At 37.9% G+C, this 489,098-nt stretch overlaps 19 protein-coding genes and 1 pseudogene across 43 annotated transcripts in view; 9 read left to right on the top strand and 11 right to left on the bottom strand.

Moving 5' to 3' along the window:
- Window positions 1–18,315, top strand: part of muc13a (mucin 13a, cell surface associated) — a 26,563-nt gene extending 8,248 nt beyond the window's left edge. Inside the window, exons 7-12 of the mRNA XM_079420814.1 lie at window positions 2,776–3,267; window positions 4,835–12,954; window positions 16,783–16,847; window positions 16,969–17,114; window positions 17,201–17,284; window positions 17,466–18,315. Coding sequence (XP_079276940.1) covers window positions 2,776–3,267; window positions 4,835–12,954; window positions 16,783–16,847; window positions 16,969–17,114; window positions 17,201–17,284; window positions 17,466–17,575 — 9,017 coding nt within the window. The 3' untranslated portion in view covers window positions 17,576–18,315. The remainder of the gene's footprint in view (window positions 1–2,775; window positions 3,268–4,834; window positions 12,955–16,782; window positions 16,848–16,968; window positions 17,115–17,200; window positions 17,285–17,465) is intronic.
- Window positions 18,316–34,349: 16,034 nt separating this feature from the next.
- Window positions 34,350–44,037, bottom strand: LOC306872784 (uncharacterized protein). The gene is made up of 22 exons (XM_079421617.1): window positions 43,942–44,037; window positions 43,506–43,575; window positions 42,818–42,895; window positions 42,515–42,693; window positions 42,197–42,258; window positions 41,814–41,980; window positions 41,341–41,382; window positions 41,031–41,209; window positions 40,713–40,774; window positions 40,330–40,496; window positions 39,852–39,893; window positions 39,524–39,732; window positions 39,206–39,267; window positions 38,823–38,989; window positions 38,017–38,225; window positions 37,694–37,755; window positions 37,313–37,479; window positions 36,835–36,876; window positions 36,458–36,597; window positions 36,279–36,337; window positions 35,968–36,131; window positions 34,350–35,700 (listed from the first exon to the last, which is right to left on the bottom strand). The coding sequence occupies exons 2-22, from the start codon at window positions 43,543–43,545 to the stop codon at window positions 35,615–35,617; spliced, it is 2,385 nt and encodes a 794-aa protein (XP_079277743.1). The 5' UTR covers window positions 43,546–43,575; window positions 43,942–44,037; the 3' UTR covers window positions 34,350–35,614.
- Window positions 44,038–60,259: 16,222 nt separating this feature from the next.
- LOC306872084 (ATP-dependent RNA helicase DDX39A-like) lies at window positions 60,260–73,172 on the bottom strand. The gene is made up of 10 exons (XM_079420459.1): window positions 73,098–73,172; window positions 71,748–71,960; window positions 71,302–71,429; window positions 69,001–69,277; window positions 68,791–68,909; window positions 68,538–68,669; window positions 68,346–68,455; window positions 68,121–68,265; window positions 66,760–66,907; window positions 60,260–61,449 (listed from the first exon to the last, which is right to left on the bottom strand). The coding sequence occupies exons 2-10, from the start codon at window positions 71,953–71,955 to the stop codon at window positions 61,433–61,435; spliced, it is 1,284 nt and encodes a 427-aa protein (XP_079276585.1). The 5' UTR covers window positions 71,956–71,960; window positions 73,098–73,172; the 3' UTR covers window positions 60,260–61,432.
- A 1,535-nt stretch (window positions 73,173–74,707) lies between these two features.
- Window positions 74,708–118,513, top strand: LOC306872083 (EVI5-like protein). The gene is made up of 24 exons (XM_079420458.1): window positions 74,708–75,141; window positions 87,250–87,618; window positions 90,701–90,890; window positions 91,026–91,250; window positions 91,977–92,051; window positions 92,144–92,269; window positions 92,791–92,934; window positions 93,400–93,489; window positions 93,580–93,677; window positions 93,796–93,856; window positions 94,637–94,690; window positions 95,143–95,175; window positions 95,763–95,903; window positions 99,629–99,745; window positions 101,547–101,687; window positions 101,866–102,045; window positions 102,421–102,567; window positions 103,106–103,201; window positions 103,299–103,394; window positions 108,391–108,595; window positions 116,770–116,942; window positions 117,265–117,381; window positions 118,028–118,193; window positions 118,379–118,513. The coding sequence occupies exons 2-24, from the start codon at window positions 87,377–87,379 to the stop codon at window positions 118,474–118,476; spliced, it is 3,015 nt and encodes a 1,004-aa protein (XP_079276584.1). The 5' UTR covers window positions 74,708–75,141; window positions 87,250–87,376; the 3' UTR covers window positions 118,477–118,513.
- LOC306872082 (uncharacterized protein) lies at window positions 116,937–127,460 on the bottom strand. Of its 3 annotated transcripts, none has more exons than XR_013784393.1 (19): window positions 126,842–127,460; window positions 126,579–126,743; window positions 126,367–126,485; window positions 125,916–126,084; window positions 125,647–125,759; window positions 123,329–124,127; window positions 123,016–123,140; window positions 122,133–122,400; window positions 121,909–122,045; window positions 121,746–121,833; window positions 121,546–121,668; window positions 120,453–120,625; window positions 120,282–120,379; window positions 120,075–120,202; window positions 119,734–119,914; window positions 119,383–119,524; window positions 119,220–119,249; window positions 118,840–119,071; window positions 116,937–118,797 (listed from the first exon to the last, which is right to left on the bottom strand). XR_013784393.1 is itself a non-coding variant. In XM_079420457.1 (18 exons), the coding sequence occupies exons 2-18, from the start codon at window positions 126,712–126,714 to the stop codon at window positions 119,057–119,059; spliced, it is 2,844 nt and encodes a 947-aa protein (XP_079276583.1). In that variant the 5' UTR covers window positions 126,715–126,743; window positions 127,299–127,442; the 3' UTR covers window positions 118,945–119,056. The 3 variants fall into 3 exon arrangements, 1 of the variants encoding a protein (XP_079276583.1); XR_013784394.1 differs by having other exon boundaries at window positions 119,220–119,289; window positions 126,842–127,442; XM_079420457.1 differs by lacking the exon at window positions 116,937–118,797 and having other exon boundaries at window positions 118,945–119,071; window positions 127,299–127,442.
- A 10,342-nt stretch (window positions 127,461–137,802) lies between these two features.
- On the top strand, window positions 137,803–141,582 carry LOC306872813 (epithelial membrane protein 2-like). The gene is made up of 5 exons (XM_079421667.1): window positions 137,803–137,910; window positions 138,880–138,997; window positions 139,179–139,287; window positions 139,624–139,764; window positions 139,887–141,582. Exons 2-5 carry the CDS (start codon window positions 138,920–138,922, stop codon window positions 140,072–140,074), a joined length of 516 nt encoding a protein of 171 aa, XP_079277793.1. The 5' UTR covers window positions 137,803–137,910; window positions 138,880–138,919; the 3' UTR covers window positions 140,075–141,582.
- LOC306872811 (40-kDa huntingtin-associated protein-like) lies at window positions 140,150–145,567 on the bottom strand. Its single transcript, XM_079421662.1, has 12 exons — window positions 145,483–145,567; window positions 145,047–145,093; window positions 144,897–144,969; window positions 144,661–144,820; window positions 143,921–143,989; window positions 143,676–143,796; window positions 143,469–143,561; window positions 143,153–143,217; window positions 142,940–143,021; window positions 142,803–142,849; window positions 142,078–142,133; window positions 140,150–141,976 (listed from the first exon to the last, which is right to left on the bottom strand). Exons 1-12 carry the CDS (start codon window positions 145,539–145,541, stop codon window positions 141,895–141,897), a joined length of 954 nt encoding a protein of 317 aa, XP_079277788.1. The 5' UTR covers window positions 145,542–145,567; the 3' UTR covers window positions 140,150–141,894.
- Window positions 145,568–145,750: 183 nt separating this feature from the next.
- On the bottom strand, window positions 145,751–150,055 carry LOC306872810 (uncharacterized protein). The gene is made up of 6 exons (XM_079421661.1): window positions 149,566–150,055; window positions 149,103–149,384; window positions 148,625–148,746; window positions 146,989–147,096; window positions 146,762–146,851; window positions 145,751–145,921 (listed from the first exon to the last, which is right to left on the bottom strand). Exons 1-6 carry the CDS (start codon window positions 149,627–149,629, stop codon window positions 145,862–145,864), a joined length of 726 nt encoding a protein of 241 aa, XP_079277787.1. The 5' UTR covers window positions 149,630–150,055; the 3' UTR covers window positions 145,751–145,861.
- A 5,378-nt stretch (window positions 150,056–155,433) lies between these two features.
- On the top strand, window positions 155,434–161,137 carry LOC306872609 (uncharacterized protein). Of its 2 annotated transcripts, none has more exons than XM_079421236.1 (5): window positions 155,434–155,597; window positions 155,664–155,772; window positions 157,365–157,492; window positions 158,427–158,556; window positions 160,422–160,863. In XM_079421236.1, the coding sequence occupies exons 3-5, from the start codon at window positions 157,378–157,380 to the stop codon at window positions 160,735–160,737; spliced, it is 561 nt and encodes a 186-aa protein (XP_079277362.1). In that variant the 5' UTR covers window positions 155,434–155,597; window positions 155,664–155,772; window positions 157,365–157,377; the 3' UTR covers window positions 160,738–160,863. The 2 variants fall into 2 exon arrangements, with proteins under 2 accessions (XP_079277362.1, XP_079277361.1); XM_079421235.1 differs by adding an exon at window positions 160,913–161,137 and having other exon boundaries at window positions 155,467–155,772; window positions 160,422–160,733.
- Window positions 161,138–167,080: 5,943 nt separating this feature from the next.
- Window positions 167,081–280,926, bottom strand: LOC306872608 (glutamate receptor ionotropic, NMDA 2B-like; the record flags this gene model as incomplete). The annotated part of the gene is made up of 15 exons (XM_079421234.1): window positions 167,081–169,567; window positions 180,038–180,276; window positions 183,097–183,284; window positions 184,889–185,049; window positions 186,098–186,327; window positions 188,512–188,637; window positions 188,739–188,892; window positions 191,075–191,246; window positions 192,279–192,487; window positions 192,754–192,868; window positions 213,263–213,455; window positions 213,975–214,245; window positions 221,542–221,685; window positions 267,707–268,324; window positions 280,900–280,926. The coding sequence occupies 15 exons, from the start codon at window positions 280,924–280,926 to the stop codon at window positions 167,081–167,083; spliced, it is 5,334 nt and encodes a 1,777-aa protein (XP_079277360.1).
- On the bottom strand, window positions 204,587–211,481 carry LOC306872607 (uncharacterized protein). Its single transcript, XM_079421233.1, has 2 exons — window positions 211,429–211,481; window positions 204,587–211,199 (listed from the first exon to the last, which is right to left on the bottom strand). The coding sequence occupies exon 2, from the start codon at window positions 211,001–211,003 to the stop codon at window positions 205,121–205,123; it is 5,883 nt and encodes a 1,960-aa protein (XP_079277359.1). The 5' UTR covers window positions 211,004–211,199; window positions 211,429–211,481; the 3' UTR covers window positions 204,587–205,120.
- A 21,519-nt stretch (window positions 280,927–302,445) lies between the features above and the next one.
- On the bottom strand, window positions 302,446–344,621 carry LOC306872692 (activating transcription factor 7-interacting protein 1-like). 8 transcript variants are annotated; one of them, XM_079421440.1, is made up of 15 exons: window positions 344,243–344,502; window positions 311,233–311,295; window positions 310,321–310,525; window positions 309,925–310,197; window positions 309,039–309,217; window positions 308,396–308,542; window positions 308,202–308,276; window positions 307,952–308,013; window positions 307,563–307,624; window positions 306,812–307,477; window positions 304,127–304,161; window positions 303,961–304,018; window positions 303,666–303,755; window positions 303,536–303,564; window positions 302,446–303,424 (listed from the first exon to the last, which is right to left on the bottom strand). In XM_079421440.1, the coding sequence occupies exons 3-15, from the start codon at window positions 310,517–310,519 to the stop codon at window positions 302,957–302,959; spliced, it is 2,343 nt and encodes a 780-aa protein (XP_079277566.1). In that variant the 5' UTR covers window positions 310,520–310,525; window positions 311,233–311,295; window positions 344,243–344,502; the 3' UTR covers window positions 302,446–302,956. The 8 variants fall into 8 exon arrangements, with proteins under 8 accessions (XP_079277566.1, XP_079277559.1, XP_079277561.1 ...); XM_079421433.1 differs by lacking the exon at window positions 344,243–344,502 and adding exons at window positions 318,028–318,108; window positions 318,441–318,514 and having other exon boundaries at window positions 309,925–310,525; XM_079421435.1 differs by having other exon boundaries at window positions 309,925–310,525; window positions 344,243–344,621.
- Window positions 344,622–346,484: 1,863 nt separating this feature from the next.
- LOC306872205 (neuronal-specific septin-3) lies at window positions 346,485–361,523 on the bottom strand. Of its 8 annotated transcripts, XM_079420687.1 has the most exons (12): window positions 358,651–358,750; window positions 357,042–357,078; window positions 356,287–356,526; window positions 356,081–356,209; window positions 355,760–355,798; window positions 354,098–354,179; window positions 353,043–353,180; window positions 351,206–351,323; window positions 351,027–351,122; window positions 350,801–350,897; window positions 348,511–348,562; window positions 346,512–347,854 (listed from the first exon to the last, which is right to left on the bottom strand). In XM_079420687.1, exons 3-12 carry the CDS (start codon window positions 356,522–356,524, stop codon window positions 347,719–347,721), a joined length of 1,125 nt encoding a protein of 374 aa, XP_079276813.1. In that variant the 5' UTR covers window positions 356,525–356,526; window positions 357,042–357,078; window positions 358,651–358,750; the 3' UTR covers window positions 346,512–347,718. The 8 variants fall into 8 exon arrangements, with proteins under 8 accessions (XP_079276817.1, XP_079276813.1, XP_079276815.1 ...); XM_079420689.1 differs by lacking the exon at window positions 355,760–355,798 and having other exon boundaries at window positions 358,651–358,749; XM_079420686.1 differs by lacking the exon at window positions 357,042–357,078 and having other exon boundaries at window positions 358,651–358,743.
- Window positions 361,524–374,598: 13,075 nt separating this feature from the next.
- On the bottom strand, window positions 374,599–381,743 carry LOC306873142 (serine hydrolase-like protein). The gene is made up of 13 exons (XM_079422214.1): window positions 381,679–381,743; window positions 381,377–381,443; window positions 381,112–381,255; window positions 380,856–380,969; window positions 380,459–380,500; window positions 379,861–379,880; window positions 379,461–379,535; window positions 379,247–379,356; window positions 378,451–378,530; window positions 378,333–378,367; window positions 376,030–376,106; window positions 375,380–375,461; window positions 374,599–375,290 (listed from the first exon to the last, which is right to left on the bottom strand). The coding sequence occupies exons 2-13, from the start codon at window positions 381,432–381,434 to the stop codon at window positions 375,156–375,158; spliced, it is 972 nt and encodes a 323-aa protein (XP_079278340.1). The 5' UTR covers window positions 381,435–381,443; window positions 381,679–381,743; the 3' UTR covers window positions 374,599–375,155.
- Window positions 381,744–381,961: 218 nt separating this feature from the next.
- Window positions 381,962–384,772, top strand: LOC306873141 (trafficking protein particle complex subunit 5-like). 2 transcript variants are annotated; one of them, XM_079422212.1, is made up of 3 exons: window positions 381,962–382,006; window positions 382,275–382,585; window positions 383,294–384,772. In XM_079422212.1, exons 2-3 carry the CDS (start codon window positions 382,316–382,318, stop codon window positions 383,588–383,590), a joined length of 567 nt encoding a protein of 188 aa, XP_079278338.1. In that variant the 5' UTR covers window positions 381,962–382,006; window positions 382,275–382,315; the 3' UTR covers window positions 383,591–384,772. The 2 variants fall into 2 exon arrangements, with proteins under 2 accessions (XP_079278338.1, XP_079278339.1); XM_079422213.1 differs by having other exon boundaries at window positions 381,969–382,585; window positions 383,294–384,345.
- Window positions 384,773–391,796: 7,024 nt separating this feature from the next.
- On the top strand, window positions 391,797–394,607 carry LOC306872586 (trafficking protein particle complex subunit 5-like). Its single transcript, XM_079421202.1, has 3 exons — window positions 391,797–391,841; window positions 392,110–392,420; window positions 393,129–394,607. The coding sequence occupies exons 2-3, from the start codon at window positions 392,151–392,153 to the stop codon at window positions 393,423–393,425; spliced, it is 567 nt and encodes a 188-aa protein (XP_079277328.1). The 5' UTR covers window positions 391,797–391,841; window positions 392,110–392,150; the 3' UTR covers window positions 393,426–394,607.
- A 796-nt stretch (window positions 394,608–395,403) lies between these two features.
- On the top strand, window positions 395,404–410,098 carry LOC306873106 (mucolipin-1-like). Of its 2 annotated transcripts, XM_079422147.1 has the most exons (15): window positions 395,404–395,619; window positions 401,927–402,168; window positions 402,426–402,590; window positions 402,871–403,027; window positions 403,393–403,474; window positions 403,564–403,660; window positions 404,732–404,831; window positions 404,919–405,025; window positions 405,118–405,267; window positions 405,379–405,480; window positions 405,891–406,013; window positions 406,874–406,990; window positions 407,066–407,155; window positions 407,496–407,626; window positions 408,267–410,098. In XM_079422147.1, the coding sequence occupies exons 1-15, from the start codon at window positions 395,586–395,588 to the stop codon at window positions 408,301–408,303; spliced, it is 1,734 nt and encodes a 577-aa protein (XP_079278273.1). In that variant the 5' UTR covers window positions 395,404–395,585; the 3' UTR covers window positions 408,304–410,098. The 2 variants fall into 2 exon arrangements, with proteins under 2 accessions (XP_079278273.1, XP_079278272.1); XM_079422146.1 differs by having other exon boundaries at window positions 395,406–395,619; window positions 404,732–405,025.
- Window positions 410,099–411,958: 1,860 nt separating this feature from the next.
- LOC306872128 (uncharacterized protein) lies at window positions 411,959–433,849 on the top strand. 2 transcript variants are annotated; one of them, XM_079420538.1, is made up of 5 exons: window positions 411,959–412,257; window positions 421,568–422,284; window positions 423,444–423,531; window positions 430,352–430,494; window positions 430,644–433,849. In XM_079420538.1, exons 2-5 carry the CDS (start codon window positions 421,678–421,680, stop codon window positions 433,247–433,249), a joined length of 3,444 nt encoding a protein of 1,147 aa, XP_079276664.1. In that variant the 5' UTR covers window positions 411,959–412,257; window positions 421,568–421,677; the 3' UTR covers window positions 433,250–433,849. The 2 variants fall into 2 exon arrangements, with proteins under 2 accessions (XP_079276664.1, XP_079276665.1); XM_079420539.1 differs by lacking the exon at window positions 411,959–412,257 and adding an exon at window positions 412,465–413,092.
- A 5,186-nt stretch (window positions 433,850–439,035) lies between these two features.
- On the bottom strand, window positions 439,036–441,444 carry LOC306872309 (UPF0575 protein C19orf67 homolog; annotated as a pseudogene). Its single transcript has 7 exons — window positions 441,342–441,444; window positions 441,095–441,212; window positions 440,867–441,011; window positions 440,684–440,784; window positions 440,330–440,506; window positions 439,504–439,563; window positions 439,036–439,066 (listed from the first exon to the last, which is right to left on the bottom strand). The product of its transcript is annotated as a UPF0575 protein C19orf67 homolog (transcript).
- Window positions 441,445–445,378: 3,934 nt separating this feature from the next.
- Window positions 445,379–488,002, top strand: LOC306873274 (serine/threonine-protein kinase N1-like). Of its 4 annotated transcripts, XM_079422451.1 has the most exons (23): window positions 464,214–464,456; window positions 465,586–465,711; window positions 469,568–469,868; window positions 470,277–470,425; window positions 471,435–471,555; window positions 473,783–473,928; window positions 476,344–476,557; window positions 476,684–476,878; window positions 477,200–477,309; window positions 477,753–477,896; window positions 478,066–478,141; window positions 478,336–478,465; window positions 480,115–480,202; window positions 480,291–480,373; window positions 480,459–480,534; window positions 480,639–480,730; window positions 480,816–480,992; window positions 483,732–483,794; window positions 483,886–483,962; window positions 484,061–484,203; window positions 484,290–484,397; window positions 484,570–484,650; window positions 485,499–488,002. In XM_079422451.1, the coding sequence occupies exons 4-23, from the start codon at window positions 470,393–470,395 to the stop codon at window positions 485,700–485,702; spliced, it is 2,361 nt and encodes a 786-aa protein (XP_079278577.1). In that variant the 5' UTR covers window positions 464,214–464,456; window positions 465,586–465,711; window positions 469,568–469,868; window positions 470,277–470,392; the 3' UTR covers window positions 485,703–488,002. The 4 variants fall into 4 exon arrangements, with proteins under 4 accessions (XP_079278576.1, XP_079278574.1, XP_079278577.1 ...); XM_079422450.1 differs by lacking the exons at window positions 464,214–464,456; window positions 465,586–465,711 and adding an exon at window positions 445,379–446,062; XM_079422448.1 differs by lacking the exon at window positions 465,586–465,711 and having other exon boundaries at window positions 464,165–464,456.
- The last annotated feature ends 1,096 nt before the right edge of the window (window positions 488,003–489,098 follow it).

Genomic DNA, 489,098 nt, shown 5'->3' with positions numbered 1-489,098 from the left:
GTTTGAATCCACTGTGAGACACCAATGTGTCCCTGAGCAAGACACTTAACCCCTAGATGCTCCAGAGGCGTGCGACCTCTGACATATATAGCAATTGTAAGTCGCTTTGGATAAAAGCTTCAGCTAAATGAATAAATGTAAGAGCCTGGAGTGGCCCGCATATCGAGGCCATAAAACCTGACGAAGGTCAGGGGCGTGGACCAACCCGCAGCATTGCAGATGTCCTGTATTGGGACACCTGCGAGAAAGGCCTTGGAGGTTGCCACACTTCGAGTTGAATGAGCTCTGACTCCCAAATGGCATCCACAATCCATCGGCTGAGGGTCTGCTTTGAAGCTGGCAGACCTCTCTTAGGGGCACCGTAGCAGACTAGCATTTGGTCCGCCTTTCTCCATAGGGCAGCTCTGTGGACGTATACGCATACAATTGTGCTCTTGCTGGTCAGGCTCCTGAAAGGAATACTACAGGATGAGGTGCTGAGGAGGGGACCTTTGGAACATACCCTGTTCTAGGGTATAGAAAGGCTTTGGCCATGCCGGGCGCAAAGTCCAAATGAGTAGGGTCCACTGAGAGAGCCTGAAGATCCTCCACTCCCTTTAGAGAAGATATCGGCAAAAGAAATGTAGTCTTTAGAGTGAGATGGCAATCAGAAATCTCCTTGATAGGCTCGAAGGGAGGCCTACAGAGAGCCTCAAGCACCACCGCCAGGTCCCAAGATGGCATATATATAACTCCGGATACTTACTTCCATTCCCCGGGGAGAAGTAACCGCAGAGCGGGCTTCCGCCAGAGAACGGCCCACGAATCTGATGGGTGGGGAAGATAGGGACTCGCCCATCTCCCTCCATCAGATCCACTTGACAGACAACACCAAATAAGACTCACAAAACAGTACGTTTGGAAAACACACACAGAGCGCTTTTGCTGAATGACAAAAAGCTGATGCCAGCTGCATCACACGTGCTTTTATACCAGATGGTCATTACGTTACCCTGCCCGTGACGTCTCTCCCATCATTTGGACTGATTACACACGATATTCAGAGCCGCTCACGCTGGAGACTTTCCCCAAAGCGTCTTACCAGACACAGCTCGAGTTCTTGAAGAGAAATATTTGGGTTTGACATCAAAAGATGAATATCAGACGAGATTTACATGCCAGCTTTTATTTCCAGGTATTTACATCTGGATCTGACACACAACTTAGAGGATATCACCTTTTGTTTGAACCCACCCATTTTTCATGTGAGCAGAAGTATTGGAACATGTGACTGACAGGTGTATTTTGTTGCCCAGGTGTGTCCTATCACAATGATTATTCAAACAATAATTAGCACTGAATGTCTACGCTCAGTTTCAGATTTGTGTTTTGCCTGTTCAAACTGCATTTATAGTTAAGAGGTGTAACCAACGTGAAAACCAGAGAGCTGTCTATGTGTGAAAAACAAGCAATTGTGAAGCTGAGAGAAGGAAAATCAATCAGAGCCATTGCACACACATTGGCCATAGCCATTTCAACTATTTGGAATGTCCTGAAGAAGAAAAAAGCCACTGGTGTACTAAGTAAGAGACATCGAACAGGTAGACCAAGGAAAACAACTGCAGTTGATGACAGAAACATTGTGAGAGCAGTCAGGAAAGACCCTAAAACAACTATAAGTGAGATCAGCAACAACATCCAGAGGGCAGGAGTGAAGGTATCACAATCTGCTGTTTGCAGAAAACTTCATGATCACAAGTACAGAGGCTACACCAGAAGATGCAAACCACTCATTAGCAAGAAGAATAGGAAGGCCAGACTGGAATTTGCCAAAAGATGAGATGAGCCTCAAAAATTCTGGGACAAAGTTTTATGGACTGATGAGACAAAGATTAACCTTTACCAAAGTGACGGAAAGGCTAAAGTTTGGAGAAAGAAAGGATCTGCTCATGATCCCAAACATACAAGCTCATCTGTGAAACACAGTGGAAGTAATGTCATGGCTTGGGCTTGCATGGCTTCTTCTGGGACGGCTCATTAATCTTCATTGATGATGTAACACATTATGGCAGCAGCAAAATGAACTCAGAAGTCGACAGAAACATTTTGTCTGCCAATTTAAAGAAAGCTGCAACCAAACTTATTGGGAGATCCTTCATCATGCAGCAAGATAATGACCCAAAACACACTGCCAAAACAATGGAGTTCATCAGGGGCAAGAAGTGGAAGGTTTTAGACTGGCCAAGTCAATCTCCAGGCTTAAACCCTATAGAGCATGCCTTTCACCTGCTAAAGAGGAAACTGAAGGGGGTAACCACCCCAAAACAAACAACAACTGAAAGAGTCTGCACTGAAAGCCTGGAAAAGCATCACAAAAGAAGAATGCAAAAGTTTTGTGATGTCAATGGGTCACAGGCTTGATGCAGTTATTGAAACCAAAGGATTTGCAACTAAATATGAAGTCTTTTTCACTTTAATCTATGTTAATTCTATCTGTTCCAATACTTTTGCTCACATGAAAAATGGTTGGATTCAAACAAAAGGTGATATCTTCTAAGTTGTGTGTCAGATCCAGATGTAAATACCTGGAAATAAAAGCCGGCATGTAAACCTCTTGTCTGAAATTCATATTTTGATGTCAAACCCAAATGTTTTCAGTCTACAGCAAAAATAAAAGAATTGGCCTCACTGTCCCAATACTTTTGGAGGAGAGTGTATATATGAAGGGGTGAAGGTCTGTTTATATGATTTTATCTGCATGTTTAGCAATACATTTCTTTCTTTCTTTTTTGGCAGCAATTAAAAAAGCTCCCATATCCCCTGCAATTACCTCAGCCACAACATCAGCAAAATCATTCAGCTCATCACCAGCAACAACAATTATGTTGCCCACTTCATATTTCCCTGCAACTGCACAAACAACTACTTCAGGGCCTTCAACAAACAAAACAAAGTCTACCAGTTCAACAGAGCCCCTAACAACCAGCATTCAAGAACATATCAGCAAACAGAAGACCACCACACCGGAGGAAACTGCAACATCAGAGGGTGCTACAACTAGTACGCAGACAACAACTGTAAAGGAAGGCTCAAACGCTCCAAAAGGAACAACAATTGCCATTTCATCTGCAAATCTGCCAGCTACATCAGGTGCGGGAGTTAGTTTTGAAAGTACAACAGCTGAAAGAACATCCACAACTGCATCACTCCTGTCAGATACAACTTTATGGTCTACAGTGGCACCTGGAACAACAAATGCAGCAACAACAATTAGAGTGTCCCAAACAGGTTTTACAAAATATTTTATGACTATACACTACCATTCAAAGGCTTAGGAATGTTATTGATTCGTTGAAGTCTCTTATGCTCTCCAAGGCTGCATTAATTTAATCAAAAAATATTGTGAAACAATATTACAATTTAAAATGACCACTTTTTTATTTTAGTTTATTTAAAAATGTAATTCATTCCTGTGATGACAAAACTGAACATTCAGCAGTCATTACTCCAGTCTTCAGTGTCACATGATCCTTAAGAAATCAATCTAAAATGCTGATTAGGTGCTCAAGAAACATTTCTTATTATCTTACTATAGTGCTGCTTAATATTTTTGTGTAAACTGTAAAACTTTTTTTTTTTTCACGATTCTTTGATGAACAAAGATTTTTTTAACTGTGTTTTTGAATCTTGCTTGGATGTAATTTCTTTACCACTAGTGGCAAGAAGCAAGGTCATTTAAATAAAGTTTTTTTTTTTTTTTTTTTTTTACATGACTTTTCATGTCATGTTTAGAAAGTAATTGCAATTGCAGAAATTCAGTCACCAGTTAAACCAGTGAGGCAATTCTATAATTAAAGGGATAGTTCACCTAAAAAATTAAATTGTGTCATCATTTAGTCATCCTCACGTCGTTATAAACCTGTAAAAACTTTCATATTCAGGACACAAATTAATATTTTTTGGTGAAATCAGATATTTCTGTCCCTAAACTGACAGTCTACGCAACTACCACTTCGATGCCAAGACAGTGTAAAACTAATCCATATGAACTGAGCTTTATATGATGAACAGGTTTAATTTAGGCTTTTTTCCATATTTACATTGGTCAGCAAACATAAACAGAAGCTTAACCATACTTGCTTGATGCGTGCGGACAAACCTCACTGGTCCTTTATGTGCTGCATAACACACAAGACATAACCTCCTTGGTTCTCACACATCAAGCAAGCATTCTTGAGCTTATGTTTGCCAAAACTGATGTGTGTTGATTCATGTTTATGAATAAAAGCCTAAATTAAATCTGTTCATCATATAAAGTGATCTAGTCTCTTCCGAAAACTATTCGATTTACATGGGTTCATTTTACGATTTTTTTTAATTTAATTTTTTGAAGCTACAAAGTGGTAGTTGCATAACCCGTCAATGGAGGGACAGAAACCTCTTATATTTTATTGAAATATCTTCGTTTGTTTTCCAAAGATGAACAAAAGATATAAGAGTTTGGAATGACATGAGGGTGAGTAAATGACAACAGAATTAAAAATTTTCGGTGAACTATCTCCTTTGAGATAAAAAGCAGAGAGATACTGTTTTTAATAAGGTGAAGTTTTTGGTTTGGCCATTTCAGCATTTTTTTGTAACAGGGCCATTGATAATAAATAAAAATGTTGATGAAAAAACAGCAGCAAAGTAAACAAGCAAAGTAATATTTAAAGAACATTTTAAGAAAGGGGGAAAAATGAAAAAAGAAAACAGTTGATTACTGATTACTACTGATATTGTTACTCTAAAAGATTTTTAATCTTTTTAATTGTTTATATTGTACACTAACTTGATGCACATTTGATACCTATAGGGGTAACAGCAACACTTCAGCCTACACAAACAGTAGATACAACCGAGGCAGTCACAATCAATGCAGTACAATCTGCAATAACAGAGTCCTCATCATCACCTCAAGTCACAACAGAACCTTTACTGTCCAAAACTGATTCAATAACTCCAAGTAAAACAACAGTGTCTGCATCACACACAGCACCACCAACAACAAAAATATTGTCATCTAATGCTATTTTTACAGCTGCAGAGGCAACAAGTGCAACTACTTTAACATCAAAAAAAGCAACATCAGCATTCCAAGCAACTGCAATGAGCACAACTACAACAGCAACTGTTAGCAATAAACCGGAAACAATCAGCATAACTACAACAGAAGATACAGTGACAAAAACAACAGGCCTAGTAGAGTCTGCTACTACATCCAAAGTTTCTGCCACGATACCAGTGACATCAGCATTGACAGCAACTGCATCGGGTACAACCAAAACAGCAACTGTTAGCAATGAACCAGAAACAATCAGCATAACTACGGCAGAAGATACAGTGACAACAACAACAGGCCTAGTAGAGTCTGCTACTACACCTAAAGTTTCTACCACGATACCAGTGACATCAGCATTGACAGCAACTGCATCGGGCACAACCAAAACAGCAATTGTTAGCAATGAACCAGAAACAATCAGCATAACTACAACAGAAGATACAGTGAAAACAACAACAGGCCTATTAGAGTCTGCTACTAAACCCAAAGTTTCTGCCACGATACCAGTGACATCAGAATTGCCAGCAACTGCATCAGGTACAACCAAAACAGCAACTGTTAGAAATGAACCAGAAACAATCAGCATAACTACGACAGAAGATACAGTGACAACAACAACAGGCCTAGTAGAGTCTGCTACTACACCCAAAGCTTCTACCTTTATACCAGTGACATCAGCATTGACAGCAACTGCATCGGGTACAACCAAAACAGCAACTGTTAGCAATGAACCAGAAACAATCAGCATAACTACGGCAGAAGATACAGTGACAACACCAACAGGCCTAGTAGAGTCTGCTACTACACCCAAACTTTCTACCATGGTACCAGTGACATCAGCATTGGCAGCAACTGCATCGGGCACAACCAAAACAGCAACTGTTAGCAATGAACCAGAAACAATCAGCATAACTACGGCAGAAGATACAGTGACAACAACAACAGGCCTAGTAGAGTCTGCTACTATACCCAAAGTTTCTGCCATGGTACCAGTGACATCAGCATTGCCAGCAACTGCATCGGGTACAACCAAAACAGCAACTGTTAGCAATGAACCAGAAACAATCAGCATAACTACAACAGAAGATACAGTGACAACAACAACAGGCCTATTAGAGTCTGCTACTACATCCAAAGTTTCTGCCACGATACCAGTGACATCAGCATTGACAGCAACTGCATCGGGCACAACCAAAACAGCAACTGTTAGCAATGAACCACAAACAATCAGCATAACAACGGCAGAAGATACAGTGACAACAACAACAGGCCTAGTAGAGTCTGCTACTACACCTAAAGTTTCTACCACGATACCAGTGACATCAGCATTGACAGCAACTGCATCGGGCACAACCAAAACAGCAATTGTTAGCAATGAACCAGAAACAATCAGCATAACTACAACAGAAGATACAGTGAAAACAACAACAGGCCGAGTAGAGTCTGCTACTAAACCCAAAGTTTCTGCCACGATACCAGTGACATCAGAATTGCCAGCAACTGCATCAGGTACAACCAAAACAGCAACTGTTAGCAATGAACCAGAAACAATCAGCATAACTACGACAGAAGATACAGTGACAACAACAACAGGCCTAGTAGAGTCTGCTACTACACCCAAAGTTTCTACCTTTATACCAGTGACATCAGCATTGACAGCAACTGCATCGGGTACAACCAAAACAGCAACTGTTAGCAATGAACCAGAAACAATCAGCATAACTACGGCAGAAGATACAGTGACAACAACAACAGGCCTAGTAGAGTCTGCTACTACACCCAAAGTTTCTGCCATGGTACCAGTGACATCAGCATTGCCAGCAACTGCATCGGGTACAACCAAAACAGCAACTGTTAGCAATGAACCAGAAACAATCAGCATAACTACGGCAGAAGATACAGTGACAACAACAACAGGCCTAGTAGAGTCTGCTACTACACCCAAAGTTTCTACCATGGTACCAGTGACATCAGCATTGCCAGCAACTCCATCGGGTACATCCAAAACAGCAACTGTTAGCAATGAACCAGAAACAATCAGAATAACTACAACAGAAGATACAGTGACAACAACAACAGGGCTATTAGAGTCTGCTACTACACCCAAAGTTTCTGCCATGGTACCAGTGACATCAGCATTGCCAGCAACTGCATCGGGTACAACCAAAACAGCAACTGTTAGCAATGAACCAGAAACAATCAGTATAACTACAACAGAAGATACAGTGACAACAACAACAGGCCTAGTAGAGTCTGCTACTACACCCAAAGTTTCTGCCACGGTACCAGTGACATCAGCATTGACAGCAGCTGCATCGGGTACAACCAAAACAGCAACTGTTAGCAATGAACCAGAAACAATCAGCATAACTACGGCAGAAGATACAGTGACAACAACAACAGGCCTAGTAGAGTCTGCTACTACACCCAAAGTTTCTACCATGGTACCAGTGACATCAGCATTGCCAGCAACTGCATCGGGTACAACCAAAACAGCAACTGTTAGCAATAAACCAGAAACAATCAGCATAACTACGGCAGAAGATACAGTGACAACAACAACAGGCCTAGTACAGTCTGCTACTACACCCAAAGTTTCTGCCATGGTACCAGTGACATCAGCATTGACAGCAACTGCATCGGGCACAACCAAAACAGCAACTGTTAGCAATGAACCAGAAACAATCAGCATAACTACAACAGAAGATACAGTGACAACAACAACAGGCCTAGCAGAGTCTGCTACTAACCCCAAAGTTTCTGCCACGATACCAGTGACATTAGCATTGCCAGCAACTGCATCAGGTACAACCAAAACAGCAACTGTTAGCAATGAACCAGAAACAATCAGCATAACTACAACAGAAGATACAGTGACAACAACAACAGGCCTAGCAGAGTCTGCTACTAACCCCAAAGTTTCTGCCACGATACCAGTGACATCAGCATTGACAGCAACTGCATCGGGTACAACCAAAACAGCAACTGTTAGCAATGAACCAGAAACAATCAGCATAACTACGGCAGAAGATACAGTGACAACAACAACAGGCCTAGTAGAGTCTGCTACTACACCCAAAGTTTCTGCCATGGTACCAGTGACATCAGCATTGCCAGCAACTGCATCGGGTACAACCAAAACAGCAACTGTTAGCAATGAACCAGAAACAATCAGCATAACTACGGCAGAAGATACAGTGACAACAACAACAGGCCTAGTAGAGTCTGCTACTACACCCAAAGTTTCTACCATGGTACCAGTGACATCAGCATTGCCAGCAACTCCATCGGGTACATCCAAAACAGCAACTGTTAGCAATGAACCAGAAACAATCAGAATAACTACAACAGAAGATACAGTGACAACAACAACAGGCCTATTAGAGTCTGCTACTACACCCAAAGTTTCTGCCATGGTACCAGTGACATCAGCATTGCCAGCAACTGCATCGGGTACAACCAAAACAGCAACTGTTAGCAATGAACCAGAAACAATCAGTATAACTACGGCAGAAGATACAGTGACAACAACAACAGGCCTAGTAGAGTCTGCTACTACACCCAAAGTTTCTACCATGGTACCAGTGACATCAGCATTGCCAGCAACTGCATCGGGTACAACCAAAACAGCAACTGTTAGCAATGAACCAGAAACAATCAGAATAACTACAACAGAAGATACAGTGACAACAACAACAGGCCTATTAGAGTCTGCTACTACACCCAAAGTTTCTGCCATGGTACCAGTGACATCAGCATTGCCAGCAACTGCATCGGGTACAACCAAAACAGCAACTGTTAGCAATAAACCAGAAACAATCAGCATAACTACGGCAGAAGATACAGTGACAACAACAACAGGCCTAGTACAGTCTGCTACTACACCCAAAGTTTCTGCCATGGTACCAGTGACATCAGCATTGACAGCAACTGCATCGGGCACAACCAAAACAGCAACTGTTAGCAATGAACCAGAAACAATCAGCATAACTACAACAGAAGATACAGTGACAACAACAACAGGCCTAGCAGAGTCTGCTACTAACCCCAAAGTTTCTGCCACGATACCAGTGACATTAGCATTGCCAGCAACTGCATCAGGTACAACCAAAACAGCAACTGTTAGCAATGAACCAGAAACAATCAGCATAACTACAACAGAAGATACAGTGACAACAACAACAGGCCTAGCAGAGTCTGCTACTAACCCCAAAGTTTCTGCCACGATACCAGTGACATCAGCATTGACAGCAACTGCATCGGGTACAACCAAAACAGCAACTGTTAGCAATGAACCAGAAACAATCAGCATAACTACGGCAGAAGATACAGTGACAACAACAACAGGCCTAGTAGAGTCTGCTACTACACCCAAAGTTTCTGCCATGGTACCAGTGACATCAGCATTGCCAGCAACTGCATCGGGTACAACCAAAACAGCAACTGTTAGCAATGAACCAGAAACAATCAGCATAACTACGGCAGAAGATACAGTGACAACAACAACAGGCCTAGTAGAGTCTGCTACTACACCCAAAGTTTCTACCATGGTACCAGTGACATCAGCATTGCCAGCAACTGCATCGGGTACAACCAAAACAGCAACTGTTAGCAATGAACCAGAAACAATCAGAATAACTACAACAGAAGATACAGTGACAACAACAACAGGCCTATTAGAGTCTACTACTACACCCAAAGTTTCTGCCATGGTACCAGTGACATCAGCATTGCCAGCAACTGCATCGGGTACAACCAAAACAGCAACTGTTAGCAATAAACCAGAAACAATCAGCATAACTACGGCAGAAGATACAGTGACAACAACAACAGGCCTAGTACAGTCTGCTACTACACCCAAAGTTTCTGCCATGGTACCAGTGACATCAGCATTGACAGCAACTGCATCGGGCACAACCAAAACAGCAACTGTTAGCAATGAACCAGAAACAATCAGCATAACTACAACAGAAGATACAGTGACAACAACAACAGGCCTAGCAGAGTCTGCTACTAACCCCAAAGTTTCTGCCACGATACCAGTGACATTAGCATTGCCAGCAACTGCATCAGGTACAACCAAAACAGCAACTGTTAGCAATGAACCAAAAACAATCAGCATAACTACAACAGAAGATACAGTGACAACAACAACAGGCCTAGCAGAGTCTGCTACTAACCCCAAAGTTTCTGCCACGATACCAGTGACATCGGCATTGACAGCAACTGCATCGGGTACTACCAAAACAGCAACTGTTAGCAATGAACCAGAAACAATCAGCATAACTACGGCAGAAGATACAGTGACAACAACAACAGGCCTAGTAGAGTCTGCTACTACACCCAAAGTTTCTACCATGGTACCAGTGACATCAGGATTGCCAGCAACTGCATCGGGTACATCCAAAACAGCAACTGTTAGCAATGAACCAGAAACAATCAGAATAACTACAACAGAAGATACAGTGACAACAACAACAGGCCTATTAGAGTCTGCTACTACACCCAAAGTTTCTGCCATGGTACCAGTGACATCAGCATTGCCAGCAACTGCATCGGGTACAACCAAAACAGCAACTGTTAGCAATGAACCAGAAACAATCAGTATAACTACAACAGAAGATACAGTGACAACAACAACAGGCCTAGTAGAGTCTGCTACTACACCCAAAGTTTCTGCCACGGTACCAGTGACATCAGCATTGACAGCAGCTGCATCAGGTACAACCAAAACAGCAACTGTTAGCAATGAACCAGAAACAATCAGCATAACTACAACAGAAGATACAGTGACAACAACAACAGGCCTAGCAGAGTCTGCTACTAACCCCAAAGTTTCTGCCACGATACCAGTGACATCAGCATTGACAGCAACTGCATCGGGTACAACCAAAACAGCAACTGTTAGCAATGAACCAGAAACAATCAGCATAACTACGGCAGAAGATACAGTGACAACAACAACAGGCCTAGTAGAGTCTGCTACTACACCCAAAGTTTCTACCATGGTACCAGTGACATCAGCATTGCCAGCAACTGCATCGGGTACATCCAAAACAGCAACTGTTAGCAATGAACCAGAAACAATCAGAATAACTACAACAGAAGATACAGTGACAACAACAACAGGCCTATTAGAGTCTGCTACTACACCCAAAGTTTCTGCCATGGTACCAGTGACATCAGCATTGCCAGCAACTGCATCGGGTACAACCAAAACAGCAACTGTTAGCAATGAACCAGAAACAATCAGCATAACTACAACAGAAGATACAGTGACAACAAGAACAGGCCTAGTAGAGTCTGCTACTACACCCAAAGTTTCTGCCACGGTACCAGTGACATCAGCATTGACAGCAACTGCATCGGGTACGACCAAAACAGCAACTGTTAGCAATGCACCAGAAACAATCAGCATAACTACAACAGAAGATACAGTGACAACAAGAACAGGCCCAGTAGAGTCTGCTACTACACCCAAAGTTTCTACCATGGTACCAGTGACATCAGCATTGACAGCAACTGCATCGGGTACAACCAAAACAGCAACAGTTAGCAATGAACCAGAAAGAATCAGCATAACTACAACAGAAGATACAGTGACAACAACAACAGGCCTAGTAGAGTCTGCTACTACACCCAAAGTTTCTGCCACAATACCAGTGACAACAGCATTGCCAGCAACTGCATTGGGTACAACCAAAACAGCAACTGTTAGCAATGAACCAGAAACAATCAGCATAACTACAACAGAAGATACAGTGACAACAACAACAGGCCTAGTAGAGTCTGCTACTACACCCAAAGTTTCTGCCACGGTACCAGTGACATCAGCATTGTCAGCAACTGCATCCGGTACAACCAAAACAGCAACAGTTAGCAATGAACCAGAAAGAATCAGCATAACTACAACAGAGGATACAGTGACAACAACAACAGGCCTAGTAGAGTCTGCTACTACACCCAAAGTTTCTACCATGGTACCAGTGACATCAGCATTGCCAGCAACTGCATCGGGTACAACCAAAACAGCAACTGTTAGCAATGAACCAGAAACAATCAGCATAACTACGACAGAAGATACAGTGACAACAACAACAGGCCTAGTAGAGTCTGCTACTACACCCAAAGTTTCTGCCACGGTACCAGTGACATCAGCATTGCCAGCAAATGCATCGGGTACAACCAAAACTGCAACTCTTAGCAATGAACCAGAAACAATCAGCATAACTACAACAGAAGATACAGTGACAACAACAACAGGCCCAGTAGAGTCTGCAACTACACCCAAAGCTTCTACCTTTATACCAGTGACATCAGCGTTGCCAGCAACTGCATCGGGCATGACAACAGCAGTAACAGTTAGCAATGAACCAGAATCAACCAATTCTACACTAGCTCAGGTTTCATCTACTTTGTTACATTCTGTGGCAGTAGATCCAGTTACAACAACAACATCGACAACACGCTTATTAAAGTCTGCTACTACATCCAAAGCTTCAACCTTTATACCAGTGACATCAGCATTGCCAGCAACTGCATCAAGGACAACAGCAGCAGCAACTGTTAAAATCAACCAAGAATCAACCAAGACTACACTAGCTGAGGGTTCATATACTGTATTACATTCTACAAAAGTATATACAACAACGTCGACAACAACACTAACGTTAATAAAGCCAATAACAGAGGCTCATACCTCATACGTGTCCACCACTGCAGCACCAACAACAGAGGGAACAAATACTGATCCTCCTACCCTTGACGAGGGAAGCATACACTTAAGATTCAGTCTAAATGAAACTTTCAGTGAAATATATAACAACCAGTCATCCCCTGAATTCATTGCATTGGCATCCCATGTGGTAACTGTGGTAAGTCTAACTTGTTTCAAATACCATTTATTTTTAATTATCTTGGTCATGGAAATCTTTATTACATTCATGGTTACAGTTTTTCTTGACTACTAACACACGATTACTAAAACAATTCACCATTTTCATACAACTAGAATCTCAAAACTACACACCAACTTGCACAAACCTCAAACTTCCAGATCCTAATATTTAAGATCAAATATTTTAGGCAAAACTCTCTTTTGTCAGAATCAAACTCTGGCCTCAGGTGACACACAAACCTGACAAACACACCAATTACTTCACTACATAGAGAACACTAGTGAGAGCAATTCAAAACTTTTTTTTACAAAAACCTCATTTTGGGAATCAGGAATCATTTTCCAAGTCAATGTCTATTACTATGTAAAAAGAGGGGTGCAGATACAGTGACATTTAGCAATAAACTTTAATCCCCCCCCAATATTTTTTATTGGCATTTTGTCAGGACAGTATGAATTTCACTTAGGGTAAACGTACCTACTAAGCTCACGTACCCATTAAGCACATTTCTTTTTGAGATCAGATTATAAAAAGAAAAAATAATTTATTATCCTACTTGATGTCTTAACTAAATTATGTGTTTATTACTATATACTTCCTATAATTTCAAGTCAATCGGATCATTGCACACTGAGAAATGGGTCTCTATGTGTTCACACTGTCTGGCGGCCATTTTGAAAGATGTCTGAAAACTTTCAACAAAAGAGGAGCCCCATAAATGTGCATTTTTTAGATATTTAAGCCTTTATTTGGGGTAAGTTTCACTAGTTATTGTAAAATTAAGAGATTAATGTTCAAACTTTTGCATATTATAACCTGGAACATGGATGTGGGAAATAATTGGGGGAATAATTTGGGGGAAGTCGTGGCCTAATGGTTAGGGAGTCGGACTCGTAATCGAAAGGTTGCGGGTTCGAGTCCCTGGCCGGCAGGGATTGTAGGTGGGGGGAGTGAATGTACAGCGCTCTCTCCACCCTCAATACCACGACTGAGGTCACCGAACCCCCAATTGCTCCCCGGGCGCCGCAGCATGGCTGCCCACTGCTCCGGGTGTGCGTGTGCGTGTGCATTTGTTCCTTGTATCCCTCTATTGTGAGTAGGAGAAGTGGCACACCTCCATTTAAGGAGAATGTTCCTTCTAGCTAATAGAATAGTAAAAGCAACCACTTGACCAATGGGACTAGAGTAAGTAGTGTATGGTAGAACACCAAAAACAGTTGTCAATGGATCGGGACTCAGTTCATTCATTAAGTGCTTTTTCTAGTGTGCCAAATACGTTGGACCAAAAGATTACTAATCAAGGGCATGACCAGAACATGTGCATGATCTGCTGGAGCTTGTCTACATTGGTTGCAAGCATCATTCTTGTCTGGAAAAATTGATAATTGTGCATTTGTCAGGTGAGCTCTGTAAAGCATTGTTTCATACCACGCCTGGCGCAGATTGATGACGAGTGCTTCCCGATATAAAGATGCATGACCACTAGTCATCTGAAATAGGAATAGTAATTTCTTTGAATGATCAGGTATCAATGTATTAGGTAACAGGGCGAACGAGATGTGAGACGTGCGGATCCATTTGCAAACTTTATTAAACAAAAGACGTGGTCAAAAAACACAAGCAGGGTCAAAACATCAGCACACAGCATTGGCACAGACAAGATACAATAATAATCCAGAGGGCAAGCGTGGGTCTATGATCGGTGAACAATATCCAGAGGGCTTGACAACAGGGGTAATCCAGAAACATGAGTGATAATGCAAATAAGGTTCAAACAGAGTTTGAACGGCGAGACAAGGGTAAATCCAGGAAACACAGACTAGAAAACAAGAAACATGTTCCGTATCGCAGCTAAAACTATAGTCCTATGGGGGAGTAATAAATGCAGAACAATACTGGAACTAAACAGAAGCACAGAATGGCTTGGTAAGGCAGCTAACACTACAACCCCCGGTTTCACAGACAAGGCTTAAGCCTAGTCCTAGACTAAAATGTAAATCTGAGCTATTTCAACTGAAAGAAACTTGCACTGACTGATCTTAAAACATGTCATTGCCTTTGTTTTGTCTTAAGATGCACACCAGTAAAGTTTTTTTCTAAGGAATGTTTATTAAAATTACTTAAATATCCTTATTGAACTATGGCCTAATCCTGGCTTAGGCTAAACCCTGTCTGTGAAACTGGGCCCAAGAGTGCTATACGCAGAACAATACTCGGCAGAGAGGAAGTCCATGGTTTAAGTAGGGTATGATTGTGTGATAATTCTCAGGTGTGAGCCTGTGATTGAGACAGCTGTGTGTACTTAGTGCAATGAATGATGGGAAATGTAGTCCAGGGTAATATATGACAGTCTGTGTGGTGTGAGAATCGATTTGATGGAAGAATGACCTCTGGTGGTGAGCGAATGAAAGTCCATGGACCTGTTTCATGACAGTATAAATGTTTTAACTAAGTTATAAATGACTGAGATTAGATATTTATCATTGGGTTGATAAATAATTTCTCATCTGAAAGAAACAAAATAGGTGACTATTGGGTAGGTTAAACCTGGCAGATAGGGAAGAAAATTCTGTAAACACAGTCTTCATACAGGTCCTTAGCTGAGTGTATACCATTACATGTCTATGTACAGTATGCAGAGTCCAAACAAGATGGTGAGAAAGCATGGTTTTTCAAAATCGGCATATGTATAGAAGCTGTCAAAATTTTTAAAGAAAGATCTAGTGATGAAAATAAAGAAAATAAAGTTGTTTAGTCAGTGTGACCATTTTAGCTTTAAGAAAAAAATTTGAATTCTGAATTGAATTCTGACAAAAGAAAAATACCCTGTAGGCCAACTTCCCTCATGGTCATTCCATTTTGAAGAACATGGTCTACTATAGTGCCTTGCATTTTATCAGAAACAAATCACCAGACAGACAGGCAGACAGACAGACAACCATGGATGAATGGATGGATGGATGGATGGATGGATAGAAAAATGTTCTTCCTCCATGTGTTACATCATTGTATTTTCACAATCATGACATAAAACAACAAACTGCAACAAATACGATAGAGAAATATATTAATGAAACTTCAACAGCTAGGTACAAGTATTATAAGGAACATACCATTTACTACAACTTGGCTCCAAAACAGAAATTCACTATCATAATGTTTACTCATATTTACTCTGATTCTGATAACAGGTGAGGGCAGAATTAACAACAAAGTGCAGAATTAACTGTAAAAGTCATAGCGCCACTAGGTGGCTCTAAAAGCTAAATAATGATAATTGTAGCATATTCATCCACCCATTCTCCAAACCGCTTGTCCTGTGTAGGGTGGTGGAAATTGCTCATACCATGCTGAAAAGTTATTCTAAATGTTATATACAATAAGCCAGTGGTTTTTCAAACCTGCCCTGCAAGTATCCCTGCCCTGCACATTTTGTATGTCTCCCTTGTCAGACACACCCAGTTCAGGTCTTGTCAGCTCGTGAGTAGAGACTGCAATACCTGTACTGGGTGTGTCTGACAAGGGAGACATACAAAATGTGCAGGGCAGGGGTGCTTGCAGGACAGGTTTGAAAACCACTGCAATAAGCAAATTAGATGACTTCAAGTAAAGATTTTTAATAAAAGAAAAAAAAGCATAAAAAGAGACATGATTCCTGTTATACTACGTTCAAAATGACTGCAAGTGCCAATAGAATTTGCATTCAGGTGAGGGGAGTGCATATTATTATTAATATTATTATGCTAGGATAAATCTCAGGCTGTGCTCTATTTACAGTAAAAATATATTTTTCATTATATGCAGATAAACAGAATTTACAGGGCAAGCTATCTCAGAGGATACAGGCGATGCAGAGTCAACTCTTTTGCGTAAGCATGACAGCTGTGGTCTTTAAAATTCATTGTAAAAATGTCCAAGGTATTTTTAATAATTGGATCACATATTTATAGGACACTGGGGATTAAATTGTATTATTATTATTATTTGCAGGAGGGGCTCCATTAAAGTTGATATGACTCTTATCTTTGAGAATTCTTCTACAGTCCCAACCTCATTTGAGGTAGAGGAAATTCTTAATGGGACCGCTGTGAATAGTACCATAGCTTTGGACATCATACTTGATACTATCAAAGCAGGTGAGTGTGTGAAGTATAATTCACAAATTAGCATAATCAAATTGTTCAAATTAAGTTTCATGTGTGCTGTGCATTTCCTATTACAGGGGAAGTATTTACTTCTAGTACAACACCGCCTGCCACAAATGCAACTGAATCTACCACCATGAAACACACATCGAGTGCCAATGGTATTTTCCGGCAAATCTTATGTTCCATTGTTAAATAGTATTTTATTTAATGCTTTTAAATACATAACATACAGTATTTAGAATATTTGATGTAGTGTGTAGTGCACTGATCACCCCTGTGAACTCAATGCCATAGCCTATATTCTTATTTGATATTTTTCTGTACTTCTTACTTTTTCAGAGTACACAAACACCGCGTCTAGTGCCTTTCCATGGATGGTACGCTGTTCACTAATGACTATATCTCTAGCCATTACTGTTTTATTAGGACAAACCTTGATGTTTTTGTAATTTAAAGTGCACTGAAAGTTCACATAAGAAATAAAAGGAAGAATACTTTGTTTAAAATAATAGTTAAGCTGATTTTGTTGGTGAAGGATGGACTAATGTTGTAGAAGTTTATTTTATGCAGAGACTATAGATTTTTATTAATATCTATATAGTAGCCTATACATCCTACAGTATATATATATAATATGTAATACTATGGGCCCTATCATATATCATGTGTTGTGTAATATTCGGTTCCCGTGAATAACTGTTCCAGTGGGTGGAGTTTAGGTCATTAGTTCCTCTGTTGTGGGCGTGTCCTTGAAACAACGCGCAAACGAATGGAACTGAAAATATTAGTGCATGCTCCTCAAATTGCTAAATGTTTCATGGCTTATTTCGAAAAGGTAATGAAGTATCAATGTTCAGCATTAAAGCATTAACTGCAACAGTGTCAAAACAATACATAGTTTGTATAATATGATAAATCTTTTGATTGATTACAGGAATACAGCAAAACAAACCATAAGTGAATAACTCATGCTAACCTAGGCTAATATAGTTTTGGTTTTTGATACGTTTAGTTTAGTTTTGTTATTTATATATTTAATTTGTGGGGCTTTAATTAATGTATTTATTTATTTGAATAGATTAGTTGTCATTGGTGACTCAGTAGTCATTGTGTGCTGTGTGTATACAACAATGCCTGAAACAAACCTCTACCAATGTATCTGTGGCCTAATAAAATGCATATAAACTAGTCTGGTTTGAGTATCCTGTGTCATTCATAAACCCTTGTTTATTTTGTATATAGCCAGTGTTTCTGTTACCCATAAGCAACATGCCTACTGAGAAAATTTTTCTTGTAGTTAAAATGTTAATATTGTAATCATTATCATTTGAAATTGATTATGTAATACAGTATATAATAAACCTTAAAGCATTATTCTGATGGCACAGTCTTCTTGGACATCAAGACACCTCTAGGTCAGCAGCTACTCCGAGAATATTATTTTTAAATTTGGATAAGAACTCATATATATGTCATCATCAATAGTGTCATAATATGGCCTTGATTTGCTTTTGTGATATTTCCACATATATTCATCATCATGTGAAGTCGTTGCCTTTTTTCAGACTGGATGTGGAGCTTAAGTCACAGGTAGCTGATCATTGTGTGAACTGAACATACTGCCAAGGCCCTGTTTTAATAATTATCTCAGACACCAGACACTGACTTAATTTTGCATTCCTTCATACCACATACACATACTTTCACACAATTTCCCTTGTCTTTTCAATTTGAGTTATATTCGTAAAGCAATTACTTCTGTATTACTTAATTACTTGTCATGGTAACATTTAATGAATTAACTAAAACTTATATACTCTACAACATAATGTTTTGAGTAGCATTTTTATATAAACAGTCAAAATAAAACACTTACTAAAAAACATAACATGTTATTTGTTAACCTGCTTGTCATGTTAAAATTAACCCATATCAGAGAACTGTCAACATGAAAGTGTTAAAATTATTGAAATATTAACTTTAAATTAATCTCAAAAGATATAAAGCTCAGGAGGAGACAGGAGAACAGAGTTTGGCTGACAAAAGCATTTGGGTTTCATTGTTGTAAAATATGATAAACACTTTTGAATAAGGTTTTCAAATGTTAAACACGATTCCTATGTATATCTGCACTATCATGTATGTTGCACTATACTTTCTTCTTGGAAGCTCCTGTCGTCAAGTTAAATTCCTTGTGTGTGTTACATACCTGGTCAAAAAGCTCTTTCTGACTTCTGAACACAACACTAGGATCATGCAATTGTGGATGTTTTCACACACCATTTTTAAACATATGACATGAAAGAGATTGTTTTTCAGTGCAACATATAGTCAAAGAACAGACACCATGTATGATTATATATTATATTTATACGTTTTTAAACAAAAAAAACACATTGCCGATGTTTGTTCAGGAGAGCGGGCTCTTTAAATTTTCGCGTGACGACGCATGTCACGTGATAATATCAACATGGCGGATGTAGTACGTCCGATTCCCCTTCAATTCGGTCACTCTACATTGCTTTGGGAAATACATTTTCCTCGAATATTACTGAAGCCTTATTGAATCACGCCAGTGAAACTGGCCAATGGCGTTCAAGCGCGCGAAATATGAGGGGGCTCGTCACTATTTAAAGCAGCGCTTGTACGTCATCCATTCAGAATTTTTTCCTTCAGCAAGAAGCGTATCAACGGATCTACTACTCACCGTGATCTACACGCTGCAGCGGACACGACTTCTTCCCCTGCTGTGTTCCGGTGAGCTTCGAACGAACAATGATGACCTCTCGCGATTGCCTCTCCTGTGTAGAGCCAATCGAACCCTCCGATGGCCACGACTCGTGCGTCTTCTGCCTGGGTCGCGCCCACGCAGAGGCGGCGCTTGGGGGGTCGGACTGCCCCCACTGCGGAGATATGAGTCTCCGGACTCTCAGGCTCCGTGTGGCCATCGTCCAAGGCGATGTACTCGCCCAACTAGCTCTGCCGCGCTCTTCCTCTGAGCCAAAGAGTAAAGTGCCGCGAGTTTCTAATGCGGATCTGTCCGGGTCGGGTGACGAGACCGTGCCGGCTCAGTGCCCACACGCTTCTCACCCCCCTGCTGCAGGTCCCCTCCCAGTGCGCTTCATGGCCGCTGATCTCCGCCCCTCCCCCAGCGCGCAAGATGTGGTGTCCTTCGGAGCCATGGAGGAGGATGAGGATGATGCCATCTCGGTGGCAGCGTCTGCGAGAGAGGAGTGGTCCAACAGCCCACTGGATTACACTGCGCCCGGCAGTGACGCTGGGGACCTCCATCACAGTGATGTTGAGCTCCTACGCGTCCTGACCTAGGCGGTTGATGAGCTCGGTCTGGAGTGGGCGCCTCCTACCGAGCCGGCCAGAAGCCGTCTGGACGAGTGGTTCCTCCAGTCGGACCGCGGCCGAAAGGACACCCCGCGGAGACCCGGCCCCTTTTTCCCGGAGGTGCACGACGAGATAGCGAAGTCGTGGAACGCACCGCTCACCAGTCGGGTGCACAATCCGGGATCCTCCCTTCTGTCGTCAGTGGACGGCGCCGACCGAGCGGGGTATGTCAAACGTCCCCCCGTGGAGGAAGCCGTCGCTGCCCACCTCTGTCCTGCAGCCGCGGCGAACTGGAGGATGAGAAACAACGCGTCTCTCCCCTCTAAACCTTGCCGCGCCACCGCAAACTTCGCTGGCAAGGCTTTCTCGGCGGCGGGCCAGGCAGCTTCAACACTGCATGTGATGGCAATACTTCAGGTGTATCAGGCCAAGCTTCTTCAGTCCCTGGATGAAGGTGGCCCGGACCCTGAAGTCTTCAAAGAGCTCCGACGCGCCACAGATCTGGCCCTCAGAGCGACGAAGGTGACAGCTCGAGCGATCGGCCGCAATATGGGGAACCTTGTGGTGCTGGATCGTCACCTGTGGCTGACTCTGACCGAGTTGAAAGAGTCAGAGAAGACGGCTCTTCTGGACGCTCCCGTGAATCCCTCAGGTCTCTTTGGAGCGGCGGTAGAGACGTTCACGGAGTGCTTCGTTGAAGCGCAGAAGCAATCAAAGGCCATTAGCCACTTCTTACCAAAGCGCGCTGGCGCGATCCCTCCTGCGCGTTCCCGCTCATCCTCAGCGCAGCGCGCGGGAAGACCGTTCGCCCCTCCTACTGCGGTTCGGCGCGAGCATGAGCCGGCGGTGAGGCCGAGACAACCTTGGCCGAAGCGCCGCCAGGGCTCGAGGGGCCAGAGACCCCGCCCTGACAGAGACAGCAGGCCACCGGCTACGGAATTAAAGCCGCGTTCCTGATGTTGTCTCTCGGAGGAGGAAAGCTACACTCAGCGCCGAAGACGAGCCACTGAGAAAGTCTGCTCGCTCCGCTGTGTGTGTTCACCACGCCCCCTTGCCTGTGGCGGGCGGCGAGAACGATTGTCATGTTTGTGTTTTGACTGTTCCACAGTGCAGTGCAATAAAGTAAAAAAAAATACAAAAATCACCTCAATATCAGGGCAATTTTCCTCCTCTCACTCCCCTCTCCCCCATCACTCACTCTCACACTCGTGTGGTATTAAACTCCCCGCCCCCCAACGGCGAGTTATCCCTCACGGTGTGCAGTCCGCCTCGCCCGCTGTCACAGTTCACAGAAGTGTGGCAGGCACTGCCAGGGGTATCAGAGTGGCTTATGAAATCAATAAAGAACGGCTACACGCTTCAGTTCTTCCGCAGACCGCCCCGTTTCAACGGTGTGTTAATGTCCACTGTACGGGAGCAGAATGTCTCAGTTCTGCGAGAGAAAATTCACAACCTTCTCGCAAAGCGCGCTGTAGAGGCAGTCCCCCTCACAGACTGCGAGAGCGGCTTCTACAGTCGTTATTTTCTGGTGCCAAAGAAAGACGGCGGGCTCCGCCCAATCTTGGACCTGAGACCGCTGAATCGCGTGCTTTCAAAGCGCACGTTCAAAATGATTACGCTGAGACAAATCCTCTCACATATCAGAACGGGAGATTGGTGTATCTCCGTGGATTTAAAGGATGCTTATTTTCACATTCAGGTAGCCCCCTGTCACAGGCGCTTCCTGAGATTTCCTGGGATAGCGTACCAATTCACGGTCCTGCCCTTTGGCTTATGTCTGGCCCCTCGTACGTTTACGAAATGCATGAATGCTGCTCTCTCTCCTCTGAAGCAGAGCGGAATGCGCATCCTAAACTATCTCGACGACTGGCTAGTGTTAGCCCAGTCAGAGAGCGCGCTGCTCAGCGACAAACTCAGACTCCTCGCTCACGTTCAGAGCTTAGGACTGACTGTAAATATGCAAAAGAGCATGCTGGTACCGAGCCAGAACATCTCCTTTTTAGGAGTAGAGCTGAACTCAATCAAAATGCGAGCGCGTCTGTCGGAGGAGCGCTCACGAAAACTGATCAGTTCTCTCGCAGTCTTCAAACTAGGGCGTTCTCCCCCGCTGAAATGCTTTCAGAGGACGCTCGGCCAGATGGCTGCCGCCTCGACAGTGTGCAATCTAGGGCTCCTACATATGCGTCCGCTTCAGCTCTGGCTAAAGAGCCGGGTGCCACAGAACGCATGGCGCACGGGCACCTTGCGCATCAAAGTGACACGCGACTGTTTGCATACGCTGAACCCTTGGCGCGATATGACTCTATATCGCCGGGGTGTTCGTATTGGCCAAGTGATCAGGAGAAAGAATGTCACGACAGATGCATCGAGTACGGGTTGGGGAGCCGTATGCGATGGCAGACCAGCCTTCGGGACGTGGTCAGAAACGGAGAAGTCATGGCACATAAACTGTCTGGAGCTCCGTGCTGTGCACCTAGCGCTCGAGTGCTTTCTCCCAGACATTCTTCACCGTCACATTCTCATCAGGACGGACAGCATGACAGTGGTAGCGTTTATAAATCACCAAGGCGGTGTGAACTCACGACCACTGCTGCAACTGGCGAGAGACCTCCTTCTGTGGGCAGATCGACACCTCCTCTCCATCCGGGCAGTACATGTCCCCGGACGCCTGAACTACGGTGCGGATTTACTGTCGAGGGGCGGGATAATCCACGGGGAGTGGAGATTACACCCTTTGACAGTCAAAATGATTTGGAGTGTATTCGGCAGGGCGGAGGTGGATCTCTTCGCATCAGCGGAGAACACTCACTGCCCGCTGTTTTATTCACTGACACACTCTCCCCTGGGAGTGGATGCACTAGCTCACAGCTGGCCGAAAGTACGCAAGTATGCCTTTCCTCCAGTGAAACTTCTGCCTCGCGTGCTTTGCAAAATCAGAGAGGAAAAGGAATCTGTTCTGCTAGTGGCACCGAAATGGCCCAATCAGCCGTGGTTCCCAGAACTGGTGGAGATGCTGGTAGCCCCCCCGTGGACTATCCCACTGAAGAGGGACCTTCTCTCTCAAGCACAAGGGACGATTTGGCACCCAAATCCGGAGTCATGGAGCCTTCATGTCTGGCCGCTCGATGGAGCTTGCCAGTAACAGATGCACTTCCTCAGCGCGTGCTGAACACTATATCTGAGGCTAGGGCTCCCTCCACAAGGCGTCTCTACGCACATAAATGGAGAGTTTTTTCAAGTTGGTGCGTATCGCGGGGCGAAGACCCAATCAGCTGCCCAATATCAATAATCCTTGTCTTCCTTCAAGAGCGATTTGATAGCGGTCGTATGCCATCCACATTGAAAGTGTATGTGGCCGCTATAACAGCCTTTCACGCGCACGTCGAAAATCGCCCGATCAGCAGAAATGACCTGATCATACGGTTTTTAAAAGGAGCAAGAAGGCTGAACCCTCCTCGCCCTTCTACTCTACCCACTTGGGACTTGGCGCTAGTGCTTGACGCTCTCACGGGACCCCCGTTCGAGCCCATACAATCAGCGAGCTTGCGAGCGCTCTCTCTCAAGACAGCGCTCCTGCTCGCGCTGGCCTCTGTTAAGCGAGTTGGAGACCTACAAGCGCTTTCAATTGACGACTCGTGTATTGAATTCGGGCCAGGTGATTGCAGACTCACCTTGAAGCCTAGAAAAGGTTATGTGCCTAAAGTGCTTTCGACTCCATTTAAAGCGCAGGTCATATCACTATCTGCTTTCCGCCCCGAAACACCAACCGGGACAGAGCCGCTTAATACACTGCTGTGCCCTGTACGAGCGGTGCGTACTTATATCGAGCGCTCTAGACAGTTCAGACTCTCGGAGCAGCTATTCGTATGTTTCGGTGGACGTACAAAAGGACTGCCTGTGTCCAAGCAAAGGCTGTCACACTGGATCGTCGACGCAATTGCTTTGGCTTACAGCTCTAAAGGTGTGGAATGTCCGATAGGGGTTCGTGCCCACTCAACCCGTGGCCTCGCATCATCCTGGGCCTGGGCAAATGGCATATCTATTCAGGACATTTGTACGGCGGCAGGCTGGTCGTCACCCAGCACTTTCGCGAGGTTTTATAACCTAGATGTGTCGTCGCTTGCCTCGCATGTGTTGTCAGTGCGAGCAGCGCACGCGCTTACTCAGCCATGATCTGAGATGTGTACCAATGGTTTCGACTAGGTCGTATACACCCTGTATAGACGCACCACCAATTCAATGCTGTCCCTATCAGTTTATCACAGTATTATGATATAGTTCACCACGTCTTTTAGGACTTGGTCACCATCATAACGGTACGGCTGTGCATTATAACATGATTTCATTGAAATTAAACAATTTCTATTATAAATTAATCTATTTGTGAAAGCGCCGAAGCCGCCGCCATTTCACATTCTTTGTTTCACCAGAGTTAACTCCGCCCCTGATGTGACGCGGCATCGTCTAGCTGCCGCGCCCCTGACTTTACATGGTTTCGACTAGGTCCTGTAGACCTGAGCTGTGTTTACTAAGAGCGCCAATATCATTGCGTTCTCATTACGGCTCCGAATGTGAAACTTGACATACTTAGTCGAGCTTGGCTCCATCGCTGTGACACGGCGGGAATTTATACGTTCCCAAAGCAATGTAGAGTGACCGAATTGAAGGGGAACGCTCTCAGTTACTCACGTAACCTCGGTTCCCCGAAATGAGGGAACGAGACATTGCTCTTATTGCCGTGTCACCGAGCTCAGGATCTTACAATGCTTAGTTGCTTCAGTCAAAGATTCTGAATGGATGACGTACAAGCGCTGCTTTATATAGTGACGAGCACCCTCATATTTCGCGCGCTTGAACGCCATTGGCCAGTTTCACTGGCGTGATTCAATAAGGCTTCAGTAATATTCGAGGAAAATGTATTTCCCAAAGCAATGTCTCGTTCCCTCATTTCGGGGAACCGAGGTTACGTGAGTAACCGAGAGCGATTTCATTCATACTACCCACATTCATACTATATAGAACGTACTTTTTTAATGGTCGGGAAGTACGTTCAAATTCAAATGTAGTACCTACTTATGCAGTATGCGATTTCGGACGCACCCTTTGATATTACACAACACCGGTCGGTATCCTCCATCCCAAGTAGGGCTTGCTGCATCCTGCGGTGGACATCCAACCCCGCCCACATCCAAGTGTGACATCATAAGCCACGCCCATGCAAACACAGCCACGCCCACATCAAAACGTTCCTCCAGAAACCACGCCCATATCATATACGTCACCTCTTGTGAGGCCATCCCAGTACTGGGGAAACCCGGAAGTAAAGTTATGTAGAAGCAATTTACAGTTTCCGTGATCTAAATAAAATAATGTTGCCTTTCCTTTTACTACTACACGTTTTCTTATTTCTTTAAAGGATGTCTAGGCTAAAATGGCACAACTTAAGTCTAATATATTTAATATGTGTGATTTCCTCATCACAACAGCCTGTAAAACACTTGCATTGGTTGATTAAATTAGGCTAATTGTAATAAAAAACCTCTACATCTTACCTTAATCATATATGTAATGAGATAAATTCTCATTTATTACTATCGATTTTAAACTACCTAAGACACCTATTAGATCAAATTTAAAGGGGACAATTCGATTTTGTTATTGTAAAAGTCACAACACATTCTAATTTATAATTGTCATTTAATTTTCTAAAGATGTGTTGTTCCACTTATTGTCAATTGTAAACATTTGAATGATAGGATTGACAGTTCTCCATATGCAGTAGGCTGCACATACAAATGCTAAATAGAGATTGCTTGCTTTGACAGATTATAACAAGTAACATGGCATTGACATTCAGGCCTTGTTCATCAACAAAACTTCATATGAAGTGTGTCCAGGTCCTCCACATATTTAAAGATGAATAAACAGACATCCCTTGCATCATTTGTTTGTTTGTTTTTTTTATTTACTATTTTACAAAATAATTCAATTTAAAAATTAAAAAAAAAAATGTATGTTCTATAAGAGATATGTTCCAACTATCATAAATGAACATCTGAATGATCAGATAAACAGTTCTTTAAATGCAGTACACATGCATAAATAAACTACACAGAGAGATTCCTTGCCTTGTTAGATTATTCACAGAAACATGGCATGGACTTTCAAGCCTTGTTCAGCAATACAATTTAATATAAATGTGTCCAGCTCCTCCGGATACACAAACAATCAGAATATTGTATTGTACAGATGTGCTATGTGGATAGATGTATGATATATTAAATCAAAAACATACGTATAATAAATATAAGTATGGATAGTTTGGTATTGCACGTTTTATTGCACAGTGGGGAAAACATTTAACTGTTTGTGAGGTAGATGGCCTGAGGAAAGAAACTGTTTCGGTGTCTGGTCGTTCTGGTTCTCAGAGCTCTGTAGCGTCGACCAGACGGTAACAGTTCAAAGAGGGAGTGTGCTGGATGTGAGGGGTCCAGAGTGATTTTACCAGCCCTTTTGCTCACTCTGGATAAGTACAGTTCTTGGAGAGTGGGGAGGGTTGTACCAATGATTCGCTCAGCAGTCCGGACTACTCTCCGTAGTCTTCTGAGGTCAGATTTGGTAGCTGAGCTGAACCAGACAGTTATAGAAGTGCAGAGGATGGATTCAATGATAGCAGAGTAGAATTGTTTCAGCAGCTCCTGTGGCAGGTTGAACTTCCTCAGCTGGCGAAGGAAGTACAACCTCTGCTGGGCCTTTTTCACAATAAATGTGAGAGTCCCACTTCAGGTCCTGAGAGATGAATAAAAAGACATCTCTTGCTTCATCCAATTCGACCCCAAGTAGTCTTTGATGGCATGCTGTTGATTTTTACTGTCCATCTGGAGTAAGGCAGGCCCTTTCACCTCCCCACAGAATAACTCACAGTGACTTTGTATCCAGCACTGGGCCAATATCTCTTACAAACTTCCACTTTATGTCCTCTTGGCACTCCTGTTAAAAATACAGAATACGTGTGTTGGTCCACTAAATATTTGTCATACTAAATAGTATTTTCCTCATCATTTTGCATACAAGAATATTTATGATTTTAAACCACAAAAAATCAATCACTACAGTATCTACAGAAATGCTCCCACCATACCTCCATACCTTTCTTTACTGTTGAAACTGCAGCAGGAACCCCTCATCCCAGCAGAGCTGCTCTACATCAGGCTAGGACCAAAAATGCATAGAATGCTGTAAAACATGACAAACAAACATTGACAATCATTATGTGATCTTTCCATTCATATAGAATAACACAAAGATAATTTGTCACAAACACAGAGTTATGTTGAAGGCATGAAGTGTGTGTGTATGAGTCGGTGAGATGAGTGTTATAAAAAAATTGCACATTAAGTCAACATTCATTTTATATTGTAAGAATCAGTGCACTAATAAATATATAGTGCACTGACTTTTATGACATAAAATGAACTTTAACTGAATGTACATTTTTTTAATAACCCTTTTTTTATAATATTCATATACACCCTCTATCCCTCTCACATATGTGTTTACCTCTTCCCACACACATGATATTTTTAATGACATTGATTACAAAACCCTTGCACAGTATCTTGGTTGAGGAACCACATCATTTGTCTTGCTGGATAACACACACACACAAACATGCTTATACATATTTATATGTTACTGATATTTAGGTAATAACATGCCTGTGTACAGTTCAAAACACATACGCATGGAACTGTTGTTTACACATGCACTCAAGCAACACAAACATTCAAGTTGTCAACGTTTTAAGTCTTCATAAAAACCAAAGATTTTTTATTTATTTTTTTTACTTACCAACACAGCAAGCTTCTTCTTTTTAGCGGCATTTTGGCACGGCACAAGTGTTTTTTGCTAGTTTCAGCCCGACGCAATTATCATTTTCACGTCCTACGCTACGTTGTTTGAATAGCAAATGCATTTGCGCCCATTTGTGCTGGTCTGAAAACCAGGTGTGTTCAGGTGCATTGTTGGCGCGTTGCTATTTTGAGGCAACTGAAATAGACTGCGCCACTGACCAACTAAAACCTGGGCCCGTATCCCTAAAGAATTTTTGTGCAAAAAGTGGCTCCTAGCGGCCAAATTCTAAGAAAATTCTCAGAGTCATGACGTTTTCTTAGAATTTCCCCTAAAAGTGACACGAAAATCCCAGTTAATATAAAAGCTATTCCTCAAGATTCCTAGCGCTTAAAAGGGCTCCTAAGGCGAGATCTGCTAAGAGCAGGGAAGAGGACTTTTAGTGGCTTAGGAGTTCCCCTAAGCAGCTGCACAAAATGGCCAACAGAGGAGGCAGGAGAGATGTCCTGCAAACACTGGATGACAGGGAATTATTGAGACGCTACAGATTGGATCGTGCAGGAATCATGTTTGTGGTGGATCTCCTTAGAGATGCAATTACTACTTCATTAAGGACAGCCCCTTGAGATAGGCCATCTTGTTTTCAATGGGGTCCATATGGGAGTGAAAGTACAAAATATGCCAGCTAGGATATTAATATGAGCAAATAAGACACAAATCATTATTTGAACAGGGTGTAATGAGCTTAAGTTTTCACATATTTTAGATTCTAATGTTAGGCTATAACCCCTACAGCTTACTATTCATTTTCCAGATATTTTCTTGAATGTGAAATATTATTTACAATTACAGTCTGCATAAGATTAGAGTGTATAATTATGTTTATTGATTTGAGGGTACATCCTTTGCTCATTATCACCAAAAGTTCATTTTCATCAAACTTGTAGGATCAACCAATCACGGCTTTTGAAATGATGACTCATACCTAGCAACGGGGTCAACCACACCTCCTCACTAAGATAGGATTTTCCATCCATTCCTTGCTCAGAGTTCACTGAAAATGTTCTGGAATCACTTCTAAGCTAAAACTCTGGTCTAAAGTCAGTGGCGCAGTAGTTTTTGTTATTTAAAGCATGCCTTATGCATTTATAGGCGGATCCACAATGTGTATACACTCTGTTTATTACACACACACATTAGAATTAGGCTACCTTACTCGCACACAAGCACAAGCAGATCCGTTTCCTCCCTGGAGACGCCTTCTGTCTTTGTGCTTGCAAATTCCGCCGTGTAAATAACGACTCAGCTATGGCGCGACTCGCGCGAGCGCAACTGGCTCCTAAAGGGAATGGGAGATGAGACTCTGATTGTTTTTTTGCACGTTCTACCCAAAACACACCCATTACTCATTAAGAGAATAGGGACAACCATTTTAGACTATGCGCCGGGTGCGCAGACCATTTTTCCCGTCGTTAAACTAGCAAAAGTGGATTCGGACATGCCCTAAGTGCACCTGCGCCATGCGCTTTAGATCATGTGCTTAGATCGTTAAAATAGGGCCTATGCCTACACTGTAAAAAAAAAAAAAAAAAAAAACAGTTTAGCGAACTTAAAATTTTAAGACAACAAGCTTCAACAGTTTTTTTTCTTTTTCTCAACTTGTTGTTTTAAGGTTATACAACAAAAAGTTGAGAATCTCTTACAAAAATAAGTTGAGAGAACTCAAAAATCTGCAAAAAGCTGGTTGCCTTAAAATTTTAAGTTGGCTCAACTTTTTTTCCTTTTTTTTACAGTGTATATAGTATATAGGCCTAGTATTCACCGACCACACATCAATGTTAATACTGTGTTAATATTAACTAAAACAACTACTAAATAAAATAAGTAATTACATCATTGATAGATTTTTAAAATGTCATCTGGTTTGTCCTTCATCTGAGAAGGACTAGTCATCACACTGTAAAAAAAAAAAAAAGTTGACCTAACTCACAAAAATAAGGCAACCTATCACAATCAACTTTTTAAGTTAACTCAACTAGCAACCGACAACTTAAAAACTTTAGTTCATCTACTGAATAAAAGTCACTTTACTGAGTCTTAAAAGATCTGTTAGAGCAACCAAAGATGTTTTAGCATTTAGCAATGCTGCTAATCTTTTTATCAATCCTCTTTCTTGTAGATATATGTTTACTTTCAAAGCCTTCCACATAATATGGGTAGCATTTGCCTCTTCAGAATTCAGAATTCAGAAAGAGCTTTATTGCCAAGTGTGTTTGCACACACAAGGAATTTGTCTTGGTGTTATGAGCTTCCAGTACAGAAAGTACAAACATAGTGCAGACAACATATAATTAAGGTGATAAAGAACACTAATGAAGGGAATATACAATAATTAAGAATAACAATAGTAATAAAAATAAAAATATACAGAGAAGAGACATGACCATAGACAGAACTGTGCATGTGCATGTGTCCTATGTACAGATGAAGGTTTGATGAGTTATTTACAGATGTACAGTACCGGGGTGTGTTATGTGTTGTTCAGGTGGGATACGGCCTGGGGGAAAAAACTGTTCTTGTGTCTGGCTGTTCTGGTGCTCAGTGATCTGTAGCGCCGGCCAGAGGGCAACAGTACAAAGAGAGAGTGAGCTGGGTGTGAGGGGTCCAGAGTGACTTTCTTAGCCCTTTTCCTCACTCTGGAGGTGTAAAGTTCTTGGAGGCTGGGCAGAGGGGCACCGATAATCCTCTCAGCAGTCCTAACTGTCCGTTGTAGTCTTCTGATGTCTGTTTTGGTAGCTGAACCAAACCAAACAGTTATAGAAGAACATAGGACAGACTCGATGATTGCAGAGTAGAACTGTTTCAGCAGCTCCTGAGGCAGGTTGAACTTCCTTAGCTGGCGGAGGAAATACAGCCTCTGCTGGGCCTTTTTCGCAATAGAGTCAATGTGATTGTCCCACTTCAGGTCCTGGGAGATGGTGGTTCCCAGGAATCTGAATGACTCCACTGCAGTCACAGTACTGTTCATGATGGTGAGTGGGGGGAGAGCAGGGGGGTTTCTCCTGAAGTCCACGATCATCTCCACAGTTTTGAGCGTGTTAAGCTCCAGGTTGTTAAGACTGCACCAGACAGCCAGCTGCTCAACCTCCTGTCTGTAAGCCGACTCGTCACCGTCCTTGATGAGGCCTATGACCGTAGTGTCGTCCGCAAACTTCAGGAGCTTGACAGAGGGGTCCTTTGAAGTGCAGTCATTCGTGTAGAGGGAGAAGAGCAGTGGGGAGAGAACGCAACCCTGAGGGGCGCCAGTGCTGATGATGAGAGTCCTGGATGTGAGTTTGCCCAGCCTCACTAGCTGCTGCCTGTCTGTCAGGAAGCTGGTGATCCACTGACAGATGGAGGAGGGCACAGAGAGCTGTCTCAGTTTGTCTGAGAGAAGGTCAGGTATGATGGTATTGAAGGCCGAGCTGAAGTCCACAAATAAGATCCTTGCATAATTCCCAGGTTTGTCGAGGTGTTGCAGGATGTAATGCAGTCCCATATTGACAGCATCATCCACAGACCTGTTTGCTCTATAGGCAAACTGAAGAGGATCCAGCAAGGGTCTAGTGATGTCCTTCAGGTAGGCCAGGACCAGTCTCTCAAGTGACTTCATGACCACAGACGTGAGTGCAACAGGTCTGTAGTCATTAAGTCCAGTGATTTTGGGCTTTTTGGGGACGGGAATGATGGTGGAGCGTTTGAAGCAGCAGGGAACTTCACACAGCTCCAGAGATCTGTTGAAGATTTGTGTAAAGATGGGGGCCAATTAGTCAGCACAGACTTTTAGACAGGCAGGTGAAATACCGTCTGGTCCTGGAGCTTTCCTAGATTTCTGTTTTCTGAAGACCCGGTTCACATCCTCTACACAGACTTTAAACGCAGGTAGAATGGTGGGGGAGGGAGTAAGGGGGGTTGCAGGGGGGGAAGGTGAATGTGTGAAGTGCAGATCAGAGCGGGTGCTGGGTGTCAGTCTGGCCTTTTCAAATCTGCAGTAAAACACATTGAGATCGTCAGCCAGTTGTTGATTCTCCACAGACTGTGGGGGAGGTGACTTGTACATGGTGATGTTCCTCAGACCAGTCCATACCGACGCCGGATCGTTGGCTGAAAGTTCTTTTTTCAACTTCTCAGAGTAGTTCTTTTTAGCCACTCTGATCTCCTTTGTTAGTCTGTTCCTGGCCTGGTTATACAAGATTTTATCCCCACTTCTGTAAGCGTCCTCTTTGGCCTGACGAAGCTGTTTGAGTTTCCCAGTAAACCACGGTTTATCATTATTGAATGATAAGAATGTCCTGGTGGGGATGCATATATCCTCACAGAAACTGATATATGATGTTACAGTCTCTGTGAGTTCATCCAGATCGGTGGCAGCGGCTTCAAAAACACTCAAATCAGTGAGGTCAAAACAAGCTTTTAAATCTTGCTCTGCTTCATTAGTCCATCTCTTAACAGTTCTTAATACAGGCTTAGAAGATTTGAGTTTTTGCCTATAGGTTGGTATGAGATGAACCAAACAGTGATCAGAGAGCCCCAGAGCTGCCCGTGGGACAGAGTGATATGCATCTTTAATTATTGTGTAACAATGATCCAATATATTACTGTCTCTGGTGGGACATGTGACGTGCTGTCTGTATTTTGGCAGTTCGCGGGAGAGATTTGCTTTATTAAAATCTCCAAGAATGATTAAAAAAGAGTCCGGGTACGTTTGCTCGGTTTCAGATATTTGTTCGGCCAGCTGTTGCATCGCGGCGCTCACGCACGCGTCCGGAGGCACGTACACATTCACGAGAATGAAGGAGGAAAACTCTCGGGGCGAATAGAACGGCTTACAGTTTATGAAGAAGGCCTCCAAATTAGGAGAACACATCTTCTTCAGAGTTGTTACATCTGAACACCAACCTTCATTTATGTAGAAACATAGTCCACCGCCTTTCGTTTTCCCGTTAGCTCCGTGATGCGGTCTGATCTGAACAGCTGATATCCCGGCAAATGAAGCATGTTATCCGGGATGTTTTCACTCAGCCAGGTTTCAGTGAAGCACAATGCAGCAGAGTTTGAAAAGTCCTTATTTGTGTGGGTGAGGAGAAGTAGTTCATCCATTTTGTTAGGAAGGGATCGGAGATTCGCTAGATGATTGCTTGGGAGCGCAGTTCAGAAGCCGCGTTCGCGGAGTTTAACCAGCGCGCCGGCGCGCTTCCCTCTTTTCCGTCTGAGCGCGCGTTTGACTAGGACCGCTGCCGTCTCTGGTAAAACTGACAGTAGGAGAATGACTAAACACAGAACGAACAAACAAACAAAAACAACAAAAGTACGGGAGCGTTCCACACCACAGCAACCATACTCAGCGCCATCTTGAGTCCATATTGAATATCTTAAAACTAAAGGCAAATATTTATGTTAATAGACAAATGTAATTAACATATTGCAATGAGATGCACATATACACTACCTCAGCACACGATTCTCAACCATGGTGAGGATCAACAAATTTTAAACCAGTAAAAATATGAACTCTAATCCACATGACAGCTAACTGACAGTGACAACAGCAGCAGGAGCATAAATTAAGCCAGTAAAATGTAAAACAATGATAATATTTTAGTAATAATTAACATAAAATGTTTTCAAACTGCAATGCATGCTGGGAACTTGTGCAATGTTGTTCAATGTCAAATTGTTTGTTCAGATGACTCAATTTGAAAAGTTGGGAGAACATTTGGACATGTTGTGAATACTTACAACAAATACTTGAGTATCTAAGTAAGGTAAACAAAACAACTTTTGCTAGCGACATGCTTAGAGTATTTTTGTTCAGTTCACACAAAAAATTTAACTGACTTCTACTAAAAATTCTTTGTTCAGGCTACTTTTTTACATTGGTTAGTAGAACTTTTCGAAAGTTGGATTTTTTACAGTGCAGGGATTTGTGCAATTTTAATTGTGTCAGATCAAAATAATATAGATGTTGGTTTGGAACTTAAGTGTACAAATAAAGATGCTTCACTTCATTTGTTTATTCTTATAGAATGCAAATATGTTTTGTTAACATCATTTATTTCCCTTTTGTTATATATTGTGAATTCTTTGTTATTAAACTTAATGTATTTTGACATGTACCTTTTTTCTTTTTTATCCTCTTGGCTTTCTAGAATTAACCCTAGTACCATAGTGCATTTTTGATCACACATATTGTGGTTTACACATTAGTAGGAAAAGGAGGAATAGGAGATATCGGAGAATAGGGATGTTCTGACATCACCGGTTTATAAATTGGGTACAGGGATGATACCCCCATAAATCCTCCTCAGGTGATAGTAGAAGTTTTATTTCACCATGTATTCATGTAACGGATTTACAGAATGGATAAAAAATTAAATAAAATACATTGGTTTATACTGTGTATATGTGCGCGTGTGCATGTGTTAAAGCCTCTTTTTGACAAAGTGACTATCACATATTTACAGTCCCTGCGTTTTTGGTGCTTCATGTTTCCACCCCACCTACTTTTACAACTCACCCCAGAAAATGGAAGAAAAAAAAACAATCTTTCAAAATTTGCTTGTAAATTACATAGAAACGGCAAGCAACACCAAACGTTGTTTTATTTAGGACTTATTTTTTGTACAGTGGAGAGTTGGTTGTAATAAACTCCTTATACTTAACATTACACAGTTTATATATTAGAAACACAATTTGTAGCAGATAAATTATGAAAATGGATATCAAAATTTGGGACAGTCAAAAAAAAAAAAAAATTGAACCTTCCCCAACATTATTCATGCTTTGTATTATATTGCACTTGACAACTTGCTCGCATCTCCCTGCAATTTTGTATGACCTGATGAAGTAATTCTAAAGATATGAGAAGAGGTTGAATGTAATTTCTTCATATTGTCACAAATCAAAAAGTGGATTAATTTAGATACAGTCTTTATTTGTAAAGTACTTGTGCCATTCCTGTGGCATAAAGAAATGTTCAGATTTGGTTTCAATAAAACAATCCTCATTATTTCTCCAGCTCAGTGTACACATAAAAAAAAAGTGCTTTTTGTAAATCAGAAACTAAAATACCATAAATCACACATACCATACGTATCACCAGGATCTATATGTGGCGAGAAAGACTAGTAAATGTTACAGCTAGATAATAACTTGGCTTGTTTTGCTTTGTGACTTGCTGATTCTTAAATGTGACCAAAATGATCAAAAATGTCAATATCATTTTGAAGTAGCATGATTTTTGTGTGTGAAGGTGATGCTTAGTGAATCACAGCTGACAACAGAAGTGATGCTAGGGTCATCCAGAAAGCTGTGAGCATACTAGCCAAGACTGGAGACTTGTTAGCTGTAAAAAACAAAAAGTAGTGTTCATTCCCGTTAGAGAGACCACAATGCTTCTTAAAACATCTTTGAAATGTATTCATTCATTCATATTGCCTTTGCTTATATTAGACACAACAGGGTCCCCACTACTTTCATTCTCATGTTGCTTATATTTCTTGAAGTGCTGAACTGGTCTATCTTGTAATATTATTATAGCTGCTAAACCCATCACAGAGAAATTATGTATGACTCATTACATGAAAACGTATGTCAATAAAGGTATACTGACCAGTGGCTCCTGTGGAATCTGTAAATTGGATAGTTTTTGTATCAATTGGCAAGCCGACTGCTCCATTCCTTACACTATCAGCAAGGGATTTAGCCAGGATTTCTACAGTAGGCCTAGAGGCTCTGTTGAATTCAACTCCAGCATCTACTACAATGGAGCCATTCCTGAGAGGAATTAATGATCAAATTAAGAATAAATTAAAAACTGCACAAGTAATCCAGTCAAACAAACAACCAGAATAATAAATGAGTAAAAATAAATTTGTGATGTTGCCATTTTGATGGTTTATAAATATTGAATTTTATATTTACCTGAACCGCCGGACCAATGTGCGCCTGTGGCCCGTAAGAGTTTTGAAAAATCTATTAAGCTACAAAAAATAAATAGACAGTTCATGAGAGATTTTAATTTTAAAATCATGAACTAGACAAAAGTTCAAATAATTTCTCAACTGAAGTATTACCATTACTCAAAAGAACTAAATAATTACCTGAACAATGGTATTGTTTGCCAGATTAGTGGCTGCAGGAGATGACATATTTGATAGGTCATTTGTGAAGTTTCCTGTCATTTTGAAGGTTAAATTAAAACCTTCAATGCTTTCCAAGGTTGTTGCAGCTTGAGTTGTAGCTGAAGAAAATGGGAAATAATAACATCAAATATGAATGTTTATGTCAGAATTGACAATGTAACAGACAAGTATCAAACAACATCTGTGAATACACATGATTTGCAGCTGTATCTTGGGTAAAATTAAAATGGGACACAGATCAACAAAAATGTCTCACAAGTAATGTGACCTTGAGGCCTTATTTAACAACTGTAAAATATTATTACATTAAGATAAATCTGTAAACACACACTGACCACTGGTTGTGATATTTGTAGCATTGATGGTTGTGGTAGAAGCTGCATCGGTGACATTTCCAGTTGCAGGAAAAACGAGACATGGTAGAAAATAAATAAAGTAAAACAAAATAAAAATAAAATAACATTTACAATAAATTATAATTATTATTGCTAAACTCTGAACTGCTAGATTCTGTGCATCACCAACCATTATTATTATTATTATTATTATTATTATTTGACTGAACTGCATTCCATTTTGAGAGTTAAAAAAAAATTGTTTTGTAATTATGATAATGCAGTTATCACTGTAGTCTAAAGATAGGTCTTTATACAGCTGCATTGTTATGAAAATCACTTATTGGAAATGTATGATTAGAACGTCTGTCTAAAAGAAAATGGCATATAAGTTCATCAAACATGAATGTTTATGTCAGGATTGACAATATAACAGACAAGTATCAAACAATAAAATCATCTGTGAATACACACTGACCACTGGGTGTGACGTCAGTAGCATTGATGGTTGAATTATCAACATTAAAGCTGAAATTTCCAGTTGTAACTGCTTCAGTAAAGGCTTTTATCACTTCCGTCACATTAGGACTAGTGTTGTTTGTGTTGTCAAACTCAAAGTCAGAATCTGCCACAACGGAGCCCCGACTGTGGGGAACAAACATGTGGAAACAGTCAGTCATAATTAACCAACAAACAACTGAATTACCAAATTGAACAATCAAATGGTCACATGATTAACAAACTGATTAACCAAACAACTATAAAGCAATCCACTAATCAAAATAAAATGCATGTATCCATCAGTTGATTAAATTTAAACCAGCTATTTGCAAATTACTAAGTAAATATACTGTTTTACCTGAATTTCTTAATCTTCATGCGGAAGAAGTTTGCAAAACGTTTCTTGTAAAATGGAGTAAACTATAAAAGATAGATAAATAATCATCAACATAAGTTATTTACATACAAGACTGTCATTTCTGTTTTTCAGATCAAATTTTGCTGCAATGTGGCAAATGTAGTTTTAAAACAGACATTTAGGTAGACTAAAAAGTATTTAGCAAATTGTACAGCATGTAAAAACAATGACCAATTTATTTTTAATATTGTCAATACACAGAATTACAGGTATCTACTGCTACTGCAATCAATAACCATGCCTTACTGGAGAAAAAATATTACCGCATTGGTGATGCTCTCTGTCAGCTTCTTGGTCTCAGGATCATTGAGATTGGAGTAGTTGTCCTTGAAATCTTGAAGGATTCTGAACACTACATTAATTGTTGCAAGTTTAGCAGGTGTAGAGACTGTTGTAGCTGCTGCAGTCGTAGTTTGACTGGTGTTTGCGGTTTGATTCGTAGTTGAAGTATTGGCTGTAGCCGTCACACTTGCTTTTTATGGCAGAAATAAAACAAAATGGCATACAAGTTCATCAAACATGAATGTTTATGTCAGGATTGACAATATAACAAGTATCAAACAATAAAATCATCTGTAAACACACACTGACCACTGGTTGTGATATTTGTAGCATTGATGGTTGTGGTAGAAGCTGCATCGGTGACATTTCCAGTTGCAGGAAAGCAGGGAAAACGAGACATGGTAGAAATAAAATAAAGTAAAACAAAATAAAAATAAAACAACATTTAAAATAAATTATAATTATTATTGCTAAACTCTGAACTGCTAGATTCTGTGCATCACCAACCATTATTATTATTATTATTATTATTTGACTGAACTGCATTCCATTTTGAGAGTTAAAAAAAATGTTTTGTAATTATGATAATGCAGTTATCACTGTAGTCTAAAGATAGGTCTTTATACAGCTGCATTGTTATGAAAATCACTTATTGGAAATGTATGATTAGAACGTCTGTCTAAAAGAAAATGGCATATAAGTTCATCAAACATGAATGTTTATGTCAGGATTGACAATATAACAGACAAGTATCAAACAATAAAATCATCTGTGAATACACACTGACCACTGGGTGTGACGTCAGTAGCATTGATGGTTGAATTATCAACATTAAAGCTGAAATTTCCAGTTGTAACTGCTTCAGTAAAGGCTTTTATCACTTCCGTCACATTAGGACTAGTGTTGTTTGTGTTGTCAAACTCAATGACAGAATCTGCCACAACGGAGCCCCGACTGTGGGGAACAAACATGTGGAAACAGTCAGTCATAATTAACCAACAAACAACTGAATTACCAAATTGAACAATCAAATGGTCACATGATTAACAAACTGATTAACCAAACAACTATAAAGCAATCCACTAATCAAAATAAAATGCATGTATCCATCAGTTTTGATTAAATTTAAACCAGCTATTTGCAAATTACTAAGTAAATATACCGTTTTACCTGAATTTCTTAATACTCATGCCGCGGAAGTTTGCAAAACGATTCTTGTAAATTGGAGTAAACTATAAAAGATAGATAAAATCAACATAAGTTATTTACATACAAGACTGTCATTTCTGTTTTTCAGATCAAATCTTGGAGCAATGTGGCAAATGTAGTTTTAAAACAGACATTTAGGTAGACTAAAAAGTATTTAGCAAATTGTACAGCATGTAAAAACAATAACCAATTTATTTTTAATATTGTCAATACAGAGAATTACAGGTATCTACTGCTACTGCAATCAATAACCATGCCTTACTGGAGAAAAAATATTACCGCATTGGTGATGCTCTCTGTCAGCTTTATGGTCTCAGGATCATTGAGATTGGAGTAGTTGTCCTTGAAATCTTGAAGGATTCTGAACACTACATTAATTGTTGCAAGTTTAGCAGGTGTAGAGACTGTTGTAGCTGCTGCAGTCGTAGTTTGACTGGTGTTTGCGGTTTGATTCGTAGTTGAAGTATTGGCTGTAGCCGTCACACTTGCTTTTTATGGCAGAAATAAAACAAAATGGCATACAAGTTCATCAAACATGAATGTTTATGTCAGGATTGACAATATAACAAGTATCAAACAATAAAATCATCTGTAAACACACACTGACCACTGGTTGTGATATTTGTAGCATTGATGGTTGTGGTAGAAGCTGCATCGGTGACATTTCCAGTTGCAGGAAAGCAGGGAAAACGAGACATGGTAGAAATAAAATAAAGTAAAACAAAATAAAAATAAAACAACATTTAAAATAAATTATAATTATTATTGCTAAACTCTGAACTGCTAGATTCTGTGCATCACCAACCATTATTATTATTATTATTATTATTTGACTGAACTGCATTCCATTTTGAGAGTTAAAAAAAATGTTTTGTAATTATGATAGTGCAGTTATCACTGTAGTCTAAAGATAGGTCTTTATACAGCTGCATTGTTATGAAAATCACTTATTGGAAATGTATGATTAGAACGTCTGTCTAAAAGAAAATGGCATATAAGTTCATCAAACATGAATGTTTATGTCAGGATTGACAATATAACAGACAAGTATCAAACAATAAAATCATCTGTGAATACACACTGACCACTGGGTGTGACGTCAGTAGCATTGATGGTTGAATTATCAACATTAAAGCTGAAATTTCCAGTTGTAACTGCTTCAGTAAAGGCTTTTATCACTTCCGTCACATTAGGACTAGTGTTGTTTGTGTTGTCAAACTCAATGACAGAATCTGCCACAACGGAGCCCCGACTGTGGGGAACAAACATGTGGAAACAGTCAGTCATAATTAACCAACAAACAACTGAATTACCAAATTGAACAATCAAATGGTCACATGATTAACAAACTGATTAATCAAACAACTATAAAGCAATCCACTAATCAAAATAAAATGCATGTATCCATCAGTTTTGATTAAATTTAAACCAGCTATTTGCAAATTACTAAGTAAATATACCGTTTTACCTGAATTTCTTAATACTCATGCCGCGGAAGTTTGCAAAACGATTCTTGTAAATTGGAGTAAACTATAAAAGATAGATAAAATCAACATAAGTTATTTACATACAAGACTGTCATTTCTGTTTTTCAGATCAAATCTTGGAGCAATGTGGCAAATGTAGTTTTAAAAGAGACATTTAGGTAGACTAAAAAGTATTTAGCAAATTGTACAGCATGTAAAAACAATGACCAATTTATTTTTAATATTGTCAATACACAGAATTACAGGTATCTACTGCTACTGCAATCAATAACCATGCCTTACTGGAGAAAAAATATTACCGCATTGGTGATGCTCTCTGTCAGCTTCATGGTCTCAGGATCATTGAGATTGGAGTAGTTGTCCTTGAAATCTTGAAGGATTCTGAACACTACATTAATTGTTGCAAGTTTTTCAGGTGTAGAGACTGTTGTAGCTGCTGCAGTCGTAGTTTGACTGGTGTTTCCAGTTTGATTTGCAGCTGTATTTTGGGTAAAATTAAAATGGGACACAGATCAACAAAAATGTCTCACAAGTAATGTGACCTTGAGGCCTTATTTAACAACTGTAAAATATTATTACATTAAGATAAATCTGTAAACACACACTGACCACTGGTTGTGATATTTGTAGCATTGATGGTTGTGGTAGAAGCTGCATCGGTGACATTTCCAGTTGCAGGAAAAACGAGACATGGTAGAAATAAAATAAAGTAAAACAAAATAAAAATAAAATAACATTTAAAATAAATTATAATTATTATTGCTAAACTCTGAACTGCTAGATTCTGTGCATCACCAACCATTATTATTATTATTATTATTATTATTTGACTGAACTGCATTCCATTTTGAGAGTTAAAAAAAATGTTTTGTAATTATGATAGTGCAGTTATCACTGTAGTCTAAAGATAGGTCTTTATACAGCTGCATTGTTATGAAAATCACTTATTGGAAATGTATGATTAGAACGTCTGTCTAAAAGAAAATGGCATATAAGTTCATCAAACATGAATGTTTATGTCAGGATTGACAATATAACAGACAAGTATCAAACAATAAAATCATCTGTGAATACACACTGACCACTGGGTGTGACGTCAGTAGCATTGATGGTTGAATTATCAACATTTAAGCTGAAATTTCCAGTTGTAACTGCTTCAGTAAAGGCTTTTATCACTTCCGTCACATTAGGACTAGTGTTGTTTGTGTTGTCAAACTCAATGACAGAATCTGCCACAACGGAGCCCCGACTGTGGGGAACAAACATGTGGAAACAGTCAGTCATAATTAACCAACAAACAACTGAATTACCAAATTGAACAATCAAATGGTCACATGATTAACAAACTGATTAACCAAACAACTATAAAGCAATCCACTAATCAAAATAAAATGCATGTATCCATCAGTTTTGATTAAATTTAAACCAGCTATTTGCAAATTACTAAGTAAATATACCGTTTTACCTGAATTTCTTAATACTCATGCCGCGGAAGTTTGCAAAACGATTCTTGTAAATTGGAGTAAACTATAAAAGATAGATAAAATCAACATAAGTTATTTACATACAAGACTGTCATTTCTGTTTTTCAGATCAAATCTTGGAGCAATGTGGCAAATGTAGTTTTAAAACAGACATTTAGGTAGACTAAAAAGTATTTAGCAAATTGTACAGCATGTAAAAACAATGACCAATTTATTTTTAATATTGTCAATACACAGAATTACAGGTATCTACTGCTACTGCAATCAATAACCATGCCTTACTGGAGAAAAAATATTACCGCATTGGTGATGCTCTCTGTCAGCTTTATGGTCTCAGGATCATTGAGATTGGAGTAGTTGTCCTTGAAATCTTGAAGGATTCTGAACACTACATTAATTGTTGCAAGTTTTTCAGGTGTAGAGACTGTTGTAGCTGCTGCAGTCGTAGTTTGACTGGTGTTTCCAGTTTGATTTGCAGCTGTATTTTGGGTAAAATTAAAATGGGACACAGATCAACAAAAATGTCTCACAAGTAATGTGACCTTGAGGCCTTATTTAACAACTGTAAAATATTATTACATTAAGATGTAACACACACTGACCACTGGTTGTGATATTTGTAGCATTGATGGTTGTGGTAGAAGCTGCATTGGTGACATTTCCAGTTGCTTTAGTAAAGGCTGGAAAGCAGGGAAAACGAGACATGGTAGAAATAAAATAAAGCAAATTAAAAATAAAATAACATTTCAAATAAATTATAATTATTATTGCTAAACTCTGAACTGCTAGATTCTGTGCATCACCAACCATTATTATTATTATTATTATTATTTGACTGAACTGCATTCCATTTTGAGAGTTAAAAAAAATGTTTTGTAATTATGATAGTGCAGTTATCACTGTAGTCTAAAGATAGGTCTTTATACAGCTGCATTGTTGTGAAAATCACTTATTGGAAATGTATGATTAGAACGTCTGTCACTTTCTTTTTCAGTAACCTTTGTTCTTGTAATTATGATTTAATTTTTATTTCAAATTATAGTTTCTCACCATAAAATCCTTTTGTAATTTAAGTGCAATTATGAACAATATCACTACTTATTTAGTTTTTTTTATCATATATATATATATATATATATATATATATATATATATATATATATATATATATATATTATGCAAGTAAAGAATGTGACAATGTTTACATGTACCAAATACAGAACCCTACTTACAGAACCCAAATACAGAATCACTACTTATTTAGAACACGCATCACTACTAGGTTCTTACCAATTAGACACAGAACAGGTACTACAAGCCTCCACTCCATTGCTATGTTCTTTTAGTAATATCCCTAAAACTGAAAATGAAGCACATAAGTATGATGTACCAAAGTACAAAAATCAAACACAATTCATCATATATCAGAAAAAAATACAGAAAACAAAATACATATGGATGGTGCGTTAGATGTGAACATTTTGAAAGGTATCAAGAGCTGCATAAGCAGCAAACAAATACAGTTAGAATTCAGTTTTACAGATTTAATAAAACATAATATATTCCACACAAACACCCTTCAAGGCTGCATTAAGATTTACCCAAAACAAAAAGCACTCACTTAATACATAATAATCTTTGTCTTCTTAAACTTAGGTTAATTTTTTTAGTGTATATTCATACAAATTGATTCGATACACAACAACTGAAAACAATTTCTACCTACTTTTGATTATTTCTCCACAAAAAAAGTCAATCCAGGTTAATCCGTTTAGCAAGTTCGTTCTTGTTATCAGTTAAATGATCACCTCTAAAAGAGTCCAGCAGACAGGTGGGTTTGATATTTAAAGTGAGACAGGTTTTTTTCATTTGAAGAACCAACCAATGAGAGTTGAGCATTGCTGAAGTGTGTTGACAAACTTGAGGAACAACAGTATCAAAATAAATATTTTGTTTCCTGGAACATACGTCACGGTACATCCATGATGACAGTATATGTTGCATTGGCAGTTTCTAACCAATTATGGCAAACTGAAAACTCATGGTTGAAAAAAACATAATCTTATAGCACTTTGTTCCATCAGTAGTAATACTGGACATTATTCATGTGGAAATATGTACTTAATTATTTGGAAGTAACTTTTTCTTTCCTAAAATAAAATGCAAATGTGATATCCAGTGTATTTGCAATAGATTATAGTCGAATATGCATCTAATAAGAGTTATTCTAGTCAATACGACTTGTTGCTTCTAGACATTATAACTATACATTCTGATATGATCATAATCTTTAGATAATCTCATCTTCACGGATACAATCAGATACTCACTAAATGATGTGACATTAGTCGAGCATGAGAATTGGCTAAATATTTTGTCTGATAAAGTAATTAAAATGTGGGATCTTTTCAAGGTTATAGGTTGGGGTATTGGGTTAGTGTTAGGTGAAATTCAAGTACATGATGAGGTGTGAGAAATGCCTGAGATGTTCCTCTTGGACGACTCATTCTCAAAAGCAACAAATACATATATACTGCATGCATACTGACATATATTTAAAAAAAGTTAAACTGTGCACTGAGAACAGGCTGAGAAGACAGTTGTCTACATTGTCTTTAGAAAGAAAAGGTGTGAAAAGAAAGGTGTGCTATGTTACAAATCATGTTGTATTTCCAGTTCATAAGCAAAAAACATGAGGAAACTGTAACTGGCTTTTCCAGCAAATGTAGTTTCTCATAACTCATAATGCTTGTTCCAAACCAAAGCATAGTTAAGATTTGGCAAACATCTTCTACTGCGAAAATCAACAGTTGAGCTTATCATTTAATGCATTATGATCTATTCATTGTTTCTATGTGGAAACATTGTTTCTATTCCTACACAGCTATTCTTCATATGGTTGCTTAGCTGTTGTTTGTATTGTAAAATCTTGTAAAAAAAAATCCATTGTGACTGCTAGTAAACAGGGAAGAATGTTTTCCCCGTGCCAAAACTTCAACGTCACAGAATGGTCACAAGCTTCTTTTTTTATTAATAGCAGTCAGTTCTTAAATTCCCCTGAGCAATCTGAACTTTTAATTTCACAAAGCACAACTTTTTCAGTTTCTTAAAGGCTCTCTTTTCTCTTTCCAAAATGTTGTCACATCTTTTTGAATTATATTTGAACCATGTGTTCACTGTGTTGAATCAGCTGTTAAAATCTAAAATGAATGGGAAAGTGATTTTCGAGACTTTGATAGTGATAAGATTGTTGGTGCCCTACTGTATGTAGCATCTCAGAAATGATAAATCTCTGTTTTGAAATGATATTTTAACATGTACATTTTATTATTTCAAAAACGAAATGTTTAATGGGCAAGATGAGTGATTTGCATGGTAATAAGTGATTTTCGTGAGTTTCATGGTAATAAGTTTGTTGGTGCCATATTGTATGTCGCATCTCAGTAAAGACAAATCTCTATTTTGGACTTATATTTAAACCTGGGAAAACCATGGTACCTACTGTATATAAGTGGGGTCCCTGTGTTTATAACTGCTATCCAATTCCATCTGGTTCTCCCCAGGGGGACTTTTATTCCTTCTGCTTTCTGTCATCTGTATAAACAGCTTGGAGATGCTGATATGCTGAACTCAAAAGGCATTGAATTCAGTGGCAGAATAAGGAGAGGAATTTTTGCTATATAGCAATGAATGGAGCTAAGACCATGGACATAGTAATTAGTGCCAGGAAAGATGATAACATCCCCTCACCCCCTTCTCCAGTCATTTCGGGAAAAGTAATCAGCAAACTCTCCACTTTTTAAACCGCTTGGAGTTCAATCACCTAATTTGTCACGGGATGCACACATCAAATATGTGACCCTGGACCACAAAGCAAGTCGCTGGGGTATGTTTGTAGCAATAGTCAAAAATACATTGTATGGGTCAAAATTATCAATTTTTGTTTTATACCAAAAATCATTAGGATATTAAGTAAAGATCAGGTTCCATGAAGATATTTTGTAAATTTCTTACCGTAAATATATCAAAACTTCATTTTTGATTAGTAATATACATTGCTAAGAACTTAATTTGGACAACTTTAAAGGCGATTTTCTCAATATTTAGATTTTATTTGTATCTCGGCCAAATATTGTCCTATCCTATCCTTATTAATTCAGCTTGCAGATGATCTAAAAATCTAAATTTCGGAAAATTTACACTTAAGACTGGTTTTGTGGTCCAGGGTCACATATATGATTACGAAGTCACGTCCAAAAATCTAATGCTGCAAAGACAGTGGGCCTCCCATACAGTAATAAGGCATGAACTTTCTTTTATTCCCCATGCTTTTTAAATGACCTATATGTGATGTTTGATTATGTGCTATTTTTGACGCATTTCAGGTTGTGCTGCTAAAATAATTTATTATTATTATTGCTTTATATGAAGGCAATAACCTGCCTTTTCATAAATATATATATATATATTATTTGTAAAAATCCATCAAAATCTTCAAAATCAGTGGTCTTGCAAATTAGATCACTCATTTTTATTTTTTTCAAGATTTTGATGATGATAGGATTGTTGGTGTGATATGTAGCATATCAGAATTGACAAATGTCCATTTTGGAATGATCTTTAAACCAGGGAAGACCATAGCATCAATTGTATTATTTCTAAAATCAAACATTAATTGGCAGATGAGTGATTTTTATGACTTTGAAAATGATTAAATTGTTTGTGCCATATGCCATCACAGAAATGGAAATCTTTTTGGATTGATATTTGAACCTGTCATGAAAAACATGACATCCATTGTATAATTTCTCAAATCAAACATTAATTTGCAAGATCACTGATTTTTAAGATTTATTTAGGGTTGTTGGTTGTTATATGCAGTATCTCAGAAATGACAAATATATATATATATATTCTGTAGATATTAGAGTGTGGAGGTCCCAACAGGACGAATCCTTCCAGATAAAGGATCAGACTTTAGGGCTGCCCTGCCCAGAAAAAGACTCTGATGGCCTTGAGACTGATTGACTGTTGGTTTGTCTTGACTGTGATGGCAAACATTGGCTCTGCAACACATGTGACATTTAGTATGAGCTCTGGGACAGACCTGGCTGGAATGCTTAGGCACAGGCAGTGCTACTGTATTAAAAAGCAGGGTGCCATTGAGAGGCACATTACCATATCATTTAACCTAGTTTCTTCAAGGCTGCTTGACTTGCTAGTATGCACCTCCCTTTTGAACAGAAACCCAGGATATGATCTAATTCAACTACAATGTACAGGCATAGTTGTGGTTTCTGTTCAATGTCTTTATAACAAAAGACATAAAGAAACATCATATTAATTAGAAAGTCACCTGGAATGTATTTGCTTAAAATACTTTTTGTAAAGCAATGTATGACACTGTTATTGTCAGAGCTTGGAAACACAATGGGGTTAAAGCCGTAAGTTTGTACATATACATATACCGTTTCAAGTCAGAGTTCAATTGCTCTAAAACTCAGAATGAGTTTCAAGAAACATTTTCTTACTTTTCCCAGTGTCCACATTTAGAAGACTTTTCACATTGTCCTGTATAAGTCGATATACCACTATCCCTTTCTGTTGCCTTTATCTTGCATCTATTTGTTCTTTCTTTATCCTCATCATTCATCTGCCCATCCACATTCCTCAGATTCCACATATTTACCCATCTTTGTCCTTGTTTCAAACGTCTTTCTGCTTGATCTCCAAATGTCGCATCATAGGAAAAGTATTTACACAAGCCTCTGATTAACATTTTGAAAAGAGCATATTCACACATTCTGATTGATAAATGTCTCTAAAATGTTTCCCGGTGACTCACAGAAAGAAAACTCTACAAAAAAATACTTCTTATAGATTAAAGCACACGCATCAAATATGTTATTTATGTGAGCTAACATAAATATGAGCTTACTTCAACCCAAGAAAAATCAAAAGTGAGATCTCTTTAATCTCAAATATTTCTCCTAGACAGAAATGAGGTTATTTTAAGATCAAATGGAGATTTTTGCTTGCGTCTCCTGCTTCTCAAACTTGTCTCCTGAGACAAAAACACTCTCACAATGGTCTCCTTTAAAGCTTTAAAAGAGAACCCAACAACTTCGGACACTATGCTCAGATATTTCTCCTAGTCTAAAGACTCCGGTGGTCTCAAATTTTTCTCTTTAAAAGCTTTAGAATAGATCTCAACAACATCATACACTGTGCTCAGATTTTTCTCTTTAGCTAGAGACTCTGGATCTCTCACATTTGTCTCTTTTAAAGCTTTAAAACAAAATGACACACTGTGCTCAGATATTAGATTAGAGATCTCAACAACTTTACAAAGTGTGCACCAAGTCAAGGCACTAAATAAAGGGGGGGGGGGGGGGGGGGGGTTGTCATAAATTCAGAGTTAAAGCCTATATTGAGAGAGAGAAATTATGCAGAAATAATGATAACGTTCATTTATATAGAGCAATGTTTATGTACTTAGGCACATTATTTGTTGTACCTAATGAAAATGTTTGAGCTCATATTGAGGCATTTGACTTGGTGCACACTTTGTAAAGTTATTGAGATCACTTTTGAAATTTAGAGGAGACAAATGTGAGAGCTCTCGAGTCTTTAGTATAGGAGAAAAATCTGAGCACAGTGTATGATGTTGTTGAGATATCTTCTAAACTTTTGAGGAGACAAATGTGAGCGCTCCAGCATCTCTAGCTAAAGAGAAAAATCTGAGCACAGTGTGTAAAGTTGTTGAGATCGCTTCTAAAGCTTTAAAGGAGACCATTGTGAGAGTGAGAGCAGGGGCGGATTTAGTGAATTGATGGCTCCAGGCAAATATAGGAATGGGGCACTATACATTTGCACACATTTACCTAGATCAACCTTGAGGTTCCTTTTTTGTCGTGATGCTTGCTGCTGCACAATGGTGCCCCATAGTTGAGTCCAATGCTTCTACATTTTTCATGTACATGTTATAATTGGATTCTTACATTTACATTTATTCATTTAGCAAAAACTTTTATTCTTTCATGTTGTAGACCACGAAATAGCAATTGATTTACCGTTGAGATAAAAATTTTAACAAAAAACAAAAAGTATAAAATGATAAACCTCACAATTGAACCTTTAAACCATTTTTTTAAGAAAAGGGATGAGTCAGAAGTATAAATTATTATATTACTTAAAATGGGTTTATGTGGGTGGATTTTCGCATTGGTCTGAACAAAAACTGCATTATATAACTGGATTATTGAGAATGTACATTCATTCTCTGCCAGCAGGAGGTGCTTTTGGAACATCAGAAATAAAAAATTTTCCCCAGTAACGGGTGTAAACAAAGCAGCGCTTGTCACAGATCAGCCAGACTCCCACGACAACCAATCACAACGCACACCCTCACCAGAATTGAACACACCTGCACTCCATCAAGTCCTCATCACTACCATTACAAATACACACACCTCACAGCATTCAGTGTCCGGTCTCGTTTACTCGAAAGTAGACTCTCTATGCTTACTAGCGATTTACCTGCTACTTACCTTCCTGAAGATTACTTACCTCCTTTGTCCTCTTCTGTGCCTGCTCCTCTGTTCTCCGTCATCCATCCCGACCCGTCAGCGATCTCCAGTCTGCTCCACTCAAGATCCAGCAAAAGTGAGGTGTGTGTATCATCCGTCATCCACGAGTTCCTGTCAAGAGATATATTCCTAATAAGATTCATTCTCCACTTTAACTTATCCACCGGACGTATTACTCACCTGCTTCTCCCTTTCACTGCAGACCAGTCAATAAACTCATTCTGTTATTCCTCTGATGCTTTGTGTGAGTCTGCTTTCTTAACAGCACTCAGCTCATAAATTATACTTTATCCGGTAAAAAGAAAATGCCATCGAAACTTCTCTGAAGACAATCGGTTCCCTTCAGAGGTTATATAATAAAACTTGAATTAGCGAGAATGCGAAAAATGTGAACAAATATTGCCTATATTGACGAGAAATGTCCACTGATGAGTTACCAGCATAACCCTACATTTAATTTTAGCCATTTTAACTTAGGGCTGTCATTTGATTAAAATATTGAACTTTTATTATTGCAACTGAATTGCACATTTTTATCTGTTCTAAATGTACCTTGAATTAATACTTTTCAAGTTTTTAATACTCTAATCAACATGGGCATGGACAAATATGGATGCTTCATGCAATATATGTTCATTATTAGTGAAACCATAGTTAACATAGAGCATGGAGTAGACATGTTTCAAAGGTCATAGATGTTTTCCAAAGAACTTGTTCATGTCTATTAGACACATGAAAAAAAGAACAGAAATACCAGGTTCCCATTACTTCTCTTTCTTTGCACTGAGCAATTTACTTACACAAACCTGTTTACATTTTAGCAGGACAGGTCAGCTCACTTCTTCTGAACATGCAAAATGTACATTTATTATTTATTATTACATTTGTTTGCCTCTCTGTGCCACATACTGTATTTTAATGCAGCTAAATTCTCAATAAAACTGTTTTCATTGGTATATTTTTCTGTTTTTGTTGTCAGACAACGGGATGAAATAGTGACTGAAACGCAACCCATTACGACTAGCTACATAACCAGCTCTCCCTTCCAAGATCTTAATCTGCACAAAAATCTGATTGATTTATCATTTTAAATAGGCTACACATAAGATAAAGACCACCCCTGAGTGAGAGTAAGACCCTTGTCTCAGGAGACAAGTTTGAGAAACAGGAAATATATATCGCATTAAAAACATAAGACCTTATTACTGATACACGGGGGCAATATAATTGGGGGCGAAGGTTGGGATGATACTAAGGGCCCTGAATAGATAGAGGGCCCAGGAGAACCCATAAATTTTCCCTGCAGATTTAAAAGTTGAGTTTTTGAGATGTGATGAAGTGTTCTTACACATGGAGGTTAAAATGATATTGTAGGTCAGACAAAAAAGACAGAAGATATTTTTTTCCTTCTATGGAAATCACAGTAACCGACACGCAATGATTTACCTTAATTGCACGTTTCCAACTTTTAAAAACAGTTTGCACCTTTTCAAACTTATAATTACAAGATGGAAACCCAGAATTTTAAGAAAGCTCTGACAATTGTGATGCAATAAAAAAAAGGCATCAACATAAAGTTAATTTAAACATATTTCTGTTTGAACTGATTGTGGAAGGTTGAAATGATTGTGCCTGCTGTGCCTTCTTTGTTTTTAAAATAGAAGTGAAAAGAAAAGAAACCCAACACCCAGGACCAGTTATTTATCATTACAAACCCTAACCTTAAATTGCTAAACAGTATGCTTGGAATTCATATAGAAAATTGTCAGAGTGTAATGTGAATGATGAAGTGAAAGAAAGAGTATAAATTATTTTATTTTAAAACATTTATAAATATATAAATAAATACAAATCTACACAGACAATGAAACCATTATGTTTAAATTTTCACCAATTCTAATTTACTGATGTTCTGTTGAACACAATATCTGTGTCTCTGATCAGTAAAGTATCTGTGATTATATCAATAGTGTGGACTCCAGTGGTGTAGTTTTCTGAGAATGGGCCATCTCTTTTGAATAAGGAAACACGTAACAAACTCACATGAACGTCATATAAACAGGACATTTTTCAAGTGTTCAGAGTTAAATATCTTTTAGGAGCACATGATATACTGTATCACATTGTGAAAGCGCAAGTCTCGCCCTAACTTTACAAACCACAAAAACATGTGTAAAACTACACAACAACCAGTCAGTCCACATTACTGAGAGCAGTCAGTGTGACTGGTTTACCATTCGCTAACTGCGTGCAAGTGAGTGATAAGTGAGTGAACGATACATGCAAACTTGTTCATGAGACTGAACTCCACCCCTTACACCGAAACTATGTCATATGACACAAGACTGGTATTTAGACATGATTGTATAACAATTTCATTTAATTTAGTCCATTTGGACCTGAACTGTGTTACAAGAACAAAAACAAAAAAAAACTTTATTTTATTGACTTAATTCCTTTAAAATTTGAATATTTGATTTCACTGTTCCAAGCAGAAAAAGTTAATTAGAATATAAGATTAAGATTGGAAATAATTAAAAAACTATAAAAAAGACAATAATAAGTAGTTGACAAAATAGCAAGAGATACACACCAATGTACTGTAATCTATTGTACGTTCATTAAATCAAAGATTAAACAAAAAGACAAAATGCAAACACTACCATTTTCTAGGCTTGATTTTTTTTTTTTTTTTTTTTTTACAGGCCGTTAAGTCACGTCCACCCATCACATTCAAGTGATCACCTCACAGACATGAAATATCACATGACATGGAAAACTTGAGCTGCAAAGTTTGTATTGCCACTCCTTCATGACTGTGGGGTGAATCATAGTTATGAATACAGAAAAATGAGGTTGGATATATTCATGAACATGAAGTTCTTCCCTCGCCCTATATTGTCTTTACAACGGTCCCCACACATGTGTATATTCGGTTGGGGCGGATTATACATGGGAAAGAGTGGAGTGAATGCGTCATCTGTGTCAGAATGTTATGATTGGCCTGGAGTAGAGTCTTACGTCAGCGTGTTCTGAACTCGTACATGCTCATACCGGCCATTTTCCTTCTGCGTTCACACACAGCAGCATTCCGGCAATTTACTGGTAATGTTACAACTTCTCATACCGGTAAATTGTCGGAATAAATTTACCGGTATTTTTGAAAAGGTCCTGTTCACACATGATCTCTTTACGGCAATTTACCGGTAATTTTCCGGAAAAGTCTCTATGTGTGAAAGGGCTTTATATGTGCACTCCATGATAAAGCAGCATCCACATAGACACCCAAATATTTATAGGAAGACACTTGTTCAAACTGTATGTTATGTAGTCACTTGTTTTTGATGCCTATACCCTGAGAAACCAAAAATAGTTTCCTTTGTCTTCTTTTCATTTATAATAAGTGCATTCTTCTCACACCATTCCACCAATTTATCTGTACAACACTGATGCATATTGGAATCATATTCACTCCCCAGTAAAGATAAAAGCACTGTATCATCTGAAAACTCCAATATATACTGTATGTATTTTCGATATCAGTTTTACAATAATCTGTATAAAGAGTGAAAAGGAATGGTGAACTCACGCAACCCTGAGGCACTCCGGAATAAGTTACAATTGGAGTTGAAAATATCTGATTAACTCTAACTGTATTCTGCCCGTTAAAAACAATACCAAAGAATCAAATACAGATTAACTTTCATTTGAATAATTTTTGTCAGTAACAGCTCTGATTGGATTGGATTGAATGCAAAGTCCAAGAAAAGGACTCAAGCTATAGTTTTAGGCTCATCCAGATGTTTCAAAATCAAATGTATCAACGTTACCACTGCATCTTCAGTATTACGATTTTGCCTATATGCAAACCGACAAGTATCTAGTTTACCCGCTACTGAATTTAAAAGCTGTTTTACTTTACTTACTTACTTTACTTTTGTCATTTAGCAGACGCTTTTGTCCAAAGCGACTTACAAATAAGAAAAAGTAACTAAAACTAAAAGTTACAACTCTATAAATACTATATACCCACATATTTAAGAAATAAAGAAATTAAATAAAATTTAACATTTCAATACTAAACATATAAATGAAAAAACTAAAATAAAAAGCGATACTTCTATCCCTTGCCGGTGTCCCTGCCCGATGGAGTCGCACGGTAGAGTAGAGTTGATGGTCTTTACACTCTTCGGTCTTTACACTCTACGGTCTTCACACTAAGAGGGCTTCACACGACGACTGCCGCGACCGCTGTATAATAACCTTTTTTATACCAATCCAACAAATCACCATTTCAATTCAGCTGGACTCACTTTCCTGTTTATGAACTAAAAATGGCCAAGCAAGTGCACACACTGACAAGATACGCGATACAGTACGAGACCAAACGCGATTTCAGCACCTCTCAACACAGTAAACAAAAATAAGCGTTTCCTATCAACGGCAAATGCGCTAAACTCTGAGACAAGTAAATACACTTACGAGCTGATTTTAAACTTCCGCTGATAGACTGCTTCTCTTAAAGACCACTTCATTACACTGCCTTCTGCTGGCGCTTGAACCCACTTTCCTGTTTATCAACTACAAATGGCCAAGCAAGTGGTTTTACCACTATTTTCTCTAAAGATTTCATAATAATAGGAGTTAAAGCTATCGGCCGATAGTCACCTAATTCCTCCGTCCCTACTTTCTTTGGAAGAGGTATATACGAGGTCTTCCACACCTCAGGAATAACAGGGGTATCTACATAGCTCTGAAAGATAGGTTGCCACACAGACACAAGCTCATCTGAATTTGAAGCTCATCTGATACTCCTCACTTGATCAACCGTTACACCAATTCTGACCACTCCGATATGACTGTATTTATAATTGTCACACCCTGATCAGAAATATTCCCTTCATCAAACAGAGAAAAATGTATTCAGTTGATTTGCAAACTCTACTTCGTTATCTATCGCTAAAGATTTTTTGTGTTATTGACAATCCAGTCATCCCCTTCATAGTATCCCATAACTAACGTTCATAGTCTCATTAGACTATTAGTAGACTGTTACGTTAGGATTATGGTTAGTATAATTAGTTAACACATACTTGCAAAGTTTCTAAAATAAAGTGTTACTGAAATTTTCGGACCTCGTGGCCTAATGGATAGAGAGTTGGACTTGTAACCTGAAGGTTGTGGGTTCGAGTCTCAGGTCCGACAGGAATTGTAGGTGGGGGAGTGAATAACCAACACTCTCTCCACCCTCAATACCACGACTGAGGTGAGACCATTGAGCAAGGCACCGAACCCCCAACTGCTCCCCGGGTGCTACAGCATTGGCTGCCCACTGCTCCGGTTGTATGTTCACTACTGTGTGTACACTTGGATGGGTTAAATACAGAGCACAGATTCCGATTATGGGGTCACCATGCTTGGCCACACAACACTTCCCTTCCCCCCTTTATATTGAGAACACTCTTTACAAAAGTCTGTTACAATTGTAAGGACAGAAACATCGGAAACACACACTTTCACCGCTACAGTCCCATAACATAATAACTGCATGGTCTGCACAGAAAGACTCATACATTACATCATGCATGACAAAAATGACCTAGATTTCAAACAATCAAGAGGCTGAAACAGAGAATAAATAACATGGAATTTGAAAGACACACAGAACCCTGAGAAATGTAATAAGATCACATATGCTCCTGCAGATTTTAAGAAATGCAAAGAAAACCATACAAATTTTGAAAACCAAACAAAAAACTAAATATGCCAAGCAGTCACTGAAATGAACAATCTAACAAAGTTTGTTTATGAGACAACTCATTCCAACCATTAGTTGGAATGGGGAAAATAAAGTGTTTCTTCCTTCTTACATTTCCGCAACTTTGTACAGGAGAAATACATTCTTTAACATATCTGAGTGAAAAAAAATCCTCCATAATTTTCCTTGAAATCAAAGGTTCCGCATTATAAGCAGTTTATGTTCTGAATTATATAAGAGTAGCATGGTGAACATGGTGAAGTTTTGGGCTTCATGCAAGTTATACACACAGGAACAGGCACTAAAACAGCTTTAGTAAATGACAATGTAAGCAGTTATGTACACAGAAGTTTGATAAATGTGACACTCATCCTCATGTGAATTGGAAACATGCCTTTAATCAAACTCCATACTGTCTATCTTCATTTTCTTTTGAAATAAAATCCATTAAAACAGCTATGGAAAATATCTACTTTGACATGCATAAAGAGTCGTATGCACAGTTGATATAAACTGTACTTTTACACTGTCCTTAAAGGCCATGGAGTGTAACGGTACATGTATTTGTTGTCCCAGTCTATTGACATTTGTTATGCCATCTGCTTTTAACATTACAGTGCAAATGAAAACTTTTGTTAAATCCACTTCAGCAGCTATTTAATCTTCAACAGAGATGCTATAGAGATAACACAAAAATGTTATCTCTGTCAAGTTCAAAGACAAAATTCTAAAGATGGCTGTGCACTTGTTTATCTAACACACATGGTCTATTGGTTTATACAGTAAATGTAAAGTTTGTAACACACTGTCAGAAAAAAGTACCCATGTAACAATTTGTCACTGGGGCAGTCATCTCAAAGATGTACCTGTTTATAAGAGTTGAAACCTTTCTCAAACATTTCAGTGAACATTATGAATCAACAGACCGAAACGGAGATTAAATAACATAATGGAATTCGAAAGACACACAGAACACAGAGAAATGAAATAAGATCACATGGGCCTGCAAATTTCCAGAAAAAAAAAAAAAAACATATATATAGTTCAACTGTATGACTGTCCTCATCATGATAGAACATGATGATATATCATAGAAAAGACGTATAGAATTTTATGTATATAATATACAAATATTATACGTAATATACAATATAAATATAAATTTTGAAAAATGTACCCTTATGACTGGTTTTGTGGTCCAGGGTCACATTGGCTTTATATAATTTTTGTCTATTTTGTAAAATATAATTGTTGGGGGAAAAGGTCAAAATAGCTTGAAATGTTCTGTGATGTGGCACACTAAATCCAAACTGTAAAACTACATACTACAAACTACTGTAATTTTAAAAATAGTTCTGTATTATGATTATTATGCATGCAGAACTGTTCAAGGAACTTTAGATTATAGTAAACTTTTGAATCCATGTAGAGGGAAGAATTGCAATGTTGGAGTGGCCTAGTTAACAATAAACAATGCAAAAAATACAGAAAACATACTGATACATCTAATAACATCACATAAAAAAAATATTTATTAACATAGTAAATAAAGAAGATTTCTATACTGTTAGCTCTGTAAGGGGGACACATTGTCTGAGATATTGTTCACTGTAAAAACATGTACAAATCCCATGAAGAGTGCAGTTTTTTCCGTGTTGAGCTGTTTGGTTCTGAAACATGCATTTAGGGAGGAACATGACGTTGTTTATTAGTCATTATTCTTTAGCTCTTTGTCAGCCATCAATCAAGTTACTATTACTAGTTTAGAGGGAGGTACATATTAAAAAGAGGATGTCATATGGCAAAAACTGGATACACTCGTGACTGAAAATTATTTTTGGTTGGTTTTTCTGAAAAAAAAAAAAAAAAAAAAAAAAAAACTCAGACATGCTAAAAGATATTTTATTTTGGCCTCAGAGCCAATAGAAAACAGCTGTAAAATAACCACTTCAAACGTATTTATTTATTATTGTTGTTATTTTAAATTATGCTGAAGCATTTTTATGGTGTGTACTTCACTTCTGTCTAATACAGAAAAAACTCAGAGGCATAAATGCCAGTAAAAGCAGATAGAGATCATTGTTTTAAATAATACAAATACTAATTTCACTCATTTCAAACACTCCTTATTTTAAAGGGTTCCATTATTTTCATATTATCCCACATTTTGGCTCCCTCTGCAGGTGACACTTTTGTGCTTTGCAACATAAAATATTTTTAGCTATACATAGGGTTTGTATATAACAAATATTTCTGAATATACACCACTTGGTATTTTCATGACCCTTGGATTGGACTATATGGTCTCCTGTCAGAATGACGTTGCAAGAGCTATTCGAAGTGTGCCCTTAATATACTAAAATATGAGTCTTCTGTCCATAATATTTAAGTAAAATCATTTTCTCTATTTGAAAAAGCTGTATAATCTGAATCAGGAGAGAAACATGCACCGATCAAGCCCCGTTTGTAAAAGAATACAGTGCAAAACAGTTTTAAACAAATATGTCAGTGGATTTTAATGTGAGAAGACAACATGGACTTTTTCACATGGTGGAAGCGTTATTGTGGATTTTGGTCTTTGGACTTGTATTTTAAAGTTAAAATACCTTAATAATGGGTTTGTTTATTACAAACATGCAGCTTTTCACTTCACAAGATGTTGTCTGATGGACTGGAGTAGTGTAGATTACTTGTGGATTATTGTGATGTTTTTATTAGCTGTTTGAACTCTTATGACGGCACCCATTCACTGTAGAGGATCCATTCATGAGCAAGTGATGCAATGCTTAATTTCTAAAAACCTGTTCCAGATTAAACTAATCTACATCTTAGCCAATGAGTACATTTTCAGCCATTTTTAATTTTTGGGTTAACTTTTCTTTTAAAATATGCACAAGACCTGTTTGATAGCATTGCAGGAAGTTTTGAATGAAAGTTTTTTGTTAAGTGTGAATCTCAACAGATTCCGTCCTCAGGGAGTATGGAGTGAACACTGCATTGGGACCCTGTCAGTTGGAACACAGCCTCTCCCTCCCTGTCTTTAACAAAAGCAGGGTAGAATAGGCAACTGGCGCCATCTTGTGATGAGCATAAAGCTTTTGATGGATAGAAGTTCCCACTTAAATATTTTAGTTATTTTAGTATATTAGTTACATGGTTTTCCATTTTCAAATGTATTATTATTTTATACAGATAGATTGACACATTTTTAGTGTGAGAATAGAAGGTTTAAAGAAACTTGTCTATTTGTGTGTGTGTGTGTGTGTGTGTGTGTGTGTGTGTGTGTAACTGAGTACTTGTTTATGCTACATTGTACCAAAATACCTGAAATTTTTGACACAAGGGGGAAAAAAATGATTAAAAATGGTAAATGATGTTTATCTGAAAATGTAACAATGCAAACAGGTTTTCTGTAAGGGGTAGGTTTAGGGTTATGGTTGGGTTAGGGGACAAAAAATATTGTTTGGTCAGAGTGTGTGTGTGTTTTTGTGACAAATGAGGACATAAATTTGTATGACAGGTATGACGGGTATTACAAGGTGAAGGTGACTTTTCAGGACATTGACCCATGTCCCCACTTTTCAAAACGCTTATAAATCATACCGAGTGAGTTTTTTGGGGGAAGTTGAAATGCACAGTCTCCTGTGAGGGCTAAGTTTAGGTGTAGGGCAATAGCACATACAGTTTGTACAGTATAAAAACCATTACGGCTATGGGATGTCCCCACTTTTCACAAAAACAAACGCGTGTGTGTGTGAACCTCATCTACAGTTCAAACAACTGTTGTGCCATCAACATACAGTGGGGATCGAAAGTTTGGGAACCCCTTGCAGAATCTGTGAAAATGTGGATAATTTTACCAAAATAAGAGAGATCATACAAAATGCATGTTATTTTTTATTTAGTACTGTCCTGAGTAAGATATTTTCCATAAAAGATGTTTACATATAGTCCACAAGACAAAATAATCGCTGAAATTATTAAAATAACCACATTCAAAAGTTTGGGAACCCTTGGTTCTTAACACTGTGTGTGGTTACCTGGATGATCTACGACTGTTTTTTTGTTTTGTGGTGGTTGTTCATGAGTCCCTTGTTTGTTCTGAACAGTTAAACTGAGCTCTGTTCTTCAGAAAAATCCTCCAGGTCCTGCAGAATCTTCAGTTTTCCAGCATCTTTTGCATATTTGAACCCTTTCCAGCAGTAACTGTATGATTTTGAGATCCACCTTTTCACACTGAGGATGATTGAGGGACTCAAACACAACAATTAAAAAAGTTAAAACATTCACTGATGTTCCTGAAGGAAACACGATGCATTAAGAGCCGGGGGTGAAAACTTGCAATGACATCACAGGAGGAGACCAATGTCAGGCCTGGATTTGCCATGCCAGAAGATTTTTCCAAGAGGTTTAGCTAATGAAAACATCCATTATGATGTGGATGAGAACCTGTGGCCAAATCCACAAGACAGGGTTGATAAAAACATAGAAGTGCAATGAGGAGCACTCCAGTTGATATTTTACTGTAGGCCTACTGTAGTTTTTTCTCATTTCAAGTTTTTTGAAAAACCTGTTGTCATTTCATCAATAATCTTCTATTTTTGTTTAATGATTCTAGTCTCTGTAGTTTTCTCTCTATTCTGTTACAGTGATGCATGAATGTGTAGAACCATAATGAAAGCTGCATCATGTGTTTTGAACAACTACATTTAATGATTGTCAGTGAAACTATGGGTATCTTGTGTGTGGGTGATCTAAAGTAAAGTTTTTTGAACCAATGCTTCTTCAAATGCAAGGCTGTAAAGAAAGATATGAAGGCAATATGCAAAGTTTTGAACATTGGACAGCCTGTGTTACAAATAATGACTGTTTTCAGTTTTGTGACTAGCTTTGAAAAATGACATGAAGGTTCAGTTATTAGTGCAAAAATGAATGTAAAAAAAAAAAAAAATAAAAACTAAGGAAGGTCATTTTAAAGTGTTACCCAATCATAATGAAAAATAAATGCATAAAAATTTATTTTTTATTTACTGAAAAATATTTACTAAAGCAATACTACAAACAAGCATAAGAATTTAAAATTTCTCAGTTACATCCTTTAAAGCATAATCGGTGTTTTCACATCCATTGGATCATCAGAAGGGCATGCTTATACATTGAGGAAAATAACTTATGAAGAATTACAAATGAAAAATTAAATCAGACTAGGTGCTACAATACAAATCCATGGTTTCTGTAATAGCCATTTTCTTCATTTGTCTACATGAAAAAGAACATTTTCATTTACTCAAGAGATTTTGATGAATGTGGGTAACCAAACAGTTGCTAGTCCCCATTGGACAGAATTTTCAGTTTTGGGTGAACCGTCACTACAGAAATATAGCTCTTCACCATTTCTGACTAAATACCATAGTACAAGTAGATCCACCACAATATAATTCAAATGGTTGAACAGGCAGTTGAAATGTTGGATCAGTTAAATGGAGAAATGTCTTAAAAAGCACAACAGAAGAATAGCTTACTTGTAGCAGTCTGTACATTAAACTGGAACAGAAGAATGCATTTTAGCATTAAAAAAAAAGAAACTTCACCTTCGAATACTGTGAATACTGCACAGACAACTTATGTAGTATAAAATGTTTTTAATTCTCAAACCAACAAACAACCACAATTAACAGAAGTAAAAAAGAATTCCCAACCAATCCCCTGGAACAATAAAATAAAGTACACAAAAGGAGAAGAGGATTTTTGGGCATGATCATATGAAAATAAAACTGGGTGGTTCTCTCTTCCCCTCGTCACAGAAAACTACACTGAGAAACATAGGGAGAGCTGGACCACGGCCACCACCACTTCAGCACATATCTCGCTCATCTGGACTGCTCAACTGGAGAAAAAGAAACAGGGAGAAACATTAGGAGGCAAACTGTAATTGTACATTTAAAAAAAAGCACTAGTAAAACTTGAGACTTCTTAAACGATTAGGTCACTCCATAATTAAAATTTCCTGAATTTACTCACCCTTATGTCATCATGATGATCATGTCTTTGTTCAGTTGTAAAGAAATTAAGGTTTTGGAGGAAAACATTCCAGGATTTTTCTCCAAATAGTGTACTTCAACCAACGGGTTGAACGTCCAAATTGCAGTTTCAATGCAGCTTCAAAGAGCTCTACATGATCCTAGCCAAGGAATAAGGGTCTTATATAGCAAAACGATTATAAAAAAAAAAAAAAAAAATATATATATATATATATATATATATATTTTGTAACCACAATCGCTCTCATCTTGCAGAAGCTTGATTTCACGCATCACGTAATCACGCATGTGTGATGTAAGCAGAAGTACCGACCCATTGTTTAACAAAGCAAACATACAAAGAAAGTCCTTTGCGAAAAAAGAAGAAGGATTTCATCGGATGCAAAATTCACTTTACAAGTTGTTTGAACAAATGTGTGTTGTACACATCCATCCTATAATGATAAAAATCCACCGCGGTTTTTTTTAAATCCCTATTTTAAAATCCCCTCTCAAATCAGGCTGTTCTGAGATTCCTGTCACAGTGATGAAGTTCTGTGCAGGCCCCTCCCACGATAGTGGATTAACAAGACCGCCTTACCTTAGACCCGCCCCGAAAGAGCTGTAAACAGTCCGACGACTCCGATGCAGGGGAAGACAAGATGTCTCAGATTAAGCAATTGAGGTGTTTTGTTGTTGGATGTAATCATGAATATAGCAGTGGTCATTTACTCCTGACATCTGAGCCACTGAGGCAGAGAATTAACGTTACTTTCGCTTTGAAGCGAATGCACCGATCCCCGATCTACATAAATGCGTGTATGTTCGCCCGTCAATCTATCTGCAGTGGTCGAATTGGGAATCTACACACATCTATGGTCTGCTCCTCACGCCAAGGAAGAGGGGGTGGAGTCAGCAGAGCTCACTAGCATTTAAAGCAACATGGACTAGATCAGTGTGCTGAAAACAGAGCTGATTTTGACAGGGTAAAGGAGTTGTTTTTTACACTATTATTGAGAAATTTTAACAAAACTTTTCATTAAGACTAAAGAATCATATCAACTTATGTAAAATAGGCATCCAATGACCCCTTTAAATTGGAAGAGAAAATGAGATTGAGTTTTCCGCCCTACCCCACCTTTTTACACAGTAGGGCTGTGTATTGGCAAGAATCTGGCGATACGATACGCATCACGATACAGGGGTTGCGATACGATATATTGCGATACTGTAAGCAAGGCGATAGATTGGGATATTTCTTATTTTAGGAATAGGATATATTTTTAGGAAAGCTGTCATTAAGAACACACCACCATATGCAAACCTTAGCAAAAAATAAATAAATAAAAATAATTTAACCAGAACACACTGGGGGAAAACGCAAGTGCTTGCAGAATTCTTTAGTTAAATGTATATGTATTAATTGTATTTTATAAAAAGACCACATATATTTTTAGACCCTGCTTTAAAGGTTCACAGTTTAAGTTTAGAATTGTGACAATGTCAACATTTTGATCTGAACAAAAAATTACAATAACCACAACTACAATAAAGTTTAAATAAAGTGCTTGCAGGATCCCTTAAGAAAAAAAAAATCTGTATTTATTTTATTGTTTTACAAATGTTCAGAAACTGTCAACTTGGATTTCACAGGTTTTTCAGTTTGTATAGATGACCGCAAAGCGAGCACCGCCCCAACTGCACAAAAGGCCCCCAACAGGAGAGAAAGCTGCAGCCACGCGGCAACCCAACCCAACCCAACCGCCGCCACGCCTCGCACGAAGGCTCTTCACAGGGGATTTTAATTTTTCAATTTTAGTTTTAGTCTAGTCTTTGTGTGAAGCGGTCATTTTAGATTTTATTAGTTTTAGTCACGTTCATACTCTTTTTAGTCTAGTCAAGTTTTAGTCGACGAAAATTGTACTTTTTAGTTTAATATTTTTTTAGTAATACAATTCTATTTAACCCAGTCAATATAGTATAAGTACCTAGTAGTATAGACGAAACCAAAGTTTTCTTTCAGCCAAACCCATTTCAAACAAGGTTATCTTATTATATTATTGTTACCTTATAGACTCAAGAATACATCCATTCCAGACACGGAAGACGCTCTGATTTGAATTTACAACATTTATTTTACCAACCAAACATGTTAGAAGTACACACACATCTCCCAAAGACGAACCCCGGCCATCGGTCCCTTTCTCTGTGTCAGACTTAACTTTGTTATCTTCTAAATAATGCCGCGAGTGGGGCTTGAGGAAGTGACATCGACTGCGTCTGCGCAGTGAGACCTGAAGTGAGACACCGGAAACAGAAATACTGCAAAATAATAATAATAACGCGACTAAACGAGACGGAATAACATAACATTTTGTTTAGTCTCGTTTTAGTCAACGAAAATGAAGAGACATTTTAGCATAGTTTTTATTTTGTAAACCACATTTAGTCTCATTCTTATTCGTCAACAATATTGCATTATACATTTAGTTATAGTCATCGTCACATGACCAGCATTTTCGTCTCGTCTAGTCTTAGTCACGTGATAAAGGTTCGTTGACGATGATATTTAGTCAATTATCATTGACAAAAGCAACACTAGCGGCAAGCGGCGGGACCGAGGTGGTTTTTGAGAATTGATACAGTATCGCCAAACAAAATATCGCGATACTCAAGTGTATCGATATTTTCACCCGTAGTACACAGTCGAAGAACTAACTACAAGTGACTTTTCCAACGTGATTACGTAATGCGTGAAGTCTAGGGCTGAAACGATTCCTCGGGTAACTCGAATACAAAAAAAATCATTGAGGCAAATTATGTGCTTCAAAGAATCGTTTAATAGGAATGCACTGAATTCCGCCGCCGAAAATATATGCCACGCCGCACCCCCCAGCATTGTTCAGGTTTCACTCATCACTGTGCTGCGTGACGCTCCGTTCAATATTCCGCTCCATGAATGTGCATTCTGCTCAGTTACCGCTCACGATCACCGGAAAAGCTAAGTCCGCTCAAATAACGCGCGGACAAGAAATTTCTATGTAGTATACTTGTTCCTTTTTGCAGTAGCGCTACTGTGCTGGAACATGCTGTAGTACAGCTGGTAAAACCTGCTTCACTGATCTGCTCCACGCTCTGCTCACATGCACTGATAATAATAGCTTTGCCAGGGTTTTTATATTTTTACACGTTTACTTGATATTTCTTTACACAGATTCATTTCATCATAGTCATTTCCCACTGATTTACGCTATCTGATGAGCATCAACTCATATTACGCGATCATATCTCTGTATGAATGAATGGCAGAGACACGCATTTTCCTTTACCACACACAGACTGACGCTCGCAGTGATTTCAGCTTCTGCCTCTAAATGAAGACATAAACACACGAACATCTCCAGAACTGCTCTGAGAGTGACTTCATGAGCGTTTCACCGTTTCATTTGAGTAAAACTAGCATCATATCATATACACACACAGAAATTTAAAAGGTATTCACGCCAACATGTCAAAATCAAAGTGTGGTTTAATTTGAAGACATTGGAGCAGAAATATATTACTATTGTTCAGCAGAATGTACATACTACTACTAAAATGATGAAAACTTTATTTTAAGGAATGATCACTTGAATAATTTCTTCCATGTTTTAATAGTAAATCCCCTTTCTTTGCCAAAAAGTTTAATTTTCAATAATTTAAAGATAAGTGAAATTAATGTTTTATGCCTTAATTTGATAACCAGATACACAGAATTTCTGAGGAAAAAGAAAACATTTCATAATATTTCATATTTTAAGAATAACAATAAAACATTAGGTGTGGATAAAATAAAACATAACTTTATAATTGTCATTTTCTTTACTCATAGCTATAATTATTTTAACACTTAAAATGTTGCGTGTAAAAAGTGTTTGTTTCAGCCACTTGAAGGGTGGGTACATTGTGTGCACATGATCAGGATGGTACCACCCCCACCGCATTTTGAGAAAGGAAAAACCCTGTTTGCAGGACTATACATTATTTGGATTAGTCAAAAACAACAGTCATGTCTGATTTTGACGCATAGAACTGAATAAAAATACATTGATATTTAATATATTTTGTCCAATTTTTCTTTCAATAAAAGTGTGGTTATTTTATTGGCTTGTGTTTTTTAAATTCCGAGCATTTTCGGTGTCGGTTTTCAACCAAGCACATCCAAAATTCTGTTTCGGACCAGAATTTTCATTTTAGTGCATCCCAACCATTTACTGTAACTACATACAGAGCACTCTGTTTGCAACCACATGCTCTTTAAAGGATTACACACACACACACACACACACACACACACACACACACACACCCCAGTATGCAGAGACATTTAAGAGGTTTATTCTCCAAATAACTATAAATAAAGTAAAAGCCTATGTCATGCCTGAGCTGTAGTTAGGCTGAAACTTGAAAGTTAAGTTGCACAATATTTAGGTTTTATTATTATACTTTTATTACTGTTTGATTTTTGTCTTAGTTTTAGATTATACTGTGTTTACCTTTTTTAAAGTAATTTGAAATAGATTTTTATATATTTGTATTTGCATTTTGAATGCAATATGGCAATTAAATGCACTAAATGGGTTTAGTTTTCACAGTTATTAATATATGCAATTTCAGCAATAAAAATGTTCATTTTTCTAAAAAGGAAACAAATTACTTGTTCATTTTAAGAGACCTGTCTTATATTCTCTTGTATATTTAGTATTGCTCTTTAATAAAGAAAAAGTTCTTCTTCTTAGATTACTCAATGGAATTTTCGGTAGAATACTCTATTACTAAAATATTCAATAGCTACAGCCCTAGTGAAGTTGTAGATGCACATCGCAGAGCTAGTGCAAGATGAGGATTTGTGGTTAAAAAGGACATATTTTGTTTATCTGTTTAGAAAATGACCGATCATTTAGCTAGATAAGACCCTTATTCCTTGGCCGGGATCATGTAGAGCCCTTTGAAGCTGCATTGAAACGCCACTATATGGTGAAAAATCCTGGAATGTTTTCCTCAAAAAGCATCTTGGATGATATGAGGGTGAGTAAATTATCAGGAAATTTTAATTCAAGAGTGAACTAATCCTTTAAACTAGGGATGAGCCAAATGGATACTCGGAATTGGTCATGCAAGGCTGATAAATTTCTTACTGTAGGTGGAGATGTCGATTTCCTCAGGCAACTCCGAAACGTTGACTTCAAAACGGTCCTGCACATCATTCAGGATCTTTGCATCCGTCTCATCTGATACAAAGGTGACGGCCAATCCTTTTGTACCAAACCTACCAGCACGAGCAACCTGAAACAAATGAGGATAACAGAGTTTAAGGGTGTATTCACACCAGGAAAGTCCGCTAGTTCACTTGCTTTGGTCCGGATCAAATACTATTTAGAATTTTTTTGTTTGGTGCAGTTCACTTTCACACTGCCCTTTTTGCAGGTGAACCAGAAACTGTAAACAAAACCACACGTGGGCTTATAGGGCTCATATGATGCGATTTCAAGTTTTCCTTTCTCTTTGGAGTGTTACAAGCTGTTCATGCATAGATAAGATCCCTGAAGTTGCAAAGACTAAAGTCTCAAAACCAAAGAGATATTCTTTATAAAAGTTAAGACTCGACCACGCCCTCCTAAAACGGCTCATTCAAACATGCCCCCACATGTCTAAGGCACAGTGTGGGAAGATTTGCAAAACACCACCCAAACATACACGCAACGAAAGAGGGTGTGATTTTTATTATTGCTGTAGTAGTGTTGCTGCCTCCGGCGCCATGTCCTGGAGACACTGCGTTTCCTTGTGAAAGAGAAAGTACTTTCTTTGGGCTTCCAAAAGAGGACACAACAAGAAATCAGTGGTTAAGTTGCATTTGCAACATTGTTCCAGAACAATTCAACCCAAATATTCAAGTGTGTGCAGCGCATTTTACAGAGGACTATTTCCTATGCACAAAGGCTGTTTCCATAAAGTGGGGCAATTCCAAATTTACAAAGACAGTCTGGCACTTCTGACTCACAGCCTGTAAGTAAGTTTTCTTATCTTCTTATGTTTGTTGTTTCACCGATCACAAATGCAGACATGGTAATGTTTATGCGGTGCGATGCAAGTCATTATAATCAGTAATTATGTCCCCACTGAATGCAACAAATGCCTCGTTTATAATGGGTTTTATTGTTTTAGTCTCGTCGCGCCGGGACACGGCATCACAATACAGTAAGGGGCGTAACAATTCAGTCTCACGTTTGAGGTATTCGGCCAATCACAACGCACTGGATAGCTGGCCAATCAGAGCACGCCTCTGATTGGCCGAGTGCGATTGCTGTATTCACACCTGCCCAAAAGTTCCGCACCTAGAGGGGAAACGAACTTGAGTTCGATCCAATCGAACCAAACAAAACAGGTGTGAATACACCCTAACAATCTTGAGTTGTCCACTTTTCCCAACCCCAGCCCTGGGCAGTTTTTATTACACTTCTAGGTTTGATAAACAGAACACCACAGCATGCATAGATACCCTGTGTAGGTACGTGTCTGAATCTTCAGGCATGTCATAGTTGAAAACGATATTAACACGCTCGATATCCATCCCACGACCAAACAGATTAGTAGCCACCAGGATCCGCCGTTGAAAATCTTTGAACTGTTGATACCGGGACAACCTGTGTGAAAAAAAAAAAAAAAATTCAGCATTTTCCCCTACCCAACGATTTCAAGATCATGGGATCAACAAATGTCTCACCTTTCTTCCTGAGCCATTCCCCTGTGGATCGCAATGGCAGGGAAATTCTGTTCAACCAATAGCTGAGACAGAGCCACACATCGCGGAACTGACTTGACAAATATCACCACCTGCAAACCAGCCAAACAAACCAATGAGTTGACAGGGGCCGCATTCAAGGATGATGTAAAAATCTGATGAAACGACAATTACCTGGTTGAACTCGAGAACGTCAAGCAAGTCAAACAGTTTGCGGTTCTTTTCACTGTCCTTCAGTTTGACGTAGTATTGCTGAAGACCATGCAGGGTAAGCTTAGTCTCGTCATCAACAAACACCTCCATTGGCTGCAAGAACAGAAGAAGCTTTACAGTTCAGAACATCATTCACAGCTTTTGAGGGAAGTAGGTACATCCATAGATAAAACTGCACAACCCTAAATAATTTAAAAAAAAAAGGATGACTCACATCTTGCATGAATTTGCGACAGACCGGTCTGATCTCTTTGCTTAATGTGGCACTGAACATCATGCACTGCTTCTCGTGAGGGGTCAATCTGAAGATATCCTGGACATCCCGTCTCATATCTAATATGCAATCACACACAATTACTCCTCTGGTGAACGGGAAAACATCCAGCTCCGTAAACTGGCCCATACATGACAAAATGAAACCCACCTAGCTGCTCCAACATCTTGTCACATTCATCCAACACAAAGTGTTTGACATTTTTGAGGTTCAAGGTCTTGTTGCGAATGAGGGCAAGGATTCTTCCTGGTGTTCCCACTACAATGTGAGGGCAGTTCTTCTTCAACACTTCCTCATCCTTCTTTATGGACAAACCACCGAAGAAGACAGCACACTTAACGTTGGACATGTACTTAGAGAAGCGCTCATACTCTTTACTGATCTGAAAGGCCAGTTCACGTGTATGACACATAACCAACACAGAAACCTGCAGAGAAGAAAATGACAAACTGGGTGAAAATGTTTGTTGACTTAACATGCATAACTACCACAAGATCTCATAATAGTCTAACCCTAACCCAGTCTGCAACAGCATAAGACACCACTGCTGGTTATTCAAGTTCTTCAAGCGTTCAAGTGTTTAAAGGGATAGTTTACCCAAAAATGAAAATTATGCCATTAATTACTCACCCTCATGTTGTTCCAAACCCGTAAGACCTCCGTTCATCTTCGGAACACAAATTAAGATGTATTTGATGAAATCTGAGAGCTCTCAGACCCTCCATAGACAGCAAGGGTCCTTACACGATCAAGGTGCAGAAACATAGCAAGGAGATCAGTAAAATAATCCATGTGACATCAGGGGTTCAACCGTAATTTTACGACGCCACGAGAATACTTTTTGTAAGCAAAAAAAAAAAAAAGGCTATTCAAATTCACCTCCTCCGCGTCACCTTAACTGACATAGAAGAGCGTACACCGTTTCCGTCCAGCGGATATTCTCCAAAATGGCGCTACGCTGACATAGGAGACAAACTGATTAATAAAGTCATTTTTGTTTTCTTTGCATACAAAAAGTATTTTCGTAGCTTCATAAAATTACGGTTGAACCCCTGATGTCACATGGATTATTTTACTGATCTCCTTGCTATGTTTCTGGACCTTGATCGTGTAAGGACCCTTGCTGTCTATGGAGGGTCTGAGAGCTCTCAGATTTCATCAAATACATCTTAATTTGTGTTCCAAAGATGAACGGAGGTCTCACGGGTTTGAAACAACATGAGGGTGAGTAATTAATGACAATTTTCATTTTTGGGTGAACTTACCCTTTAATGCTGTCTCATGAGATCAGCATCAAGAAACGCTTGAAACAAAGTTAGAAAATCCTAAAACATTCTAGGTTTCACTTGTCAAAAGTTTGGAATTAAGAGACTTCTTTCAAAAACAAAAATCTGCAAGGTCGTAGCTTTTTTTAAATGTAATATTTTAAAATGTAACTCGTTTCTGTGATGCAAAGCTGAATTTTCAGCATCATTACTCCAGTCTTCAGTGTCACATGATCCTTCAGAAATCATTCTAATATGCTGATTTGCTATTCAAGAAACATTTCTTAATGTTGAAACAATTGTTAATGCTTAATTTTATTAGAAACGATGACACAATATCATTCAAAAGTTTGGGTTATGATAAAAAAAAGAAAAGAAAAAGAAATTATCAATTTTATTCAGCAGAGCAAGTAGGTCTGCACGATTAATCGCATGCTATTGTCATGTGCATCTAGTCAGTAAAGCCGGTTCTTTGATTGGCGGTAAATCTCCATCACCTGCTTTCAGATGGAGCGGCATTATATACACGGAGCCGTAGATCGCTGACAAGCAACGCAAAATCGCATTCATAATCACTGATAAACCGCATTCGATTATGAATGCGATTTTGCGTGGCTTGTCAGCGATCTACGGCTCAGTGTATTAAATGCCGCTCCATCTGAAAGCAGGTGATGGAGATTTACCGGCAATCAAAGAACCGGCTTTACTGACTAGATGCACATGACAATAGCATGCGATTAATCGTGCAGACCTAAGAGCAAGGACATAAGAATCTTGAAAAAAAAAAATAATATTCAGCAGCAAAAACTGTTTGCATAACCATGTAACCATAATTACTAACGATAACCATTAATAATAACAAGTTCCAATAATAATTAAGCACCAAATCAGACTAAAAAATGTATTTCTAAAGGACCATGTGACACTGAAGACTTGAGAAATGGCTGTTGAAAATTCAGCTTTGCCATCAGTCTCTTGTCTCTTAGATAATATATTTTTTTAAATAATTTCACAATATTGCTTATACCGTTATTGTACTGTACTTGCGTTTAAATTAATGCAATGACTTCAAAACTTTTGACTGTTAGTGTACAAGCAAGCACAACTCAAGCTAATTTGTCTTATACAAATAGGAAGGAAAACCATTATGTTTTCTTAAAGTTTGCAAGATCTAGTGAACACACACCTGCCCATCCACTGGCTCGATCTGCTGAAGTGTGGCAAGCACAAACACGGCGGTTTTTCCCATACCGGACTTTGCCTGGCACAGGATGTCCATACCCAAGATGGCTTGTGGAATGCACTCATGCTGGACTGAGAAAAGATCATACCTTTTACTACTAAAAATAAAATCTTGCTAATACAATTACAATGAAACCAAGGCAGCATGAAAAGGATTCTGCATCTGGATCAATATATTAATGTTTGCACTTTAATACTGATTTAAATTTAAAAGAACGAGTAGGTACTTGGATGTTCTGACGTAACTGAATATGGTGACTATTCACGCTCAAAAAGCCATTTTAAATAAATCTATACACTGCTGCTCAAATAATAGATATATGAATACTAGAGCGATTTTTACACAGCAGTGTACTCTAAAAACCTTATAAACAGAACATAAATCCTCACCCTCAGAAGGATGTTCAAAGCCACAGTCAACGATCGCGCGGAGCAGCTCTGGTTTCAGGAGGAAATCACGGAAACCAGAGCTGTGAATGGAGACGTAGGAGCCTTTCACCTCCTTCTTGCCAGCTGGGACAGCACTGTCCACGGCAGTCTGTGGCTCCTCGTCTTCCTCGTAGTCCAACAGCTCATTATCAACATCGTTTTCAGCCATGGTAACTTTTGGTGACACAGGGAAATGTAAAGATGTAAAAGAGAGAGAATAATGCAAAAGATCAATATATAAACATTCTACTATAATCATGTGACCCAGGACCTTAAATGAGAGTCATATATCTGAAAGTTGGATAAATAAGCTTTCTATTGATGTGGGGTTTGTTAGGATAGGACAATATTTGGCCAAGATGCAACTATTTGAAAATCTGTAATCCGAGAGTGCAAAATAAAAATCTAAATATTGAGAAAATCACCTTTAAAGTTCTCCAAAACAAGTCCTCAGCAATGCACATTACCAATCAAAAATTAAGTTTTTATATATTTACGGAAGGAATTTACAAAATATTTTTATGGAACGTCAACTTCGCTTAATATAATTATTTTTGGCATTAAAAAGAAAAATCGATAATTTTGACCCATATTGTTGGATATTGCTACAAATCTACTTGTGCGACTTAAGACTGGTTTTGTGGTCCAGGGTCACATAGGCAAACATAGGATCATTTACACGAAGAAAAAAAACGTACAAAAAGCCAAAAATGCTGTTCAGTGTTTTGCAAGCTAAGCCTAAACTAATGAATGAGAAGCATGTATGTATCTTTATCCAGACCCCTCGAAATCGTCCTTAAATCATCACTTATATTGCTCCCTTTAAAATATTGATCTCTATTCGTAAATCGTACCTAGATAGTCCAAATAAAGGGCAAAAACATCCATAATACAGGTTGCTATACATGTAAAACCAGCTCTGATTGATGTAGCCAATTGACTAACGTTCAATTCAAGACAATAGAGCCGCCATTCGCTGTTCATAGAAACCCATCTTCCGATCTAAACGAGCGGTCCAAAGCGCATTTTCTCAAAAGTACCTTGAATATCTATGGGTATGAAGTCTTGTGATACATGTGAAGAATGAAATACGAGGCTGTTTGAACGCAAATCGCTGTCGTTTTCGGCTTTGAGCCTTTCAAGCTGCGCGGCTACAGAAACGCGCGGTGTCTACAACTGTTACTTTTAAATACTTTATACATTTATTACTAAAATGGCCTCTAAAATAAAGCTACATCTGGAAGTGGGTACTATTAACCATCATGTATTTAACGAATTAGAGTGCTTAAGTGTATAAGCAAAACAAATTACCTCGATGTTGCTACTGAACGTCGGCACTCGCGAATCGTGCGGTTAGGCCTGAAGTTTATAGCGTTCCCCGGAAGTAAAAACCGAGCTCTCCCATTGGCTGTATTCGACGTCAATAAAGGGTGAGAAGCAGCGCATGCTTGCGATTGGGTAACATAAATTCGCGTCGATTTTCAAGTCAAGTTGAGCTTGTGGACATATAGTGGAACGAAATGTCGTGTCTCGCAGGACCACGGTGCTATATACTAGTTAAACATAATAAGATAAACATACAACAATGCAAGTATAAGAAAAAAACAAAACAATAGAGCATCTGACTATACATATACTATACATACTATAACTACTATACGTAGTTGCCTAGACATACACAAACTGAGACTGTACAAGAACTTTACATATATACTGTACATGAAATTGTGCAAAAAAAATGGTATATATATTTCGTACATTAAATTGTGCAGATTAAAGAGAGATTTTGTGGGCGGTTCCAAAACCAGTCGCTAGCATTACTTTAAAGTGTCCACACGACGTCACTATATGCATTCTGATTATAGGCCTCCAATGATGATAAATGTGTGCAAGCGGTGCGACCTAAAATCGAAAACCTTATTAAAATCTAGAATTTTTTTGTTTCCTTAAAATTTTCCTTGACACAAAGGGTGGTCACACCAAATGTTGATTTAATTTAATTGATAAAGAAAATCTATTAATGTCCTTATTTTTGGCAGCATCCTCATTTTACAGTAAGTGCCTAAAACTTTTCACAGTACTGTATCTTTGCAGGTAGTTTTCTTGAAGCGTCTTGGAGACGTTGCCACAGTTCTTCTGGATTGAGTCTGTCTCAGTTTGTTGTGTTTCTTCATGTCACTCCAGACAGACTGGATGATGATCAGATCAGATCTCTGTGTGGAGCACTGGCTGTTGTTAGACAAAAACCTCACTGGATTATTACAATTAATGATAAAATGAATGTTTGGAAATGTAAACGGATATTTCCTACTGACACACTACAGCAAAATATAGAAATAACTACCTTAAAACCATTTTTATGCTGGTGAAAATACTAGTGTTCTAATAATTTTGGCCACCACAGTATAGTTTATTCAAAGTAATAAGAAATGACTAAAATTATAAATGTCTGGTGGTGCCTCATCTACATTGTACAAATCCATGTACATTTTTAAAAATTTTCCCCACCAAATCTGTTAAGCCAATAATATAATTTTAATGGTACATGCAAAATGATGATTTCAGTAAACACCACTGTAGTGTAAACTAGATCGATTCACTTAACAAGCAGGAGACAGATCAACAATAAACCCTAAAATAAACTGTACTAAATGTCAACAAGAATAGACTTGTAGCTTGTTTTTTATGTATATAGTTAATAAAATAGTAGGCTATAGTAGTTATCGTGAAGTAAAGAACAATATGGTCCATCTTCAGGAGATAAACTGGACAACATTTTCTTAAATTACTCAATCCACACCGCAACATCACCTGCCCGCTACCCACTGTGGCTGAGGTTAAGAACAATAACGGATTGGTGGAATGAGCTGTCAATCATGACTAGTTTGTCCTCCTATTGGTCGAACGCTTGTTAATCACATGAGATCGGCTGACGTTAGAACATGGGACTGTGGTTCATTTTGAACGAGACCGTCAAATAATCAGAAAACAGATGCCAATTATGAATTGATTTTCAACGCGTATTTATTATAATCAGACAGTTAATGATTATTTATACCAGCATTTCTATTAAATTACGGACAAGGTAGTAGGCGGGACTTGGGCGGGGTTTTGTCTTGTAAGCGTCGACCGCAGCTCTCCTTGAGGAAGCTCGCACTGACGACTCATATTTTCCTCTAAATGAGCATCCACATCCAATATGTCCAATATGGTTCTGTATTCATTTCCCGACTTACCGTAGTGGTCCAACGGCTTCGTACAGAAAAGGATTGCCGATAGCTGCCGGTTTTGTGACCGATCATCTTTAATATGGCAAGATCGCAGGAGCCACTTGAGTAATGAGAGCGAAATTCAGGTGGGCATTGCTCTATGCATTTTCCATCACTGACAGTGTGTGGTCGCTGGACCATTGTGTGTGCACCCATCCATTTGTGTACAACGTTTATATTACCATGTTAATGAGGATTAAATGACAGAGAGGAGGTCTAGGACAAAGCGGGGAAATTCCAGCGCATCATGCTCCCATCTCTCTCTGGACCAGCGGCGGTGATTTGCCTGCTTGCCCATCTGCTACTTGCCATGGGGGAGAATCATCATCCACACCCTTATTATTTCACACGGAAACAGATGTGATTATGACCTAATTTAAGGCATCAAAATACACCGTGCGTTTAAATACCACTGTGCTCTGAATTAAGCGCAGCCTTCCTCCATTGCAAAGGCTTTTGCATTTAATGTCATAACGCTGCACAATAAAACAACCATATCACTGAACTCCCCTCCGCAAAAAAGCAAATGTAATATGTTGCTAATAATGGATTCGTAACACCTATAGGAAGAACTGGCATCCCCTGGTGGTGCTTTTGCATGAGGGTTTGCTGAGACTACAGGCTTTATTGTACAGTAGTATCCTATAAGAGTCCGCATCATACACCTTGAAACAACGGTTATTGCTAATTTATGCCTTTTTGGTCTTCTAGCTTCTTGAACCCCTGAATGGCCTGTTATGGATTCGTGTTATTTTCAATGTCGTGATATTAAAGCTTAAGCATGCATCAGACTGTCATGGCTGTTATGCACATTTCCTTTTTGTCATTTGTCACACATTTTGTTCACATTTTGGGCCAGCCAAAGGAAAATATGTCTCGGTGAGCTGTTATGGTCTTTCATTTTGGTTTGTTGTGAATCACAGTTTAAGAGATTAATTATGTGGCTCTTGTCTGCGCTTACTAATGATTAAGGGCAGTCTGATTACATGTTTTGGTAGGAGGAGAGTTTGTTTGACTCTGTATTTAATGAATAGACTGTGGTTTTGCTACCAGCTAAGAAAAAAAAAAGTGTGTGGGATCGCATGTTGACGTTTTATTTATTCCTTTGTCTAATTATTTGCTTGTGTCTAAAATAAGTGGATATGGTGATCATTCTTTGAAAATGATGTCAATGCAGTTGACGATTTGGCTTGTGTTAAATTTGAGCTTTATTGCTTTATTGCTTTATTGGGGATAGTTCACCCAAAAATTAAAATTCTGTCTCTATTTATGAATTCTCATGTCATTCCAAACCTGTATGACTTTCTTTCTTCTGTGGAACATAAAATAATATAAATTGAACAATATTGGTAACCAAAGAGTTTCAGTTCCTATTGATTTCAATTATAGAGAGAAAAAAATAGAAGTCAAAGGGAACTGAAACCCTTTGGTTGCCATCATTCTTCAAAATATCATCTTTTATGTTCCACACAAAAGAAAGTGATATGGGTTTTGGAATTACTTGAGGGTGAGTAACTGATGGCAGCGTTTTTATTTCTGGATGGACTATCCCTTTAACACTTTCATGTATCCATTTGTATTGGAATGTGATGTCATGCTCCGTTCCAGACATTAACAAGGTCACAAAATCTGCGTGAGCAAAATTGCTTAACCACTGTAACAACAGCCAGGCCTGATGAGTTAATACTGACCTCATGATGGTTGGGCCTAATATGCCAAAAAGGTCTCAACAACAGTGTATATTTTCAGTTCAAAACTGCAAACTTTCACACACTTTTTGCATAACTGGATATTCCTATTGATCGTTTAACATTTCTATCCTAAAACAGTTGTCAAATTAAATATTTACATACATCGTACCTTACATTCACTTTTAGAACTGAAGCCTCACATCTCATGCATTTTGACTTGACATGCACAGTTAAGAGACATAATGAGAAATACATTATTAATTATTAATTACATTACTATGTCTATGGTAGGTGCAGCCCTGATCTTCGTACACAATCTGACAGGTGTGAACATCTGAGAAGACTGATTTGCTTGAGGTTCCAGCCCAACATTTGCTATACTGTTTAGGACTCAGGCTATAGTGTGGTAGACAGTACTGTCAAGAAAAAAACGAGATTACCAGGAAATGCATATGATCTCTCCAGGTTGAAGTGTTGGCTGATCAGCCCGTGTTGGAAGTTGTCTTTACTGCACCATTTTGAGGAAAAATGGTGGCTTTCTCTTTTGGCCGCCATTGAAAATCTGTATTTTGAGGCAATAGATAGTAATGTATACATTACAAGTATCTGTATATTTGTGTTTTTGCCTTTCTGCTAGTGTCTTGCTGCTGCAGAGTAATTAGTCCAATGGCATTTACAGCTTGGGTGACTGCTGCACAGTTTTCTAGAATTTGGCGCCCATGAGCAAAGACGACACATACTTCCACGGGGTTCTGCACCATTTAGGAAATGTGTAAATATTAACAGATTTCTCCTTGTAACTTAAAACTACTTGGATTTGTTACAATTGTATAAATAAATAGTGGACATTGTTTTTGTTCTAAGGGCTGCACATCTTTTTTTTTAAATGCCGTCAAAATAAACATATTTACGGGTGTCATGTGAAATGTGAATGTTTAACTGATAGGGTTGCTGTTGTGTTTTCATCTGGACAAACAAGCCGTTAGAGAGCCAGAGAGAAAGCCATTATCTGCCCTCTGCAACCTCTTTTACTCGCTGTATCTCTTTTCCTTTTTGTATCTGTGTTTAAGTGTTCTGGCATTGTCACACTTTCTCTTGGTTTATAGCTGTGGCTAACTCCACGTCATCATTTCAGCACAAGAATCTGAAGGTTGGGCTAACCCTGCATGTGTTTTGAACATTTTGTGTGTGTCCAATAGAGCGACGATGACTTTGCTTCAGAGCAGCTGTGGGTCCTCAGCCATGACAATCATAACGGACCTGTACTTACGTTTTCCTGTTTCCATCTGAGTCTCTGCTCTGCTGCTGTTTGTTGGGCTTTACTTAGTCATACTAATTTAAATTCACTGCAGCTGCTCTTAGTTCACAGCAGATGTCTTATTCTTTTTCTGCCCTCTAAATTGTTTATTAACCTCATTTTATTTTCTGTGTCGTAGCCTAATGTTTTTTTTCTGTTGCTATGAATGTGGCTGTCTTCATTGTTGTGGTAGATTTTATTTTGCATGCTTTATCTCCCCAAACCAGATCAGCACAAGCCCTGCCCACTGAGATTCAAAAGTCCTTTGGCCATTTCAATTACTGTGCTGATTGCTTATAACGCTGAAACAAATACAAACCCTTAACCCTAACCTTAAAGGTATAGTCCACCCAAAAAGGAAAATTCTGTCTTCATTTACTCAAACTTGACAGTAGCTTTCATGGTATGGAAAAAATACTATGGAAGTTAGTGGCTACCATCAAGTACTAACATTCTTTAACATATCTTCTTGTGCGCTCAACAGAAGAAAGAAATCCATACAGGTTTGGAATAGGGGTCGACCGATTATCGGCCTGGCCGATTATCGGCGCCAATATAAAGATTGTTTATGATTATCGGTATCAGTCATTTTCAAAACCGATTTGCCAATAAAATTATTTAATTTTGAAACGTGCTATTTGGCTCTGATGCAGCCTGTCAGAAATCACCACTCTGTGGCCTAGAGCAGTCTCCGCCCACCGCGCATCTGATTTGTTGGGAGTCACGGGTCCGACCAATGAATGTGGAAGGCTAAAGGCACTCTCACACCGAAAGCGCTTGCTAACTGGAGCTGCTTCAGTGATCACGCATCAGTTGTCTCTCAAAGGCAGCAGCAGACGTTGCTGAAGTTGCAATAAATCACAATCCACTACACTGAAGTTGCAAAACTCCTCAATATTTTCCATTTATGAAGTGTCCACTGTCCAACTTCTTGACACACTAAAAATTGATTGGTGTAGAAACAGTTTGCACTCAAAAGTTGCTTGTAAATTTGACAACTGAGTACAAAGAAATGGCAAGTAACACATTAAATTGAGTGGGAAGTTTTCAAAGACTGAAATAGGATTTTCTTGTAAAACATACTTCAATAATCTGCAATAATACAAGTTTGAAAAATCATTTTACAGTGCCCTTGGGTACATTTTGTCTTCTACCTTTATATTTAGCGTTTCAGTATAACAACCTGCTAAAAAGCTTGTGCTTTCTGTTTTCTGATTGATAATAAAATGCATTTGAAATAATTTAGCCAACTTGGAACGAGTAGACCTGCCCTTGAAAAGCTATGGTCATTGTTAAGTCATTGATTTCATGAGGTCAATTGAGAATAATACTACCTTATACTAACTAATGTAAACATGGTTGGCTTCTGGGAGTGACACTTTATCAGGTTCTCTGAATATGAATAATCTGTTTTCTCATTTTGTGGACCGATGTGCCAAGCTAGCCCTCATGATCTTTTTGGTGTTACCTGGTAAGCCATTAGTTATGTTTATACAATATTGTCCCTCCTTGTTTTCTCAAATCACGTAACGCAATGAAACATTTGTGCAACAGAGTAGAGGTCTGCATATTAGACCAGAGTAGAGGTCCCGACCAGATTTCTTGCGGCGCGGGATTAAATTCCCAAATACAACGCGGCAACGGTCGGTAACTCTGGTGCAATTTGAAGTATTAGTATTTTGTTAAGACCAATAAAATTATAGACCATTTTTGTACAACCCACATTTTTTTTTCTCTCTGCGACACTTGTTCCTATTGTGTTGTAAATGTTAAATCAATTGTATCCTGACAAGACGAATAAAAATAGGAATACAATTTATTTTACATATTTATTTGTTACTACTGTGTTGGCAGCAAAATGTTAAAAGACACAAAATTCGTTTAACATTTTGCTGTCAATAAAAGACTCTTGGCAAGACGAATAAAATAACAAATACAATTTTGTGCAGACTACACTTATATTTGTCAGCCTATCTCTCTTTCTTTCAGTAGAGAAAATTTAAATGTGTGATTCTGGAAACGAGATCTAAATTTAGCGGGAACGGTCGGGTCAGGAAGAAAATTATTCAAAGCGGACAGCGGGTGAACAAAGAGTGAATACAGGTGCTGATCATAAAATTAGAATATCATGAAAAAGTTGATTTATTTCAGTAATACCATTCAAAAAGTGAAACTTGTATATTAGATTCATTCATTACACACAGACTGATATATTTCAAATGTTTATTTACTTTAATTTTGATGATTATAACTGACAACAAATGAAAGTCCCAAATTCAGGATCTCAGAAAATTAGAATATCAATTAATCAATTAAGACCAATGCAAAAAAAAAATATTTTTAGAAATGTTGGCCAACTGAAAAGTATGAACACGAAAAGTATGAGCATGTACAGCACTCAATATTTAGTTGGGGCTCCTTTGGCCTGGATTACTGCAGCAATGCGGCGTGGCATGGAGTCGATCAGTCTGTGGCACTGCTCAGGTGTTATGAGAGCCCAGGTTGCTCTGATAGTGGCCTTCAGCTCTTCTGAATTGTTGGGTCTGGCGTATTGCATCTTCCTCTTCACAATACCCCATAGGTTTTCTATGGGGTTAAGGTCAGGCGAGTTTGCTGGCCAATCAAGAACAGGGATACCATGGTCCTTAAACCAGGTACTGGTAGCTTTGGCAGTGTGTGCAGGTGCCAAGTCCTGTTGGAAAATTAAATCTGCATCTCCATAAAGTTGGTCAGCAGCAGGAAGCATGAAGTGCTCTAAAACGTCCTGGTAGACGGCTGCGTTGACCTTGGACCTCAGAAAACACAATGGACCAACACCAGCAGATGACATGGCACCCCAAACCATCAATGACTGTGGAAACTTTACACTGGACCTCAAGCAACGTGGATTATGTGCCTCTCCTCTCTTCCTCCAGACTCTGGGACCTTGATTTCCAAAGGAAATGCAAAATTTACTTTCATCAGAGAACATAACTTTGGACCACTCAGCAGCAGTCCAGTCAAGACGCTTCTGACGCTGTCTCTTGTTCAAGAGTGGCTTGACACAAGGAATGCGACAGCTGAAACCCATGTCTTGCATACGTCTGTGCGTGGTGGTTCTTGAAGCACTGACTCCAGCTGCAGTCCACTCTTTGTGAATCTCCCCCACATTTTTGAATGGGTTTTGTTTCACAATCCTCTCCAGGGTGCGGTTATCCCTATTGCTTGTACACTTTTTTTCTACCACATCTTGTCCTTCCCTTCGCCTCTCTATTAATGTGCTTGGACACAGAGCTCTGTGAACAGCCAGCCTCTTTAGCAATGACATTTTGTGTCTTGCCCTCCTTGTGCAAGGTGTCAATGGTCGTCTTTTGGACAACTGTCAAGTCAGCAGTCTTCCCCATGATTGTGTAGCCTACAGAACTAGACTGAGAGACCATTTAAAGGCTTTTGCAGGTGTTTTGCGTTAATTAGCTGATTAGAGTGTGGCACCAGGGGTCTTCAAAATTGAACATTTTCACAATATTCTAATTTTCTGAGATACTGAATTTGGGACTTTCATTAGTTGTCAGTTATAATCATCAAAATGAAAGGAAATAAACATTTGAAATATATCAGTCTGTGGGTAATGAATGAATCTAATATACAAGTTTCACTTTTTGAATGATATTACTGAAATAAATCAACTTTTTCATGATATTCTTATTTTATGACCAGCACCTGTATATCGCGGGAGCGGGTGGGTGCGGGATATAACCTCGCGGGAGCGGGTGGGAGCAGGATTTAAAAAACAGTCCCATGCAGACCTCTACAACAGAGCAGACATGTAATGCAATTCTTCCTCCAATTATTCCAGTGATCGATCATTTTATGCCTAGATTAACTGATCATATTGATGATCATATTTAAGATACTTGATTGTTCACCCTAAATTACCATGTCAGCTCTTCAGTCAACTCTGTGAGTGAGTCATTAGCTGTCTTTGTGAAGGGCAGTTATGGTGAAGAGGGTGTGTTCTTGTGTGTCTCTACGAGCTCAATGATCATGGAATGTCACACAGGGCAGAGGAGCTCCATAATGAAGCTAAAGCTATTGTGTGATGTTTGAGTCATACAGAACAAGTGGTCCACGCCTATGATGCATGACTCGGTTTGTTCTAAGATGTCTTTGTTTAGAGCTGCATGCATGTCTTTGTGTATTTAGGTGTGTTTTTGTGTGTATGTCTGCCTGCCTGTGTTACTGGTCATCATAACTTTAAGTTGATAGAATATTTTGATTTCCACTTTTTACACATTATTCCGTTAGAAATGTAGCAAAATTATATTTTGACAAGTATGTTAAAGGGGTCATGAACTGAGAATCCAAAATTCCCTTTATCTTTTGACATACAAGAGGTCACTGTACCATAAAAACATCCTGTAAGTTTCAGAACTCAAAAGTTTATCGTTAGTCTAAAAACAGCTTCTGTTGAAGCCAGTCGGCCAAAATGACATTGTGTGTAATATACCACTCTATGATGTAATGGTGTGGATAAGCACCACCTCCACAGAAGAAGATCAACGCCTGCTTCTACAGCGCTGCCTGTTTAGCCCCGCCCACCTTTTCATGCATGTAGTGTTTATGAGAGAGGCGAACGCGTAGCTGTATGCAGAAACCAAATGATAAAACAAGACGCTGTGCAGTGCCAAGTTGTGAAAAAAAAGTCTTTGCATTGCCTTTATTCTGATCCCAACTTGGAATAGATTAACTTTATATTTAATAAGGTGACCAGACATGCTGTTTCCCGGGGACATGTTCTGCCCAGAATTTCTAAATTGCCTAAAATAATGATCAAAATACCACAAGAGTGATTCAAAACCATAAGGAGCCATCTGCTCTGCTCTCTTTAGCTCTCGCGGTACTTTGATGTCATACAATGATCAATCCGTGTAACGCAAATGGCTAAAACCTGGTTATTTTAGGCCTTATTTTTAATGAAGTTTCAAGCTATGTCAGTAAGAACTTGGTCACTTCATTTTACCATGGATTCGTTTACAAATGAGGCACAGTTCAACGCAGGATTTTCAGAAAGGTTGAAACTGAAAAACAATGCTGTGCTGGCTATATTGGATCCGAAACAAATGTTGCAACACACAAGTGTGAGTAACTGTTTTTATCAAGTGACCATTATTGCTTTGTTTGTTAGTCGTGGCCTAATGGAGAGAGCCGGACTTGTAACCCAAAGGTCACAGGTTCGAGTCTCAGGTCCTGCAAGGACTGTAGGTGGGGGGAGTGAATGTCCAGCGCTCTCTCCACCCTCAATACCACGACTGAGGTGAGACCTTTGAGCAAGTCACTGAACCCCCAACTGCTCCCCGGGTGTAGCAGCATTGGCTGCCCACTTCCTTTCCTTTCCTTTCTCCTAATATTATAACAGTTTAATTTAAGTCTTGCCTGTTTTAAAGTATTTTAAAATCAAATTTATTCCTGTGATGAAAGCTGAATTTTCAGAATCATTACTCCAGTCTTTAGTGTCACATGATCCTTCAGAAATCTTACTAATATGCAGATTTTCTGCTCAAGAAACATTTCTTATGTTGTGTTGCTTAATATTTTTGTGGATTCTTTAATGAATATAAAATTCAAAAGAATAGCACTTAGCCTACTTGAAACATGCTTTGTAACAGTCCTATTGATCAATGTAATGGATCCTTTAATAAAAGTATCATTCATTTTAAACGGTAGTGAACATTGTCTTTGAATGGTAGTGTATATATTAAATAATGCAAATGTTCCCCAGCCACTGGAATGGAGAAAAGCAAATTGTGCATGGTGTTAAAGGTTGTCAATGAAGAATGTAGGTGATTTCACAGACAGCGAGATTGAGGTTTGGAGGTTTGGGTTTGAATGCGTGTGGGGGAAGGGAGTGTGTGATTGACACTGTGCTAAGAGCTACAATAACCACACTTATGCTGCTCATCAGGAGAAGAAAGAGACAGATGCAGCAAACACAGTGCTGTTATTGTATTCAATGACTACACACACACTCACACAGACAGCCACACATAGTTTTTCTGTGCAATTACCAAAATGATAAGGCCTTTGCATCTCTCGTATTATCTCTTGTATTATTAACCTTTTCCGGTGTCCATTTATTTGAAACTTTCTGAGTGTGAATTTATATGCTTCAACTGCATTTGATCTAAGATTTTTTAGTGACAGCGAATTTGTCATATTTTAATGCTGGTTTGACCAACCATGAAATCTGAGGTTCTCATAGCAGTGACTTTGAATAAGGGGGATTGTTGTGGCTTGCTGTAGACCTGCATTGTGGTTGTGCTACACAGACACTGCATTTTTGTCTTTGGTTGAGAGTGCAATTTTTGCGACACTACTGGCACCAAAAGGAAATGCAACAGCAAAGACACAAATCTTTTTTTGTTGTTGTTGGTGTTGGTGTTGTTTATTTTATCATAAAAAAACACATACTTCAGATTTAAAATTAAAACAAATCATAACATATAAAATACAAAAAAATCATAATGGTGATGATGGCAATATTCTATTCTGATGTGGATAAAGATCTTGCATCATCAGTTTTATTAAAGGTCATTTTCAAACCACATTTTTTGACTGTCTCTCCATTCCCGCTGCCTATACAGAGATTAGTGCTAGGTTCAGGACGTTGCTGTTTGGTTGTGGCTGCACTGCTTCGACTAACTGGAGATGAGAGTGTGTTTGTGTGTGCTTTATAAGTACTAATAAACAGCCTATGTGCTAGTAATAGAGATGCTAGTAAGCACCTAGTTAATAGTGAGAATTGGTTCCTAAACTAAAGAATTACCAAGATAGGAATAGTAGTGTCACCCCATAGATTGCATTGGGGTTTTGTGGTCATGGTTTCGGTACGGTTCTTAGCGTATTTATAAATGCTTATAAATTTTAGTCTATTTGTTAACGCTGCTGCCGTGTCCTTCAAATACCAGTACCAGTGTACCAGTACATGTGGAGATTCAAACATCATCTGCTGTGCTATGTTACTGTATTCGACTGCGCCATCTAGCGGTTTGGCTGTGAGCAGATGCGTATTTGATGCTTGGTTTTCTTCGCCAAAACAGGTCTTCCACATGCATTGTTAGGACTGAGATTAATCGCAGTACAAATGCGAACCGAAGGTGGCGAGTATGGTTCTCTTCTTCCTTTTATTTGTTTTAAACAAGAACAATTACACCCCTAGCACTGATAGACATCTGATGATTTTCTGATGCATATTACGGTCGAAATGATAAGAACTTGGTTTGATATGAGTGCTGTTGAGAATTAAATAATCAATGTGATTTTCAAAAGTTTGGCAGCTTAGTGGCATCTTTTATCAAAAGATAAACTTTAAATTGAAATTGATGAAAGTGACAATAAAGACATTTATAATGTTACAAAAGATTTCTGTTTCAAGTAAATGCTGTTTACAGAAATCCTGAAAGAGTTTATCACATTTTTTCAACAAAAATCTATTAAACAGCATAACTGTTTCCTACAGTAATAATAAGAAATGTTTCTTGAGCAGCAAATCGGCATATTAGAATGATTTCTGAAGGATCATGTGGCACTGAAGACTAGAGGAATAACTGTAGTAAAGAAAAATCAGCTTTGCCATCACAGAAATAAATAACATTTTAAAAGACACTTATTTTAAATTCTAATAATATTTCATAATTTTCCTGACTATAAGAGACTTGAAACAAATCCTACCAACCCCATCCACAAGATCCACAATAAAAACTGTCTACCAAAAGATCAGTATTTGTCCAGTAAATAAAAATTTTCTGCTATTCCAGTGGTTTCTGTATAACCGTCACAGCATTATTCTATTTTGTTCCCTCTGTAAGTCTATTATTTTACCATTCTTATGGTTTCGGATAACCCTGCCCCTACATGTCACGTAAAAACAAAATGAGCTGTGTTTTTTTCTGTCTAATTGGCAGTTCTTGGCCAGAATATGGTTTCAGTGTAGACCAGACGTGTTACTGATTAGTCAGATGTCTGACTTTGTGAAACTACAGAAACAGGGTTTATTTCTGTTCCAAACCCAAACAGGGCTTACCAAATGTTCCTTTGAGAAAACACCACATTTATCTGTCTTTAGTAGTTTAGTAATGTGTGTATGAACGCATGTTTGTCTATTTCTCTGTCTACATTATTCTCTAAATATAATGCACATTCCCTCTCTCTCTTTAATGGCTTAGGTTGTGGCTTAGTTGCTCCGTTTGTGTCTGTGGTTTGTTGTAGGATGCACAAATAGCTTGTTGTTGTAATGCAGTACAAAACACTTAAACAGTTCACATATGCCGTACAGTCATTTTACTTCTTGGTTGTATTCAAACAGCTTCACAGGTTTGCAGTATGAGGTGGCATAGATGTAAAACTGGAATACACTACATAACTTTTGACCAGATTTTTAAACTGTCTGAACGAAACGAACTAATTTCCTAGTGTATGATGAACAAAGACTTATTTATTTTATTTTATTTTTAGCTGTAGACTGTGATTCCATCAGGAAATGTTTGATATTTTGAGCTGATTCTATTTTTGAGATTAATCAGAATAAAACAGAAATTGTGATATGGCTTATTGTGATTATTAGGTCGCAAAGGCTGCAATTTTAGGGCTGTTACTAATTATTATATTTTCTATTGATTTTTGTTTCTGGTTATCTAACCATTGGTAAATCTATAAGTTATTTCTGATTAACTTGCCAATAAATAATAACTGTAACTTCTGCCATTTATTTTACAAATAACAAATTTCCAACATAAAAACACAAAGTTCCTAGAGTTAAGAGGCATTTATTATTAATATGTTTGTCAAAATAAATTCAAACCAACAGCAGGTAGTGCCGATTATATTTGGAAATGGATTTGCATTATTTATTCTTATTTATTATTTAAGATACATATTATTTTTACTTACTCAAGTAACACTTGCTGTTCACAAGTGTTGTTTCGTAGTTCAAACATTTCAGTAAGTTGTACTGTATCATACTTTCTGTGTTTGTTTATTTCACGCTATAATATTAAAGAGGAAGAAATGATTGGTTTACGTTTTTAATACTAGACAATATTAGAGCCCTCTCATCATAAACACTGAATTAACTAGTTAATCACAGCAGCCGCAATCAAAATCTCAATTCTTTTTCCCAATTAATTACGCAGCACCTTCAATACATAATCTCACTTCCCTTATTTCCACAGATTAACCCAGCCCTGATATACACGTCTTCAAGGAGGCCTGTTTACATCCACGGCGTCAAGAACCCTGTAGTATCCTTCCAAGTCCCTGCGTCACCGCTTGACTTTTCCTGTCCTGGGTTCCTCCATCATGTCAAGTCCTAGCAGCAGCCCAGAGAGAGAGGGAGGGATGGCAGGTTCTGTTCAGCTGGAGGACCTCAACTTGCCTCCTGGTCTAGAGACTGACCCTCCTTTAGCTGGCAGCCCAGTGCTCAGTCCGGATTCCAGTTCCCATGATGCTGTGCTCTCTGCCCCGACGGCCTCCCCGGCTGATTCGGAGAACCTCAGTCCAGATGAGCTCGAGCTTTTGGCTAAACTGGAGGAACAGAACAGGTAAAACAAGAGCAACGTACATCCAAAACAGTTTGCAAATATTTTTTGGAAGTCAGTGACCAAAACTGTTTGGTTACCATGATTCTTCAAAATACATTCTTAATGTTCCACAGAAGAAGAAAAAACTCCTACAGGTTTAGAACAACATGAGAGTGAGCAAATAATTTTTTTGGTGAACTATCCCTTTAAAGATCCCTTTAAAGTTCACCTAAAAATGAAAAACATGCCATTGTTTACTCTTTTTTTCTGAATTTCCTGGCTGCTCTTTTCCATATGTGACCCTGGACCACAAAACCAGTCATAAGTAGCATGGGTATATTTGTAGCAATAGCCAACAATACATTGTATGGGTCAAAATTATAGATTTTTTTTTATGCCACAAATCATTAGGACATTAAGTAAAGATCATGTTCCATGGGGATATTTTGTAAATTTCCTACTGTAAATATATCAAAACTTAATTTTTGATTAGTAATATGCATTGCTAAGGACTTCATTTGGACGACCTTAAAGGCGATTTTCTCAATGTTTAGTTTTTTTGCACCCTCAGATTCCAGATTTTCAAATAGTTGTATCTCAGCCAAATTTGGTCCGATGCTAACAAAGCATACATCAACGGACAGCCTATTTATTCATATTATATTTATTGATGTAATGTATAAATCTCAGTTTCGAAAAACTGACCCTTATGACTGGTTTTGTGGTCCTGGGTCATATAATGAAAGTGAATGAAGACCAGAATGCCATGTACCAAAATTACACAATTTTTTATCAAAATGTCATAACTCAATCTTCCGGTCAAAGAACAGACTCATCTCTGGTGATGTGTGTTTAGTCCACTTAAACTCCCGTATTTTACAATCGATTGCAAGCTCACATTCATAGCTGCCTCCACCAATCAACAACCAATGGACAGAATCAAGTCCCCGCCATACATTTTCTATTCTTCAATTTCACTTGGACATATGTCATAAGTTGTTGCAACTTTGTTGTTATTCCCTGAAAATCAGTGTAGCTCTTGGCATGATCATGAGAGAAGTAACAATGTCTGGTTCGCTCTCCTAAATCTGATTATATTTCAATAATCGTATTGTTTTAGTTCACAGATCCAGTCTTAATGATTTGTTCATAAATCTGATTTATCTGGTCCTCGGGTTAAACTTCAATGATCTGGTCTCAGCGGTTAACAGCTTACTGAAAAGGAAGAATGACAACCTAATTTGTTTTCTTTTTCTTTTTTTATGTTACTCACACAGAGCTATGACTTCAAAAGAATATAATTTGTATAGACTTGTCTTCATGCACGTATGGTGCCTTTTTGTAATTTCAAAGATTGATAGACCCAGTTCTCAGTCACTTTTAATATATTAAAAAGGAGTGGCCAGGAAACATTTTATAAATCACATTTTGCATTCAAAAAATGGTTTCAAACCTCTGAGTTTAGCAAATGGGTAATTGCACAGAGCAAATGTCAAAGCGCAACGCATGTGTCATACAGACACACACATAGTGTGTTGCGCTTTGATACTTGACACCCCTCAGAAGGTAGCAACGCCTCAACAAAGGGAACACTATGCATGCTTGAGACAAAAAAGCTACATGTGTGGTTTCTCATTTGATCTGCGACTGGCAAACTCATAGCAGTTAAGCTTCTCTTCCTGTAACAGCTGATATGTAACAAGCTTTCGTTATTTATCAGTTGTGGTGGTTACCTGGCAACAGTTACCATGCTGAATGTAGAACTTTAGTGGGTCATTTAAGAGGACCGCAGCTGCACTCGTTGAAATTAGTTGAAACATTCTCTGTGCTTCTGTCAGAGAGATCGCCAAGATTCCTTGAGATTACACTAAGCATTAATAAGCTAATATTCAGCTGATATAGTCTGGCTGAAATACAGTATTTTGAATTCAAGTGGTGGTGGAGTCAACAGGCGTGTATAAAGAAGCATTTTATTGTGTTTAGTGGTCTGTGCCAAGGCAACCATCACTATTACTCATGCTTAACTTGGAATTTGAACAAACTTTGTGTCCCACACGGTGCTATATCTTACGCACTAAAGGTCACATTTATCGTTGATTTATGAAATTTTGCCAGCGGAATCCAGTCATTGGAAATTTTGCGTAAGGGCGCAATATTTCCCCATGCGGATTTTGCATTAAGTTCAAGTTTTTCATATGATTTCGTTCTGTTGAACAACGGAATGCTGCTTGGTTTCTGTGTGAGCTGTGCTTTATACATCCCTTCACTGTTGACAGTGGACAATAGACTGTTTTTGTTGCAGAATTGTGACCATGCTCTAACATTTGAAGGTGGGACCCTAGACATATTCTAGGGGCTAGAATATCACAGAGGGTGGGTGGGTTAAAAAAAAAATTAATTTCTCTGATTTTAATCGACTCTCATTCTGATGGACCAACATTGATTTTTAAATCCCAAGAATTGTTCTTTTAGTCTAGGCTGTTTTCACTTGATGTGTGAACAAAACGTCACTGAACATTATTTGTAGTGCACGTCCCATCCAATAAATGACAATAACGAAGTCTCAGCTGTCATATTATGATAATTTTATACATTTTGATGCTTTTTATGAATTTGGTTGCTGTAGCTACTCAGTTCAAGCAAAGCAACAGTGTGGAAGTTTTCTTTAGAAAATGAAAAAAATATTGATTTAAGTTATTTGTTGTTGTTATCCCATCCTGCAGATTGTACCCTAAACTCTATGTTCTTAATCCTAATCACCACCAACACACAGTTTAAATGCAGTAATTGCGAATTTTGCATTTAGACAAGTTCTCTTGACTAAAGTAAATTCAAGGACACAGTGGTGATAGTATATATTAAAGATGTATACTACCATTCAAAAGAGTGGGTCAGTATGATTTTCAAAGCTCTTTAGATTTTTAAGTCTTATTAAATACATTTATTTGATAAAAAATACAGTACAATCAGTAATATTGTGAATTATAACGAAGAATATGGAAATAAAACCCATTTCCTTTTGGGTAGCAGCCTAGATGTCTAACCACTAGGCTGTGCTACCATTTGTATGTACCCTGATCTCAGTGTGTTGTGTTGCATTCAGGTTGCTAGAGGCAGATTCCAAATCTATGCGCTCAATGAGTGGATCTCGGAGGAATAGTGGCTCCTCTCTGGTGTCAAGCTCATCTGCATCTTCTAACCTGTCCCATCTGGAAGAAGACACTTGGATCCTGTGGGGACGGATTGTCAATGAGTGGGACGAGTGGAGACGAAAGAAGGACAAACTTCTGAAGGTGATCGATTGGTCCTTTTTTCGTTCTCGAATCTGAATGACAGTGTGTTAACCCACATCATAGACACTAGACAAAAGGATCTGAAACTTGTACATTCATCAATTATTTTCTGCCTTACCCTCTCTCTATCTGCAGGAGCTAATAAGGAAAGGCATTCCTCATCATTTCCGAGCAATCGTTTGGCAGTTATTATGTAATGCCACTGAGATGCCAGTAAAGAATCAGTACTCTGAACTCTTAAAGATGTCCTCACCCTGTGAAAAACTCATACGCAGAGATATTGCCCGTACATATCCAGAGCACGACTTCTTCAAAGGCCAGGACAGCCTGGGACAGGAAGTTCTGTTTAATGTCATGAAGGTGAGAAAGACAGAAATGGGTGCTGGAAGAAAGATCAGATAAAGTGGAGACACAGTAGAGCAAATAAAAGAAAGAGTGAGTGGTAATTGATTGAACAAAAACAGAAAAATTGACAAAATGTAATTTTCACGCTAATAACAAAACAAAACAAAAAATTAAAGAGTTCTTCCAAAAAAAAAAAGCAAATAGTCATAATTTACTCAAATGTGATGTCATTCCAAACCTACATGATTTTCTTCCTTCTGTAGAAGAAGAAAATTAGCAAAATGTGGAAGCTGATGTTTTCAATACAATGAAAATGAGAGGTAAACGAGGAAATAATACAAAATACAAGAAAATATTGTGAAATATTATGGTTTAAAGTAACCGTTTTATTATTTGAATATATTTTAAAATGTAATTTATTTTTGTAATGGCATAACAAAATACTTATATTAATAATATGCATTGCTAATAACTTCATTTGGACAAATTTAAAGGCAATTTTCTCAGTATTTAGATTTTTTGCACCCTCAGATTGCAGATTTTCAACTAGTTGTATCCCAGCCAAATATTGTCCTATCCTAACAAACCATACATCAATGGAAAGCTTATTTATTCAGCTTTCAGATGATGTATAAATCTCAATTTTGAAAAATTGACCCTTATGACTGTTTTTATGGTCCAGGGTCACACACATATATATACTATAATTTTAATCTGAATTGATGTTTCTTGATCTCACAGGCATATTCTCTTGTTGATCGTGAGGTTGGTTATTGTCAGGGCAGTGCCTTCATCGTAGGATTGCTACTTATGCAGGTTTGCTTATTAATGAACTAAAGTAAGATAATGAAATGTCTGTGAGCCAAACTTTGCATACACCAAATTCATCATTCATTGCGTTTTTGTAGATGCCAGAGGAGGAAGCCTTCTGTGTGTTTGTCAGACTAATGCAGGAGTACAGGCTTAGAGAGTTGTTTAAGCCCAGCATGGCTGAGCTGGGTCTGTGCATCTACCAGTTTGAACACTTGCTGCAGGTAAGGAAGAGTACTTTATAGAATCCAGACTAATAAAAATGTGCATATAATAAAAGAAAAAAATGCATAATAGACTGCCTGTTTGATCATGGAGTGTGCTGTGTCTACTATGACAAATTTGCTGTTGTAAAGAGAAAGAAGTCTCTTGTGCTCACTAAGACTGCATATATTTGATTAAAAAAAAAAACATTAATATTGTGAAAAATTATTACAATTTAAATGAAGTGTTTACTAATTCAAGTGTTTTGTATTTAAAATGTAATGTATATATATGAAGGCAAAGCTGAATTTTTAGCATCATTGCATCAGCATCAGTTTCTTACATATTTCATACTGCATGCCAAGATAGCTGGAGTAATGCCACGTTTGTCCACAAGGAGGCAACATATTTGTAGTGCATAGATGTAGTCAATAGGCAATCCATTTGCTTCTTCACAGAAGCATTTTTATCAAATGTCTTTCACAGTATAGTTTTTTTTTTTTTTTTTTTACTAGTATCATGTTTTTATCTCTGTGATCAGGAGCAGCTGCCGGAGCTGAATGTTCATTTCCGCTCTCAGAGTTTCCATACGTCTATGTATGCCTCGTCCTGGTTTCTTACACTCTTCCTAACCTTCCTGCCCCTGCCAATAGCTACACGTATCTTTGACATCTTTATGTATGAGGTATGGACACAAGAGACTGTGTGTGTTTGCGTGTTGCTGATTTGAGCTGTATACTTGGGACCAAATGTTCCCGGAAGTTAGCAACATCTGAAAAACTCAAAATTACAAATGGTTGTTTTTATAGTTTTACTATGTCCTAATCAACCTGAATGTGCAAAGAACACATTTTAGTGTACTATAATGAAAATTTAAAATGTTAAAGTTTGTGTGAGGCTAAAGTAAAAGGGTAAAGTCAATATTATGGCAAGAGTAAAGTCAATGGAAAGTCCCCACCTTAATATATAAACACTATCAAGTGCAGAATTTGTGTGTACTGTATGTGTTGCATGCAGGTTTTCAGTTTTTTCAAAGGTGTGAATGCATCTTGGGGTTTGTAAGAACTTATTAGAGAAATGAATATACTAGGGTGTGAGCACTTGTTGTACTTGTCTATGATTGTATGAATACTGTGTGTTGTGTTCTCAGGGTTTGGAGATCATATTCCGAGTTGGAATAGCGATATTGCAGTACAACCAGACAGACCTCATACAGCTAGACATGGAGGGAATGTCACAGGTTAGAGGAAAATCATCTCTGCTATGTACATCAATAAATGCAACAACATAAACAGCAACACTTGATGTTTGTTTAACAATCTCACCACAGCACTTTCAGAAGGTGATTCCACATCAGTTTGATAGCTGCCCAGATAAGATGATCCTACGGGCTTATCAAGTCAAATACAATCCCAAGAGAATGAAAAAGTGAGTGATCTGAAAATTTAAATGAGTGATCTGTGCGTAAAAAGTAAAGGGAGATTCACAATAAATAAAAGAAAGTTTAGTGATTCTCTCGATTCAGTTGTTGTCTTTTCATCCACAGGTTAGAAAAGGAATATACCGCTATTAAGAACAAAGAGATGGAGGAACAGATTGAAATTAAGGTCTGTATATGCGTGTTTAGATATAATGGCACATATATTGCTTAAAACCTAGATTTGGTTCAGCTAGTTTGGGCCCTAACATGTAAATTTTGCTTCTACGCGCACAAATGGCTTTATCCAATGATATTTCTCTTGTGTTTCATAAAGGATAAAAGTTTACTAAAAAAAAAAATACGTATGTACCTTTGCTATGTATGTACCTTTGCCCATTTGGGTTTGATTTATAAATAAAACCCCCAAAAAAATTTTCCATCATTTACTTATGAAGTGAAGTGACATACTGCCAAGTATGGTGACCCATGCTCGGAATTCGTGCTCTGCATTTAACCCATCCAACGTGCACACACACAGCAGTAAACACACACACACACACCGTGAACATACACCCGGAGCAGTGGGCAGCCATTTATGCTGCAGCGCCCGGGGAGCAGTTGGGGGTTCGGTGCCTTGCTCAAGGGCACCTCAGTCGTGGTATTGAGGGTGGAGAGAGCGCTGGACATTCACTCCCCCCACCTACAATCCCTGCCGGCCCGAGACTCGAACCCGCAACCTTTGGATTACAAGTCCAACTCTCTAACCATTAGGCCACGCCCACAAGGAATATATTATAGATAGTAAAGTATTCAACATTTTTGGTAATTAAAATAGAGCTTAAAGAAAATAATATAAAGATTTGATGAAAAACATAATTTTCTTTATATTCAATTTTTTTCTGTTTTAAATCATTTGCTTTTTAAATAAAATATATTTAAAATATTTTTTGCTTTTTCATTTTAACAGAGACTACGTACAGAAAATAGACTACTGAAGCAGAGAATTGAGACACTGGAAAAAGTGAGATGGTTTCTTCAAAGCAATATGCATGAACCTAAAATAGAAAACTTGAATAGTTTGTGTTTGAGTAAACAATGTAAATATCTTTATTATGTGAGTCATGTAAAGTTTAGTAGAAAAACAATGTAGATTTTCAGATGCTCAGCTGTATTGCCTCCTTCCTAATGGTACATTTTTTTGAAGTCTCATCTCATCTCACAAACACACTCTCATTCTGCACTTTTATGTTTTATACTTTTACAATCCTTCACCACTTGATTTTTTTTCCTACCCAACTTTTAAAAATGTTCCCTTTTTCTTCTTTTCACGTGTGTCTGTGGTTTTCCACACCTTTTTGCTCATCCATTGTTTCCTTTCTTTTCCCCTGTTCTTTCTGTCCATATTTTCAACCTTTTCTTTCTTCTCTCTGTTCCTTTCTTTCCTTTTTTCGTCCTTTTCTTGCGGTGTTGTAGGAGAGTGCTGCATTAGCAGACAGGTTGATTCAGGTACAGTACTGTCAAGCCATCTCCTCACTAATCCCTCCTGCCTTTCCTCCTCCTCAATCACTCAATCATATGCTTCTTCTCTTCGACCTTCCACGATTCCTCCTATAATCCACTCTTTTTCCTGCCCCTGCGCAGCCTCCTCCACAAAATTCTGAGAATGGGCCTGTTGCATGAAAAGTGGTTATTTGTTTTTCTGTGTTTCTCATCACTGCCTTGACAGCTCATTTGTCTGTATGGCTGTAACAATGTCTAAGAGGTACTCCAAATGAAAGTTAACCCCTCACACTACCTGCCGGCAGTTTAGCCTTGCATGTGGGATGTGGAAGCATAGGTATGCATCAGGGTTCCGTATTAGGTCCGGTGGCATGAATTACATTTATCATGTAATTCATCAAATTCCAAACTTCAGTGGGATTCTTTTGATTCTTGAATTGATCAGATTTCTTCTTTGGTTTTATGAAGCAGATTTATCTTTGCATGTAGTCCGTCTCATCACTTTGATTGGAATGTCATACTTATCTCCCCCTAACCGCAAGTTAAAAGACAAATCTCCCAAGAAGAAACTTACGCTATTTCTCTTCACTCAGGGTCAGGTGACACGAGCCCAGGAGGCAGAGGAGAACTATGTTATTAAGCGTGAACTGGCTGTGGTTCGGCAGCAGTGTTACACAGCCAGTGAGAGTCTGGAGAAGGCGCAGGACACCATACGTGAACTTCAACAACACAAGGTAATAGCAGATGCATAGCTACAAGTTGGGTTTCAGTGCTGAGACTATTTTTGCTGCACTCAGCTGACCTCAGCAGAAATATTGTCAAAAAGTTACACAAACATTTTCATTAAGTCTTTATAAATATAGCCTTTTATGAAACTACATTAAATGACTGGAGTGAACTGCTCACCCTTCGTTTAAATAAGATGTCTGCCACTGCATGTGGAACATGTGGCACAAAGCCCAACAGACACACAAAGAAAGAGCACTTTCTGTTCAGCAAGTCTGATTGAATATAGATGATTTGGGCAATTTAACTAAGTTCACATTAACCATTTTAGAATTTATGGCTGTTATTTATTGAAATAATCAAGGTAGTAACCCAATATGATCTGAAACACTGTCATCATGAAAGCACTGCAAAGTTGGCCTGTTCTCCCGGTTATGCTTTATCACTGCTTATGTGTGCAGTGTGAAGCAGACACAACAATCACATCCCTTGACCAAAAACAAAAAAGTTTATTTCTAGCTGAAAATGAACTATAGATTGACTTCATCCTTTTGAGGGTACCTCCTATTAAATTATTATTAAACTGAAAAATAATACAGCAGTTGATTATGAGGAAAAATTCTCTCATAAAGTTGCAATGTGAGATTGTGCAGTTTACCAGAAATAAACATGCTTTTTTATTTTTTGAACCATCTTTATGTTTGCTGTACACATGACTGCAGGCTGTTCTTAGTCAAAAGATCTGCTTTCACACGTCAGAATTACCCTAAACTGGGTCACTGACAGGTCAGTGATTATTTTCTGGTAAGATTTATGAAGATGACTGTTAGTACCAAGTTGACTGTTTGAACCCATCATTATCATTTAAATTCTTTCATCATCCTTACTAGTTAAAAGAATGGATGCCAAAGCATCAATATTTAGCAAATGAGGTATTTTCGAATTTTAAATTTTTTTTAGGTGTCAATGGCATGTTTGAGAAGATGTCCAGGGTGTGGTGTGTGTCATGTTGAGTGTGAGCTGTGACCCTGCGAGTGTTTCACACTCAGAGCAACACGCTCTGCTCATATGCACTTTCCTGTGTTACACTCAGAATTGACCACTGTCCTGTAGCCGTGCTGATGTCAACAGAACTAGTGTACCATGTGCAGCTAACAGCTAACCTTTTCTCATAATCCATATTTGTGTTTTTTGTAGCTAGGGGTTTAACGGCTCGTAGTTGATCTGTGATCCGTACTGACCAGGCCCTGCGGTTCAGCATGAATGTGATTCATGAATTAGTTTAACCGTCGTGAACTGATTTCTAAGTCTTGCCAATTTAAACATTCAAGTGATTTTAAACCATTTGAGTGCAAGAAGAGGCAAAAGAGTTTGGTATTTGTTCATGTTTTCTGTGCACACGCACTCAAAGTACACACGTTTCAGACAACGCCAGAATGCAGCATTCAGTTCTCTTTCACAATAATCTGTCAAAAATCTGCATGTGCTCATCATTGAAATACTCACACATCACTTCTTTTATACCAGTTATTGAATTGTTTTACAGAGTTCTACATTTATTCATTATATTTCCTGTAAAATAAAAAAACATTCTCTAGTTTAGATCTGACAGGGATTTAGTATATATAAGAGTGAGTGTTTATGCTGCTTAGACCTAAATCTGATGAATCTGGTTTCCTTACCTGGAGCAAAGGGGCTCGCTGTGGTTGATATGAAATGTTATTTGTGGTCTACATTTCACATCCTCTTTTAACACACACACACACACACACACACACATATATATATATATATATACTGACCTATATGATTTAATTTTAATATAGTATTGTTAGGGTTTAGTGAATGTCGAGTCTGGATCTCTGGCAGTGCATGTTTTCTCTTGTGAAAGGTTCATTTATGCTGTGCTTTACTAACTAGAAAGGAAAGCGTTTGGATTTTAGCTAAAAGTCCAGGCCTTCTGTTAAGAGTTTTCAAGTAAACAGAGGTAGAATGAGTGAGAGCCTCTGTGATTGAAACATCTGAGTAATACGGGTATGATGAAGTGACTGGAAAGCATGGAGGGAGGTAAGAAAAACAGAAGTAAAAGTCCGTGGGAACTAGTGTTCACACAAGTCTCCAGGGCAGGCCACAGCCCCCTCTGGTAGGCCACAGTATATGCACACAGAGCACAGCAGAAGCACAGTCACATCAACACTGCTGCTTCAGTGATAGATAATGCTAAAATTAACTAAATAAATTTCCAGATGCACATCTGTTGCTATGAGTAGACACTTACAGAATGACTGTTATTTTTCATACATAATCTTAAAATTCTTTGGAAATGCAAAAGAGGCTGAAATTGTTATTTTATGACGTAAGGGTCTAGAGGCCTACTGTGTTATAGTAATATTTGAAGTGAAGTGAAGTGAAGTGACATACATACTGCCAAGTATGGTGACCCATACTCGGAATTCGTGCTCTGCATTTAACCCATCCAACGTGCACACACACAGCAGTGAACACACACACACCGTGAACATACACCCGGAGCAGTGGGCAGCCATTTATGCTGCGGCGCCCGGGGAGCAGTTGGGGGTTCGGTGCCTTGCTCAAGGGCACCTCAGTCGTGGTATTGAGGGTGGAGAGAGCGCTGTACATTCACTCCCCCCACCTACAATCCCTGCCGGCCCGAGACTCGAACCCGCAACCTTTGGATTACGAGTCCGACTCTCTAACCATTAGGCCACGACTTCCCCAAGGGCTGTTTTTAGACACTGACTCCTTGACTGGTTATACCTTTAACAGAATGGTGGCAAACAGTGATATTAGTAATGTAACACCAATGTTCAATAACAAGTGCATTTTTCACTCTTAACAATCATAAGAAATTCTTCCACCAAGTAATATAGTTCATCAGTCTAACTATAGACTCTTAATGGTTACCAACATTGGTTAGCAACACTGGCACAAAATATAGAATAGATCACAACAGGGACCGCATATTTCTCTAGCATCCTTGGATTCAGAAGAATTTTTCCCATTTTCTCCAAAAGGATTTAAATACGTCATTTAAGTGGTATATAATCCATAAATTAAACAAATCATCTGTGAAATGAACATTATAAAAGGTTATAAGACTTTTATAAGATAATGAAGTACACTTTATTAAACCCATTAAACCTCCCATGTTGCGACTGAAGCCTTTACATAATTAAACTATTGACTTATAGTCATTGATTTTAAGTATAACATGCATTTTACTTAAATGTATAGCAAAATATTAAAATATATAATAAATAAGGAGTTTGAGAGTGTAGGAAAACTTGATCCTAATTAAGTAATTTGGATCAAGGTTCCTACACAGGAACAGGAGAACACTGCTGAGCTCTTTTGGCACGGCTCTCTTGTTGGCAAAGGAAAACATCTGATTAATAGATTGGTTTTCAAAATTTCTTCAAAGGATGATCTCTTTTCTGGGTTGTTGGAGCTCATGTTAGAGCTCAAGAATTTCACTCACGAAGGCACACGTGCTGTGGTGATGTGACAATAAAAGTGATTTGTTATAAAAGGTTTATTGTTAAAAATCTGTTGAAAAACGTTTTTACTTCAAGAAACTGCTGCAAAGCAGTTTGTGTGGAATCCTTACATCTTTTACACTGTTTAGCCATAAGTGAATGTGATATAATGGCAGCCATTATAGCCTACTGTGCAGTCATCAGTGTTTCAGTCCATTTTGTTTCTCTGTCTGCAGTATACAGAGGAGTTTGTGAGTGGGCTGCAGACTCAGTTGGAACAGTCTCGTCTGCAGGAGGCAGAACTACTCGGTGCTCTGAAAGAAATGCAGGACAAAGTGCTCGATCTGGAAAAGGTGTGTGTATGTGTGTCTTTGACTCTTCAACTAAGATGTTCAAGTATGAAATGAAAGTTCTGCATCAATGGTGATGATTAGTTCAGTGGTGATGATACGGCTTGTGCACATACAAATGATAAGTGAAACTGTTTATTTTTAATTTTAGAAAACTATTTTCTATCAAAGCTTTTACTACAGTGGTGTGAAAAAGTGTTGGCCCCCTTCCTGATTTTTTTATTTTTTTGCATGTTTGTCGCACTTTAATGTTTCAGATCATCAAACAAATTTAAATATTAAGTAAACACAAGTAAACACAACATGCAGTTTTTAAATGAAGGGTTTTATGAAGGGAAAACTAAATCCAAACCCACATGGCCCTGTGTGAAAAAGTGTTTGCCCCCCTGAGGTGATTTGCATCTGAGTTCAGTTTCTCTAGCCACACCCAGGCCTGATTACTGCCACACCTGTTCGCAATCAAGAAATCACTTAAATAGGACCTGCCTGACAAAGTGAAGTAGACCAAAAGAGCCTCAAAAGCTACACATCATGTTGAGATCCAAAGAAATTCAGGAACAAATGAGAAAGAAAGTAATTGAGATCTGTCAGTCTGGAAAAGGTTATAAAGCCATTTTTAAAGTTTTGGGACTCCAGCGAACCACAGTGAGAGCCATTATCCACAAATGGCGAAAACATGGAACAGTGGTGAACATTCCCAGGAGTGGCCGACCAAAATTACCCCAAGAGCACAACTCATCCAAGAGGTCACAAAAGACCCCACAACAACATCTAAAGAACTGCAGGCCTCACTTGCCTCTGTTAAGATCAGTGTTCATGACTCCACCATAAGAAAGAGACTGGGCAAAAATGGCCTGCATGGCAGAGTTCCAAGACGAAAACCGCTGCTGAGTAAAAATAACACAAAGGCTCGTCTCAGTTTTGCCAGAAAACATCTTGATGATCCCCAAGACTTTTGGGAAAATACTCTGTGGACTGACGAAACAAAAGTTGAACTTTTTGGAAGGTGTGTGTCCCATTACATCTGGCATAAAATTAACACAGCATTTCAGAAAAAGAACATCATACCAACAGTAAAATATGGTGGTGGTAGTGTGATGGTCTGGGGCTGTTTTGCTGCTTCAGGACCTGGAAGACTTGCTGTGATAAATGGAACCATGAATTCAGCTGTCTACCAAAAAATCCTGAAGGACAAAATCCGGCCATCTGTTCGTGACCTCAAGCTGAAGCGAACTTGGGTTCTGCAGCAGGACAATGATCCAAAACACACCAGCAAATCCACCTCTGAATGGCTGAAGAAAAACAAAATGAAGACTTTGGAGTGGCCTAGTCAAAGTCCTGACCTGAATTCTATTGAGATGCTGTGGCATGACCTTAAAAAGGCAGTTCATGCTCGGAAACCCTCCAATGTGGCTGAATTACAGCAATTCTGCCAAGATGAGTGGGCCAAAATTCCTCCACAGCGCTGTAACAGACTCATTGCATGTTATCGCAAACGCTTGATTGCAGTTGTTGCTGCTAAGGGTGGCCCAACCAGTTATTAGGTTTAGGGGACAAGCACTTTTTCACACAGGGTCATGTGGGCTTGGATTTTGTTTTCCCTTCATAATAAAAAACTTCATTCAAAAACTGCCTGTTGTGTTTACTTGTGTTATCTTTGATTAATATTTAAATTTGTTTGATGATCTGAAACATTAAAGTGTGACAAACATGCAAAAATCAGGAAGGGGGCCAACACTTTTTCACACCACTGTATATGATCCTGAAGTATAGTGCTTAATGGAATACTGTATGTGTGTTACAGAGGAACAGCTCTCTGCCTGATGAAATCAATGTAGCTCAGCTGCAGGAGGAGCTGAAGCTGGTGAAACTGAGAGAGCAGGAGACTCTGCGCTCCTTCAGAGAGATGCAAGAGGCTGTCACTGATCTCAACCACTGCTGGCAGGTGCAGAATCTCTATAGAACCCTACCTAACTCAATTGTTTTGGCATTCATAAAAAAAAGTATGAATTTGTGGAAGGCAAAAATGAATCGATAAAATTCCTTTCTGCAGCAAAATGTTTTGTTGGACCCTCTACTAGTCCACAAATCTAATTGTTTGCAAATCGTATTTTCTATCACAGCATCATACGTCTCGTGGAGGAGGAGGAGGAGGAGGAGGAGGAGGCCACTGGAAAGAATCTCCTAAAAAGAATGCAATGAATGAGCTACAGGACAAACTGATGAGTCTGAGACTGCGAGAGGCTCAGGGTCAGGCTGAACTCAAAGAGGTCAAACTTAAAAACCTGCAGCTTGAAAGCCAGGTTAGAACTACAGTGTTTTTTGTTTGTTTGTTTGTTTTTTCAGTCTTATTTTATGTTGAGTAATTTTTTTTTTCTTCTAGTTTTAGCTTTACATAACAGGAATAACCCTGGCCTGTATATGGAATTCAGAATGTAACAATACACATAGCATATAGCAATATAGCAATGAAGCCACAGTTCCCTTGTAACAAATTTGTGTGTACTCTAACTAATCATGCATGCATGTTTATTTGTACATAAAACTTGTATGTGAATATTTTAATGCAAAAATCATGATGCATTAGTAGGTTTTCCCATTTTTCAGAATTTAGGATAAAGTTTTGCTACCATACATCCACACTTAAACTTCTCACACTTTTCTCTCTTTTTCCAAAGAACCAGATCAACTGTAAACTAGTTGTCAGACATGAGCAAGAGAGCGCCAGCCAGCAGGAGAGACTGCAGAATGCTCTTTCTCACAACAAAACACTACAAAGCCAGCTCAACGAAATGAAGAGAAAGATGTCCGAGTCTGACTGCAAGGTGCAGTGCATTCACCGTCATATAGTATAGGAAGAACCCATAACTGAATATTCAGAGAGATAAACAGTAAATGGGATGTCATATTTCAATACCATATAATTTATTGGCAAACATGAGACATTTTTTTCAGCATCATTGGTTGATATTGAATGTTTAATTGTACTCATTTCCTCTATTTTTACATTTAGTTTAGCCTTGCTTACCGCACACACACTAAAAAAACACTTATAATTTAATAAGAAAATCCCATCCATTAAAAAAATAAACATCCATTTTTTTTCATACTGTACTTTATATTACAGTGATAAGCAAATTCATTTGTAGCATTGGTTTTTATAGCTTTATTTTTTATTTATTTAGACAAAAGACATCAGACATTTCATCAGACATGAAGTAATTATCACCTTAATTTTAATATCAGTGCATCACTTGTAAATAGACATAGTAAGGCTATAGCTGAAGTAGCATTTATAGATTAATGCATGAATTAGAATTTCAATTTTTTTTAGAAATAGTAATTTTGCTGTCTTTCTTTCAGAGCAAAGAAGAGGTGATGGCGGTCCGTCTAAGAGAAGCTGACAGCATGGCCGCTATGGCTGAACTCCAGCAAAAGATAGCCGAGCTAGAAATACAGGTGAGAAATATCATCCGTATCATTCACCAAGTTCATAAAAGTTCTGTCTGTTATATCAGTATAATTAAGTGTAAGATTGTGAATGTATTGCCTGCAGAAAGAGGAAGGATTGATCCAAGGCCAGCTGAATCACTCAGACTCCAGACAGTATATAACTCAACTGAGAGAGCAGATCGCTGAACTCAAGAACGAGGTGAGGCTATCACATAGAAACACACACACGCACATGCATAGTGTGCTATCTGTCACAATCTTGGCACATTCATCGCAATCTGTGATCGGAAAAAAAAAACATAACGTTTTTGGTAAAAAAAGATTCCCATGATCCCATGTTACTACACAAACCTGGTTTCTCCTCTTCTTAAAACGCCATTTATCTCAGTTAGTTTGGCTTTTTTTTTATTTTATAATCTAAATCTTTCCGTCTGCTCTTTGTCACCGTTCTTATTGGTATGCTCTGAGCGGTTACCCATGTACACCGTTTTAAAGTGGTATTGTAGTGCTTTTCTTGGCATTTGGGACCTTCCCTTACCACAATAAAAACCACTCGAAAATCTTTTTCCCCACTCCCCCCATGTGCCCTCACACAGACAGATGGCTTTGATGGTTTGATACTGTGGTGCTTACCCACGCACACAGTCACAGCTCGATCTCACGCACTTCATGTGATGATCTTGCTCATTTGTAGAAAAACCTTTCGTGACAGGGGGTGTGAGAGTGTGTTGACATTCTCTTTCTCTTGTATTTATTTCCCTCCCTTTCACCTCTCTGTTCACGTATCACTCTGTCTCTCGTTTTCAAAATTCGTTTTGATTTTGTCATCGCCACTCACGTTTCCTCTCGCTCGATTTCTTTGCTTGTGTCAGTGTTTACATACAAATGTGAAGTGATAATGCTCTAGTTTCATGGTTACTGTAATCACTGAGTTGAGATGCATTGTGGGTGCTTTCAAATGACGGATTTTACATCAGCGTTTTACATGTGCTCATATTCACCCACGAAATCAGGTCGCCATATGTTCGGTAGTGCCAAAGATTGTGCATAGTTTTTGATCAAAACACAAGAGGCTCCTAATGTATTATAACACAATAAGATATAACATGATGGTTAATTTATCATTTTGTACTTCAACAGTATAAAACAATTGATGTTTTAAATAACTTTTTTATTTTATTAGTAAATATTTTATATGGGGTAAATGTCTGTTTCAATGTTGCCATACAATACATAAAATAAACAATTATTTTTTTATTTAATCTACAACCATCCATTTCCATCCAGAAGCTGATTTAAAGGCCGTCCACACAGAAAGTGTTCTGTATTCCATTTTTTTATATATATATTTTATTTATTAATCTTTGTACATGTGTAAATGGAAATTCTTTGGACACTTTTGCACATCTTGCAGTTTTTCAGTATTTGAGCACTGAACGTGCTTTTCATTAAGATTTGTGAATGTTTCATTAAAAGTACTTTTAAAAATCTCGGTGATGTCCTAATTCGGAAGTGCTGTGCACTGACTTTTGCTCTGTGGTTTTGGCTGAAACGAGATCAACCAGACAGAGGAAGTGAGAGGTGGGGCTTGTGTAGATGATTGTCTCAGGACGCTTTTCCATTGGTTAACCACAGCCCCTCCCACTCCCACATTCGCAAATTGCTAAAGCACTTATTGGGAAACCCATGACGTTTCAGATCTGAGATTTTAGCATAATACCTGTTTTAGGCTCTCACGAATGTTAGGACACATAAACACACTCGGTTATGCTCACTGACTCAGAAGGGAAGATCTGAAATGAGAGCAATAAATTGTGGTCCATTTCTGTCACGCAAGAAAATCCACTGTCTACATGATTCACACACATTCATAGTCGCAAAACATATTCACCAGTGCACATGCAGATTTTAACATACAAATGGTACCACGAATTTAAAATGTCAAAAAGAGCTTTGTAAATAGTCTCAAAGATGGGCATGGAGCCAAATCAAAATAAATAAATGTAGATAGTTGTAGGTGAATAAAATGGGTAAATAAATTAAACCACTAAATTACTTTTTTTATTATTATTAAAAATCTTGCATTCTTTAACATAACTTTTTCACTGCAAACTTTAATCAGATTATTTTTTAATTAATTAAAACTGTTTTTTAATTACACTTTTTCTATTATTCTACTAATAAATACACATATACACACACATATATACATATTTTTTCGTGTACGTATACATACACATACCCACACATCTATATATTTACATATAAAGTATCCATTTATAATCCATGATATAATTAGATATAGATGACTACATGTATGCATAATTATAAAATTATATAATTTGACGGAATTAAATATTATAAGAATATGCCAAGATATATATCGATGCAGTGTATTTATAGTAATCTAACACTTCTTATTCTTTTACAATATAGGGCATCACTATTAGATAATTAATATATAGTATACACTGCCCTCCAAAAGTTTAGAAACACCCCTGGCAAAGTGTGGTTTTGGACGATATCAGCATAAATCCTTATCATTTTTTGGTGCAAATACATTAAAGTAACTTGACATTATCATTGAAGACTTAATAGCTGCTAATGGTGAATATTTTGAATATATGAATCGAAAAAAAAAATCAATATATAAACTGTTTATGTAATAAAATATGTTTTTGTAGTTTGTGTTGTCCTTTATCAGTGCAAAATTATCACAAATTAAAAAGGATTCATGCCAATATTGTTCAAAAGCCCACTTTTCTAGGGCATTTCCAAACTTTTGGAGGGCAGTGTACAGTATATAATAACAATGTGAGATATAATATAAAAAAATAGATGGAAGATACCTAAATGTCTAGACAGAAGAGCAGAGGTGTGAATTGTAGTGTAAATGTGTCCAGTTGGTTTTTAGCTATAGCGGTTTGTCTTTCATTAGTTAGGTGTTCTTTTAATAATTGAGACCATTGTGTGACGGAAATTTGGTTTTATTTTTCCAGTTTATGAGAATTGTTTTCTTGGCGATAGCTAGAGACAAGAGTAGTAGAGCAGTGTATTCTATTGTAGTGGAAATTACTGCGGTATCACCTAACAGGCATAGTAATGAGGTAATTGGAATGCTACAGTTGAAACGTGTTGAAATTGTTTTAATGACTTCCTTCCAGAACAAGGTACTGGGTGGACATGACCACATTGCATGCAAATATGTATCCGGTGTGTTAAGCATACAGCGTATACATTTATCTGACTTTGCTATACCCATTTTAAACAGTTTTTGTTAAATGTGAGTTAAATGTGTTCTGTGAATGACTTTGTATTGAATTAATTCTATAGTTTTTAAGAACGCTGAAGTTGAATATATTTTTACAGATTTGATTCCAAAAATTGGTGTCTGTGGATACGTTGAAGTCCTGTTCCTATTTTGTGATTGGTACAGAGCATGTTTTGTCCGCAGTTAATATTACGTTGTATAATGTAATATCCAACTTGAAATTGTATAATAAATTAAACCACTAAATTAAATTGAAAATTGAATTAATTTTAAAAACTTGAATTACAAATCTTGCACTCTTTAACATGACTTTTTCACTGCAAACTTTAATCAGATCATTTTTTAATTAATTAAAACTGATTTTTTTATTACACTTTTTCTACTAATATTTTTTTTTTATTTGCAGCCCAAATATGCAAGTAATCTGTTTAATACCAAAGTCTCAGTAAAAACACCTCTTAATGAATTTAATCTCAACCACAGTGTATTTAACACAGAAATGAGTTCGACTAAGTGATCTCAATCACAGTGCATGTTTATACATTGCTCTAATCTCTTTGATATTCAGTGATTAAATTAAACATCAGCACATATTAATAATCACCACTTGTTGGCAACGTACCAACTTGTTGCTGCCAGTTTAGTGGAATTACTGTGACAATTCAAGTGAAAAAAGGACGGTTAAGCGGGATAAAGGTATGAAGTATGAAGTATGCCATCCAAGATGTAAGTGACTATTTCTTCAGTAGAACAGTAAAGAAGATTTTTAGCTGAAACAGCGGTCCTTGGTGATTCATAAAATGAGGGGAAAAAAGCATATCAAGGAACACAAAATTAATACCTGTGGCTATTATCGACACATTGAGGTCTTATGAAGCAAAACGATCAGTCTGTGCAAGAAAGTGAACATTATTTACAACATTATTACCTGTAATGCCTCGCCTTAGGGAAACGGTCTGGAGTGACGTCCGGTTCGTGAACGGATCATTCTTTTGAACCGTTTTTTTTTTTTTTTGTTGAATCAGTTCACCAAATCGGACTCAAGTGTCTGTAACAGTTCGTGGCTCGAGCAGCACAGATCTACAATCAAAACCACTCAATCAAAACTCACTTTCAGACATGCCTGTCAGTCACTCCATCTTGAAATGAACAAGTATGGTCCAATAATGCTGGTTTTGCCAGCTCATTCAGCGCTCCAGTTCCTCCAAAAGCACACTAAACTGAGGAAACAGTTCCGATTCAGACCAAAGACCAATGAGCCCTTAAATAAAGGGGTGAGATGAAAGTTTTTATGGTTTTTCTTTGTATATGTAAAATGTGAGCTGATAAAGACAAGTTTATTCACTTTATATGCTTTAGACATGTAAAACATCCACATTTCACTTCTTTATTGGGCAGTTCACAGAAAAGAATTGCATTACCTTTTTGCCTGAGGCTATGTTGTAAATAATGTTCAGTGCTTACACAGGCCGTTTGTTTTGCTTCATAAGACCTCAATGTATCATCAGGAGCCACGGGTAGTAATTTTGTGCTGTCTGATATGCTTTTTTTTAATTCTCAAAGACATTCAGCTCCTGACGTGCATTTTATGAATCACCAAGGAGCACTGTTTCAGCTAAAAATCTTTGTTCTACTAAAGAAAAAAGTTACCTACAGCTTGAATGAGCACATTTTCAATTTTGGGTCAACCATCTTTTTTAAAATCTTGTTGTAGGCCCCTACAGAACTTCTTTTTTTTTTTTTTTTACGAATGCTTGCCAGATATACTGACTTGGTCAGTCAGTTGCCCTAACTACGTTTTGCATACGCCGGTCCTTCTACTAGGCAGGCGCTGATCCAGCATTAGTAAAATGGTCTTTTCTGCAGAGCTGCGTATTTGTAAGAATGTTTGCCAGAATCAACTCCCTTCTCTTAAACATTTTAGATCAGGCAGCTGCGTGGACAGCCCTCCAAGTTCCAGAATACCGGTGGTGGTGTTTATCAGGACCTATGTTTGGAAAGCCCAGCATCTGCAGAAGGTGATTACCTCAGTTCGGACGAGGACCCTCTTCAGAGCCTGCCTGTGAGCTCCCTGTACCCACACCACTCTTCACCTTGTCTGGACAGTCAAGGCAGCACAGACAGCGACGGCGAGGAAAGGAACCCCATTCAAACCCCCTGCCAAGACCCTCTGCCTAACCAGCAGCAGCTGTACTCGGGCATGGTGTGCACCGAAGGACTCGAGAACTGAGATTGCTTGAAATGGTGAGACCGGACAGATGGAATCCTTTAGGAATAGACTGCACAAAATGCACACACATATAGCGAGAGCGAGAGATTATGTACATTCACCCAGAAGCTGTCAGAGGTAGGGCAGGAAACCGATGCATAGCGTGGCACGCTCATAGTATACTTCACTCTCACTCGAGCTGTGTCCGAAACTTGAAAAAGGCGCCTTTGCTAAGGCACGTCCAAATCCAGCATTTGCCTTCCATCTGATTGACTTTTAATATCTCCACAATCTTGTGCGTTCAGTTTGGCGGTTAGTAATAAAATGGCATCTGATGAAGAGATTAGTAATACAAGACATAAATGCATACATTTTTAAAACCTACACAGAAATGACATTGTAGTCACTAAATATTTGATTTCTGTCTAAACTTTGTTCTAGATCATTAGATGTGACGTTTGGTGTACTTGGCAGCTGCTTTCAAATTCAGACACAGCCTGTATCTCTCTCTCTCTCTCTCTCTCTCTCTCTCTCTTATACTTTCTCTTTGTCTTTTTGTCAGTGTGTCTGTTGCACAGTCCTTAAACATATTGTATTTCTTCCCAGGACTGAATTTGGATTCTGTGTTACAAAACACATACACAGAGAAGTCAAACTGTCCTCTTCTCAGAGTGCCAGAAAGTGTGGTCATTTTTGCCATTTTCTCCTGTCAGAAAACAGTGTGGCCTTGAAACTACCTCTAATTTAACCAGACACTCACTCAATCCCTGTGAGCATACCAACTTCACCAATACAACAGCCATCTGGCTAGAAATGAGGTGACAGAGGAGAGAAAAAGCAAGCAGGATACACACCTTCGGGTACACTAAAAGTTTGCAGCATCCTATCAGATCCTTGGCTTTGGAAATCAAGGGATTGTCTTTGTCACACTCACTTGGTGTCAAACGTAGGGACCATCTCTACCGTTTCTATAGAGGAAAGCAGCAGATTCGGTGCTTTTCTCAACATGGACGTTCTTCGTTTTTCTGTCTTGTTCCTGTGGAGAGGATGTGCACCTTTTGTGTTTATCTCAAATGCAACAGACACTACAATCACTTTAATGAGAGGCGAAGGCTGAAGGAAAGAAAATAAGAATTATTATATAACGTAATAGGGATGTTAATAGTTACATACATAGATGAATATTACCGTAGCTCATCCATGTATTTGTGTGTGTTTTATACAAAACAAACAAAGGTGATCAAAATTTTGGATGGAGAAAAATCCATTGCTAAAGAACTCGTGTCAACATTGCCAAATGTGTTTTATGTTATTTATATGGTTATTTCTTTTTTTTTTAAATAATGTTAATGTACTTCATGCATACAGAGGCCAAACTATTTAATTTATACTATTCTTCTGTGCCAATCCTGAAAAACAGCATGAAGCTGAAACTACAGGGTCTCCAGAAAAGAGATTCGTTTGAAAAAGGGTCAAGAACAGATAAAACAGCTGCTGCTATGACATATCTAGTTAGTTATTTAATTATTATTATTATTATTAATTTTTAAATCATTTTTACTCCCATGTAAGTTCGATCTATAAATCCAAGATAAACTGTGAAGTTATCGACTTGGCGCTTACCAGCAATGAGTTGCCTAGATTTGTACACTACATAAATGCCCTCAAGCAACTAAGCGATATTGATTTGCATTTCACATTTCAGCTGTTAACCATCTTAAGCATTGATCCTGATGTTTATGGGTTTGCGCTGATTCAAAAGCAACTTCCTGAAGCATTTATGAAGACTGTAGCTCTTAGTTGTTAAAGAAAGTTTGCTTGCGTTTGACTGAACTACAGAAGGTTTACAAACAAACGTAACCACTCAACTAAATTACAGTTAATTAACAAATGCAAGATTTTGTATATATACATTATATTATACAAATATTTCATACTTGTAACAGTTTTCTTCCTTTTAATCGAGTTTGGTCACTTAAATTTTTTTACCCACAATTTCGTAACCTGTTTTGAAGACTTCCATCTAACTCAGTACTGTCTACGATGCCGTGTTTGTCTGGCCACACATGGTACATCTGTGTCATTGCCTTTCCCCACCACTGCCTCATTTTGCTAAAGCTCGTCGGTCGTTGCATTTATCAGACATTTTACATGACTTTCTGAGAGCGATACATTGCCGACATTTGCACCCTTTACTGGTTATTGACAAAAACCAGCGAGACACTGCTCTCAGTCATATCTCTGACAGTATGATGCATTACAAGTCATTGGAGTTTTGGGGAGAAGTATTTACAGTATGTGCTGAATATGACATGAAAACCATTTAAGTGTGTTTATAAAGCATATCTCCTTTTGAGTGGTTGCAAGTTCTCAAGGTATCCTGGGGTTGCTGTTTTAACCTTCCACAGTGTTTATTGACTGATTTTTTTATGCAAAATTGTTTGGTGGAATTGCTTGTTGTAGAGTTGCTATTTTTCCCTCGATCAAAACTGTAATGCCCTTGTAACTGATTAAAATATATATTGTTTCATATTGCACTACAAATTAAAACTAAACCTCTAGCATCGTCTCTACTAGGGCTTTACTCTGATTTAGAACATCCTTCCTGTTCCACAGAGACCTCTGTAACATTTAAAACCATCCACAAAACCGGTTTCAGAAGTGTTTACCGTTTATAAACTGTATTCTTTACAAGAAAAGCAGCAAGTAAAGGAAGTTGCTTTATACCTTTCATTTCTTGCTGGTCTTTAAAGGGAAACCTCAGAGGGTCCCAGAAGCTGAAAGATTTTATCAAGCAGTTGTTGTACCAACATTTGTTCTGGTTTGGGACTGTTGGATTTCAAATAGTCGGAGGAAACTTTCTTCACAACTTGATTACAAAACACAACGGTTTTGTGGTGTGAGTTTTAGCTTCTGAAGAATATTTGCTAATAGGAAATCAGAAATGGCTGTTTTGAAATGAACTTGGAATGAGAGTTGTTGTTCAGGGACTTGATTTTGTTTAAAACAAGAAGTCAGTCTTATTGGGAAGCCTTTTCCAAGCTTGTTAATTAACAATACCGTGTTTAGATTTGCTAATATGATCAAACACATATGTCTCAAATTGAGCTCTAATTTCAATCACCTTCGGAATGGCTGAATTATGTTCTAATCAGTGGAAGAAGAAAAAAGATGAATGAAAAATGTTACACTGATTTATAATATCAGTACTTTGTGGTAATATGAGTCAGTTTTCCCTGCATAAAGTCTATCACATCTCAGAAGCAGTTTCAGTTGAAGCTCAATACTTTTATGTACTGTTATCAGAAGTTTTTTTGGTAACATCCTTTCATGGCATTTTTTTTATCTCACTCTTTCTTTCTTTTTTGTTCTTTTTTTGCTTGAAGGTTGCCATGTAAGCAAGGATCATAATGAAACTCTTGATTGGTTTTATGAAAGATTTGTTGTAGTTACAGTAGACAACCTAACTACAACAAAATGCATAAATGATACTTTTATGCATGAAATCACCGTTCAGAAGAACACTGTATTATTTAATGCCTCCTTTTTTTGGTCTTCCATTTTCTTAAGTAAATGTGGAGAGACATTGGGGAAATAATATTTGTATATAGCGCATGTAACGTCATTCAAGTGTTACAATCATACAGAAAATGTTCTTACTGTATGTACTGTATTCAGTGTTTTCATTCATATGTAGTTTGACTGCTATTTCAAACACCGTGTTTATCAAAACAGCAACCCCAAAAGCAGAGGTCAATATTTCATACACCCCACATTATGCTTTCAGGTGAAGCCATATTAAATAAATGGCCAGTGCCAGGGCATGAGGTCATAACGCAGAGGCTGAGGTGACATCACCTCCTCTATAGTGCTCCAACAGCTGCCTTACCTCCTTTCACCAGTACATAAATGTCCAGTCGTCTCCCCATGACACCCATCAGATCACATCCTCTCTCTCCTACAGTTTTACTGATGTGTTATTAAGAATGACAGTACTAAAGATTATATAAATGGCAATGTTATCAAATGATGATCCAGTGTTCTGTATTTGATGACAAAATGTATTTAAAAAAAAAAATTAAATAAACATTTATGCTATACATTTGCAAAGTTCAAATTTTGGTGTCATGCGATGTATTATTTTGGATTATAACATTAATTCTTTATAAAATTATGGTAGAAAATATTCACCTTAAAAGTATGCAGCATTAATGTCTATGTAAAATAATACAAATATATACAGTATTTTTGTTTATTAAAATGGAAAATCTTTTGGTCTAAAATGACTGAAGAACCACCAGAGTGCAACATCCAAACAACATTGGAGCCCATTGACTTTCATTGTATGGATAAAAAAGACCTCAAAATATCTTCTTTTGTGTTTTACATAACTACTAAAGTAGTCCTACATATGAGGGAATGATGACGGAATGTTCATTTCGACTAAACTGACCCTTTGAAGCTCTTCATGGATGTAGCATCATGCAAAAGCAATAGGGGTTAGAAATTTGTCTGATCTTGTCATCTAGTTATGCATTTTATCTTGTTTCATATTAAATGAAACAAATTTAAAGGGATAGTCCACCCAAAAAATGAAATCATCGTTTACTCACCCTCAAGTTCATCCAAACCTGTATGAATTTCTTTCTTCTCTGGAACACAAAAGAAGATATTCTGGAGGAAGTGGATAACCAAACACTTGCTGGAACACACTGACTTCTGCATTTTGCATACTATGGAAGTCAGTGGGGAGCAGCAACTGTTTGGTTACCCATATTCTTCAAAATGTTTATGCTCAACAGAAGAAATGAACTCATACAGGGGTATTTATTTATTTTGGGTGATAAAAATGATCACTTTAATTAGGCCACTTAAGCCCTGTGTGTACATAATTTAGAACATTTCAAATTTCTTGATGTGGAAAAATCTGCTTTTTAAAAACTCAGAATGGTGCTTTGTGCCATTTCCATTTCTTGCTAAACCAATAAACCTGCAAACTACAGACAAACCAAACTGAGAGTGATTATTTGTCATCCTACAGGGCAAATGTCACGCTGCATGTGGTTGGCCTAAATGTGAGGACTTAATGTCAGTTATTTAAATGGTTTTAAGGCATGGGCAAAAGAGCTAAGTCTTGTTGCACCTCACAACCACACTCCCCACGGTTCATCAGTCTTTCTGCAGCCTCATCACTTTTCCCTTTCTTCCTCTCTTCCTCATCTGTCTGCATGGGGTCTGTGACTGTTTGATATCTTCAGGGAAAACAAAATTTGAGTTCAAATGAATCACATCTTCAAAACCATATCACACTCCTAGGCCTACCTATGGTTTACATTTGCAATGAATGACAACTGCAGCCATTTTTGCAATGAGAACAAAATCACCACAGTGCTTTTTATTAATCACATTCACGTCCACGGTTAAACTAAGGTGTATGTCCAACAGAAAAGGCTGTGTTTTCGATGAGAGCACCCTCATTTATTTTGCTGATAGTTTTCCTTCGTTCTGCAGCAGTAGTTAGGGTTAGTGTAAGTCTGGTTTGTAACAGCGCGAGGCGGAAACTGACGCGTCTGTGGTCGGCCGGTTTTGTGAGCGCGCGTTACCGAGGTTTCAGTTTTGCTGCGCTTTAAGGAGCGCGCACCTGTCCTCAGTGATTTATTACTGCTGGTGAGGGAGCGAGACACGACACCGTAGCACGGCCTTATCTGCTTGCAATACTTACAGTCAGATAATAAAAGTGAGAAGAAGTATTGCATTTAATGCTCATTTTATTATAGAAACACCTCGGCTGGCTCTGGACGCATTTACTGGTAAGTCCTTACAGTTTATTTGGAAGATAATGGCGCTAATGGCAGTGAACTGACAAAAATCAGTTTATTGTCATTAGTTTTTAAAATAGGTTTAAGTTTTACCATGACATTTTCACTTAATACCCCTAAAACCATGTCCTCACAGCAATACCTAAACTTTTCAAATCTATGATATAGAAATATGTATCTTTGAAACTGTCCTGAAAGGAAGGGATTAAAATATAGCTACTTTTTGATGAGTTTCTGTGACCGTTAGATATTTATGAAGCATTTTAAAACATAATGTAATATCAAAGTCTTCATCCTTAGGATCTTCTCTCTACATTCACTTGCTTACTATCAATAAGATCACAAAGGGTCTGGAGAAGTTTAAAAATGATCATTTGAAGTAATCACACAAATTGTAAAGAAATTTAGTTTTTCCCTCCCATTTGTAGGCTACTTGCAATACCAGAATCACAAAATTGTACATTTAATACACCTGTGATATAAAAATATAGCTTTTTTCAATCCTGTAAGATTTATCTGTAAGATTTTCTTTCTGTGGTAAAACAAAAATAGACAAAAAAATCAATTTGAGAACGTTTATTCATTAAAGTACGGCTAGATTTGCTTTTTATTTAACTTTATATAAAAAAAAAAATCTATATTTGTTTTAAGATCTGCAGTCTGTTTCTGCCCCAGTACACACAAAGTTAATATTTTGAATTTCATATATTAATATTTCATGATTAAATGGATAATCAACATGACCAAGACCTAAAAGATTTACTACAACAATCATGACTGTTTCACTTAAATAGTACATTGAGCATTTAGTGAACTCTAAGCAATACGTTGTGTTATACAGACCTTTAAGTAATATATTGATTAATATATTTAATATACACCAGATACACCCATTAAAGAGTTATTTTCATTTTATAAATAAGCAATATCAAGTAATTTATTTTGAAAATTGCCACAGTATTTCAAAATCTAAACCTGTTTTTAAAGACATTGGGGAAGTCGTGGCCTAATGGTTAGAGAGTCGGACTTGTAATCCGAAGGTTGCGGGTTCGAGTCTCGGGCCGGCAGGAATTGTAGGTGGGGGGAGTGAATGTCCAGCGCTCTCTCCACCCTCAATACCACGACTGTGGTGCCCTTGAGCAAGGCACCGAGTGCTCCGGGTGTGTGTTCACGGTGTGTGTGTGTGTGTGTTCACTGCTGTGTGTGTGCACGTTGGATGGGTTAAATGCAGAGCACGAATTCCGAGTATGGGTCACCATACTTGGCTGAATGTCACTTCACTTAAACAGATCTGTTTATTACATGCCATCATAAAACAAGAGTAGACCATAGAGGGTGCTCTAGAAATGTCTATATTCATATTTCTATACAGCTCATCTCCACTGAAACTCAAAGTAATATCTAATTCATTTCATAAAGTGATTGTAAGTAATGGGGATTAAGTGTTTCAACAAGGAATACGGTCGTGAAGTTGCTCTGATTATCATCTGAGAATCTCTGACTTGCAAGATGAGAACACATTTCCGTTTAGTATCCTGAGTTTGTATTTCTTGAATTATCAAAAAAAAAAACTTTTTTTTTTTTATTCAGGAAATGCATTTTTGCCCTCACGAAGGCTGTTGCTTGCAAAATTTGGAGTCATTGATGCTTAGAGCAAAGCCAAGCAGAGAGATATAGGAAAAAATATTTTAGACTCATAAGAGAATCTGTGCTTCGCTTGACAAAAGTAAATAAATAAAAAACTTTTATTGTTTATTTTTCATTATAAGCAGAGATCAAAGTTAGTTGCTAGTGCACAACATTTAATCCTCATTTAAATCAATACATATATTATGTTGAGATTTAATATGCATCGTCCCTGTATATATGCTTGTCATATTTTCGTCTCTCCATTTTTAGGACAATCTTCTCTGTTGCTAGCTCCCTGTTCATTATGCCTCGTTCGTTTCTGGTGAAAAAGACCAGGAAGGGAGGCTTTCGTTCCTCTCTTCCCATCACTGACGTGCCCTATCTAGGCCTGGTGGGCTGGTCTGTCCCTATAAAAGTGGCTACACTGCCAGAGGAATCAGGCCAAGAGATACAACCATATTCTCCAATCATGCAGCAAAACAGCACACACAGCAGTCTCAATAATGACTGGAAAACAGGTACATTGATAAACAAAATTCATTTTTAATACACAAGGAAGTTTTGGGGATTCCTTTTTAATTTTTTGTATAGCCATTAGCACTTCCAATTTCCAGTTTAACACTCATTCGTCATTGGGTTTCTGCAGATCCAGCAGGTTTCCGGTATGGCCCTCCTCCGTCTCCAATGCACTGGTTACCAGTCAACTCTAGAGACATAGCAGACATGCAAGGGCTCAACAGCAGAGACGGTTCACAGGACTGTTCTCTGATGAATCCTCGGAGGGATTTGGGCCCAAAACATTGCAGCTTATGTGGCAAGGTATGCCTTTTTGTGTCCAAAAAAGACTCAGAAGACAATGTTATATTCTTATGTAATACTGACTGAAACAAATGAAACACTGAAGCAAACTGTCTTCAGGCCATTTTTGGAAGATTTGTTTAAAATACAAATTCACTCATTTGACCAGCTCATAGTCCATAAATCTTGCTCACCAAGAAATAGAAGACAAACCATTTTCCTTGAGTAGCACTTTAATTATATTTCACTTTATTTTGACCTCAAGCCTTTCTATGACAGGGGAAAAACTTTTCACTTCCTGAGTCGGTCTTTAAACAGTTCTGTTATTAATGTTTTCCATTAGGTTTTCTCCTCTCTCGCTCGTCTGGAGTCTCACATGTACAGATTGCACAGTAGTCATCATGGACGGTCTCTGGTATTCCATGATAGCAAAGACCCCATGATGCCATGCAGGGTAAAGGTACGACCATTCGTTTGCATTTTGCTGCTTTTTTTTTTTTTTTTTTTTTTTTTGTGGATTCACGATAAAATTGTTATATGTCTCCCTCTGATGCTGAACAGCGTAACTGCAGCCTTAGTAAGTGGTCACAGTGTACATTGTAGTTTTTTAATGGTTAGGGTTGGCCTAGAGAGTGTGCCTTTATCTTTTTCCTATTCCAACTTTGTTTCTCATATATAGTATGTCATTTAGTAGGCATTTTTACCGTTTTTGCAAGCAATTTTTTATGAAAAAAGTTATAAAAAATATATAGTATACAAAAATGAGTTTTCCAAGCGAAATATTGTGCAGTATATGTATGTATATGTGTTTGTGTATATATGTGTGTGTGTGTGTGTGTGTGTATATATATAAATACACAGAGTAGTCAACATTTGAAGTGGATCAAAACAGTTCATTAAAATTGTCGTAAGACGAGAACGCATTTTGGGTTTAGGACAACTTTGGTTTTGATCCACTTCAAATGATGACTACATAATATATATAAATTATATATAGCCTATATACACACACATACTATATTTTTCTTGTAGAACATTGTATGCTGATATTGGTAAACAAAAGTTATTTGTAAATTGTCATTGCATTTGTTCATTTTTAATTTCAGGAACGAACATTTGAGTGCAAGGAATGTGGCAAGGTATTCAAACGCTCATCCACTCTGTCCACCCACCTCCTGATCCACTCGGACACACGGCCATATCCCTGCCAATACTGTGGCAAGAGATTCCACCAGAAATCCGACATGAAGAAACACACATTCATACACACTGGTGAGGCTCAGAGATTTGAAACTTTGAATAGAATGGAATCATTTGGATAGATGAATAATTGCAGTCTATCAGAACCTTACTGTTAAGTTATTTTGTAAAGTATACTGCATTTAATTTACCATAAATTGAGTGCATGCGTTTTGATTGCTCCTCATTTGACAAGGTTTATTTTGTGATTTGTTCAGGAGAAAAGCCGCATGTGTGTAAAGTGTGTGGTAAAGCCTTCAGTCAAAGCTCCAACCTGATCACACACAGCAGAAAACACTACAGACCCTTCAGCTGAACACACTTTCCTCTAGGAGGATCCCAAACAACACCTCTGTGAATGTACATAACTTAGCTTTAAACACAAAAAGTATTATAAATTATCAAGTGCATATTTTCTTATGTTTTAAAACCAAGTCATTTATTCACGCATCAGTGCTTAAGAGCATTACGTGTGAGGTGAAAACGAAAGTGTCATAGCTGTACATCAGTAATAAATGAATGCTAAGAAAAATATAGTGCACAATTAAATGCAAAGTTGACTCATATAGCTGGATCCGGTGATACAGAAATGAATCAAGCAGCAGTGCAGCTGATGGCCGCAGGTTCATTTGAGTCACTGCAAAACAAGTTTGTTTATAGCCATTCACACAAGTTGAACTCGTGCATAAATCCACAGAAAGCAACAATCACCAAGTTTTCAGTTTTTTTTCCTTCTAAAGCCCATCAATATGAATGTTATTTTAAAACTTCACCATAAGTAAATGACTTTCAAAGCTTTATTGTTTTGCAGTTGTTAAGACTGTACATCTGTCAAACAAAAAGAACGATGATTATTAGTTGGGCTTTATCCAGCTCAGCCGCCTTCTCTCAGGACTTCACATTAATAGGATCTGGAAAAAGTGCTTTAGGTTAATGAAATGCAACCAGTAAAAATGTACAAATGTCTAAAACAGGAGATCTAAAGAGTTAGATTCATAAACCATAAATTTTGGCAGTAATTGCATACTGTGGGAATGAAGTGCAATGGCTGGCACTCACCTGCAAAGCAGCCCTCAACACATGGGCCATCTGAGGGCAGACAAACCTCAGTTGAACACATAAAATAAATCTGACAAAAAAAAAAAAAAAAAACAAGTTACATGTCAAATTAAATTTGACTAGATGACATCTATTTCTAAGCACTTCCAGAGCTGCTTTCTACCTCCTCGTCTGTCTGCAGATTGGCATCTTCAGACAGGAACTGGAATGTAGTGATTGTGAATCGTCTAACATGATTGATCAGGGCCTCTGCAGGTGCAACAGGAGGCTTGTTGGTTGGGGTCTGGTCAAGGAAGTTTGGGCACCTAAAGTCAAAAAGGTTGAAATTAAGATTTGTAAGTTTTTTTTAAATGTTGAAAACAGTTGTGCTGCTTAATATTTGTTGAAAGCATTAAACCATTTAAAAGTTTGGGGTAAGATAAAAAAAAAAAACACCCCACAATGCAGGGATCAGCAAGGATGCATTAAATGAATTAAGCGCACGTGCACGCGCACACACAAAACCTTCTCATACCCATCATAAATAAGGATCCAGGCAGATTTTGCAGAACGTGGGTATGCTACACAGTAATGCACCAGCAGCATAGCAGTGGGGTCTGGAGGATTTAGCAGACGTACTTCCAGGTAAAGGGGTTTCCCCAGCAGCATATGCAGGGGCTGGTGGTATTGTGGGTAATAATCATTGTAGTGTTCATCTGAATGAAAAGAGGCTGTAGTTAATGTACAAAATCTTAATTTTTTTCATCAAATGCCAGGTTTTGAACAGGTTAACATTTCACTTGAAAAATGGTTTAGCTTACAGTTTGTTAAAATATAAGACTCAGCTAGGTTGTACAAGAAGTAAATGTTTTAAACCTTTTGCAATCCTGAGCTGAACTCCAAACACCCCCTGAGCTTTGATAGAAGGTCCGAGGGAGGGGCTTTTCACTAGATAACCCACACTTACCACAGATCCGGGTAAATAGCGACACTCAACCAGTAGCCTGGGACAACAGGGAACATGGAGTCTCAGCATGGTGCTTGGCTCTTTGTGCATCAGTGTAACTGCATTTTCACAAGTACCTTACAGGTGACTCTCTAGTGATGGTGCCGTAATTTAGATTGAGAGGCTGCACTCTATTCACGATCTCCACCATATAGATGACCATTTTACCCACCTCCTATAGACAGTTCAGTTAGACTTGCACACAAACTTGCTCTCAGATACACACGTATTGCAATGAATCTACTCACAAATCTGTGCACCCCACATTCATCCAAAGGGATCTTGAAGAGGGCCATGTCAGCAGTTACTTTTTGGGGTGTACAAGAGTTGTCGCCAGCAGTGACGAGGCTGGTGGGGGACAGGGGCGGATCAGTAGCAGATGAGTGAACAGAGAAAACAAAATGCCGATCCATTGTGCATTCTGATTGGAAAACACAAAATACACAGTTTTCTTGAAAATGTTCTTGTTCGATTCTGATAAATAAATCTTCAAGGCAAACTTTTTACAAACAAAAACAATGTTGTAAAATTAAGTAAATACAGCTGTCAGTTTAACATGTTAACATGTATAACTAATAAATTGTAATACTTAAATCACTACACACACACAAGTAATCTGATAACATTTTGATTTAAAGTTTATTTGGCGTTTAAGCTATCTGTTCAAAAATGATCAGGTGCTTTTCACATTTACTGAAAAAAAAGTAACACTTTACTTGTAGTCTTTCTACATAATGCCTTATTTCGATTTTTTTAAAAAGATACGCCTTTCATTGTGCCTTATGATGCATTATATGCCTAATGAATAATTGTAACCATATCTATACTATAATACATTGCTTTATACAGTTGTAACAGGTATTACATTGAAGCACATGACAAATAACCAATTTCAGATGTAACAATAAATTTGCAAATATAATAATGCATTTTAACTTTAATGCATTATAACCTTTCAAAAATAATTGTAATTAAACTATGCATATGCTTTGGGAATGACCAGATGTGCAAGATTTTTGGGATTTAGTGCGTTATGTTCTGTACAAGGTCACCCAGACTTGTTTCCCCAAATATACAGTTCTGTTATTGTTGAATGACAACTCTTAATTTCCTCTAAATGAGAAAGACTGGAAATTTTGGTTAGCTGCATACAAAAAAAATAAATAATATTAAACTACATTATGAATACCTTTGTATTGCATTATACAAAATGTCGGCAAGTGTTCTTTATAATTGCAAGCATATTTAGGTAATTGTTTTGAGTTCTAACGTTAAATACTACACACCATTTTGAATTAAGGTTTATGATTCCATATGAATTTAATCATTTGTCCAGCTCACCGTCCATGGGGTAATAACACGATTGGGTGTCTGTAGAATAACAGCATCCTCTGTCATGGCACTCAGATGATGCTAACACCCCAGATCCACAGATCAACTGCTGATCAGGTGCAACATTGCACTCTGCACAACAAAAATGCAGTTTGTTTTTTTTTTGTCAAAATGTTTGAATCCACTCATTAGAAAGATTCATACCGTACCTTGACTGAAAGCCTGACACTCCAGCAATGACTCAACTGTGCGCCCTTTTGGCATCTGATATTTTAATATAATTCTGTACAGCCCATCCTGATTAACAGAAACAAATATTCATGAAATCAATCTAGCCATACAACTTGCATAACAATGAATGACCTCACAGACCTTCTGAGTCATGTGACAGGAAGAGTAAGGCAGGAGGATGTTGATGGTACCGTCTTTACCCCTTTTTACAGAGTAGCCACAATGACTTGGGGCCTCCAAAATAGGATCAGCTTCTGTTTTTATCCCATTGGAAGGGGCTATAAAAGAAAAGTCCAATTTTAATTTAAAAAACTTTTTTTTTTTTTTAAGATTTGATATATTAAAAGCCTGAACCTCAAACTCACCTTGTACAAAGAGGCCAGATGTTGGTCCAGGTGGCAGTTTTATGCTCATATGTTGGCTAGAACACAGCACCTGAAATTCAGGGGGTGGGCGAGCGGTTGTGGGTTTGGTAAGGTGAGGTATGATTTGATGCAAAGGTTTGATTGTAACAGGAGGAACTGTAGGTTGTGTGTCTATATCGCCAATGTAGTGACACTGAAGCTGTAAGGTTCGGTATCGTAGTTGAGAGAGATCCCAGAACTTGACATATAGAGAGATCACAGTGGAGGACTGAAGGGGTTAAAAAATAAAATAAAACAATTTTTAAAAAAGCAGAGGGAGTGAGAAAGAGTCATACATGATACCTGTTAAACACTAGACAATATGCGGAGAGTAACCAAAAGCCATTCCTAATCCAATGCTAAACTTAATTTTAAAAGAAAGAAAAATTTAAATAAGTAATAGTAATTTTAATAAGTATAGTAATTTTAATTTTATTAAACTGACAGCCATATTTATTCCACACATTTCATTTTGCAAGGTTGGGAAAAGGTCTCATTAATAATACCAGTTAATTATTAAAACTCTACTAGCCAATTCTACAAAACTGTAAAATGTATTAATTTAGTAAAAATCAATAATTAAAAAAAAAGACTATTAAATTATGCACTCTCAGCAATAGTTTTTGTAATTGAACAATTGCAATCTTAAACGATAAAGAAGTATCAGCTGCTTAATATATTTACTGAATTTATATGCACAATAAATATATACCGATACATTTACTAAATTTATTATTACTTTTATATGAGACTTATAAAAGCTACACACTTAATTTTAGATTAAGGATTATTATTCTATTTTATTTATTAATCAATTTATTCAACGTGTTGGAATACAGCTCACCGTTTTTTGTGTGTGGCAGGAAGGCAGTGGTGAAGAGAGCACAACACTGCCACCTCTGGAGTGGAGCGTGTAATTACAGGCTGCTGGGACAGATGGAATGGAGATCCAGGTATTGGTCTTCACATCTTCAAATATCACCACAGAGCAGCATAAAAAATTAAAATTAAAATTTGATCTGTGCTAAGAAACCACACTACTGGAAAACATTACTTTTTCTATTTTTCCCTTATGAACATCAAAACTGCATTTATTTGATTAAAATAAGAACAAAAATTCTCCACAAACGTGGTTCAGAACCACTGCTATAGCTCACCTTTGACTTTAATAGAGTCCGCTCTTGCTAAGGGCAAAGTTGCCATTATTTTATCCCTCATGCAATTAAGAGATGGAGACTTCTTGGGGGGTTGTGCAAGAGGAGTCGCTTGCATAAACGGAGGGATTAGAGGATTGTATGTAGGTTGAGGAAATGATGTCCATGGCATTGATTGCGAAGCAGTGGTCATGGCTAGTGGGGGATGATAGTACGGCATGGGGTACTGAGAACAGAAACTCTCGGGATAAGGGGGACAGGATATAGGATACAGTGAATATTGTGGAGGGAGCATCATTGGGTATTGGGGCACTGTCTCTTCATGTGTTTGTTGTATTTGTTCTACAGATTGAGACAGATGTTGTTGAACAGAAGGTTTAGGAGTATCAACAGGAGGTGCCAGATGATGAAAGGGATACATGGGATAAATGTGAGCAGGTGGTTTCTGGTGCTGATAAATACTGGGTATCTGATGGATGGGATCTGTGCCATGATGAGAGGTATAAGGGTATTTGTTAGGGTGAAACTGTGGTACTCCAGGTTGTTCAAAAGGAAGATGAGGGATCACAGCAGGTTTAGATGTCTCTGGCTTAGGTGCTGCAGGTTGCCGAGTGACTTCAGGGACTGCTGGGAAAGCAGGAGCATGTGGGATAAAAGGCACTTGCTCCTGACTGGGCTGCAGTAGTTGATGAAATGGATTAGAATGAAGGTAAGGAAGAAACTGAGACTGGCGGTGAGGAAATGGACAAGAGAGGGTGAACTGCTTTCCATCCAAGATGACTAGGAGGATGTTTTCTTCATCCTACAGAAACACAAGTGAAACTTCTCAAACAAGCAGTGTCGGTTTCAGAATAGACCTTTTGTGACATTAAGGACACTAAAGCCCGGTACACAACAAACTGACGCCGAAGAACTAGTGTTGACGAAAGCAGACTGTGGGGTCAGCTCACATCGGCAGCATCTGGGTCCAAAGTTGCCCTGACACACCAAGCCGACGCTCGACGGTCAAGTAGCACGTCCATTCCGCGCCTCTCTCATGCAGTTTTGCCAGCTGAACAGCCAATCAGAATGATCAGATGGCCCGACGAGCTCCAACGCCGATTCAATGTCAAATCGGCCGAAAAAAAGGCGACGAGGACCAACTTCAGCCGACGGCGCGGAACACACTGAGAAAACTTAGTCGGCCGACGAACAAAAACTGGTACACTTGGTATGTACCGGGCTTAAGGCCTTGTTTACACTGTCAGTTAAATGTGACCAATTTTTTGCTCAGATGTGTTCAATGACTATGTAAACAGGAAAAAAAAGCATGCATTTGGATATTTCAAGATTGGTTTCACTCCTCATTCATATGTGGAAATAAATCAGATATAAATCGTGTGTGCCAATGCGACTCATGTATTAAGATTTGAGGCATTGTATTCTGTACGTCATTAAAACTGCATCAATTTGGTACTTCTCCACAGTTTAAATGACGTGATATTCTCAGGAGAAGCACGTGTGGAAGCGGCAGTGTTGCCAAGTCTGTGGTTTTCCCTCATAATTGGGCTACTTTTGACACTGTTGCCGCAGGTTGCTTTTCATGGCCACGTGTTGAAGCAACACCAATAACGTGATATTTAGCCCCTGGAATGGGAATTGGACTGGGGAACCCTGCCAAAAAAAATGTGTTGCAAAGACCTGGCAACCCTCCGAGGCAGTAATTGACAACACAAGAAACATTGAGTGTGACCGCATGAATTGGATATGGGTCACAATTGAAAGAACGTGTAAATCGACCATGAAAAAAAAAATTAGCATATTATAGCATATTATAATTGCCCATAATATTGTTCTGTTATACAGAATCTTAGATTCAGTATAAGCATGGGTATCTATATTGGTGATATTTTTCCAAATGATACCAAGGACAAATAGTAGTAGTGCTCACCCTCATGTGAATTTTTAAAAATTAGATATTTCTGGGACTTTAAGGCGACATGAATTCAAGTGATAATGTTTACAGCTACAATAAATCTGGAATGTTTACAGCTAAGGTAAGTGCATATAAAACCATTAAAAGCCTGAAATCCTTGGGATGAGTGGTTTTTAATAACCATTAACTATTCTTTACTTTTTAAAAACTACTGAAGCAATTTTGTTTAATGCAAAAAAAAAAAAAAAAAAAACACTTGTCTGGAAACCAAAGTATGTGCAAGGACTATAAGCCCAATATATTAAAATCGATAAATGATCAACAAGTACAGTTGAAAAAAAACGTGGTCATTTGCCCCAAGTGTAGCAGACTCTAATTACCTTCATTTTAAGTGTCCGTTTCTTACCTTAACGGTCACACATTTTGAGCTGAAAACAGTATGAAGTAGAACAACCTCAGAAGGAGAATGTATGCGGTATGCACATGTCTCGGATAGGAGAGGCAGTATTTTCTGATTCACTGTGGATAACAACAAATAAATTGCATTTAGGACTAATTTTGAATCTCTGAAGACAACCGTGAATAAAGTATTAAAAATTTGTGTCAAGCTAAATTTAATTCTAACTTTAACATTGATGTTTTAAAAGGAGGTTAAAATGACTTAATTTAACTTACCTTTAACCCTGTGTTTCTCTGCAGCTTCCCAGGCACCTTCTATTGCAATGACCATGCCAAATTGAGAACACAAGACAGAAGGTGTTGGTTGTGAGATCACAGGTTTCACAGGACAGGACATCTTTATGGGACTGCCCCACCACAGTAGTGAAAGCACATAACTGCCATTCTGAAAAGGGGAAAGACGGATTAAAAATTTGAATCTGAACCATTCATTTTAATTATTATTACTGATTAAACAGCAAGCAAACCTTTAAATCAGAAATTTGTCAGAATAGTAAAAAGTCACCAATCAGAAAAACATTTTGTACATTCTGGACATTTAATGTCATCTAGAATTGATTGGAATTCGTCAAGCATAAACTAATCTAAAACTTTCTTGCTCTCCTTTCTCGTAGCATGCTTAGGAAATACAAACTAAGGAACTGGTCCAAGACAAAATATTTGGTACCTCTTGTGTGATGTAGCACCCATCATATGGGGCCATTAGGACCAGATCTTCCCATGTGACCCAGACAGAATAACCACAATATGCAGGAACCTGGAATAAAGGCAGTGGAGCTGCATCCACTGGGGTGGTGAAACACACCAGTTAATTGTCTGCAGGACCATCAAGGGGAAAACACACACACACACACACACATTAACCCTTGACTTTCTCACCTCTTTCCACAAAGATGTGTGTGTATTCTTTTCCAGCAGCTGTTAAGGTCATTACCTCTTCTGAACAGTGTACCATGGGTATTGCCAGCCACATAAATGTGGATTGGGAGCTAGACCCACGTTGAGGACCATACATTTTCCCAGAGACTGCTGGTCCCCCAAATGCTATCCATTAATACAAAAACAAACAAACTACTGACTTTTTTTTTTTTTAAACACACTAGAATATTCATATTTCCACATTTACAATAAGATGAACACACCCGAGGCATCGCCTTGAAATCCATCTTCGATTTCAAAAGCCGTTTTGTGAAAACTTGTGAGAGCAGTGTTTTCGGTGGCAGAACGTATAGATGCACTATCGTTGGATCGAAATTCATTCATGTATTTACTCGACAGCAGAGGTAGCGTTTCATACTTATTTCTATTGGAAGAATCCGCTGAGACCTGAAGTTTTGAACTCGCGCGTCGAAAGCGCTTGTCATTCGAACTCGATTCTTTGAACTCCAGTGCACCGCTTTGGAGCTGTCCTGATAATCCAGGTTTGTTGGCAAAATTGTACGCCACTCTACTAAAACTGCTTTCTCCGGAATAACCAATGCCTTCCCGCTCAAGCGTAGCGCTAAAAGAGCGACAGTTGAGATGAAGTGCTATTGCTAATAATATAAAAACTGAAATGAATGCGTTTAGTTGAAAAGACATCTCCAGTTTGCTGTTTACCTCACATGTGCACCCAAGTTCGCACGACCAAACAGCGAGTTTAATCAACAAATTAATTTAGACCACCTGTATGGGTCAATGACATGACGCTTATTTTGTTATCTGGATCTGTTACGTTTTGAAAATTACCAATACATTGACGTCACTTTCCCGCCGGAACACGCCGCTCAGCAGGTCTGAGTGGCGAAAGATCCTGCAAATCAGCGTTGCACATCCGGGACCTGCTGGAATAGCAGTACAGCGCCGATGCACGATCTCCAGCTGATGCCAGCCTAACGCGCCTCAGTGAACTAATAGTGATATTAGACCTCAGATCTCACAATACACTTATGTATGGCGCACTAAAAACCCTGGTATTCAAGTTTTCACGTGGTTTAAACCTGATGGTTCAGCTAAATCCAGTTAAATAGTTAAATCTAGTTAAATTAATTTATAAAGACACGAATAGCACAGTTATATTACCACATGGCATGTCTCCAAGATTCTCAATTGACAAAGGAATCAAACAAGATTGCCCCATCTCTCCCCTGCTCTGTATTGCTACAGCAGAAATACTTTCTATTCTTATAAAACATTCTGATTTTGAAAAATTGACTGTATTTGACAAACAGTTAGTCATCAGCCAATTGGCAGATGACAACCATGAAAAACATTGATCAAGTTCCAAAAATTCTCCAAACCATAGAGTTTTTCTCAAGGGCATCTGGATTCAAATTAAATCTTTAAAAAATGTGAATAACTACCGATTCATAACTTCCCTCTGTCAACTGATTGCAATATTCCTGTTAAAGACACTATTAAATACCTAGGTATATGCACATTACAAAGGATAATACTTTAGATAAGTCCTATTTAAACTCGTGGTCTCAAAGAGATATTTCTATTATTGGCAGAATTTGTCTTACAAAAATGGAATGCATTTTTAGACTAATTTACCCAGCCTACTCAATCTCTTTTCCTAAAAATGCAATAAAAGCTATAAACCAAGCTAACTTTAATTATATCTGGAAAAGAAAAACACACTACATTAGAAAAGGAATGATGGTCAAAGAATATGAAGAAGGAGGACTAAAAGGCCTTGATGTTGAATGTATTAATGGTACAATTAAAATAAATTGGCTAAAATCCTTTTTGAAAAATGAAAATAGTTTTTGGTTTCATATCCCCAGTCAAATATTTATGAAATTAGGAGGTATCCATTTTTTCCTTAGATGCAATTATGATCTTAAAAACTCCCTGTTAAGTTATCAGTGTTTCATCAGCAGGTTTTACCTTATTGGAAAATTATCTATAAGCATAATTTCAGTCCCCATAATGTCCCTTTATGGAACTGTATGTTGTATTTAGGAACAAATCTTTATTTTACAAAAACTGGTGGGAGAAAGGAATATGGTCTGTTTTGCAAATATTAGATAATGCCGGAGTAATGTCTTTTGAAACTTTTAGTTACAAATTTATTTTTATTTTTATTTTTTATTTGACAGAAAACAATATGATAACATCATCAAAGCTATCTATAATTCAGATGTCTTGTAATGTATCTCAAAATAATGTAACACTTTGTCTTCCTCAGCTTTTGGTGAATGGAGTTTCTATTACTAATATAAATTTATCCAATACTGTAATTCGGAATGTTTTGTTAATGAACTATATTCATTTACTTTAAATAAAAATGTAGTATTCCAATATTTCTCTAAGGATGGTTAAAATTTTAAGAACAAAAAATTGGAAATTTCCAGTTGCACCAAAGGCAAAGGAAGTCCATTTTAAAATTCTTAATGGAGTGTATCCTTCTAGAGAATTTTTGAGATGTCGATTTGGCCTTGATGTGAACAACTGTTCCTTTTGTGATGATCAAATTGAAACTACTGAACATCTTTTTTATGATTGTAAATTTGCCTGTGCTTTTTGGGAAGATTTGCATTACTGGTTATTTCCTAAATTTTAAGATTTACATGTTTTAACAAAGGAAAATGTATTATTTGGTTTATTTATTTTAATTTATTAAGCAGCAACACTTCCCATAATATCTAATGTACTTGTTAATTTGTAAGAAGAATGACATCAATGCTTACATTAGTCGCTATACTGTCTCGCCTTTATCCCTATAGGTTACAGTAATCAGCTGATCCAGCCGGTATCCAGACCAGACCTGCACCCAGGAGCGACCACAACACATCCCTCAATGTCAGCGGAGACCATGTCAGCTAGATGACAGATCCCCGTTAAGACCTCATTGATGGCCCCATCACAGATCCTCAGCAAAGACTACGAGAACCAGACAAGCCCTCTGCACAGACCCTTTTTACCAGCTTCATCTGCTGGCATGATGTTTCTTCAAGCAGAATTGGATGAAATATTCTGAATGATATCACTCCACAATCTGACTTGTGATGCAGCCTGGAATGATTACACAACATTCATTTGCTTGGCCTGAGGAGAACTGGTTTCCTGACTGAGCCTGGTCTTGTTTGGGTTCCTTGTCACTGTTGCCTTTTATCTTGCTTTGTTGAAGACACTTAATATTCAGCAATATTATTGACTTGACTGCACTGACGTCATTTGATAAGAACTGAACTGAATTATGACACAAAGTTTTTTATATATCTATATAATATGAAGTAAATTTAATTTACTCGTTACTTTGTGGTTTAAAAAGTGTTAATGTTTATACTGTAGTGCATTTGCTCATTATTAATATATATTTATATTAAAGTATTTGGTAATTTTATAATTAAAGCCTTTTTAATGTTTTTAAATGGTTGTTTGTGTTTCACTGCTGAATTACATTTAGAAGTTTCTGGGCCACATTTGGCCCAGGGACCAAGCCGAGTCTCAGCCAGATCTGGCTTAAAGTGTCTGGGCCAGACCTGGGCCACATAAAATAATAGAAGTCACTCTACAGTATGTGGGCCAGATCTGGGCCACGTCAACAAATAACAGTCATTTTAAAGGGCGTGGGCCGCATCTGGGCCAGAGGAAATTGTTCGAGTCGTTTTCAGTGTGTGGGCCAGTTTTGGGCCAGGGACCCAGTCAGAACTGGGCCAGAAGTGAAGCAAGGTTGTGGCGCAGAGGTGGGCCAGACAAACTGGGAGGGCACACAAATATAATACACTTAGGGTAGAGTGGGGGAAAACGCCCCCCTGTTTTTCCCAAAATAACCACGAGATAAAGTCAAGATATTTTTTATTGTAACTAAGGACTACGTTGACTCAAGTGATGTAGAAGTTTTCATCATGAAGCTTACACTGGTGATGTACCGAAGAGAAAACGGATTTCACAGTAAATGATTTCAGCAGTAAGAAAAAAAGTGTTTTAAAGCTTGTTGTTTTGTAGAACATCACAATTATGATATAAGAACAGTTGGGCCTATAGAGAGTACATGCTATTCAATAAAAATATAATTTTTTCAGAATGACAATTTTTTTCTCAAACATAGTGTGTGGGGTAAAAGGCAATATGATATATAATAATAACAATATAGGGTATAACAATATATTATAACAATCAATAACAATGTATAGGGTATGATTTTACCAAAATTGAACATGTTAACAAAATGATAGCTGCAAATCCGTGTTTTGCTGCTTGGAGTCCATGTGTTTCTTTGAATTGCAGGGATCCATTTGCTTCTCTTTTCTGTAGCTTTCGGCAGTCAGTAAAATATACCTCAGATTTCTTGTAAAATCAGTTTGTACAATCACAAAGCCCAAAAGGGAACGTTTGTGGTTTGATTTCCTCTTGTTTTATGAAAGCAGTCAGGTCCCAGTTAGCTTTGAAGGCCTGTGTACCAACATAACAGTAATGCTTGAGGTTGAACTAAGCAGATTATTATTCTTTTTTTTTTCATGTATATGTATAGATTATTTTTTTTATTTTCCAATGTAATTTCAGACATTTCAGTCTCTTGCTACATTTTTCAAAAATAAACCAACTGTTAACTCTAATAATAAAACAATTCTGTTGTCATTTATGTAATCAACAGCTAGCTGTGCATTAAATTATTTTAATGCATGACGTGAATGCAAAGAACCACCCAATGTGCAGCTGAGATCTAGCATTCTGTCCGCTTTAAATGAGACACAGAGATAAAGTACAGTAGTAAGATCACATTTATTTGAATGCATGAATTATATCATTTATTTGACTTGATTCATTGAGACAGAGATGAAAGTTGCCTATATGAGAAAATGTGTCTCTCTGCAAAAAGTGAAGCCTTGAGTTTTTACTTTAAAATAGCAATTTGCAAAGCTACTATATTAATAAGTCACATGGTGGCAGCGTTGACATGTTTCCGTGTGCACGGCGTGATCTCCAATCTGTGTGCATGCACTGTCAATGAACGCAGCAAATTAATATAGAACAGATTAAACTGACGTGCTTTAAACCATTTTTATACATCTTGAGGAAAAAAAAAAAAGTTGAATTAACTTTATACATAACGGTCCCTTTTAATTTTAAATTTGACTGAAATGCATTGTTAAAGCTCTGCAAATGTCTTGACCGGTGACATGATCAAGGTCTGCAAACGTCCTCAACCCCTTCCCTGTCCACAATATAAGTCAGACTCCACATTTTCAATGCAGTACAGAAAGCTGAGCTTGGAATTCTTATGAAGCTGTGGTGTGAACAAGAAAGGGTCTGAAATCACTTCAGTGATCAAGAGAACCAAAAAAAGAGCCAGGTTATCTTTCGAGTCTACTATATTGTAAACATCAAAAGGGCTATGGTCACTTTCAGCTGGTTCCCATTAAGTGAACTGGGTATGGTTCCTTTAAGACAAACTGTCAACACTCAAACAAAAATACAAATGGACATTTGAGTTATTCTAATATTAAGAGTGTGGGTGTAATTGACCATTCAGATATCGTTTAAAAAAAAAAAAAAAAAAAAAAAAAGCCTGTGGATTGGTTGTTGAATGCAAAACTTCATTTAAAAATCAAACCAAAGAGAGTAGCATACGCAGCAAGCAGTTTTGTCTGAAAAACCAAATTAAAAAAAAAAAAAAAAAAAAAAAAAGCCTGTGGATTGGTTGTTGAATGCAAAACTTCATTTAAAAATCAAACCAAAGAGAGTAGCATACGCAGCAAGCAGTTTTGTCTGAAAAACCAAATTAAAAAAAAAAAAAAAAAAAATACTTATTCTTTTTTTTTTTTTTTATTATCAACAGAACACATGGTTAAATCAAGCCACGGTCACACCACATGATTTCACTTTCCAAACAAACATCACGGTACACAGTACACCAACCACGTTAATAGTTAGCATCAGCAGCTGGAGGCATGCAGAAATAGGACCCATGTGATGCTTTTTTGCAGATTGCCCTCATTGTGAGGTAGACCTGAAGTGTGGAGGCACATAAACATCCTTCGGTATGCTTGCCTGTCTAACGAACTGGTGCTGTGGCATCATGTCATTCTTAGGCTTCTGATTTCTTGGTTCACTTGGCCTTTCAGAGTGGACATGGGGATTCTGATTGTACCTGACTGAAGGACCCTGACTGTGAGGTTTTGCAACTTGCTTCTCAGGTTTGGCCCATAAAGGACTGTGCACAGTTGGAGGAAGGGATACAGTAGGACGATTACCTTTATTTGGGGCCCATGAACTGGAAACTGGAGCTTTGGACAGTGGCTGGAAAAATCCCTTAGGGCTAGATCCAATATTTTCTGTGGAAACATCAGCTGAAGAGATATCTGGTCTCAATCGTGGATATGAAAACTGACTGGGCTGGTACCGTGAATAACTTGAGGTCCCTGTGCCAGAAGTATGGACAACAGACCTCTGATATGGATCTAGATATTGGTTTCCACCAGTCGGATACTGGAGATACTCCGGTATCTGGCTTGAAGCTGACATAAATGGTCTTGACTGTTCAGACAACCCTTTAACAGGAAAGTGACTGGTTGACCAAGGATGTTGGACTGACCCAAGAGGTTGACTAGGCTTTTGGTAATACTGTGGCTGGAGGGGTCTTGAATCTTGAAAAGCAGGATTTGGCCTTGTTTGAGGCTGCAGATTTATGGGAATAAGTGGAGAAGTAGGCGATAATGGTGTAGTTGAACTTTGATGCCCATAACGAGTTTGGTAAAGGTACTGCTGGTACGGAGAAGGCTGGAAATGTTGAGCTGGCTGGAAAAGTGGCATACCAGAATCATGAGGGTTAGAAGCTACAGCACTAGTCATTTGTTGTTCTGGGTACCCTTTCATGAGAGGCACACCAGGATTAGCAGGGGCAATGTGAGCAATGTCAGGCTTTTGAAAACTAGGATTTTGATATTGTGATTGCTGATTTGGATCAGAAGGCTGAAATATATGTGGGTGAATCGATGGTTGTTGATTGTCATAAGAGCATAGGAAATAGCCGGGTGGAATATACTGTGCTAAATTGGCAAAAGCGGGATTTACTTGCAGCGGATTAGGTTTAGGAACATTCTGAGCAGACCCATAAGGCCGATACAGTGCAGCACTAGAGACAGGCCCTCTTGAAAGTTGATATTCCGGAGCAGGAGAAGGCTCCGTTTGAGAGGAAGTTGAAGCAGGATTTTCAAATTTATAAGGATACTGCATGTAGTGAGATTCCGATGTAGGAGCCTCAGTGACTGGAGCAGCAATTTCCTCCTGCATCTGCTCATAAGAGACATGAGGCTGTCCATTTTGAACACTGGAGCTAAACTCAGAGCTAGAGTCCATTGGATCAGTGGTCGGAGCAGAAGTTGGTTCAGGAGTCAGAGGTTTACTTGTCAGACGGTCTCTCTGAGCATGCCGTGTTGGTATGGGAAGTGAAAATGGGAAGTTTACAGCTAGATTAAAGGAGCCAGGCAAAGAAGGTAATTTAGGCAGCAAAGGACTTCTGCCATGTAGAGAGGATGATCTAGCTGCATTTTTTGCCGGTTGCGCAACAGGAAATGCTTGCTCCTTGACAACCTGACTGGCTATTGCTTTTGTTGGAAATCCAGTCGGTGGCTTGTGGTATACATCAGGTTCCCTTTGTGGCAGTGGTTGATTTGTCACAGAATACCTTGAGTCCTTGACTGGAAGCACTGGTATTTGCTGATATGGACAGGACAGTGTGATTATCTCGTCTTTTAATCTCAAATCCAGATAGAAGTGACCTTCCTGAAATCACATTTCAACCACATCAGACCATTAAAAACCTTTTTTTTTTAATTCACCAACATTTTTTTATTTATATATATATATATATATATATAAAAAATACACACACTTACCCCTACTGTGATACCGCAGCTTGTATATGGAATGGAGAAGGTGAGATCTCCTTGGTTAGACCGCTCTCGGCGCCAGCATTGAGTTGCCACATAAAGCAGAGGTGCCCATTCGCCATTTACTGGTAAAACAAGTGGTAATAAATCCACACGTTTCATGCCCAACCGACACACCCATTACTCAATACTTACATGCAACTGACAGTTCATCTGCTGTCCCATCAAAAACAGTTAATTCCATGGCTTTGTTCTTACAGATCATGGAAGGAGGGGTCACACTTACTGGACAGGTCAGGTCGAGATCTGTCCCATACCAGCTCAGGGACAACACATGATTGGTTGACTAGAATGTTGAGCAAAAAGTATAAAAGTAAATCGTTTTAAATTGTCATCTTATTTGAGCCCACGTTACAGTTACAATAATGCTTTTACTGGACACTTAAATGTGCTGTATGTAGGATTGACATTGAACTATTGCGTTCCAAATTCAAAATATTGGAGACGGTTTTCACCCGGCCCCTCCTCCTCAGACTTTAGGCATACTCAGGTTGCCAGATTAACTACACCAACAGAAAGGAGCGCACCTGACGATTAACGAAATGCTCTGAGTTTTCCTTCAACTGGCAACCCAGGGTGACGAAATACAATTGGGTAAAACTGGCAGTAGGCACCAAACATACATTATGGCCCGGAATGCACATTTTCAAAGACTAATTATAACATTTATTCAGACTTAAAAAAACCTAACTTAGCATGGTTCTTAAATATCTGCAAACATACGGTATTTCTCTGCTTTAGTGGAGTCAAAATCTTACATACAGCAAAATAGCTCGTGAAAAAGGTGTTTGCTACAGCCACAACTATAGATGTCCAATGGACGTTCAAGTCTTGGTTGGGCGCACCTTTAATAAGTGGACGCAAGGAACAGAACAAAGCTAACAACAGAAACGGCAACAACTCGCACTGAGACTCAAGTAAACAACAAAATGGAAACTTGCCTCTTGTTTCACATAACAGGAATCATAGTCGAATAGTAGGCGAACTTCGGTCTTTGTAGTCTTGATGGAAACACCACAAAATGCAGCCAAACGGTCCAAGTTAAGCAGGTCTCCATGGGCTTTTAGAACATTGAGGGAACAAAAACTGCAGTTTTAAAAATAGGACCAATTATATTAATCTGATTAATATAGCTGCAGAAAGAAAAAAAAAACACATTCCTTAAAAGTCACAATACATATTTTTCTGCTGTCATGACAAAAAGCATGTTGGTTGATGGGAATTATGTCAGGGCGTTGAGGAAATGGTCTTCACACTTACGTCCATAAATTCGGATATTGAGGGCATCGGCATGCTTTAGAACAACTGTTAAGACTCGGTCGCCGCAGTCATGTTGCGGTTTATTTGTTTGTGTCTGTTCTGTAGTCTGCAGTTGTCTATTTCCCATATAGTTCACACTTCTTCGCTGCTTTGAATTTCGCAAAAACGACTTGAAGTTATCGCCATTTGAAATCTCGTCGTGAAATCTAAGCGTCGACAGAGCAGACTTCCTCCTGGCGAATTCGCTACACAAAACACCATGAAAAGCCAATAATAAAACACAAAGTATTGGAAGATGGCCGAACTTATTCATGTTGGATATAGGCCACTAATAACTTCTCATCGTCTTTTTCTGTTTCGTTCGCCTTATGTTCGCACGAGCCAATACCTAGAGCTGTTAAACATTCAATATGAAAACTCTAGAATCACACCCAAAGGTTGTAGCCTAGACTGCTAATTAAAGCAAATGCAACGAAATAAAGCCTGAGAACTTCCTTATTAAATAGCATGAGCCACAGCTGAAGTTGATGGTCAATCACTGTCAATTGGAACCACACCCAAATAATCACTAAATAGTCTGAGGTGGAACAAAAATACATCTGGCATAGGCATATTGGAAGTTTAAATAGGCCTACTGTTTAAATTTTGAAACAATTAAACAAAACGATTCAATCAACCAACATTTAAAAATTTAGGCCACACGAAAAATACTATAAGCTAGTAATTTATGGTAAATAGCTATATAATGTTTTTGAACCATACTATAGAAAAATGTATTGTACTGTAGCCTAGTATTTAGGCTACAACACTTTGTTAATGAATGCTACAGCATGGGCTACTGTAGTATTAATTATAATGAACTGATAAACTGTACTTACTTTAGTTTTTACTACAGTAAACTGTAGTGTATTGTAATATACCGTATAGTTGTGGAAAACTAAGGGTTAGGGTTAGTATTGGGTATAGAAATTTATTTGCTACACTGCACAACAACTATAGAATTACCACAACAAATAAATTCAAGTACTTTACTATAGTATGATTCAAAAACACTATAGTATTTACTATAAATTACTATAGTGTTTTTCATGTGGGATTTTGTGCAAACAAACAAAATTAATAGGAAATAATTAACTTAGGCTAAAAAGCCTACAACTTGCAGTGGCATCATGAAAAAAAAAACACATTTGTTGGATTTTGTCTCAACAAAAATTATAGAGCTATCTTTTGTGACAATTAGCTCAGTTGCGTAAACATATAGCTACGGACTGTGTGTTGAAAACTATTCTGACCTACTAGCAAGAGGCTGTGTGTGTGTGTGCGTGCGTGTGTGTGACCAGGCCGTTCCATTGAATCCGCAGATCGCTCCAAATCTACTTTACATGACTCATCATCAACCTCTGCGAAGTACCTGCGCATCATTTTCTGCCTCTGCGCTACTTATCGTGATTGGAGGGATGGGGTTTGACTGCCACTGTGATCGCCCTATTGTTGGGTAGCCATGTGCTGCGTTCGGCCCGTTCAGCCACCTTTATGAATGCGACACCGGGCGAGTGTGGAGTCTGCGGTGCGTCTCGAGAAGAGCTGTTAGGATGCTGCGGCATGCCTAGATCGATGTATAGCACTTCGCAGCTTTAGGTAATAGGAAGACGACGTCGCAAACTCTTGCACTGAATTATTGAGCACTCGGCAAAAAGCCGTTTACAGTGCGTTTAAGGAGGCATCTAAACATTGGGCAGTCCGGCATTTAAAAATAAAATGTTTTGGTGGCTGTTTTAATTTATTTATTTATTTTTACATTGAGAGAAATCAACGTTTGTGTGTCTCTTACTACACCTCGTTCATGAATTTCCAGCGAGTGGATATACAGTTCTAGGATTTCGCTGGATGGATACGTAAGGACTTAAATGTAAGTCCTTGGGATGGGTGGGGTCCTCTATGCAGAAAAGAGTGCGGGAGGGGGGCGAGACGAAGGACGAGGTGCGGGGAAGTGCGAATATCCTCGGATGGTGGGGCATCAGATAGCCTACGAAAATCAAGAAATAAATTGAGAACTTAAAATACCCAAGGTAACCTTTTAACATCTGTGCCATCGCTGTAGAATTGTCATGCCAGTGAGGTTGTAAAGTTGTTATTTATTGATACAATTAAGCGTCTTAGAATCGACATAAAAGAAAGGGAAATATATTTTAAACTGCAATAGAACGTTTAGAATTGAATGAAAACTGTTTGGAAGAAAATGCATGACGTGACACGAATTCCTTCATCTGGAGTTCGCGGGAGCTTTCGCATTAGCTTCCATTGCATATTTGTCTAATGTATGTAATGTAAGTTTGCTAGAATTTATCAATAAATAATATTTTTTATGCATTGTTGATCGTGCTAGGCGTTATTGTAAACGGGCATCCAATGGGTAAAAAATATGAATGCATTGCAGAAGGTGCTCTGAACTGTTGGTGTAGTTTTTATAATTAACACAATATTTTTCTCTTAAAACATTATTGTTGTTTGTATGAAGAGTCTGCATCAGCATTTTGAATGACATGTCAGTTCACCTACTGGATATGTGACTTAAAGAAACAGTATCAGAATACTCTTCTCCTCCCACGTGACGCTGTAGTTAAACAGCCGTTGGAGATTTGTGTATGTAATCTTAGTAGAAACAAAGCTAGTATTCAGAAAGTAAAGTGACCCTATAGAAGTGATAAAACAATTGCTGTTTATTGCATATTTTGCCGCGATAATGTGATAGGGCATGGCTGCTTTGTTATTAGCGTATTGGGAAGTGCAAGCACACATGGCTTATTACTAGCACACAATTAAAAGTACTGTGAGAATGAAAAGCTAATTGTGATTAATGTAAAAAGGACATTATGCTTTGCTTGGGACATCTTTAAATTCAAGGCAACGTTTTTTTATTTCCAAACATGGCTATTCTCAATAAGTCAGCATTGCATGGCTGCTGAATTGCACAGGACCTTTGATGCATTGTATTTCTTAAACACAAGATGTTATGTCTTAAAATATTTCCCTTACAGCAGGTTATTGTTCACCCTGTTTCCCCCTCATCCTCTGAATATGTTCAAGGCCCTGGCAGGAATCTGTTTGCTTCATCTGACAACAATTTTCTTCCTTTTTTGGGCAGCTATAGATGATGTAAGTTCATGGTGGTGTTCTTTTATGTGTATGTAAATAATCCATATGTCTTCATCATGCAGACACATGACTTTTTAACAAATGTGTATGAAAAAAAGTATGTGTGTTGTGATCTGAAGGTGTTTTTATTGTTACTGCTGTGTTTTGTTTGTAGTTAATGGTAGGTTTTTGATTTTCCCAGGCATGGTGGTTCACAGAGAACCTTTATACAGACTTGTGGGGCAGATGGGTGATGGAGAACAATTATAATGTCTGGGTGTACATGGATATACCGACCTCATACCGGAAGGGTAAGACAAATCATGTTAAAAGTATGCATTTTTGGACACCTGCCTATTTTCACTAGTCAATCCCAGTGTATATGTACACTGTTCAAAATAAAGATTCCAGAAATGGGTTTTCAGTGATGCCACAGAAGAACCATTTTGGGTTCCCAAAAAACCTTTCGGTGAACAAAAGCCATTTTTTACTTAGTCTGTAGAACGTTTTAATAATGTAAATTACCGTTTATACAATGAAAATGTTCCATGGATGTTAAAGTTTCTTCATGCCAGTAAAGAACCTTAATTTTTAAGAGTGTATAGACTGGGACATTCATGAGATGCCCCTTTAATTCATCTATCTAGACTATCTGCAAGCGGTCCAGGCGTTTGCAGTGCTGTCCTGCCTGTTTGCGGTGTTCTCTCTGTGCGTGTTCATATTCCAACTCTTTACTCTGGGTAAAGGAAAGCGGTTCACCATCTCTGGAGTTGTGCAGCTTATCTCCTGTAAGTCCCTGTTTCTGGAAATTTGGGCATTATTGAAACATACATGTGTGGATCATTGTCTTAAAGGTCCTACAGACATTAATCTTTGTTGTACATTTACGCATTTCCCTTGGGATCTCTAGGTTTCTGCATCATGGTGGCTCTGTCAGTCTATACCGATCACTTTCACAGAGACGAGAAGAATGGCTGGTATGGCTGGTCCTACATCATGGCCTGGTTTGGGTGGTTGCTGACCCTCTTCACTGGAATTATGTACATCATTGTTACGTTCCCAGTTAGTCTAGGGTTAGGGGAACAAGTAACAGAATAAAAAGGTGATGTGTGGAGGCAGCAAGGTTCAATTCCCAACCCCGGTGCTTTAACAAATACAAACAATCAACTCAATATCAAGAAACAAGTTCTTTTATTTTAAAGTTATGGGAGGATGTTGAAGCTTCAAGAGGGGGCAAGGCCAAAATAACAAACATAAAACCTCTTAACTATTAAGGAGAAACTAAGCTAAAACAAAGAAAAGAAAAGGAAACAAAAATACAATAGCAATACACTAACTCCCTAACTAGCATAAACAGGAGAAAATCAAGATACAAAGAAAATGGCACCCACCTCTCTACTAACATATTCCCCATAAATTAACAAACTTCATAAATAACAAAAGAAAATACGAACCAAACTTCCTGCGCAAACGAGTGGATTAAACTTTAGCCCTCGCTCTCAGTGCGTATGTACAGCCTTAATTATTTTTCTTCAAAGTCTAAGTACAGAACTTGAAAAATAATGAGTTGTCTCAAATATTACAGGTGTGGGTTGGAATTGTAGAAATTTGCACTACAAATCACAGCATCAGCAGTTCATTGAAACGGTTTAAAATCTGTCAGTGAGAAAGTGTTGATTCAGCATTTGAGGAAAATGCTGGCCAGAGAAGTTTCTTAAACAAGAAGAGAAATTGTTTACTATATATCGGTTTGATGGGTCATCTTCCCTAGTTTCTCAAAGCACTGAGGGCAGGAAAAGGGTCTAAACACACTTTATTGCAGGGGTTAGTGTGTAAAGATGGTGAAGATGCAGTATATACAAAAAGAAAATGTAAAAAATGTATTTATAACATGTATAAAGAGAAAGATATGTTGTACATACAGAAAAATATATGTTATCAAAGTGTAGTTTTAAACATTACTTGCACTTTAAGAAATAGACTTGTCTTAAACATGAGTTTATTTCATTTCAATTGATTTATGTTGTTGATGGCAATAACACAGGATGGTCTCTAGGTCAAAATAAGGGTCAAATCTTCATTACTGCGATGCACTATGGTGCTGTTCAAATTTGTGATCACTCACGTGATCATGTAGACATCTGAATACACAATCCTTTTGTAATTGCATTGTACAGACCCCAAGCCAACATATGTATTTGCAATTTCTGTGTTGATAATGAAATGGACCCTGTTGCTATGCCAGCCATTTTTGATTAGCACGACGATGACGAGTGATTGTTGATGTGGTCAGATGATCACCCTGTAAAATTCTAGAGCACAGATTGTTCCAAAAGAATTTATAAAATGCTTTTGTTTTTTAAATGTCAATATGTATTTATAGTTTTATGGGAGTAATTATTCAATATCCTCTCAAGGAAAAAGCTCCTTATGGACATCTGCGCTATTCAGTTTCTGCTTGCTTAGTTTTAGCTGGCTCTAGATGTATTTTTATGTTGCAGTATGACAGTAAATGGAAAGGATGTTATTTTTTCAATGCAAAGCCAAACAGTGTAAACCAGGGATGACTTTAATTTTAGTAATCACACAAATAAAAACCTCGCCATAAGAATCTCTTTTGTTATTTTATTATTTACAACATCGATATTTTACTTTAATTAAGCTTCAACATAATCGTTTACCTTTTCAACACAATATCTTACCACTATATAAAAATGGAGAATAAAATGTACATTCAAAACACTAAAACAAGTTTGTATAGGAGACATGAAAACTTCTGTTATTAGAGAAATTTTCATGCATGTATGTAAAGCTCTGCTAGGTTCAGTGACCTTCTACAGTCCTCATGCAAAATGCACCAGGCACTGGCATAGGAATGTTCCAATAAGAACTGTTTCGTGGGGGTGTATTGCACTGAATCATATGCCCTGACCGGAGGGTGTAATTCGCTCCTGAAGCACTAAGTGGAGGAGATTATTCTGTTCCGCCGAAAGGAGTGGCCTGTTGCCAAAGAAGAGAAAGGTTACGGTTATCTAATTGCAAAGGCTTCAATCCAATATAGATAAATGCATAGTATGAGTCAGGAAATGCAGAAAGCTCACCATAGTTCTGTCTGGAGAGCCTTGAGAGATTCTGTATCCTTTTCCTGACAGGCCATCTGTAAACAGGTCAGTCAGACCATTTAGCCATCTTAATCCAAGAGTTCTACTAGTAATCAGTTTATAGCATTTTAGACAATAGTGTAGCCTAAAAGTCAGAGACCACTACTGAAACTACTTCTATTTTGCATTTTTTTTTTAGTTCATACAATTTTCACTGCAAAGTATATTATCAGTGTAAGAATTTAATTAAAAAGTTGAATTATATTCATTTTGTTTTAATATCTCTTACGCTCGCCAAGGCTACATTTATTTGATCAAAAATACAGTTAAAAAAAATTAACTGTAAAATTTGATCTATACCTAAATAATCTAATATGCTGATTTGCTGCTCAAGTTAAAAATCGCTGTGCCACTTAATATTTTTTGTGGAAACCATGATATATTTAACATTAAAAATGTCTTTACTGTGACTTTGTATCAATTTATTGCATGCTTGCTGGATTTAAGTTTTTATTTTTTTCAAAAATAAATAGATAAACAGAAATATATAATAAATCAAATATATTTCTTCCTTATTTTATATCATAATGCTTCATTGTTTGAAATATTTCAGAATCCAAAAACTTGTTTCCAGATTTAAATTGGATTTTGAATGCAGATTTTAAATGTGTCTCAGACAGTATATTTTAACAACCTCATTTTATAAATAGAGTTTAAATACTCACCACAACCGACTGCAGGAGGAGGAACACATTTTCTGGAAGGAAGTTTACTAAAGGACAGACAGTAACAACAGTTTTTAAAGAACAGCAACCAAATAAAGCACTGCCTGCTTGGTTCTCCATCAGCTACAAAGTCTTACCCTGACTGTGCGAGTCGAAGGATTCCCAGGCGTATCGCTCTAGTGTTTGAGCGTGCTCAGGTAACAGCTTTTGAGGGGGAGGCTAAAACACAGACACAAATATATAGTGGCATTTTTGGGCATAGCACTAACGTTATAGGTCTGGTTTCTTAACATAATGTCCAAAATGTGAGCTTATTTGTAAACCTCAAAGATTTTAAATATATAATTCACCTCAAGCAGCATAAGAAGTAATACCCTGGAGATTTCACACTTTGCTATGATATCCATAAATGCACCTGGAATGAAAACAAACAGAACTGAAGCATGAATCCAAAGAATCTGGCAACATATGCTTCATTTCCTTATTAGCTGATGTCCAAACCAAAAGACTGCCGACTCTGCAAATGCAAAACAGATCCTTGACAAGTATGAAAAATCAAATCAAAATCCTGGTGAAAATCCCTGAATTTAGACCAACACACCTCACACGCCTAGATTTCAAAACTGATTGATCGTATTGTCTTGTGGAAGTTGATTATATTCATACCGACAGGGGTGTTTGTCCCGGGAAGCTGGAGTCCTCTTTCCTGACACATGTGCTGCATCTCAGAAAGAACAGCAAGAGCGCCATCATAATCGCCTACCAATCAAACATCACATCACTGCTCTGACCACCACAGAACTTCATCTTAAACTCAATACCAAAATGAATCATTGCATTTTGGCAGAAAAGCACTGCTATCTCTGAACTCACGGGTCAGTATTTTGCAGGAGGCCATTTCCCACAGTGACAGCAGGGCCTCAATTGGAGTCTGAATCTGCAGTTCTGCGGCCCTCTGGAAATGAACTATTGCCTCCCCGGGTCTGTTCATCTCCTACACGCAAATATACAAACAGGACCACAACACGATTAAGCACCGTGGCACAAGATGAATATGCAATTTTAATTCATTTATAAACAGAAAGCCGCTCCGTGTATTACAATGATTAATGTCTCACCTTCAGAGCATTGCCAAGCTCCATTGAGAGACTGGCCGCCATAACAGGCTGATTCATCTCAATATAGACCTAAACAATATATAAGTACATATTTGCAGTATATCATCTAAAAAAAAACACAAAATCTGCATGTAATTGCAAGATTTTAGGCTTTTTACTTCATTAGTTCAGTACAGAGAGGTATGCTTCCAATTTTTTAGGAGCATTTCAACATGAAACAGCAGATAGCTGCAAGTGAAAATCAGCTAAAACTGTTTCATTTTGGGGTGAACTATTACTTTAGAAAATATTTAGCATAGAACAGAATAAAATAAATAGTAAATAATGCTTCGCTTGATGATTCGGTCAGGCCAGAGTTATTATAATTAGCTATAAAAAAAACAACAACAAAAAGCAGTTTTCCTTACTTGAAATTAAATAAATGCTATATAAATCTTAGTTTTATTTCATTTATTTTAACTTTGATGTACTAAAATAACTAAAACTGAAATTAACATTTATTAAAATAGATGTTTAAAAAATAAATAAGAAAAACAACAAAAAGAATATATATATAAAAAAAAACAGTATAATAATATCTCAATTATACTAAAATAACACTGTGTCGGGCTACGCTGAGCAGGAGAATCACTTAGTTTTATATTAAAAATATAAAATTATAAAGAGACTTTTCATTCTATTTCACGAATGAACTGAGCCCAGTGTAAGTCTCTGGTAAAATATGTGTTTCCGACAAATACCTTAATAGCAAAACTATAGCAGTTCATTGCTGCCTGCATATTTTCATCGAAGCCAGGGGCCCTCAGCGCTCGGGTTTCCTGCTCCGAGGCCAGAAAGAGTCGGGCAGCATCAGTCAGTGCCAGGGCTTCTCCTGGAGCATTGAACAGGGTCTGCTCACAGCTACGAAGACAGACAAACCATTTCCACATGTTCCACTAGGACGGAGAATTAATCATTATGAGAGATGCTGTGTTACCGGGCCATGGCGAGATTACAGAAAGCAGCATATTGAGGACAATCCTGCTGTTTGAGCTCCTTGGCCAGCTGACCTGAGGAAAGATGTCATATAATGATAACCACAGATTAGCATTACCGCACAGCATCAATCTTCTGACACAATACTCACCAAACTGTTCACTTGCTTCAGCGACATTAGGCTTCCGCAGAAAACGTCTGTGATTAAGAGGGAAGAAGACAATAAGGCCACTGAATTAGATTATTTTGACAGGCTTGAACACGTCACATATAACGTTACTCTGGAATATCTCATTATTCGAAACCGCTGGATTGAAATTAAACACCTACATGTCATCCTCAGCTGTTCATGCATAACGTTAAATCTTCTGTAACTTTACAATAACAGATCGTATTATGTGAACCTCATTTAGTAGCGCTTGAAATTTAACTAGTTAGCAACATGCTAGTGAGGGTAAGGTTAGTGTTGTGCTGTCACGACATTCTTTGGTTATGCTCAGTACTGTAGACAACATTAATGGTCTACCAAAGTTGACACTGAAAACATTCGTCTGTCAGTAATATTGGTAATATATTTTAGCTCTTACTTTTTCAGTTTATTTGACACCGCCCGGTAGCGCGTCAGAAAATCTCCCTCGGCTGCCATTGTTGACACTTTAGGAGGAGGAGCAAACACACAGGAAGCTCGGATACGAGTGTTCCTATTGGTTGCACGCAACTGAAGATGCCTTTTGATTGGCTTACACAGCGTAAGGGCGGGGCTTTCAAGGCTGCAGAAAATGTACCGCTTTTTATGCAAGAAGGCGAAAGGTTTGATGAGTTTGGGGGGAAGAACGACACATATTCAGTTGTTTTGATCTTTCATTTATTTTCTGTCATACTGGCCCATAAAATATTAAATTATACAAAAAATCTTTATTTGGCACATTCCAGCAGGTATTCATAAATCGCATTCATTAACTTCAATCATTCCTTCATTGACAGGTTTTCATACACAGAATCAAAAACATCTTGTGCGTTGCAGTGCTGAAAGACAAAACAGCAATAGAAACGGTTGATATTCTGAAACAACTCTTTTTTTCACATTAAATATTTTTTTATCAGGTCATATGATAATCATGAATTAGATTATTTTTATTGAATGCTTTATTTGTTACTGTTGCTTTCTGTCTGAGCTTTTAGATATTAAGATATTTTAGATATAGTCTATAATTCATTGTATAAATTAACAGACCTGTTTTAAAAAATCTTTTTAAAAACATTTTCATCATGCAGTGATGAGCTATGTAATTTAATAATAAAAGTAATCTAATAATAATAATAGGCCTAATAATAAGAAGAATGCAACAGGACATTAATTGGAAATGCTAAATCCTCTTAATATTGCCATTTTTATGCGTATCTCTGGCTATCATCGACACATGATACCGTGCAAATCAGCACAGGGAGCTTATCACCCGCAATGTGTGCCCATGTGGAAATAGTTTTATGAATTGTAAAATAAGAAAAAATAAAAAAATTGTAGTTTTTTATTGAATTGAAAAAAATAAAAAATCCCAACTTTTCTCTTTTCTATATTCATTATAAATTATATTATTTATATTTGGCAGTTAATTACCTTCTCTCAATTTAAATTAGTTTTTTTTAGCACCCCCTCTGAACTGTTAAGGCCCCCCTTAGCACCCCCAACAAAAAAAATCCTGGAGCCGCCACTGATTATATGTTCAGTAAAAACATGCTATAATTATTATGCATGTTTATATATTTCATACTTGAAGCTATATATTAAAATTTTACAAGCATTTTGTTACGTCTACATTATAGGTTATACATGCAATGTAATATTACTTCATTCATTAAACAAACCTTTTCTGATTTTTTCTTCTTTGTGTTTTCTACATGCATCGTGTCTGAATGCAGTGTATCATAAATAGAGCCTGATCTGCATTGTAGAGTCTGTTGGAAAGGAGTATAAGATGACAAAAATGTACTTGAGACATAATTTAAAATCCTTGTTAGAACAGGTTGCCAGGTTACCAACAAATGGCAAATACTGAGACAAAGAAAGAGCAAATGACAAACTGTTATCTCACTGTGTAGAGTGATGCAGATGCAGCATCTTCATCCAAAATCTCTTCATCACTTTCCCCCGGTCTCTGCTCTGCAACTTCATTTTTGCTATCTCTACAAGGAGGGTGTTCCTAAAAATAATGAAGCAAAACTAGAGCTGAAACTAACAGCATCACATGTGTTTTTCCGGACAGTACACTTGTGCACTTTTTAGGTCATAACAGCACCATGCAATTCTGGAAAGTCCATCTGGGGCATCTTGCATAATAACAGAAAGATGATCTTTTCTGAACTGACAATTTACCACTTAGCCATGAGTCCATATCTACTGATCAGCCACAGCAATATTAAAACCATCTGCCTAATACCATGTCGGTCCCCCTTTACTCTTAAACATATGTTGTTTATATGTGCTTCAAAAGGTTCTTCAAGCGATCCCATAGAAGAACCATTTTTGTATCCGCAAAGAACCATTCAGTCAAAGGTTCTTTAAAGAACCATCTCTTCCTTACCTTTTTATAATCTGAAGAACCTTCTTTCACCACAAAGAATCTTTTGTAAAACAGAAAGGTTCTTCAGATGTTAAAGGTTCTTTATGGAAACATTTAGACAAAAAGGTTCTTCTATGGCATCGTGAAGCACCTTTATTTTTAAGAGTGTTGTGCAGCCAAAGCATGGACTCCACAAGACCTCTAAACATGTCCTGTGGCATCTGGCACCAAGACATTAGCAAGAGATCCTTTAGGTCCTATAAGTTGCAAGGTGAGGCCTCCATGTATCAGATTTCTTGGTCCAATAGATGCTCAACCGGGAATTTGGAGACCAAGGCAACATATTCAACACTTTTTCATGTTCCTCAAATCATTCCTTCACATTTTTTGCAGTTTAGCAGGGAACACCCAGCTATCCACCTGATCTAAAAGAAAAAGCGATTCTTCAGATCAGGCCATTGCTCCATGCTCTATTTCTGACACTCATGTGCCCATTGTAATTGCTTCCGGTGGTGGACAGGGGTCATCGTGGGCACTCTGACTAGTCTGAGGTTACACAGCCCAATACGCAGCACTGTGAGTTCTGACACCTTTCTGTCATTGCCAACATTGAGTTTTCCAGCAATTTGAGCTACAGTAGCTCTTCTGTGATTAGACCAGACAGGCTAGCCAGAGCAGAGGTACTTCCTTCAGCGTGAGACTTATTAATTTCACTTTTGGTGTGACAGGGCCTTTACAGTTGCCAAAAATATAACTATTTTTTTATTTAAAAAAATGGGCAAGCCTAGCTATGGTGACTAAAAGTAACACAAAAGTAACATAAAGCATTACTGTCCATAAAAAGTAATTTCAGTTTTAGTTACTTTTTATGGAGTAACAGAGTGCTGTAATGCATTACTTTAAAAATGAACTTTCCCTAAACACTGATAATCAAAGTTATTGACTTCACCTGTCAGTGGTTTTAATGTTGTGGCTGATCTGTGTATAATCCCTCACTGATAGATTGAGTCCTTTCAGACGTGCAGAATTCCTTTGCCTGAACTTCTACAGCATGATCATCTGATTTATGTATCAAAGACGGCATTAAATAAAGAATTAAAGAAACTTACATTAGAGAAATTAGAAAAATTGAATTACTACAGTATGTTCTAATGACACAATGTGCTACCTTGTAGCTCTTTAATAAGTAAAGTGACCCAGCAATGGAGAAGATGAGAAGAATTCCTGAGAATGCCAACATTGTGATGATGGTACTGTCTAACTCCTCAGGTGGCTCCTGAAAACCTTTATCTGGAAAGCACAGAATTGGGGTAAGAGTGAAGAAACAAGGGGAAATAGAGAGAACGGAAGAGAGGAACATTGTTTTCAGCCACAATTTTTGCATCGCTGCTTTTATTTTGCTGAAAGTGGCAGTTTCAGTCTAACATGTCACATGGTCAAACTCACATGATGTCTTTATTTTTTTAATGCATGTGTAATGAACCTTTCCATCTATTGGCTCACAAGCCACAAACCTATCAAGTAAAAGGTTCTGAAGAAGAAAATCTCATAATTTCAATATTTGTATGTATTTTTAATACTAAGAGATTATAAATTGCCAGTGAATTTCAATCATAGAGAGGAAATAAAATGATCTGCAGACTCACCTCTCACATGAACCACCCAATGCACTTCCTGATTTGCATAACTAAAGTAGTATTTGCCAGAACTGGAGCTATTATGCATGTTGATGCGTGCCCTCACTGACTGTTTAGTTTCAAATATTTCACTTTTAATTTCTGTATTCCAAATTCTCATCTTGTTCTGAGTGTAGCATACAAGTTTGCTAGTGGTGGAGTTAGCTGGGATGAAAACTGACAGGTTGAAGTCAAGCCTTTCCCCTGCTAGTGCCACTCTGGTTCTGTTCAGCATGGAGATTCTAGGTTTGGCTGGAGGAACGGAGAAGAGAACATGGTGTTATTGAAGCATCTGTGCTCTCCTGATATCTTCATAACTTCATAACTGGATTCTAATTCAGCTTAAGAGGGTGTGGGTGAGAAATCCAGCAATACAATAATAAAAATGAAATAAAACACACACTGTAATGACATAAATAAAGATCAACAATACCTAGAGTTTCCTGCCAACAGCACAGAATTACGATCCAACACAGGACAGGCTTGGCTGCATACATCCTTGAGAGAAATTTACATTTCCTTTCATTTGAAACAAAATGAGCCACCTTTTCTTTCTGTCTGTTGTTTCATCAAAGCTCAGAAACAAACAACAGATTTCTGTCCGGACAACACGGGAAGTTAAGCCATATTACACCACAGTGGATGTTCACAGGACCCTCACATGAAGTACAATCTCAGAATCTCATGCAATCCTCAGAAACCACTTCCTCTCTCACTCCACAAGCTCACTTCCTAAATTATTCCCTTTTACAACACTGTTGTTCTTTTTAAACAAGGTTTCAACACTGAAATGGAGTTTCTTTACAAAAATGTGTGCACAAATTAAGCTCGAGGTCTTTGAAATGGTTATAGCTTTTTCACTCAGTAAAACCAGACATTCACAAAACATTTTAGCAACCTCTCCAGTACCTCTCAGTTATTATGTTTTGCAGAGCTCAAACATTTCTATTTACAGCATTTACAATGCAACCAATCAAAGACATCTCTGTCAATCTCTTAAACATATCTGATTGGCCATTGGGATTCTCTCACTGTAAGATCTCTCACCAAGATACACGATTTAAGAAATACAATCATTATGCAGTGTAGAGACCCTTATTGATTATAGCGGAACTTTTTAAGATGAACTGAAGTGAGTGACAGCTTTTTAGCTATTTATAAAGGAATCGCTATTTGCGTGCTTCCTGGTATAATCCATTCCAAACTGAAATAAATTTTGTTTTTCCTGCTTCATGTCATCATATGTTTGTACAGGACCGTTGGTCCTCTTAAAACATATGATGACATCCCTTACCAAAAAGTAGTATATTTCAGGTTTATTTTTTTAAGTATACTCAAGTAAAGTTCAAGTATATTTTTAAGTATACTTTATGTATAAAGTATAATATATAATATCAGTGTACTAGTAGTATACTTGTAAGTGTACTATTTCAATTCTCCTTGGGACTAAATTGGCCCACTTTCTAGTATATAAAAGTATACTTTTAAGTATACTTTAAGTTTACATCAAAGTTTTTAGCTTGTACTGCATCTATACTAAAAGTGAATTTATAGGTATTCTGATTTGTAGGCCCGGTTTCACAGACAGGGCTTAGACTAAACCAGGATTAGGTCATAGTTCAATTAGGACATTTAAGTCATTATGAACGTACTTAGAAAAAAACATTACTGGTGTGCATCTTGAGACAAAACAAAGGCACTGATATATTTTAAGATCAGTCAGTGCAAGTTTCTTTCAGTTGAAACAGCTCAGATTTACATTTTAATCTAGGACTAGGCTTAAGCCTGGTCTGTGAAACCGGGGGTAGTAGCATTTTTAGTACACTCTGAAGCACAGTCTCAGTAAACTACTAGTTTAGTAGTTTTATACTGCAAGTTTTCTTTAAGTGAACTTTACATCATACTTTAAGTATACTACTATGTCCCTAGTTAGGTATTAATTTGTATATATTTTGTTATATGAATATCTGAACATACTGAACATCAAAAGAAAGAATGGTATCTGCTTTTTAAAAAAAAAAAAAAAACATTTTATTCTAGCTTCATGCATTCTTTTTTGAAACACTTGAATGTGGGTAAGTTTCATAAATAAAAAATAAAGAAATAAACATTTTGAACAAAAAGCTGAAAAAAGATCAAAATCAAAATCAAATAATCAAAACGTAGATGGTGTCTGTCAACACCCTAAATCTTGACAGTCATTATTACCTCTTCATTGGTCGACATTTTATTCCGTTACGAGTTTTGATGTTGTTTTATGTCAGATGATCGTGTTAGATTATATGTGGCACATAAGCATCTGTAGTTTCAGTTTTTTCTTCACTTGTGTTTTTTTTTTTTTTTTTTTTGTACAGAAGATGTGTACTAGCGTCCCCTACCATATAACAATGAAAACACGGATTCTAGGGGCACAGTATAGCTCAAATATGTTTAGACTTTTTCTAAGTATAAAGTATACTAAAATGTCATCTTGAGACATGGGACATAACATGTCCAGCAATTTTAACTGCTATCACGTTTAAAAAATAAAAATATGTTAAATTGTAAATGTTATGGGTATTAATTATCCCCTTCAATTTAATTTGATCATTATTATGTGAAATCTATGACACTTAATGTATTCTCACTACATCTAAAACAGTGTCCACAGAGAAGGGTTCAATCATTCATATGCTATAAAATGGATACAAATGTTTTTTAATGATGAAAAAGAGCTTGTTTTATCAAAAGCAACACTTAATAATATCTCATATTAGAGCAAGGTTGTTTTTCAGTGACACATGCATGTTTCATAAGGTTTCAAAGTTGTGTCCCCACTTTTTGTCAACACCGTCAGACATTCATTAAAATGTAATAAAATCAGGGAATATCAGGGGCAGCTGTCACTCTAAAGGACCCCTCGCTACAGTCCTCCTCTGCAGAGTACATCACTGTCAGACAGGCTCTGCTAAGTTTTATAATATTTTAAATCCTAATGTTAATATTTCCTGGTCACAACCATTATATGGCAACACCATCTTCCAATTTCTGAGGAAATTATTTGAACTATTTAGATCATTTTATTCTGCTGAAGCAGGTTTCATTAGCATCTAGCATCAACAGAAAAAAATAAAATGGCTACCACATGAACTCTATTTGTTTTGTGAAAGAAATGCCAAATTTGTCAACACCGTCAGATTTTGTGCTCCAATAATATATCAAAATACTTAAATGTGACTCTTGAATAAAAGCTTTATAAACAATAACATACTCACTGTCTGTTGTGTTTACAGTGATTGATTCAATGTATATTTGATAGTTAAAATGACTACAAATTGAGGTTTTCATCACCACCATCAGCTCTGTCACCTCCACCAGAGGAATATTTTTGATAATATTTCATTATGCTATTTTATATTTGTTGAGGAATTGTTGGTCACATGTGAAAGTTTAATCTGTCTGCTAACATGAGAATGTGTTTTCAAATGTTAAAAACATCTTGAATGCTGTTAAAGATAAAGTTGAAATTATATTATACAGTCCAAGGTAAAAAGCACATTTTGTTAAAAAAGAGAAAAGCTGGGAGGTTACATCAAAGCATAGCGCGGTAGCTTAGTTCTTATGAGATACATAAATGTAGTTTCATTTGTCTGAGTACAAAGTTTTATTTTAATTTTTTTTAATTTTGCACCGTTTTCTCCCACTTCTCAAGAATGACTGATATATTTCTGAGAAGTACATAAAAAGTAGACTAAAAGTATACTTTCCTATTTTTTATTTTAAAAGAAGTATAGCACACTTGAATACATTTCTTTTTTTGTAATGGCTATAAATCCCTGATCACTCATTATACAGGATTCACTTTTGAAATTGCAATGACTAACATAATGATTATAACATAGTAATGTAGCCTACGGGAAAGAATGTGATTTGTCAAAATATATATGCATTGAGCAATGTAAAAAGACTTATAATAGCCTAGAAAAACATTAATTTTCATATTAAAAAGCGCTTGAAATGCGATTGCAATTATGACTTGTAAATCAGTTCTCACACTGTGCGATTGTCGTTGTGGTAAAAAGTCATTTCTTTTGCAGCATTGCAACTGTTATTTTAAATAGTTAATTTTATGATAAAACACAGTAGGCCTACCATTCATCATGATGTTATCTGGTATGCCCAGATAAAACTCGGCTGACAGGGTGTGTGTGTGTGTGTGTGTGTGCATTTTTATGTGGTTTATGAGGACACAAATTTGTATAATGACATGGGTATGACAGAGGTATTACAATATGAAGGTGGTTTATGAGGACACGTGTCCCCGTAATTCAAAAGGCTTAAAAAACATACTAAATGGTGTTTTTTTGAAAATCTAAAATGCACAAAGTCTCCTGTGAGGGCTAAGTTTAGGTGTAGGGTTGGTGTAGGGCAATAGCACACACAGTTTGTTCAGTATAAAAACCATTACTCCTATGGAGAGTTCCCATAAACCACAAAAACCAACATGTGTGTGTGTGTGTGTGTGTTACAAAACAACCCCTGGTTTATATGCATAATTTGGTTTGTATATATGCTAGTCCAAGTTCAGTAGGCTAATAGGATTTAAAAATAGTCTACTTTAACCACCAGGTGGCAGCAGAAGAGCACACGATACTTTGTGAGCGAGCGCCTGACTTCAAATAAAGAGTTCCAAAATCATCAAAAATGAATTATGCAATGATTAGATCACTGTCACTGAAATAGGCTACACATAATTAGCGCCAGGGCAGATAAATCAAAAACACCAATACAGATTTTTTTTGTTTTTTTGTTTAGTATGACTTTAAATGAAATATTACTGTATATATAGAAAAATATAATCTCTGATTTACAATAGATAACAGATAAAAACACGTTTAAGCGTTATAAGTGAAAACATGTAAATTAAAAAAAAAAAGACACATAAGAACAAAATACAGCCATGGATTTCACACACCTTACATATTTGAAATAGTTGAATATTCAAGCTCCAATTGTATGATAAATATAAAAAGACTGAGATAGGGAGATATATAGAGAGTGAGGTGAAGAGAAGAGCAAGGGATTCAGTTAGAGGTGGCAAATTGCCTTGTTTAATGAGAAACAGGTGCATCAGTGCCTTGTGACTTCTGAGCTGAAGTAAAGGAATACTCACATACTTTTATAAGCCTAAGCCAGGCAAAACTGACCTCACATACCACAAAAACAGACCAGGGTGAGAGAGAGAGAGAGAGAGCGCGTAGAGGCACAACAAATAAAACATCTGGATACCAGGGAATAAAACATTTTTCCGTCCCATAATCTCTTTCATCTTCTTGTTTCTGCAGTCATAATGAGAGTCAAAATCAACACATACGTATAGCATGATAGTAAAGGACTACAATACAACTAAAGCATTTAAGGAAGGTTAATTCCAGGCTGCTTTTATGAGAAAGAAAAACTTTGGAAGAAGACTGAAAGAAGAAGAAGAAGTATAGTTTATTATGCTGGCTATATTTATGAATTTAAACCTTGCTCCTGGATGTAAATGACCATAAAATAGATTAAACATATAGTACGTTTATATAAGTTTTTGGTCATTTTCCTTAAAATATTTTTTTTTATTAGATTGAATCTTGTACAAACACTTCAGGAAAAAAAAAAACGGTACAGTGAGGTCTGGACAATTTGTATATGAATGAACTGTAAAGAATGGTCTTCTTGTATTAAATACAAATTAAGTCTTCATCAAGGTAAAACAGATGCAAGTCTGGACATTGTTTCATCCAGGTTTAACTAGATTTAATTCAGACATTTATTGTAGAGGCCCACAAAAAATCACCCACTGTAACCATGGAAATAATACTGTGAGACGTGGAGACTGAATTATTATGAATGCAGTGGTTTTAATAAAGAGCATTCCAACCGAAAGACACATCCAAGTTGATGCAGTTGTTGTTCAGCGATGTTAAAGAGCCTTTTGATTAACAGAAATCATGTGAGACCTGATTTATGAGACTGACTGCACTAACCTGCTAGATTCTTTGTGTGTGTGAGTAGATTTGGCTATACTTGTTCGGTCATCTCAGATCATTTAAGGGTTGGATCCAGACTGAAGCTTCTGTAATTCCTAGTTACCAACGATTAGTTTGCAACGATTTGTATCGTAAAAAGCACTATACAAATAAACTCGAACTTGAACTTATACTTGTCACTATAAGAGAAAAATGGCAAATGATTGGAGGGAGAAAAACATCAAATAAATCTAACGAATAGGTGCACATCTGGAAAAGAGTGATAGTTTGGGAGGGAGGGAGAAGACAGAGTCCAACAGATGGAGAGGGGGGGAGAAAGAGACAGAGAAGGAGAGAAAGAACGAACGAAAGAAAAGGAGATGCAAGAGAAAAGAAAGTGGGAGAGAGAGAGAGAAATTTTTTTAAAAAAGGACAGAAGGGAGGGGGAAGAATACGACAGAGAAGAGAGAGAGAGGTGAATGCACACAGCATCATAGTTCTTATGCAGAAGTTTAAGTGTTTGCATACTGACTGTCAACAGACTTCAACACGCTGTTCAGAGAGAAGAAGTGGACAGGACGGCGATATCACAGCAGAGGAGAGGAGCACAAAAAAAGAGAAAGGAAAGCCACATCTCATTCCCTGATAAAGTAAGTAATTTGCACTTTAGTAGAATTTAAACCATTAAAAGTAAAAATGTATTCTATAATACTTCACTAAGCTGTGTCCTGCAGTTTTACTACCCTGCTATTTCCCCTCTTTTTGCTGGATAAAGCCTTGTATCTAGCATTGGGGTCCATCTAGATTTCATAAAGCATCAAAAATCAATTTTACAGCAAGTGTAAGAAATCAATAAATCCAAATGTTAGTGGATGCACGTCTTTTGTAACTGTTTGATTGATATTCCTATTGCATGTCAGTTCCTTCTCTCTGCATTTTAAAGCCGAAAAAATGTGTGAAATGGGTAAAAACTGACAGAAGTGTCCTGATCAAACATTAATCCTGTGATTTTCGAGTTCCTGAGCACATCCAGATATCTGCTGCGCCACGACGTGGAGCCATTTTAAGAAATGCCTCTTTAGTGACTCACTCTACAAAGTCAATTACTATGATCTCCAAGTTCAATATTATGTAAAGCTCTCAGTCCCCTCTGGACTCCTTCTCAGTGTGGAGTCATTCCAGTTTCTCTTTGCTTTCCTGCAGCATTTCTCTGAAATGTAGCTGTTTTAATCTAATGATCATGTTTTTAGAAGTTCTGCCTATTGGTAGTAATCTTACCTCAGAGAGCTCTCTGTGGCATTGGCCCTTGTGGCTCCAGCACAAAGGAGATTCTCTTTCAAATAAGCTAATTGAGTTTGCTATCAGTTAGGCCAGTCACAAGACAATCAACCCGTCATCCATCTCCCCTCTGTGGTCCTGAATGAACTCGAGTCATATTGTGATCTGATCGTAGTCATTTAATAAAGTGGAAATACCCGATACTGCGTGATTGTTCTTGGGTAGTGAAGAGCATGAGGCACTTTCCATGGATACGACACAAAAGAAGGCATGAAACCCATAGAATAAAAAGTCATTTTTTCCTTTTTCAAATGGCCAGAGAAGAAGGTGCAGAAAATGTTGAGATGAAAATGTGGATTTTTTACTATGTTTATATACCGTGGTGTACAGTCGAAATAATCAATGCTCTTGTGTGTAACAATTTTATGTGTGGTAAATAAAACTAGCTAAAAATGAAAAATAGTTTTAGTGTAATTAATGAAATATTAATTCTATAGATTAAGTCAAAATTTGTACACTGTTATGTGATTTTAATAATTGGATACTGCAGGAAAGTTATTTTTGAAAAGGAAATCTTATATATTATAAAAGAAAGAAATATGGGGTTTGTGCATCTAACTTAAATACTAATTTCTAATAATAATAATAAAAAAGAAGAAGTTGAAGAAAACAACAACAAAAACAGCCCTGTAAAGTATCACGAGGATAAAAAACAAAAAAATATATAGAAATGATGAAACAGAAAGGATATGATCATATAAAAATGCAGGCCTCTGCACTGAAATTTTCCACAGTATAACCAGCCCCTAAAACACATCTGGCTGTTTGTCCTGGAAAAAACACTCTCCCATGTGCCAGATGTATTGGCTGGGTAAAGGTTTAAATCTCTTGCCTTACATTGGGAGTGTTCTTAGCATTTGTTTAACTTTTTTCTATTTTTTCCTACCTCTCCTTTAAAATGCAGCCACTTCTTCACCATGGCCATTTTGACGGCAAAGATGATGGTGCCTATGATGGTCGTGGCGTTTTTGTCTCCATGTCTTGGGATGAGCAATGAAGTGGATTATGGGAATTGGAACTACAGAGAGGGAGGTAATATTTTAAAATTATAATGTTTGTGAAATTGTGCAGAATGTATTTAAGAATGGTAAAATGTGTTAAACTGAGATGAGACTGCATTCTTATTGCTATCTTTAGCCTAATATTTCATAAATAAACATGCAAGAGGTGTTAGGTGAGCATAATTATTCTAATATCAGCCATTTAATTTTTGAGTAAATCTGCTGAAATCGGAATTTATTCTATGCAGGCCTAGTACTTTTCTTGTTGAAAATGTTGCATGTAAAGTCAAGTCACATTTATTTCTATAGCACTTTATACAATCCAGATCATCTCAAAGCAGATTTACAGTAATACAAATAAATAAATAAATAAACAGTACTGAAATTAGCTCAAATCAACTATTTAGCAGTTAGTTCAGTGTTGATTCATTCAGTTCTGTAACAGTATAAATAGTGCAGAGAATATGAAACAAATTCGATTCAGCTATAAAGCTACTCTACAGAAGACAACTGTCATCATACAGATAAATTTAGTTCAAGTTTTGTTCTCAGCTGATAATGTCAGTGCGGTCACTTCATATTACTGAATATTAGATGTTTATTAAACCTCATTCCAAACACAGCTTCAATCATTGGTGTGGTGGCCAGTGTAAAAAAAAAAAAAAGAAAGGCAGTCAGTCTGGATTGGCTCAACAGCAACACATTTGTTACGATGTACAGTTTCATGGAGCTAAAATTAAAATACAAATCACATTGACCTATGTACACCAACAAACTCATAACCTTAGATGTCAACCCAGCTAAAACACAAATAGACATCTCCCAATTCCACTCTTTAAAGTTAAAGCCCTGTAGTCCGGTGAAAGAAACCTGATTAAAACCATTCTGAAGCATCAGAAAGCCTCTTGTCATGTGGTTGCCTGTCTTATTAGAGACTAACCTCATTGTCTTTGCCCTCACGGCAGCAGAGAATGTGAACGTGGCTAACATACGCAGCGTGACTCGAGTGTTGGATGCCTGGGGCAAACGCATATTCAAAGATATCAAGACTCTCTTACACTCACAACCCAATGCCCTTCTGCCAGACTACTCCAGGTAACACTCTGTCTTTCCTAATACCTGTACAAATTAATTGAAAAGACTTTTTATTATGGTGCTAAAGTAGAAAGCAAGTAAAGCAATTAGTGTTGACCAACCACCAATATTTTTATAACATACATTTTCGTATAACACTTGACGGTGTTAAACCAGCTATATCTCACCAGCTATATCTATGATCACTAAAGCTTTCTTGTCTTGTGGAAAAAGTTTTTTTGCACATGAAAGCTGTTTGTTGGACTGTTTTATATAAACTAGAAAAATGCACCATCCTTTGGGGGTTTGTTATCCTGAAGTCGGCAGTTTAACAGACTTACATTCCAGTCCTAAGGAGATTGTTTTCATGAAGCTGATTCTAAGCTACAAGCATGGAAACAGCACTTAAAATCCCAGAAAAGGTTTCCTCAGTATCTATATCTGTATAAAATTTCTATTAGATCAAATTACATTTAATGCATAAATACAGAGGTTATGCCTTCCCATAAATATAAATATATCCCTTATACATAAATATATTTGAACATATATGTACTATATTGTCCAAAAACCTTAATATCTGTTTTCAGTAAACACCTTTTTCGTATATACCACTATGAATATTTTCCAAACAATAAAGATATGAAAGTTTATGAATATTTGTTTAGCCTGTAAATCCATGCATTTATTAAGTGAGGGTTTCAACAAAGCTAATACATGTTTAAAACAAAAGTAGTGCAGTAATCTTCATTGCTATACTGTATATATACTGTATAGCAATATTTAAACATAGTCCTACTTGGTCGATATAAAAAAAACTTTTTTCTCATGTATGGTATGCATTATTTAATAGTTTACATTATATTTCCAGTAGGCTATATTCCAATATATTTCTGTTTCATAAGGCATCCCCAAGCGAATTGAATCAAATGGCAAATAGCAATTACAAGATCAAATCAGATCAGCTAATGATCACAAAGCATGCTAAGCTTAGCCTAAAGCACTAAGAATGCAGTTTAAATGCTGAAGCTAAAGATCCTTTTATTTGAAATGTACAAACTCGAACTTCGAGAAGCAGAGGAATGAAAAATAACACGGGGTCTCGCAACGCATTTTAAAGCTTGTTTAGAACTTACTCTAACTTGACGTGGCTTTTAAAAAGAAAAGTTTGAAAAGTAGTGCAATGCTCAAATCCCGCAACGCACTAATGCGTGTTTAGAAAAATAAGTAAAAGGCATAGAGCAAGTAACAACACATTGCCAGGATGGCAGGATTTTGGATAGGCCTACGTTTGAAAACCTGTAATGGCAATTGCCAGAAGAAAGTCATTTGCAGTAGTCTAGCCTTGAAAATGTTAGAAACCAGATAAACTACAGAGAAGAGTAAATTGTGGAGAAAAGGCTTTGTTTTTCGTTTGTTGTTATTTGTGAAGCGGCCGGATCGGACAGTTGTCATAATGTGGTGTACAAAGGACTTGTCATCCTATGGCACAGAGCATTTTAACACACCTAGAGAGGCAATGGCGGCATGACACAGTTTTTGTGAGGCAGGTCTTGGCTAGGAGGACCAGAAACTCAGCCTTGTCATATTAAACTATGTCCTGTTAATGTATGTTTTTTGACTTTCTGACCCCACATTTTAGTACACTAAAACAAACATGAAATCTCCTTATTCACGTTAATAATTCATAATTAACTTTTGGAGGACTGACTTGGTACGTTGATTTTTTTGCGGTGTGCACTGTGCAAAGCATGTGCCAAACCCTCACAAAAGAAACAGAAAAACGATTATACACTCTTTTTTTTCTCGTAGGCCTACAGATGTTGCATACAAACATAGAAGCCTCATCTATCTCGCCCCATTTCACACTCTCTTCTTCCTCACAGGGTTCGTCCTCTCTCAGAGTCCCTAAATGATCTTTTCAGAGAAGTCTCCCACTTACAGAGTCGCATCACAGATCTTAACAATCGCCTAGCAACCCTGGAACCCTTCCTCCGTCATCATGGTTACCGTGAGGAGGGGGAGGAAGGAGGGGATGGCAAGGAACTGGCTCCTCAGAGTGTGGGACCAAGTCAAGCGAAGTATACACGGCGCTACGTGGTTCGAGTGGGCCGTCCTGTGAAGAGGGTGGTGAGAACCAGACGAGTCAAAGTGTTCAAAAATGATAATGAAAGGGTTAAAGCAAGCAAGAGCGAGAGGTAGAGGGATAGACGAAAGATTTGCAAATATTATAATCAAATGCATTAATGTTATTCAGGAAATATTCTTTTAAATTGGGGATAAAGTATACAATAATTCACATATTAGAAATGTTAGTATACTACAAGCGTGCATTCATTTTCTTTTGTGTGTACTCCTTAACGTTTGGGTCTCAAAGGTGCGATTAAAGTTCTCTGGCAGAAAAACGAAGGCTGGGAATCTTGATTTTGGAAAACTTTCCCAGCAGGATAATACCAAATGAAAAAACCTTGAGAGTAAAAACAGACACTCCAGCGCTTTCCAAACAAAGCTAAACAAGGATGAAGCCATTTACAATCAGTTTTTATTTTCTGTGGAGAATCTTGACAGGAATGATATAATGAAATAAATTTGAATACTTTACAATATAATTCTGTCAATATGTGTGTTTTTTCTGACTACTTATTTTTTAATTGTGCTCAAATATTGAACTAAATTCAGGGGTTGGTTGACAATCTTAATTCTTTGTTGAATATCCCTGGATGAAACATATTAAGATAACCTATGAGAACACCATTAAAACTACTTTATGATTAGTATGGCTAATTTTTAGTAATGATTAATTTTAACATTTTTTTTTTTTTTTTTTACTTCTCTGTTAGCCTTTTTTATTTATGTAGGCACTGTTTCGCTTGTGTCTGTATGTATGTAGAGGTAAGCATGAGGTTATGTTCTGCATTATTAAATTATTGTCATATTACACTCTATGCACGCCAACCATCTCCAGTCACATGCTTTTCATAAATGATGTCAGCCGGATGGCATAATTTCTTATAATAAAATATGGTTCCCATCTCTGTGTAGGCCTATATGTGAGCAGCGTCCTATTATATAACTTCCACACATTAACTCCTGCATATAAAATACATCATAACTAAATATCACTCACACATGCACTTTCTCACTCTCTAATAGATAACAGCAGTATACTGCTCACTTATAGGCGAGTCACTAATGACACTAATTCCCGCAGATAATAATGAACACTAATTAATTACGCATTGAGAAACACAAATGCTTATAATGCAATTCAACGCATGCTAGCTAGAACAGATTATGGACTTTTTTGTGCTCTTATATAACAGTCTGAATCACAGTGGTGTAATTTTAACAACTGAAAATACAAACTATTGCGCCTCTACCTCTTCAGATGTGAGCGCGAGGACTCTGGAGCGTTATGTAACTCCGGCCGCATGGTGGCAGTGTTGCGTCGGTTAAGTTAGTTCACCACGCGTTATTTTGACAGGAGCGAGTGCTTGAAGTCTGCGGGCCACTGTTTTTGGTCAACATAGGACTTAAAAACGACTACCAATATAACTTCTTGCTCAAAGTTTGCTGGTGAGGAAATGTGACTTAATATTGGTACGTATGAACAGGCAACTCTATCTCACGTAAAGGAGCGTTCGTTATCAGTCCTTCTTTAAACGAACGTAAAAGCTGCGACTTGATTTAATTTTTGTATTAGCTACTTACTTTATGAATCTTTCCGTTCACGACTCCCTCTATCTATGTACCTGTCACTCCTTCCTTCAGCTTCCCTGCTTGCGTTTAGCTTCCTTCATCTTTTTTTTTCTCCCTGACGCCATGGACAAGTGTGGGTGTTGTTTATCATCAGTACTTGCTGTTTCTGTGTAATGTGTTGTAGCACCCAAACCAAGACACGGTATACTACAGAAATCTTTCGCTATCTTTCTCCCTCCGTCTCTCTCTGTTTCTTTCTTTCTCTAAAGGTCCAGTTGCTAGGTAACAGTTAATTGTCAAGAAATAGTTACATGTGTTGCAATGTATTCTGTGATTGGCTGCTTTAAGGAAGCGTGTGAGAAAGAGAGAGAGAGAGAAAGGGGAATGAAAAAGAGAGTGGGGGAGTAAGACAGGAATAGAAAGAGTAGGTTTGTGAAATATTGAATTGCAAATGGTTTAAAATAAACAGCTATTACTTTAAAAATAAACAGCATGTACAGCATTGTCATGATTAGAAACAACACTTTCATACAGGAATCAATAATCAGAATAGGTTTGACATGAATTGATAGATACAGAAATGAGAGATGCATCAATATTTGCTTGCAGTTTGTTCATGATGCAGTGAACCAGACGTATCCAGGGCAACACCAGTGGCTAAGAAGCTCTCATTCACTTTCCATGTACATTGTCACGAAGCAACCCTAAACTTGTGTTGAATAGTCAGTGCGATTATCAAATAATATCACATACATTAGAAACACATTTCACAATTTTCATATTTAACATTGAGAAAACCATGTGAGATTCATATTTGGCACATGATGACAGAAAAAAAAGGAGTGTCACCATTTCCTCTCAGATTCTCACTGCTGGAGATGTATGGAAAAACACAGAAGGACTATAAGGCTTGAGATATCTCCCTTTTATTTTGTTTTTAGTTAACACTGTTTTGTACAAAGAGACAGAAGAATATATCTTAGCACTTATTTTCACACTGTGTCTGTATTCTCAATAGCTTAAGTATTGTGAAATGTCTCATTAAATTATTATTGTAGTCTTAACACACGTAATCTCTCTCTATACAAAAACAGAAAAAAAGAAACCATTTTTGTCATATTTACAGAATCTGTACAGTTCGGATCCATAAGTAACATTTAAAATAAGAGGTTAAAATACAAGAAGGACAGAATTGAAGACAACAGAGTTGTAAATTTTGTCTTAAATTCTGGTTCTCGGATGCTATTAGAATGACACTGTGCTCTTGGTCCAGTGGTCTAATAACTTTTTCCCATGTGGCTATAAAAAATCTTCCAGACAAAAATGTATCTCAAATTTCATTATTTTAAATATTTGTCTCCATATATTAAAAGGCTATGGAAAGGGGACATAATTATTTACAGCAGACATAATAGATAACCATTGCACTGTGCTTTGTTTCCTTTTCTCTCACACACACACACACACACACACACACACACACACACACACACACACACGTGCACAGACAAATGTGCACACAAAAACACCTGCGCACACACATGCCCACTCACATACAGAGGTAATCAAGCATATGATTTCAGATACACGTACAATCATATGTGACGTACCTTACTGGGGAGGGCATTAAAATGGCAAACCAGTAAAATAGAGTAGTCAAACTACTGTAGTCTTATCCTACCAGTCATAAAGAAAGAGATTAGTTCAAATGAGAATGAATGAAAAGGGAAATAAAACACTGAAGTAACACAACACTGGCTACTATCCCTCCTGTCCTTGTCCACCCATTTTATCGGCCAACCTCCCTTGTATCTTCTGCTGCAAATGTCGTCTCACACTTAACCTGTGTTTATCAAATGATATTTGCGTGCTTTTACAAGGCCACATCTTTAAAGTGAGAATTAAAACTGGAAAGCTTTTCAGGAAGAGCAAAGGCATCTGTCCCTGACACTCGCACACCCAATCACACAATACTACTTCTACATAGTACTACTACTAAAAACTATAGGCTCGATTCTGCGGTACAAACACAGAGATTGACAGGAAATGCAGTGGTCTAAGTCTGTTACCACATCTATAGCTCTTAAAGCAATGCCACACTGTTCTGAGATACCATATGAGATATCTTTAAAGGATTTACTAAAAACTAAAATGAGAAAAACAGACCAAGCATAAAAAATCTTAAGGGTACTTTTGGAAAATGGTACCATGCAAAGAAAGGTATCGTGAGAGCAAGTGAAAAAATCTTGTGACAAAAAAAGACAAAATTAGCCTTGCGTGGACACAAGAATGATCTTTAAAAATTATGTTTAACTAATGGCAGTATTCCTGACGAAATCTAGCAATATCACCCAAATTTGGGATTGCCGGTTAATATCCTTAACGAGTTATTATTCCATACATATCGATTTTCAAAGATCTTATCAATTCATTAGAATCACCACATCTATTGTAAAACCCGAACCTGTATGATGCGCAGTTTATCAACATATCGCACCCACAAAGAGCAGGCATGATATCTAAATAGACATAAATGTATGAAACGCTAAAGATATGGTAATAAATAAGTAAAAGACATGCATGCTCATCTTAAACACAAACTCTCACACACAAAGACAACTGAGTCAAAAAAGAATGTGGCAGAAAGTTAAGATAAAAATTCACAAATCGATAGCTATACATCAATTATAAACCAAATATTATAAATATTGTGCTTAAAGTGGAGATCTGTTAGGCTAACAGTTCATTCACAAATAAAATGTATAAAGAAAATCTGCAATAAACACAACAAACTTCAAGTAAAGGATTTTATCTAAGCTGTGGGCCAAAAGTTCAAAAAATGACAATGTCTTCAAGACTGCCCTGCCACGAGTTCATTTGTGGCTTCGAAACCGATGGTGGAAAAAAAGTCATAAATGCTTGCAACGAACCTCACATGGCTCTCATTTATCCAATTAAATGAGTTCACTGGTTTATTGATTTAGGTAATTAGGCAATTTAGTTAAATGATATGTTTGTTTTTGCCTGTGCCCATCCAAAATTCCTGAGAAATACCTCTACTTCATATAAGTGGGTATTAAAACTGCAAATTAACATCAAATGAATAGGAGAAATAACTGGAGTTATCCCCACCATTATCATGTCTTGTGTTATTAAAAAGAAAAGCACTCTGACTGGCATCAACTCAAATATCTACAAAATTTCACTTCTCCTGTAAAGGTGCAGTAAAGGATTGTATTAGCCTGAAAAACAGCAGGGAGGACATAGAATTTTTTTTAATGTGTGTCCATTTGTTGATTTTTAACTGATACATTTTGCAGCAAAGTTGGATTGTTAACCTTTAATGTAATTCCTAAAATATTATCTAACCAATATGGTAAAACATAAATCTGTAGAGTTACATCCTTTCTGTCTATTCACTGTACAGTGGAAAAAAAAAAATATTTACATAACAAAATGCAAGTATTTGCTGAGAATCTTGCAAAACCCTACATACTGTGTACTGGCGTCTCCCTAAGGAAAGTACAGATAAGCATATCCAATGCTAACTGCATTCTAAGAAGAAACAAATCCATGACACAGTTGTTATTTTGCTGCTTGATCAAAGACTTCCTCAGAATTGGGGGATGGTGGAGAAAAAATTATTAAATAATTGATTTTTGTTTCTATATTGTAGATAACACCATACAAATGTAACGCCCCATGTCTCGACTCTCAGGGAGGATACTGTGTACTGTACATTGTTGTGCAAACCTCAAATATCCTATGTTCCTGTTATTAAAAGCTGTTCGAATAATAATTTATCTGGTTTTCTTTAGGACCTAGTTCACGAGATTAATACTATAAACGCATTTAGCCTATGTCTCCTTAATGCTGGATATTCCATGTCAGTGCTTATACCATTAAAAGGAAGTTTCCATAATAATATGAATCATCCAATGACAAATCTGTGTGCAGTGACCAGAAAGTTACCATGGCAATATGACCTGTAAATCAGGTATTCTGTAAGTCTTGGTAAGGCACATAACGTGCTGTGTATTAAACCAATATTGTTCTAACAAACGGAACAGTATAAAATAAGGTGATAATACATTTCCTTCACAATGATATCTCAAGTACAGCTGAAGTACTTTGCAAATCATGCCTTATACACACATTTTACAGCACTCCATACTGGTAAAATAAACTTGAATAACCAATAATTAAGAACCTTTATGGAATCCAAGTTCGTTTACAACTCAATTAACTATCAAATAAGCTCAGTTGTCAAATCAAAAAAGCCTCCCGCAAAGTGGTTTGTTAACCAAGAACTGAAACTACAGTACAAATATATATAACAGCATAAAACATCCAGAAACCAAGCCCAAATGGAACATCATAAACATTGTAATAATATATAATAATATTATTATCAAGAACATTATCAATACAATTATTGTAAGTTTTACCCTGTTGCTTAAAAAGAGTAACTGATTTCCATCCACAATTGTACAAAGGATTGTACACGGTTGTCTCATCTGGATTGGCCGCTATTTTGATGTTAGGAGCAGGGAAATAGTGGGATATACAAAAAAAAAAAAGGAGAATAAAAGAGAGGAATTAACAGATTTTTCCCCCTAATCTCAATTTTTCGACAGTGGGCAGGTCCCATCTCTATTTACAAACGTATGCTTGGCAGCGTGTGATCCGCATAACTTAAAGCATGAGTTAGTTCCTCACACATGGTTTCCTCTTCTTTTCATGAGCATGAAGGAACTAATTACACACTGCCTTTTCAGTTTTCTCTCAATCATCATTCCGCATGTCCGTTCTTTTCTGTGTTTTTATCTGTTTCTGACTTCCCTCTTCAGACATCAGACTCTATACTGGAAAGCTTCTCGTAAACATGTCCGTTGCTCGAGCCATTAAACGGTCTCTGTCCTTGACCCATCCCTAACCCATCCCTTGCTGACAGCAGCTTGTTGTTGCTAGGTCCTCCACCGTGGTGGTTACCAAGAGGCCCGCCCAGACAAAGCTCCTTGGGGAACCGAGGGGCCACATTGGACAACACCCCAGAAGTTGCGGAGGCAGGCAAATAGGAAGTCACCCCCATGGAGCCCCGGAAGTCAGCCCGACTGTTGTTGAGGAGCTGTTGCTGCTGCTGCTGTTGTGGCATCTGTTGCTGCTGCGGCTGTGCCTGCTGCTTTTTGATGTAGTATGATTTGGCACCGTGTAATAGACACTGGTCGTCGCCGAAGGTTGGGATGAATGGGTTCTGGTTCACCTTATCTGGGTAGAGAGATTTAGACAAGGAGTAAGTCCCGACCCCTCGGGTACCGCCCACACCTCCTCCCATCATGCCTCTATCCCTGTCCCTCATGTCTCTCTCACCCACGGAGCGACGGTGCAACCCACCTTCACCCCCACGGAATAAGCTAAATGATGAACCCCCACCCTTCCCTCTGTCCCCAAAATATGATGTCTCCCGCTCCCCTCCCGCATACTGCTCAAACATCTGGGCGTAGGGGCTTGTGCCCTCCATGTAGCGGTCTTTGTCTTTTAGGCTCACGCTTCGGGGTGGAGGAAGCATTGACGCTCCGCCACTGCCTCCAAACCCACCCATCCTGCCCGCCTCTTCCTTCTGCAGCTCTACAAATGTGTCATAAGAGTGCTGCCTGCGCAAAACCTTACCACCTGGGCCAAATTTTCGCCTCTGTACCTGGGTTTGGGCCCCTGTGCCTCCACCTCCCTTTCCGCTCTCCAGAGGGTGCTTGCCCCCAGTTTGATCCAAGAGGAGGTGGTTGTCCTCACTGATGTCATATAAGTTGCCCGGCTTCTTGCACGAATCACACCGCTTGCAGGAGGCTGAACTAGGGCGACTTGAGATTTGTCCACTCCCTCCACTGGTTCCCCCAACTCCCCCAGCAGCTGGATAGCCCGCAGCCCCGCCTCCCCCATGCATGCAAATTGGCTTGCTTCCTCCACTTCCAACCCCTCCACTGTGGCTATTCCGACACTCCCAATCCCCTCCAGCCAACCCCCCCACCCCTCCGATGCCCTTTTCCCAGCATGCATGGCCCTGTTGCCCAGGCGATCCTCCTCCCATTCCACCCTTACATTCTGTCTTCTTGGATTTACCTTTTAGGAAATCTTCCATGGGAACCAAACTAGTGCACGCTCCCCCAGCACCTCCGCTACTAACTACTCCAGCGCAACCGCCTCCACCCAGTCCCACTCCTCCACCCATTCCTGGAGCATCACTTAAATCCAAATGCTCCCATGGGGATGCCCCTTCCTTGGCTCGAAACTGGTCCACATAGAAGTCCCTCAAATTCTCTTTGTCTCTGAATAGATAGGAGGTGCTGTTACCACCTCTCAGGCTCTTGCGCTCCACGGGTGGGGTGGCTGAGTGGTGTGCTTGTGTTGCTGGATGATGATGGTGATGGATTGTGTGGTGGGGACGTCTGCGGAAACCAAGCTCAATCTCATCCTGCTCACGGCGAGACTTGGCAGAAGCAGGTCTCTTTTTTAGGCTGTCCCTGTACTGCTTGCGTCGTTTGCCATGCCCCTCGAGGTTCCCGTAGGTCACGGTATGAGTGGAAATATCGGACACGTCAGATCGAATATTTCCGTCGTCCCCTCCTGATCCCACCCCACCTCCCCCGCAGTACCTGTCATGTCCTGCAATAAACCCTGAACTGGATGCCCCACCCTTGAAGGAGAACTTTCCATATAGATCTGGCAGGCCGGACTTGAAGCTTGACTGGGTTGGGTGACCCGCAATCAGGTCAAACTTTTCCCTGTTCCGAAGTGTCAGCGACTGCCGTGGCTGGGTGGTGAAGATGGGCGCTACCCCTCCCCCTAAACTGTCACAATCGTACCCCCCCTCCAATGAACTGGCACTCCCTAAACTACGAGGTCGGTTAGGCAGGGGACCCGACATACCGAGAGCCAGTTCAGATCCCGTGCCCCCATGGTGGTGTAGGTAATGATCTTGGTACAGGTTGCTGTCCTTCAGGTGCAAATTCCCAAAAGTCCTCTCCACTTCGCTTACATAGTCGCTGAACATGTTGTCCTCTGGCAGGTATGGTGGAGGCTTGCAATCTGTGTGGCCTACTAGGCTGCGCCGGTGTTCACTGATGTCATAAACGGCTGACTCACGATGGCTGTAGTCCAGTGCGCTCCGAGGTGAACCATTGACCCCAGGCACAGAGGTCATGTTTTTGGCAGTACGCAACAAACGGAGAATGTTGGAGTGTGTGTTGTTCATGTTCATGTTCATAGTGGCTGATGGTGAGTTAAGGGATGATTTGTTCTCTTCAATCTGAACACCATGGATGCAACTGTAGATTCCCTGTTGGACAGATAAAAGGAGGGAAAGCAAAAACAAAGGAAAGGAGAAGGAACAAAAATGTGGGATTAGATTATTATTTAGTAAAATGTTTCATTAGCAGCAAGCATTTTGACACTTTTCATGCTAAGTTCATGTCAAGTCTCAAGGCTTAGCGCTTTATTACAAGTCCCTTCAAGTCAAATCTCTTAGTTTCTATACATTTTATGTTTTTAAATGATCTTGTAATTACTGCTCTGACAGTCGTTTATATGCTGTATAGTCCAGGTGATATGTGCAAAATTTGAGGTGATATGTTCACTTTTTCATAAAAGCATTAAACTTGGTACACTTGTACAGGTTAGTTTCCTGAACATTTTCAGAAATGGTGCCATTGCAAAAACATCTCGTGGTTGCCATGGCGACCGTTTTACTTTCCGCCATAACCAAATTATGTTTTTGGTGTCATATCTCCTGAACCAAACATGATAACACAAAAGGTGATGTCTACCCCTATGTTTTGATGGCCGAGGATTACAATGATACCATATATAGCAACATAAACTGTTCAGGTGAAGAGTTAATGGTGAAATCAGTAATGTGAGAAGGACATAACAGTATCTGAGCATCACAGCATTTACAAAAGTCCATATTATGGCTATTAATTTTTTTCTTTCTTTGATAATTAACTAATATTTTATTCAATAATACAATAAATGGTTGTTTTAATTATTAATTCATAACATTTATATAGCACTTTTCTGGGTACTACTCAAAGCGCTTTACATGGAAGTGGAAATCTCCTCAACCACCACCAATGTGCAGCATCCACCTGGATGATGCAACAGCATCCATATTGTGCCAGAACGCCCACCACACACCGGTTTAACTAATATTTTATTCAATAGTACAATAAAAGATTTATTTCAGAGATAAAAAAAATATATAATCTTAAGTAAGTGTATTTTTCCTTACCTCTCAGGTAGAGTAAGGTAGGCGGTAGTATTCTCCCAATACATTCATGCACTCTCTCAAAGATGCTCTAACATAACACGCAGATGGCAACACAACCTTGCTAAACTGTGTCCTATCTGTACCTCTTCTGCTGCATCTCTGTCATTTTCTCTGGGTCTTGGGAATTGTCAGTCAGCTGTCAACAAACTTCATTCTGGCCATTGCTTCTCCGTGTACTCTTATTATCTTGGGCTTGACTGAGACCTGGATTCGTCCAGAAGACTCCACAACCCCTGCTGTTCTCTCTAACAACTTCCCTTTCTCTCACACGCCCCATTAGGTTGGAAGGGTACTGGCCTTCTCCTTTTTAATCATTTGAAATACTCAACCCACTCTTCCCTATACAATAAAAAATATTTTAAGTTTCAAGCTATTATGGTAACAGCTCCTATTAAACTCCATATTGTAATGATTTATCCCTTTCCTGGTCATATATAATCCTTTATAGAGGAGCTGTATGGGCTGCTGTCCTCATTCTCTGTGGATGGCAGTCCACTTGTAGTCTTTGCTGACTTCGAAATCCATCTGGAGAAGCCTTACACTGCAGACTTCCACTTCCACTCCTAGCTTCCTTCTCAAGTGGCTTACCACCACAAGCACTGACAAATCAGGCAACCGACTTGACTTAATTTACACATACAGTTGTATCAGAGACAGGTTTGGTAAAACCTCTAGACATCTCTGCAAATTTCTTCATTACATTTAACCTACATACCTGTGTGCCACCAATTCCTCTACCAGTTACGTTTAGGCAAAATCCTATGCTCCCTCTCACCCTTTCATCTTTCCCCTGTAGTGTCATCCTCTCTTCCCTCACCCACCCATTTCTCATCTCTGGATGTAAATACGGCAACTGACACTTTATGATCCACTTTAACTTCATGATCAAGACAATATCTGTCTAGACAGGCCAGTGCATACTACTCCTTCTAAGCTAAAATTTGCCCCATGTATCATCATCTTTAGCGTATTTTTGATGAGAAGTCTTTTGGGTGCCTCACCAATGTAATAGATTTCTCTAATACAAAAAATTATGTAGGCTTGACCAAAATTTTTGTGGGGAGAAGGATTTATTGAAGATGGTAGTGTAGCAGTTCTTCAATAGCGATGTTAGCATGTCTTCCTTCAAACAATCTTAAAACTTATATGAATCCTAGCTTCTCCCAAAGCTCTAACTGTGGGATATAATTTTATACCTGAAGACAAAAGGGCAAGAAACAACAGATACTGTTAGGACCTTCCCGCTGGAGATCCTGCAATCTACAAGACATTCCTGAGGAATGCTGTTCCTTTGTTTATTCTAATGGAATGGACCATTTGGTTCACACCTTTATAGACACAGTTACATTATTCCTTTCAAAGAATGACCAACTGAACTTTAACCAATCAGGTTTCAGCAGCGGCCATTCAACTGAGACTGGTTTGTTGTCATTCACTGTAGCCCTGCAGATTGCGAAAGCTGATTCCAAATAATCAGTTCTTATTCTGCTGGATCTATCTGCCACTTTTGACTCTGTTAATCATCAGATTCTCCTGTCTACCATCACCAGATCTGCCCTCCATTGGTTTGAATATTATCTCACAGGTAGGTCTTTCAGGGTTTCCTGGGGAGGAGAGGTATCCAAAGAACACCAACTGGCCACAAGGATTCCTTGGGTATCAGTTCTTCGACCCCCTCCTCTTCACCATATACACTACATCACTGGGACCCATTATACAAGCACATGGTTTCTCCTACCAAATTCATTGATGACACACAGCTCTATCAATCCTTTCAACCAGACAATCCAATAGTAGCTGCATGGATCTCAGGCTGCCAGGCAAACATCTTGGCATGGATGAAGGAACATCACCTGCAGCTCAACCTGGCAAAGACTGAGCTTCTCATTTTTCCTGCCACTCTGAATCTACAGCATGATTTCATCATCATGCAAGGTTAATCAAAAACGATTCTTTGGTGATCAGCTGGTCTTCAAGGACTATATTGTAAAGACAGCTCAATCTTGCAGGTTTGCATTACACAACGTCAGGAGGATCAGACCCTTCCAAACAGAGCATGCTGCACAACTTGCCCAGGCCCTTGTCATTTCTAGGCTGGACTATTGCAGTGCTCTTCTGGCTGGACTTCCATCATGCGCAATCAAACCTCGACAAATGTTTCAGAATGCAGTGGCACGACTAGTCTACAATGAACTCTAAAGGGCCCACGTCACACCTCTCTTTTATCACCCTGCACTGGCTACCGATTGCAGCTCACATCAAGTTCAAGACATTGATGTTTGCGTACAGAATAGCCACAGGCCCAGCACCCTCCTACTTCCTCCTCACTCTTACAAATCTACATCCCTTCCAGAAGCCTGAGATCTGTAAGTAGGTGATGCCTTGTGGTAATATCACAGAGAGGCATTTTCATTCACCTTTCCTTTTTGGTGAAATTATCTTCCCACAATCGCAGTAATTAACAGAACACGTTATCAACCAACACGTTATCAAACAGCAACACTAATTTAATCCCATACCTGACCCATTTGACATAAAAACTGGGACCCGAATCGCACCTGCATTAAATCTATATGAGGTAGGGAAAACTCCTTTATTAAAACTTTTATTCATATTGTGAATAAATTAAATACAGAAAGCAAGCAAAAAGCTATGAATTTATATTATATTGTGATTAATATTATTAATATAATCACTACAGCTGTCAAATCAGTGGCAGCGCGATTATAATTTTTTTATATTTATAATTTTGCCAGATTATGATTACAGTGAAACCTAAAAATGACATCTAAACTCTTAAAAACTGAATAGGTGCAATAGGCTTTGTTACCTATCACTTATTTGAAATATCTGCATCTGCAACAAAATGTGTGTGCATGTATGTCTGTGTATGAGTGTTTCTGTGTGTGTGTGTGTGTGTATACAAGTGTTTTTCTGTGTGTGTGTGTGTGTGTGTGTGTATACAAGTGTGTTTGTGTGTGTGTGTGTGTGTGTGTGTATGTGTGTAAGCAGGCTTTATGATTGTTATTGTGATGGTTTGACCATTTCATTTCTATGTGTGTGTGCATGTGTGTTTTTGTGTGTATGTAAATATGCTTATAGAGTATTAATAGGCTAGTTTAATAATTTTGAGATTGATATTATTTTGAAAAACATGCTTTTGTCAACTAGCTTTCAGTTTTTAACTCAAAATCAATCAAATCATTGCAGTGCTGTTCTTTAGACTCTCTAGGTCAATAATTATCAAAAAAATGTGATAATTTAACAGAGACTGGGCAAAAAATAACACTATTACAGTTAAAAAGCTCAAAAACACAGTGTTGTATGAGAAATAGGCATTTATAACCACTAGATGGCAGCGTAAGACCACTAATGGGCTTATTAAACTCTTAAACAGTACTGTTCATAAGTTGCTTATGGAGATGCTATAAAATCACTGTTATAACATTTTAAACCTCATTGAGTCAAAGTTTACCATTTTGTTCATACAGACATATCAGTTTTTATAATTTTGCCAGATTATGATTACAGTGGAACCTGAAAATGACATCTAAACTCTTAAAAAGCGAATAGGTGCAATAGGCTTTGTTACCTATCACTTATTTCAAATATCTGCAACAAAATGTGTGTGCATGTATGTCCGTGTATGAGTGTTTCTGTGTGTGTGTGTGTTTGTATGTGTGAGTGTGTGTGTAAGCAGGCTTAATAATTATTACTGTGACCGTTTGACCATTTCATTTAAATGTGTGTGTGTGTGTGTGTGAATATGTTCATAGAGTATTAATAGGCCAGTTTAATCATTTAATTTCAGTGTGTGTGCATGAGTGTTGTGTGTCTGTGAGCCTGCTCTCCATTCTGGATGTTTTTAACTGTCAGCCATACATCCAGGTTGGCCAACCTTAAAGGGTGTCAATTTCACGAACCCCGGTTAATCGCTGCTTGCAGCTATATTTTAATAAGTGTCTTTTAACAGGTGTGGTTCCTGCTTATTTGAAAGTGGCTACTGTCACACCTCACCTCAAGAAGCCTTCACTCGACCTGTCTGTTTTAAAAAATTATCGCCCTATCTCTGTTCTACCATTTGTTTCAAAGGTTTTGGAAAAGATTGTGTTTTTCCAGCTTCAATCTTTTCTTGCTCTAAACAGTTTGTTTGAACACTTTCAATCTGGTTTTAAGGTTGCTCACAGTACCGAATCAGCCCTCTTGAGAGTGTTAAATGACATCTTCTTAGCCACTGACACAGGGGACTCTGTGGTCCTTGTTCTCTTAGATTTATCAGCTGCTTTTGACACTATCAACCATTCCATATTAATTAATAGACTTGAATCTTGGGTGGGTCTCTCTGGCACAGTTTTAAAGTGGTTTCAGTCATTCCTGTCGGATAGGAAATATGTGGTTAGGCTAGGAGATTTCTTCTCTTCCACTTCCTTTTTTTCCTGTGGTCTTCCTCAAGGTTCTGTCTTAGCTCCCACCTTATTTTCACTATATATGCTGCCTCTAGGCTCCATTTTTAGGAAACACGGGATGTCATTTCACTTCTATGCTGATGACACCCAAATTTATCTACCTTTTAAGAAAAACAATCCTATGGCCATGAATGCTCTGTTGTCTTGTTTAGATGAAGTTAAATCTTGGTTATTTCAAAATTTCTTATCTCTAAATGAAGAAAAAACTGAGGTGATAGTTTTCGGTCCATCAGATAATACGAAGGACTCTGATTTTGACCTAGGACCTTTATCTGCTTTTAGGTCCTCACAGGTACAGAACCTGGGTGTTTTGTTGGATGACACGCTAAAATTTGATAAACAAATTTCCACCGTGATTGGATTGGATTTTCTCACCGACAAGACTCTGGAGATGGCCGTTCATGCTTTTATTACGTCGCGTCTAGATTATTGTAATTCTTTATATTGTGGCATCTCTAAATCACAAATTGCCCGTCTTCAATTGGTCCAGAACGATGCTGCTAAGTTTCTTTTAAAAAAGAAAAAAAGGGATCATGTCACTCCGCTCCTGAAGGCCCTTCACTGGTTGCCTATCCAATTTAGAATACACTTCAAAATTTTATTATTTGTTTTTAAATCGTTACATCATCAAGCACCCATTTACCTATCCGAATTGCTCCACCAGTATACCCCTTTGAGAAGTTTGAGATCCTGCGACCAGAACCTCTTCTTAATTCCACACTCTAGACTCAAGCGTAGAGGTGACCGTGCCTTTTCAGTAATTGGGCCTCGTCTTTGGAATGACTTGCCAGTTGAGATTAGAACGGCTCCTAGTCTGACGATTTTTAAATCACTCTTAAAAACCTATTTGTTTTCAATGGCCTATTAGGTTGTATTTTATCTATTCCATTTCTTATTTATGTGTCTTGTTTCCTTTTAATTTTTGTTGTGGATGCTTCCAAGTGTAAAGCACTTTGGTCAGTCTTCTGGCTGTTTTAAATGTGCTATATAAATAAAGTAAACTTGAAACTTAAACATTTGGCATCTTCTGAGATTTCATTGTAATCCTTCTCATAAAGTCACTAAATTAACCATTAAATGTTCATCTGATTGCATTGCCGTCTGCGTGTGATGTTAGAGCGTTGTTGAGAGAGAACAATAATGTATTGGAAATACACTTACCTGAGATTATTTTATTTTATTTTATATATATATATATAAGTATTCTTGAAAAAATCTTTTAATGTATTATTGAATAAAACATTAGTTAATTATCAAAGAAAGAAAAAATGAATAGCCATAATATGGACTTTTGTAAATACTTTGATACAGTGATGCTCAGATACTGTGATTTCCTTCTCACATTGCTGATTTCGCCATTATCTCTTCACCTGAACAGTTTATGTTGCTGTATATGGTATCATTGTAATCCTTGACCATCAAAACAGGGGTAAACATCACCTTTTCTGTGTTATCATGTTTGGTTCAGGAGATATGACATAAAATACATAATTTGGTTATGACGGAAAGTAAAATGGTGGCCATGGCAACCACGAGGTGTTTTTGCGATGACTCCATTTCTGAAAATGTTTAGGGCTGCGAACGATACAAGTGCTTTTATAGAATACATGCTTTTATGAAAAAGTGAACATTATTTTCACATATCACCTGGACTAGTAGTTTAGTTTAATAAAGCATGCTGGAGGACAATTAATAAAAAAAACTATCACGTAATAAAAAAAGTTTATTCTTCATTGTCTTTAATCTTTTGACATTATGTGTACAAGAGCAGAGAAAGGAAAATGAGTGAAACAGAGAGGAATGAAAGGAGAGAGGAAAAGAGAACAAAATATGTTCAAGAAAGAAACGGCAGGGGCGATAGAGGTTCTGATTAATGATGACATGGTGACAGGGTTGCAGTAACTCTGTGGTTTTGACTGCCTATCAATGTCTTCAATCAATGCGATTAAAATTCTACTGATACTACTGTGTCTACTCCTCCGTCTCTCCTTAATCACTGCCGTGACAAATTAATTACACAATATTTTAATAAACCTCTCCAGCTCATTCACCAGTGATGCAGATGTACTGCATTTTAATCCATTTATCTCTGTATTTTTGGCTGTATTTTATCAAACTAATTTCTTAATGGCAAATGTGTCATTGTAAAACTGGCTTGAAGTCAAAATACCTCATTATCATTTAAACTGTTGGGTGCTTCCATTTATACCCGGACCTATAAATGTTGTGATGCACTATAATGGAATTACTTTTTTCTTTTTTATATATATGAACCATGAAAACCATTTCATAACAATGCGTGAATCACATTTGGAACAAATAGAATTCTCTTCAAAACATTTTTAAAGGGTAAAGGTTACTGTTCTACTGGTGATCCATCCCTAAAGTGAGACAACATGTCAGAAATGTTTCCTGTCTCACTCTTAGTCACGCTTAGTGTCTGTCCACTCTTGTGTCTGTTTTTTTTTTCCCCTCTTGTCTTTATGTTCCTCTTATCTTCTCTACCTTCTGTCTTTTTTAACTCAGGTCATCCTTTCCACAGTGACTCTTATTCTCATTCATCTCCTGACCCTTCAGTCCGATTGGGTTGGAACATATTCTTCATTCAGTGTTATCTCATTTCTCTTTCTCTTTCCTTCTTTCTCTTGAGAGGTGCCTTTCTCTCTTCTATTGTATGGTCCCCCCCCCCCCCCTATTCATTTTAGACTCTTACCCTCACCACAGCAACACTGCTTTAGCTAGTGTTCAAACATGCATCTACATCTCAAAGGGAAATATATCTAGAAAGAAAATCGGTTTCCTATGTCTGGACTTGTAGCTGAGGAAACTGGTCATACAAATTGCCCTTGTGGCTAACAGAGTAATATAGCAATCTTTTATGCTTTTAGCCTCGGTCATTTGTGAATTCAGGTAAACCCAGGTTTATGTTTGAGTCACTTGCCAGTTTGGTCACATAAACTGATATTTACTCTCTCTGTTCATCCACGCCATTATGTGGGTCATGGCACCACTCCAAATCACTCGAGGCATGATTTGATGTCCGAATGTCTAGAATGAGAGACTGCTGCTTTGCCCTGTTAGCTCAAGATCAGGGTCAGGGGTCGGATTCACGAACATCTTCTTAAGAAATAAGTTCAGAAAATTCTTAAGATAAATTCCACGAAAGTTCGTAAGAATGTTCTTAAGTGCAATTCTTGAAAAATTCATAATGTTCTCAAATATGTTCTTAAGAACATCTTTTTTCTTAAGAAGAAAATTACCATCTTTATCTGAGTGAATAATCATAATAATCATAATAAGCACACACACTATTTTCGTCGCGACTTTGACTGGCTCTCAGCTTCATGTGTTTAATCCGGCGTGTGTTTTTGAACGGTTACTGTCTCAAACTTTCATTCATTTTTGTGCTGTGTTTTTGCGCTCTCATCCGAGTGAACGCTTCCGGTATGCGTGTTCGCGCTGCTACAGCAAACACGTCTGTGTGTATCGGCGCATTCATATGCACTGAATCTTTCCAAAGATGTTGTATTTATAGGCAACAATTAAAAGCGTCCAATAGTTCTCTGACTCGCTCGCTACTGAGTTTTGAAGTCAGAAAAAAGTAGCGTCACTACATAGGCTAATAATGACCGATAATTGTTTACAGTATCAGTCATCGTTGATTTGCTGTCACTTCCGAAAACTCGTGCACATGCATATTAATAGTCCTACTATGTATTATATGTTGCTAGTGTTGTTGTAATGCTTAAATATAACAATTAATTTGGAATAAATCAATAAAATCATTAAATAATTCTTACTGTTTGGGATTTAAGACAGGTATGGGGCTGTCCTAAACTTAAGTTATTTACGATGATTTTTAAGAAGATTCTTTTCAAGAATTTGAATTCTTAAGTTTTTCTTAAGAACAATATGAATATTATATATATTATATATAAGAATATTCTTAAGAAGAATTTTTGGGAAAACAAAATATTCTTAACTTTTTTCTTATGTTAAAAAATAATAAGAAAATGGCAGTTAAGAATTTTCTTCATAAGAATGTTTCGTGAATCCGGCCCCTGATTTCTAATGTTGCATAGGTACAAAATGGGCATTCAAAAGTATGTTCATCCTTTCCCCTACACATATCAGAACGAAAGAAACAGAACGATTTAAATGTACAAAAAAAGGTGCACCACAAAAATAAAATAAAATGCCCTCAAAAAAATGTAATCATCATACAGAAGGTTTTGGATTTTCTACATAAATATCATTGTTCACATACCTCTAACGTGAAGGAAACATTTATACACTGCACATTTTAAAGTTATTTTGCTTATCTGCTGATGACAGAAAATTGTTGTTTTTACACTGCAAAATCTTTTTCGTAATCAGTATTTTGTTACTTAAGCATCCTTAAATTTAACCAAGTGTGACCGTTCACGTTTGAAACTTCATTTCTCAGAATTATGAAAAATAGTCCAAATTACCTATTTTTATTTTTTATTCAGTGGCGGAAATGGGCTTCCATAATACTTGCTTAAATATGTTTTTTTTTTTTTTTTACTTTTGACTGTAATCTTTCTGGAAAATGTCATATGTAGGACTTCTCCAATCATTTAGACTGTTTAAACCCTGCTCCCTGCAAGCTCAAGTTCAACTGCTGCTACTTTTGTGTACAACGACCACATCTCCAAATCCAATCAAACAACAATGCATAGAATGTCCCCACCTACATTATTTTTGTTTGTTTGTTTGTTATTGTGTCTGTTACAGTTAGATGTATTTCACAATTTGAAAAAAAAAAGAAAAGATCTGTCGCTACTTTCATGTCATCACAAATGGAAAGTAAAGAAATTTTGACTGGACAACAAGACAGAGGTGCCAATGAAGAAAATGATTAGCGATCTGCGCTCCTAATCTCTAAAGCTTCAAAAACTTAACAGGCTGTTGGCTTCTGAATAATAGTAAAGTTAATCTTGGTGGTTGTTTGCTTTTGGATCAAAAGTTCAAAAGTGAATCTGCCACTCACCCTGCTAATGGAGAAGGTAAGGCCGGGCTTGCCCGAACACACACCCATGAAGCAGAATCGCAGTTGCCAATAGAAGAGGTGCTCTGCGATGAATGTGATAAGGGACAGGGCCATTGCAGCTCCCAGCATGTAGAACACACCTGCCATGTTATCTACATCCAGCTGACTGCTCATCACCTCATTTTTCTCATTATGGCAGATGCCAGTCAGCCACAGTGCCTCAAGTTCCTCCATTTCACCTACAAAGAAGGAGAAAAAGATTGCACTTTCTAGCAATTGAATGTGGGTTAGAAAGAGTGATTGTTTGTGCATCTTTTTACTTTCTGCCTCTCCATCTGTGTGTTTTGTGTGTCTGTGGGCTTCGAGTGCACTCGAGTTTTACTGTTAGCAGACGTGTCTATTCACGTTTGTCTATCCATGGCGATTTCAATGTGTTTCAGCACTGCATTTATTTAGAGCCCCCACAAAACTGTGCACAGTAAACAAATTACGGCCCCTGTGAAGTGCAACATTTGTCATGACGCATTAATCCAACTCATACACACTGGAGCTCTCTTCACATTAATGATTGCTTATGGGAGTCACTTGAGATTTGGTTCCCAGCTCTAATAAGGGGCCTGACAGCCCGTATAGGAGGGACAGGATCAAACTCCAAAACACCATTCAGTGATCTGCAGGTCTGTATTTAGGGATAAATGCAGATACACACAAATATGCTTTTTCTCATACTCAATAATTCAGACTTGCAAAAGGATCCATCCATTCAGTGGCTGCAGTTCTATGCCACACTGGGAACTATAGTCGGGAACTTCAGCCTTTAAATCTGTCAAAAACCCAACACCTATGTGAGGGTGAATGTGCGCGCTGGTGTTCACATGCTGTGCCGGTGCATTCATGTGTACCTACATGTATATGTCACACAGTTGATACCTTCCCAGTGTATTTTTGAGATAACACAAGCATTATGCGCCCCCTTGACACTTGCAAATAGAACTATTCCTGCTCCTGGATCATATACTGGCTTATATAACAACATGTGATACACTCAACCTTACCTTTCCGATTCCATACTGCTGTCAGTGTGCCAAACCAAGGTGCATGTCAATATGCATATGAACACTCACCTTGGCACTAATCTAACCTAACGCATCCCGCTTGCATAACATAACCATGCATGCATGAGGAATCAAAGTTTGGCATATATATTATATAAATGTATCTACTAGCCAATCTGATTTTTCTATGACCGTATACAGTCTCTGTAAGATCTCTTTACAAAATGTCATCTTAAGTGTCTAAAATTGTTAGCACTGTTTATGCGTGTGTGAGGTGCATAGGGCATGTTTTGCATGTGTCTTTGGATGTGATTCAAACAGCTTGTCATCTCAGATGCTGGTTGGGGAAGAGATGACGTTTTCTAGAAATGGCCCCTGGATCTGGATCACTAGGAAAGTGCTTGAATCAAACTGAATTAGAGATGTGGAGATAAACACTTTTCAATGCTTTACATCTATTGCTGGTACAGTACAGCTATTATAACTACTTTGTACACTACATTAGTATACTATACTGTATATACTGTACAAATTTACTAATACAGATTTTAAAATCTGATTGATTCCTGTGGAGGTAAAACTAAAGGTAAACAGCCATTACTCCAGTCTTCCGTGTCACATGATCCTTTAGAATATAATATGCAGATTTGCTGCTCAAAAAACATATCTTGGGGTCGACTTCCGGACGGCAGATGGAGTAGACGTGTTTACGTGTATCTCCCGCTCTAACTGTTTATTTTGAGCCACTCCATAAGTTAATTTCACTTTTAAACGGATCATAAGGACGAAATTTATACTCTTTCGTTAACATGGCCTCAAAGGCGAGTAAACAAAGTAGAAAAGAAACCAAAACGGACACCACTGACAGCGATTCCAGCGAGCTCAATATGGCAGGGATTTCTAAACTGTTGGATGAACATCGCCAGGCTTTATCAGCCGAATTTAAGTCGACTATATCCTCACTCGAGACCAAGATAGACTGTGTTCAAACGGCAGTATCGGATCATTCCTCCAAAAAACAGTTGTTGTGCTTAATATTTTTGTGGAAACCTTGATAAATTTTTTCCAGGATTCTTTGAATAGAAAGTTTAAAAGAACAACATTTATTTGAAATAGAAATCTTTTGTAACGTTACAATTGTCTTTACGGTTACGTCTGATCAATTTAATGCATCCTTGCAGAATAAAAGTTTTTTTTTATATATATAATTGCTACAGTAAATTTGCTTCATATTGGCAAATCTCATATTCCTATCAACTTTCATTTGTACATTGCATCTTTCCCCATTTTTCCTCAACGCACATTTGTGTAAATTGTGCAGATAGACTAATATGAAAGAAAACTTAAGACACCTTTAGCTTTGCATCACCTGTGCAACCTGCGTAAACTATAGTAATTTATATTACAGAGCATAATATGAGATGAATCCTTGATTTGATGAGTACATTAATTCAATATTAGCATTATTATGCTTTAACAGAATGTGAATTTCACACAAAGGAAGCTTTGAAAAACAGGGTGCCATATTTTCACACATCTAATACCATTTTGTGTGGCATAGTTGTTGGCGTTCTAACAGACAGTGTAGGCACTTGTCATCTCTTGCCAGGTATTCTTCAAAACTGTTTGCCTTGAGGGCACATTGAGAATCATTTAAAGAAGAAGTGAATGAAGTAAACATCTCAAGCTGTGAATTCTCTACACATTCGCGACACTTTTGTGAACAGCATTTCATCGCAAAAAACTGTCTTATTCACTAACCACCCACAAACCATTTTAACCAGGCGCTGTCTGCTATCTTTTATAGCTTTGCATCGTGCAATTCAATTTTTGGGTGCGTCTATGGTGTGACCAGACTCACAGAATTTTTGTAGTGAATCAGATACTAAAAGAGTGCAGCGATGCAGAATCATTCTTAGTGAATTTCCCCTAAATATCTTTAATTCATGCAGATTATGCAATCATCCAATGAAATAATATTTTGCAAAAAAAATCAGTCTTTACCATCTCCAAAGAGCTGCAGAATGGCAAGGTCCACTGCCCTCTTCCAGCCTGAGTCTTTTTGAATGGCAATGCCATACCCTGTAGTAGCAAAGATATAACCACTGCCGATGGTCACCAGTTTACATCCCTCATCACGTCCGGCCATGTAGTTCAAGACCGCTGCATCGTAGATGAATGCATCCAATTTACTACACGGGGGGAGGGAGAGGAGTAATATGTTAGAATGTTGGTGAGGCCTTGTCAAACATTAAACTTTGGCAAACCATAGTTATTTTAGTATCATTGATATACTAATATAGTATTTGTTAATATTCAGAATTTTACGGTTTTATTTTTATATATACTTTTTCATTTAAACTTTTAATGATTTAGTTTCACTTTATTCGTTTTTTTGTTTTGTCTATATAGTTTTTATTTAGTTTTAGTTATTTCAGTCTTTCAACTTTAAATTATTTTTTTTTATATATAATTTACTTTATTTTGCTGAATCTTTATTTTGTTTCAAGTGATAACATTTCTAATGGTTTTAGGTTTAGTTAACCAGTGCCAAACACATTTGTTTTACTTTTAAGGTTTTTCTCTTTCCTGGTCAGCAATAAATAAGCTGGGGGGAAAAAAAGAAAAAACAATTTGGGGAATTGTGTTGGATTTGAGGTGTAACTTACATAGGTAACTGACATAGTGTGTAATGCTAATTTAAATAACATTTTGCTATTTCTTGTACTGTATCTAATTTTATGAGCTCATCTTAAGTGAGAGAGTACATGAAATTTGTACTTTTAAAAATTAATTTGTCAAACTAAAAGTGCATTAAAAACCAACCAGAGAAGTTAAAAAGGTACTTAAAAAAGTTGAAAATGTTCATGAAAATGTGACACTGCAAGATATGCCTGTAGTTAAAAAACTCCATAACACTTTATTATAAGGGAGGGAAAGAGGAAGTGGTGTGTGGCCAAGTATGGTGACCCATACTCAGAATTTGTGCTCTGTATTTAACCCATCCAAGTGTACACACAGTAGTGAACATACACCCAGAGCAGTGGGCAGCCATTGCTGCAGCACCCGGGGAGCAGTTGGGGGTTTGGTGCCTTGCTCAAGGGTCTCACCTCAGTCGTGGTATTGAGGGAGGAGAGAGTGTTGGTTATTCACTCCCCCCACCTACAATCCCTGCCGGACCTGAGATTCGAACCTACGACCTTCGGGTTACAAGTCCAACTCTCTATCCTCTAGGCCATTATATAATATAAACAATTATAATTTATGTTAATTTATGTTAACTAATGTAAACAAATGGAACCTTATTGTAAAATGTGAACAATGAAGAACTCAAAGTGTACTCAGTGTACTTTTAAATCATGTTTAAAATGATGTGCGCTCACATGGTATGAAGAATCCTAATAAATTATTTTATGTAGCTTTTACATAAAGTGCGTTGCATCCAGTGACCTGCCATGTTAAAATCACATGACCAGGTAAAAACTATTAACTTTATCCTGGTGAAAATTTTAGTTAGTCCAACATGGCTGTCATATCTGCCTTTAAAATGGCCACTGTTAGTACTAATAAAATAAAGGACTGCAGAAGCCAGTTTCATGTTAAATCAGTCTTTTACCAATCAGCATCTCCAAATAAAGTCCCTCCAGGATGCCTCATTTTGATGCTATTATCAATCCAGAGTTCATCCACCCACTCACTCACACATGTACTTACTGCTGTCCTACAAGCTTTTCAACTCCTTGTCTTCCCACCCTTTATATTCTTTTCATGCAGATACCATCTTTTTCGCTCTCACCCCGTCTTGAGGCTGTGGAGGGCCTCGTTTACGTTCTTCTGGTGGAAGCTGGTCATATAGGCGTGCATCTCTTTGTAGTTGTTCCTTATGTTTCTCTCTGTGCTGCCATTGGGCACAGTACCGAAGCGGAATGGAGGGGAGAAGTCATTCGGATGTTGAAACTAGATAAGAGAGAGAAAGCGAGAGAGAAATATATATATATAACTCCGCAGTGTCCACATTGTCAATGAACACTCAAGGGACAAAGTGTGAGAAAAAACCTTTAAAGATACAACAGATCTTTTTTCCCCCCACCATTCATAATAGAACTATTTCCAGTGTAAACACACAGACTCTTTGTTCTCTAGACACTCAAAGCTTCACTAGACATAAAAAGTAAAGCATGACTTAGAGTAAAAAAACTAAATCTCACTACATCAATTATTAAAGAAGCTACAGCACCCTCTCAAATCTTGTTTTCTGTTTCATAACGGTTGACTAATTCACATTAGCCCAATTTTCTTACACGCAAAGATGACATGGGGAAAAAACAAAACAAATTACCACAAAACCAGTCAGCATGTGGTTGCCCAAATATGTCATCAGTCGTTTGAGGATAATAAACAGTAGTATTAGTATGTCACATGCAACACTGCGCCATGTAAGCATGCATGAATTCACTTATGAAGAAAAATGATTCACTGTTAAGACCATGAAGTGGGATGTTTTTTCTATAAATTCCTTTTAAAATCATAATTTCCACACAGGTTTCACTAACAAATCCCGCCCCAAACTCAAGTCATTGGCTAAACCAGAAGCTGACGTGTCAGATTGCTTAAACAAACAAACATTTTTAAAGCACCAGAGCCTCAGAAACCCACAAATGGCTTACTTATAGCTGTCTTTGCACATTAAACTGAGACAGAGGAACATTTTATTACATCAAAAAAATTACACAGGGCAACTTAAATATTGCATCATTTGTTGGTTAGTCTATGCGAATTAACCTTAGCTGTTTAACACCAAGGATAAAGCAGAGTTTGGTGTATCAAGTCACGTTCAGTTCAAGTCAGTCTTTGAGGAAAAAACTGCTTTTTATGTCCTAGAGGTAGAATAGATCAAATGTTTTGACAGTAGGATAAATGAGAACTATAATTTTAATTACAGCTTTCAGATGCACGTGCTTCATATTTTCACATGCTGCTGAATTTGACCAATAATCCCTTTTACCTTTTTATCACTCAGGCCCGTCACCTGGTCCACATATTCCTCTTGAATCATAAATGCGGCCAGGTTGGCAGTGTAGCTGGCCAGGAAAATCACAGCGAAGAAGGCCCAGACTGAGACCATGATCTTGCTAGTAGTGCCTTTGGGGTTCTGCACGGGCACAGAGTTATTGAAGACCAAACCCCAAAGTAGCCAAATAGCTTTTCCGATGGTGAAGGAGGGACCGCCAGGCTCTGATGGTGTGTAAAGAGGTAGAGAAATTGAAATAGAGAATTATTACCTTATAATTTAATAGGAATCAGACAGGAGTAAAAGGGCAGAGGAAGAAAATCCATAATAAATAGCCATGAATTAACTATTCAGTTTTGATTTCGAGCTAAAGAATCAATAACATTTAGAGAGTAGTACATTGCTAAGCATGATATCAGCCAATACAACATGGAGAGATGAAACTAAAAGATGAGGTTATTTTACATTTTTATATACATTGCATATATATAAAATATACTCTCTCTCTCTCTCTCTCTCACTATATATATATATATATATATATATACATGCATCTCATGACACAGGCCGATACGATACGCATCTCGATGCATAACCAACAATACATTAAAGATACATATGAAGCAGGTACCGATGCAGTGCGATAGGATTCACCCCTATTACGATGCAGTGCGATCCCATTTGATTCAACACAATGCGATTCGATGCAATACAATGCAATGGAGAAAATATGATCACTTTTAATGCCTTGAGGCCTGTTTCATAAAACAAGTTTACCAAATAAGCCAGGCTTATTTCAGTTAGTCTGACTCATTGTCAAATGATTTGGTTCCATAAAGCAAATTTAACATAGGCCTAGATCAAGCTTAGTCACTGTGGCAACTTATGCTGGGAAACTAACCTGGTCTAAAGCAGGCTAAATGTCAGGCTAAGCTGAGCTCCTCTAACACTGACCAATAGGAATGTAATGATATTACCACTCTCTCACATAGTATTTTTTTACCTTTGTTTTTTTTACAGTTTCTAGCCATGCAGCCTTTCTCTCTGGTTTTATGACAGCTGTGCTTTTTATAGTTTGTCAAACAAATAGCAGAACATTACAATCTAAAATTGCTCTTTAAATCATTAAAATGCCTAAATTAAAAGTTAAAATCACTGAATTAAAAATGAAAATAAATAATAAAGAAAATTACTATATTTTAACTGGTATAAGAAACACATTAACTCATTTGAGAATTATAGAATTATATATAGAAATATAGAATTATATTTGATTTACCTATTACAATAGTCCCTTTACAGATACTGCTATCATAAAAAATACACTTACATGTAGGCTTAAAATTCTACAAAAGACACATTTAATGTCCAACAACAAATATTGTATATTTTACTCTCGCGTGCCTCGCCCAAACCTGACAGCAGAATGGATATGTTTGCATGATTTTCTAACATTTACAGATGAAAAATATACCTGTGACATGTCAGTTATGCACTGAGGAAAACACAACGTCTCAAATGCATTAAACAGCACAGATGTATTCGCTGTTTGCCATGGTGGATCGATCTGATCCATGATTGACATTAAGGACTGCTTAAAAATATGCGTGCACAAATTAGTGAGATTGTGTGAATTTCTTTTATCGTTTATGGATAAATCGGTTTTTACAGATGCAAAAAAAGGTTAGAAGCGATGCCAACTTGTAGCCGAAGCACACTTTTTAAACCGATGCATCACATCATTAACTTTTTATGCCGATGCACCGAGAGAATCGGGACATCTTCCCATCCCTAATATGTGACCCTGGACCACAAAACCAGTCTTAAGTTGCACAGCTATATTTGTAGCAATAGCCAAAAATACATTGTATGGTCAAAATTATAGAATTTTCTTTTATGCCAAAAATCATTAGGATATTAAGCAAAGATCATGTTCCATGAAGATATTTTGTAAATTTCCTACCGTAAATATATGAAAACTTCATTTTTTATTAGTAATATGCATTGCTAAGGACTTCATTTGGACAACTTTAAAGGCGATTTTCTCAATATTTAGATTTTTTTGCACCCTCAGATTCCAGACTGGTTTTGTGGTCCAGGGTCACACATATATATATATATATATATATATATATATATATATATTTAAATGGAAAAACACAAAACACCATTATTTAAGTTAAAGCATAATTATGAACAAAAGTATATTATATTAAATAAAAAATATTACATTGTAATGATATGTAGTGAATGTAGTTACATACATTTTTAGATGGTTAAAAAGTGAAGACATTAAACTATATATACCAAATGTATATTGGTGTTACGTATAAAGGCTATATATATATATATATATATATGTGTGTGTGTGTGTGTGTGTGTGTGTTTATACAAGCATGTGTGCACACCTCGTCCATCTGCCAAGCAGCGATTATAGCCGACAGGACTGACGTACTCAAAAACGAAAACAGCCACGGCTGAAACTAGCAACAGCATAACGAACATCATTACCCAGACATCAGCGCTGAAGGGCTCTGAGAGCAAAAAAAGAAGGGAAAAGAAATTACTAATGAAGAGTGCACTTGAATTTGGAATTATATCTTGAATGCCATTACAGTGTGTATATAGCACTTACCTAAAAAGGCAGAAGGCGACACTGTGCCATTGCTACGAGAGACCATGACACTAATCCCAGTCTCTATGAAGGGCACAGAGAAGTCAATGACCTCTGACCTCTCTTCATTAATGGTAAGGGACCCCACTGCCATGTGGGCATTCTTCAACACCACCTAGACATGAGGAAAAGGGGCGGTTATACCAAACCTGGACTAGTCTAGGCCTGCCGCAACAGAGGTGGAAAAAAGCAACAGTGTGAGAAGAAAAAGGTGAAAGACAGATAAAATGGGAACTAGTGAATGAGAAAAACATCAAGAAAAAACAAGACTGTGAGACCAAAAAAGGCAGAAATCAGGTTACTTCCTACAATGAGTCGCAGTAGCTTTTAATAGCCTTTTTTCAACCTTTCCCTAATCACTACTTCCCCAAACCCATCACTTGTCCAGGTATATTTAGAGTTACATATAAGGGGCCTCCGGTGATATAGGAAAATGGGACAAAACAGAGTTAATAAGGTGAATGTATGCTACAGGAAGGCTTTGTCTACATCAGGGCTACTCAAGGGTCCACAAAACCGGATTTCTTTAGCTTCTAATTCTAATTCACACTTCTAATTTTTTTTATAGTGCCTATGTTATATTAATAAGGCTACTGAGTGTTACACACTTACACAACCACGTATCAAACTAAATCGCTCCCATTATAATCAATGAAGCTGTACTGTAAGCGCTCACCTGTGGCACAGTTTGCAGAGTGGACTATAGATTTCTGCTTGTGTCGGATTTTATAAATTGCACTGTGCATTTACCATGGTATATATCAGAATCTGAAAAAACATGTGGGTTGTGACAATGCCCTGTGGGCTGCATGTTGAGTAGTGCTATTCTATATCCTATTTTCTTTCTCTATCTTTTCAAAATATGAGAGCATATTTTACATATTTGCTTGAGTGTGTGTTGCATTATAGCATCTATCACTGATCATGAGTATGTCTTTGAGCATCATATCTTGTAAAGACATTAAGTAAACATAAAGCAAGCTACGAAGAGTCTGCGGCTTCAAATGTGGTGAGTATTCATATGACTAGGACCAAAAGGGAACTGCATAACATTCATTCCAACTGTGGATTTACATATGATCCGGTAACTCATATTATTTCTCATCTGAATTAATGCACCAGCTGTATTTTCCCTTGGGCTTGTGCAAACTCACTTGCTCACATTTTCTCTCTCTTTCATCTGTTCTTGTCATGAGAGACACTTTTCAGATTTTCATTTTTTGGAAATAATATATAATCAGAAACCCATAGACGCTCCAGAACTTTGTCCTAGTGGTTATTATGGTTAACTAAAACAATAAAAAAATCCTTACTTGAAATAAAATAAACATTAAATGAAATAAAAGAAAACCTAAAATAACTTGAAAAAATTTAATTATGTGTTTAATTCCATGTTTGTAGTTTTTTAACACTTTTTATGAGTGTTTGTAATTCTAATCGAATCCTCCTCCACAGCGGTAATATTAGCCGTTAGAGTGTGCATCGAACTGCACTTCGAATTCTAACTGGACGTAGTAGAGCATCCGGGAATCTTTGGCATACTTTTTAAAACATACTATGATTTGGGACATACTAATTATATTTTCGAATACTATTTAGGACAGACAGTAGGCAAATTGGGACGCAGCAAATGTTTTAAAATATGATGGTTTCATTCTAAACATAGTGATTATCTCTAAGATGGACACCCAACATAATATATGATATTTACCATCTGAATCTAACCATGTCATGTCAACAAATGGAAAAGTCAGCCATCTATTAATTATCATGTTAATTACTCTGTGCTTTTAGCCCCAACAGAAGGGGCGCTTTTTACCCCAAATACTTTTACATATTCTTTCCTTATTTAAAAACAGTTGCTTTAATTATCTTAAAACTGAAAATCATAAAGCGATTTTCATTTGCTACTTAAATTTACAACCTTTTTATAAAACATAAAATATTAGATCAACTTTGCACTGCTGCGCCAAAGATCAGACAAATATACATGTGCATCTTGAAAAGCGAATGTTTTGGAAAGTGCTACGCCAAGTTTTTGTGCCATCTAATGGTTTAGATGAAAATAATATCAAAGGAGCCTTTTACCCCGGGGCAGCTTTATCCCTGTTGTACCCTACAGCTGAATATGCTCCTCTTATCCATCATTTGCAGAGGAATGGTAGAACGGGAAGAACAAAAGTGTATGTTCCAGCAAGCTCTTGACTGAGAATACTCTTGACTGGGACGATTCAACCCAAACTCTATGTGTTTGATGAGAACCACAGGTTTTTTACTAAAAGTGTTTTGAAACTAACCTCCCCAACCATGCCATTCCATGTGCCGTTGATCTTTTTGCCATGCTTCCCATTGGTCACCAGGTAGAGATCATAGGTGAATTTTACAGACTTGGCGATCTTTTTGAGGATGTCTATACAGAAGCCCTTGCAACAGCGTTTAATGTAGATCCCTGAATCTCTTGTCTGATTTCTAGAGGTAGGAAAAACATGAAGAAAAAGTTGAGAAGATTAATGTTAGCACAGGAAGTTATTTTTCTAAATAGTGAAGATGGCGTTTAACAAATTTCTCCTAAGCCGTTCATCAATCCTTAATCAAAATACCATTTCATAATAAATCTGTGTCTGAAGAAATCAATCAGTGAGTCAACATAACATCAAAATGACTAATGACCACTGCACTGACTACTGAATTGACTACACTGGAACAAGGAGACTTAAATTTGTCAAAATTCACATTAATCTCGGATCATTTCTCATAATAAATGTGTTTTAGCAATAATTCATTACAAGAATGTGAAATGAATTTAACACTAATTTAACACAGATATTTTTTATCAATAGTAAAGAGACATGATACCAATTTAATCCATAAATAAATCAGTCTTTTTACATTAATTAACAGTACAATACTGTATACACCACACTTTCTTACTACATGATATAATCTGGTCCTGACAATGACAGAGCACCTTGAATTTGAAAACTGAATGGAGGATCTGTATTTAGTGCTCTACTTAGACAACACTGCAGTTTGGCAGTCAAGATTAATGACTGATCTAATATTGATCTCATACAATGACTGATTTTAGATAGCAGATATAAGATATGTTACCTGTACTATGTCTCATCTTGGATATGGATAAGAAACTCTTCATAGACATGGAATGTGGTACAGTACGCCTGAGACCACTGAAAAAAACTATTTTTCACTTTTCTAATTCATTAGACATTAATCAGATATATTAGCAGGATAATAATTAAAGTGAAATGAAATTGAATCTCTAGGTCTCAGTATTTGGTCTCATAGTTTTTTCTGTTTAAATATTTTTATTGTCCAGTTTTCTAGACCTCACTGTATTCATCTGTGATTTAGACAAGTTTTATAACATTATCCAGTCTACCACTTATAACATCTGCTGTGAAATCTGTGACAAATCTGAATTTGGAACCAAACTGCAGCACATTTTCCTGAATATCTGTACTGTTCATATTGGATTCTCACTGGAGTTTGAGCTGTTTTCTGCACGGTACTGTATTCCTCATGCAGGTGCCACTGAGGGGGTCAACATCCTCCACAATAACAAATGGAGCCTCCTCCAGCGTAACAATGGACAGGTGGTCGTCCTCCCGCTCCTCAGCATCTGAGTAGAGCTCGAACCGAGGCCACACGTGGAACTTCATTGCCAGAGACCCGTTCTCCCATTTACCGACCTGTGAAAGTGCAAAGAGTGGCAAGATGAGAGCAGAAGATGAGAGAAGGATAACGAGTGAGATAATGAGAGGGTGTTGAGGTTGAAGTGGCTGCGATTTGATTAGTGCGGGCTAAATTTGAGGATGCCTGAAATCTTGAATTAAGATAAAGACAGATAAAGAGTAAATGAAGGTTGATAATTACATCAGGGAACTGCACAGTCATTGACTGCACAGAGTTAAGAGAAATCAAGAGGCAAAAGTGAGAAATGTGTAGAGATGCCCACCCTTTCATACTGCCTCTCCTTATTTAACAGTATAATGACCAACTTTGGGTGCATCTGAAAACCGTCTTCACTGAAGGAGAGGTTGCGCCCTTCAAATGTCACATTCATGAGGTACCTGGAGAGAAAACAGAGTGAATAATCAGACCAAACACATTTGGTGGTTATTAACACAAAGGCACCTTCCTTGTTTAGATCTGTATAGCACAAATATTTTCAGAACAAGTCGAAGCAATGTACAGTATCCCACAATGTCAGCAGTTTACATGGCTTTCCAGTATACCTAGTGTATGGGCTTCTGCACACTATCCGCATATGTCCACACACATTTATAATGCAGGAAAACAGGTTTGTTGCTAGAGGCTATAGCAAATTATATTCACAATGGAAAATGTGAATCTGGGAGCCTCCTGGTCACAAAACCACTATTATGACTTTAAAATCCACCCAGTTGGAGAGTTTTGAGGAGCTGGTATGAATTTCACCTTAACACAATACAATAATCATAAATCATAAATAAAAAAGAATAATCCAGGGAAAAATATTTATTACAGAGGTGAGTGATATTATATATCAGATCTAACAACCAATATCTTAGCCTTTAGTTAGTCAAAGAAAAATGTAACCGCAACTTTTTATTTGAAAGTAGCACATTTTTACATTATAATTATAAAGCAGTTTGCTGCATCTTGAAACAATTTGGCTTTGTATTTGCTTGTAATGGATGCTGTGGATGAGAGAGAAAACACTGCATGGTGAATAGTTTCATCCAAATGTCAAGTTTTTTCCAAAAACAGCATGCTTGACCTCCATCACTTAGGAATTAATCCTTGTCACGCAACCTTAAGAACCAGAGCATCTTGACTACACTGCCTTGGATAGCTTTTGACATGGTCAGCCACAAGCTGTTCATTTCAGTGCAGACTGTACAACGTTAACTAATTTACTGGTTTATTTCCTACTTGAACAGATCATATAAAGTTAGCAAAAAAGCCTAATTTACTGGCTCTCAATCCAGGAGTCCCTCATGGCTCAGTATTTGGTCCTTTAATTTTTTCCATCTACATCAGATCACCCTGCATTACCATCTAATCAGTGTAAATTTGATTCCTCCTCACTGGCCCACCAGATTTTGTCAATTAACCCCTTCAAGTTCATACAAAATGCTTTCAGTCGAGTTGTAATTAACCTCTGTTGTAATTAACCTCTTTCATGTCACTAACCTGCTCCGCAGACAAATTTGTGCAGTACTTAATGGACTGTCTGAGTCTAGTGACTCGTCTTTACTGACCTCATATAGCACTTAGACATCTGAACTGCATCAACAAAGTTTAAGCATTCTTATATTGTGTTGTTCTTCTTGTTGCCCTTGAGATCTAACTTACAACTTAACACTTGACTCCTTAGTATTCTTGGCCACAGTTCCAGCATTTGGCACTTACGTGATATGTATATATGAGTTCATAATAAGACGAAAAATAAATGAACCCTTCAGTAACATTATACAATACATGTTATTGGAGACCATGGCATCATAGTAAGGTCAATATATTACACAAATGTCTTTTTCTAGCAGTTTTTTTTTTTTTTGTATTTCTTCCAGTGCTTTCTGTGTGTTTCTTCTAGTGTTTCCCACTAAAATTTAAATATCATATTTTGGTTTAGGGATCAATTCTCACTATTAACAAGTTTTTTTATTAGGACACAAATTACTAGCATATTGAGTGTTTATAAGTACTTAGAAAGCACATAATGCCTTATTCTGCATGACCATATTCTAGATCCCTTAATCCTACACATTACCTAAATTTAACAACTACCTTATTAATAAGCAGCAAATTAGGAGTTTATTGAAGAAAAAATAGTTAACGGTGATAATTGGTCCTCAAACTATATTGTGACCAAAATATGATACTGAAATTTTAGTTTTTAGCATAGTTGTTTGGTCAACAAGTAAAAACAATTAAAAAAAAAATACACTAACATACATTCAGACGAGTCAAATTTATTTAGATTTTTATATAAATGCATACTTATTAATATTTTATAGTGAATTATAGTTTCATTGATTAACTATAAACCAAACGTGTTTTCAGGACAATTGTTTTCTTCATAATTATGTACATGTTGTATGTTAATACATTTGATTGTTTTTGCCAAAATAATATTTTTGTACATTACCTTTTACACTTTTGCAATTTCATGAATTGTTATTTTTTGTTTCTAAGATGTTCAAAAAGTGATTTTCATAAAAATAAACATACCCTGAGCAATATTGGAAAGGTGCTTAGATGGATACACTTTTCCATTAATTCACCCTACTTTGTCAAACACAGAACATAAATTTCCCCATAGTAATAAAAGATATCAGCAGTAAAACATCATGAAACAGAATCACATAGACAAGTCGTTTCCCTTTTCTTCCATCTGGGTGTACAATTTATGACGTAGAAGAACTGACCCAATTTAGGCAGTGAATGTAAATCAGTCTGTAGTCAGGTGTGTGTGTGTGTGTTTGTGCCCTTAAGTACTGATACGTGCTCAGATTTTCATCATAGCGTGATTATCATGTATGTGTGTCAACAAGTTTTGTGTCAGAGCCAGTGAAAACTCTCTGCTGCACTCCTCGCTCTCTTGCCTCCATCTGTGGGCTGTTGTCGCCATGACAACAATCGGCCTCATGAAAACTCACCACACAAGAAATAAATATCTGCTCTAAACAAGAGAGAATGAAAGAGAAGTATGCAAACAGAGAGAAAGCTAGAGAGCAGAATGACCAAAGAAATAGTATGTTTCGTGCATGTACAATACAATGGAATAAGACTGTGAAACAGTGTTGTACATCTATACATACAGAAGCTAACATCAAAAAATTGACTTCTGGGAGGAGGTCTATAACATCTGGAGAAAGCTAACTGTTAGCATATCAATGGCAGTCGCTCGTCTGGCACAGGAGCTTCTGTATGCTTAAAATAAATGGGGGGAAGTGGTGTGTGGCCAAGTATGGTGACCCATACTCGGAATTTGTGCTCTGCATTTAACCCATCCAAGTGTACACACAGTAGTGAACATACACCCAGAGCCATTGCTGCGGTGCCCGGGGAGCAGTTGGGGGTCAAGGGTCTCACCTCAGTCATAGTATTGAGGGTGGAGAGAGTGTTGATTATTCACTCCCCCCACCTACAATCCCTGCCAGACCTGAGACTCGAACCCACAACCTTCGGGTTACAAGTCCAACTCTCTATCCATTAGGCCACGACTGCCCATGTGGTATGTGACTTGAAATCTGAAATGTTGATCATGGGTGCTTGGGAGGTGCATAAAAATGGCAACACTAAGCCCTTCAATTGAAATACTTGCAATTGAGACTATGTTTGCAAAAATAGACAACAGAAAACATAGCTACTTTTGAATAGCTTATAAATGTACTGGTTTATTTGAAACTTGAACAGATCATAGAAAGTTAGCAAAAAAAATAAAATAAAAAATCCTGCCCCTCAATTCTGGAGTCCCTCATGGCTCAGTTTTTGGTCCTTTATTTTTTGCCTTTGATCAGATCACCCTGCAATGCCATGTAATCATAGCTCATTTTTGAATAGGTGTAAATAGAAAAAATACATGTTATGCCCACTGAATTGTGTGGCTAAAGCACCAGCAGGGGCTAACTGAATCATGGTAACCCATCAAATATTCACAGTGATTTGTTAAAACAGCACTTACAACAGATTTCGGATATGTACTTAAATATCATGATATATTTGGTAGCATGGTAAATATTAAAGTATCATGGGACTGCAATAGTACTTTGTTGTTACATTAACACTACTAGAGAATGACATATACAAACTGCAGTAGTTTCTGCAATAGTTACGTGCACATCTAATCCATTTAACCTACAGTCTCATACAGACTCGCACACCATCAATTCCCAAATCGGTGTGTTAGGGCAGTCTGTGCTGATTCTTGACACTCGAAGGTACGTACAACCCCAAACTGCCAACAGATAGAATGAAAGTGAGAGGGTGTGTGTGAAAGAGAGAGGAAGAGAGAGACCCACCAGCATATAAAATGCGTTACCATGGTGCCCACAACCATAGCAATCTCCAAGCAATCTGCTGTGTTGCCATGGGAACAGTAATCTCACCCGAGAGAGTGAGGGAGAAAGAGAGGAAGAGACATGGAGAGAGAGGTAGCATCTTTTGTACTTACAGCGAGATGCATGATGCAGCAGAGACCCATTTATCTGTCACTATAAATACAAACAGATCGATATTGGACATGACAGCCAACCAGATTTATCGTATCCAACGTTTTTCAGCTCTAGCATTGATCTGACATTAGAAAACTCATCTTCAGATTTACCATACACCCTTTTAAAAGCACAACCCTTCAAGGAGCTATGAATTACTTGATCATACATTCAAGGGTTTCCTCTCATGTTTAATTTTGGACCTGACATAACATCTCCTGACTTGACACCATACCATTTCATGATACTTGTCACGGCTGTGAAATAGCCTCTCAGGTCAACAGGGAACAGCTTTAACAACCATCGAAAACTTGAGGGAGTGTGAGGACTGTATATGATTATTTCATTAATGTCTAGAGCAGGGGCATTTTCTCCGAGGAGCAATGTTGTTATTGTTAACTAAAACTATCAAAAATAATTTTCTCTCACTAAAAAGTTGAATATACAATAATTAATTAAAATAAAAAATAAAAATTAACTGAAATTACAAATATATAAAACATTTAATATGTACAGTATATATATATATATAACACTGTCCAACAGTGAGACCATTGAATAAAGTTTCAGAAGGATGCAATGTGCCTTTTGCCTCCCCTGAGCACATGGGTGTCTTACATATATTGTTTTTGATGGGATCACTTGGTGCCCTGGGCGAGATAAGGCATGACCAAAGAAAAAAAAACTGTTCTTTACATAAGACGTCCATGGCTAGTGGTACAGTTTCTCTGTAATGTGTAGGTGGACCCAGGTTCAAACTTGATTTTGAATTCAACAGCAAAACTGCAGCTGAATTTGAATTTATTTTTTTTTATGAAAAAGGTCATGCAAGTTACATAAGGGTGAGTATATGATCTTCAGTTTAAAGTAAATGATATATAGAAGGTGCAATGTGATTGGACAAAAGAAATTTGAATGTGTGATATGATTGACCAAATATTCTGTCAATGGGAAAACGCCAGCTCATCATGTTCGCAAACAGTGCACAAATTGGCCTGTCAGGGTCAAACCGTTGGAATTGGATGGACTAATTATGAGGTAAACAATTCACCCACTCCGACATCGCTACTCATGGCCACATCCAAACTTCAAATTACTTTAAATGATCTGTGACTGAGGCGTTTTTTCGTGAGTACTCAGCTCAGTTAATTTAATACTGCGCCTCCGTGTCGGCAACCTTCATGACACCAACTGTGTTTATAGAGGATTAGATGACTAATGATCTGAAAATAATGTGACTATTAATAATAACAAATAAATGACGCATCAAATATGATTTTTACTTTAAAATTCTAAAATAGCTTTTGAAGTAATACAAAAAGCATCAACACATTTTAATGAGACTTCATATGACTTGGTTTTAATAAAAAGCATGTTTATTAAGAACAGTTCGCTCAGAAATTAAAATTCTTTTACCATTTACTGAAGTACAAATTAATGCATATGGAGAGTGTTTGAAAAAGTAAACTGAAGAGAGTAAGTTATGACCGTGTTAATTTTGAGTAAACTGTGAAACGTCTGTCATCATTTACTCACCCTCCAAACCTGTATGTTTTCTTCTTCTGTTGAACACACAAAAAAGATATTCTGAAGTATGTGTGTAACCCATACAGTTGACGGTAGCCATTGACTTGCATAGTATTTCTTTTCCATACTATGGAAGTCAATGGCTACCTTCAACTGTTTGGTTACACAAATTCTTCAAAATATTTTGTGTTCAACATCTGAAAGAAATTCATACAGGTTTGAATCAACTTCAGGGTGAGTAAATCATGACAGAAGTTTCATTTTTATGTGGACTATACCTTTAATATAAAAAACATACAAAAATATTATGGAACTAGTTTGTTGATAATGTCAGGTAAATGGTGTTTCATTTGCCTTCAACTTCGTAAACATCAAATGTAGCATGAATTTACAGTACATTTGACTAAAAGTCCCGCCAAGAGGGGGCTTTGTCTTCTCATTTCAGAAGACCACCAAACGTTACTGGTCTAGAGGGAGGCAGGCATGGCTGTTATGAGTCTAGAAGTAATTACAGTGTTTGCCCACCAGCACTGGATTATTTTAATGCATCATCAACACAGAGGCAACAATAATCTGCAGAGGATTTATAACGCATGAGGTGTTATGACATCATGATATTAGTTAACCTAAACAGGATTTCAGATTAACCGAACACAGTTTGAATCACACTTTGGTCTCGTATCTCGTATTAAGAGCCACCCTCAGTGCGATCTATATACATGAAAGTGGATGTGGGCTGGGGAAGTGTATATAGGTTTTTCTAAAAGTGCGTTTGTGTGTTTATGTATGCACTTTTAATTAAAGCAAGTTAGAGGCTCCTGGGTGAACCACAGATTAATTACCTTTACTTACACAGGACACCATGTAATGATCAAACCCCTTCCCCAGGGAAGCCTGTGGGCCTTGTAACACACCGATACACCACCAACACTCACACACTAAAACACACACTGATACACACACACACACACACACACACTTCCGCTCTGTGTAAAGGCACACAAACACACCTTTGGGAATTGAGCTGCATGCGTTAAAGCTTTAAAGCCAAATATTTTGAAAAGGCTGAAACTGTTCATTTTGTATTTTGTATTCTATAAGTGTGAGAAAGCAAACAATAAATGGAGACAGAAAGGAAGTGTGTGACAGTGAGCAGAGAATGGAGAGATAGACAGAGAGAGAAAGACAGCTTGCAAGACTGAAGGGGTTCACCAGCGTATAACTGATATCTTGACCTACTTCTGAAGAGTTATTGTCAGCGTCTTTCAGCAATGCCCAAAAGCATAATAAAAACGTCCACAACCACCTTATTAAACTTTCTGGGCATCAGGTCTACTGGCCACCCAGTGAACCTGAGAGCGGCAGCCTGAGGGGCTACAATTAACTGAAGTGGAGAATAAAAGCCTGGCAGCTTCACAAGCCTTAAGCACCTCGGAGGAGTCAAAGCATCAGAGAGACAAGCCACACAATCACACATGCGAGGGAAAACACAATATAACACACACACACACACACACCCCAACAAACAAGCAAGAATGTAATATTTTCAATATTGGGGAGACAATATACTGTATATGTTTAAGTCAATACCAAAAGAATCAAACTAAATACATACACATTTTAGACAATAGACATTTATAATATAACAATTCTAAATAAAAATATTTTATATATGAAATTAGTTTATAAGTGTACACATGTAAAATGTATGCATGTATGGCTGTAAAAAAATGCTACTGTAAAAACCTGTTAATTGGATAAAGCTAAGTTTCCTCAGACAGTGAAAAATTGTAATACATCTAATGGGAGATTTAATGTACAATACACTTAAATTTACAGCTTTTGTAAGTTAAAAAAGAACAAGTAACCCTATAATTTACAGTGAAAAACGCAAATTAATGCTCCCCTGAATTCTCTGTGGCACTTCACTTTTGTTTCTTGTTCATTACCATGATGTTTTTTTTTATTTGTGTGTATGACCCTGCGAGCCTTCTATTATTAAGACATTAGTATTTATTTAAAAGTTACTTGTGATAAACTTTGATTCATAATGTGGCTTGTCAGTTCATAAGGTGGTTGTCAGTACATTTTAAAGATTTTTTTCAATATATTTTTGTAATTTTCTATATTAACATTATTTTATTTTATGAAGTGTTTTACTGTAAATTAAATTTTAGTCTGTAAAACTACAGTTGCTTTTTACTGTAAATTTCACTGAATTGTTTACTATGTAATATATTAATTATAATTATTTAAAAGGCATATAATTCAGTAACTTTCAACCTCATTCAAATTCAATACATTTGACAATAATAAGAGGCTGCATCTATTTCAAATACATGTTAAAAACAAAATAAGAACTTGGAAATCAGTAGGATGAAAAATGCTAAAGGAATTTAGAACATCAATGAGCTAATGATATTTTATATGGATTCAAAATATCTATAAAATTCTTCACAACAATAAAAAAAAAATCAAGATTCAGAACAATAGAACCATTAAACATTAAATTAATGATTAAAATTCAAGCACAATTCAAATAAATTATTTTTTTTCCGCAAGAATAACCCACACATGTCCTTGCAATCAATTTATCTGAGATAAGTACATGTAACCTCATTTAATCTCGCTCTCAACCTTTATAGGGTACATGTATATCATCTAACCTTCCACAAAGATGCCAAAACCTTCAGCTGACCTTCAGAGGAAGCCCTTGAGGCTGTCTCAGGCCCTTAACCATCACAGATCATGACCCATCCAGCTGAAAAGCCCTCCATCACCGCTGACAGATCCACCGCAGAGCATGGTGGGTGTTCCAGAATGATAATATAGAATCTTGGAATGCCATTTAAATCGTCTCCATTATAGTGGAAACGGATCATTAGAGTCCTCGAGGGGTTACAGGGTCCAGTGCTTCTCATTCAGCCCACCTCATAACGCTGTCATTCAAAATCTTCAAGTGTGTGTGTGTGTGTGCACGCATATGTGAGGTCCCAAGTGTGCACTGCAGGTGAACCTGCACTCCCAGAGGACTCTAAACAAAACAGTTTTCTCCATTTTGTATTTACGGCTACTTTTTCTCCATCTTTTTTGTGTTCTCCAGTGTTCATAAGATATTAGTGTCCTTATCTTCTCATCATCCAATTCAAAAATCCACTTCAGCGACTGTAAAGGCTAGTCTAACACATCTGCCTAATTACACAAATACAACCATCTTGTTCTACCAGATACTATGCCCGCTGGGTAATTGTTGTAAATCCACCATTCACAAATAACATAAAAGTGTTTTTTTCCACTTAATTACTTGTTTCCTTCATCTAAACAAACAAAGCTTTTTGCAACAACACAGCTATATGTCTTCATAACATGCTCTCCTGGCTACATGCACTTCCAGAAACATTATAAATGTTTAATTTAATGTTTAAGTCAAACTGTAACTATTGTGTTTCATTAATGATCGATGCCGCATTTGTATGCAATGTGTTCTTGACTGGTTCAAGTCCAAGCTAAGCGCTGGAATTAAGTGCTCTTTTACATTCATGCCTTAGAAAACAGCTTCCAAATTTAGCATTGAATATTTTAAAGTGTTTTCAAAGACTGCAAAATTAAGCAATTGGAGGAATGTTGAATGGTTCCCTGCTAACCACCCCTCAAACACTTCACACAGACATCTGTATAAAGTAAGGGTTCAAAAGGAAGAGAAGAAAGAATCGGTAACACTTTAGTTTAGGGACCTATTCCCCAGTTAATGGTGTGTTAATATCGAGAATTGGACCTTAAAATAAAGCATGAATCTTTGGCCTAAAACTAATCAGATGGAAGTAAATAGAAAGAAGCCATAGAAGAAAAGAGATGAATGAAGAAAGTGTAGGTAGAGCAGGAATAACTGTAAACAAAAATTAGTGTAAAAAAAACAATAAAAAAACTACCCTTCAAGGGTTTGGGGTCATTAAGATTTTGTAATGTTTTAGAAAGTCTCTTATGCCCAACAAGGCTACATTTATTTGATCAAAAACAGTAATATTGTGAAATATTATTACCATATGTTTTATAATTTATATATTTTACAACATAATTTATTTCTGTGATGCAAAGCTGAATTTTCAGCACCATACAGTCTTCAGTGTCACATGATCCTTCAGAAATTATTCTAATTTGCTGATTTGCTGCTCAAGTAGCTGTTATTATGTTGAAAACAGTTGTGCTGCTTAATATTTGGTAAAAATATAAATTGTGGAAAGATCGATATGCAGGTTTAGTCATACCGTTTTGGAACAATATGATCAATGGTGAGTAAATTATGACAAAAAATTTCATTTTGACATCTATTGGTTAAAATTCTAGTGCAGTTTTTATTTTTACTGTCGTAATTATGTTTAAAATAAATTAAATAATTTATCATTTTAAATGTAGTTTTTTTTTTCATTAGTGTTATATTTAATTTTATTTTATGTATGATATATGTATGTCTGCACTGGAAGCTCGTGTCACCAAGACAAATTCCTTGTGTGTGTAAACACACTATAAGGCAATAAAGTCCTTTATGATTCTGATTTTTGGGCCTCATATAATATTATAAAAAACTTGCAATGACCTATACTGTACAGGATACAGTACACAACTATAACAGCCTCCTCTAAACAAGAGGAAAGGTGAGTCCAGCGTCTGTTCTGCTGAAATTGGCACGTGATGAATACACCGAGGGAACCCAGCATACGTGTGCCACAACTGTTCATATTAAAGTCTGGATGAGAGGTAGATTTTAATTTGTTACAGTTGCATTTCAAGATTGTCTCTGGGGTTTAAAGTTTATTACATTAAAAGACGAATTAGAGAGTCTGCAATTACTGAGTCTAGGCGAGTGAATCTAACACCGCACTGGTGTGCAATGCAATCCAGTTTGATTAGGTAATAGATTTAATTGACACAGGTAATGATTGCTGATAGGTCAATAATGTTTGTGGCAAAATTGTAAACTTTAGTCTAAACGATCAATGAGCAAAAACCGCAAAATGTTACAATTATCCTCCTTTGCCGTGTTTGCATATGCCTAGAGTTAATCAAGGGAGGGGACATGCAGACAGAAAGAAAGAGGGAAAACTAGACGCAGAAAGAGAGAGAGCGTGAGAGAGAGAGACCGGGCTCCCACTGTTGTTCCATTCGGCTTCCTAATCCTGCTCTGCCTCGAGCATTCAATTAACTCCTCACCAGCAGATCAAATGACTGGCTAAAAGAGAGTGTGACCAAGCCTAAACGCTAATTAATACTTAGGAATCAATGCCCCTCAATACTAAATGTCAAATAACAGTACAAGAGAGAACAGAGCAGTTCAGATGAAAAGCTCAATTTTGTATTACGATGGATATTTATGTTTCTAAAATGAAAATAACAGCCGGGCTGGTACAGACACGTGGGCGTGGGCTGAATGTCAGAGGAGACATAATGGGGAAAGAAAAGTGAAAGGTGCTCTGTGCCAGACGCTTCAGCGAGGAGCTACAGCAGACCCACACTACCAATAATGTACTCTCTTTTTCTCTTTTGTTATCCATTTGTCACTCTCGCTCGTTCTTTCTGCAGGAGGTGTTACAAGTACTGTATGGCTATAATAGAATGCTGCTAGGACTCGCTTTACACCAGGTATTAGGTCCAGATCGGCTGATCCAATCACAAATGGTCAGGTGAGATGCATCATCAGATGTCCCTTGGTAGTAACACACCTTTAGTATAGGGACCAATTCTCTCTATTTACATGCTGCTTATTAGCATGCCTATTATTAACATATTGGCTGTTTATTAGAACTTATAAAGCACATATTCTGCATGACCATATTCTACATCGCTAGTCCTACCCTTACCTAAACTTAACAACTACCTTACTAACTTTAATAAGCAGCAAATTAAGAGTTTATGGAGGCAAAAATCATATCAGTTTGTTAATAGAGAGAATTGTACCTTCAAGAAACCTACCTACAAAGCTACAGTACTTGTAATGGAGATCTACTGGTTAAGGAAATTTGTCAACAATATGGAGTGTCTAGTCAGGACACGGAAGTCAGGGATAGTCGTTGAATGGTTTTAATAAATATACTTCAAAAATACAGATGCACAGGCACTATTTCTCATACACTTTACAGTGAAGGTGTGTTCTAAATGAAAGGAAATAAACATCAATATTACTTACATAAACACAATTTAGTTAACTGAATAACTATCTCTAGTCACTTAAATAAATAGTGCTAAACATGTCCTGAAACGTAACTACAATGAGAATAACCTCTAAGTTACACATACAACAGATATAAAGGCTGTCACTGACTATAAACATTAACATAAATTACTAATATAACTTATCTATATGATAAAGTTTCAACTTACTGGTGGTCACTGACGCACACGAACACTATGCGAAGATTAGCTTAACTGAAACTGAAACTGACAGCCGTTCTCTACAAGCCAGGGCATGTCGCAACATGTCAGAAAAGGGGCGTGGTCTTAACGAACACTCGCTGTACATGCTCTGTCCATGTTCACATCACTTGAGCCTTTTGCACAGCCGCCCCATAATTCACGGTGTGAATTATCTCCTGGAAAGGCTCAACTATCCACAGGAGCTGTTGTCGAGGCATTCTCCGGGATGGCCGGCAGCTCAATGAGCTTGGCCACTGGTCTGGTGTAGGTCCTCTCGTCTACCTGCACCTCAGCAGTCCTCACTTTACTATCGACACTCCTAATGATCTTCGTGACTCGTCCCACGGGCCACAATGCACGAGGTAACCTTTGGTCAATTACCATCACCACTGTACCCACAGTGAGGTTCTCTGTGTCCTTTACCCATTTCTGCCTTGATTGCAAGAAAGGCAAGTAGTTCCGTATGAAATGGGTCCAAAACTGGTCAGCTAACACCTGACTGTGCCGCCATCTTCTCCGACTGAGAATCTCAGACTCAGGGTACACCACTTGAGGAAGCGAAGAGTCGGGCCGCCCCATGAGGAGGTAGTTGGGGGTTACGGGATCCACATCAGCTACATCTGTCGACACATATCCCAATGGCTTGGAGTTAAGGATTCCCTCTACCTCAATCAGAACTGTCTGCAAGACTTCTTCGGTCACTGTCTGTGCTCCCAGAGTAACATAGAGTGCAGCCTTAATAGATCTGACTTCCCGCTCCCAGGCTCCACCAAAGTGAGGTGCATTTGGTGGGTTGAACTGGAAACGGATCTGGTGCTTAGCCAACTTGGTCTGCAGCTCTTCACACATGGCCTCAAAACTTGCCTTGAGCTCGTGCTCCCCTCCGCGGAAGTTGGTCCCACAGTCAGAGAGAAGCTCGAAGGGTGTTCCCCGTCTAGCCACGAACCTTCTGAGTGACATAAGGAACGAGTCGGTATCCATTTTGGGCAGCACATCTAAGTGAACGCACCTGGTGGTCATACACTTAAAAACTATTCCCCATCTCTTTTCCGTACTCCGACCACGCTTGACCTGGAACGGGCCAAAGCAATCTACTCCTGTTGAATAAAATGGAGGCTTCAGGAGGCGGAGACGACAAAGGGGCAGATCTGCCATCTTAGGAATAGCAGGCTTTGCTCTCCATTTCTGGCACTCCGGGCAGGATCTCTGATGACGACGTACAGCTTCTCGGCCTTGGAGGATCCAAAACTTGCGCCGGAGCTCTGCAAAGACCCTCTCCGATCCAGAATGGAGTAACTTGTTGTCATACTGTCGTATGATAAGTTTGGTAATATGGTGCTTAGGTTCTAGCACAATTGGGTGTACGACATATTCTTCCAGACCAGTAGAACGGCGCAACCTACCACCTACTCGGATAAGGCCCTTAGAGACATCGTACTCTGGAGCAAGTGACAAGAGCCGACTGCTGGATGGAAGTGCTTTCCCTGTTTGTAGGCACTTGACTTCGTCTGGAAAGCTATCATATTGTGCTCTCTGAAGGATTCTGAGTTCTGCTTCTGCGTAGTCATCTGCACTGAGGGCGCTTGACTGGGAGGCCGCCCCATGTAGTGACCTACTCGTTGCCTCAAGGAGATCTTCAAAGGTAGAGTGGTCTTCAGCGGCGGGGATCTCTGGTGCAGTAATGGCTGACATAATGCCACAGAACGTAGACCTCTTCATCTCTGACTCATCTGGGACCTCCACGAAAGAAGTTGTGGCTGACCAACTCTCACGTGGTAGCCGAAGGAAAGCAGGACCTTGACTGAATTGGTTTGGCTTGGCTAGGTTGGATAGTGTCATCCCTCTGGTGATAGCATCCGCGGGGTTATTCTGTGTGTCCACATACCTCCATGACTGGTGATTCGTCAGCTCCTGAATCTCAGATACACGAGTCCCTACAAACACCTTGTATCTGCAGGACTCCGACTGTATCCAGGCAAGCACTGTGGTGGAGTCAGACCACAGCACTGTGTCCCTCAACTTAAGGGTGAGCTCTCGCTGGATCATCTGGGCAAGCTGAGCTCCTGTAAGGGCGGCACAGAGCTCAAGGCGTGGCATTGACTGTTGTTTCTTCGGTGCCACTCTTGAACGTGCCAGCACAAAGGCTACATGGACTTGGCCATGTGGATCTTCACCGCGTAGGTAAGCAACTGACCCGTAGGCGGACTCTGATGCATCACAGAATACATGAAGCTCGAGGGTGATGGCACTTACATCCACGTCTAGTGGGAAGTAGCTCCGGGAGAGACTAACTGTTGGGAGCTGAGGGAGCTCTTCTTCCCATAAAGTCCAGGCTTGCAGGAGGTCGACCGGTAAGTTTGGGTCATCCCAGTCGCGGTCTTTGGCCCACAGTCTCTGGACCAAAACTTTGGCCCTTGTGGTGAAAGGCAGGATATGACCTAGGGGATCATATTGGCTTGCTAGTATCTTATAGATATTTCGCATGGTAGTCTGGCTTGGGGAAACCGGGCGATGCCTGTAATGGAGTGTGTCCTCCATGAAGTGCCAACTGAGGCCTAGCGTCATTTCTTGAGCTTCACCATGTGTCTGAGAAACCCATCTTTCGCTGCTGTCAGACTTGGCCTCATTAGGCAAGTTGCGAATCACCTCTGGCTGGTTACTGGCCCACTGACGAATATCGAAACCACCTGCAGCTAGAAGGGTTCTAAGCTTCGTCACAAGGTTACTGGCTTCTACTATGGTGGGTAGACTCTGCAGGCAGTTGTCTACGTAGAAGCACTGTTCTACACTGTGGCGGACATCTTCTCCTGGTTGACTTGACTCACTGATGTGTTTCTGAAGAGCAAAGATCGCGCAGCAGGGACTGCACGTCGTCCCGAACGGCAGAACCTCCCACTGGTACACTGATGGTTGTTTGTCCGTTTTTAGATCCCTCCAAAGGAACCTCAGCAAGGGCTTGTCTCTGTCCAGCAGGCGGACCTGGTGAAACATCCCTTTAATGTCTCCACTTACTGCAACTCGATGCTCCCTGAAGCGCAGGAGGACTCCAAGGAGTGAGGCTCCTAAGGCTGGACCAGGAAGGAGGTAGTTATTCAAACTTTGTCTGCCAAGCTGGAAGCTGCAGTTGAAAACAATCCGTTCCTTGCCATTGTGTCTGACCATGTGGTGGGGCAGGAACCACGACTCCTCGGATGAGTCCACCTCGCCGGAGTCAATCTTGGTGGCGTACCCAGCAATCTCCAGTTTCTTGATCTCCTCCTGGTAGGTAGATGTCCGCAGTGGGTTTTGTGCTAACCTCTTCTCTGTGTTTCGCAGGTTCTTCATCACAACTTCCTTTGAAACTTTCAGCTTGGGCATGTTTGGGACTCGTAGAAGGGGTGTAGCGTACCGATGCACTCCGTTTACTTCTACACGGATGGTCTCAGCCTCTAATAGGTCCACTGAGTACTTGTCCTGTCTGGATCTGGTCACCAACTTCTCACTTTTGAAAGGCAGTGTATCTAATTGCCACAACCGTTCAACTTGACTGAACAGCTCAGCAGAAGGGGAGGAAACTGTGAACAAGCACTGTGTGGTGGGAAGCTGTTGCTGCAGGTATTTCGCTGGACCTTGGAGTGTCCAACCGAGCTTAGTCTTGACTGCTGCAGGACCACCAGGGGGACCAAGATGCACTGGCTCAATCGGAACGATCAGATCAGCATTATCCGATCCAATCAGGAGGGTTGGCTGAGCTCCATCGATGGGTGGGATTACCAGACCTCGTAGATGACGATATCTTCTCTGGAGCTGGGTAATTGGGTAGCTGTACTGAGAGAGGCCTAGGTGTTCACCTGTGAATGCGCCTTGAATGGAGAACCTCTTTGTTGGTTGGGAAGCTGGAGTGATCGTAAAGGACACACGTGAGCCTGACAGTATCTTGATGTCTTGGCGGATAGTACGGAGTGTGAGGTCTTCTACTTGACCCTGTACTCCTAGGTGGCGTGCTGCAGACGAAAGCAGGATGGTTCTCTCAGAGCCATCATCCAGCACTGCATACGTGTCAAGCACTTTATCCTGGTATTGCAAATTGACTCTGACAATCTTTAACAGCACCTGGCTATATCTATTTGGCTGATCCAGGTAGTGAGTTTCTGCTGTCGATGTGATGGTGGGCTCGTTCCCACTCCTCTGGTTGACCTCGTGAAGGACAGAGAGGTGTTTCGACTTACAAAGGCGACACGGCTTCTTGAGGTCACAAGCAGAGGCCAGGTGAGACCGTCCGCATCTCCAGCACCTCCTCTTAACTTTAATCCAATCCACCATCTCTGCTTTGGTAAGTTTAGCGAAGCTCTCACATTGGCTGAGGTAGTGTTCTGCCTCACAGTAAGGGCAGTATATCTTACCCTTCCCTTGGGTTCGCATAGAATGAGCTGCTTGAGAGGGCGTGTCTGATGGATGGTTACTGGAACTGTCTGTCCCATGCATAACCGTAGTAATCTTAACCTTGGACTTCTGCTGCTTAAATTCTCTTTTATCCCTTTCACTGTGAGCTTGAAGTGAGGGCTCAATGTCCAGGCATCTGACTTCTGCCTTCAGCCACTCTGAAAAGTCCGTGAGCGTTAGCTTCAGTTTATCCGGGTGCTTCCTAAACTGTTGACGACGAAATCTCTCTTGCTGGTGCTTGGGGAGCCTGCTTAGAAGGCGCTTCACATTGGAGCCGCAGTGGAGTTCCTCATGGCCTTCACCTCGGAGAGCTTTCAGCATCCCGACAAGCGACTGCACTCTGATGGAGAACTCATCAAGAGCCCTATCATCTCGGATGGGGGGTAGGCGTTCCATGTCCTCTATCTCCTTCAGCACAAACTGATATGGACGTCCGTAGCGTTCATCCAGTGCTTTCAGAGCTTCAGAGTAGGGCATACTAGACTCTGCATGAGCTAGCACTAGGCGATGTGCATGTGGCACCTTGACATGCTTCAGCAAGATGGCATACTTGTAATGCTCGGACTGAGAAGGATGAAGGAGTGTGCTAAGGGAAAGACGTAGCTCCACATATTGAGCTCTATCCTCCTTGGTAAAATCAGGAAATGTTGGGCCTTCTATATTGGGGGGTGTATGCTGATACCCGGCGGATGGATAATGGGCCAGCATGGCTGGGTTCCCTTGGTAGAAAGGTTGGGGTACATAAGGAGGCTGATGTATTGACTGGTGCATGGGTAGAGGCATCATCTGATCGAAATCTGGATTTACATGTAGCGATCTGGGAGGAGCCACATGTGAGAGATGTGCAGTATGAAGCTCAGGTGGCACCAGATGTGTATTTCCCAACTGAGGTTCCCTACCTTTCTCGTGTTGGCTGCCGAGTGCAGCTGCATTGGGCTTACAATTACCCGATATAGGGTAGGACGAGAGTGAGCTATATGATGTGGCATTTCTTAACAAGCCTACTGATGGCTGTAGACCCTGGGTTGACTCTCTGGGATGGCTGGGCTGAAGGTGAGCTGATGGATCATGATCAGATTCCTGCTTGATAGCTTGAACGTCATAGCATGGATCGAGCGTATTCTGAGGGGGTTGAGTGACTCGGCTGAGAGACGGAGGAAGTGTCATTTGTTCTAGCTGAGGGGTTAGATCTGTAGCTACGCTTGGGTTATCCTCAGTTCTGTGGTGGTGAGGAACAAGGGCTGGCGAAGGCTGTGGTTCACCTCCTCTGTCTGGGTAGAGTTGGCGTACTGGGGTCTGATGCCGTGATGACCTCCTTGACGACTGAGCTGAGGTCCGAGGGGAATGATGCTGCAGGAGAAACTCCAAAAGCTCTGTTTGTTTCTTAGCCGTTTCACTCTGTTGCCGCGCTGTCTCCAAAGCTTGATGAACAATGGCTTCATTTGCATGATGCATTGGTGACATTGTGGATATGCTTCTAGCAGGACTGCGTAGCGCCCTCTCCTCTTCGTGCCTGTGCATCTGCGCTAAGCTATGCTGATCTGGATATTCGACTAAAAAATCATCCAGATATCTTGGGCGTTGCACTGAGCGTTTGGGGCGCACCGGTGAAACAGGGAGGCTGAGTCCTTCTTTACTGGTTGCCATATCATTGACACTATCCGGCTCGAAGGACCATAAATTGTAATGGAGATCTACTGGTTAAGGAAATTTGTCAACAATATGGAGTGTCTAGTCAGGACACGGAAGTCAGGGATAGTCGTTGAATGGTTTTAATAAATATACTTCAAAAATACAGATGCACAGGCACTATTTCTCATACACTTTACAGTGAAGGTGTGTTCTAAATGAAAGGAAATAAACATCAATATTACTTACATAAACACAATTTAGTTAACTGAATAACTATCTCTAGTCACTTAAATAAATAGTGCTAAACATGTCCTGAAACGTAACTACAATGAGAATAACCTCTAAGTTACACATACAACAGATATAAAGGCTGTCACTGACTATAAACATTAACATAAATTACTAATATAACTTATCTATATGATAAAGTTTCAACTTACTGGTGGTCACTGACGCACACGAACACTATGCGAAGATTAGCTTAACTGAAACTGAAACTGACAGCCGTTCTCTACAAGCCAGGGCATGTCGCAACATGTCAGAAAAGGGGCGTGGTCTTAACGAACACTCGCTGTACATGCTCTGTCCATGTTCACATCACTTGAGCCTTTTGCACAGTACTGTTAAAAGTTTTAACTATCAACAATCAACATTTGGTGTGACCACCCATTGTGTTTAAAGCAGCTTTTGCCCTTGGTGCACTTGTGCATAGCTTTTCAGGGAGCTTTGCAGGTAGGTTTCTTGAAGCGTCTTGCAGACATTGCCACAGTTCTTCTGGATTGAGTCTGTCTCAGTTTGTTGTGTTTCTTCATGTCACTCCAGACAGACTGGATGATGATCAGATCAGATCTCTGTGTGGAGCACTGGCTGTTGTTAGACAAAAATCTCACTGGATTATTACAATTAATAGCAAAATGAATGTTTGGAAATGTAAACTGATATTTCCTACTGACACACTACAGCAAAAGATAGAAATAGCTGACTAATAGCTGATTAATTTTACAGTGACGCAGCAGTACAACTCCAACCTTTCATTGTGTTCCCATCATTTACTTTCTCAAATCTTGCTGAATTTAAAATACCCAGATGTACCCACGTTCATTTGGACCACCTTGTACCTTTGGATCACAATCTGTGATTAATTATTTAAGCATATATTTTCTACCAAGTGTTCAAAATGCATAGCTTTGTGTTTTATATGGTGTACACAAAATTAGAACCTTTAAAGTAGCATAATAAGGGATTTTATTTTTATTTTTTTACCAATAATGGCCAGTATCATCAATATTGATAAAAAATGATTCTGATAATTTTATTAAATTGATTTTTAAATGAAACTATATATTAATATATTTTTAACACAAGATGATGTTTTAGCATAATAGTTCATTGAAAGCTGACTAAACCAAAACTTAAATGGGTAAAAACAGAAATATCCAAAACAAGTTTACATTTCAGTAATATATACCAACATTCAAAACTTTGGAGATGGTAAGATTTTTTTTTAAATGTTTATGAAAGAAGTCTCTTACGCTCACCAAAGCTGCACTTTTTTGATCAAAAATGCAGTAAAAAACAATAATATTGTGAAAAATTACAATAAATTATAATGAATGTTTTCTATTTAAATATACTTTTAAATGTCATTTGTTCCTGTGGTGGGTGGTACAGTTGAATTTTCTGCATCTTCGATGTCACATGATCCTTCAGAAATCAATCTAATATGCTGATTTGCTGCTCAAAAAACATTTCTTATTATTAATGCTGAAAATGCTTGGAAACCATGTTCTTTTTGAGTTTTTTTTTTATGAATAGAGGCTGCAAAATAATAGCATATACAATATAAACAATATAAATGTTACTTTACTGATACTTTACTGAATAAAAAATGAATAAAACTTACTGACCCCAAACTTTTGTCAAATAACCAATAAAATCATGGATAAAAATATTATCATGAAAATAAATCCATTATCCCAAAGTACTGTATTGATGGATTTTCCATTAATGCAAGTGGTAATGTAAAGTTCTGTCTCCTACAGTACCTTCAGCATCTAAAAGCAACCATGGTGTGTATGTATGTATGCGTGTACAGTATGTTTGTGCACCTGTCTAGGGCTCTTTACCCTTTTCAAAACACTCCATTAGTTCGGAAAACCTCCTGAGCAGGTGTTGCGAGTGTGTGTATGCTGGCAAGGCTGCCTGTGTACGTGTATGATTGCAGACCCCAGATGTCAGTGTTTGAACCTGGGCACCCCGCTAAGCCTGACTCACCTCAGCACTTCGTTGGGGTTTCCTGACTTGCTGCCTTTCTTCTCAGGTGTGCCGTGGCATCCAGACTTAAGCAGCATGTGAGGACCCCGATCCAGCATCATTGTGGAAGATGCCATGGCGATTATGGCTACAGCATCACGCACTCGAGCCTCCAGTCCATAGTCCCACTCATCGTAGGAAACAGAGATCAAGCCTGAGACAAAGGAAGTGTAAATTCAGTAAATCATCTAGTTTTTATAAATATTTTATTTTATTTCAGACTTTTATATATCGAAAACTATTTTTAATAGTTACAGCTGTGGTTTTAGTTAACAATAACAACACTTCTACATATTATAGATATAATAATAATAATAATAATAACATTATGATATAAAATACTTATATTAAATTTTATGTCATTTCAAATTCCGGCCAATACTGACAAGCTGCTAAATATTGATGGCCAGTAATCAAAAATGAAAATTCGAAACAATTTAGTCACAAGATAATCAACTAAAACTAAATCATCTGAAATATTTCGATACACTGACAAAAATGGCGTAGAATCTATTTTCAGTCAAAAATTGCTAGTAAATTAAGAAATAGCATGCAACACTAAATTAAGCGAGAATTTTATTTTGAAGAAAATTGTATTGTAATATTTATACAATATAAATTATACATACATAACTTTATAAACTATATATATATAATTTATATTTCTTCTTACCTGTTGGAAAGACGCTGGGTACATTATCTGCATCCCCTGTCACAAGAGATGGTACGATCCAGGTGTAACCATAACCAGTGAGGCCGACAGAATGTGCCACCTCGAAAATGGTCATGGCTTCTTCTTTAGTGCAGTACAGTAGTATAACAGGACTTTGGAGCTTCTTCATCTGGTTCTGGATCTTTGAGTCACCATCATCTACTGACATGTCCAACAGCAGCACCTCTTCCAGCTCCCAGCCAACAAAACTGTTCTCGACAGTACTCCGGATCTGGATGAAGGCAAAACAGACAAAGGAAGATGAAAAAACAGCATGTCCTGTAACACCCTCCTACTGCCTCCAGCTATTGTTGCTTTTGTTCTTTAGATATAAAGAGAAGAGAGAATTTAAAAAGAAAACTGGCAAAAAGACAACGACAGAGAGAAAGAGAAAGCTACATTTTTATTTCAGAATCAGAATCAGAATGAGCTTTATTGGCCAAGTATGTTTACACATACGAGGAATTTGTTATAGTGAAAGACGCTCCACAGTGCAACAGAGAGACAGCAACAGGACAGGACACAGATAATAAAGAATAATACAAATATCCAAATAGGCAATGTACAAAACAGACAATTATGTGTGTACAGGTGGGATATGTCCAAATTTGAAATGAAAAAATTAGATAAAAAAGTAAGCAAGTGTGGTGAATAAATAATAGAGTTGTGTGTTCCGCGTTTTATTGTCAAGTGTTCATGAAATGGATTGCCTGAGGAAAGAAACTGTTTCGCTGTCTGGTCGTTCTGGTTCTCAGAGCTCTTTAGCGTCGACCAGACGGTAACAGTATAAAGAGGGAGTGTGCTGGGTGTGAAGGGTCCAGAGTAATTTTACCAGCCCTTTTGCTCACTCTGGATAAGTACAGTTCTTGGAGAGTGGGGAGGGTTGTACCAATGATTCGCTCAGCAGTCCGGACTACTCTCCGTAGTCTTCTGAGGTCAGAGTTGGTAGCTGAGCTGAACCAGACAGTTATAGAAGTGCAGAGGATGGATTCAGTGATGGCAGAGTAGAATTGTTTCAGCAGCTCCTGTGGCAGATTGAACTTCCTCAGCTGGCAAAGGAAATACAACCTCTGCTGGGCCTTTTTCACAATAGAGTCAATGTGATTGTCCCACTTCAGGTCCTGAGAGATGGTGGTGCCCAGGAATCTGAATTCCACTATTGTTACAGTGCTGTTCATGATGGTGAGTGGGGGGAGAGCAGGGGGGTTTCTCCTGAAGTCCACGATCATCTCCACAGTTTTGAGCGTGTTAAGCTCCAAGTTGTTAAGACTGCACCAGACAGCCAGCTCCTTAACCTCCTGTCTGTAAGCAGACTCGTCACCGTCCTGAATGAGGCCGATCAGTGTGGTGTCGTCTGCAAACTTCAGGGTGTCCGTGATGATGGTGTTAAAAGCAGAGCTGAAGTCCACAAACAGGATCCTCACATAAGTCCCTGGTCTGTCCAGATGCTGCAGAATGAAGTACAGTCCCATATTGACAGCATCATTCACAGACCTGTTTGCTCTGTAGGCAAACTGCAGGGAGTCCAGTAAGGGTCCAGTGATGTCCTTCCGATAAGCCAAAACCAGTCTTTCAAATGATTTCATGGCCACATATGTTGGAGCCACAGGTCTGTAGTCATTAAGACCAGTAATTTTGGGTTTCTTTGGGACGGGGATGATGGTGGAGCGTTTGAAGTATGAGGGGACTTCACACAGCTCCAGTGATCTGTTGAAGATCTGTGTAAAGATGGAGGCCAGCTGATCAGCACAGGTTTTTAGGCAGGCTGGTGACACACCGTCTGGGCCTAATGCTTTTCTTCTTTTGTTCTTTCTGAAGTCCTGGCACACGTCATATTCACTGATTTGAATTGTAGGTGTGGGGGAGAGGGGGGTTGCTGGAGGTGTTAATGGTTGTGTGGAGAGGTGTTCAGAGTGGGTGTGGGTTGTTTTTTCAAACCTACAGTAAAATACATTCAAATCGTCTGCCAGTTGTTGATTCTCCAGAGCGTGACTTGTAACTGGTGATATCTTTCATACCTTTCCACACTGAAGCAGGATCACTAGAAGAGAATTTGTTCCTTAGCTTGTCAGAATAATTCCTCTTTGCCACTCTGATCTCCTTTTCCAGTGTGTATTTGGCCTGTTTTTACAAGACTTTATCCTCCTTTCTGTAAGCATCTTCTTTGGCCTGACGGAGCTGTCTGAGTTTTGCAGTGAACCATGGTTTGTCGTTGTTGTCAGTTAGTTGAGTACTGGTAGGAATGCACATGTCCTCACAGAAACTGATATATGAAGTTACAGTCTCTGTGAGCTCGTACAGATCAGTGGCAGCGGCTTCAAAAACAGTCCAATCAGTGAGAGAGAAACAGGTTTGTAAATCCCGCTCTGTTTCATTAGTCCATCTTTTAACAGTTCTTAATACAGGTTTTGCAGACTTAAGTTTCTGCTTGTAGGTCGGAATAAGATTAATCAAACAGTGATCAGAGAGTCCTAAAGCTGCTCATGGGACAGAGTGATATGCGTCCTTTATTGTTGTGTAACAGTGATCCAATATATTATTGTCTCTGGTGGGACATGTGATGTGCTGTCTGTATTTTGGCAGTTCGCGGGAGAGATTTTCTTTATTAAAGTCCCAGAGAATGATTAAAATAGAGTCTGGGTGTTGTTGTTCTGTGTCTGTGATCAGATCAGCGAGTTTCTGTAAAGCTGTGCTCACGTGCGCTTGCGGTGGAATGTAAACACTCACGAGAATGAACGAGCAGAACTCCCGCGGCGAATAGAACGGCTTGCAGTTAATGAAGAGCGTTTCTAGATCTTAACAGCAGATCTTCTTTAACACAGTTACATCTGTACACCACCTCTCACTGATGTAAAAGCACGTCCCGCCGCCGCACGATTTTCCCGTTGTTTCCGGGACAACATCGATAGTTACCCGATCTGCTCTGATCAGCTGGAAATTAGGCAGATGTAGCACGCTGTCCGGTATGTTGCCATTTAGCCAGGTTTCCGTGAAACACAGAGCAGCAGAGTTAGAAAAATCCTTGTTTGTCCGAGAGAGCAGAAAGAATTCGTCCGTTTTGTTGGGGAGAGAGCGGAGATTCGCCAGATGGAAGCTAGGCAACTGTATTCGAAATCCGCGCTGTCTGAGCTTCACAAGCACGCCGGCTCGCTTCCGCTGTCTGCGCATCCTCCTGTAGCATTTGCCCAGAGCTACGGCTCCGCCAACTACAATGTCCAGCAAAACGTCGGAATAGTCAAAATCCGGTAAAAGATTTTGTGGTGTGTTCTGCCGAATGTTCAGCAGGTCATCCCTGGTAAAACTGATTGTATCTGAGTAACAAAAAACAGGAAAAACAAACAAAACCATACAAACACTGAAGAGCAATGCACAATAGCTGCCATCTGCTGCGCCATCTTAGATTAGGTAAAAATAAATATTTATATTTAAAGAAATAAATTAAAACACTAATCATAAAAAGTAAAATTCCCATCATGCACTTCATCCAGATACCAAACATTTTTTTATCTCTATGATTTGTAAAGAAGCAAGCCTAAAATGCACAGAACTGCTCTGCTCTGCTCCGTCTGAGGAGACAGATAAATTAAACTGCATTTCCTCATAACAAATTGTTCAAACACTAGTCCACAGAGATGCTTTGCATTATAATCTACTGCAGTCAGAACTAGAGGAAGATGAAATTATCGTATCCACAATTCTATATATTCAATTTCTGTATCGCCCAATATTTCCAGCCAATTTGACAGACTTGCAAATTGCACTGACAGTATCATTACACACATGCAGTCAAGTGTAGTGTGAGCATCCAGTATCACAGGGGTAAATCTACAAAAATGACTGTGATGGTCCCTGGTACATTAATACTCTTACATTTCAATTCCACTGTAATGAAAAATCACTATATTTATTTCTGAGATATTTTAGTTTTATTTCTATACTATATACACTGAACAAAATCATAACCGCAACACTTTTGTTTTTGCCCCCATTTTTCATGACTTTTTCTATGTACTTAAAATTAATTTTGAATTAGATTTTATTTCTATATTATTATTTTTAATTTTATGTGTAGCAATTTTATGTGCTTTTGTTTTTTACACTTCTATACAGTTTTTTACACTTCTATACAGCTTTAATTTTTTAAAAGTTTCTTACATTTCTTAAAGGGACAGTTCACATTTTTGTGATCATTTACTCACCGCCATGTTGTTCTAAACCTATATGAATATCTATCTTCACACAAAAGAAGATATTTGATATGTCGGTAACCAAACAGTTGTTGGAAACCATTGACTTCCATAGTATGTTTTCATACTATGGAAGTCAATGAAGACCAGCAACCGTGTGGCTAGCAACATTTTTGTTCAGCAGAAGAAAGAAATTCATACAGGTTTTGGACAACTTGAGGGTGAGGAAATATAAATAATGACATTTTTCAAGTTTTTCACCTAATTATTATTTATATTTTATTTCAGAATTATATCAGTTACTGAAAATGATTTTTAATAGTTACAGTTTTAGTTTTAGCTCAGTTTAACAACACTGATTCATACTATATTATTATAATTTTTAACTGATTCATACTATATTATATAATTCATACTATATATATAATTTTGTCCAATACTGATAAGCTGCTAAGTATTGACATGCCAATTACAAATAAATAGTTGATATTAAAATTCTACACAATTCAGTCTAAAAAAATAAACTAAAACTACACTAAAATCAATCATTTTAAATGCTACAAATGAATTTAGGCATCATATTATAAATGCACAGTATAAAATAATTGACATTATTTTGAAGTTTTAAAAAGTTTATATAAAGTTGTCTGATATTTGGCTGAAAACTGATATTTCCAGACACATTGTGAATTACTCACTTAAATACCAAGGTATTTCTATGGCCATTTACAAAGCGCAAAATAGGAGAAACAACTACTGCGGCAACCCAGGATATTGCAGAAGATGAAGGGCCACAAATACGAGGCACAAGAAAACAGATGTCAGTGTGGCTGGAGAGGAGACTAACAGCACTGGACACAATTTGTTCAAGCTTTTTGAATCGCCTGAACCATTGTTCCTCCCCCAGCAGACAGCAGCACAAAGCCTGGCACTGGTCTCACTGGTAGAGCATCAAACACCTGCCTGCCATACACCTGCAAGAACATCAAGAGCCTCCTGCATGAGCCTCCTCAATAAGCAGAGCATCCTCTGGACCTCTACTTGCATCGCCCTGAGGCTGCTCCTGATTTGGAGAATTACTGAAAGTACAGTAGAAATCAAAGAACACAATCCTGACCATTGCACTGTGTATTTAAGAACTTTATCCACAGCACTGTGGGCCAGACATAAATATAGGAAGTCTGTGACAACGGCATGTTGCAACTTCCCAGTTGAGGCAAAATACAGTATATATTTCTACACTGACTCAAAGCATTTCTAAAGCAGTGATATTTTAGAATTATTTATATACTATTACACTTTTTTATTAACAATTATTCATTCTTTTTATATTTTCAGTTTATTTTAATAATATAAGTTTTTGATATTTTATTACATGCCTTTGTCGTTTTTATTATTTCTAAATTATTTCTAAAAATATTTATATTATTTCTTTTTTTTTTGTTATTTTTATATAAATTTTAGTTTTTAGTTCAGTTCGATTTTCTTTCCATTTATTTTTATATTTTTGTTCTAAAAAGGCCATTTTGCTAGCATGATTTAAAAGGGTCAACACTACTATTATAGGGCTTGTATACAAGGCTAAAGGCATACTGTGAGAGGCATTTGATGAATGAACAGAAAGATGGTTACAGGGAAAATTCCACTAGTCATCATTTACTCACTCTCATGTCATTCCAAACCTGTTTGCGTGCAGACTCTTTTCTGTTGCCACATGGGTTGAGAACGACACAAGGGTCAGTAAATGATGACACAATTTCATTTTTGAGTGAACTATGCCTTGAAATCAAAAACAATAAGACAAAATTGGAGAGGAAAGCAGCATTAGTTCTTATAGGAGCGACATATAGTGAAAGCAGGGGAGAGGATGGGTGTATTACTTTTGACAGGAGCCCTAGCATACAGAAGATAGAGGAGAGGAAGAGAGCATTAGTTGAGACAGGAGCATTGGCAAACTCCTGATGATGAAAAAGACTCGAACCGCAGAGGTTGGCGCCCCAGCGGGAGTTAGAACCTCGGTATTAGGATGTGAATCGAACCAGCTAGAGTTTCCAGAATTAGGGGCAGTGAAGCAAACAGCAGTCTGGGGTTTCACGAGATCCCCATCTCAATTTGGCCAAATTGGTGTAGCTCTGGATAGGTGAGTGTTTATACACCCTGATGATGCATTTCAGTGATTTGATAAACAAGAGCAGGTTCTGAATGGATTGTTTGGTGGGATTATGAACATGAGCCATTTAAACTGAGATGTGTTTCTTTTGACCCCTCAAAACACACTCGAAATCACCTAGCAAGCCCTGGTTAAACCCTAGCAAGCACATTGCAACATGCCAAAAACATGCAGAACATCTTAGCAAGCACATTGCAATGCTTTTCTGCACCACTCCAAATTCCTTCAGAAATAAAATCCAGGGAACAATTGTTAAACTCCCTGTGTTAAACATCAAATAATAAATAAATGTAATAACAACAATACACATATATAAAATACTGTTCAAAAGCGCAGAGTCTGTAAGATTTTTTTAAAGAAATTAATATTTTTATGCAGCAAGGACATATTAAATTGATCAAAAGTGACAGCAATGACTTTTACAGGCACTGTTCCAAAATATTTCTATTGATTCAAATAATTGTTGTTCTTTCTATTCGAGAATCATGAAAAAAATGTATCACGGTTTCCACAAAAATAGTAAGCAACTCAAATGTTTTCAGTAATATTACTATTATTATTAATAATACATACATATTTTATTATTACCAATATTTATACAATTAAAAAATATATATAATTATTTATTAGAATTATGAATAATTAATTATTTATGAATAAAATCATTATATAAATAAATTAATTTATATAATACATTTACATTTTATATCATTTTTAATATTACTTCACAATATCACTGTTTTACTGTATGTTTTAACAAATGAATGCAGCCTTGGTAAGCATAAGATAAAACATTAAATAAATGAATAAATAAATAAAAACCTTAGCACCTTCAAACTTTTGAATATAGGCTATGTGTATATTTATAAAAACTGTATATGTAAATATATTTAGCTAACATATAAACTATGTTTGATGAGTTCCTACAGTCTTCTAAGCTTAATATGAAATAACACCTGAACTGAACTCACATCAAAACTTGTGTGTTTTATTTACAAGATTGTTTGAATCATAAACATAGATTGTGGCTTTGATGAAGCCACCTGATGACCTGCTATAGTGTATTATTACAGTGTATTATAGTGTTTTACTATTAGAACTACTTAAATTAACAGTCAAACTGAAATTAAAATGGAATTGAATTGGCAAAAAATAAATAGCGACAACTCACCCGATTGACAAAGTCCTGGTATCCAGGGTAGTAGGTGGTGACGATGGAGAATATGTACCAGTCATATTCCTCCATTATGTTAAGCATTACAGAGGCCTGCTGCTCTATAGAAGGACCAAACTGGAAGAACATGGAATGGTCATCCTGCAAGAAACAAAGATACATGCATGAGAACAGAAGAGTCACATTAAAATAGGATATCAGTCAGTTATAGATATAGTTGATACTGGTTTTCAACAGTACATACAGTATGTCAAAGAGAGAGATGAGAATTTGCTTGCTCAATCATTTTTTTTAAACCAAGCTAATTTTTTCTTGTATTCTTCTTGCCTCCAGCCCATTACAAAGACAAAGTGACAAAACCAAAGTTAAGTCTCATTTTTTGTTTTCAGCACAGTAACCTAAAGTTTGGATAAAGGGAACAAGGATCAGGAGAAAGAGAGTAGAGAAATATGAACTGCAGTTCGCCAGATCTAACATCTGCTGCATCAAAGCCTGTGAATGAGACACATTTTGCTCCCTTAACATCTAAATGACCACTTCACTCTTGAAACAAATCCCAGGCAGTTCAAATGTCAAAGCAAAAAAGTCTATGGTGATGAATGATTTTAAATGTTTCTAATAAGCACGTTAATGAACTCTTCACATCTAATATGCTTACATTGATGTGAGTGTGTGTTTGTGTAAGCCAAAGCCTTTTAAAGCTATGCACACATGTATGACAGCGCACATGAATGCATGCACACTGATGTATAAGTCTGTACATGGCTGTAAATGATTGTTTTGTGTGTGCACTCATGTGTGAAGTCGGTCGTGGGCGTTTGCCATGTTAGTCATGCTGCATGGCGAAATCTTACAGTCTCTCTGTCTCTCTCTCTTTCAGGTCTCCACGCTCTACTCAACATCAAAGCCACTCCCCTGGGGTCCAAGATGGACTGATCCGTTACCTTGATTCGGCTTTAATGAGGTAACAACACTGATGGGGCTGCGGGGAGGGGGGCTTAGCTTGTTAATCTAACGGCTGTAGTATAATGTTTTACATATGTGTTTATATATTCTTGTTTTGTGGATTTACACTAAATGTTTAATGTGTGCCTGATTTGCCAGAGTGTATGTGTGTGTCTCTGCCTCTTTAATTTTCTGACTTCCATTCATTTACATGCCCCCAATATTAATTTCCTGTCTTAATTCCTCCTCTTCCCTTTTGGAGTTGATCCCATCAGGAGAGGTGGGACTCCAGTCATAGGGTCAGTAAGATTTCTTTTTCGTTTTCAGAAAGAAATTAGCTCTTTTACTCAGCAAGCAAGAATTAAAGTGATACAAAATGGCAGTAAAGATATTCATAATGTTTATATATATATATATATATATATATATATATATTTCAAATGAATTTTGTTCTATTTAATTTTCTATTCATCAAAAAACCTCTATAAATGTGTATCGTGGTTTCCATATACATTTTCAGTTTTTAACATTGGGAAGAAGAACAAATGTTTCTTATGAGCACTAAAATTCAGTTTTACCATCACAGGAATAAATTACATTTAATATTAAATTTAAAACAAAAATTCTATTAGGGTTGTAAATGTAATATGTTAATAAATTAGTTATGGAAAAAGTTGGTTAAATTAAATAAATTGGTTATTTAGAGTATCATTTCATTAAAAAAAATGGTCCATATTAATAAAAAATGCTTTAATACCCATTTAAAACTCTTAAAACCAATTTATCTCATGCCATTATTTATACAATTGTATAATTAATTACAATTGTAGTGTAAATGCATTCATGCCACCTCTGAGCTGCAATAAACTGTAGATATATGCAGCTACTGAAAAAAATAATCATGGCCTAAAAATTTGTGTAGTAAATTTTATGTTGAATCAAATAAAACATTTCTCTCTAAAGCTACTTTCTGATGTTTTTCTCATTTAACACAATAACGACTTTCAGCTTTTTTTGTGGGCAATTTCTCAGCCAGATATGATGTGCAATTAATTTGCAATTTAATTTGATTAATCAATCATGTCATTAATTATGTGTGTGTGTGTGTGTGTTTGTGTTTCTGTGTGTGTGTGTGTGTATACATACACAGATATACACACAGACACACAAAAATGTGTTTTAAAAAAAATGAAAATTACAAAAAGAAAAACTTTGCAACAATATACCAGCGTTATATGAGCATGACATTTGTTTTCTGGAAAGCACCCTGTAGTTTCATGACATTGAGCAACACTCTTAATGTCAAAATAGACTGTACAAATACAATATAATAAAATATTAATAATACAGTTTATAATTCTACTTCATCCCAAACAGGAGAGAAATCTATCAAGGTTGACCACACATGCTTATTTTACTGACATTTTCTTTTCAGAATAAATGTTGAGTCGACCCATTACAGATTCCAAGTTGATATTCTCCCTACAACACCAACAACAGCAGTTTACACTTCAGATACACCACTGAGATGAACACGTGAAATGACACACATGGCCTCCCATTTCAACTTTACATTTAACACACACACACACACACACACACACACACATAATATATAGGATACCATGTGTCAGATTTGTTTTCCGGATCATTCCTCTCTAATCCGTCGTTCTACACTTCTGCTCCTCACCCCCTCCCTGTCATCAATCTCCCTCGCTCCGCTCCTCCTCTTCATCCGTTCTGAGTCTATTCATCTCAAAATGAGCGATCACAGACACATGCACTCCACATGCAAGACTCCCATTCCTCTATCGCCTGTTTAGCACAATGGAGAGGCCAACCTAATCATCCACTACCCAATACGGCCCCGCACGAGCAGCAGGGAGCTAATCCAGACCTTACATTACTATCCTCTTACTACTTTCCTCCCTTCCTCTTCAATAATAGAGACTAGTGTCCTGCAGAGGCAGTTTATAAGCAAAGTATCTTTAATATTCGAATGAGAGGCAGAGGCATAAAATAAGTTTCCCACTAACTCTTGACTGCTGGGAGGGGATAAAAGCTGAGCTCCTGCCATCGACGATACCGCGCCAGAACAGCATGTCATTAAGAGAGGAAGGGGAGAGACTGAGATCCGTTGAGGAGACAATGCATCTAAATTCAAGTGATTCATCAGCTGATCTACCGCAATGTATCAAGTATCAGATTGATTGGAAATAAGAGGCACTTAGCAGCCAGAAAGATGTCTCTGTGTTGCTTCAAGAGAGCAACCATATTTGTGTAGTGTTTTATTTTCTTTCTTTTACATTCACTTATTTACAATAAAGTAGCATTTAAACATTTTATTCCATTTAATCATTTATAATAATATATACCCCTTTTATTGATTCATTCATTGATCAGTCATTTTACACTCATCTAAAGGATTATTAGGAACACCTGTTCAATTTCTCATTAATGCAATTATCTAATCAACCAATCACATGGCAGTTGCTTCAATGCATTTAGGGGTGTGGTCCTGGTCAAGACAATCTCCTGAACTCCAAACTGAATGTCAGAATGGGAAAGAAAGGTGATTTTAAGCAATTTTGAGCGTGGCATGGTTGTTGGTGCCAGACGGGCCGGTCTGAGTATTTCACAATCAGCTCAGTTACTGGGATTTTCACGCACAACCATTTCTAGGGTTTACAAAGAATGGTGTGAAAAGGGAAAAACATCCAGTATGCGGCAGTCCTGTGGGCGAAAATGCCTTGTTGGTGCTAGAGGTCAGAGGAGAATGGGCCGACTGATTCAAGCTGATAGAAGAGCAACTTTGACTGAAATAACCACTCGTTACAACCGAGGTATGCAGCAAAGCATTTGTGAAGCCACAACACGCACAACCTTGAGGCGGATGGGCTACAACAGCAGAAGACCCCACCGGGTACCACTCATCTCCACTACAAATAGGAAAAAGAGGCTACAATTTGCGTTGGTGAGTGTATATTATATTATACTATTATATTTGTTAATTTCATGATTTTGTGGTTTCCAGGAATATTTGTCTTCACTAATAAAATAATGTCTTCATTTCACGGTTAACACCATGGGATGATGTTCTGAAGCAGTAATTTTCCATTGTAATAGTTTATGGTATTTGTTGGATTTGTGCTAGTCAGATGAAGTTTGACTGAGCATTAAAACAGATGCAAATAAGATTATTTAATAAGCTCGTTTTTTATCATCATTACTCATCTCTTGCTTTCTCTTCCCTGCTTTCCTTCGACCACCTCTTGGGCTGGTAGAAGATTGTTAATACTGTTTCTGGTACTAGATAATATGCAGTGAAACACTAATTTTGGGTACCAGACAATACTTGTTTTTAACAGGTTATGGGTACCAGGCAAAACATATTTTTTCTGAAGGGATCTGGCACTGGGGGTTGGATCCAATATTCCTGACATGGAGACTCAGCCTTAGATTATTCGGCAGGATGTCAGCATAAACTAATATCTTGGTGTAGTCAGCAGGATGTTGGCAGGATCTAACATGCCCTAAGAAAAAGCAGTTCTTAAAGCGAAATGAAAACTATGTCATTAATTACTCATCCTCATGTTGTTCCAAACCTATAACACCTTTGTTCATTTTTGGAACACAAATTAAGATATTTTTGATGAAATCAGAGAGCACACCAGATGCCATCAGAAAATATCTGTTTGTCTGGTACCCAAAACCTGTTAAAAACAAGTATTGTCTGGTACCCAAAATCAGACTGACCTAGAGCAGAAGAAATCATTGAATAAAGTTATTTTCGTTTTATTTGCACACAAAAAGTATTCTCATGGCTTCATAAAATTACAGTTGAACCACTGATGTCACATGAGGCCCTTTCGAACCTTTTCATAGTACCCGAACTAATTGTGGAACTACTCACTTTTTGGCGTGTTCGCACCACGGGAACTAGGAACTGTTTTAGTTCCCGGAACTACGTTTGAAGGAACTAAATTAGCTCCTACTTCAGAGTAGGGTCTAAAACAGTTCCATAGGAACTATCGTGACGTAAGTGTACACTGACTGGCTAAACGCATACGAAAACGCCCTCACCCGCCATGATTTAAAACGCCGTGTAAACACATACTGTGTAAATATTCCATGTCCGTTATTGTGAAACCCGCCAGACACAACAAAAACACAGCTCCGATCACAGCATCCTCCAGGAGCATCCTCCATCCTCCTGTTGTTAACGTCGTTGTTCTTTGTTTACGTTGTTGAACGCCGCGTACAAATGACGTCGCTGTCGACGGCTTACGTCATTTCTTAGTGCCCACTGTCGGTGCGAATGCAACCCTTTAAATGGTACTGGGAAATAGTTCACGCAAAATCGTCACAGTACTTTAGCACTGTACTTTTAGTTTTGGAACTAAAGCGGTGCGAAAGGGGCTATGGACTATTTTAATGATTCCGTACTACCTTTCTGGGCCTTGAACATGTCTCATTGCTTCATTGCTGTCTATGGGAGTGTCAGAAAGCTCTCAGTTTTCATCAAAAATATCTTAATTTGTGTTCCGAAGATGAACGAAGGTCTTACGGGTTTGGAACAACATAAGGGTGAGTGATTTAATGACAGAATTTTCATTTTTGTGAGAATTATCCCTTTGAAATTCTTCTTTTAATTTCTGTTTCAGATTACTCAATGATTCAAATACCTTAATAGTTTAACTAATATATATATTTACTAGGACTAGATGTTAGAATCCCTTGACATTCAGCAAGCACAATTGTTGGAGATGTCCTCTTGGAGATGTCCTCTTGGATATACCTTGTAATTAAGGGTGGGTGTGTTACGTCCCACGTATTTGTTTAATTCCCTGTCTACACAAGATGTATGTGGTCCACTTATTTATTTGGTGCAATGTGGTTGTACTTAGTTTTTTCTGTTTTGCATTGTGTTTTGTACTCCCTCTCTGTTTTTTTTCCCTCTCTGTTATCCCTTCAGACAGGTATAAGCGTCAGCTGTGCCTAATTAAAACCAAGCTCTGGGGGTGACCTGATTGGTTGATGAGACGGGAGCTGGTGGATAAAGCTGAGGTGGAAAGCCAGGAAGTAGAGAGTCCTTCCTCCTGCCCCAGCATATGATCGTTGAGCCTGTGTGTGTTGGTTGACTGTTGTGAGGGCCTAAAGCCTGGGTTTGTGTTACTAAGCAGTTTTGTTGTTAAGCAATCTAACCTGACTCTGTTGAACTATATTATCCAAGTTTCTATGTCTGTACTTAATTTTGGAAGCCATAGAGAGGTGGATGCCATTTTCTTTTGCTAATGTGTTTTCTCCTGTTTTTGGTCAGATAGGGAGTGAGGTAAAGTTATGTTGTTTATTTGCTTTTTCTTTATTCAGGTAAGCTAGTTTGATCCTCCCCCATTTAAACTTATTTTGTTTGTTGTTTTGGCCTGGTCCCCTCTTGAAGGTTCTTGCTTCCTCTTTCATGTAGAGTCAATAAAAAGAAGTCAATTATTATATCTCAAACCTGTGTGGTGATTGCTGGCTGGGACAGGAGTGATGACCTCCACTAAAAGCCTTGTTACATTTCTTTTCCCAGACGGGGAAGAAATGTAACAGATGGAGTTAAATTGCACAACTGTATCATCAGTTGTGCACCCCGGCCTCATTGGGTGTTTCGGCCTTTTATCACAATACACCCTCACCCGAGGCTGGCCCACCACAGGCTGATCAGACCTGGGTGTGTGTCGCACCGGAGGCTCCATGAGGTCACTTGGGAGCCCATACAGTCTCCTTCTGCTTCAGCCACAGCCAGTGACTGCTTCTTTCGGTAGCAGTTGCAAGGTCTTTGATGGTCTTCCGCTGAGCCTGTCCTCTGAGTCCAACCTCCTTTAACAGCTTTATGGTGGAACTAGCTACAAAACCCCTGCAGCCCACTTCCACTGGACGCACATTTACCCTCCATCCCCGGTCCTCTGCTTCGGCAGCCAAATCTGCATATAGCAACCTTTTCCTTTCAAATGCCTCATTGATAGCTTCCTCCCACGGCACTGTCAATTCCACTATAAAGACATGTTGACAGGATTTGGACCAAAGGACCAGGTCTGGGCGCAGATTGGTCGCTGCAATTTCGGGTGGGAAGGTAAGCCTCTGACTTAAGTCTACTCGCATTTCCCAGTCCCGGGCTGCATTCAGTGGGCATGAGTCTGGAGGCGATCGCTTGGTTGAACATTTCACCCCTTCCCGGACGAAGGATGTTGGTTGGCGGAAAGTAGTCTGGGCTTCCAGGGGCATGGCGTTAACGGTTACCCTCTTACTCTCCAGTGTACCAGCCAGGCACTTCAGCACTTGGTTGTGGCGCCAAGTGTATCTGCCTTGCATAAGGCTGGTCTTACATCCCACCAGGATGTGTTTCAGATACATATTTGGACAAAAAAATGCCATTCCATTTCCAAATGAGGAGATAAACTCAAAACTTTTAAAAAATGGTGTTTACACAGACTAGTCTAATTGGCCTTAACTGTATATAGTTAAAGAAACAAAAAATGTGGTAACATTTATTTTCATAAAATATAATTTACAAACTACAGTGCATGTTGTCATAAGAACAACCAGTCAGCAACCCCACAGTTAGTTTTAAGCTGTGTGTTTGACTCACCAAAGTAAATCAACTCATTAGAATAATTTGTTTGGGAATCAGACTGCACTGGCTGCACTGTATGTTTTTGATTCACTAAAAAGAACTAGCTCATAAAAGTCATCATTTGTTTTTTAACAGTAATGTCAACATTCATAATTTTTACTTTACAACTGATAAATACGATTATTCTGACATGGCTCACTGTTAGGATACACCTGCAGTCCAATCAATGTTCTTTTCCAGGAATGCATTAAATTAAAATAAAGGCTTTTTAAGGTTTGTATCAGAAGTAGCATCTCGGACAATCATTTTTCTATATTGAAACTCAACCAGAGAGCACCTTCTGTGATTTTCTTCAACAATAGAAAGAGGCCCTTCCAGCAAGTAGTGATCCAAAATCTATTTCTTAACACAGACTCAGAGATAGGTTTGAATAATAAAAATTAGATGAGAAAAAGAACAGACACAGTGAGAGAAAGTAGAAACAGAGAAATGAAAAGGAGGAGAGAAAGAGAGCGCGAGATAAAATGAGAGTCAAGAGTCCTGAATTCTTAATTTGACTTCATTGTATCTTCTGGGTAAAGTTGATGTACCATTACCTCCATCGCTAAAGACAGCTTCTCTCCTCTACAACTGTGTTGACAAGATAGTTTAGATTCAACTCTTCAGAACACCAGTGGCATTAGCACAACCAAACGGAGCTCGTGCTGGGCCGCAGAGAGGGAAGACAGAGACTCGCTCTCCAGAAGGTCACTCGCAGCATTAACAGCCTCTACTGCTGCTAGCTTGTTAAGCCTGGCAGCTATCACAAAGCTGTCCGACTTATAAACTACAGAGAAAAAGAGCATAACCTTGATCGCAGAAGATAAAACATTTATTGAAATTAAAGCGTACCGATACACTTAAGATCAAAGAGAAAAAAACTATGTGGAAGAAGAAAAACAATTGCACATAATAATTGAAAAGAGATGTCTGAATTATGTACAAACCCCTCGACAAAATAATATTACTATACACTAAAAGTGAAAGCCTTATATATAATAGATGGACACTTAATGTTACAATAGATAGAATGATGGAGCCTTAGATAGTCCGACAGAACATTAGAAAGAGAGACAGACAGAGAGACAGACAGACAGACAGACAGACAGACAGACAGACAGATAGACAGATAGATAGATAGATAGATAGATAGATAGATAGATAGATAGATAGATAGATAGATAGATAGATAGATAGATAGATAGATAGATAGATAGAATGAAACAAAATATATACACAGACTCACAGACAGATACATCAATAGATAGATAGATAGACAGACAGACAGGCAGACAGAAGCACTGTAATACAGTAATACAGAGCAGAGCTTGGGTTGTACTGTAGAAAGGGATGTGATGACTCATAAGTCACACAAGGGGTTTTAGAGAAAGAACAGAAAGAGGAGAAAGAAGGACAGAGAGAGCAAAGCACGAGACACAGAGGAAGAGAGAGAAATGACAATAAAAAAAGAGTCTTGTTCATAACAACCCGAGCCATCAAAGGATTAGAGCGGCGGTGGGCCGTTACAATCCACCCCGATCAATCTTCTGCTTTTGTTGTGAGTGTTTCACATAATGAGGCTGATGTTTTAATAGACTTTGTGAATTATGGTGGATCTGTAAAATCGACTGAACATCTTACTTTAATATCGGTCTGATAAGCAACTGAGCGGCTCAAGAAGTGCCTGTTTTTGATTTGAATGAGTGTTAGAAAAGCTTTCTCTCTGAACATTGCGTCAGGAAAACACATATCTCTATCTATAGAGTATTTGCTCAAAAGCACAAATGACTGAAATACACACATAGTCCATTCTGTTGCAGAAGTAACCGCATTCTTACTCTTTCTGTATCTTATTTCTTATTTAAAAACACCTTATTTCCTCAGGCAATATGCACTATAAACAATCAATAGGCTCCACTGCATGTCCAGCTGTTCATTTAGCACACGAGGTCCCATGCTGCTATAGCTCCAACACATCACAATGCGTTATATTCTTTGAGCTGTGCTGGGTTTAGTTTCTGTTCTTGCCTTAGTGCAATACACTACTTGTGTTTTTCAGCTTTTACTCTTCCATGGGCACACTGTAATGGTTTATGGTCCTGTATCCCATAATCTCACCCAGAGCCTATGGCATCTCTCTGCCTGGGTCTTTCTACAGGACAGGTACCATCTGTGTCCCTCATGTACAGTTGTGTGGAAAAAATTGGCAAGGTACCTTAAAATTTTAAGGTAAACAATGAATAGTGGATCCTGGTGTTTAGTATGTGCTAATACATACTTGACACTGACATATAAATAAAGTCTAAGTACAAAACACACATATATAGTTTAGAAAATAATTTTAAAAATTAATATATATACATACATTTTTTTCATCTATATAAACATATTTTTGAAGAAAGATCAATGTGATTCTTTTTTGAAAGGATCACTAATCAAGTTTCCATCCAGATTTTGCACTGTTTTGTTATCGACAAAGAGAGATGCGTTAAAAAAAACTTTGCGAAATTTGCTGTCTACAGTCTGTTTCCATCCAACTGGCCTTTTACCGATAAAATGGTGTGCGTCATGATGTTATCCCTAATAAAACGAATTGTCGCATAAGTTTTGGTGTATCACAAAAAAATGTTACCCTTGAGCTGTTTCCATACATAATTTATCCTATTGTGTAAATGATACGCTAGGCTAGGCCTGTTCTTCATCCATTTGAAACAAAAAAAGCCTATATTGTATAGGCCTACATAAAATAATTATTAAGTGTCATGAGTTTATTTTTTTTATTACTTTGTTATAGACTAGGGCTACGTCCACACGAAGACGGGTTTCTCCGTATCCGATCTTTTTTTTTGCCTCGCTCTAAAAAAAATTCCGTAAACACGGAGTCATCTCAGGAAATATCTGCGTCCACACGGAATCACTGAAAACGACTGAAAACGATGTAGTACACATGCCAGACCAATATGTAATTCTGCCACAGAGATACACAAAAAAGCAGAGAAGAAGACTTGGACCATGTGCGTAAACCTTGCGCGCTGAATACAAACTAACACACAAAGCAGAAGATTTTGCTTTAATAAAACTAATGAGCTCAGTAGGTTCTGCAGCACGAACACAGGCACGTAGTCTGACATTGTTGTTGTTGTTGTCGCTGTTATGTGACGTAGCGGTGTCTGATTAGGGGCGAGACTGGTCTGATGACGTCATCGTTTCAGAAAATATACGGATTCGCCATCCACACGAAATCATGAAAACGGCGTTTTCAAATTTATCCACCCTGGGACCCGGTTTCAAAAATGATCGGTTTCACTCTTCGAAAACGCCGGTTTCGTGTGGACGAAACGCCTATACGGTAAAAAATTTATGCGTATACAGAGAAACCCGTCTTCGTGTGGACGGGGCCTAGATTGATAATTCAGTTGATAATTAAGCAATGATCATAAACAGGTGCAGTTGTATTATTATAATTTTTCTGATTAACCTTTATAGGAAATATGAATGTTTTATTTCTCCTAATTGACGGTCGTTAAGCCATATTAACTGTTAACCGACAAGAAAATTACAATTAAATAAAATTTAAATTGATAGGTGGCTTGACCCATTAAAAATACCTAAATTTGTTTTCCAGGGATTCATTTTATACACGCAAAAAGCAGCATAAACAACATGAACATGAGGATTCACGCACCTGCAGCGCTTCTGCGAACGGAGAAAAACATAATCTATTATATATAAAAGAAATAGGCCCATGTGCTAAATATATATTTCTAAATAATTAATGAATTAACAAAACGAAAGAAAAAAACCCTGCAACAATTAGCAGCCTATATGCAGAATTTCAGTTCATTTTTGTGATGCACTCTTGAGAAAGTGGCAGTTTGTTTCCTTTAGTTCACAAAAGTATGTTTTGCTTTTTATTGTGAATGTACACAAATAAAATAAATATTTTGAATAGTTTTGAATAATGTCTTACTCTTATATGACCACAAATGAAGGAGTAGGCTAGTGCAAGTTGTTTCCACTTTTACAAGGGAAAAAAACAAAAAAAAACAAGTGATCGTGCGCCTCGCGCGCAGTTAAGCATACCCTACTGACTCCACAACGCAGCCTGTTCATGTCATAATAAAATACAGTCAGCCAAAAATATTGAAGAAACATGAAAAAAATATTTGATTCCCCTCAGTCCACAACAAATCTTTTAAATTTAACGGTAGAAAGAACTCAGAACAAAACAAGAATAAAAATATAAGAAGCTAACAAGCCAAAACAAATTAATTTTAACTTTTTGTACTTCACCAATATGTAAAACAAAATGTGCTTGGCATAATATCATGGGGGTATGGTGGTCAAGCTGAAAGGCACGGACTACAGTCTATTTATTTACAGTGCACTGTAAAAAAAAAAAAAATAATAATAATAATAATATAAAAGTAGGCTAGCCTACTAACATCAAATTAAGATGAGTATGTTTGAGAGGTAACTCGTCTTTTTCTTACCATGTATAAAATAATTTTAGAGACAATTTAATAATATGATAATTATGATTTAATGCGCTTAAAGCCCCTTTTCTCGACAAAAAGTGTTTCCAAACTAATTTTTGCGACATTTGTATCGATATGGAATTTATGCGCTAAAATTAAACGGAAAAAGATTTCGTCGACACATGAGAAATTTAATCGATAATTGGCATTTCCATCAGCTATATCGTAAATATTTTAAAGCGCTAAATATTTTTCCGCAAAAAAATCCTTGGATGGAAACCTGGTTTCTGTCTCACTGTTACTTCCTGTTTCTATGTAATTGTTTATGAAATTTATTAACAATTTCTGAGTGAAAACCTTCTACACGATTCACTTGTAGAATTTAAAACAAATGATCTTAGTATTTTATTTAGTATTTATTTATAGAAAATTGTACGAAAATGTAATATTACATTAATATTATTATATATTTATATACATAAATATAATTTAAATATAAATACATACATGTAACTATACATTTATGTTTGTGAGTATATGAAGGCTTCAGATACTAAAACCTCTGTCCGTCTGAGATTTTTTCTTTTAAATCAGAATTTCTAGAATTATATATATTCTATATTATATAACATTATATTATATTTGAAAATGCAGCTGATAGAAATAGTTTCTACACCAACTTTTTCCAGTGTATTATCTTTTCTAAGTCTATAATTGTCTGCCAACATTAACAAAATGTATATTTGTATAGTTTGAGATGTCTTAACACTTACAATACAGTACTTGTCATTACACAGAATGTATAAAATCTTAAACAAAAGTCGTTCACATTAAAATCTCCTTTTTGAAAGCAAAAAAGGCACTGGTTTCACAGAATTACCCAATCTTTCTTGCCTTATTAAGCCTCTGTTTCTCCTCTAATCTTCACAGAAATAATTATTTTCATGTTATTCTGGACCATCAACACACTGTGCTTGATCATCATATCTTATTTAAGGGCCTCCCCTCTCAATCTCTAATCAAATGCACACTGAATTAATTACATGTCACATATGACGCATAATTAACGTGAAACAACCTTAATTCCCATTATACGGCCCCCTCCCATCGCCGCTCTTAAATCAAATTTTTTAAAAAGCTTGTCTTTGATTGAAACACAGGGCTATTTCCGTCCAGCAGAGATAATTCCTATTTTTCTCCCTGTGCATTTCCTCTCCCCTTTTCTTTCACTCTGTTCTCTCTTCCTGAGGCCCTGAATTTCGAATATAAAGTGAGAACGAATTCATAGGTGTGAGTGACGTCTAGACACCTTGTCTCAATAGTGCCGTGAGCCCGAGGTGCATCTGCGTTAATCAACATCATGGAGGTAAACAGTGCCGTAAAAGCACTAAAACTCCCCTCACATTCATTTCTATTACAGCCAGAGTGGATATTGATAATGCACTAATGCGTGTGGCACGACACCGCTACTTCTCTCTCCTGAGCGGAGTTCTGTAGCCTGCATACTAGATGAATCATTGCGTAAGCTGTTGAATGTAAAGCCTTTTGATGGAGATTACACTCTGTCAAAGCGACACAGTAAATAGTGGTTTAAAAAGCTGGTCACGTACCTACTGATATGTAAGGAACTAGGGCTGAAACAACGTATTGGTAAAATCAATATTTCCAGAGAATCCACAGAAAACCTGGTTCAGTTTCGTCACTTTGCAGAAATAAAAAAGCAACTATGAAATAGTGGAAAAACAGTAGCTGATGCATGATATATTAATTCCAAATCGGTTATTATAGAGCTGGGTTATAATAGTTAATTAAAACTAAAACCACAAAAATATATTTGTTACTTTAAGAAAAAAAAAGAAATGAAAAAAATAGCTTCATTTTAGCTAGAACATTTTCCATTTACATTTAACTTGAAGTAAAAAAAAACTTATATTATAAAATTATAAAAACTACATTTGGAAAACAACAGCAAATAAAAATGACAAAACACAACAAAATTATGAAAACGTCAACTTTAACTAAAACTACAATAAACCTCATTCAAAAATATTAAATGATAATAATAATAATAATATCGAAATATATGCTCAAACAACGATCGAGAGTTTTTTCTATTTTGCTATGCATGATTATATGGCTGACTTGCATTATTTTTCTATTCATCGGTGCATATATACTGTAAAAAATAAAAGTGGTTTCAAATGAAAATGATTTGTTACCCCGCTGCCTTAAAATTTTAAGCTTAGTCAACACAAATATGTCACTTAAAATCTCAAGTTGACTAAACTTAAATTTTAAGGCAGCCGGGTAACAAATTATTTTAAGTTGACTCAACAATTGTTTTTTACAGTGTATATGCATGCTGTTTTTACATTTAGATTACCTTTGCCTTCATCAAACATGCACTTAAAGTTCATCTTTAAAATGACTAATAATTTAATAATCCTCTTAAATGTAGCCTTTAGCAAATCAAGATGAATATACATTTTTCATACTGCACAATATTCATACTGTCATAATGTTGTGTTACCTACATTCATTTGTAGCATTTAAAACATTTTGAGATTTTAATTTTATTTGTAATTTATTTAGAAAAACATTTATAAAAATCTAATACTATATACAGTAATCAACATTTGATGTGGATCAAAAATGTCCATTAAAGTTGTCCAAAGACAAGAACACATTTTGGATTTAGGTTTTAGGACAACTTTGATAAAAGGTTTTGATCCACTTCGAATGTTGACTACTGTATTTTAAAAAGAATCAAAATGTAATACCTATATTGAAAAATAGATTTATGTGTATACATTTATGTTTGTACAACTGATAAAACCTTTAAACCTTTAAACACTTTATTCGTTAGCGCACAGGTCTCTGTATCAGCATAATAACATAAACCTCACTCAGGGATGCAAACTGTTGTCTAGTTAATAACTTGGTAAGATAACGCCTATGTATTAGCCATAGGCAATGGCATGCGTTTCTATGTCAGAAACACAATGACCTCATTTTCTTTCCCCTATTTGCTCTTTTTCAAGTTTTTCCTGCCTCAAGGACCCTCTAAGGGAAATGAGAGCAAAGACTTTCACCCCCTCCTCACGTCTCTGATCCCTCATTCATGCTGTTTTTCTTCCAGAGAAAATGAGATGTGCTACCAGGCTCATTAATTGTTGAAACTTTCTCTTCCATTATCAGTCTTGGCTGCAACATGTCTTATTCGTCTTGTCACCAGCACTGTCAGCCCGTCTCTCTGTTGTCTATTACCTCCTCCCTCTGTCTTTCAACTTGGACTTTATCTTCTCTTTTCTCTCTTTTGCTTCCCTCCTTTATGTCTTTCTTCAGGAAAGTCAATAACACGGGTTCCTCCCTCTCATCTGTACCTTCTTCCAAACCCCTCATCATTTCTATCTCTCCCCGAACAAAACCAATTGTTCTGAAGGGACAACTAAGCCATTTCCCTGCTCTCCTTGTCTGAGAGGAAGGGAGGAACATTTGAAGCCGGTTCCACGAATGAAGCAAACGCTGCCATTTGCACCGGCTACTACAATTCCTGCACCCACATATGCAATTATTATCATGCCATGCATTTTTGGGTGAGACTCTGACGTAAAACGAGTGAAACACTACTATATCAGTCATACATGAAGACTGGGAATAAAAAAATGGATGCTATTTTTAGGTTATTGTGTATCAGTTTGTGACATCAGTTGATGCTGATTGTCGTGCATGTAGCGATGATGAAGACAAATATCAGGATGTGGCTAATTAAATTAATTATGTTAATGATGATGGTGTTAATAATCACAGTGAAAATGATGAAACATTGGATATGTCGCACAGTTAGTGTTTGAGATTGACAAACATATTTATTAGCAAGTAAAATTCGCAAATTGTCATGTTCATTCAATATCTCAAGGAGCAGAACAAATAATGCCTATATGTGACTAGTCATGAGGGTCAATTTTCGGAAATTGAGATTTATACATCATCTGAAAGCTGAATAAATAAGCTCTCCATTGATGTATAGTTTGTTAGGATATGAAAATATTTGGCTGAGATACAACTATTTGAAAATCTAATCGAAATTTTGAGAAAATCGCCTTTAAAGTTGTCCAAATTAAGTCCTTAGCAATGCATATTACTAGGGGTGGGAGAAAAAAATCGAATCTGCGATTCATCGCAATTCTCTCTTCAACGATTCTGAGCTTGCTTTTGTTTTTCCCGCATATGGCTCGTGTGCACGCTAGAGATGCGGCAGGCTTCATTGCACATACAGAATTTGCGCTGTGAGACACATGCACATTGCTTGACAGTGTGTGCTTCCACCCGCCGTGTTTTACTTTAGATATGCTTTCATTTCTACCGTTTGGAATGCAGTAGGCTACTGTAAGATGCACGAAACTCACGCACTGACAGACTTTCATGTGCGCTTTGTGTTTGTTTGTCCTGAAGCTAGATTGAGGCTGCGGTTAAATGCACTTGCATTTTCGAATACTTTTATACGAAATTGATGTACACAGTCAGTTTTGTTTCCAGAGCAGGACAAAACATCTGACGAGGAAATAGATCTGTGCATTAGTGTGAATGATTCCAACTATAAACAAAAAGCATAGAAATTCCAATTTTGGTTAAGATGTCAAGTTGTAAAGATGTATTTGCACAGCAGAAGATTTAATTGGAGAAAATGTAGATCAAGAATCGTTTTGGAATCGGATCGTGAAGTGCCTGAAGATACCCAGCCCTACATATTACTAATCAAAAATAAAGTTTTGATATATTTACAGTAGGAAATTTACAAAATATTTTCATGGAACATCAATAATTTTGACGAATACAATGTATTTTTGGCTATTGCTCCAAATATACCCCAGCGACTAAAAACTGGTTTTGTGGTCCAGGGTCACATATTAACAATTAGTAAAAGTCACCTGTAACCAGTGTTGGAGAAAGTTACTTTTAAAAGTAATGAATTGCAATATTGCATTACTCCCTTAAAAAAGTAACTAATTACGTTACTAAGTTACTTCTTATGGAAAGTAATGCGTTACCTTACTTTTGCGTTACATTTTAAATCTGAGCAGGGCTTGCTTGTTTTTAATATAAAAAAATATTTTTTTTTGGCAAATATAATATCCTTTTCACACCAAAAGTGAAATGAATAAGCCTCAGGTTGAAGGGAAAGTAAATTTACGTCTGTACAGTAGAATGCAGAAGAAGTAATTTCAACACAAATATTTGTCTAGAGTCATTTTAGGGATGTGATGAGATCTTGTGGCACGAGATCTCGCGAGATCAGATGTGTCTCGCGAGAACATGAAAATATCCTCGCAAAACATTTTGCAGTGTTTACATTAGAGCGGCACAATTAATCATTAAAAAAATTGCGATCTTGCTTCAAACACCCCACGCGATCTTATTCCTGAATGACAACGATTCAGCTGTCTATTACAACTGTTTACATCGCGAGTGTTAGTGGAGCATGTCGCTGCCGGTGTTAATGAATCAGAGGGTCGGCCATCATCATGCTTCTGATGTGAATGCTGTACTTCACTGATATGGGTCGCAAAAAAACATGCGCTGCTCACACTAACAACTCCACTAACACCTGTTTCACATCGTAAGCGTCTTAAAGACATTCAAATCTGCATTCATGCTGCTGATCCAGAAAGAGCAACACAAACAGTCTTTTCAACCACACATTATTATTTCTGTGTTACAAACATTTAAATAACAGAAGCAGGCCTACTGGGATAAAAGTTTATAGTTTGGGTATAAACACTTGTTGTCTACAGTAGCGGTCAAAACGAAAGTATCTTAACACTTATATTGTAACACTTAGGGGAAGTCGTATTGTAACACTTTAAAGGGGCAGTCATGGCCTAATGGATAGAGAGTTGGACTTGTTCGAGTCTCAGGTCCGGCAGGGATTGTAGGTGGGGGAGTGAATAACCAACACTCTCTCCACCTCAATACCACGACTGAGGTGAGACCCTTGAGCAAGGCACTAAACCCCCAACTGCTCCCCGGTGCTGCAGCAATGGCTGCCCACTGCTCTGGGTGTATGTTCACTACTGTGTGTACACTTGGATGGGTTAAATACAGAGCACAAATTCTGAGTATGGGTCACCATACTTGGCCACACACCACTTCCCTTTCCCTTTCCCTTATCATCTTCTGCCAGGAGGTGGCGACAACGTATAAAAAATGTATTTGACATTGAATCATTCATTCAGAAGATTCAAATAGTGAAACGAGTCTTTATTAACTGAGACACTGACTCCATTGAATTTTTATTTTACTTTGTTCAAATGAATGTATATTTTTAAAAGACTTAAGCAATGAACATTTTGTTAGAACCACTAGTACATTACGTTATTTTGTTTAGTTATCTAATATATATTTTTTTTTCAGAATCATGATCTGCAATTTATTTAAAAAAATTGTGATTCTCAATTTATCCAGAATCGTGCAGCTCTAGTTTACATGTTGTTTATTACTGCATATAATTCATTAAAATAGAAGTTTCATTTCATAAAGTACAGGCTGATTTCAAAATGCACCTACATTTTTTTGCATTTTGTGTTTTTCAGTTGAATAACAGACTATTTTTCCCTATATATTTCTTCATTGAAGATTAAAAAAAAAAAAAAGGCTAAAAATCTTGTCTCGTCTCGTTCTCGTGAACCCAGTCTCGTGTCTCGTCTCGTCTCGTGGGATAAGTGTCTCGTCACACCCCTAGTAATTTTTGCTTATTATTATGATTGAACTGGATCATCGAAGGTCAGAAGCAAAGACATTGGTTAATAGAATGGGATTAAATACATAAAGGATATTTGTGTTGTTTAACATTTAATTATTGCAGGTTTGCGTCATATTCTGAGTTGCATTATTTTTATTCGTTTTCAGGAATACTGAATCTGTTTTTTGTTTGTTTTTTGCGAGTGAGATCAATTAATGCATATTCATATTTATTCTAGAACTACGGTAACATCTTCTGATTTCTCTCAACATGTATGAATGACAAAACATTCTTTAAGATGTAGCTAAAAGTCACCATATTTGATATTTACTTTAGTTTACTTTGGAGGTGTGAGTTGATACATTTCATTCATTTTCCTTAATTTGATCATTTTATGTACACTGTTTAAACGATATTTAAAAGAAATTAATACTTTTATTCTGCAAGGACACACTGAATTGATCAAAAGCGAGAGCAAAGTCATTTATAACAGTACAAAAGATTCTATTTCAAATAAATGCTGTTCTTTAGACCTTTCTATTCAAAGGTTCCTGAAGGAAAATGTATCACAGTTTTCACTTTTGTTCAACATTTCTAATAACAATTAATGTTTCTTGAGCAATAAATCAACATATTAGAATGGTTTCTGAAGGATCATGTGACACTGAAGACTGGAGCAATGATGCTGGAAATACAGCTTTGACATCACCGTCATAAATTACATTTTAAAATATATTTAAATAGATAGCAGTTGTTTGTACTGTATTGTGATTTAAAAAATTCAGCCTTGGTGAGCATAAGAGACTTTTTTTCATTAACTTTCATTAAGTTTAAGATGTTACAAACAAACTTAGTAGAAAGACAAGACATAAGAGAAAACTCTCTTGAGATCACACATTTTGCTGCACGTTCTGTCCCCCTTCACTTTAATTGTACCTCCCAAAATAACACAGTGATGTTTACATAGTTTAACATCTATAAAAAAAAGTTTTAAAAGCCGGTTGCCCTCCGTGTCTAAATGAAGTGTAAGGTCTCAGCCCCGTTTGCTGAGAGCATCTGCAGCGGACCAAGAGGAGTCACTCCTGCTGAATTTAATGAGACTTCCTGCATCTCATAAAGAAGCAGCAGTTATGCTTCTCTTGGCTCACTAAGTAGGCCTGGCATGGCGCAAAAAGAGAATGCATCGCCTTTCCTTCATTAAACAAATCCCTATCTCTCTAATTCTCTCTCCCCATGGCCAATTTTCAACTATTTAATATTTTACTCTAAATTCATGTGTAATATTCCTAAATTACCAGCCATTTATTTCCGTATTAAAAACCCAAGACTTTGTTGTCCGTTATAATTATCGGTCGCGCTAATAACTCAAGTGCAATAATGAACTCCCAATATTTGCGCAACTAACAATTCTAATATGCCAAGGCCTTTTCAAGCCCCGAGTTTCACTATTAATGTGGGCAGCAGGAAATGAAGTATGAATAATTGAAACCCAAATCTCTTCATTCATGTCGGTAACACTAATATACGAATAAATCCCACACTGCCCGACTCAAATAAAGACGCTATTACTGATCTGTGTGCGGTTTTGCTGAGACATCAGGCTTGGAAGCAACGGGTTAGTTGCGAAGCACAATAATTTGATGGTTTGTATAAAGTGATAATACTCTTGAATTCCCATTGCAGTTTTCTTCTCAGGTGATGACTGATTTAATCAAAGCATTGTATTTCTTTGCATTTCATCTGTGGAAACAGAACAAAACTCGCTCAGCAGCCATGAGGATCTGTTTTCACCAGCTTACACAGAATCTAAGCGCACATTCCCAGCGGTACCGCTAGCCGCGCTAAAGCAACCCTTAGGCTAGTGTTCCTGACCTCTGCCTTTGAACACATGCAAGCATGGTTATGCAAATCGCTACGGTTATTCAAGCTCCTCCACAAGCAAAGCGTGTCTCGGCAACGTTCAGTGCCATGTCCTCACGCACGATGCATGACACATTTGCATAAAGCAGCCAAACACTAGAAAAACATTACGGACGTGCACATAAAACACATTTAAGAAGCACATTCATACTTCTATTCTACAAAGCACAGCTTCCTAGACGGATAATAAATAAACGCAGGGTGTCATTTCAGATACACTAACAGCACGGAGACCTACAGCCACTCCTAGACACACTAACACAAAGACATTTGTAACCTGAAGGAACAAACTCACACACACAATAAAAATGAAAACAGACATGACTCACCTCATCAGAAAAACACCCATACACATGCAAACACACACACACAGTTGTGCTCCCTTATTGTGACATAGATGTATGAGGCTCAGTCAGACTGAAATAGACTGTAATAACAGGGGGGACTAAAAACACTTCATCTTCCAAAGACACGTGCAAACACACACTTCGACTCTAAACACTTCATCATCCTAAGACACACACCACATGCTCTAAGCACTTCATATTAAAAAGACCTGCGGAAATACGCAAACTCGCACAACAGCGCAAAAAAACACTTTATCTTCCGAAGCAACGGCCAGCATTGCTTAACATCCGAACGCTTGAATAATGAATGTCACAAACACGCGTGTGCGGTCTGAGCTTTAAACACCATTATCAGTGTATGATACCAGCAGTTTTCAACAAGGATAAGGAGAAAAAAGCACAATTTCACATTCCTTTTTTCCTTTCTTCAATTCACTACCATTTCTTTTATGTTCTCTCTTTTTATCTTTTATCCTTTTTTCATCCAATGAATTCGTAATCAAAACAGATCAATCCTCGCTCTTTAAAATTAGGCTTAACCCGTATTCAAATCACAAAGAGCTCTTTACACATCTCCAGCATACTCGAGCTGCTCAAATCAATGTTCTCACTTGGATTTTTTTCAAGCCAGCATGAACTGCCATTCGCAGCCTGTTTTATTTCCGTAATCGAATGTATGAATGAGTAAAACGCACTGAACTTGATTGGATCTTAAAAAGTGGCATACCAAATGTGCTAGACCAAATGGAAGTACAGTATGCTAAAAATGTGTTATTTGTTAACATTATCCAATAGCCAGTTTGACCTAAGTGATTAAAGTCACTCTAAAAAATAAATGTTAGCTCCAAAAAAAAAAATATTAGTTAGTAGAACTTAATAATTTGTAAAAAACACATACAGTCATGGCAAAAAAATATCAGCACTCTTGAAATTGTCAGAAAATGCAACACTTCTCTCAGAAAATGGTAAATGTTTTGGTATTCACGTGTTTATTGTTTTTGTTTGCACTTCAAGCACAAAAAAACTGAGAAGAAAAGTCAAACTTGATAAAATTTCACACAGAACTCAAAAATGGACTGGACAAAATTATTGGCACCTTGTCAAAATTGTAAGAATTAACTGCTTTTCAAGCATGTGATGCTCCTTTAATTTGTATTTAGACACGCCGGTGGCAAGTAACAGGTGTGGGCAATATAGAAATCACACTTGCAACCAGTTAAAATGGAGAAAAGTTGACTCAACCTTTGTGTTGTGTGTCACACTGAGCATGGAGAAAAGAAAAAAAGGAGTAAAGAGTTGTCTGTGGATTTGAGAGAAAACATTGTGGGAAAACATGGACAAACTCAAGGCTACAAATCCATCTCCAGAGATCTTAATGTTCCTGTGTCCACTGTGCGCAATATCATCAAGAGGTTTACAGCACATGGCACTGTAGCTAACCTCCCTGGACATGGACGGAAGAGCAAAATTAATGAAAAATTACAACAAAGGATTGTTTGAACGGTGGATAAAGAACCCCGATTAACTTCCAAACAAATTCAAGCTGATCTGCAGACACAAGGTACAACAGTGTCAGCTCACACTCGCTCGAATGAAAAGGAACGCTATGGTAGGAGACCCAGGAGGACACCACTGCTGACACAAAGGCATGAAAAAGCAAGACTGGAGTTTGCCAAAACTTATGTGACAAAACCATAATCCTTCTGGGAGAACGTACTGTGGACAGATGAGGACAGATGAGACAAAATTAGAGCTTTTTGGTAAAGGACATCATGGCACTGTTTACAGAAAATGAAATTAAGCCTTCAAAGAAAAGAACACCGTCCCTACAGTCAAACATGGTGCTGGTTCAAAGATGTTTTGGGGTTGCTTTGCTGCTTCTGGCACTGGATGCCTTGACTGTGTGAACGGTATCATGAAATCTGATGATTACCAAAGAATTTTGGGGCGCAATGTAGTGGCCAGTGTCAGAAAGCTGCGTCTCCGCCACAGGTCATGGGTCTTCCAGCAGGACAATGACCCGAAACACACTTCAAAAAGCACTTGGTGGCAAAAGGTTACAAACAAAGCGCTGGAAAGTTCTGAAATGGCCAGCAATGAGTCCAGATCTGAATACCATAGAACACCTAGGGAGAGATCTCAAAACAGCAGTTGGGAGAAGGCATTCTTCAAATCTGAATGACCTGGAGCAGTTTTCAAAAGAAGAGCGGTCCAAAATTCCAGTAGAGAGGTGTAAAAAACGAATTCATGGTTACTGGAAGCGATTGATTTCAGTTATTTTTTCCAAAGTGGGTGCTACCAGATACTAAGTTAAGGGTGCCAATAATTTTGTCCAGTGCATATTTTGGGTTCTGTGTGGAATTGTATCAGATTTGACTTTTCTTCACTGGTTTTTTGTGTTTGCTAACTAAATAAACCAAAAAAAGCCATTTGTGGTGTGTTTTTGTGTTCATGGTTAATTGCTAAGTCTAATTTCAACATGCAGTTTATAGGAGACTTACTAGCCTAGGTCTTTAATTAACATTAACATTAATTTGTGCAAAGCCTACATTCCAAACTGTCCCGATTGAAGTGTAGCCTAAATACAATTGGTCAAATCGGTGTTGTTTTGAGGAAATAAATTGCATTTCCACTGAAAAACAAGCGTTCTAGTGTGAAAATGCTTGGGAACTAATGTGGTCGGAACCAAAGTTTACAGGACTGCGTTCTCTGGAACCCTCTCAAGCGGAGGACTTCTACATTCCGATTGGTTGCCACCCAACTGCGTCATAGCTCATTACCATAAACTTGACCTGACTTCAACTCTCCTCGACGCCCTCACTGTCCAAGATGCGCCGCGCCACTCTAGCCGGAGCTCGCCGCCGGCTCACATTAAAAATGAATGACTTCCGGCCACCTTGACGCTCTCAACGGTACATCTGAACACACGGTAAATGTAACTTATTTATAATGTATATTTAATGAACAAGTAAGATGTTACTTGTCACTAGCATTAGGGCTGTCGTTGCTAATAGAGTCAATGCATGTGGTCTAAAAACTTTAATATAACAGAAACTCTTTTAAATGTCAAACATAGCAGCATTAAACACTTAAAGGTCCTTCCCTTCACTAAGAAACACATAAAACAACACGTAATTTCAACATTTACTCTACTTATCCTTTCCTGCAAAGCATGCAGAGAACTAGAAATCCACTACCCAATTTCTAAAGTTGACAATACAATTTTACTAAGTTACTACAACTAAAGTTTTAAAGAAATTAAATTAATGCAGAACTTTTAGGTTAAATTACACACAATATTACATTAATGTCATAATCAACATTATTATGTCAACTGAACTCAACTTAAAGCTTTAATTAAATTATTAAATTAGAATTGTTAACTTGTGGAAACAGGTGAACAAAAGCCTTTTTTTATGAAATAACATTGAAACATGCATTAAAAGAATATTTTAGGTTCAATACAAGTTACTCAACACAGCATTTCTGGAATAATGTGGATATCAGCTAAATTAGCTACCATTTGTCCCTATACTTTCTTTAAATAAAAACAAAAATCTGGGTTACAGTAGTGTGAATGGGGCCAATCTTTGAATGTTCAAATACTCACTGTTTAAAAAGATAACATGCATTTATATGATTTTAGTGCAAAACAAATTGCATACTCACCTTTTCAGCATTAAATTGTCTTTAATTTGTTGCCTTGACAACATAATGCCTAAAACCCTGACTGCAAAAGTGCTTTTTTTCATTTAAAAATTAAATTTGCCGTATTTACTTCCATTTTAATGCTTCACACTTTTTTAAAATAAAGCAAGCCTAACAAATTTTTTGAGAATCAACATCATGCCACAAATGCTGTCTATTCAACTTGATTTATCAAACCCAGAATGTTCTTTTAAGTAATTTTTGATTTTTTGAATTGACTTTAAATATCTGTAGTGAAAGGTGAAGGAAAAAAGAGGCAGGGCAATGATAGCTTATCGTCTCATTAAGACGCATGCTTTATGCCAATACGTCAAGCTCGTCAATTGTGGCTGAACAATGCAGCTGAACACAAAGACCGCAAATGGCGGAGACAGAAGGAAAAGGATGGACAGAATAAGTGAAAGAGAACACGTACAATAAAAGCAAGTGAAAGTGGAAAGGGGGACAGTATGAAGGCAGAGTTTATATTTTTCATACCCTTCAACCCCGTATGGTAATTAAATTCTCAGCTCTTTTTAGTTAATAGAGCTCATTAGTAACACAGAGGATAAAGGCAATTAGTCACTTATTGACACATGTAAGCCGTGTGAAAGAGCCAAAATACACACACACACGCACCATGAATTCTCTGCTGAAAGCTCAACGCTTGATCTTTATCAAAAGCACCAGGGTGTGGTGTGTGCATGTGTGCATGCTGCATTAGTAAGTATCGAAAGTCTTTAAACTGCCTAAATAATCTCAAGGTAGTAAGAGAAGAGATAAAGAGGAGAAAAAATTGGAAATGCTGTAAAAGCAAACTGGAAGAAAAATACAGAAAACTTTGAGAAGATGCATGTAACTGGTAAAGTAAAAAGAAAATACAATATGTGCCAGTTATCAACAACCGTATTGTGCTCAATAAAACAATGCATTTAAATTAGTATGACAACTTCACAAAAACAATAATGAATTGCTCAAAAGTTGTAAACAGAAACATTACGTTCAGTTCAAGACAGTAGTCCAAAACATCTCATCTAATCAACAAACAGGCAAAGGTTCATTTTAAGAATGAACCAAGTGGCATCACTGAGTTTCAAGTTTGGTGTTTTAAAAACAGAGTAAACTATATATATATATATATATTGTGTTAAAATTAACAGATATACTGTAATGTTAATACACAACCCTATTGAGGTGCTAATATCTGTTTTGTACCTTTAGAATACACTGACAACCACCAAAAATTCAATAAACATTAATTAAACAACATCAACTTTAACTTATGTTACTTACAACAGTGTTTGGGAACCTAGGCTTGCGAGCCACAGTATATAGCTCTTTTAGTAATTGCCTATGACTCAATGGCTGGAGAAAACAATTTACCAAAAAAAAGGTAATAAACTAAAACCTTACTGGGCTCAGACCTTTGAATGGCAATATATGTCACTTTTGTAAAAACAAAAACAGCATGCATTAACATTCTTTTATTAAGTACGGTGGCCGAGAGAGCTCAATGTGCTGCAAATAGATAAAACACCTGCAAATAAAGAAAACAACTTCCTAAATTTTATAACACACACGCTGCAAATGCTCACAACACAACCAAACAAAGAAACGCACTGCGTTTCTTTTATTTGTTTGTGTTGTGAGCATTTGCAGCACCTGCTGTCAAACTGATGATGTTTTCTTGATTTGCTAGTGCTTTGTCTATTTGCATGTGTTTTCTGAAGTTGCAGTGCGTTGAGCTCTCTCAGCCACCGTAATTAAGTGATAAAGTGAGTGAACAGCCGTCGACATATTTTTATTATGAAGTCAACGCATTTAATATAACTGAATCAACCTTACTACATTTGATTACAGTCATTTTTTAATTGACTGTTTACATCATGAGCTTTTTAATACACTTCCATGTATGCTGTTTCTACGAAGACATCCACATGAAACCACATGATTGTATTTACTGAGGTGTTGTTACGTGCACACGTACATGAATGGCAGCTCCAGAGAACAGGTTGTTCTGTTGTGATCTTTGGTGTTTGCTTGTAAAGGCGATGCTTTCATTAAGCTTCATTAGAGTAATGAATACAAGCTTTATAGAGCGCTGTGCCTGAATATGGAAAAATGCCTCCAATTTATGAGAAGAGTGTGTGAGTGTGTTACATGAGGGAGTTTGTGTGTGTATGTGTGTGTGTGTGCGTGTGCCCAGTTAAAGTCAAGTACCATGTAAAATGAATGTCATTCAGTTCATAACCCTGCCACTGTATTGTGGACTGTTCTAAATTCACCATCTCTCCTATTGTTTTCTTTCATCTCAAGTATCCTCACCTCTTCTGCCTCTTCCCATTAATTCATCAGCCAGCCCATGCCTCCTTCTTCACCATATACTTTCTCTTCCACTCCCTCTTTCATGACAACTTGCTTTCTCTGTCTGCCATTCTCCATCTCTCTATCTCTGGCAGCCCTGCTCTTAGTATTTCACACAAATTTTTCTCCAACTCCCAAGTTCTCCTCTTCGATTCATCTCGCTTCCGTCATTCCATTCCTTGTCACTTACTCGTTATTCCTCCCCCCTCATTCTCCACCTTTCTCACTCCACCCTCTTACATGCTAGCTTCCTCTCTAAATCTCTCTCTCTCGCTGTATTACACATGTTTTAGCTCATTTTTAAGTACACAATTACAGACTGATTTTAAAGATCTTCTATTGGTTTAAAAGAATTAAATTATTTGGCGCCCTCATTCAAATCAGACTGTCGGTCAAAATATCCTCCAAATCATTGTTGATTTTTCAGGAATACTGTTATGCAAACCAGAGATCACTGCAGAATTGTGTTAATTTTTGCTACGTCCATTTTTGGTAGATCACAGATCTGGAAATAAGACTCTGAGCATTTACTTGTTTAATATTAAATAATAAAAATAAAATAAAAGCTATTTTTCATTATTTTCATTATTATTCTTCCTGATTTTCACTACGTTTTTCTTTAAAGTGACACCTCTATTGTTTTCTTATTTCTTTTTTTCATAGATTAATAGTACACCAAAAAACTGGTGTAGAATTTGCTTGATAAATTGCTCAGAAATTGCTAGTATAGTTCACAAATAATTACAAAGAAACAGTAACACATTGAATTAAATGTGATATTAAAAGCAGAAAACAGTATTATAATATATTTAAAAACAAAATTACTAAAACAGTATTTTATGGTAAAACGTACCAATACGCTTTGTTTTATTAATATTTCTTAATTTTAAGAATAAATAAATAAATAGCAGTAGTAGTGGTAGTACATTTAGGAGATGCTTTTTCCAAAGTGACTTCAAAATTAGTAAGATTACAGAGTAAAATTATACTAAAAAAGGGGGGGGGGGGGTGGATTATCATACAAAAGTAGCAGTATTGGTGATGCAGGTTGGTAACACTTTACTCAAAGCCTTTATGTATAATGCATTATAAAGGGTCAATAAAGGGTATAATGCATTATAATTATGCTCTGTATTATTTATTATAATTATTTATATATTATTTATTATATGTAATACATTATATCTTGTCGTAAATAATATAACTGAATTTAAAATGCATATTGTAACAAACTGATGTGTTATAATGTATTGATGTTGATTACAATCATTCATGAGACTGTACAGTGCATGATAAGGTGCATTACAAGGCATAGTTAATGCATTACATTCTTTTTTATAATTTAGTCTCCCTAATTTTGAAGTTATAAATTTAACACATTTATTGTTTTCTTTTACCACAATTACTTTCTTGCCGTTTTAATTTTGATAAAATATATACTGTGTCAATTGATCAAAGTATTTATTATTATTATTATAGCATTATATTATTATTATAGCAGTAATATGGTGTTAATTCAGATCTAAGCGAAACTGTCTGAGCTGTAGAGTGTTACTTAACGCCTGCAGCATTTAGCACAGCATAACCAATCTCTCTTCCTCTCTCACTAACCCTCTTCTTACAGCTGCTATCCTCCGCTACTCTCCTTATCTCGCCACTTCAGTTTCTTTCTTTTCTTTTTTTGAGGTAGATAATTATTTCTTTAACTCTGCCTTCAAGGAAGTCCATCTCACTTCCTCACTCTCCCTCTCAGTTTATCTCTCTGCGCTATATATTTTATTTGAATTTGAATATCTTTCTACTCTGACACTTCCTGACTAGGGACCGCTGCACTGTCAGTAACAGTAACAGGAGAGAGAGAGAGAGAGAGCGAGAGAGAGAGAGAGAGAGAAGGAAGGGTGTGTATATGGAGAGATTTCTAATTCAAAGAGACATGCAGTGTTTCCGTGGCAACGTGGTTTCCATCGTTACGTTCTAGCTAAAGATGCCATTAGAGTGAAAAAAATACTCCCCACACACTCACAGATACAAACACAATCTCAAACACATATATGCACATTCAAATGCTAACAGACAAATACACATACAAACCCCCTAAACAAAAATAAAGAGATATAAACATGAAGCAATTCAAAAGTGCACATTTCTGAAGAAAATGATGGTGTTTGCCAATGAAAATCTAACTGACATGATGCCAGGCTGTAATGGGTGGTTGCCAGGGCATTGCTATGTGATTTCTAGTGTTCAGGGAGGTTGCTTACTGGCCCAAGTCGAACAAGCCTTATGATATTCTGGACGCTCTTTCAGAGTCGGGCCCTATGAAATCTGTTTTATTTTTCCCAAATTCAGTTTTTTTCCATTTTAATTTTTCTAGACTCTGTTTTAATGGTTAAATTTAATTGTATTTATCAAAAAGCATGTTCAATTAATTGAAATCATGAAACTTACAATATTAAACAGTGATTTTTTTTTTCTCTCAAATTCAGTTTTATTTTTTACCAAATTCTGTTTTCTACAAATTTTATGGATTCCATTTTAATGTTTTCATTAAATATTAATAATCAAAATCATCTCTAATTAATTGATTTTATATTTTAAAAAAATATATTTATTTTTTTCAGAAATTGTGTATTTATGTGTTGTGTATTTACATTGTATTTCCTAAATAAATTCTTCTAAATAATTTTTCTGGTAAGTATTCCTTTAAAAATAATGTTTAAATAATCATTTTATTAGTAGTAGCACATTAGAATAAGTAATAGTTCTGTCACGGTTTCTTCAAGTTAAACCAAACTTTTATTTTGACTTGTTGCTGTGAAGACTTTAAGAAACGCACGTCTATTTTTGTAGCTTAATATTCACAGACACTAGTCCATATCGCGTGTCAATTTAAGCGCACTGACCATCTTTTGATGCATCTTTCCAAAATTTGAAAAATTACGTGATTTAAACGTAACAAATTAAAATGATAATTCACCCAAAATGAAAATTTAGTCATTTCTGTCTAAACCTGTATCCATTTCTTTCTTCTGTTGAAACCCTGAAAAAAGATTAGATTGAAGAATATCTATTTTATGTGGGTTTGATGTCATTTTGGACCTTTGTTTTGGAACTTTCATTATATGGACAAAAACAGTGGGAACATTCTTCAAAATATCTTCTTTTGTGTTCCACAGAAGACAGAAGTGAATACACATTAGGACAGACATGAAGATGAGTAAATTATAAAAACTCAGCCTGCACAACAGTAGATTCCCATAATGCGTGCTGCTGACAGCAGTATAGATATTCCATATTTATAGGGTTTGTTCTTTAATGCTGCGCTGGCATGTATGACCTCAGCATTAGGTTGACCACAGCAATGCTTCTGCATGCATTCATATCATGCTTATGCATATATGAATATAATTCAGATGGAACAGAGCTCATATGAAAACAACAGCTGAGATACATGCCACTGTCCCTCAGCCAACACAACGACAAGTTCCCACGCCTAACATCCTTATCCAGGCGAGCCTGTGTGGTGGGTCTTTACAACTGTGCTGTCAATCACAGTTCAACAACGCTGTGTGCTTACAGTGCAGTTTGTAGATTAATAAACAAAATGGGGGGACATTACTGCAGCTCCTGGCTTGAAAATGGGAATGGAGCAAAATCTAGTAATTGTAAATTGTATGAGCCAAACCCTTTCATAGATAGATAGATAGATAGATAGATAGATAGATAGATAGATAGATAGATAGATAGATAGATAGATAGATAGATAGATAGATAGATAGATAGATAGATAGATAGTTCAATCTTTTTGAAGGTAGTGTATATAAATAACTGTCTTCACTGTAATATAAGATCTTTATAACAACCTGAATTGGAACTGAAATGAACAGGTTTTTTTTCATGCTTCTGATTCCATTTTATAAAAGCAAACTGCTTCATGCTGTGCCTAATAACAGCCATTAACTGTGGTATAAAACATTGAAATGCACAGCATTTTTGCTTTATTATATACCTGCACTTTTGTATTTGTGTGTGCAGTGAGCAAGAGTGTGTTTTGGGGCTTAGTTTATTGCCCTTAAGTGTGTTGTTTCGTCCGGTCTGATTGCATGTTCTGTGTGTGTGTGTGTGTGTGTGTGTGTGTGTGAATGTTAGACTCTGGTGGTGAAAGTGAAGTGTTATTCTGTCAGTGCCAGACTGCGTGACTGTGTATGTGTGTGTGTCCGTGTATGAGATGAGAGAACTGTCTGTCCAATTAAGCAGCTGCCTCTCTCGCACCCATGAACAAAAGAGCACAGAGCTAAACGGTGACACACACACACACACACACGCGCGCGCACAGACCTTGTGATCTTTGGCATGCCTGGTGTCTTCATATTTCCCCCTTTGATCTCTCAGACACTCTCACACTTGGACTCCTGTGATCTCTGAGGAGAGCCTCACCCACACACACCCACAAAGGACGGGACTGTAGCACTTCCAAGTGGCATCAAGAAGCACCAAATGATAAAAAAGAGAAAGAGTAAGACACCAAGAAAGAGAGAGAGGTTCTGCATTATCTATGCATCCATGGTGGGTGAATAATAAGGGTGAATAAAGAATTCCACAAGCCTGTCAACTACAAAGGACCAGAGGAGAGAAGAAGAGAAGAGAAGAGAAGAGAAGAGAAGAGAAGAGAAGAGAAGAGAAGAGAAGAGAAGAGAAGAGAAGAGAAGAGAAGAGAAGAGAAGAGAAGAGAAGAGAAGAGAAGAGAAGAGACATTAATTACATATGGAAATTATATGATACGTTATATCATAAAGTATGATACAATACAATATGATGCAATAAGAGAAGCAAAGAAAAAAGTCAAGATGAGACAAGAAAAGTGGAGAAACTTTGAGTTGAGAAGAGACAAATGAGACGAGAAGAGAGAAGGTGAGACAATACAAAAAAAACCTGGACAAGAGAGAAGGCAAGCTGAGAGGAGAAACAACAATAAGAGCCAAGAAAAGAAGAGGGGAGAAGAGAAAAGACTAAATTAATTAAAAAAAAAAACAAGAGGCAAATAGAGGATTTGAAATGAGAAGAAAAATGGAAAAGACACAAGGAGAATGGAGAGGTTAAAGTGGAGAGGAAAAATAATAAAATATAAGTAGCAAAGAGTCAAGATGAGATATTACAAGAAAAGTGGAGAAGAGACAAGGTGAGATAAAGAGGAGAAGACACAAGGAAAGGCAGGACAAAGAGAGAAAAGTCGAGACAAAACAAGATTAAAAAGTGGACAAGACAAATAAGACAGAAGAGAACAAAAGAGACGATGTGAGACAAGGCGAAAAAAGAAGAGCAGAGTCAAGATCCAGAAGAGAGACAGAGAAGAAACAAGAAGAGTTGAGACAAGCAAAGATGAGAATAGTAGAGACAAGGTGAGTCAAAGAGAGAGCTGTGATAAGAGAAAGAGGAAAAATCATTCAGGAGACAGAGGGAGAGACTGCATGAGCTCTGTTGAGGCGCTGCTCAGCACCTGAGTGCAGCACAGGGTTTTCGTGAGACTTCCAGGCTTTATCTCCATAAAACTGATCGGCAGAACACTATAGCCTAGCAAATCCCAGTGTGTGTGCTTGTTTGTCTGTGTATCTGTGTATCCGTGCGCTCTCGCTTACAGCACGCACAAGTCTAACACCACCAGCCTGTCTGAGGATTAGACCCAAGCTCCCTAGCAATGGTCCATACGTGCACATCCACACTCGCCTCCAATACAGCCGAGCTGACTTCACGGGATGAATAGATAACTCTCGTCCATTTTAGCCTTCACTTCTCAGTGCTCACAAGCGCCTTATTGCTCCCCACCACAACAGCTGGGAAACAATGATGACGGTTTAATACCAGGGGCTTATGGACAGGATCTAATCAACAGCCTAATCATAGAAAACAATAGCGTCGTCTCTATCTCCCCAATGCAGAATATGTATTCGGGCCGAAAGACAATGCATTTCACTGGCTACACAGCACAGAAAACTGACTTTATTAGCCTATGTTGGAGACACGAGAAAAGTATTTGTGTGTGCAATTTAAATTGTCGCTATGAAGAGGCACAGGAGCGGAACGATTCGAACTTCTGAATTCCAATGTTTTGGGTTCAAGTTAAGCTGTAATCACATTTGTGGCATATTTAGATAACAACAGAAATTCACCATTTGGACTCGCACGTCAAAACAAGAAACCAATGAGGTTAGAGTAAGGTAGTTACAATAGAAGTACATTGGGCAAACTTTGTTAACTTTACAAAAAAAGTAAACTACAAAACGCCAAGTGTTTTTTTGTTCTGCTCTATTGACACTATTCAGAGCCCATCAGCAGCTTTTTGGTCGATTGAGCATGTTTTAATACTTTGATTGTCTGTTCAGTTTAGTGAACTCACGCACAAGAAAAAAAGTGCAAGTGATGAAAGCAACGGAATGATGAAGTCAAGAGGGCACACACTGTTCAACTCTTACAGCTTAATTTTACTTGAGTATTCCAATAAGCAAATATTTTTAAAAATAACATGGGCGTTTGGAATTAAGAAAGTCAAGACTAAGCGATTAATCAAAATTGTAGACAAGAGCTGCTTTGTTTTCAGTTTGTAAATCCACAGTCTTAGTTTTGCCCTGCATCCCAATGCTCATACTATCCACCGTATCTGCCCTAAATAGTATTGAAAATGACTACAATTGCATAGAATTTAGGATGGATAGTATGCACATTGGGATGCCGGCCTGGTTTTTCTTTTATAATGACAAATATAGACTACTGCCACCTACTGGTACAGACTCTGATGTAAGCGTAAAAACATACATGCTAGCTGGCCATTGTCTATGTTTAAGTGCAACGTTTGGCCCAGATGTATTAAATGCAAGGTGACAGAATTGGCTTTTGTTGCTAGTTTTTTTTATGTGCGTCTGCTGTGTCATTGTTTACCACTGCTTGAGGTAATGCTTTTGAAACAGTGAGTATTTTATTTTAGTCTGTGTATTTAATCTTTCGTATTCAAATATTCAGTCTTATAGCTTTATTGTTATGATGTTACCACAGAATCATGAAAATCTGTAAAACACTGAAACGAATTCAGCTCACAGCAATTTAAATCTATAATGCATAACCATAGTTTCTTGCCCAAGAAATATATCTTTCTAAATAATGATCATATATATATATATATATATATATATATATATATATATATATATATGTGTGTGTGTGTGTGTGTACATACATTTATATATAAATATATAGATTTATATAGATGTTTTTCTATTATTATTATTATTTTTCTGAAATCAACATTTACATGTACAAGTTTTTGTATTTATTATATTCAATCATGAACACTCCTTTAAGGGTGGCTGTGGCCATACTGAGGCTTAAAAATCATGTTTAACTTTTATTATACACCATACTGTACAATTCCCTCCACTTCACCCATGTAAATCCTCCCATCTGAGGCGAGATCTTTGAAGAGTGTGTGTTTAATGTGCTCTTAGCCTGACCGCAACCTCTGACGCTTGCTTTGCCCTTTCAACAACTCACAACCTGTGTTCCAATTCACAGGGTCCCTGTGCAGTGCTTACTGCTCCCTATACTGACCAGTTCACTTCACTCAACAAAAATGCCTCATTTGGCAGCCTGCAACATCAGCAAACAATGAGATGCACAGATTAGAGGTCTTAAATATAAATGGCCATACTTTATAATGTGCCTACATACATGTAATGCCCTTATTAAATATATGTGAAATATTTAAATAAATAAATACATACATACATGTACATATATGTATATATATATATATATATATATATATATATATATATATATACACACATACATCAATCATATTAAAATTAATTAGCTATTAACGAGCTCATTTATAATATGGTATCATAATGCATCCATACATCCCCCCATTTTTTTTAACCAATGAACAGCATAGAAACCAACTGAATAAAAACACCAGACCCTCAACTCGTTTTCACTGAGTGTCACAGACCAAAGTTCACATAGTACCGTGGTGGCACACAATGAATGGAGGCTGAATTTCATGTAAAGCGATATATCGACATACACCTGTTCCCTATACCGACTAAATTTATATGCAGAGCAATTGAAACGTTCCTTTTCTGAATCTGCTCTTCTGCCTTTTCCCGACTTCCTCGTTGTCTTTCTCTCCCGCGTTCCTTCCACATATATATAGAAATGTATGTAGCAGCGGTTGCCATGCCAACCAATGCAGCCCACAGAGTGTGTTGGGGTTGGGGTGGGGTAGAGAAAGACAGAAAGAGAGAGATAGAGCGTGTAAAAGTAATTATTAAGAAAAAGACAGGGTTGAAAACACTCCTCAATCCCCTCTATTTAACCACCACCTCCTGTGGCATGTCACACATCTCTCTCGTTCATTCACATGCATGCATTCACTCCCCCATCTGTGCTTGGGCTCTTTTATATTCTCTCTTTCGCCATTGAATTGTCCTATAACACTTCTTTTTCACCCTCTTCATCTTACTGTGATCATCCCCTAATGCTGCATCTCTCCAAAAGTCAAGTTTCTTCTGTTTCAATCTGTTCTTTGTCTTTTTGAATGCCTCCATTTAGATGTAAGCGTGTTGTAACTGCATGTTGGGTGCCTTCCTCTTCCTCTGTTTCACACCCACGTGTTTCATTTTAAAACAGTCCCCTCTTCCTTTCCTCTCTTTCTCTCCCACTCTAGTCTTTTTCTACCTCCCTCTCCAGCTGTCATATTCATCCTTCTTTCTCTCCATCCATTCTTGCTTTTTTCCCAGTAGCATTCACTCGTTTGGCAGCTGTTTGATCAGTGTTTTCTTGCATTCAGACTTAGAGATGATCTAAATAATGCCTTTGAATGCTGCATTTAAAGGTTCTGGAAATTTGTTGGTCTGGGAACACACTGAAAATCTGGGATTCAGATGCTGTTTTAAACCTAGAAATACCCAGAAATTAATGAGCCGATGTTCTTTGGATTGCTCTAAATTCATTCTGGACATGTTTATACATGTTTATCAGAGTTTGTTCAGAATTGTGGCGTAAATGCAGCTCAAGTGCTGCTGCCATTATAGCAAAAAGGAGACAAATACTAAGGCATTCACAAATTACTCAAATTGCCATGACAATTATATAATTTCTGACAAAAATGTCATTCTTTTATTCCGCTAGGACATATTCCATTTATCAACAGTGACAGTAAAGTCTCGCATTGTACAAAAAAAAATCTATTTCAAATAAAGGCTGTTTTAACTTTCTATTCATCAAAGTATTGGAACAGTAAAGACAAAATTGCTCTGTTGGCTGTAGAGTCAAGACATTTACAAATATGATTAAAAGATGAATATGAGACAAAACTACAGAATGTCACATTTTATTATTGGGTGATTCAACACATAGATGTTTGACCAGCTAAGAATTTCAGCACTTTTAGAGTTTCATCCCTCTATCTGATGTGAGCATAAGTATTGGACCAGTTGCCTCACAGGTCTTTCTAAGTGATCAGCTGTGTCCTGTTGCATTAATCCTTCAGATATTAAAAGCAGGGAATGTGTTGTATCAGTTATATCCATTACTTCTGCATTATGAATCTTGCATTCGATGATGACACACACAAACCAGGATGAAGATGAGGGAGCTGACTTTGAGAAAAAAGCAAGCAATTTGGATGCTAAAAGAAAAGAGGAAGGCAATTAGAGCTATAGCAAAAACAAAGGGCATGGAGAAATCAAGAGTTTGGAAACCACCAGCGACACCAGCATCCAACAACGACCTGATCGGCTGAGAAAACAACAGTAGATGATGACAGACAAATCATAAAAGCTGTGAAAATGAACCCTAAAAAACTGTAAAATCACCAACAACTTCCAGAAAGCTGGGGTGATGCTCTGACAATCTACTGTCCTCAGGAGACTTTGACACAGAATTACAGATGCTACACAGCAAGATGCAAACCTCTGACCAGCACCAAAAATAGAAAGGCAAGATTAGAGTTTGCAAAAAAGCACAAAGGTGAGCCAGAAGAGTTTTGGAACTGTGTTTATGGACCGATGAGACAAAGATGAACCTTCATCTAAGTGACGGGAAAGCAAAATGTGGAGAAAAAAAGGGAACTGCAAATGATCCCAAGCATACAGCCTCATCTGTAAAGCATGGAGGTGGTGTCATGGCATGGACATGCATGGCTGCCTCTGGAACAGGCCCTCTCATCTTTACTGATGACTTAATGTATGATGACAGTAGCAGAATGAATTTAGAAGGGTACAAAACCATCTTGCCTACCAATATTCAAGAAAATGCCACTAGATTTATTGGAAGTGCTTCATATTGTATCAGGACAACATCCCAAAACACCCTGCCAGTTCAGTCAAGGAATTTATAAGGGCAAAGAAATGGAAAGTCTTAGATTGCCCAAGTCAATCTCCAGATTTAAATCTGATTGAACATGAATTTCACCAGCTGAAGAGGAGAGTAAAGGCAGAAACTCCCCAAAACAAGCAACAATTGGGATTGGCTACATTAAATGCTGGGAAAAGCATTTAAATGGTGGTGGACGAGGTGACACCACCCCTCACAATGTAGAGCGCTTTGAGTGCTTAAAAAAGCAGAATAAATGTAATTAATTATTATTATTATTAAAAGCATTTCAAAGGATGAGACCAAGAGTCTGGTGATGTCTATGTGTCACAGACTCACTGCTGCGATTGTGCACAGCACTAAATCTGCAACTAAATAATAGCTTTTAATCTTTTATATCTGCCTTATGTTCAACTGTACCAATACTTATGTTCACATCAATGAGTGGGATGAACTCTAAAAGTGCTGTTCTTTTTATTTGGTAAAACATGTATGTGTTGAAACGGCTAATAATAAAATGTGACATTCTGTAGTTTTGTCTCATATTCATCTTTTAGTCATATTTGCAAATGTCTTGACTCCACAGCCAACAGAGCAATTTTGTCTTTGCTGTTACAATACTTATGGAGGGGACTGTATATATATAGGGCTGGGCGATAATTCGATAACGATAATTATCACGATAACTTTCCTCGATAAAACGATACGATGAGTTCAATAAATGTTCAATATAATGTTTATGCGCCAAAAGCGGAACGAAACAGCGCGCCTCATTTGAATCGCGCCACACGGACCATTTATCTGCTCAGATCAAAGTTCAAACTGCCGTGCAGCGCAAGCTCACTAGAGCAGATGCGTTGACTTGGTCACGCGAGCACTAAACAGTGCTGTGAGATCCAGTGTGAAGTGCTTGAATTCAGCGATGAACACAAATGACTCCGTGATTTAAACTAGTTTAGAGCCAAACAGGAGAAACACTGTGTGCAACGAGACAGTAAGAAGGCTTTTCAATCCACACATCGCCATCATTTACCATGGATTTACTGTAGTAACACTCACTGCACCATGGTATTGTGGCAGAAATGTGGGATATTCACATTGAATTTTATTACAGGAGTAATGGTATATAATTATAGTGTATGTATTTGTGATTAAGCAGTAGCATGTGTGCATTTATACAGAATGTTTTTAGACTACTGTTACTGTTTTTCATACAAATAGGCTACCTAAAAACCACATAGGCCTAGTTATATTTTTACCATGGTATTGAGGTGCTATATGTGTGGTTTTAATTGTGTTTATCATGATTTAAATGTATGCTACTATGGGAGATCATATGCTTAATAAAAAAACAAACAAAAAAACTTTTTACAGATGTTAATGATTTTAAAAATAACTAAAATTTACCTCTGCATCCTAACTCAAGCTACTATCAAATGTGCATTTCTAAGAGACAAAAAAGTGATGTTATTATTAATAATATTATCAGGCAACCCAAACCTGTTTCTTGATTTGAAACAATATCAACTCATTAGAACATGCAGAAACTAAGAAATACATTTTTCTATTTATTTTGTTACAGAAAATTAGCAAATGGAGCAAAATTCTGGGTTTAAACTTGAAAGAAATAAAGATTTGACATTTTTCGTGATAGTTATTGATATTGACTGATATCGCCCAGAGCTGGGCGATATCAGTCACAATATGACTGTTTTATTGTATTTTTAATTAAATAAATGCTGTCTTATTGAAAGACTTCCTTTAACCACTTTTACCAACCCCAAACATTTGAAAGGTAAATTAGAAAAAAAAAGGATTTGTAATTATTTATTATATAAAAGAGGAAAGTCGTTAATTTAGATTTTTTTTTTTAACTATTTTCTTAAATGATGAGTCAAAGTCACTGGATGCGATGAGACGTGCACTATAGTGCTTTTCTACATTAGTGATGTGTCATGACACTGTGTGACCACATCTTTTCAAACAGTGAGAAACAGCACACTGAAACATGGATCACAAGTGTTCGCTTGCAAGGTGCAAATGTGAAAGTATTGCATGGCTTCCCCTGCGATGCAGACAGAGCAACAGGCTTTCAATCAATAACCAACACTTCTGAAGTGTTTGTGTGTAACAAGGGTTTTTACGGCAGAGCATCTAGATTTATGAAGAGGGGGACTGGAGGATCATTTGAAACAAGACACTGATCATATCAGTCTGACACTGACAGTTTAGGCTTTAAAAACACTATCCATTACTCAGTCCACCACTGAAAATACTTCCGTTTTTTTGCATTTATATGAATAAATTTAGGGTTTTCGTTTTTCTTATTTTAAATAAGCATAAGTAAAATGTTGAAATTGAAAATTAATATTAAAGGGGTCATATGATGCGATTTCATGTTTTCCTTTGTCTTTGGAGTGTTAAAAGCTGTTTGTGCATATATAAGATCTGTAAAGTTGCAAAGATTAAAGTCTCAAAACCAAAGAGATATTCTTTATAAAAGTTAAGACTCTTCCACGCCCTCCTAAAATGACTCATTTAAACACGCTCCCACATGTCTACGTCACGGTGTGGAAAGATTTGCATAACACCGCCCAAATGTATACGCAATGAAAGGTGTAACTTTTATTCTCGCTGTAGTATTGTTGCTGCTGCCATGGAGATGCTTGGAGATGCTGTGTGTTGCAACAAAAAGATGCAAAAGATGCAAAAGATGCAACAAAAATGTGTGTAAAAACAACACAATAATTAACAAGTAATCCACACTTCGCACAGTCTATCAATGAAAATCTTGTGAAGTGAAAAGTTGTATGTTTATACAGTTGGTTTCAGCTAAAATATGAATCCTCTGTACATAACATGTACATTCTCCAGTGAAAATGTCATCTCGTCTGAATCAGGAGAGAAATATGCAGAGATTAAGCACCATTTGCAAGTGCAGACAGCCAAAATAAATATGTTGGAGGATTTTGATGCGAGAGGAAAATAGGAAATGGATTTTTTCACTGGAGGTGTTATTTTTTTTGATATACAAATTTTGTGGAACTTTTGATGTTTTTATCAGCTGTTTGGACTCTCATTCTGACGGCACCCATCACTGCAGAGGATCCATTGCTAAGTAAATGATGTAATGCTATCTTGTATGGCCTGAGGGTAAATTTACATTTACATTTTTGGGTGAACTATTCCTTTAATGACAGCAGCACTCATGATAAGTTCACATAGTTAATGTCATAAATGTACTTATTTGATTAGTGGCAGAGAAATATTATACAATCTGAAATACTGTATTTCTGATTCACTAAATTTCTATTAAAATTAAATGTTTAATAATCTTTTTTGAATTACTGAATACCTTTTTATTTAAAAAAGTTTCTTAATAATTTTTTCATATACATTTTCCATTAATTTCCAAGTTTAAATATAATCTGTTAGGTTAGATGTATCCCAGATTTTCAGTGCGGACTCGTGAAACCCGCTGTGTTGAGAATCAGTGAGTACGTTTACATGGACATCAGTAATCTAATTATTTACCTTATTCTAAATAAAACAATATTAAGATTAAGGTGTTTACATGAGTTGCTTTTAGAATAATCCTTTCATGTTCCCGTTTTACATGTTATAGTACATAGATCGATTAATGGCATGTGTCATTACATCATCACACGACGCAATCCGACATCCAACCCAGAATTTCACTTATAAACATAGTTAGTCTTCGTGATGATGCCATATACAGTTTTGGGTGTTTCATTTTTAATATTATGAAAGCTTCAAGTGCAGTTAATTATTGGTACGTGCATACAGATGACAGCGGCGTTGAAGCTCTTTTATTTGCCGTCAAAAATGGTTGACCACTCCCGTGTGTGTATCCTATCACAAAATGCGGCGAAAAGTCCTAGACGACGGTAATAGTGTGATTAAGGGGTTTACATGTTTGTACTGCACTTCAATAATGCGACTAAAATAGGAATACTCCACATGTCTTAATTCCATTTGTGTTTACTTAGATTATGACTTTAGCCGGATTAAGGTAATCACAAATCTCTGTTTACATGGTAGATTCTTAATCAGAGTATTGTCTTAATCGTATTAAAATTGGAGTATTGATGTCCATGTAAACGTAGTCAATGTTGCAGAATAACAGACTCAAATTATCACAAATGCAAAAATGCATTCACGCAGATTCAAAACACACACAACACTAACAGATCAATTAAACATCTGAAAAAAAGTGGACAGATGTGGCATATAAAAACATTACAAGCACAAATGACTGAAAATGCAAATGCAGAAGAGAAAGCACTATGCTCTCTCTCTCTCTCTCAGTGTGTGTGTGTGTATCCCAAAGCACACATGAGCGAATGTGTTGCATGAACCGGTCAGGCAGGCGCATCTGATGAGCGATTTGACAACACAGTCCCTGTCTAAACTGTCCCAGCTAAATACGACATGCACATCTAATGCTTCCGTGTGCCAGTGAGAGAGGCGTGTGTTCCCATTAAGCATGAAATTAGCAGTGCGGCTGCACTCGTTAAGTATCCCAGCGCTCCTATGACTCCCCATTAACACTGGGTAAAGCACACGGAACGGATAAGCCAGCGCATTGCTCGCAGAGTTAGTAGGGTGGATGGACTCCAACTGATTATGGTGTCAAGGGGTAAAGTCACAGAATTAGAAACAAGTCCTAATATTCCTCATAATGGCTTATGTACGTACACTAGATGATTTCTCTTTTGTCATTTCTGCATGTATATAATGTGAATCTAAAGATCTCCATCCACTCCACTGTTCTTGGGAAGGAAAAAGAGTCATAAAACGAAGATAACAGTGCGTTTATGTATGTGTGTGGTTGGACGGAAAGGCATCGAGCATGGTAAAATGTTTCCGCTAATTCAATTAGCCCCTTATCGAGCTCCTCAGTGGCTTACGAGAGGATGTGGCGTGTTTTAACAACCCTACACCAAGACTAAAAAGAGCTCCTCTCCTTGTAACAGCCTGCAGATATGGCAAAAAATAGATCTAGAACAAAGAGATTGCTGACAGACCAGTTGTACATTCCCAATGCGTTTAAACAGGATCTATGTACATCTAAAAATAATGGGAGACATAAAAATCACACAATTAAAAAGTTAGTAATTGTATTTTCCAAGCTGAAGTCAACTCAAGTCCACTTTAGCACTCATGGCCTACTTCAGGTCACGCTACAGCATCATGGGAAAATCATTTCCAACAATAAATTATATATACTTTTTACATTTCTGTTTTAATTTAATTTTAGTTTACATTTTAGTCATTTTGTTGTGCTTTTTATTTGTTTTTAGTTTTTTATAATTAGCATTCATTTTTATTTCAATTATTTTATTTTTAAATTAATTTTTATATCAATTTCAAATTATTTCATTTGGTTGCCAAGGCAATATTTTGAAATTTTGCTCAAGTGTTTTAAACTTAAACTTTTTCATCTCATCTATTTTTTTATTTCAGCTTATTTCAATAAAACATGTTTAATAGTTTTCATTTTAGTTTTAGTTAATAAAAACACTGGACTACAGACTTGTGATAAGCTTATGTTCAATAATATGAAAGCCTCTTTTGTCTGTTCGGTGATTGCATCCTCCAAAATAATGTATATCATTTTTATGAATTCATATGAATTTCTTCATTTTGATATAAATACAGTACATGATAAATTGTGAATATTCTGAACAATTAATGTAATCTTTTATGATTGGCAGTCCTCGTCTCAAACATTCCGATATATCTGATATTCCGAGTTGGTCATTAAAATTTTGACTCAAGAGCCCTGAATTAGTCCAAATCCCTGGTGAAAAAGTATAATCTCCTCTGTTCGCTTTTCAATTTTCAGTTAATATCAAGTGCAAAAACCCTGTAACAAGATCTTGACACATCTGTAGCCATAAACATCAAAGAAGCACCAATCAGGAAAACTGATCTGAGCTGCATGTTCTTGGAAATATACTGCAGTGTGAGTTGGATGAATAGTGTCCCTCTTGATAAATATAATGGAACCTGTTCCATTAAAACAAAGGCTGTTCAGGACAGGGGTCATTGATTTACCACCAGCTTTCAGCAGTAATAGCTCCCCCTTTAAATACCCTGAGTACATCGGGTGTACCGAGTTCCCAAAAACTGCTAAAATAGGTCTTCTTGAGACAGCCGTAATTATGCATGCAGCTGCAAAAAGCTTGAGAATGTTGTGTTAAAGTTTAGGTAATATTTGTTTGCACGGTGTATTTAACACTGCAAGTGTCTGCAGTTATTGTCCTCTTCTGTTTTTCCTTTTCTCCAAGATGACAGAATAAATGTACTTGACTCTCTGTTTTTCACTGTGTGGCATTTACAAAAAGTCCCTCTGACATTTCCTTCTCTTTCTGCACTTTTCTCCCTACGTCTCATCTTTTTTATTACCTTCTTCCTTATTGGCCAGGAAAAAAAGAGTGTCTATTGAAAAACAGATCTACATCGCCATTATTTTCTCTCTATTTTCGCCTCTTTCAAACACAGTCATCTTAATGAAGCACATTGCAGGTAGCTAACGACAGCACGGACAGTACACAACACTATGCATTGCATCACATCTGTTTCCAGCAGTTCAGACCTCCACTGACTTAACAGCAGGCACAAGTCTGTTACACCTGCTACACAACTCTGACCTTGGTGGAAAAGAAAGAGAAGGAGACGAACATGTGGATGTACGTGTATGAATATTCATGTCAGAATGGAAGACGTTGAGGGGAAAAAGAGTAGACCATGTGGCTCTGTTCCAAACCCTAGTGAGTCTACTGTCTACACAGGCAGTTACTTTTAAAGCATCCTACTAAAAATGCTCTGAAATGCTCTACATACACAACTTATGGCAGGACACGATAATTAACCATCTTTGTGGGCAGTACGGTGTCTTGTATGATTGGTTCTCTAGTGACCATCATGGTTAAAGTCAATACAGGTTATATCTATGTGAATGGAGAAAGACTTCAATCTTCAGAACTGGAGATTTCAAAGGCATACATTTCATTAACATTACATATCAGCAATAAAAGCCAAAAATAACAATAACATCAGTTTTACTGCATTTTCTCAAATCACTCGAAATAATGGTATTTTTCAGGGTGGTTTAATTCATGTTCTATAGAGACTTCATATACTGTATGTACTACTGTACCATTCAAAAGTTTGGGGTCTGTAAGATTTTTTTGTTTTTGAAAGGTCTCTTATGCTCAACAAGGCTACGGTTATTTGATCAAAAATACAGTGAAATGAGTAATAATGTGATTACAAAATAAGTTGTTTTTATATTGTAATATATTTAAAAAAGGAATTCAGCTTTGTGATGGCAAAGCTGCATTTTCAGCAGCCATTTCTCCAGTTAAGAACACAAATCAAGATATTTTTGATTAAATCAGAGTTTTCTGACCCTGCATAGACAGCAACGCAACTGACACGCTCAAGGCCCAGAAAGGTAGTAAGAAATCATTAAAATAGTCCATGTGACATCAGTGGTTCAACCTTAATGTTATGAAGCTACAAAAATCATTTTCGTACATTAAGAAAACAAAAATAATGACTTTATTCAACAATTTCTTCTCTTCTGTGTCAATCTTCAGTGCGCGTTCATGACAGAAAATTCTTGGGATTTCATAAAAAATATCTTAATTTGTGGTCCGTAGATGAACGAAGGTCTTACAGGTTTAGAACGACATGAGGGTGAGTAATTAATGACAGAATTTTCCATTTTTGGGTGAACTATCCTTTCGATTCATTAGCTAACAAGGAGTAATATATATTAACTTACTAAGGACATGTAGTAAAAAAAATCTAAAGACGTGGTAAAAAACTGAAGAGCCATGGAGTTATTTTTGCGGCTAACTTTGCATATGCATTTGTAGGAGTTCAGATGCTAAATTTATGTGAGGACAATATTTAAATGAATCATGCAAGGTGATTTACTAAGGTTTGCATGAGTCAATTTACTGGTATTTGCGCCATTATTTAACGGCCAGCAAAAAACATGTCTTAACTCATTTTGCGCCTGTACTGTTATTAGATTACCCACACCTGATTATCATTGACCCTTTGCTAATTTGCACTGCTCTTGATAGATTGCATTAGTCATCACTGGCTACGTCTGTGTTTTTGTCAGTAGATCACTTGCAGAACTTTTATGGAATACCGGTCTCACGCTAAATTGCCCTGTTCAGTAAATCTGTCATAAAGCTCTCAGATTTCATTAAAATATCTTAATTTGTGTTATGAAGATGAAAGAAGGTCTTACAGGTTTGGAAGGACATGAGGGTGAGCAATTGATAACAGAATTAAAATTTTTGGGCGAACCATCTCTTTAACAAATACAGTTGATTTTAAATATTAGTGAAAGTTGAAATTTACATTACGATCAATAAAAACTTGATCAATAATGAGTTATTGTTCATAATTGCAGTTAAATAGCTAACTAATGCAGTCTTATTTTAAAGTGTAAAGTAAATTTAAAACCAATTACGCTCTCCAATAAGAAGCGTTGGGCAGGTATAGAATCTGGCCAAAGTTTCTTATAGGAGCGCATAATTAGTCCTCATCTTAACTTTTGTACCTCAAATGTCTTAAAATGTCTATGTAGTAGTTGCGTTTGTCATACCTTGGCTGCCATGATCATAGAAGAGCCTCCACGGATGCCCAGGATGGGGATGTGCGTCTGAGCCGAGATGAAGTCCAATATCTGGGCGATGGCCTCCTGATCGGTATCATCCCCAAACACCACACCCTGGAGCCAGTTCCGCAACATCAAAGCACAGATGCGGTTTATGATACTCTTGGGGTCGGTTTCGTTCATCGTGACCAGTTCAACTTTCGGAGGGAGAGGCACGTGGAGGAAGTCCTCTTTCTCCAGACCTTCAGAGAGGGACACCTCGCTGGAGTTTCCCACAAGGATCACTGCGATGCTAAGGCCTTGAACAAACTTTGGTGGCAATGGAGGACCCACTGGATTGACTCCTGGTGGCGGATAATGAGGAGGGATAATTATCGATTGGCCGCGCTCGCCGCCGCTCATGCCCCCAATGGGTGTCCCGATCCCGCCTCCGCGGCGGGACTCGCAGGTGGGGAAGAAGAAGAGAGAGAGGAGAAGGAGCGAGAGGGAGAGAGGCAGTTTGGAGGAAGAAGCCAGGGAGACGAAAGACAGGACGCGACGGTCGGAAAAAGGGGAAGAGGAGAGGTGGAGGCTGACAAGCATGGCGGAGGAGTGAAGATACAGTCCCTGCAGACAGAAAAAGAGAGGAGAGAGAGGGAGAGAACTTCAGTTTGGGAGCTGAATTCACAAAATCCACACGATTTGAACTTGACTGGTGAAAGTTGAGTTGCAGTTCGCAAGTAAAACCGACGAGAGACCTGTGGTTTTAAAAAGAGCAAGTGTCCTCATTTCAAGGGTTTGTCCTCTTCATTATTGACATATGTTGGACAGAAATCACAGAAACATAGGCAGTCTTGGGAAATGAGGTCGTTTGCAGCAGTCACACAAACACACACACACAGGTTTATCTAACTAAGGACATATAAATCACTTCTAATATTTATATATAAAACTAATACAAATTAGTAGGACAAACCCCAAATCAAATTTTTGATAAAAAATTTAGTTGCATTATTTGTACCCTTATAGCGGTCATGAACTGAGAAACCAAAATTCCCTTGATCTTTTGACATATAAGAGGTCACTATAATATCAGAACTCAAAACTTTGTAGTTAGTCTAAAACACCTTCTATTGAAGCCAGTCTGCCAAAACGACAGCTTGGGGCATGTGCCACTCTGTGAGGGTGTGTATAAGATGTGTGGATAAGCACCGCCTCCACAGAAAAAGATCAATGCCTGCTTCTACAGCGCTTCCTGTTTAGCCCCGCCCACCCATTTGCTCATGTAGTGTGAATAACAAGAGGGGTGAATACAGGTCTAAGCAGAAACCAAACAATAAAGATGGCTCCGAAGACAACAAGACGCTGTGTAGTGCCAAGTTTTGGAAAATGCATTGCATTGTCTTTGCATTGCCTTCTTTCTGATTCCAACATTAGGAAAGAGTGGATGAGCTTTATTTTTAATAAAGTTCCAGACAATGTCAGTTAGGACTTGATTCTTTGTTCACATCATTTCACCGCGGAATTGTTACATACAAGGCACAATTTGGCGCAGGATTTTTAATTAATTTAAATAAAGTTTAAACTAAAAGACGATGCTGTGCCGGCTATACTGGATCCAACAGTAATGTCGCACCACACAAGTGTGAGTAACTGTTTTTATTACATGGTCACTATTGCTTTGTCTGTTATTACAGATCGTTTGATATGAGTATTTAAGTGTTTTTAACCTAAATCACTGCAGTGTCTATCTGTGAAGGTTGTAGGCTGCCAAACATACACAACTATAAGCCAATCACAGCAGTGGGTGTTTATTTCTGAGTCTACAATCCGCCACACCTCTTCAAACTGAGCGTTCTGATGAGGGGGTCAAAAACAGGATAGCCTATTACTTTTAAATAGTGTTTTTCATGTAAAAATCTTGATAACATAAGTGGACCTCAGAGAACAGTAGAAAATAAAAAACAAAGGCAGTTCATGACCCCTTTAAATACCATCCCTTGAGATCCCAAAAGGATGTTTTGTCTGATAGCAATTTGGTCCAATTCGGTCCAATTTGGAGACTGCATTCTGGGTTTTCTTTATCCACTAAAAAATACATGTGCTTAGTTTTAGAATCTGGCCAATGTTTCTCATAGGAAAGCATAATTCATCCTCATCTTAACAATCTTTGTACCTAAAAGGCTTAGGTAGCAGTTCCGTCTGTCATACCTTGGCGGCCATAATCATGGATGCCATCCCAAATGGAGGTTTTGTGAGATTTAGCTAAATTCTGGTAACATTTGGTCCTCACACTTTTTTTCAATGCTGGGGAATGCACCTTAATGCATTCTGGGTTTTCTTTCTCCTGGGGACTTGTCACTGACATCAGTTGTTTATACTGAGCTAATGCTATTTTCTGACCCTTATGGGGACATTTGGTTCCTACGTACACTGAATACCAAATGCAATTAGACGAGTAAGATACAAGTGGATTTATCGGCAAACAGCATATTCACTCACACACAACACACACAGTGACTGACATTTGCCAATTATCTTTCTGTGAAGACTTTGAGAAACACTTGTTATTTAGAGCCATTTTCATTAGCAGAGGTGTGGAACAAGTTAGTCATTAGCTAATATGTTTGCATCTGTTTGTTATTGATGGCATTTCTGAAACACAATAAAACACAAAACTGCTTGATCATTGTCGTTTCATTTCATGTAGACATATTTTCCATTAAAACAGGAAGTTTGCATGGACATATAGTACACTACCATACACAAGTTTGGGTTCAGTAAATGTAATACAGCAACAATGCATTAAATTGATCAAAAGTGACAGACATTTATAATGCTACAAAAGACTTCCATTCCAAATAAATGATGTCCTTTCTATCTTTTTATTCAACAAAATAGTTGAAAAATGTATCGTTTTCACAAAAATATTCACCTGTTTTTAACATGGATAAAATAAGAAACATTACTTTAGCTTATTATACCAATAGCAGCCTGTTTTTGAGGCTAAAAGACTGAATGACATTCCAGCTAACAGCCACAAAACACATTGCAATGGGTCTTTAAAGAACAGGCATGAAAAATAGGGAAAGAAAAACATGGTGTGTGAAGAGGAGGACAGAGAGATGAAAGGACAACATAAGTGAGGCATCGCACAGAAAGAAAGCAAACACGCTTGAAAAAGGAAGACTGCTTTTACAAGACTAATTATTGGAGGTTTGTCAGTGCTAATTGCAGGTACACATGCTAATTGTGAATTAGCTCTCTTCTGCTGCAGACGAGAGAAGAGATGGAGGAGGACAGTGTGGGAGGAAGAAAGAGAGAGAAATCGGTTGAGGGGGAATGGAAAAGTATAGAGATGGAACTGGAAAATGGAATTGAAAAACAAAAAAAAGAAAATTAGGGGACTAAATAAATGAAGCAGAGACAGAAGGAGAGCAGTGACGAAAAAGAGAAAGAGTTCTAATCATCAGCTCATTAAAAGTAGGTAAGCAAAGAGAAGCACGCAGATCGGAAGGATAAGCACTAGATAGGGAGATAGAAGACTAGGAGGACAGCAGCTGGGTGAACAAGAGAGGGAGGAGAGACTAAGATGCTCTATTTGGCTCTGCCTCTCATTTTAACAGCACTTGGTTTCCATAGCAACTATTCAAATGAACCTTCCTCCACACAAACACAAAAACAGAGACTGCTATATACAGACACAGTTATATAGATTTTATAGTCTTAAAGTCCATAGTAACACCTATTCACAGTCAACTGAAAAAGGCATTTTAAACAAATTGTGAACGTACATGATACCACCATCTCTTGCGATAAATAAATAAATACATAAGATGAAACACACACACACACCTCCCACACATTTTCTCCTAAGAAGCTAAAGGCTCAATGTCAGCTCCACAAATGTTTTTTTCAAACTGTATGTTAGAGAGTCATCTGAAATGCTTGAACTGAATTACAGCTGATCCACATGTAAAACACAAAACTATATGTAGCAGACGTCTGAAATTAAACTGCAAAGTTCTTCTTTTAATGTTTATTCAGTTACAGGCATAAGGAAGATCATTTGCCTTACAGTACAAAGAAGAAATCAATACTGCAATGGTTTTTTTTACATGCTTATATTACCATACTATTTTTAAAACCATGGCACAACAAATGTAAAAATGTTTTTAAATGTAATAAAAAAAAAACACAAAACCAGAGTTTGTATATAGTATATAACTTATTGTAGTTTTTATCTGTTACTATTGTTGTTTCACTTATTAACATACTCTTATATAATTATTAATAACAAAACAATATAATATAATATAATATAAAAACTGAACTAAGTAATCCCTCAGCTCACTTGTAAATCATTTTGCGTTTCATGTCATTGTTTTTGTCATTTCATTGCAACTCTTTGCAATTTCTTTTAAAAAGTGCAAATATCTTTAATAAAAGTGCAAATATCCAAGTGAGTGGGTTATTTGCTCTGCAGTTCATTAGTCTGTCCATTTTCACTCATTTGACCCATTCAGGCCAAAATGCAGACTGGTGAGAACATGATGGATGAGCTTTATTGCATGATCAGCCAATCACAGTGACACGGAAGCACTGATTTTCACTAGCATTTTGTGGTTTGCTTGTATTTTGTCTTAAATGTCACCCCAAAGTGCACAAGGAAGATAACAGTCACTATCTGTCAATCTATCTATCTGTGTATTGGAAAATATTAGTACAGGTTTAAAATTGCAATTAATTAGTTTTTTGGGTCTGCGCCATGATCCTTAAACTGAGACTTTTAATGCCATCCAATGATTCTCGTTCTTCTAAATATGCCTGACAATATTTTTTGGTATATGAACTACTGTTAAACTGAATGACATTTTAGTGTATGTCTTCTTTAAATCATGGTCAATGTATGATGTTTTTTCTGAAAAAAAAAAAAAAAACGATATCAAACAGGACAGATTCAAAGAAAGCTGTAATAAACTATTGTTTTATTGCTTGAAAGCTCTTTTTGACTTTAACCCCATTACATAAATACCTCAAATATCTACTGTAACATTTGTTTTGTTTTTGTATTTGTTTCTTCAGAACAAATGCTCCCAGACATACATGCATACATACATGCTTGCATACCCAAGCTGCATTGTCACTGTTGAGAAGAATTCCAGAGTCGCTCAACATTTGCTAGATGGCTACTAAAGCTTAAGTTTAACTGACACAGATGACAAAAAATGTTACATATGCACACACATTCCCCGTGGTGCTGTATAATATCCATGCATCTGCCTGCTCCGATAGATCGCTCTCTCTTGATTTTCTGTGAGACAGTTGTGCTCGGCCTCAGGCCTGATTGGCAATTGGCTAAAGATGAGAGAATGGTCCCCAAGGGTCCCAGATTGGCTACAATGGCCAGAAAGCTTCCAATAGGCCTGGGACAGTCTGTTGGTGTCAGCTAAAATGCCATTTAGAAAGACTTATTGATCTCAAAAGCAGTCGCTGATCAAAACTCGACCCAAACCAACATGATTACTGCAAACCAAACAAGACTTACTAGAGAAATTGACACCATTAAACTAACACAGGGAAGGGTATAGACTACACAACGTGTGGCAGGTGATTCAAAGGTATCCTGACATTGTGCACGTTTTAGAGGGTGAGATGTGAATAAAAACAAGTGTGTACATTTGTGCACTGTAATACATCTCTGTTTCTTTCATTGCTTCGGGAAACATAGATAAGGCGTTTTTCTACGCCGTCCTCCATCTCAGTTCTTCCTGGCGAAGTAATAAATGATGTATTCAGCAAAATATTTGTACAAAAGCCCATCACAGACTCCCTCCCATCTCAAACGAGCTCTGTTTCAGAGCGTGAGGGAAAGCTTTGATAACAACCAGAAACTGAATTAACATTCATTGATGCAGTTATACAGAATGAATTCCGATAAACCTGAGACAAAAAACATTATTTAATTCAGCATAAAGAGAGGTTTGTTACAGCAAAACCATACGCACACATGCACGTATGCACTCACACACAGACCATGCTTAAAGTAAGAGATTAGGTTTGTCTAGTAATCCAGTGCAAACTATGGAGGTATGCAGCCTGCCTTTTTACGTCAAATAATCTCTGGGGTACATGTAACACACACACACACACAAATAACACTATCACAGGGAAATGTCTTGATATTTACCGCTAACTAAGCTCATTTTCATGCTTAGACATTTAGCCAGCACTTCTGTCTTGGCTTCCTCGCAAGCATACGTGGTGCTCAAACACACACCTCGCACACACTCCGGTCTCTAAGGTATATCTGTCATAGCAGTGTGCGCGCGGTTCCATTAAGCAGTGTTTATGAACTACTGCCTCTGAGCTGTAACCTTTACTGAAGTCCTCTCTCCTCATAATGACGCTTAAACAACAGCTAGCAGCAGTTTGCTCTGATTGCCACTGAGGCACAGATGCTAAAATCAAGATTCCTGGTATAAAAGCAGATTTTTGGGACAATCATTTTGTTTACTGTGAATAAATTTGAATTTGAATTTTATCTTTGAATAAATTTGGTATGTATAGAAACATTACAGGGGTAAAATCAGGATAGTCAGACACGACTGTCTTAGGTGACAGGCAAAAATCTCTATGTACAAACAGGTTTTTCAAGAAGCAAAAATTATTTTGAAGTAGAAAATAATCAACATGACTTTTCTGTTTATTTGATGTGCATTAAAATGTTTCAGTTCAGTGATTTAAAAATTGAATAAACATATAAATAAATAATAATAATACTTTTTTCAGCAAGGATGTAATAAATTGACCAAAACTGATAGTAAAAAAAACAAACATTTCAAAGCAAATAAATGCTGGTTTTTTTTTTTACTTTTATTCATCAAAAAATCCTTGACAAAATGCACCATTGTTTTAATTAATTCATTAAAAAACTATCTGCATAATTTTTTACATTTATAATAAGAAATCATGAGCACCGAATCAGCATACTAGAATAACATCTGAAGTCAATGATCACAGGAATAAATTGTTTTTTCTTTAAACTGTAAAAATATTATCTCAAAATACTACTGTCTTTACTGTATTTTTGAGCATTCAGCTTTGATGAGCATAAGAGACTTTTTTAAAATCTACCTGTTAAAAAGTAATTTTTCAGTGTCACTTTTTACATTGAAACACTCAAAATAAAAAAAATTGAAACAAGTAAATCTGAGTAACAAAAAATTATTGCACAAAAACTAAACACATTAATATAATGTTAAAACCCACCCGCCCAATGTACTTGACATGAAATTACACAGCTTTGCATTATAACATACAGTAAATGCATGTAAATATCAAAGTTTGAGATACATTTAGATCAGGAAATCATGCATTACATAAAAACACACTGCCACTAGCATATGCACACAGAGACACAATACGCACAAAAACAACCAAAGGAACAGACATATGTTCACACAAGCATATGACACACACATACATGCACAAACACAACACACACAGCCCTAAACATATGCAAATCCATAAGGGCCCACAAACCAAACTTACATCCCCACAACTTCACACATCTATACAAACACACAGAACGTGTGAGATTCAAATGGAAAGTTTTTTGGCTAGCAGATATAGAGGAAAATCAGCGCTACCTACTGTATATATGCCAAATACTGTAGATGTTATGAATGGCTGCAATCATAACATCTGTATCAGAGCGTACACACTCTGACAGACACGAACACACTGCTGAGCAGGTTTTCGGGTGAGAGATCACTTCCTCCCCTGAGGGCTTGGTGATGGCCTGCTTCTGTTTTGACCAATCACACGCGAGCATTGGCTCACCCCCCCTGCCCATTGGTCATGGGTAATTAATTACCAAGCTGTTCCTTGTTTAGGCCAAATGAATATCAGAACATGGTTACCATGAAACAATGAGCCCCATCCCAAATCACTCAATCGTCCAATCCTCAGCGTGTTGTAATACACCATGTAGCGTTCGCTAATGGACATCGAAGGGAGGTGGAAGTAGACTGAGATACGAACATGACCTGTGATGTGATGGACATCCTTTACTAGGTGGTCATTCAATTTGCGTTGTCATTAATAGTTTGGTCTGCCTATTGAGCCAAAAATGATTCCAGTAGATGATTTGAAGTTCTACAATTAACTGCAATCCATCCAATATAATAACCATTCAAGTCTTTATAAGGGACATTACACATTTTGGTCATAAGAGATCATTTAGCAATAAAAATATATTTTTTATTATTATTGTTGACATTGCTGATAATGTTGACTCACTAAGGGCCAATATTTGATTGACTTCAAGGGTTATTTTTCCTTTGTAAGGCCATTTTTTTAATTAGCTTATTTAATTTGTTATTTTTATGTCAAATACTAGCATTTAACCAGTTACTTCAATCAATCACACCACTATAGACTGTTACAAATCATGTTTTTCAACATCAGCAAAAGCCATCTTTAACAAAAGCAACAAAATCAACAAAAGACATATTTTTTTCCTGCTATTGCAATAATGATTGTCGATGAGAGAATTATAAAATATCCCTTACAAAGGGAAAAAATGCTCCTGGAAATGAATTCCAGGGGGGCTAATATTGCCTCTTAATGGGCTACATGAATTTCTGACCCTGATATGAAATTTTATAATAAACACACATATATAAAAATTTAAAATCTAGCAGAATTCCGACTTTTTTTCCGAATTTTGAGGGGAAACAGCATGTCATATTCTGGCTCGCTACAGATGACACAAGCTAAGAACCGCCTTTATTTTTTCACTGCTTTTTAAGGATTAGAAAATCACGACTTCACATTGGTTATTTCAGGAGCATGAAAAACAAAATGGTTATTCAATCTGGGAATAAATTATATATTATATAATGTGAGTGAGCAAAGAACACTGAAGCAGTCCATGAACTCAGTATAAATGCGAGTTAACTTTATGCACTCGCAAAAACTGCCGTTATAATCACGGAAGTTGTTACACTGCAAAATCAGGGTGCCCCCTTTTCTTGATTTTGTGGGGCATTTTTGTTCAATTTAGTGGCATAATATATACAGTATATACAAAAAATATATGAAATTCACTTTTATTACACTTATATAACATGAATAATTACTCAATCTGTCAAGATCTGAGGTGTGACATGAATGGCAGAAGACAGAGAAAACGAAAGTACTGTACATTTAAAACTTTTAAGAGCTCTCCTCTGGCAAAAACATTTACTAATATATTAAAATGCAATTTTTATGAGTCTTGCAAAAATATTGTCACTTTCAAATGCCCCAAGATTACAGCATCTACCGGCAGGGGTTATCTGGGCCATACTAACCAATCAAGTCTTGACCTTTTGGCATAAAGGCCATTACTACCAATTATCATGTGTTTGATTAGAGTTTTATATTAAACTCTAGAGGATGGTAAATCTCCAGAAATAGGATTGAGCACCCCTGCAGTAAAGGCAGACAGCTAGAAAATGCAGACCAAACGTTTTTTAGGTGACAGCTAATCTGATATATCCAGTATTTCACACTTCACAAAAAATAACAGCAAAGCAAAATATGGTATTGAACTGCAGCGTTTGGTATAATGATATTTTGACTGTTGTCTGCAGTACAGATCTGCTTACTGGCAACTTTCTCATCCATATCCTCCATCCGAAGAAGCAGAATGTCATTAAGTGACATAATGAAAGACATAATGAAATTACGCCATTAAATATGCACATCACTCATCTCAGAGACTTACGACACTGTGCATGACTGGACAAGAGCTCATTAAGTCACTGTAACTCTATCTGTAATGAAGTCATGTGCTATGATTAAGGCTAAGCTTCAACCATCTTAGCGAACGAGGAACGAGAGCCAAAATCACTCCTATGGTGATGGAGGTGTGAATTACAACAGGTGCACATTGATAAACTGGTAAATCATCGCCATGGGGGGGTCAAAACACACACATGCACACACAGCCGTAACAGGCCTGTTTGAAAACTGACCTGTGCCATTAGATATTGCTTTTGTCATGTTTATGATTACTCAGGAGAACTCTGTTAAATGCGCCCCTTACACTTATACACGAATACACACACTGGAACCAAATGCCCTTAATTTGTTAGTCAATGCTGTTAAAGCCGATGAGAAAAGACCAGTGCAGGATAATGACCTCCATGTCATGTCAATCCATCTCTCCTGCTGCCACAAACACTTTCACACAAAAATGTTTATGCATTTTAGCAGACAACAGTTTGAACTCTGTAACCTGCTTTCATTTTTCAGTTTTATCTGACAATATACTGCTGTACCCAATTGAAAAACTAAAAAAAACTAAAAATTATAATTTCAATTTCAATTTCATTCAGTTTAGCTGAGTTAAGAGTTTTTTTTTCTTTATAAGTCAGTTGTTTCTCCGTTTTATCAGTAGTTTTCTGCATATACCTGTCACATCTGTTATCTTTCTATTATCTATCATTGATATTTAATAATTAATGATAATTTGAAACCAAACAAAAATCAAAAAAGAAAAAAAAGCAAATAAAATCCTACTGAATAAAGTGAAATTATATTGGAAATTATTGTATTACGATCATTCCAAATTATTTTAACAAAAAGGATAATGCTTCTATGAAGAATACCTAATACAACTGAATAATTCATTAATAAAAAATTCTCTATTTTATCTTTTTTTTGTACATATCTTCTATCTTTCTATTTTCTATTGATATTAAAATAATGAATGATAATTAAAGAATTTGAAGCCAAACAAGTCAAATATAAATCTTGTTTAAATAAATAAATTTAAACCAATGTGTTGGAATCACATTGGAAATTAGCGCATTAGTATCTTTCCAAATTGTAGTAGTATAACTGGATTGGATATATTGGATTTCAGAAATTGTATTATGCATTTTTAATAAAGTATTATAATTATTTTTATTATTGTTATTTTTATTAATAATAATAAAATTATTCTTATTCATATTTTATTACATTATTAATACATTTGTATTTTTACTGATGATAATTTTGACATTATTATTACATTTTTTCTTTCCTTTTTTAATGCCATGTCAGCTTCTATGCATAGCGTTCCTGGCGAGAGCCAGGTTTGGTTATATTATTAATAATTATTATTAATAATAATAAATGAACAGACCTTTACTGGAAAGTACACAACATTCTAGTCCTCCAGGTTCACTTTTACTGTGTCTTCACTGCAAAATTACAAAGCAAATAAGCACCAAAAACAACACTACACATCTAACATGTTTCATCATCCATCCCTGCATCCCTAAGAGGCTTTTATTGACTATTATCCTTGTTGTTTGAAAACAAACATTTATACAAGTCAAATTTCCCCAGTTTTCAGGATGATAGATTAAGGCCCGTTGTTTGCTCATTCGGTACATACATATACCAGTGCAATGTCGAGCAGTACATCGTCAGCCAATTTGTATACACAAGCAAGGTGTCTACAGCGTAAGTATCATTATTTATGAAACAACGGATGACACGAAATCAGATTTGCACCATCTCTGTGTAGCAGTTATATCATTGAAAGTCTAGAATGCCCTCGTGTCCCTATGTTCCGTTTCCATGCCAACAGAGGCTCCGTTACCACACCAACAGAATCTCTGAGTGATGCTTCACTCTGAAAGACATTCCACACTGTCCTCATCCCTCTGGTCCCCGTCAATCAACGTCAAGCTTGATTGACAGCTGCTTCAACCCCACTGACGTGGGTAAAAAAACACTGTCACCTCACGTTAATCAGAGGCAGCGCAACTTAAGAGGGCGATATGAGGGGGAAGCGTCATCAGACGTTTTCAGATCCGTTAACTACTTTCGTGTTTTCCCAAGAAGGAGCCTAACGGCGATCAGGAGCATCTCTGGAGCAGCTTCAGAGAAGAGAGCAGGAGAGTGAAAGGCAGCTCGACCTCTCCGTCTGTTTCTCACCCTATTTTCTTACCCCGCTCACTTTCTCAGTATTTATCGCTCCTGCTCTTGCTTTCATTAACCCACTTAGCTACAATGTCTGACCCAGACCACAGGCACATTACTCAAACTGGATAGAAGGCAGCACAACCAAGAGTAATTTGGGCGAACGCCTGCATGAAAATAAGACAATGGCACACTGAGGATCACAAACACACACATTCATTGAGACAACAGAAAATTACAGCCCTGGGAGGAAAAACAGACATGTCGTTAAGGCCTTCGAGTAAGTGACAGAGGATAAAATGGCGATGAGAGAGAGTGAACGTGCATGCTTAAAAGTGCACATCAAAGATCGAGAATGGTAGGCAATGTTCAGAAGATTATTCTATTCTAATTCCTAAATATTCTAAATACAGTATGTATTCCATGCAAATTTCCTGTATATGTTGTCAAAATGGGCAGCATACAATTGTACTTCATTTCCACTGTGATAAATTATCGTAAAATTATTTAACATCTCTTTCATAACTCATTATTTGATTGAACTGCCCATTTGTGTAACACTTTTGCACCAAATCAATTTTGAAAAAAGCAGTTAACCAAGATATTAACTGGATGCCAGTTGATAAGTTAAACTAAGTGATTTGGCCAGGTCCGTTTAGGACCATTAGCCCCATACTGTGGGCAAAAAGCATTTTCTCTTTTGACGGTCATTCAGTGGAAGTAAAAGCTGCATTTATTTGATAAAAAAAAAATACAGTAAAAACGCACTGTTTAAAAACCACAAAAAAGGAAATTGTACTGGTAATTTTCCATTAATTTTACAGACACTTCCAATTACCCTAAAACACAACGCAATGAAGCGCAAAAACACCTGTAAAAATCAATATGGAAAATTCCTTAATATTAATACAGTACATCGTGCCATATTTTTACAGATTTTTTTCTTACTCTGAAGTAATATTGTGAAATATTATTAAAATTTTAAATAATATTTAGCTATTTTAATATATTTAAAAGTGTAATTTATGGCTAAGCTGAATTTTCAGCTCCAGTCTTCAGTGTCACATGATCCTTCAGAAATCATTCTAAAATGCCGATTTGTGCTGCTTAATATTTTTGTGGAAACCATGAACCTTTTTTTTTCTTTAAAAAAAAAAATCTTACAGATCCCAAACTTTTGAATGCTAGTGTACATTATTCATTAAGTACTACAAAAACCAGACTTCTTCCCTTACCTTGAACATTGCCAGCCCAACTCCCATTCTCTCTCCTCAACTCTTGCATGTTGATGTGAGCTGGGTCTTGTCTCTTCCTCTCATAGCCCTGGATGGAGGAGTGACTGACCGTTGAAGTAGTTTGAGAGATTGGTAAGAAAAGATAGGAATGGCGTAGAGACCGTGGATGAAAGTGTTGGCCCCTACTGTAAATCCAGGCTGGATGACTGAGCACAGGTATTGTCTATTGAATCAAAACTATTAAGAAAAGTCACTCAAGAAAAGTAAGAAAGATGCCTGGCTCACAAATGAAGACAAAATAAAAGACAAGTAAGACTTTGAATGTATGAGCTATGAAAACGTTGTTCAGTCACTGAAGAAAAGTTAAAAGTCTTATATCAAATCTAAGAAATGTACTTAAATTGAAAATGAACCAGGACAAAGCCTACATTGGCTACAAAATGTGATAGAAATTGAAAAAAAGGTGAAAAGAAGACGATTTTTCTTGATGAGTCTAAAAGTCCATTTTCATCTGTGAGCAAGTCCACAAACTTGAGCTGCTTGGTGCCTGGTTGTGAAAGAGTTGAAGCAGCGACGTCTGGTCTTAAATCGTCATTGTGTTTAGGTATCCATGTACGTCCTTTGCTGGGTCCTTTTCATGACACTATTGGAAAAGAAGAGAACAGTATCTTCAGCACATGTTTTCTGGCAAATGATGTTGAAAAAATGTTAAATTTGATGATGGCTTTGGAAAACTGACTGAGATTTTTCTTTTTTTTTCCTTTTGTTATTTTTTTCAGTTGATCTAATATAGAGTGCTCAACACTAATTGCTTAATTGATATGTAATAGATGAAGTTTAGTCTATTTAGAGCCATAGAAGGGACAGACATGTTTCACAAACACACAATAACACACTTACAAATGCATACAAATACATTTATGTGTGATATTTTTATCATGTTACTTACCAATCTAACTGTCCTGTGGCATTTCATCATTAATATTTGGATAATGTTTACAAAAATGTGATAAACAAGTGCAAGCATTCAAAAACATAAGACAAGATGGTCGCCTTCCTTTGATATGTCCATTTCGCCCAATAACAGGCAAGTGAGATGCTTCTTTCTTTTTGTTTTCATACAGTCCATATATAAGAAAAACTGTGATGAAGATGATGAATTCGGGATGTCTACAGAAAATCTATTTTAAAAAAATCAACTAAAGCTAAATGTTAATTAATTGGCATTTCAAACCAGTCACCAAGAAGAAAGCACAAGCATATAAACTAAATACGATACACAGAAAATAAAATATCAGTATGAATGGAAAAAGGAGATGTTCAGATTTCCTTCCATCTTAAGTTGCGTCACAAGGGCACTTCTTGAATCACCATCCCTTTCTTAGATTCATTTGAAATTAACTGAAAACCAAGGAAAAATAAAACTTTTGACTCTTTTTTTTTTATATTCAGAGGTAAATTATACACTACATTCTATAAAATGAAAATACTACTAGAGAATCTCAAATCAAAGTTCTGAATTAAAATGATGTACAAAATGAAGTGCAAAAGGTTCATTCAAGGGGAATAAATTAGGGGATATAAATAACTTACAGTGGGGAGTGAAAAGTTTTCATTCTCTAATGAGCTAACGGTCATACAGTGGTCATGCACGTCAGCTAAAAACAGGGACCCTCAAAGAGTACAAAGAAAATCAAGAGGTTGTGATAAGAAGAGGAGTTGACGGCCTGTCCGAAAGGTGTTAGATGGATGGATAAAATGAGAGCTGGTGAGTGCCAGCAGAAAATTAAACACTCAATAAAATGAAGGATTGAACATTACAGCTCGAATGGACTCGAACTTGCAAGCAGGTGAGACAAGAAAAAAAACAACTAATCAATATTTGGAGCAAATACCAATCTATTATTCACAATTCAGATCTCATGTTTCACCAGCTCAGAGGAAGCTGCCAACAACACCAATCACAAGTTCAAAATGTGTCCAAGAACCGCAAATTAAGCAGTCACGCCAACCTCACCCATTTCAGTCAAAGCAGAAGCTCATCTGAAATGTGTCTGCAACGATTTCTCAACCAAAATAAAGGACACTGATGCTTGCACTGGACACTGGAGATGAATGGAGGATATTTCAGACCGGCCAGCCCAAGACCAGATGTGTGTAAGTGTGTGTGTTACAAAAGAATGAATGGCAGGATACAAATGTCTTGCTGTTCATAAGTAAAATGGACAGGACTGGAGAAGGGTAAAAATGGGCATGGAGAAATTATATGTAATGATATGTATGTGACACGTGGCTGTCCATTAGTTTAATGCATGTGTTTGTGAGTGTGTGTGTGTGTGTGTGTGTGTGTGTGTGTGTGTGTGTGTGTGTGTGTGTGTGTGTCAATGTGTGTCAATGTGTGTTTTATGTGCGTGTAAAAAAGGGACACACAAGTACACACACAGACAAACAGAACGGACAGACACTAAACGAGAGCTGTTAAACCTACCTAGAAGAATATTAAAGCATCCAGGGAAAAAAAGAGTGATACGTGAGGGTAGATGGTGGAGGACTAAAAGAACTGTTTAAAAAAAAGAGAGGAAGAAAAAGAATTTAAAAAACTGATTAGGAGATGTGGAGATGGTTTTTGAGTCTCTTTCACAATTCTAATCAACTTTCATTCAGGGAGCATCACACTTTTGGGGTGGAGGGAGGAATGGAAGGAAGAGGGGATGATCAGAGGAGAGAGATGGCAAGGAGGGACAGGTGAAGGAATGAAGGGGATCATAAATAGTAAAAAATGAGTGATAGAGTAAAAAACAAAAACAAACAAACTTGCCCCTTCTTTCTCTTCTCTCCTGTCTCGTCATAAATAGACAAAATTATACACCATATAGATGGAGAAATAGATCAGGAGGCAAATGATGGAGAGAGCGAATAAATGAAAAGATGATGTGCCTCCCAGCACAACGATGAGAAAGAAGAAAAAAACAAAACGAAAGAAAAAAACAAATACTCCAGTGCCTTCCGTTTTTCTTCTTTTCTTTTAAACAGGGAAATGCAGTCAGTTTGTTCCTGTCATCCAGTTGTTGCTTTAGTTCTTGTCTTTCTTTCTCTCTCACTCTTTTTTCCTCTCTTTCATTCTCTTGGCTTCTGTAGGAGTCCTCCGTTTGCAGTAAGTAATAGCCCTTTTCCACAGACAGTGACTGAGGCAGAACAGTAGGAAGAGGTGTAATGGTTGCAATGTCTGCCCAAGAATTCCACACATCGAGACTGAGCTCTCTCTCTCTCTCTCTCTCTCTCTCTCTCTCACCCCTCCCTTACGGACGGAGCGCTGTGGAGTAGGAGTGAGGCAAAGAAAGGAGAATGAGAGGGAGCCCTCTACTGGATAACTGCACAACTGAGAGACAGAAAGAGAGTGAGAAAAAGAGGAAGAGCTGAGAATGTCTTCTCAATTCCAGTTCAGTCAAACTAAATATGAATGAGGCAGCAAACAGGATGCAAAGCTGTAATTTTAATTTGAGAATGTATAGCTGTACCTATGCATACATTTCTGTGCAGTTTTAATTTTTAAAAATCTATCCAGCCATTCATCCATCCATCCGTCCGTCCATATATATAGCCTATATATAGATATATATATATATATATAGTCCCCGTCTAAGGATTTTCATAGTCGAATCTGTATTTTCCAATCTTGCCGATATTCGAATAGTCCAATATTCGAATATTGCTGATAGTCGAATCATATGTTTGGGGGTGTGGTCAAAATACATTACCAAGAGTCAAGTCAGACACAGTCATAATTACTGACATTAACACACAGGGAAAATGTGTAATGGACACCTCGCAGATACAAGCGAGGTAAATAATGTTTTATGTTTTGATTAATAGATAGTTAACATTAAACATCAGCCAAACTCTAAGAATTCACTACATTTTTTTTTCTACAATAGTGCTCTCATGACATTATGTATATGACAGTTATTAATGTTCTGCATTTCTGTTTTGAAGCTTTTATATCTCATAAAATACGCTTCGTTATTTATACACCATAATGTCATATTACGACTGAAATGACCAGAATGCATAAGTCAACGTGTCTGCGCGGCTCTGAATGAATCCTTTTGCTCTTCAATAACGTGCAGAAACATGGCAGCCAAACTCTAAAACTTCACAGCGTTTTATTATCATAGTGTTCTCGTTATAATGTTATGTATATGACAGTCCCAGTCATAGTTATTAATATTCTGCGTTCATTGTTGTTTATAGCCTATAGACAATGAAGCGCTTTACTGCAGCATAACTCCAATCCATTTTATACGAAATAAATAATATATACACGATATACACATAAACCAGCTGAAATGTTTTGAAATCTGTAAATTGTACCCTACCTGATCGATTTGACTCTTGTTAAAGATTTAAATCCCTGCCGCCAAAATACTCTGTGGGTCACGGATTATGGAAAGTGAAACTTAAATCTATAGGGGTGCTTGGATTTATTCACGCATGTTAAAATATTTATTTGAAGACTATTTCTTTTCAGATTCTTATTTACAGCAGTATTTTAATAGGCTGTATATTAATTTATTGGGAGAAAACAGGTACTTTAAATGTGAAATCAAAGATTTGAGCACCCCCATTTAGCCAAAATGGCATGATCATAACACCCGCGAATATTCGACTGTGAGATTGGGAGTCGAATCATGCTCCCCCTATCGAAGCATCGACTCGTCAACTATTCGGGGGCACCTGGGTCATTCCTGGTATCCTGTAACATTTTGGCTTCATAATCTTTAAAAAAAAAAGTTACATGTTTTTCATGTTTTTATAATTCTACCAAAATAGTGACATGTTTAACTATATGGAACACACACTGGCCAAGTTCAGTGACTTAAAAAATTATAATTATGGGTATATTGTTCAGACACTGGCTGTGAATGTATTACATAGTATACATAGTTATCACAATTTTTTAATAATGTAAATGTTAAACAATAATGAGCAACATTAATATAGTATATGTCCCTTACACCATAATGGTATTTTTTATTCTTGAAACAAAAACAAAACAATTATTAATGAATAGAATATGTCTTAATTATTAAGAACAGGCACTTTTTTGTGCCCATTTCTGCCAGCAGGATGGTAACTAATATAAAAATTTTTGCTCAAAAACAAATATATGCTGGTAATGCTCCTCACCTCACAAAAGTTTTATTCCCTGGAAGAGATGAGACATTCTTGGATGAGACATTTGCGAAAGTAGTAGAAGTGAAGAATTACTTTGCTGATATGAAAAAGTTTGAAAGTTCTGTTTTGTACTGGATGAAAAGAGTAGGAGAGGATAGACTGAACAAGAGGAAGAGATTTCGATTGAAAACGTTTGTCACGAAAATAAGAAGGGGGAAATCTCCCAAGAAAAGGAAATTTCAATAAATTTGGCTAATGATGTAAGGGTGATTTGTTTTTCTTCTTCTATTCTATTCTTATCTGTTTTTCCCTTTTGTCCTTTTTTATGGAGGTTGTAAGAGTAGGATCCTTAAACATCAATGGGGGAAGAGACAGGGTTAAAAGAGCAATGCTTTCTGAATTTATTAGTTTAAATGATGTAAAAGTAATTTTTTTACAAGAAACCCATTCTGATAGTAATAATGAAATACAGTGGTGGGAAGGAGAGCGTAGATTAAATCATGGAACATCATTATGAACAATCTTCTTCAGCCAAGGTAAACTGGACAAAATGTGAAGGGTTTGTGGTGGGTTCTTGGTTGGATACTGGGCCACCTAAACGTCCTGAAGGATTAAAATGGGGAAGGGGAGGTATTAAAATGTTGGGGGTGTTTTTAGGTAATGATATGTATAAAGAAAAGAGCTGGGAGGGTATGCTGGAAAAGGTTGATGCCAAGTTGTTTAAGTGGAATTGGCTATTACCCGAGTTATCTTATAGAGGCAGAGTCTTGATTGCAAATAATCTGACTGCCTCTATGCTATGGCATAGACTGAATGTACTCGAGCCACCGGATGACTTGATTAAGAACATTCAGAGGAAATTAGTGGATTTCTTCTGGTCTGGTCAAAAATGGATTCCTGGGCCTGCACTTTATCTGACAGTGAATGAAGGAGGGCAAAGCCTGATAGACGTACGAAGCCGCATAAATGCATTTCGACTACAAGCAGCAAAGAGACTGTTGTACGAAGAGAATGTTGGATGGATTAATGTTGCTTGTGCTCTTCTGTGGGAAACGTCTGGTTTATTGTATGATAAACAGCTTTTTTTGTTGCAACTTGATGAACTGGATTTAAAGGATTTAACAGTTTTTTTTTAAGTCAATGATAATAGCTTGGAAAAAGACATTTGTTATACACAGAGAAATCTTACATCCAGAGGAGTGGATAATGGGGGAACCTTTGTTCTATAACCCATTAATAAGAGCAAAGATTTTATCTTCTAAGTCGGTGGAAAGCTGTTTTGTCAAAGCTGGATATACCAAGTTGGGGGATCTAAGAAGTGGTGATGGTTGGAGAACAGCTGAGACAATGCAGAGTGTTACTGGGTTTCGATCTCTGCGACTTCTGAGAAGAATAATGGAAGAGGTGTGGGCAGTTCGGTGCTTGTAGAGAGGCACTGTCACAGGATTGGCATGGTGATTATAAATTTCCACCCATTAAAGTTTCTGCTGTTGTACAAGAAGAGAATGAGGATGCTGGATATTCAGTTTTATCATTTGCGTACCCTGAGTTGTTTTTCAGGACATTAAGAAGAAAGATCTGTATATAACATCTGTAAAGGTGACTCATCAGGCTGTGCTAAAAGGAGTAAAGACTTGGAGATGGTCAGAGGTGTTTGGGACAAACTTTAAGGCATGCTGGAGGTCTTTGTATAAACTGCCGATTGAGAAGCGTACTGCAGACTTGCAGTGGAAGCTGATGTACGGGGAAATAGCTACGAACAGACACGTGGCACACCTGAATCCAGTACTGGGGAAAGATTGTGTATTTTGTGGGATTGAAGAAACGGTGAATCATTTATTTATTGATTGTTTTAGGTTGAAGGGACTTTTACATTTTTTAACAATGTTTTACAAAGTTTGGAGAAAAAAATTCTTATCAGGAGTTTATAAGTGGTCCAAAATACCATTTTCAGGATAGGAGGAAAAAATGTTTACTGAATTTTGTGTTGGGGTCAGCTAAGATGTCTTTTTGGAAAACTAAGAATGGCAAGTTTGTAGGGTCCATTTCCAGGAAACATAAAATTAATTGTATACCTTTAATACATTATAAATACACTGTAAATGTTACAGAAGCAAAATTCAATAAATATCAGGTGTTTATTTTTTGTAAGCAAATTAAACATTTTGACGTATTATTTATTTTTCACACAGTATATGCACACTTTTGAGTTTAAATATTGTACATTAATTAATATTAGTGTAAACAGTGTATACAATAGGAACCATTACACCCTTGTTTGAAAATAAAAACACTGTAATCAACAAATTTATTGCTGCATCAGGTTAACCACACGATGCAATCTGTTGTTGCAGTTTTATATTGAGTGGAGAGAAATAAATCGTATCTGTTCATTCACCACAAGAACCCGGAAGATCCTGTCATAGATGACCATATATGGACAAGTAAGTGTGATACCTCTGCTCAACTGGGTTACCATTGGCTTTGAAGTTCTCCTGGCACTCGCAGACGTTCCTGTGATTGGACTATCTTTTAACCCAAAAACGCTTAATGTTGTATAGTATATTTTGCTGTTATTATTACGTCAGTAATACCTTCAGTTGACAATGCAGTGTTGCTATGTCGTGAGATATTACCACTTTACCGAGATCGTAACCCTGAGGATAACTTCATTAAACTACAAATACTAGCACTGCGTTATATCGATAGCGTGGCAGAGGCTCATGGGTAATGTAGTTTAAAATGTTTAATAATTAAATGAGCGAAATTACCATCTTTTTTGATCAAAGGGTTATCGAAACATGTTCATTGCGCAAACATATATGACATATGTAAGAGGCAGGCTGAAATGTGGTATTTTACTAAGAGCACTTTTTTAAACACCTTTATACCACCTTTCCATACATGTTTGAAAACTCTGCCCAACATTATTTAATTAATATAGCATAAGTAGTTGTCCTGCCAGATTTCTCTTTAAAACTATAATCAGACTTTGATTTACAGCCATCTGAATTTTTTTTCCAGGGGACTCTACTGGGCCCCTGGGGATGGAAGAGCAGTACAACATACACAATCCATTCTCAATATCACAATAAATTATGCTGACTCACATTTTTTTTAGATTGTCTTTTCATCAACTTGCCAATATGTAAGTTGCAAGTCATAGTTATCTTAGAATAAGAACAGACCCCAAAAAATATGCATCAGTCCCTATTTGGAATGGGCTCCATTTATTTCATTAGATCAGGAGCAAGAATACAGTGTTGACAGTAAACACAGACACCAATTTAAACAGCCAATACATACTGTGACACTTTATTGTACTATCACACAATGTCAGTGTGTCATTCAGTAAGACAAGGTACAGACAGTGTGTGGTGTATGATGCAAAATCCATACAATTAATGTAATTCATAGGATCATAATACAAGACCTAAACTCTGTGTCAGAAATGTTTAATCTTTGTCCTCTGCAGGTGCTAAACATCAGTAATGTGCATGCTCATCTGGCTTATTATACAGTAAAAGATTCATGTTGATCTTTCACTGGTGCATCACCCTCAGTTGTGCATGTAGTGTCTGCATGCAGTCTCTTCTAATGCATCTTTCAGCATTCCCTTTATAACGGAGTCATTAATATGACCACATGTTCATGACTTAAAACAATTATAGTTGTTATATGTATTGTTTACAAAATTAAATTTACCAAACACCATCCCTAATACAGAATATTCACCATACTTTATTATCTAACTCCATGTGCAATACTTTACTGGAGGATACCGCATATATAAAGACAGCTAAAATAGCATATAAAGACAAATCATATTGACGAGAAATAAAAATTAGTTATTACAAACCATATTATTTTAATCAGATGAAGCCACCAGAATGCATGCATAGTGAAATGAATCATAGAATCACATTCAGTTTCCTTCTCATCATCAGAGCTCTCCTGGTTTTCTTCCTCTTGCTTGCTTGTCTATGTCCCTATCATAATCTTATTCTTCCATGACTTAAACAAATTGCAGTTGTTATCCAGCACCCTACAGTACAACTGACGAACAAAAGACATGTGACCAATTCAAATCAAATTACTTTATTGTCACAATACCATGAACGCAAGTGTACAGGTGGTGAAAGTCTTTTGTGCAAACAGCAGCATGACAGTATGGTTGACAAGTATTGAATATATATGCAACATATATATATATATATATATATATATATATATATATATATATATATATATATATATATATATATATATATATATATATATATAAGGGACTCAATACAGACAGAGAACAACATATGGTACATATTATACTATACAGAGAGCATGAAATGAAAACAATCATAAACACAATAGTCACAGTACACCTATACCGTTGCAGTGCAGTACGGTATGAATTAGTGCAAACAGAACATTTGCAGCTCCCTTTTTTTTCCCATCACTTAGATAAAGGTTCATCTTTGTCTCATCGGTCCATAAACACAGTTCCAAAACTCTTCTGGCTCACCTTTGTGCTTTTTTGCAAACTCTAATCTTGCCTTTCTATTTTTGGTGCTGGTCAGAGGTTTGCATCTTGCTGTGTAGCATCTGTAATTCTGTGTCAAAGTCTCCTGAGGACAGTAGATTGTCAGAGCATCACCCCAGCTTTCTGGAGGTTGTTGGTGATTTTACAGACACGTCTTTTAGTATTCATTTTCACAGCTTTTATGATTTGTCTGTCATCAACTACTGTTGTTTTCTCAGCCGATCAGGTAGTTGTTGGTTGCTCGTGTCGCTGGTGGTTTCCAAACTCTTGATTTCGCCATACTCTTTGTTTTTGCTATAGCTCTAATTGACTTCCTCTTTTCTTTTAGCATCCAAATTGCTTGCTTTTCTCTGAAAGTCAGCTCCCTCATCTTCATCCTGGTTTCTGTGTGTCATCATCGAATGCAAGATTCAGAATACAGAAGTAATGGATAAATCGCATTCCCTGCTTTTAATATCTGAAGAATGAATGCAACAGGACACAGCTGATCACTTAGAAAGACCTGTGAGGCAACTGGTCCAATACTTATGCTTACATCAGATAGAGGGATGAAACTCTAAAAGTGCTGAACTTCTTAGTTGGTCAAACATCTATGTGTTGAATCACCCAATAATAAAATGTGACATTCTGTAGTTTTGTCTCATATTCATCTTTTAAACATATTTGTAAATGTCTTGACTCTACAGCCAACAGAGCAATTTTGTCTACTGTTCCAATACTTTTGGAGGGCACTGTATATAACTTATATGAAGAGTTCATTTGCAAAAACAGATAACTCCGTTTTTAACAATTCTCAGAAATCATGTTTTTTTCATTGTGCATTCCAATTAATCTCAATCAAACTGCAGTTGGGTTATTTTGATTAGGTTAAAAAATAGCTTAAAAAATGGAGTTATCTGTTTTTGCAAATAAACTCTTCAAATAGATAGATAGATAGATAGATAGATAGATAGATAGATAGATAGATAGATAGATAGATAGATAGATAGATAGATAGATAGATAGATACGGTAAGAATTACGGTAAGAAGTGTAATACTATAAAATATTATTAAAAGTTTAAATAACAGTTTTTTTCTTTTTAAATTTGAATTATTCTTGCAACTGCAAAGATGAATTTTCAAAGATGATCAGAAATCATTATACTATGCTGATTTAATGCCCTAGAAATTTTACTTATTAGTATAATCAATGTTGAAAACAGTTGTTTAACATTATGAAAACCGTGATACATTTTTCTCATCATTCGTTGATGTAAGCTAAATTAGTATATAAATTCTACTACTAATAATAATTATTATACTAAATAACTACACTATGTTATATTTGGGATCTAAATTATGTGATTATTTATATTTTGTTCAACATAGAAATTACATCTCTTTGTTTTGTGACTACGTTGAATTTCCATAAACTGCTAATTCCTCTTTATCATCCTGTGGTATGCTGGCAATTCAATTGAAATTCAAGCTCATTAATTGAAATGCAGCCAAATTCTTAATTCTGAATATTGCCCAGTCCCTATCAGATACTGATTCTGTACCGGTGCACTAGCACCTGGTTCTCAGATGTCTGCTGTCTCAAGGGCTCACTCTCTCTTTCTCTGGATTCTTGGCTTGAGCTACTGATCACTTGTGCTTTTGATCCTCCGTTTCTTGGCAACTGTCTTCCACTCCTTTTTAAAAACTCATGGAAATGGTACAATTTGTGCATAAAGATTTTAGGATTGTTTATCATTTCAATTGAAAAGGTTGAGAAATACAGTTTAGAATCAGAATCAGAATGAGCTTTATTGGCCAAGTATATTTACACATACAAGGAATTTGTCTTAGTGACAGAAGCTCCACAGTGCAACAGAGAGACAGCAACAGGACAGGACACAGATAATAAAGAATAATACAAATATTCAAATAGGCAATGTACAAAACAGCAAAAACACAATATATAATATAGACAATATGGACAATTATGTCTGTACAGGTCTGATATGTGCAAATTTGAAAAAAAAAATTAGATAAACAAAAAAGTAAGCAAGTGTGGTGAATAAATAATAGAGTTGTGTGTTCCGCGTTTTAATGTCAAGTGTTCATGAGATGGATTGCCTGAGGGAAGAAACTGTTTCGGTGTCTGGTCGTTCTGGTTCTCAGAGCTCTGTAGCGTCGAACAGACGGTAACAGTTCAAAGAGGGAGTGTGCTGGATGTGAGGGGTCCAGAGTGATTTTACCAGCCCTTTTGTTCACTCTGGATAAGTACATTTCACTGCTGGTTATACCCTGTATAATTGTGTATGTGACAAATAAAAAAATCTTGAGTTCTTGGAGAGTGGGGAGGGTTGTACCAATGATTCGCTCAGCAATCCAGACTACTCTCCGTAGTCTTCTGAGGTCAGATTTGGTAGCTGAGCTGAACCAGACAGTTATTGAAGTGCAGAGGACTGATTCAATGATGGCAGAGTAGAACTATTTCAGCAGCTCCTGTGGCAGGTTGAACTTCCTCAGCTGGCAAAGGAAGTACAACCTGTGGTGGCCCTTTTTCACAATAGAGTCAATGTGATTGTCCCACTTCAGGTCCTGAGAGATGGTGGTGCCCAGGAATCTGAATGACTCCACTGTTGTTACAGTGCTGTTCATGATGGTGAGTGGGGGGAGTGCAGGGGGGTTTCTCCTGAAGTCCACGATCATCTCCACAGCTCCAGCTCCAGGTTGTTAAGACTGCACCATACAGCCAGCTCCTTAACCTCCTGTCTGTAAGCAGACTCGTCACCATCCTGAATGAGGCCGATCAGTGTGGTGTCGTCTGCAAACTTCAGGAGCTTGACAGAGGGGTCTTTAGATGTGCAGTTATTGGTGTAGAGGGAGAAGAGCAGTGGGGAGAGAACGCAGCCCTGAGGAGCTCCAGTGCTGATGGTACGAGTGCTGGATGTGGATTTACCAAGCTTTACTAACTGCTGTCTGTCTGTCAGGAAGCTGGTGATCCACTGACAGACGGATGTGGGGACGGAGAGCTGAGACAGTTTATTCTGAAGGGTGTCCGTGATGATGGTGTTAAAAGCAGAGCTGAAGTCCACAAACAGGATCCTCACATAAGTCCCTGGTCTGTCCAGATGCTGCAGGATGAAGTGCAGTCCCATGTTGACTGCATCATCCACAGACCTGTTTGCTCTGTAGGCAAACTGCAGGGGGTCCAGTAAGGGTCCAGTGATGTCCTTCAGATAAGCCCAAACCAGTCTTTCAAATGATTTCATGGCCACAGACGTTAGAGCCACAGGTCTGTAGTCATTAAGTCCAGTCATTTTGGGTTTCTTTGGGACGGGGATGATGGTGGAGTGTTTGAAGCATGAGGGGACTTCGCACAGCTCCAGTGATCTATTGAAGATCTGTGTAAAGATGGAGGCCAGCTGATCAGCACAGGTTTTTAGGCAGGCTGGTGACACACCGTCTGGGCCTGGTGCTTTCCTTCTTTTGTTCTTTCTGAAGACTTGGCACACGTCATCTTCACTGATTTGAATTGTAGGTGTGGGGGAGAGGGGGGTTGCTGAAGGTGTTCATGGTTGTGTGGAGAGGTGTTCAGGGTGTAAAGGCAAGCAGGGTTGACAGTAAGGGCCTGTAGGTCTCCTACTCGCTTAACCGATTTTTAAATGAGAGTGATCTGAGGCTCGCGGATTGCAATGGTTCAAACGGGGGGCCTCTCAAGGCCCTTAGCACGGATCTAAGTTGTGGTCTTGACACCAAGCCGAGAAAATAGACCCTTTCAGAGCATAGAGGCGTCTGGTAGATGGGGCTCTAGCTTCTGCCATAGTGTTTAAGACACTCTCTTGGAGGGCAAAAGACTCCTGTTGAGCAGTCACACATGCAGGGCCCATAACTCGGGCCGTGGATGCCACAGTGTGCCGTCTCAAGGGAATGGGCCACAGGGCTGCTTCGAGCAGCTGGAATTACTCCGACACCCATGGCTGGTTCCTCCAGAGGGGGGCTATTAGAAGAAGCCCGTGCCGTTGTTCCCTGATTCGTCTGAGTACCTGCGGTAGCAGAGCGATTGGAGGGAATGCATAGAGCAGAAGGCTGGGCCACTCGTGGGCCAGGGCATCCGTGCTCTTCGTGAAATAGATTGGGCAATGAGTGTTGTCTTCGGAGGCGAAGAGGTCTACTCGAGCTCTGCAAAAAACTTCCCAGATTTTCAGAACCGCAAGCAGGTGGAGTGTCCATTCTTCTGAGGAGACGTTATTGACATGACAACATGTCCGCTCCTTGGTTCATTTTGCCCGGCACATGCGTCGCCTTCAGTGAGTGCAGACTGGTCTGAGCCCAAACAAGGTCTTTCGCCTGCATGCAGAGGTGCTTCGAGACGAGGCCGTCCTGGTGATTTATGTATGACACCACGGACCTGCTGTCTGAGCGTACTAGCACATGGTGTCCCCTTATGTCCGGCAGGAAGAATTGACAGGCACGGCACACTGCTCAGCTTGGTCAGCTTGCCCTCGCACAGTGCTCCCCAACCCTTGCTGGAAGCGTCTATCGTGACAACCGTCCTTCTGTGCGCCGTGTCTAAGATCACACCTCGCTTCAGCCAGAGGGGGTTCCTCCAACGGTTCAGGGCTGATACACAGGCCTCATCATTATGCGATGGCAACCGTGAGGCCAAGCCGCAGATGGAACCCTCTGCTTCAGCCAGAACTGGATGGGCCGCATGTGAAGCAGGCCCAACCGAAGTACTGGTGAAGCTGCTGCCATAAGGCGCAACATTTTCTGGAAAGCCTTGAGCGGGTGGACAGTCCCCTCCTTGAAGGAGGCTGCACGGCGCTGAATCGTCATGGCTCGTTCCGCTGAGACAGATGCTGTCATCTGCACCGAGTCGATAACTGTCCCCAGGAACGAAACTCGTTGGCTGAAGTTGACCCTGAGCCCCAGGCGATATAAGTGGCTGAGGAGGAAGGTCTTGTGCGATGTTGAAACCACCTCTGACTGGGCCAGAATGAGCCGGTCATCGAGGTAGTTGAGGATGGGGATTCCCATCTGTCGCAGAGGGGTGAGAGCCGCATCCATGCATCGGGTAAAGGTGCGGGGAGCCAGGGACAGCCCAAACAGGAGGACCTTGTATTGATATTCCACATCTTCAAATGCGAACCTCAAGAATCGTCTGTTATGGGGGGATCTTTGAGATCCAGCAACATGAACCAGTCCCCTGTTTCAATGTGATCATCCTGAATGACCTTTTTACCAGGGTGTGATTCAGGAGTCTGTGATCTAGAATAGGTCGCAGGCCACCGTCTTTTTTGGGGACGAGGAAGTAGCGGCTGTAGAAGCCTGACTCACTCTGGGCTGGAGGAACGACTTCTATGGCTTTACCAGCAGATTCATCACCTCTGTGTGCAGGGCTTGAGCGTCCTCGTTGCGCACTGTGGTGGCGACCACACTGGAGAAGCGTGGTGGTCTTCGAGCGAATTGGAGTGAATAACCTCATCTTATTGTAGCTATTACCCACTCTGACACACCAGGGATGGCCTGCCAGTCCTTGGCCCGTGTGGAAAGAGGTTGAATAGGCTCTAAAGACTGGCTGCATAAGGGCAGGACGCTTAGGGTAGGCAGAAGAATTGTTTGAAAATGTATGTTTTATTTTGTCCACTTTCACAGCGGTCGTACACCCAGGCGCTAGAGTGGGCCCTTGGGGAACCAATAACACACTTCCCTCTGCACCCAGTGCTGAGCGGGGTGACAAGAGGCACATAAGAGGCTGCTTGCGGGGTGGTCCGGCGGTAGCGAGACTCGGGCCCCTCCTCTTTCTGCCTGGCTGTTCAGGAGAACTTCTGAGGCGCCAGATCCAAGGTGATCTTGGGCCGGGGTCCTTGGCGCTGCGGGAAGGTGTAGCGTCTTGCCGAGTGGGAATGCCCTCTATCCTGCCGATTCTTTGGGGTTGGGGTTCGGGAGTGGCCGACGTTGGCTTGGCGGGCTGCTGAGTCAGCGCAGGCTTGGGGTGACTAGCAGCAGGAGAGGAACTGGAGCGTTTCGGGAGGAAGTGTCACATTGCCTGAGACGACTTTTGAGCCTCCGTAAACCACTCCGCAAAGCCCTCCACAGCTGGCCCGAGCAGGCTGTTCGCTGAGACTGGAGTGTCGAGGAAGGGAACCTTATCCGCCTCTTTCATCTCCGTCAAAGTGAACCACAGGTGGTGTTCCAACACCACCAGGCTGGACATTGACCGCCAGATGGCCTGGGCAGTAGCCTTCGTGGCGCGCAGGGGCAGGTCCGTCGCACTCCTTAGGTCCCTGAGTGAAGCCGCATCGATACCGGCCTCCTCGCTGGCGAGCATCTTGGCCTGGAAGACCTGGAGGACAGCCATCGAGTGCAGCGCCGAACCCGCTTGTCCAGCTGCTGAGTAGGCGCGTCCAGCGAGTGCAGACATGGCTCTGCACGGCTTGGACGGATGGTTCGCCCTCACCTTCCATCCGATAGCAGTGGGTGGGCAGAGATGCGCGGCCACGGACTCATCCAGAGGGGGCAGATGCTCGTATCCCTTTTCTTCGGAGCTGTCAATGGAGGTGAGGGTGGAGGCACACGACTAGAAGAAAAAAAAAAACCCAGAACATATGCAGCAAGATAATGGCCAGTGTCATAAAAGCTGAGGATATGAAGTAATGTTGAGAGTCGCCATGGATACCGACAGGAGAAGGTCGGATGTGGACTTCGGGAAAGAAGGGGGACGAACGTTGGCGGGGGGCTTGCTCGCGCTCCGGTAGAAACCACTCGTCCAGCCTGCTGCGAGTCGGTTCCTCAGGCGGAGACCACTCGAGCCCGAGCTCACTGACAGCCTTCGTCTTCGTCTGGCACTGCGTGAGGAGGATGGCGGCAAGAGGGCAGGGTCAGACACCGAGCCTGAAAACTCTTCTGCATCCGAAGCTGCCAGAAAAAGGCTGTCCATGTCATCGTCGCTCCCACCGAACGAGATCATGTTGCTCGCAGCCGCAGAGGGACGCTGCTCAGGTTGAGTGAAGAAGAATCCTCTCTTTGCGGTGACGGCGAGGCCTGAGCTCTCTCGTCTCCGGCCGCTCAAATCCTCTGCCCCGCTGTTTCTTCCTCGCAGGTCCTCGAGGGGCGGAGTCGCTTTCTGAAAAGAAAGCTATCTGCGAGCGCAGAAAGGCGAGACTAAATCTCTTGCAATGAGAGCAGTCCCAAGCATGACACGCACTCAGCGTGCAGAAGAGCCCTGCATGTCTTACAATGACGGCGCGGCATTTGAAACAACGTCGATTTACTCTTTTTGTGAGGCTCTTTTAGATACTCGCCGGATGACGGCAGGGGACAGACCGGGATCTGTGAGCTGTGTGGTGCAAGTGATCCAATTCGGCTTCTGAGGCATTTCTTCGGCGAAGTCTGCATCAGCGAAGAGTCAGCGAGGAAGAATCTTTGTCATTGAAGAGAAGAAATCTGAGATGCAGCTGCGAACCGGCCGCTTATATAGCCAGAGGCACCGCCCTTTCTGGTGGGCTATGGCGGGCTGCATAGCCATAGGCTCGGTCATCACCGCCGCCGAGCCATTGGTTCGATTTTATAGCACTGCATGAACCAATGGACGTGCAGTTTCACTGCGTGATTGAAAAGGTTTCAGTTGAAGAGGAAAAAAGGAGTTTTCCCATACAAGCGTCTTACGACGCAGTACGAGTGGAATATCGACAGGGAACACAAATAAGACAAAATATATGGAAGCCTATATAGGAATTAGTTCCTTCTCCCCCTTAGTACAGAGAATATGCTCTAGGATTGTCTAAAACCAGAAGTAATATTTTTGACCCTCTACCACTGTACTGTTTTGATTAGGGAGCCTTTGTTAGATCAGCTAAGTTAGCAGTTGTATTCTGTACGAGTTAGACAGCAAATTTGGCACATATAGTCGTCATGTTGCCAAACAGATGGAGAAGAGAGAGATATGAGCATTAATTGAATGTGTTATTTGACGGTGAGTGATGGGAAATAGATGGCTGTTGCTTACCAATGGGACTTGTGCAATTCCCACGAGAAGAAGGGTAGTGTGAGAGAACAAGATCACCAGCCAGCATATAGCAGATTGTGAATAATATGCTGGGTTAGACATTTTTATAACTCCTCTGCCGTGACCAGTTTGAATGTTAGATGCACAACACAAGTTGGGGAGATTTGCTATAAGCAATAATATCAGAGAAATCAGCTTTAACATTACCTATTATGTTAAAGCTATTTTGACATTATAGTGATGAATCATTTATGTAATATCTGTTTCTGTACATTAAATTCTCGCAAAATTCTGAGAACAAAATCCAGTCTTGATTTGGAGTTTCACGGGAATGATGTTCAAATTGATCATGCAAATTGCAGTGCTAACTAACAAAAATGTGACTTCTGCACATGCTTCATACATCTTTATGCTATTTCACAATAGATAATTGACCTTTTTGCATGTAAAATTGTTTGACAGCTCAAGTGTTCAAATTAACTTTTGACTTGTATATTATATGATATCTTGATCATTCCACTGTTGCTCTCCAGATATTTTGAGTGGATAGATTCTTGGATAATGAGACAAATATCTGCTGGTGGTCTATCAGCAATGCAGTTCAAGGTAAAACGTGACCTTGGGGTTACTTTACTTTAGAATAACCACATACTAAGCAAATTCCATATATAAGTTTCCATATATTTTGTATTACTTGTGTCTGTGTTATAATCTTTTTGTCTGTGTGACTAAACAGATTTCATGATTTAATGTAGATTTAAAAGTACAGTAGAGTGCAAACGTCTGAGACCACAAATGCAAATGTTTGATCTCATTTGATGTGATATTTTCTTTAATAATTATGTAAACAAACTATATTTTGAGTGAAATATTGATCTGAAAAATATTTGAGAATTTCTTCACATTTGTTGGAGAATATCTGTGTTTTTTTCTTGCTTTAATAACACCAGCTCCCAATTATAACTTTTAATTTCCAGTGTTTAAGAAGCAATAGTCTCAGACTTATATACTCCACTGAATATCTGCTGGTTGAAATTGTTTAATAATTTCACATCAAGGTTATCACAGGAACTACTGTCAAAGTGACTAAATGCTTGCAATTACAGGACTAATGTGCATAAACAGGCCTAATTTGAAGAAGCTGTTATCGAATATTTTCAGTTAAACGATAACACTTGCTTGAGGTAGCTGGTAGGTGACATAATATGTCCAGAAAAAAATGAATAAACATAAACTTACTCGGTCCGTGTATGATGGTCCAAAAAGGATTTTCAACTTACCGCCAAAACGCTCGCTGTGGCAGAGATTGGATGAGAGCATTCGGAGTGCGTTCCTTCTCATGAATAATGTGCTCAGAATCTAATAAGGTATTTCTGTTCTTCGCGGTTTTTCCTACCAATCACAATTCAGACTAGAATCTAACGTCAATACGTCACATTCTCTGATGCTGCTTCCCCATACGAAAATGTAATATATGACATATATGTCCCTATATCAGTAGTGATGTTGTCATATATGTTACATATAAGGCAATATATTATTATTACATATATCCATCTTCTGGATATATGTATATGTTTATAACATATATGAAATTCCCATAGTAAAATTAGTATATAAACATATATTTAAAGTATGTATATGGTTCATTTTTATATGGTATTGCGTGTTATGACCATATATGTTAACAATATATATAAAAATTGTATATTGTATTATATGATATGTCCATATATGTTAACAATATATATCAAATTTTTATATGGTACTATATGTTTTGACCATTTGTTAACAATATATAGCTATTGAATTTATATATGCAATTTATTAGCCATATATGCCTAAAAGCAGTGCTTGAAGTGGGCCTACCGGCACTTCTATATTTTAGCCTTTAGAGTACCTGCACTGTGAGTACTGGCACTTCTGTCATAACATTCTGAGATTTAGTGATTCTGAATGGATCCGTTTATTAAAGGCAGGCTTTAGTGGTCTTTGGCATCTCCCTGTGGTTGGTATCGCAGCTTATAAATAAGTAATTATTTATTTAATATAAATAAATTATGATAAATTAATATAAATAGATGGGGGAGGGGGGAGTAGAAGTGGTTTTCATGTTTCTTAGTCTTTCTTACGAAAGTATTCTTGTACTTAAAACACTAACAGGAACTCTTCTAAAACTGATTAAGGCTCTTAGTTAAATTGAAACTCCTCTTTACATGATATCTAAAACGTATTAAATAATGTAATTTTGCTGAGATGTATCAAATATAGACTTACTACAATTTTGTTGTGAGCATGTGACTGAATGAAATTGCTCGTCTTTGACTGCCCCCTTGTGGCTAGTCTAGGAAGAACATGTAGGTAAAATCTATACAGTGCAAACTTCACTAGTGCTGTTCTTCTTATTCTCCTTGTCTAGAGATCACAGTTTTGTTTAATTAAATTTTCATTCAGTTTAATTCTATTGTGTTGCACTTTTCAGAATACATATTGGTCTAAGAGAGCTTTACACAATGCTTTCTGGTAGGCAAATAAATGCTTAATATTGACAAATTCATGTGTTGGTAAATGAAATGCACTGGTGAATTACAAGATTGATTTATTTTATTATATATATATATATATATTTAGATCTGGTTGAACTGAATAAACTGTGTGAATAAACGTGTTCACAGAAACAGATGGACATCAAGGCAATACAATAAGCAAGTTATGAAGGCGTGAACAAACATTCCTGCAACATGCATAGAGAATATTATGCAAGCTTTTTAATATTTCTGAGATGGATATTAGAAATGTAGTGTTGAAAATCGAGACTTTTGACAAATGGCATGAAGTCTGGTCCACACTGAATCTTTGATCCATTCAAAGACCATCAAACATCCAAGCTAAAGTTTTAAAGCTGCGATACGTTTTGTGAATTCCACCCTGTATCAGTAAATGTTCTGAAACTTCTCCTGGATGTCATCCAAGAAGCTGGGGGTCTGCGCATTTCCAAGTTTCTTTCTCATGTTCTGTATTTCTTTTATGTCTGAGGGGAAATTCCATATAGCTACTACGCTATAACAGTATATAGCGACAAGGCTTCATCAGATTTTATTTTCTTGTTAATCTAGTCACTGTGCCAAGCAAATACCTCGGATTAATCTCGTCTTTTTCTGGGTTTTCTAACATATGCTGACCTTGCAACCTTCAAGGGCTCAGCAGTAAGTGGAAACACTGTGATTAAGTTGTCTCCAACAAACTGTGCATTAGTGTGTTCTAAGCAACGTTAACTAATAAGGTTTGGTTTTATTCCTCTAGCGATGGTTCTTCAAAATTAGTGTAATATATATATCCTATATTGAAGCAACATATCACTAATATTTCTTTCTTTTATAATAGATGTCTTACCAGTGCCCGTTTGTTTTGAAGGATGAAATAAGACTATTTTTTTGCAGTATGTTGCCTTCCACATCACATCTTTGGGACAGTTGCTAATAAAGGTCTTGGGACTGTGGCATTGTTGTGGTGCCAACAGCATTCTCAATTTTCCTGGAACTCTGGGATTCATTAGTCATGTAGCAAATAGCCATGTGGCAGAACTCATATCCAATACTTCCAGAGAACCGAGGAACTGCCATTTAGATGAACGGGAACGATAACGGATAGCTCAGCTTTTCTTGTGACTTACCCTTCCATTCTGAAATTGTAACACAACAGATAACAATTAAAAGTCTGTGATAAATCAAAAGGTAAGGAAAGCGCATTAGATTCATGCATGAACAGTTTGAAATATTTATGACAGGGTCTTGTACATGCCATTTAATAACTCACACTGTAGTTTGAACAAATGAAAAGAAACCTTGTTAAATATATCAATACTTTTATTGAGTGTCATTTTGCAGTGTCTGGGTACCAGACAAAAAAACATTACAAAACCTTTAACACCCCAGCTTTCCTGTCCTGTAGCTAACGACCGGGACCTATAATGAAACATCTGTGCAATGTACTGAATATCATTTTATTAAAAAAAAAAAAATTTAAAAAAAGAGAAAGAAATTGAGAAACAATACTTAACTCTGAACATTCTGCACAAGGAAAATACAATTTCAAGCACAATTTAATTCTGATAGTTCCCTCCTTATTGTAAAACAAAGTTGAAACAAATAGTGTATGGGTGTCTGTATGCACTGACGATTATTTGTATTTCCATTTGCATTAGACAACCTATTTGAATTCCCTACAATTCCTAACACAAAGGGCAAGACTAAACCAGTGGTCTGCGCATAGTTAACAATTTTGTAACAATTACAAATCTCCCGTCATACTTCCGTCAGCCACATCCTTTTGTACCACCCCACCCTCATCTGGAATTATTTTAGGATGATGGAGAGGATGCTGGGTTAATGACATCAGTGCACTGCGGTTCACAGAAAGGACCGAAGCGGCCGTACACATCTTTGGCCCTGACAGCAAAATAATATGTCGACCCGGACACAAACTGGGTCAAGGTACATGCCATGGGCAGCGGCAGCGCCTTCACCTCCCCGATCTTCTTCCACAGTGACTGAGCCGAAGCACCCGATGCTGCCCCCTGGTGGTCCTGGTGATAGGCGTACAGGTGATAGGTATCTACAGCGGCGCAGTTGCGGTCAGATTCTGCAACACACCAGGACAGGACGATCCCGTTTTGGCTCTGGACGCGGGCCAATTTGAGCTGGGGCTGCTGTGGAGGGGAAGTGTGGGCGGCCTCGGGGGGGAGACGTGCCGGTGGTGATGGAGCCAGTGGTAATGGAGGAAGAGTGGTAGAGGAAGAGGAGCTTGGACGGGACAGAGATGGAGAATCCTGAGAGAAAAATGAGTGAAGGTAAGAAAGATTATAGGAGGCACTATGTGTTAAAAATATAAATAAAATGTTAAATGTATCTTTATAATATTTTTATGGCAGCACACTCACCACAGAGGAACGTTGAGCTGATCGAGCTCCTGAAGCAGGAAAAATATACGTCAGCATATTTTATAACTACAGGGAAAAAGTAGAATAAAAGGAGAGTGGGGGGGGGGGGGGGGGTCTACTTTTCACTCACCAGCATTAGTGGTAGAGCTAACTAAAGGAGGTGGCCCAGATGCACGCTGGGTAGTGATGGGGCAAACAGTGGCCTTCTGGACTCCCGTCACTGGATAACAAAGAAAAAAGTATTAGGAAATATAACTAACTGGTAGCTTGAAAAAAAATAAAATAAGAAAGCATTCCCTTCTAAAGTTACTTTTGTGTGACCTGCTCATCTTCATACATCGCTACACTATTAACAACAGACAATAGACCCTTTTTGACCCGTGAATTTTAATGTGACTGAGCAATAAAGAGCAGCTGTGTTTTACCTTGAACATCATCATCATCTTCAGTCAGATCTATCACAGAACCTTTGGGTCGCCCGGTCTGTAGAGAGAAGAGTAAAATTTAGTACAAATTTCCCCTTTTTGGACAAAAGTGGTATTTGCAATTACATTTTAAACATTACATTATTTACGATGAGACATTGCTTACCTGAGAGGGTGTTTTCGGTGTTGAGGCTTGATTATCTGTTTAAAATGAGAGATTAATGAAATTACATTATGAAACAGCCCATTCAATTTTCAAAGTATTTTCCGCACTATAAGGCGCACCGGATTATAAGGCGCACCTTCAATGAATGGCCTATTTTAGAACTGTTTTCATATATAGGGCGCACCGGATTATAAGGCACATAGAATAGAAGATACTGCAGTCAAACGTTTGACTGGGTTTGCGTTATGCATCCACTAGATGGAGCTGTGCTAAAGGGAATGTCAACAAAACAGTCAGATAAAGTCAAACTTTATTAAGCGTTCTGACAACTCCGTTCACTCCCATGGTAACGTTGTTCAAACGTTGATGTGCATATTAACAATATCTCCCAGCCTTGCTCACTCTTCTCCCAAACGTGGAGGGGAACTTTTCCCTAATTCAGTAAACACGTAGTAAAAGAAACTGATACCACTAAATCAAACGTTAGTGCATAACTCAACATTGTTCAGTTACGAATAACACGTAAAGCTCACTTTTTCAGTTCATTCCCCGTCCACGAATCCCTCGAATTCTTCTTCTTCAGTGTCCGAATTGAACAGTTGGGCGACTACGGCATCCAACCTGCCCGGCTCACTCTCGTCATTATCCGAGTCAGTGTCGCTGCTGTTGCCTGGCAGTTCAGAGATTATTCCTGCCTTCGTGAAAGCTCGGATCACAGTTGAGACTGATATATCAGCCCAGGCATACACGATCCATTGGCAGATAGTGGCGTAAGTCGCCCGGCGCTGTCTCCCCGTCTTGGTGAACGTGTGTTCACCTTCTGTCATCCACTGCTCCCACGCAGCTCGCAGTCTAGCTTTGAATGCCCTGTTGACACCAATATCTAGCGGCTGGAGTTCTTTAGTTAATCCACCCGGAATGACGGCAAGCTCCGAATTAGTTTGCTTCACTTGTTTTTTGACAGCATCGGTGATATGGGCGCGCATGGAGTCGTAGATCAATAGGGACGGAGCTGTGTGGAAAAAGCCACCCTGTCTCTTGACGTAAATTTCTCTCAGCCACTCACTCATCTTTTCCTCATCCATCCATCCCTTCGGGTTAGCTTTGATGACGACGCCGGCTGGAAAGTTTTCTTTAGGCAAGGTCTTCCTCTTGAAAATAACCATGGGTGGAAGTTTCTGGCCATTAGCCTGGCAGGCGAGAACTACAGTGAAGGATGACTTCTCATTCCCTGTGGTGCGTACAGACACCGTACTGGTCCCCGTTTTCTCCACAGTGCGGTTCACGGGAATATCAAAGGTGAGTGGAACCTCGTCCATGTTGGTGATGTGCTCTGGCCGGATCTTCTTTTCAGTGATCTTCTTTTTGCAGTATGCGCGGAAAGTGACCAGCTTTTCTTGGTAATCTTTTGGCAGTTGCTGCGAGACGGTAGTTTGTGTGCGGATGGAGAGATTACATCTTTTCATAAAACGAAAGCACCAAGAAGGACCGCCTCGAAATTCATCGATATTCATGTCCCGTGCTAGCGCTGTTGCCTTCATTCGAATAGTGACTGTAGAGACGCTTCTACTTGCTGCTCTCTGTTCAACAACCCACTGTTCGAGTTTGTCCTCTAACTGTGGCCATCTCGCTTTGTTCCCTCGGAAACTCTGTTTAGTCTTTTTTACTTGGCGGAGGTCATCTTCTTGCTTCCTCCACTTCCGTACCATTGATTCATTAATGTTGAATTCTCTCGCTGCTGCTCTATTCCCATATTCTACTGCGTGACCGACAGCCTTGAGCTTGAACTCTGCGTCGTAAGCGTGTCTCTTGAAAGGTGCCATTTTGGGGTCTTTATACAGACACAAGTGGTGTGGGACTGTGAGTAAGCACAGTACCGGTGTTTACTGACTACGGTAACATTTTGACAGAGCACCTTGATCTATATATAAGGCGCTCCGGATTATAAGGCGCACTGTCGTTTTTTGAGAAAATTAAAGGCTTTTAAGTGCGCCTTATAGTGCGGAAAATACGGTATACATTGCATAATACTATATAATAAAAGCAATGTGAGAATCATCATGCAAAAAAATGTAAAAATAATTTATACATACATAATTGAGTGAGACAGCAAAGGTTTTATAGTCACAATAATAATCAAGATGCTCCGAGTTCTCTAAAACTAAAATAAATGAAAACATACTGCTACATTTAAAGAGATAATTCACCCAGAAATTAATATTCTGTCATTAATTACTCTACCCTTTGTTCATCTTCAGAACACAAATTAAGATTTTTTTATGAAATCCGAGAGCTTTCTGACCCTGCATAGACAGCAATGTAACTACCAGGTTCAAGGCCCAGAAAGGTAGTAAGGACATATATATTTTATTGATGTCCTTACTATCTTTCTGGGCCATAAAATGTTGCGTTGCTGTCTATGGAGGATCAGAAAGCTCTCAGATTAAATCAAAAATATTTTTTGTGTTGCAAAGATGAACGAAGGCGACATGAGGGTAAATAAATGACAATTTTCCATTTTTGAGTGAACTATCCTTTAAAATTTTATTTCAATGTTTTTAATTAATACGGTATTATTCTATGCTTTAAATATTCATTCATTTTGTGTTATATCTCTCAATAGGAAAAAAACTAAATTACAAAACAAAATAAAGCACTTTCCATTTAGCAGACATTCTCTTATACCTGTCTTTGAGGCCAGCGCGGAAGCCGATGGTGGACCAGCTGCAGCTGCCGCTGATCCTGTCGCCGCAGGTCCCGTGGTTCCTGGAGAAGAGGCTGCTGTAGACACTCCCACAACAGCAGCACACTGCGTAGGTGTCCGGGCTGTAGTCACAGATATCCCTGTGCTGGGTGAACTAACAATCCCTGTGCCACCCGGATACACGGCTCTCGCTAACGACACCGCTGGAGCTGAAGAGGTCGAGGAAGACGAAACAACACTGCCTGCTGGCTTTTGAAGGATGAAGGTGGTAGCAGGTGTAGTCGTCTTTGCCTTATTGTTGCTACTAACCGTAGATAATGACGACACCGGTATTAAACCGACACCACTGGCAGTATTAACCAATGCCCCGCTTTGCCCATTCGCCATCGCTAAAGGCAGCTGAATCAAAAGAGGTTGAATAGACACTGACTGACCCCCTGAAGTTGCTGGGGTGTTAGTCATGACCCCTGTACTGGGTCCAGTCTTTAGTAGTAGGGTGCCTGTCTGAGACTGGCCAGGCAAAGAGGTGGATGAGGGAGTGGAGCTTGTTGTGGTGGTAATGATCTGTAGAATGGGTGCAGGAGAGGTTAGCGCAGAGGAGGTTGGTGTAGTCTGTGTGGACAGAGGTTTGGGCTGGGCTGGGATTGCTGAGGGGCGAAGAAAAAAAAATGTTCGAGTTAAAACGAGAACTAGAATTAATATAAATGAGAATTAAATTCATAAAAAGCTCACCAGTTGAATTAGAACCAGTGGCTGGACTGGACAGCTTGGGATCTATTGTGGTTTTAACAGTACTGTCAAAGAACAGAAATGGTAGGGAAGCATTAAAATTATGGCAATAGCACAAGCATTTAAAATATTATTTACTAAAGCTTTTTGAATTACAAACTGCCGCACTAATGTGCATGCTTGCATTCAATTGTGCTTTTCTATTGTTTTTCCTATGTAACCCTACACTAGAGGTACATCTTTGACAACTGAACGCGTGTCTTTTTATTAATTTAATAATTTTGAAAAAAAAAAAAAAAAAAGAAAGAAGAAAAAGAAGCTTGTAATTTCTTGCAATTAGAGGAGGAGCATGATCTTGTGAGGATGGATGTTGATATGTCAGATATGTTTACCGTTGCGGTGTAGTCATGTTGGCTGCATTGTTGGCCTGAGCAGCAGCAGCGGCAGCATGAGCCTGATTAACAGGAAACAAAGTGCATTTTAATTAAACATTCAAAAGCACATTTCACTTGCAATCAATCCCTAAAACGGTTATTGTATTTATGGATAAAGATCATTAATGGCTTGTATCTTTATTCCATAAACCACTTTGACCAAATCACACAATAACTGAATTGTTTTTCCAGTGATTCATAGTCTTACCTCTTGAGTTCTCTTTGAGTTCTCTGAAGCCTGATTAGCAGCACCAAACTTTTTGGCCAGGCGGGAAATCTTAGCCTAAATTGAAAACACCGAGTTTTGCTGATGTTAAGTATGAAGTTTCACAGTCCCATTCTATTAACTATTGTAGATGTATAATAGCAATAATTCTTGTATTTGAAAACTTCAAAACTCACCTGTAGTGTGTTAATATGCTGCATTGTATTCTGTTGTTTGGTTGCGTTGTCAATCTTCTCCACTCTCTCTTTCAGCTCTTTTATGCTTCGGTCAAATACAGTCAACTGCAGCACCCGTAACCGTTCCTCGACTAACTGCTGTACCATCTAATAAGAGGAGAGAGAGAAAAATAATAAATAACGTCTTATGTCTGAGCTTTGTTACATAAGACCTTCGGATGTCTATCATGAATGTTATCTACCAATATCCATTATTATAGAGAATTTCCAAAACTCAAAAAAGAAAACCAATGTGTTTTGCTCTTGTGTGAAACGGGTACCATATTTCATGGGATATATGTATGCGTGTTATCAATGTTTCCATGTATATAATAGCCTACATTAAAGCAAGTGTCTCCTCAGAACACCCTCTTCATTTGTGTTTCAAAGACAGACAAAGTCTTCTAATTATATTCTTTTACGAGTAAATGGACAGAATGTGAATGTTTTCGGTGAACTATCCCCTTAAGATTAATTTACCTTAAATCACATATCTCTGTATTCCATTCAGTTATATGAAAATGTGCCATTGTATAGGGTAAGCGACTAAATGCTGTACATAGATATGAGGATTTAGAAAAAAAAAACAAGATGTATGACAAACCTTCTCCAGTTTATCCCGGCTCCCAGCATTGGCTGTGATTTTCAGCTCTAGCTGAGCCTCCAGCTCTTCACCGTCCATCCTTGCTCGCTTTCCGTCTCTTTTGTCCTTGATTTCGTTGTCATCTTCATCTTTCTCCTCGGACAACGATCTCTTTGTACCAGCAGAGGCACTGTTGTCTGCTGTTGAGTAGAAGCAGAGGAAGGGTTTAGACTTTAAGGCAGAGCTACTAGCGCAAGTAATGTTAGCTCAAAGGCTAAACTTCATGTCAATACTATTGAACTATAACTATATCTCAAAGCAACAACAATTGTAGATTTTGGGTCTCAAAATGATCAAACTATTTTGAGTCCATAGAGTAAGTTTAAAAGACAGTCTAGAAGGCATTTCAACCTTCAACAAATCAATTTAATTTTGTCACCCACACTGTTCCAAAACAGTTCAAGTTTTTCTTTGGTAAAACACAAAAAATATTGAAAAATGTTACAGCTTTTTGTCAACACAATAAGTCAATGGGGTCAGACTTTCATTGCGCAAAATGAAAAGATGGAACGTTCCACTTAAGAAAGCAAGTCATACAGGTTTGGAACAACTTGATAGTTTTAATTTTTGAGTTTTAAAACCATCCCTCTACTTAATGGCTGCAAAAAAATTCAGAATTCTCTCAAAATTACTAGTCGATCTGTAATTGCTCGAAAGTCCATTACAAGAATATGTATCGGAAAAGCTCATTTTACTTCTGATTTTTAAGCATTTACAGAATAGCATTTTTACAGTCTCCGCAAATATGTTGTACAGGAATGCAAGGGAGAAATTTAATATCTGGCCTCCTTGAATTTATAGACTGACCAGTAGTTTGCAGGCAGGTTGAGTTTCTAGACATTCTCACCTCCTGCATTCTCAGAAGTGCCTTTTTCGTCTTTTTGGTCCTCTTTCTCATCATCTACATACATCTTCTCCCCACTACTGTCTTTCTTTTCATCTTTGTCTGCTTGGATTTCATCCTCTTCGCTCAAGCACAGAAATCCTTCTTTCACCTCTGGATCACAGTGCAACCCAGAGGGGGAAGCAGAAAGAGAAGAGGAGGAACTTTTATTGCTTGTCTCCTTTTTCTCTTCTGCTGCCACAAGGGGGTCGTCAATATCCATAGAAGGTAAGGTAGCTTGTGTGTTGGGTGGAGAGGGAGATCGAGAGAGGGTGAAAGATGGAGAAGGGGAACAGTGAGCTGAAACAGGAGCAGGTGGCATCAAGTCGGCCTCTTTATGATTAGAGTCTTTCTCCTTGCCTTTCTCTTTCTCCTTCTCCTTTTCAGTGTGGGTGCCATTGACCAGTGGTGAGGAGGAAGATGGGCAAGAGGCGGAGCCAGAGGTGGCGGCTGCCAAGGTGTTGTGCAGAGCTTCCAGTTGCTGCCGATCGCTCATCTTCATCGTTTTCCGTGCACGAAAGATTTTCTTCTGAGGTTCCTCTGGTACAGCTACTTCCATTTTCACCTGCGGAAAAACAGTGGGAGGATATGGTCAAAGAAATGTTTTATATCCTAAACAGGCTAATTAGCTAAACTCCATCCAGTACTCAACACATCTGATTAATCTGACCGAGTACAAGTGCCCTTACTGCAGTGTGGCCACAAGGTGTCACTGTCACTCATCTAAACGCCACTTCCTGCTGTTCTAGAATTTTCTTTTGGCCTCGATCACAGTACCTTTCTTTAACTGGAACAAAACCATAACCAAAACCCTGGACTAAGACTTTGGCCTAACTACTATCTAAAAAAATTGCCAAAGTAAAAGTACTAAACTGATCTGTTTAGGTACCCACACTAGAAGTCTGAGCTGAAGCACCTCTCTGATTGATTACCATGTCCACAAACCACCTGGCATCTGTTGTGGAAGTAGTTAAACTTAACAAAAACCAATAACCTTCCCTAGTTCAATTGACATAACTAGTAAGTTGGCAGGGTTGTAACCGTCAGCAGTGCATGTGATTTCAGAATACAGAGAGGGAGAGCAGACTTTGTGTCCTCCCCCTCAAGCTGACTGGTGCAATTCTTAGCCAATAAGAGCTGCACTCTACAGAATCTGCTAGCGACAAGAGGAGTTCATTATATAATGCAGATTTTCAAAGCTACTATCGTACTTAAACTACACTAGTACTTCTGTCTCAGTGTTAATCACAATAAGACATTAGTTTGTCTTACCAGGCTTCTGTGAGGTCTCGTATTTTCCTGTTCATGGATTTGGCAGCCAGTCGCTTGAGGATCCTAAAAAAAATAAAAATTGGAATATTAGGTTTTGAAATGTAGTTAGAAATTCATTTGCACTCATTTCTGCTACATAAATTAGATGTATTTAACTATTAGTTCTTCAACTCAAAACCTGATCCAAACATCCTTCAGTTCCTTTTTAGTACAGCTCCCTCATGTTTTAATTAATAAGTTGTATAATCATAACCCAGTAGTTTTATCGTAACACATGAGCACTGGCATATTCTTGGTTATCTAGTAATGCAGTCGACATACTTCCTTAGTTCTATGTGTATGGCTTACAGTCCATGCTGAATCTGCAGCCAGATGTTCTGATAAGGATCACATATAATAAACCCATTACAAGCGGTGTAAAAATAATATGTCATATCTATAGAGAAACAAAAGGATCTGAGCAAACAGCTAAAGAAACCTCAAAGCTGATGCCATCCTTTAAATACAAGTAGATAATATTACTAATTTCAGAAACGAATCAGTACATCACAAAATGTGGTACAGAAGTACATTGCGCTTTGTGATTTTGGTAAGTCAAGGGAGTATTATAACCTATTTGCAATCTAAAAATACCTTTTTTACAGAAGGACAGGTATTTAAAAATAAATGTATAAATTTAATTAAAATACATAAATAGTGGTGTTCTCTTTCAGTGCTCATTACGAGACTCTCAAAGCTAAAACTGTACACAAAGCCACCTGGCATAGTTCATAGTTATAAACTCATCTGATACACAAGAAAAACTATATAATCAAATCTGAAACTAGTGGTACTTTAGCATCAAATGCTAAAAGTGTTCAGAAAATGACACCTCTCAGCCAAGACCACACAGATATAAATCAAAGTACAGTAAAGCACAACTAAATATTTACATTAAGCAGTTCCTATATTTCTCAGCACTCCCATGAATAAGAGTTGCTAGCATTGAATGTAACTTGCTATTAGCAAGCACCTTCCTGGATCCAAACAATTAATCTGTCTTTATTTCATTCTAATGCTGCATATCAACTTTACTTGAGTTATTCTCATCTCATCTTCCTAGTTTTACTACACATCCAATAAAAATATAGAGCTACAAGCATAAATCCACAGGACGCCGCATTGCTGCTGCACTGCTACATTAACAATCATCCTGGCGGGTGTGAATGATGTGGCTTCTACATATACCAAAACCTCGTCCTCCTGGGCCATTTGCAACACCTTTAACTTCCTGTCAACAGCCATTTCTTTGAGGTCTGGCATCCATGACAACCACGAAAAAGACTTAATTCAGCTGAAGATTTTATAGCTTTTCACTAATTTGCCATCCTAAACACCACAAACTGCTCAGTCAAGAGCAAGACAGGTGACTAGATTGTACAAGACACAAAAGGCGGCATCAAGTTTTCATATTCCAACATGTCATCAACCCGAAAAGAAGAGACAAATGTGTGACAAAAACTAAACAGTAACAAAATGCATCTCTGTATTCCTCTATCTCTTCAGTTATTTCATAAAAATGGCTGCTAGCTTCTGGAAAGCTTGTTCTTCTAATGTTGATCACCGCGCACAGGCTCACTGTGGCCCTCCCCCACCCCATCTGTAAACATAGACGCTGAGGTTGCCGCTCATTCCAAAATGGTCACCAGAGCTGCGGTGGAAAGCCAGGCTCAGGTCTACAATACTCCTCCTCCTGAATCTCAGATCTGAATCCATAGAATCTGTACTCACTTCCGACCAAAGCTGGTTTCCGAAACATAACCTCTTGCGGATTGCTAATAAAGAAATAACAGAACACGGTACTGCGTCTTGACAGGGTAAAAATTCGATACCTGCCTGACACCTGAAATAATTTTGTTGATAAGCGAACAAAAGGGATTCAAATAAGCAAGCTTTAAATCTAAAATATAAAAGTTCCTAGCAAAAAGCATTAAATATGAAAAGATTGCGAAGAACCAGGCTCGTTTATGGATTACACACAATCAGCACTTCCTAATGCGAAAACCCAAAGCGTTAATCAAATTTCCAAGTCGAATGTAAAAAAGACGATCTCAATCATGTCAGAATTGCATAAATTCTTACTAACAGCCAAAATAAACGAAACACACAAATTCGCAAAAATGTCAACGTCCACGAAAATACGAAAACATGAAAAATTGGCTAGAATTAGTCTTAAAAAAAAATACAACATCCACCAAAAAGTCCATTAATCTTAAGTAAAAAAAAATATATATTAGTCTTCAAGAACTGAAACAGCTCGAAAACAACCTTGAGGTGTTGTCTTCAGGAGTAGGCCTTGATTAGTAGCGAGCGTGAAAACAGGAGCATGCCTAGTTCCCAACTAGCTCAAAGCGCACACAACACAGAAAAGAGGAACAGAGAGAGACAGAGAGAACGGGAGGGGGAAGGGATCTCGTGTGGAGAGGCGGAGCACATTCTTTGTAAGGTGTTGGCTGTAACCAGAATCAAAAAAACAGTGTAGCTACACACAATTGTAGCGTTACAACCAACAGTACAATGTCATATGAAACAAAAGGTCACTGTTTGACTCATGATGAGAGTGTGAGATGATTCATCACCTCTTATAAGCTCACTGATCCACCAGCGGTATTCTAAAACCTGCGATTGAAGAAAGTGTTCCAAAATATGACATTCAACCAAAAAAAACCTTTAGAAATCAGAGGAAAATAAAGAATAAAGAACAAAAACCTCAGCAGCAAGAAAGAAAACCTGCCATGTGCTGAAAAGCAAAAACGGCCCCTCCCCCACTGCTGCAGGCACTGAGAAAACAGGGTGGAAAATTACTGCGATGTGGACCGTACTATTATAACAGAAGAGGGGTGTCACACATGCACCGCTACGTGTCAACACAAGAGGGCGCAGAGCAAAACTGAATCTGCTCTGCATTTTAAAAATACACCAAGTGACAATTTGCCTATATGCAGTCCATATTTTTCAATGAGCATGAATCTCTATACAGCACAAACAGGATTATGAGGTGAAAGGTCAAAATGCTGTCACATGCTAATCTAAACTTCTGACAAGAAAATGAGCTGACACCATTTCAATGTACAATGACAAACAATTAAGCATGATCAGCATATCTGATCACTTCTGAATATTGCTTCTTTGCAAAAAGAGGCAAGTCGCATCGAATCAGTCTCAGCTCATGACCACTTCACACCGTTGTGTAGAAATTTAAACTATGTAAAATCAAATCTAATAAATCACATTAAAGGCGCACCATTTATTCTGCTTAAATTTTGGATTTCCTAGGGAGTTATTCCCAAAGGCAAATTAATTAAATGGGAACAAATCCCAAATGTTCTATTCATCGTTTTCCTAGTTGTAAAACTATCCTGAAAACCAGACTAAATATCCCCCAACTACATTTTATTAGACGTAGCTGTATGTGCTCCAACAAATTTAACTCTAGCGTTCATGCAGGCGATGCATATTCTAATCCGGCTCATGACATTTTTCGATCTCCTGTTTTCCCCATCCTTTCCTGTCATCTCTCTACTGTGCCTATAAATAAAAGTGACATGAAGGGCATTAAAAAAAAGCCTACATTCAGCCCATGAGAACAAAGCAGAGGACCTTCCTTATCTAAACAAATTAATTCTAGTTCAAATGATGTCAATTTTCAGACAAGTCCTAAATTAAAAAAGCAAAATATTAGCACAACAGATTTTACAGATCTCGTAAAGCCCTTATGACATTTATGTTGCAACTGACTAACAGAGTTCCTAACAGAAATACTGATGAGTTTCCACATACTCAGGGGTCTGACACAGTTTCCCAACCAGACGCGACACGACCAAAGCGCTCTTCCACATTAATCTGGGCTTCTGTCCTAACCATCTCTTGTCTCTTGGTTTCCATTTTTATGCGTATCATCTGGTAGCTCCGCCCATTTTCAGAAACATCTGATATGACAAATCCCTCAAGAGCCACACGGATATTAAGAAAAATGATGCTGTTTGGAAAAGCAGCATGGAAGTCTTGAAAACACAAGGTTTGTATTCTTAGGGTCATGAAGTTCAGTAGTATTGTGCAAATACGTCGCAAGGTTGCAAATACGTCTCAATCTGATTAGATGTGATTTTGTTGTAATCGCAACAGTTTTTACTTTCAAAGTGGACAAAGATCATTTGGCGCTGAAATCTAGTTGTGCACACCAGACATGCCTCCTGCACAGAGCTTGTCAATGTCCCTTTTGTGCCAACATACTTGGCCACATCCACAATCAATAGATACACACACAATGAACTTCTCAGGTTCATCCTATGATCGTGAGAGAACGCAAGCATGTCTAGTCGTCTCACCTCAAGGAATACCCCAAGTGTGAATGGAAGGAAAAGAGTTGCTCTACAGCAGAAAACAGTGTCCTTCTGTTTTTAAACTTTGGAAGACCACTACAAACACATTCCATGAAACTATTGAGAGAAATCGAACACACACTCAAAGTGTATAATGGGAAAGACTTCAGAACACTGAGAACACTGCTGAAGAATGTGTAGTGTTAACAGTAAAAGGAACAAACATGGATCGTACGATAACTAAAAGGGGTGTGAAGATGCAGAACTTCGACTACAAGAAAGTCTGTAACTGCTTAAAATTATTCAAATCAATTCAGAAATCCATGTAATATTATACCGATGTTCCTAATGTCTGATGAAGGCCTTGAATGCGGCTGAACACCAAGATTTTAATCTGAAAATTTGAAGCGCTACATTTTCATATGGAGGAACTGTGGTGCCTTTTTATGAAGCACCGTCACATGAGAATAAAAAAAATTAATAAATAAAAAAGAGAGCATAATACTGCAACTGCAGCTATGATGAGAACAAAGAATCTGTATGCTATCAGGGTGTAAAACGAGATTTATTCTCTCTACTGTTTTCATTGCTCTCTATGGTTTTGCACAAGCTTTAGCTACTTCAATACTACATATTTTAAATTGCTATAACCTCTCTGGTATTTTGAAATTAGCACTGCTAATATTGTTGGGTACATATGATGTATATTAGCTCGTGTTCTATTCTCATTAAATGCATTAGCATAAGTTATTTTAATACCTATATTTTTTTACTCCAGTTAAAAATATTTTGTTCACAGAAGACCTGTCATCTGTCGTTAAAAAATTCATTCATACAGCTTTATGAAACGATGAGGAGACCTAACTACATTTCATAAAGCATTAGCTACACACCTAAAGTTCATCCTTTGCTCTTTATTATGCTATATTAGCACCAAATAAGCTCCCTTCACTAGTGAAAAAGGGGAATTTATTCTGAACAAAATCACTTAAAACCACATCATGCCTTAATAGCGAATTCTTAAGTAGGTTCGCCAGTTCCTATGAGAATGTAGTGCAGTACAAGTGCAGACGACCCGCAATGGAATATCTAATATTTACAGTGCTACTGGTGAAACAATAACACCTGAATCCATCTTAAAACCCTCAGTCACAACAAGTGCTTGTATAAAAACAGCTTCCTCTAGCAACTACTTTAATGCACAGCCAGCTAATAACAGGCACGACCGGCAGCAACAGGCTGAAACCAGTTTACACCTCATAGATCTCTCTCTCATGTGTCTAAAAACACTTGGAGGTTTCTGGTAAAGCAATTAAACTAATCAGCAGATTAAGCGGTCAATTTTACTTTTATAAATGAACTGGTTTTTCTGTTTCCTTTTTAAACTTTGCTCAATAACACTGAAAACCCTACAAAAATTGTCGTTCATGTGCGTGAAATAGAAAATACTTCAGGCAATGGAGCTTAAACTCTTCTAGAATGAGAGGAACCAAACGCGGCACGACAGCAGGAAAGCATGCACACACTGCAGCTAGACTTACAGTGAGATTGCTTTAAGAGTCCCTCCTCCACACTGCCATTTTACACTCACAGCTCTGCACTGCAGTAACACAAAATGGCCACCAGCTCAACTGCTGGCAAGCTAAACAAATGAAGCTGCACTATCCATGAAACCAGAATAGGCGATACAATTGAAATGAAGTGGCTTGATTTTACAAGCGGTCTCATTTAGCCAGCTTGCACAGAACATGCGCTTGACACTGTCTGGTTCCTAACATTGAAGTTGCTTCCAGCAGCTGATTTTTTATATTTATTTTTTCCCCCGTAGAAAAGCCGGCTTTCAGTCCATCTTCATGAAGGTTGTCTTCCATCAACCAATGCTTTAAATCCCACAAAATAACCTAATGTCTTCTGGGAAGTGTAAAGATGCCTTCTTTTGCTTCATTCTGGTGCACCGGAGTTCTTCGCTTTTATAGGTACTCTTCAATCCATGCAGGTCAGGTGTTCTTCGTCTTCAACACCTTGTGCTTGACGAGTCAGTTATAGAACAGCAACAACATCTCTAGACATGAATTATGCAAGGGTAGACTAATCTATTATATCAAGAAAGTTATACTTCAGAAGTGTTAGAGTATAAAAACACTGACAGAAACAGAAAAGAAAGAAACAGAAAAGGGGTGGTGATGGCGCAGTGGATAAGACGCATGCCGTTGGTGTGAGAGACCCGGGTTCGAATCCACTGTGAGACACCAATGTGTCCCTGAGCAAGACACTTAACCCCTAGTTGCTCCAGAGGTGTGCGACCTCTGACATCTATAGCAATTGTAAGTCGCTTTGGATAAAAGAGTCAGCTAAATGAATAAATGTAAAAATGTAAAAGGCTCTAAGTATGATAGCTCTACCACAAGGGTGCTCAATCCTACTGAAGATTTACCTTTGTGCAGATTTGATTTTGAAGATTCTGATTGGTTCCAAAAAAGAACCTGAACCAGCTAATCATGCTCCTCAGGGTCACCTGTAAATTACCACAGGTGTGTTAAAAGAGGGATGGACCTAAAGGAAAATCTCAGGACTGAGTACCCCTGAACCACATATGCCCAATTAAACTGGTTAACAACTTGCATACACTTAAGAAATAATCAACAATATCATGTTATGTAGTCAAATATGCATTCTCTTAAAAAAAAATGCTAGCACTTTTCCGCTAATGAAAACACAAATCGCAAACACGTTTCACTGCGATAAATCATACATTTAGAGCAATCTAGTAAAACAAACCACACATTCACACAAAGATTCTAATGAAAAGAAACAAAAGGACAGGAAGACAGAGAGCTGGGAGCTTACACTGCTCTTCTCAAATGCAGGCCACCTTCTGCTTGGAGGAGAAATCTGCAAGCGTGACTAGCCTCCGTGCTATCAAAAGCCTAGCAGTAAAACTGAGCAGATGTGGGGGAGGGGCAGGGCTAGGGCTGTACCATGGATTTTACAGGGGTGCTACTTTTATTTATGTTAATAAATATTAAATACACTACTATACAGTGTTTGACACTGACAAATGAGCTGTATTATGTCCATACACTAAGGACTGAATCATAGATTTCTCTTAGCAACTCTTTTCTTTTTAATTCAGGGTTTACTTTTAGATTTTCTTTTCTAAATTAGCTTGGGACAAATGTTTTGACTTGTTTTGAAACAGCTGAAACGGAAAACTGTTTAAACACTAGCTGAAACATCAAAACTAGCTGAAATTAGTTCTAGGGCACAGTCACTCTGCAGAGAAGCTCCACCCTCTTTGTGCAAAGTAACACGGCAGAGCAGACAATGGAAAATTACTGGAGAGTACGGTCCATACCATTGTAAGGACTGAGAGGGAGAAACATTGCTAACTTGGACGTTGCAACTGTCCGAGTTCCAAACAGACACTAACTACAGGTCATTTCCATCTGAGGTCCAACTAATCAGAGGGTTTTTATGTCTGCCTATCAGCAGTGTCAGGTGTTCCAATCAGAGCCAACTCGGAGCGAAAATATTTACTGTAATTTTTTTTTATTTTACATAAAAAAAATACAAATAGTTTGGGAAATGAGCCTGTAATGCAGCGGTTCTCAACCGTAGCCCATGATTACTTGTGACTCAAGCAGTCTAGGCACCTTACCTCAAAGAGCAAACAAAGAGTACATGGGGGAGGGGGGGGGGGGGACATTGGTTGGACTCTACCATGTTTGTGTTTGTCTTTTTTATCAAATACTTTATAATCTATATTAGAAAAACAACATTATTACATTTACTAAACCCTAGCCATTATATCTTTGAGAAACAACATGAAACAAACTTGTCCTCACTGACCAGAACAGTCTTCAAGACCTAAACATGATAGAACAAGCCAAGACACACTAGACAAAACAACTGCAGGCTTTCTATTAAATCACGCATTGTCAAAAAAGAGCACAAAAATAAAGATGTATAGAACCAAAAAAAAAAAAAGCTGTCAAATTTTAGTGGAGATAAAAATCATGCAAGTGAGAGAACACTGCTGCATAACATGCAGTCAGGACTGTAGAAATTAATACGCAAGAAATATACTATTTCTAAACAGAGGAGTGTGAAAATTCATGATCCTTTGCATACAAGGAAGAGCATTTTAAAACGGCCTAAATTTAAATACAATCACAATTAAATTATAGTGTATGACTGCACTCACAGATTATATCTGCTTAAATAGCTGAGTGCCAACCTTCATCTCAACCACTTGGAATTTGGCAATTCCTACGTAGCTCTACCTGGCAGAACTGCTATTCGGATTGGTCACCATATTGGTTTCAAAAATATGAATCCTGCTTTAGGAGTGAGTTCTGAGCCTTTATAGCCATTTCAGTAGTACGAATTTACAAAAGGCAAAAGGTATTCATTTAAAATCTAAGTAAATTTCTGCCTAAATGCTTATTCATTTCAGCATTTTATTCTTCATACAAGTTTAGGACACAGTGCAACCAAAGTCTTGGTGTTTTTTGATTTCCCTGGATGAAGTCCCACATGCTTATTTTACCCTGCATAAGAAGCCACAGATTTTTCTGCACTGCTAATCAGAGGCACGCTGCTGCTGCTGAATCTACAGCACTACGGCAGGACAAAATATAGTTGAGCTGAGTTTTGAGCTCACAATCTGAACCAAATGTGATGAGAAAGACCAAGAACTGCCAAACACAAATAAACATCTTTCTATTGCAAGGTTCCCGCTGACGGCGTAGGAAACATTGCAGTGTCATTTGTGAACAATGTGCTGGTTCGTTGTAGTGAATCAAACATTTTTATATCAAACTTGAATTATCAGGTTGAGTCAGTCTAATGATTCACTCGATGAATTAACATTTGACTTTATGACTCACTGTCATTTTAGTCATGTCCAACTCAGAATTAACAGAAAATGAAATTGACTTAGACTTCACATGACATACAATAATAAGGCTTCTCATTAGTAAATGTTACTGGAGCAGATGCCAGCTCATTCACTCACTCACTCACTAGAATTGTACATTAGCCAGGTAATTACGCTTTACAATTTAACATAAAAAAACAAGTTTGCTAAGATCCTCCCCCAATCCTGACTGAGAAAGAAGACACCTAAGCAAAATATGCAGATACCCAGTGGAATATACCATTTTTCTTTTAATTACAGGGCAACACAAATATTAAGAGGAGCTAATCCATGCCAAAAATAAAATGCATATGCAAAGTAGTATTAGAGAGAGTTGCTTGTGAAATGGGTACAACATAACCTGAATTCTTTTTAAAAACTAATAATCCAACAACTTTCTTTAAGAAAAAAAACAGCTTTCCTCTTGTAATGCTACTGTATGCACAGCCAGCTAATCACAGACGCGACCAGCAGAAACTAGCTGAAACTGGTTCAGACTGGCTTAGCCGTGGGTTGTATGTCACAGATCTCTCTCATGTGTTGGTCTAAACAGGGTTTCTGGTAACAAACGCAAACTAACTACAGGATCAAGCTACCGGATTTAATTTTATACTGAACTAATCTCCTTGTTGTGTAATGTATTACTACTTTTAAAAACAGAATTATCATACAAGTGCATGAAATCCATGAAAACATTTAATTTCAGCTTCAAATCCTTCTAGAATGACTGGAACCAAACACGGCACAACAACAGTAAACCGTGCACACTGCAGCTACCACTCAGAGCCAGACTAACAGCGAGATCTCTTTATGAGCCCTTCCCCCGCTCGGCCATTTTACACTTGCAGCTCTGCACTGCAATAACACAACATGGCCACCAGCTCGGCTGCTGTCAAGCTAAACAACTGAAGATGCACAAATCACAGGAAGAAATTAAAAAATTTAAAAAAGTGGCTCAGGTTCAGGGTTGCTTGATGTAGTGTTTGGCTTGTTTCTTCACATCTGACTTTTCTGGTTCCCTGCGTCAAGATATGTCCAGCAGTTTGTCCACACAGGTGCTGAATTTCTTGCTTTTAAAATTAAATTGAAATTTTCAGTCGCACTGGATTTATCATGGTTCTACAGAGAGAACACAGCATGTTCAGTCATTAAAGCCTTGCCATCCCACCAAATGACGTGACATGATAGAGGTGGTCTTTTGTCTTCTGGATTGTTTCCATTGTTTCCATTGACGTGTCAGGTGTGGGCTGCTCCTGGGTTTCTTCAGATCATATTTAAGTCTTCTGGCTTTGCTTCATCCTTCTGCATTGGAGCACTTTTAAAGGGTTGTCTCTTCAATCCAACACCTTGTGCTCAGCGAGTGACAGTTATGGAGTAGCAGCAATGTCTCTGGACATTAACTGCTCTGTTGGTCACACAGCATCAACAATACTGTTATAATATTTGAAAAAGCCACATCCTAACACACCGACTACACCACTTACAAGTGGCACGGTTAATTAAAACTTAATCACTCTCATTATAATTAACAAAGCAGTCTACAGTGGAAGCACATGATGCCTTCGGTTATCGAAAACACTTTTTTTCTTCTTTTTTTCATGTATGCTGTGCTACACAGCTACTCCAGCCACTTGTTCCCATGTCCGTCCTAAATAAAATTATTTTCTTTATTAATATGAATATTAAAATATCATCTGAACCTTGCTGGGTTCAATTTTCTTGTCTGCTCTCTTTTTTTTCCCCCTCACTATATACAGCCGAAACAACACTAACAATGTGTCATTTTTTTCACTATTTAAAAATAACCCAGATCAAATTTTATATCTGTGGTTATCATTGCAAGTATTATTTTTATTGTTACTTTACTAAAAACTAGTTCCGAGTTTACAGCTAATTGATCCATAGTTAGCAATAATATAATTTTAAAGCGATGTGCAGCTTTACCGCTTTCAGTACAGAAAAGCTGTAACACAGGGGTACTCAGTTTCACTCAACCCTTTGTGTAAACTAGAGTTTATTTCGGCCTCTAAACAAGCACACAAGGCAGCTAATCAAGGCCCTCAGGATCTTCTAAATTACCAGCAGGTGTACTGAGGGGGGGTTGGACCAAACTGCTGCTGAAATGAAAGTCTCCAGAAGTAAGATTTACACCTGAAACATATCTTCCATAATCAATTGATTAAAAACCAATCTACTGCTTTCAGTACATGCTAGCATAACATAGCTAAACATGGCTAACACTTTCACGCTAATGCCAAGTAAATCGCAAGCACCCCACTCACTGCGTTAATATTACATTCAGTCCATTTAATTTATTTTGTATTGTTATATAAATACTTTCAAAGAAAAACTAATAAGAAGACAAACAAACATGGACAGGAAGACAGAGAGCTGGGAGCTTACACTGCTATTCTCAAATGCAGGCCACCTTCTGCTTGGAGGAGAAATCTGCAAGCGTGACTAACCTCCGTGCTATCAAAAGCCTAGCAGTAAAACTGAGCAGATGTGGGGGAGGGGCAGGGCTAGGGCTGTACCATGGATTTTACAGGGGTGCTACTATTTAATTATACTAATTTCTATCAATAAATACACTAGCATACTTTGCACTGAAAAACGGGTAGTACTATGTGCAATAACCTAACCGCAGGAGATTAAAGAAACAAGTGTTACAAAGAAAATAAAAACTTTAATTCATTCATTTATTCAGGTTCTATTTTTTCCTTACCAAATTTACTTAACAGGTGACCTGCTGTGAAACAGAATTGAAACTGAGAACTGTCTCAAAATATCAAACCAGCTGAAATTAGTTCTAGAGCACAGTCACACTGCAGTGTAGCTCCACCCTCTTGCTACTCAGCAGAGCAGACAACGGAAAATTACTGGGAGAGTTTGGATTAGGGGTGTAACGATATCACAAACCGAACCGAAAGATCGCGATACACCACCCACGATACGAATCGCGGAACTCTCGTGGCGTACCGCGGTACACCAATGCCCTCTGCTTCCCATTGTTGAGGTTAATGGCACTTATCTCTAACTAACTATTAACTTAAACAAATTTTTCTTTGATTAAATTGTATTAGTAACGACTAATAAGAGCTTTTTAAATTTTGTTCTAAATATTATATTCTAAAGTTACTGTTTTCCAAGTGCATGTCATGTCACGTGACTTGGGAGTGAGCGTCACACTCGGTTGCCAGTATATGCAGGATGGCTGCTTCACATAGTACTGAAATTGCAGATCCCCCCGGACACATTTAAGTCTCCTGTGTGGGAACACTTTGGTTTTCCAGTGGAGTACAGGAATGGAATTCGTGTCGTAGACAAAGCGCACACAATCTGTCGTAACTGTTTCACAAAACTCTCTTATACGACAGGAAACACATCTCGTGGTGCGTTCACACCAGACGCGAATGAAGCGTTAAGTGCGAGTGATTTACATGTTAAGTCAATGCAAAGACGCGATTAGACATCCTGTGGCGCGATTCGCGCGAATGAGCCGACCGCATTTCAGTCAGAATGTGCTGCATGATGGTGTTTTTGAAAAAGAACTTACAACTTAATTGAACTTCCAAATGTTTCTTAGAGTGGACAAGCCAGTGTTTATTTTTGACTAGAGTACATTGGAGTTTATTTATTTCATTTTAGTTTACTTCAGGTAAGCTGATTTCACTAAAGAGACAAATGTTTATTTCTGACTACCTACATTGGAGTTATCTCATTTTAGTTTACTCTGTTAAGCTGGCTGCACTAAAGAGAGAAATGTTTTATTCTGACTACATTGGAGGTATTTATTTCATTTTTGTTTACTCCGGTATGCTGACTGCACTAAAAATGTGAAGCCAAAGTTAATAAAGAAAAAGTTAAGTCAAGTTATTGTTATTATTGAGATAAGTGAATCTATTGTTTCTTATGGTGCATTCACACCGGACGCGACTTGCGCGAATAAATCGCGCTATTCGCGCGTAGTTGGACGCGTGAACATTTTGGGTTTACTCGCTTCATTCGCGCGTGAAATTCGCTTCATTCGCGCGTGAAATTCACTGCACAACAGACGCGAATTCGCATCATGGACGGGGCTTCTGCCAGGCGCACAGGTATGACTGCCACAGAGAGCATATGTATAGAATTTGGCAAATAAAATCACCTTTATGTGCTATGGAAACACTGGACATGTGTATTTCAGCCGAGAATGTAGTTGTTTAAAACTCAAATCTGCGGTTTATTTATAAAAACAGCCCCTATTTGAAAATGTGCTTCGCCGATTTCGGAGCCGTGAGCTCCGGACGCTCGTGCTCATGTATGCCGAAGAGAGGAGCATAACCTCGGCTAGTCCTTCTGACATTTGCCGCTGGCTCTGATGTCTCTGTAGTGGATAAACATAAGATGTCCTTTATTGTTGTTTTGATTTCTGCCTCCGCTCTTAATCATGTCACTACTAGAGCAAGCTCCTGATTGGTTGGCGCGGCGCGAAATATCCGCCAAAGTTCAGATTTTTCAACTTGCGCGAGTCGCTCGAAACGCTCAATTCGCTCCGCGTCATTCGCGCCGCCTCATTCGCGTGAATCGCACCGCAGGATGTCTAATCGCGTCTTTGCATTGACTTAACATGTAAATCACTCGCGCTTAACGCTTCATTCGCGTCTGGTGTGAACGCACCATTAGCATTACTGGTAAGATGACATGAACCCTACCCCCACAGCAAACCGAACCGAACCGAACCGAACCGGGGCTCCAAAACCGTTAACCGAACCGTGCCACTGGTGTATCGTTACACCCCTAGTTTGGATCATACCATTATAAGGACTGAGAGGGGGAGATACTGCTAACTTGGATGTTGCAACTGCCTTAGTTCCAAACAGGTGTCAACTACTTATTTCCATCTGGGGTCCGCTTACTCAAGAGTAGGGATGGGTATCGTTAAGGTTTTAACGGTATTACTACTCTTACCGATACTGCTTATCGATCCTGTACTTTAACGGTATTCTTAACGGTACTTTTTGTTTTACTTTGTTTCTTTGTTCATATTCTTACAGTATCTTATCTTATGTATATAAAACACTAAAAATGCCTGCACTTCATCAATTTGTAAATGCACCAGTGTGCAGGTATTTTTAGTATTTTATATACATAAGATAAGATACAGTAACAACATGAACAAAGAAACAAAGTAAAACAAACTGACAAATACAATAAAAACACACAAACGAAATGAAATAAACAGTGTTTTCATTTTTCCATGAAGGTCTACTAATATTAATGTTCAGGTAAGTAATAACTACAAAATAAATCTAAAAGTAACCAGATGTAAATGAGCACTGCATAGTTTTCACTGTATGTACTGATAGATTTATGTTTATTAAAGCTATAACGTTGTTCAGATTAAGAGCTGTGGGTGATTTTCTCTTTGCATTTTGTTCTTTGATTAACATTGATGGCTCAAGCTCCAGTCTGATACTTTAAGACAATATACTGACACGCATCGGATTTTCTCCCAGCTGTTTTTATGTTCTCCACATAAAAGTGAAGACTCTCGTAACCGGCCATTTTGACACATTTTGTGTGTATTTTCTGGCATATTTTTGTGTGTTATTTCGACGCGCCCGAAGCTCAAAGTGTACTTTGCTTGTCCGTTTTGGAGCACGCCGCCGCGCAGGCACACGCGCGCACACACATTTCAGCCTGGGGAACAGCGTCACTTGTTCAGATTGTACTCTCAACGTTTTACTATCAAATATGTCCTGCAATGTAGCAACAGTAAAGACGGCATTTTACAACAATCACCGATTGAGCTGATTCAGATGTTAAGTTTTGGTTCGGAGGAACAAATCCGCGCTATGAAGGGAAGCGAGTTGTGCTAGAAGAAATGCGGCTATGATCCTTGGAAGCCAAAATCGAAAAAAAAAAATACTTAGCTTAATATAGCAGCCACAGGCCTAAAGTGTGAGCAGATGTTTGAATAGTTCGTTCTCTCTTCTATCATAATTAAACAGGACTTTCATGTTGCGTGTGCTGAAGCTCCTCCGCGTGAGCGCGATCTCGCTTCTGAATTGCGAATAGCAAAAATGCATCATAGACAAATGTTTGAATATTATTGCACATAAAAACAGCTGGCAACATTATATATATATATATATATATATAGAGAGAGAGAGAGAGAGAGAGAGAGCAACAATAAATGTATGTGTGTTTTCTTAATTTCTCCAATACCGACAGAAGTACCGAATAACGTCAGAGCTTATCGATACTCCGGTCTTTCATAATTTAGCCCCGAGACCGATTTAATACCGAGTTTCTGTACCCATCCCTACTCAAGAGGTCCGACATATCCGCCAATTAACATTGAGGTGATCAGCATCTTCTCTAATTAGTGCCCCTCACCTTTAACGAATATGCGCACATATAGACACACAAAGATTTGTTGATCTAAAAACACAATTAACTGTGGAAATGAGTCAGTAATGCAGCCGTTCTCAAGCGTAGCTCATGATTAGTCGTGAGAGAACTCAAGCATGTCTACCTTAAGGAGCACACAAAGAGTACATGGAAGGGGGAGGGGAGCATAGCTTGGACTCTACCATGTTTGCAGAGGCATCTTTAAAACGTTGCCTTCTACACCAATAAACAATATCCTCGGGACCCCTACTGTATCCTGCAAAACCAGACTGACACAAACTGTCCTCATTGATCAGAATAGCCTGCAAGACCTCTACATGTTTAAACAAAATGTTGTGTTTCCAAGTACGAACATACAAATTACGTATAAGATGAGAAACAGAAGTACTTAAATATTAGTGAGGGTAAAACTCATGGAAGTGAGAACACTCACCCCTCCCCCACTGCTGCAGAATGAGCACAGTCAAAATGGTAGGAAGGACAGGCACGGATTGTACTATTATTTAAAAAGGGGTGTGGTGACAAACCTTCATTTAAATGGAAGAAAGAACATGACAGCTATTTAAAATCTCCGCCATTAGCATCCAGGCCATTGGAACGCTAGAAAATCATATTGTGACTATAAACACATTCTGTTAACTCTAAAGGAAATGCTAAAGGAGTCAAAAATCAAGCCCTTCTCAAATGCTAATACATTAGCAAAGCAATTCTCCATGCAACATGCAATGCATCCAGCGTGCAATGCATCCAGCGGTTTGATATTTTTGGCTATCTTTCTGGATGAATGCTCACATGCATATTTTACCCGGCACAGGTAGCCACAGTGTTTTCTGCTCTGCTAATTAGAAACAACAATGCACCACGGCTGAATCTACAGCACTACAAAGGAACTTATTTTTTTACCTAGCTATGAGCTTGCAATCTAAACTGAATGATGACAGAGGAATATGCATATGCACTCCTCATTTTACATGGAACTGCATGACCAAACATTGCTTATTAAATAAATATTTAAAAAGGTGTTATTTTATCATTTCTATATTTGAGGTTAAATAGCAGCAGCTATTTAAGTTAGTTGTAACAAGTGCATTTGTCACTTGAAAATTAAATAAAACATGGACTTAACATAGTTATGATGAGCAACAATTAATAAAATGTTGTACATCATCAGGGCAGGGGTAGACAATAAGGGAAATTTGCCACTGGCCCTCCGGGCCAGTGTCTTTTGAAGTTCACTGGCCCAGGTCAACGCGTCGGGTATTGATCCCAATAATCGCGAAAAAGAACAGTTTGCTTGAACAACATGAATAACATTTATTTTTTTTAAGGTAGGTTTAGTGCAAAGTGCAGCAAAACTGTGCAAAAACATGAAACAAGTGCAAATAAACCTATTGCATAGGATTCATTCTCCGTAGTCACACAGCAATTCATTATATTATGTTCATACCATAGGTTTCATACACGTTAACTTTTCTCTAACTTACTTGTCTGCATATGTGGGCTTTGATCTGCAGATCTCACAGTAAACCTCTTTTTTTCTTGATCGTAGCCCAGCTAGGGGTGGGCGATATGGGAAAAATATCATATCACGATTTTTTTTTAGAAATATCACGATTCACGATTTTATCACGATTCTTTGTCATGTTGGTTTTACAAGTTGTCTGAGCATTACAGCCAAACTAGAAAGACAAAGCCTTTCAAGGTAACAAAAAACAACAAAAAAAGACATGACAGATATTTAGGCCAAAGTGGGCGAAGATAAAACTCTTTGTCATCATTCTATCTTTCTTATTAAAAAATAAGAACAAAGATACACATTACAAATACACATAATATACAATAAAAAAAAACTGCTTTATTTTCAGGTACAATAGGTGTATTTAGCAGAGCATTCAATGAAATTGAATGAACAAATATAAAAATAAAACACTACATAGACTGATTCCTAAAGCAACTGTATTAAAGTTTTTCAGTCAAGAATAGTGAGTGATTTTTCTCTTTGTGTTTTGTTGTTTTGTTAACGTTAAATGAATAGTTCCCCCCAAAATAAATATTCTGTCATCTGTCTGTCAATTCTGTCATAATGTTTTATTTTTATACCATCATTTACTCAAAAGTTGTTTTAAACCTGAATGAGTTTCTTTCTTCTGCTGAACATAAATGCTATTTTGAAGAAGGTGGAAAACCAATCAGCTGCTGGTCCTCAGTGACTTCCATAGGATTGTTCTTTCCTGCTATCAAAGTCAATGTGGACCAGCAACTGTTTGGTTACCCTCATTCTTCAAAATATCTTCTTTTGGGTTCAGCACAAGAAATGAATAGAGGTTTGGGACAACATGTGAGTGAGTAAATGATGACAGAAATTAAATTTTAGGGTGAACTATCCCTTTAATGACAGTCGACAGCATGTTTAGTGTCCTGTCCCTTTAAGAGCTGCACGCATCTAATATACAGGCATCCATTTCTCTCTTAACTATTTACTTTCATTTTAGAGATAACCAACTGAGTCTGTATGTAAACCTTGTGTGTTTTGACAGTATTAGCGCAAAAGATAAGTTAGTTGAGTAATCAGGCGCTGTTAGACAGGCTTTTTAGCGCGCGTGCTTCAGGTGTATGAGCGCACGTCAGACCAGCGCGCGAATGAAACATTTAACCAGCAAGGCTTGTGTGCAAATAATGTACTTTTGCGATCGCGAATAAGTGCAGTGTCCTGTCAGAGTAACTCTACTGCTGTATGTCCTGTTGTACAGTATATAGAGACCGCGGCGCCAGAACTGTATTTGACATAATGTGTGCTGTAGCACAATACTACGATATTTCTTCAAAAGCAGATCGTGGAGACATTTTTATCGTCCACCCCTAAGCCCAGCCAATTCCAGCGGTCTCGCCACTGGGGCTGAAACTTTCTCTGCCTTTTCTTTTCGTATTCCCTTTCGCTTTCCCTCAATTCCTCTGGTGATTTTCTCTTCCTTGCCTTCTCTTTTTTACCCGGCGTTTGGCCGGGTGATGGGGGTTTCAGAAACATGTAGCCTAGCTTAATAGTAGCTATAGGTAGGTGCTGAGCAGCAGTGTGCAGTTTGCGCGCGTAACCGCGGGAGCGAGCAAGGCGGTGCAGACTGCCGGGATCACGTAACGTGTTAGCGGTGGTTACCGAGACGATTTAACAGAAATCAAAACACAGAACCACAGGTAATTAATGTGAAATTAGACTTTTTTTTTTTTAATCGAGGCATTATTTTTACTGGCCCCACCGGGCTAGTGGTTGGAGCGATCTGGTGGCCCTGACGGTTTTAAAAGTACGTCCGGGCCACCGGGCCAATTATATTGTCGACCCCAGCAGGGTATAAAAAGAAATTGCATACACTTCCAAGATCAAAGCTGCTGCTAAATTAGGAAACAACTATGAGGCCCTGTGCCAGAATTTTGATGTTTTTTAGGTTATGGAGAATACTAATATCTACTGCTCTCTATTCCCCATGCACTAGCTTTAGCTTCATACGTTTAATATTGCTGTATCTGTAAACTATTCTTTAAATATAAATTAAAATTATAGATTAAGTCTGTTTTTTTTTATTTGGTTATTTATATAAGCTGCTCTCAATAAAAGTATGTGCTAAATGAATAGCAAATTATCTGTATACACAAAATGTCATTTTGTTTATTTTTGAGTCTTAAAAGCTTAGAATTCAATATAGATTTCTAAAACTGCATATAATAAAAATTGCCTAGAGACATAGCTGCAAATAAATCTGCTGCTAACAACCAAACCCCCACCCCAGTCCTGACTGAGACCGAAGACAACTAAGAAGAAACATACATGTCTGGAAGTGGAATATACCATTTTCTAAATTTCAGGGGAGAAGCAGCATCTGGAGCTAATCCACAACAAAAATAAAATCCAAGATATTAAAACAGAGAGAACTGATGGTTACATACTTTACAATCTAAAAAAAAAAATCATCAACAATGTTCAAGAAAGCAGCTATCATTTTTCAACGCTACTGTATGCTCAGCCAGCTACTCACAGATATGACTGGCAGAAACTGGCTGAAACCAGTTTAGAGTAGTTCAGTTACTGGCTGTCACTAAGCCCTCGTGTATCGGTCAGAGTTTAAAGGTTTCTGGTAAAATATATAAGAACTAACTAACTATCTGATCTACCATATTAAAATATAATTATAAAATGTGACAAATTTTACAATGATCAATTCTTCTCATTTTCTGAGCAATAACATGCTATTACTGTGAAAACCCACAAAATTGTAAAACAGGTGCATGAAATGGAACATTTCATTTAGAGCTTAAAATTCCTATAGAATGACTAGAACCAAACACGGCACAACAGCAGTGAAGCATGCACACTGCAGCTACTGCTAAGAGCAAGACTTTAGCAAAGTCTCTTTAAGAGCCCCTCCCCCATTCTGCCATTTCAGGCTTTGCACTGCAATAACACAAAATGGCCACCAGCTCGGCTTCTAGCAAGGCCAACAGTAGCAACTGCAGTATGTATGTGAATTAAGAGTGAAGAAACACAACACACAGTGTGTAGATCTCAAAGATTGTCTAATTTAGTCCACAGACTGAATTAATCTAGCACATTTCTTTATCCTCAGGTCAAGGTCATTTGTGGGCTTTTTGTTTCTTTAAAAAAAAAATACAAATTAAAAAATGTATACTGTTCTACCATCAAAGTTCCACCACTTCAAGACAAGGCACAGTGTTTTTCAAACACTGAAGCTGGTTCATCTCACAACCTAATCTGATGTTTTTTTTCCTGCTTCTTCATCCTCTAAAGAACTACTGGCTGTTGTTGCTTAAAGCTTTCTCACTAATTAAGAATGAAAACAGCCTGACAGATTCAGCTGCCTCTTCTTTTCGGTCTTGTATTCCAAAGCCTCATTCTGACAGCAATTTAACGTGAAGCTCACCAAAATAAGGACAAAAAGACAGCGCCAATATAATCATAAAAGACTGAATTAAGATGCAACTGCATTTTGTAAGTTGTTGCGGAGCAAAAATTCTGTTGCGCAAGTACGCATTGCATTTACAGTGTTGCCACAATGGGTGCTAAAGCAGACATTAGTGTAAATTAGGGCAGCAACTAACAATTATTTTGGTAATCGATTTATCTAACGTTTATTAGACCGATTAATCGGCTAATCATTAGAGGTTGACCGATATGGGTTTTTCTTTGGCTGATGCCGATATTTAGAAATTAGGGTAGCTGATGGCTGATAAATGATGCCGATTTTTTTTGGCCGATATGTTTAGCCAATTTTTTTGCGCTGGCATCGTTAGCGGAAGCTATGTGTCATGAGTCCGGGTCCGGCACTTCTCCCTGTCGCCACAGGAGGCCGCCATCTCCCGTCCTCCCGGACTCATTTCCCATAACCAAATACACCTGCCACATCACTCACACCTGCCGCATCATTATTAGACTCACGACACCCGCAGCTGTTCCCCATTGCCACAGACTATTTAGTCTCGCCTCTCCCACCACTCTGCCTGGTTGCGTTATATGATATTTGTTATCTGATGTGTTTTGTTTCTAGTGTCTGCTCGGATCTGGGATACATGCACTGTGTTGCCGTTTTGTATCCCAGTCCGTTTCTGTTTAGTTTTTGTGCCGTGTTGGCCTTTTTGTTTCAATTAAAGAGCACCTTCCCTGCACTTGGACCCTGACTCCGTCTTTTCACGCCGTTCCCGAGGCGTTCCGTGACAGAACGCAAGCAGCAATCATGGGTACAGCAGGGAGGTTGCTCAACATCCGCCAAGGATACCGGAGCATGGAGGAGTATGCCAGGGACTTCATTGGAGTGGCTCGGCGGGCGGCTATGGATAAGACCTGCCTCATGGTCTTCTTTTACGGAGGCCTGGCCGAGCCCTTCAAGTCCCTGGTGCCATACTGGGACCCCGAGGAGTCGCTGGAGGACTACATCGACCTGGCTCTGCAGGTGAGCGGCTCAGCCTTCAGGGTGGAGTTAGCTGCGGAGCCCGTTCACAGTTCTCCCGAGGCGGCGATCCGGGGGGCGGCTGAGGCGTCGGCGGCCGCGCCCAGTGCCTCGCGCCCGCTTCCGGAGTGTCCTGGGCTGATGCGCAGCGTGCGGGAACCCCCGCTGATGTCGGTACGAGCGGCGTTGACCGCTCACGTTCCTCCCGAGGCAGCGGTGCCTGCTCACGAAGCTCCAGAGAGCGCGGTGTTCGCTCACATTCCTCCCGAGAGTGCGGTGTTCGCGCACATTCCTCCCGAGAGCGCGGTGCTCGCTCACGAAGCTCCCGAAGCGATGGTGACCGCTCACATTCCTCCCGAGACAGCTGTGCTCGCTCACGTTCCTCCCGAGACAGCTGTGCTCGCTCATGAAGCTCCCGAGGCGATGGTGACCGCTCACGTTCCTCCCGAGACAGCTGTGCTCGCTCACTTTCCTCCCGAGACAGCGGTGTTCGCTCAAGTTCCTCCCAAGACAGCGGTGCCTGCTCACGAAGCTCACGAAGCTCCCGAGAGCGCGGTGTTCGCTCACATTCCTCCCGAGAGCGCGGTGTTCGCTCACATTCCTCCCGAGAGCGCGGTGCTCGCTCACGAAGCTCCCGAGGCGATGGTGACCGCTCACATTCCTCCCGAGACAGCGGTGTTCGCTCAAGTTCCTCCCAAGACAGCGGTGCCTGCTCACGAAGCTCACGAAGCTCCCGAGAGCGCGGTGTTCGCTCACATTCCTCCCGAGAGCGCGGTGTTCGCTCACATTCCTCCCGAGAGCGCGGTGCTCGCTCACGAAGCTCCCGAGGCGATGGTGACCGCTCACATTCCTCCCGAGACAGCTGTGCTCGCTCACGTTCCTCCCGAGACAGCTGTGTTTGCTCACGAAGCTCCTGAGACAGCTATGCTCGCTCATGTTCCTCCCGAGACAGCTGTGCTCGTTCACGATGTTCCCGAGATGGCGGCAGTGTCCGCTGATGTTCCCCACCCTGATGTGCCCCCCGAAGCGGTGGAGCCCACCATTGCACGCTGCAGGGTGGCAGCTCCACACACACCGCTGTGGTGGCCGCTGGTTCTGCCCTGGGTCTCCATCCCGCCGGCGCTGCCTCAGGCCCCAGGTCCCCCTCCGCTACATCCGTCCCCCTGTTCCACCTCCCTCCGGACTTTTGGGGTTTTTGGTGGAACGTCTGGAAGCCGTTCCTTAAGGGAGGGGTCATGTCATGAGTCCGGGTCCGGCACTTCTCCCTGTCGCCACAGGAGGCCGTCATCTCCCGTCCTCCCGGACTCATTTCCCATAACCAAATACACCTGCCACATCACTCACACCTGCCGCATCATTATTACACTCATGACACCCGCAGCTGTTCCCCATTGCCACAGACTATTTAGTCTCCCCTCTCCCACCACTCTGCCTGGTTGCGTTATATGATATTTGATATTTGTTATCTGATGTGTTTTGTTTCTATTGTCTGCTCGGATCTGGGATACATGCACTGCGTTGCCGTTTTGTATCCCAGTCCGTTTCTGTTTTGTTTTTGTGCCGTGTTGGCCTTTTTGTTTCAATTAAAGAGCACCTTCCCTGCACTTGGACCCTGACTCTGTCTTTTCACGCCGTTCCCGAGGCGTTCCGTGACACTATGTGTGGACAAGGCACTGCTGCAGAATTTGAGTTGCTCACGCAGCCTCAGAGGGAGAGAGATTCTCAGGTACGGCATTCCACAACAACGCTTAGCTGCCCGCAGATTCGCCTGTCTATAAATCGGCCTAATTTGTCTAATTTCACCTGATGCAGATTAATTGTAAAAAAAAAAAAAAAAAAAAAAGCCAAAAATTGGCCCGATTAATTGGCCGGCCGATCAATTGGTCGACCTCTACTAATCATTGATTATAACACCGATTAATCGGTAGGCTGATCTAAAAAATGGTATTCGCCATGAGTATCAGGGCCTTTACACTAGACAGCATTTTTTTTTGTCGTAGTTTTGTAAAATATTCCCACATTCTACTGGATCGGTTTTGTTTGTGTTTCTCATAAGTGCGTTTTCTTCTGTTGAACTTCAGCTGGAATCTCTTGCGCTACAGCGCCACACTGGTCAAACCATTTTATTGCAGGCCTTTACATGAGGTCACATGAAATCAACAATTATTCAACAACAAAAATTAAATATACAATTTTTTGTTGTCAGTGTTGTTGATAATGTCGACTAATCATTTCAGCCCTGTAGTAAACACCTGCCCACCATTTTTCTCTATGAGGACAATTACTGTCATGATAAGTGTGAAGAGAACCTTGCTGAGCAAGTAAGTTAAAGTTGACCTGTTAATAGCTAACTAAATCTGAAAATAGATCCAGTTAATGGCAGTCATTTGAAGGTAACCAACTCTCGCTGCCTTTATTACTGAGCTCTGATAACCATCACAACAACAGCACAAGAATTTCATGCCCTTGCGATGCATTGACCAAACATTCACATCTGAATTTACATGTACAGTATGTATTTGGCCTTTTCTTCAATCCACACAGGCAGTCTTCACAATCAACACCTTGAGCTTGATGAGTGACAGCTAAGTAATGTCTGTAGACTTTAACTGAGTACTGAATCTTTTAAAGATTCATTCAAGTCAAGCAGTATCCGATTATTAAAGTGATGATGTTATTTACTGGAAACCCAAAAGATGTTGCTCTTCCACAAGTATGCAAACTTTTCAAAACCTGATATGGAAATAAATTGGCATAGAATCTACATACTAGATATTATGCATAATTTGTTAAAACCAAATTTAATTTACCACCTAAAAAGTCGAAAACAAACAAAAACAGACTAAAGCTGGGTGCACAATGATCAGTTTATAGTAGTCCTTTACAAATAGACTGTATGAACATGATCCCAGCTAAAAGCCAAGTCACACTGTGGGATCTTAGCTGTAATTAATGTCAGACTGAACGACATTCATTACTCAAAAACAGACATACACAAGAAGATTATTGCAGAGTTTTACGTCATCAGATTCGGTAAAGGTTAGGCACGTTCACATGAGTAACTGAAATGGTGGCTAGCAAGCAAAAACAATCTCTATCGTTAATTTTGATCATGGCTTGTCTAGAAAAGAAAAACGGGGGAAAATGACAATGTTTGTGGAGCAAGAGGAGGTTTGTTGTGGTTGCACAAATTGGGTCATAAGGTTTTTAGCTCTCTATATGTTTTTGATTTGACAGTCATTGTAGGAGAAGCCACACTGCAGGACACTGGCATAATTTCATCAGAGATCAAATTTGATCGCAATGGTCATTAATCAGCTGTTGGCGAACATGTCAAACTAGCAATCAAAGCCTGCTGATTTTGGCGTAGGTTTAATCTTTTAGGATTCGCAAAATCCTAAAATAGCCAAAGTCGAACAGTGTGTACCTGGCTTAACATAACTTACAAACAAGAGGAGTTAATAAATCTGTCTCCAGATACCAGTTTATGAATTTATATGATAAACACATGAGTATTAAATAGCCATCTTATGTATTAAAGTATTAAATAACGCATGCTTAGCGTTAAATTGCATTTTGCTTATCAAACAAACTAATTAAAACATTAGAATTAAATTGTTTACTTACCGGCATCACAGCAGAACCTGTGAATCAATAGTAAAATGTGCCAAACAAGCAAATGATCCCACATTCACACAAACAGGCACAATGTTACCAATACAATTTCAGCCACCTATTCCACCTATGTTTAGAACCTTTGGAAGGGCATGTAAAGATTATGTTTTTCTACTACAACCATGAACAAATTGTTCGGGGACCTTACCCGACACCTTAATTTGTCACTTTTTTAAACACAGTAACCTTAACCTTTAACCTTTCCAGTGATGGAGTAACTTACCTCAGCCGCTCTCTCTTTATCAATTCACCAAGACAATTATGTATGTTGCAGGGGTGGGGACATTTAAATGAATCCAGCATCCTGACATCACATTGTGGCCTTTTACAAAATGAGTCATTACTGCGGTGTGAAATACCTAAATGCCATTTGGATGGCAAAGAAACTTCCAAGTTCTGCAATTTCACTTTTTATAGTAAAATGACCACTTACAAAAATATGATTCCTCAAGAGAGGACATAAATGACCTAAATGATTCTTGAACCAAGTTCTCCATGATCAGGACTGAGCACACCCAAACCACAATATATCTGTCAAAATAAACTGGTTAAAAATCAACCAACCTTACACCTAGGTGAATACATGCTCTTTTCCAAATGCTAGCACTTTCCTGCTATTGCAAACAAGCCACACACAGAACATTATGATTAGTACTAAAGAAACGAACCATACATGAACTCATCATAACACAGACCTTTTTTTTACAAAAGGAAAGAAAAACAGAACTGGGAGCTTACACTACTATCATCAAATGCAAGCCGCTTTCTGCTTGTAGGCAAAACCTGCAAGCCTTCTCTAGCCTCAAATCAAAAGTCTAGCACTAAACTGAGCAGGCTGCGGGATGGGTGGGGGAGGGGCTTGGGCAGGATTGTACCATTAATTTTGAAGGGATATTACTATTAATAGTTAAATCAACAAAGACACTAATATACTTCAAAATGAAAAAAGCAGTACTGTGTATATAATTACACATAACAATATTGTTTCTTTTCTTCTTTGAATTAGCCTAACTGAAATTTTAATCTGAACATGCTTTGAAAAAGTGTTAAAAATAGAAAACTCTGCGAAAGTATTGTAGTTGCACTACTCAACATATTAAACTAGCTAAAATTAGCCTAGTTCTAAAGCACAGTCACACTGCAGTGTAGCTCCACCCTCTTGCTACCAAGTAATTCAGCAGAGCAGACAACGGAAAATTACTGGGAGAGTTTGGTTCATACCATTATAAGGAGTGAGAGGGGGAGACAATCTAACTTGTATCGGCAGAGGCAGCCAGGCGCAAGAAACAGCATTAAATGGCAGTCTGCAGTTTTCATTGATTGGGAAGAGTAATAACAGTATCTACTCCCTTACCTTCTCCTGTAATTCCAGCAGAACGGACTACTAATAGCCAAGCAATAAAGAGATTTTCTATGTAATATCTGTGTCTGTTAAGTAATTCGTAATGTTGTTTGATAACGTGAAGTTTGAAAAGTGTTACTGTTGAGGAAAATGTTCCTGTTCTTATAATGTACAGTTCTGAGTTTGAACAGTGAATGAAGAAATGGGAATAACAAATGAAGAGCTGACAATTTAGCCCAATTTTTGTAGGTTACTTCTTTATTTTTAAGCTAGGATGTAGCATGAATACAGAAGGTAGTCAAAGAAACAGAAATCTGATATCTTTGTTCTCAGAGGATATAATGCGAGAAGAAAAGAAGCTATTCAAGTATGTTAGTTATTAAAACAAATCCACAAACAATGAAAGAGGTAAAAAAAAACTTTTTCTACCTGTTTTCACAAATGATGACAGGAAGTAGGGCAGAAAGGGTGGTAAAAGTATTTTGCAAAGCCGTTTTGTCATTATTTTGGCAATTCCATTTGGTGCCACTGATGGCGCAAAAAGGGCACATTGCGCAGTTGACCGATTTGTCACTTACACTATGAGACCAGAATTGGATTCATGCTGTCAGTTCAAGGCCACAATTTGTGTGTGTGTGTGTGTATGTGTGTGTGTGCATCAAATGCACACAGACTTACAGATGTGCAAGCAGAGGCACGGATGAACAAGCATAATTCCTTCATACCATTCCAAGTGTCTTGAAAGCCTCTGTTTGAATACGTTGAAAACTTTAGTGAAATCGGTAACATTATTATTGTACGGTACTGGTTTCCAAAAAGTCTGTAGGTACCATTGAACATTAGAAATTGGATCTTAAATTATTTGTTAGCACATAGCCCGGTTGGATAAACACTACAGATGGCAAGAAACAAACTATTTGTTCCACCAAACACTTGCAATATAAATGAGGAAGACATGTATATGACATTGCTGCATAGTTCCTGTAGCATAACAAGCATAGCATGGCGCTAAACTACTAAGGTCACATGCATAAAAATACGCAGATGAGCGCTGGAAAGCAGCCAAGCACTGCAGAGAGACATTAAGTATGACCAGGGCTTAATTAGGTCAGCAACCATAAAACAAATAGTCAGAACAAAATACGCACAGATAAGACACATATGAAACCCCATATGTAAAATGTTTCCCACTTAAAACCTTCAGGTACTATTAATTAGCAAAAAGCTCATTAGTTGTTAAATACATGAATAGTAAACAGCACCCCTCATAAGGAAAAAGAGATAAAGTGGAAAAACAAAAGGAAAGGATGGACTAAACCATTATGCAGTTGCGCATAGGGGAGTGTCACACCACATTAATGAGAACAACAAAAAGCTCCAACATTTTGAACCAATTTCTGTGCTGTTGACAATTTTAAATCCTACTGTGTTTTATGCAATACTACCCATCTTGTAACATGTTTACATATATGCCATTTTAATTAAGGAAGCCAGGAAAAGTCAATCATGAGGCACCACATGATATATAAGCATGGGGGAGGGGTGGCAGGAACGGGGCTGTACCATGTGCTTTGCAGGAGATTTTAGGTGTTGTCTAACCGCTGGTAATGTTGTCAGTAATCGATGCACAGTTTCATCATGCCACTTTTGTTACCGCGATAGACTTTCTCACTTGAAATTTTCACTATTAAATTATGCATCGATTACAGATTTTTGTAAACACAATAATGGCCAATATACTACAAAGGCCATATCAGATAACGGCACATTATTGCAACAGGTGTTAAGCATGCAAGACTGAGGAAAAGGGGTACACTTTAAATATGAATGTTACACTTTCTGTCCCGTTATTCATATTTGTGTCTATATTTATTTTTTTCTTTTGGAATAATTGAAAAATATATTTAGAAACACAACTGATTATCATTCGCTCATACATTTTATCTGGCCTTCAAGGAATCTTCCTTTAAATGATTGATACTATGTGTACTACGTTCCTGTTACATGACACACAAATCTATCATGCATATTCCATGGCCTGCCTACTTTTAGTTTGTATCGATTTATATGGAGATACCAGTGGCTGGTTATCATACTGAAGCCAATATTTTGTGTTGAGCCAACAACTATGAGCAGTACTATGAGAACAACACTGAGATGATGATGCTTGTATTTTTCTTATCATGTAAAATTAAAGATATAACAGTCCACCCCAAAAGAAACCTTTGTCATCGTTGACTCACACTCTTGTGAGTCTACAATTTAGGATTGTGACACTAATGTGTGGCCACTTTAAATTCACTCTGACCTACTAAATGCACACAAACTTGATAATTTACCACAATAATTATACCATTAAGATAAAAAGTATTAAATCACACCTTCTTGATATGACACCAAGAACACAGATTGAAATCTGAAGATTGAAATCACCTAAAACACAAAATTGTTCAAAATTTGTCAAGTTAATAATAACACATTATCCATACGGCACAAATAGCTAGTGACCTGAAATCTTAATTGTTCATGGTGCTGCTGTGCATTCAGGAAGTAAAGCTGTGCTACCACAACCGGTTTCAGTCAGTTCTGTCCTATTCGCTACACTCAGAATATGAGAAGCTCTCCTTCCACCCCTTCTTCTATTGTTTTATTGCGATGCGAGAATTTTGAGATATCTTAAAAGATTGACATTTTGTGGAAAGTAAATATCAGTCTTTAAAACGTTTTTTTTAAACTATTAATAGTCAACGACAGTATTAAGAATCGTGAAACATTCTAAATTAATGTAATCGCTTAATGCACAAAATAGTTTGTCCACTCTTATAAAAACAGTAACATAAGCTTTATGTGGCACTAAGAGCTAGCGACACAGCTGTTGTTCACAGTGCCACTGTGTAATCAGGAAGTAAACCGGTTTCAGCCAGTTCTGTCCTAGTCTCTTCACTCAGTAAGCTCTCTTACTCCTTCCTTTCATTTTTCCATTTTTGAGTTTGTTTTGATAAGAATACATGTTAGAAGAGGCACATTCCTTTTAAGATTATAGTTTGTGCTTTCAGGTCAAATGTGTACGACTGTCACGCAGCAAAAACATACCAGGAAATACATCGCACAACAGCACAGCTACCCTGTGACTCCAGACTAACACAGACATTCCCCTCCCCCCAAAGTGAATGTCAATGGGTGAGTGGAAAATTACTGACAGAAAGGGCCATACCATTTAAGAGATCTTTAGGGGTGAAACTAAAAAAACTAACGTAGTTTAATAATGTATTATAAGAACAGACTCTTTCCCCAGTCAAGGGAAAAATAATATATTACTATATTATTAAAAAACAAAAGCAACTATTAAAGCTGTGGAATAAGTAGACAGGCAAAAGAAGTAGGACAATTCACCTTGGTGTCACATGGCGTCCACATGATGCGCAAAACATATTATAGTTATTGAAGATCATGCATTTTCAATAGCGGTCCATAACTCAGTCTTATTCTCTGGTGGTGAATCACCAGCTCAACTTGACTGTTCATCTATATCTTGATGTTGCTCCGCAGGTTTCTGAACTGTGAAGTGAATGCACCTTCAGCTAGGTCTGGGCTATCTGAGGATAGTTATAAATGGTTGTTGATGGTTAGCAAAGATTTTTCTACAATCTCTTAGAATGGATCTATTCCAGTCTAACAAGATGGATTTACTGCCGTCTACTCCAATCCCTGGTAACATGATTCAGCAGACCATTCTACCCATCTTAAAATGTCGATGTTCACTAGTCCACAGATTGTTTCCAGCCAAGTGATGTAGTGTAAATAATGGGATAATATTTGTCACCGGCTTCCAAATCCCACACTCCACTACTGAGATAATCGACATCAAGGACATTTAAGACAAAGGTGCACCATGTTCTCGAGCTATACGCAAGCCAAAACCAGCCTCATCATATCAGTTTTCTTTACTGGAGTCACATCTTCAAATAAATCTTTTTATGAATCAGTACAAACGCATAGCCTTTTAAGGTATATTCCATCTGATAGCATGTGCGAACATAGGCAGCTAACACATGCACTAGAAATTTTCATCCCTGTCTAATGTCTGCGTAATTTCTCTCCAAAAGTTATAAGCGAATCCCTCATAAAATCGTGCAAAACAACGGATTGGGGCAGTGTTTCCACCTTGTGAACAAACTATTAACGCACAAAACAAATCGAGGTGCATGTAAAGGCCTTTCCACACTGAGCGCGAAAAAGCGCTGGAATAAAACTACAACTTCCTATGGATGCTTCCACATAGACCGCGAACATTCGTGCACTGAAAATGCAACTTTTTTTTTTTTTCGTCCAATCCAACGAATATTTTCAGTTTCGCAAAGTGAAAACACGGGCCATCCAATAAGATCTGAGCTAGGATCACGTGACCGGAGCAACTAATGTTGCGCAAAAAACCAGTGTAAACAAACACCGTAGAAGAGCATCTCGGATAAGAGAGTGGATGCTGAGTTCTTGTTATGGTTGGTATTTGAGAACAGTTTATTCTCACATGTTCTTTACACAGAATAACATTTCTAATAATGATCTGTAGAGCACGTGCGTGAGTGTTATGAGATCTTCCTTATTAAAAAACATAGAGTGAAACATTTTTCTACACATGAAATATGAAAGCAAATAGACATGATTATGACAATATATTTTCTGTATGTGTTTTGTATGTAGCTCATGCTATTTTTTATAGCAATAAAGGATGTGTATGACAAATATTAGCAGTGTAGCGTTATTAAACATACAAAGAGTGCATGTGTCTGCTTATTATAGAATCAAAATCAACTATAAATCACAATCGGAAGTTGTTACAAGCACTCAATGATGGTTTAAGTGGGTAAGCAAATACATTAATAAAGTAATTTTCAAGTGTAGCTTGATGTTAATACTTCTAATTATACTTTAGGATGCAGCCTATTCTTGTAAGCATTATAGATAGCTTGTGTTTCTGGTATAGAACCAAACTTTGTTTATCTTAATTTAGATGTTATATCCATATACAAGATACACATCTAAGGAAAAATGCATTGTTGGTCGGTGCCACCTAGCATGCAGGCGTGAATTAGCAGAAGGCGAATATTCGTTTCGCGCTCGGTGTGAAAGCACCGTTCATCGGCAATTCGCCTTTTTCGCATCCGCTCAGTGTGGAAAGGCCTTAAGAGCTGTGCCTACGGTAGGCAAAAATAGTCTGTGCAAGTACAGTATGCGCATACGGTAAATCAAATCTTCTATTCATATACGGTTTCAAAAGAAGCCAAGGTCATATTCATAGAGCAATTTGGGGTGTTTCAAATAAAGAAGGGACACCATTTGTTTTTCATATTTAATAAGTTTGCTTTGTACAGAAAGGGTCATTTTTGTGAAGTGATTTTTTTTGTCAATGATGTAGTAATTACCATTTAAAGGCCCCTGGCCTAATTTACCCAATCTAATGGCCTCTGACCTAATTTGGTAAACACTTTAACTCAAATTGACCTGCATCCAGGTTATCCTTTTTTTTTTTTTTTTTTTTTATCAGTTCATGCATTCCCATCTGACAAATGATCTTGGCATTGCTAGCATCATGCTATTCTGTTTTAGCAAGCGAAATAAAACAAGCTATTTGCTATTAATATTATATTTAGGCTTAATGACTGCAAGCTAAATAAAATAATGAGATGAAGACTTTGGGGGAAAAAATATGCATAGTCTAATTGGAGCTATTTTACTTTAATTTAAATGGAATGGGCCAACATCTTGAGATCACACGACCACAGGTAAGTGTTATTGGACACCTCTGTTCATGGAATAATAAATCATGGCTGACAAATTAGTAGATTTCTTCAGTGACATCAGTCACAAAACTTTTGCAAACAATGCTACATTCACATCAATATCAGCCAGCCAACATCAATTTAAATATATATATATATATATATATTACATAAATCTACACATGCTGACTTTTCTTTATTTTTTGTATTTGTAAATAGAAGTGGTTTTTCCAGGTTTGATGGGAATTACATTGTAGTTATCACTTTGGAAAACCAAACCCTCCAAAAAAATTATACCCAAGTTAAATTTAACCTTATATAAATTCAGCATAAATATCATAGACAGTATACATAGAAATTGATTTCTATAGCCTATATAAAGTTTGTAAACGAGTTTGCAACTGATGTGCAGTTATGTGACAGGTAAATCACGATACATTTTAAAGAAAAACATAGCCCAAATTCAACAGAACAACACGTATTATAAACAACAAATTAATTACAATACAATGTATACTAAAGTTAGAAATATTCTCATTCAAAAAGAAGTAGACAACAACTGATTTTTCAGAAGTGTGGAAACTCACCCAGTGTTTTGGTCAGTCGGTGCGCTTTATAACCGGTATCTCCAAAAATCCGTTACTACAACGGTCTCTGTTTCGTATTGTATAAATTTAAAAACTGCACATTAGCAAACGCGGCTTCTGTTGGTAACGTCTTTATCGTCACGCAACGGAATCGCATACAGTCACACAGACAGCTGCACAAGGTGACTGACTGTAGGCTACAGTGAGAGCGACAGTACTCTACCACACAGAGTGTAGTTTGCTCGCTGATTCGCGCTCTCTTCTCCTCTCCAACGGTACAACAACAGGGGGCGGGGACACGCGTTTCGCGGGACAGCAGGAGAATCGAAAATTAAGCGCGTGCTCAATCTTCACTCAAAATGTGCGTTAATAAATTAGCAGTGATTACAGTCAGACTCAATTCCCCACTGATTCAACCTGGGTTTGATATAGTGTATCAGTGATCAACAATTATTTATTTAACTTAGCTGTATTTTTTATTTATATACTATGTGCCTAGTCTTAATAAACAAGTTCGAGTTTTCCTCAGTGTTCAATCTCTTCTGTACTGCTATAGCACCACTCTTACACCAAAGCTCATATGTGAACAAGTATTTAGTCCTGAGTGGGCTACAAGTACTTTTTGGTTCATTTCGGTCATGAACACAATTTGTGTGAGTTATTTCAATGAGTTACTGCTCAATGCGTGTGTGTTTTTTATTCATTAGTCATTCGGTCGCCAATCGGTGCTATTTATTATGATTCGGTTCTATAATAAGAACCGACTCAAAAGAATCAATCTGAATCGAAGAACTGGTTTTACAGCTGAATTAAGTAGTGCAGGAAATGCTAGTCCATGTTAAGAGCTGAAATTGTTGTTATGTTTTTACTTATTCCCTTTATTATGTGAACAGCTACTAAATATTAACGGAGAAGGATACCGTGGCGAAGGGGGAGGGAGATTTGAGGGGGATGGGAGGACTTTTGTCTCCTCATATGCAGTTGTTTTTCAGATCGCATTGTTTCATAACCAACATAACAGAAGTAAGGTTAAAAAAATAAAGCTATGAATTTTAAATGCACATAAAAGTGCACATACATTTCATAATGTTGGCTAAATTAAAAATGTATTTGAAATTGATTCACATGTTTTTCATATATATTTTTTGTATCATTATGTTTAGAGAGTAGCCCTGCGTCCCAATGTGCACACTATCCACCCTAAATGCTATGTGATAGTAGTCATTTTCAATACTATTTAGGGCAGATAGGGTTAGGTTTTGCTCTCGTGAAGGTCAGCCATTTTGTTGTCAAGACGTGCAGGCTCAGCATGATGTAGATTTCTCTTTTTGACATGTCAACTAAACTGCAGTACCGCCTGCGAGCTGTTGGGGAGCTCACAAAGATGAGAGAAATGTAGCCATCATAAAACTTCACTGAATAAGGTCTATATTTGCGTGACTTACACAACTTTACCTTAATTAAACATTATTAAAGGAATAAATTATATATCTAGACCTAATTAATAAGTTATCCTGCTCCACCTAAAGCTCTAAACAGCTTCAGTGGATCAATAACAGATTCATTCAAGTCCTAAAGAGTCAAATGTGGTCTGTAAGTACACTACATTAGTAGACTACTAGACTCACTAACAGAAGTACTTCTCTCAGATAACAGCAGAGAGCACTTGGCTCCGCCTCCTTTTCCAAGAAAGCCACAAATAACCCGAAACGACACGCGGAGAGACAAAGACGACGGTATTGCTGTATCGTCTAAATAAAACCCCACGATAAATAAAGTTGTTCAAATGAGAACCACTTAAAATCAATTACCTCACTGCCAGAGTGTGTTAAAATGTCACGTTTGCAAAGAACACGCTCAAAGATAGATAGCTCTGGAACATGATAAATGAGGGGGAGTTTAAAGGATTAAAATATCTAAATAGACTGACACACTTATAAAAGGGTTTTCATCAAGTCAAAGCCATGTTACAGCGTTTGAAATACGATGGCAGGCACAACACATATGACGTGAGAGAATCCGGATGGACTGGTAAACGAGGTGTGAACCGAACAGTGTTGCTGTAACGATTCAGAATCGCGCCACTCACTGGACTCTGTGAAGACTGACTCAGTTCAGTCTTTAGTCGTACAGCTCTCTCTACAGGCAAAACGTGGGAAATGCAGAGACGACAATCTCCGTTTCTGTTTATACAATAAAACTGAAACTGAACTGTTAGAAAAGACATCTGCTAAACTGTGTTGTCAAGGCACAAAAAGTCAAGGCAATTATGGCAACCATGTTTATTAAATTAAAACATGAGTATCATAATAAATAAAACATAGATACATTATAAATAATGTTTCATAATTATTGTTCAAAGGTGTTTTATTATTCCACACCAGCATTAATTAAACGTGATATGAACATGAATAATTGGAGAACTGATTTAGGATCAGTATGTACAGAATTCGTACATAATGTATCAGTGCGAATGTAGAATTACACAAACACACCAGTTGGCACACATGGGAAATGAAAACAAAAGAAAATCCATCACATAATAAGACAGAAATCACTGTTACCATATGCAAAATGTTGAGAAAGCACTCTTTCACACAAACATGGGGTGTGTCAATACAAAATGTGCTGAAGAAAAACCTCAAAACTACAACTCTTGATTTGTTAAAGGCACTGATCATTTTTGATCAGTGTTCTTTCAGTTTCCTCCTGAAGTTTAATTGGCTGCTGGGAAGCTATTTAAACACATTAGCCACTGTAAATCCTGGCATGCATTTAAACTGTTGTACCTGTCTGGAATGATCTGTAGGAATATACTCCAGTGGTCACTTCAGACTCCTCTGAGACTTGCTTTGGCAGAGTTACACAGCAAAGGTAAAAAGAGTTAGTACTACAGAATCTAATGTACTTAGAGAAACACTGCTGTACCCTTACAGGGCCAAAGAGATGAAATACTTATTAAAACACTTGCATGTTAAAATTTAGCAGGCTCACTCATAACTTGAGTATGTTTAATTGGCATAGGTACTAAAAGTGTGCTAAATGTTTTAATAAATAAGGCCCATTGAGCTGCAGACTGCAGTGGCAGTGCAATCCTCCTTCTAACGATATAAAACTGCTCAAATGTGTCTAACAGGGGTTCCAGTAGAGGACATAGCTAGTGATACGCCAACACTGGGCAATTTCCAATTACAAATGCTTGTGCACAATGCTATGTACCATCATATTAGACCTGAACAAGATTATCATGAGCAAACTCGCTCCCTAAAGTCAGCACAGCGAGCAACTGGGGAAGGCTTTTTCTAATTTTCAAAGGTTGTGCGACAAGAGATGATGACATGTTCCACAAAGGGTTGAAAGGAGCATAAGGACAAAACCTCCACAGCGATGAAATCATCTGAGCATGCGCAGCTGAATTACTACAAGATGAATCCTAGTCTTCTCTCGCATCCTTACTATGCTGCTCATTTGATTCCTCACAGGTTGCTTTCTTGTGTGTCTTGGCCAGAGGTGGAGATGGGATGCAGACCTCCGTTATCGTTGAGCCTCTTGGCACGGTACGTCTCGTAGTGGATGTTATGAGTGACCTCCTTCAGGTCCTGGAGGTGAGACCTGAGTACATGATAACATTATTATTTGTGTTGAGTCACTGGTCATTTTTGGAAATATTTCATAAAGCCTGCAAATTTGGTTATATAAAATACATTTTAATGTTAAGAGAGCAATAAACAATGAAACAAATGAGAATAAATATTACCAAATGAGTGAATAAATACATTTATACAGACACAGTTCAAACATTTGGGGACAGTAAGATTTCTCTCATGCTCATCAAATGTGTATTTATTTGTTCAAAAATTCTGTAAAAACAGTAATATTGAGGAATTTTATTACAACTGATTTTTTAAATACATTTTAAAATGTAATTTATTCCTGTGATGCAAAGCTGAATTTTCAGCATAAATACTCCAGTGTCACATTATCCTTCAGAAATCATTATAATATGCTGATTTGCTGCTCTAGAAACATTTATTATTATTTTCAATGTTGAAAACAGTTATACTGCTTAATATTGTTTGTTAAAAGCATGTTTTCAGGATGAATAGAAAGAACAGTATTTATTTGAAATAGAAATCTTTTGTAAAATTGTAATGTGTTTACTGTCATTTTCCTTGCTGAGTACTCTTTCAAAAAATCTTTCTGACACCAAACAGTAGTGAATACAATAAAATTAAGATTAGTATATCAAATAAAGTTTTGTACATTACCTAATCATGAAATCACGAAGTAAGGAGAATTCGCAGTGATTTGGGTTTTCAACTAGAGGGATTAAAAAACATGTTTTGTCAGAAAATATGTATCAACACAATATACTGTACACAAATACAAATACATTCCTTATACGTAATGCTTCAAAAAGTTACCCTGAAATGTGGTTATTAGGAAATTCACATTGTTGGTCAAGTTAAATTGTTATAGCTGCCCTAAGTATATACTAACATAAAGAAAACATGTTTGTTTTTTTTGTAACACTTTGAGATTGTAAAATGGCAAATGGTGACTAACAGCTTCTGAGAAAACTGGAGAACGTCATTAGATTGAAAAAGTGATTAAAATGCCTTATGTTCACATATTTGTATTACTTTGTGCAAACATACATACAGTGCTGTGAAAAGGTTTTTGCCCCCTCCCTGTTTTTTGTTTTTTTGCATATTTGTCACACTTAAAATATTCAGATCATCAAACTAATTTTAATATTACACAAAGATAATGCAAGTAAATACAAAATGTAGTTTTTAAATGATGATTTAATTTATTAAGGGAAAAAGGCCGTCCAAACCTACCGGGCCTAAAAATTAATTGCCTCCTGTGATTAACCACATAATTTTAGAAAGCTGAGTTAAATTTCACTAGCCAAACCCAGGCCTGATTACTGCCAGACCTGTTGAATCAAGAAATCACTTAAATAGAACCTGTCTGACAAAGTGAAGCATGCTTAAAGAGCAACACATCATGGCGCGATCTAAAGAAATTCAAGAACAGATGAGAAACTAAATATTGAGATCTATCAGTCTGGAAAGGGTTATAAAGCCATTTCTAAGGCTTTGGGACTCCAACGAACCACGGTCAGAGCCATAATCCACAAATGAAGAAAACGTGGAACAGTGGAGAACCTTCCCAGGAGTGGTTGGCCTACCAAAATTACTCCAAGAGCGCAATGAGGACTCATCCAGGAGGTCATAAAAGAACCCAGAACAACATCTAAAGAACTGCAGGCCTCACTTGCCTCAATTAAGGTCAGTGTTCATGATTCAACCATAAGAAAGAGACTGGGCAAAAAACGGCATCCATGGGAGAGTTCCAAGGCAAAAGCCACTACTGACCAAAACGAACACAAAGACTCATCTCACATTTGTCAAAAAAATATCTTGGTTATCCCCAAGACTTTTGGGCAAATACTCTGTGGACTGATGCGACAAAAGTTGAAATTTTTGGAAGGTGTGTGTCCCGTTACATCTGGCGTAAAACCAACACAGCATTTCATAAAAAGAACATCATACCAACTGTCAAAGATGGTGGTGGTAGTGTGATGGTCTGGGGCTGCTTTGCAGCTTCAGGACCTGGACGACTTGCCATAATTGATGGAACCATGAATTCTGCACTCTATCAGAAAATCTTGAAGGAGAATGTCCGACCATCAGTTTGTGACCTCAAGCGCACTTGGGTTATGCAGCCCAAACACACCAGCAAGTCCACCTCTGAATGGCTCAAGAAAAACAAAATAATGGTTTTGGAGTGGCCAAATCAAAGTCCAGAAATCTGTGGCATGACCTTAAACAGTCCATTCATGCTTGCAAACCCTTCAGTGTTGCTGAATTAAAACTATTTTGCAAAGTAGAGTGATGTGAAAAGACTCATTGCCAGTTATCGCAAATGCTGGATCGCAGTTGTTGCTGCCAAGGGTGGCACAACCATTTATTAGATTTAGGGGGAAATTACTTTTTCATGTAGTGCCAGGAAGGTTTGAACAGCTTTTTTCCCTTAATAAATTATTAAGGGAAAAAAGCTGTCCAAATCTGCCTGGCACTACATGAAAAAATAATTGCCATAAATTAAATCATTATTTCAAAACCGCATTTTGAATTTACTCAGGTTATCTTTGTGTAATATTAAAATTTGTTTGATGATCTGAAACGTTTAAGTGTGACAAATATGCAAAAAAAAAAAAAAAACATGAAGGGGCAAAAACCTTTTCACGGCACTGTATAAACCTAACATATAATCCTCTTGGAAGCAATTTCAGTCCATGTTTTAAATGCAACATAAGATGATTTTCTGCACCCAATATAGAAAATGATGCACCCAATATAGATTTGACTTGTCCTGCCTAAGAAATCACTACAGTATCTACTTTGTTATAATAACAGATCCACCTAAAAGAACATAAATATTTTAATCACAATTGGCACAGTGAAACAAACAGAATACCATTTTTTTATTTCAGAAATCTGCATAAAAAGATGTGAAATGACACATCAAACACTTCTGCCCACTCACCCTCCACCACTCCCCAGGCTGTCTTCCTGCCCAAAACTCGTTTGCCATTGACCTGGTACTCTTTATCACTTCCTACCACTGCAAAGGGCATTGCCTCCTGTAATGGACAGATTTAATGGGACAAACATAATGTGAAAACACACAGAACAACAGATGAGGGATGAAAGATGAGATAAGAGATGTTGAAAAAAAGACCAGCATGCAAGATGTGCAAAGTTCCTCTTACCCTGATCTTATCATTATCACTCTTATCCTCCATGTCTTCATCAAACTCCTTCTGTGGATAACACTCAATCCCACACGCTTCCAGCTCCTTCCTCACCTGCAAGGGAATATGGCGATGGTTAATCGGTGCCACAAAACAACTGATATTGAATCACCTTGTGAATCTGTCTTCATTCACACCCTCTGTTTAAATTCAGTTTTCTCATCAAGAGTGAGTGTGTCCGACTTGGCAATGACAGGAATGATGTTGACCACACGACTCAGATGTTTCATGAACTCAGTATCCAACTGGCGAAGCCTGAGAAAGGGGAAAGAGATATAATTAATAGATCGACAGAAGCAGATTTTATTACAGGACCACTGGCCTTTCTGAGGTTCACAGTTTGCCTAATGCAGCTCAGTCAAGCATTGCTGGCTGAATGAACACTACAAGACTTTTGCCCAGATTTTTGCTCCGATATTCATTCCGATTATGCATTCTGGACAAGTCAGTGCTAGTTGTCGAAAGTCAAATCCAGTCTGCAAATTTGAGATGAGAGATTCCACAGAAAATCGTGTAGCGTATTATGATCACAGACTTTAATTTTTAACTACAAGCTATGATTATGTGCGGTCCAAAGATATCAAACATGTTTAATATTTTGAGCCCATTTTTGAATACATTCTGTTAGTTCAGGGGTAGGCAACTTTGGTCCTGGAGTTGTCCTGTAAAGTTTAGCTCCAACCAGAATCAAACACACCTGAACAAGCTAATCAAGGTCTTCAGAATTACTTGAGCTACAGGCAGGTGAGGTTTTCTTCAGGGTTGGAGCTAAACTCTGCAGGACATCGGCACTCCAGGGCCAATGTTGCCTACCCCAGGTCTAGTGTCTGTGTGTTTGGAACGACATGAAAGTCTTGTAGTGTATGATCCTCAGATGCCCAGTTTTTCCTCTGTAACCATTTACAACATCGACAAGTTTCAAAAACATAAACGATGTGTAGTGTATTTTAGCTTTTAATTAAAGCTGCAACTACAAGCATTTTTCAACTGCTGACAAATAATAAAAAGAAATATCATAGATGTGAATACTCTAGAGAAGCACACAGAAATCCATTATCTTATTGCTGTTCTCAACAGAGAACATGGTACATGAGTTATAGGGGTCATCAGATGCCCATTTTCCACAAGTTGATATGATTCTTTAGGGTCTTAATGAAAAGTCAATAACATACTTTCGCTAAAATTTCTCAAAGGTAGTGTAAAACAACACCCTTTTTACATGGTCAAAAACAGATCTTTTCCCAGCAACCCATTTTGTTGCATGTCCCTTTAAATGCTAATGAGCTCTGCTGACCCCGCCCCTCTCTTCTGTGGGGTGAGGAGCCGTACTGTTTACTTTAGCTGCAGAACTTGCTAACTAGCATGTTATTAGGAAAGGTGATTTGCAAAGATTCATAAAAAACTCCTTATACTCACATCCTCTGGAGGTGAGGCTGGATCACGAATGATTCGCGCAAACATAAACACATTTAGGTAGATCGGGGGGCGCAATTCCCTTGAAAAACAAAAGTAATCCACTGTGTCTTTAGTGGCTCAGATGTCGAGAGTAAATGACGACTGCTATGTTCATTATCACATCCAACAACAAAACACCTCAATCGCTTAGGAGGCATTCTTGTCTACTCCTGCTCCGGTGTCAAAACAATGGCAGACTGTTGACAGCTCACTCGGGGCTGGTCCAAGGTAAGACACCAGTCCAGTCTGTGCTGAAACGCTACTGTCAATCAACAATCATGGGAGGGGCCTGGGTCTGTGTGACGACACACAGCCAAGCAACTGAGAATGGCTTGATTTAAGAAACGGGTTGTTATTTCGGGGGATATAAAAAAAACAACACTGGGTGAATTTTATCATTAAAGGGTGGATGTGTACACACACTGCCAATACACGTTTATGTTCAAACAACATGTAAAAGTGAATTTTGCATCCGATGACCCCTTTAAAGTAAAATATTACTATATAATTCAAACTCACGAGTGTCCAGTTGGAGATATGAAGTACAGGCAGCAGTGCACTCTGGTATCAGGGATGCGTTTCTTGCGAGCAATGTTGACTTCTTCCTTCAAAAATTTTTCATATTGTTCGTTGATGTATTTAGATATGGGCTCCCAGCTAGGAACACAAAGGGAAAAAAATCAACAGTGTTGCATGTTGAGAGTAAATTAAACTTTGAAACAGCAAATGAAAAACCACTGACACCGTTTTTTTTCTATGTTTAATACTATAAAGCTGCTTGCGTTAAAGCAATCTACTGTATAAAGTTCTACATAAATACACGACTTGATGTGGCTGGAGTGCCAAATTGCAGAGCTTTTGCAAACATATCCACATCGCTATGATCAGATCGACTTCTGTTTTCTCACTGTTAGCATTTTTGCTGTGTGTTTATTTTGGTATTGAGAGGAAAGCGCACAGAACATATTTACATATTAATCTAAATGCCTCTCTCAGCAGCATGGGTAGCATTGGGATATTTACCAACAGTATACCACTGCTCACGTATTTCAAACTTATTTTTACCACAAGCACAAAATTAAAAAAGAAATGTAGGTTTTTGGATCTGTATAAATAAAAAGCTGCATAAAAGGCAGTTTTTTTTGTTGTCAGCATCAGCACCCAATAGCCAGTGCAGCACTATTTTGGCTGAGACATTTGAATGACAAAGGAAAAACGCTGTGTCCCTTTAACTGAGGTCCTTGGATGCGATCACTGAGGGCGAGCTGCCAAGCCACACTCACATTTGGCATCCCTACCAGCAATCTGATTCTTGTCTGTGCAAATTAAGTGCAAATCTGGAAGTCAAAACACTGCCCCTCACACTTGGAACACGTTTTTGATGCCAGTTAGTAGCAGCAGAAATTAAGCAAACTACTGACCCCATTTATTTCAGCTGACACAATGCATGTCCTCAGTTTCCAAGATGCAGTGATGCAGGATGCAGTGGCATTTTGGATAATTTGCAAAAACTAAATCGGTTAAAAATAGCTGCCAGTCCTCTGGCTTTAACAGAGAAATCACACAGTACTCACCAATTGTCATTGTTGATTTGGTCCCCAAAACCTGGTGTGTCAACGACTGTTAACTTCATCTTCACCCCTCCTTCCTCAATCACTGCAAAATCAACATTTATCACTGCTACAAATAAAGCATTTTAGATAACTGTGATTGTCTTTGTGACAGAATACAGTGGTTCAATCTCATAAGATAACACCATTTTTGTCCATATAATGAACAGGGTCCAGTGTTATGTGGACACCACTGACTTCCATTATATGGACAAAAACAGTAAAACATTCTTAAAGGGTCAGTTCACTGAAAAATTAAAAACCTGTCATCATTTACATTCATGTCGTTCCAAACCATAAGACTTTGTTATGATGACATACGTCATCTCCCAGCGCCGGGAGATGACGTATGTGTCCCTGATCGTAGGCAGAGGCCAAACACCTGGATGAACGCCAGAGACAGATCACCATTGAGGACCCCGCAACTTAGAATTGGCCCCCCGACTGAGCCTGGTTTCTCCCAAGGTTTTTTCTCCATTCTGTCACCGATGGAGTTTTGGTTCCTTGCCGCTGTCGCCTCTGGCTTGCTTAGTTGGGGACGCTTCATTTCCAGCGATATCGCCGACCTTATTGCAAAGACACTATTCAAACTTATTGACACTTTATTTCCTTTTTTTTTTATATTGTGCAGTGCTTTGACACAATTTGCATTGTAAAAAGCGCTATATAAGTAAAGGTGACTTGACTTTGTTTAATCTTTTAACACAAATTAACCAGGGCTGCAAAACGATTAATTGCAATTAATTACATTAAAAATAATGTTGTAAAAGTATGTATACATACTATGTGTGTGTACTGTGTATATTTATTATGTAAATATAAATACACACATACATGTATATATTAAGGGAAAATATATTAGATTTATATATAAAATATTTATATATAATATAAATTATATATATATATATATATATATATATATATATATATATATATATATATATACACACACACACATACAAATGATTTTTAAAATATATACATATATATGTGTGTATTTATATATACATAATAAATATACACAGTACACACACATATAGTATGTATACATAAACTTTTATTTTGAATGCGATTAATCGTTTTGCAGCCATAAAATTAAGATATTTCTAAAGAAACCTGAGCAGTTTCTGTCCATCAACTGAAAGTCCGAGTAACCAAAAAGGTCATAAAGGCATTGTAAAATTAATCCATATGAAATCGAAATCAAGCAGTTTAATCCAAATCTTGGATCTTTTAAATTTGGTGACCTGGATTTTCAAAGGAAGTATGATATAAATATCCTAATTTGTATTTTGATGTTTAACTAAAGTCTTATGGGTTTAACAACATAAGGTTAAGTGAATAATGGCAGAATTTTAATTTTGGGGTGAACTGTCACTTTGAAAAAGACATGGGTTAACTTTTGGGTTTTTGGGTTAACTATTCCTTCAAGTCAGACACGTTCATCCTGACACAAGGTCATGATGATTTAAAATATTTTCCACCGGACACCTATTTCACACCTACATTTGCAACACCATCAGAACAATATCACACAAGGTCAACAAGAAATAAATATCCAGCCTTTTCTGAACAGCATTTGGTTATATATGATATCATTTAGTTTGCCAGCTGTTCCCTTACCTATAGGGGATTCACCAACACCTGGCCTCCTAACTTGCCCTGGGCACAACACATGCCAGTCTGGACACATCTTACTCACAAGCACATATGCTTTAGGCCGCCACTGTGCTACAGGTCCTAGTCTATTGATTATATCAGCCGACATTAAATGAGTCTTTCTTAATTAGCCCATGATGTCTATTTCTGTCTAGTGAAAGGTCTGTTCTTTAGTTCAGGGCTTAAAAAAAAGCTTTCCTTGAACAAACAATGGATACAGCTGTGAATCCTTGACTAAATGAGACAGTTAAATGTTTAGAAGTCACATGATAAGTATGCTCTTACCATGAGATACAGATTTAATCTCAACAGTCTTTGGGATCTTCTCATCACGACTCCAGCTTGTGGTCCTCCTGCTCACCTGTGACTTAAAGAGAGTATTCACTAAAGTAGACTTCCCAAGACCACTCTGACCTGGAGAAAAAGAGGGGAAATGGTAAGAAAGTGAAAAAAGTAAAAAGTAAATGTCAACAAACTGCTCTCCCACCCACCAACCACCATGATGTTGAAGTCAAAGCCTGTCTTCATTGTCTTCTTCCGCATCTGCTCGATGATGGTGTCTATTCCGATGTATCCAAGCAATGCAGATCCTCGACCTGACCCTTGACCTTCGCCCCCTGTTCCTTGGGGTGAAGGCACAAAGGGACCACTAGAAGGCGGGGCCACATGAGAGGGCTTAGCTGGGACGACAGGTTTAGGTCTCACTTCAGGGGGCACGATTTCTGACATGTCTGTGTGAAAGAGTAAATGATAAACAATCAATACATTTAATCAGGCTAGATGTTATTTCACTATAAATGCCACCCTTAAATATAGTAAACTAGATTTACATCTAGCAAACAAGTTTTTGTTTTGTGATTATATATTTAAGGTGCTACAAGCGATAATTATTTGTATTATTTATTTTATTTTACGTAAGTTCTATACAACTACTTTATTTTAAATAAGTTCTATACAACTACTTTATTTTAAATAAGTTCTATACAACTACATTCACATTCTAAATATGTAGCTTCTGCAAATAATGTTTTGTTTGTATTAATATTTATTATTATTATATTTTTATTCGAAATGCAATTTCCAATTTACTCTCTAAAATGCCAACTAACCAAATGTAGGTCACATTTTATTTTGTGTTGTGGAGCATATCTGTGATTCTGTGTTACATATTCTGTTATATATATTCAAATCATATTTAAAAGGGATAGCTTACCCACTAATGAAAATTCTGTCATCGTTTACTCACCCTCAAGTAGTTCCAAACCTGTATGAATTTCATTCAGCTGTTGAACAAAAAAAAGAATATATTCTGACGAAAGGTGGTATCAAAACAGTTACCACAGACTTCCATAATACAGAAAAAAATACTATAGAAGTCAATGACTACGTCAGCTGTTAGTTTACCTACATTCTTCAGAATATCTTAGTTTGTGTTCGGCACAGGAAAGAAACTCAGGTTTGGAAGCAGTTGGTGAGTACATGATGACAGCATTTTCATTTTTAGGTGAACTAACTTATCCCTTTATTTCACATTTCTTTTTGCCTAGTGGACAACATAAGTAAAAAGTGGCCCAGCTTACCCTCTAACCTACATTGTTTTGCATGTACATATGCCATTGTTAATAAACAACAAGATTAACTGAGGAAAACTATTTGAGGAAAATAATTTGTCTTATAAAACCTTATGTCCTAGAGGTCAGATTTCCCAGCCTACTCCACTTTAAATGCTCCACTGAGTTGTCGGCCTATATTAACACCATATGCCACCCAAAATAAGCAACAAACAATAAATCATCACGGAAGCCACTGAACAAATCTCTTTATCGGATTAATCACCCACGGCTGGACCGTTCCCACGCCTTTTAAACGCCATAACATGAGATGTTTCCTACACAAGCGACAATGATGCGCGTCTTTCATTTAGAGAATAATATTAGTATTAGCCATTTTAAACGTTACTGTTTTTAAAGGCGGGAAACCAAACATAAACATACATGGATGAATGTACACGTCTACCTGCCCCATTTGTTCCATTTATTGATTTTTTACCTCAAAAATATTCGTGTAATAACGAGTAATCAGAGGGAAACACTCTTCCCACTCACCGATCCGTGGTTTTGCAGCGGTCGCAGGATATGTTTTATTTTTCAGCCTCTCGCTGTTTTACAGTCTATTGAAGTATAAGTAGGCTACGGCAGCGGTTGAACAGCCGTTAGGGAGTGATCATGTGTTCAGGTGCCTCTTTCTTTCACTCCGTCTCTCGCCTTTCTATTCGCAGCTCGGTTCACCTCATTCCTTCCTCCACCCTTTTCTCGTTACCAAGGAAACTAACGGGAGACTGGGTGATGCAGCGCGCATGCGCAGTGCTGAAATTAGGGATTCGGGTCGCTAGGTGATTTTTGGCACTCTGCTATTTAAATCTTAGCCGTTTGCCTGTTTGTGTTGGTAGGCTACATCTGTACAGATATTTATATTAAACTTTGCTATGCTTGTTGTATCATGCGATTACTGTGGTTTATGATTAATTACATGACTGGTGGCTAATGTAAAACAGCTACATGTGAAAAACGTTTCAAAATATATGCTGATCAAAATAATATCTCATTTCTTAAATACTTAATTCTTACGGGGTAAAATAATAATAAAAAAAAAACAATATCGATCAACTGACAACGATCCTGTTCTGCTGACGTCATCAAGACCTTTTATTTTCCAGCCCCTTTGCTCCATTTGACCTCATTGAATATCCTGAAATACATCTTATTTTGCAAATAACTTAAACGCACAATACCACAGAGCGGTACAAAATAAGATTAATTTGGCACTGCACATTTTAGGTCATCAAAACTACTCACATTCCACGGCCTTGTAGTCCCGAGCCTGCTTGTCTCATGGACTCTGTTCACATGTGAAGTGTTTGTGGCGTATACAGTGGGCACTGAAGTGCCGTTGAGCTTCAGTGTGTCTTTTACCTTATAACCGGTTTATCTCACTGTGTTTAGACAGGCCTGTGCTTGATGATAAGGCCCTATTTTGCATGCTGTACTATTTACAGTTTGTCCTATGTCTATATAGGCCTATGCTGGCTTATATTCAGAAAACACTCACATATTAGACTTTGTAGGGTTCATATCTGTAGATACATATTGAGTATTTTGAAACACTGACCTACCACAACCTTTTTGACTTATGGTTATATTTTCCAATGAAAATGAAAGTGGCGCTCACTTGTGCCAGGTCAATGCAATTCAGTTGCTAAGCTGTTCTGAGTGATTAGTTTGTTGTTTTGCAATTGTTTCATAGTGATTTTTAGCTAATTTTATGTAGTTGCTCAAGTGTTCTGACTGAGTGATTTTTTTTTGTTGCACATTCTAATGTGTTCAAAGTGTTATTTTACATTGTCATGTAGTTGCTAAAGTGTTCTGTGTGATTTTAGCATATTTGATAACATTTGATAAAATGCTCATTGCTGTGTGGTTATAAGGCGTTCTAAGTGATTTGTACCACATTGCTATGTAGTTGTTCTAAGTGACATTTAGCATGTTGCTAAAGTGTTTGCTGTCACTTTTAAGTTCCTAAGGTAATTTTTAGCATGTTGCTCTGCGCTTTCAAAGATGTTCTGCGAGATTTTAGCATGTTGTTATGTGGTTATGATGTTTTAATTCATTTAAGCATGTTAAGCGGTTGTGTGTTCTGAGTGATTTTGTGCATTGCTTGTGGTTGCTACGATGTTGTGGGTGGTTGCTTACTTTCCTTAACCACATGATTTGACGTATCAAATTGAAATGTCATATTGTGCACCTAAGTAAAATATTTATTAGGCTTAAGGACTGTTTTAAATCTCTAACCCTAAATATAAAACTCTGTCTCTCTCCCAAACATTCACTACTAATGACAAATTAAAGTTTTCCTCCCTGAATGCTTAGGCTGTTTATATACTAAATTTAAATAATGCCCCTATGTATATACAGTAGGCCTATTTGGGATGTCTCATGTCTTTAAGCAGCTTTATATACAGTCCTCTTAATGTAATTCCAGTCATTTATCTTTGCACCCACCTGTAGACACACATTCTTCAGGACAGGAGTCAACTCTGCTCCTCGTGTCTGCGACTACAGATGGCTGTAGGGGGTCTTCTTGCTCTGTTAACCGTGAGGAGTTCATGCCTTGAAATCTGTCACAATCTGTAGAATGAAGTGTGTGTTTGGACTCTTGTTGTTGATCTAGAGTGAACGGACACTGCGGCATCCATCCAGCCAAGGGATATTTCAGCATTTCCGAGTCTGCGTGTGTGTTTGGGCTGTCCAAGAGGTCCGGTTGAATGGCTGAATCACGTTTCTCTCCAACAAATTTAGTTGGACAACTAGTTGCATACTTTTTGTATAACTGCGAGCCTCTGTGTCTTCTTGCAAATCTGTAATCTTCACGCAAGTTCGCTTCGCTCGAAGAGGATTTAGAAGAATCTGAATCTGAAAGGCTGCATCTATTTTGGGATGAATTTCTGACATCCCTTCTTGTGTTCCCTGTTTGGTTTGAGGAAGATCTTCTCCATGCCTGAGGAGTTTTGAAGTATGTAGGTCTACTGTCAGATGTTCTTTTGATCACAGGTCTACAGATTCGGCTCAGCTGACCACATTCAGTGGATGATCTGTAACTCTTCAAAGGGAAGTGAAAGCAGCTCATCCGGCTGCACTGATCGGATGCATTACTGTATCTGATGACGGCGCTGTCTGTCTCAGAAGCTACAGACTGAGGCCTGATCTTTGGTTTAGACTCTTGGTTGTCATTAGCACTGGTTTGATTGTGTTGGGAGGAGTTCATCATCATATTACTTTCATGAGAACTGTCATTGGTGGCGTTACAGTCCTCTGAAGCTCTGTCTTGAAGCTCTGAGTTGGATGAAACCAGTTCATTGTATTCCTTTAGAGAACTCACATTATCCAGTACCTTTTGGCTTGTGGTAGCTTTAGGTGATGAGATTGGATTTGTAAGTGCTGACTGTTTGGAGAACTGTCTTGTTCCTTTAGCTGAAGCTTGTGGTTGGTTTTGAGGTTTCCCACAGCTCCTCTCACACATCATAGTGGGTCTTATTAGCCGCTTGGCTGCTCCCAACATTATCTTTGAGCGAATAGGCTGTTTTAATTTTTCTGAAACAGCAGGATGTCCATCGCTTTGAATTTTTGGGATGTTCTCTTCATTGCTTCCCTTGATCTTCTCCAGATTGGAAAACTGGGCACCAGAGTTTACAATCCTACCTGTTTTAATCAATCCAAGCCGGATTCGAACTAGAGTAGGGTCTTGAGATTGGCGCTTCTTTTGATAGCTAGCTACATTTTGTGGTCTATATGCACTTTTTTCAACATGTCTGAGGTTTTTAGGGCTTAAGCTTTCAAATGTTGAAGGCTTGGTAGCACCCCTGCAATAGATGTTCGAATTTTGCTTTAGTTTATCCTGTTGTGGAGGTCTGAATGGATCTTGTTGTTGGCCAGTTTGCTTTTTTTGACCCCAAGTGTTGGTTATGGGGATTGATCTCACACTTCTCTCAGTGGATGAAACAGGCTTGAATCTAGACAGTTTGCTTTCTACTGGCCATGTTTTACCATGCATATCTGCAGAATGTAATGGTTTGTTTTCATCTGTTGTTAGCACTCTAATTGAAGTCTCTAATAGAGAAATGGTATTGACTGACTTCAGTTGTGGTGAATTAATGGATGTATCCACTGTATTGATGATGCTGTAGAACAAAGAACAATCAAAATGGATAAGCATGATGGATGATGAATATATGTTTTCAATAGCCAAAATTTTCAACAATGTAAAATATCACAAAATTAAAGATATAAGCAATTATGTAATATTTGGAAATGACACATGATAATGTAGTATATTGAGACAGGGGTTCTCAAACTGGGGTGTAGGAATCCCTAGGGGTGTCAGACTTTGTTTCCCTGTGTCTTGTGTTTCCACGTGCTCCCTGTCTTTCCATGCCCATATTTGGTCTTCCCGTCCCTGTTCTCGTTTCATGTCTTCATTAGTTAATTAGTCCCCAGCCTTGTGTTGTTAATTATCTAGTTTAGTCTGCCCTTCATAAGCCCTGCGTTTCCCTGTATCTGTGTCCGGTCTGATCGTCATTCCATGTACTTCCATGTCTCCAGCGATTCATGAGTTTCCCTTCTCCTGAGTGGATTGTGACAAGGGGATCCATAGGTTTTTTACAATTACTTTTAGCAATGTAAATAATATATATGCACAAACACTCCCAACTTAAAAATATATATATTTTAATAATCTGCTTTGATACAGTAACAATAAAATAAACTTTAAATTAACTGAGTTTCTCATTAGGTTTATATGTACGTATCTGATATAGTGGGGAGCAAAATTAACACACAACTTAATACCAAGTAAATATGTTCCAGACAACATACAGTATTTATCATTTGCTTTGGTAGAAATGATCATCTTTAGTATTTAGTTTATTATATTACATACTATGTATTATTGTATATTAGTATTTAAATTTACAAAAAGCAATGCTTTATAGTATCACATTTTTTTTCGTACCGAATAAATTTGTCTTTATATTTCAGGAAGGAGGTTCCTCATGAGGGAATCTGCATCAAAAAATTTGGGGGTCTTTGGCATCAAAAAGTATAAAAATGTCTGTACTAAGAGAAACATACCTTTGAGGAGAGCAATCAATCTGGTTCTGTTGTTCCAAGCTTTGCCCGATTTGACTGAAGGAGGAAATATGGATAGGCTTTTTTAAGACAACAGAGGGGGAAAGAGGCACGGGACAGGGGGACACTCTAGTGGGTGAGGTAGATGGGTCACATGTGGGACAGGGAGACAGACGAACAGGAGAGTAAGACGAAATAAAGTGAGAAGATGGACTGAGACGAGAAGGAGAAGTGGATAAAGGTGAGAGACGGGAGGGAGAAGAGCCTGAGGTAACAGGACACAGTGAGAGACAGGAAGGGGGAGGAGAAAGAGGGATAAGACATGGGGAGAGTCTTGCTGAGGACAGAGAAGGGGAGTTGAGGGGAGATCCAACGGGTAACGTATTTCCAGTTTGATCTAGGTCCCTTTGGTTCATTGCAGTATATAACACAGCCTATAAGAATTCATAAAAAATTTTGAGCGAAAGTTTGAGATTTGACTGCAATGAAAAGAACGTATAAATATATAGATAAATTTAAAGTCAAATATTTCACTGAATACACATAAAAAGGGGTTGATTATTCTACTAAAGCATATAGTGAGTACATCAAATTGTGAAAATGATATGTAATATGACTGACCTGTGATCCTGCGTTCTGTTTACTGGAAGAGAGAAGCGAGAGAATGAAGGGGGAAGAGTGCGTCAGGAAATGGTGGGAACTAGACTTACATTCCCTCCATTCTTCTCATCTGAAGCTCCACTGTCTCATTCACCCACTCTCTTCACATCATACTCGCTAAATGGCAGAATTTGTGAAACTCCAAAATCAAGTGAAAACATGCAGAAGGGAAGTGTTTCTTGACCAGTTTGTGTTTAATGGTATAGTAATATTTCCAAGAGGGGGAAAAATATGCTATAACTGATTATACAATTATCTACTTTATTACAAATGTCATTATTATATATGATTGTCCAAAGTATGATTATAACCAACAGCTTAACACCCTTTAGCCATAATGTTTAAAGGGACAATTGCATTTTTTGTTGATGAAATTGGTGAATCAGATCAAAGTGACACAAATCTACTGGCACATGAAAATAACGACTAAAACTACTAATAAACACTTCCAGGGCTTCAGATAAGAACGCTAGCCCACAAAAAAAGACAATTTGAACAGTGTGTTTTTTTTAGTATCACAAGGACATTGCGAAAGTTAAAACATCTACAGCAGATGATACGCCTAAAATCTTGTCTGAATTCATAAAAAGAATGAGTCTCTAACATACTTTTGAAATATGTCCCTTTCTACCATTTCTATTTGATGAAAACTGACAAATAGCATGCTGAGTAGTTTGAGTTCCCTACTTTACTCTTTAATTCACAGTATACTGTATGTATTTTGGGACATGGGTTTTCCAGATTTTTCAGGCATGTTCTAAAATGCCACCCAGAACATGACCGTCATGACCGGGAAACATTCCCTCGTTTGCTCATTGTATGTAATGTGTTTTCACACAATAACCCCTTCACATAGACGTCAAGGTTGTTCCTCCAGTTTGGCCAGATGTCACCAAAATTTACTTTGACGCTGACTTGTGTGGGAGGTTGTGTGGGAAGCATCACTGGATAACGGTTTCATATGATCCCAGTTCTCAAGCTTTAGACACAAATGACCCCCATTGTCCAAAGTAAGGTAAAGTAAGATAATTCTTACTTGACAATATTTATGTTCTTTAATCTTTTTTTTATAAACAGAAACTAGGAAACAACCAAAAACAATAGTTATTGAGAGGGGGAAAAAAATTATATATTGTTTAAAAGTTAGATTAATTAATAGTAATACTTTTTTTGTTAAATTAATACTTTAATTGTAATAATTCAATGGCATTTTAATGCATCACTATTAATTGTATTGATAATAATATATTCATTCAAGTAATTTTAAGTCCCCTAGTGGATTCTGTGGCCCTAGTTGAGAACCACTACAGTAGAGGCAGTTTTCATGGTTAGTCTTGAAGTAGTACACGGAATACATCCAATTTTGTTGAGATTATAAAATTGAATGCAAATAATATTCTTTGTAATATAAATGAATTGAGTTCTACAGTGTATTATGCTGTTTTGGCTTGTAATCCAATTGCAGATCATTGCATATAACTAGAGAGACCCTGTTAAAAGATTGTGGATTTTGATAAAGTAGCATCAATATATGATTTGGCACAAACATCTCATTGCAGCATCCACACAAGTGCCATCATAACAAGGCGTTGCTGTCGTCATCTCTGCAGTGTGTTTGCCTTGTGGGAGCCAGCGGCTGGTGCCTCAGTGACTTGTTGCTCCACTTGTGGGCATCCTGAAGACCCGGCTCCAGAAAATACAGACACGCTCCGAAACCAGCCAAGACCAGGACCGAGACCAGCAGATAGATGGGCACGAACCAGTCCAGAAACATCCAGGGCATTGCGTTATCTCAAAAGTACAGAAAGAGAGAAACAGAGAGACAATTATATTATTCTCTAAATGAGAACACACCTGTGCACTGCAGTACATGAAATGCTGCATGATCCATATCAAAATATGAGGGTACTGTCACTCATACTTTTAACAGTGCAGCATTCTGTCAATGAAGTACAATGAAGATGAAATACACTAAAAATGAATCATGCGTCTACAGCATGTCATTAAACATCACTTCCACACATGCACATATGTATCATGTGTCTCTACATACCTGCAGTCTTTCCTTGATCGTCTTTGAACTGCCGCTGTAGTTTTGGGTTTAAAGTCTCAAACCCTGGCTGAGCAGACAGAATCGTCTAATTAAAATGCTGAATAACGAAGCCAAACAGCAGCTGGTGAAGCTATGTGGACAAAGACATTTTATTTTATTCAATGCTATGGAATGAGGGTTTTTCTCGCACCCTTGGTTTCGTGCTCTCCTCCTTGTCAAAGCTGTACCATCCCATTCCAGTTGGGAGGGGGGGTAACCATGGATACATCTCTGACGAGGAAAGGGTCAGAGCAGGAGTTACGTAATTTTTTTGTAACCCTTTCTTCTCAGTCTTGCGCTCACATTCCTAATCATTTCATGTTAAACTGGAACATGGCAATTATCATTGGAAATTAGAGGGAGTTTTTAGGGGGAATGTTATGTTGTATAAATTTGTTCACATCCTCAAAAGTTTCAAGTAACCTACAGCATCACAGGATAGTTCATAGTTTTCATTATTTATGTTTTAAAGCTGTATGACTAACTTTCTTCTGTGGAACACAAAAGAAGAAATTTAACAGAATGTTCATGCTGTTCTTTTGCATATGAATAGTGACCTGGTACAATGAAGCTGCAAATATAACAAAAAGGATCATAAAAATGCTTCATATACTAACAAAAATCTAATTTTACAACAAATCGATCATCAAATTTGGCATGTCATTATCTGTAATGAGACTATTCATATTAATTTTATGGAAACACAGAAGATGATATTTTGAAGAATGTTGGTAACTAAGTTTCCGATCCCATTGACGTCCACCATTAAAAAAAAAATACAATGTACAGTGGAGTGAAAAAGTGTTGGCCCCCTTCCTTATTTTTTATTTTTTTGCCTGTTTGTCACACTTTGTTTCAGATCAAACAAATTTAAATATTAATCAAAGATAACACAAGTAAACACAACATGCAGTTTTTAAATGAAGGGAAAACTAAATCCAAACTCACATGGCCCTGTGTGAAAAAGTGTTAAAACATAACTGTGGTTTATCACACCTGAGTTCAGTTTCTCTAGCCACACCCAGGCCTGCTTACTGCCACATCTGTTCGCAATCATCTTGATGATCCCCAAGGCTTTTGGGAAAATACTCTGTGGACTGACGAGACAAAAGTTGAACTTTTTGGAAGGTGTGTGTCCCATTACATCTGGCGTAAAAGTAACACAGCATTTCAGAAAAAGAACATCATACCAACAGTAAAATATGGTGGTGGTAGTGTGATGGTCTGGGGCTATTTTGCTGCTTCAGGACCTGGAAGACTGTCTACCAAAAACTCCTGAAGGACAATGTCCGGCCATCTGTTCGTGACCTCAAGCTGAAGCGAACTTGGGTTCTGCAGCAAAACAATGGTCCAAAACACACCAGCAAATCCACGTCTGAATGGCTGAAGAAAAACAAAATGAAGACTTTGGAGTGGCCTAGTCAAAGTCCTGACCTGAATCCTATTAAGATGCTGTGGCATGACCTTAAAAAGGCGGTTCATGCTTGAAAACCCTCCAATGTGGCTGAATTACAACAATTCTGCCAAGATGAGTGGGCCAGAATTCCTCCACAGCGCTGTAACAGACTCATTGCAAGTTATCGCTAACGCTTGATTGCAGTTGTTGCTGCTAAGGGTGGCCCAACCAGTTATTAGGTTTAGGGGACAAGCACGTTTTCACACAGGGCCATGTCGGTTTGGATTTTGTTTTCCCTTTATAATAAAAAACTTCATTCAAAAACTGCATGTTGTTTACTTATCTTTGATTAATATTTAAATTTGTTTGATCTCAAACATTAAAGTGTGACAAACATGCAAAAAAATCAGGAAGGGGGCCAACACTTTTTCACACCACTGGAAGTCAATGGGATCCAAAACTGTTTGGTCATCCACATTCTGCAAAATATAATTTTTTGTGTTCAGCACAATATTTGGGTGAACTATCCCTTCAAAACCTCTTTTTTATGGTGTATGAAAGAAAAGAAATCAAACAGATTTGAGGGTATATGATCACAGAATTTCATGTCTTTAACATGAATGGCACTTCCCAGAATAATTTTCCCAAAGCAATCTTTCTTGCGCATTTGTGTGTGGTTTATGGGGATTCTCCATAGACGTAATGGTTTTTATATTGTAAAAACTGTATTTTCTACGCACCTACGCTACACCCCTTACAGAAAACTTTCTGCATTTTTAGATTAAAAAAAAAACAAAAACATTCAGTACGATTTATAAGCCTTTTGAATTACCGGAACACCGAATGTGTTCTCATAAATCACCTTCATCTTTTAATACCTATGTCATACCCATGCCATCATACAAATTTGTGCCCTCATAAACCACATAAACATGCGCACACACACACACAAACTTGGGAGCTGCTACATGACTCTTATACTAGCTTGAGGCGAGCAATGCTTGACTGAATATTGTTAGGAGTTTGTGTGTTATTCTGCCCTCTGGTGTTCCTTCTGGGTATTTGCTTGCTTTTCAGATGGGTGTTCCTCCAGATAATTCATCGGACGCGGCGATTGGTTCGTCTCCACAACCAACCAGAATAAAAGGATCACCCCAGACACCTGCCAAGGGCCTTGTTTGTGCCACCGCATGCTTGCGTCGCTGTCTTTTAATTCATTCTTCGTAGGATTGAGTATCTTGCCAGAGAGAAAGAGTTCGTCTAATGCTATGTCTTGCTATTGATATGAATTTGTATTATTTAAATTACCTTATGTAAATATTGGGTGATTTGTACTGCCAACGTATTAAGGGCTGTAGGAGGTTTGACGCCATTTCTTTTGATGTACATATCTTGCACTCTGTTTTTTTATTTAGGGAGTTAGGGAAGGATTGTGTATTTCATTTTCTTTTCTTTTGGTTTAGGAATTTAGTTTATTTAACACGAAGGGGATTTTGTTTATTATTTTGGCCTTGTCATCCTCTGAAGTTGGAATTTGTTTCCTTTTGCCCGCAAATAAAGGTAAATACGTTTTCCTAATCTCTCTGGTAGCGAGACTCATTTCATTTTTTTTAGTTACGACACAGACCCCTAGACGGTCGTAACAAATTGGGGGCTCGTCCGGGATCTTCTTTTGGGAAGAGAAAACTAATGAAATTAGCTTTGTATGTTTGCGTTTCCCTAGTGGTTTTCATTTTAAGGAGGAGGGAATTGGAAATGACTTCTAAATTCGAATTAGATCACTTTGCCATTCAGCCATCAGCACAGCAATTAGATACTTGTCGCAAAGATGATTTGTTGGCTATTGCGGATTTGTATCAGATTCAGGTTATTCGTGGTGCGAGGAAAGCAGAAATGAAAGGAGTGATTCATAAGCATTTGATTGAGCAGGGGGTTTTATCTCAGGAACGTGAAGCAGGTGTTGCATTTGACATGTCGGCTTCCGGGGGCGAGGGGGCGGAGGAACCCAAACCCACGGAGCTGATGAGCATAGATCCTGCTAATTTTCCGTCTCCTAGAGATCCTTTGCTGGCAATCAGATTGAAAGAGCTGGAGATAGAGCTGAGTAGACAACAGTATCAGAATCAGCTGTTGCAGGTGCGGGCAGTTGAAATTGAGACTCAGCGAGCAATCAGGCTCAAGGAACTAGATTTGGGTCTAAAAGCCCAACAACAACCAGCTCACTTCCCCGTTGATGGGGCGCCCAGCGTGAATGTGCCAGTTTCAGCTCCTGTTGATGCTTCCACTCCGAGTCCCGTTCCTGCACCACGATCGCCTTTTCAAGTAAGTGAATTTGATATTAGTAGACAAATTGCTTTAGTCCCGTTGTTCCGTGAGAGCGAGGTGGATACATATTTTAATGTATTTGAGCGTATCGCAGCTACGTTGAAATGGCCGCGTACTGTCTGGCCACTTTTGTTACAATGTAAATTGGTTGGAAAAGCGCAAGAAGTCTGTTCTGCTTTAACGCTCGAACAGAGTTTAAATTATGATGAGATGAAGAATGCTGTCTTACGCGCTTATGAGTTGGTGCCTGAAGCCTACCGGCAGAGATTTCGTCATCAAGTGAAAACCACTAGTCAAACGTTTGTAGAATTCGCACGTGATAAAGCAAATTTGTTCGAGAAGTGGTGCGCAGCGAGCAAAGTTACTACGTTTGAACAGTTAAAGGAATTGATGCTGTTGGAAGAATTTAAGAATTGTCTTCCCGAGAAAATCGTGATTTACCTAAATGAGCAGAAAGTTTCTTTTCTTTCTGAAGCAGCGGTGTTTGCAGATGAGTTTGTGCTGACTCATAGAGTCGTGTATTCGTCTCCCACGAGACGAAAGGTTTTTGATCGTGATCGTAACGTTAGTCCTAGAGATACCACAGTTGTATCAAAGAAGGTGTTAGGGGCTGTTAAGGATGAAATTCGTGAGTGTTTTTACTGTCATGAAGTGGGACATCTCATCGCTGTCTGTCCCTCTCTCAAGCGTAAAGCGGGCAGGAAAACATATGCGCCGAAGGGCGTTGCTTTGGTTGAACGTTCCCTAGTTACTATTGGGTCAGCAGGTACTGACGCAGGGTTTGAACCGTTTATTGTTGACGGTGTTGTGTCACTTACGGAAGACTCGGAAATGAAAACTGTTCGTATCCTCCGTGATACTGGTGCAAGCCAATCCTTAATCTTAGAAAGTGTGTTGCCGTTTTCAGAGCAGTCAAGCTGCGGTTCGAGTGTATTGCTGCAAGGTCTTGGTTTGTCAGTTGTTAGAGTTCCTCTGCACCATGTACATATGCGCTCTGGTATTGTGTCGGGGAAAGTTAAACTGGCTGTGCGTGCAGAGTTACCAGTTAAAGGTGTATCGCTCATATTAGGAAATGACTTGGCGGGTGACAAAGTTTTTTGTTTACCAGAAGTGGTAGATGTTCCGGTTACGTACGATGATTATGACGATTTGCAGAAAGAATTTCCGAATGTGTTTAGCACATGTGTAGTAACTCGAGCACAGGCTCAAAAGTGTAAAGACATTGTTGACCTGTCGGAAACCTTTTTGAGTGAGGATAATTCCGAGGAATCTGATGTGGTAGAGCTGAAAATGTACGCAATTCCTAATGTTGATTTACCGTGTGAGCGGGCTACGTTAATTGAGGCACAATGTACCGATCAAACTCTCTCTCACTGTTTTGCAGCAGCTGTCGAGCAGACTGTTTTGCCAGAACACCCCGTTGCCTATTTTGTTGAAAAAGGCGTGCTGATGCGAAAGTGGTCACCAAATCGTGTCAGAGATGACTGGGGCACTGTTTTTCAGGTGGTGATTCCAAAAACTTTTAGAGAACAGGTGTTGAGTGTGGCACATGACCATGAACTTTCCGGCCACCTAGGTATTCGAAAGACCTATGATTATCTATTGAAGTATTTCTTTTGGCCATCAATGAAATCTGACGTAGCAAAATTCTGTAAATCGTGCCATGCTTGTCAAATGGCTGGCAAGCCCAACCAGGTGATTCCCCCAGCCCCATTGAAACCGATACCAGTGATTGGTGAACCGTTTGAGCGGATTATAATCGACTGTGTCGGGCCATTGCCTAAAACTAAATCTGGAAATTTGTATCTGTTAACTTTAATGTGTGCATCGACTAGATATCCTGAGGCGATTCCTCTCCGTTCACTTAAAGCTCATGCAGTGGTTAAGGCAATTATTAAATTCTTTACGACTTTTGGGGTACCTAAATGTATTCAGTCGGATCAAGGAACCAACTTCATGTCTAAAGTGTTCGCTAAGGCAATAAAAAAGTTGAACATCAGGCATCAGGTATCTAGTGCATTTCATCCACAGTCGCAAGGTGCTCTTGAAAGGTTTCACCAAACACTTAAGTCTATGCTCCGAACCTTTTGCGTTGAACAACCAAAGGAATGGGATGAGGAAATTCCCCTTTTGTTGTTTGCCATTCGAACTACAACTCAAGCGTCACTCGGATTTAGTCCGTCAGAGCTGATCTTTGGACACACGGTGCGCGGTCCTTTGAAAATTTTGCAGGAGCAGTTTTTGTCTCCTACTCTCCAAGCTCCCGTGAAAAATGTCCCAGAATATGTCAGTTCTTTTCGCGAAAAACTACACGAGATGTGGAAACTGGCAAAGCGATCGCTTGACTCGGCACAAGACCACATGAAGTGTCGTTATGATCAAAAAGCTGTCCAACGTTCATTTTGTGTCGGAGATAAAGTTTTAGTCTTACTACCTGTGCCTGGTGCAGTACTGAGAGCTAAATTCACTGGTCCCTATGAAATTAGCGAAAAGTTGAGTGATACTAACTATGTTGTTTCCACTCCTGAGCGTAGGAAGAAGTCACGGGTCTGTCATGTCAATATGATTAAGACCTATGTGACCCGGCATGATTCTGTGAAGAAGTCTCCTGTTGTCACTGTTGCACCAGCAGTGGAGTCCCTGGCAGAATACTCTCCAGAAAGGGATGATTTAATGATGAATAGCGCTGCTTTCACTACTGCCCGTTTGTCTAACTCAGAAACCTTGTCGAATCTTTCTTCTAAGTTATCTCACTTATCAGTTTCTAACCAAGCTGATATTAGAACCTTGATTCAGAGTTATCAAACCTTGTTTGGTGATTTTCCTTCGATGACACAAGTGTTAACGCATGACATTGATGTCAGTTCACACGTGCCTATTAAACAAAATGCTTATCGGGTAAATCCAGTTAAGAGGGAACTTATGAGACAAGAAACACGGTATTTACTTGAACATAGTTTGGCTGTCCCAAGTTCTAGTCCTTGGTGTTCTCCATGTCTTATAGTGCCCAAATCAGACGGGTCGTCACGTTTTTGTACCGATTACAGGAAGGTAAATTCGGTGACAAAAGCTGATTCTTTCCCCATGCCACGCATGGAAGATTGTGTTGACCGTGTCGGGAACGCAAAGTTTGTGACGAAATTAGACTTGCTAAAAGGATATTGGCAGGTGCCCCTTACGGCGCGTGCATCTGAAATTTCGGCGTTCGCCACCCCTGATGTGTTTTTACAATATCGGGTAATGCCTTTCGGACTTCGAAACTCTGGTGCCACTTTTCAACGGCTTATGTCTGTCGTGTTGTCCAACATGTCTAATTGTGAGGCTTATTTAGACGATGTTGTGTGTTATGGAAATACATGGGAAGATCATCTGAAAACCTTGCGTGGAGTCTTTGAGCGACTTAAAGCTGCTAACCTCACTCTGAACTTAGCCAAGTGTGAATTTGGATGTGCTACCGTCACCTATTTAGGGAAAGAGGTTGGAAGTGGTAAAGTTCATCCTTTGAATTCGAAGGTGGAAGCAATCCTTCATTTCCCGGTTCCTGAGAACAAAAGAGAGCTGCGACGATTTCTAGGAATGATCGGGTATTACCGCTGTTTCTGTAGGAATTTCTCCATAGTTGCGGGTCCCCTAACAGGACTACTTCGGAAAGCAGTCTCATTTAAATGGTCTGCTGAATGTGAAGCTGCATTTAACGCTCTAAAAATGTTGCTGTGTACAAACCCTGTGCTCATTGCCCCTGACTTTGAAAAACCATTTTTGTTGGAAGTTGACGCTAGTGGTAGTGGTGCTGGTGCTGTATTATTACAGGTTGGGAAGGATGGTTTAAATCATCCTATTAGTTTTTTTTCAAAGAAGTTCCTGAAACATCAGCTAAGCTACAGTACCATTGAAAAGGAGGCCCTTGCTTTAATTTTTGCTTTGCAACATTTTGAAGTGTACATCGGTTCCTCTGTACAACCAGTGAATGTTTACACTGACCATAACCCATTAATATTTCTCCAACGCATGTCCAATGCCAACCATCGTCTCATGCGCTGGTCGTTAATTTGTCAAGGTTACAGTTTGAACATCTGTCATAAAAAGGGTACCGACAATGTGGTAGCTGATTCTCTATCCCGTGTTAATTAGTATTTAAAACATGTTTTATTTTATGGATGGGGGTGTTAGGAGTTTGTGTGTTATTCTGCCCTCTGGTGTTCCTTCTGGGTATTTGCTTGCTTTTCAGATGGGTGTTCCTCCAGATAATTCATCGGACGCGGCGATTGGTTCGTCTCCACAACCAACCAGAATAAAAGGATCACCCCAGACACCTGCCAAGGGCCTTGTTTGTGCCACCGCATGCTTGCGTCGCTGTCTTTTAATTCATTCTTCGTAGGATTGAGTATCTTGCCAGAGAGAAAGAGTTCGTCTAATGCTATGTCTTGCTATTGATATGAATTTGTATTATTTAAATTACCTTATGTAAATATTGGGTGATTTGTACTGCCAACGTATTAAGGGCTGTAGGAGGTTTGACGCCATTTCTTTTGATGTACATATCTTGCACTCTGTTTTTTTATTTAGGGAGTTAGGGAAGGATTGTGTATTTCATTTTCTTTTCTTTTGGTTTAGGAATTTAGTTTATTTAACACGAAGGGGATTTTGTTTATTATTTTGGCCTTGTCATCCTCTGAAGTTGGAATTTGTTTCCTTTTGCCCGCAAATAAAGGTAAATACGTTTTCCTAATCTCTCTGGTAGCGAGACTCATTTCATTTTTTTTAGTTACGACACAGACCCCTAGACGGTCGTAACAATATAAATAAAGCATATTTATAAACACAAGCACACACAAATACAATCTCATCACAATAGCTCCCATTACACAGTTGTTGGTCTTTAGAGTCTCAAGCTATCGATAGTCTCAAATGTCAGGCAAGACTGAGCAGCACTGACCTACATATGAGCTCAAGACAAATGCAAGATGTGCAGCTTTCAGCAAAGCCTGAAGGAATTCAAGCACACAGACACATTCACAGCAATCTGCACATTCACAAATACAGCAATGCAAACACACACAGTACAGTACACAATATAATATAGACATAGTAGTTCAGGGGGCAGTAAGGTTTTTTTTTTTTTTTTTTTAAATAATACTAATTAATACAGCAAGGATGTATTAAATTGGTCAAGAGTGACCGCCAAAGCATTTATGTTACAAAAGATTTCAATTTTAAAATTACTTCTGTTCTTTTGTACTTTCTCTTCATCAAAAAATTCTGAAAAAAAAGTGCAACTGTTTTCTGTATTGATAATGTCTCTTGAGCAGCAAATGAACATATCAGAATGATTTGTAAAGGATCATTTGATACTGAAGACTGGAGTAATGATACTGAAAATTCAGCTTTGCCTTCATTCTAAAATATAATAAAATACAGAAAGGAGTTAATTTAAATTGTAATATATTTCCCAATATTGTTACTATATGCATAAAAGCACCTTTCAAAAACAAATTATTTCCTACCATAAAAGTTTGAACTGTAGGCCTACATCAATTCATTTCAAAACCTGATTTAATTGTCTAAATACTTTTTTGGCCACTGTAGCTTTGGAATTTATAGTGACAGATCTATTGTTTACCCGAATAATGGCAAAAAAAAAAGTCCAATTACACAAATTTAATTATACACTTTAATCTTTAGTTTTGCTTGATCACAACAGAAGTAAAAATGAACAGATGTTTTAGTTAATACTTATTAACATTAACAGACGTTTCCAAAAACCTTTTATGTGCATCACATATAGCCAGCTTCTTATTGAACAGATTAAATCTGGTAATGCATAAAGCGACTCCGCACATAACCTTTTTTTTTTTTTTTTTCAAAACTATGATCAATGTTTGTCAGCAGCATTTGTAGTTTGCCACAATAACACGGTCCACATCTCAAAAAGCAGTATAGGTGTGAATGTGGCGGCATCCTGCTGTGAGGGAGATTTCCATCAGCATGGACTAAACCTCTTGTTAAAAATGGAAGGCAAATGGATATACTGCAAAATACTGGAAATATTCTGAACGTTTTCTAATAATACCTTTTTTTTTTAATTGAAAAATATAAAATACATTTCAGGTTTGTGATGCTTAACTTATCACAGTATCAGGAACCGGTTAACGGTATGAAGGTTTTGAATCAGTATAGACTACTTCATTATTTGAATCAGCGTGTGTGCTATACTTTGGAAGACTGGTAATCGCTAGTTTTGTCAGGACTGTGTGACTGAATAAAGTCAGTGATTATGGAGGCCACAGACTCAGGTTTGTTGAGGTGAATATGATGATCCCCTTCCACATCAACAATGGTGGCCTGAGAAGAGAGAGAAAGATATTTCTAGATAATACCATTCCAGACAGACATTTTGCACTTATGTTTGTGTGCATGTGCGCACATCTCACTTTTTGCTCATTCCAGCTCTTCAGAATCTTATCGATATATCCATCAGGTAGAACAAATGTTTTGAACAGGCCGTCTTTTGCCCTGAACAAATAAATAAATCAAAATCATCTTTGATTTTGAAACAATAAGGCAACGTATGTCACAGGACACAAATGCAGTCTGATAGTGTATGTAACTGATGTGTGGATAAAAATGTGTTTATAACTAGCAAAGCATTTACTTCAGCCATACCTAACATGCATTTATACAATTGTTTGCAGATGCAACTTGGTTTATATATATATATATATATATATATATATATATATATATCTCTTATTGTCTAATACAGTGACATTCAGGCATTTTAAATTTGACTTAATGCTTTTGTAGGCCATGCAGTATATTTGAAATATTTTTCATACTGTACATTATAAGGTTATGATACCTAAAGTGACATGTACCATTTAAAATGACAGATTTTCAACTTTTAGTTTTTATTTTGAAATTATTCAGACATAATGCAGAGGATTTAATATCTGTCCGTTTTAATAATTTGAATAATTGTGCATCTCTAATTTTCAGCATTGTGCTTAAATGTGCACAGTGCTTCTGATGAACATTATGAAAACCTTGAAAACTGTGTGTGTGCGTATATATGTGAACTCACAGCAGTATCATCACTGGGGTTTTAACTAGTGATATCATGTAGAGGCACTGTTCCATGTTATTATTCACAATGTTTTTCTGAAACAAAACCAAATATCATCAGTTGGCAAAAAAAGAGAGAGATATAAAATAAAAACGTATAAAAACACACTATACACATCATGATAAATGTTTGTTCCTCATTTATCATGATATGTATAGTGTGTTTTTATACGTTCCTTCATAAACACAAAACATTCGTATAGAAGAAACCATGACAAAAAAGGGAATAAACCACTGTATTTGATATAAATTTGTATAAATGTATCTGTGAGGAATTCCAGTCAGGATTTAGGCCGTATCATCGTACAGAGACTGCTCTCATTAGAGTTACAAATGACCTGCTTCTATCATCTGATCGTGGTTGTATCTCTTTATTAGTTCTACTGGATCTTAGCACTGCGTTCAACACTATCGACCAAAACATACTTTTAAATAGACTAGAACACTTTGTTGGCATTAGTGGAAGTGCCTTAGCATGGTTCAAATCGTACTTATCTGACCGCCATCAATTCTTAGCAGTGAATGAAGAGGTATCATATCGATCACAAGTCCAGTATGGAGTACCTCAAGGCTCAGTACTAGGGCTGTTACTTTTCACGCTTTACATGTTACCCTTGGGAGATATTATCAGGAGACATGGTGTTAGCATTCACTGTTATGCTGATGATACTCAGCTCTATATTTCTTCACGGCCTGGTGAAACACACCAAATTGAGAAACTAACGGAATGCATAGTCGATATAAAAAAACTGGATGACGAGTAACTTCTTACTGCTAAATTCTGAAAAAACAGAGGTGTTAATTATCGGACCTAAAAACCCAACATGTAATAACCTAGAACACTATCTAACACTTGACGGCTGCTCTGTCAATTCTTCTTCATCAGTTAGGAACCTAGGTGTGCTGTTGGATAGCAATCTTTCATTTGACAGCCATGTTTCTAGCATCTGTAAAACTGTGTTTTTCCATCTCAAAAACATATCTATATTGTGACCTATGCTCAAATGCAGAACGCTAATTCATGCGTTTATGACCTCAAGGTTAGACTATTGTAATGCTTTATTGGGTGGTTGTTCTGCACGCTTGATCAACAAACTACAGTTGGTCCAAAATGCCGCAGCTAGAGTTCTTACTAGAACCAGGAAGTATGACCATATTAGCCCGGTTCTGTCAACACTGCACTGGCCCCCTATCAAACATCATATAGATTTTAAAATCTTGTTAACTACTTATAAAGCCCTGAATGGCTTAGCTCCTCAGTACCTGAGCGAGCTGTTATCACATTATAGTCCTCCATGTCCGCTGCGTTCTCAAAACTCTGTCTGTTTGATAATACCTAGAATATCAAAATCGACTGCGGGCGGCAGATCCTTTTCCTATTTAGCACCCAAACTCTGGAACAATCTACCTAACACTGTTCGGGAGGCAGACACACTCTGTCAGTTTAAATCTAGATTAAAGACACATTTCTTTAACCTGGCGTACACATAACACACTAATACACTTCTATTATTCGGGAGATGACGTCTCCCTGATCGTCGGCGGAGGCCGGGACACCTGGATGAGCCCCGGGGACATATCCCCAGTGAAGACCTCGATTTAAATACAATAAAACTAAAAACTAAAGAAAATAACTAAAAATATAATAAAATACCTAACTACATAATACTATTATTGTTAGAAATTGCAACAATATAAAATAGAAATATAATACATTTATACATTTAAAATTTTAATTAAAACAATAAGTAAACAATAAATAAACAATAATCTCATGGCCAGAGGAGAACTGGTCCCCGACTGAGCCTGGTTTCTCCCAAGGTTTTTTTCTCGATTCTGTCACAGAGGGAGTTTTGGTTCCTTGCAGCTGTTGCCTCTGGCTTGCTCAGTTTGGGACACTTAATTTCTAGCGATTATCGTCAATTTGATTTCGCCAGTACTATTTAAACTAAACTGAGCTAGACAATGACATCTCTGAATTCAATAATGAAATGCCTTAACTGAAAATTGAGTGTTTAATCTTATTTTTATACATTACTGACACTCTATCCTCCAATTTGATACTGTTAAGTGCTTTGACACAATCTGTATTGTTAAAAGCGCTATATAAATAAAGATGACTTGACTATGATAATATAAGTTTTTGGAAGATATGTGACAGATGAATATGGCTCAAACAGTCAAACTAAATCTGAAATCTTGTTATCATGAATAAACCAGAATGTAAAGGAATGAATAAATAAATATACTGAAATGGCTCACCAGGTTGATCCTGAAATCTCTGGTGAATACAAATCCTTCAAGAGAAAGGAAGTAATTTAGAGAAAAAGTGAGAAAATCTGGGTCCATAGAATAAGTGTGCAATTGCTGTATGTCTTACCTCCCTCAACTTCTCTGACCGCTCGCGCTAACAGAATGTCTGCAGACTGATCGGAAAGAGAAGGGTTTGCAGCCTTCAACCTGAAAGAGGATAATATTAATAACAATAATAATAATAATAATAATAAATTTGATTGTTTTATTCATCAAATAATCTTGAAAAAATATATCATGGTTTACAGAAAAATATTAAGCAGCACAACTGTTTTCAACATATCTAACGATAAGCTATGTTTCTTAAGCATTAAATTGGCATAGAATGATTTCTGAACGATCATGTGACACTGAAAACTGGAATAATGATGCTGAAATTTCAACTTTGCAATCAATATAAGGTGGACAAATCATAAATCAAAACTTAAAAATGCCAAAACTTTTGTTAAAAGAGAAATAATAATAAAAAAAAAAAGTAAAAAGTTGAAATGCAATCACATTTTCTTCCCTATTGTGACTTGATTTTATCCATTTTTTTAAATAAATAATTTATAATAAACAGCAATATTCCAGAAAAAAAAGAAGAATTCTAATTGAATTTAGTCATGCAGTGTGATCCAGGCAGATGAAATCTTTCAGTAAAATTATCATTTATTTAAAGACAAAAATTATAAATGATACAAATGCAATTTTACTGAAAGACTTCGTCTGCCTGGATCGCACTACATCAATTGTCTATTTTTGGAAGTCAGAAAACCTTAAAATTGTGGGATAGAACTTGGCTAAAACTCAACAGAATACAAAACAAGAAGACTCATGTGCTATACATTTGTGCCTGTAACTAAACATCAGGCATTCTTCACCTTTCTTTGGCTTTCTCATACGTGTACACCCTCTCTTTCCTCTCCTCCGTCTTGTTGTCATACTGGATCTGATCATTTATCCCTTTTCTCATGTTCTTAAACATGTCAGTCTAAAGAAAGACAAATAAACATGTATGTTGTTATCATTGCCGCATGGATGTTGAATAAGAAGTCTTCTGTATGATTTACAGCTAAATGCTCCATTTATTGTTACCATTTGTGTTGGGAGGAATCCATAATTATCCAGGAGAACTACGGCATCAACCATCTCTGGGTACAAGGCACTAAACTGGAAAACCAGAAGGAACTGTTATCACACACTACATTGGTTCTCAGTTGTTGCAAAACCAAAAATGTATCCGTTGAAGGACAGCAGATAAAAACAATGCTAGGCAGCCTTAGGAAGCACAGAAAGATAGCAAAAAGTTAATAATTTTGCAAACCTCTACAGCTCACCGTAATATTAAATCATTTAAAGACACTTTCATTTACACTGCATCATTTTAGTACTGTGATAGGTTGTCCCTTTATGTCAAATCATGAAGAAAAGACAATTGAGAAACACTGTACTAAACAACTATAACATTTACAGAAACATGAAAATGGATACTCACTATTCCTGCCACATTCCCACCTGTTAAAGAAACATTAAATAATAAACCCAAATAATTAATCCAGTTCAAAAACAGCTTCTGCTCATTTGAATGTTATGAATGTGTGCTACTTATTTGTGAAAGTTATTTTTATTGTAATTTCACATATTCCAGTGTTATCCAGTAATCATGATTATTATTTATTATATTTAATTACTAATAATAATTATTATGTTGAAGCTATATTATGTTATTCGACTGTGTATTAATTTTGTTTATAAATTTGTGCAAGGTAATGTTAATGTGTTCACATCTCTTGTTTTCCTATATCTTTACCCACAACTAAATACCTTTAAATTATTATTATGGCGTTCATCCCACAGTGTCCTTCTAATGCCCTCTCACTGATCTACTAACATATATTTATGTCACAGACGGAAAGTACAAAAGAAACAAAAAACAAGGGATTTACAGAGCACGACAGTAACATAGCTTTACAATAATTAATTAAATTATCATCAGTTAATTTACAGTTTACATAGATGCTCTGACCTTTCACACACAAAAGAGAACTTTGACCTGGCAGTGAATGAAGACAGCAGTAACAAAGCTTACTCACCCATACTATGTCCAATGATAGAGAATCGTTTCCACTGAAGAGCTGCAAACAAATGCAGAAAAAAATATAGATATACCTATGTTTTAAATGAATTTTGCCTTATTTTCAGTAAAAATAACAAAAAATTAAAACAAGATCATTTTTAAGCAACTTGTTTTCATAGATTGTGTCTTGAATATAAGCCTATTTTTTGTTTTTCCACAATAACAGTTTTTTTTTCCTCTTGTTTTTTTTTTTTAAACTTGCTTAGGCATAAATCAGTTAAATCAAATTGCCACAATGCACTAAAATTTAAATTAATTAGTGTTACTTCTCAAGTACATTTATCGTGTTTCAAGAATGATGAAGAACGTTTTTGTAGTGAAGACGATTCCGAGAAGGCAGAGTTGCTTCAAACCTTCTACAACTCGCCGCACATCTGCCACGTACAAAGGGAAGCTGTAAAAGCATCCATCAGGCCTATGAGACGAGAGACCATGACCTGGAAAGTCAATGGCTATGAATCTCCAGTCTGGAAGAGATGTGGAGAAAAACAAAGAGAACACAAATTATTTTCACTTCAGTAATGTTTCTAGATGAGGTGTGTAAGAATGAATTTATCCACGTGGCCCTTCATAACGTTAATAGATTTTCTGGACTCGGAAACGCTATACCTTTAGGAAGCAATGGAATCAGGGTATTGAACGTCCCACAGTTGTCAGCCCAACCATGCAAGCACAGCACTGGATGGCCATTAGAAGGACCCCAAACCTGACCTCTCATCTCTCCCCATGGGACAGTCATTCTGAACTCAGACGCTGTTTTGAAGTACAGAAATATGAAAACTAGTGAACAGTGCACCCTACGTGTATTTAAAAGTTAATTTTGATGATGAATGTTACCCAGCAAAATTTTCTATTAAAAAAGACAGTTTCTTACCTGCTCTCTTCATCGTGTTTGTGGCAAAGTTTCTGAGGCTCGTGGAGGCAGGCAGCATTCTTACACCCTGCATAATTAATAGAAAAAGATGTTTGTAAATTTTGGAGGGCTTACACCTTATTCATTTAATAATGACATGCAAACACAAAAGTTTGCTGACTATAACTTCACAGATGCAGAACAGACATGCAAATATAATAATTTAACATATGCATTTCAGAAGCTGTTATGCTCCTAAACAATCTCGGAACATTATAAGGAAATACATCTATATAAAATACACGATGATACGTTAAACTTACGTCGAGGGATATATATCGCCTGCTCTTCAAGTTCACTATTTACAAGCACATCACTGTGAGCAAGGTGCAGCCTATCCAGTGAGTTTTAAAGGATTTCAAAATAAAAGCTCAATGTTAATTCCCCCAAAAATGCATCTGGAAAATAAATAAAACAAAAACGCATTTTCAAAACTTTAAATCTGATACCCTACAAAACTACACTCCAATATAAACACCGTGCTTCGTGTACTATTATTACTTCCTGTCCTACTTTTAGTTTGTAAATATCCGATCAAAAGGGAACAGTAAGCATTGCACTAATCGTGGCTTCACGCATCCAAAACACCAGGTAAACGCGTATACACAGTGAAATATGATTTGATTGTGATGCATGCTTTATAATATTCTGCTTTCTGTACAAGGTGGCTCGTTCGGCGTATTATTCAGTTCCTTTTTATCAGGAAACTCCATAATGTAATCAGAGACCTACATGATAAGCGCAACAATGAATGACAAATCAATGAATTACGAGGACAACTGACACGTTTATGCATTCGTAAATATTTATCTGCAAATTATAATGTGATGGTTATAACTGAAAACTGTTTATATTGCAGTACTTTGATTCGGATTGTGATTCAGTTTCGGTGTGGACGCAATGGAGGTCCGCTTCACGCGAGGCAAATCCGCGATCCTCGAGCGCTCGCTCACGCGTCCCAAAACCGAGGTGAGCGTGAGTGCGTTTGCGCTGCTCTTCTCGGAGATGGTGCAGTACTGCCAGAGCCGTGTGTACTCGGTGTCTGAGCTCCAGGCCCGGCTGGCTGACATGGGTCAGGGGGTTGGAGCCAGCCTTCTGGATGTTCTTGTGATGAGGGAGAAAAACGGGAAAAGAGAGACCAAAGTTTTGAACATACTTCTCTTTATTAAGGTATTACTGTTTATTTGTTTTGCAGAGTGTAGATCATTTTTGGTTACAGGAACAGTTCATCTAAAAATGAAAATCTGCTGAATCAAAGATGAGTTTGTTTCTTTAGATTTGGAGAAATTTAGCATCACTTGCTCACCTCTGCAGTGAATGGGTGCCGTCAGTATTGGAGTCCTAACTGCTGATATGAACATCAAAATAATCCATAAGTAATCCACTGAACTCCAGTCCATCAGTAACGTCTTATGTTTGTAAGAACGTGTGTGTTTATAAAAAAAACAAATCCATTATTAAGCAGTTTTAACCATAACTTCTGGCCAAAATAGAAGTCTTATTTGTAATATTGCTTCCTCCAGGGACAAAAAAAGTCTATTCTCTGTTGTCCTCTCACATCAAAATCCACCAATATATTTGTTTAGAACTGTTTTAGACTGTTTAACTGATGGAGTCATTATTTGTGGATGATTGTGATGTTTTTATCAGCTTTAAAGCTGTTTGAACTCATTCTGACGGCACCCATTCACTGCAGAGGATCCATTGGTGAGCAAGTGATGTAATGCTAAATTTCTCCAAATCTGTTCTGATGAAGAAACAAACTCATCTACATCTTGGATGACCTGAGGGTGAGTATATTTTCAGCCTGTTTTCATTGGCTGAACTACTTTAAAGTTCACAGCCTATAGTGTTAACTCTTTATTTCTTTCTTCCTAGGTAAACGTATGGAAAGCATTATTCGGCAAGGAAGCAGACAAACTGGAGCAAGCCAATGATGATGACAAAACATACTACATCATTGAAAAGGAGCCTTTGATCAATGCCTACATTTCAGTACCTAAAGAAAATAGCACTTTAAACTGTGCAGCCTTCACTGGTGGCATCGTGGAGGCTATTTTAACCCACAGTGGCTTCCCAGCCAAAGTCACTGTCCACTGGCATAAGGGAACCACACTGATGATCAAGTTTGATGAGGCAGTCATTGCTCGTGATAAAACTCTTGATGGCAGATAGCAGATTGCTTAGTACATCGAGTCTCAAGTTTAGCCTTGAGTGCAGAGTCTCAGCATTGTTTTTTTCCCCACTCATTTTTATAGCTTTCACTGCATCTATCACAGATCTCAAAATAACTTCAAGAATGTCTCTAGCTGTCCCTCTTTTTTAAAGATGTTACAGAATATTGCTGAGGACAAGCCACATCAACACAGTCACCTCACTAGTCCAGTCTTTACTGATACACTAATGCATTGAGGAGTTATTTTTGGGGTGTTCATTTTACAAATGTATCATAATAAGACATTAATAAATTATAATAAATGATAAATTAAATCAATGTTGAATTTAGGCTTGGATTGCAGTGGAATTGAGTATCGCTGCACTGATATTGACAAAAAATTAAAAAATGTTAACGTACACCTTTTAACTGTTAGTTGCTCAGAATTGTACATATGTCAAAATGAAAACTAGTGCTAGCAGAGATACATATGCTCATAAACAGTAGCAGAGATGTTTTATTTACAGTGTGAATGATTATATTTGGATTTGATTTTTGTGTTATAGAGGATTGCTGTTATGTATATGTTTCATTTGTTCATGTTTCACTTTTTATCACTAAATATAATAAAGTCTTTGTAAACTGCAAGGAGAGATGAGGAAATATTGTTCCTTAAAATGTTTTCCATGTTAATATTTTCTGTGTAAATGTTGTACAGTAGTTACAAGAGTAATTGTTAATAATAGTGATTATTAACACTCTTAATGTAACATTTTGTCTGCTTCATTGTATTTTTTTTAAATGATAGTTACAGCAGTTTTTTTGCAGCAACAACAATTACTAGTAAATGGTAGGGAACTTTTGTCAGGAACAGGATTTAGCAGTTCAGTGTAATTAAGTGCAATCATGACATTAGTGTCTTGATTTTCATGTTGTAAAAAATCACAAACTATTCCCAGTAAGTTACTTGTTTAGCCTCACACTGATTCTTAAGCACTGGGGAAAACAAGCTACAGAAAAATATAACATTAATCTGTTAAACATGTTCAAAGTTATAAAGCTACATTTGGTTGCAAGTTCCTGCTTCCATTTTCTCTGAAAGTTTTTTCCCCCTAACAGTCACTCAATACAGGTTAAAACCAATAAATAACAAATACAAAATTATATATTATCCTTTATATATATAAAAAAATATAGCATGGTTCCAAGCTTCATTATTGAATCACCACAGACAGAAAACTTTGAAAAAATTACCATGTTTTGCACATCATTTTAAATGCAGTAGTTGTTTTATTTTTATTTTGTTGCTTGCTACTACTGATAGTAAAAAAAAGAAAAATCTTTCAAACGTTTTTTTTTATATAATTTGTGACAGAGTTAAATAAATATAAAAGAAAAAACATAAAACAAAAGAGCTGTAAATTAAACTGAATAATTAATAATAAGTGTTTTAATTAGTGCTGTCAAACGATTAATTGCATTCAAAATACGTTTTTGTATAATATATGTATGTGTACTGTGCTTATTATGTATATATAAAAACACAGTTTGTATTTTGAATATATGTACATGTATATGCATTTATATTCTATATAAATATATTTAATATATAAACATATATTTTTCTTAAATATATATACATGCATGTGTTTGTATTTATATATACATAATAAATATACACAGTACACACTCATATATTATGTAAACAACAAACTTTTATCTTGGATGCGATTAATCGTTTGACAGCACTAGTTTTAAAATATGAAGGATAATGCAATGTCATTTTTAAAATAGAGAAAATCAAATGGTACATTAGGGAACATCATCTGATTTGTTTCCAAGTAAAATTGAGAATAAATTAAAAATAAATAAAAATGAAAACCTCCCTTTTCCGGTATCACATAATACACAACAAGCTCTGTTTACAGTATCCACACGCCATGGAAGTTTCATGGCACCTCCTCAGCCTCAGAGTGTCACATGATGCTGTCTTGTCACGTGACCTAGTCGGAAGTTGCCTGACTGTGTTGCTCGCGAGCGAGTGGACGCTTGTAAACAAGCGGTAACCGGGGAGGAACCCGTCAATGAACCAAAATTGAGCAGACTCGGTCCCGTTGTGCTGTGATTTAAACTGGGATTTTAATGCCGACAGTCTCTGCGCGTGATTTTAAACCGCTGACATGGACGCGAATAAAGGCAATCATGTTTCCTCCGGTGAGTGATTAAAACGCTTGCGATGTGACGATTATAATGTTTATTATGGAGCCTTTCAGTGCGTCGATGGGGTGTTAGACCGCAAAAGTGGAAATATTGTCCTGTTTTTATGGAATGGATTACAAAATAGTGCGTTTATTTTCTGTTTTGTGCACAGAAGTGCTTAGGATGCACAACAATATCAAATGTCAAACAGAGTCTGGTGAAGTATTATTGGTCACGAGCACAGGATCAGATTGGGTTACTAGTCTAGCAATATTTCATTGATTTGGAAGTAAATAAATAGCTGTTTTTGTATGTATGTTATGATGATTCATGTAATTGTCTTGTCCTACATCCTCAAAAGAGCTCACAGAAATATTTAGTTTCGAGCAAGCTTGTGAACCTTTGTTCATCATGCAGATTCGTGTGGTCACTGTTTATGTTTCAGTTATGCTCCGTGCCATAACTAACAGTTACCATTGATCAGTATGTGTCCCCTCTAAAATGCAAAGTAGGGATTTGTGTGGAGTTTTCATTGACTTGCATCTTCCCTTTGGTCCCCTCAGTCCTAAATATTTGGTTACTCCTGTTTGAGGTTTGTTGAAAGCTTTTGTGGTTTGGATGATTCAGTATTACATCACGAGGCTGGAGAGACTGCTGTGTTAGTTCATGGACTGTGTATGTAATTTATTTTCCGCTTGGATTTTCTTCCTCATTTGTGTCACATTGACCTTATTCCTACAGTAACACCACAATGGAGTCATAAACGTTACTGGAAATTATAACTACATTTGCCAGCTGTTTTTACTTTCATTTCACTTGGTTTATAATGACCATAAAATCACTGAATGTGTAGAGAATCTAAAACTGATCTCAACAAGAGCCAGCGAATCAGTTTGAGATATTTTGGAGTTGTAGATTGGAGGCGTATAGTTTTTAAACTATGTCTAACACCACAGTATTGTTGTTCATTCTGATTGTTGATGGATCCTGTTGCACATTTTTCATGGCATTCAATTCTAAAATCCCACCATAATATTGGCTAGCAACTGCAACTTTTCAATTACAGTTATATATCCAAACTAATAATGGTAAATTGGGCTGTTTTTAAGTAGCTAAACATTAAGGTGAAAAAAAAATCTTTTTTGTTTTGGTCTTATTGTGAAAGAATGTTATTTTAAAAAAAGTCCTTATAATTTAGCAACTTGTTCCCCCACTGAAAGGACTTTCTGCTGGTTATTTGATAAAGTTAACCAATAGTCAAAAACCTATTTAGGATTTATTATAGAAAATCTTAATTCAGTTGAACTCCATCAGTTCCATAATGTAATACCCACTCCAATACACACTATCAACATCCAATCATTTCACAACAGATTAGAAAAAGTACTACATTGTTTCTTAATATTATGATGTTTTGCTCAAAAATGTTAAATTATTGAAGTAAAATGGTTTGTGTTTGCAATTCATGTTGTCTACAAAATAGTAAATCAGTTGCATAAAGGTAGTTCACACAGACCGCCTTTTTGCATGTACAGCTTTTCAGTTGTTTTTCCTTGAAAAACATGCAATAGATGGAAATGCTCAGCTGTTGTGGTTGCATCTTTTGCAGAATCTGAAACAAATGCTGCACTAATAAGTTAATAGAAGCTCAAATTTTAAACAAGACTTCCCTTTTTTTAAATAAATGTCTTCTAGTTGTACATACATGAAATATATCTTGAGATTGAGAATATTTCATAATTTGGGTTTTTTTTTCTAGTGTTGCGCTTATTTATTTATTTATTTTACTGAAACCAAAATTAGATTTTTCATTTTGCTAAAAACAAAAAACAAATATAAAGCAGTCAGTCATAGTACAGTTCTTTGGCAATGAGACGCATCTCAATATTTAAACCAAACAAGTTTTACATATTGCTATTGTAACATTATATTTGGTCTCCGTGAAGTGTGTTCAGTCCACACAGCTTACAAGTTCAGCTGTTGTGGTTTATCTACATTTTGTGCACAAAAACATCTTTTGGTCATAAAACATAATTGCAGCCCTTTTTTGGTTGCTGAAATTTCAATGCATCCCAAGTTTTTCATTACATTAATGTACCCACAGATTTGTTTGTGTTGTGTGGGTGTGTGGAGTTCATGGGTGGCTCAGGCAGAACGACAAATCCTGATGTCATCTGTGATAGGGTTATGATAACATGCTGATAGTCAAACCCTTGACTTATTATGACAGCAAGAGCGTGTGAGGAGCCAGTGTACGCCTGTGCTCCGAAAACATGGCTATACCTGTAAAACTGGACGGATGAGATTTTTTCAGTTTATTTTTCAGCATTTGATTGACTCTGTCAATTGTAGTCATTCTCCAGTGCTCATGAGTGGCTTTAGACGCCCACATCCACTGCAATTTTGCTGTGAAGATTCCTATCACTTCACTAGACTACACTGAAAATCTTCCTGTTATATAGTAACAAGAATGCGGCGCATTTGAGGCATTGTGCTTTAAGGCTAGATTTTTGGCTCTGACAGGCACAAAGATTTGCTGCTAGATGAACGATGGTTTTGATTAGAGAGGCCAATGAGAGGCAATAGGTAGAGTTTCAAGTCTCTCTCCATTTTTGCTTAATCATGCAGTCATCGGCAGGTCAGGTGATCAAGAAAGTATAGAAATCAGGGAAATCACATCAGCTTGGATACTCAGTGTGAACAGTACAGGAACTTAAAGGAACACTTGATTGTCTGTACTTTCTGCTGTGTGGTACTAAAACGGCATGAAATTTCCTGTATATCAGCCCACACACGCTGCGATCATTAATCTCATTTAAGTGGCTGACTCACCTACTTTTGTCTTTTGTATTTCACTTTTCGTTCAGCCTAGATTAGACGCTGTCACTCTGGATTGTGATTTATGAGGCATGAAAAATGGTGTTCCACCATATTTCCGTAACATATGTAGGTGTGTAGCTGTGTATAATATGATTAATCTCAATAAAAAAGAAATTAATATGGCATAGTTTCATTATCAAATTGTCTGTTATTTAATTAAACAAATATATGCGAAATACATTTGCTTAAATCATCTTCCCTTAACTTGTAATGAGAAGCACTTCACGCTGTTATCAACGAGATTTAAGAGCCCCTTCTTTTTTTTTCTTGCTTTTTTATTTTACTGTGAAATATCACAATATTAATAATAATTTTTGTTTCATTTTATTTAATTTAGTAATAAAATAATACAATTTATTGTTTTTATTTTTATTTTATAGTCATATATAATCACAACATATTTGCCTAATTTTGTCCAGCCCTGCAAACACAGTAGACCTTTTTAATTGGATTTTAAATCACCAAAAATAATAGATTTTTCATCAAATCATGCAGCCCTTTGTGTGATCTATAATTTACTCAGTGATATATCTGCTATAATCTTGACAGTTCTTTGTCTGCGGCTATGTAATTTAGATAACTGCAGGTCATTGTGGCTGAATGAATCACTTATTGTTTTGGTTTGCACAAAAAAAAGGTCTTTACAGAATTGCACAAGAAAAACCTGCTTTCACCACTTTAAAAAGTCATATTTCCTGTAATTTCAGAAATGCTTAGAAACACTTTTGGGAAGTGTTTACTTAGTGATTTGTGGAGAAAGAAAGAAGCATTATTTTGACTGTTCCAAAGAACAGCTGTATAGGATATGCATATTTAAGTTTTTGACACTTTTTCATTGTGAGAAATGAAGACAAGCTGTGAAACTCACAGAGCTTTGAGGGCACACTTAGAGACTGAAATAAAATCCAGCATTCATTCAAAAAAATTAAAGACATGTCCTTGACAAAATAACCAGTCTTAAGCCCCTTTCACATGACTTGCTATGGAGTGAAGCATTAAAATTTGCTGCATTGCAGGTCAACAATGAAGCCTTGACAATTTTATGTTCTTTTCAAGAGGTCTTTGACAATCTGCCCAGTCTCAAGTGATCTCGCATCACTTTAAGGAAGAGAACGCTCATCAGATCTCAAGTTTCGGGTTGTGCATATAGGTGATCTCTGTCTTGCTCAAGTAGACTGAAGTTCACATCCTTAGGCTCTAGTTGAGGCCATCTTGTCTTTCAGTCTGTCTGTGATCTTAGTGTGAAATTTGATTCAAATTAAATTAAAGGGGTCATATGACGTTGCTAAAAAGAACATTATTTGGTGTATTTGGTGTAATGCAATATGTTTATGCGGTTTAGGGTTAAAAAACACATTATTTTCCACATACTGTACATTATTGTTGCTCCTATATGCTTCGCCTTTCTGAAACACGTCAGTTTTTACAAAGCTCATCATTCTGAGAAGCGAGGCGTGCTCTGATTGGCCAGCTATCCAGTGCGTTGTGATTGGCCGAATGCCTCAAGCGTGAGACGGAAATGTTACACCCCTCACTGTATTGTGATGCCATGTCCCGGCGCGACGACACAAAAACAATAAAACCCATTATAAACGAGGCATTTGTTACATCCAGTGGGGACATATTTACTGATAATAATGACTTATACTTTTTACGCATCGCGTTGCAAACATTACCATGTTTGCATTTGTGATCGGAGAAACGACAAATAACAATCGCTACTCTACACTGCTCAAAACTCCTGTTTGAATAGTCAGTGGCAAATTCTTTGAATAAGAAAACTTACTTACAGGCTGTGAGTCAGAAGTGCCAGACTGTCCTTACAAAGTTGGAATTGTCCCACTTTATAGAAACAGCCTTTGTGCACAGTTACTCCCAGGTTCAGGAAACAGTCTTCTGTAAAATGCGCTGCACACACTCTAATATTTGGGTTGAACTGTTCTGGAACAATGTTTTTCAAGGTACATTTATCGTGTTTCAAGAATGATGAAGAACGTTTTTGTAGTGAAGACGATTCCGAGAAGGCAGAGTTGCTTCAAACCTTCTACAACTCGCCGCACATCTGCCACGTACAAAGGGAAGCTGTAAAAGCATCCATCAGGCCTATGAGACGAGAGACCATGACCTGGAAAGTCAATGGCTATGAATCTCCAGTCTGGAAGAGATGTGGAGAAAAACAAAGAGAACACAAATTATTTTCACTTCAGTAATGTTTCTAGATGAGGTGTGTAAGAATGAATTTATCCACGTGGCCCTTCATAACGTTAATAGATTTTCTGGACTCGGAAACGCTATACCTTTAGGAAGCAATGGAATCAGGGTATTGAACGTCCCACAGTTGTCAGCCCAACCATGCAAGCACAGCACTGGATGGCCATTAGAAGGACCCCAAACCTGACCTCTCATCTCTCCCCATGGGACAGTCATTCTGAACTCAGACGCTGTTTTGAAGTACAGAAATATGAAAACTAGTGAACAGTGCACCCTACGTGTATTTAAAAGTTAATTTTGATGATGAATGTTACCCAGCAAAATTTTCTATTAAAAAAGACAGTTTCTTACCTGCTCTCTTCATCGTGTTTGTGGCAAAGTTTCTGAGGCTCGTGGAGGCAGGCAGCATTCTTACACCCTGCATAATTAATAGAAAAAGATGTTTGTAAATTTTGGAGGGCTTACACCTTATTCATTTAATAATGACATGCAAACACAAAAGTTTGCTGACTATAACTTCACAGATGCAGAACAGACATGCAAATATAATAATTTAACATATGCATTTCAGAAGCTGTTATGCTCCTAAACAATCTCGGAACATTATAAGGAAATACATCTATATAAAATACACGATGATACGTTAAACTTACGTCGAGGGATATATATCGCCTGCTCTTCAAGTTCACTATTTACAAGCACATCACTGTGAGCAAGGTGCAGCCTATCCAGTGAGTTTTAAAGGATTTCAAAATAAAAGCTCAATGTTAATTCCCCCAAAAATGCATCTGGAAAATAAATAAAACAAAAACGCATTTTCAAAACTTTAAATCTGATACCCTACAAAACTACACTCCAATATAAACACCGTGCTTCGTGTACTATTATTACTTCCTGTCCTACTTTTAGTTTGTAAATATCCGATCAAAAGGGAACAGTAAGCATTGCACTAATCGTGGCTTCACGCATCCAAAACACCAGGTAAACGCGTATACACAGTGAAATATGATTTGATTGTGATGCATGCTTTATAATATTCTGCTTTCTGTACAAGGTGGCTCGTTCGGCGTATTATTCAGTTCCTTTTTATCAGGAAACTCCATAATGTAATCAGAGACCTACATGATAAGCGCAACAATGAATGACAAATCAATGAATTACGAGGACAACTGACACGTTTATGCATTCGTAAATATTTATCTGCAAATTATAATGTGATGGTTATAACTGAAAACTGTTTATATTGCAGTACTTTGATTCGGATTGTGATTCAGTTTCGGTGTGGACGCAATGGAGGTCCGCTTCACGCGAGGCAAATCCGCGATCCTCGAGCGCTCGCTCACGCGTCCCAAAACCGAGGTGAGCGTGAGTGCGTTTGCGCTGCTCTTCTCGGAGATGGTGCAGTACTGCCAGAGCCGTGTGTACTCGGTGTCTGAGCTCCAGGCCCGGCTGGCTGACATGGGTCAGGGGGTTGGAGCCAGCCTTCTGGATGTTCTTGTGATGAGGGAGAAAAACGGGAAAAGAGAGACCAAAGTTTTGAACATACTTCTCTTTATTAAGGTATTACTGTTTATTTGTTTTGCAGAGTGTAGATCATTTTTGGTTACAGGAACAGTTCATCTAAAAATGAAAATCTGCTGAATCAAAGATGAGTTTGTTTCTTTAGATTTGGAGAAATTTAGCATCACTTGCTCACCTCTGCAGTGAATGGGTGCCGTCAGTATTGGAGTCCTAACTGCTGATATGAACATCAAAATAATCCATAAGTAATCCACTGAACTCCAGTCCATCAGTAACGTCTTATGTTTGTAAGAACGTGTGTGTTTATAAAAAAAACAAATCCATTATTAAGCAGTTTTAACCATAACTTCTGGCCAAAATAGAAGTCTTATTTGTAATATTGCTTCCTCCAGGGACAAAAAAAGTCTATTCTCTGTTGTCCTCTCACATCAAAATCCACCAATATATTTGTTTAGAACTGTTTTAGACTGTTTAACTGATGGAGTCATTATTTGTGGATGATTGTGATGTTTTTATCAGCTTTAAAGCTGTTTGAACTCATTCTGACGGCACCCATTCACTGCAGAGGATCCATTGGTGAGCAAGTGATGTAATGCTAAATTTCTCCAAATCTGTTCTGATGAAGAAACAAACTCATCTACATCTTGGATGACCTGAGGGTGAGTATATTTTCAGCCTGTTTTCATTGGCTGAACTACTTTAAAGTTCACAGCCTATAGTGTTAACTCTTTATTTCTTTCTTCCTAGGTAAACGTATGGAAAGCATTATTCGGCAAGGAAGCAGACAAACTGGAGCAAGCCAATGATGATGACAAAACATACTACATCATTGAAAAGGAGCCTTTGATCAATGCCTACATTTCAGTACCTAAAGAAAATAGCACTTTAAACTGTGCAGCCTTCACTGGTGGCATCGTGGAGGCTATTTTAACCCACAGTGGCTTCCCAGCCAAAGTCACTGTCCACTGGCATAAGGGAACCACACTGATGATCAAGTTTGATGAGGCAGTCATTGCTCGTGATAAAACTCTTGATGGCAGATAGCAGATTGCTTAGTACATCGAGTCTCAAGTTTAGCCTTGAGTGCAGAGTCTCAGCATTGTTTTTTTCCCCACTCATTTTTATAGCTTTCACTGCATCTATCACAGATCTCAAAATAACTTCAAGAATGTCTCTAGCTGTCCCTCTTTTTTAAAGATGTTACAGAATATTGCTGAGGACAAGCCACATCAACACAGTCACCTCACTAGTCCAGTCTTTACTGATACACTAATGCATTGAGGAGTTATTTTTGGGGTGTTCATTTTACAAATGTATCATAATAAGACATTAATAAATTATAATAAATGATAAATTAAATCAATGTTGAATTTAGGCTTGGATTGCAGTGGAATTGAGTATCGCTGCACTGATATTGACAAAAAATTAAAAAATGTTAACGTACACCTTTTAACTGTTAGTTGCTCAGAATTGTACATATGTCAAAATGAAAACTAGTGCTAGCAGAGATACATATGCTCATAAACAGTAGCAGAGATGTTTTATTTACAGTGTGAATGATTATATTTGGATTTGATTTTTGTGTTATAGAGGATTGCTGTTATGTATATGTTTCATTTGTTCATGTTTCACTTTTTATCACTAAATATAATAAAGTCTTTGTAAACTGCAAGGAGAGATGAGGAAATATTGTTCCTTAAAATGTTTTCCATGTTAATATTTTCTGTGTAAATGTTGTACAGTAGTTACAAGAGTAATTGTTAATAATAGTGATTATTAACACTCTTAATGTAACATTTTGTCTGCTTCATTGTATTTTTTTTAAATGATAGTTACAGCAGTTTTTTTGCAGCAACAACAATTACTAGTAAATGGTAGGGAACTTTTGTCAGGAACAGGATTTAGCAGTTCAGTGTAATTAAGTGCAATCATGACATTAGTGTCTTGATTTTCATGTTGTAAAAAATCACAAACTATTCCCAGTAAGTTACTTGTTTAGCCTCACACTGATTCTTAAGCACTGGGGAAAACAAGCTACAGAAAAATATAACATTAATCTGTTAAACATGTTCAAAGTTATAAAGCTACATTTGGTTGCAAGTTCCTGCTTCCATTTTCTCTGAAAGTTTTTTCCCCCTAACAGTCACTCAATACAGGTTAAAACCAATAAATAACAAATACAAAATTATATATTATCCTTTATATATATAAAAAAATATAGCATGGTTCCAAGCTTCATTATTGAATCACCACAGACAGAAAACTTTGAAAAAATTACCATGTTTTGCACATCATTTTAAATGCAGTAGTTGTTTTATTTTTATTTTGTTGCTTGCTACTACTGATAGTAAAAAAAAGAAAAATCTTTCAAACGTTTTTTTTTATATAATTTGTGACAGAGTTAAATAAATATAAAAGAAAAAACATAAAACAAAAGAGCTGTAAATTAAACTGAATAATTAATAATAAGTGTTTTAATTAGTGCTGTCAAACGATTAATTGCATTCAAAATACGTTTTTGTATAATATATGTATGTGTACTGTGCTTATTATGTATATATAAAAACACAGTTTGTATTTTGAATATATGTACATGTATATGCATTTATATTCTATATAAATATATTTAATATATAAACATATATTTTTCTTAAATATATATACATGCATGTGTTTGTATTTATATATACATAATAAATATACACAGTACACACTCATATATTATGTAAACAACAAACTTTTATCTTGGATGCGATTAATCGTTTGACAGCACTAGTTTTAAAATATGAAGGATAATGCAATGTCATTTTTAAAATAGAGAAAATCAAATGGTACATTAGGGAACATCATCTGATTTGTTTCCAAGTAAAATTGAGAATAAATTAAAAATAAATAAAAATGAAAACCTCCCTTTTCCGGTATCACATAATACACAACAAGCTCTGTTTACAGTATCCACACGCCATGGAAGTTTCATGGCACCTCCTCAGCCTCAGAGTGTCACATGATGCTGTCTTGTCACGTGACCTAGTCGGAAGTTGCCTGACTGTGTTGCTCGCGAGCGAGTGGACGCTTGTAAACAAGCGGTAACCGGGGAGGAACCCGTCAATGAACCAAAATTGAGCAGACTCGGTCCCGTTGTGCTGTGATTTAAACTGGGATTTTAATGCCGACAGTCTCTGCGCGTGATTTTAAACCGCTGACATGGACGCGAATAAAGGCAATCATGTTTCCTCCGGTGAGTGATTAAAACGCTTGCGATGTGACGATTATAATGTTTATTATGGAGCCTTTCAGTGCGTCGATGGGGTGTTAGACCGCAAAAGTGGAAATATTGTCCTGTTTTTATGGAATGGATTACAAAATAGTGCGTTTATTTTCTGTTTTGTGCACAGAAGTGCTTAGGATGCACAACAATATCAAATGTCAAACAGAGTCTGGTGAAGTATTATTGGTCACGAGCACAGGATCAGATTGGGTTACTAGTCTAGCAATATTTCATTGATTTGGAAGTAAATAAATAGCTGTTTTTGTATGTATGTTATGATGATTCATGTAATTGTCTTGTCCTACATCCTCAAAAGAGCTCACAGAAATATTTAGTTTCGAGCAAGCTTGTGAACCTTTGTTCATCATGCAGATTCGTGTGGTCACTGTTTATGTTTCAGTTATGCTCCGTGCCATAACTAACAGTTACCATTGATCAGTATGTGTCCCCTCTAAAATGCAAAGTAGGGATTTGTGTGGAGTTTTCATTGACTTGCATCTTCCCTTTGGTCCCCTCAGTCCTAAATATTTGGTTACTCCTGTTTGAGGTTTGTTGAAAGCTTTTGTGGTTTGGATGATTCAGTATTACATCACGAGGCTGGAGAGACTGCTGTGTTAGTTCATGGACTGTGTATGTAATTTATTTTCCGCTTGGATTTTCTTCCTCATTTGTGTCACATTGACCTTATTCCTACAGTAACACCACAATGGAGTCATAAACGTTACTGGAAATTATAACTACATTTGCCAGCTGTTTTTACTTTCATTTCACTTGGTTTATAATGACCATAAAATCACTGAATGTGTAGAGAATCTAAAACTGATCTCAACAAGAGCCAGCGAATCAGTTTGAGATATTTTGGAGTTGTAGATTGGAGGCGTATAGTTTTTAAACTATGTCTAACACCACAGTATTGTTGTTCATTCTGATTGTTGATGGATCCTGTTGCACATTTTTCATGGCATTCAATTCTAAAATCCCACCATAATATTGGCTAGCAACTGCAACTTTTCAATTACAGTTATATATCCAAACTAATAATGGTAAATTGGGCTGTTTTTAAGTAGCTAAACATTAAGGTGAAAAAAAAATCTTTTTTGTTTTGGTCTTATTGTGAAAGAATGTTATTTTAAAAAAAGTCCTTATAATTTAGCAACTTGTTCCCCCACTGAAAGGACTTTCTGCTGGTTATTTGATAAAGTTAACCAATAGTCAAAAACCTATTTAGGATTTATTATAGAAAATCTTAATTCAGTTGAACTCCATCAGTTCCATAATGTAATACCCACTCCAATACACACTATCAACATCCAATCATTTCACAACAGATTAGAAAAAGTACTACATTGTTTCTTAATATTATGATGTTTTGCTCAAAAATGTTAAATTATTGAAGTAAAATGGTTTGTGTTTGCAATTCATGTTGTCTACAAAATAGTAAATCAGTTGCATAAAGGTAGTTCACACAGACCGCCTTTTTGCATGTACAGCTTTTCAGTTGTTTTTCCTTGAAAAACATGCAATAGATGGAAATGCTCAGCTGTTGTGGTTGCATCTTTTGCAGAATCTGAAACAAATGCTGCACTAATAAGTTAATAGAAGCTCAAATTTTAAACAAGACTTCCCTTTTTTTAAATAAATGTCTTCTAGTTGTACATACATGAAATATATCTTGAGATTGAGAATATTTCATAATTTGGGTTTTTTTTTCTAGTGTTGCGCTTATTTATTTATTTATTTTACTGAAACCAAAATTAGATTTTTCATTTTGCTAAAAACAAAAAACAAATATAAAGCAGTCAGTCATAGTACAGTTCTTTGGCAATGAGACGCATCTCAATATTTAAACCAAACAAGTTTTACATATTGCTATTGTAACATTATATTTGGTCTCCGTGAAGTGTGTTCAGTCCACACAGCTTACAAGTTCAGCTGTTGTGGTTTATCTACATTTTGTGCACAAAAACATCTTTTGGTCATAAAACATAATTGCAGCCCTTTTTTGGTTGCTGAAATTTCAATGCATCCCAAGTTTTTCATTACATTAATGTACCCACAGATTTGTTTGTGTTGTGTGGGTGTGTGGAGTTCATGGGTGGCTCAGGCAGAACGACAAATCCTGATGTCATCTGTGATAGGGTTATGATAACATGCTGATAGTCAAACCCTTGACTTATTATGACAGCAAGAGCGTGTGAGGAGCCAGTGTACGCCTGTGCTCCGAAAACATGGCTATACCTGTAAAACTGGACGGATGAGATTTTTTCAGTTTATTTTTCAGCATTTGATTGACTCTGTCAATTGTAGTCATTCTCCAGTGCTCATGAGTGGCTTTAGACGCCCACATCCACTGCAATTTTGCTGTGAAGATTCCTATCACTTCACTAGACTACACTGAAAATCTTCCTGTTATATAGTAACAAGAATGCGGCGCATTTGAGGCATTGTGCTTTAAGGCTAGATTTTTGGCTCTGACAGGCACAAAGATTTGCTGCTAGATGAACGATGGTTTTGATTAGAGAGGCCAATGAGAGGCAATAGGTAGAGTTTCAAGTCTCTCTCCATTTTTGCTTAATCATGCAGTCATCGGCAGGTCAGGTGATCAAGAAAGTATAGAAATCAGGGAAATCACATCAGCTTGGATACTCAGTGTGAACAGTACAGGAACTTAAAGGAACACTTGATTGTCTGTACTTTCTGCTGTGTGGTACTAAAACGGCATGAAATTTCCTGTATATCAGCCCACACACGCTGCGATCATTAATCTCATTTAAGTGGCTGACTCACCTACTTTTGTCTTTTGTATTTCACTTTTCGTTCAGCCTAGATTAGACGCTGTCACTCTGGATTGTGATTTATGAGGCATGAAAAATGGTGTTCCACCATATTTCCGTAACATATGTAGGTGTGTAGCTGTGTATAATATGATTAATCTCAATAAAAAAGAAATTAATATGGCATAGTTTCATTATCAAATTGTCTGTTATTTAATTAAACAAATATATGCGAAATACATTTGCTTAAATCATCTTCCCTTAACTTGTAATGAGAAGCACTTCACGCTGTTATCAACGAGATTTAAGAGCCCCTTCTTTTTTTTTCTTGCTTTTTTATTTTACTGTGAAATATCACAATATTAATAATAATTTTTGTTTCATTTTATTTAATTTAGTAATAAAATAATACAATTTATTGTTTTTATTTTTATTTTATAGTCATATATAATCACAACATATTTGCCTAATTTTGTCCAGCCCTGCAAACACAGTAGACCTTTTTAATTGGATTTTAAATCACCAAAAATAATAGATTTTTCATCAAATCATGCAGCCCTTTGTGTGATCTATAATTTACTCAGTGATATATCTGCTATAATCTTGACAGTTCTTTGTCTGCGGCTATGTAATTTAGATAACTGCAGGTCATTGTGGCTGAATGAATCACTTATTGTTTTGGTTTGCACAAAAAAAAGGTCTTTACAGAATTGCACAAGAAAAACCTGCTTTCACCACTTTAAAAAGTCATATTTCCTGTAATTTCAGAAATGCTTAGAAACACTTTTGGGAAGTGTTTACTTAGTGATTTGTGGAGAAAGAAAGAAGCATTATTTTGACTGTTCCAAAGAACAGCTGTATAGGATATGCATATTTAAGTTTTTGACACTTTTTCATTGTGAGAAATGAAGACAAGCTGTGAAACTCACAGAGCTTTGAGGGCACACTTAGAGACTGAAATAAAATCCAGCATTCATTCAAAAAAATTAAAGACATGTCCTTGACAAAATAACCAGTCTTAAGCCCCTTTCACATGACTTGCTATGGAGTGAAGCATTAAAATTTGCTGCATTGCAGGTCAACAATGAAGCCTTGACAATTTTATGTTCTTTTCAAGAGGTCTTTGACAATCTGCCCAGTCTCAAGTGATCTCGCATCACTTTAAGGAAGAGAACGCTCATCAGATCTCAAGTTTCGGGTTGTGCATATAGGTGATCTCTGTCTTGCTCAAGTAGACTGAAGTTCACATCCTTAGGCTCTAGTTGAGGCCATCTTGTCTTTCAGTCTGTCTGTGATCTTAGTGTGAAATTTGATTCAAATTAAATTAAAGGGGTCATATGACGTTGCTAAAAAGAACATTATTTGGTGTATTTGGTGTAATGCAATATGTTTATGCGGTTTAGGGTTAAAAAACACATTATTTTCCACATACTGTACATTATTGTTGCTCCTATATGCTTCGCCTTTCTGAAACACGTCAGTTTTTACAAAGCTCATCATTCTGAGAAGCGAGGCGTGCTCTGATTGGCCAGCTATCCAGTGCGTTGTGATTGGCCGAATGCCTCAAGCGTGAGACGGAAATGTTACACCCCTCACTGTATTGTGATGCCATGTCCCGGCGCGACGACACAAAAACAATAAAACCCATTATAAACGAGGCATTTGTTACATCCAGTGGGGACATATTTACTGATAATAATGACTTATACTTTTTACGCATCGCGTTGCAAACATTACCATGTTTGCATTTGTGATCGGAGAAACGACAAATAACAATCGCTACTCTACACTGCTCAAAACTCCTGTTTGAATAGTCAGTGGCAAATTCTTTGAATAAGAAAACTTACTTACAGGCTGTGAGTCAGAAGTGCCAGACTGTCCTTACAAAGTTGGAATTGTCCCACTTTATAGAAACAGCCTTTGTGCACAGTTACTCCCAGGTTCAGGAAACAGTCTTCTGTAAAATGCGCTGCACACACTCTAATATTTGGGTTGAACTGTTCTGGAACAATGTTGTAAATGTGGGGGCAGTTGTGGCCTAGACAGCATAGAGAGTTGGACTTGTAACCCGAAGGTTGTGGGTTCGAGTCTCGGGTCCGGCAGGGATTGTAGGTGGGGGAGTGAATAACCAACACTCTCTCCACCCTCAATACCACGACTGAGGTGAGACCCTTGAGTAAGGCACCGAACCCCCAACTGCTCCCCGGGCGCTGCAGCATTGGCTGCCCACTGCTCCGGGTGTGTGTTCACTACTGTGTTCACGACTTGGATAGGTTAAATGCAGAGCACAAATACCACACTTGACCACACACACCACTTCCCTTTCCCTTTCTCTTTCTTCTTAATACAGCTTAACCACTGATTTCTAGTTGTGTCCTCTTTTGGAAGCCCAAACAAAGTACTTTCTCTTTCACAAGGAAAAAGGACATGGCGCCGGTGGCAGCAACAATACTACAGCGAGAATAAAAATCACGCCCTCTTTCATTGCGTATATGCGTTTGGGCGGTGTTTTGCAAATCTTCCCACACAGTGACGTAGACATGTGGGGGCGTGTTTTAAGAGGGCGTGGACGAGTCTTAACTTTTCTAAAGAATATCTCTTTGGTTTTGAGACTTTAGTCTTTGCAACTTCAGGGATCTTATCTATGCACAAACAGCTTGTAACACTCCAAAGAGAAGGAAAACTTGAAATCGCATCATATGACCCCTTTAACAAGTTCTGCTTTTATTGACTGTATGTGTTGTGTAGGGTAAACTGTAAGATTTTTAAATGTTTTTGAAAAAAGTCTCTTATGCTCACTAATGCTGCATTTATTTACTGGTTTTTATTTTTTTATATTTTAAAATGTCATTTGAAGAGTTTATTTGCAAAAACGGAGTTATCGGTTTCAAAAATCATGTTTTTTTATTATGTTATCATGTTTTTATTGTGTTAGTTAGCTGTATTTTTTAGTTATTTTTTAACCTAATCAAAATAACCCAACTGCAGTTTGATTGAGATTAATTGGAATGCACAATGAAAAAACATGATTTTTGAAAATTGTTAAGAACAGTGTTATCTGTTTTTGCAAATTAACTCTTCATTTATTCCTGTGATGCAAAGCTGAGTTTTCAGCATCATTGCTCTAGTCTTGTGTCACATGATCCTTCAGAAATCATTTTAATATTCTGATTTGATGCATGAGAAACATTTCTGGTTATTATCCCAGTTGAAAACTGTGTGCAAACTGTAATGCATGTTTTTCAGGATTCTTTAAAAGAAGCATTTATTTGAAATTGAATTCTTTTATATCATTGCAAATGTATATATGGTCATTTTTGATCAATGCATCCTTAGGAAAAAAAGTATTAATTTCATTCAAAACAACAACAAAAAACTTACTGAACCTAAACTTTGTAGTTTATGTGAATGTAATTGAAAGGGTATTAGCGTTTGAAACAAAGATTCTATTTACATTGTGCTTTATCCCACTGGTACTATGTGTATCTCTCTTTCTCTTTCAGAAGAGGATAGGCTACTGTTTCCGGCAATAGGCTATGGTTCGAATGACTGCAGGGATGAGTATAGCAACCCCAGGCCTTCCCCGGTAACATGTGGCTGGATAGGTGCTGACCAAGAAGAGGAAGAATTGTGCAGGAAGTTAAAGTATTTCTTCATGAGTCCCTGTGAAAAGTACCAAGCCAAAAGCCGAAAACCTTTTAAACTGGTGTTGCAAATACTGAAGATTATTATAGTAACTGTACAGGTATTTAAATTACTCTCTTTTCTTAGAATTTATTTCTACAGCTCATACACACATCCCACAGCTTACTAAAGACAGCGTTGCAGCTCAAATACTCAGTTTTACCAACAAATTATTCTTTAACCACAGTGACATGCCCTACTGTGGGTCTATCTAAATGAACCTTTGGTTTTGCACTCTGAAGGGTTACAGAGTTTCATAGGTTGGCTAATAACCATGAATTTGATTCCTCTTTTTTTGTGCCGTTTCATTATGTCTAGCTGGTACTTTTTGGCTTAAGCAATGAGATGGTGGTGACGTTTAAAGAGGAAAACACAGCTTCATTTAAACACCTTTTTCTCAAAGACTACGATGATTCAAATGATGCGCTTGCTGTTTACACACAGAGCGATGTTTATGACCACATGTTTTACACAATAGAACAGGTAATGTATAGTTTACTAATTCCTATGTTTTAAGGGATATATTTGCAGTGTAGTCATAACACAAGTTGGCTTACGTTCAGCCTCTGTCTTCTGAAAGTATCTTGTTTGTTTGGCTGTATAACTGCTGAAGTGTATTGTTAATGCATGTATACTTTTATGAAAAACTATATTATTCATCTACAGCAGCTATTCTGCCTTTCCCAGCTGGAGTTTGGTTATGTGTGGTCATGTTTAGTTTTAACGCCTTATATAACATCTATTCTTTTCACTTGTCTTTCAGTACCTGGCTTTGCCGGAGACGACAGTGGGCCGTTATGCGTATGTGTATAATGTCGGTGTGAACGGAAGTGCACTCTCTCTGTGTCAGCAGTATTATAAAAAAGGCAGGATCGACCCAGCTAACGACACCTTCAACATCGATCCGCATGTGGTCACAGGTGACAGTTTCCCAGCTTCTTTTTCATCCCAACTTTATTCCTGTTCTGATTTTAGTCATTGTTTTAACCATAACAGACGTTAAGATCAAGGCAAAGACTTAAGGTACCTGAAATATTAGTTTTCTAGCACTTGTAAATTCATGATTCATTAGTTGACGAACTTGATGAAACTAAAAGATCCTTGTTACTTCCTCTTTTGCACGTTGTTAATACTTGCAGTTCCTTGTTACTGTGTGTACCACAGGAATCACTTTCAAAAAGAAATCTAAAAAAAATCTTGCAGTTAACCAGACTTGCCTCCTGAGGTCCCTGTCGGTCACTGCGGCTGGTCAGTTGATGATGAATTTCTCTCTTCCTCTCTGTAGACTGTATTGGAGTGAACCCTTTGTCCACTCCCACAGCAGGTCTGGGCCGTGATTACAGGAACTTCACCCTCAAATTTCACAAGTAAGTTAAACAGTTTTTTTAATGCATATTTCTTCTCAGAAATTTCAATTGATAATCTAAAACTCTAATATCAACACACTTTCTCTCAGGCTCATTAATGTAACCATACAGTTCCAGCTGAAGGCTATAAATCTTCAGACCATCATCCACAATGAAATTCCTGACTGTTACACGTTCTTTATCATGGTGAGTTTCCACATAAAATGCTACTTTCATCCAAAAAAAAAAAAAAAAACTAACTAACTTGCTGTACATGCTCATACTTTTCATGTTCATACTTTTCAGTTGGTCAACATTTCTAAAAATCATTTTTTTGCATTGGTCTTAATTGATATTCTAATTTTCTGAGATACTGGATTTGGGACTTTCATTAGTTGTCAGTTATAATCATCAAAATTAAAGGAAATAAACATTTGAAATATATCAGTCTGTGTGTAATGAATGAATCTAATATACAAGTTTCACTTTTTTGAATGGTATTACTGAAATAAATCAACTTTTTCATGATATTCTAATTTTATGACCAGCACCTGTATATAAAAATATATTCCTTAGTTTTCAGTATTGTCTAGATTTTGTTTTCAATTTGCCAAGTGTGTTAGAGTGCATACCTAATAGTTTTTCATAAATGTGACCCTGGACCACAAAGCCAGTCTTAAGTCGCTGGGGTATATTTGTAGCAATAGCCAAAAATACATGGAATGGGTCAAAATTATTCATTTTTCTTTTATGCAAAAAATATTTAGGATATTAAGTAAAGATGATGTTCCATGAATATATTTTGTAAATTTCTTACTGTAAATATATCAAAACTTCATTTTTGATTAGTAATATGCATTGCTAAGAACTTCATTTGGACAACTTTAAAGGCATTTCTCTCAATATTTTGATTTTTTGCCCCCTCAGATTGCAGATTTTCAAATAATTGTATCTCAGCCAAATATTGTCTTCTTATTCAATTTAATTACTAAATATTGTCTTATTATAATTATTAATTAATAAATATTGTCTTATTATAAAATTGAATTACTAAATTTATTTATTTATATTTCTAAAATATGAAAATACATTATTTTATTTAAAATGCCTATAAAGGGAAACAATATATCTGTAATTTTAGTTTTTAGTTTTGACCCAGTGAGTTTACATTTCCAAACAGGCAAAGTAATTTTTTTTAAACTTTTGATCATTATGCACAAAATATGCACTCAAAATAATTTGATATACTGTATATAATTGGCCCTGTTTTATGTTCAGATTCTGCTGGATAACAAAGCCCACAGTGGTAAAGTTAAGATCAGTCTTGATAATCAGGCCTCCATTAAGGAATGTAGAGACCCCAGTGTGTCTGGACACGGTAAGACTCAACTACCCCACATATCATTTTTTACATTGAGGATATTCAGTAGATATGCTTGTACTCAGGCTGTCTCTCTGTCTCCAGCTGATAGTTATGCTCGTGTGTGGTTTGATGGGGCCATTATAGTGGTTTGTATTCTCTCTCTGCTCCTCTGTGGTCGCTCGATCATCAGAGGAATCATTCTTCAAAATGTAAGACATTGTATCAGACCAATCCACATTAATGTGACAGTGATTATATAGTGAATCCTGTCCTAACATTCTCTCTTGCCTTCTCTCTTCAGGAGTTTGTGAAGTACTTCAGGAGCTCTCTGAAGCGTCATGTCTGTTGGGGAGACAGAATGGAGTTTATTAACGGGTGGTATATTCTGCTCATCATTAGCGACGTGCTCACTATCACAGGCTCCATTATCAAGATCGGCATTGAGCTAAAGGTCAGTCAGTGCAGAAAATGGATATTCTGAAACATTTATGTGTATGGAGGCATTGCATTGGGTCGCCACAATCAGCAGTGATATTTCATGATGTTTTGTTTCAACCCTCAGAACCTCTCATCCTACGATGAGTGCGGGATCCTCCTGGGCACCTCAACGTTATTGGTTTGGGTTGGAGTTATTCGCTACCTCACCTTTTTTCAGAAGTACAATGTGAGAAGCAAACACACCCACACACCAGTGTTCATGCAGTTACACTGGCCAGTTTTTTTATATTATTTTGTAAATTATTTTTAACAATGTTGCTGACATTTCTAGATTTTCACTGTCATCAGCTGAAAATAAACGTAAAATTCCTGCCTAACCTTATTCATACTGTGTATTTAAGATATTAAATATATTTAAATATATTTGAAATATATCACTACAAAGCCCGGAGAAATTTTTTGAATAAATGTACTACACTTTGAAGAACGGTATTGAACAGTATATCTTGAAATAACAACCTGAAAATAACACCTGAGATCTCACCACATCTCTAGTGAAGATTTGCTTGTGAAACAACTCTGAGATGTTTTTTGGGATGTGGATTTTATGTACTATATGGTGTTTTCCTTTCTCAGATTCTCATTGTCACTTTACGAGCTGCATTCCCTAATGTGATCCGTTTCTGTTGCTGTGTGGCGGTGATCTACCTCGGTTATTGTTTCTGTGGGTGGATTGTGCTGGGACCATACCATGTTAAGGTACAAAAATTCAATAATTCAATTATCTGCATGGAACATGTTAAAAAAAAAATATATATATATATATGTATTTATGTATTTATTTATTTATTTCCAGTTGGTTATTAGAAGAATTCCCCTTTCTCAAGGTGAATGTTGTCAATTTTTTTTTTTTTTTTTTTTTTTTTTTAGAAATTTTTAATTTAGAAATTTCCTTTTAACTTCTTTGACTTTTTTTTTTTTTTTTTTTTTACTTTTTGGACAAAAGTTATTTTAATTTCAAACATGCTGCGATTATAAAATTTAGAGGAATCCAAAAGAGAGATTGTTTTTAGAGACTGTAAAAATGTCTATAGTATTTATACTGTTAATATGTCATAAGAATGTTTTTTTGGGGGGGGGGTTGATTCTTTTATTCAGCAAGGATGCACTTAATTATTCCACTTACAGTAAAGACATTTGTAATATGATAAAAGGTGCTGCTCTTTCTAAATTTTTCACAGTAGTATCACAGTTCCCATAAAAATATTAGGCGGCACAACTGTTTTAAACATTGATAATAATAAAAAATGTTTATTGAGCAGCAAATCAGCATATTAAAATGATTTCAGAAGGATTATGTGACACTGAAAACTGGAGTAATGATGCTGAAAATTCAGCTTTGAATCACAGAAATAAATTACATTTTAAAACGTATTCAAATAGAAAAGTCATTTTAAATTGTAAAAATATTTTACAATATTGCTGTTTTTACTATATTATTTACTAAATAAATACAGCCTTAGTGAGTGTATATGTGTATAAATTAACAAATGTGCATGCGTCTTCTCTCTCATTATATATGGTATGTGGTGTTGATCGTTTTTGTTTTGTTTCCTCAGTTCCGCTCTCTCTCGCTGGTGTCTGAGTGTCTTTTCTCTCTGATCAATGGAGATGACATGTTTGTGACCTTCAGTGGCATGCAAGAGAGCAGCATGCTCGTCTGGGTCTTTAGTCAGGTGAGTTTCACCTTCACGTCCTCACACAGGTGCGTACAGGATTCAGTGCAGTAAATATACTCTGTTTCTTTGCAGGTTTACCTCTACACATTCATCTCTCTGTTCATTTACATGGTGCTCTCTCTCTTTATCGCTCTTATCACTGGAGCTTATGAGACCATCAAGGTAAGAGTAAAAGACGAGGCAGATGCAGAGATAGAAATGAAAAACATGTTTTTGTTCCTGATATCATCTCTCACACACACACACGTGCATATACAAACATACATGTCTTTGTAAAATAACAATTTAAACCATAGAATTTATATAACTTGTTGCATTTTTAATTATTTTCTAAAATCAGTTTTACTTTATTTTTGTATTCCTCTTATTGTAAATTATCAGTATTTTTTTCCTGATTAACTCAGAAAAGTGTTATATGTGGCAGGTAGTAAAATGAAATGTGGAGTAAGATGATCCAAACAGCTTGATTACAGTAACATGATATCCTTTCATTTCCGTTCAGCATCAAACTCAGGAGCCTGTCCATATCACTGATCTGCATGCGTTCATCGCTGAGTGCACTGACTCACCCAGCTCTGGGAAGTTCCGTGGCATCGAGACTTCGCCGTGCTCTTTCTTCTGCTGCTGTGACAGGTGTGTCAGCATGGAAACATAGAAAACGCCTCTTAATATCAGCAGTCAAAAATTTAACCACTACTAATTAACACAAATGTATTGCTGTTACATTCAAAATAATTAGAATGCAGTTGAGAAGAGCACAAATAATAGTTGCACACAAAAATAAATTGACGTTTAAGAGGGATACCAGTTCTTAAAGGTAAAGTATATCATTTCCACTTGTTACCAAATAGCAACAAATTAATATTATTCAACATATGCTAGCTTTTTACAGAAAAATTAATTACAAAGAAATAGCAAGTAATTAAAAATTTAATTTTGAAGTTGAAAGACTGAAATGGTATTTTCTTTTAAAATAATAATCTTTTGTTTTATTACAAATTTGAAAAATAATTTTTACAGTGTACTTTGAGTGCAACACCCAAATCTCAATATCCAACAACTGATGCATAGAATAAAGTCCTCGCCCTACGTTTTCATTAATCAGTAACAATATAGAAGAAAAGATCCGTCACTACTTCTGTGTCATCACGACTTTTAACAAAGATAGGAAAAAATATATTAACACAAAATAAATTTTAGCATATAAAATGACATATTTGAGTTTTTACTATAATTGAAGTCTGTACTCATGTCTGTTGGTGTAACCCTGCAGAACCACCACATATGAGGAGGTCCTCCTGGTCAACTAGTAAAGCCATGGGACTTGATGCCTGAAGACTACACCTCCCTCTGCTGGTCACACTGTGGTACTGCAACAGGAAGGAAGCCAGTGGCAATGAGAGGAAGCCTCCAGACAAAATACCCAAGAAGTCACAGTCGCTTCACTTCAGACCTTATGTGGAGAAGAGCACATATGATTATTGCAAAAGAATCGCTCCAGTCTGGGATCATTTACGTTTTACCTCAGCTTGTTTATAGTTTTAACTTAATTCTGGAGGTTGCTAAAGGCAGCCCAGTACTGCCTCTTAATCTATACTGATAAAAACACTCAGAAATTTAGAATTGGGAGAATATTAGGCAGATAACAAACTGCACACGTGCAGGCGATATGTACAGTAATCATTCTCTGAATGTTGATCTCACATGTTCGTTCAGTGCACGTGCTGTGGTGTGCAAGTGGGTCATCAGTCGCCAATACTGGGAGACAGTGGTCAGTGATTCATAACTATTGCTGTTTGTTCTGTTGGATAGTTTTTATATCTTTGAGTAATGTCTAGTCATGTGTAATGTCTGCATCAGAAGGAGACTGAACTGGCAGGCCTAAGCATTTTGCTGCAGCAAAAGATGAGGAGACCGTGTGATTAAACATCTTTTAAAAAATTGGCTCTTATTCAGCATTTAGAGCAGAAACAGCACTCCTTGGTGTCATAATATCATCTCCACACCCATAACAAAAATACATGCTCTGCTAGAATGAATTCACACCCAGAATGCCTCAGAAACGTAGCCTTAACACTTTTCTGGTGTGTAGCGCTGGCTGTAATTTGGATTGTAATACCTCGTTGTTGAATAGGATGACTTTGAGTTAATTTTTTTATGAGCTTTTAATGACACCTCCTTTATTTTATTCATACCGAATTAATTTTATATGAAAACGGAATCAAATGCATACTGTAAGGTGAAATCTTATTTTATAAATGATATATTAGACTGCCTTAACCTTGATGATTTAGTATTTTATAGAGAAATACAGACTTTTATGAAGCCACTCTTCATCAGCTTTGTTCTAAAACAGAGGCCTTCAAGAACGCTATTATAAGATAACTGACCAGGTCATAGTGTTCTGTTACCATGGTGACATATTAGAACAATAGAACTCATCAAAAATGCTTGACCCGTGCATGACTCTCACTTCAGAGGACAAACAAGCCTAATTTTATCTTCTCCGTTATACTTGACTGATAAGAGAAGGAAGAATAAATATTTGAATTCTGGGGCCTGTGCAAGCTATTAACTCGAGTACAGAATAAGTGGGACCAATCATATTATTTTGATGTCAGTGGATGAAGATGATTTGATTTTCCTATTACTATTTCTATATTATTTTAATGTGTGATTCAATCATGTTGTAGTGTAGCGTTTTATTTATATTGTGTTCTGATGCCTCTCTGTTTCAAATGAACTTAAAGCGCACAATCTGCAAACAGACCACACTTTCTATTACTAACATGTGAAGCTACACAGTGATGTTGTTCAGAAAAGTCACATCACGTGTTGTCAGGTATATACCTGAAATATTTCATTTTAGCCTGATCAATTTTTTTTTTTTTATGTTTTGTAATGGAAAACTTGACGATGGCAGCACAAACCGTATGTAGATAAAAATGATGTAGAAGAATCAAATGCCTTTTCAAAGTGGAGGATTTTTCTTTTATTTGTTTTAAATACTTGTATAAGTGTCATTGCACATTCTGTCCAAAATTTGGTTTTGTCACGGTCATATTTTTGTTCACATGTATTTGCTCAATACAGAGATTTTCTGAAGTCTTTCTAATATAGACACTTTTCCTTTTCCTGTTGTTGTTCCACATTAGAGTAAATTCCCTTGAAACTGTATTGGCTGCAAATCATGTACATATTTTCTTACTATACCATATGACCACTAGGTGGTACAAATAGAGCATTTTACCACAAATCTGAGCACTTAAAGTGTTGTCTGTGGCACCTAAATTGCACTTGTAAAATATGAAAGTTGCTTATGTAGCCAATACTCGTGTATGAGTAAGAGGGGGGTTTGTAGGCATGTTTGAATAGCTGGTCTAAACAGGTGCACTAACCATTGCGCTAGCCAATGCACATTGTTTGAGTTGGCTATCTGAAACCACAGAAAGAGATTACACGTGCTGTTCAAACAGAGCAACCCCCTCAGATGCTGATCTCAGTCCTGCGGCCATTCTATAAAGGCCAGCGTTCCTATTCTCAATCTGCGGTGGGGCTCTCAATATGAGCCACACCCAGCTATTCAAACAGAGCGAGTTAACAGGAAGAGATTTATTAACCACTTCAATAAGCTCATTGTGATCATATACAGGCAGGTTTTACAGCACTATAACAAGAAGATAATCTTCTGGGGCTTCATTTTGACTTATTTCTCAATTCATTTGATCCTGAACTACTTCTGTGATGGTGTCTAATGTGCTTAGATGTTCACAATATCTTCTATATTACGTTAACCTGTTAATGTTTGCCAGAGCGACGGCGCACCGAAGCTTTTTTTTTCCCACTAGTTTAATGTTTTTATCGTCCTTATTGTAGGGGTGAGGATAGCAAATGCCAGACTTATGCACCTTAAAATGGTAGAGGATAATTAATGGTGCTATATGATTGGCTTCACCTATAGATTCAAATTTGCGTATTTAAGACAAAGCTGATCTTAAAAACTAGGCAAAAAGAGCAATGTAGTATAGAACAGTGCACAGCTGCAGGCCTGAGAGAGTCACATTACTTGTGATGGGGTAGAGACTGAACTATTTCTTCTTTTACGAGGTTTTCTATGTTCCTCTTATGTATGTAAACAAATATCAAGTGATTCTCTTCCATCAATGACTCTTTCTTTGTTTGATGTTTGGTGTCATACTGTTTGTATGAGTGATTTTTCTCTGCCTGAATCTATGAATGCACTGTTTTAGCTTTAGGAAAACAGTTTTTTGCGGGCAATTCAATCCCTACTCTCTTTCTCTTCTGATGTTAAAGAAAATACATATTCATAAGGGAGTGAAATTATTCTAAATAATTTTCTCAAGGACACGTGCCCATGTATCATCTTTTTTCCCCCAAAATTATCAGACACGCTTGCACAAAGATTAGAGCAAAACCAAACAATATTCAATATTCCTTTTGTCAGATTGCTGATAATTAAACCTATGCGCCGGTTTCACAGACAGGGCTTAGACTAAGCCAGGATTAGGCCATAGTTCAATTAGGACATTTAAGTAATTTTTATAAACATGCTTAGAAAAAAACATTACTGGGGCGCATCTTAAGACAAAAGAAAGTCACTGAGATATTTTAAGATCAGTCAGTGCAAGTTTATTTCATTTGAAACAGCTAAGATTTACATTTTAGTCTAGGACTAGGCTTAAGCCTTGTCTGTGAAACCGGGGGTAAATGTTTTTAATGTAATTTTCATGGCAGAGACAATCTATAAAATTGTAAATAAAGACACTTTAGACCTAATTGTGTTACCATTTAGGACATACATTAACATTGTTTTTATATTCCTGTCAATTTAATAGTTAACTCCAGTGTTGAGTTGGTAGTCTCAAACACATGATGGAGATACAGCGTGATGGATGATAGATGGGCGTGGCCATAGTTTGTCAAGTGACATCACTGCCCTTTTGAAGTGAATTTCGGTACTTTGACCCCATTGGATGAAAACCGGGAGTCCGATGAGCATTTTGGTGGCTTGAACCTTTTTGTTTCTGAATTGCCAGGTTAGGATCTGGTCAACATCCTTCACTCTGGTTTCAGCTCACGGTGAATCGCGAGGGTGAAGCAGGGGGTTGATATAAAGGTTTTTGTATATTTTAAGCGACTTGCACAAGGAGCCACACGCTTCTCCGGTGTGAAGTCGTGGATTGTCCGCTTTTCCAGACTGAAGCAGAAGAGTACAAACCAGACGCTTTTACAGTCATCTGAAGGTAAATGAATTACATTTTGGAGCATGTTTACTTTGCTTATCTTTCAACCTGTTTGTCAGGTTTAAATTACCTGTCACTTCATTTGGGACCACAATCAACTTGGTTTACGTCCCGTTTCCGTTCTGAATGTTTTCTGGAATCAGGTTTGGTTTCGTTCCGATTTTGCATGTTTGAGTTGGGTTGGGCTTTCAAAGGATGCATCGGTTTACACACACATGGGATGAACCGAACAGCGGCCTGTGCTCCGTTTTTAACAACGATTCTTTTTTAATATACGTTTGTATTTAATCACAGCCCGTGAAGGGCATCTAGTGAAACGAAGTCGCATGGCTGCTGTGGTTACATGTAGCGAATCTTGGGATAAAACGATGCCGTTTGATGAATCTTTTTTTTTTTTGTCGAGTATAAAATAAATCGTATTTTCTAATGCAAAATAAAAAAATACGTCAAATATTTATCTGTCTTGGAAATGCAAACAAATCAATGCCTTTTGTGGGGATTTCTTCTAACATAGGGTCAGCTTAAAATGTGCAGTGCTTGAGAATTTGATGTTGAGGAATTCAAACCAATTTGAATCTAAACGCATTGATAGCATCGCTTCACTTTAATAAGCGAATCTAGTGCACGCGCTGTTCTGACCCGCTGGCCTCTTTTTACCCGAATAAACTACTAAAGCTCCGAGAAAATGGATAGTGTGAATGGACTATCATGGGCTGCCGTCGTTTGAAACGGATATGGGCTGCCTGTTCTACTTGTCGGAGCTGGTCTGGCCACTGCCTCGTTTTAACTGGAGATGATCGTCTGTGTTATCATCCTGCCCTTGTAACGCCAGCAGGTCTGTAGATAACAGCGTGTCTCATTCTAGAATTCAGTTCTAGAAGTTCATGACCGCTTTTAACACTAATGGCCCGGATATTTACGCGGCCCGAGGGAACTGTTGCCCCTTCACTAGCAGTTCTTTCATGAGCGGTCGTTTGTGGGGAAACTGATGATTTTAGGGTGCATTCACTTATTTCTTGTCAAAAGAGTTTAGACAAAGAGATGGGCTGAGAAATATGACTAAAATGAATGATACACTCACACGAGGAAGACTCCAGACGTCTCAAACTTATGGCAAAAGCTATTCTACCTGGAGCGGGTCGCCCCTCATGGGCGTGGCCATGTTGAAGTCACGTGACCAGATGTATGGTAAAATTAACTAGTTGGTATTTTTTAACAATATGATGGTAAATTGTGATTTTTAGACGGTACTCAAAGCTTAAACCTGTAAGTACTTATAAACAATTAGGCTAAAATTATACACCAGATATAATGGATCGGCATGTGCTATCAGCCAGACAGTCCAAATAGAATAAGTACAAGTGGAAAAAAAAATTATTCATCCAAGCTGCTAAGTGTTACTATGAAGTCCAAAACCACTGGTACTATTAGGTTGAATAAGAGACCGCTAAACATGCACAACTTACTGAGCTCACCTAATTTGCAAGCGATCAGATTCTTTGCAGGGTCATTTTAAACAACCTTGTCGATGTCATATAATGCCTTATGTAAATCCACTGTGATGTCTTGCTAAGACCATAATGGTCTATTGTGTCCTCCCAGTTGTCTCAGGAATTTGTCATACACTTTGTAATGCCAGCTGTTGTAATGGTTCCCCCCAAAAACCTGATTGACTTGTCCGACCAGTCCAGAACTAAAACTAATTTGATGCTAGGATGGTAGAACAAAGAATTCATGAAAATAGGGCCTGGTTGTCCTAAGATTCATGATGGCCCCTCTCTGTTTAGACGTGTGCCTGAGTTCAGGTCGGTCAGAATGGGGTTGAGCAGGGCAGCTGCTCTCATTAGTTGTTTTAGCCACACTCCTCAATGAAGGACTCCTCACACTAACAGCTTTGTATAAACAGGACACCCACACCAGTCTCTCTTGCTGCTTGGCTAGACTTGGTTCACGTACATCCAATGCCAATAGCATTATGTAGCGATTGATTGTGCTTTCTATTGCATCCTGTGAGCTGATGATTTCATCACTTGTTGAGTCATCGTGTGCTGGAACCAGTATAGGTTTTGTCATTGTGGTGTTGGGTTTTTGGTTTGCTGATCCCTCTCAAGTCTGTGGTCTGTATTTTTGCAGACAACTTTAGAATCTTTTTGTGCCATTTTTTTTTTCCACATCACTTCTTTGCTGAGTTGAGATGCGGTCAAGTTAGCAGAATTTCGGCTAATTTTACTTTAGCAGTCATTTCAGAAGGAATCCACCTACTCCACCCACCATGTTTTAAAGGGATTGTTCACAAATGTCATTTACTCACTTCAAATTATAAAAAAAAAAAAAAAAATCCAGAAAATATATTTCTACTCTGAAGTACAAAGGAAGATATTTTGAAGAATGATGGTAACCAAACAGTTGACGGAGCCATTGACTTCCATAGTATGGGAAAAATGCTATTTAAATCAATGTCTATCATCAGCTGTTTGGTTGTCATTCTTCAAAATATCTTGTGTTCAAAAGAAGAAAGAAACTCATACAGATTTGAACATGTGTAGGGTGAGTAAAAGATGACAGAATTTTCATTTTTGGGTGAACTATTCCAGCACTGACTGTTGATCTTTAGATTATTATTCACTTAATTTATTAAGTTGTTTGTATGCATATCTATCAATGTCTTGGCTAATGCAGCAGTCACAGATTGTACCACTTAGCAGCTTTTGAGATGTCTGGTTGGCTCCAGCTTAGTCATGACCTCACAGTGGGTTGGTCGAGTTGAACAAGCAGATGCCCAGCAGGGAAGAAGCTCCAATTTTCTGTAATGGATTAATGAAATAAACCATGTTAATCGTCAAATCGGGTTTCTTATACACCTATCCATTGCCTTACAAATACTCTAACCTGAATTCAGTCATATGTTAATCAATTCTGTTTACATTTAATAATATGAACTGGATTGACTCCAGTTGCAGTAATGTAAATTCCAGACTACCATCAAACCCTGGTACTCTTTTATTTCCTATGAAATGGCTTCCTGAGTTTTTGCTATTGGGATAATCTGCTCAGCGCTTGACGTCAGTTTTGTATTTGGAAAGAACATTTTGAAATGCCACGTTATTATAATAAATCCTTCTTGGTGGTTTTATAACCCCATAATCTGCTAAAACACTGGCACTGACAAAAGAGCTTTTAACTGTCAGCAAACTAGTGCTAGATAACTTGGCAGACAGTTTGTTTGTGTGTGTTTTTAGATGGAGTTGATGTCCTGTTTTAATCCTTCTGGGCTCCATCCCTATCCATCACAGCGTCCTGCTGCATGTCCAGTATGCAAACTACACCCAAACCATCACACCACCGTTTACCATCTGTTCTTTCTCTCCTTCTCCCTCTCATAATTCCCTCCCTCTCCAAAACATCTTCTATGACACCAATCATTTTTGTCAGTCTGCCTTGAGCATGTGAGATAGTTGCAGCCTTTGCTTTACACTAATTCTGCCCTGTCTTCAATAAGATAAGAGTTTCTTCGAAGGTCCTTTTTACACCACTTTTACTTTTGCAATGTGCCATTTTGCTGCCTGTTTTTGTCCAGTATCTCTCATGTTGTTTTGGCTGCTCGGTTCTAGCCTTGTCCAGCCCCCGTCAGCATGGTGTGCTGCACACAATAGGGAATGTCCTCTCTTAATCCATACATTACGCATAGCAAAATCAAACCCTGCTAGGTCAATTAAGCCCCATTCACACCCTATACTGAGACAATACACACAACTCGCTTGTCTGGAGTTAATCCTCTTGGGTGAGAGGGAGCAGGGTCGTTGCATTTCTTCCTGTTTATCTGCATCGTTACTACCGTTTCACACTCTCAGCGCTGTCTGACACTTCAGCTTGACCCCACACACAATACTGACCCATTATACTTCCCAACACCCTTCTAGTAACCATTCACCAATGCAAATCAAATTACTCAAGGCCCCAGTATGTAAGTTCTTTGACATTCTTTGCTTAGGGGTAAAAAGTAGCTGAGCAGCGGTATACTGTTACCAAACATCCTGACTCCGCCCACTCTGCTGGAGGCTTAGTTTAGATAAATATATGTAAATATGTACTTTTATTTTGGCCTAAATTTTTTTTTTTTTTCTTTTGAAGTGACATCATACCAGTTCGTTCTTTGAATTCACTTTAAGTATATTTGGGGGCATTAATAGAATACTTCACCCAAAATTTGAAAACGTTCTATTTAGGGATGTTCATTTTAACAGGTTAACCGACCGTATAGAATTTTGACTGATTATTACAATCAGTTAAACGGTTTAAAAAGTCATTTATTTATTTTCAGTAGGCCTAATTTATCAAAATATTTTAAAAGGTTTGCTGCATGGTTAAAATGTTACGCGTATAAAAAATAGCGAAAAGAAAAATAGGATGCTGTTATCTGCCGTTTCCTTTTCTTTATATAAATAAATAAAACCGGCTGAAATGTTTTGAAATCACTAGTACCCTACCTGATCGAAAAAATCCAGTCTTTCACTCTGCCTGTGTCAATTTGAGTCTAGTTAAAGATTTAAATCCCTGCTGCCAAGATGCTCTTCTGTCGGTCACGGATTATGGAAAGTGAAACTTTTTCACACACGTTAAAAATATTTATTAAAAACTTCTTTCTTTTCAGACTCTTATTTACAGCATTATCTTAATAGGCTGTATATTAACTTATTGGGATAAAACCGCTAGTTCTATGTGAAATCAGACATTTGAGCCCCCCCATATAGCCAAAATGGCATGATCATAACTCTAAACAGCTAAAAAAAAAATCATCATCACTGTTCTACTAAAGAAAGTTACCTACATCTTGGATGGCCTGAGGGCGAGTAAATTAACAGCACATTTTCATTTTTTGGGTGAACTATTTCTATAATGGTGACCAGTTGCTTCAAATTGACCAAGATAAAACTGAAACTGAAGGAACTAGGGTGAATGGGGGAGGAATTTGTGTTGATTTGTGCAGTATCTATACAGTGAAATTCTGTCTCTGTGGGTGGTTTTATATGTGATAGTGAGTGGGGAATCGAAAAGATGAGATCACACCCACCACTGGGACTGTTTTATTAGCTTGAGCGTATTAAAGAATTTCCCCCTTCCTGTGAGGAGCCTGTTTCACGGGGGCAGTTTTCACTCTCACAGTTGTGGGTGTATATGAATGTTGCGACTTCCTGTCTCTTGTCCGTTTTAAGGAATGTGGTGTGCTCATAAACATGCCGAGATGTTACTCTGGGAGAAAGATGGGAATCTGATTTTTCCAGCACTACACGGCATGTTCCATTTTGTTCTGAATGTAATTGATATGCAGGCGAAGACAGAAACTTTTTCTCCGGTGGTGGTTTTTGAAAATCTGCCATATTCTGCACATCCTTCGACGTTAATACTGAAAACGTTTGGCCTAGTTATTACTGGCTGTTGTTTCCTATATGGGAAGAGGGAAAGTAAAAAAGTGAACACCCACAGACCGATGTCCATGCAAATTTCACAGGTTGGTTTCAAGTGTGCAAATGCTGAACACTGAATCATCAACTTGAAGCAGATATATGCACATCCTTGATTTCTGATGATGTTTTGAATTTTATTTATTCAAAATACTTTTTTGTAATTTGCCATAAAAAAGGAAAATAATAGCCTACTTCTATTCAAAAGGGATGCACTAAATTGATCAAAAGTGATAAAGACATTTCATGTTATGAAAACAATGCAAACTTTAGACATGTTTAGACCTGACAAGTCAAAAATGCACAACGAATAATAACAAGCCTTAAACAATAGCTTTATGCACATTACAGAATTTTAATCTTAGTGCGAACGGCCTCATGGAGTCGATGTGAGAGTCAGATGAATAATTGACTGTAATGTGGAGGGAGTAAAAGCGAGGGAAAAGGAGGGGTGTTTTGCTCTTTCAATGTTTTCATGTGTTGATTCTTAGGAGTCTGTGTGCCAGTAGTAGAGTTGTGAGAGCGCTGCCTTGTATGGGCAGACTGCATGAGGAGAATGTGTTTGTCATTTGTCTTTTTATTTTTTTTAGACTTTGCTGGCAATATAAAATTAAGGAACATGGCGATTGATAATGTGCTTTTTATTTTTATTAGACTTCTCTGGTGAAGTCTGTTTTGGTAATCCATCTCTCATCGCAATTATTTTCCTGGTATCGTCAGGTTAAAGTTGCAGATTATAAATTATGTAAAATTACTAATTATACCCAGTCGATTAGAATAAGGGCATATTTGATAAACGGAGGCCTACTACTGGCTCTTATTACAAGAATGCAGGATGTGGCCAACTACATCTGTGTGGAAATAGCTGCATGTCTGTCTGTGACAGCTGGTTATGGTTCGGCCCTGAGGAACTGGAGGCCCTGTGCAGGAATTTGGGTTTGCAAGACCTCTTTATTTATTCCTTTTAGCTTTATCAGTATCTCTCATGCAGAAGTTCTTTTGGAAACTGAACCTAGAATGTGGCCTTTGCTTAGTGCCTGTATGTCGCTAGCTGTCACCTGCAAATGTTTCTGAAGTGCTTAGTGGGAAGCCATCACAACACAGTCCATCAAGCTACTACAGGAAGTGAAACATGACAGACACGCTTTAAGGACGTCCCTGTGTGGAAAGCAGCTTTATAAAGATTTTATTTTAGATTTGATAAGTCCTGAGGTTTAATATAGGGGTTAGGTTTAGGATTAGAAAAACACACGTGTTTTAAAATGTCCTCATGGCACCTTTATAATCCTCTGTTTATAAATGCCCTAATCCAAACAAATGGTGGCTTAAGATATTGAACAAGATGGGGATGAGGTTGTGGAGAGGCAGAAGGGGTTCTTACTTTCAATTGAAAACCTAGAAATATCAGGAAATTTTAAAATGGTGTTAAAAGTCATGGAAATTTTAGTAGTGAATATACATTTTTATAGTTATGCTCTCATGCTGTACGATATCATAAGATACTGCTTGCTCAAAAGCCATGGTAATTTTTTTTTTCCTGAGCACCTGAAAGTTCTCACAAGTGCTTTTGCTGCTAGATTTCCTGAAAGAAGCCTGGTTTGTTATTTGAAGTGTCGTGAGTGAAATGGAGATGTGTGTATGACGTAACCTCCAGTGCTTTTTGATTTAAGCTGTTTGCATTAGCAGGCTTTACCCTTTTCCGCTGTCTTTGTGAACACTCAACGGTTTCATCCAGTCAAACGAGGACACGCACACAATACCCTACCACTTCATACACAATCATTATAGCACATCTTATTCTTTCTTACCCTCCCCTTATTGTTTTGTTAGTTTGTCCTTATACTTATTTCTTTTCCCTGTGTTCTCTTTTGTGTGCATCAGGGTTATAGTTGACTGAAACTACAAATGAAAGCATTTTTTCATTGCTTAAAAGAAAGTTAACTTAAATTTTAAAAAATGAAGCCTTTTATTTCAGCTATAGATGCAAAGACAACATTTCTCTTTCATTTAGTTTAAATTGATGTATTAAAATTAAAACTTAAAGTGAAGTAAAATGAATAGAACACTAGACCTATAAAAATAACAATTTTTAAAACTCAAACTACAAATATAAGTATAAAAATGTATCCAAAATGCACACTTTGCTCGTGTTTTACCTACTACTGGAAAGAGAGTGACTAATGAAGTGATATTTATGGGAAACGGTCTGAACTGTGGATATAAAACGGTTGAACTCATAATTGTAGATTCAACTTATCTTGTTTTCTAAGGATCTGTGCTGTGAGTTTTTTACTGAAACTGTCTTCTGATTAAATTGGATCCTTTTTTTTTCAAATGTCCCCTTTTTGATCTTCACATCACCATGGAGACACCGCAGCAGGGCTGCTGGGTAATTTTTGTCCTGTCGTGGGCAGAACAATGACCTCCCAATTCATCTTGGCCTGTAGGTTGACAAGTTTTCTAATCACGTGTCATGCATCCTCTGTTTTCTGTCTCCTGATTCACAGTTTGGTTGTTTGTTTTCCTCTTCTTGATTCTGTCACACATACTTGAGTCCACTGGATGGTGTCACATTAAAATTAGATTTTTCTGCTTGCCTTATCATTGTTACTTCATCCCACGATTTTCCCCTTTCTCTGTCTTTATTTGCTCTCTGGTTTGGTGGCTTGGGCTTATTGGAGAGCCAGAACAATAGCTCAGCTGCTAGGGCCATCTGTGTGGCTGCAGACAGGGAACGGATCTGATGGAGAGGAGGAGGGGAAGGAGAGTAGAAGAAAGTGGGGGGTTGTGGCTAAGGAGAACTGTTTAAGGGGGGAAGAGAAAGACAAGAGGATTCTGAATAAAAGAGTTTGGGAAAAGGACGGGGTGAATAGGTTCATGACCCCCCTCTCCACCACATTGACTCTTTATCCTCCTTTCTTCAAATCCCATGCCACAATCTTTTTGCTGACGAGCTTTTGCGTCAGTCCCTGAAGGAAGAAAATGACTTGCGTAGAGCAGTGCTCCAGTGAAATGGGTGTACTGACTTTCTTTTATAATTCTGCCAGATTTTGATTTGGGTATATTTATGACACAAAGTTGTGGATTTGAATCTTGAAGATGTATACTGGGACATGCTATACAGTGGTATTAATAATGCCATCTCTGTTTACACTTGACAGACAGGAAATTACTAGTTTGAATGAACAGGTAGATGAAGTCCAGGTAATGGCATCCTATTTCTGTAAACCAGGTGGTGGTGACTGCTCTATGTAAATGATCCACATAAATGAATCAAATCAATAAATCATCTTAACATTTAGATTTTTTTGCAGCCAAGTGTTCAATTCAGACTAATGTCTTTTAATGTCTAATTTTTACAGAACCGAACTAAAAATGCTACAGTAAAAACTATTAATTGTAAAGTTACCTAGCTAGATCACATTTAACAGGATAATTTTTTACAGTGTAGTCCATTCTAGATTCTAAACAACTGAAATATGACAAAGACTTATGTAGGATGTTCGACCTGGACTTCATCTCCTTGTATTTTGGTTCTTTCATAATGCATCACTTCCTGTATTTTCCAAGTTGGCCTTCATAGGAAATGGTTCCGTTTAAAAAAAATGCTGCTTCCTCTTGCAGTAGAATGTTTTCCTTTTTTAAACTCTTTCAGTTCCATGGTTACTTAAAATTCTTCAAATCTATTACACGCAGCAAAAGCACGATTTTGAAACTGATTGTTTTTGTATGAGAAGCAACGGTTACACTCCAACTGAGTAATAATCAAGTTTCTTCAGGTGCGTAGAGCCAAAAAAAGTCACTGAAAATAGCATTTAATTGTCCTTCCTGTTTTTTTTTTTTTACAGGGCAGTTATTGAGTTGGTGAACACATCCATTATTCCTGGGTTCAGTGTGTGAGCAGCACTGAATCCAGCGATCATATCAAGCAGCAACCGATCATCGGGTAATATTGGCGATGAAACCTGATGGGGTGGCCACAGCACCATCTGAACCAATGGAAGACGAAGGAACAGAACCCACAACGGAACCAACCGGTAATGATGGGGCGTCTAAAAATGGGACTACACCATCACCCCCACAACCTGATGAATCCCAAAATGAGCAAGCGGCTCCTCCAACTGTAAAAGAAGCTTCTGGGAAAGCAGTAGATGCTAAAAGCAAATCCAAAGGCCCAGTCAAAGGCAAGATTGCTACAGGTCCAGCTACCACTGGACCAGGCACACGACCCAAAGCAACCCAAAGCCGTGTGGCTAATGGCCTCACAAAGACTGCAACGAGTACTCTAACCAAGAAACCCATTCCAGGTAGCACTGCTGCAGCAGACAAGAAACCCACCGCTACTGTTGGATCTTCTGGTCCAAGTAAGAAACCCGTTGGCTTTTCTACTGCCGTTGCAACCTCAAGGGCCCAACCTAAAGCAACAACTGCTGCAAATAGCAAATCAACGACAACCATCGCAGCCAGTGGAACAAAGACAGGACCGGCAGCCAGCATAGCCACCAGCCTGAGTAAGAGACCTGCCACAGCTACCACTAGTGCTGCAACCAAACCCAAAACCACAGGTAAGATGGCTTGGCATGTATGGGTTTACTAGGTCACTTACCGAGTTTAGTTCTGGTACTTCAAAGATTGGATTTGGACATGTACTAATTAGGCGTGTAACAGCACACAAACATGACGGTTTGGTACATACCTTGGTTTTGCCGTCATGGTTCGGTATGGTTTCGGTACAGCAGGAGGAAAAAAACTAAGCATAATTAGCTTTTTTTTTTTTTTTTTTATTAAATAATGGTTTACTGAACAAATTGCTCTCCTTTAAATAAATTCTATTATAATAAATTTTCTATAAATAAAAATCTGCTTCTGCTCTATAGGGAGTCCTTTTACATTACTATGAGGTTACAGTTAACAGCAGAGACCAAACTTAAATTCAGTTACTATTTATTTTTAACTATAATAATCGACACTCAAATTAAAAAAAGTATGCAAACATGTCAATTTGTTTTTAAATTAACTTCTAAATTATACAATTTCTATTTGTTGGTGAAATATAATAATTTACTGAGTCAACTTGTTTCATAAATTTTGTTAAACGCATACATTAATAAAGACATCACTAGCAGGTAAAGTAAATATAGTGAACTATAGTCTAATATTTCGCAAAATGCTTTTCACTAGACTTAATTTCTCTAGCAAATAATGAGCTTTAGACACTGATAGCTTGCCTGAGGTAAATGAAATGCTATGTGACATTTTGTTTACAAGCTGTTTTAATTGTCTTTCCACGGTTGAAACACTAATTGAGCGATTACGTGAGGGGTGAGATGTTCATTCATGTATATTTCGCGTTAAAACTAGTAGTAAAGAGGAAGGAGTGATTACACTCTCTTGCGCTCCACGTTGCCATTAAACAGCATTTATTGGAAATTGTTCGATGCACATGCATACCAAACTGAAAGACCCGTACAGAAAATATTTGGTACGAATGCGTGTATCGTTACACCCCTACTACTAATAAATATCATAACATTAGAAAATGTTCCATTATTCGCATGTGCCAGAGACGACACAAACCTGTTGTGGTGTAGTGAGTCATTATGTAAAATAAAATTTTTATTTAATTATTGTTCTTTTCAACGTTATATTTTACCACTATTTTCTTGAGCAATCCCAGTCAGTTTTTACTTTGGAACATGATTTATTTCAATTCCATTTCCTCAGCTTCTGCTCCAAGGCCAGCTGCTGCCCCTGCTGCCAAACCCAGCACTTCAGCCACAGCCAAAACCACTGCAGCTCCCAAAACTAACAGGTAAAGCAGCTTTTGGAGATTTGAGCTTAGACATTTGACTATATTTGAATGGAAAATTGAAATGCTGGGAAGTGCACGATTGCACAACTCTTGGTGTGGCTTTAAGGTATCAATAAGGCAGATTTCCTGCGTAGATCTGGATGAAGTAACATCTGAAAAGTGTTTTGTGTTCTGCACATCATTTAGTGGATATGCCATACAAATATCAATGACTGCATGCTTTTTGCAGTGAATGGTCTCTGGTTTGTCTGGTGGTTATTGGCTCAAGTTTCTGTCGCTTTGTGAGTCAGACTCCCTGAAAGACTGCTTAGACTAGGCTTTACCAGAGTATAGGCTCAACAGTGGTCTTTTTGTTGATGCTACTCTCTGGGAATGATAATTGGTATCTTCACTTGAGTTAAATGGACTTTATGATCCAAGTTGGCTGCATTACCAATTATGACTTCAGTCTCTTGTTCGTTCCTTTAATATATCTCACTTTATATCTATATCTCACAAAGTTTTACTTTTGATATTTTAGTCATGCGATCATCTGATAATGATTATAATTGATCAGTTTTATTTCTGTCCCAACTCCTTACAAATGTGACTTCCTTCCCCAGCTCATTTAATAATACATTAAATCTTTGTTTATGAAAAAAAATAGTAAATTTGGTAAAATGCTATAGAAAGTTTGGAAATATTGAAGTGTATTTAAAATTTTTAAATTAGTAACTGGATTTTCTTAAAATTGCGCAGATCTAAAATCTTATCAGTTAAGTTACTTTGAGTGTGACTTCTAATATATTTGTCATTTAATGAATAAATTATATTTAAAAATGTGTGGTAAACTTGTTTTGCAGAGAGTGTTTGTAACAGCTCTTCAATTATAAGAATTGTAAATGCGGTCAGCCAGTTAATGTGGATATGACTGGTCTTATGTGATGATTACGGTTTAATTATGTGCTTAATTCTATGTATTTATGCGGTAATGTCAGTTTACAAGGCTGTTTAGACTCCCTTTTGTTGGACGCGTGTTATTTTAGACAAACAGAACTACAGGGTGTGGTTTGTGTGCACACTCTTTCTGCACTGACTCTGAATTGAGTCTGGAATTAAATGCCTGAAACTCAGAGAATAGAGCAATGGGTAGTGAATAGTGGTTATGAATTTGAGCACTCATTTGATCGGTCTATTTAAATGGGTTTGTTTTCCTTTTTTGCGTGCCACACAATACATATTCTCACTGCAGCTTGAAAAATGTTTGCACTGCAAAAACACAATAACACTCCTCCTGTGGGAAATGTAAACTAGCTCCATCAAAGTCTCCTCATGATACAATCACAGCATCTCCCATTCCTCTCATCTTCTCTTTCACTCTTACTTTTGTTCTTTCTGGTATATGTGCTGGCTAGATATTTCTGGCACTCCTTGGAGAAGACTTTTTGCCAGTTTGTGGGTAAAATTGGGAGGTAAAAGAAGGTTACTTTCCAGGGTTCTTTTGTTTGCAACTCTTGCTAAATCAGCCATCTCGCTCAGTCAGTTTGTAGTTTCATGGGACTTGAATAAGTGCTGTGCTTACCAAATCACATTTCCCTTGTATTTTGAGGTTGTTGTTTTTTTTTTTTTGGTCAATGTTTCAAAGTGAGCCTCTTGAATTTTTTTAATTCTGGAGTCATCAACCATTTTAATTTCCCTTGCTGGTTAGTCTTTCACCGTTTGTTTTTCTTTTTCCTTTGCTACGAAATTACTGGTAAACCAGATGGCTTCTGTTACATTATACCACAAGACAAATATTTAAAAATGAATGAGCTTATAAATTTTGAAATGGTGCTAATGAGGTCGAAAATAAAAGGACCACACACCGTTAAATGTCTAGAATGAATGGAGCCGTTAAGTTTTAAAATGTTGAACTGGAATATGAGGTAAATTCCCTGCCCGAGGCTCTGCTGAGTGACACTCATTTAATCTGGAACAGTACCTTTATCCTAATGGCCATTACTTAATTAAAACTTAATCATTGATATGCAAAGGTCTGTGCCAGTGGGTGTTGTGTTCGTTCCATTTGTGTTAAAGGGAGATTGCTCCTGTAGGAATTTCTTTGACCTCTTTTATATTGTCATCTTAAACTTCTCAACCTGTTATTTTGTTTAGGACCTGGAAAAATAGAAACATAATGGTCAACAATCTTATTGTCTGTTAGTCTTGTCTTTATCACAATCATAGCCATGGCAATTTATGTTCTGTTTGGCCACGAGGATAATGAGCCCTAGAAAAGCAAAGTTTTTTTTTTTTGGTAAGTACCTACGCCTTTGGATGTCTGAGGTCAGCGTCTCTGTGGAAACTTTTTGGTTTGTACTTTCCATCTGCATCATTTTAATTGAGTTTTGGTGCCTCTGATAGGCATAAATGAAGATAAAAATGCAAATATGTTGACCCTAGTTGCTGTGCTATGCTTGTTTTTTTACCTTAATGCTCTACTGTTATGTTAGTTGACCTGTATTTATGTAATGTGATTTTCTTCTCCCTCTTGTTGTCATCTTTATTTTGCTTTAATATGACCAAAGATGGTTTAATCAGTGTCCTAGTTAGTACAAATAAACTTTTTATGTAGGTCATAGAATTGTAATGGGAGATTCCAGTTCTTTTGTTCTCATTCTTTAACAATTGGCCGTTGTTTCGGAATAATCTGTGGGGGAGATGTTATAGTCTTGGTATTTGGGGCCAAGCTGTTTGACCATGTGCCCTACATTGAGCACTACTATGAGAAGTTTGCTCATTTCCTGTATTCTTTGTACAACGAGCTGGAGTATGTCTTGGAGTATGTGCTATGGTTACTGGCATTGAATTGAGCATTCCAACATGCTTCATACAGTTCTTATCTTTTGAATTTTTGTCGGCTCTGATTCTTGCTAATAAAAGGGCTTTTATGGTGTTTATGATCATAAAGACTAAAGTCTGAAGTATAGTTCAGCCATCTGCACTCCACGGTGCACGCACTGTCCGAAATTATGCAGTTTTTGTCATCAAAAGTGTCTGCGTATGTCTGCACACCATCCGCTTGCAGCCCAATTTGTGTCCACGCAGATTGTCTTTGTACAACAATGCAGACGCGAAGTGAATGTTGAGAACGAGTCCATTTGGTGGTACTGCACGTTACCCCCTTTTCCACCAAGGCAGTTCGAGTGCTGGTTCAGAGCCCGACCCTAGTTTCAAACCGGTTCTTTGTCTTTCAACACCCAAAGTACCAGCTCCGAACCAGGAAAATTAATTTTCGGTTCGTAAATAGCACCAAAACATTGCTGGGCTAGAAGTAAGATCCGCTTGTGTCAGGGGCTGGGGGCGGGGTTACCGTGACCAACAAGACAAACAGAAATGTTTGACCACCATATTTGAAATTGCAGCTAAACACAAACACGTTGGATTGGCCGTGTTTGGATGCCGATGTAGGTTCGCAAAGCCATGAACATCAATATCAACGCAACGTCCCCTATTGTTGATGGGGTGTTCAGGCTTGTAATTTTGGTTAGTTTTTAACACAAAGAACTTCATTATTGTTTATTTAATTGTAAGAAATAAGTTTATAACTTTTATAATGACAGTACATTGAAAGCTTTGAAAATAATTATAAATCAACCATATATCAATCGCTACATTCATTTTAGTTTATTTTTTAGAAAGATGCAGTGGTAACTTTAAAATTTATTATTTTAAGATTTAACATTTGTAGATGGTCCGAGGCAAAAGTTGTAAAAATTCTGAAAATCATTGAGTTTCATTAAACATTACACATTAATGAATAAATCTGTATATAAAATGATTTGATTTACAAGTGTCATGTTTGTGTTTTTGTTGTTTTTATTTATCTTATTCATGTAAGCTATAGCTTTTGGCCTTTCTTTGCAAGTATCCTCGTAAACAGTAATTTAGGTCTTAAGTGAAAGCGAACAGCTGAGAAAGAAAACGTGTAACAGTATATTGGATCCGGGCAGCTCTTAAAGTGACAGCAGTCTAATATTCCTGCTGTCTGTCATTCATAATCAAATCACACAAAAGAGAAAGTCTATCACTACTCTTGATTTTAGTCACTTTTGTAACTTTAATCAGATGAAATATTTAATTTACACAGTGACGAATATGCAGTGTTTTTATATACAGGTCCTTTTCAAAAAATTAGCATATTGTTCATTATTTTCTGTAATGTACTGATAAACATTAGACTTTCATATATTTTAGATTCATTACAACACAACTGAAGTAGTTCAAGCCTTTTATTGTTTTAATATTGATGATTTTGGCATACAGCTCATGAAAACCCAAAATTCCTATCTCAAAAAATTAGCATATTTCATCCGACCAATAAAAGAAAAGTGTTTTTAATACAAAAAAAGTCAACCTTCAAATAATTATGTTCAGTTATGCACTCAATACTTGGTCGGGAATCCTTTTGCAGAAATGACTGCTTCAATGCGGCGTGGCATGGAGGCAATCAGCCTGTGGCACTGCTGAGGTGTTATGGAGGCCCAGGATGCTTCGATAGCGGCCTTAAGCTCATCCAGAGTGTTGGGTCTTGCGTCTCTCAACTTTCTCTTCACAATATCCCACAGATTCTCTATGGGGTTCAGGTCAGGAGAGTTGGCAGGCCAATTGAGCACAGTAATACCATGGTCAGTAAACCATTTACCAGTGGTTTTGGCACTGTGAGCAGGTGCCAGGTCGTGCTGAAAAATGAAATCTTCATCTCCATAAAGCTTTTCACCAGATGGAAGCATGAAGTGCTCCAAAATCTCCTGATAGCTAGCTGCATTGACCCTGCCCTTGATAAAACACAGTGGACCAACACCAGCATCACTGACTGTGGGTACTTGACACTGGACTTCAGGCATTTTGGCATTTCCCTCTCCCCAGTCTTCCTCCAGACTCTGGCACCTTGATTTCCGAATGACATGCAAAATTTGCTTTCATCCAAAAAAAGTACTTTGGACCACTGAGCAACAGTCCAGTGCTGCTTCTCTGTAGCCCAGGTCAGGCGCTTCTGCCGCTGTTTCTGGTTCAAAAGTGGCTTGACCTGGGGAACGCGGCACCTGTAGCCCATTTCCTGCACACGCCTGTACACGGTGGCTCTGGATGTTTCTACTCCAGACTCAGTCCACTGCTTCCGCAGGTCCCCCAAGGTCTGGAATCGGTCCTTCTCCACAATCTTCCTCAGGGTCCGGTCACCTCTTCTCGTTGTGCTGCGTTTTCTGCCACACTTTTTCCTTCCCACAGACTTCCCACTGAGGTGCCTTGATACAGCACTCTGGGAACAGCCTATTCGTTCAGAAATTTCTTTCTGTGTCTTACCCTCTTGCTTGAGGGTGTCAATGATGGCCTTCTGGACAGCAGTCAGGTCGGCAGTCTTACCCATGATTGCGGTTTTGAGTAATGAACCAGGCTGGGAGTTTTTAAAAGCCTCAGGAATCTTTTGCAGGTGTTTAGAGTTAATTAGTTGATTCAGATGATTAGGTTAATAGCTCGTTTAGAGAACCTTTTCATGATATGCTAATTTTTTGAGATAGGAATTTTGGGTTTTCATGAGCTGTATGCCAAAATCATCAATATTAAAACAATAAAAGGCTTGAACTACTTCAGTTGTGTTGTAATGAATCTAAAATATATGAAAGTCTAATGTTTATCAGTACATTACAGAAAATAATGAACTTTATCACAATATGCTAATTTTTTGAAAAGGACCTGTAGGCCCTATTTGATTGCTTTATAAAATGTTTTCTTATTTGCTCTAGTCTTGCTTGCTTATTGCTTGTAATTTAGTTTTTTTTTATTCTTATTTAATCACTGACTGTTTACTTGTCTATGTATATCATTTCCGTGAAAAAATGACTCGTATCATGATATAAGATTTTGGTCATATCGCCCACCCCTACATATTACTCTGATTATTGCCTTATTACTACCAGGTCTGATTAGTTGTAGCCAGATATTTAGGTTAGTAGATTTTAATACAGCATCCAGGTGTATGGATATACAGTGGAACTGATTTGACACCATAGCATTTTCGCTAGCGTTATTTGTTTCTGTGACGCATACCCTATTGTGCCCTTGTCCAAATAAAGCAGGTTGTACGCGAGACCTTTATCAGATCCTATTAGAGTGTAAGGTCCGGTTAAGCCTAATATGACTGTCAGTTATCTAGTTAAGGGCAATTTGTGAACTGCAAGGCTGCAAGACTAAAAGCATTTATTAAATTGCAAGTAACCAAGGCATGTGAGATGATGTAAGCGATCTTCTCATCACTAATTTTCCCCTATGAGAACATGAAAGGGGGAACTATGAAGCAACTACATTAAGGGAGTGTAGGCTAGACTGAAAGAAAAATTGATTATCATCCATTTCTCCCTAATGCGGTCATTTACAAAATGCTTTACCCATCCCCACTTCTTCTCCCGTCATCACACCATTTCTCCCCTCCTTTTCCTGTTTCCTCCCTACCCAAGTAATTTTCTCTCAGGTTAGAGAAATGGGATGTAGATGCATTAGTTGATGAATGGCCCCAGTGGATTAGTTTTCTGGTGCTGCTTGAGATTGCTTTATGGTACGCATACCGACTACAGATTTACTAGCCAAGACAGGAAGCTGATTTGATAAGAACCTATTTTGTGCATGTGCCAGCATAAAACAATATCTTGGAAGGCATTCTAATGAAACGAGCAACTACAGATTGAAACTTCCTCATCTGAATATGTAAAACACAATATCTAAAATAAAATGGCAAACATCAAACAGGCATCACTCTTTTTCTAAGCTGCTCACAATGACTATTTCTTCTTTTGTTTTCTCTTAGGGCAACTGGAAGTTCTGCCCCACGACCAGCTGCTACTTCAGCTACAGGAAGAACAGTAACTGGTACAACTACATCTTCTGCGATTCCTAGAACAAGCCGCACTGCTACTAAACCCCTTGTTTCAGCATCAGCTGCTCGGAAAGGTGGGGTACTATTCATAGGAATATGTATATACATTATTTATGGAAAAGTACTGCTTAATTTTTTGTTCATTCCATAATCCTATCAACATCTGTTTGTCTTTTTTTTTTTTTTTTTTTTTTTTTTAATTTATTTTTTTTTTTTTTTTTAGATGTTGGAAAAACAAGCACTATGGCACCTGCGAAAAAAACAGTTCCATCAACAGTATCCCGAACTGCTGCCAGCAAGCCTTCAAATTCAGAGGCTCCAAAACCACCTGCAGCTACCAAACGACCTCCACCTAGCATCAAAGCACCTCAACCCAAACCAGATGACAAAAAAAGTGTACCAACATGTAAGGTGCCTTCTAGTCCACGAAACAATGCCTTACGGCCAGCATCAGGCAAGAACATTGCAGCATCTCCCAGTCACAAACAACCAGGTAGCATGGTCAGTGCGAAGCTTCAGCCAGCTAAACCAACACAGTCTGTCAAAGGAAAGCTGGATGATAAAGAACCTGCAACAAAACCTGATGATAAAGAACCTGCAGCAGAACCTGTCCACCTTTCGGCAGCTGCAGTAGCTACTGTAGCTGTTGCAACAGCTGCAGCCATAGCCAGGGAAGAGTCTGTTTCAGGGCCTGAAGCTACTCCAACTGTAGAGAGTTCTCTGGATGTTCCAGCCTCTTCTTTAGATGTTCAGGAAATGGTAGATGTGCAGGTCACTAAAGTCAGCTCTCATAGTGTGCTGAATATTTCTAACACCGAGCCAGAAGCTCAAGAGGCCTTAATAGAAGCTGGTTCTGTTGAAGTGGCTTGTCCAACATCATCTGTAGTCGATCAGGCATCTGAAGAGCAGGTATTTGGAAAGGTTGATGAAAAGCTTATTGCGGCTGAGGCACCAGTTGCACAGGAAGCAACGGAGCAGGAAAGCTTAACTGCTTCACAATTTGATAACTCTGCAGCTACCATGGTGTCCTCTGGTGTAGAGGTGGCTGAAAAAGCTGAACGGATTAACAGTGACTGTTATGAAGATGTGGAAGAAGAAGAGAGGGAAGGCAGTCAACAAGTGTCTCTGTCAGAAATGAGTGGCACCCAGCCTACTGAAGAGTCTCGACCTGGGTCAGCTGGGCTTGCTGGCTCCGTTTGGCGGGCAGGGGCCTTGCTCTCTGAACTTGACTCTGAGGATGTGAGTTGCAGCCAGCAGGGAGCATCAGAGTTAAGTGCTCCAGGCGTCCTGGAGGGCACTGAGAGCATGGATGATCTAGGGGATGCAAGCCTTAAAGGAGCTGATGGCGAAGGTGCATCTGTTGGGTCCCCTGACTTTGAGAAGGCTTCTGATATTCTTACTAACGAAGATGATGATGATGAAGATGATGATGACCGAGTCTGTGACATGGAGGTTGAGTCCGAAAGAGCAGAGGACTCTCATAGGCAGCATCATGACAACGAAGATGATGAAGAGGATGAAGATGTAGAAATGGCAAGCGAGGGCATTACTGAGAGCGGGCTTGAAAGTTATGGGAATGCAGATGAGGACGACTTGACCGAAGACTATAGATTAGACAACTTGAACCGAATCCAGCCTCCTCCTATGGTTCCTTCTGCCCCTCCAGCATCCCAGTGGAACCAGCCTAGTTGCTTTGCTGATGCCTGGGCCCAGCCACCACAACCTGCCTCTACACTTCTTTCAAGTCCTTCTTCTGAATGTTGGCAAGCAGACCCAGAAACCCCAACACAGACACCTGCTCAAGCAAGACTTGATGTTAGCTCTGAAAGGGGCTCCTCATCAAACCTTTTGGAGCCTCCACCTTGCACACCTCAACAAGCCCCAATATCTGCTGCAGAGGGGAATGTTAGCCCCAAACCAGGCTTGACACCCTCTCAAACCTGCAAGTTCCAGCCTGATACTTCCAGTGACCCTGACCTAGCATCTGACAGTAACAGAGAGACAAGTTTACCAGAAGAGGTGAAAGACAACAGCTTCTCGGCAACTGAGACTCATTCTAAAGTGGAGCTCCAGCCAGAACCATTAAACCCTGTCCCCACTGTCTTGCCAGACATTATGCAGGATCTAGGCATCCACCTTCAACGTGCTGATGAGGAAGAGGAACCTGAAACTTTGCCGGCTGATGATGTACTGGGTCCAGCAACTGCTCCATCTCCCTCATCAGCTACTGAGGATGAGGCAAGTGACACAGAAGGTGAAATGCAGGTCAGTGACCCTCAAGCTGAGCTGTCTGGCGCTGGCAATGCCTATGGAACAGCACCTGCGGGCCGCAACTTGTCAACTCTAGAGGAATGTGAAGAAATGGGTGGGGAGAGTGGTGGTGGTGGTAGTGAGACCCCTCAGTCTGCCACTTCTGCTGCATCCTATGGCTTTGACTACATGACCTCTAACTCCAATGCCCAGTCATCTGCCGAGAGTTGCAGCAAGAGTCCTGGCATTGTTTCTCTAGAAAATGAAGAGCAGCTCTCAGATGAGGCCAAGGATCCATCACTTCTTAAAGAGTTGACCCTTATACCCACTACTGCATCTGAGGAAAAGACTGACCCTATTAAAAGTCAACATGGAGAGTTCCAGTCTCACCCAGAGCAGCAGTACATGCTGTGTGGAGAGTTGAGTGAGCTGCCTGAGCCTGATTCAGTAGCGGGAGCTGGCTTGATTGATCCTTCGCCCCGACAGCACCAGGAAGAGGAACAAGATCTTGACTCTCAGCATCCCTACTACTCCACTATATGCGAAAAGATTGATAGTCCCCTGGCAGGTAACGTATAGAGTGCACTTTAAAATCCACCTTCCAGTGTACCTTGTTGATGTCATCTCTATATAAGGGTTTTGTCTAGCTTGGGGTTTCCCTGTTAATGATGTCTTTTTAATCAGTTAAGAAAACGCTCATTCAGCAGTGCTACTTTCACAATATGATACAGCTATTGAAATGACATAAGTATATGGCTTAGAACCTGTATGTGCAATAGCTACTCCCATTTACACTAAAGTTGACTGTTTTTCTCAACTATTCTTTTTAAATCTAATAATTGGTGTTGGTCTGAACTGGCATGAAATTGTTTGTGGAGTCTTCAAAATGACAAAAGTAACCATTGATGGAAAAATGAACAATATAATGGACTTTCAACATATTTTGTGTATTTACCAATTCTTTTTTTACTGAACAAATGCATATTCATTGCTTTTCGTATTCTGTTGTTTATTAACTAAATACCAGCCTTTCATCCCTTTTCCATCGTTGCCATATCCTGTCCTCACATTTTTCTCTCTTCTGCACTTTAGGGTTTGCTAACCCCTTACTTTTTTATGTCTTGTTTATTTGGAGTACTTAATGTCTTAGCGTTAAATAAAGGTTAGATATTTAACATGATTTCTCTTTGCTCTGTATGTTTCTTGATGTTTGAGTTTCAACATTTGTTTTAATGTCCACTGTTCATCATTATGGACTGTTGCAAATTGGTCACATTTGTAACCAAATAACAATGAAGATTTCAATGGTATATTCATTTGAGTTAATATTAGGTATTTAATATTAAGAAGAACTACTACATAGGGCTGAGAGACTAATTTATGGTATTGTTTTATTAAGCATCAGAGCACATAATTAAGTAATAATTATTTTATATATTCACCTTAACTTTTTAACCATTTTGTACCATTTGTTGTGGCATTATATGTTAGCTACGAATACCAAATTGTAAACTTGCACATATACACTTGCGCACAAATACACGTTTGTTCATGTTGAACAACTTGCGTAAAGAAAACGGGATGCTTGCAGCAGAAGGAGAGTTATTATTCTATGCCAGTATGTTCCTTCTGCTTGTATTCCTCCTCCCTTCCTTTTTGACCCCGCCTTCCTCTCAACTCCCCACCATCCAGAGGAGGAAAAACAAGATCTGACCCCATCAACCTCCTGGATCTCACCCTCTATCAAGGTGCTTTAAGTCCTCCACCTCCTTTTTTTGTTCTCCATCTTTGTATTTTGATACCGCTGCTTCTGGAGTAGACTTTGCACACCTTCCACTTTGGGACTAACTGGGTGCAACTGCTTTAATCACTCTTGATTATTAACAGTTTGAGCTGAAGCTATTTGAAAGGACCTGGTTTGACACATTTACCTGGACTAATTGGACTTCAATAAATCCCAATGCTGGGCGATTCTTAATGCACAAAACTGGACTTGCTTTGCACAATGCACTTTTCTGTAATATTTCCTCTGTTTAAGCATGCTCACCTCACCAAAGGGATATGCTCTACACTTGGGTGGTTTATGTGTAAAGCATGTCTTATTTTTTATGCATGGGTCTACTGATGGGTCATTTTCTCATTGTTAAAAAAATACTTGTTTGCTTTGTGCTGTATTGTACTGTGCATGGTGAGCGCTCACTTTTGCATGTGTTCAGCTCGTCACATTAAGGGAGATTGTTTACATCATCTGCTTTTATTTCCTTGTTTTTGATTGCTCTTCACAATAGTTAGAGGTTACTGCATATACAGGGTGTAGCCACTTTTATTGCACAAATATCTTCACAAAATATTCTTGAGAGAATGTCACCAAGGTGCGAAATTAGTTATTTCGTTCATTCCTTCTCCACTGAATCGTTTAATCTTATATCTGACAATTTTGTTTCCCACAATGCTTTTTTCTGCTTCACCACACTCTGCAGTCTATAACATTATTGCTTTATTGCATTCTGCTTAACTCTCCTTTTTTAACATGTTTTGGACCCTTTGCTTCATTCACAGAAGGAAACTCCCATTTTCCACCACAACCAAATGACCTGCTTTCTATCCAAATGACGATGTCGTCCAAACTTCGTCTCCGGCCACGTGCTCCCCATGTGACCCAGCCACCACGGCTTCCCACTGACCTCCCTCCCAGAATACCAAATGTGGTGTCAAACACGCAGCTCCGATGTCTAGAGCAATACCAACAGCACCTTCATGAGATCCAGCAACGTCAAGAGAAACGTAATAGAGAACAAGCGAGACAAGAAGAAGAGGAGAAACGAGCAAGGAATGAGAGAGAGCAGCAGGAGGAGGAAGAACAGAAGAGAAGTTTACTTGAGTTGCAACTTAAGCAGCAAGAGCAAGAACTAAAGCAGCGACAGCAGATCATGCAGTGGCAACAAGAACTTGAACAGCAGCAGCAGCAAAAACACAAGGTGCATACACCAGTTGTCCTGTCTCCTTCATCAGGTCTCACCACCATCTATGAAACTGTGGAAATGAGTGACGAAGAGGAGGAGGAGGTTCAAGGAGTGGTAGAGGATAAAAGCTCCTTTGTGTGCCCTGGAGAAGACATGCAAAGATGTACTGAAGAAAATGACTCTGCTGATCTTTATTCACAATGCACAACACCTTCCCCAGAGTCTATTATTCAGGGTCCCCAGCGAGAACTTCAGGAGACAGACCAAGACAGTCCTTCTCCCTTGGGATCCCCTGAACGACCTCCGCCTCTAGAGTTTGACTGGGGCAAGAAAGTGGACATTGTCCAGCAGCTCATCAATCAAACATTACTGCTTACAGGTGATGGTTGCTCGCCCCTTCTTATGCTACCCGGAGGAGCAGGTGGGACACTCAGCCCCCTCGAAAGCAGCCTGTGGCCCAACTTGTTGCCACCTCTGACACCCCCTTCAGCCACTGTGACATCTGTGAGCAGCTTCTCACCCGAGGCTCCAGGCAGCTCTGCTCAGGGTGAGTGGACCGTTGTAGAGCTGGAGACACATCACTGAGGAAAGCTGAATAAAATGCTTTCCAAATATGAACTTTTGAACTCAAAAGACTTGAGATGAAGGTCGACCATTAGGGAAGCGTATGTTGTAGCATTAGATAATAGAGCCTTCTCTTGATTAAAATCTTACAGAGGGATTACAGTAATGGATTTGACTGGCTCATCCATTTTCGTTCTGCAGTATTTCAGCAAGTGTTGGAGTAGAAAATTGTGTCAACCTGAAATGGATACTGCAGAACATTGTGCTGGACTATCACCATCTTGCTCTCTGTTTGGTTTGTCTTCCTCCTGAGAGTTATTCTAGTGCAGTGAGCTTACATTTGCACTCCCCACCAATCCAAAAGCAATGGAACACTACAGTCCATACTTTTGCCAGAGAAACAACCTCCCTGCAAAATTGATCCACCATATCTGACCTGCCCTCATGCCAAAAGGCCATTTCCTTAAGGTTTAATGGAGATGTCTGGCTGGCTTGAACTACATACATTTAGCTCATAGTCATTATTTGAGCCCTCTACCCACAATACAGGCAAGATGCCGACTCGATGACTGAGCAAGTTAAAACAAAATGGCTCCTTTCTCTGACTTCTTGGAGCAGACGATCTTTAAAAAAGAGAAAACCTTGAGGTAAATCGAAACGAGCAGGTTTAAAATTCAAGATCAAGCAGGCTTTTTTTTTATTTTTTTGTTCTTGCACTGATGATTACAACAACCCAAACTGGCTTAATTCAGGTCTTGTTCAATAGCACAAAACGCTGTTATTGAATAATCAATTGCTTGTGCATTCTACTGTTTGACACGAGATTTGCAGGATTAAATACAGAGTGAAGGAGAGTATTTTGAAGTAAATTTGCTGATTCGACAACTGTAGTTGTTCCAAATGAAATGTTTAATTCTTTGAATAATTGTGATAACTGTAAACTAGAAGACGGTATTACAGATCTTCCGTAGCATGCACAGCTATCCACAATTTTAAACCGATTTGGTTCAAAGACCTTCTTTGGTCTAAACCTTATCTTCAAGAAGCACGACACATGATATACAAAATAATTATATTTTTTCCACAAGTATATCCACTGCTGGAACATTTTAAAAATCACTGACACCAGATGAATGCATTTACAGGGATTTTTAATTATATGATTAATTATATTTTTAGTGATACAGGAAAAACTGTGCAGCTACATCAAATGATCATCTTTACTGTGAACCTTCTGAACACTGTGCCTCCCTTACCTGTCCGAACTATGAATGATTAGTATCTATTTGAGGAACAAGGAGCAGCTCTCATAACAGCACTCATGCAGTTTAAATGAAGTTTTCTGGTTTGCTGTGCCTGAGGTTGACTCCCATGTTTAGAGGGCTGGAAGGACGTTTTGCTAAATAAGCACTCTCATACACTGTGTCAGATTAGTCTCCCAAGTTTACTGTCCCTGCTTTGGTTAGAGAAATTGGTTGGTCTTATCTAGTAGTATGAACCTTGTTTTTGTTTTTTTTTTAAGTTTTTTGTCTCCATGTATTTCTCTGCCAAAAGAAATCTGAATTATTGGAACACAAAGAATATTCTAAAGAAAATGGAGTTCAGTAGGTCACATTATGAGTAGGCCTAACATGTTCAACTAAATTTAATTTATAATACTTAATAGGCGTTGATGTTTGTGAGTCTGGTGAGGAGTTTTGTTTGTTGCATATCTGACTGAATGAATTGATTGATTGTGGCCCAGTGGAATGTTAAAGCACAATTTGATTATTGGAGCCCCTATTATCTGTTTTGTCATGTGTGATGGTGCATGTATATTATTTTAAAGGGACAGCGATAGTCTGTTTACTGTATTACGAAGAGAGATTACGGTTTTAATTTCATTTGTACTGTAGTACTGCCTATTTGTCTAGTGCTGTGAAGTAGTTTAGAGACTGTGTAGTACTGTGTTTGACACTGTAAATGTAGGAGCATTTATTTAAATCAAACTTTTTTTTTTTTTTAGAATATATCAAAGGAACCGCTTTACATTATAATCAGGGAACACAGGAATTCCAGGTAGATTCTGACTTTCACTGTATTTTGGCTTAACTACTGTTATATAACTTGACATATCACAGATACAAATACCATACAGAGAAAGCTACTGTACAGACACACAAACCAGCAGTTTAAAAAATGCACTGAGAATAGCTTTGACTGGGCTGATTTACAATAAGACATGAGAAGGAATACAACGGCATTATTCATATTGCTCTGCCCTCTCCACTGATCTTTACCATGTTTTCCAACAACTGTGCAGAGACATAACTGCTTCTGTGTGGTACATTTTCCGGCTTTTGTGTATATTTTTGTAATTTATTATTTTAAAAGGAAGCATTGTTTTATAGAGAAAAGTAGCAGGTTTTATTTCTGGATTTTGTAACGGACTACTTGGATGGCCACTGTATTTTAATGTTTTCATGAAAAATAAAGTTGGTTTGACATTTGATCTTAAACTTTTACTCTGTTTAACAAGCTGTCCATCACTAGTGTAAATTATTTACCACATAACAAACCAACATGGCACAACACCACCAACAATAACAGCCATGAACTAAAAGACGTTTGAAAAATTGCAAAAATTTACAGATGTTAGGTTTTAAACTTCAATCTGTACTCACATCTGATCTGAATAAAGCAAATGCTCTATCCGAATGGGTGAGGCCCTAAGTGAGCACCACCTCATATTTTCATGCCAAATGTCCCATCTGTTAACTGAGACAGCAGCACCCCCAGCAGGCAGTCTGTGGCGGTGCAGGAAGAAGGCTCCTCACTTCCCAGACACAACAGCTGCTCCTACTGACCACAAGGCACTGAACACAGCACCCTACAAAACATATACACAGAATTAATTTTTCATCTAGGTTTAACTGTTATTTCTAAGTTACATATTGCTTAATAGTTTCCCTCTAGGATTAGCTTTGGTTTTTGACTTATTGTGGAAAGTAGAAACTGTAGCAACAGTATTATGAAATAATGTATGGTTCGATACTAATATGTGACCATGGACCACAAAACTAGTCATAAGGGTAAATTTTTCGAAATTGAGATTTATACATCATCTGAAATCTGAATAAATAAGCTTTCCATTGATGTATCATTGTTATGATAGGACAATATTTGAAAATCTGGAATCTGAGGGTGCAAAAAAAATTAACATATTGATAAAATCACCTTTAAAGTTGTCCAAAAGAAGTTCTTACAATGCACGTTACTAAATCCTCTCTACTCTCTCTCTCAGTTTCTGTATTTTCTCCCTCGCACCTTCCGTCTCCATCTTTATCATCTGCTGCCTCAATGACATCCTCGCAGCACAGGAAGAAACTGAAGGTAGAAAATGGTTGATGTAAAGATGAAGATATGGCTTTATTCCCTGCCAAAATGAGGCTTGGTGTTAATAAGCTAAAATGTAATACATAAGGCTGTTCTTATTTCTACACTGTCATTTTAGTTTCCCTCTGCATATGCTAATGTTGCTTTTGCTTTGGCTGAAAAATTATTACACCACCCTGAGTCATATTTGCTGAATAAAATCCAATACTTGTGTTTCTTACTAATTTTGGGGCACTGATTCCAAAAATAGTGCCTGTTTTACTCTGGCACATCACACTTTCTCACGAAATATGGTGTGCATTTGGAGCATTTTTGCTTCAGACAACTATTTGTAAGGTGAAGAAATCTCGTTCCTCTGAGCCAGGTCATAATTATTTGTTCAATTCTCAGCCCATTTTCACATGTATGAATGATTTCAAAGACATTATTTTTGCCTAATCCTGATTTCCACTTTTTCCACTCCTTTGCAGGACTGTAAGTTACATTATACATTTTGAATGCTTACAAATTTTGTCACTTGGACAAGGGAATTAAAAGCTGATATATACATCTTATTGTGTATGTGCAAAATCAGCAGAAACTTTTTTTTCAAGATGCAGGGCTGTGTTATTACCTAATAATAACAATTATTATTGTGTATAATAAATAAATTCTAAATAAATAAAATGGGCATTCTCCTTTTTTTTTTCTTTTTTTTTTTACAAAGAAATGGAAGAATTCCTTTCTAAAGGATTCTCTCTGACTAAACCTCACTTACAACTCTGCACTGTCATATGTCTGTCCTTCTCCTTCTCCTTCTGTCGCTCTACATTCCAGTGCATACGTTTGTATAGGCCGGTACTGGCTGATGCGAGAAGGGTTAGGGCAACAGTACAGGAAGATTGACAACTTCATGTTGTCTATTTGACACTGGCCAATATAGAAGTGAGAGCTACTGTAAAAAAAAAAAGGTACATAGTAAAAATCTGCAACGAAGTAAAATAACAATAGTAATAGAAGTATCCCAATCAGGCCTTGCTTTTGTGCTAATAAAGGATCAGTTTCTTCTGAATCCTTATCTTCATTTATATATCTGCCTAAGTTTTGTCTGTGATTTATAATCGGTTTGTACTTCAGTGGATCAGATTCCTCCAGTGAGAAGAAACTGAAGGAGGTATACAGCAACACCAGCTGTTCCAGAAGAGAACACAGTTGCTGAGAAAACTGCAAAAGCTGTGATGGGATACAAATACAGTAAATATGTGGATTTTTGCAGTTTGTGGCGTAAGATGTGCAGAATAAATCAGTTTCTCACTTGTGCGCGTATATATGTGGACAGAGGTGGACGGAAGGGGTTGGAGTTTCTGGCTGTGGACTCCAGGTAAGTGAAGTACGGCTGACAAGTTTGCAAAAACATAGGGACAATATGGGCAAACCCATAATTCTGGAGGCACTGGCGACTAAAACAGAAAAAAATATTTGACACTTAAAAAAATGACCAAAAAAAATCTAAATGGTTTTTTTTTCTAGATCTTAAAAGCACCTCCATAAAAGCTGTGTTTGAAAATCACCCGCCTTGTTCAGCAAGTACTCAAGTTGCCTTTCAATGGGAGAGATTTTTTCATCCATTATTCTCTTATTCTGAGTTTCTGTGCCAGCACCTTCAATTTAGAAACACCTCTCATTACCGAACGAGGGCGCCATTGCATTGACTGCTGTAAACAAGAGCAATATTATGTATGTCAGTGTTCTGGGTTTTGGGAATAATTACATTTTGTCCCTTTCATTACCTTCAAGAGTCTGTGTATTCGTTCCTAATTCTGTCAGAGACTGGGATGCTTCATTTTCTTCGGATAGTGAAGACTTCAGCTCCGCATGTTTTGCGTTATCCATCATGAATTAACCAATCCAACACGAAACCATGAAATAAATCAGCTCTGTGTGAAAAAATATGTAAAAATGCATTTTAAAGTGATTGAAAACTGCACCATTGCAACACAATCGATAATCGCCTGTAAACGCCTAGTAACGACACGTGACAGCAGCACTAATGCTTTTTAAAATGTCATACCTGCAATTTCACAAACTTTGACGGCTAATTGTTGACTTTGTCCATTAATGTAAGTTTGTGCACAGTATTTTACCAGTGACTAACCTAATAAACAAAAAATAAGGTTAACTGTGGCAAACTGTTGCGGTTAAGAACACTGAGTTAAGTACTTATTATAACCATATTTGTATTTCCTCATCCGTTGTAGTTCCGCCCACCATGACCATATTTGTATTTCATCATCCGTTGTAGTTCCGCCCACCAACCATATTTGTATTTCCTCATCCGTTGTAGTTCCGCCCACCATGACCATATATGTATTTCCTCAACCGTTGGAAGACCACTCCTTATGACCATATTTGTATTTCCTATTCTGATCCTGCTGGGACCACAAAAACAGTCTTCTATTAAAGGTAGAGTATGTCATTTTTGTTATACTGGTTGAAAGTCTCTTCACAGCATAAATAAAAATATATACAAATATATTATATATATATATATATATATATATATATATATATATTAAATAAATATTCTTATACATTCTTCATCTTCTGTGCAAGGCTCAGGACCATAAAATAATTTCATTAGGTCCAAATCCAATGATAGCAATGTCCTGTCAACCTATGTATTTGCATACCTCTGTTCAAAGCAACTAGAAGGCTAGTCTCCTGTAGCCAGACATTCACTGATGGCTGAAGGTCTGGGAAATAGCCAAGAGGCTATTTGACTGACAGGTAAAGTAACTAATCACATCTCATTTTGTGGTGCGTCATATTTCGGGGCATGGAAACATCACCACAATAACAGACCGGTGTGTAAAACTCTTGGACATATTTTGAAAATCCAGAGTTTAGCTGATACTGACAAGCGCTCATTGTCACAGTTGTAAACATGCCGGCTTTCTTCTTCAATGAGGGAGTTTGGCATCTTTGTTTCCATCCGGAACATTAAAGAACACGACACTCACGTCTCCCGGAAATCCTGTATAATTTAATCAATCTGATGACAACTTTGAAACTCCTGAAGTGTTTCCAGATAATTGTGCCATATGCATCAGACATTTAGCCAACGTTTCGTGGGCGTGACGTCTGAGGCTGAGACTACTAGAAGGCAAGGCTGCAACCTTTAGCTGATAAACTGTAATGGCTAATGCTAACGCTTCCAGTCTGTCGGTACGTGGGAAAGGAGGAGAACAGAGGCCTTTTTTAATGGATGTCAATGGAAGAGAGGCTTCACTACAATGAATAAACAGCTTTTTAGAGGAAACGGCTTATAATGAATCAACAGCTTATCTGTTAATTTTCAACATGTTTTACACTAAACAACACTTTTGGATTGAAATATTTTTAGAGTTTACTCCAAAAAAGTGACGTTTTATAAGAGAAGTCGGCGATTGAAAGTAGCACAACTCTGACTGAAATTCAGTGACGTCAAGGCTGTAATGTAATTGGTTATTAAGGCACACGTGATCAAGCTGACCGTTATACTTTCTCCAATAGTAAGCAATACAGACCCTCTAATCTCCCTATAGTAAGACAATCTCTTGATATACATATCTTTGGTGTTCAGTGGAAAAATAAATTAGTTTTAGATGTGCAAGTCAAAATTTGAAGACTTGCCAGAATACACAAGAGACAGACAGAGTAAAACAAGGGTAGATTTTAGCAGTGGTTTTATAATACGGAGGGGTTTTGATGGAATGTTTGGGTATCAAAGTTTCTTCTGGACAGGTAACCTTCAAGTAAAAAGTATTCCTGATATGTTGGACCTTTTATTAAAAGTAGCCTACTTTTACTTTTTGAGACATTCCTTCACTTTATAGATCTGTAAGAGCTGTGTTTGTAATGTTTGAGTTGAGGGAGGTGTGACAGTGAAAGGGGCGTTTGCAAAGGTAGTTTGAAAAGGGATAGTTCACCCAAAAATGAAAATTTGACAGAGATAATCTATAACTAGAAGGGAGACTTCCATCTCTTCTTCCCCTTCCCCTTTAATTAATAATAATGATTTCCAAAACTGTATTCTATATCCTATTTGCTATTCCAGTGTCCCTTAGGAAACTAAATAAATGCGGAAGTGATCTAAACAATGAGTGAAGTATACGCATGACAGAAAGCTTCCGCGCATGCGTCTACTATGCCAGAGCATGTTGACGCCTCACACGCCAGATGTTGTGAATGCGCTCAGGACAGTTGTACATTACGGTGGATCAGAGGTAAAAAATTTATAGAAATATTGTTCAATTTCTTGCACAGACCGATTATTTCGTGTCTTAAGACCTCAATGTATTGTCACGAGCCGCAGGGTTTAATTTGGTTTTGTCTGTGTATGTCTTTTTGTCTCTCAAATTCGTGGGTCCCATTGACTGCCATTATATGACTGACAGACTGCAACGATTTGAGTTAAAAATCTTTGTTTGTGTTCTACTGAAGAAAGAAAGTCATGTACATCTTGGATGCCCTTGGGGTAAGCAGATAAACATCAAATTTTCATTTTTGGGTGAGCTATCCCTTTAACTGAAAACCTACTTTATTTTTGTAGTTCAACTTGGTGACGCAGTATCACTGAAAGTTTTAATTTATGTGCAAACTCAAATCTTGCATGGCAGTAGTGTTGCAGCCATCTCAAGATCTCAGTAGTTTAACCACATTATTATATAATATGAAAATATGAATAGTAAGTTGTTTAAATAATTAGTTCACATGAGTTTTAAAAATCTCAACAACTTTGTCAAATTTTGGTAGTAAAATTGCAGTCTTGCAACATTAAGTAAATTCCACTTCATGTAATCAAAAGTTATACACACACTTGTGGTCTTCACACAAACTTTTAACACTAGGGAACAAAAAGACAAGTGGTCAAGTGGAAAAATTAACTATGGTTTTATTGTAGTAAAAGTGCATTAACCATGTTTTTTGTTTTTTTGGCGTAGTGATTGCCATTTGTATAACCACAGTTTTACTACAAATGCCAAGTTTAAACTGTGTTAATTCTAGCAGAACAATGGTTAATTTGTGGTTACCATGGTTTAACTTGTAACCATTTTTTTTATTATTATTATTTGTAGTAAAACCATGGTTCATTTTTGTAAGGTACCTTCTACATCATGAGCTTGAACGCCACTTTTGTGTACACACATAAGGCTACGAGTTAGTGGAAGCTAGAGATTACGGTTCATGAAGTTTTAAATATAGACATTATTCTTACACAAATACATCAATTCATTTCAGAAAGCCTTTATTAACCCCTCGGATCCGTGTGGCGCACATTTTATGATGGATTATCCACTTTTTGCGTTGCAATTTTGACCCCTATTCACTGCCATTATAAAGCTTGGAAGAGCCAGTACAATCTTTAATATATCTCCGATTGTATTTGTCTGAAAGAAGAAAGTCATATACACCTAGTAGGATGGCACGAGGGTGAGTAAATCATGAGGTAATTTTCATTTTTGGATGAACTATCTCTTTAAGTTTGATTTCATGGGGTCTTTAAGAAAAAATAAAGAGACTTGCACACAGTGAGAGTAGTACCATATTTAATAATTCTTAGTTTTTAATACATTTGGAATTAGATGAATTTGCTCAAAATAACATAACACGTTTTATTTAGAAACACAAATTTGTTAACCACTCTAACCCTTGAACATATATTTTGCAGTGTGACTCAACAGTTTGAAATGCTGTTGCCACGAGAGAGTGATGAAACCAAATTCATTTGCTTATGGACACACAATGCGAGGTCACGTGACCGTCTAAAACGCTTGCGCCCGGGGATAGTGAACGACCCTCCCGCGCGCGATCATCACTGGCGAGAGTCACACAGAGGCGAGCGGCGACGGTATCTCTTACAGAGGAGCGGATTGCTGTATTATTCACCGGCTGTGAATGTGAACTCCTTGGGCCTCGGTTGATGACCAGACAGCTGTTGAACTGAATATACGCGTTGGTGTTTTCCGGTGATGAACTGAGAAGAAAAGCTGAACTCTTTGACCAGTTACCCTGCCCAGTGCAGTGCATGTATGCAGCTGTGTCGAGCTCCGCCAGAAGAAATACTCCAGGACGATATCATGGAAAAATACACGCCACTTTCCTGCAGGCTCTCGAGATGTCAGAGGATAGTTTGAATGGACGTTGTTATTTATATAGTTGATGCTTTATGTCATGTTTTGCGTGCAGTTGTTTTATTTTGCATAGAAGGAAAGCGCATAATAGCTTCGGTTATGTCCAGATGACAACCTGCATCTGGTCTGACAGTGATGCAACAGCATTTATTACATGCACAGAGTTTTAATAAGCTGTTCAAGCGCTGCTGGATCTTAAACTGGTGCATTGAGAGCTGACAGAAGAATAGGATCTCTTTGTCGTCGATCACTGAGAATCAAGGAAGAGGGGGAACGACAATTTGGGTGTCCTGACAAACGACAATCCAGATACAACAATGGCAAATGACTCCATCCAAGTAAGTTGACTGCTTGTTACAGAACAAACCCTGCTAGTTACTTCCTAAAATCCTACCACGTGTTTTATTATACTAAAATAATCCCATGGATTTGGGGGACAGACAATAGAGTTGCTTTTAAGACCCAACAGATGCATTCACTTTTACTCAACCCATCTGAATGGAGTTTATCTCTAAAGTGATGGACCCTTCTTCATCTGAGGGGTAATTTCTCTTCCATTATAGTGTAAAGGGACATTATTGGTGGCTAAACACAGCCAAACTGTTTGGGTTGTACACTTAATATGCTGCAATTCGTCTGGAAAGCCCTGTTGAGCTTGATATCTTGAGTTGTTTTGTGACCTGCTCTGTGTTAAACACCAATATTTATATTTTCTCTAACACTCATCATGGTGGTTTGCCAGAATATTGTTCGTATGACATCTTATTGAACTGAAACATAAATAGAATGAAGACAAAGTTTAGGCCTTCTAGATAACCTTCACTCTTTTTATCTGTCTGTCTATTTATTGTCAATTAAATATAAGCCAGCACACTTGTGTTATGTAACATGGGCACATATGCTGACCAGATCCTTTGGGAAAATGTCATAAGCAGTTTAAAACACATGTATAACAAAAAGCTTATATATGTATAGCACCATTAACTGGAATAGTTAGAGTCAATATATCAGCCAAGGCTGATTGATCCAACAATATTTGGTCATTTTCAGCAGATTAATCAAACAACCAACTTCATTAGTTAACAGAAGCATTCTCCCTTGTCATTTTTAAAATCTGTATAGAAGTAAATATTGTGTATAGGACATTTTTCGCAGTAAAAATAATTAGCATTTTACATTGAGCTTTAAAGGGATAGTTCGACCCAAAATGAAAATTGTGTCACTGTTTACTCACCTTCATGTTATTCCAAACCTGTATGACCGAGGCCCTGTTTATACTAGTGTGTTTTCATTTTACACTGAAATGCAACCCTGGAGTTTTCAAACTAAACCTGGGTCTGCAGTGTTTTCAAAAGTCTGCGTTTTCGAGGGTCGACAAGCGTAACCGTAGCAAAAGTTATGCGTTTTAAAATGAAAATGCACTAGTGTAAATGTAGCCTTACTTTCTTCTGCGGAACACAAAAGAATGTTGGTAACCAAACACTTTTGGGCATCATTAATATTTGTGTGGACAAAAAAACACTAAGACATTTCTCAAAACCTTCTTTTATGTTCTTTTAAGAAAGTAAGTTATGCAGGTATAAAGTAAGATGATGGTGAATAAATGCTAACAAAATATTAAAATTTTGTTCATTTCATTTAGAAATGATAAAATCATACCAATTTGGTGGATTTTAAAATGGACACAAAGGAGAGCCCTTCCATTAATCATCTAATTTGGTTATTTGAATAATCTGCTGAAACTGACCGAATGCTACTGGGTACCAATGTTTTCTCAGTTCGAACATTCTGTGTATTAGATAGATGTACGAGATAATATTGCTGAATGTGACTGTTTGTTTCCAGAAGTGACCAAAATAGAATGGAAATCACCAACAAAGTGGTAGTCATACACAAATCCACATGAAGTGTCTCTCCTACACAGTTACAACTCACAGTGTGGACTGCCTCACGCACACACTCGTCGTGTCCACACATGGGATGACTAAGCAAGGACAGTCACCAGGAATGTGAATGTGATTATGTCAGCGACTAAATGACAACAGCTGGCTCACATAATTAGTATTAGTATTAGTTTGTTTAGAGATCTGTCAAGTTTCAAATTCAAAGATGCAATGATCTTATCTTTCTTATCCTCACAGCAGGAGATTGTGTACACAGATGCGTCTCTCAACCTCCTTGCTGACATAATCTAACACTTTATTTGTTCACGATTACTAGTTCACAGATGGAGCTGACAGAATTTAATGTTATGTGCTAGGCTAGCATGTTCTGCAAAGCCTTATCCCTGTGAACTCAGATGTCCTGGTGTGTATCTGTGTGTTTTATTAAGTAAGTTCCCAGCCCTCTACGCATTAGGCCAGTTTAATGGGGTTTGAAGAGTATGCCAATTCCCTGTTTCCTGTCTTGTCTTTACTTCCCTGGCTTTTAACACAATTGCATATTGTTTTTGTCAGTACATACCATTAGCAAATCGATGCGCCTGTATGCAGGTTTATAGAATTAGGTACACAGTCTACCTATTTGGCTTCATTTTATGTCTTTTTGTGTTCATTGAAATTGGCAGTTCATTTTATCTAGTAAGCAGTTTTAGTGCAATGAACACTCTTGGTTGAGGGAGTAGTTCACCCACAAATGGAAATGGTCATCTTTTTTTTTTACCCTAATGTTGTTAAATAGTTTTTTTCTTTCCTAAATCTATATCCTTCTTTCTGGTAAGTTCTTGTGTTTGTGTTAAAGGGGTCGTTCACCCCAAAATGAAAATTATGTCATTAATTACACCCTCATGTTATTCCAAACCTGTAAAACCTTTATTCATCTTAATCTTAATAACTTCATTTTTGTTCCGAAGATGAACGAGGTTTGGAACGACATGAGGGTGAGCAATTAATGACAGACTTTTCATTTTTGGGTGAACAATCCTTTTAAGTCACTAAGTTAAGCTTGAGCTCTGGATCAAAGATTCAATTGAATCAAAGAAATCCAACTAAAAACAACACTTTGAACTAATTGGATGCTTCCTCTCTGAAACTCAAAAAAACTTAATTGGTAAATGAAGATTCCAAAAGGGAGTTTTTGGAGTAGTGCCATAAAAGCATCATTTTGGGATCCCCAAAGAACATTTCAGTGAACATTTTGTGAAAGAACCATAATGTTCTTAATTTAAATAACTTTTTGTTAATTCAGAGAAGCTTTTTTCACTCTAAAGAACCTTTTATTCAAAGGAAAGGTTAAAAGGTTAGTTCACCCAAAAAATGAAAATCCTGTCATTAATTATCATGTTATTAAAAACCTGTAAGACCTTCATTCATCTTCCGAACACAAATTAAGATATTTTTGATATTTTTGAGCTCTCTGTCCCTCCCATAGACAGCAAGAGTACCACCACGGTCAAGGTACAGAAACATTGTAAGAACATCTTTAAAATAGTCCACGTGACAGTGGTTCAACCATAATTTTACGATTTGGAACGGGTTTGGAACGACGTGAGGGTGAGTAATTAATTAATGATATAATTTTAATTTTTGGGTGAACTAATTGCTCTTCATGGAACTATCAGTGCTAATATAGGACCTTGACTTCTTTTTTGTTGGTTCTAATTTTTAGTATGGTTCATTTGGATTTGACTTGGTGAGGATGCTCAAAGATGGGCCTGTCAAGAGCGTACTCGTCAGTATCTTGTCTGCTTTTCTGCTGGCCAGAAAAGTTATTGCTGAGCTCTGATTGGCTGTGGTGTGTTTGGCTGATGGTGCAGTTTTGGAGGGGATCAGGAGGGCATGAGACTGATGCTCAGGCACAATGGAGTCCATTGTGTTACCACAGCTCCAGATCGTATTCACCACTGACTTCATGTTGTGCTCTACCGCCACACCCTCACCCTATTTACTGACCCCTGCTAGTGTGTGTGCTGGTGACTCACTGCTGTCATGTTTGTGTTGACCTCCTAGGGCAGGTTTAAGTCATTGTTTAAGCCTCGGATTGGGCTAACTTGTATTTACCCAATGGTTTCTTTAAACATCCATCTCCCGATACTGTTGCTGTGGTATAACATGTACATGTGTCTCCAATGAAGAGAGTACCAGTGTATTCATGTCTTTAAGCTAATCAACAGCTGGTTTAATACTCAGGCGGGAGGCTTAGAAACTCAATCGCTTCCCTCCCCGTTTTTTCCCCAAGTGTAAAACAGCTGCATTTTCTCATGACCTCATGAAGGCATACTCTGGCCATGTGTTCCATAGCCTTGTTTCCGTTCCAGCTCCTCCCTATCTGTGACATCATCAATTCTGTTGCCATGATGGGTTCTGCTCATTATCCAGCGTTCTGTAGCATTAGAGCAGCTTGCATAACCGTTCCATTACTAAAACTACACTTCCATTATTTCAATGCCTTGGGCTAGTTCTCCATACATTGATCTTGATGTAAAGTACTCAATTATTTAGTAAATGTTCTCTTTCTCTTTCCTTCTCTTCATCTAATTGTTTATTGTGGTTTAATTGCTTGATTTGTTATTCAGCAGGAAATGTCTCTAATGTGCACTATCAAACTTTGTCCTCTATGTGTGTGTTAAATTAATGTTTTATCAGTGTGTTAATCTCCGATTTTTATAAAGCACTTAAAAACCATGTTTCCTGGTTCAATACAGGAATTTCAATTTGACTCGCCCCGTGAAATCATTTATTTGGAAGCCGTCCTGTTAATACATCCCAAAGCGATGAATATTTAATGCTGTGAAAGCTAGCATACTCTGCAGAAAGACACATCCTCCCCTCCCATCTACACTGGCCTGTTGCTCTTTGTCTGCGAGAGCATGCAACAGTTAGGGTGTTGTAAACTGATCCGCAGGGTGTAGTAACGGTTGTAATATCTCTCTCTGCTTCTATCTCTCTCTCTTCCCCCCTTCCTCTTTGTGAAACACCAGCTGCTCTGCTTCTCCCCCTCCTTCACTCCGAAATTCCCCTCTCTGTCTGGCTCTCCCTTTATCATACCGGTCAGCTCTCCATCACTCCCCCGCTCTCTTAGATTTCCAGGCTCAATTTAGGATTCAGGCACTCTCTTTGGAGATCGGATTTCTCTGAGAGAATACGCTGAATTTGAGCCTGAATTTAGGGGGTTTTCCCTCTCTTGTGTCCCTGACAAAATATCAGCATTGTAGTTTACTGAATCATTCTGTTAATGCAGGGGTGATTGTGTCACTCTTACGTTTTTGTTTATGGTTGGAAGTATGGAGCAAATTAGCTAAAGGTTGATGGATCAGTTTTATGGTTAGGATTTTTCAATTCATGCATTTGGGTCAGTACAGAAAATCTTTTCACTGACCTCATTATGATTTTTATTTTATTTTATTTTATATGGGAAAAAATAAATTTACAATTTATTCACAATTTATAGTTATACTGTATATGTATGAGTGAAACATATTTTTGTTTTATTAACTACTGATGACAATTTTTCCAAATTTTAAATAAAAATGTTATTTAGAGCATGAAATGTGTTTAGACATTTATATTTATTTTTAGACAACACAATACCAATGTTTTAACTTCAGAAGAGTTGAGAAATCAATGTTTCATGGAATAGCCCTGATTTACAAAACAAATTAAAACATTATATATATATACAGTATATATATATATATATATATATATATATATTGTGGCGGGAGGAGCAAACGACAGACACAGTGGGCGTGGCGTCAGGCCTCTGAGAGGTTTTTATTAAACAAAAATATTAAAATAAAGTGTCCAAAGGGGAAAAAGTGTCCAAAATAAACAGGGATCTGGTGTCCTCGTCGTGCTTCGGGGCTTGTGAAGGAGGGCAGTGTTCAGGAGGAAAGGGTCCAGGGAAGGGGCGGAGTCCGGTGGCCGCACGCGCTACCCTCTTGGGTCCGGGAGCGAGTGGCGGCGGCTTCCTTCAGCGGCGACGTCCTTCTCCTAAGCCCCCGGAGCTTCTGGAGGACTCGACGGCCCGGCATCCTGGCCCGTCGGCCGTCTAACGGGTGCGGCAGTCTTCCTACTCGACGCTCCCTTCCTGGACCCACGAGGACACCAGCGTGCATGCACGGGGAAGAGACCGGTCTCCCGAGGAGAGGCGCGCTCGGCATTTAAACGGTGGTGGTGATGAGGCTCTATTCACATCAGGTGTGCCTCATCACACGCCGCCAGCCCTGGCTGTTTCAGCGCCCCTCCTCTCTCACACACCCACTCCCGTCGGGAGCCTGGTGAAGGGCGGCGAATACTGGACGGGGTGGTGATGACAATAAGGGGGGAGGCAGCCGACTCGTCACAATATATATACATACAATTGGTCAAAATAACAAATGTTTTCATTTGTTTGATTGTATATATATATATATATATATATATATATATATATATATATATATATATATATATATATATACAGTATCTCACAGAAGTGAGTACACCCCTCACATTTTTGTAAATATTTTTTCTCTAACATCTACCAGCTCCGTAATGTCGTCATGGAGGAGTGGAAGAGGACACCAGTGGCAACCTGTGAAGCTCTGATGAACTCCATGCCCAAGAGGGTTAAGGCAGTGCTGGAAAATAATGGTGGTAACACAAAATATTGATACTTTTGGCCTAATTTAGTCATTTTCACTTAGGGGCGTACTCACTTTTGTGGCCAGCGGTTTAGACATTAATGGCTGTGTGTTGAGTTATTTTGAGGGGACAGCAAATTTACACTGTTATACAAGCTGTACACTCACTACTTTACATTGTAGCAAAATGTCATTTCTTCAGTGTTGTCACATGAAAAGATGTAATAAAATATTTACAAAAATGTGAGGGGTGTACCCACTTCTGTGAGATACTGTGTGTATATATATATATATATATATATATATATATTAGGGCTGTCAACGTTAACGCGTTAACGCATGTGATTAATCTAAAAATTTTAATGCGTTAATATTTTTTGAACGCAAATTCATCGTTTGACCACAACTTCTTGCCGTCATCGCAGCACGGAATGTAATCATTGCCGGCGTCCCAATGTCCCAATGTAATCCATCCTAAATTCCATGTGATATTAGTAATTTTCAATACTATTTAGGGCAGATAGGGTGGATAGTATGTACATTGGAACGCATGGATTGTGTGATTATGAGGCGCTGGGCTAGACCAGTGAAGCGAACGTGGAGAGAGAGAAAGCGAGTGTGTCCGAGAGAGAGAAGGAGTGGTCGACAGTGCACGAGAGATGTGTATACTCATATGTGATAAAGTTACAGCGAACCAGTGTTGCCAGGGTCGCAGTTTTCCCGCACAATTGGGCTATTTTGAAAATACAGTTGCGGGAAAATTTACAGAGCCGTGGGTTGTGGTTTTTTTTTTTGGCTACTTTTACAATGTACCACAGCCGCCCAAAGTATACACATGTGATCGCAAAAGGAAGTTATTACAAACACTCGATAGTGGTTTAAAGTGAGTTCTGAGTAAAAGTGTACTATTAATCTCATAAATTGTCTTATGTAGCATGATGCTAATGTTAGCTCTAATGCACCTGCAGAACAGGTACAATTCTTCTTCATAATGCATTTTATCATAATAGCCTACTTCATGTAAGGTCGCAAGAAAATGTTTTGTATTTATTTAGAAATACTTTTGATAATAGTTGGGTAAATGTGTACTGGGATTGAAGCGATGTGGCTTGGTATGTGTTTTATTGCCAGTATAAAGGCTGATAATGGCTGAATTAAAACAAAAGAATAATAAGGATTATGTCTCATACCTGGCAGAGATGTGAAAGGTTCTGTTTCCTTAAACTAGTTTGTCATGCATTCCTTTATTTCAACACATTTACAGGTAAAACCTAGTATTTTAAATTTGTGATTAATCGTGATTAATCACGGTCCAGGACTGTGATTAACGCAATTACATTTTTTAATCGATTGCCAGCACAAATATATATATAATAAAAGTTTTTATTTACATAATATATCTGTGTGTACTGTGTATATTTATTATGTATATATAAATACACACACATACAGTATATATTTTGAAAATATTTACATGTATATATTTATATTCATATAATTTATTTTATATATAAATATTTTTAATATATAATCATAACATATTTTTCTTAAATATATACATGCATGGGTGTGTATTTATATATACATAATAAATATACACAGTGCACACACATATACTATGTAAACAAAAACTTTTATTTTGTATGCGATTAATCGTTTGACAGCACTAATTTTTATTAAACAAATAAAACACCAAATAATTTATTAGGTATTTTATGTGCAATAATAGCTGAAAGTTATACAGCTACAGTGTAACTCTCGGGCAGCTAGGAATTCATGGTTGCTTGCAAAACTGACTATTACAAGTCATTCTCGCAAAATCAACAAAACCTTGTCTGTTTTAGACAGCAAGATACCAGTACTTTGGGCAGTGGTGGCTGGTGGCAAATTTTCTAGGTGGAGCGCCACATCCAAAAATTTTAAGCATACATCCCGATATGATTTATCCCAGTATAACAAATAGAAAAGGATTAAGACATGAAACAAATTATTTAAATAAAGAAAACTGTTTTACCAAATTCAAGATTGAGGATGATTCTCACAAAACTATATTTTCTGCAAGCTTTTTTGAAAACATTTGAAAACATTTTGTTTTTAATTTGAATAATAATTCAAAATTAATGTAAACAGTGCAACAGCAAAATCTGTGAGAAAAATAAATAAATGTTACATTTGTTTAAACCATTTCCTAAAATATATAAATATAAGTCAAACTGCAGTACCAAGCAGGACCACACGGAGACACCAACAGACCACTATCCCAGTCGCCTTAAAGTTATATAAATATACACGGATCTGTATTCAGAATTATTAAACAGAGCAAAAAAAAAAAAAAAAACTATAAAAACATGATTTTGTTGAGTGTGGTGATCTGAAGGCAGCTGAACATCACTGTCCAGTGAACAGTTCCTCTGTCAGAGTGAATGTTGATGCCAATACACCACTGTATAGCAAACTTCTATAAAAACACACTTCTTCAGCGAGTGGCCATTATAAAACACTTGCCAGACATGCGATCATACTGAAATGTGCCCATAAAGCTATCAGAGAGCGCACATACACGGTTTGTTTATTTGCACACTAATAATAAAGGACTCGCGTGCGTCTAATAATGTAAGTTACGATTCATGTCATCCATCGTCATCCATCGAAACTTCACCGATAAGATACTGGTTTGCTTTATTCAGCCCATTCAGACTAGTCCTGACTTCATGTGTTTGTTCCGACCAATCGCTGCACAAGTTAAGGTTACGCATGATGACGAAAGCACGTTAGTGTTAGCCCTCCCGGAACCCATAGAGATTGCATTGCAGTGCCTGCAGTTTGAAAAAAAAATAAATCTTTGTATGAAAGTCTATGAGAGCACTCGGGGCGATTCTCAGTCTGACAGAAATTGCCCAAAAAGGGGCGGTACTACACAGAGCGTTACTCGATACTGATTGGACTATATTTCCAGAGGCAGAACAAACAGTATAGAGGAGTGAAAGCTAGCGTAACACTGTGATTGAATGTGAAAGAAAAAAATCCCTCCCTTTCGCGCTTTGGTTGTGCATCGCCCTAATGGAGAAACCGCCCCTGACTTTGGGTAGATATTTAAATGAGAATGTGCAACAACAATATTCAGTACATGACAGAAAACCATGCAAGTCACAACTAGCACATGATCAATTAATGTAAACTGCATTGGCACAATAGATCCACTAACCGTTCCATCAGCTGGCCTTAAACTCACCCCGGGTCATCAGGACAGCCATTGCTGACCTCAGACTATTTAGCAGATGGCTGATCTAATGCCTACAAATAAAAGAATTTGATGATAGCACATTAGACCTACACAATGAACACTAATCGCCGCCATTTACACAAACATCTGAAAACAGCAAAATGGTCATTATACATTGACATAGCTCTTAATAGCTTTTGTAACTTTTACACAAACACTTTATGCAAATATTTGTTTTTATATTATTAGGTAAGGAGGAATTCGTTCCAACTTCTAGTCACACCCCAGTTGATAACATTATTACACTCATTCACAGTGGAGCATGCAAGAGAGTGTTTTATTTAACAACAAGGTTACATTTAGGTGGTTGCCATTCCCAGGAGACCTTTTGTAACCGAGTACAGTATAGTTTGGTTATGTATTTCTCATTTTCTGTTTCTGTTCCTTATAAAAGTAATTTACCTGTCAAGAACACAGATTTTCTTTTTGACTGCAAATTGAGAAGCAACATTTTTGAAAATGCTTGTTAGTAATGTTATGTGAAGGAAAAACTTCGCTTCTTTTTCGTCTGTCACTTTAGGAGGATGTCCACCAGCCTTCCTGTGTTTGTGTACATGACCATGTGCGCACACACACGTGTGTGTGTGTGTGTGTGTGTGTGTGTTCATGTGTGTATTTGAGAAAGAGAAAACTTCTCCAGGTCGGTGTGTCTCAGCCTAGTCCCCTGACTCTGGGTGGGTCTAGTGTTTTACAGGCTATACTTACTTCTACATAATACTGTGTCTGTGTGAGATACACTAGTGGCTACTACTCTTTCAACAATTCTATCATTCATCCCATCTAAGATAACCTTTAAACAAAGGGATAAACCACAGCCATAAATATTCCACTCCAGGAAGAAATTGACTGATTTCCTCATTCACACATATATGCTGAGTACAGATAATAAGAGAGATGCGTTGCAGTACAGTAACGGAGACATATAGGCCTTTGTTCTGCTGATCATGTTCATTATTCACCAATAGGATCAGTTGGTTTTGCACAAGGAAGACTTGTGCTTTATGCAAATACATTATTAACATTCAGTGCATTTCAAACATGACAGTTTTATTCCTCTTCCTGGTTATTTTTAGACATTTATCAGACATGCATACGGTCAGATAGATTTGATCAGGCATGTGAAATGCACCTTGTTGTCACAAATGTGAGACATTGGGAGTGTCCACAGACAGGTGTTTGCACACTGGTTTCCGGGACAACTACTGCCATAGCAACCATGATTAGTGATGTCACAGGATACTGTCTCACAGGAGGCTGGAAGAACAGGAACAAAGCTTTTTAATTAGCTCAGGCCAATAGTTAGGGGAAATCAATTTGTCATAATAATTCCTCAACAGTGGCTAGGATCTTAGACTTTAAAACTTTTGGGTAAAAAACCTTTTAAAGTAGTTCATATGCATCAGTCATTCAAACATTCGTTTTTTTAAACAGTTGTAGATCTAGAATAGAGGAAATAGAAATGCCTTCAAAACAGGAAACAACTAAAATATCCATTGTCATAAGGAATGTTTCTTTTTAAATAATGCAAAATATGGTATGGCATATATGACGGCTACATTTTCGGCACTGTCACACAAGCAAAACATTGTATAATAATAATAATTTTATTAAATAAATAATTTTAATATTATTATTAGAAAAATAGTAAGTAAATAAAATAATAATCTAAATTTAACTAAAATAAAATAAAATAAATATTTTTTTGGACCCATTGTGTTTTTTGTTTTTTTTTTGTAATTCTGGAATATGTTGTTTTAAAAAGAGTAATGTTGGAACAAGTCCTGATGAATAGGACTATGTTTAATCTGCCACCCTCTCAAACATCTGATGATTGCAGTGTCAAATTTGTTGACTGAGCCAAGCCTTGTATCACCCTGTGATAAAAGATTTACTCACGCTGTGAAGAAGAAACCGCCTCAGTTCCATCATCATCTTCATCATCAAGTCAGCCCACAACTTGGCTCTTGATAGGAGGCCATGCAGCCAAGAGAAGCGGTGTGAAGAACTCTGCTCAGAACAGATGATAAGAGACACCTGGTGCAAGCTTTCACCATTTCTGTAAAGCTGGACTCCATTATCCATTCTAAACTTATATGACCTTTTTTGCCCATGTAATTAAAGTTTCTTCAAATTGTCCTCAATGTGTTAAAATGCATACAGGTTTGGAACGACATGAGGGTGAATATTTTTGGGTGAACGATTTTCTAAAGACTAACCTTGTTTCCATTACCCTTCAAATTGAGCAAATTGAAATTGCGAATTGAAAATACGCCCAATGGAAACACGTCAATTTCGCAAGAACTCCCACATATCGCAAAAAAAAGTTTTTGCGCTTGCATGAGGTGGTTTTTCTGGCAATTCAAAAAAGGAATATTTAGTAAAACTGCAATGGAAATGTCTTTTTTGCATTTACAGGTCACCTGGTACGTAACAATCATATGATCATTCTTTATTGTACTATAACCTCCAAAAAGGTCACTTTCCCTTTTTTCAAACAATACCACCCGTGCTGCGACACATTTCAGAAGTGTCCCAGAAGATACACTACTACTACTGTTTCTTACAGATTTTATTTTGGATTTGATTGGATAAAACATGTAAAATGATAATCTATACTATAAAATATACTAAACTACATCTATACTATTTTTCGAACAGCTGTTGGAAACAGTTTTTGTAAAATTTTTATGTATCAATCTGTTCTGAGGTTCCTGAGGTATTTTTTTCTCTCCAAATTTTCTTCTTTTTTTTATACTACTCTCAAATTGCGTACAGCAGAACAAGGCCACCTCTCACCCACTGACCCTGGACTAATCTTCCTTCAGATCTTTCCCTTGCAGTTTGAGGAGACCCAATGTGGTCAGGACGCCCTTGATCTCACACCCACTTCCTGGACACTTCAGTTTCTCTCACTTCCTTCATGTTATTTTTGTAAAATAAAAGCCTCTCAAATGGCAGTCACTGGCAGTCAACTTGTGTATCGACTGCAAGATAATCAGTTTAGGAACCCATTATCTAGATATTTGAAATGATAGTTTAGATACAGTTGTAAGAGTATTAAAGAGTGTAATCCACTACGGCACAATGATATCTCAGTCTAATAGTTTGAGTGAGTACAATAGAGATTTTAAGTGGGCTTTTTCCTGACGATGCCACAATGAAACTATTCATCTGAACTCAGTGTGCACTCACACACACACTATTCATTTCGGCCCATAATGAACACACTGAAAACCTATGGCGAAATGCACAATGACCTCCTAAGGAACTCTTTTCCTCTGCAAGAGCACACATACACATATGCTAAATATCTGTCAGATAATATTGTTAACAAATGAAAAAGCCATTAGTTTGGGAAATAATCAATCAGACCTTTCACACTATGCTGTCAGAATATGAACTTGCTGCAAAATCTCCATAGGTCTGGATAGATCTAGATATAGTCCTGTGTTTGTGGGCGTCTGTCTCTATTCATCAATCTGACACTAAACACTTAACGCTCACCACACGAGAATGTCAAGAATGCTCCAGATGTGTCGGTTTGTGTGTATATGTAGCAAAGAGCCCATCCACAAGCTTTTCATGGGAAATTTCTCATTTGGGGATGGGGGGGATGGGGGGGGGGGGGGGGGGGGGGGGGGGTTATGAGCCGCTGAGGTCAACTAGTTCACCTAGATTTTTTTCTGTCTTTTTTTAAGGTTTGGTTTTTTTTAATGTTAAGGTTTTTAGTCTAAAATAGTAATCTTTTCAACACATATTTAAAGAGGTCATCGAATGCAAAATTCACTTTACAAGTTGTTTGAACATAAATGTGTGTATACATCCATACTATAATGATAACAATGATATAATGATTCCTGTCAGAATGACATAGTTCTGCACAGGTCGCTCCCATGATAGTTGATTGACAAGGCCGTCTTACCTTGGACCTGCCCTGAGAGAGCTGAGAGCTGTCCGCCATTGTGTTGACTCCAGTGCAGGGGAAGACAAGATGTCTCAGATTAAGCGGTTGAAGCATTCTGTTGTTGCATTTACATTTATTCATTTATCCAAAGAGACTTACAATTGTTATATATGTCAGAGGTCGCACACCTCTGGAGCAACTAGGGGTTAAGTGTCTTGCTCAGGGACACATTGGTGTCTCACAGTGGATTCGAACCCGGGTCTCTCACACCAAAGGCATGTGTCTTATCCACTGCGCCATCACCAACCACTCCGTCTGAGCCACTGAAGACAGAGGATTACGTTTGTTTTTGAAGGGAATGCACCCCCTGATCTACCTAAATGTGTCAATGTTCGCGCGAATTATTCGTGATCCAGCTTCATCTACAGAAGAAATGAGTATAGGGGTTTTTAATGAATCTTTGTAAATTGCCTTTCCTAATAATGTGCTAATTAGCAAGTTTCATGATGAATGCAGCTAAAGTAAACAGTCATTCAGAGAGCAGCTTGGAAGAGAGGGGCGGGGTCAGCAGAGCTCATTAACATTTAAAGGAAAATGCTACAAAGCAGCTTGCTCTGACAAGAGCTGTTTTTGATAGGTTTTTAAAAAAGTGTTTTTTTACACTACCAAATTTTAACCAAAATATACAAAATATGTTACAGACATTTCATTAAGACCCTAAAGAATCATATCAACTTGGGGAAAATGGACATCCCCTTTAAAATCCATATTGTTGTGCTTTGTGTTGCATCTTATGTAAACACTTGTAAACAACTTGACTTGGTTCTGTCCATCAGTTGTTGAGTGGATGGAGGCATCTTAATACCAGCTTGCAGTAGATTGTAAGAAAGGGGTGATTTTAAGCAGACTAACGATTGCAAAAGTCTAGAATGTCAGCAGTTTTTGACAGTAGAATGGTTTGATTAAAAATCAGAAGATCAAAAAAAAAAAGAAAAGAAAAAATCTTGTTAAGATCAATAACATGCATTTAGAGAATTGGGTGAATTTTCATTTCATGCCAACTTTAAAACAGGCATTTCTTGGTTGTCCTCTCTATTTTCATTTCATGCCAACTTTAAAACAGGCATTTCTTGGTTGTCCTCTCTATTTTCATTTCATGCCAACTTTAAAACAGACATTTCTTGGTTGTCCTCTCTATTTGTCACAGTCATACCTCTCTCTGTTTCTGTCTCAATTGCATACTGATTTTTTTATTTCTCTCTCTCCAAAGTTCACTGTCATTTTTAATTAGTAAACGTTTTTCAAGCTACAGATGAAATGAGGGTAAATGAATCCAGAGCTCATGACTGGGCAGATAGAGAGAGAGCGAAACAGAAGGAAGGACAGTCATTTGGCCGCAGGGCTTTGACTGAGCTTAGAATTGCTGGCATTCTCACGAGCCACAGCAGCTGAATAGAGCTCCCTCTGTGTGTATGTGTGTGTGTTTGAGTAAGCGTGACCTGACAATGAGCTCGGTTATAGTTTGGGCTGAACAGCATAAGAGCTCATATTAGGGTTGTCTTGGCGACTTTCTTCAAGTGCTGTTGAGAGGTGCACAGTTTTAAGCTTGTCCCCTCATTATCATAAATGTTTATTCATGGCACTTATGTGCTTTCTTATGACAAAAAGTGGTGAAAAATAACATCAGCTGACACTCAAAAAGCAGGTTCAGTGTATACTGGCAGTGACAGCTAATGTTGATTATAAGACATCAAGCATCCCTCAAGATCATGGGTTCAATTCCCAGAGAAAACACAAACTGATAAATATGTACATTTTACATGCACATTACATTGCTTTGGGTGAAAGCATCTGCCAAATGCATATGTAAATGGTGTATGGGGTGTAAGTGTAAGTATTTGCATAACAGAGTTCGCAAACAGGATAGGCATGTTTTTATTAATGATTTAGTGTGTGTTTAGTTTTGAGAGCTTGCTTAAGGATTTTAAACAAGTCAGAAATGATGTGTACACACCCTAAACAACTTTCCCGCCTCACACATACTGAGTTCAGGCTATTTTTTGTTTGGCTACATCATGCTGTTAAATCTTAATTAACCCCAGTGCTTTTAGACACGCTCTGAAAGTGACGGAATGACATCTGGGACCAGATCTAAAGTGAAACTGAGAGGAATCTGGTTGGTAACAGTGAACTCCTCGTTTCCTGACATTTTACCCCTTGATAATATCTTTATACCGTTATATCTCTAATTATATATCTGCCCTTAACATATTTCTTCCGACTCTGTATGCATCTGCATTCTGTCTTTTACAATGTCTGTTATTATTACAGCAACAGTCTCCTAAAGTAACGTCAGCGAAGATCTCTCCTGCAAACTGATATCAAACAGACACTTTTAATCTTATTCCGTTAACAATTCTGTTCAAACAGCAAACGCCCTGGTGTTCAAGCATGGCAGTGCAACCTGTATTCAACACCTGGGATTTCTTTTCTTAGCAAATCTCTACTCTTCCGATACACCGGAGCACATAGTTTTTACTTAAATGCTTAGTGAATATCAGGAGATGGGAATCAGTGAGTCTTCTTTCTGTGGCGGCCCCATCATACACTGAATTTGGGGGTTGTGGGTAATAATAAACCCCCAAAATATGTGTACTGTATGCTATGATTTACATGTATGCATGTACAGTGCATTGAAGGTGTACATTCACCCTTGGGAATTGAACCTATGACCATTATATTGCTGGCACAGTGCTTGAAACCAATGAATGAACATCAATCGTGTTATATTTAAGGACACACAAGGTCTTTTTACACTTGAAATGGGTAACCCTGGGTCAAACTAAACCCTGGATAAATTGAATCCTGCATTCTCTAGTTTCACGCTTCAAGCTGCTTAGAATTTACCCAGGGTTAACAATTAATCCAGGGTATCCATACATTGGCATTTCACACTGTACATTCCTTAAACCTGGGTTAATGTTCTTATTTGCATATTAGTATATTGCCGAATATACTATCGAGTTTTTCCTAAATGGACTTGTCAGACTACAAAGGTAAGAAAAAAAAACACATGTTTTTTGTCACCATTTTACATTTTTTCCCTCAGTTGGTAAAAGGGTTGTTTATACAATGTTCAGTGTTTCCGTGAATGTCCAGAGCACATGAATATGAGGCACGTGATTGGCAGTGTTGGGGAGTAACTAATTACATGTGCATGGCATTACGTAATTTACAAAATAAATGTAACTGTAATCCATTATGAGACACCGTAATGGATCGACACCAATGCTTCATGAGTTTAGGACACATGCTTATTCAAAAACAGTTTTTTCCTATTTTGATTTATGTATTTATTATTTTAAGATTGAGTGTTTTTTGGCATTGTCAGATGCCAGTGTTTCCTGTCGTAGCTATTCAAGGATTTGATTTCAAAACAGTATCATAAAGAATTTCTTGTTATGATTTTAAATCTCTAACTCAGAACTATCTCGAAGTAAAAGAGGTGCTAAAAGTCTGATTTTGTGGTGGCTGTGCTTGAAAATTAAATTATTCTAATATTAAAGTGACGAATGATTTTGAAAGTCTGACAGTAATCAGTGTTGAGCACTACTGTAAGATTAACCCTGTCTGCTTTAAATGTTAGAAAATGATTAACAGTTGAAAACATTCATTGGAAATTTTGAAAAGTAATCCACAGTAATCAGTTACATTATTTTAATGAAGTAATAGTTTAAATAGGGTTTATGTAATCTGTAACGTATTACAATTTCAAAGTAACTGTAAACGGACCAAAACAGAGACTTTTGAATTGTGTGAACAATAACATCATGCTTATTGTTGTACCTGCATGAATGGTCTGCGGCATGTGTTTTTGGTTGTGTAGTGTGGACAGAGAACGTTTCTGAAATGCAGTGAAAATGCCAGTGTAGACGAGGATCGTTTTCATTTTAAAATGCCTTTTTAAGACAAAAACGCACTAGTGTAAACAGAGCCTGAGTTTGACACTGCAATGTAGGGTTAACACCACAAAAGCAATGCCAACCATGCTCCGGAGCAAGGATTTCATATCCCCAAGTAAAAAGCGCTGCTAACCCCGCTGTTAAACGTTCCTCTATACCCAGGGTTAAAACTGGAGTTTACAACGACGATAACCCGGGGTTAAGCATTTTGTGAAAAGCCCTAAACAGTGTTATTTGAATTTTACCGGCCTGCATGTGCTGTAAAAGTGACCCTGCATTTATTATCTTCATTCTATTACCTTTTCATAACCATTACATGCTTGTTCTCATTTTTTTGTTTGTCTTTCTACTTTCCTCTTTTCATGATTCATTTCCCCGTTTTGGAACTCTTCTTACTCATTAGATCTTGGGTATACTGGATAAAGTGTCATATGATAATCAAAGGAATAGTTCACATGCAAATATGCAGCAACTGACACAAAACCTGCATTATGCTAAAATCCTCCTTTGTCCTCACTCAGTTACTGTCAGTGACATACTTTTTGCGTTCTGTTTCGATGATGATGGTGATCTTTGTATCGCGTCTCAGTGTAACTGCTTGCATCTGTTTTTCAAACAGGCATGATTGGAAAGAGTTTAGATCGTCTTGCTTGTTGAAGTGTAGTTGAGGGGTGGAGCTTAGTCATACTTTCTCTCAGTGTCTTAATCTGTCGCTTCGCTTTTTTCTTCTCCTTCCTGCAGCTTACCCCCACACCGCTTCCGTTTTTCGCCTTTCTTTAGTCGAGGGGGAAGCTGTCTCTGTTGTGAAGTGGGTTTGATAAAGAGTGTCTCGGCGGGGGGGTGGACTGACCGCCGCTCCAGTGGGAGATTTTATTAGCAGTTTTTATCACAGCCGGGTGGGCAGACGCAGCGAGAGACAGGGTGTGACATGGCTAACGAGGAGGAAAGACATACATCCCTCACAGAGCAGCACAACGACGACAACAACATCACCCATCCAGAGACTTCAGTTACACAAGGGGTAGGCCTGCTAAAGACACCCCAATCCTGAGTACTTATGTAAAGAATTCTCTAGAATAAAGTTTTAGAATCGACACTAGAATGCAGATCATTTTAATCTATCTCTAGATCACTATAGCTGCAGTAGTGTGAAATGTGTTGTGCAAGAATGCAAATTGTTGTGTATAAACAAATTAGTTTGTTTAAACAAATGCATTGTGACTATTATATTGTTACATAAATATCTATTATTTGTATTAATTAAAATTAATCATTTAAATCTAGTATTTGTATTTTATTAAAATTAAGCATTATTAAGTATAAATATATATATAATATAAATAAATAAATATATTAAATATAAATAACAATTTTACATGTAGCTTTAAATCATTTAAAATAAAAAACTTAAAAGTATCAGTGCAGCTATTATAGTTTTTAAATAATTTATTTAATAATAAATCACGAAATATTAATACAGTTTATAATTACAGTGTATTCAATTTTTTTTAAAAGTTGCATTTAAAAATGATTGACATTTTTGATTTTTTTTAATATATTGATACAAAGACTGTATCAATGTATTTTTCTTTCTATTAAAGAAATGTATTTAGACTATATTGTGTTATAAATTATATTATTATTATATAAATAAATATTATTTGTATTAAAAAATAAATATAATAAATAAATATCATTTTTACATGCCAATGTATATAATTTTAAATAAAAAAGTGTAAAATATATAATAAGTGTTAATACAATTTACCTATAATAAATAGTTTTACTTTAGTTTAGAATATATTGTATAGCATTGCAAAATATATAATGTTTTATAAAACGTTACGTTTACAAATTATTTAAATTTCTTTTGAAATATATTGATAGGAAAAGTTTTCTCTTGTTCCTGTCTATTTCCCCCTCTTTCTTTTTTCTTTTTTTCTACGAGTTAAACTATTCTTGTGTGGACTGACTTTTGTTTTCTTTGTGGGCCGCGTCCTCCGTCCCTCCCCCAACATCTTTGCGAGTTGCATCATGTCATTTCCTCTCATCCCCCTCTTCCTCTTCTGACTCTCCCTTGTGCTTTTCTGTCATTGTTTATGGTCTTCCTCTGTCTGACACTGTTCATATCCTGTCTTGCTCTCTCGTAGGTCATTTCTAGTCCTTTGTGAGAGCTGATGCATGAGAGCTGCCCCATCAAACTGGCCTTAGATGTTGTCTCAGTAGAGATCTGATGACTTGCATTCGAGTGGAATGGTCGAAAGGATGCTGTGGTTGTACGCTTAAACCATTGTTGCTGAAACCGTTTCACTGTACCCACAGCCATTAGCTCTGATGTTGTGTCACAGAAACAGTCCCTTAAGAGTTTTAAGGGATGTTATTGCAGTGATCTGGTCCTACGGTCAGCTTCTGGGTGCCAGGAATTTTATGTTGGAAATGTGAATTGGTTTTAGTCCTAGTTTGATTGAAATTTTGAGATTTGTTAATGGTACTCATGGTTGTTTAAATAAAGTATGTCCATCTTCAGACACATATCCAGGACACATTTGCACCAGATTCTGGCATAACAAACAACCCGGAGATATTCAAATTATATATTACTTTTTTCTGAATAAAGAAAATTGACTAATATTTTAAATCCTATAAGAAGTGTATTTAAGCATCTTAGCATGTTCATTTTGAGATTAAGTCTGATTTCAGAAAAGCCTCCATTTTTAATGCAGATGAAGAAAATCCAGAAGAAATTAATATTTTTATTTAGTAAGGATGAATTAAATAGATCAAAAGTGACAGTAAAGACATTAATAGTGTCACAAAAGATTTCTGTTTCAAATAAATGCTTTTGAATTGTTTATTCATGAAAGGATACTGATTGTTTCATGGTTTTCACAAAAAATATTAAACATCATAAATGTTATAATAACAATAAATGTTTTTTGAGCAGCAAATCAGCATATTAGAATGATATCTAAAGGATCATGTGACACTGAAGACTAGAGTACTGTAATGATGCTGGAAATTCAGCTTTGCATCACAGGAATAAATTATATTTATAATATATATAAATAGAAAACAGTTCATTTTAATCTTAAAAATCTATCATATTATTATTGTTTTACAGTATTTTAGTGAGCATAAGAGAAAAATAACCTTGTCAACCCCAAACCTTTCATTGGCAGTGTAGGTATAAAGTCAGATTAATTTACATACATTACCGTTTTGTTACTTGTGTAAACTAAAGCCATGTGTAAGTTGGTCCTAAAGGGCTATTTTGATGCCAGTGCGTCAGAAATCTTTCTAATACACTCATCGCTTCTGTTACTGTAAATGACTCATGTGTTTTTGTGCAAGGTAAACTTTACTGCAACAGTCTAGTCATTGTGAGCCAGTTTATCTGAAGCTGAATCTCTGCTAGTGTTGAAATGGTGTTTTTGCAATTATCTGCGTTAGCCTCAGGCTTTCCGTGTTCACTTGCTTTTATCAGATAGCAGTTTGATCACAGGCTCTGCTAATCTTCAGGGTGTCTGCTGTGAAGAAAATAAAAGATGTTTAGAGCATTAAAACTGTACTGGAATTCAAATTTGCATCCGTTGGCTTAATTTGGGCATATGTGACCTGTTTGTGAGTTTCAGTTTCACAATAGCTGAATGCATCAAAGATTCAGAGCAGCTGCTTTAAGCTCTTTGATTTCAAACCGGCAATTTTGGTAAATTTCCACTTATAATTAATAAGGCTGATGTCATACAGCACGTGTGATATATTGAAATCACACAAGGAGATAAGAAATCTGATGCAAACGTCTCAGAGAAACAATGTATTATGCCCAGCTATACCATAGCAATATAGCTACTACACTTTATTGGAGTGGGTTTTTTGGACATATGGCAAAAATATCATATTATGATTTTCTCAGACATGATCATGATCCACAAGCTTATCATGTTTCATTTTCATGTTGGTTTTTACTATTACTTTTACTATTTTGCAATTCTATTGTTCTACTGAACAATAGAAACTAAGCCTAGTTAATATAAGTTAAAAGTCCTTAAGCTTATTGAATACAAGTATCAGAACAAAGAAACAAATGACAAGCTATGGAACAAATAAATATGTACAAAGATTCAAATGAAATAAACAGTGTTTTATGTTGCAGGTAAGTCTATTTAACAGTAGCATTTTTCAGGTAAGAAATCCTGCAGAAACTGAAATAAAGTAATCAAATGTAAAATGCAACACAATATCAATGAAATACATTACAGATTTGTTTTTTATTAAAGCTACAAACGTTATTCAGTTATGAGCAGTGAGTGATTTTCTCTTTTTCTTTTGTTGTTTGATTAACATTTAATGACACAGACAGCAGCAGGTTTATTAGCGTGCACAGAAAGCCGCCTGCCAGTCATTACTGGATTCGATTCACTTTCATGGCTTTATTGCGCTTTTAATAACTCCTTTTAATGTCCAACAAATCCCACTCTTCACTTTCACATTCATCCATGTTTCTTTTTTGCTCTAACATGATAGTAACTTCCTCCCAATTGAAAGCTGTGTGGATATATTTACATACTAACGTAATATGACACATTGATGTAAAAGGTCAAGTTTCTATGATTTGTTTATAAAGTTGATTATGGACGTCTTCGAGATAAATCACAATAGAAACTGATAAATTAACAACACTTGCACATCGTAAGATAAATGCTATTGAAACGTGGGTCTTATTACTTGACAGTGAAAAGATGCATGTACATTGAAACAATAGCCTTATTCCCCATACTGGTGTCATCTAGTAAAGCCAAGCATCGCGGAAAACAGGAAGAGAGCGTGCAGAGGTTTAACCGGATATCCTGCACAGGGAGGGCGACCCCTCGACCACAGCTTTCCCTTCCCTCATCTCTTTTGCTTTCTTTTCCTCCGTCTCCCTCTGTCTCTCTGTTTCTATGCTACTGGATATTTGTCTCATTGCCGGAGAGAGGAGAATGTGTTGGTCTGGTGAATGGGATCACTGGGAATATCTTGAAATACAGGTGACCTTTTACGATTGACAAGATTGTTGGTTTTCAAAATTTCAACAGATGAAAAGGGGCTTTTTTACCAGTTGGATGTGTTTCGCTTTGAGTACAGGACAGAGTTGCTACAGCAAATCAGTAAGAGATTATTCTCACTGTAGTGTTCAGTTTCACAAATTATGACTGGTAGATAGTAAAACAATATAAAAAATTGCGTAATTGTAGAAAAATGTGTTGGCTGACTGTTCTTGATTGTTTAGTGGGTGTAACTAGCGTGCAAACGTGTGTAACCTGTAAAACATTTGTTTGAGGTTTTATGAAGTGGTTTTAGTGTGTAACTAAATCTCCAGGGTTCCTTTGAAGTTTTGGCAAGCGGTTGTTGTGTATTTTTCATTTTTACATAAGATTTCAACAGCCAGTTCTTTGTAAAAGATCCATCGTAGTCCCTCTGCATCTGATATAGTTGCTTTTTTAATTTGTCTCATCCCAGCTTTGATTTTTTTACTGTCAAAGTAAACTTATTCAGACTGTTTGCATTCATGTGTAATCAGTGACGGTTGCTTTTAAAAAGCCCCTTTGTCTAAGAGTTTATATTATCTCTCTAAATTTGGCAAATTTAAGCATATTTACTTAACAAAAGGGTTTTTTTCTCTCTCTAAAAAGCTTCTGGAGTGTAATAAAATAAGATTTATAAACTGACTGATTTCAAATGTTGCAGGTTTTCATTTGTTAAACCAATAAAAGCTGATATCTTGCAAACATTTTTGGGCAATTTGTTTCTGGCAGGCAGGGGTATCTTTGGAGCAGTGAATAGTATCCCAACGTGGAAGTCATGACTAGCAGGATGGAAAACAATAGGGAAAATGACCCCAAATGTCTGGAATCCACCGTTAATTTGTTGTTAGTTGGTTTCAGAGCTGTGTAACTCTAATGTGAGTAACTTCCAAGTGGAGTGATAGGCACTTTTTAGTTTGTTTGTGGGTACTTGTGTTTTGGGCCATAGATCCGAAGTGTATTCTCCACAGTTTCTGAAAGATTTTGCAGGATATTCTCACAATTGTTCACGTTACGTTACAGAGAATATGGCTGGTGTATCTTTAAACTTCATCTTTCTGTTTTGCAGAGTGATCCCGGTGGGTTGTCAGTACTAGAGCAGCTAGGCTTGGACCACAGCTCTGATTTCTCTGACTCAAGTGTTCAGCAGAGGTTGGATGAACAGCGAGAGCGAATCCGTAGGGAAATCAGGAAGGAGCTGAAGATTAAAGAGGGAGCAGAGAATCTCCGCAGAGCCACTACCGATAAACGAAATGCTCAGCAGGTGGAGAGTCAGTTGCGGAGCTCCAATCGACGCCTGGACTCGCTCCACGCTCAGCTACAAGAGCTGGACGCTCATATCGTCGTCAAAGGGACAGATGATTCACGTGGTGAGTGGACACTGACTGCTGTGCATGAGTAATGATGACAGTAATACCATGAAAGAAAAATAAGCTTCCTAAAGTTAAAACAATGTCTCATTTTTGTTTTACAATAATTACATTTTTATTTTAATCATTAAAATTTAACTAAGATAATCAAAAAAAGCGTATATAGATATATATATATATATATATATATATATATATATTAATGTTTTGATTTCGAGTGGATGCACATGCATAATTCCAACATTCATAAATATTTAAATGCAACAAAAACACATATGTTTAAAGACTAATTATAGATGCCTGAAATATTATTAATTCATGTTTTCATATCAAAACCCCTGATTTTACACATTGCAAGTCCTGTTCTTAAATCCCTTGGCTAACTTTTTTTTTACTTCTTATGCTTAGATGATGCTCCTCAGTCTCCAGGAGCAGAGAGCAGGTCTTCGGCGCATAAGGAGAGAATCGCTGCCCTGGAAAGACAGTTAAACATCGAACTCAAAGTCAAACAGGGCGCTGAAAATATGATCCCCATCTATGCCAATGGCTCCACTAAGGTATACACATGCACACACACAGGCTCTGTTCCAAAACTTGTGATCGGGGTTGGTAAGATTTTTTGAAAGAAGTCTTCTATGTTCAAGGTTCTATTTAGTTGATGAAAAATACAGTAAAAAATAATACTGTTGTGTTTCTTATTATTATCAATGTTGAAAACAGTTATGCTGCTTAATTAAAAGGAGGCTTTGATAAATATGACACTCAAAAGGAGAGCATTTATTAGAAATAGGATTTGTTTATAACAATGTAAGTCTTTACTGCCAGTTTAATGCATCCTTACTGAATGAAAGTATTAATTTCTTTAAAAACAAATCTTACTGACCCCATACTTTTGAACAGTAGTGTACCTACAGAGGCATCATTGGCGTGCTCACTGTAAATGCAGCTGCTTCCAAAATCAAAGGCAGCATCGCAAACTCTTGGTGAAGTCAATCTCAGAATGCACTTTTGTGTTCTGGGAGGATGCTAGATGAGACAAGACAGTCATTATTTAAAAAATTTTTAATTTGATACTCAAAGTGAAAATAAAAGTAGTTCAATAGGTACAAATGAAGTATCTTATCTAATATTTGTGACCCTGGACCACAAAACCAGTCATAAGGGTCAATTTTTCGAAATTGAGATTTATACATAATCTGAAAGCTAGATATTATTAGATAGCTTATTAGAATAAATAAGCTTTCCATTGATGTATGGTTTGTTATGATAGGACAATATTTGGCTGAGATACAACTATTTGAAAAGCTGGAATCTGAGGGTGCAAAAAATACTGAGAAAATCGCCTTTAAAGTTGTCCAAATGAAGTTCTTAGCAATGCAAATTACTGATCAAAAATTCAGTTTTAATATATTTACAGTTGGAAATTTACAAAATATCTTCATGGAACATGATCTTTACTTAATATCCTAATGATTTTTGGCATAAAAGAAAAATAGATAAGTCTGTCAAAAGATGTTTACGCACTGTTTACTAACTACAATGGTGTGTGTTTGTGTGGGTTTTTAGGATAAGAAGATGTTGCAGACAGCTCAGCAGATGCTACAGGACAGCAAGACAAAGATTGACATCATTCGCATGCAGATCCGAAAAGCAGTGCAGGCCTACGAACACACCGATGATATACAGGGTATGGCTGAGTGTGTGTGTGCTACTGCATTGTTGCTTTTAGAGTCTGATTTCATAGATGAGCAAAGAACTAAACAGATCAATAACCACCTGAATCCCAGAAGACGAGTGGTGTGTGTTTTCAGGGTGTGGAGTGTTTATGTAATCTGGAGAACAGCATGCACACACACACACACACACACACACATATGAGCAGTGAGCGCAGGTCATCCAGATCAATAAATGTGTGTGTTATGACCCCGTATGGCTTGGAGTGACTCAAGCACACTCTAGCCCCTTTCACACTGCACGTTGGTCTCGGAAAATTGTTTTACGGGTTGTGTGTGAACGCACGCACAGATTCCGGAAAATCACTGGCAGTGTGAATGAACCAAAATCTAACTGATAGATCTCAATTACTTTCTTTCTCATTTGTTCCTGAATTTCTTTGGATCTCAACATGATGTGTAGCTTTTAAGGATCTTTTGGTCTACTTCACTTTGTCAGGCAGGTCCTATTTAAGTGATTTCTTGATTGCGAACAGGTATGGCAGCAATCAGGCCTGGGTGTGGCTGGAGAAACTGAACTCAGGTGTGATAAACCACAGTTATGGTTTAACGGGGTGGGGTGGGGTTGCTGCTAAGGGTGGCCCAACCAGTTATTAGGTTTATGGGGCAAACACTTTTTCACACAGGGCCATGTGGGTTTGGATTTGTTTTCCCTTCATAAAAAAAACCCCCTTCATTTAAAAATATTTTTGCAGTACAAAATATAATTTTAAATGCTATTGCTGTAAAATTTTAAATTCTTTTGCATTATGATAATAAACAGAGCACAAGAGATTCAAGATTTTTTATTTGTCACATACACAATTATACAGGGTATAACCAGCAGTGAAATGTAGGTAAACACACCTAATTTACACCTAATTTAAACACACCTAATTTACTATTATCACCTAATAGCTTATTATATCATAATTCAGAGACTGTATCATATCATATGAAACAAAAATGTTATAGGCAGCTTTATTTAACACATATTCTTTAATACTCCTGTATAAACACACACACACACCTTCAATGTGTACATGTACACACACGCACTCTCCGAGAGTGTGTTTCTGACATTATGTCACTGCATTCGGCTCCATGCCTTATTAGGACACGAAAACCTCTGCAGTCAATCCTTCAATACTTCTCATGTTTTTTTCTCTGTCTCATTATCCCTCTTTATAGGTCCACTCATTCAAGTGATATTTTCCCTCCAACTCTGTCTTTTGTCATGTTTTTTGCCCCCGAGTCTTCATTCGAAGCAGCTCATGGGGAAAAAATCGTGCTGTATCAATAAATGAATTTACTGGGACAGTCCTAATACAGGCACTAGCTCACACACAAGCACATGCTCTTCTAGTCTCAGCTAGATTAAAAATATATGAAAATCTGGAAATAGTAAACAGCCTGCAGTCTCAATTATGTTTGGACATTGAGAGAAAGTTTTTAAACACTCGCAATATTCCCTGCACTCAGGATCTTTTCGTTTATTGACTGGAATGCTTTGAACTGCTTGTATTTCAGACAGAACCAAACAGATGAAAATAAATGTTTATATAAAGCCTGGAACAGCATGTCAATGTTTTTGATGGTATGACAGAATAATATAACACCACAGCATCTTAATCTTTCAGTTTATAATCCTTAATAATCCTCTTATTTCTAAAAGTCTGTAGCTGGCAGCGTGTTAGACCTCGGCTGATCTACAATCATCTATCCCAGTTTGCATAAGTGTAGTAATTACTATATGGAAACTCACTGTCCTGATCCGAAATCATCCCTCATCCTCTTTAAAGTCTGATAGATGCACACAACCTCATGTACCATTTATTGTGTCTTAGACTTGATGTCTGTATGGGGTTCACATTCAGTTCAATTTCATTACGGTTAATGAGTAGCTGACATTTCAAGCAATGACAGCAATGTCCTGCAGTGTGAGATGCTTGTCTTTATCTAAAATATTTTAAACAGCTTGCAGTTTTTGCACTTTATATATATTTTCTTTCATTCAAAAAGGTGGTACAATTTGCCGTTTGAATTGTGTATAGTGTGGATTCATCTTGAAATGATATTCTTCCTTGCTGTTTAATTATGAGGTTTGAAATGGCTCTGGCCCCTTCAGGCTAATAGCTTGTGTAATTCACTGTGAGAGTGATATTGATAGCCTGGTATGTCTGTTTGTGTGTGTCTCCTCAGGAAAGCCTGACCCATGTGGTATGGAGCTACGGATTGAGGAGCTCAGACACCATTACCGCGTAGAGCACGCTGTCGCTGAGGGAGCAAAAAATGTCCTTAGACTACTTGGAGCCAGTAAAGTACAGGACAAAAAGGCCATGTCAGAGGTATTCTACTTTTGGGGTCAATAAGGTTTTTTTTTTTTTTTTTAAATTAATACTTTTATCGAGCAAGGATGCATTAAATTGATCAAAAATGACAGTAAAGACTTACATTGTTACAAAACATTTCAGTTTCAAATAAATTCTGAATGCTCTATTCTTTAAAGAATCCTGAAAAATGTATCACAGTTTCCACAAAATTTTAAAACGCACAACTGATTTTACTATTGATAATAATAATTAGTATTTCTTGAGCAAATCAGCATATTAGAAGGATTTTTGAAGGATCTGGAATTTCTCTGTTTGTGTATATCAAATCAATTCTAATTCTATTCTAATAAATTCTAAATTCTATATAATTAGAGGTGGGTAGCGATTTCTGCTAGCCAATGTTGACATTTGAAATCACCAAAACAAAAACACCCCTACCCCAATAGGGTCTCGCCTCTATTTTGATAGCTCCGCCCCACACATATGTACGGCAAGGATTAGTTCTGTGAAAAAAAAAAGCAAAACCAATGTTACTCACCTATCGAGAAGAAACAAAGCAAACTCGGCACCTGATCGCAGGCCTTTCCGCTCCTTGAGTTCTCTCCAATGCTGGAAAGCTGATCCGATACACAGGTCCTACATCTTGCCTTATTGTAGCACCGTGTCTACACTGGACGTTCAAACTCACTATAGAACTCATTATAATCACTAATAATTCTGTCTACACTGGGTGCCGAGACACGACAAATCCCCGACAGTAAACTGCTGCCGCATTCTATTTATTATGATATATTGACACAAATTTCAAATGATTTTCAACGGTCGCTTTGTCGTGTCCGGTGTAGACATGGTGTAAGCCTTCTTTTGTTCCGCAGACGTTTTCCTTTTTTGTTTTTTATCTACCATCTCTGTCTTTCTGTCGTCGCTCGGCTCAGCTAATGTCCGTCATGTGCACTGATGAGTGCTCTCTTCTCTGCATCATGAGTAGACACTGCTAATTGGCTACAAGTATGTTTTGGTACTCGGCCCTGACTAGTTTTCTAAAGCGTTTTTTAAAAAATACACACCCAGCCTTTAAATAAAATATTAATAAATTCTTTAAAAACATAAAAAATCTTTCAGACCCCATTTTATCATTATATTACACGTAAACAATAGCTTTCAATTACATCTCAATTAAAGGGGTCATATGATGCAATTTCAAGTTTTCCTTTCTCTTTGGAGTGTTACAAGCGGTTTGTGCATAGATAAGATCCCTGAAGTTGCAAAGACTAAAGTATCAAACCCAAAGAGATATTCTTTATAAAAGTTAAGACTCTGCCACACCCCCCTATAACGGCTCATTCAAACACGCCCCCACATGTCTACGTCACGATGTGGAAATATTTGCGTAACGCTGCCCAAATGTGCATGCAAGGAAAGAAGGCGTGGTTTCAGTAACCGCAGTAGTGTTGATGCAGCCATGTGAAGGAGACGCTGTGTGTTTCTATGCGAAAGCAAAAGCACTTTATTTGGCCTTCTGAAAGTAGATGCAATTAGGAATCATTGTTAAGATTTGTTTACAACACAATAGCACAACCCAAATGTTCAAATTTGTGCAACGTATTTTTATTTTATGGACGACCGTTTCGTGAACCTAGTATAGTACAATGCTGGCTATGCAAGAAGGCTATTTCTAAAAATAAAAAGGGGTCAATTCCGACTTTGCTATGACAATCTGGCGCTTCTGAATCAGCAACTATGTAAGTATGTTTTGTTATTAGTTCAAGTATTTGCTATTGACTGTTCAAATGCAGAGTTTTGCGCGTAACGCTTTGTGTGTGTGTGTGTGAGACGGGAACAGGGTCACATCAAAGCAGAGTGTATAGCCCGTCAGAAATAGTCTTAACCGCAGCTTGTGTACTGCAAATACATACGAGCATCATCACTGTGTCTGTCACGCGACTCTGTTCCCCTTTCGGGCTTGAACTGACAAAACTAACTTGAAAGCTGAAGCTCGCAATTATGGAAAGGGGCGTTACATTTCCGACGAGAGCTTGTGGTGTTCGGCCAATCACAATGCACTGGGTCAGTTGGCCAATCAGAGCAGACTGCACTTGTTCGAAGGAGGGACTTTGTAGAAAACGACGCATTTGAGAGAGGCGGGGCATAGAGGAACTACAATAATGTTCAGTATTTGAAAAATAATGTTGTTTGAACATTACAGCATGTCAACATATTCTGTTACACCAAATAAACAAAATAATCTTTAAAATAGCATCATATGACCCCTTTTAGTAAACACTGCTTTTCCAGTGAAGTCAATAATTAAGTCAGTAAGTAATACTTATCATTATTGTAGTATCAACTATATACCGAAGTACTGGTACTTTTGATGCCCCTGCACTCTTTTAATACATCATCCCTCATGTCTTCCTCTCTCGTCTTCAGGCTCAGTGTCGCCTGAGCGAGTCATCTCAGAGGTTGGATCTGCTGAGAGATTCACTGGATCGGCGGTTAGCAGAACTTCCTGAGGATCATCCCAAAGCATCTGTTATCAAAGAGGAGCTGGTGTTAGCCTCCTCGCCAGCATTCAGCTCTCGACATGGCGCCCCCTATGTGCACAACCAGTACAGCACATTCTCCAAACCCTCTCCCCTCACTGGTATTCAAAAACATCTTTTACACCGATAAATGAATTTTATTTCATTTAGTGTAATAGAAGTCATCAGGTACTGACTTCTAACATCTGATTATTTTTTATAGTTTTTATTTGTGTGTGTGTGTGTAGGCACTCTTCAGGTCACTTTGCTGGGCTGTATGGGTGTGCTAGAGGTGGTTCCCGGACGTTCCCGTGGCAGTCAGGTAGTATTGCCGTGTTACAGTCCAGGAGAAGGACGGTCCTTTATGCGGAGTGGAAAAGGCCTGTACAGTCGCAGTGGCAGTGTTAGTGGAAAAAACCCCCCCAAAACAGACGAACTCTCCTGTGAGTGCTTGTGTGTGTGTTTGGAGGATGTAACATTAACAGTGCGATTAGTCCTTGGTGATATGTGAGTTTTAATATAATTCAGTCTGTTGTGTCAGTCATGTGCGAAGACAGCTTTGCATTGAACAGAACAGGATGTAGTGCATCTGAGCTTATAACACATGGGGTGTTGCATTATCATGCTGGCGAGTGATTGGTTGACATATTCAACAAACTTACTGACACAAAAATCATTTAGAGAGTGTACAAGAAATCAGGAAATATTGACCTTCATTTGATCACATTTAAAAGATACATTTGTATTCATGTGTGTGTGTGCAGCGGAGGTGAGCGCAGTACTGAAGCTGGATAACACAGTCGTGGGTCAAACGGCATGGAAGATGGTTGGTGAACAGGGCTGGGATCAGACCTTCACCATAGAGCTGGAGAGAGTGAGTTAATAGTTAAAAGTAGATTTACACAGATTAGAAGTTCAGTGTCTGTTTCATTAATTAAAGCTCCAGGCTATAGGCTGTAATTATAATTACAAAATCAAAATCCGTTGGCTGTGTAACATTAGTGACTTTACTGCTCTTACACAAGCAAGGGCATGCTATTCTTATCTAGGAAAAAATAGATTAAAAACTAAAACGTAAACTAAAATGAAAATGAAAACTAAAAATATTAAATCAAAAGCTATTTTAAAATAAATATGAATAAATACTATAATAATATATATTGCAAATAATATCAAAGAACCAATCAAATGTAAATGTATAACTTCAATGCAGTGCAAACATCTGCCAAATGTATAAATAAAAGTAAATGTAATGTAATACTAAAAAAAACACTGTCTCTGATACTGATATCGATCATTGTGTCTTTATGTGTGCAGTCCAGGGAGATGGAGATCGCAGTGTACTGGCGAGATTACCGATCTCTGTGTGCGCTGAAATTTCTCAAATTGGAAGATTTTCTGGACAACCAGAAACACAGAGTACAACTAGAGCTAGAGCCACAGGGACTGCTGCTGGCAGAGGTACACACACATGTGCACTAAAAAATATGTTTTATCCCACCCCCAAAAAGATTCTGCCTCAGTGCTTTGTTTAGTTTATTTTATAAATGCACCCAAATCAAAGAGATGTACTAAACTGGCCAGCATTGAAATATGTGGGTGACATATGTGTACCATCTGGTTGCCTCAGGTTACCTTCTTTAACCCCGTGATCGAGAGGGTTCCACGGCTAAAACGGCAGAAGAAAGTCTTCTCCAAACAACAGGGTAAGAGACAGATAAATGTTTTCTATGTTTACAATAAATGCAAGAATCTATTGATTAATTTATCCCAATGCACTTAAAATTGAGCTGAATGTCATTTCGTTTGGACTTTAATTGATGACATGTGACTTGAATGGTGTTGAGCTCCATCTAGTGGTCAGAGGTCAAACAGTGTGTGTGTTTGTGGTCACATGCAGGAAAAGCGTTCTTGCGAGCTCGGCAGATGAACGTTGATATCGGCACATGGGTGAGGTTACTGAGGAATGCCATACCAACCGTCAACAACACAGGAACCTACAGCCCTCACGCACACACAGTACAGACAGGGTAAATCACACACAAATACAGACATTACAGTACATGTGTATTCACAGATGTGTAAAAATAATTCAAAGGATCATCTGCTGAGCATGTATAATCTTCCCAAATTTTTCCAAATCTAAATAAATGCTAGGGATGCACGATATTATCGGACTGATATCAGAATCGGCCAATAAAGGCTTGAAATGTAAATATCGGCATTGGTCCGATATGAAAAATTATGCCGATATGTCTTGCCGATAAGGGGACTACATTATCTCACGTGCTCAGGGTGTGCTAGTGATTAGATCACTGTCAGCAGTGTGGCTCATCCTTGAAGCAAAGTTTGGACTGAATGATGATTAGATTCACTCTTTTGGATCGCTGCATTTAATCTGTGAAAACACATACAGAATGATGCGTTCAGTGTGTGATAGACTAAACAGTGATGGCAAGTGCACTGGCAGCAGCAGCCTCCCCCGTGTCCTAAAGCCCGTTAATCTGTAGGGGGTGCAGTTGGCCTACTTCTAATTAAATTAAAAGTAAAATATGAATGCCCTACACACAAATAACATTTAGACTGTGTTTCTGATTACATAAAGCAGTTGCTGTCATAAAATAATGAGTATGTTTTGATTTAAAGGATAGAAGCTATAGCTTACATTAAAAAAAATGACACTTGTAAATTAAATAATTTTATATATACTGATTTATTCATTAATGCATGATATGTTTTATTTTTAAACAAATCATAAGCTCTAAAAGATTTTCAGAATTTTTTCAGAACTCTTTTGCTTTAGACCATCTACAAATGTTAAATCTTAAAATAAAATGTTAGGGTTAAGACTGCATCTTTCTGGGGGAAAAAATGCAGTGATTGTTATATAGTTTATTTATAGTTATTTTCAAAGCTTCAATGTACTGTCAAAAAACCTTCATTATTGTTGATTTAATTGTAACGAGTAAGTTCTTGTTAAAAACTAACTAAAATTAAAAATAAGTTGTTTATCATTTCTGCACAGGAGAGACTTGGTGTTGTTTCCAAACAAAAATAAATATATCGGTATCAGACACAATAAGTTGAAAAATATCGGCATTACAGATATCGGCAAAAATCAAATATCGTGCATCCCTAATAAATGCTTTTAAGATTAATATTAGTATTGTAATTTTACTGTTGTTCTGTAAAATAATAATAATAATTAAGTTATTCTTTTCATTTTACAGTACTTACAAAAGTTTTATTACTATAGGAATATTTCTTTATTGGTTTGTTTTATTTATATGATTTACTACAATAAAATAAACAATAAGAATTATTATTATTATCATTATTATCATCATTGTTGTTGTTGTATAATCAAATTGAATGTGTTCCTTAAAAGCAACAGTGTGAATTAATTTTAAATATTAATTTTAATTTTAGATTTATTATATGGGAATTAATAACCAGAATATTGTATACTTTCATTTTTGCTTTTATTTATACTTTAAATCTGCATACATAAACGCTTACCTGTTATCCAAGTCTGAACCTCAACTAGAGTACAACTAACCTAATAAACAATACACACTAGTATTAGTATCGTAAAATAAGGGGATTTGATTAACTAGCTCATGTACTAATGAATGTGAATTTTGTTGCTGTTACTTATCTATGTGTTTGTGGGTTACAGGGAGATATCGGTGGAGAAGCTGAGTTTAGACTATGACTCACCGATGAAGGTGGACATTCGTCGAGATGTGCCGGATACAAGCACTCCAGTGAGAGACTCTCTATAACTCCTCCTCTTTCTCTTTAACCCCGCCCATCTCTCTGTAACTCCTCCCTTCTCTCTGCTTCTTGGCACAGGAACGGCAGCTGGCCACTGAACCTGTCTCCGCTCTAGACCTCACCACACCTGAACACCAAATCAGAACACATTCACTGAGCAGGTACACTCAAACACATGATATGAATATGAAGTTCCATGTATATCTGAGTCTTTATAGTGCTTTCTAAATGTGTGTGTGTGTGTAGCAAACAGAAGAAGACTCCTTTGAGCCTGCAGGATTTCCGACTAATAGCTGTTCTTGGCAGAGGCCATTTTGGAAAGGTAGTCTTCAACCTCCCTGGCCTTCAATCATTTCTTTGATCCTACAACTTCTTTCTTCCTAGCTCTCTTTCCCTCTGAAATTTTCATCATATCATGTCTGTCAGGTGCTTTTGTCGGAATACAAGAAGTCAGGCAATATGTACGCCATTAAAGCCCTGAAGAAAGGAGACATTGTGGCCAGAGATGAAGTAGAAAGGTAAACAAAATAACTTTGTTGTTTTTATTTTATTTTCATAAAATGTTTTAATTTTTTCTTGTTTCTCTCTCTGTTTTTCCCTCAGTTTGATGTGTGAGAAGCGCATTTTCGAGACGGTGAACAGTGCGCAGCACCCCTTCCTCGTGAACCTGTTTGCGTGTTTCCAGACTCCAGAACATGTGTGTTTTGTCATGGAGTACACGGCAGGTGGCGATCTAATGATGCACATACACGCCGACGTCTTCACCGAGCCACGGGCTGTGTATGTAAACAGTTTTGTCAGGTTTTACTACACTTACATACACTACTGTTCAAAAGATTTTTTTATTTTTTAAAGAATCTCTTATGCTAACCAAGACTGCATTTATTTGATTGAAAATACAGTAAAAACAGTAATATTGTGAAATATTACTACAATTTAACGTAACTTTTTTCTATTTTAATATACACTCACGGGCCACTTTATTAGGAACACCTGTTCAATTGCTTGGTAACAGTCAGCCTAATCAGCCAATCACATGGCCGCAACTCAAAGCATTTAGGCATCTAGATGTGGTGAAGACAACTTGCTGAAGTTCAAACCGAGCATCAGAATGGGGAAAAAAGGGGATTTAAGTGACTTTGAACGTGGAATGGTTGTTGGTGCCAGACGGGTTGGTCTGAGTATTTCAAAAACTGCTGATCTACTGGGATTTTCATGCACAAACATCTCTAGTGTTTACAGAGAATGGTCCGAAAAAGAGAAAATATCCAGTGAGCAGCATTTGTGTGACGAAAATGCCTTGCTGATGTCAGAGGAGAATGGGCAGACTGGTTAAAGATGACAGAAAGGCAACAGTAACTCAAATAACCACTCGTTACAACCAAGGTATGCAGAATACCATCTCTGGACGTACAACACGTCGAACACTGAAGCAGATGGGCTACAGCAGCAGAAGACCACACCGGGTGCCGCTCCTGTCAGCTAAGAACAGGAAGCGGAGGCTACAATTCGCACCAAAATTGGACAATAGAAGATTGGAAAAACGTTGCCTGGTCTGATGAGTCTCGATTTCTGCTGTGATATTCAGATGGTAGGGTCAGAATTTGGTGTAAAGAACATGAAAGCATGGATGCATCCTGCCTTGTCTCAACGGTTCAGGCTGGTGGTGGTGGTGTAATGGTGTGGGGGATATTTTCTTGGCACACTTTGGGCTCCTTATTACCAATTGAGCATTGTTTAAACACCACAGCCGACCTGAGTATTGTTGCTGGCCATGTCCATCCCTTTATGACTACAGTGTACCCATCTTCTGATGGCTACTTCCAGCAGGATAATGCACCATGTCACAAAGCTCAAATCATCTCAGACTGGTTTCTTGAACATGACAATAAGTTCCCTTTACTCAAAATGTCTCCACAGTCACCTGATCTCAATCCAATAGAGCACCTTTGGGATGTGGTGGAATGGGAGATTCGCATCATGGATGTGCAGCCGATAAATCTGCAGCAACTGTGTGATGCTATCATGTCAATATGGACCAAAGTCTCTGAGGAATGTTTCCAACACCTTGTTGAATCTATGCCACGAAGAATTAAGGCAGTTCTGAAGGCAACCTTTTGAAGGTTGGAGTTCTGGAGTCCAACCCGGTACTAGTGTACCTAATAAAGTGGCCAGTGAGTGTATATTAAAATGTAATTTATTCCTGTGATGCAAAGCTGAATGAAGGATCTGATATGCTAATTTGGTGCTTATAAAACATTACTTATTATATCAAACAGTTCAAAACGTTTTTGATGCTTAATATTTTTGTGGAAACCATGATATATATATTTTTTTTAAATTTAGAATTCCTTGATGAATAGAAAGTTAATTTATTTGAAATAGAAATATTTTGTAACATTTTAAGTGTCTGTCACTTTTGTTCCATCAGAAAAAAAAATATATAGTACTAATTAAACTCTTACTGAACATAAACTTTTAGTGTGTATATTGCGGGGACAAAGAGTTTAAAACATTTACTTTATTAATTACTTTAAAGAATTTGTAATTTGTTGTGTTATATTTATGTTTAGGGGTAGTGTGTGTGTGTGTATTAGAGGTCTTCTTGGGTCCTAAAATCCGTGCCCGACCCGAATCACTACTTACCCGAAACCGACGTGCATAAATAATAAAAAAAAAAAAGATAAACCCGACCCGAGACAGACCCGATGAAATTAGACCCGAGTCCGACCCAACCGCATTTATTTTCGAACCCGACTGGACCTGAACGTAAATGCCATTGATGTGTGCACAGCCTGCAGCCCCGCATCGGTCCGGAAAAATCCCGGGGTCCTGCTGACTGATTTGGCCGCTGCTCCATTACTTTCATTCAGTTTATTTACTTATTAGTCTATTACTTTATATTTTTGCCTGCCTGATGGATAGGCTACATGTTATTTCTGAGTTTGGCTTTCAATTGTAACCAGTGGATTTGAAATATAAACTAAATATAAAAATTAAATAGATAGGTTAATAAATCATGGATTCGCTAGTTTTGTTGGCGTTAGCTACCTCATCTCCGGTGAAGGGCTTCTGCACAAAAAAAAAGAAAAGCCTTGCATTGACACGCATCGTAATGAAGTGAGTGGATTTCCTGATGGATCTCATATCTATAAAGTGGGTTTCTGAGGTTACAAACGTGTTCCTTTTTTACGTGCGTTTCTCAAAAATGAGCTTAACATTAACGCACAAGTAGGCTACGCATCCGGGAAAGTTGAAAAGAATTCGGGTCTAATCGGGTCCATTTGGGAAAAGCACATTAATTTTAATTACCCGAGACCCGAGGCTGCTAATACCGAACCCGACCCATGTCCGAGGGACCCATGCCGCTCGGGTTGGGTCTCGGGTTTTCAGATCCAAGTGGACCCGTGAAGACCTCTAGTGTGTGTGTGTGTATATATTTATTTATATATATAATAAAACATTGAAATTTTTTTTTTTTTTTTTTTTGACTATTTTAATTTGTGTTTTGTGTTTCAGGTTCTATGCTGCTTGTGTAGTTTTAGGACTTCAGTTTTTACATGACAACAAGATTGTGTACCGGTGAGTATGCAGACAATTGTGTGCACACGTTCTGGCTTTGTCTAAAGATGTTGTAAATGCATATTGTGTATACTTTTTGTTTTCCCACCAGAGATCTTAAATTGGACAACTTGCTGCTTGACACAGAGGGTTACGTGAAGATCGCCGACTTTGGATTGTGTAAAGAAGGTAATGTCTCTTCCTTTTCAATCTCTCTTTCACCTACTTTTGATTGTTCTTAATATAGTCAGGAGCATTTGTCAGACCTGTTTTTGTCTCTTTCCCAGGTATGGGTTTTGGGGACCGGACCAGTACGTTCTGTGGGACTCCAGAGTTTCTGGCTCCAGAGGTTCTAACAGACACCTCGTACACGCGGGCCGTGGACTGGTGGGGACTCGGAGTGCTTATATACGAGATGTTGGTGGGAGAGGTGAGAAATTTGAGCATTTTCATTTGAAATGTTTGAAACATTCTTACAACTTTGGCATCTTGTCTGATCTAAAACTGTCTTTCTAGTCTCCGTTTCCAGGTGATGATGAAGAGGAGGTTTTTGACAGCATTGTGAATGATGAAGTTCGTTATCCACGGTTCCTTTCCTCAGAGGCCATTGGCATCCTGAGGAGGGTAAATATCTCAAACTGATTTTTTGAGCCTACCTACATTTGTTTTATTCAGCTAGTGCAGCAGACATGTCCTGCTAAATGTTTCACCCACATGATTTTCTGCATAAAATTTTATGTAAGTATGAATTGTGGATAAATTGAAATTTTATACATTTTCGTTTTATGTTAAACAGTTACTAAGGAGAAATCCAGAAAGACGACTGGGTTCCAGTGAGAAAGATGCAGAGGATGTAAAGAAACAGCCTTTCTTCAGGGTAAAAGAGACCTTTGCTTCAATAAACACTAATAATATGTACTTTTATGTGAAACACTAATAATTTAAAATGTAGTCTTCAACAAATATATTTTTCAAAAACTGTCTGATGATGGTTTCCCAGATGGGGGTTCATGGATCCTTGGGGGTTCGTCAGTCAATGAAAGCTAATTATTAATTATATATATCAAATATAAAATTAATTAAATAAATGGGACTGCATGTGTGATATAGTTTAGTGTAATTATGAAATTAAAATCTGCAATTAAATTAAATAACTGATTTGGTGGGTGTTTCAAATCAAATTATTTTATTTTAATTTTTTTACAGTACAATTGCATTTTACAACAGGAATATCTTTCTGTCTTCATTTTTATAAATAAAATAAAAAATACTACTTCTAATAATTATTATTAATAATTATATCAGAGAACTGTGAGCATGCAAATGTGTCATTAAAGTATTAAAAAAATGTATTTATATTCTTTATTATTTATATTTAATATTTATATCCAAGGGGTTCGGCTGACAGAAAAGTTTAGGAACCCCTGCTAAACATAATGTTGTGAAGCCTGTATTAATTTGTAATATTTAAATATTTTAGTTTGTACATTTTTTTTATTATTATTATTTATAACAGAATTTTAATATCAGGCATTAATCTTTTTATCAGTTATCGTTTGAAGTTTTATATAGTTCTAATTTGAATATCGGTGCATCCCTCTTTTTAATGTTGATGTTATTTTTTTAGTGTAGCATTTGCCTTTTAGGTTTGCATGTGGAATGACGGCATAAATTCTAACATAACTAAATCAATTTTATGCTCATACATGTACTTTCACTTTTCAGAATATGGACTGGGAGGCTCTTCTCCTGCGTAAACTCCCTCCTCCCTTCCTTCCGATTATCGGAAACAAAGAAGACGTCAGCAACTTCGATGAGGAATTCACAACAGAAGCGCCGGCTCTCACACCGCCTCGTGAACCCCGGGTGCTCTCGCGCAAGGATCAGGACAGCTTCCGTGACTTTGACTATGTCTCCGACCTCTGCTGAGAGCATCTTCACTGTGATAGTGCTGTAGAGAGACCTTTCTGCTCCGTGACTCAGCGACGACGAGGACAAGAGCGGCCAATCTGAGTGTTTCGCGTGAATTATGAATGTGCTGGACCTGTGAACACTGTGATGGAAGAAAGAGGAGGCCAAAAAACAGTTACAACAGGTTTAAAGGTGCATTTGATCATTTTTTTTGCACTTCAACTCAAGACTGACACCTAGTGGCTTGGATGAAGCATCACACTATAGTGGTCAGTTACTGATCCAGTAGTAGAAAAGCATTATTCACAGTCAGCTATGATTCATTTATTCAACTAGTGAAAGTGTCCAATAACAGGTATATTACTGAAACAAGTGAGTAGCATTCACCTGGTCATGTGATCTCAAAACGGCGGCCCCATCAGGGGGTCCTCTTCATGTAGAATAATACAGGCTACTGATGTCTTCATCTCATGTGAGCGGTCATACTTTTAAACTCTATTTAGAAGTACTATTTATTTCTTTAGGGCTAAAACTGTTTTTTTTTTTTAATAAAGAAAAAAATGATTGAGTGCACCGATAAACCTGTTGAAAATTTTGGTTTGTCTTCTACTTTTGAAAAATGCGCCGTCTTAATAAAGGCAATGTGAAGGTAAATTTTAAAACTTGAAGCAAATCAATAAAGGTCACACAGAAGCATCTCACTGAACTTTTGTAAAAGATATGGCCAAGAGCATGTTGGGAAATGCATTTCCGTTTATTCTCACATTTAAGGAAAAATTATCTTTGATGACCACCGAGGAACTGGTAACAACGAAATCTTGCATCCATTTCTCAAAAAAAATGCCCATTCAAACAGGACGATGCTGTCTGAATAATTGCCGTTCCCTAAGGAACTAGTTTAAGAGATGCTTTTCTGCCGATTATTTAATTAGACTTGAACATTGCTCTTGGAGTTAAACCCTCTTTAGACTTGTTCATCCTGGGTATTTCTCATACATCTTCAAGCCCTTCATCTCTTAAATGTTACATGTGAATATCAAGCATGTTGAAATTTAGTAGCAGTCCTTTTTGAAGACAGCTTGGTCTCCATTCATTAAGTGCACTTTTAGTATGCTGAATTTTTACAAAATCAAACAAACCTTTTATATAAAGTTGGTTTGAAGAAAAAATGCCTTAAAATATTGTTCCCGTCTGCCCTAGTGTTTGTTCTTACTGTTTGTTTTCTTACTTCAGCGAGAGAAACAAATGGCTAGAAAATTCAATCTTGATTGGCTACATTCATTAAACAAAAAGAATGTGTTTTACTTTTTAAACATGACAGCTAGGAGACATGTCAGCATTACTCCGTCACTTCATTGCTTCATGGCTGTTTTTCTGAATCTCGTTTCTTTTTGTGTTCTCGGGCCGAGAGCGCAGTAGCTCATGTGGGAAAATTGTCTTGTCTGAAAAATGAATTTGTCATTTACAATAGCATATGTAAATCTAGAGTGCATCAAGACATGTCGTGACAAAATGACAGATTATTTTGATTCATACCAAACAAGGTCTTTGAGAACTCAAATATTTGATCTTTTGCAAGTGGTTATTGTACTGGAGTAAAGCAGAAAGAATGTGTTTGTTGATTATTTTCACAAGGTCCAATCATTGACTTTGTTTGCCACTGAAAGTACATCTGCGAACATTTTTTAACAGTAGTTGGATTATATGATAAATCCGAGCAAAAGTGTATAAAACCACTTCTTGTTTAAAGACTCAATGGCCTCAAATAGCAGATGCTTTGTCTCTAATTTTACAAATGCTTTTAAATAGATATCTGTTTTCACAAAATACGATGTCTGTTAAATAGAAAATGGTATCTGTTGTTTATTTTAGCCATGATACAAATGAATGGCGACTAGTGATTGTTATGTGTTAGTTCTGGTTTCACACACTTTATTACCTCAGAGCTGTTTTGATGCCTTGGAAAGATCATTTTGTGCAGTTTTTTATTAGACCGTTTGTGCGAACAGCACACCATGACATATCTGTTACTTGCAAGGAGCAGATGAATAAATGGTTTTTAAGCATTTGATTACACACACAATTGGATGAAGCCAAAAAATAAGAAACTCATACGCTCGCACACACTGTGAACAAAGTGTAGCAAAACTGCAAAACACATACATAAAATATTTGTAAATGAAAGGCTTGTGTATCATTTAATAACAAAACCTTTCCTCCTTTTTTCCTGAAATGGCAAACTGTCTGCAGACTAATGCATGTCTTGTACCATTATACAATTCATCAAAGTTGTATTTATAAAGCTGTTGTTGAGATCAACGCACGTGTGTATTATTGTGTTGTCTATACATTTTTACAGACTTACCTGAATTAGTTTTTTTCCAATTGTTAACATCCCTTTGTCTAATCTGTAGTCACATTTTCAAAACTCAATTAGCACAACATCCGTCTTTTGTGACCATACCATTAACACAATTCGTGTTGTTTTCACACAATATGCAGTCAATTACCATGTTTCTAAAATTTTCTTTTCATACAAGCTTACCCAAAACCAAAGTCATGGATCTTTTTAGTCATATTTACAAATGCTTAAACACAGCGTGTCAGAATTGAAGACCTAATGTTCCAAACCTTAAATATAGTATAAAGCTTCTACTTCTGCTACAACAGCAGCTCAAAAGTAGTGAAAAAATCTCTCTATATAAAATATTGTAACAACTGATAATATTTAGAAATAGCAGTCTCAGTTGGAGGAATAGTCAGGCGTTGAAGCACTTTCCATTACATCAACAACATTAAAAGATCTCTTTGAATTGGTTTTGTGGATGCAGAACAACACAAAGAATCAGAAAGAGAATAAATAATGCCTACAAGAGGAATAGTTGTAGAAAGTAGAGGAGTAGTTGGATCAGAAAAAGGGAGAAGAGGTAGGGGAGAGGAGTGAGAATGTGTATTTTTATGTTTGTTTGTTTTTCCCCCACATGTGGAACCTATGAAAGCGTATTTCTGCCATGGAATACAAAGAGAAAAGTGTAATTGTGACTTTATCTCAGAATTCTGACTTTTTTCTTGCAGTTGTGAATTTATAGCATCTCACAATTCTGATAAAGTCTGAACTGCAAAATGTAAACTCACAATTCCAATATAAGTCTGAATGGTGAGATAAAAAGGTCACAATTACTGTTTTTTTCTTTTTTAATTCGGTGATGGAAACAAGCTTGCATAGTAACCAAAGGCCATGTATGTTGTAATTTTTGTTGATCCCTGGCATCAGTCATCCACGTCCAACTCCCACCCACTGGAACATCCAACCCCCCACCCCCACCGTATTTCAATCAAGGTTCCAATTGGATTTCTGCATAGGGAACCAATGAAAACAATAAAATAAATTAAAAAAAACAATACTGCGGTGCT

Source organism: Barbus barbus (assembly GCF_936440315.1).
Source record: "Barbus barbus genome assembly, chromosome: 7".
Classification (NCBI taxonomy): Eukaryota; Metazoa; Chordata; class Actinopteri; order Cypriniformes; family Cyprinidae; genus Barbus; species Barbus barbus.
Note: the sequence above shows the minus strand (reverse complement) of the source record. Positions and strands in the feature narration are given on the sequence as shown.

Excerpts from the sequence above, each read along its gene's own strand:
- LOC306872784 (XM_079421617.1), bottom strand. The coding sequence starts at position 43,545 with ATGGAGTGGAGGCTTGTAGTACCTGTTCTGTGTCTAATTG. Across the intron at positions 41,210-41,340 it reads TACAAATATCACAACCAGTG|CTGCAAATCAAACTGGAAAC; the intron begins GTCAGTGTGTGT and ends CCCAAAATACAG. Across the intron at positions 39,733-39,851 it reads TACAAATATCACAACCAGTG|CAAGTGTGACGGCTACAGCC; the intron begins GTCAGTGTGTGT and ends TGCCATAAAAAG.
- LOC306872084 (XM_079420459.1), bottom strand. The coding sequence starts at position 71,955 with ATGGCTGAAAACGATGTTGATAATGAGCTGTTGGACTACGAGGAAGAC. Across the intron at positions 71,430-71,747 it reads CTTTGAACATCCTTCTGAGG|TCCAGCATGAGTGCATTCCA; the intron begins GTGAGGATTTAT and ends ATCTTTTCTCAG. Across the intron at positions 68,670-68,790 it reads GTCGCAAATTCATGCAAGAT|CCAATGGAGGTGTTTGTTGA; the intron begins GTGAGTCATCCT and ends CTGTTCTTGCAG.
- LOC306872083 (XM_079420458.1), top strand. The coding sequence starts at position 87,377 with ATGTCAAGTCCTAGCAGCAGCCCAGAGAGAGAGGGAGGGATGGCAGGT. Across the intron at positions 93,678-93,795 it reads AATCCCAAGAGAATGAAAAA|GTTAGAAAAGGAATATACCG; the intron begins GTGAGTGATCTG and ends TTTCATCCACAG. Across the intron at positions 99,746-101,546 it reads AAGTGCTCGATCTGGAAAAG|AGGAACAGCTCTCTGCCTGA; the intron begins GTGTGTGTATGT and ends TGTGTGTTACAG.
- LOC306872082 (XM_079420457.1), bottom strand. The coding sequence starts at position 126,714 with ATGTATGGTCCTCAACGTGGGTCTAGCTCCCAATCCACATTTATGTGG. Across the intron at positions 123,141-123,328 it reads GGACTCTATTAAAGTCAAAG|ATGTGAAGACCAATACCTGG; the intron begins GTGAGCTATAGC and ends TGATATTTGAAG. Across the intron at positions 119,525-119,733 it reads TGGATCCTTATTTATGATGG|GTGCCCAAACTTCCTTGACC; the intron begins GTATGAGAAGGT and ends TTTTGACTTTAG.
- LOC306872813 (XM_079421667.1), top strand. The coding sequence starts at position 138,920 with ATGTTCAAGGCCCTGGCAGGAATCTGTTTGCTTCATCTGACAACAATT. Across the intron at positions 139,288-139,623 it reads ACCGACCTCATACCGGAAGG|ACTATCTGCAAGCGGTCCAG; the intron begins GTAAGACAAATC and ends TCATCTATCTAG. Across the intron at positions 139,765-139,886 it reads AGTTGTGCAGCTTATCTCCT|GTTTCTGCATCATGGTGGCT; the intron begins GTAAGTCCCTGT and ends TGGGATCTCTAG.
- LOC306872811 (XM_079421662.1), bottom strand. The coding sequence starts at position 145,541 with ATGGCAGCCGAGGGAGATTTTCTGACGCGCTACCGGGCGGTGTCAAAT. Across the intron at positions 143,990-144,660 it reads GCTATAGTTTTGCTATTAAG|GTCTATATTGAGATGAATCA; the intron begins GTATTTGTCGGA and ends TATATTGTTTAG. Across the intron at positions 143,797-143,920 it reads AGCTTGGCAATGCTCTGAAG|GAGATGAACAGACCCGGGGA; the intron begins GTGAGACATTAA and ends ATTTGCGTGTAG.
- LOC306872810 (XM_079421661.1), bottom strand. The coding sequence starts at position 149,629 with ATGTATGCAGCCAAGCCTGTCCTGTGTTGGATCGTAATTCTGTGCTGT. Across the intron at positions 149,385-149,565 it reads CTGTTGGCAGGAAACTCTAG|CCAAACCTAGAATCTCCATG; the intron begins GTATTGTTGATC and ends CCGTTCCTCCAG. Across the intron at positions 147,097-148,624 it reads ACTTATTAAAGAGCTACAAG|GAACACCCTCCTTGTAGAGA; the intron begins GTAGCACATTGT and ends CATTATTTTTAG.
- LOC306872609 (XM_079421235.1), top strand. The coding sequence starts at position 157,378 with ATGGCCATTTTGACGGCAAAGATGATGGTGCCTATGATGGTCGTGGCG. Across the intron at positions 157,493-158,426 it reads TTGGAACTACAGAGAGGGAG|CAGAGAATGTGAACGTGGCT; the intron begins GTAATATTTTAA and ends CCCTCACGGCAG. Across the intron at positions 158,557-160,421 it reads CTTCTGCCAGACTACTCCAG|GGTTCGTCCTCTCTCAGAGT; the intron begins GTAACACTCTGT and ends TCTTCCTCACAG.
- LOC306872607 (XM_079421233.1), bottom strand. The coding sequence starts at position 211,003 with ATGGCAACCAGTAAAGAAGGACTCAGCCTCCCTGTTTCACCGGTGCGC.
- LOC306872692 (XM_079421433.1), bottom strand. The coding sequence starts at position 318,093 with ATGATTAGCTGGTTCAGGTTCTTTTTTGGAACCAATCAGAATCTTCAA. Across the intron at positions 309,218-309,924 it reads CACTTCTGAGAATGCAGGAG|CAGACAACAGTGCCTCTGCT; the intron begins GTGAGAATGTCT and ends TCTACTCAACAG. Across the intron at positions 307,478-307,562 it reads CACTGGTTCTAATTCAACTG|CAATCCCAGCCCAGCCCAAA; the intron begins GTGAGCTTTTTA and ends TTCGCCCCTCAG.
- LOC306872205 (XM_079420685.1), bottom strand. The coding sequence starts at position 361,402 with ATGCATGGTAAAACATGGCCAGTAGAAAGCAAACTGTCTAGATTCAAG. Across the intron at positions 356,527-359,853 it reads TGAAGAATGTGTGTCTACAG|ACATGTCAGAAATCGTGCCC; the intron begins GTGGGTGCAAAG and ends TCTTTCACACAG. Across the intron at positions 351,123-351,205 it reads AAACTGAATTTAAACAGAGG|GTGAGGAAGGAGCTGGAAGC; the intron begins GTGTGAATGAAG and ends ATTCCCTTGCAG.
- LOC306873142 (XM_079422214.1), bottom strand. The coding sequence starts at position 381,434 with ATGCTGCCTGCCTCCACGAGCCTCAGAAACTTTGCCACAAACACGATG. Across the intron at positions 380,970-381,111 it reads GATTCCATTGCTTCCTAAAG|ACTGGAGATTCATAGCCATT; the intron begins GTATAGCGTTTC and ends CATCTCTTCCAG. Across the intron at positions 375,462-376,029 it reads ACCCCAGTGATGATACTGCT|GGCAAAAGACGGCCTGTTCA; the intron begins GTGAGTTCACAT and ends TTATTTGTTCAG.
- LOC306873141 (XM_079422212.1), top strand. The coding sequence starts at position 382,316 with ATGGAGGTCCGCTTCACGCGAGGCAAATCCGCGATCCTCGAGCGCTCG. Across the intron at positions 382,586-383,293 it reads ACATACTTCTCTTTATTAAG|GTAAACGTATGGAAAGCATT; the intron begins GTATTACTGTTT and ends CTTTCTTCCTAG.
- LOC306872586 (XM_079421202.1), top strand. The coding sequence starts at position 392,151 with ATGGAGGTCCGCTTCACGCGAGGCAAATCCGCGATCCTCGAGCGCTCG. Across the intron at positions 392,421-393,128 it reads ACATACTTCTCTTTATTAAG|GTAAACGTATGGAAAGCATT; the intron begins GTATTACTGTTT and ends CTTTCTTCCTAG.
- LOC306873106 (XM_079422146.1), top strand. The coding sequence starts at position 395,586 with ATGGACGCGAATAAAGGCAATCATGTTTCCTCCG. Across the intron at positions 406,014-406,873 it reads TGGGACCATACCATGTTAAG|TTCCGCTCTCTCTCGCTGGT; the intron begins GTACAAAAATTC and ends TTGTTTCCTCAG. Across the intron at positions 407,627-408,266 it reads TTCTTCTGCTGCTGTGACAG|AACCACCACATATGAGGAGG; the intron begins GTGTGTCAGCAT and ends GTAACCCTGCAG.
- LOC306872128 (XM_079420538.1), top strand. The coding sequence starts at position 421,678 with ATGAAACCTGATGGGGTGGCCACAGCACCATCTGAACCAATGGAAGAC. Across the intron at positions 422,285-423,443 it reads AACCAAACCCAAAACCACAG|CTTCTGCTCCAAGGCCAGCT; the intron begins GTAAGATGGCTT and ends CCATTTCCTCAG. Across the intron at positions 423,532-430,351 it reads GCAGCTCCCAAAACTAACAG|GGCAACTGGAAGTTCTGCCC; the intron begins GTAAAGCAGCTT and ends GTTTTCTCTTAG.
- LOC306873274 (XM_079422448.1), top strand. The coding sequence starts at position 464,364 with ATGGCTAACGAGGAGGAAAGACATACATCCCTCACAGAGCAGCACAAC. Across the intron at positions 480,535-480,638 it reads GCAGAGGCCATTTTGGAAAG|GTGCTTTTGTCGGAATACAA; the intron begins GTAGTCTTCAAC and ends CATGTCTGTCAG. Across the intron at positions 484,204-484,289 it reads ACGAGATGTTGGTGGGAGAG|TCTCCGTTTCCAGGTGATGA; the intron begins GTGAGAAATTTG and ends CTGTCTTTCTAG.